Source organism: Pseudopodoces humilis, chromosome 6 (genome assembly GCF_049639895.1).
Source record: "Pseudopodoces humilis isolate 2021_Gansu_Grassland_sample_001 chromosome 6, ASM4963989v1, whole genome shotgun sequence".
NCBI classification, from domain to species: domain Eukaryota; kingdom Metazoa; phylum Chordata; class Aves; order Passeriformes; family Paridae; genus Pseudopodoces; species Pseudopodoces humilis.
In genome coordinates this window covers 50,244,442-50,711,437 of record NC_142205.1, presented here as the reverse complement: position 1 = coordinate 50,711,437, position 466,996 = coordinate 50,244,442, and the positions used below count along the sequence as shown (strand labels likewise).

The 466,996-nt window shown below is 40.1% G+C and overlaps 1 protein-coding gene across 2 annotated transcripts; it reads right to left on the bottom strand.

Moving 5' to 3' along the window:
• Nucleotides 1-5,164: 5,164 nt before the first annotated feature.
• On the bottom strand, nucleotides 5,165-252,847 carry UNC5C (unc-5 netrin receptor C). Of its 2 annotated transcripts, XM_014259438.2 has the most exons (17): nucleotides 252,680-252,847; nucleotides 96,379-96,600; nucleotides 78,195-78,338; nucleotides 64,837-64,940; nucleotides 54,036-54,216; nucleotides 51,845-52,012; nucleotides 50,492-50,656; nucleotides 37,245-37,301; nucleotides 35,603-35,794; nucleotides 34,027-34,371; nucleotides 31,007-31,094; nucleotides 21,326-21,494; nucleotides 19,252-19,485; nucleotides 14,143-14,292; nucleotides 13,754-13,918; nucleotides 10,035-10,213; nucleotides 5,165-9,805 (listed from the first exon to the last, which is right to left on the bottom strand). In XM_014259438.2, exons 1-17 carry the CDS (start codon nucleotides 252,801-252,803, stop codon nucleotides 9,640-9,642), a joined length of 2,853 nt encoding a protein of 950 aa, XP_014114913.1. In that variant the 5' UTR covers nucleotides 252,804-252,847; the 3' UTR covers nucleotides 5,165-9,639. The 2 variants fall into 2 exon arrangements, with proteins under 2 accessions (XP_014114913.1, XP_005517529.1); XM_005517472.3 differs by lacking the exon at nucleotides 37,245-37,301.
• Between the last annotated feature and the right edge of the window lie 214,149 nt (nucleotides 252,848-466,996).

The following is a 466,996-nucleotide window of genomic DNA, read 5'->3' as shown; positions in this document are numbered from 1 at the left end:
GCAAGAGGAGCTGTCAGGGGAGAAAGGCGATGGGAAATGTATTTTCTGTCCTTCCCTGTTCCTCCTTCCTGGGGCTGCAGCAGTTGTAGCAATGCTAATGCTACAGAAGGGGAAATGAGAGGTGAAATATACCCTGGGAAGTGTTTCCTTTGGAAAGGTTCTGTTCTTTGTCAGATTACCAAAGCTGAGCTGCATGGGAGCTACTGGTTTACCCTTTTTTACCCTTCATCTGTTTTTTAAAATTTTCCTGCCTGGCTCTCTTGTTTTACTAGATGGTGTTCAGCTTAATTTTGAAATAAGTCCTTACAAATGCTGCTTTGATTATGCAAAGCCTATTTCAGAACTGAACTAATTGCCATGCAGGATTTAGCCTCAGCACTTCTGTAATGTTTCTCTTTTTTTTCCCCCTCTTTTTGGACAAAACTGATTTATTTGTGGTAGGTAGATGAATAATTGGGGTTTAGCTTAACAGCTCCCTTAAGGTATTTCTAGCTGGAAAAATTACCATTTTATACTTTCAAGCTAACAGAGAAAAATGCATGGTTCAAGAGAACCAGCAAGACCTCCATGATGATAGGTGTTAAAAAGCTTAATCAGAAGAGTTTAGTTCATTAGAGTGCTTTTTCTGCAGTGCAGTTTCCCTACCTGTACCCAAATTTACCAAGCAAAACAAAAAGAAAATCTCTGAGAGTTAATAATACACCAAATCCTGACCACAGGAGGGGCAACAATGGTTTCCCTGTCCTTGAAAAATGTTTGCCAGGCTGAGAGCAGAGTTTGCTCCTCTCCTTTGGCCCACCTTTGAGATTTGTGGGCCAAAATGGGCACAGCCCAGTCTCTCTTCACCTTTTTTGTCTTAGTGAGTGGAGCCATGGGTTTCTAGTCTCATTTCTGCCCATAAAAGCCAGCATATCCTGTGCAGCTGAGATTTCTCAGCTCCAAAGAAGCGGATGGGACCTGCAGGTCCCAGGTCGCACAGAAGAGATGCTTCTTTCCTGCCTGTTCAGGTGTGTTTCACCTCTTCCCTCCTCAAATAGATTTTTTTTCTTTATTTAAATCAGCAGGGCTCTCTCCCCAGGAGTGTTGTGGAAGGTGCTTTGCCAGCTGGCAGCACCAGCGATGCAGTGAACACCGCTGGCATCTGCCATCAGCATGTGAAAGAGAAAGGGCCAGTCATGGTTTCCTGAGCAAATCTTACCTTTTTTTTTGGTCCAGAAGAAAAGAGTCTAAGATCCTGGGTGATAGATCATGTAAAGTGTGTATGTTAAATGTTCAAGTTTATGTGTTTTTATATATATATAAAAATATATATATATTCAGTTGCGAGTCTGGAATAGCTCCAGTATGTGGATTAAGAGTAAACTATTATGGATGAAAAAGCACTAAATAAAACATAATATTTATTTATGAAAATGCATAAATGACAAATCACTGCAACGGTGCTGTATAGGAAAATAGATAAATATATATAAATATATATATATACGAGGAGACACACACTGAGAAAGCAAACAGTCTGCAGTTGTGTAACTAGTGCCTGCCTATTTTCTCCCAAGACCAGATTTTGCCCTCAAATCTCCTATCCACTGTAATCTATTGTAAAGGGCTATTCCTAAGGCCAGAAAACAGCCTAAGGCAAGGGTAGAGGTCTTCTGTTCCAGCACTGTGACATTCGAGTTACTGCCTGCATGGGTGACTTGCTGTAACACTCAGCGTGTCATTATTAAGGTTTCAGCACCTGCAGTGACTACAGGTTAGTCTGTTTGTTTGGCCAGGTGTGGCCTTTTAATGTCACTTCCATATTTTGGTGGTTTCAAAGGGCGCATTGATGAGGGCTTGGAAGTCAGTGGTAAAGATAATTGTGGCTTCGGTGCCCACGGGTCTAGAAATCCACTTTTCAAATGTAAATCGTTCAAGGAAGTGTAGTTTAGTTTCTTACTGGCATAGGTGAGATGGCATAGGTAAGCGGGAGAAGAAAAAAAAAAGAGAGATGCCATCTAGCAACTGCTATCCTTTCTCTAGCACAAAGTTATTTCTATTAAAGAAAAGGCTGTCAATGTAGAGACTAAGAAACTAATTTGTGTTCTATTTTGAGAACCAGTGCCTTATTAAACCTGTAAATACTGTAATTAGAAAACCTGGGGAACAAACTGTGTTATGTTGTATTTGTTCAAATTGTATATGGTTGTTTTAACATTCCCCCCCAATAAAATTGTTTCCATCTCCCCATGACAGAGATTGCTATTTACTTTTAATGTGCTTGAAAAGCACCATCTTTTTGTTTCATTTCCCTGGCTAGATTATTTTGACTGTGCCTTGTTTTATTTATTTTATTTTTATAAGATTTTTTTTCCTCTGAGCAAACAAGTAAACAGCAATATGTTCCATATGTTTCCACTGGCATAAAAAAGCGTCACTCCTTTCACAAGTCAGTGAAGAGAAAAATAGTAATTAAAATAGTGTTATCACTAATAGAGCAGTTGCTCGTGTTTTGTGGCTGATTATGTAAATCTATAGGAAGTCAGCATTAGCATAATTTTTTTTAGACCACCCCCCCCTTCATTCTGCCACGTCTTTATAGATATTTTTTACTATTTTTAATAGCACAAGAGGAACAGGAGTAATCTCTGCAGAGACTGAAGCTAGAATTCCCAGCCCCATGCATCAGGTGAAAATGTTTCAGCCTAAATACCCAGCATCAGCTGAAAATGGCATTGCTTAATGATGAGGCTTGGGGTATGTACCTCTACATCTAGTGAGGTATTTCTGTGAATTTCTACTTAAAGCTGGAGCACTGCTCTCATTCTGCAGTTCTGTGTTGCAGACCCAGCTCAGTGTTTCCTAATGTTTAATTGCCTTGCTGGTTATTTTCAGAGAAGTGTGTAAATAACAGCAGTTTCCCCTTGAGCTGCACAGCCCCTGCAAGCTTTGCCCCGGACAGTCTGTGCTCAGTGGCATTGCAGTTATTCTCCAGGCAGTATTCCTACAGCTCTCTTGGCCTGGCCACATTGAGGTGACAAAGCCTTGTGCTTGCTGCACACTGCCCCTGGCATGCCACTGAGTCCCACAGTTCTTATGTGCAGAAACATTTCTTTGGTGGAGGTTTTTTTTGTTGTTTGTTTTTTTTCTTAAAAAAAAAAGAAAGTAAATAAAAGACTCCACTTCTGAGATTCCAGGAATTAAACAACTGAACACAAGGCAGTGATGTACTTTTTTTTTCCAGTTGCTTATAAATATAATTTATTACCTGTTTAAAAATTCTTTCTTACACTTTGTACATGTCAGGCTGACAGAATAAATGCAGGCATTTACAAACAGAGGGAAGGAGAAAAAAAGGGAGGGGGGTAAGAGGCACACTCAGAACTAGTAAACCACACCTCCACTGTACAGCAATACAAATAATGCAATGGCTAGCACTTCTCCTGTAGTAAGTCGGTCTTTAGAAAAGGAATTGCATAGAAGATACAGCAATAGGGAAACCAAAACCAAAAGAGTTCTCCAGATCTGAATAGCAAAGAAAACAAATCCCACGAACCCCGGCAGAGCTGTGACATGGGAAGAGAAGGGAGCAATGTGATACCCCTGGGTCACACACATGTTTCTTTTCCTACAGGCCCTCCTTTGCTTTGGAAAGGTACTGAAGACACCCTCTTTTATTTTTTTATTTTTTATTTTTTTCCTCTTCAATAGTAACAGAACATGTGTTAGCAAAAAGTCTACCACACAGATGTGTGAAAACAGTAATGCCACGACTTCTCTGTCTCAGCTGTGTCACACACCCTGGGTTATTGGCTCTCGGCTCGGGTGTTTTTGCAAGGTACCTTGAAAAATCTGCAGGGAGAAGAGTGTTTTGCCTCTCCTTCCTAATTTTGTTTACTTTCCAGACTGATTTTGCCTTTTATTTGTATTGTGCTAGCTCCCACATTTACTGGCAAGTGGTAGCCAGAGCCAGCTGGCAGCAGCCAAAGAAGCTCTGGGGCCTGTGAAAGCTTTTCTCATCTCGGAGCTCTTGTCCCATCACTGCTGTGGGAGGACTCTCCCAATTACATCCCACTTCCTCACAGGCATCCCAAAGCTACTCACCTGCCATGACATGGGGTGCTTTGGGAGCAGAGGGCAGGCCCAGGCTGCAGCATACATAACAATTAATCTCTTTGTCAGCAATTGAGGAGCCTGAACCACTAATAAATACATTTAACCAGCACCACAGAAATACCTATTTGGGATAGAGATTTATGGGAACTCTGGATTATTGTTGCTTTTTTTGTACAGACAGTTTATCAGAGGACTTTCAGATAAGGGATTTTCAGATTTCAGGGAGCAGGGATCAAGTTTAAAGGACAAATAAGTAAATAAGCTAAATGCTCCTTTTCAAGCAAGGAGCCTGACCTACCAAACTTGAGGCTTCATTCCTGTGGCTTTAGTTCAAGTCCAATTCCAGTTACTTGCCAGTTTTTACTCTGCTGGCTTTTGACATACTGCTTATTTGACCTTGCAGTGATGATACAACACTGAATTTTGACCCTTACCTTCCCATGCAAAAGTTGGTAAAATAAGAGGATGCCCATACCTAACATGAGAACTGAAAGCCTCCAGCAGGTAGTGTCCTTTGTTTTTTCCTCTTTGTATGTACACACAAACACTTACTTTGCCTTTCTGTCTCATTTCAAAGGATGTCTGAGATATGTGCTTCAGCATTTAAAAATCTGCAGTGCAGCTCGTTTTATGGACTCAAGGTTTCACACACAAGCTAGGAATGGATTGCAGTGGTGACCCCAAAGTGAGTAACTCATTGGAGTCCTTGTGGGAGAAGGGCCAAAGGTTTGATTTCCATTCACAAACCACTTATGTCTTTGCACTACCTGATACTGACCAAGCCAGCCTGCAGTGAGTTACTTCATGGCCAGGTGAGAGCCAGAGTAATACCTGAAAAGACTTCTGAACACTCCCTAGGATAGTTTAGAAAGTGCCCTGGAAAGAAGATTAAAAAAAACAAAGAAACAATCCAACCTCAACAAAACTATTGTGTTTAAAATTAACCTCAGAGCTGTGGTAACTACTAGGTAGAGCATACAAGGGTCTAAGGCCCCACCCACCCCTCACTTCCCCACACCCCCTGCCCCCAAAAGAAGAAAAAAAGAAGAACTGAAAAGAAATTGTAGGTAGCAATACAAGACATTAGGACACTGTCTACAATGACAGGCTTACAGCATGTAAATACATTTATTTTATATGTAAGCAACTGAAATACCAGAAAACCCAAGGAACGGACATGTTTTGCTCTGTGGCTATTGCAGACTCCAACATGTCTCTTCAGTGTCTGCATTTCTGCCAGCGAGACAGAAAAAAGTCTTGGTCTCCCTATAAAGTAAATCTTGACTGGAGACACCTTCACTGCTGCAAAATTTTCAAGATCCACTGAAACAGCACTTGAGTCTTGCACTGTTTAGCGTGACACAGTGGATCAGTTGTGATCATAAATTAAAAAAAAAATAAAATAAAAACCCCAACCAAACCCCAAACTTACCCTATACACTGACAGTCACCTTTACAAGAACACAACACAAGAAAAACTGAAGAAAAAAAATAAGGTGAAAAGGATTGCCTCCAATAAATGTTTCTTACTCAGAAATTAAAGGTTCTCCTTGAAGTCAGTAGATATTTTATATATATTTATATAATATATATACTATTTATAGCTCTAGCGATCAACATGTAATGAAGAGATGGTGTGAAGAGCAGCAAAACTGCTCCAGTACAGAGCCAAAGGTGAACAACTAAAAGGAAAAGCGTTTAAGAAAAATAGTAATAACTGGAGGATAAGATGCCTGCAGCCTGGTTTTTTTTTCGTTTTTTTTTTTTTTCCTCTTAAAGCAGGTGTGCTCACCTGACATGAAATCTTACAACAACTTTTAAGAGTCAGCTCTGCCTGCCAAATGTCTTTGTCAGAGGAAGCCTTTTCCCCATGCGACCTTGCCGTGGCGGCAGCCACATGGTGGAGCCAGGGCTGAGCCCCACGAGATGGCACTGTGTCCATGCAATCCAGGCTGAGGGACTGCTGCTGGGTTTTCTCCCACCAAAAATAATATCCTGAGCCCATCTGGCTGCCCTTGCTTTCCGCCCGCTCCCCTTGGGGCAGCAGGATGGGGATGCTCTTGGGAATACCTCCAGCAGGAGCCCTCTCCACAGTGCAAGCCCTGCCACTGCCACTCCCCCTGAAAAAAAGGAAAAAACTGAGCAAAATTAATGCAGGGAATGCGAGGTGAGGTGGGAGCTGCTGTGAGCAGCAGTGGCAGAGAACGGGTGCAGAGCTGCTGGGATGAGCTGTGGCTGTGTGGAGGAACCTTCCCCTGTCAGGGCTGAGGCAGCCCAAGGGGCCGTGCTGGGAGCCTGCAAAGGCCTGTGGAGCTGGTGCTGGAGAAACCGGGCAGCCCGGGATTGCAGCAGGGGATTGAGGCTGGTTTCTGAGCAGTCGGGGTGGAAAAACAGCAGCTCCACCCCTCAGTGGGTCATGCTGCTGCCCAAGTCATGTTCAGCGATGGAGGGTTATGTTCTTGACCTCCAGCCACCTCTGTGGATGCTCCTCTTAATCAGTGTGCATTTTTCCTTGCAATAAATCCTCTTTACTGTGGCGCCGTGAAAGGAAAATGCCCCAGAACGCTGTGAGAAAGTTGTTCACCTGCAAGTTGTTTCTCTTGCAGAAGGCAACAAAACACAGGTCAGGGGGCTGGCCAAAGGAGCATCGACTCACAGCAGCACAGATAAATATGAGAAACTTTGTGGCCCTGATCCTGGAGAGAAGGGTGCAGGTGCTGCCCACTTAGAAAAAGCTGAGAGCTGGGGAGCACCAGCGAGCCTGGGGATCAGCCAACACAGACTGAGCTGAAAAGGCCAAAGGGTCAAAGGATGGTTCAACTCCTGCACCTGCCTTGGAAGAGGAGTCAAGGAAGAACACATGGGAAAGGTGAAGAAGCACAAACTAAACACAACTGGTTATACCTAAAGACGGCATGGGAAGTAAAAAAGCTGAGACCTACCTTTAAGAGCCATTTTAGCCCTCCAAGGTAAGTAAAAAGTGTGGAGAAAGGGCAGAACAAGAAGTTCCAGTCCAACCCTCCAGAAGTTCAAAGCAAAGATTTCCATTAGCATTGCAGTGAGCTGCACCAGATGCACAAGGTGAAAAAGAAGATGGTTGTTCACAGAGAGGGTCCCCATGGCATCTCCACATTTAGAGAAGGTGGGGCTTATACAAGCAAAATACACACAGATGTTGAAAGTTACAATGCATGTCCTCTGGTCTCCAGTTTTGACTGAAATGCTGGTTTGCAAACTGCCTGGTTACCTCTTACAAGGAAGGGAACTTTTTGTGCTCACTGCCTGGTGGTCAATCAAAACCTAACTCACTGGTCAGGGAGCTGAGAAGTTAAAAGCAAAAAGTGACAAACTGATGGAAATGTCAAATGGAAAAAGAGGTCAGATTAAATTTTCTTTTCATTTTGACCAATGACATTTTCAGTTACCTTCAAAAGTACAATCTGGAAAGCCGTGAGGAAAGCAAAAGCACAAAAGAGAACAAGCTAACTCCAGTCTCAGGAAGCATATGGAATGGTAATGCATGTGTGGGCAGGGGCAGGCAAGTGTGCACAACAGCAGTAACCAGGGCCCGGCTGGAAACCTGGAGTGGACGGGTTGGGGCAGAAAGCCTTTCTGTGCCAGACATAAATGACAGCCCAGTCAGGCAGTACAACTACTGCAATCAATCCTATGTGCTGTCACGTACCAGAGTCAGAATTTTCACTGAACAGAAAAAAATACATTTGCAGTGACAACCATGTTTGGTTTGCTCCTTTTGCAAAGTTCCCACCTCACCTGTTTTGTGAGGGCTGTAGAGGGACAAGTGTTCCCTGGCCAGGCATCAAGGAGTAACCCACCCTGCCCAGGCAGCGGTGGTGGCAGGAGCAGCAAAGGCAGCAAAACGCAGCACATGGGATTTCAACTTCACCGCTCCACTGCCCTGCACTGGCCCATGGAACACAGGCTTCCCTGGCTGCAGCAATGTCTGGGAATACCTGTGGAGATCCGCCAAGTGCATCTCACACAGAAGTGAGCCAGCGGAGGGCTGGCCTGTCAGCAGCCCTGGTGCAGTAAGCATTACTGGAGTGGTGGGTTTCAGTGAGACCTGCAGCTCTGTCGGGAACTAACAGGAGCTGCTGGCTCCTAGAACACTACAAAACGAAGCAAAAACTATGGAGGCCCACCTTGGATGCACAGATCAGGTGGTGGATGTCAGTGCCTCCACATGCTTGCACCTGTGGCCAGGAACCAGCGGTCTGTGTGTATTTGGATACAAATCTGGAGGCCATCTCTGGTTCACAGCCACCTCAGGACAGGACTGCTTCTTGGGGCAACCTGGAGGCACCAGTGTGGTGCAAAATATGCCAGGCTTAGACACTTGGTGGGTGAAGATCAGCAGAGTGTCACCAGTTCATGCTGCCTTGGCACTGGGCGTGGAGCACAGCAATGCTAAGTCGAGGAGAGCAGCCTCTGCGGGCTGGCAGAGGACTTTGGAGGAGCAGTACGATGACAGAGGGAAGGACAGACAGCAGAGAGAGGGACAAGTCTTAAAAGACTTTCAGGGAGGGGACAACAGGTTCCATAAAACCAGAAATTATTCATTCTGCTGCTGACAATATTAGAAATAAAGTAATAATACTAATATAATAGTCATTATAATCCTTGCACTAGATACTAATCAGTAAATAACTATCATAGCAACTTGTCTTTTTTATTTTTTTCTGGGTTTCTCCCCCTCCCCTCCAAACACTCTGAATTGCATATCTGACCTCTCATATAGCAAAGGGGTGGAAAGGGTGTGAATTGAAAATTAACTCAGATCCTTCATTCCCCACTGTCTTAGAGCTATTCTCCACACAGGCTCAGTGGGACTGTCTTGGGGAAGAAAGGGAACATTTTGTGTGTTCCTGCTTATCAGCCAGAGTACCTGCTTTCCAGATGCACACCCTGATATTCTTGGTTTGTTTTTGTTTGTTTTTTTTTTTTTACAAGTAGGTCTAGGAAACAGAACAATGACAGGAGGATCACTGTGAGACAACCAATGTGCAGAATTGTAGCCAAAATCTGAATTCACCGGAAACCAATAAGCTGAAATAGCCACAACCCACTGTCCATAGCCTTGTCTACAATGGCTTTAAACAAAAAATATAAAGAGCCATGGACAGTTTCCTTACCCCTGTCCAGAATTTGATGTAAACAACATCCATAGAAACTGGGATTGTTAAGAAAGTTTATCCATATATCTGGATAGCAATAAAAAGCGTTTCCTAGGAAACTGTAAAAACCTGTACCAAGCAGTGTACAGCCAAGCCGAGAGGAACATTAGGTTGATTTATATTTTCAAGGTACAACTTTGCATGATCTCTTTCTGATCCTGTGATAATGTACAAGGAGAGCACACGTGAAGGTCAGGGCTGGTTTTCTTTTTTGTTTGTTTGCTTGCTTTCTTCTCTGAAATGTCTCTTGTGTAACTCATTGGTCTGGGTTTTCATTTCAATTCTCGTTTGCAATAACAGGGCATTACTGCTCCCTGTGTCTGTCCTTCCTGGTCATGCCAAGGCTGCATTAGTAATTTCCTTCTGCTGCCAAAGAAACAACCGTTTCATGTCTTCCCATTTCTTCAAGAACTGCTGCCAGCATGCTCAGGTTGCCATCAGGGAAATTCTGGGCTTCCCAGAGATCCAGGATCACCCCAGTGGGACTCGATTTCGTAGCAAAATAATTTAAGTACCTGGAATGAGCCAAAAGGAAACTCAGGTTGTTTTGGAGCTGCATGGAAACTACCTGAATTCCTATCATTTCAACCCATCCCTGTTGTTGGTGCTGTCAAGGTGCTCATCCCCAGTGCAGTCAGCCTGACCAGTCTGTACATGTGCTTCCAGTGGGATTTTCAGCAGGTTGTTTTTGCACATACCCCCCTCCCTAGGAGCTTTCCTGCTCGTATGGGCACCCCTGCTCACCTGTCCAGTTTCAGCTTGTGGGCCAGCATGCGCCAGTCGTGGCCTCTGGTCTGGGGAGCATCCAGGCTGCTGCACAGCTTCTGCCTTATCGGGTGGGGGATGCTGAAAGCGCTGGGCCCCACGATGGTGGTGATGGTGCCTGCTGAGTCCATGGGAGGATATTCAATGCCAGTAGGTTCCTGAGATTGGAAAGACAAAAAAGCAAAGCCTGAACAACCCATCAGTTTTGTTACTGAGTGAAGAGATAATTGTAGAACTACATCCTCTGCCGCTGAGAACTGCATCTCAGCTTTTACTTGCAGCCCTCTGCAAGTAAACACTAACATAAACATGTTAGTCCACAGGAAAACAGAAATATTTATAATCAGCTTTGGGGAGACAAAAGTCTTTTTTTCCTCCTCTTTTCTTTTTTTTTTTTTTTTTTTTGCTTAATTAGTTACTTACTGGAAATAACAAAGGATCAGTCACTTAGACACATTTCAGAACAATTTTCTACTACTAGAGCAGAACTGGGCTTTCCCAGACCCCCTTCCCAGCATCTACCTAAGCCCCCAGTGTCCCACCGAGCCAGCACCAGGCTCACACTGACATCCCTCTGGCAGTACCCAATCTCTCTGAAGCCTCTGATGCTGTGCAGACCACAGACAGACAGTCAATACCACCCCAGGCACAAGCTAAGCCCTCATCTTCATGCGGCTTTGCCTCTGGAAATAGATGGAGAGCATGTGCTCAGGGCAGGGGGTGGGGTGGGGGGGGGCAGGCATTGCCCCCTCTCCCCAAGACACGTGCTGTGCTCCAAGGCAGTGTGGCAGCAAGTGTTTCCAGGGAAAAGTCATCTCCAAAGCCAGCTTGTCCCCTGCAGGTGTGGTGTTGATGCTCTTTGATGTGGTCCTCCCAGCTGGAGGGGTCCCTATGACACCACTGCTGACACCACTGGGAATAACAGCAGTTGGTTCTTCTGGGCAAGGATTTTGTCTTCTCTTTGGCCTGGAAGGATTTACTGTGATTTAGTGCCCACAGGCTTGGTAGCTGGTGGGACAATGATAGCTGGTCTGTTTGTATGGTTGGGTTTTGAACAGCAAGGTCTTGCAAGGACCATGATGGAAAAAGCAGCAAACATGGGTGGTTCTGCCCTAATGTTGCTCAGTCTATTTCACAATTTGGTATTGTTTTCAAGTAGAAATGGGGGAGCTGCTTCTCCTCCCATTGCCAGGTCACAACCCCAGGCAATCAGAAACACTCATGCTAAAGATTTGTCATTAAATGTCAATTTGTTTTCTCCTCTGTGAACTGTCTTGTTGCTTTGTGGCAAACTGGCTGTTGGGAAGGAGCTGTAATACCTGAAACAGTCTTAAAGCCAGGCAGCTCCTGGCTGAATCCGCAATCACAAACCCCCAAGGATTTTTCTAGAGATGCTCACAGTCCTATCTACACCAATTAATTCTCTCCCAATGTATAAATATGACATTTTTTGGCTTTGTTGTTGTTTTTGTTTTTGTTAAAGACAAAAATTGGCATTTTAGGCAATCGGTGAAGGTTTACGCGACGCTGTAATGTCCTCAATTAACACGTTGAATGTGGCATCTGTACTTGGGTGCCAAGGCCCTGGATCACAGACTGCCTGTCCCAACCCCAGTGCCCAACAACCTGGAAGCAGGCACTGCCCAGGAGCCAGGAAAATGAGGTGCCTGACACTGGTGCTGCCTGCAGGCTCACCTGCACTGGGAGGTTGGAAGTGGCAGTAAGGTGGTGGCAGTGGCATTGCAGACAGATAACCTGTTCTTTATATTCTGGGCCAAAGGACACAAGTGCTGCCCTGGCTCTCAAGGTGGCCTGCAGCCCCAGAGGCTTCAGGATTGCTGGAGAAGGGGCCCATGAATCTGTAGCATTACACTGTGGCTCTTTCGTGTGAGTATCAACAGCACAAGATAAAAACAGGGCTTCAAAAATGAATCATGGGAGACTTTTATCACAGTTTTCCTCCTGCTTTGCAAATGTGTATGTTTTGGCACTCACTGCCAAATTTTTGAAGTCCCAGTGGTAGGCACTGTATAAAGCCGGTATAAGACAGTTTAATCTGCAGAAATTTTACATCCTTTGCAGGGTACTAAAAAGAAAGCCCATCAAGGGAGGATGCAGGAAACTGTGTTACTAAATTTTTATCACAGGGTGACAGTGGCAGAGAGACAGATCCAGCAATAAAGAAAGATGCCAGCACAGTCCTGCAATGCCTAGCCACTAGCTGGATACCACTAGCTTAACTTCAGAAGAAAATATGAGGAACCAGAGCTCTGGTTTCCTGATGCCTGGTCTGATGTCTTTATCATGCTTCTAGAAGCAGACATAGGTTTGTAAGTTGCAGTTATTCCCCATTCAGGCAAATACCCTTTCATCAAATCTCTGAGTTACAGGATTTTTCCCTAGTTGACCCTATATTCCAGTCCTTAGCAGCCCAAGGTCCTCCCATTCCTCGTTGGAGTTTGGGAATATCACAAGGTGTCAACAACAAGGGGCAATTTTGCAGGAGGCAGCCTTGATCGCAGTGGCATTATTCACTCCCCCTATTCATCCTTGATGGATAGGATCACAGCACAAGACAGGAATATTAGCCTGTTCCCTCTGAATCTATTACCAGGCCCTTTTACACACAACCAGCTGAAGATGATTATAGTGTATAGTTGCATTTCATTAAAGTTACTTTCAGTTCTTTCCCTTCTCTGTGAGGTTAAATTAGTGATTACCTCAATGCAGCACTTATTACAATAATTGTTTATGATGCTTGTTTTACCATCTGTCCTTAATGCTGTGTAGTCCCCAGCTGAATCTGTAACTTTACACCCACTAACCAAGCAGATGTTATGGGTAATGCTCACTGTCAGAGCCCTACAGCACAAGTAACTTTTGTCTCTGCGCTCAAAGCCCTTCCCCAAGCCAACCAGCAGTAATTGCTGCCTGAGAGTCTGCTCCTCATAGCTGCTAAGAGTACCAGGGATAAAACTCACCAGCACATTCACTGAAGTCAATGCCTCTTTACACCTGAATTTGTTGCTCCATCTCAGCCCCAAACTTGACTGCCCCATGGAGCAAAAAATTCTCCAGGTGCTACACAGCATTGGCAAAGATGTCCACAAACTTATTATAGTATTTCTTCTGTAAAATATCATCCATCAAAAGAAAAATTGCCAAAAAAAAGGTCAGGATTTGTAGTAGTAGCAAAACATGGGGAGAAAAGTTTACTGCAACCAGGCCATCTGATATTTCCTATTTCACAGCAGCTATTGTGTGGGATCAGAGGGGAGTGGCTCACAGAACACACAGCACTGACATTTTCCTATTCTCTTTCCTCTCTCCAGGGAACTGCCAGGCGTGATGGGTTTCACGGACTGACAAGGAAACAGGACCATAAGAGCTTCCTGAGATGTTTTAGGGAGTGGTAGGCAAAGAGCTCCTCCACATAGACACAGAAAGGCAGTACCAGTAGGGAGACCAAAGCTGCTCTCCTCCCACCCTTTAAGGGGGGATGCTTCCTTCCAGATGAGAGAAACTAAGGAAAAATGCAACAGGAGAGACAAAGAAATGACTTAATCTATTCTTTATGTCCATACCAGCAGTCAGGAGCAAAATAGGAAGCACTAAAGAGGTAGCAATGGGAAAGGTTTTACCCCCTTACCCTCCCATGTTCCTGCAGTTGGATAGAAAAGCGCACACATGTCATTTACCTCTGAGACAGAGCAGTTGAGCTGGAAAATCTGTCCTTCTCCTTCGACCTGCCGCACACACAGCTTGCACACTAGCTCCTGGGTATTCAGACTGAACCTTTCCAGTGTGAAGGTGCAGTGCAGGTTCCTCTGACATCCACTCCAGATGTGGTAAAAGGGAATTTCCTGCAGGAGGAAAGCAAAAAAGTATAATCAGGGAGGGATGTGGCACCAAGGCATGGTTGCTATGTGACCAGAGACTGCAGGCTCTGTGCTAATGTGGTCCAGGTAAAAAAAATGTCCATGGAACTACAGCCAGACTCCTGGTGTTTTTAAAACACCCCTGTGTGTGACAGTATTTCTTTAAGCCTCACTACTAGCATCCAAGGTGAATGTTTTGTTATGCTCACCTGGTATTTAGCCAGAAGCTTGCTCTTCCAGAGTGAATGGGCAATGTCATGAATGGACAGACGGAGGTTGTGGGTGCTTCCCTTGAAATGCAAAGCTTTAGGCTCTTCCAAAAGCTGCCCACCCATCTGCTGCTCAAGCTGGAGGACCTCCTGTAGCATTGGGATAAAAAGAAGAAAGTGGTCAGGTTTCCTCAAGACAGCACACTGGTCTTCTGAGTCCTCAAGACTGTGTGCTCTAGATGCTGTAACTTGTGTAATACAGATTAAAAAAAATACACAGGCATGACACAGAATTGTGTGTCCCTGTGAACTGGAACTGCATTAGTTGATCTGATTGTAACCCTCTCACCTCCTCCATCCAGCAGCAGCCCAGAAGGAATGAAGGCACCTCAGAACACACAGTGTTCTCTCACATGTCCTATGAGCAAAAGCTCAATTCTGTGCTATTAAATGGAACGTGAAGACTTTGCATGCAGACACTGAGCACAGAAATAGATCAATCTGCATTGCTCATCAAACTGGACATGTAATGGTAGCTTTACTATCTTGTTTTTGGAAACTCTTTATTTGTGTAGGTCCTGCTGATATGGGGCCTGTGCATACCACTGGTCGGTCAGCTCATGGCCCATGGGGGACGAAGTGCCTGTGACAGAGGAGGACAGGAGACAACAGGTACCTACCCTGACACTGTCCAGCAGGATGGCATGGAAACAGAGCAAGACACTGTGATGGGGCATTTTGTTCATGCATATACACAGGTTCAGGGCTACTGAAATCAATATTTCAATCATGTGATTGAAAGCTAGCAAGCCAAGAGTCTGAAGTCTTCATTTTATGAAGCTAAATATAAACTTGTTATTAATAAGACCACAGTGTAATGCTGCCTACAAACACCCTAATTGTGGACCACATGGAAGTAGCAAGTATAAAGGCACTTCCATGAGCCCCATTAGAAATGTAGCCAATCTCAGTCACATTTAATTAAAAGAGTCAGCTAGCCAACTGGTCCCATGTGGCCAAAGACATCACTCACAGTGGAGATGCTCAAGGAATACAGGGACACACTAAATAGGGATTCTGCCCCAGGCCAAATAAAGGAGCCCCCATTTTATCTAAGCTGCTCCTGACCACATTAAGGAGGTAGTTAGCATATAAGAAAAGCATCTGGCAGATCCTGAAGCTAAAGCATTCTTTTATTGGCCATTAGAGAAAAAGAAACAAAAATCAGGAAACCTTTCAGATTAAGGTTATGCCAATGAATCAGTTCCAGCTTCTTTCCAGTGCCACCTAATTATTTCATCAAGATGTCTAAAGAGCAATCGATAGTAATTATCTGATTGCTATAGATCTTCATTATGTTCCAATTACCTCCCTGGAAGGTCCAGAACATGACTTGTGGAACTGTGTGAGCTAATTGCAGATGCCACCTCTCAGGAATGCAGGGCAGGGGTGCTGAGAAACTGATCCTGCCCATGCTGCACCAGCTCTGGGAGCTGCACTGCTGTGGGGGAAAACTGCAGCATGATGCTGCACCATCCCACCCACCAGGTCTATGTGTCTAGTTTCAACATCCCACTTCTGGTAGCCACCCTGGACCACTGGAGCCCTTCCACATGCTCTAACTGGAGGATGCCAAGCGGCTCATGCTTCTCCCATGCCGTTTAACTAATTAATTCAGAATTAATTGGGAGCCATGACTTGCACAGCCTTTCGAACATGCTGGCTGGTTCCTGCCATACAGCCTTTTTTTAGAGCAGTGCTTATCCTGCTGGCTGGCACCTTTGTGTCCACCTGAGCCAAAACCTGAGCTGAATATTGCTTGCCCCATGCTGAGGTAGCTGTGGTCACTTTCTCTCACCACCCTGAAAGGCAGGAGATGTTTCCTAGGAGAGGTAAGGCATCACCTGTGACACCAGAACAGCCACAGCCTGGGCCTCCTCATTAAAGGGGCACGAGCGAACAACGGTGTTCAGTCCAAGCTGTGCCTTTCTTCACTAAAAGGAAAAATATGCATTAAATAACAGAGAGAAGATCACAGGCCTATTGTGCCCATTCTTGGGTGTTTTTTTTGAAGGCAGCTACTGCGCAGCACAAGACAGGTTGGGGAATGTCACCCTGCTACAGCCTGAAGTCCTTCACATGCCCCCAGTGTGGGAGGCAGCTGTTTCCATGTATCGGGCTGCTCAGCCCCTGCCACGCTACCACACACAGGTCACATACCTCAGTCGCAAAGCCATACATCAATATAGAGAGCAAAGCAGATGGATTTCTTCACAGTTATCATATTATTACTTTTCTCATTTTTCTTTCTTTTTTCTTAACCTTGGGCATCCCTTTCAAAGTGAAAAAATTAGCCTTAAAAAAAGAGGCCAGCACTCAAGCTCACAACTCCCCTCATCCTTGCCCAAAAATCATTTTTGTTAGCATCCCATCCAGGTGGCTCAGGACCCTGTGGGGCAGAGGATGCTGCATGTGTGATCAGCACCGAGCCCACACTGCTCCACAGCTGCCAGGAACCTCACTAAGCTGCTCCCACAATAACTGAGCCCTTATTGATGGCAAATCATTGCACTTCCCTACTGTACTGCGGGTGCTGGCAGCTCAGCTGCGAGTGCTTACTCTGCATGATGAGAGGGAAAAGTCTGCTGGATAAACACTGCACTGTGCTTTATGCTGCAACTCCTTGTCTTCCTTTGGTGGCTGTTAAAACACATTCAGCATATGGCACACTCATTCCTAGTTGTAAATAAGAACAGAATGCATTTGGTCGTCTATTAAAAAACACACACAATCCCCTACAAAGGCTCTTCCAAAGCTCAGGCAATGCAATATGGGAATATTGCTCTTCCCTACCCTTGCTGTGCTTTGCCCAGAGCAGCCAGCCTCAAGACACGGAGATGTTGCAGCTGGTGCTTCACCTGCTGCTTACAACTTTCTTTTCCTCTCTGCAATACTTCTAACCTCAGGATCTGCTGGCCCAGCCCTGTCTGCATGCCTTATCCCCACACCCAGTGGAAACTGCCCTGTGAATGCCTTCCCTTTGGCAACACAGCAGTGCCAAGGATGTCCTCCCAGCACGGCAGGGGCTGCTGCAGTACCAGCTGCTGTGAAAGCACGTGCCAAATACCCCAACCTTTTTTTCTACTATCTAAATAGTCATAGATTGAGTCTACACAGCACTGTCACACAGGGATGTTTACTACACGCTGGTTTGTATGCACCAGTTTGTACATGCCTGCTTATACACACTGGTCCATAGCCAGCCCTTCCATCTACACCTATTTTACTCATCTACAGCTGGTCTGCTAGGCTTCTTTTTCCTCAATCTTCTCTTCCCCAAACCTTAAACTTCCAAAGAAGTGCAATCCATGCATTCGTAAGAGTCTGTGGCTAGCAAGTAGATGTGCTTGTCCTTCTGCAAACCACCAGCTAGCTGGGTCTTGAAGCCCATGGGTGCCCCCTCAGTCTTGGGGTAGAAATGCCAAAGAGAAAGAAGATTAAAATGCATGAACTTGATGTAAAAAGCAGTAGCTACTGAGTGGGATGGTGGCCTCCTGACTTTCCTCGCTAAATTGCAGTCTCGCATTGGGGTCTGACTGAAGCAGGATCCCAAGGACTGACCTGTTGCCCTCCCAGATTTTGGCTGCAACTTCTCAGGTGAAGGATGGCTCCCCTGTGCCTTTCCTGATCCCTTCTGCTGTCGCACTGAATTGGATTAACTTTACCACACAACTCTCCCTACAGTCTATTAGAAACAGACCAACAGCTCCTGAGTAATTCCTAATTAGATTCCTCAGCTCTGACTGCATTAGCTGGCTGGCCAAGGCCCCTCCAACTCGGTTATTATTACCTCAGGCCTTGTCAAATCCATGGAAAATTGTATTATGCAGCACAGGCATAAAACCATCAGGACCTTTGAAGCTTGATTGCTGTGAAAGGTCCTTTTCAATTTTTTTTTTTTTTTCAAATAGGAAAAACAAAAGAGAAATCAGACCAGGGAAAATAACTGTTTCTAAAAAGCTGGTAAAACCAATCCAGTGACACAGACCAAGCTCCCAGAGGACAGAAGTCACCATGTGCTTGCTTCAACCCTTATACTTTGTTGTCTTTTTTACACATACAAGAGCACCCCTGCAGCAAAGCCTAGGCAGGCAATATCAGACGGTATCAGGGAGGCCAACCAAGCGTGCTGCTCTCAGGGATGGAAGTCACTGTCCTGAAAAACACAAACATCTCCCAGCCAGTGTATTTGGGTTTAAACCCCAGTGATTCCCACCTAGACCTAGGGAAACAAAAGCATGTACAGCAGCAGGATGACTCTGCTTAGTCAGGCTTTGAAATCTCTTTGCCACAAAGAAGCAAAGTTGCACTACCTACAACTAAAGGAAAACCCCCACCTTTTAATAAACTCAGTTGTGCAGTTGGAGCTGCATATTTCATGAGTGCATCTATTATAGATACCCTATGTATAAATACAGGTATTTATAAAGAGAAACAGCAAGTATGGTTACCTCTCTGCTCATCTGCATGTAGTGAGTGTGCGTTTATGTGAATGCCAGAATTACGTGGGGAGAGAAAGGTTATCCAGTCAGGGATAGCAGCAGCTTTGGTTTATTCCAGTTGTGAATTCCCAACACAAAAAGCTGCATGCCAAGAGGTGTAATAAAGCAGTATGAAAGCAGGCAGTGATTAACAGGCCAGAAGCTTCTTTTATCATTATCAACTACTTACAAAGAAGCATTTATATGTTTCCCCATCCTTGGGGAGCTGGCACTTAGCATTAAAAATACATGAATAACGAATGAAGCCCCGTGTACCTTATGGCCTTTTAATAATGCAAAAACCTTAGGATTCAGGATATGATACAGGTAAACAAAGGAAAAAAGACTGGTGGGTGGAAAATAGTGTGAGATCCCTTTGCAAAGGACAATTTATAGCGTGTGAGGGTTAAACTGTAAAACAGCAGCCTGCTGTCAAGCTCTTCTTCTAATCAGAAAAATAACTCAGGGAGCATGAATACATGGAGCAGAGGGTTCAGTCTCTGCTATGACTGCAGTCCTGTGACAAGTGGGGAGGGAGAGGGAGGGCAAGCAAGAGACCAAGAACCACCTTAAGAGCATCCTGCGTGTCATCGAGGCAGTAGACCCGGATGCTGTACTCCAGGGAAGAGCAGGACAGCGGTCCAAAGATGGCCAGTTTGAGACGTTTGGCTGCTGCCTTGGTGATTGACTGTCCCACCAAGGCATAGGTGCTGAGGGTTTCTGTCAGGATATGGCAGGCCTCTGGGTCCAGCTGGATATAGCACGGGGTGGTGAAGTTTTCCTCTCCGACCACCACCACATCCTAAGAGAGAAAGAAGCCAAGTTACAGCATGTGACCCCTCAGAGCTGCTCTCCTTTCATGCAGCAATGCCCCTTTCAAGCCTGGATGTTGCAAAACATCCTTGCTGTTTGCCCCTTAGATTAACCAAGGTCTGAAAGTCCTGCTTCCAGCTTTTCTCCTGTGTAGGCACAGGGAGCAGATTTCACTGGGGTGATGGTGATGATGTTGGAGGTCAAAAACTCCCAGTGGCCTCACTCCTGCTTTTACAGCCCTGGGCAGAGTTAGGCAAATAATGAAAATATCACCAAGACCTTATTGAAAGAGATATTGCAGAACTAATCATTTGGTGACCATGATTTAGCATCAGTAGTCTCAGGCATGCTGAATAAATAACTGCCCTTCACCTCCTAAGCACGACAATAAGGAGTTATAAAAACTCAAGGAAGGGAAGTAACCTCTGCGATGGCCAAATACCACATCTATATGAAATATCACCTGCTGTTTCCTCAGAATAATCTTCTGTGACGAGACTGCAGGATGAGGAAAAAAAATACCGCCTGAATGCAGATGACCTCCCCACCCTGGGCGTACAGGAAAACAGCTCCCGTGCTAATTTCTCCATTCAACCCTGCATGTAATATCCTGCACGCAACACAAGGTGCTTTCAGTGGCTTTGAGAGGGAGCAGAAGCAAAACAGCAGCAGCAGGGGTGACAGCCGCCTCTTGCAAAGCCACCGTGTGAACAACTTGTCCACTTCGTCCCCGCTGCCTGCAGCTCTGCAGCACAATGCACACACCTGGCAGCTGAGAGGAGTGGGCTCAGCTGGCATTAGGCATTAAGCTTGGCTCCCTTAGTCTCAGGAGAGGCAAACCTGCCACGTTTGCAGCGGTGGCACAATCTTTTTGGAGGGCAAGGTGCTGCTCCATGGCCCTGCCAGCACCTGGCTCTGGCAGGAGGCACAGCCCCAAGTGATGCTGCAGGCGTGTGCATGCATGTGTGCGCACACGTGTGACTGAGATCAGCTTGGAGGGGCTGCTCTGGAACTGACAGGAGGAGGAAGAGCACTGTGTGATGGCCAGGGGCCCCAAGGATGCTGTACACACACCAGGGTGTGTGTGCAGGGCTGGCAGAGCAACTTCTGCCTAGGGCAGGAGGAGGATGGGGGGAAAATGAAGAGTAACACACAGACACAAATAAGGAACACACGTGTGGTGCCACGAGCTGGGCTGTGGGGTGCAGATTAGCTGGCGAGGCAGAGCTGCGTTTGCTGCACGCTCCCTCCCAGCAGGAGGAAGAGCTGCTGCCACAGGCAGGAGGACAAACACAAGAGGCTTTTGAAGACAATGCTGGACATGGCTGCTGTCAGCCCAACTGCCTTCAGAAGCCACCCTGACCTTATTAAACTTACCAGCAGGAGAAAGTGCCCTTGCCAAATTAATTATGGGACCAACTGGTGGCAGCAGGGACCTAGGAGCACAGGGCTGGAGAGGAGGACTCTGTCAGGATGGCCCAGCCTTGCCAAAAGCATCATTTTATGCTCCAGTTATAGCAGGAAGATCCTTTTGCCACACTGCCTTGGGACATTCTCCTGCTATACTACTGACAAGGGACCACCTCAGGCTTCCACCACGGAAAACTGCTAGTTCTAGGAGGTGCCAAAGTGCCCCAACACCGATCTCTGCATGGGCACCTGGCAGCTTAAACATCTCATAGGGAAGGGCACTCCTGCTTGCCTTTAGCAGCCATGTGTCTCACATGGAAACCCCAAAATACCAGCACCCAGGTTCGGAAAGGCAAGGAAAGGATGAGCAGAGAGCCCTGCAAGCAGCCAGCACACAGGCTGGAGCTCTGGAGCCTCACCTCCCAGGGTCCCTGGGCAGCCTGGTGCTTCAGCTGGATCTGCCAGTCCTCTGTGTTTGGCTCTGCGCAGTGGTGCATGGTTAAAATGACGGGCCGGGTTAGCAGGGCTCCTGGTGGGCCACAGCTCACCACTGGTGTCAGCAGGGTTTGGCTGTCTTCTACAGGTGGCCTGGCAAGGAGACAGAAAGATGGATGCATTAAGTGAGTTGAAAAAGAGAAAAAGGTTCATTTGAGTGTGTAAAAATAAAAAAAATCCTTCTTTTAAAATAATAAAGATTGTGCAAGTAAAATAGGTGGGTTTTGTTTTTCTTCATTTTTTTCCAAATCCATATTTATTTCCCTTTTTTGTTTGTTTTTGTGCCAAATATCACTCGTGTCAAAATGCAGGTTTAGGTGTCAGCAAATTATAGGCCATATTTGCTGAGTACACTCCACTCTGAAGGATACTTGCAGATGGTATGCAGAGGCTTCACTTCACCCACTGCCAAAATGTGGCCACTGCTGCATTTGGCAGTTGTTCAGTAACACACAAAAATGAATGGTGGCTCTTGTAGGCACCGCTTGTGAGAATTATTTACTGTCAGGACAGAGAAAACTGACAAAGAGAGGAAGACACTGAACTAATAAGCATGTAAGCATGACTGAAAGAGGTTCACAGCACATCTGAGATGTGCAGTTTGACTTCTGAGTCATCACCAAAGCACTGATACTCCAGTTTACTCAAAAGGCATTCACAGATCTACTAGAATGGCTATTGCAAATGTGCCTGCAGGGAGCAAGTGTCACTACTGGTGAGGGAGAAAGGAGGAGGGGATAAGGGATGATAAGGAATAGTGCAAGGGTAAAACACACTTGCAAAGCCCAAGATTTCCAGTGATTACCCTGAGCTGTTCGGCTAAAAAACTCAGGTATTGTCCAGTGTGCTTGCTGCCAGTCACTTGGAACTGGTTAAGGGAAATCACATGAATATTTAGGACACACAACATACAGTCTAACTTGGGAATGATAGTGTGTGTGCATATGTGTGTGTGCACATGTGTGCAAGTGCAAACCATCCCAGACCAGCGCTGAGGAGCTTAAAACAAGAGGAAGCATGAGTGACTTTAACTATCCCGACATCTGGTGTATGACAAACACAGCTGAATGTGCCTCATCAACTGCCTCCCTAAATAATAGAGGACAAATTCATGATCCAGAAACCAGCAAGTGGGAGATTAAAAGCATTCAATGTGATCTGCACTTAAAATCCTGATCTGCCCACGGGACCACACATGCTCTGCTCTGGCTGAGGGTTCAGCCCCATGCTGCATTTACAGATACAAGTAGTACATCTGCATCAGTTTTAGAGAAATTAATTGAGACAACATTGCTTCCTTTTTCTGCAAGTCTTTGTCTTTACCAAGAGAAAAAAAAAGTAGCGGTAATCACATAATCCTGGAATATCCTGAGTTGGAAAAGACCCACAAGGAACATCGAGTCCAACTCCTGGCCCTGCACAGAATTATCCCCAATAGTCACAGAACATGCCTGAGGAGCACTGTCCAAACACTTCTTGAATTCTGCCAGGCTGGTGCTGTGACTACTATCCTGGGGAGCTTGTTCCAGTGCCCAAACACCCTCTGGGTGAAGAATCTTTTCCTGGTATCCAGCCTAAACCTCCCCTGACACAGCTTCAGGCCATTCCCTCGGGTTCTGTCACTGGGCCCCACAGAGAAGATACCTGCGCCTGCCCTTGCTCTTCCCCTCACTGGGAAGTTGTAACTGCAGTGAGGTCTCCCCTCAGTCTCCTCTTCTCCAGGCTGAACAGATGCAGTGACCTCAGCCAATCCTCACACAGCTTCCCTTCAAGACCCTTCACCATCTTCATTGCCCTCCTTTGGATGCTCTCTAATAGTTTAATGTCTTTCTTATATTGTAGTAGCCAAAACTGCTCACAATATTTATGGTCAGGTCACACCAGTGCAGAGCAGAGCTGGTAATCTTAGATAACACTTTCAAGGAGGCCAAATCAGGACAGAAGCTATTTTGATATCAAATTTATGACACCTATTCTGGCTATTGCAAATATAGGACTCATCTAATTTTGTCCGCCTTAATTTTCCCTGTCTATCCCATTTATCTCGTAGAATGAAAGACAAACTTTTGAGAAATCCTTTTTCAAAATGGAATCAAGGCACTTTTGAAAATTACCCCTGGTTGTCACAAATGTTGTGAGGTTTTTGTAACATTTGAGAAAAAAAAAGGGTCTGGCATTGAAAAATTTAAATCTATGCAAATCAGTAAATCCAGATGATACGCATCTGTGGAAATTAACTGATGAGTTTACTAAATGACTTAACAATTGTTTCTGAAAATCCATGGACTGGAAACAAACAGCTGTGATAGAGATGTCTTTCAAAAAAGATGTAAAGTTTAACAATCTGGACAGCTATCATGTACTGTGCCAGCTATTTTAGCTTAACAAACAATACAAAAAAACCCCCTAAACTCTAGCAGACAGAGTACCTAGACCAGCTCCTCTTGCACACTGCAAGGAATCATTGGATTCAAATTAAGAAGATGAGATATCACTTGCAAGGCCAGATGGAATAAATCGTTGGGCAGTTTTTCACTAAAACATTCCTTCTTTTTCTGACTCATTTACATTGTTATTTTTTTCATAGGAAGAAATAAGAGGCTTAAAAAACACTCGGAGTATGTCAGTGGTTTTTAATGGTCATCAGCCTTGAGAATTGGTGGATATTTCAACCCTCTCCTACGGTCTAATTCAAGAAATTTCAAGCAATATAGTATCTTATGAGAAAGATCGCTAAAAATTATAATATTTGTATGGAAAGCAAATATGACCAGCTATAGATTTAATCATCTGGTTAACCTAACTTCATCTGAAAATACTGACCCATGAAAAAGAAAAGAAAGAAAATACAAGCTATCATGGTTTTTTGGACTGAATTACAAAACAAGCAGTCAAAAAGAATGCAGGAGTGAATATATCATGATTCCCTTAAAAAAAATAAATTAATACAATGTCTTTTAGGTGAAAAATGAGCTAAAATCTACAAGCATTGATGCCTCCAGTCAAAGAAACCCAAAAGGTCATTAAAATAATATGGTACTGATAAATCATACAGTCTGAAGTTGTCTCCAAGTAAAGTTTAGTCACTGCTTTGTGCCAAAATTTTTTTAACTGTCAGATTTTAGGACTCTGATGAAGGACACGATTCTGTGCTGTAACATTTTATAGCTGATTAGAACAAGTACAAAAAAAATATGCAGAACACCAAGTCAGGATGTGATGCAGACTGCAGAGTGAGGAAATGAGATGGGAGGTAGATGCAGGCATACAAAGGACATGTTAAAAATATCAAGGCTTAATATTTCCTCCCCATGTTCATAAACAGCAACTTTTTCACCAGACTTAGAAGATTTATTGCCAAGTAGATGAGATTTGCATGATCCTGACCTGGGTATTTATGACAGAGAACAGTCTGATTACCGAAGAGCACAAAATGGGTCAGTTGTGGGGGTGCTTGACTTTACAGTCCCAAATTCCCAACCAGGCACATATCAGAGACTGGCACCACAAATTACAGAACACCTGCTGGTCCTAGTGACTCTCCAAGCCACTAGGAGTCTGCCTCACACAGATAAACCTTTGAAAACTGAGAGATAATGAGTGGCAGAGAAGTTCTCCAGTGGTGTGAAGTGGGTCACTGTTGAGGTGAAATCCCGGCTCTGTTTATGTCTATGCTAAACCTCTCTCTGACTACTGTGAGTCCAGGATTTCAACTCACAGTGTGGAAAACACAATCATTACATTTACAGGTAACAATTATTAAGGAATCACTGCAAGTAACAGTGAAAGCCAGAAGACAATGGCAAAATTCTAGAGAGGGTAAAAGTATGAGTGGGAAATAAAATCTTATTAATTGTACAGTAGCTCAGGCTGGAGCAAAACATGTTCCAAAGAGTTACTTAGCAACAAAGAAAGCAATAAAAGTGAGCAACATTTCGGGTGAGCTTGCAGCAACACAGCAGATGTAACATGAAACATTGACAAAAAGCAAATCTGATTTCTGGCATTGTATGGGACAAGGCATGTCAGAGCACATCACGGTGATATTCCCTTTCCTCTCCCTCCAGCTCTAACATGACTGCAGGTAGCAGCAGTGTGTTTAGGGACCACCACGAGTTCTCAGAAATAAACACCTGAAACCCGGAGGAAATAGACTAAACAACAAAATGGCAAAGACCAAAGAGAGGTGCCCTATGGCAAGTGACAGGAAAAAGGAACAAAAATCTCCTGACAAATTTTTTCTCGCTTCTCACTGTTTTCAATTTCTATTTTAAAACAAAAAGATTATGCCTTACTATAGCTAATGAGAACAGAAACAGATGCAGCAGACAAGATACATTGTACAATGGATATTAATTGTTCTTCTTCAAAGAATAAACCACCAGTAATGCATAGAATTAGTGAACAACAAATTCCCCTGAAGACAAGTTACTGTGTAGTCACTCATTACAGGCAATTTTACTCCTCCTGAAACAGGTGATGCAGCTCCAGCAAAGCCAGGATCTCAGCCTAGAGGAGCACATGTTGTGACCAGCACTGAGATTTATGTGTTATAGACTGTGGGAGATTCAGCAGAACAAAGACACAGGGGAGCTTATGGAGCAAGGGAGTTAAACCTATGAGCAGACGTGATCAAAACTGTGGGTGACCTTTCAGGCTGTTATCCAAAAAAGAACCCCAAACCCAACCCCCTACAAAAACCCCATCAACAGGGGCTTCACTTTAGGCTTGCAGCAGTCTCAGGACAACTTATTAGAGGAGAATGGGCATTCAGCTGTATAACTCCAAAAACAAAGAGATGTTTTTGTTGTACAAAGATCTGAGACCAAAATTCACCTCAATGCTTAGCATTTCTGTTAAAAGGCACCAACAGTAACTGAAAGGTCTTCAGATATTTTTAGATGTTTTCCCATCCCTCAGAGATTATCAAGAACAGTCAACTTATATTTAAAATCAAACAAACTTTTATTTTTATTCACCGTATCTGTTCCCTTCACAATCAAATTTGTGTTTTTAATGGGATTACTCATTCGAAACCGTCTCCCTGTAATAAGCCAGACCATATTCATTAAGGTAGCTGTCAGACAGCAGATGTGAGCACAACTAGATAAATCTCTGCTCCTCAGTGGAACTACATTGTACTCCCTGCCACTGTGCTCCAGGCAATCACAGCAGCTCAGGAAGCACAGGACAGAGCAGGGGGAGAGGAATGGCTACCGCATAGCAACAGAGGGCAACCCTTCTACACAGCTTAGTCAAAAGTTAGAGGGAAGATATTTTATTTCTCCTTTCATTGCTGGGGCTTTGTTTTTTAGAATGTGTTCTTTCTTAAGTTTCAAACTTAATATTCTCAACAGATCCTGGTTCTTCTGACAGTCTATCTTCAGAAGAAAAGTACTGTGAGAAGTTTGCCCTCCCCTTTTGCTTATGCTCTGGTCTTTTTCATGTTGAATTTTTCAATTTTAATGACTGGCACTTCAAGAAATTGTCTTCTGGAGTTGCATAGTAATTTTGTTTATGCAACTGAGATAAGGAAGGTAGAGAAATGAAATGTGGAAGACTTCAATTTCTTTTATTTCACATCACTAAGCTTAAGGTTTACTGGTGAAAAAGCAACATTGCTCCTTGGATCAGAGCCATTGATCAGATGCTTGACTTTATATTAAACTCTGTGCATACATTATGCCATTGATACAAATCCTGGCAAGGCTCACCTGACCCTTTTCTCTTTTAAGGTGGCTAATTTGAAATTTGCACATTTTTCTATGTATTCCTTCAAGACCTTCAAGAGTGTTGCTTGCTCTGTTTGTCAGGGTTGTCAAATTTTGTGGGCACAGCGACCTCCACTCTGATTTGGAACACCTCCTGTGTGATGGATTATACGGGAGTGTCCTTCACAGAGCTGTATCTGTTTTGTGCAGTGTCTGCCTCTGATTAGGGCATGCAAGAGTAGCTCCACCTAAAGCTGTGCAAGCCCAGCAGGGGTTCACAGAGGAACACGGGAACTGCCACACAAGATAAAGCCAGTGGTCCATCAAGACCCAGACCTCATCTAGCACTGACCACTGCCAGATGTTTCTGAAGGAAACACAGTTCCGCTAATTTAGCTCACAGCGAGATTTGTTTTTTAACCTGAGGCAGTCAAGCAAATCCTGGAGGCTAGAGGTTTATACTCATGCTATTTAATCCTTAGGATGAAATTACAGATTAATTAAATAAATTACTTAATCTGTAAGTCCCAGGCTCTCAAAGATGCTCATGGGAACAGGCTCTTGCCTGTTACATTATGTTATGTAACATAACATATCTTGCCTGTTACTGACTAACATAATGTGCTGATTTTACACATGAAATCACTACTCAAGAAGGGACTCCTTGCAAATCTCAAAGTTGGTGACACTTCCCCTGACTAAGGGAGAGAACATCTGAAAAAGACACTGAGTTTTGAGACAGAAACCCATCTGATAGCCATAAAATATTCTCATAGGGTTGTAATTTTTTCAGTTACACATATATACGTAATATATCCGTATATATGTATACATGTATATATGTGTTTGCATGTGTACATATATGTGTACAAACATACACCCCTATATAATTTTCTCCACTGTAACTTCTTCATAAAGGACGTGGATCCTTTCATGGGGTCAACACACCAGCCAGGGATCAGAGCCTGGTTGTGGCCTGCCATCCATCCTGCCCCAAATGAGAGGAAGAATGAAGGTGAGCATGAAGGACAGGAGCAGGGATAACACTCTCCTGGAGCATCAGTCCAGTGAGAGAGAAACTTCACTGTGCCACGAGTATGCTGACACACTTTGAGGAAACAACAGCCTCCAAGTGGTGGAGCTATCAGAACCCCAATTCACTGCCAAAGGATAATGCTTTTATGGTGACCTTCCTGCTCCCACATGCTTTGACAGGTATGAAATGGAATTAACAGACTGTCTCAGAAAACTCTCTTAGTCAATCTGCAAGACAACACAAAGAGTGAAGTCTCAGGTTGTGAAGTCTCTCAAATTTCTGTACTACAGCTCTCAGAGACTAATCAGGGAAACTTACTATGAAAACAAAGGAAGGAAAAGAAAAGGGGAATTTGCAGGTGCCTGAGAGATAACATTTTCTGTTTCAGTTTGACTATTCAGAAGTAGTTTCACAGTTCTACAAAGTGTGAGCTGTATCTTAAGTGGCTGGAGATATGTGATATTGATATGTGAGTTATGGTGGGGACCCTCTCTGTTGCTGCTCTGGTTCTACCAGGGTAGCCCTGTGGGGACCACATTCTCACCTCAGTGCTAGTTGTAATATCAAGGACGAGACTCTGCCTTCATTTCTGATAATAACATTCATTTTATAATTTCCTCTGTTTCTCCTTCCAAACAACATCAACACATAACGGGACTTTTCAACCCATACACATTTGCACAGTGCTCATGAAAATAAATACAGGGCCTCACAGGGTTTGTTGAACACACTGCAGTTACTGCCTGGCCACAAAAGCAAATGTCTGCAGCTAGTCCTTACAGGGGACTATCACTCTCTGCTAGAGTGCTGCAGGAGTGCAGTAACTGATTTAAAAAATAATTACACCACACAGCAACTTGTGGTACCCATATGACTCCAATTTTATGAAGCAACATCTGGGGCCCATGCAGTCAGAAAAAGAAGCTTTGACCGAGCTGTCACTCTGCTACAGAAGTGAAGTGTCTGGCATGCAGTCCTGCAGCAGGAGAACATTACAGCTGAGTGCCACCCACCCCCTTCTGCTCCTTGGCACCTGGGGAAAGGGGACAGGTGAATATTCAGCTCTGAGTGATCTAGACAACACCCAATGAGCTCCTTCTTAAATGTCCCAGAAGAAGCTGCTTTCCAAGGGCATGAAGAGCCTGGTGTGCTTTCTGGAAAACACAAATCAAATAAGCAGCTGGACTCTGTGCCCCCAGAAAGCGACTGCCACCACAATATGATGAACTCTGCTCCCCAAGGCAGACTGCTCTGCTCTCCTCTCCCAGGGAAAGAAACCCCTTTTAAAATCTTCATTGAAAGGGTGGATTCACACCATTCTGTTTACTTCTGCAGGTGTCCTTTGGCATACTTGCTCAGTTTGGCAGGCAGCACATCTCCAGCCATGCTTTTCCCAACACAGGTTAACCTATCCTTCTATCCTCTGTGCGACTTCCTGAGTTACAGCTATCACAAAGCATGCAGAGGCGGCTTTATGATCCTTGAAGAAAATAAATTAGACAAGTATGTGACATTAGTTGTCCACAGCTGCATGAATAAAGTAACAGGGATTCCCTTCATAACTGGCTGGAAAGAAAATAATTGCACATACAGCACCTTTTAGGAATTAAATATTTTTTTTAAGAATCAAGTATTTTGGAAAGGGAGATTTAGAAACAAGCTGAATAACAGGGGATGCCATCTGATTTTTTTTTTCCCTTTCTTCAGTAAAGAGTCTTTGTTCAATACTGTTTGTAAACCTCTTTCACAGCCAAAAGTAATAGGAATATAATCAATACTAGCTATGAACAGAGACATTTTTTCTGTAGCTGCAATTAGCTATTTTCAAAGAGTGGCTGATGAATAATGTATGCAAAAGGGTGGGTGGAAGGATTACTTAATTTTTCTTTAAGCAGATTATTTTAGCTTGGGTGAAAGACTACCAAGCTAAAGAATAGTGTTCAATATCACACAGTGTATAAACAGCTGTGGCTTAGCACATAATAAAAGCTATTAAGAGGCTGAGCCAAAAAACATATCTAGCTATGAGGAGGAGAAAGAGGCAAAGTACCGTGTAATGACTGCCTCAGCTTCACATTTGCCATTCTGCCTTTGTGCACGAGTCCATTCTGCAGCCTAAGATCTCACCCTTCTCTTCATTAGGGTTTTCTAAATGGCTCCAAAGGGTATCTTGGCCTTTTTGTAAACAGTTCTTTTTAATTTCAAGGCTGCCAGATCACATGCCAATAGACATTAAGATCTAGAATATGAATTGGCCACACATTCAGGTAACAGGAGACAACAGTGGTCATCCCAGCAGCAGCTCTGGGTGCACTCAGTGTGCAGTGTCTGGGACTAAGCAGCAAGGAGGCAGAGGACACCACAAGCTTTGGCTTCATCCTCTGAATGGACTATCCAAGTCCATGAAGGGTAAAATAAAAATTCACCTTCACTCTAACAGCAGAGGAGATTTTCCAAGTCAGATGTTCAGGCACCTGTCCCTCCACTGAGCTGATTTATCACCTTTCTCCTCTTTCTCCTCTTTCTCCTCTTCTCGTTTGCACAGGTCTTTATCAAGAGGTTACTTCACACTTTCTCTGCTGCACAAACTCATGCTGGCATATTTTCCTTGCTCCTCTACAATTCAGCATCCTCCCTGACCCGAGGGCTCGCTGCAGAGTGTAACACTTGGTTAGAAAAGCAAATGTCTGAGCTGGTTTTGTGGCAAAGGTTATCCTTGTCTTTGCTTGTATTTACATCCAAGTCAGCAAATAGTTTCAATGCAGTAGGCTTTGCATAAGCATTATTACCACAGGTCTTCAGTTACTACATTTCCTCCCATCTATTAATGCACAAGGAAATAAAGGCAGATTTTTTACCTCATGTTCTCCTTCCTATGAACTGTCAGATACATTTCATAGACTCTCCCTTGTGGAACAGCTCCCGCTGGGATCAGCAAACTTACTCCTGCAGAACAGAAGAGACACAAAAGATAAGATGGAGAAAAAAGAGGTGAGTGGGTCTGTGAAGAGGAGTGACAGGAGAAGCAGAAGATGAAGCCTGCAATGCCAAGTTTTTCAGCCATCCCCACCAGCAGACTGTAAATGACCTCAGCAAGATGGGAGAAAAAACATTTACTGTAACCCTGGTGTCTTCAGTGTCCAGCTGCCTGTTCTTTTTCCTCTGCACTGAAAAACAGGAGTGGAGAAGAGGATTTTCTTCCCTTTCATTTTACTTAAAGAGCAGACAGATGGTTACGCTGTTGCTTACCTTGTATAATGATGGAAAAACAAACAACTCTGACTAAAATTTCCAACAGCTGTAATGGGACATCTCTCCCTAGGCAATTCTTTCTTAATTAAGAGCAGGAAAGAAAAGCAGTGGAGCACTGTCCCAGGAAGCAAACTAGTTGTTTTCTGAAAGATGGCTTCTGTGTCTGGCATCCTGTCTTTTAATGCACTCAGTTCTTAGACTGCCAGGGAGACTAAACTGGGGTTGGTTTTTGAATGTACCTAGTCCTGGAAAGTGGATCAAAACTGGGGTATCCGGCCACGAAAAAAAGTGTGGGCAAATATGTTCAGTGTCCTTTTCAGTAACGATCTGGTGCACACTTGATTAAAAAACGCTGTTCTTACATTACTTCCATTTAAGAGATGTCTCTATACAACAAACAGGGCTCACAAACTGGCTATTTCACTCTGCTGGACACATCTCAGCCAGCCCTCTTTGTAGGTGCTGTGCAGATTAGCTAGAAATCAGTGGCAAGGATTTGCATACAGTTGTTACCACGTAGCTGAAAACAAACCTAGAGGAAGATTATTTACATATATGTGTGTTTACACTAGAGACAGACACCTTGCATGGCTCTGCCTCTTTTCTTTAGTGTACAGGGTTTGGTTACACTGGAGACGTCCTGTGTGTTGGTGCACAGGGCCTCAGTCCCACACTTAGCTCTGAAGGAGAGGGGTAGCTAGGAAAGCATTTCCCACAAATACCTTCTGGCACTTGCGTCTTTACAAGCTTGTTACAACCTAACCTATGCATGCCTGCAGCTGTAACAGGGCAGGTGTACTGCAAATGAAGGGCTTTGATCGTATCTTGAGGAGGACATACATTCTACAAGCAGCACAGAGGCATACAAGGTAGCAGCAGACAGATTATTTTATTTTACAGAATCATTACTTTAATCATTTTAAAGGGATTACAGCATCAAATGTGTTTTCTTTACAAATTGAAATTAATATATGTGAATTAACAGTGACTAATAGACTTTGCTGATAATGATAAACCACTGTGGCATATGAAAACTGAGTATCAATATCTGTCTTCAGCTGCTACTTAGAAAAATGTGAAATCCAAGATTGCATAGCACAAATTTTCAACATTGCTCATCAGTCAGCACCAGATTTATTGAAGTAGTTCAGCTTTCACTTAAATTTAACAGATATTTTTTTCTTCCCATTAGACAGGAGCTCAGAGAACCAGAGCTATGGGACCAAGCACTTGTGGCTGCTTCACGGGCAGTGTGGGACTGCATCCTCAAAGGACCAAACCACCCAGGTCCTGGGCCACCTAGGCATTTTGCTTCCTCCATAACATCAACAAAAAAGAAAAGATCCAGCAAAGGTGCAGGGGACAAGGGTAGGCACTATCTCCTTGGTGATGGCATTTGCTGTAAAATGGCCAAGTGGTGAGCTGCAGTCTCACATGTACTGTGGTTCTACCTGAATTCAGAGTTCCAGTGAAACTGGGCAGGTGAAATCCTGACCACTGTATACCCTTCAAATTCTTCACATCAAATGCTTTATGTATTTGATTCAATCTCACTTTTGATATAAATGCTGCTCTGCAGTATCATGCTAAACCCACAGGAACATCTACGTGCTGAACTTCCTTAGAAAGAACATCAAGACTTCCTGTAGGAATCAAGCAGCAGCATGGCTCTACTGAAGAATCTGTCTGTAAGGCCTGAGCTTTCCCAAGGCTGCCCAGGAGTTCCTTGGATGCTCTCAAATTGACTTCTGGTGCTAGGGTGGCCCAAAGGGGCCTGGAAACCTGATTTTGAGCTGTATGAGAAAGATTGAGCAGCATATTGCATTACATCAGCAGGCCCTCAATGCTCAGTCCCTCTCTTTCCTAATTGTAAAGAAAGTCAACAATAAATACAGGTAAAAAGCCTCCCAAAAAGAGTGTTCTGTTGTCCTATGCCAACTGCACATAGTCTGCAATGAATTGGAAGTGCAGCAACCAATTTGTTTTTAAATTAATTTGTTCTCTTTTAGTGAAATGACAAAATAGAGGCTTACTGTATAAAAGTCCCTTTTCTAGAACTGCATGAAAGGAAAAGGTGATGCTGAATTGCACTTCACACAGGGGAGCTCTGAAACCTTGCATTTCTCAGAAAGTGGCTAAGAGCCCAGAGAATCATTTAGGTTGGAAGAGACCTCTAGGATCATTGAATCCAACAGTTAACACATCACAGTGTTCACCACTAGATCACATTCCTATGTATTACTTGGGAGAAGAGACCAACCCCCACCCTTCAGGCAGTTGTAGAAAGGGATAAGGTCCCCTCTCAGCCTCCCTTTTTCTAGGCTCCACAACCCCAGCTCCCTCAGCTGCTACTCCTAAGACTGACGCTCTTGTAGTGAGGGGCCCAAGTCTTCCTCAGGCCTGTAGTGTTTAAAAGGTGGCCAGGACTTTGGGTAGAAAATATTCTAAGTACTCTAATGCATGCAAATTAAGTGGGGAGGGGGGAGGGGGGAAACCATCTGTTTGTTTTGATCAAGGAAAAGGCAGGGTCCCATGTATAAATTTTCTTTCCCCATATAAAAACAAGCTAACACGACTTAAACCCACAAAGCCATCATACCTTTAAATCAGCATGGCTAGCACTTACCTGAATTGGGAATTACTAGGTGGCCTCCTAAGGAGTTGAAGGTCCCAAATGCGGTGCATGATGGGTCAGTTTGCCGAGCAAGGCTCTGGTTCTTCATGTTCAGGGACTCATTCTCCAGCAGAGACTGCGTAATCTGTGGGGACAGCTTGGAGGAGAAGTCAGAGAGGTCATCCTGGGGAGTGACCGCACCAGAGGTGTTATAAACCTTGATCTTCAAGTTGGGGAGCGGGTCCAGGATTGGAGAGTTGGTCATTGGGATTTTATCAGAGACATCGTGCAAGGCGTACACAGGACCTCTGTACATGGCTGCAGCAGAAGTGAGGTCTGGTGGCACTGCCAGGAGGTCTGCAGTGGAGATGAGAAGGAAGAACCGTATCATTTCTCTGTTCTGATGACTTTATTCTGAGCAATAATTTGGGTTTGCATTTGCATTTTCTCTTTCATTCCAAACTTTCAGATAAGCAAAGTCCCTGAACCTTCATCTCAATTTCCGTGAATCTCTCCAGCAAACTCCCAGGGCTCGTATTGCCCCAGCTGCTTTGGAATCTGATAGCTGTGCAATATTACAGCACATTTCTGCTCAGAAGAGTTTTCACTGGGAGTATTTTTCCAGTCTTCACTCAGATTTCAAATATGACATGCTTAGCTTCAGGGCAAGATGTTTTCATTGCTCAGTAGATCTAGTTTTAACTAAGAACCCCTTCCTAAATGCTATGCGACAATCATTAACCAATTCATCTAACTGGCCTAATGACAGCCTTCCTGAAATAAAAGACACAACAAGCCTATGAATTCATCATGCCCATGACTCCCTGCAGTGGGGGATTAGTACATGCATCACACTTTTCAAAGTTTTGTTTTAAGTTTCTCCAACAAAGAAAGCACTTCTGCTAATCTTACATGTGACAACTCTCTTGTCATCTTAACTTTTACAGTGTAGATATTCTGGTGTAGATATTAGGAAAAAAGAGGATCTCTTCAGCCTAAATAAGTGTCTTCATAAGGCAGCACTAGCTTTAGAATGTTTTTTCCTGGCCAATGAAGTGAGGAAAAAAATCAAGCTGTTATGCATCAGTGATAAAAATATTAAATTATGTTCTACCACAATCTTCTATATTTTCTAATAAAAGCACGGTACTTCTCACTATACTATTTATACCAGTGGAGACAGAGCATAGGAAAAAAAGCTATTAGTGAAATAAAGGGGAGGGAGATGTGATAGAATTACTGTAGTATCGCTTCTGTGATGCATCCTGCCTCTATTGTTTCTGTCAGAGCTTTGCCTTTGATTTCAACTTGAGCTGGACCTGTATTTCCATAAAAGTGTCTGAGTTTCATCCTCACATTCATGCTCTCTCTTTAGAAGTTAAATTCACCTGCTTTATACTCTTGAGCACAGCTGACAAACGCCACCACGGGTTTTGAGCATTTGACAGTCAGAAACAAATGAACATGATCTTTCTCCTCTTTATCAAGCATCAACAGGCATCCAGAGATATCATTCATGCAGCCACAGAGACCACAACCTGATAGCGTCCTCCTGAATTGGTCAAAATGGAGTGAAATGCCAACTGACCTTGCCTTGCAGCCTTGATGTTGACAGGCTGAAATCCCCCATTTAGGGCAGAGGAGTCAATAATATCTGACTCGAAGTCGCGGTGGTTCTTGCGATAGACAAACAGGGCCACGACCACGGAAATAGCCAGGCACACGATCACGGCAATGACGATCCCCACGTAGAGAGCAACATCGTCCGAGTCAGGAGCAGCTGCAGGGAGAGAGGCCAGGAAACTTCGAGAAATGTCCTCCTTACAGGGACTTTCAACAAAACACCTTATTATTCTCCTTCCCTGCAGATATTTACTGCCTTTTTTATAGGCTAATTTAAAATCCATTTCCAACACCATATAACAGGTCCATGCCCTCTTGATGGAAAACAATCCTTGATTTCTCTCTAACTTGTGTTCTAACTCTTTCCCTATCCACTTGTTCATCTATCTAATACTCAGGCTGTGAACTACTAAGCAAAACATGTTATAGACTTGGTCTTATGAACCAAATTCACCCTATGAAATGAGATAGTATGTCTTAGTGACATAAAGTCATAATATTGGTACTTAGAAGTTCATCTGATACCAAAAACATGTGGGTTTTTAAACTTCAGAAGCCTTATTTTTACTTTAAAGAAGTAAAAGGATCCCAAAATTCAATTTTCTATGGAATACCTGGAATATCAGGACATGTCTTTGGTTGGTTTGGATTTTCTGAAATGTAACCTGTCATTACTCCCTTCCATCCATTTGCCTTCAAAAATATAAACTAGGAAATTAGTAAAGCAGAGAATCAAGCATTGAGTTCTCATCAGTGGCATTAACACATGTGTACTAAGATAAAAGCTGAAGTAAGCCCAAGAAAAAATGTGTTAATTTACCAAAAGGAGCCAAAATTTATTAGAGCTGTCTTGTGAGGAAATGGCTATGATATTTCTACTAGCTGCTTATACCATATCTTCAGCACCAGTTCCAGGCTAATCTCTGGCATCATTATCCATCAGACATTTTTTTCCCACAAGGTCTGAATACGTGTTCAAAAATTGATGTATCTCTCTACAGTGAAGAATCCCATTTTTAGAAATAGCCTAATGAAAAAAGGAAGTGCAAAAACAAATCAGATTCTTTTAGTACCCCATTTTTGTTGGTTTGAAACATGTGAAATCACTTTTATTTTATCTCTTTTAGCCATTTAAGCCAAGCTGCCCTCCAGCTTCAGAGGTGAGAGCTGGCAGATGCAGAAAGGGACTGATCAATCTCCGACAGCTCCAGGCTACCAGACCTTCAATTTACCAATCTTGAAACATCCCATTTTTAACCCAGCAGTTCAGGAAGCAGAACTCTTGAGTTCCGGCTCAAAGACAAGTTACCCTTCCACCACACTCCATCCACTTGCTAAGGGAATTTTAATGAGAAGATGGCTAATTCTCTCCAGTTTCTGCCTCTGAGGGAGCATCTTCTCCTATTTCCCTCCTGCACACGGGCCCTTATAATCCTGTGTCTGCTGCAAAGCACTGTGCCTGCTGTCAAGCAAGCAGAATGTCATTTACCCTGCTGAATAGGTCCCTTTTTTGCCTAGTCACACTGAGCTTGCCTAACAGTAAAGCCTGACCCAAGGAACAGCATCAAATTAGCATCCAGGAACATAAAATCAAACATTAAACTTACAAGAAAATCCATATTCATTCTGGGTTCTCTGTTCAGTTGAAATAGGATAAATGAAACCTTAAAAAGAAAGAAATTAAACAAAAATGGGAACAAAATCAAATGAGGAGAACAAAAAAATGAAGCATGAAAAATAGTTTAATTAAAAAAAAAAAAGGAAAAGGAAAAGAAACTGATGGCACTTTAAAATTCTGATATAGCACAGAATTATGATTTTGCATCCCCTGTCTCCTCCAGAGCCTTACTAAGAATTAATAAGCAGGCAGATTGAATTTCTAAGCCAAAATCGGTCTCGAGTCACTAACTTTGGAGTGCTTAAAGTCTTTCTTTTATTGAGCATAAACTGTAATGGATCTAATTTATTTCAGACATCTAGGGTCATTAGCATATGGAAAGTCTTTTTATCCTTATCCCTGCCATATGCTTTAATTCCCAGGACGTGTTCGGTGAGGCTCTAAACAGTTTTTATATTTAATTATAATAGCTTGCTGTTGATCTAATAGAGCTAAAGGAGACCTGTTGTCACTGGTCAGAGGTTAAATACTGACTCGTGGAGCAGTCTACACACAAAGCCCTCTCTCTGTATTTCCTTGGAATTATTTTATCCTGTCCTTAATACATGCTCAATAGCAATTCCTTAGGGAGTAAAGAATTTGTCAGCAAACAGTAAACTGAGTGGTTTCTCTTTGAAATCATTACAAAATCAATAAGGCCCCTGGGGTCAGAACATTACTTATTTGAAATCTTTGCAAGCACCATATATCGACAAAATCATAACACAATTTACAGCTTTATTTCGGGATGGATAAAGAAGAGATGAAGAGATATCATTTCCTTTGTCTTTTCCTTCTGCAGTCCCCCACAGAACAGCACACTGGAGCTGCTTAGTTCACACATGAATCCTGTGAACTCAATAAGCGTCTCCCACGTGGCACATGAGTGAATTGCTCCAAGTCCCATCCTGCTGGAAAGGCAAATGACAAATCCCATCTGAGCAGGGGAGTTGCTGTCTGGGATGGGATTAGAGTCAGCATAAGAAAGAAGGTACCTCTCCTCCATCACCTTCCCTTAAATTCTCCTGAAGGGAATTTCACCCCTGCAAGGAGCTCACACAGCTCTCCCTGCAGGTGAGACAGAACTGGAAAATGCACTCCTGGTGTGTGCCTAACACACAGGACTGTGTTACAGGCAGACCAGAGTAATAATCCCCAGCTCCCAGAATCACTGAGCTTGGGTGCTCAGCATCTGTTGTGCTCCACACGTATCTTGCTGCTTGGCTGCATTTTTTGTTAATGAAGACACAGTCTGTCCCAATCATGGGCATAGACATACATCCTTCCAAAACTTCCAGACATTAACTACCACATAATTTTCACCTCACCTGAAATACCAGAGCAAAACCAGCTGATTTTTGATGATGTTTTTTCTGGGACATCAAGGCAAAAACTATACTGCCTGTAATCTCTGTTTAAAGCTTTACTTCACAGCAAGAATGCCAGCCATACCAGTGTTTTTAGAAGTATTATGTTCTTACATTAATTTCCCTGGCTCTTTGAGGCAAATTCACCTATGTGTACTCTCAACATGCATACTCAGTCTTTTGTTAATAACTGCCTTCTCTTTCTACTGGTGTATTTGTGGTATTGGCCACGACAAGACCAGTGAGTAACTTCTGAGGGCTTGAGTGAGTGCTCAGCAAGTCTGGGCATGAATTTACAGTACCCTTGTTACTCCCAATTACTCCCCAGACGGGAGCTGAGGCTTATAATTTGGTAAACGTAAATTTCAGCTATAGCCTTATGCCCAATATTTCCTTTGGCAAGATGTCTCTGGAGAGACCAAGAGGCAGGCAGAAGGAACTTAAAGGCCTGGGGATAAAGTGGAATTTAGGCTGGATGCATCTCTGAATGATTTTTTGCCTTGTACTCAAATCCACTGGGAAAGCTGAAGATGTCTCCTTGCACTTCATGTGCCCCAGCAGGTACTCGGGGGAGATGGAATGGAGCAGCCCACATCCCCTGGCTCTGCATCACCCATGGAGCTTGAGCTCATCTGTGCAGAGCTGAAGAGGCTATTCCTCTCTCCTCACATTGCATCTGAGGTGGTCGGTTTTGTGTTCAAGGTTGTGCATCACTCCTGCCACGTCTGGAGGGATCCAGTGACTGTCACTCAACAGGCACAAAAGATGGCACCACCCGGATTAGCTGTGATCTTACTGAAAGCATTCTTCCCTCACAGGAAAATGGAAATCCAGATTCAAGCTTGTTCAGCAGAGTAAATGAGCACAATCCTCAAATATTCTAAAATAAATTTACCTCACTGCAGCCTCTCCACAGACCCTGTTAGTCACAAATACATATTTGTGGCTTACAAGTTTCCACAGATTCTCTTATTGCTAACTACGGAGAGCACCTCTGTGGCCACGCAAGAGTGATGTCAATTTCCTCCGCAGAAATGTTTTGTGCACGCGTTCAAAGATGCAACTATTGAAAGAGGAGGAAGAGGCAAGGATACTACAGGATGCTTCTGCCATTTGGGCAGGACGTTTTACAACAAAATTAGTTTTAAATACGCCTTTGTCACTCCTCCAAAAGGGAGAGGGCATTGCAGGGGCAAGGAGAAGGCCTGCAGCCATGCACTAGTGATGGGCAGGAGGCAGGCTTACTGCCACAATCCAGCACAAGAGGATGGGGTTTTCTGTAGGAAGCTGGCTGTCACACTGCTCCCTCTGACTATGCCTTCAAACAATGAAAAAAGGACATTTTCATCAGATAATGACACAAACCTGCTGGGATTAGTAACTGAAATAATGAAGAATGTCTTCCCTCCTCTCTTCAAAGTAATTTCAGTGAAGAGAGATCTTCTGTGTGGGGTTTTTTTTTCCCCTTCCTCCTTGTATGAACAGCACTGCTTGGTGAATACCTAAGGGACTTCTACCAGGGTGATGAACATTTTTAATGAGCATGAATTTAGAAAGGTGCTGGAGGGTTTGACTCTAGGAAGGCTGCTGACTCATAACAGCTGGTTTCACAGTGAGCTACTTTGAGAAAAGTAATTTAAGATTCTTCCTACAGCTTGTTGGGAAATACATATTTTCAGAAGTGCTTTTGCTATTTTGTTTTGTAACTTACTGTTGAATGACTAAGGTAGCAATAATCATACTTTATGCTTAAATAGTGCCTGCTGTTTGAGGTTCTCAAAGGCTTACCAAAATGGGTATATGTTTCTCTTATTGTACAAGTACCTCACCCTATGTCAAACCTGGAAAATCAGTAGGAGGCTCAGGTTAATTCACAGAAATTGAACCACTGTAATTGCATGGCAAAGACATTCAGTAGAAAGCCTTTAGTTAGGTTAATGGTTCTCCACGTATTCTACTTTATAGTCCAATTTAGGTGCGTAAATATATTTTTTGTCCCTATGGAAATGTTTCTATCAAGTGTCAAAGGTAGGCATTTTTTGGCACAAATCCTTAGTACAAATACAGATTAAAAAGGTGCTTTAAGTAGACATGGCCTATTTTGTTTCTATAAAGTATGAGAAGAGCAATTTAATCACCTTTATAACGATGCAACACACTGGGAAAAGTGAAGAAGGGTAAACATGTCAGACTGTACTTGAAAAATTAACCAATCCATTGCTGACATATAGAAAAGACTACAGCAGGCTTTTTATCAATTTACTTTAACTCAATTTAAGCATCAGTCACACTTGGCACTGATTTGGGAAATTGCGGCCATTTAACTGAATAGATTGTGAAGCTCATTTAATTAGCTTGGTGCAGTTTGTGAAGGCAGATGATCCCCAAACATTGGAAGTCTAGTCTGAGCATTCTGGTCCCACGTGCCTTGCTCTGACCTCCTGGGAACACATTTGTGCCAGAGGCCCTGGGAGACAGAGCGGCTGCTCTGTATCACTGAACGGCCCTCAGTGTATCTGCATGTGACTGTCCTCAGAGAGTCACCAAAACATTGTTCTCAGCTCTTCTTCTTCCACTGGGAAAGAATCTACCCCTCAGCATATTCATGGGCATTTCTACACTCACATGGTACCCAGCCTGGGGACTCAGGATCATGACCATGGGCATCCTGAAATCCTGTGTTTGATTTTACCTAGAAAGCCATGGGAATATGCTGCCTTGGCCTGTGAACTGGCACATTTTCAAGAGAATTTTTATCCCTGTGTTATAAAACTTTAGGTCATGGTTTCATGCAGAGGGAACTTTGTAACTGGCTCCCCTTTTTGGTCCGTAATTGGTTTTGCTAGCTTTCTAGTCATGCTGAATTTGTATTAATGAATATCAATTTTGGAGTGAATTGATCAGATTATGAAAATATTTTACTCTGCTGCTTGCAGAAATTAAAATATCTACATAAGAGAGAAAGAAAAATACCCAGTTTTCAATTTGTGCTTCTCCTGCCTATTTTCCCTCCTTCCAGCAACTATATAGGTAAGACAGGTGAAGTAGCTGGAGATTATCTTTCTGGACACTTATTTACTTATACAGTCTAGGTCACATTTATGAAAATATTTACAATTACCCTGCAAAGAAATAGTTTTATAGCATTAGCTGCTGAGGTCACAGTTAATCATACATAGTTTGAGACTGTATTGATATCAGTGAGAACTGGAGACCTGTGCTTTCATTTAATAAAGTGAAGATTGCATAAAGCACACCATAACTGCTGCTTTCTTCAATGAATCATACTTTAATCTGGCATCACTTGCTTCTAATCTATCAACTCTCTTTACTTGGTCTGTAGCAGCTTCAAAAAGAGCTCAGGTCAAATAATTCCATGGTCCTTCTGAAAGCCTAGCCACATGATGTGCCTCAAGAACATCCTGCTGCCAAGAACTCAACAGGTTGAGCATAACATATTGTAACAGCACTTTCCCCCCTTTTGGCTCCAAAATCAATGCCCTCAAATCACCTTTGAGAAAACAGGACCCCACACATTCAACTGCTGCCTTCCTTTCTCAGGAAACAGATGAAGAGAGAGTGATTCTTGCATGCAGATGCTTAACATTTGAAGGAAGCAGTTCTTGGATGAGTTAAAGTAGGTGTGTGGTATATAAAATGTGACATGAATTTACTGAAACAACTCAGTGAGTGGTTTTTTTTTTTTGCTGTGATATAGATGAATTCCAGTATCTGATAACTCAGCCAGCAAGCTGGTAAATATTTTTCATACCAGACTCAAACAATATGCACCCAATTGCTTCTGTTCTTAATTCCCAGGATGAGGCCTTCTTTCAGCATTAAGTCATATTACCCTCCTCATTGGGCCAGCTCCAGTAGCTCAGAATTTAATTTAAAATCTTTGGGTTTTGCTGGAATTTTTTATACTAAGTCTCAGTCTCAGAAATTATCCTGGAAAGTTTGAATAAAATTGCTTTAAGAACCCTAGTAACTTTTTTTCTTGTTGTTAGTTTCTAGTTCAATGGATATCAATGAGTAAAAACCCTCAACTCCTCCAAAGTATATATTGCTGTTTCCAAATTCCAAGATCTAGAAATTCAGCTTTTCTCCCTTTCTCTGCAAAATGCCATTCTCAATTCCATGTTGGCCCAATTTCAGGCTTTTTTGCACTCATGGGAAGACACATTTATCGATTCTATATTCTGAATTCCATTATACAGAGAGGGTTTTGAGACAAAGAAGAAAAAAATGTTATATGTCCCTGCAGTGTTTGCAGTGTTATTACTGTGGCTGTGACCTTGCATTACCAGTCCTGTTTCCTTCTGCCTTACCTCATTCACCATCATTCCTGCAGCTACCACCAGCTTGCTTGAGTTTCTTCACTATTTTTAAAGGAAATTCTAGATGATCAGTACAGTGTGCAAAGGCTCAAAGCTTTCAGAAAAGACTTTCAAGGGCTTTCAAAATATTAATTCAGATACATTGTAATGCTTTTGGCTTCCATCTAAGTCCATCTAGTTTTCCACCTATGATGGCCAAACAGTCATGTATTTCCAACTTACAAGAAAGAATTTTGGAGATTTAATTTGACATTCAGGAGTTTTAAATTGCTTTGTGCAAGTTCCACCATCCAGAGGCTGCAAGTTTCCAGTATTTTTTTTTTCTACAAGGGACAGGGTTAAGGGTGCAAGCGTAATCTTAGAGTAAACCCCATATTCTGACTGTTTAGTGTCAAGGCTTCATGTTCACTTAACATACTGCTAATGAGTTTGGAAAGTATTAACAATAAAATTTGAACCCTATTTGCTGCTAGTTGTTTCTCTCCCTTGCTATTTCCCAGGAAATGTATCACAAAACCAAGAAAACTTGATATGCTATACTTTACTTGTGGTGATTAAAAATTAAAAACAAACAAACAAACAAAAAACAACAAAAAACCAAACCAACAACAGAGTCCTTGGCACAGCAAAAATCTTTCAGACAGAATGTGCCCAGCTTCTTCCTACATTTTCTATTCTAAAGACCTTCACGTCGGTAGTAATGATGCTGAAGGTCAGATATGATATCAGGCATCCCAGAGATAATGTACAGCAATTTATTTTCCTTCTGAAGGACTAATTATTGGCATATTCAGGGTGGGCTAATAAACAGGGAGCTTGAGGTTTTGTGACTGATTATTTACTTGGGTATTATCTCAGATCTTTCCTGAGTGGGTGAGTTAAACGGGGACACTCTCTTGTTCTCTCCTTGAACAGGAGTTCATGATTTTCTATAATTAAGACTGCAATTATGTTTTCATTTTAAATTAGATCCTGACATTTTGTTAACATTGATGGAAAGGTCTTGCCTAAGTTTAAACATGCATGACATCTATATGGGAATGAGGGAAGATGGAAGAGAAAGATAACTTAAAATTTGATGTGGATTAGAATATCCGAGTTTGACATTACGCGGTCTTCTGCGTTAAGGACTTTGACCTTTTGGTTAAGTCTTATGTCAGTCTTTAGTAGGACCTCAGCATTGGGTTTGTTATGCATGCTTGACAGCAAAAGTAAACACATGCCTAGCATTGCAATTTACTAGATGTGCATTTGCAAATTCCACTCTTACAATGACTGAATGCTAGGTAAACTTCCTGGGGCTCACTTTGTTGCAGTGGGACAAGAGTGCTTAAATGAGAACAAAGGACATCACTGGAGAAAGGAAACATGGCAGACAGCTAGAGGAAGGAAGGGACAATTGGAAGAGGATCTAGGAGAAAAAACTGTTAAGAATGCTGGACAAAAAGGGTCATGGAAAGCATACGTTATCCACATGGAAAAGGTATGAAAATCTTTGACAGGTTTGTATGCTCACACATAAAAAAACTTGTATTCCTCAGTTTATAACCTCAAAAACCCCAGAAACTCCAGAATCAGCTGATCAGATCAATGTTTGTTTCCCAATTTCTAGAAACTTCCTTCCCCAACATGAGTTTTCATCTAAGCATGCTGCAAATAATTTTGTTAGTCCAGATTTAGAAACAGAGAGCACCGAGTTTTACTTCAGATTGTTTCACTTACTCCTTGATGAGGCTTCAGGTGCTCATGTAACTTTGCCCTGCCTGACACCCTGACAGGAGAGCAAAAATCATTAAATATATCCACCTTTGTATACGACAAGGATAATATAAATGTACATTATTGTCTCTGTATGGGGTGGTTTTCTTCTACAATTAAATCCATATATCAGTTAGACTTCTTAAGATTTTAATTCTTCTTTCATCTATCTGAGGAACTTTTTGAGTTTTTTAATGTGTAGAGGAATAGGGAAGAATAAAAGAAAACCAAAGAGAATAAAGAAGAATGAAGAATATAGATGGACAAGGTTGTCTTTTTGTCTCCTCTCTGCATGGCTATAATATTTTTTTAATTAGTGCAGATTTTTGAAAACAGCCTAGAGATCTTACAGCACTTGCTTTCTTTAAAAATAATGTGAAGGTGGCTCCTTCTGAACTGACTGGGGTTAAGACACAGGATTTCAGTGCCCTGGGTTCTGCCTGTGGCTCTGCACTTCTACTTTCTCACAACACTTTTATCTGCTTCGAGCAGTTGGTTTTCTAGGCAAGAGCTCTCAGTTGCACAGGGCCCATCAGACCGTGGATGCTTCTCAGCTGGGGATTTTTCATGTCACTACAATAAAACAGAGATGAGTCATAACTCTGAGATGTGTGCATAAACTCCCTTGGCTGCCACACCATTACATAGTAGCTGGGTAGAAAACAGAATAAAACATCCCTTCACTCATATAAAAAAACAATATTATGGAGAACTTCCTCTAGGAACAGATGAGATGCCTTCTTCAAATGAATGAACTCCCCCTGCTAGGCCAAAACAGACCAGGTGGCCGGATCATTATCCTGGCAGACTGAATGTATTAGAAGTTCTCTCTTGACCCAGATGCTCTTAATAAAAGGTTTTATTTAATTCCTCTGCACACACAGTCTTCTGTTGCAGTCTCCCTTGAGAGAATTCTGCTTACCTTCTGGAGCCTGGAAAACATTCCTCTGCTCTTTGCACACTGATCTGCTCTGGTGGACCTGCGGTCCTCATCAAGCTGCTCTGCCCTATAACTCTTCCCTGAACGTCTGCTTTCAAATCAAGCCAAAAAGGGAAACAAATACTTATTCCACCAGAGTTTCTGACATGTTACATTAACCAAGCAGGACAGGTGCAGAGTATGAATGCTTTGGGAAGAAAGAGATACTAGAATCAGAGTAACCTTGCTTTCTACTCAGGATGTGTGTATAAAAAGAGACTAGACTGAAAAAGGGCAGCATTTTGCCATGTCATGCCCAAGCAGGATAAACTGCAACCTTTTCACTTGCTTAGGCACTATCATTGCAAGAGGGAACCTTATGAACTTCATACTGCTTTTCAGACAAGGATTTCAGAGCACTCAGCGAATACAGATTTGCTGTCACCATGTCACATCAATTCACTCGTGACTAGAAGGCAGCCTTTTCTAAGAAGGAACAGCATTACTAGTCTGGTAACAACATCTTCACCACAGTGTGGTGTCTTTTCCTCCAGCGGTGCATCTGCTATTTGCATTTCCAAGTAGTTTCCAGTGGTGCATCTGCTATTTGCATTTCCAAGCTACATGCAGGAAGAAGACCAGAGTGACCTGAAAGTTAGCCCAGAGTATCATCTGTAGCAACAGGTGAAGAGATTTTGGATACTTTCTTCCATTTTTTTAAAATGGCAGTAGCACATCTCAGTCTTTTCAGGCTCAAGAAACAAAGGGAAAGTCAATACTGGATCTGGTGACCCTTGGCAATGATCCTCAGGTGGAAATTTCCTTTTGTTCCTATTCAATGATAGGTTTTTGTTCCATATTGTGAGACTGTATAAAGCGAGCAATTTTACTTCACAGGACAACAGTACTATTTGTGTAACTACATAACCCATAGTCCTCAATCAACAACACGTGCTTCTGTATTATCTTGCTTGTTGCTGTAAGACAGTCAGCTTTGTGTTTTGAAAAAAAAAATTAAAGCACAACTTATAGACAGCCTTTTATGAAAAGCCACAGTGGTTGACTAAAGCCAAATGGGAGCAGAAAAAGGGGAACTGGCTGTCTCTCTCTGACTGAACTAGTGCCAACTCTGCATGTCCCAGCTATGATTTCAGAAAGGCCTAAAAGACCAGCAGGCACCAGCCTCCACCAATGCCTATGGATTTGCTCTACTTATTCATTCAGGAAAAGGGACAATACACATCTGGACACTGTCACTTCAGATCCTCAACAGAAGGGATATACATGTCATGCTGTGAGCATGACAGCTGCATGTCACAACTCAGGTAATAAGCCTTCAACATTCAGCACAGATAACTCTCCTCACAGGTTGTCCACCTCTTCTTGACTATCAGCAGAATTTTACACATAATGCAAAGCAGAAGCATCTGGTTTGTACCACACAAGCAATCTTGCACTCATTCCAGATTGGGTCCAGCAAAACACTTCCCTGGTACATGGCTTTAAAAATGTTTGTGACCTAGTGAGGGGTACTACTTGTACTGAGGTTTGAGGCAGCAGGAGAGTGCTTTACTTTCTTATTCCCCGCACAGAACACCCACCAAAGTCATTAGGTGATATGAGTGAAGGGCTAATTGCAGTGCTTCAGTTTACAGCAATCCCCTGTGAGATGCAGTGCCTGCCTTTAAAAGTGTTCTTTGCACTGAAGTATTTACCACAGTACTCACACATCAACTGGGAAATAATGCAACTATGGAGGTAATGATGCAACTAGCGTGGGTGGTAACCAGCCAATTCTTCTTACCTACGGCAGATTTTGTTCCAGAAGATCGTATTAATGCTTTTATGGGAATTATGAAATTGTTATAATGGGAACTGCTAGACAATATTGTGTACTTGAAAACTTAAAATAGCAATGACTGCCCTAAATTTTCACTACATCTGCTTTTCCTCTTCAATTCAGCCTGCTGGCTCTCTGTGGGCTCTCTAGTTTAATGACTGTTCACATCCCTTCATGTTAACAGAAAAACACTAACTACTGGATTCGGGAGAGTATGTATGTACCAGCAAGATGATTAGTCTGAATAAATGAAACAGCAGAGTTGCATGAGAAATGCCACAGTTAGTGGTAAGCACAAACTACAGCTTTGGGTGTAAAATACTGTAATTGCAAGGGATGGAGAAAGCTCCACTGTTTTTATCCCCACAGAAATCGATAGTGGTGCAGACTTGTGCTCTCTGCTGGAGCAGGGGCAGTCTGATGAAAGGGCTTATTGATTTATCCAGCTGATGCTACTGAAGTGAATAATAGACTGGAAGAGAAGGGACTTGTAAATTAGACTCATTCAATCCAGCATTTTCCAGGATAAATTTTACACACAGCTATATAGAGATATATATTTACAAGTGAGTTTTTGTCAGAGCAACAGGCTAAGAGTGTCTGCCTGCTAATTCTTTGACCTCAACTACACCCTTGAGGTGTCAACCTTCAAGCTCTCACTAAAGACTGACAGTAAGGAGGCAGCACCAGGGCACCTAGGAACAGGATTTGACTATGGTGCACGTAAGCAGCTGGTCAACAGATCTCCCAGAGGGCTGTGGCCACAGAGAAAAGGTGGCTGAAGCTTCCTCCATGCAACAGGTGCCATGCCAGACTTCAGTGGCATGAAGCCATTGGAAAAGACTGTTGTGAATCTACAGGTGCCTGGGCTAGGAGAATTGTCAGTTCCAGGACAGAACCCTAAAGCTTCAAACAACGCAGAAAAAGACGTGTTGTTTTAGGAGTAAAAGGAGTGCTGTGTGTCTTCCTGGCTCAGAAGGCAGATTTTCTATGAATCTAAATCCACACGGGCAAAAATGTAAGCGTTCAGATTGATTTTGCATAAACTGAGAAAGATAAATAAAGAAAAAGAGAGAGAAGGAGAGAGAGAGAGAGCGAGCAGCAGGCATACTGCCACAGAGTACAGCAAATCAATCTTCTCAGCAGTGATGGATCAGGGAGCAGGACTGGAAGTTTTACAGGTATATGAAACCCTGCGAGTATAAAGACACCATTAAAACACTGCCATTAAATTCCAGCACTGAAGGATTATCACAGCCCCTGCAGCTAAGCAGGTCATTATGTGACTGCATATTTTTCATTACCATTTTTTATATACATATATATGAAGCAGAATAGAATTCACAACAGTTTCACCCTTTCTCCTGCTGAAGACCTCTGCTTTATACTCAGCATCCACTTTCACAAATAAAATGCAATATACCATCAACAGATAAATGAGATCCCTACAGGGCTTTTATTCTGCTGTACTATTATATCTACTTTTCCACAAGATTTCTGCTTAAATGGCTCTCTTTATGCACATACACAAAGATGACATACACCTGTCTAAATATAATCTGATAGTGAAGAGCTCTTCTGTGTGGGGAAATGCATCTTTTCCTCCTAATTTGCCATAATGACTTATTAACACTGCTGGAGCTAGGGGTGCATTAGCCTCCATACAATAAAAGTCACCAAGCTGTTGTATAGTAAGACATTGCTGGATTTTTTTCCCTATCCTTAGAAATGAAAAAGAGAGGCGTTCTCAATGTTACCTTTCCAATTTCACCATAAAAACAAGTGTTTTGAGGGATTACAGCTTTATAGGCTGCTGACATTGACTAATAGCTTTTAACATGATGGAAACACTTGTGTGAGCCACATTGAGGAAGGTATTTCTAAATCTGGGAAACCTCAAAGTAAATGGCCACGCTGTGCCATAGGGTAGGTCAGAGGTCACTACCAACATGGTAACTATCCTATATAGCACTAATTCAAAGAGCAGACCAATTTATTAGCTGGTAGTGTCATTTTCTGTCATCATGAATATTTCAGTCAAAAATAACCTGCCTCAGAGAGCAAGAATTCTTTACTCCTTTTTTATGATAGAACTCTAAGCATTTTATGATCTAGACACAGAGGTACTGGATGGGTACAGCCACAACTTTTTGGACAACAGAGAGCTGAGAACAGAGAAGTACTGCAGAGAGACAGGATGAAGGAATAGGAAAGAGCTGTATGTGAGGATTCTGGGTCGGGTTATTGTACTAATGAAATGTGAAAGAGAGTTTTGATGCACCAGCAGACCAGAAAAGACCTCATTTTTGAGAAGGGACGGAGTGTAGAGCCGAGTAATTGTTCAGTGTATATCAGAATTACACTTAAAACCTGCTTTTCTTTGCTTCTCTCTCTTTTAGTCAGAAAGGCAGGCCACTGTGTGAATAGGCACAGGTGGAATACACTTCAGCTAGAGCTGATCTTCATGAGGCTGCAGCATGCTGGTGACCAGATAGGAAGCTTGCACCAGCACTGCATTGATGCAGTGTGCCTCTTTCTACCACAAGTCATCTGAAATTCGAAAAGGAGGGTAACTATTATAAATAGAAACACACTCACCATTCCTGACAGTAAGAAGCCAGAAGCTGATCTGCTTCACCAAGCTTACTCTTTTGAAAATGCTGGCTTTGCCCTAAATGCTCTATTTTTCCATTTACAGTGCCGTAAGAGCCACTGACAAGCTTCTCTGGACAGATTCTGAGCCAATACAGAGAGAAGGGCTGTTTGGTGGGGAGGGCAGGCAGTAGAAGGCTGTTATGACTCTTTCTAATTCTTCACTGTTTCATATCCCAGGCAAGAGGAGTGGGGTGTCCAGACTGGCTGAGAGCTGGTCCCTAACTCAATTCTCCTACAAGTGGTTTAGGTCATAGATTCTGATCTGCAGTAACTTCAGGCTTTGCCACATGCATCCCAGATCCTGGAGAGAGCACTTACCCTGCATGCAGAGCCCATCTGTGCAATTCTTGGACTGCAGCACCAGCCCCTCGCAGTCCTTTCCCCCGTTCTTGGGAGCCGGGGCCGTGCACTCTCTCCGGCGCCAGTGGGTGCACTCTGTGCCACAGGTGGACCACTTGCTCCAGGATGTCCACTTGCCATCCACTGAGAGAAGGAGAGGACACAACTTGTTAGGGGTACACAAAAGGGAGACCAAGACAGAGCGATGCACATGTCAGCACAAGCCAGTCTGCAATTCCCAGCCATTCCTGGCAAGGCAGAAGGATCATCAGCCTGCTCTTCTACTTCTGACCTGTAAATGCACATTCACCCCCACATCTCCTTTCTCTCTGCCCTGGCCCCATTTCTGGTCATTCCTCCCCTTTATATAAACTTCTGACCAGTTTATCTGTGCTCAAAGTGTACAAGCAACAAGTCAGGAATCTGTGATTAAATTTTGTGTTGGGGGTTTAGACTTGTCCAGAAATTCTTCTTTAATAGAAAGATGTTCAATGTTAAATATTCTCTATTAAAAGAAATCTCTAGAGGCACCAATTTATTTCACATGAACAGAACCAGGAATGTGTTTAGCACCTCTCAAAATCCTGCAAATTATTTTCAAAAGCACTAAAATGAGCAGCTGAAGAACAATACATAAAATTGTTCCAGTGACTGAGCTGGATTACCAAAACTTCACAAGCTGAAGATGGCCTTATTGCCATTGATTTGAGTGGGTCAGTAGTAGGAGAGCACTGGACAGTAGGGCAGATGGCAGAATTTTATCACAGAGAAGTCACCAACTACAATTGCATGTCCTGAAACAATTTTGTATTTTTCAGAAGTTTACATTTAAATAACTTCCAAAAGTACGGATACACATCTCTTTCCAATAAAAATGCCTTTGCATTTGGAGATTCTATATGTCAGGTAAACATCTGCCTCAAATTTAATATCCACATCCCAGATGCTTTACTTGCTGAGACAGCTGGACTGAACAGACATTGCAAATATATTTACATCACAGTTGCTTTCTATATTCGAATCCCAATTCTTTTCCAGAGCTCTCAACCTTTATCTCCTACATTTTGAAACTCTGAATGTTCCCCAGATCCCCTGAATTACTAGAGCTGAGACCACAGTGCAAGCAGTGTGCGAAAGAAGGGCTGGAACCCGTGCTTCTTGATACGATGGGCTCACAGTTTTATCTACTTATGGACTACAATTGAATACTAATTCCCTGAAATGTTGGATTTATTAATAATGAAAAGGAAGCTTTTGCAACTAATAGTTGCAAAGTTCTCCTGGAACGACTGATTACAGACAAAGCATTTTTGTGTGCTGCTCATACTGAACCTGGACACAGAGTGGTGCAAGCTATTTTCTGGACGCTCTGGCCCTCGCAGAAGGCGCCGCCGTTGAGCGGGGCAGGGTTGGTGCAGGTCCTCGTGCGCTTCTGGAAGCCTCTCCCGCAGCGGCTGTTGCACACGGACCACTCTGTCCAGGTGGACCAGCCCCCGTTCACTGCAAAGAGAGAGAACAAGGGCAGGGTCACACAAGCAGCCCAGCCTGGGCAGCCCCAAGGCACTTCTGGCCCTGTGTCATGTGTCCTCCGACAGTGGCCACAAGAGATGGCACAAGGAACGACACCCAGCAGGCACAGACCCACGTCTCCAACACACCACGTGTACACCAGAAGTTATTGTACAAGCTGAAGAAATGCTGATGCTGAATGAAAAACACAACTTGATGACTATTAGGGTTGGCAGGTGACCTGTCTTATCCTGAAAACCAGCCTGACCCAGCCTTAAGTGCCTGGTGGAGTGTGTGTGAGCAAAATCCCTGCAGGTTCAGAGAGCTCTGGCAGCTAGAAGCCTGTGCCCTGAAAGTTGCACCGTTCTCCAGAGGGAGATAACCTGTACTCCCACTCATGCTCAGATGCACCCATCACCTATGCATGCTGAGAGACCCCCCATGCTTTGATTAGCTATGGAGAAGTTTCTTTTCCTTTCTTTCCAGAAGGTGACTTCAGGATGTCAGGACAACTTCACTCACCCCTCTGTGGAAATAGCCAGTGTATACATAAATGTCCCAGCACTTCCCTAAGCTGTTCAGGATGAGCTAACACTAAATGCATTTCTTTCTGTTGGACTTTGGAAAGATATTTATCTCTGGGAAGATATCTACGCTGACTCTCCTTTTCACCCGCCACAGCTTCTGGGATAGATGGAGGGATGAAGAAGCAGTTGTGCTGCTCTACATAATAATGTCATTGTCAGGTATGGGTAATAACATATTAACTGCTAGGATTCCCTAAACACAAATGTTTGTGATATGACACAACCCTTAAGCAGCTCTGGCAGCAAAACCCATAAAAATGCCTGCTCCCTACACACGTCTCTTGAATACACTTTTGAAAAAAATTCTGTATGTGTATGAGGAAGGGTTGTAGTAAGCCTACATCTTTATGTTTCTGCATTAATCTCAGTTACAAAACATGGTGATCTCGCATGGTCCATCCCTCAATATCAAAAGCGCTGCTAATCAACTCAATTCAGTCAGTTTTCTATAAAAACTGAAGTAAAAAGCCCTCATTGTAACTTCAGAGAAGCAAATGCTTACAATTAAATCTAACTGCTACCCTGAATATGAAATGAATATTAGGGATAATCATAGGGATTTTTTTCCTACTTGTCTATCCTATAATTAAGCTGATTGTAAGAAACACCAGTTCAGTCAGCTGGCACATAATCAGAGCAGGTTTTGTTCTGGTGGATACCCCCACCTGGAATGCATTTGGGGAAGTAACTCTGTGGGGGCAAAGGCTTGGACTGGTCAGGCAGAGCTGCAGTGCAACACAGGCTGGAAGATACCCTAGGAGGGAATCCCATCCTTTCCCAGCCAAAGCATGGCCAGCCACAGTCATATCAGGACTGTGGATGCTGACACAGAATAGTGCTATCCCCATGCTTTTTACCACACTGATGTTTAGTTTTAAGCCAGGCTGTGTGCTTATGAACTGCAGCCCCAGAGTGCTTTGCTTCTTTTCTCTTGATGTCAGGGTATGTTTTGGAAGTAGGCACCAAAAATAAGCTTATTTAAAGAGATATAAGAAATAGTGGATTCTGATGAACTCTGACACTCTTACCAGTCACTGGAAGCACAGACTCTCCATAAGTTTCACTCTTATTTCTGAAAAGGGTCACTAAGAAGATGAACATGGCAGTAAGCCATGCCTTGGAGCCCTGGTGGCTCCTTGCTGTCTGCAGCCAGCATGTGTTACAGCAAGGGGAGCAGCCACCTTCCCTCCAATGAGGCAGTTCTGTAGGGGGCTGCTCCTCCTTGAACACCATTGCCATCAGAGTTCTGAGGGATTTGAGCAGTGCCCCCTGCCTGCAGTCTCTGTGTGGCTGCGAGCCATCAGGCAGCACAGGCAGCCCAGTCTGGGCACCGACTGCAGCCAGAGTTGCACAGGGTCACTGTGCATCCCCCTCCTGCTCCGAGTGTGTGTCCATCCACATGCAACAGTGAATGAGGAATCACCTACCATAGACTATCACAGTCGCTGTGGTGCTCTTCCTTTTGGCCACAATGTTTTTTGCAACACAGGTGTAATTGGCAGTGTCAGAAAGCCGGGCTTGCTTGATGATCAGGTTGTGATCAATGGTGATGTAAAAGTTTCGGTCTTCCACGGGATCAATCACCTCTTCATTCTTCAGCCACTCCACCTTGGGGTTTCAAAGGGCCAGAGGGGAGGCAGTGAGTCAGCACCAAGTCACACCAATATGGACAGACACAGTATCTGTGATTATGCTGCTCATCCCAGAAAACACTACGAGCCGAGGAACAGGACGAAGGACTCACCTGATGAATGTCACCAACTGAAACAAAACACCATTGCAGAAAAACAGGAGAACACTCTTCATGCCTACCCTTTCCTTCCCTTTTCGTCCCACCCATCCACACAACAGCCGTCTTGCCTTGCCTTGAAAGCATCAATGCATTTTCAGGAGCTGTACAGGGAAAAGCTGATCTTTGAAGCTTTCAGAGTCAGAAGCAAGCCAAAAGAAAAGGGTGATACCTTAGGAGAATATCTGCAAACAGAAAATTCTCCTACACCATCAGAAACCCTAAATCAGCCCAGATCTCACCCAGTGGTTTGCATATCTTGCCTAATTAGGCAGCTAATAATGCAGTAACCTTGTAGGTACCTGCCCTGGGTCTAACACCACGAGGGTCTATAGCAGAGTGGGTAGCACTAACAAATCACAAACCCCAATATTTTTAAGTACACTTGCACTCACATGCACATTGTCTGGCTTCAATGAGAATGAATCAAAATAGAGTCAGTTACCAAGGAAATAGGAAATCATAAGGACATCAGTGCTTATTTTTCCTCTTTATTTGTGTAGGCTATATTTTACTTTAATAAAGCATGATTTCCTTGGTTGCACAGAAAAATATTTTCATATGAGATTTTTAATCTAGACAATATTCTCTTTATTGCCTTCCTAAGAAAACACCCTGTTATATCCCAGCTGACTGCTGTGAGCCACTCTAATATAATTTGGCTGCAAATCTAGTAGCTCGTGTTCATTTGAACTGAGTGCGCTGAAGGAGAGGACTGGGGCCCTGGATGGATCAAAGCTGGGCCTTCACACCACTGGATCACTTCAGCCTGTGCCCAGGATTTAATTAAAGGAAGAAAAACATAACCACAATCAACCCACTGGACTTGTGAGCTGCTAGCAGCCAAGTCCTTCTCTCCCAAACCCCACTTCACTATAAAGACTATTGAGCATTGACATACCCCAAAAGTCACTTGAGACAGCTGTACAGACTGCCCCAAACCTTAGTGAGAAAAAACAATTATTTCTCCTGGTGTTCAACACAGAGGGCTCAATTCACTCCCAGACAAAGCCAGTCAATGCTGCAAGATGAGTGCTGGCAGATGTGGGCTTGGATTATAAGTGCCCACCACCCACTCCCCGCCTTTAGCCCTGCCTTAAGCAGCTCCGGCTCCCCTACTCCAGTTTGGGTGAGTGCATTTCAGGTATGAGCTGCTTCTAAAGATTTACACCTTCAGTTAAAGACAGTGGTGCAACAAGGGCTCTGGAAATTGATATGTGTGTCTGGGAACAAGGGAGGAGGAAAAAGAAATAAGACTTTAGAGGCTGTATTTCTGTCACTACCACAATCATGTTACACCATGGAAGATACAAGCTCTTAGTCAATAATCTGTTTTTCCTTGAAGAATGACTAAACTTGTGTTCTGCCTTTCTTGAATCCTAATAGGTTTCAGGTATAATCAAGACAGACAGACTCCTGTTCAGTCAATGGCAATATTTAGCTCCTTCCTCACCTACAGGCCAAGTCTGCATGAATTCTAGACTGAAAAACAAGCCAGAAGCTTATCTCCATCAGTGATATGCTGCCATTTAACTGCTGCCTCTCACACAGAAACCATGTATTTCTTTGGTTTTAATGTCACTTTTTATTTCTGGGATGGTTATGCCAGGGCTGTAAAAGATGCTACACGCACTGCCAGAGCTGTGTACACCCCACTTTCAAATCTGCCTGTACTCTTCCTCTGCTTTGCACATTGAGGACACCAGGACATCAGTAAGGACAGGACTACAGTCTACATGGTCAAAGGCTCAGTTTAAAATATTTCTGGTATGCCCATCCAACAACCTACTCTAGCAGCCTTTGGCACCCTCAAGGCTCCATGCCCAAGCACATGGTTCTCTTTTCTACTACTCTGCAACATTTTCTCTCTGCAAAAATGCACATATTCAATCCAGGTCTCAAATGAGTAGACAAAATTAAAGCTGTAAGCATTGAATTCCCTATCATCCCTGTAAAACCACCAAAGATAATATGAAAAGAGAAGTTGCCAATAAAAAAAAAAATTAAAAAAAAATCCCGAAACAAAGCAGCTTTGTATAATTCAGTATATTGCCTCTGGCTCTACACCAAATCTCTTAGGAAAAAGATCCTTTTCACCTAATGTCTCACAGAATTTGCTAACAGTAAAAGTTTGAAGAACAACAGGATGTCTTTTTTTTCTACCAGTACATCAGTACTGTGTGTGCATGTCTAAATGCCATCTCTTTTACAAGGTATCTCTTTAATATATCTAATTTAGTCTTCTGGCATCCAGGTTTTTATAATGTCTGTTAATGTTGCAAACTCTAATGTCAAATCTGAAGGAAGGAACTGATGGATGATTTGACAAGCAGTGGGAGTCTCCTTTCACACATATTTTAGCCATCAGTAGAGCAACACAAAAAAGAGAACACTCCTCTAGTGGTTGTGCTTTCTCCCTCAGTCCTTGTAGAAATGGGGACTAATTAAAGACACTACAATATGCAAGACTGTTGTTGGTACTTATTTTCAATTACTGTTGGACCCAATTTTTATTGTGAAGGTGACTGCACTGCTCAGTGCCTCCAAACCTCAGATTATTTTTCTCTTGAGGTAACCGAAGTAGGTGGGAGTAGGGTTGTTCTGTCACGTAAGTAGGAAGAGATCAGGTGCCAAGTACAGAAGAGAAGCAAGCAGAATGAGACAGTGTGATTTATGAGTGACAAGTATGCAAACTGTTATCGCAGAAGTTAAAAGCAATGATCTCTTTTGATGCCATGTCATTCCCCAAGGTGCAGCCCCCTTGCTGAAATAGGCTGTTAATCCAGTCAATGCAGATACTTATCCTGAATTTAATTCTGCAGCCTGAATAATAGTTACTGGCAGCTAATGCACTGGACACTTCTGTGCCAGAGACCTGTACACCTGCAGGCCAATGGACAGAGGAGCAGCAGGATATAAATGGGCACTTCAAAGTGCACAAGAGCCTGACTTCAAGGTCATACCAAATCATACCCTCATGCCTCCATTTTTCATCCCTCTGGAGATGCTCCAGTGTAGATATTTGCTTTTGCCTAAATATTAAGGATGTATATTTACTGGCTATAATCAGAACAATTCTTGAACACCTAGCTCTATGTATTTGATTAAATCAGACACATCCAGCTGTTGCTGGTGAATGTACTAATGATCATGCATATATGTAGAGAAAGCATGGGATCATTTTTTTCCTTATCATAACAGCAATCATTTAATTGGCAAAAATTGTGCCATAAAGGATGGGGTAAGTGTACCCTCTGGGGAATGACAGCTATGGAAAATTACAATTACAACAACATATGCATGTTTTTTTCTCATATATTAAACCCCTGGAACAAAGCAGACACAAAATCCCTTTCCTTCTTGTTAGTTTTCCACACAAGAAAGTGTTTTTGTTATATGTTTGCAAGCTGACTAGCAAGAGAAGGCCACTCAATTGAGGTGTGAGAGTGGCTCATGAAAACCTGACCAAGAGAATCTGCAGATGCTGAGAGGCTGGAGCACACCTGGAGCTAGCTACCTTTTGGTCAGAGCTCCCCAGCACTCTGGATGCAAGTTGCAGTTCCATGAGGCACAGGGATCCTGCCAGCTGCACTGGAGCTGCACATCCAGGACTGCTAATGGGCTGTCCCTGCGGCCAGCAGGGGAAGGCACGATCCAAGGTGTCTGTAATTTGGAACAACTTGTAGTGTCTCTTCTGTCATCCTGCTCCCTGGTGAGAGACAGATGTGTTGTCTCTAATCATTCACTGATTGGTATCGGGAGATACATTATCATAATTGGCACATTTGTTCTAATTAACAGAAGGAACCTGCCACATGGCCACCCAATATGAAAAGCAAGACCATCAGCAAGAACAGAAAACTGCAATAACCACCTCAGCCCTACCTGGGAGCTGCAGCCAGCCAGCCAGACCTGTGCTGCCACAGGGCGTTTCCAGCAGCAGCACACACAGACACTGAGACTTGCAAAGCCAGGCCAGGCTTCTGTGCAGACTAAATGAACACAGGGAACATAAATCACACAAGCGATTACACACGCAGGAAAAGCTATTACAGAAGCTAATTGCTGATACAAATTTATCCATACCAAATAACCAGCATTCCTAGGCACTTAAATCTCTTGGCGCACTTGCGTATGCGTGACTGTTTTAGAAACTGGTAGAGCAGAAACACATCTGCTCCAAAAGAAACCCAAGGATGGAAAAGGAATATGATCTCATCTAGATGCTGCCCTCTTGATCATAAGAGCTGTTCCCTACATGCCTGGCAATCTCAAGAGCTAAGTTAGCAGGGTCTGAGTTCTGGATCCCAGCTGCTCATTGCCTTCTCTGCACCAACATGCCCTAGAGTGATCTTCAGAGCCAGGAGCACCTGCCAAAACCAGCAATTCTTCTACCCTCCAGACACAGGCAAAGCCCGCCAGTGCACTTTTCCACAAGAAACAGGATGCAAACATCTGGGAGCAGCAAGAAACTCGCCTTGATGAAAGGCAATTTGTAATTTTGGAAGGCAAGAACATTGCACCCGTGCCTTCCCCATGCCTGGCTGACACAGGATTGCTTTCCATCTGGTTCCCCATCCACGCTGGCTTGTGGCTGGTGTTCTCTGCAGCCGTGCCAACTGCTCCCAGTGGCACTGCTCACCTTGCAGCAGTCCCTGCTGAGCTGGCACCACCTCCAACAGCCACAGGGAAATCTCTGCTCCCTGGCATCACTTGGATTGTAACATACAAACATTCCAGTAATAAAGCATTTGTGAAACTAACTACTGATTTGGACACAGTACAAGATGTCTAAGTGAGACTGAGAAAACTCTGGCAGTTTTCAGATGAGCCAGCAAAAATTTTGGGTACCTTGAGACTCAAGTGTCTCTTTGAGGAATGCTATCTGATTTTCAATCTGATTTCATCCCAGAAACTGTCTGCTGTCCTCTATGTACTATTGTATGTCTATTTACTGGAAAGATATTTTATACACATTTAAGACTGCAAATAAAAGGAGAAAGAAATGATCTCCAATGAGACTGAAATTACAGCTATGAGACACTGCAAAACATACTGAGAATGAGACAGCAAATGCAAACCACTATGGTGTTTTGTTCAGTTGTTCTTATTGTGTTTCTGCTGCCAATAAGGAGAATTGTTGTTCCTGCTGTGGAAACAGTTCCTTAACTACACATATACCCAGCTTTCTGCTTGCAGGGTGCATGTACAGATGCTGGATGTCTCCAGCCACATTACAACTTTACTTTATGCACAACTGGGAAGCCTCAGATCAAACTTCTGAGGTGGACTGATAGCAACAGATGGAGAACTTTATTCTGCAGTCTCAAATTCAAGCACGGATCATGGCATTATTAAATGAAAACCACAGTATCGGCTATGTGGCCATCAGAAGCTGCTGGGATTCTTTTCCCACCTAAAAGAGGTTGCTGGAGCCCCATAGCTCACATGTTGACTGGCACTTCTGGCACCATGTGGGTATGTGGACAGGTAGGTTGTGTAAGCTACACCAGAATCCCAGAGCTGTTTTTGCCACAGGAAGCCAGCTGTAGAGAAGAGGATAAGCTAGCAGGGTTCATGTCAGTACTCTTGTATAAAATCTCCCATTGTAATATTTCATGGAGGAAGTAGAAGCCTGACTGCTCTCCAGTCCCACAGATCACCCTTGCCTGAACTGAATTACACAGCAACTGGATTCACTTTGGAGCATGCTCTGCCCTCACTTACACTGGCATCAATGGAACTGGACTAGGAAGGATAGGGTTAGATCCCATGGAAAAGTCAGATGTCAGAAAAAGCAGTTCTGCAAGAAGACCTGTGCTCTTTGGCATGGGTTTCTGCACTGTGGAAATGAACTGGTAGGAAATGTAAAAACAAGGCTATCTAATAATCTAGTACTCAGCATACTTCCCAGGAAAGCACAAATCCAAATGCAAACCTGTCCTTCAAGCAGGAGGTTGTAACCTATGTCTCATGCTTTGCGAGAATGACTCAACCACCCACCAGTAGGCTGGGGGGTAAAATGTGTGTTCAAAAGGACAGAAATGTATGGGACCAGGTGCTGACAATTGCAGGGTGCTTTATCCTGTACTTTTGGAGGACAGGCCTGCATGGCCAGACCTTACCCAATGGCTCTCCAGAGCAAAGGACGAGCAGCCCTCATTCATTTTGGACTGTGCTCCTTCATAACACAAACCTGCTTTCCCCTCCCCATTACTTCCTCTCGCTGACACCCAAAGGCAGTTCTGCTGTATGTCACAAGGCACTGCAAAGAGCAGTGCCACTTTTCAGCAATTAGCAATTGTGGTCACAAAGTCCTCTACTTGTCTGTCTTGGAGCTCACTTTCCTGCTGTGAATATAAAACACTCTCAGTGACACACACCTGCATGGAAATGCACACACATGAACTCCCAGTTAAGGGACAACTGCTGCAAAACATAAGAGGCTCTCAGGAAACAATGCAAACAGCAGTCATATAAATAATCAATTAAATGGAGCTGACTATTTGGAGAAGCCCCTAGCTTCCACCAGCCTTTGACTGGGAGAGAGCAGATGAATAAAGTTTGTGTCACAGTCATCTTGACTCAGCAAAACACCCTCTTCTGCCTCTTGACTCAGTGATCCTTTTCCCCTTGCTCTAGTTCCTAATTAAAGCCATGAATGTGGATAAATATCACATCCAGTTTTAAGCCCAACTGTGTCACCAAACTGTACATTACACCCTGTTCTGCAATTAAATTACTCTGTGAAACACCTCAATTAAAATTAAAGAAGCAATTACCCCCCCATTAAAGGCACCACAAATCATAAATTTCCATGCAAAAGTTCATCTGGCAGCTTATGGCATATTAACCAATCTTACATCTCATTTGTGTTTTGATCTATAACCTACCCAAATGAGCTAATTTGATGTGACTCAGTGTCTCTAACTATATTTTATCATGTGCAATACGATGCCAGTCTCTTTCAAAGAACAAGTTAAATGAGCTAAGGGGTTAATTGCTAACAACTCAGCCATAACTGTTGGAGCATCACAGAATGGGATCCTTCCTGCCTTCTCAGGTTAGGTTTAGAAAATCGCACACAAAGAGCAGAGGGGAATTGAAATGGATGTTTCTGTTCATGCTGGGGAGCTGTAACTGTCTGACTTCCACTGAGCGTGAGGCTGGCGGCTCAGACTGCTCATCTCACCACCTGACCCTACTTCTCCCCATGGGGGAAAAGCAGAAGGCAGAGAAGCATAGAGCTAGGGCAGGGTGCAGTTTGTTTTTATGTCCACTCATTTTTTTATCTTTTTGTCACAGCAGGAATATGTGGGTTTGCTCCCTTCCCCCTCAGCTACGTGCGGAAACCTCAGAGTAACAGCACCTGTGCTGGTCCTCCTGCTGCTGCCATGCACTGCAACAGCCCAAACATTTACCTGCATGGTTTAGAACCTGCAGGTTTGTTCAGCTTGATATTGGCTATAAACCTGGGAGTGGGGAGGGATGCCACGGAGCAGCTGACACCCACAGTGGTCAGGGCTGGTGGACAGGGGTGTGTGACTGCAGAGAAGCTGATCTGGTTTTTCCAGAGACCATGGAAGCCCTCGATTCCTTACGTTGTCCCAAGTGAACAAGGAGATGTACTTCGATTTGGCCTCAGGCCCTGAGGCTGGTGTATTTTAACACATCTGTTTGTATTTGGATTTTGTGTTTTTCTTTTTTTTTTTCATAGTCCCATGACCTGAGCCTGCTTTAATGCTTGTCATGTACTAGTGGATCTGAGGGACTGGCAAGTGTTGCTTTAAAAGCTTTGCCTGCTCATCTCTGTCTTTGTCCTTCTTGACCTCTGGAGAAGCCGTATGTTGCTATCTGGTTCAGCTTTTCAGTAGTCCTAAGATCTGCTCTAGCATTGATCCATAAGAGCTTGACACAGTTAATTGCAATTAAATATGCTGGGAATGATAAGACTGAATTCCCCAGATACTGAAGAGAGGACAGAATTTATCCCTGAGCATGCTTGTTCTCACCACTTTGAAATACCAGGAAAAAAAGATAAACAAACTGACACCCAACAGAGAATGAAGGGGGAGAATGAAATCAAAGAGTAAAAGCAAGCAAAAGGGACTCTGGACTCCAGCACTGCACCACATTACACTGAAGGTGCATTTTGTACAGCCTCACAGTGTAAGCTTTTCTTCATCTGTTTTGATGTTAAATCCAGTGACTCTTTCAGAAGCCAGTAAGTAAAAAAAAAAAAACAAACCTAAACAAAACACAGACTCCAGAGTTTGAAGAACCTAAAGCACATGCTCACCAAAGCATTTGGAAATGCTGCTCACAGCTGCAACATATCCATTATCCTACTCAGAATCAAAGCAGTGTTTCAAAAAGATGGAAAACAGCCTCAGTCTGCTGGCTGCCTTCTCCCAAGCCCTTCTTATAGTTACCTGTACCATCATATCAGAAACTTCCCCAAATAAATAAATTAAGTCTTAAACAAAGAAGTCATTCATCTTTAAATTAAAATAATCATGTAATCCTTCAACCCACCAAGTTATCTTTCATCTTTCCTTTTTTTTTTTTTTTTTCTTAAATTTATCTTACTAGCTTCAGCAAGTGGCTGTAATAAAGTGTCACATTAAGGTATTCATATTCATTAGTGTTCAGGTCTTTGTTCTTTTAATAGTGTTGGAAAGAATCTACAAAGAGGCTGTATTAGGCGGCTGTCCAATCTGGGTGTTTGATCTCCTTCTGACTTCAAAAGTCAGAAGAGGAAAAAAACCCACGTTGAGAATGGCTCTTTTGAATGTCAGATAGGGAGTATAAGATTTCTGAGCCTGCCAAGTGTTAATTGGTGTCTGCCCTGACCGTGGTACAAATAAGATTCAGAGTCAGTCAATGCACCGTCATGAAGAGCTATTGACAGAGTGAGCAGGATACTGGAAGGCAGGAAAAAGCACAACTGTTATGGCAGCAGCTCACAGAGGATTTTTTCAGAGATCACTTTCCACAAATCATGTTAAATTATGCAGTTTGGGTCTCAGCCACGCGACTGGGTGTAACAGACCTTTCTGAGGGAACAATCGGCCTGGCTGCTGAAATTCCAGCGGTGCTTGTAGCACTGCATAAAAACCAACCTACTTGTCAGTGTCAATCTCTGTTTCTAGCAAAGGAAATGAAGCTCCCCAGTACTACCCTGCACTGCCCAAACAACATATCCCAGCGCAGAAACTCCTGCCATGGTACAACAAGAAGTTGATTTGATGCAAAGAAACATCAGAAAGGAAAACAAAAACCTGCTGCTGAGTTCCTGACAAAACCCAACTGATTAATATTACAGTTGTCAGCAAGCTGGCTCGGCAGACCTAAACACTCTTTGCAGTTTCGGAGATCTTAATGGGGAAAGAAAACAGCCTACGGAACAAGAAAATGGGAAAAATCTCCTGTGCTAATTATTCTTTTTGATGTTTGTGGATATGTTTCTGCAATTCTGATTAAATCTAAACTCGGGTTAGATGGGGAGGTAGCACTTTAAGCTTCATCTCCTGAGAAATCAGCCATCAGCGCTGAGTGACAACCACTTTGCTACTTAGCCATGACAGTCTGACTTATCCTAATGCAAATTGGCAACAGTTTCTTCTGTGCGTGGTAGAGGAAAACCGAAGAGAATTCAGATAGGGGAATTACCGTCATTAGCAATCAATTTTTCTCTTAACAGCCGCAGTGGATTTAGGATTTCAGAGCCCCCCCTGTGACTCAGGGAACCCCCTTCTGTGAGCTGTGAGTCTGGAGCTGGAGGCACCGCTGCACTTAGGGAAGCTGCTGCTCACTGATGTTGTCAGGCACAGATTCCGCTGAAGGGCAGGCTGGCTCCTGCAGGGGGAGGACAGGCTACCCACTCTGGGTTTGCTTAAAAGCTGGTAGGAAAAACAGCTAAGGCCCTGAAGATGGCTTCTTAGGCAGATACGTCCTCTATTTTCCCAAACCTCATGCTGCTTTACCTGGGAGCCCGTGTACCACGGTACATCCTCTCAAGCCAAGTTGGCAGGGTGGTGCATATACATGTGAGTGAAGTATAGTCTGGCAAACTAAAAATTAAAACATGTTTGAAAGGTGCCCCTCAGAATAATTTTTTTATTTTTTTTTTCATTAAAAGCAAAAGGAAAGATAGCAGGCTGGTTCCCCCGTATACATGCCCTCTCGATGCCAGATACAGTTGTGGCTTTTCAAAGGGAAGAAAAAACTGAAACCAAACCACCTGCAGCTCTGCCCAGCAAGGCACCACAACCCAAAGCCATTAATCAGGTCCCAATCAATCTTGTCTATGAGCAGCAGTCAGTCAGCTCTCCATTAGCACCCGTTCGTCATGCCCTGCTGTAAGTCACTGCACCATTAGCCACCCACCAGGCCTTACTCAGGATGTGCCAGTGCCACACGCTGCTGCTGTTGCTCACCTCAGCTACTGGGATGCCTTCAGGGGGACGGCACTGGAGCAGGACCTCTTGCTCCAGGGACACTTCTTTCCCTAGGGGCTCCTGCTCAAAAGTTTTCCGGAGATCTGAGAAGGAGGAAGAAAATAAAATCATTAACATTATTATCAGCCGGACATTTAAATTACATTTGATTGCCACGCTGGATAAATGCAAGAGACAAACTCTGCTCCCTGTAAAATAAAGCATTAAAGAAAGTCTGGGTCATGTTTTCACTTCATTCAAATATTAAGCAAAGATTTCACAGTGGATTTATTACTCACATTGTGGTACAGCATGTGAACCCAGTGAGCAACCAAGGCTGCCTGCGGAAGGTCATGTCCAGACACAGAACAAATAGTGAAACAAGTCCCTTCTTCAGATAATTTACATTTGGTAAACTATACCAAGTACTTTTTAGTACTTCACTAAAAAAAAGTTATGGAAAATTAAATCTGTAAAACTGCAGCATATAAACTGAGTTGCCTTAAATGCATAGATGAAAGTGCTCATGCTGTGATTTAATGTACTTTTAGCTCATAAGCATTAACTTTACAGCTTTAGCTAATTTGTCTACACCTTATCATTATCCCTGTAGCAGTAACTTATTATTATTATTAATAATAATAATAATGTAGTGATAATAATGATAATAATAAAAAGTCACTTTTAAGTAGTTGAACCATGTTTGGATCTCTCCACAGCACCATAGAAATGCAGCAGACTGACAGGGCATCAAATGCACCTCCAAAGATCAGACCAGTTCTGGACAGCAGCAAAGTCTGGCTTTTTCGTACCCCTCTGTAACTGATGGTAAAATGGACTTGAGAAGTTCCCTCCTTATCACTATCTCTGTGTTTCTGCCATGGACTGGCACCCTCCCCACTGTGCCAGGGGGGACATGGCTTTGGCAAACTGAGCATTCAGCTCCAGTAGCTACTGGGGGTATTTCTCCCTCCTGCCAGCTCCTTCTGCAAATGGATGTGAAGCCATGCTTAAAGTCACATCAAAGAGCTGGCCTGACTTCAAAAATTTACAACTCAGTTATTTTTGTTTTACTTCTTGTTCTGAAGTCAAACCATTTCTGTACATCAGCTCACGGTGAGGTTGCACAAATACTTGTGTCATATTGGCAACAAGACACAGTCATATGGGAACAGTTTAAAAGTCAGCTATTTCATATTTTGAAGCCATAACCTATGACTGGACTAGAAAACAGATCACTGAATTGAACCAGTTTACAAATAAACCACACAAAGAGCTATTTTTCTTCTAGATTACCTCCAAGACCTGATTAAGAGCTGACCCACAAGGAACTGCTTCAGTGCTACCAAAGGGCAAAACCTGGGGCTGGCAAAAGCAGCGATGGAAAAGGAGATGGGATGGCTGCCACGAAAATCAGCTCCTCTGATAGCCTGAAATTTTGAATAGAAGGAGATCTCTATCTCTCTATCTCATTATTGGGAAAACATGATTGCTCAACTACCTGGAATTAAGTATCAGCTCAATGGTACCATGAAAAAGCTGTGTCATAGTTGGAGATGCTCATTTTAACTTGATATAGTGGCAAACTTCTGACATTCGAGCATTTCCCCAGTGAAACTGAGGTATTTCAGTCCTTCCTCTGCATCACAGAGAAGCATGAGAGAAGCAGCCCCACACTTCACTGCTTTTCCACCAGCAGCATTCTTGCTCCCTCTGGCACACAGGGCAGGGCAGAGAGTCCTGGCCACAGTTTAAGGCACTGAAAGATAAGCTTTGGTACATCCTACTGCAACAACATAAGAAATTGCAGTCTACAGCTCTCTGCTTGGCTGGGATTACCTTCTGTCAAAAGGGAGCACAGGCCAATATCACAGATACCTCACTACAAACCCCACCATTCCAACCTCAGCTGCTGCTGAAGAGAGCTTTACCCTACAACACTGGATAACTCAGGGAAAAGAGGAGGAGCAAAAATCTGGACATAAATGTTTCTTAGGATGACTGCCAAGTTTTGCCAGGCTGTTCCTGTCAGCATCCCTGTGACACTGGAGTTATTCCAAGCCAGGGAGGCTCGTTCATGTCACAGCAGCCACAGCAAGTCTCTGATGTCTGTACGGAGCTCCCAAAGCATTGCCAGCACTAGCAGCTTCATCCCACCCTCTGACAGGCCATCCAGGGGACATTTGGGTTCTACGGCTCCATTTGAGTAAACCTTAAACCTTCCTAGTGCCCGTGAGTGGGAATCATTCCGAGGACGAAATGCTGAGTTTTGGCTTGCTGCAGTTCTGCACATTAAACAAGGAAATGAGCAGCTCTTTCAGGAGCTGGTAGGTTTCTTGGGAAGTTACATTCTTCTTTGGGCCCAGGCTTCTCACCCATCCTGTGGGCTTGATAGGTATCCTGGGCACACACAATTTCAGGATAATGCTGTTTGCTATAAATTAGCAAGCAGCTGGGGTTATACTGCTAGCAGTACCCATAAGATCATATTATTGCTAGTTCCATGGGTACCTTCAGGAGAAAAGGATTACCTCTCCATCAGGTACACCTTAGTGCATTTAGCAGGTACACACACGTGCACAATGCAGACAATTATTGTGCTCTGATATCATGGTTGAGGGAAAATGAGAAGGTTACTGTAATAGTAATAGAAGCATATAAGCACAGTATTAAATAGCATATTAATAATAACTTTCAGGTGTTCAGGCTGAAGACAGTAGAAGGAGATTAGATAATAATCTGAATATTTTTCTTGACATGTTGATTTACTGTTCTGCCTACCATCCTGAAATATTTAACAAAGCTCTCGTTCTGCATTGCCTTAGATGCACAATAATCACCTCTCCCATAAAGCACTTGCCTTTAGAAAAATCCCCAAGTTTTAATGCATACAAAAGTAAATAGCATGAATCTAGAAATGTGCAATAACAGTAAAAAGGTCCCCCTTTAACCTCTTTGTCACCAACAGCTGGAATTGCTGGGCATGAACAGCCCCTTTTCCCTGGGAACGGTTGCAGTGGTGCTGCCGCAGGTGAGATGAACCCTCTGGGAGCCTGGCTCCCCCGGCTGCCCCCACCCACAGGGCCTTGCTGTGGGAGGATGCTCTAATGGCACCGTTGGGTTCAGGCATTTCAATGATCCACAAACTAAAAATACACTAAGTAGGGCCTTTGACATAATAGGCAGTAATGTTCTCAAAGGAGCCATTAGATACTATTGAGTAAATTATACTAATTTGGCAGGGGTGAAAGTACATAATTGTGTATTTACAAGACTGGGAGCTCTTATATCCTGTTGGCTCCCTCCCACGTGTTCACAGCTTTATCCCACCACCTCCCACAGCAGCTATGTCACCTACAAATGGCTCCAGATGGTAACAGTGCAGGGCACTTATGGTTAGTTGACCTAACCAAGCATAAGGCTGGCTGGTTGTGACACACACAAGATGGGTTTTTTAGCTGATGAAGAAGAAGCAGAGGGCCTGGACAAACATCTTCATCATCTTCTGTAACTACCATGAAACAGCCTACTTGGACAGCACTGGGTTTTGAAATGACTGCTTTTTCTCTATGGCCCTTGCTGTGATTTCTGTGGATAACAATGGCATCCTTCTAATTCTTCAGTCTTCAGCTTCCTTTGCCATTTAACAATTATAGTCATCATGGGAACATCACACTGTCAGCTGGGAGTGGGTGAGCTTGCGAATGTACTGAGGGACTTTGGATCTTTCCCAAGCAGAGTATTTTCAATAGCACTTTTCAATTTCTCAGAGTGTCGTTTAAGTTACAATTGCTTGTGAGTGAGAAGGGATTCATTTTCCCAGAGAATGGTAAGAGACTAATAAAATACATCCCAGTTAAAAAAAGAGAAAAAGAAGAAGCTTTAACAATCTTCCAAAAATATGCCTGGAAAAGCAAATCAATAAAACATTTGATCCATTCTGGATCAGGACCTCTCTGTCTGTGAAGAGGCAGTGTGCATTATTAAAGCCTCGGGTGGGCAGCAGACACTGAAAGAGCACCTTCCCTACCCTCACCTTCCATAGGGGGGATGCAAGAGAAAGGCAGCTGCACTCTCCTTCCATTATTAGTTTGGATAATAAAATAATCCTATATTGCCTGTGTTAGCAAGACTCTTCCTCCCTTCATGCAGGTAATATTCTCCGTGGTGGAGAGAGGCAGGGTGGATAGTGGTGCTGAAGGGCCCATCTTGTCTTTCAGCAGCTCTCTGACAGATCTCACCCAGCTGCAGGTAGGGATGTCACTGCCAGGCTCAGGTAACAGCCTGCACCCTCACCAGGTACTTCACCCCACCTCTACCTTCCCTTCAAGGCTGTCTTCATAAAAGAAACCAAAGGCAGCAATTAAAATTCTGTTCTGCCACCTTGAGCCAGACTATTTTCCTCACTAAAGCATAGTCCTAGTAAATTCAGAGGAGGCTCTTGTGGCATATATCGCAGCATGTTTACAGCATACTTATGGTGAGACTTCCCTCCAAGACTCCTGAAATACTCCTGCACAACCCTCTCTGGTAAGGACATATGGCTGCATAAGAGCTGCACTGAAATGAGAGGATTTTCATCAGCATAAAACTGAAATAAAGTAATGGGAAATCAGATTCTCAGTGTACACCATATTAACCTTAACTTTACTTATAAATTGCTATGCTTTTTGGACAAAGGGGCATTAGATCTCATTTCTGATGCACTGCTAAATTATTTCATTATATGTTTAATGCATTCTTATCTTACAAAACACTCAGGAGTTGCATTTTTGCCTGCCAAAGGTAATAGATTATACAGGAAGTCATGTCATTTCCCCACTTCCTCTTCTACCTGTCAGCTTCTAAGGAAGAGCAAAGAACTACCCTATTATTTTTTTTTTAATCAAATATATTTTATCACAGTTGTTCTGGGTTTTACAGTGATGTGTGGGTGGGTAAAACTATAAGGATATCTTTTATCATTGCTGAGAAATGTGATAAGAGGCAGACCAGGCGCTTCACCACGGTGCTAATGCAAGGGTGACTAATGAATGAGCATGAAAAACGGACACTTGTCAGCCAGGAATTAGATGCAAACCAGACGAACAGAACAAGGCAGCATTACTGTCAGGGAAAGATGGATTTCTGCCCTTGGTAGACCTTTAAGACTCTCTTCTCCTTCAAGCAACTTCAACGTCAACTTTCCTATAACAAACAATCTAAAAATATGAGCAAGCTTTAAGAGCACAAAGAGCAAAAACCCCAGATTTCTTTTCTATACAACTGTCATATTAACTATGGCCACTGGGAGAAATATGTTCAATGTGTGCTTTCAGAGAAACAAAGGCTTAATAATGTGAAAAGATCTCCACAAAAAACATGTATTTCCATACAGAAGATAGCTTCCTTTACATAGGTAAGGATACACAGCCATCTACATAAAAACAAATGTATCATAAGCAAAAAATACAATTAAAACACTAAAGTGAGTATGGCTTGGTATAATTTAACTCTTATAAGAGGATTGGTATGTGACATGTAAGATTTCAAACCTACCTCCTTCCCTTGAGAGTGTTCTCAAGAGGCAAGGTTCAGGTCTGTTTAAATTTTACCTGGTCTAATAATAACACCCAAACAGAAAAATAATTGTGGAAAAAGAGTGGTAAAATGCTACTGATGTTCTACAAAGTGAAAGAGAATCCACATGCTTGTGAAAACACATCTCAGTACATTTGTTCCCAGACTTGGATGGCTGATTCTTAGTTCAAGAAACATGACTAATATTGTAAACCTGGTCTCTTCCATCACTTTCCACAATGTGGATAGAGTTGAAACACCTTTTCTCTTCAAAAAAAGCCATAAAAGACTGAATTGCAAATCTAAATGTAAGAAACCCTGCCCTGTCAGGCATACTTTGGCCTTGCTTTTCTGTTCACAGCTGAGTCTATGACCTTTGTGTGGGGATCAATCACACTGGTGGGAAAGCAATGGAAAGGTTAGGTACAAAAACCTCTTTTTTTCCCCATTTTGTTCTTGTGCTGTTGCAGCTCTGTGTTTGATTAATTAGATCAAACCAGATTTCCAGTGAGACAGCCACAGGGGTGTCATCAGTCTGTAACCCAGGGGATCCCTCTGCAATCTCTGTCAATGGCTTTTCTAAGTGTGGTGTCTTGCCCTGCGGAGTCCCCTGCTGTATCAGCTGCACACTGGGCCTTGATCAAAGCCTCCTGCCCTCCTCCAGAGCACCTCTGCTCATGGAGTGGGATTGCAGCTGGACAGGGTTGTGCTCTCGGCTGGCCCACGCTTCAGCAGCTGGAGCTGAAGACTGAGGAAATAGGTCAACACCTCAAAAATCTCCCTTAATGCTCAATACACAACTCTGTGCTACTCTTTCCTTTTCTGCAGGGGCTGTTTCACTTCTGGCCAGTCCTTAAAAGACAAATGCTGCATCACCACGAGGCTGACACAGCCACCTTCTCATTCTGGAGAGGAACATCCTGAATGGTGGAACTTCCACCTTTCCAAAGATGCCTGGCAGCTCGTGGCTTGGGCTGAGCTTTTCTTTAGCCCTCTGGTGGCCCTGGCAGTAAGGCTGACACCCCACCTAGCCAGGAAGCAGCAGGAGCTTCCATGCCGAACAGCCGAGGGACTGCAGGAGCTTCTTGGAAGTGCACACCTTGTTTTGGGGGTGCAGGCTGTTCTATCCACTGACCTGAGCTACAGAATGAGGTGAGGAACACCCTCCGCTTGCCAGGCTACAATCTGCATGAACCCAGGACCTTCTCTCCTCTTTTATTTCCTTTGTATTTTCAGCCTGAGCAAATGGGAGGTGCAGACTGGCCAGCCCTCATCCTGCCAATGGCATCTTCAGCCAGCTGGGGATAACACTATACCCTGAAGACTCTGGAGACTCACTCCTTACAGATCTGCTAAAAAACTATTTTTTCGCTTTGTCTCTTTAGCTCCAAGCTAATTCAGACAGGTGTTGGTAAGACTAAACAGTTTTGTGCAACAAAGCTTCCATGTGGGCTGTGCTATTATAAAGAATGACCCACTCAACACATTTGGTATTGAAACAACTATAAGAAATACAAGTAAACAAACTTTGTCAAGAATTCACTGAACAGATGGGTTCCCAGGTGTACACTGATCACACTGATCTCCTCCCCTTCTATTTCTGCTTGGTAGCTCAATATTTTGTTGTAAGCTTTGTTGTTGTAAACTGTAACCTTCAAGTTGTAACCTGAAAACCAACTTATAAACTTAACTCTATTCATTATTTTATTTGGTGATTGAAGATGGACTCCTAAGTTCTTGTTTTTAAAATAAATCTAAATGTAATATTCAAATGACCTAACCTTGACAGGTGACTTTTTACATGGCAGATGTGCTAAAGGTACTAAAGACATTGGATTGGAAACATCAGGTGTACATTACAATTTATACGTAGAATTAAATTTAAAAGACTCTGAAACACTAAAATTGAAAACTCTATATAAGTGCTGTTTTGTTGTTGCTCTTCTGATACACTAACCTAACTCACACAGCTGTGTGGTCACTGCTAAAATACAAGCAAAAGTTTGTTAGCTTCCTGGCTGGATCTATCAGCACTAAGGCCCTAATCAGCCTGTACTGAAAGATGGCAATTTATTAGGAATGACAGTGTAGGTAGAATATTTTCAAAGCTCCTACAGAGAGATTAAATTAAAATAAATTCAGTAAAGGAGTTTCCTTTTGTTTCTTAAGCAATGCTAACATCAAGTCCACACTAATTCATAGTCTTGGCTTTTTGGTACAATGCAATGTAATTTCTATTTATTACTTTTGCAACTGCATTCTTAAATTTGGGAGTGGTCATACCTGTTAAGTGGGAAGTGGTACAGAAGCATGCTTTTCAGGAGCACCAGCAGAGAGGTAGGCAGGACTGAATATGCTAAATGCACAGTTAACCTCTCTGCTGCTCTTTCTGTAGTCTGCTGTCCTTCAGTAATCTCAGCTCAAGACCACGTGCCTCAGTCACCCTTTATTAACTCCAAGCAGCAGATATTGATTAGTAGCAACTTAAATGGTACACAAGGAAGGAAGGAATTAAGGTCCTATCTCTGCTAACTCTCATACGCATTTGCCAAGGTACACAGACCACATTTTTATGGTATTTTTTTAATACTGGGTATCCTGGATGTACCTTCCCATTAAAATTTTCAATTGTTGACCTTCCTAGCTCCCCCTGCTTATCTCAACATCCACCCAACTTTGTTCCTATTGCAAAGGGCTATAATGCTTTAGTAGCCACAGAATGTGTCCTCACAGCTCTGCTTGGATCAGGTATGTGAAGAGAGGGGTAAAAGGCACTGCAGCCATGTGCCATGGAGCATGGGCCCCAGCACCAAAAGGTGAGATAAACAAGTGTCAGTAAAGAATATGTGGTTGTTTTTTCATATCTGCTTCTTTGCATAAATGCAAACCCCTTGTAAGTAGAGATGAACCAATCTATTTTTCTGTACTGCATTTATCTCATCAGTATACAGGATCTGACATACATATATTAATTGCATGCCTTTGAATAAAATGTCTGGGAGAATAAAGGCTTTCAGATAAGTACATGGGAAACTATAGTACAAAATTATTAAAAATATTAACGAGTACAGTTCTTTACTACATCAGGGCTTTTTAATTTTTTTTATTTTTGTTTTTTTTTAATTCTGATTTTAGGATAATAAATAAAAGAAAAGAAATAACTATTCACATCCATTACACCAAAAAATATCAGGTAATAGAAATTACAGAAAAAGCTTCTATTTTATCAAAGATGCTTAACAAAACAAAAACATGGAAACATATTTAAGGGCTTCAGTTTTTACCGTATTTTCTCAAGGAGAGCATGGGTTAACAGTCAGTGAAGCTACAGCAACACCAAAGTGGTGCAAATGAAAAGTGAGGTTGCTCTATGCACAAGGGCTCAAAGCAATTTGTCTTAGCCACCCCTTTATTATCTGATCTAAAAATTAGGTCAAATCCTGCAGCTATTGTTTAGTCTTTATCAGATGTATGTTCCAGTGGGTTTAACTCTAGTTTTGGTTACACACGTTCAGATCTCATTCATTGTTTTAACAGGAATTTTGCCCTGTTAGGTTTTATTTGCTCAATGACATCAGCTCTGTTACAGAAAATTCACATTGAAACTTTATATTTGGTTGCATTTTTCACAGCCAAAGGTAAAGCTGCCCAAAATCCCTCCTTCCTTTCTCCTTCCACGACAGGAAAATTTTTTAATTGAGCAGGAAAACTGTATCAAAACATATTAGTGACTTCTAAGGCTCCTCATAGGATTTGCCTAGAGTAAAACAGACAAGTGTGAATAAATAGGGAATGTGTTTTAGCACTTTCTTAGGCAAATATCTCAGAAAATTTATTCTATCTTTCCAGCTCCACCAAGATACATACATTAGGTGTCACTACTTTTTTAGGTTGCTGATATATCTGAAACGGCAAAGTGAAAATTAATCTCAAGAAATCTGCTGGTTTAAGAGGATGAAATGCTCAGCTCTGCTCTCATGGGGGGACCAATGCCCCAGGACAATGAATTCCATGACACAGGAAAAACATGCCTTTGCAGACACAGCCTGCACAGAAGGGAGTAATTTCCCAGCATAGGCATGATCCTGAACACTTAGGGAAGCTGGAATGTTGTCTTTAAACTCAGGCTCTTTTCCTGTCTGTACTGCCAGCATGGGCAACCTTTGAAAACCAGCAGCATCTTTAGTCCATATTTATAGATCACTCCTGAATAACTGAAGCTCTTGGTCAAAGCAATGTTGCAATTGATTTTCACAGAGAACTTTCATTGACCAGGTTGTTATGTACTTTCTGACACATGCCTGACCCTGTATTAAACAAACACAAGCTGCTTTTCCAGGATGCACATTTTTCACACTTTCAAATTACTTTTCAGTTAATTCTATTACACGCTCAGTGAACAGTGATGCTGGGTGCTATTTTTCTGTTTGTTTGTTTTAATGGAGTGCAGCTCCAGCCCTTGAGAGGACACAATAATTCCAGAATAAAATGTAAGGGCATAAGGGAGAAAAACCAGAAAGCAGATAAGGACAAAAGGAGATGGAAATGAACAGGGAGAGGGAGAAAGAGGGAGAGAAGAGAGGAGAGGGAGATGAGGAGAGAGAGAGAGAAAAAGGAGAAAAGCTTTTCTGAATGTGCTAGATATGGCTAGTTATGCTACAGTTGTACCTGTCAAGATAAAATCGTCAGGTTCGGGTATTAAGACAAATAATTCCACTTAAGCAGCTTACATGCTCCATTGGCCCCTCACCTTTCCTAAAGGTGTCAAAGCTCACTCTTGTGCCAATTAAGAGGGAAGACTGCACTGGTGACAAATAAGCCGCTATAAGACTGATGTGGAGAGATGGACTCTTCTGTCCCTCTTAAGATTTGGACATCTTTGATTTCCTGGATTAATAAGCACTGCACAGAACCTACATTGTTATCCCAGCCTCATGGCACACTGTGGAGCCACCAGAATACTTAACCAGCTGTGCTGAAAGTTTATTGTGACACTACTATTATATTGCCAGTGCAGAGTCAGTTTTAAGAAGTCAAAGCTGTGAGTACAGATGCGCGTTGGTGCAACTGAGTTTAAAACACTGAGTTTAAAGCTCTGAGTTTAAAACAGTTGTCTCACAGACCAATGACATCAGAAAGTAAGGCATATTCCCCATATCATCTTCCTGAGTTCCCAAAAAGTAGGTTAGAGTTACTTGACAAATTTTTAGAAATCTGTGCATGGACAGTTTTGCAAAGAATGTGCTTTTGCTGCTGGTTTAAAATCCACGGATTGAAGGACTCGTACTTCAGCCCTTAATCCCAAGGAGTCTAAATGACTTGCCTGTGTCATAACTGTCCAAGAACCCCAAATTCAGGGACAAGAGGTTAAAAAAACTTCAGTAAAATACAAAGCCACATTTGAGTTACAGGCCTCAAAAACTCCCTGGTGTTTATTTAATTTGACTTTTCCGGGAGAAAAAAAAAAAAAAGCCACTGAAACTCTGGAAAAATCACTGAACTGATTCTTCCCCTCTTTCCAGAATATAGTAAGAAAAACAAGCAAGCTCTGTATTATGAGCACCTTCAATAGAAATGTGGACACCTGGGAAGAAATGTCAGTTGATATGAAATAACTTGCATTGACACATAATGATTATGTGTTACATAGAAATTAGGTGCACAGGTATGCCAGGACACAAAAGTTACTTAAATATCAAGTAAAATTCACTTAAGTATCTAAAAAATACTTCCAAACTGTGTTAATTTAATGGTCATCTGTCAAGGGCTACCTGGTAGGACATGACTGCAGAGTCATAATCTAAAAAACCTGTTCAAACATTGCTAAGCCTCTCTGAAGTGCTGACTGTTTGGAAGAAAGAAAGAATTGAAATCACTCTCTTTTGTTTCAGTACAAAAAAGGAAAATCCTCAAAGTTTTGAAAAGCTTCCTGCCACGGGAAAGCAATATGCACACATGTAATGGCATTTCTGCTTTTGCAGGAAGACTGTCTTGTACAGTAATTTTAATTCCCCTTAGCCCTGGGGAAATTCTTCTCTGAGGGTAGGCCTATTCTTAAAAATACAGGTCCCTATATTCTATTTTACTTGGACTAAAAGCATTCAAAAATGGGTATTTAAATAGCACCTCTGAGATTTGTATCTGGATGTTTATACAGAAGGTACCTCCTCTTTGAGGATTTAACCAAGTAGTAGTTTCTCAAGAACTGAAGGAGAATCAAGCCCTTAATGGAGAGTTATAATGACAGAGAGTCCTTTCTCCAAAGTGTCTGTGAAAAGGTTTATTTGGCTGGAAGAATTCTCTTATCCCATTATAAATTGTTAGGCACAGTGCAGGAAATATAAGTAAGCTGCAAATCCAGCTTCCAATGACCTTTTCTCACAAAATGTGTTTTTGCTGAGGTGAAAGCAGTGGAAGAAAGGCAATTCTAGATGATGTATTTTGTTCCTATTATATGGAACAGTATTTCATCATGTGAAAGAGAAATGGGAGTCCCCAGTGTGTCTACTCTATTACAAAGAAAAGCACCTCTTTGAAAATTAATGAACATTAAATATTTGTACAGTCAAATGAAGATCTCTTTTCAGGGAACTGGTTGCCCTGTGTTCTTGGGGTCTAAGATGGGAATGGTTCCAAATAAATACTGAGGCTAGTAGCCATGAATAACAATGATGAAATACTACAATGATGAGATGACCACTTTCAAACTCATATTACCAATCTGATCACATGATATGCTAAACATACACTTTTTTCTTTGCTAAAGAACAGCAGCTCTATTGTCTGACTGCAGTGATACATATTTTCAGCTTTACAGAAAAGAGCCTGGGTGTTCTGGTGGACACCAAGTTGACAGTAAATCAGAAATGTAGCAAATGTTAGCAAATAAGGCTAATGAATGCTGTGTTAGAGAAAAAGTATTGACCACAGGTGAGGGAGCTGATCCTGTCCCTCAATTCAGCCCTTGTGAGGTCACATGGGGAGTGCTGAGACCAGTTCTGGGCTCCCCAGTACAAGAGACACATGAACATAGTGGAGCCAGTAGCCCAGCAAAGGGCACAAAGATGACAGCAGCATCTCTGCTACAAGAAAAAGCCAAGAGAGCCGGGACTGCTCATCCCAGAGAGGGGAAGGCTTAGAGGGATCCATGTGTATAAACACCAGATGGGAGAGGGCAACAAAGACATAGCCAGGCTCTTTTCAATGGAGCCCAATGATGGGACTAGAGGCAATGGAAAGATGAAACACAGAAAGTTCACTCTGAACACCAGGCAATACTTTCTCATTGTGAGGGTGACAAAGAAGTGGCATAGGTTGCCTAGACAGGTGGTGGGGTCTCCTTTGTTGGAGATATTCAAAAGGCATTTGGTCATGGGTAATTGGCTCTACGTGGCCCAGCTTGAGCCAAAGGTTGGATCAAAGGTTTGGATAACCTCCAAAGGTGCTTCCCAGACTTGACCATTCTGTGGTTCTGTGAAAAGAACAGCTATCGCCTCTTTCCACGGCTTGCTTTGTTAAGGTTCCTACACATTAGCTTCAGGCACTTTCATTGGGACATAAAACTGCTGTACTCAATAAATACTGTTTTTGATGCCACATGCAGGAGAATGATGTTTAGCTCTTGAGAAGAAACTGAAACCCTCGTGGATATTTCTGAAGGCCTCAGTTTCAGCATGCATCAATAACTGCACAATACAGAGCCTAAGGGGCTGGGAACGAGACATCTCCCTGAAATGGCAGAGATTGCACTTCTCCTCACCTAACCACCACCTCCCCAAGCTGCACACCCGAGCACTCACATGCAATGCGGACGTAGGCTTTCCGGCTCTTGGTGGTGCCTGCGGAGCTCCAGGCAACGCACTGGCACCAGTAATCCTCCGGCCCGAAGAGCTCCTCCACCTGCTGGCGGGAAATCTCGATGCTGACCTCCCGGACAATCAGACCTGTCAGGGTGCAAGGAACACTGGTCAGTGTTGGGCTTGCTGATGGACAGAAAATGAGTGTAGTTGCAGAAATCTGCTTGCAAAGTTGCTGGGAGACCTTACAGCTCTCTACAAATATCTACTCAGCAACACAGACTGTCATAAGGATGGGAAAGGAAAGAAACTCCCACTTTATCTGCATAATGAGAGATGTGGGTGAGTGAAAAACTAATTGCTGAGATTTTGACTTTTATCACATACAGCATGTATTTTAGACAAATTGGAGGAACTGCACCTCAGCTAATTTAAATTGTACCACATCTCTAGGACAAGTTAAGTCAAGGGACATTCCAGACCAGCTTTATTTTGATATATCATAAAACCACATAATCATTCAATTTATATGACTTCCTTAGCCCTTTTGTACTTCTTCTCTTTTTGCTAGACAGACACAGCACAGGGAGAGGTGCTGTTCTGTGACACTGAGCTGCTCAGGAAAATGGATTTTAGGATGGCAGAAAATGTCCTGATACTTTGTAGTGATGAGCACATGTGCTGCACTGTGGCTATTGCAAGCTGCAAGATGGGCCCTACTGCTGTCATATATGCTGCAGATACTGGGATATTTTTTACAGGATTTTGTAACACAGTGAAACACAATTCAGTGCCTGACATTCTCTCTGGCCCTGCCCTTTATAACCCACCTCAGCACAGCCCTCCCCCAAACCCACAGTTGCACCCATGAGGACAGTGACCCACTTGCCATCCTTCCAAGCAGACCGAGATTTGCCCACATTTCCCACACAGTGCTCTCTCTGGGGAAGCTGTTTTGCTGCTTTTAAGTGCAAGGAAATTTTGCGGTGTCTCAGACACCACTATGAGGATCGTGGGCAAAATGTGTAGATCCTCCAATGACAACCACTGTGTTTCACACTGACACAACCCCCTTCTCTGCTTCCAAATGCACTCCCTGGCCAAAAGGCTCTTAATTACTGGGTGGCGTTGGTAGAAAGTGTTTACAGCATTTCTCAGCATATTTGGTCTCTGCTGATGATGCCCAAGTATCGACAAATTTCTAATGTATGTCTGCCTGTAGAGAACACCATTGTCATTTCAAAAACATACTCTTGCAAACAGCCTTGAATACATAAATTCACATACAAATCTTTTGTACAGTGATTTTCTTTTTCTTTCCAGAACTGCCAGGAAACTGAACTGAATTATCCTTGGATCAGAGTATGCACAGTTTGTCCCCATCACCAAACACCAAAGGGCAGGTCCTTCTGCTGAGCACAGACTTGAGCCTGCGGAGGCCAGCTACCCTCAGCCTCCTGCCACACAGCTTACAAGGGGATATTCATAACATGAATGTTCCCAACTGTACAGCATGGCATGTTCCTCAAGCACTGGAAGCCAGGCCAGGCCTTTGATTTGCCTCCAGCCTCACAGAGGCTCCATTCAGGGAGCCAACGATTAATTACTGTTTGCACACAGTTGTGCACTGTCACTGCGGCTGCATGCTGCCTGCATCCCAAACTTGGGAAACAACCTAGCAGCAGAAAGGAATTAAGGCATGTAACACCACAGACTTCCCTGGTGGGAATGCCTTCTAATGAGATGCATTTTCCTGCTAGAGACTATCACAGCCTAGCTCCCTTTTTATTTCATTATCCTTGACATCTTTAGCCATTGAATAATCAGCTTCTTTGGGGGAAACACTTAATAGCTCTTCTCCTTGAAATGAAATACTCAAAATATGGCAACAGCACTCCAAAGAATGGAAATCAAAGCAGTGCATGGGCATTTGATATGCAGTGAATATTGTGTTATAAACTTATTCTGCTTTGATGAGCTAATTTGTTTACAAGAGGGGTCTGAGGGACAGCTTTTGTCCTGGTGAGAAGAGCATGAGGAGGGTGGGAGGGAGCATGTACATTACATGCATAAAAATTGTTATATTTTCCCAGTGCAACTGCTGTTAGCCTAAAGATTACTTCAGCTCATTCCCACAGTTTTTATTGCACTAGCCCAGGGAGCTTTTGAAGGTTACAATATTATGTTTTTATAATAAGGCTGATTATGACAGAGCTTGATGGAGCAATGAACTTTGTCACCCAAGGGCCAAAACAAGCGTACTCATCATGACCATACCGGTTAATAATGATTATGAAATAGCCTTAACATTCAGGACACAAATGCCATTTTCTGATTGTCTGTGAAAGATACAAAACTATATGACAAATAGCTGCTCCCTATGAATGCACCAGCAGAACTTTTAATCTCTGATCTCCTGAGATGCTTTCTAATTCAAAATAACAAGCTACTCCTGGTAATGTGTGTGGGACAGTTGTGAAGTACTGACAGGTTTCAGATTATACAAATTTTTTTAAATTTGTTTTTTGAGTAGTATCAACAGTTGTGCCACGACCAAAGAGATGCACACCTTCTTTCCATAGCAAATAAATTCTACCTCTTTCTGCGTACAAGCAAAAAGCATCATCATGTCTTGATCTCTAAGGTAAACTATTTTTCCTAGAGTTCAAAATGTATCAAACCAGTTGGTGGTGCCACAAGATCTTCTGGGATATAAGGATCCATGGCCAGAACTCAGAGATTTGATTCCACTGCTGCTTCCCAGCACAACCCACTGGCATCTTATTGCACAAACAGCCACACTGATTTAGGAGAAAACCCTCACCAGCTGAAATACACCCACCCTCAGACCTTGGGGCAAGCACAAGGAAACATGTTTCCCTTGTTGTACCAATTTACAATCTTATTCCTTCTGCTAGCACATTCCAACATCACACCAAACAGAAAATCCCTTTCTAGGTCATATTGTAAAAACTGCATTTTGCTGAGATATCTCAGATAGCAACTGCCTTGTTACCAGCTGACACACTGCTGTACATCAGAATTCACAGAGGAGCTGGCACACTCTGCTTTCATTCAGGAGTGTATTGCTTATCCATCTCATGGGGGCACTGAGTGCAGGAAAACCCTTGCATGATGACTTCAAACAGAGATCTTTGTCTTATCTCTGCTGGACCTGCTTCTACACCAAAGAACACTAGCTAGAGGAATGGAAAAGACAAAAAAAAAACAAAACCAACAAAAAACAAGAAAAAAATCAAACAAAAAACCCAAAAAAATAAACAAAAAGGAAAAAGGAAAAAAAAGCTGAAAAACCCATGTCTCAATATTTCGAGACAATGTGATGTGCTGCACATCTTATTCAGGCAATTGTTTATCAAATTGCTTGATTATGGGTGAGTACACAATCTCTGAGAGCAAAATTAGAAGTTGCTTTATAAAATGAGCCCCTGTATTTTGCCCAAATATACTTAGAACAAGACAGACTGAGAAATTAGTAATAGTGTATGCACCATACAACCTACCTCGTACTGGCCAATTCTACTTTGCCACTGTGCTAAGTAATAAAATGTCATCTTCTCACAGAGAGTAAATCTACCTTACTTCCTTCTTTAGAAATATATTGAATTTTTCAGTCTAGTTCTTCACATGGCTAAACTATACAGCAAGTGAAGATGCACAGCATAAGCACGGGGGTTTTTTGAACACTTGTGTAAGCTGCACATATCCAGAATTACATAATCATCACTTAGATGGTGGAGCAACCCACAAGAAGTCAGGATCTTCCTATTTCAAGCAATGCAATAACAAACATAGCTGAAGGGAAATAACAGCAATGTGGGCAGCTAGAATGCTTGACAGGTTCCTTCTCTAAACCCACAAAGTGCTGACCAAAAGGATATCCCTGACCATATGATGACATGCTCAGCATATAAAGCTGAAAGAAGAACAAGGAAGATGTTCAGAGTGGTGGTATTTTTCCTGCCAAGTTACCTGTGATGGAGCCGTGCTTTCCTGGGAACACCTGCCTACCAAGCATTGAATAAATTCTTTGTTTTGCTTTGTTTGTGCAGTTTCTTGTTTCTTTATTAAGCTCAACCTCACTTTTACCTGTTGGATTCTCAGCCCCATCCCACCAGGGTAGGGAGGAAAGGAGTGGCTGGGTGAGGCTCAGTCGCCAGCTGGACCTAAAGCATGACAACCACTTCTTTTGGCCCAGTAGTTTTCTGTCCAGTTCAGGTTGGAGGATAACAGCAAAGAGGGCTCATGACATTTGTCATAACTGGTCTGCAACTACATCCCAGTACAGTGAATTAAGAAATTGTCCATAAATCACAATTTTTGCCTACTTAATAGCACAGCTCATTCATTTCAATAAAATAAATGTGTTTCTGGGATTAATACAACTCAGACTCTGAAAGGGGGTAGGAAGGAACTAGAACTGTATATATTTCTGTATTTGCATGTTATGAGGGATTAATGGCCAGTGAGAGGCAAAAGGTGGAAGAAACCTTGCTCATTCTGCCTACTGCTAATGTGTGCAGCTCAGTAAGCATGGGGAGAGGCACCAGCTCATGGTGTACATCAAAAGTCAAGTTACTACCCCTTATTGAGCAAAAGGAAGTGTAAAAGAGAGAATCATGCCCTATATGCATGGTCTTTTATTGTAGCTGTATCCTAGAAACACAATCAAGCAAAAATGCACTTCATACACATGGTCCCCAAGTGCTTAACTTAGCTGGCTACACAAACTGTGAGGTAGATACCTGGTCTTCAGAGGCACAAATATTATCTTTTTTAATGTATGCAAATGCAATGCAATTGTAGATATTATGGCAGATTATTGTTATTATATATATATAAAAAATATAAAATATAAAATATAAAATATAAAATATAAAATATAAAATATAAAATATAAAATATAAAATATCTAATATCTAATATCTAATATCTAATATCTAATATCTAATATCTAATATGTAATATATAATATATAATATATAATATATAATATATAATATATAATATATAATATATAATATATGTATTATACAGTTATAACTCATGGGTTCCATATTGCATCCTGAAGTAACACAAATTTCCCAGTGATTTTAAAAGAAACAGATTTTCTGATCAGATTAATTTCTTTCTGGGGAAACAAAAATGTCTCAGGGTTCTCTGACCAAATGAGACTGCACAAGACAATAAATGACCACCATAAACATCAGAAAACAGAAAATTATTATCAATTAATCAAATGTAATTATTCAGCCTGGAGTCAGTCTAGGTCACAGAGTTAAGACCTACACCTCACGGGGCATCATTCTGCCAAGAAACTATTGATGTATTTTGGCTGTCATAACTGTTTGGTATTTGATATTAATACCCAAGACTGGTGAAAATACTCCTTGGGACTTTGATAGAGCAATTTTGGTGAAAGTGATACATTGGTATGTGTTTGAACCCTCTGGCAGAACAGTAAACAGGAACTATTTAGTCGCAAGACTGAACTGCATTTACAAACTCTAAAAAAACTGCATAGATACTTAGTTTATTTTCTCTGTAAGTAGTTCAAACAGTTTCTGTGCCTTTGTGCTTTCATTTGCCCAAAAGGTATTTCATTAATTAGTAATCACATACACCAAAGAACACATTTCTCAAGGAGATGGAACTTTATGACCTACTGGTCTGGAAAAAAGACATTACAGTAATACCTGCATATAGATGGCAGGTATATCACAGCCACTGCCAATAAGTATGGAAATATACCCCATTTTCACAGAGGTAACTTAAAACCCTTTACACATTCAGTTTTGGAAAGTCAGCTCTCACACCATCCTCACTAATCTGATATTTTGTGCTGCTGGTTCTCTCCCTGCTTAGACAGGACCAGGTTCCCCCAAGTGGGTGAGACCCCAGATCTCCCTTCCCACTGCTTAGTGGGGACACAGAGGGCAGGGAAAGTGTTTCTGTTTGGTGTAGTAGAGGCTTGGGGGAGCCAGCAGCAAAACAGCTCTGGGGTAGGGGGGCTCCTCTGCACACCTATGAAACACATGCTGCTTCAGAATCAAGTTATATTCCTCATACTCCTCATTTGTCTCAAGATTTCAAACAGAGCCTCACCAAAAAACCCACTTAAAACAGTAGCATAGTTTTGTGCCTCATGAAAGAGGACAAGACCATGAGTCAAAGTGGTATGACTGTAAACAGATTTAATAAAAGAGAAACAGATTGGTTTCTTTTTCTGCAGTCCTTTGTCCTTTTACTTTTAATGGCAGATTATAAGTGACCAAAATCAAGAATTCTGATCTTTTTACTTACAGATAGTCTGAAATGACCTGTCCAATTTATTTAATTGTTCATCACAGGTGCTATAAAAACCCTGTATCTGTTTTCTTTACTTGGTGAAGTGAATTTATTTTTACAAAGGTAAAAAAAAAAGATAAAAATCAGTGCTATGCAGGATTTTAAATTTATTTACCTTCTTGCAGAGATGGATCCCTCACAGTCAGAGAGTTATTCCACTCAAATATATCAAAGTACTTAAGCTATAGAATTTGATGTTTAAAAATGAATAAATAGGTTATGCACAAGAAGAATGACTTCAAATATTAAAGTTCTTGCTGAGAAAAATGCATTCTGTGCACCATAATGGGACTGAGATGATTGCAGAATGGCACACTTTGCCTATAGCTTATTTTCTATATAGAGTACCTGTAATCTTAACAAACGACAGATAGACAGCTAGATATCCAGAGATGGTTTAAAAGAGTAAACAGCTTTTGCACCCAGTAATCCTTCACACTGTGACTACCTACACCTGGTTTTGTCTCAATATACTGCTTTTACGTAAATTGAGGCTGGCTGGCAATATGAAATAACTGTGTGAAGATCACAAACAATTTTCCACAAATATTAGCTTAAATATTCAAATTAAAGGCTTCCAGCTATTTTTGGTCTCTTCATAACTTTCTCTTTAGGAAAAAGATGCATTCAGAACTCAAATTAACACAGGTGAAGGCAACAGCATAATAAAATCAAGATTGCTTTAAAACCCATGTCAATTTTGCACTGGTTTGCATCACCTACCTATGTTATCAATTACCACCTAATGGTACTGAGTTAAGCTAAAATCCCAGATCTTCTAATATTTTTTAACTGACTGACTTACACAAATTTTATAAAGGACTGTCTTCAGAGGGATTTTACTTTGAACTGGAATTAAAGAACATGAATTCTGTTTGGGTTTTGTTTTTTCCCATGAAAACAAGGAGTTTTTGTTCTTTTCGCATAAACAACTGAAGGACCAAGTTGTATAAGATGCAGAGGAGATTTCAAAACAGAGTTCTTGGATGCTGCTGGAAAACAAACTGTGCCCTGGTCCCTGCCAGCATGCTGGGGCTGGGCAGTACAGCCCTGTGGGTTTGTCCCCTTGAAGAAGGTAAAATAGCCCCTCTGCTATCTCCTCCCCAGCCAATCTCAGCAGCTGAGTGCTTTACATCACCCATGAACTACTGCTGTTTAATACCTTAGAACAGCATTGGATTGCTTGTTCTCAGCCTACAAACCATTCAGAGATAAAAGAAAACCACCTCCCCCTTTGTTTTTTAATGAAGGCTATTTTCTGGTTGACAGCAGTTTTTGCAAATATGTACAAATTGCTCCAAAATTCATTGCTCTCTTCCACATACAATAATATGTGCCTACAGCTGCCACATTCTTTTTCCCTTTTTCCTGGAACGAAAGCAATAAGCTCCAGTGTAGCAGAACTCCAAAGAAAACCTCCCTATAAATATATATTTACATTTAACAACGGGCATCATAATTTCTGAACTCACAGAGGCTGAAGTCTAGGAGCAGAAACAAATGTGACTAGAAGCATCTTGATCTAAAAGCCGTCCTGATACCAAGAAACCCCAGGTGGAAATCCCCAAATAATTCCTTGCCTGGCTGGTGCTACTTACAGGGGGTGGAAAGAAGACAGATTGTCCACAGAGAAAAGCAGGAGTATGAGCTCTTAGCAGCTCCTGCTCTTGGGTCATAGCCCAATCTTCCCTTCTTTTGATGTGAGGAACATGCAGCTGAGAAAAGATGTTGGTTTAGTTTTTTTCAGGGGCCAGGAAAAAAACATGCCAATGGTTCATGTGTTACTTAAAGCAGCAATTGAGATTTCACAAAGAAAATCTGTGCACTTTTTATTTCTGGTTCAGAGGATTCACATGCTCTTTTTAATGATCTGGGTCTTCAGCAGTGGGTAATGCTTCCCAGTCCCCAGCTTAGTGCTCATGCAAAATTGAAGCACTTTTGAGGCAGTTTAGAGCCTACAGATGAATCTCAATGTGCAGGCAAAAAGAAGTAATGATTGTTTAGCACTTCACAAGAAGAAGTAGAGGAAATTATGAAAAAACAACAAAAAAAAGAAATCTATTGAACTTCAAACATCTGGGAAACCAACTGAGAACATCTGAATTTTGAACAGCATGTTTACATTCCCTTTTCATAGTGTAGAGGGGGCAGGGATATGAATGTGTTTGTGTGTAAATTTATATATAAAAATATACATCAAGTTGTTTATTTTACTGACTTATCAACTTACATATGTTACAGATATAAAATATGTATCTGCACATGTATGTATGTATGTTCTACATCCACTCTGCATGGTTTTGAGAAGCAGAGACAACGTGAAAATGCCTTATTTCTGTGAACTTGATACAATGACACAGTTCAGTGGCTGGTGCAGCTATTGTGGGAACAAGGACAGTTTCAGTGTGACACAAGGGGTCACTGGGGAGCCTCCTCAGCAGTTGTTTTCCTATTTTTTTCAGTCTGCAGCGTGCAGGAACAGCAGGCTGTGGGAGAAGTTTAAGACCCCCATCATTTTTTGCCATTGTTCTGCATGCTGGGGATGACATTTCACAGCTGACCCAGGTATTTTGAAAAAAAAAAAAAAACAACAAAAAAAAACCCTTAAAAAGAATGGAAGAAAAAGGCTAGCAGCTGCTTTCAAAGCAGCTTTGTCCACTGTGCTGTCAAGTGAAGTGACTTTCTCCAGACAGAGATGAAGCTCTGGGAATTTACTGTCTGCTCCCCCACCCAGCATGTTTTCAGGGTTGTGCCAGGGCAGCAGTCAAAACACCAGCTCCCGAACACCAGGAGGTTTTTCTTAGTCTGTAGTGAACAAAGGAATCATGGCAGGAAGGCGTGCAGAAAGGCAGCCTGGTGGTCACAGAAGTCCTTTGGTGTGCACGTTTCTGGGTACAGCGCAGCTCATGACACTCCTCAGCTAGAGGGGGGCACCGATGGCTCGAGCAAGTTCCTCTGCAGATCCGCGTGACTTAGACATGAAACCAAGGCCTTTTAAATTATGTAAGTAAATGCCATCAAAGTATCCCTGTAAGTCTACAGGCCTCCTTTTACTTTCTCTTCTAGGTACCCACCACTCTGAATTCCAATACTGGCTTCCACTGTAGTTGAAAAACAAAAGCACTAAACTTAACCCCAGAGCAAACCTGATCTATTTCTAGGCATTGCTGCTCCTCAGGGCTGGCAGTCCTTACTCCTTTTTAGAGTAGGGTGCAGCAACCAACTCAGGTGCAGCGTCCATACTTATTACAAAAACATAATTATACAAGTCACTAGGAACCCAAAAACTGCAATCAACCAACCAAGATACTCTTTGAATCAAAACCTGGGAGCAAAAAATAGAAGAGGCTGCAAGGGCCTAAAGATTTGTATTCAGGGAATAGAAGACACAGAAGAGTCTGAAAAAAAGACTCACTTTCTGCTCTTACAATCAAAGTATGAAGGGGATGAGAAATTATGAGGAATTGTGAAAGGAGTTGCAACAAAACCTGAGGAGAAAGAGGTGTACGTAACCTTGCAGGTGAATGGCAGCTCTGCTGGTACCACATCATGCTGCTCATTTATGTACAAATTGGGAATGCATGGGAATGACAAAATGAATACAGGCAGTGAACCTGCAAAGGCAGCACAAAATTAGATCCTGTATGGGTCAGAGCTGTGTGTGACAGGCACCTCTCTTTCCCTTCAACATTAGCGATGATTTGGCACCCTACCTGCATAGCAAAAAAAGCCTTGCTAAATCTGATCTATGTGCAAAGCTTTGCTCCGTACAAATGCTTTTCTTTCCTAAAAAAAAAAAAAATCCATAAAAATATTTTAAAAGGAAAGGATTTCTCTAATGTAATTTTAAGGGTTTTAAGGAATAGGAATTCTTCAGCTAATGATTTCTCTGCCTAACTAGCTAATAGAGGAAAACATAGAAGATAGCACTCAGGTAACTGAGGCACAAGCTTAGATAGACATCAAGGGAGTCTGGAAAACACAATGTTTAGCACAGTCATTAAGACCCCAGTGTCTCTAGAGTGTTATACTACAGCCAGATCATCTGGCTGCACCAGACTATAACTTGTTTGCATAGAAGAAAAAGTAAGGTATAATTTTTACCTTCCATTTCCCTGAGTATTTCCAGGTATTTTTGCGAAGAAATTACAGCTCTACTAATCCTACTCATTCTCATATTTAATTAACTGAAAAAAACCCCACACTTATAGGATGCAAGTGTTCCTGCCAGGGTGCTACTAACTGCAGCACTTTTGTTTGACAGCAAACAAGACCTTGGCTCTCTCTTCTTTTCCACCATGCTCTTATTTTCTGGCATTACTGTATCTAAGAAGCAGCTGTTTTCCATTTAGGTCTGTGGGTGCAGGATGGAGACTGAGCTTTGGGACTCAGTTCCAAATCAAGACCACATTTATGAGCCTTTCAGGCATCAGACCACCCTCGCCACAGGGGCTCCAGATCCCACACAAAGGCCTCAAAAGGAGCTGAGGGAGGTGGATGGAAATAGGAAGTATTGCTGTGCAAAGTTGTGGCTAGTCTGAAGCTGTGGTGGGTGGACTGATGTCAGATGATGTCTTTTGAGGAATTAATGGGATTACGAGTTTGTAACAAAGGGTTTGATGAAGGAAAACTTGGAGGAGAATTTGATGATGAAGAAAAACCTTGGCTGGAAATATTCAGGAGGGTGTCCTCAAATGCTTCAGATGAATGCACTAAGCATCCATATTCTTCTTCTAATTATTTTAAGTAACTTTATTTCCTGTCTCAGATTTGTTTTTCTAGAAGCCCACAGGAAACCTCCAGGACAATTAGGCAAACAGCTGCAGATAGGAAGTTAATGCTGCAATAAGAAATGAATAAATATCCTAAAGCTTTTATCTTTTGGTCCCAAAGCACTTTGCAGAGGTAAACCAGAGACACTGAGCCATTTGCACAGATACATGGTGAATATACAGAAAATCTGGAATGGGCAAATGACCCTTTCCATGGGCCCATCATTACTCAGAGGAGGAGCATGAGAGGGATAAATTTTCAGGAAGAGTAGCTCCTTCTGGGCCCTCTGTTAGCATGACTGAGTACCCTGAAGGATAGAGCAGGGCTGGGAGAACCTGCCCCAGTCAGCTTAGCAACAGGAGGGCAGAGGGTTCATGATGTCCACTGCTGCTGCCTGCAAAGGTGCCTGGGCACACAGCCCCACAGGGAAAAAGCTGCTGGAAAGGAAAGCAGCAGCAGAAGGACAGGCAAGTCCCAATGGCTTTGAACACACAAAAAAAGATTTCTTGGTCTAAGATCTGGTCAAAGGCTTAGAGGGACAAAACCCCCACATAAAACAGTTTGATTAAATAAAAAAATTATTGATATGTTTATGCACATATTGTAAGTGAATCCTACACTCAGTTGAGTTTAACTCAAAAACCCTCAAGTCTTTTGCAGTCCTCTAAAGAAAAATAAAATCTCCATGGGCTTAGGAGGAGTCTTGCTATTGCCTATAAGATTTACTTCCAGAAGGTCCAGTGGTCTTACTTGCTTACAAAAGTTTATTTCCCTTCTTCAGGTGTGTCCTGACCTTAGTAATTTCTCCACTCACTTCAACAAAAAAAAACCCACTATTTTAAATGTGTATCCTAGAAAATGGTGATTCTTTGCCTCTCAGTGTTTCTTCTGAAGCTTCCAAAATGGCAATTTTTTTCTATCCAAATATACTAATTACTCAAGATAAAAGTGCAAACTTTGTCTGCTTGAAAACACTGTCTGCAGCAGCTTTGTTGTTGGGTATTCCCTTGATCTGGGTGAGAGGAAACCACGTTCCCAGCAGCTGATTTTGAAGATGCAACCTGTGAGAAGAGAGAACTTCTCTTGCAGCAGTGATGGGCACAGGGCTCCTCTTCCCCAGGAGAGCTGTCTGTCAGGCCACAGGGAGTGACAGGCAGAAAGAAGGTGGCCCAAGTGACAGCAAAAAATGTCTGCAACTTAAATTTCAAGTAGGAAAATACCCATGGGTTTCTTCATATGTTTTATGGACATAAAGAGCCTGTATTTCCCCAGACAGTTCCAGTTCTTTGGAGAAACAGAGTTGTGTTCTTCTTTCAGCACCACCTGCAGCCTTTCAGACCATATATACATAAGCATGTTTGACTTGCAGCAACCTTCCAGAGAGAGAGCAGTCTTCAAATTACAGAAGAAAAAGGAAGATTGCAGTACCAATTCTATCTCACAACTCAAAACTATTAATTGCATTTGGGGAGCATTTGGGAAGAGATACTCAAGACACATTCTTAAATTTCCATGAGACGAGCTGGATTAGGGCAGAGTATTGAAGGAGCAGAGCTGAAAATTGGCAATACTTTGCTGAGAAATAATAATTTTGCATATAGGTGCTTGATGTCTGTAATGGATTTGATCAAATGATAAACAAAAAATAAAATTACTTCTGACAATGGCAGAATGAAAGCAATCCTTATTTATGATGTGTGGCTACTCTTACTAACATAACCCCAAGGTTTTCTACCCCAGGGAATCAAAATATTGCAGGCTAAGTCTAACTGCAGCATTCTGCACCACTTGCTATATGTTTTGTGAAGTTAATGGGGACACTGGCCACATTTTCTAAAAAAAATAGCTTTTTCCTTATCCTTTGGATTCTTAAATAATAATACAGAGAATTAGGAAGCTGCAGCATGTCAAAATGCAAAAAGAGATTAAGTGAAAAAAATGTGCAGAGAAAGAAAGTAGGTCTAAGGAAAGGAAGATCTAGGGGTAAAAGAAATGAGTAAAACATTATCCCTCCACATCTCTCCCTGAGCTCTGCTTACTTGGGGATTGGGGGAACTGAAATTTTGTATTTGGGCTGCCAAATTAAGTTCTTCAACACTGTTATTCAAGGGTATGCAATACTAAGAAATAACAGTTTTTCTTTTTTATGAAAAATACTAAGACTAATGAATGCAACTTCTCAAAATGAGAGGTTGTATGATGATCTTTGCTGTATAATCAGAACTCCCAGCTTAAACAATGACTTTTGACATTAGGGCAATGCAGCCTTTTAATATGTGGTGTGACAAACACCAAAACAAATGGCTTTCATGAGATGTACACACAAACAAGAAGATGAAGCAACAGAGCAATTTGTGCTGGAAGTGATTTTCCTGCCTCTCTACATGGTACCAGAAGAGCACAGTGACTGTGAAGGTTTCCCCACTGCTGTCATAGTTGCAGGATCCTGTAAGAGCTGTTTTAAAGGCAAAAGGGCAGATGTCAATCCTTGATCTTTCTGTTGAGAGGGTGATTTATGAAAGACTTGGCTAGCTGGGTACCTACTCCCTCGACAGGCTGCCAAACCCATTGCTTAAGGTAACAAAATCCTATTTGCCAGATCAATGCTGACCCTACGTCAAAAGCTCAGTCTCCTTTTGCTGAATCTGCAAGTCATCCAGAAATACTTTACTAATTAGGAAAGGTAATGGTGGGAGATAGGTGTCAGAATCTCAGTGGTGGCTGTGTAAAGAAACTGGAAAAAAGAAGCCAGGTTTCTCTCTAAAAACAAGTGCATGTTTGTCCACTCCACGTGTGGTTTGATAAACTCTCTTAATCAGACAAAAGGAGGGGGTCATCAGCAAACTCCCCAAGATCTCCTCTCCCTGTGCATCCCAGCCAAAGAAGACAGACAGTGTGGGCAAACAATAATGCTGGGTGAATTGCCCAATATGTCTATTTAATTAGCACTTAAAGAATCACAAACATTTTCTCCTTGCTTGAAGGAGAGAGAAGAGGAATATGTCCCTGGCATTGCAGAGGGCAGGGAGGGAGTTTATAGACCATTTTACCTCAATAGTCAAGGGGAAAATATCACAATGCATATGTAAACTGGAAAGACAAAAAAAAGCTCCAGATTTTTTTCTGCTTTTCTCTTGTACATCACTGGGATGTGGGGTTTGATACAGCAGCATTAAATCCCTCTCAACAAATGAAAGGGGTGCAAGACACTGATTTTCTATATAGTCACAATTCTCCCACCAGTGCAGAATGGGTGTGTGTGTCTTGGAAAATAGTTCTCCATAAAAGCACACATACAAAATAAAATCACAGAATCAGAGAATGGGGTGAGTTTGAAGGGAGCTTCAAGGTCATCTTGTCCAAATGCCATGCAATGAGCAGAGACATCTTTAACCAGATCAGGTTGCTCAGAGCCCCATCCAGCCCAGCCATGAAAGTTTCCAGGGATGGGGCATCCATCACCTCTCTGAGCAACCTGGTTCAGTGTTTTACCAACCTCCCTGTAAAAAAAAAATATTTTGCCACAGTCAGTTTCAGAGGTACAGTAATTTGGAAAACATGCACGAATTGCTCTAACAATTATTGATGCTATTGAACTTCCTGCCCTGTAAAAACAGGATTTTCTTGCCCCCAAAAGCATCAGTTCTGCAGGGCTCCTTTTATTTTTGTTGCTGTTATCTTTTATGACAGTCAGCCGTAAAATCAAATGTGTTCTCTCAAAAGAACTCTCATCTTTGTTTTTTAAAACCAGTATTCTTATTCTTTTCTACATTAATGGAAAAATATTCCAGAGACATAAAGCCATAAAAAAGACAATGCCCTGCCTTGTATTTCACATACATAGGAAATGAAAGAGTCAAAGATTTGCACTAGACATTTCCAAAGCACCCATTTGACTTTTTTTATGAAAACCCCTAGCTTTTTGCATAAAGAAGAAAAATTCCAGTGAGTCTGAGGATTTAAAAACAGAATGTAATGATCTTCCGTGTAAAGCCTCAGGTTTCTCAGACTCAATCAGTGTAAAATATTTTGCAAGGCTCTCTCTTCAGGCTAATTTAATTAAATAAAGTGGTACTAGAACACCCTGTCACTATTATGGTTCTCATCCTCTCCAACCAGAAGGCAACAACTCCCACAGAGTCCCTGTGCATGTTCTTTGCAATGCTTTACCCACTGTTTAAAAATACTCCAGAGTGCAAAGTATATATAACTATTACTCTTATTTTGTACCTTCTCTCTTTCACAAAGAAAAAGATACCGAGAAAAATTACAGGAATATTTATTTTTCTCCCTTAAAAGTTAAAATTTCTTAATATATTCAACATTTCAATCTAACAGCTCTCTTCAATGAGAGGTTTGGCTGCACTCAAATTCCACCTTGTGTGCCATTGCTATTGCTGTGCTGCTTTCTCTGGTCTTCTCAATGACAGAAACAAATTTGCCTTATAAGAAGAGTTCATCATCTCTACATAGATTTCATTCCTGGGCACAAGCTCAAAGTCCATGAACACATAATCTTTTGCAAATCAAAACCTATTTCTCTCTTTCATGCATCATTTACAATCCCAAGATGATGTACTACTAGCATCACACCTGTATTTTAGTTCACTTTCTTCCTGATTACTCGTCCTTTAGAAAGGAAAGCACAAGTGACCTTTACTCTTTTCCTCTCATATTTTATTGTCTGTTTGCCTTTGCTTTGCTTGTCTATGCCAAGAATTGAAAGCCTGGTTCAAACACAGCAGCAGAAGCAGATCTCTTCAGCATGGTCCTCTTTTCATAGGCAGGCAGAGCAGACCTTAGGAAGAGTGAAATGCCAGGAAAGAAGAAAGCACACAGTTTTCAGTTGCTGGGATTACAAGACTGACCATTCAGAAACACTGTGTAAGTCAGATCCCTTTGAGCCCCAGGTTACCTATGGGAAGTCTAGACCTAATCTGGTTTGTGGGAAGTTTCTCTTGCCTCTCTAACCACAAGTCAGGAGGCAGAAACAGCAGCAGTGTAGGTTTGGACCTAGAGGGATCCTTACATCACTCTCTGAGCAGCTCAGTCTTTACTTCTGTGCCCTAGGTTACAACTGCACTAGCTAGACAAAAATAGCAAAAGGAACCAAAATAGTCTCAAAAGTAATAGAGTCCAAGGGCTTTGCCAGCCTGGCTGGTGCAAGCTGCCAAGCTGATATCTCCTTCTCTGTGTGCTGGAATGAACCCTCACAGTCACTGTCTCCTGCAATTTTTTTCTGCAGCTTAATCTGCAGCCAATATATTTTCCTGAGCTTCCACTGGTTTAAAGTAAGTACTATTTTACCACAATTAATTAATTTTTTTGCCCATTTCTATACCACTTATGTGCTATGAGCCCTAGATTCCAAACTTGCCTACAGGAAGGTGCACAAACACTGCAGCTGTGACATGCATTAACCAATATTCTGGCAACAACCAGGCTGAATGACAAATTTGGATTTTGATGACAGTTTCATTTTAACAGGCTATTAGCGCAACTAAGTTTGTGGCTCTTGTGCTAATAATCTGACATGCACAGCTTTTGACACCCTCTTCCCCTCACTGAACTCCAGTAGATGATACTATCTTTAATTGATAATGGTTCTCATTTGCATATAATTGATGATGTTTATTATGCAAAATATTTGTCCTCTGAAATATTTAGATGTTTCTCTTTTAAAGGTTTGCTTTTTACACTTGTAGCATGCAATTTCCTTTATAGGTTTACCAAGTGTTCCCACAATGAGATTTTTGAGAAAAAAGAACAAATATTTCACCTGTAGTGAAAAACTTTCATGTTTCTAAATGGTGATGTTCATGAAAACTTAAAAAATTAACCTGGTCATAGGTGTCCTTCTGTTTGCCCATCTTCATTCCCCTGGGCTCCCATGGAAAGAAAAACCCTGAAGATGTATTAAGTAACATGACCTTTTTTTTTTTTTAAAGTATTTCTCCTGCAGTCAACTTGTGGAAAAGCAAATTTTTACAAATGAATACACAGGCCCCCAAGTCTAATACAGACTTTTTTTTCTCTACAGTCTTTCTTGCTACACCAACCTTTTCTTTTTCGAGTGAGAGTACCAAGAAAAGCTTATGCTTTTGATGGCTGTGCAAATAAATGAGCTGAAACAAATAAAACCTGGTTCACTAGAGACTTCCAAGACATCTGGTGGAGTTATTTTTCTAAGTAATTAGACCAAGTGGTGGTGTAATTCCCAAATGGAAAGTACCTTCTCGCTTGGTATCCAGTTATTTCTCAGAGCCATCAAAACAGCAGTAAGTCCTGCTTCTCTCCTTGCATGTGTCTCAGGCTCTATTGATTACCAGTCTTCCCAAACACTGCCTTATTACTCAAGTTATTAACCACAACTCCCCACCCCCTTTTTTTTTTTTCCTTTGTGCTATGAGGATCCTGTTTTACTTCCATGAATGTCAGTGGGATTTCTGGTACTGACTGAGAAAGGACGCTAAGATCCTGTAGCTCTCCTTCTTAGAGGCTCTACGGAGCAGGCAGAGAAGTGCAATGAATAACAGCCAGGTGCTTGCTCTGGATCAATAATGCTCTAAAGTGCGCCCAGGTGTGCTTTCTCCTTCTTTCTTGCTGAAAACTGATTAAATTTCTCCGTTTTTTCTATTCTCCCCAAGAAAACATCATTCTAGTAACAACCCAATTGCTCCTTGACACTTTGGGGAGAATGTGCTTCTCTGTCTGTGACAACAACGCAGTGCAACCACTGTGAATTTGTGACACTGAGGAAGAGAACTGGGAGTAGACCTGTATGAAGAAAGGAATTTCATTTTGTTTGTGCATGGTTCTTTTGGTTTGGTCAGGGTGCTCTACGCTCCTGTTCACGAGCTGACCTGGATGCAGGCACCAGCCCTGTGTTGTGACAGGAACGTTTTGTAATGCCAGATAGAGAATTCACAGCTGTAACAGGAGTAAAGAAAAGCAGCTGCCATATGAAACAGATGCTAGATTACAACAGGGGACTTGATATGAATGGTGTTCATTCTCATCCCTTCACAACACAATACAAACTCACCAGAGGTTTCATCTACTCTCTCGTCCACCACATGGTCTTTCTGATGAACCCACTCGCTGTTGCATTTAAAATAGATCTGCGTGGCTGGGCTTGCTTTGCAGTACAGATTCACAGGCTTGTTCTTCACAATGTAAGCCTCTTCGGGTTCAATGAGGAAGTGGGGCAATGGCTCTGGAGGATCAGATGGAAAAGTTTCTGGAAGCTCATGAAAAAAGTCATCATCTGTAAAGGAAAAATGAAAGAAACAAAATTCAGCTGGCAGACACTTGCAAAAACTTCATGAAAATTAAAAAAGGTGCATACTCTTTGAATAAAATGTTATCTTAGAAGCATTCCTAAACTGAGACTTAGATGCACTGCTGTTTCCAGACTGGAAGAAACTGTTCTTTACATCCTGAGCATTCTTTCCTCTCTGTGATGTGACAGGGATGTGCACATTCACAGTCTGGGATCAGTCCTTTGTTACCACCATTAGCAATACCAGCAATAAAGCTTTGTGTTAGTGCTTGGTAGAGTTGCCTGCAAAACCATAAAGAGAAATAATAGAAACCTTCAGAGGCTTCAAGGTTACATTTTCAAAAGTGACTTATCACACTGTGTAATCAGGTGCGTGCAATAGCTACTGCCAGCTGAGGCTGATCCAAATAGGAAACAGTACCTTTTGTTTCAGATGATCAACTTGAAATCTGCTGAGAGCAAAAGACTAAATGCAAGTACAGCCTGCACCTCTTTGTTTGTACTCTGACTCTCCTGCTAAGACTGCTAATGAAGGTGCCAAGCTATGCTTGATTTCCTCTGTCAGTAGTACATGAATCCGTGCAGTGCTTGCTTTGGAGAGGACATGGGAGCTCGGACATGGGGCAGGGCAGCTGTGAAATGGTGAAGTTTTGGGCAAACATGGACACATGCCAGTCACATAAGGAACCTCAGCACCTCTCTGGTGCTGCTGGTAAAGAATTAAGTCAATGAAAGAAGTCTGGAGAAGGAGGAAGAGAATCCATCGTGCAGGAGGCAAGACTGAAAGCACCAAACGTGCGTATTTCTCTTTCTTCCTCCCTCTTCACTAATCCTCTTTTACAACCCCTCTGCCCCTTTGTGCAGAGGAAGTCTTCCACATCAGAAAGCAGCAGATTCAGTGGAGAATAACCCTCTCCCCATCTCCCTCCCCACCTGCCATCAGAGCACAGGAACATCCAAGAGGCTCTGAGCAGTAAAGGGGTGGGGGGCACTAACTCCTGACAGACCCACCAGTGGTGAGCTGGTGGTTCTGAAGGCCTCATTCAATCTCCCCTTTCTGCCTCTGACACAGTTATCATTATACCCAGTGAGGGATGCTGATGCTGGTCAATAAAACGCCACAGGACATCCAACTGAAAATACTGGCTGGCTATCTCCTCCCTGCCAGTCTTCATGAAGATGAAATTTCAGATGGCTCCCTCCTCGAACCCGAGACTTCTCTGTGCAGGCTCTGTCCAGAATTACAAGGGACATGAGTCCCTCCAGCTAGTGCCTTTCAGAAAAACAAGAAGGAACAGGGACAGATGAAGGAGAGAGGGGAAGAAGGTAATATGGTACATGCAGCTATATAAAGGTAAACTGCATGTCCATCAGTGATGGGAATACCTTACAGAGCAGACCATTTTGTGAACCTCCTAAACTGCTTATGAAAAGAACATACGTTCACCATTTTTCTTCTTTTTTATTTCCCATCCCCCCTTCATATAGATTTAAAAATACTCCTGTCCTTGGTGTCTCATTTTATAAGGAGTATTAGGTCTGACTCACTGCTGCATCACTCCCTGAGAGTTAATAGAAGTGAACTGGTTCAAAGATAGAAAAAAGGGCCAATAAATAAGGCCTGACATTCTTCTAGCAAAGGGAAAATCTGTGACACACTATAACACTTCCATTTCCATCTCCAACTAATCATTTCCAGATACTCAAATTAAATTTAATTTTTTATCACTTTCCCATACTTCCTTTTATTTCAGCAGTTTCCTTTTCACTCTGACCACACCAGCCTCCTTCTGCAATCCTATTTCCTCTCCTCATTAGGTATTTCTTCCTTGCTCCATTTTACTCCCCATTTTTTTTCCAAAAAGAAAGCTGAGTTGCAGTAAATTAATGGGAGTCCTCATTTGGTTTCATGACAATAAAACACGTCTGAACTGAATCAAGAAGCTTTTTGGCATTCCTCATCCCCTTCCATGCACACCTCCCTTCTTCTCCTCTCCCACATGCTGCTCCATAGGCATCCACGACACAGAAACACTAGAGATGAATCATTTCTCCTAAATTGCCAGAGGACGTATCTTTTTCTTCTGGTCATTTAATTGCAAATCAGCCAGCAGACAGATGGAAACTAACAAAGCACACATATGTTTTATAATTAAACAAGTATTGCTTCACTAATTTCTGGTGACTGGAAGAACAAATGTATTTATTTTCACCACTAAATTTCTGCACATTATCAAAGGCAATAATTACAATGCCTGACCAATTAACTGCACCTTATCAAAGATAACTAGAAAGTCTAAAAGGAGGGATCAGCAAGCTGCAAAAAAGAACAAAGGATTTCAAGACTATTTCTTTAATCAGCCAGGAAAATGGCTGTGGGTTTTGGCTTTTGCTCCTGAAGGTAACCGCTTATGAAGTTTAGGTATTATCTGTATGCATTCAGAGTACTGCTCAGTACATTACAATCTAGTCTCACATTTTGATTGTGGTGATACTTGCTTTTTTCCACCAACCTGACATCTTCCACAGTTAGGTACAAGCCTGTTTTCTTACTGCCTTCTTGCTGTGATTCCTCCTTACTCTTCTTGAGCGACAATAAAGCTCAGCTTTATATTTTTTCCACACTCTTTCTCATTTCTATCAAGAGGCATCTGAACCGCTCTTAAATGTTAGGGATATAGATGGAAACTGTTCACAAACTGTCACACAAATAGTGCTCAAAGGCTGCCATGTCCCTGGAAACTGGCATTTAAAACTGTCACTTTCAGAAAAAAATATAAGGCAGTGGCTAAGAAAGATTTTTTTTTTTGATTTTTAAACTTGAGAATGCTCATTCAATCCCTGCCCTCATACTGCTGCTGTTAATAGCAACAATGGTGGTTTTTTATAGAACAGTTTCTCAAGAGGAACATATAGAATATCACCATGACTGGGTTTGGTAGAAAAAACAGCAATTCCACTGCAAAGCTAGTCTACCTCCACTAGCACTGAGGGACCCTTGCTCCTGCTTTTCACTACTGAAAGGTAGTAAGTGGCTTAATCAACCTGTGTGAACCACAGTGGGAAGTCACTTGGTGTTTCCTGCATCCCCCAAGAGACAGGGTCGGGTGCTGCAGGGAGGCAGAGCACTCCTCCCCTGTCACCTGGGCACACCAGGCTGAAGTGGCAGGATCATGGTTTACAGGCAGAGAGGGTGTGAAGCCCCACTCCCCTGTGCCAGATGCTTCTCAGGATGAGAATCTTTTGAGGAGGAAGAGCCTTAGATCCCCTCATTACAGCGATATGCCGTCGTGCTTTTATTGTAACGCTCAAAGCAACGTGTAAGCATAATTATAATGTTAGTGCAATTATATGGCAAAATATTCCTAAAAATCCAACACAGAAAATATCAATATAGGACATTTGACTGTGTTGGGATTTTTTTGCATTTCTCTAAAGAACAAGGCCTGGCAACACCAAAGCAGTCCAATGAATCTGTGTTTTCATGAAGACACAGTTTCTAACAACCAAATAAACACTTCCATCTCCTGACCAGCTCTACTTAGACACAGGTCATTCCTCTCTCCATACAAAAGTCAAACTCTGACTTAAATTTTTCAGGGATGATTTTGTTATGACTGTGTGGACTGTTGAGCCAGTTTCTGTAATTTGGATGGGGGTTGCCTCTCATGGTGTGCTCCATTGCTGTATGAGGGGATCTTGCCTGAGACTTTGATCTGCATCTTCCTGACAGTTACCGCTGGTTATTCAAAATGATCATCTCCCAATGGTGCAACAAAGCAGCAAACTTTATAACTCTCTTATTTAACTCTCCTAAGTAGACTTTTTTTTTTTTTTTCCCTTTTGTCTGGAGGAAAAAAAGCTAATTAAACCATTTGGGAGTGATCTGGAAGTGTAGATACAAACAAACACTAAAAATTCACATACTTGATTTCCAGTCATTATGCCAATGTCATGTGCAGCAAGTTCCCCTCACAACCTTGATCAAACGCAAACACAAGACACACATTGTTCTCCCCTGTTGTAACAAATCCCCTTCTGTGCTCAGTAACTTTGAACTGCAAGTTTACTTCTGCAGTATGTCACATTCATCTTTATTTTCACATAATAAAGTGTACAGCCCATCTGTTGTTATTGACTGATTTATATTAGCAAGACAAAAGACCTGATTAATGGTACTGCTAAACTGGTTCCAGTCATGCAATTCATTCATATTAAGAAAATAAATTTTTAAAAGCCACTTTAATCTATAAACTTCATTTGGAATTTTTATTTTAGTTGCTTGCACAAATACAGATACACTTTTTTATTTGCCTTCTGTAGTATCTGACAACTATGTTTTTTAAAAGCAAAGTCAAATGCAAATTTATAGGAACAGGGGAAATACCACTGAAATCAGCATTGATACAATCTGGCATGGGCTGTCACATATAGGAATTTTAGCTTAATATTAGTTCAGATTTCGTTTAAGGTAATACAAATCTTTGCCTAAGTCAGGAACCTTTTGATGTTAGGAAAGGTCTTTATTCTTTCCATGCATTTGCCTGTAAAACTGTACATATTCTAGCTCTCCATGCATAACATGTGAAAAGAGAGATTTAATGGTATATTTCCCCTTTTATGGATTAGTATCCCTGCTCTAATCTGTGGCAGGAAAATATTGTGCTCCGTACACCAATCTATTAATCTCTAGATCACTAGTTTTATTACTATATATGAAGCTTTAATTCTCATCAGCCCAGCATATAGCTCAGTATACATCTGAACTGCGAGACTTGAACTATTATTGCTTAGATGATAATATATTGGACCATTATCTCTTCATGTGAGACCTGAAGCAAATTCTTCTCAAATGGAATTTACTTCAGAATGATTCAAGAGCAATTTAAAATGAATGGCTGTGAAGTTAATTCTATTTGCATTTGGATGCCCATCACTCGGCAAGATCATTCCCCAAGCGTTGCGAGAAAGGCAGCTGTAGTTCACTGTATGGATGGGGTTTCTGTTCAGGTTTTATTGTTATGATTAAAAGGCTTTCTAGAGCAACAAGTACTGTTTACTGTGAAATTAACAGCAGGTGCTAGCTCAGCCAGACAGCTTATCAGGATGGAGGCAAGGGTTTGGATTTCAGTGCAGGCTCTTTCAGGAAAGGAAGATTGCGCGGCTGGAAGTCCTTTAGTCGCAGGGTTTTCTATCCTCTAGGAAGGGCACGCAGTGCCACCAAATGGGAAGCAAAAAATACTGTATGCTACAGAGCCTTGCCTCCACCTTAGAGGCCCATAACACCATGGAGCTATGAATCCAACATTAGGCCCATAACACCATGGAGCTATGAATCCAACATTAGTCCAAGTTGAATAAAAACTGGGAGAAAGCAGGACTTTTTCTAAGAATCACTTCTGAAGATTTTCCACACCAAAAGGCCCTCTCAACCCTGCCTCAGCCTTGGAGACCACACAGGGACAGAGAATGGGCACAGCAAGCAAAGTGTAGTCTGTGCTCTGAAAGAGAAAGCACACTTTCCTGCTTTGACCTGGGGAGAAGGAGAGTGGCTTTCTCAGCACCTAACACTCTGTCAGCCCTACCTCTGCCTGATTGCAAGGTGAGCATGCAATAAGGCAATCACTCCTTATTCTTCCACACCTCAAAAGGGGAAGGTATCCCTAAATAGCCCAGGAAGACTGCAATTTTGCAACAGTAAAATATTTGGCCATTCTTGGAGGTTGGCATCTTGCTTGCATGTAGCTGAATTCACTAGCAGGCCTTCATGTGCCTAAAGATGAGGCTTGGTTTTGTGGCAGGCCACAAACCAGATCCTTGCTGAACTTTGCTGGACCCTCCTGGGAGCAAGGTCAAGGGAATTTCTGAATCAGATTTACTGAGCACCCACAAAATTAAATGTTCTTTTAGTCAGGGAAGGCAGAGTGCAGGCACAGTCTGGGAAAAGTGACAGAGAAATCGATAGGGCAGGCAATGTTCATCTTTTTTGGGTGACTTCAGTCCAGAAACAGAATAAATAAAGACCACAAAGAGGAATGAACTTTCCCTGCACCTGCAGCAGCTCAGTGAAGATTCTCCTAGCACACCTCAGCTTAACAACACATCCCCAGGAGGTCAAGCCCAAGCTTTGCTTGCCCTTAACAAAGAACACATGCACTGAATGGCTACATATGCGTCAGAAGGCTGCTAGGCAAAAGTCTTCCTCTCAAACACAGGAAGATCAAAGAAAAGCCAAACACATCCTTTCCTGTCCATCTGTACGCCAGGAAAAAAAAAAAAGGAACTTTCACAGCAGCACAGGAGTCAATGCTTGATCCCTGGTCAGCCACAGGCACCAACCTGAAGTCCTTTCAAAAACCCAGACAATGGGCATCTCAGACACCTGAAATACTGGATTATTGGCTCAGCTAGAGAGTCCAGGAAGAAGGTTTCTGTTATTTGGGCACAGTCCTACTATGGGGACCATCCTAAATAAATAATCCATACCTAATATAGTAATCATGCTTGTTATGCATGCCATACTCCCACCAGCCTTTCTCAGAAAGCTGTGAAGAGCTGAAGGGGAGAAGAAAACACCCTGTTTTCTCTTTTAACAGCAGTGCACAGTCCCCCACTGGGGGTCTGTCGAGGGGGGAGCTGCAGCTCAAAAGCAGGGAGGTTTCACAGTCAAAGAATGCAGCCAACCATGTGGCTGCTGGTGCTCCTCCCCGGCAGCCCTGTGTGGCCTGGAGCCCTCTCCTCCTGTGCCCTTCTCTCTGTGCTCCTATTTTATGTGGATGCTGCATGCCCAGATCTAAAGCCAAGGGCAGAGGAAGATGAAAGAATAAGTGGTTATCGCTCAGCCACAGTCAATGTGGATGGACACTGTGAACCATGTTGCCTACAGCAATCAGTGTGCTCTCCATCTCCCCTGCTCTGAGAGTGCCATCTCCTTCTCTCAGCCCAGGGCTTGCAGTACACATCTCTCCTGGCTTACCCTGCTAAACTGCACTGCTCTTAATCAACAGCTGATTCCAGTGGAGTCAAATGATTTGCACCAGAGTAAGGAGAATCACATCTAGACGAGGAAAACCCTATACCGCCTTTGTAAAGAGTTTTGCAAGCTGTATGTTACTGTTGGGGAAAAAGACACCTTCCCTCAGTTTTTTTAATTCTAAATCATAATGAAAGTTTCTCCTTCTCTTAAAACTTTAACATCAACCAGATGAAAGGAAAATTGAAAACAAAACTCTCAGTGCTCTGTAACAGAGGGAATTTTTTTAGACATCCCACTGCTAATTCAAGAGAAAACCTGCAGGTACATATGTAGACGTGACATTTAAGGTTCCGTATCCAGCACCATTGCCCTGAGACAAACTCTGTAAGACTACCAGCTGCTGCCTAAACATGCAAGAGATGGTGGAGGTACTCATTAGCATTGGACTCAGCGTAGGAAAATGCCAGAAGATGGTATGATTTCATCCAAGGCAATTGAAAATACTTTCTATTGCATATGAAGAGCACCAAGCTGTTCTTTGAGACACAAGGCTTATGAGACTTGTTGTCAATATAGGAAACTTAATGCAGTAATCTGCAAGCACTATTTTCTATGAGTCTGCCTAACCATGTAAATAGATAAAAAAGGCTGGAGGAAAAATCATCAGGGGGTGAGGCTGACTTAAGAGCACTGAAAGCATGAAATGTAAAATGAAGAGGCAAAGGTCCTGTTTCTTTGCTGACCTGCCCTGTGACCAGCAGTCACACCCCTCTTTGCAAAGTATTAATTACCCCTGATGGAAATTTGTTGTGCTTTACAGAGCTACTGGATAAGGCTGGCTCAGCTATTGTGCCACAGTTCTCAAAAGCACAGCACTTGAAAATAAAATGCTTGACAAACAGCAGATGACATCAGTGACATTTCGTGGTGATTACCCTGTGGAAGTTTCCACCCTCTTTCCATTCCCGGGGTTGTCAAGCATTGGAACAGGCTGCTCAGGAAAATGGTTGAGTCACCATCCCTGGAGATATTTAAAAGCCATAAAAATATATATATGTCTTGTATATGAAATGTATAGATGTGGCACTTAGTGACATGGCTTAGTGGTGGATTTAGCAGCACTGGGTTAACAGCTGGACTGTCTGATCTTAGAGGTCTTTCTGACCTAAACTATTCCATGATTCTTTCGCATGATTCACTTAAAACTAATAAAATATTCATGCTTGAAAAAGAAAAAAAAGTGGATTACAGACTATATCCAAAACTTTATCACCTTAATCTGTCATGTAACAAACTCACAGAATAACATGTAAGTGATACTTTGTCAACCACTCACACTGTATTGTAACTGTGAGCTATAGGCATTTAATTGGAAAATTAACACAGCTTGTTAATGGTTGTGCTGGTAGAGTTCAAGCCTATTAGTGCTGGTTGTGTCTTCTCTGATACAGATGCAACGTTTGAACAGCAGAGCAGCAGTGTCAGCCCACGAGGTTTTGTGTCCTCTCTCTCAAGCATTTTTCATTTTGAATTCTAGATTGTGATGGGTCTGTGTGATGGCATGGGATCCCCTCCTAACCACCTGAAAAGCAAAGTCTAATTTGAAACATTTCTGCCCCAGCTGCCATTAGTGGTCATAATGGTTGCCACAAGGTCAAAAATTATGAAACCTCTGAGGAGCATCATTTCCTCTTCAGTGTTAGGCTTCACTTCCCTTTGACACATTAGTCCTGAAGCAGCTCCAGGCTCTTGACCCCTTCTTTAACCCTGATAACTAATTAAAGATGGACAAGGCTTAGGCTAAAATACTTTTTGTTAGACCTATTCATTCTCAAGTCCCCTTCAGGCACTCTTTGTCACACAGGACAGAGCCTGCCATATTTACATGAACATGAAAGAAGGTGCCTGTTACAATAACATAAAAAAAATCTCCTTTTACAAGACCTAACAACCTTTGTGGTTAGATGGTGGAATGCATTTTACAGCACATAAAATATATTCTCAACACATAGTGGAAACAAGTTTCCTGGGTATAGTCCAAAGCATACAATTCAGAAAAAATCCAAGGATAATTAACTCTGCACACATTTTTAGAATTAGAAGTTCAGACTCAGGTCCTTTATCTTACTGCTATGTCAACAGTCCGAACATGGAGTCCCAAACATGATAACCAAATGAAAAATTGATCCCACCTTATCTCACGCTCTCAAGGATCTAACATGTACTGCAAACAAAGACAGAGCTTAGACCAGAGTCCTCAGCTGCAGGCAAATGGATTTCAGGGCAGTGGTAAATCACATTACACAGCACAAGTTTGTTTAACAGAGAGAAATCTGGGTGCAATGCATCATTGATGGCTACGGCACAGCAAAAGGAGCGCCATACTGCTACCTTGAGTGAGGATCTGTAACTAAACGTGGTACTTTCCAAATACTTTCTCTGCTTTTTATCTTGTTTCATATTAATAATTAAGCTTGCTTCTTGGATCAGTATGTTAGGGTTAAAATGTCAACCTTTTGTTTCTAGCAAGAACAGTTATTTTTACCCTTACTTTTCCAATTATTAAAACTGCAGCAGAGCTTTGCTTCCAGTTTTGTAACACTTTCAGTGAAAGCTTTTTTGTCTCATCAAAAAGTGATGATCCAACATCTCCTGATTAATAAAACTGAGATCTAGTGGGATGTTAGGGATCCTAATTTCATGAGTTATCTGGAGTGTACGGTTAATCTAGATAGCAGTGCCACTCCATCTCAGAAAAACACGGGACACTTGACTATACCTAAAATAATAGCTCAGTCACATGGCCACCTGGTTGAGGTGTTGAGCTGAGACCCAGGGGATAGATATTCTCCTGTAACCTCGGGGAAATTGAATCTGCCAGGTTCAGGGTCCCATCTGCAAAGCGGATGTAGGAGCTTAACAGGTAGCACTCTTTGTTCATTACCTTCAAACTGAGCAAACAGCTCTGTACTCAGATGCTTCCTTCAATACTTCTCCCAAATTCATGCCAGAATCATTTGCTAAACAGCCAACACTTGCAGAAAGGATCACAAACAAATCTGTGTTTATAAAATGACTAGGAAGCAAAGTCTGTCTATGCTGGAGCTGATGCAAAGTTTGCCACTGGTTTCCCTTTGCATCAGTGGAGCAGCCTGGTCTTGGGTGCTCTGAAGGGCTCTCCCCATGGGCTAGGGGAATCCTGCTGTCCTGAGACTAACATTAATCCTCATGAATATCTACATACTCACTACTTCTTTTCATGGTTCTCAATGAAATTATTATTTGCCTGGTGCTGGTTACCTAATTTCATCCACAGCAAATTTTTCAAGAACCATACATTTTTTTGTATGAGGTTGATTTATCCCGGCAGAAGTCCAAATTGAGTTAGAAATCCATTAGCTGAATTCTAAGCAGGAGCTTCTGGGGAGAAGGGGAAAGAAAATGGGGGGGACTTGGGAATCTGAACACCAGATGTGGAAAAGGGGAAAAATCCTTAAAAGTATTTAAAATAATAAAAATAATAGAAAATATAAATATCTTCTTATTGAATTAAACACCCAGGTATTTATAGAGCCAGATGGAAAGACACAGATTGTTGCCTAGGATCAGAAATATGACTTGGACATTTATTTATTTATTTTGACTAGCAACTGGTTTTGTAAATACGTGAGATTTTTGTAAGCAGATGAAAAACTCTGTTCCACTTGAATATTACAGTTTCCATCATGAAAATACCAACAGATTGTGTGTACTATATATCCTAATAAAGCTAATAATGAGCTGTTCAACCAAATCTTAATACAAAATAATCAAAGGCATTCCTCCCTCTGAGGGAAAATAAAAGCAAAAAAGATTTATTTGCTTTAGAAACATACAGGATGATTTAATCAGCTATTGTTTTCCATTCAGAGCCTGCTTATTTGAGGAGACACATGGACAGTGTAGCTCATTGAGCACATGTTTATTTGCAGGTGAACATATCTCTATCCTTGCCACTCTACCCTTACCATCAGTAGACACAGGAAAGGAAGGATGATGGAAGGTGAATGCTGCAAGTTCATTGGTATTAACACCCACCCTGTCCTTTTCTAAAGCTGGAAACTATGATGGACAAGGCCCACAGAGGGAAACTGCACTACAAGTTCCTCTCATATGAGTTATAGAAGCAGTCTGCATCCACACAGTTCTTTCAGAAATTGGTTACAGACACAAAATCTTCCTCTGCAGTGACTAACTTCATTCACATTCATTTTTAAGTCCTCCTGATTTCTTACTCACAAGCTCTCTAACAATTAAAAAACAATAAAAATCTTAATATTCAAAGTGAAGCCTGAGACAGGAGTCCCTCGACTTTTTTGCCTCCAACCCAACCTTTAGCTCAAGTGTCTGTGAACTATCACCCTTTCCAACATCAGGAGCAGCCAGGACAGCTCAAACAGAAGTTGTTGTGATCAGAGAGCGAATGTGCAGTGCCTGTGGGAAGCTCTGAGATGTGCTGCCAGACTTCTGAATCCCAGCAAGTAGAACTCCAGTACCTGCAAAGTGCATGGTCACCCTTCCCAAACACCATCCTATCCTTTGCCTCCAAATCTTTCAAGCTCACTCCATGGACACTACCAAGAAAAATGAGGGGGGGCGGGGAAAGAAAAGGAAGTCTTCTGAATATTCAGTAATCGAAGTTATGGCTGGAAATGATAGCTAAAGTAGAGAAATACTGAGGAAGTGCTGAGAACAGATCCAGCACTGAAGTTTTATGGAAAGACAAAGCAAATGTTCAGAGACCAGCAGCTAAAGTTTAACCCCTGAATCTATAGATCACACACCGACTTGCTTCCCTCCCTTATCTGTTTAGTTCCTTGTCTGCTACTTCCATTTTAAAGTAAGGTTCCTGCAGGAACCATTATCTTCTGATAACATGATGTCAACAGAAAATGCCACTGGAAGTGGGGCTTTCAGATCCTGCAAAACAAACACCTTGCTACCAAGTTACATGGCATTTCTCAACAGTGCTGTGAAGTGGTTTGGACAAAATCAGAAGCACTCTGCAACTTACACCAGAGGCCAGATCATAACAGTATTGTGTTTCAGCAGCTGAAAGTACACAGCAGAAACAGAGGGAAAGGGTAGCTTTGTGGTGTCTGTGGCTCGATGGCCTCTAGCAGCAGGGATAAGAAACACAGAGACATCCACCTCTGTCTTGCAGATGCCACAGGAGATAACACTGCACAGCATGCAGGACAAGAGCATTTAGCCAAACTGGCCCTTAAATCTGCATTGCCTGGATTGGGACACAGGGGCATTTATACCTGTTTTTGACTTCCTCGTGTCTAACAAAAGCAGTATCATTCAGAAATGGTGCAGATTATTCCAATAAATTGCATTTGTCTGTATCTCAGTCTAGTCCAAAGACTCTAAATCTCTGAGGTCTCAACTCCCTCAGCACAAGTAGGTGTGCTGTGTGTGCTAGGGCCTTGGCCCCAAAAGAAGCAAATGGATTCCTTTGCTTTTGGTTTTTAAAATACAGATCTGCACTCAAAAAGACAGAGGAGAAGTGTTAATGAATTAATCTAAAACATAAAGAAACACTGGAGAGGAATAACAGAAATGCAATTAAGTTGGAGGCTTTGCTGGGCATGTTTTGTGTTGCCATATCATATTTATGTATTCAGCACTCGACAGCAAGTCAGCTCAAAACTAGGGAGCAATGAATCAGTGCTCTAATCTCCCTCCCTATCATCCCCAGCCTTTGTGAAGAAACTGATATCCAGCCCCAGCTGAATCTGTCGAGTTCTAATCATAAACACCATCACTACAGAAACACCGTCCTAAGCTATCTGACTGATCTGAGCACAAGACATACGTATTTCAATTCCACTTTAGTTTTCTCATTTCTTTCTTCATCCCCTTTCTTAGGTTTTCTGTCATGTCTTTTCTCCCTCCATCTTTATCTTCTTTCTTGCCTCTAGGCTCTCTACCTTTTTTGTTTTTTTTTAAATCCAAATCCCTCCTATTCCTTATTTTTTTCCCAAGCCCAGGAAACGTGACTGGTCAGGAATCTCCTTATGTTGTTACAAATGGATAAAGATTAACAGCCAATAAGTGTAGATAAAATGACTGGGGACAGAGGCCTCACAAAAGCCAACATCAAAACTAAATAGCTGTACCTGCTTTTAAACTCTCAGAATAATTGACAGTAGATCTAATTTATTCACACTCAAGGAAAATCTTGTCATCTGTGCAATAGTAATACCATTCTACCATAAAGGAAGAGGTGATCCTGCTTTATTTTGGTGTCTAACCAGAGACAACAGTTTAAAGTGCTTCTCCAGTTAGTTTAAACAGCTTTTTCTCCCCTTCATTTGGCAAAAGTGGCTTGAATAGCACAAGTTCATTTTGGAGTTAGGTAGCCTCATCCAGCAGGTTACTAATTTGTGACCAGGAAACCCCAGTAGTATTAAATCAAACGTATCTAAATATATAGTAGAAGGTCACATCCTGTGATTGCACTAGGCTTGGGGCAGAAGGGATAGAAAACATGTAAAATTAATTGTTAGCCATAGTAAGTAGAGGTTTCCACCAAAAGGGTCATTTGCAATGGTTCCATTTCATTCTTCAAGCCACATTTCCTTTTAAGTGGCAAAATCACAGCACATAAGCAAATTAATATCTAAAATAAAACAGCAGCTGTGCATTTGGGTAGCAATTGTATGGAAGAAACCTCAGAAGCTTGTTAGTAATACTTAAAGCAAGGGGTGTGTTTTGGTTGGCTTCCCACTGTACTCAGTGCTGATGCCAAAACACATTATAGTACAGCTGAAAACATGCATTGTATGAGCAAGACTGTCAGCATTTTGCTCACTCACACACACAGTTACACACACAGCTGAAAACATGCATTGTCTGAGCAAGACTGTCAGCATTTTGCCCCAGGAGCCAGGGCTGTAGCTTTCTGTTAATGAAAAAAAAATCTCTATAAACTGAGTTTCTTCTTTCCCAAGCCTACTTCTGCTGTAACCACTCCTGGGAAACATGTAGTAAACTGTCACACTGCTGACACTAAACAGAGCACAGCACTTCCCACCACTGCAAATTAAACTAAATTTGCCTCCCCCCTTCAAAAAATGCCCAACTGTTACATTAATCTCTGCCAATAAGCTGAACTTACAGTGCTCTGTACAATTTACAGCAGAGCCTGGTTTTTAAGTAGATTGTTCTCTTCCAGGATCCTGCTTCTCACACAGGACAGTTTATGCTCTGTCCAGGTGAGCAGAAACTCAAACAGATTGGAAATCAGCTAGGAAAAGACTCTTTTACACAAAAGCCAGGAAGCAAATGGGCCAAGGTAGTGGGGATGCATTCTAATGCTCCAGAGACAGCGAATTCCCAGCCCATTTTTCCATCACCCCACACACATCATATTTTCAGGTTCTGAGGATCTCCAGCACAGCACACCTCAAACTCAAGACTTGCAGGCTGGGAAAGCAGATTCCCCGTGGCATCCCCAACACCTCTGTACTTGCTACAACCCTCACCACTGCCTGGGCCTGGGGACTGCAGCACCTCCTGGCTTCCTATTGCCCCAGCCTGCCACTCCCAGGAGGAAATCTGCCAGTACCCCAAGATCTTGCTTAATGTATGCAAAGGTGATCTTGGGTGCAGGAGGAGAGGGGACTGGGTAGCAGCAAGAGCAGAGAACAAGTTGCTGTACATGACAGTTCATTTCTGGATAGCTGAGGAGATTAATGCCTTTGCCTGCTGCTCGTGCATTACTGCCCCCAGCCATACAGAGATGAAATGCTGTCATGTACAGCAACTTGCTCTTCGCTGCTCAAGTGGAGAGAGCTCATGCAGTGACTGCTCTCCTGAACCCCAAACCACGGCAGAGAATGTTTAATTAAGGGAAGCATAAATATGAAGCATGCATTGTATTTAAATAATGGACTGTAAAAATGCTTCATCCCTGAACAACTGGAGGAAAAGCGCGAAAACTGATGATGCCATGAACTATCTTAGCACAGATCACAGGAGTCAGCTATGAAATAAGTCTCTTTGTTACATGAATAATATCAAAGAATATTGTTAAAATCTTTCTTTATATTTGTCCCACTTTCCCTGGTTGTATTACTGCTCTTATCATTTGCCATTGGTAATATCTCCTACAAACCTGAAAATAATTGTTCCCTAGGTACTTTTTGTGAAATTTTTATTTGTAGCATGAAGTGAATACTAGCGAAATCGCTGGTTGTTCCAACACCCCAAAATGAACACAGTTGAGGAGTTCTGCAAGTGCACAGTAAACCTGCTCACCTGGCAGAAAAACTATCTTCTTTCTTGTCACTAGTGGGCTCATGCATCTTGAAGACAAATTTATTTATTTTTTTTTTTAACCACATGGAGACCCTGTCAGAGTGAGAACTGATTGGATCAGGAGTCAAGCCCACCTTTCAGAAATCTCAGTCTAGTCTTCAATCTTCTAAATTAGCCCTAGCCATCACTTAGACAAACTTTTCTGGGGATCGGGTTGTCACATTGAGTTGAGATTTTTCTCATAGCCTAGGGAATTTAGAGTCAATTATTCCCTGAAAGCAGTTTGTCTAGCATTACTAGAATGCTTTGAAAGACCAGACGTTATGTCTGAAGCAATCTAACTCCTGGGCTCTCTGCTGAGGCCCTAAATGGAGACCAATCTAGATGCTGAGACTTGTGCAATAGAAAAGAGTTCATTAGAAAGCCAGCGCGACCAAAAATTAAGGTCAAAACTGTCAGGTATCATTCAATTTCACAATAAGAAACATCAGACAAGAAATAAACTAAAAAATAAACAATACTTCTGTTTGTACCTCTTCCAAACAGGTCTTTTCCAGTTGGTTTTCACATATGTTCTTCAAGTCAGAATACACCTCAGACTATAACTCTGAACTTAACAAATGTCTGGCAATTAAGTTCATAAAACTACCTGAACATCTAGATCCCAGTGCATGTACACTGATTTCCTCTACTGATAAACTACTGCAGGACACACAAAATTTTGATTTGCACATCAGAATCATTACAGTACCCAGTTCAGAAGGGCTTCCAGCTGCTGCTGCAATGTGAGAACTACTCACATTACAGCTGACAGCTTGGAGATTTTTTTTTCTTTTTTTAGCAGGGGGGTGGTTTCTAAATATATATGGGCAGTATAGATATATTCACCCATATATAAATAGAGATGCTTTGCTTTAGAAAAAAATAACCAAATGTTTCCTTCAAAAAAATAAAAACTTGCACTAAAACGGGCATTCTTGAGCATGTATTTGTAAGTCCTGCAGCTGCTTCCACTAATGTCACGTGAAAACTATTGCCTTCATCAAGCTTAGCATTGATCCCATTATTTGGTCCAATTTTCTCAAATTACTTACTTCTAGCCTTATTGTCTCATCAGCCATATTCACTCATTTCTCTGCTACAGGGCACCCTTACCTTATTTCTGGGATGACTCAGGTTTCAACTGCTCAGATATGTATAATAATCAGTCTTCTACACTCTATAAACCCTTGTTTAGATACACTAGCAATCTTACTGAGGCAGTGCAGAAGGCAAAGCATTTTAATTCAGGAACACCCATATGGATCTTGTTATGTTGTGGACTGAGTAAATAAAACTCTTGTCATCTGTTGTGGGTTTTGTCATTTCTATGAAGAGAATTTGCAGCATATTCTGTTTTCTCTAGAGGGATAACGCAGGTGCAGCCATATCTTGGGACCTTTGAAAGCATAGGCCAAGAGATTTTATGCTTTTTAGGCCACTCCATTCATACACTCCTTTGCGCAAAAACTCTAAGTAGCACAACAGGATAAATGTAAACTGAAGAAGCCATCAGATAGCTAACAGCTCTTCTGCCAAATCCATCTGGCTGAACTTGATCCTTGTTGGGAATAACACATCATTGTAATTATTTATTGTATAGAATTCCTCCCCACATTCAATTTTCTGACCACGATTCTCCACAGAAGTGACCCAATTGAATTAAAAAAAAAAAAAAAAAGGAGAGAGAGGGAGCATGAAAGCTGGAGAAAATTAGCATGCAATAAGCCATTTCTTCCTGTCAATTTTCTCGTCTCCTTTTATTAACAGATTTGTTTTTGAAGCAATTATACACGTGCAATCCATTTGTGGCATCTCTTTACTTGCCTCCTGACATAACCATTATTAGGGCTGTCACAGCTGATCAGCTGACAGCTAGAGAAAGGCAGTTCTGCACTGTCCTGGTACTGCCAGTCAATACCAGCTGAATAACAACACAGCCATATTATTTTTCTTTCCAGTGGCTATGTTGAGAACAGTTCCTGCAGAATTTTGACGGAAGCAGGGACCAGTGAGGATGGTATTCACGTGCTCCCTGAATCACGTGCCAGCCATAGATGCTGCTATTTCACACACCCTCACAGGCAGGCGCCCACTGGGAGTGGTGCTGAGCTCTCAGCACGCCCCATTAAAGCCTGACCAGTACACAGTGTGCTTCAGAAATGATTCAGGCAAATTCTCACAAATGTATGGTTCTGCTGCTCCCGTCGCTCCAGAGCAAGCTGAGTATGGCCTGATGTTTGCAAAACTAAATGCAGCCCAGATGCCTGGATGGATTTGCCCCCTGGTGAAGAGGAAAAATTGGTGAAGCTGTCTATTAATATGAAGAACCTGTGAGAGGGGGGCCACGAGTGCCAGCACTATTTTTTCAATCATACATCACTATGGAACATTTGATTATCATTGCTGTGAAGCACACTGTGTGCTGACTGTACCAATTTTGTCAGGAAATTTGCAGGCATGCTGTATTACAGCTACAAACAGCTGTGTCCCACGCCACAGTGACAACTCAATTCTCTGTGCAAGACGAGCCTGTCATGTGGGGGCAAGACTTTGCTTTCCCTGTGCTCTCAACATCCCAGGCGAGGACAACATGAGGCATGCTCTTGCCAGGTGTGGAAAGGAGGATTTACATCTCACAAGGGAAATAAGTCCAGCCCAATACAACATCAACCCAGTGGCAAAGTCCTGAGGGGAAGGGAGCTGTGTGACAGATGTGTACACAGGGCTTAAAAAGTCAATCCCAGCTGTTCTACAGACTACTTGAATAAGCACGGGCAAACCATTCGGTGTGTCTGATCACAGCAATAATCTTTATTCTTCCCACCCTTATTTCACCCCTTAATATTTTCAAGTCCTGAAGGGACAAAGATGACTTTTCACTGGATTCATACTGTATCTAGAACAGATCCACCTTAAACTTAAAGCCATGGCTACACATCTACAAGTCTTCCCCAAGCCACATTTAGACACAGATGCAACAAAGTATTTACACTTCTGGCAGGAAGACACCTGACCTTTCACTGATCATGCCTTTGATCAAAGAACCATTTTTCTCTGAGACAATGCAAATAAACTGATTAATATATGGGTTTATTTTAAAATGAACCCTTCAAGAAATTTAGCCTGTGGGTGTCAGACCATTTCTTTCTCATTATTGAATAAAATGGATGCATTATGCTTCCCTTTGAGTTTAATCTGGGTCTACGACACAATTTGAATTTTATTTGCAGGCACTGAGCCACTTTAATCTTTATAGCTTGGATAATAAAAGTGATGAAAAAGTGACAGGTTTCCCTTCAGTACATTTTGTGCCAGTCCACCTGGGATCGTGGATATTTAACTTCCATTGCAATCTGCAGAACTGGATCTGCAAAAGTTTTCATACCAGTGGTACCCAAGATAAATACAAGCTGTGATGTGTCTAGATACTAGCCAGAAATAGCCAGACTCACTGAAATAGCACACAGAAGCTGGGCACATGGGAAGGGAGGAAAATTTTTAGCATTTTTCCAGTGATTCTTTTAAACTTTGAGCTTTTTTTTTTTTCCCCTAGCATTATGATAGTACCACAAAGAATTCAGTGTAGAAGTACCATATTACCAAATGCCCATAATTGCTCTGAAAGGGACAAAACAAATAATTTACTCACTTTTAAGTGGTGATTTTGAGAGTATTTATCACCCATTATTTACAAGGGAACTAAGACTGTAGCTAGTTTTTGAAAAAGACAAATTCACTTTTTTGAAAAAAATGAAGGAAGTGGTCATTTAGAGGAAGGGCACCATAGCACAGCTCTGTCACTGCTCTCTTGATGCCAAGGGAGGATGTCAAAAGTCTGGAAAAAAGAAGAGCAGGCATTTACAGCTCTGAGGTGGGAGGCCCTGGCAGAAGAAGGGGATACCAGAGCGAGAGGGAGTGTAGGTGCACATTGGAACCTGTGTGTTTCCAGGGGAAGTCTAGAGGCATGGGAATGCAACATAATCACACAGCCACAGAAGAGAAAAGTCTAGAACTGCCCATCAAGATCAACTTAATTTAATCCTGGACCAGGCAGGTTAAGCGCTTCACTTGTAATGATAGAGCTGTTAACCCAAGGTGGTGAGTGTTAAGCCTGTTTAGATAGTGAGCACTTCCCTACCTTGACAAGTATGGATGTCTGAACTGTAATCTACATACTCTGCTTTTATAAACCTTGATTACGGATAATTGTACTGGATTTCAGTTCAAATGAGAGACATCTACATTGTGCAATTGTAAAACAGCCTTTTCCTCCTGCAAGTGGTATTTCATGAAAAATAATACAAGTCCTCTTCTAAAATATTGTTACACAATATGGAGCACCCTTACCGACTTCCTCTGGTGCTCTCAAAGGGCTTCTCTCCTACTCCTCCAGCAGAAAAAGGCCAAAACCCATGTCTTGGCTCCTGAAACCACTGCCTTGTACAACAAACTGATGAGTTATTCCAGTGTGTCAGAATAATCAGCCTGCTGGGACTGAGGGATTTGGCCCAACACACTGAGTGTATGCTCACATGAGAGAATTCTGTACTTATGTACCCAAGCACACAATTAATCTTCCCAGTAGAAGGCAACCTTCATGTCCTTTGCCTGTCAAATGTTACGCAGAACTGGTACAACCAGCTGGGATTTCCAGTAAAACAGTCATTTCAATAATAATAAATAATAGTGGGTTTGAAAATCCTGTTGTTGGAGAAATCTGAGCTCAAGAATACACGAACATTAGTTTTTCCTTTGTCCCAGGTGTCTCTGTGCTCTAGACAAAAGAGCAACTGGAGACTGCAAGCAACAGATGTTGACCATGGGGTTGCATGGAAGCATGAAAGCCTGGAAAGCCAAAACACCACTTTTGGTCCTACACCTGCAGCACAAGCACCATTTCAGTTCTGCCATTGCAACATAGCCTGGATAAACAAGAAGAGTCATTCTCTGTCTGGTTATCCATGAAGTCATGGCTGACCAAGACCAGAGCTTTTTCTGTTGGGCAGTGTGAATCTCTACAGCATAGTCTTTGTGTAACAGCAGAGAAAGACTGAATATATAATAAAGTTATACTTTTTGGAAAGGGAACTGCAGAATGAAGCAGGCAGAAGAAAAAATTATCCTACCCATTTCCTTTGCTGGACAAAGTGGTAGTCTATCAAGAATAAAATCAAAACTTCAATAAACTATCTATGCCTGAAATTTCTCAATCAAACAATACCTCTGAAAGTATATAATATGAGCACTAAGCTGCTTTTCTCATCAAAGAAACAAGTACATGAAAGCATGAGTCTTTGAAACTAAGAAAAAGTGACTACCCGCTGTGCCTCCATACAAAAATACTTGAGTTTTTCTCCTGCCACTCAAAAAGTATTTTTGCTTATTATATTAATTTTATTCTAAGAGTTAGATTTTATCAAATGTTATGAGATGAAACACTAGTTTTTCAAAGCAACACATTAAATAGGCATTACCCTCACAGTCCCCCATCGCCTACAGCACTGGACAACATTTAGGAGAGACTTGCTTCTAAGATCTTCCTATTCTCCCCTGTTTCACTCAGTGTCTCTGTCTCTCCTGCTGTTATTTAGATGCAATGAGGTATTGCTTTGGAATAGGGATGAATAAAGGGCCCTTGGCAGAACCTCGTCTGAGCCATATTAAAAATGCTCCTTCATTCCTCAGTCTGCCAATAGTTGAGTTCCTCACCTGTCCCAAATCAATACTACAATATAGATTGTACAAACTTAGCTATCGACTGTGTGAGACTTCTATTTTACTGTGAAAAATTCAGCTGGGCTTAAGAATGACCACATTAAAAAAGAGGAGTTAAAAACAAACAGATGACAAACCAAACCTCTCAGGCTACAAACATTCCCTACATACTTTATTAAATCTGATGAATTCCCGTCTCTTACATTTCAGAGCCTACATGTGACTGAGTCATAAATCAAAAGATAATTTGATATCAAGAATAAACAGGAGTAAGCAGAGGCTAGAGATGTTCACTGATTCTCAGGTCTAGTTATTTTTACATGTGTTTATGAAGCATGTTAGCTATAAGTCAGCCTTTTTCTAGATACTCTTCAGCTGAGATTTTTTTTAGACTAAAAACAGGTGTTTGAGAGAGTAAACGATTTCCCATCAGAGCCTCTGTCATCACTTATACCCGCACAAACAACCCTCCCTGCGTCCTCTCATGGCTGGATCGCAGGGACTCCAGTCAACAGAGACACATCTGCAGGATTTTGATCTGAAACTTGCAGAACACTCTTGATTTCATATAGGAAAACAGCCTCAGTTAATGCTCTAAGTTCCATTATTTCTACGTTATGCTGTTCCAAAACTAAGGAAAGGGACAAGGTTCAGCTATTTCAAGGGACACTTCAGTCATGATCAGAGGAGCAAAACTTTTCAATACCAGCTGAAGATCTTGTCCCAAGAGGAGTATGGGTAAAACACATGCAATCCTGCCACAGTAATGAGGCAAGAAATTACATGTTTTTAGGGCAAGAACAACATTTGTGAAGGAACTATGACAAGAAATCTTTTCCACCTTTGTTCTGTAGCAAAACATCTGTTCCACGTGTTAAGATATAAAATGCATAAAATAAATGCTATAGAAAACATGCTACCTTTGAACACACAGATACAAACATTTGTACTCTTGTTGCCAACTTGCTTAGACACTTTTTTAATTGATCTATTTTCTGCCAACCTCTGCTTGCTATCTATTGAGCAGTAGCATGCTACCTGCTACAGCTATTTCCTAAATCCTGGAGCAGTCCAACCAAATAATCACGTAAAACTTTCGCCACTTCGCGCCTGTTGTTTAGTGCTAATTTCTTTGTGCTTACTAAGAGAAATTGCTATTGACTCCTTTCATTAGGAAACTATTGACCCTTATCCACTGGCATATCCTGGAGAAGAAATTGACTAAATGTGCCCATATTTCATTCTCTGAACATCAAGGTAGGAGAGTCACGCCAAAGGACATGGTTTATTTAATCCAAAATTAAAATTTTATAGGCTACATTACCTAAAGTAAATTGCTCAATACATTCAGTTGAACAGCTGCTTTCTAAGTGTTTGGCTTCCATGTTTTCAAAGCCTAAATTGAGCTAAAAAATAGAACACTGTAGACTTCCAGGAGATGAACTATGCTATACCTACACTTATGAGGCAGACTTTAGATTCAGTAAAACAGTGATTTTCAATGCATTCCTTTAAAGCACCATAAGACTACAGTCTTTTGAGTTTACTTTTGATGTAGTAATAGCATTAACAATATATAGTTTACATACTTATGAACTCTACAGCAAAGAAAAGTACAATGACATAGCTACACTCACATTTGCCATTTGCCAACAGTAATATAGAAAACCACCAGAGTACAGAGATTCAGTGCACCCTAAAGATTTTGGAAGCTGGAGCCAACATCAGTTCATTTATTCTTGCTTCCAAGACAAACAGATCTTCCCATTGCAGAGCCATTTGGCCACAGTGAGGCAATCCAGACAGATTTCTCTGCACACAACATTGTCCTACTTGTGCACAAAGCAACTTGGAACATGTGCTGTGTGGAAAGCACATAAGGAAAAGCCCTGCCCAGGAGCTTTATTTTATGGGACAAAAATGTGACTGGGACACCACTCCAACCCCTGAAGGGCACCAATGGAAAGTAACAATTCTGGACTTTATATGATATTTCAGGCTTAATTTTGGCAAATACAGAGTACCATTTCAGGACACAGCAACATTACCATAGAAACCACCAGGTTCATTTGCATGCCTGCCATCAATAACCTCTGCAAAATCCCTTCAAGCCAAGGGAGTCCTTCAAGCCAATAAGGAAGGGATGCAACATCAAATTCACTAATAAATGCCAATGCCACGTGACATCTGCTAAACCTTCACAACAAACCCAAACGTAACTTCAAGAACTGTGTCAAAGATTTATTTGTCATAATTTTGACCATTTAATTGCTTTCTGCTCACTGATCTACCTCCCTGAACACAAGCCAGGGAAGAAGCCAAGAATGCCCACTCTAAGATGCTGAGCCACTTCCATCAGCTGCTCTGATAAGTTAATTTATCACTCTTTTATACAAATGTAGAAATTGAGAGAGCACTATGTGTGGAGAAGAAAGCCATGTCATAAAATCTGAGATTTATAGGAAAATTTTTCACAACTTTCATGAACTTCTTTGGAATCCATCTCATTAAGAATTCTAATATTACCAAACCTGCCAAGAGTTGCAAATAATCAAGTCAGGTTTTTATTAATTCACTTAGAATTGTGAAGTTCTTTTGTCAGAGTTACAGCAATCTGTAGCACAAACCAGTCCATTTTCAGACTGCACTGATATAGGCATAGAAAAATATGAACAGCAAAGCTATTTAATGTACCAGAAATTATGTGCAACAGAAATTTTGATGTGATCACCAGAGGCTCATATCAGAAAATCAGTGAAATTTACCTTGAGTCTGATTATATACCTTATCCACAAACTATTCTCATTGAGATTTATTTCAGAAATCCAAACTTTTATATATGTGTCTGTGTGGTTTTATTATTCATATAATTATTGTTTATTAGTAATGTTCTGATAGTGTTCAAATACTACAATTAAAACAAAGCCCAAACATGCTGTACAAACACCTATTAAATATCCCTGCACTGGCAAGCTCAGGGTCTAGAAAAACACAAAGGAAGTTGGGAGAATAACATAACAAATCAATGGAAAAGCAATGATTGCTGCCTCTTCTCCTTTCCAAACTGTTGTGCCATTTCCTTTGGCATGAAATCTTTGAAAGTTTAAGTACAACGCCTCTTACAACAAAATAAACCATTGTCTTTCACTATGGCATAATTACTCTTGACTCTTTCTTGTCACTACCACTATTTAATGGCACAAAGCCTTTTGGGATAGTGAAGATGAGCGTTAGTGATCTCTGTACCAATTCACCCGCATTAGGATCTTTGTTAATCACACCTCTCCTCCCAACATTCATTATGTAAAGGCCCATAGCTCTGCCTCCTCACATCAGCAATGGCACAGTGCTGCAGGTTTGGACCTGCCCCCAAATATCCCCAGCTAGAGCCTGCTGTGCCAACACCCTGCTCACACCACAGGTCAAGCGGAGGTGTGAATCCCGAAGCTCCACATAGCTTGGCCATTGCAGAAGTAAGCAAAAAGCAGACTAACTTACTAATTGCTTTCCCGAAACTCAGAGACAAGCCCATGTGAAGTTCAAATTCCCAAATGGCCAGGCAGCAGCCTGAGAAGTGCTGACTGAGCTAGGGGCTGTGGGACTGGATCAGGCTTTCCAAAAGGAGAGAGATGAATACAGGGCACAGCCATTTATTAAGCTGGTTCCATCCATTTATTAATCTGCCTCCTTCTCCTTGCAACCTTTCCTTGAAAAATGGTCATAATACATTTTTGTACTCACTGGACTGTGCTGGCAGGAGAGCAGTGAGGATTAAGCAGTTAATGGTTATGTGTTTCTTTGAGACCCTTCTAGGAAAGCTACTGGAGGCAATCAGAAGAATGATTACTGACGTGTTACTTGCAATACTGATTTGTAAAAACCCATATAGATTTAAACAGCCTAAGCAGAAGAGATCCAGCTCTTGTGTAACTTCTGCTAAGGGATTTGGAAGCTCCTGGACACTGATTGAGAAAACCTTCACGGGGTACCCCATATTCACTGCTTTGTAAGATAAGACACCAAGAAAAAGGATTTATTTTCACTTTTTCAGGCATGTTTTTAAAAAAGACTCACGCTGTAAAGGGAGTAATCTACCTACATTTACGCATTTCCAAGGCTTATCAAAAAGTTACATTTACTTACACCAAAGTTTCTGCATTTTCTGCAAAACACACCAGCACTCTGGACATAATGACACTACAAGGGCAAACAAGACAAAACAGCAGCAGATGTTGTTTCTGTGCCCCTCTGCAAGAATTCCTGCCAGCTCGCTTTTCCTCCTCAAAATCTGCAGAAAAAGTTGGGGCTCTGATATCACCTTGCCTGAAGAGCACTGGGCTTTTTTATGCTGTCTGGTGTTATTATCAGCAATACAATAAGCACAGCTACATCTTCATCTAATGCTATTCACTGCATGTACTGAGTGTCTGCCTGTATTATGCCATTATAAGTGGTGATGGAAGAAAAGAGTAAGCAAGACGAATAACAAACAGGATTTTCTTGGAATGTTTCTCAGCCTTAGACTGATAATGGGCTGCAGTCAAATAAATTCCTGCCATCACTGGCACACAAAGCTGCCTAGCTTTGTCACATTTGTTTTACTAATTGAACAATCAATTATTAGCATAGATTAGTTTCACAGTCATAAACAGCACCACATACAGACACCTGCTTAATATGAGAGTCTCTGGTCCAATTTATACTTCCTCAAGCAACAGCCCCTGGTTTCCATTAATGCTCCTCTTTTTTACTCTTTCAGCTTCTTGGACTTTGACACCAAAAAACCACTCACTTTGACTCCAAACCCAGGGTCTCTCAGGGGGCACAGAGAACCTGCCTGATAGATGAGAATGGCACACCCCTGAGCTTCACCAACAATTTGATTTTACACTCATTAAGTATGCTGCAGCCACCAGCAAATCTTCCTGAACTTCCCTCCTGCAGGGGCAGCCCCTCTGCCTGTCCTGGGGCAGGACAAGCCTGTGCTCCTTGGGAGCAGAGGGCCCACTGGCCTGAGCTCCAGTCGCTCCAGCAGGGCTGAAGGTCAAGCCTGGGGCAATATTTGTGCCAAAGTGCAAAACCTCAGCTCAAAGCTGAGCCCACAGGCTGTGTGCATGTAAGCAGGCATCAGCCCACATGGATAATGGTTATCCAAGCAAGATCCTTCTGTTATCAGGACGTGATTTCTGAGAGACAAGCCCCACTTTTTAGTGTCCTCACTGCGGTTTTGGTCCCACCTGGGGAAGCAGTCAGGCACGGAGGCAGGCATCCCTCCCAACGTGCCCCAGGCACTTTCAGAGGTGCCTCAACAGAGGGAAGTTCATTGGTGGGAACGAAGGAAGGAGAGATGGGTTGGGAATAAGGTAAATCCAGAGCCAAGTTCTCCCACAGAACTGCTGAAGGCCATGAAAAACACAAACCCCGTGCTGGGTTTGATGTGTTTGAGGCAGCTTGGCTTGGCAGTCTACACTGACTGCAGCTCTCCTATGTGAACCCCATTTCCAAACTTCTGAGCAGCTCTCATAAAAACAGGGCTCAGATGCACAAAGTGTACAAAGACACTGAATGTGTAGGAAAAACCTTAGGAAGTGGGGCCCAGTCCAGCAGTTTAATAGATTAAAGCCCAATGAAACAGCATTTTTTCTCACTTAGACGGGGCTTTAAGGGACTGAAATTAGTTAATTGCTGCTTTAAGCATTCAAGCACTCATCCCAAGTGAGCTCTCAAAAAACTGAAATACCTCCTCCAAGTAGTCCACTTCCTTGCCTAGGTGAACATGCCTGGCTTCTCATCAGTGCAATCCAAGTAAGTAACAGATGGTTAAATGAAGGAAAAAAATTGCAAGAAGTTACAAATTTATTTTGCCTCACTTCTACAAATTTTTCTCTCAAAGTAACCTCTAATATGTTTTTGAATTTTTTCCCCCCTGACACTTGTATGTATGATCCACTGAAGCTCAGAATGAGAAAAATAAAATAAAATTAAAATCAACCATTTTTTCTACATCTTCACAAAAATATTGATTGCCAAAAGAGGTAAGATAGAGTGTTATAGAAAAGTACACCACTTTTATCTGGAAGCTAAGAGCAGTTGTCTATAGTGTGGGGAAAATGAATTTTAACTGATTTTATGACAAAATCAGCTAAAACAAATTACTCACTTTCTGTTTCACTTTTCCAAACCCCGATTCCTATAGAGGAACTCAAGCATTCACCATGCTTAAGCAGCTTTTGGTAACATGATTAGCCACATTTCTGCTTTTTTCTAGCCATATATATGTTGGACATGATTAAGTGTTCCAGGGTCTTAAATGATTAAGGAGACAAAAAGACAGACAGTGACAAGCAGGAAAAAAAAAAAAAAGATAAGAAATGGATTACTCTCCAAGAAACTGAAAACTCCTCTAGAGACCCTGGGCCTTCAAGTTCATTTAAACATTAACGAACTTTACATTTCAAATCATATCTAGGAGGACAAGTGATAGGATTACACAGCTAAATCTATAAGCATTGATTTTGTCTAAGTCACAGATGCACACTGTGTAGCATTGGAAAATCTGCTAAGATAAGGTTATGACATACAGCAAATACAGCATGCAGCCTTGGTTTAGATAGAACTTTGTGCCTTTAAAAAAATCACACCCACTCTCCCAAAAAATCCCCCCAAGTGCCACTTTGTCTGAAAAATTAAACGATTCTAGAAGCAGGTGCAGACATTGGTATTTCATTTAGAGGTTGCTAAACAACCTGTGTGAGTCATTGTTGCCAGAAAACACATATTTCAACTGTTTGTAAAAATCACTATGTATCTCCACTCTTTAAAATCACCAAAGACTTGTGCTGCCTATTTCAAGACACTCTTCTTATGTTCCCAGCTCAAGCAATCCTATGAGTCATCAGTGCACCGTTAATTTTAAAGCAGCATGTTTATACCACTTAGGTTTTTGGCTACTATGGAAAATAATAGGTAATTTCTCAAACAATGGAGTAATGAACTCAAAGCAGCTCAAGAGATACCACAACTTCATTTCATTCTCCATAACTATCTCCCAAAAAAAGTCGTGAAGAGCCCTCAGTGATAACATTAAACATGGGAAGTGGACAGTGTTGCATCATTCCTTCTCAATTTCTGCCTTCCCGTCTCTGTGAGCTCTTCCAGCATAACCAAGAATTGCCATAGGCACTTCAATAAGAGAGCACAGCAGGGAAGATGCTTCCCTAAAGATTTAAGGCTGCAAACTTGGAACACATTCTGAATACCTCCAAAGGTGTCTGGCAGACAGCTCTAAACAAGCCCCATTTTGAGCTGAGGTGCAAAGTCAAAGGCAGTGAGATATAACTCCTACCATGTCCACTTAGAACTGCTGGTCCAAAAACTTTTGGCCTGTAAGTGTACTAGAAAGGTGCACAATTAGGTGCTTTGATGCAGTTTAGGGCTTTTTTTTTCATTCTATAAGGAACTACGTGCAATGTTATCATTATGCTACATCACCTTACTCTGTCAGAGAAGAGTTACCATAACAGAATTCTCCCTGGCCTGTTTTATTTGGCTCTCTAGTGCTTGTCACTAACACAAGCAGTACCTGTAAGTATGAACCTCTGCTATGTTATGCAGCCATTGTTTACCCAGCCCTGCTGAGAAAAGGTTGATGCTATTCATTCACCAAATAATCTTCTATCTGGTACAAAGCAAATTTAAGAAAATTGGGATGCAAATCTTAGGATCTTCGGATCAAATGTGTTGGTTGTGAGTCTCCAACAGTACATGTTTTGTGTCACCTTTGTAGGGGGGTGCTAAGTGAGAGGACACTTGGACAGCAGACAGAATGTGGCCTGGTCTTCTTCTGGCAAACCTGCTGCTAAAATGACAACCAGTTTGCCTAGTGCTGTTGTGACAATTCCCCTGACCCTTCCTCCCTCTTCCCCCATGGTGGTTGGGAGCTGGACATCTGTCTCCCAGCTCTTTACTCTCATCCTACCTGTGTGTTCCTTGGCTTCTGACCTTGAAAAAAAGTGGTATTGAGGGGACAGACACTTGACAGTGAAAAACCGTGGAGGAGCAATTTTCACATCCAGTGCCCAGATTTACTGACTTGCAAACAGGCATTCAAACCCAAGAGATCAAACCCACACTGGACTAGGAAAAGCTAGATTTTTATTTAGCCCTTTAGAGCCCACACCTGGTCCATGGTGTCAGGTCTGTAACATAAACCAAATCTTCAGGTCTCACTTGTAGAAAACACAGAAGCAAACCGAGCAAAACGTACACTTATTTATAGCCTCAGAAATGGATCATCTCTGCAAAGGAAGCAGGTGCCTGTTAACATGCAGGCATATTTTCAGGGGTGTGTGGGAAGACAGGACTTAGGGTTTACATTTTTCAACCTAAGTTTAGAGGGAAGGGTTATTTTCAGTGTCTTTACATACTCTGAACTGAAATTTTAAGCACTAAATTCAAGATCTTAGAAAGTGCCATGAGGTCTGACAGACATATGCTGCACATGATGTAATTACATATGATCTTTGATAATATACAGTTATTTGAGTAAAATATGAGCTCCTTGTAATATTGGACTAAGCATGATGATGTCGAAATATCCAATGTCTGAGATGCATGATTTGATTTCAGAAATTACTCAATGAAAATGACATAGATTTACAAATTTTACCTGGAGAGCCCTCTCATAACTTTTTCTGAACTTCTGATACACTGATACACACATCCAAGTGGAAACTGGCAGAAAGTAAGATGGAATATTAAGATATGCACTGATTCTGCACACATACAATAACCCACACTTGTGTTAAGAATTAAATTAAAAACACTTTGCTTACTTAAACCTGGACACCTTCCTAGAAGTTACAGCCCTGGATGCAGTGACCCAAAATGGACATGACTGAATGAAAGCTGCATTAAAGCATAACAAGTCAGCACCCAGGAGGAAAGCTAGATGATCAAAGGAGTTAGAGTATTTCCAAAAGTCTCTGGATCAGCAAACCAGAGTGGTCAGGATGACCAAGCTCACTGTCTCAGAAATGTAATATATAGCAATATGTAACTTCGTAACGAGAGTTTTTAAAAATAAATGTGTGCATACGTACAGGCATAACAGGACAAATTCTTCTGGTTCCAATTTGCCCAGGTATAAACCTATACCAGACCTATCGACTTTTGTAGAAAGGATATTGAATTTTTATCAATGCAAAGTAAAGATTTTTTTTAGACACAATTAATCCAAAAGATTTGTGCTTGGAAAAGAAAACACAGGAAAGTATCTGTCTTAAGAACTTTAGGACTTAGACAAAAATTTAAAATGCTTGCAAAAAGTTGCTGATGAACAGTGGGGACAGATGAATTCATCTCTAGCCTCTGTAAGCTCTTTTACTGCCACTTCTCAAATTGCTTATTATCTCTAATCTTGAAGAAATACCTTTTAAAAAAACCTCAGCAGCTAAAACCCACAAAATTGTAGTGGTAGAGCACTAAACTTAAGGTACAGGGAAAGGCTATGTAATCCATACAAAGATATGTGAAATAATTCATGGAATGTTATTGTATGAAAACTGCATTTTCCCCCTCACCCCCCACCCTGTTTCAGATAATAATGTTTGAGTTTGTCTTTGCTTGTAGGATTCTCCCAGTAGTTTTAGGAGATAAGTGCTTCCGTGCTGAGTACAGATCATGTGCTTTATAAAAAAGAAATAGCTATATTTAAGACCTGGATAATCCCAATCCCCATCCCTTGTAAAATCATAGTTCTACTTAGTATTTTAAATCCCTCAGGAAGTTCAGATTAATGCTTCAACAGCACAGGCATAACACTGTTTACTCTGCTTACAGGTCACTCTTTAAGCTACTCGAATATTCCAACATCTGGACAAGCCAAGCACCAATTAACCAGGTCAGACCATGTACACACACGTGTCTGCCTCATCACTCTTTCTTTTACTAAATCTTGGCAAGATCCCCTTTGCATGGCTGCACAGACCCTGCAGAGTTTTCTCAGTATCTGTCATCCTGCCACCTTGCATTAATGAATATGTTGAAACCACAAATCAGCAAAGTATTTTACCTGTTTCCTTATTTCCTCAGCCTCTCCTCATTTGTTTTTAAAAAAACCTTACAATGCTGAATGCATAAAGAAAAACCAGCCAAGCACAGGTTTACTTGAATAAACATGCCAAGTGATTGTCCTGCTGGCAGCAGCGTTTGACAGATCCTTTCGGCAATGGGATAAGTAGCCAGGCTGCTGTTTGATTGGGAAATGATTCTCCTGTTCAGCCCCTGCTTCAGCAGCGCTTGGCTGGTGCCAAACCAAGGGTGAGCAGCTCCTGCAGGGTGTGCTGTGTGTGACAGGTGAGCTGTCAAATGCTCCCTTGTCCAAATGATGCTGCCACCACACGCTTTCCACAAAGAGGAAACAATTTAACGTGATGCCGCGTGATGTTTTCCAGCCCCAAGTACAGTTAGTTTGGAGGTATCAAAAGCTGATTAACTTACTAGGGCTGTCCAAATGCTGCCTTGAATTGCTTGTCACATATTCTCCAAAATTTCTGTCCACTCTCTTGCCAGCAGGGTATGATAATGGGATACAAACACTGACTGAAATGTGCATGAAAGAACAGAGTGCAGCATCCAACCTGGGCTGCAGACAGTTTGATAATTAGACAATAAAAAGAAACCTAATGTAAAAACCTACTACTTTCTCTGGTTCTTTCTTTGGAGATAAAAGGTACAGATGCAACATCATGACTTAGAAAAGAAGCACCTTTCAATTGCCAGACATACTTATCACAAGCAGCAACAAAAGGAGGGTACAGATTAGCCAAAAATGTGTGCTGTGTCACAGGCAATGGACCCCATGTGTAGGGGCAGTTCAAGGGGAGATGAGCTCAGCAGCAGCCACCTGCAGTCTTGGCCAGTGTTCAGTGACTGCCTTAGAAACAGAAGATCAGAATGCTTTAGGTTGGAAAAGATCCCTAAGATCATCAAATCCAACCACTAGCCCAACACTGCTAAAGCCACCACTAAGCTATGTCCTCAGGTGCCTCATCTACACATCTTCCAAGGATGGTGACTCCACTTTTCCCTGAGCAGCATGTAACAGTGCTTGACCACCCTTTCAGAGGAGAATTTTTTTTCAGATCCAGTTTAAACCTCACCTTGTATAACTCACGGCTGTGTCCTCTTGTGCCACTGGTTTTTATCTGGGAGAAAAGACCAACCCCCACCTGTCTATCCTTCATTTTGGGTACTTGTAGAAGACTGAGAGCCATCAGGAAGTTGGTAGATAGAAGACATATTTGCTTTTATAGAAAAAATATGGTTATTATCAATACAGCTAGGTTTATTACATCCATCTGAAATTATTCCATTAACTTCCATTAACTATTCTGCTAACTTATTAGCTTAATGTATTTACATAAAATGCTATGATAAGCTCTTTGTTACCAACTTGAATTTTGATTACTTATAATCACAATGAATATTAAATTAACACAGGGAAAAAACATCTCTTTCCAATTGTAAACTGTTTTGCCTCTTTTTGCACAGCTACCTTTGCACAGCTTGGGCAGACATCTACAAAAGTTCTCACTGTGTCATGTAGGTGCAAAAAACTCCATCAAAGAAGGCTTAAAAATAAGAACTCTGTGTTTGCCAGTGACATAATGGCTTCATCTCTAGCTGACCTAGCTGCAAACACTACCCTGTCCATGAAGCCCATGGGCTTCCAGTCACAGCCCCTGGCTGGCAGCGCTCTGTGGCTCAGAATGAGTGACAGTGGCACTGGGGCGATAAGAGGGTTGTCTTTTCTAGCATGCCCTCAAACCACCTTTTTTTCTACTGCATTTTGTTCATTTGTGTTTTTATTATTGTAATGGACTAGCTAAAAACGTCAGTCTTTCTAAGATCAGTGGTTAACTTCTATTAAATAAATATGAAACCTGCCAGCAATTGTGAGGTAGTTCAATGGCTGAACAAAACTCACAACAGTGAGTTTTCCCTCCAGTGAAAAACAGTGCCAATACTCAACATCCAGTAAGCAAATGTGAATACTTTCCAAGGAAACCTGCAAACTGTTGGGTGACCTATTTTTAAATAAACATGTCAGCCTTACCCATGGTGTTACCTAAAAGCATGCTCTGAGAAGCAAGCAGGCTTGATAAAAAACAGATTTAAAAGGAGTAAAATAATAAGATAGCAAAAGCCACCAGTGCTGAAACATTTGGTTTGTTTTTTTTTAAAATGTGCAATTGTGTTACATAAGATTATTGTGCACTGATTTTGTAGCTATAAAGTCCACTTCTTGATTAAAAGCTCAATGCACTATTCATTATAGTATTTTAGTGGATTAGTTACATAAACCCAGGTTTCAAACAAACTTCTGCTGTATGATATTCTGGCAATCTCAGCAGACCACAGACTGTATTCAGTGCAGACTGGACGTGTGTAAAGTGGTATTTCTGTTTATCTGCAGCTGCCTTTGTGTCCTTGCCAGAAGCACCAGCTACGCAAGATGGGCTTTGGCAATTCCGGACTTCCAGCCCCATCCTTTCCAGCAAGCAGGTAAATGTTTCCCAGCTCAGGTGTAGTGCACACTTCACCTGCTCAGATGCACTGTTTTCCTCTCCTCCCAGTGTTAAGCTGATCCTTTTGACTGGGGCATGGTGTTGGACAGACACACAGCCAAATGGACAAAAAACTCAATCCATCCTGGGACTGGAGTGAATCCCAAGAAAAAGCTCAGTGATTGGTAAAAAAGGGAGACAAAAAACATTAGCAGGCGATGTAAGGAGCTTTGTGCTGCTGGTATTCTGGTTTAGGACCCTGGTGACAAAAAAGGTCTTCCCTCTCCTCTGCTTGTCCATCTGGCAGCTTCTGCAAGCACTTAAAATTCACGCCCAATTTTTTTAATGTATTAATTCCCTTTAGTTATTAAATTACATCTTATAATGCAACATATGGGGAGCAATCTGCAGATGGGAGGGTGAGGAGAGCACAGTATTTTACTCAGTACATGTACTTAATGGAGTTCAAAAAGAGAGTGATATTTTGCATCTGGGGAAGGAGGACACGAGAACAGGCACTTTAAGGTACATAAATGCAGGAATTGATAAATTTCAAAATAACAGCAACAGAGAAATTTAATGCTGTTCTGCTCAAGTAGCTGAGTTGGATGACACTTTATCACACTGAAATATATATAAATAGAAGTACAAAGCAGAAATGCTTTTGCCCCAGCAGATCTTTTTTTTCACCAGAGCTGGTAGTTCCAACTCACTTGGTGGGCAACACAGTGGCTTTACTTCTTTTTAGTTGTCCATGACCAATCATACTGGGTCACAAAAGAACACTCCAAGAAAGTGTTTCCACTGCAGGTGTTGGATCAGCTACTAGAATAACCCTGCTAGCAAATGCTTGCCCTGCCTGAACAGTGGCATTGCAAAGGCAGGATTTCAAGATGAAGGGAACCACAATATCTGTTTGAGTTGGTGCCAGGAGTCAGCAGAAGAAGAAAAGCAATATGTCACCACTCTTATAATGTGAAAATCAGAGTTTAGATAAGAAACAATTGTGAATGACATCTTTGATGTAAGCTCTGCTCCCATTCCACGCCTTCTGCGCACTTTCCATACTAGAGAGGTTTAGTTACAAAGCTGAGCAAGTCCTGTGCAAAGGCACGGGTTGCTCCACAAAAGCACATTCCACTGGCAGCTGTTGATAACAGAAACTTCATTTCCAGCAGACCAAAGTTTTCCAATATTGCAGGAAAGCAGCTAACAAACTGAAACAGATGTTGCATAGCCTGATAAGGGAGGAAGGTTGCTGTTTTTCCCTTGAGCAAAGACAAACTGACAGCTGAGTTTTAGGGTGTGTGAGAGCAAAAACTATGTGATATTTGACACTGTCAACTCTCACTGGGCCAAGGGAGTGTGAATCCCACCCCAACAAGCTGGGCCATCTCCTGTGTTGCACAACCAGAGCAGTGAGGGTGAGAATCAACATTCCCATTTCTCATCTCCTTGACTTTGGCCATCCCTAGACAGCAGTGAGTGTTCATGGCTGGTCTTCTGAGGCCATCTCAGGTTCTCCACCTTGTGTCACTCCATCATGCCACCAAGACAACAGGCCCTGGCCAACTTTAAACTGCACAGACTTTGCTCAAGTACTCAGCCCTTTTCCCTCAAAGACTCTTTGCTCTGAAGGCCTCTGAATTGAGGCTTACAGTAACTTCTGCCACCCATATTGGCAGAAGTGGAGCTTTTTGTGAGACTCAGCTTACTTGGTATAGCTGCTAAAAGGACAAGTAAGTACAGATCTGAAATATCTAATTTGAAGGACACAAAAACAGCAGATGGATATACTGATAGCTTGAATTCAACAAAATAAAAACAAAATACAGCAGCCACTTAGCACCACCCTTACATGCCACAGGGAGAGCTGTAACCATGAGCACAGCATCAGCTCAGTATCAGGATAATGCTGGAGACCTGGCACAGGGGTAGTAGCATTCCCTGAAATCTACCCCGTTTTAAAAAGCAAAAATTCAGCAACTATGATGTTGTTTATAAATCAGCAATGAAATCCTTAAAACCTCAGACTGATAGTCCTGAATCCCTTTTTCAGTACGAGGGACTAGTTGCAACTGCAAACTGTATCCTTTTCAACCTTCTCTTTCTCCAGACAGCTGAAAACACACTGAAAGTCAAGGACAATTGCTGCACTTATTCAATAGCCAGCCCATTGTTGAGCCCCTCTTCCCAAGTGTGATTTAATCTTTCCTGGCAGAACCATCTTTAGCGATATCCTTTCACACATAAGGACACAAAATATGTCTGTAGCTCTGGACAGCCTCTATGTACCCTTTCCCAACCTCTGCTATCTCTCCCCATCAAACATTATTTTTTCCCTTTAGTTTCCTTCCCCCAGCCAATAATTTATTACTCTTTTAAGGAAGTAAGAACTTAAGTTGTCATTATTACAAAGGTGAGAATTTAAGATCAGATAATACTGGGAAAACAATAATGAGAAATACTAAAAGAAAGAGAAAGCAATTGAAAAAAATACTTGTTGAAGTTATTTAGTTGGCAGAGCATAAACATGAGGTGTTTGTTGCATGAATTATGTTTTGTTCATATTCTCTCTTTTTTTTCTTAACTCCTGTGGCTTGTGACATTCCTTCCTTTTGTGCTCCCATTTTTCACTTGTTCCTTTTCATTCCTGCCTTTTGTACTCCCATTCCACTCACTGGTGTGGAACATATACCAGAGCCTTGGAATAAGAAAGTGATTGAAGGAAACTGGTGTAAATTATATGCTGAGCTTCTTTTTCTTACTTCCTTTTTTTTTCTTTTTTTCTTTTACTTTTTTTCTTAAGTTAGAATGAAAAGCTTGCTACTCTACAGTCCATTTGTTGAATTCAGTCTTTGCTCTTTGTACTGTAGTTCCTCTGGTCAGAACACAAATGCATTCTCAGCACCACTGTTTTGATAACAGTGCTACTGGCTCTTGAACAGAAAATCTGTAAAACATTGGTTTGAAAACTGTCCTAAATCAATCATCTTCTTGTTGCTTTACAAATGAAGCACTTGCTGGAGTTTGCAATATGATTAAACAGATGTTTTCAACTAGGTTGAGCACACACACTTCCTGCCTTGCAGAAAGCCATGCCTTTTCAAGGCAACAATCCTCAACAAGTGCTGAGGAAACTAAAGGATCCCTAAAAATTCCACTAGGTTGTCCTGTCTCATCTGTTTATTAACACCAGAAGGAAGAAACAATCCTATGTCTCTGTCCCTTATATGAGGACAAAGCTATTTCTCCTCATCACTATTATTTGTTGAGACAGAAGTAGGACGAGATAGTTTAAGTAACCCAGTGCTTCACATGAAGGCCGCCACGTGTTGGAAATTATAAATGTCACATCATCAGGTGTCCAAACCTACTGCAATGCACGGTATACTCGCTGTGAAGTCAGCAGTCAGTCACTAATGTCAGAAAAGAAGTACAAGCCTTCAGAAGGTATAAAAATGAAGAAGGTTGGAAGTGATTTGCCACCAAAATGTAGCTGACTAATTTTTCCTTCCCTAGTGCCATGAGGCAGGGTTTCTGCTGAGTTTGCATTGCTGTGTTTAAATGCTAACTGCCCATTTGCTTTTCAAAATGGGACTTTTTTTCACCACAGCTGCTATTCTAGTTGATTTTTTTTTAAATTTCTTTTTTTTTAAAGCCACAATAAACATGAGCTAGTTTCATTAGAGAACTTAGGAAAATTATTGAAAACAGAAGTCCACTCTGGAGAACCACAGAAAGAGCATTAGAAGGAAGAAGTTTGTTCTCACTGGAGGTAAATGCTCTTCTCTAAAAAAAAAAAAAATCTGTCTTCACATCCATTATTATTTTATTTCCCATCCTGCCATGTCCTAGACTCTGTCAGTAAATTATGGATGAGCCTGTGATATCAAAGTAAGTTTAAGGTCTTGAAGGAACAAAGGTGCTAGAGAAACAGACATCAATATTGCTTTAACTGGCACCTGACTTTATGGGAAATTTCATTTCAAAAAAGCATATCTGTAAGTTATGAAGACATTTATGTGTGATCAGTATCATAAATGCTATTTTTCTAAACAGCCATGGAATGAAAAGGCTCCATTTGCCCTCTTCATGGCCAACATATGCTAAGTGAACACCTATTACATTGAAATGTTATAGTAACTCCTCTCTTAACCTTGAAAAGATCCTAGAACTGGTTCATAAGAACAGCAAAAAGAAGAATAATTTAAAAATTTGAAGGTCAATGCTTGAGAAAAACCTGCATTTTGAAACATTTTTCCCTTCTCAAATTCATTAGAGGTCAATTGTTTTTTTCCTAGAAGCTCTGGTGGATGACCTTTTAATATTTTGAGGCTCCTCCATGTATGTTTACTGGCTATTATTTCAGCCAACAACCTTTTCTAACCCCTTACCTTAAGACTTTTTAGCAATAAATAGGTGAAAAGCTTCGATCTGGCACATGCACCTTTCTAAACGTGTTCCACATAAATGTATTTTTCTGTATTGTGTTTATTTCAGTTTCAGGACTCGAAGTAGAACTTTTCTGATGCTTTATTACGGACAGCTGTTCTGTAAATTATAAAGGATTTTATGGACTATAGGAAGTGATTCACAGGCAATATGCTTTCCTTAGATAACTTAGTAAAGGTCTTTCCTCTAGGCCTTGATGCTTGAAGGAAGACTTTTGAATTTAAACAATATTAAAGTTATGATAATAGTGTCCCATTATGAAATCTGTTCCTGGCAAGTTATACTCAGAAGAAGGACTAAAGCTGTATGTCTTTGTTCAAGATAAAGGTTTCTTTGGGGTTTTATTTGCCTTTTAATTTATGTGTCACATAGCTAATCACAGTGATATGATAAAATAAATAACAATATATTATGTTACTCCTCTGTAGAAGCAATATTTATTTCTTTGTTGAGAAATAGTTACTGGCATTTGCTCAATTTTTCTTTTAAGTTAGAAATCAATATTTGAAACTGTGATCAATGCGAGTTGCCTAAGAAGCCTTCACTTAAGAAACTGAAGGCCTTTTTATGTAACATAGAATGAACATTTTCATTGTTTTTTTTTCAAAGTGACTTTCTTAAGAGAGGGGGAAAAAAATTCAAATCTCAAAAAGAAGCATTTCAAAAATTTTTTTCTTTTAACCTCCGTGCATTCTGCCCTTTACCCCTTCCCCACAAAACAAAAGCTGATACTGTCAGCAACAGGGAATGGCACAATACAACAGCATCTCTCAGATTGCCACGAGGATACTTCCTTTGCATCACTTTGCATAGCAAAACCAAACCTGGTGTCTTTTAATTTGAGAAAAATGTGGTGGCTTTTGATTGCTAACAAACCCCCAAAAGTCACTCTTTACCTGCCACTTCAGAGGCAAATAAATGGCTCCAAAGGGCAATCAGACCTGGATCTGCAGGCAGTAAGTCATTAGTCACCCCTGGAGCCTCTTTCCTTGTACAACAAAAGCTCCAGAGTGGTGGAGAATAAACACTGTTCTTGTGAAGTTAAGCTCTCAAATATGCAGAGACCTCAGGATCTCATGATTTGGAACTGCATCTGCAGTGAAACAGACTTGGTGGGAGAATGTCAAGTGGTGTGATGGGAGACATGCTGCACTTTCCTCAGACAGAGAACAAGATGGAACAGTGATCTCATCCAGGATGGCAAGTGCTTTGTGTCTGACCTAAGCACAGAGTGTAAATTAACAGCTATTTTTCACAGTGACTTCGGTGTATCCCATCCTACCTGCATTCTGTGCCTAAAGGCTCAAACATCAATGCTCTGGAGAAGTTTAAAGATGGAGCAAAACCCTCAAGTCTACTTGCACATGACTCACAAGGAAAGACAAAAATACTCTGTTTATGGCTCCTGTAAGAGAGCTCTTATTTTCAATCAATGATCGTATCTTTACACTATTTTTATCTGCTGTGAAAATAAACCTGCTGAGCTGAGAGTGAGGAACTGGGAGTGCACTGTGCACACGCAGTTAAAAGCAACCGTGTGGCGCTGAGAACCCTGAAGAAACAAAAAACAGAATAGGAACCAAAGAATAACCTCACTCTCCTCCATTCGCAACACCTAAAACAACAGGCTGTGAAAATGGTTTCATTAAAAAATAACAAGCACATGCTCACCAGGGGATAGATCAGGGCAAACTGAATAAAAAATTCTTCAATCATTGCTGAAGTAGGTCAACCAGAATTAATTCAAAGGGCAAACATTCAAACTGAGCCTGCCCCCCCCCCCCTCCCCCCAGCATGTCTTTCTGCCTGCCCTTTGACAAGGCCAAGTGGAGACCCAGACTGACTTATTACTTCATTTTGTACCATGCACTCACCACAGTGGGTCTCTTTCTCTCCTCAGTGTAAACTGATAGGCCACAGATTTCCTCCACATTTACACCAGTGTGAAGCAGAGCACAGCAGAGCCTAGTGTTGTGTAGGAACATAAAAATACCAAGAAGGATGGCTCCCCAGCTCAGAAGACCTGTCCTAAGATATCTTCCTTGTGGAAATTTTTGCCAAAGAGATATTCATGCTGGCCAAGAAGCCAGAAAAATGTACAGAAAGTAAACATCCTGGAGATAGGAGCCTGATGAAGAAGTCTATGCAGTAGCCAGCTGCAAAACACAAAAACTTGGGCTGTCCAGCCAGGATCCACATCCTGCCCCGTGCTGCCAGGACAGTGCCCTGTGCTGTGATGTCTTGGGAGAGCACATCAGCTGGATCAGGGCATCCGTCTGACCTTCTGTCAGCATGAACAAGCTCTGATGTATCGTGTGGTATTAATTGATTTAATGGCTTTCAGCTATAAGGCTTTTGCATACAGAAAAGCTGGTCTAGCACTACATGTTCCTCAAAATTTACTTAACTTGCAGCAGTGGATTTTTATGAATCATTATTTGGCTTTAAATCCCCTCTCTGTTCTCTCAGGTGAGCTGTCATTTCACGTACAGTAGGAGCGAATGATTCGGGTCATGATGAAAGAAAAGCTTTTTTTGTCCTTAGTTGATGTTAATAAAATATATTAACCTCCCCTTCTCCACCCCATCATCCTTTTCAAACCTAACCTCATGACTGAGCTTTGAAATACAGGCGAGAAAGGTTAACTCTGGGGGGGTGCAGCCTCTTAACTGTTTTATTCAACATCCCATCTAATGAAACAGCTGTCACACTTTCCCTCTTTTCCCTCCCACTGTCCTAAAAAGCCAATTAACCCTATCCCTAGAAGATAGCATCCTGATGGTATAGCGAAAATGCATCGCTTTTCCTTCACTACCAGTGATGACAACCAGATCAGGGGCTGTGCCTGGATTCCCAGCCTGAGGAGGGCACTGCCCCAGGCAGAAAGGAATTGAGGCAGTTTGGGCAACTACCAGGCTCCCCCCAGGCACGAAAGGGAGCTGCTGCTCCACTATCTCTGCAAATATCAGTCATCCCTTTTAGTCTAGAGGCAAGAGAAGTAACACAAAGCTTTGTTGCGTTTGGCGCTTCCCCCAGAAAGCACTTAAGGGAACTAGGATGCTTGTAATACCTGTTTCAGATCGCCTGCAAGACAAATGCAACCAGCCTCAAGAAAGTTAGAGGCTTTCTTCTTTGGGACAGAGATCCCTCCCCATACACCCTACTTAAATCACAAAAGCTAGATTCTACTTCCACTGGTATCACTAGGGATTTTGTCCTCGGTTTTAGTGAGCACGTTGCCGGCTCCTAAGAGAGAATCAATGTCCTATAAAAGCAGCACAGACATGGCTGGGTTGCTAGTGGCAGGGAGACACCTTGGGGCTGTCATTCCTGCTGTACTCTTTTGTGAAGCCAACATCAACAGGTAAGGGACTCATTCTGCCCTCTCTCCTGCGTTGTGGCTCCGTGCAACCTTCCAGTGCACAACTTCCAAGGGTTGAAAAACATTTGAAAACCCTACTGTATTACTCAAAACACGAGGCTGAAAGAAGTGTACCAGTGTTTGCCTTAGGAACAGACCCCTCACAACCTGCTTTTCCCTCCTGTTCCTGCCAAGAGGGTGAGCCAAAGCCTGGCATGTGTCCCCCAGTGCAAAGCACCGCACTCCTCTGCCCTGTTCTGCCAGGGGTGGCAGGACCACAGTGGCCACAGCATTTCCATCTCACACATCCTGGTGTGTTGCCACTGAAGATGAATAGATCACACGGACACAGGTCGAGGTGTGGTGAAAAGAAGAAGTGGTTTATTTTTCCTCACAGGATTTATAGGTTTCTGACCACGGCCAGGGATTGGATGGTCATGATAACACTTTCTCACTGCACTGGCCATGAGAGACGCCTATCACAAGACGTGTATCAGAAAGAATGTACACATATCTATGTTTACAGCTACTGTCCTGGGAAAGTCTTTAGAAAACCATGTCAGCAAGCTCAGAAGCTGAGTTTTCAGGGTGACACTGGTGAGTTACAGCTGCAGTCATTCCGGTGCTACACGGAGCCTGCAGAGCCCCCAGCGAAATTCAGCACTTAGGAAAAATGGAGTCAAACTTCGCTGATGCGCTCAGGAAGTAATGACTGACATTACAGTGTATGTCGAAATGCCTGATCTTGAGGGAATGGAGGACATATTTAAATGAGTTCATCTGCGAAAGGCAGGGAGTATGGATCCCTTTATTGTGCTATTACAAAGAGATTATTATCAAAAACATTATCCTAAACTCTCATTTATATTTAAGAGCAATTTTACTATTAATTGTCTGTGCTCCCCTTAGTCCATAATTCAGTGTGTCCAAGCCTGTTTCAGTTTCATAAAACTGGCATCTTTATTACAGCCTTGGGCTACAATTTTCCAACGAGAATTGTCTAAATGCAGGGTTTTTTCCGTTTTCTGTGTAAAGTGTGGCTCTCTATTACCTGTGATCAAGCTCCCAGGAGGCAGGAGAGGAATTTGTATTGCAGAGTGCCCGTAAATTGAGGCAAAGTTACCCAGGCCCATTATCAACCTCTCCCACATAGGCTTTCAGACAATCTGGCAAATATGGGAAGGGTCTTCCCACCTCATTCCATGGACAGAAATGCTCTGCTTCCGAAAGCCCAAAAGAACGTTTACCTCCCCTCCAACCCTGAAAATAACAAAGATGAAAATTTGACATTATTTCCCTCCTGGCATCTTGACTTCTTTCCCACGTTATTCTCTTAAAGAGTCTTTGTAGCATCTCCTATCAGAGAGCTCTATCCTTTTGTTCCTGCAGCTTAAGCCCACAAGCGCATTTCGGCATGCCATATAATCCATGTTCTTGTTCAGATCTCTGTTGAGAGTGTGAGACAACACACCACAGTTGTTAACTTAAAATAAGAATTAAACCATTACCCTTTTGTCATCTGCTTTCTCTTGCCAGTTATATATATCTCAAAGACTCTACACTGCACTGGTTTTAAAACACACCAAAATGGAGCATCTGGACTTCTCTTAATGAGAAAATGTTTGGTTTGCACTTTCTCAGTGGAATTACCTTTATAATCGGTTTCAGAAGTCCTTGTTCTGCCAACAGCACATTCCATGAGGAAATGAGGGAGCTGGGGAAGGAGGCTTTCCTTCTGAGGAAAAGTTGGCCTTTGTCTAATTAGAAGAAAAATCACAGTGGAACAAAGTCCTGTTCTGCTGACCTCTCAAATTCTCCAAACACTGTGTATTAAAACACATCCTCTTTTGAAACTTCAGACTGAGATAATTGTATTTAGAGATGAGCTCTGCCATGTTGGGCACAAAGCCTTCCTTCCTGCTCCTCTAGGATGGCTTGATACAAAATTCTTGGCAAACATTAGAAGCTAATACTTTATCCCCACTGCACTGAATTATCAATCCAACTCTTAAAACAGACAGACTTCCTATTCAGCTGAACACTGAGAATTTGGAAGAGATACCCACAAATGTTTTGTGAAAAGTCCAGCCTTTCCTTTTGATTCCCATGGAAAAAAACAGATCTCAGCCTGCTTTTAAGAAACAGTCTCTAGATATTTTCTTTGCAAAGCTGGGCTTGGGAATGTCAGTGACACACAATCCTTGCTGGAACTGAAAGGAGTACGAGTAGGACTTTATTGCTACCCTGAGTAGAGAAGATAAAGGAGACTTTTCCCTTATCGCATACTTTGAAGTGAAATGGATCAATTAGTTTGGGGTTTATAGCAAGCACCTCCTTCAGAAATGTTCTCCAAATCATTAGTTGCAGCCTGTGCATAGGAAGGGAGACTAATTGATTTCCTAGCATTGCTTCAAGTCTCATTGCTGAAGCACTTTCCACACTTCTAACTACCATTCCTCTCATCTTTGGTGAGCCTTCCCTCACTCTTTTCTTTGCTATCTTTTCCCTCTTTTTTTCAGAATAAAATAAGCAAAAGGAAATCCTTTAATGAAGGTGAAAAGGTACAGTAGACAACATTATCTCCTCTCTAACAAAGTGCAATATTTTGGGAATCCACTCATCATCTTTCTCTGTCACATAGACATCTTTAGCCACCCCTATCTTAAGCTTGGCTCTGTAGGGTTAGTTGTTCTCACTACATATTTTGTCTGGGATGGGAAAAGCCTGGATATCTGAACTGAGGTTAGTGATCTGTTCCATAAAAACACCAGGAGACAGTCACAGCTACCATTGCTGTACAGGCAGTGAAAAGTCAGACAGTGCTTTTCTGATGCTACTGTGAGCAGCTCACACCTCAGACACCCACAGGACACCTGATGCTCACCTCCCTTCCAGCCATGGAACTGAATTTATTCTAGGAGACCTCTGGTGTGCTCTTATGTGGAAGAGACAAGTTACCTCCCATCTTCATCTCCTCTACAGGTGGCTCGATGCAGTCAAAATGAGTGCTTATCAAGTTGGTCTTTGCATGAATCCCATTGCACCTGTCTATCCTGAAGTACATTGCACAGGTTTCTAGCTTTCTAAGGAATTTCTAATGTACTGCATAGCTGCACAAACAAGTTCCTGTTGTGCTGGCAGTTACCTCTTTCCTCACACTCTCAATATGTTTGACACTCCCTATAGGTTTGAACCCTGTGGCTGCATCATAATAACAACCTCCTCCTGTGCTGAGGCATAGATACCAGTCTTTTCTTTTTTTCCTATCTGTAATCTAGGTAATCTAATTTATTCTCCTAATCTCTGAACAGATCTAACTTTACTCTCACTCTCTTGTTAACAAATTTCATTAACAGAATGTGTAGAAAGATCAATAACAAGACATTTAAAAAAAATATTAGTTATATCAATATTCTAATGACACATGGTGTTTTTCTGCATTGTTTTAAATATTTTTGTTAAACCTGTCAAAGATGGAAAAACATCAAAATAAATAGTATGTTAATTTATTAGAACAGAATACATTTATTTTCCTACCATGGAAGATTAAATTCGATGGTCACAATATAATTCTTGCTGCTATTCTTGTCTTTTAAAAAATCTTTTCAATTGGCAACTATTCTCATTTGATAGATGAGGTTGTTTTCAGTGACAATCTATACATATTTTTATAGTAAATCTGCTCTGGGTTTTTTGAAACCTCAGATGAATGCCATCTGGTACCAAAGATTTATTGACATTTAATTTCCTGAGTTCTTCCATTTCACACACATGAATACATATACATGGATATATATAGAGAGAGATTTTTTTTTTTTTGGACATATCTGTCAAAGGGTGCACTGCACCTTTACTCTCTGGAATTCCCCTGTTCCAAATTTATCCATTATACTCAGTAGCATAGACCAAGGAAAAGAAAATACTGAAAAGATTATGCAGCATTCTTTTCTTCTCTGATTAGTGCCTAATGTCTTGAGGGACCTGCAGAATTCTGTGGCTCCATGTTCCTGATGCAGTTCAGCTTGTTATTTCCCTTTGCCTACACAGATCTCCCCAATTCTCATTAAATGGGTGCTGATGAGCATACCATAAGCTTACAAATTGATCTTAAGATGGATTTCCATCTTTAACAGAGATTTCAAGGCTGAGGTCAATTATATATGTAATGCAACTTTTCTTCTTTTGCTTTAGATGAAATGCTCAATGCAAGAAGTTAAAAATATTTTTAGATATCCTGCATATGTGTGAACACATAGTAGGAAAACTTGCAGTCTTTTTCAGTACCATGTCTTTCTACTAACACTACACAAGAAAGTCACTTTCATTACAGTATGAATTACTTATGCATATTCTATTACATAGTATGAATTAATTATACTGTCATCACCATACAAAGGGCTTAAATCAGTTGTCTAAATGTAGATATCTCATGTAATTTGAGATGTTCTTTCTTACAACTCATGCCTGCACTGGCTTGGCAACAGTTAATAACTTAGGGAGAAAATACTTTGAGCTTGTTCTACTTAATATTTTGAATACCTTTTTTTAAGCAATAAGATTTACCCACTAAGAGGGAGATGATTAGTATGGAAACTTTCTGGATGTATTCAACAGACCAAAGCAGCATCTTAGTTTTTTGCTGGTTTTGTTTCCTCTGTTACCAATCCATGTGATAAATGGTCCTCATTGAAAGAAACCTCAAAAGAAGCTGGTTTTTTTTTTCTGTCTCTGGAATTTATTCCTCAAAATGTGATTCTCACCACCATCACTGCCATATGTTACAGCAAATCTGCACTAGACAATGAAACAAGACCTCCACTGAGGTAACAGCTCTCGACAGACTCATGAGACCCTTCAAAAAAGCAGGAGGTAAGAAAAATATTTTTAAAAGCAACTCTGAAATTAGTACACTTTCATCTCACACAGATTCACACATCTTTCCGATATAAATATCACACCCCTATCTTTAGGAAAATGACACTGGAGCATGACCTAATTCCAGTAATACTTTAGCACTAATAGGGATTTTTCATGTGTCTATCAAACCCTTACAACTCACCTTGATGTATGCAGGTGTTTTATCTTACTCAAGGCTAGAATTCTCTAGATCTTTAGGTCTTTGTAATTTGATTCATTTCCCATTCGGTGACTCTGGTGATGCCACAAGACACAGACATGTTCACAGGCATTTTGAGGACACGACTCTTGATAAAAGTCATAATTAGTTCCCCAAGCCAAGAAAGGGATTTATGGAAGGAAAGGCTGCAGCAAAGGACCAAAATTAAACCTTCAGAATGACTCTGCTGTGAAAGTCATATTGTAGACAGTTTTTTAATGAGATTGCTGGGTTGAATTAATTTTCAACTCTTATCTGACTTTGATCTCAAATAACAAAAGGTCATCAAGATAAATACTGCTCATGCTTTAAATGACATAATGATGCTATTAGGAAAACCTGAGGGATTAAAAACTAGCCTATTTATTCCCACAAACAGTCCCACTGAGGTTCATGAGACCAACTGGATGCACAAATTAACCAACATTATATGAGAAAAAAAAAACGTTAAAAGTTCACTCTCCATCATAGCTGCTGTTTCTATCATTTTTTTTTATTCCCCTGAACCAGTAACCAGTAAGTAACATTATATTCTACTTCTACTTTCTATTAGGATCAAGATCTTAAATCACAGGTGCTGTAAGATCATCTGTGTAAGGTTAAAGCACTGTTAAACCAGCTCTCAGAAGTTTAAGTCTTAGTGTTTGCTCAAAAAGTCCCTTTTATCCTCTCCTGCCATGGGGCTCTGGTGAGCTGGCAGCTCAGAGTTGCTTCATCTCTACCTGCACAGGAACTTCCATGAGGACCTAGTGTTTGCTGATGGCTTACAGCACTTGCTGTGCCCCCTGGCACAGGGGGTTTTATGAACTCTGGTTTTATGCTAAGGAAGTTTGGGGATGCCATCAAGGTGTCCTCCCAAATCTCAGAACTGATCAGTACTTGGAAAGCTTAGCTGCATCTGATTAAACCTACTCAGAAACCAGCAAAGAAAATTCAAAGCTCACTTTGTTTAGAGTGTAATGTGGCTTCTTTATAAGAGCAGTAACTTTAAATTGTGCACTTCCTCAACAAATTAGCTTTAAACCCCAGCGTTAAGAAGACCCAAGATTCATGCTTAAGAAGCATCTATTTTCAGGCATGTTAAAACAAAGGTCGCTGCTCTGGTAGAGGAGATCTTTGCTGCCACCAAAGCCAGCACACTTCCTGCGAGCAGGAGATCCCCACGGGTAAATACAACCAGAATGCAGCAGTGCTAGCCATGGCTATGGTCCTCAAAAGGAATATTTTGGGAATTCACCTCCTGCACTGTTAACAGCAGTGGGGACTCTGCAGCTGGCTGGCAACCAATGCCCTACCAAGCATGGCAGCATCCCCGATGCCACAGCTCAAGACAGTGCTTAACGCCGCTGTGTCGGCTGTGCAGCTCTGCCAATGCGCCTCATCTGGGCTCCCAGCGGAGATAAACTGGTATCCAGCTGCAGTAATTCTTCTGGAGTAGACAGAGGCTGATTATCTGCAGTGATCGTTGCTGCAAGGTACTGAGATTCCCAGAGAAGCATCTGTATAACGCAACACATTGTCTGCAGCAAAGGTAGAAAGAGAACGGAAAGAATCTTGCTACACATAAACCCTTTAACCACTTTGATTCATTTGTTTCCACCTAGACCCTACATAAATTCTAACAGCAGAAATTTGCACAAGACTGGTGTGCTAACATATCCATTTTTGTCCACAGCAAATGGAAATACTACAAATGCCAACAAAATCTAAAAATTCCTAGAGAGCAAGAGCAACAAGTAAATTACCTGCCTCACTGGGAGAGCAAAGCATCTGTTTTCCAATGGTAACCATTACCAGTACAGCTGTGCTTAGAAGTCTAGATGCTAAACTGAAGTGGGGGGCAAGTTAAATCAGCCTGTCACCAACGTGCAGTGCCATATGATGGTGACACACAGAAAGGGAGTACCAGGTATGTGCTCTTTTTGGGGTGATTTCTGAAGAAAGAAAACAAACAGGAAGGACTTTGCAAATGATAAAATACCAGCTGCCTCCAGCATTATAATCTGAATGAAGACCAGACACTTTTGTGTTTACCTCTCAAATCACCACCATCTCTTCCAAGCAGGCTGTTAAGGTTAACAGAAATATCTATATAGTAGGAAATAGAGAGAAATGAAGATGAATTATATGCCAAAAAGTGAATTTGGAAAATCCATATTAGGAAAGAAACACATAAATTAATAAGGCTTTAGCAGGACACCTGGAGACCCACATCACCCCTGGATGCAGAAAACACAGCTGGTTGTATAAAGACTGGTGAGAGCTACAAACCAGCCTCTTTGGGGATTTTGCTGCTCAGTCTTTGGGATCAGGAACAGAACAGCAGAAGAATTTCAAGTCAAGATGAGGCTTTAGTTATTGATGTATTAATATTTTCCTGTGCCCCTCCTGTTAGTTTCTCGAAGAGAGAACTACCAGCTAGCACAGAGCCATTTAACGTAATGAGCAGCAGCAAGGATGGATTTGCTCTCTCAGCTGCAGGGATGTCCCACACTGAGAGTGCCCCATTGCTGCTCGTGCAGTGCCTGACACGAGGTGGAAAAGCTCTTGATGTTTTTCACTGTGCAGACCTCAGAACTCCAGCTATACCATGATATCAACTATCCTTCCTGGCTGTGCTGCCACAGAAGCCAAAGCCTGAAACTGAACCAAGTAGCAAGTGGAAAAAAAAAAAGAAGGTATTTTATCAAAATAATTTAAATAATTTTATCAAAATAGTGTGATTTCCGGGGCATTGCTCATGTTTAGGTGACTGCACATTGCCAAATGCTTCAGCAGGGAGAGAAGCTTATGGAAAAGGCCCCCTCCCTCATGGAGAAAGTGTAGGGAAGGCAGTGGGTGCAGCTAAGCTCAGGCAGAAGCAATCCCCAGGCAGGGCAGGGGTATTGAGCACAGTGAGCGCTGCGTAGCTGGCAGCTCAGAGGTACGGGAGAGTACCCAAATGGGCTCCTTCTGACCTTCCTCTGCTTGCTCCCTCTCACACTGCCTCTGCCCAGGGGCAAGCTGCCAGCTGCCATCCCCTTCTGGCTCCCCTGGGTCCACTAATGGTCCTCAGCCAGGGGAATAATGTGATTTGTCAGGAAAGGGACAAATGCTGCAATAACAATGACCACTGAAACTCTGGCAGTGTGCAGGGTAATTGTCCCTGCAAGACACCCTCAGCAGGGCTAAGCTGAGGAAAGTCTAGCAGGGAAAGATGTTATTTGCCTGTCCTTTATTGAAAATTTCAAGAAAACCAAATGTTGCTATCCCTAGAGACTTCAGCAAGGAAACTAAGTGACAGGGAAGATAAATGCTTCCTACTGCCAGTGACATACCCCACGCAGAAACATAGAGAATATTTTTATAACTTTGTGCTTTAAATGCCTTTATTAGAGAAGCAAGATTTATGCTTCTGGCTCTGAGGGAGGGCAAGAGAAACTTAAACTGTACAAGTAGTTGTGTACACATGGATGCCTGTATGTGCATATCACATCAGGTAAAGGGAAGGGACGAGGATTAAAGATAATCTGCTTCTGAATAGAAAGGCCCTTCCTCCTGCTCTAAATTTTCTTGACTTTTGTTCTTGTTAGAGCCTCTAAAGTAAAGTTCAATGCAATAACCTATGATCAAAGTCATAGCCTCAAAGAGAAACCAGCATAGGGTTTTTTTATAGTTATATCATAAATAAAATCATTAGAGGACACAAAAGTAGGTAAGATGCTTCAAGTAGTTGTGTGTATGTGTATTGTAAACAAAAGGCTGAAATCACTGTCTGTATTAAAAGAAACACACAAAGGATCATTTTCAACTGGGATAAGCCTCTGATGCCAAATTCAGACTAACATAACGACTTTAACTTCACAGTTACCCTTGGACTGGTAAAGAGAGAGGAATAAAGGTCAATGACATTCACTCTACCTATTAGTTTGGGCAGTTAAGTTTATACTTAATATTAAGTATAATCACTGTCAAGGAAATGACTTAAAATAATGAAAAGGAAAAGCACTATCCAAATCCAGTATTCCATAAAAAACTCTGCTGAAATGTGCAGACCATGCAAAGATGAATGCAGGGAGAGGAATAATTTTATAGAAGGAAGCATTTTTAAATCCCTACTTTACGATGTTTTATGGAATAAGTAAAAACACAATAAGGATGAAGTGAGTTACTTATCTTTCTAAAAGCTTGCATATGCCTCACATCTGCCTTTAAATCCTATGGGGTTTCAAGTCTCTTTATACGTTTAAAGGTGTTTTTTATATCCTTGCAGGCACACAGGCAGAAATAGCTGTGTTTCTCTCCACTCAGCAGCTTGATAAATGAGCATTTGTTAAATGAAAAAAACCCACCTGTAATACAGGCCAGGCTCTCTGTCCTATATTCCAAGAGGCTTCCCACCCACGTTGTAACAAATACACACTGACTGTGTTGTTGTCAGGCCAGACTGGAGAACATGCTGCAATCTTCAAAAACAAGCCCTTGAGGCAGGCTTGCATGTACATCAGTGATCTGCTGGGAGAAAGGGGCAAGGGGAAGTGGGGCTATGTGGGCAGCAAACTCTGCTCCAGATCAGATCTCAACTCCCTCTTGGTTTTCATCTGAATATAAAGGTGCCATTGAAATCTGCAGTCAGTGAAAGCTGTGACACTTTCCCCTTTTCTGTGGCCATTTACTTTTTCCACATTCAAATGCAGATGGTTCTCTCACTTATTGAATGTCAAATGGTCACACTATAGACTTAATCCCAAAGGTGATCTTAGCACAGTCCCTGGATTCAGAAGCTCAATTCAGTGACTAATTTTCATGCTTTTACTCTGCAGGAAATAAACAAGTTTTACACTGTGACTTATATTCAGATGAAACAACAATGCTGGGTTCTTTGGGGATTGAAAAAATAATACAGGCCCATATACCAAAGTCAGCATTTGGAGTTCCCTGAAAATTTGGCTGTATATGGCTGTGGCTCCTCTCTGCATCAGCCCATAGGCAGAAAAGAACTGTAAGCAATTTGCTGATTTCTCTGCACTGTGTGCGTGAAATACACTGATCCACACCTGTATAGAGCCAAATTTGGCACAAGATTACTCAAAACTGCACCAAAGCTTTCTGAAAGCCTTGTAAATTGGAGAAAACTCTTCTTCAAACTAGGGCTGGCTTCTGAGCTGACAATGGAACCAGAAAACAAGGCAGTTTCACATTTAATTATTAAATCAATCTACCCTCTTCACAGTTTCATCCTCCCTCTTCATAGTTGCTGGACAACAAATCTCAGAGCATCCACTTGCTATCTTGTCAATTATACTCTGTTGCCATGAGCAAAATCCAGGCATTGGTGGATTTTTTTCCCTCTCCAGCATCCTTGAAGATCAAACCACTTAGCTCAGGCATACTGAGCAGCCTGTAACAGTTACTACAGGCTTAAGTGAAGACTATGATGAAAATGCAAGGACTTATGCAAAGAAACCAAGGAACATATTCCTAAAACTGGAGGGCAACTTGACATTCCCATCCTGCATTTCTGCAGAAAAGTTTTAGAAAACTTCTGCCATTGCCTACTGCTCAACTAAACCAGCACTTTCGTTCAAGGATCTTGGACAAATCCCCTGTTGCTGTTTTCCAGTAGTAGGAACCAAAAGTGAGTCTGGCTTAAGGAATTGTAGAAACTGGTTTCCTGTAACTATGCATGAAATTAGGGTTTCATTTGATATAGCCGGCATTCCTTCCATTTGCCTCTTAAAAACAGTAAGGACACTGATCCCTTTCACTTCTTTGCTTCAATATACCAAGCTAAAAGCCATTTTATCTTTAAACACAATCAGTTATTACATCCACACAGTATGTAGTCCTCTATTTAGACACAAATCTCTGTTTGATGCAAATATGCTCTCTCTTTAAGGTTTCTTCCAGAACTTACTGAGTTGATATTACTTACACTTTTTTCCCTGCTAAGATTTGGAACTGCTCACAGACAGATCAATCCATAGATAAAGAGGAAAAGAGATTAAATGTGATTTCTTTTACTTAGGAGTAAAGTAGGAATAATGTAATGTACCTCAGACATTTGGGTGACCAAAAGAATTATACAGATTGTATAGCAGCATGAAGATAAAATTAATTGGGTCTCTTTGCACAGTATCTGTTATGAAAGCAGTTAAAATAGTTTTGTATATTTTGGATGAGTTAAAGAAATGTCACTTTCATGATTCTTTTTTCTCTCTCCTTTCAGTCAGCATCCTTTTATTTTCATTTTCATATACCTGCTAAGTGTATCCTGCTGTATTCAGAGTTCAGCATGATGGGTTTCATATTTAGTGGCAAATGAACAATTCGTACCCTGAAGATTCCAATTATTCGGCTCACTCAGAGATTCACCTTTGGAGTATCAATGAGTGGAGTGAAAAGTGAAGCCTGGAAAAAAAGAGAAAGTACTGGGGCTTTTTCCCCAATAAAGCCCCAGTAAAGAGGCTTTTTCCCTACTGGGGAAGGGGTTACTTGAAATCAGCAGCTTGACAACCGCAAAGAAACAAAGAGCAAAAGGTTGCTTGAAGAGATCTGTAATTTTCCACATTTGCATCATTATCAGTACAGATTTATTGCAGTTCTAATTCTGCCAGGTATGCTTGAAGAGAAAAAATAATATCGAAAGGAGGTCGTGCTTCTCCTCCACACTGAACAAATGACTGTGTTCTTTCAGAAGAATGTGAGAAAACTGAAATGTCGCCCTTTTTTGTCCTTGTGATCTTTTGGTGAGAAATATAAATTTAATTCTCTGTCTACTTCCTCCAGCAACTCGATCCAACTTCTAATCTTAAGGGAATTTTGAAATCTTAAGTGCATCTATTAAATCACAGTCAGATGCAAACCTGGCCACAGGGTGTACCCAGATCCTAAGGGATACTTAATTCCCATTCACAGGTCTGGAGACTTTGAAATGTTAATTGTAGGACCGTTTGAGGCTTTGCATTCCTGGGCTTTCTGCCAGTGGTTCATCAGAAGTGAAATATCAGATGTTCAGATTTACTGCATAAAGAGTTAAGGGCAGAGTGCTCTTATTTGGAAAGCTTGGACTCAGAGTTTGATGAACTGATTGAGCTCTCCAAGGTTCAAAGAACTCACAATTTCCTTTCCTGTTTCAAATACACACTCCTCCTGGATTCAGATGCTTTCAGATTCAGGATGGACTTGACTCCAAGGTACAGCCCAGTGCCACCTGTATGTCAGGTGTGTACAAAGCACTCTATTCTCTGCTACACCACACTAGCACTTCCAGATGAGCAGACTGGCAGCTTTGGATTATGGGTGAAGCAAAATCCAGCTGACATGAGATAATAATGACCATGCAATATCCCAGACAAGGAAAGGTTAGGTCCTGCAGAAGTCCATCCCACTGCTGTATTTTCCAGGCCTTGCACAAAATCCCCACCTCTACCTACTTGAGTCTGGAACAGAACCAGAAACAAAATGGTCAAAACACCACAGGACAAGCTATTTTTATAATTACCTCAGTGTAACACAGTGAAACACGGAACAAGGTGAACTCTTATATAGAAGCTACAGTTCAACAAAAATTGGTTCCCCAAAGTAATTTTTTCCTATTCAAATCAATGTCTGGTGAGTTTGGGGATTTTGGTGACATTCTACTGATCCTGCAAATTACCTAAAATTCCTCTACATCTACAAGAACAACATCATAGGAGTAAAATGAGGAGAGGCAGACAAGAAAGAATCAGCTGTTAAAATTCTCATCTGGCCACTCATATGATAAAAAAATCCCAGGTACTCTCTAACCAAGAGAGTTCCCCTTCTAACCCTCCACAGTACAGACATGCCATCAACTTCAGAAAATAGATTATTTATTCCAATTCACAATTTCATGATGCAGGTAGATAGGAGCATTTTGTAGTAGTGATACACACTAAATACATGTTAATTGTTGTCTTTGTCACAGGGGAGCACTGATGGTAGGCAAACAACAACAAATAAGATTGCAATGACAACTGTTGTACAGAGAAAATTCTGCTTCCTTCTGAAAATGTTATTATGTGAATTACTTGGATTGGTCTTATTTCAGTGTAATAACCTGGTGGGAGAGATGGAGGGGGAAATGTAATGAAGAAGGAAGAAATTCGAGAGCAAACAATCAAAGGTCTGAAACGTACATTTGGACTAGGGTATCATGCAATGGGACAGAGTGTACTTACAGCCCACTGAGGCCTGTCTTTTACTACAATAACAGGGACATCATTTACTAAACAAACACCAGCTGCCTATAGATCTGACATCTGACCATTTAGGCAGTTCAAAAAACCTTCATCAAACACAGACATCTCTTACCATTAAAGGTAGAAGCAGAGCTTTCAACTCTAGGAATCAAGAGAAAAAATAATACAGCTTGTTTCTCTCAAAGACATGGGAAATAATTTTTGGACAATCATTTGTTTTCTTCCTGAACATATATCATCAATAAATCAGAGTTGTGTGCAGCAGGGAAGGGAACACATTTCTTTCACCCGGGAAACAGGATGGGTGTTTTTAAAATAAGCACACACATGGGCATGGTCCCTCAGTTTCCTCAACTGACAGTGTAACACTGACTCTCCAGGAAGCTTTCCTTTGGATGAAAAGAAGGATGGAAAAACCATAAAGCCTTTGAAAGAATGTTTTTCATTGGTTGGTTTCCCATTCTTTCTCACACATATTCATTACATATGCAATGCGGATCAGTGAGAAGTTCTGTAGCCCAAGCGAAAGCAAGTAATTGCTCAGAGCAGTTCAATGTCCAGGCTCTCAGGATGGCATTGCTGCATTTCCACTGCTAGAAAGTGTTCCTACCAACCAGATGGGACATCAGCATTTCTTCCAAAGCACTCTTAGCAGAAGCACCGGAACCACATCTTCAATATTTCTGAGTGAAACAGATAATCTCATTAAATCAAAGGAACTAGAGATTACCTCCTTCTCTCCTTCTCTTTTCAGAGCTGTTTTGATGTCAACATCTACCGGGAGAAGAGCTGCCAGAGTTCTGTAATTCTCTCCACCTGTCATTAAAACATGCCATCTATGATAGAAGTTGGTTGCTTTCTAAAGAGACTTCATGCCAAGCGGATGGAAGAGTTGCGAACCACACTGCGTGATCTCGGAGCACATACCCCCTCCCCACCCCCAGAGAAATGGAGTGCCAACATCCCTGGCATACACCCATAACCACCCTCTAAATCTGCACCTGCTTTCCAAAGCTGTTGTTTATTTGGGGAGTCCTAAAGTTTCTGTTTGCAACTTCTTAAGGTTCAACTGGAGAGCAAACTTGAAAGAGAAGAGCGTCACAGTTTAAACAATAACAGGAGGACATTTTCCCACTGATTTATTCTCTTCTGCTTTGCTAAATTTGACTACTTTTATTTGCCAAAAACTTACTCCCTTTCAGATCATAGATCTTCCCATTTAACCCCCAATAAGGTCATTGACCTTTCTTTGCAATTATATTGCAAATTCTTTGCAATTATATTGCATATCCAAACTACCGCACTGCCACAAGCACATCAATGTTTTGGGTGCTTTCATGCTACAACCCAGCCTGCACAAGGAGAGATAAATCCAGGCAGGATGCTAGGAACTGGTGCAAGACCTGCATTCTTTCTTTCCTGAATCCTGGGAATCACTGAAAACAGTCATAGTCCTTCAGTCTGCAGGCAAGTTCCACTCAACATGAATCAGGCTTATAACCTGTACCCAATGAGTTTTTAAAGCTCATCTGTGCAGATCTGACCACTTCTCTAGGCAACTTACCCTGTGCTTAATTGTTTATCTCACTTGAAAGATTTTCAGAAGATCTACCTAAAACTCATTTCCTTTAATCTCAGGCCATTCAGCCTTGTCCTGTGAGAACACAGAAAGTTGTTTGATCCCCTCTTTGTATTAATATTTTTCATCTGTTCAAACACACGTATCTTACTTACTTACTGAAGAATTTTCATTGGCATGAAAATTAATGAAAGTAGTTGAATTTTTAAAATCTGCTAAATATAAGCAGTTCCTAATGATAAAATACCATTGTTCTAAGTATGAAATTATATGCTATTCAAGCAAAATTTTTATGTCCCAAGATAACTGCTTAAGGTTTGAGACCCACGGGAACCATATCACCCCCATCATCTTATCTTTTCATTTCAGACTCACATTGCAAGGGACAGAAATGTACAGGACATGTTGTTTAAGAGCAGTCAGGTGCAAGTATCATAAGCAATACACCAATGTGAGGTAAGCAGAAAAAAGCAGGATGATTTCTGGCTTTAGACGGCCATCTGTAATACAGACACAATTCACATTTTGCGAGAATGGCCATGTGAACCATCAAATAGAAGATTAAAAATCCACAATCTATTGTTTGGAGGTGATGGTGGCAATTGTTTTGGAGGTTACACAGCATAGCTACAATAACTGGCAATACATTTTTTCCACAAACAACTATCATGGGAGATAGTAGCTCCTTTTAATATTACACTCTGAGCTTACATACTGCCTCCCTGTCCGACTGTGTATTCTCCAGTGCAAATAGTATTTCCTGCAGGTTATTCTACACAGCCAGTCAAAAGCGCAACCATAGCCTTGACAGCAGTTCCTGAAATATTAAAATAACTCCTGTGAACCTTACTTTACTCTGTAACCTGAACTTGAGACTCAGCTTAAACTGCAGACAGATGCAACAATTTCCCTTTGTGCATTTTCCTATTCCTTTGCCTAGCTCATTTTGTCAGGTTAAAAACTTGATGAGCTTCAGATGCTGAAGCTGTGTGGCAGTGAAAGGCCATGCACCTTCAAGGAAGCAGCTCTGCTGCACAGGCTCATTTTCAGCCTGCTTGTTCTCCAGCTATTCTTTCACTCAGCTCTCAATTGGGGTGTTCAAAGTAAAAGCAAAGCCAGGACTCTAAGCCATTTTATAAGCTCTCAGGCCAAAAGCTTGATGTATCTCTGTGTCATCTTGTGACTGAGCAGAATTCTCTAATTTCACATGGAGGTCTAATAGACTTGATGTCACATGGTTGTCTGTCTTCTTCAAAATTCTTCTAAAACTGGACTTTCTTTTACTGACTTCTTTCTGGCTGCAATCCCCATCAACAGTCAAATTCCTCCCTTTGTGCCTGGAAATCTTCCCTCACAAAACTGTTTGCCAGAGATGTGGTTGAAAATGACAGTCATTTACTTGATGTCACTTCATCTGGGAGTTCTGTACCCTCACCTGTCAAAACTAAGCCACTTCACTCTGGTCTCTTCGGAAACTTTCTGATGCTGCTCTGAGCCACCAGGCTCTCCTTTCACTCACATCACCTCCAGGGATGGCTGAGATCTGTGGGCACAGGCAGCCCACCAGCCCCTCGGTACCTGTTGTCCCCTAATGGTGCTGGACACAGCTCAGCAGCACTCAGGGATGCTGAGCATATTCCAGTCTGCTGCTACTTGCTTCTGCAGTGCACATAAACACAGAAGAAAAGTCCTTTTATCCTCCTTCAAGCATTTCATTTTCTCCCTGGACCCACACCAGCCTTCACCCCTCAGTTCAATCACCAGCACTTTCTTTTTAAAATAAACTTCACAGACTCATCCTTGCTCTCCCATGACCCCTGTCTCTGCCAGCCTTTCTGCCTTTCTGGCTGTCCAGTCCCATCAAGAAACCCTTGCTCATGCACATTTGCTGGCCAAAAAATGAAGGAGTGAATAAATAAATGATTTAAAGAAATTTGGGCAGTCAGAAAACTGTCCCCTGCCCTCTCATGTTTGCCAGCGTGCACTTAACTTTTCCCTACAGAGAAACGGCCTGGAGCAAAACAGGGCAGTCTTAAGAATAGAGAAGATGCTGAAAGGTCAAGGTGTGAGTTTACCAGTAACACAGAAAGTTAATATTTCCTTTTCATCAGGACTAATTTATGTTACTAAGGATTGATGAAGAATAATTCTCTATTGGCAGGGATAGAAGTGATGTGAATTCTAGAGACTGTGGCAGAGATTTTTTGTCTTAATTTATTTAGAAGTATAAAAAATAATCAGAAAGCCATCACCTGGAGGTTAGTAATATGGACACATTGAAAGGAAAATAACCATGGCTAGGGAATACCAACATGTCTGATCTCCCTAAATTACTCACTTGGAGGCATTTTAGTTTGCTTGTTTATTTTATAAAGTGCAGGTGGATCAAGAATACATGCAGTCAGAAATTAAACCAAAAAGAAAAAGTTATTTTACAAGTTCCTATTCAAAGCCGCTCATATGATCCCCATCCAGAAGGCAGGGCAGACCTCTTTTTTAAAGTTAATATGATGGGAGGGCTGACAAAAATTGGAATACAGCCTAAGCAATTAGTAGACTGTCAGTAACTGGAATTAAGTAATCAACTTCAGCCACTACAAAAATGTACTGTGGAGAACGGTTTTCCACTGCCAAAGACATGAATGGGATAACTGTACAGCTTTTCCATCTCTCGCTGCTATGATTCGATGGCAGAATAATCCACAGGCAATTGAATGCCTGCAATTCAACAATGAAATACCAGGATCAATATTTAATTCACAACTCTCTTACCTTTTCTTTAAATCCACTTTAAGCATATTAATACTCTGAAGATATTAAGAGGCTTTTATTCCTGGGTGAGCGCATCTGAAGCGGAACGCTGCCTGCATGGTCTCAGGCTCTGGTATATTGACTCATGCTTTCTGTTTTATATGTATGCTGTGATAAGCAGTCACTAAAATCGCAGTAAGGAAAAGAACAAGTGAGGACTGGCTCCTGAGACCCATCCTAAACTTCACTATGGACTTCTCTGTCACTTTGACTGAGCCACTCCTGAACTGCCCGCCTGCTGAACAGTCCAGCAGCACTTTCCCACCTTGCAGGCACGCTGTGAGGCTGGGGGAAGGTGAAACTGCAGCTGTTCCTGGCAAAGTGGCGGAGGACGAGAGAAGAGGGGCAAGAGCCAGTCAGGACCTGGTATCCCCAAGCATGTGAGGCTTTTTGGGCAGCATGCATGGCAGAAGGCCAGCCTCAGCCTGAGGGACCACTGCACATCGCGCTGCAGATGCTGTTTTGCTGGGGAACCACATGCTGTTTCTCTCAAAGGCAGGTCCAAAGACTGCCAGTGCCCTTGGGGGAATCTGAGGAAACCTGCATCTTCACCTGTGCCAAGCAGACATACTCTTTGCTCAAACCATCCCCAGGAGCATCCCGGCACCGTGTCCCTGCCTGTGTCAGTCGGTGCTGTGCAAAGACACAGTGGGGTTATCACACAGGATAGTGAGGACAACAGCTTGTCCTACTCACACCTTGGCCGTACATCTGTCTGTAGAGCTGCCTACCTACCTGCTAGGGCAGCACAGAGAAAACTGTTTCTGTATTTGTTGCTCACTTCCTGGTAGGGATGTGCAACACAGCTTTATGGGCTTGGGAAACCACACTCAGTACTGTGCACAGCCAAGTGCTCAGCTCATGGCAGTGCCAAGACAGCCCCTGGGGCAGCCTGCCCAACACAACACGGCCAAGGCCCCTGACTTGTTCCCAGATAACAGCCAGAAAGAAACAAAAATAAGTTCATGACCCTGCTTAGGACAACAGAGCTCGCAGCCAGGCGCCAAGCTGAGGCACCAGGAGCCTGTAATTGAAACATGCCTTGTGAAGAGAGGCACACATGAAATACTAATTTTCTACATTGCCCACACTATCAGGGTAATAAAAAGTTCATCCTCATGGCCTGCTCTGGCCCCTGTTAATGTTTGTATCCCTGTTCCTGAGGTTTGGGGGAGGAACAGAGCATAGCAGACAGGAAAAAGCCTCCTTTGGAAATGACAGCCCTAATGGAGCTTATCTCTACCAAGTGTAATTCAATCCAAAATGCTGAAGGGGAGGGTTGCAGCACACAGTTAAGAAAACATTCTCTAAAATAAAATCACTTCTAACTCCAATTAGACCCTCACCATTTTATTCCTCCCCCTGCTTTCTCCCTTTTTTAACACTGTCTCCCACTCAGCCTCACTTCCAAAGTGAAAGGCCTTGCAGCAGGGCCAGGATTTTGTCCAAAGAAAGCCACCTCATCAGATGTGGATTTCACAATGGAGATGTATCTGAACGTGTTAACTGATGCACGGCTTATGACATTTCAATTAGCCCACACGAAGGCCCCGTGTTCCTATGATAAAGCCCGAGTATCTCTCTGTCCCCCAGGGTCTCAGCAGAGAATGCAGTCTGGCTTCACTTTCTGCATGTTAATACAGCAACTTCCTTAATTACTTTTATAGCAAGGACGAGTGGCAGTTTTCTAAGTTTGCAGTTTTTCCCCAGCGCTGCAGGAAGAGGAAAAACTCCTATCATGAGGAGAAGTGTAGGCAGAAAGATGATGCAGGTGACTAAAGTCCCATGATTAGGCTGGACAATTTTTTAGGACATTCATCTCTCTAAGTTACTGCTGGCAAAAGGAGCTGATCCCTTCAGCTGGGAGGCAGCAAAGTAAAGCCCTATCTGCCCACTGCACATTTCCAAGGACCCAGAAGTACTGCAGGAAACTACAAAGAATTGTGATATTTTTGTTTTTAAGATGCAAAAGCAACTGCTGCTGAGCATCACAGATGAGGCAGATCACGTGTACAGCATGATATCCTACAGATTTTGAGTAACTAGGTATTTCTGGCAGTTGGTCAAAATTTATGTTCCTGCTGCAATAACTTCTCTGGTTGGAATTTGTGTTGGCACAGCCAAGAAAACCAGTAAGAAACACTATGTCTATATCTATATCTAAATATAGAAGCATTATTGATTTCTTGGAGGGCAGGTTCCTTTTGGGATAAACTCACACAGAAAAAGAAACAAGCAGTCTCAGCACATACCTTGAAGTGTTCAGCAAAGCACCCTCTGTGCCCGGCTGCTCTCAGGAGATAAGGCATTTGCATACGTGACAGCCAGGTACTTGTTACTACAAGAGGATTCATAATGGAGTTTCAGGGGATTATAAACTGTAATAACCTCGTAACCAAGAATTTCAGTGTAATCTGTATAAAACAAAGCATCACATAATGTTAGAGGCATGGGCTGGTTTTCATTAAAAGGCAGGGAGCACTGGAAGAAATACAGTTTGCTTGATACCTTCCAGTGAAGGCACTCGGGGAAAATCTCTCATGTATTAGCAGGATTCAAGAGCTAAAGGTACATCACTCTTGCTGAGTGAGAGGTTCATGAAGTCAACAAGCACGTGTGTGGGAGCAGGATGGGAAAGGAAAACGTCAAAAAGAATCTGCAAGAAGCTCAGCTTCCCTGAAGGATGCTCTGGAGTGCTTTTGCTTCAAAGTGCCATCCCACCTTCTTCCTGGCAAGCATCCCAAGGGAGAAGGACAGCCATGGGGGGTGTAGAGTGCACTCCCCTTCTCCTTCTGACTTCTTAACTACCTTTTCATTCAATCTGTACCAGACACAGTGCTGCCAAGAGACCAAAACCAACTGAACCTTCTCCCTTTGGTCACTTAGGAGAGTGAAAGTTGGAAAAAGAGATGGGAAATCAAAAAAGGAATTCCGTTCAAGGTCCTCTGTAGTTTTTATGAGATGGTCCTGACACACCTAAGTCACAGTTTTAGCCTGCAGCATAGAGCACCTAAGGTTAAAAATTACAAATACCAACAGCAGTCCAGTAGCTGTGGGTCTAAGAGGACCCCAAATTGCTGCAAAACCTGTAAGCTCTCTTGGAAAGCCAGCCATGTTCTTTTACCACGGCTCTCTTTTACCCCTCAGATCCCATTCCTTTCCCATGGAAACTACCCTCCCACCCCAAATGAACTGCAGGCAAGAGCTGCCTGCCTCAGGTAGCTCAGGGATGCTTTTGTCACTGTGGTAGCAGCATGAAAAGTCCCTCCATTTACAAGACATTTAGGAAATAGGGGCATAAAAAGTACATAATTGTTATCATTCAGATATGCCCTACATCTGTGAGCTTGTCAACATTTTCTCCAGCAAAGGAAAATCAGAAACTTATTTTTCAGCATGAAAGCAAAGTTTTAGAGGGCAGCTGCTCTAATTATTAGTGAGACATGACAACTTGGCATCTTCCCAGTATCTATGTTTTCACCAAGAAATAAACCCAAAATGACCCCCTTCTAGATAAACCCAAATTTTCTTCAAAGAGAAACATCATTAAATAAGTCTACTTAATTGCTTGCCTACATAAACATACAGACATATAGACATGTAAGGGCACAAAATATTTGGAAACGTAATAGTAACTGACTTGAAGAAAAGAAAAAAAAAACAACAACATTAATAGCTTGAAGAAAGGATGACTCTTGAGCTGAGAACACAGAATAAAGTCACTATTCTGTCATGTTACTCACCCAATGGCTCTTACTGCTCTTAGGTTTTCAGCTGCACAGAGTGGCAGATGCAGAACCACAGCCTGATCTCAAAGCCTCTCATCAGTGTACATGGGAATCTGCAGCTTTGCACTGGGGTTCCTGGAGTTTTGTTACTGAAACAGTATTTGTTATCTGCATTTATCTGTTCATATAGGAAATCTTTGGCATTATTGAGCAACAGAGCCTAGGCCTACCTGCAGCCTGTATGTTAACCTAAATACTCCAAAACAGATTCCTGTAGCCATCCCACAGGATCACATCTAAAGATTTACAAATTCCAGATCTACATCTGTACTCCTAAAGCCACTTTACTAGTTACTTGAAATAACTTCATATTCCTCAGTGGGAAACAAGCTCAGCAAAAGCAGGAACACAGAACATTCTTTCTATTCACATTAAACTGTAGGGGTTTAAAAAAATACATTTACACAAGACTTCATTTAGCAGGATTTCAAAGACTCTCTGAAGGCAAATAAACAGGGGGGCCCAGAGGAGACAGCAGCCACTGGCCTCTGAGCCTCAGCATGGACCCGTAAGCACCAGGAGAGCAGACAGCTTCTCTGCAAGGCTCTTTGTGAGCCCCTGAAGCTCATATACTCCCACCAGAGGTCAAGTGGGAGAGCCCAGCAATTCTTCCCCCTGTGACAAATCTGCTCCAGTATTCCTCTCCCACGAAGCCATCTCTGAGGTAGCCAGAATTCAGGCTGCACACAGATCTTTAGCTCCAAATCAGCTCTCCCTTTCACCAGCCACCCTATCAGTTCCTTGTGACAGCTTCTGAAAAAGCAGCTAAAAGCTCTGATCTCCCTTGCTCTGTTTATTTAAAGCAGCACAGTTGAAGCTGCCATAGCTGTGGGGATAAGCAAGCTTCTTCCAGGTGATGGAGACTGACAGTAACTGCCTGGCTTCTCTGATCCATGGAGTGCTGCACCCTGTCTGCTCCCCCAGCCTTGCTTCCAAGGTGCCCCAGGGACAGCTCTCTCCGGCTGCTATCCCAGCCTAATCTTGCCCTGCATTCCTGCACATGGATGCTCGACTCCGTGAGCTGCTCTTTGCATTTTATTTGAGTCTGCCAAGAGCCTGATGATTTCCAGCACAGGCTGCCAACCTCAGGAAGAGATTAAGTCTTTCCATGTCTTAAGCCTAGCCTATATGCACCTCTCCACTTGTTCTTTGTTGTCAGACTCACAGACATCTTCAAATAAAGGGAAGCAAATAAGACACGCACACAGATGCCTACGTGTGGAAGGGTAAAGAAACATTTTCATGTACCAATGTGGTGCACAAAGCTGGGAGAGAATGGAGGAAGGGAGTGTCCATTCGATTGGGATTGTGAGATATACTTAAAGAATGTAAATAAATCCAGTTATTCCTCCCAAAATTAGCTTCAAATGAAGACAGCTTAGAAATGGCAAAGACCCTCGAGGTTAGTTTTGCAATCTGTACTTGCACTTCCTCTACTATTTTTATTTTTTTCCCCCCTCCCTTGGATTTAATTAGCTGCAACACACCCTAAAAAGACTCTCAGAAATTCCTAACATACTCTGGACTCTTTACAGACATTAGAGGAGCCTACCTTCATCTGCCTTCATTATGAATTGATCTGAGTATGGCTGTGAATGTAAACAGCATTGTAACTGCACCCTGAGTCCACAGCTAGTCAGAAAGATAAAAGAAAATTCTCCCTTTTACAAACTGCTGGGTTATCCCAAAGAAACATGCACATTCCTTCTGCTGCAAAACTCTCAGTTCACGTGATTTTTTTCCCTGCAATATTAAGCACGTGTATATACAGTTATGTTGTCTTAGTATGTAATATATTACATTTGGCCTTTTGCCCACAGGGGAACAGAATGGGCCATTTGTAATTAGAAAAGGCATTCTCTGTTTGACTGTATCTTATCTCCACTCTCTCTTCTGTCTCCTGCTTGGAAAAACAGACATCACAGTGGTTGGTCAAAGCAACATTTTTTTCCACTGGAACATCACCAAGCCCATACTGAAATTGCAGAATCCAACTAAATGTCTCTGATTTACAGATCAATAAGGGAACCCTGTCTTCTGACTAGAGAGGGTCAGCAAAAACAAGCATCAGGAAAGGGAAAATGTTTGCACAGAAAACGAGGATTGTAAATGACCAAATGCTGGGAACCCGCTACAATTACCTGCTATTCTCAACTGAACACCACAACTGTGTTGGTTCCAGAAGTAATGCTTTAAAAGACCAAACAGCCTCTGCCTCTTTGCTCACAATCAATTTGATGTTAGCAGAAGCACTTTATAAAGTTATAAAATTAGCATAGAGCCTTTAACAGGCTCTCAGTAAAACTCTCTTCATTTTGCATAATCCAATCTGCCATTCACTGTGATACCTTGAGGACTATAAAACTGATAAAAGAGAATTTCTTAGCCGAAGTTGTAGTGTAAAAGCTTTAATGGGCTTCATGGAGATGGGCCAACTATGGAACCAAACACCAAACTCTAGCATGCCCAGTTAATACCTGATCTATCTGCAAATCACCGGGAAAATGCAACTCTGCCTCAGAAGAAAAATTAGAGCCAGAATAAATGGATGGAGCAAGTCCTCAGGCTGGATCAGCCTTTGCTGAAGAGAAGGTGCATTTTGATGGAAATAATGGGAACTGTGGTAAAAAGCAACCATGTGCATAGGCTCCATCAGGAAGAAAATTGGTGCTTATCCATCAGCTGGGAGGCTCTGTAGTTTTAAAGCCCTGGAGACAGCAGAGGTCTTCTCCAGGAGGACTTCCCACAAGAATTCCTCTCTCCAGGGAAATCTAGCAGAAAGCAAAAGTAGGAAATACAGTAAAGCCCTTCCTATTTCTGTCCTGACTTTAATTTCATAACACAGCAACAGCAGCTCTGTCATTTTGTCCATTTCAGCCAGGCAAGCGTAGGTAATTTACTGCTTGGTTTAACTTGGTAAATAAGTGCTAAACCACCAGGACAAGAGGTGCTTAATAAATCCACAGAAGGAATTAAAATAATTCAGAATGAGGATGCAAAGGCAGCTAAAAAAGAGTTACGGTTCCTTGTGTGAACACCACTATTTTCAGAGCTCGTCTCACTGGCATCCTACCATGCTGAGTATTCCTCTCTTTGTCCCCACAGCACCACAGCCTTGCCCCTGCCTTGCCCACCCCCTCCTCTATGGGCAGCACTCCTGCCAGGTGCCAGATACCACAGTTTCCAGCCCCATACGGGAGAATGCAGACATGCTGAGAGTGCCCCCCCCACATCCTCACAGCTCTCCCTCAGGGGTGTCCCGTTGTGACAATGAAATTTTGAAAGCCTTTTTACTCATCTGCATCCTGCATGGATGAGAAAAGCCTACAGCATAAAATCCTGGCACTGGGGCTTTTTTGGGGTGCCCATTCCCAGGGCCTGGGGGCTGCCGGCACCAGGCTGTCCCCAGCACCAGCCCACAGACACAGGCATTTTACCAGCAGCTAAACAAATTGGAAAGCTTTCACAAAAGAAAGGGTATGAAGCTCTGAATTGTGTAGGGGAGCAAAGTTTTCAGCAAACTGGAGCCTGTGGCAGGTAGCAGCAACATCAATGCAAAGCAGCAATGCTTCCCATGAGGGAGGCGTGCTCCCTGGCCTCCCCTCAAACCCCACATTGCTCACTGAACCTCCTCCAAGGGCAGAGGGACTTTTTCTGCCACCAGCAGATAACAGAAACCACCATTTAGCTGACTGTAGCCCACGGAGACACTGAGGGGATTTAGATTCAGGAGGTCCCAGTCCTTGGATTCACAGATACCAACCACTTGAGCAGGGCTGTGTCTCTGTATGAGGTTTCTGCTCAAGAGGCTAGTCCTGGCCCCTTCTAGATAACCCCAAATACTGGCTGACAACTAATGTGCCCCAGCATCATAGGATGCAGTGTGCTGGCAAGGAAAATGTAACAAATTGTAAGTGCCAATAATGGCTCATCACCAGACTTTTCCCCCTGAAAAGAAAGGCCATGAAAAAATGTCATTGCTGAAGGTAAGGGGACATTTTGGATGCGCTGTGTCACACAAAAAATTTAAATTTGTAAGCAAGCATGATTGAAATAGGAGTTCCTTGTATCTGAAGCTTAAGTTCAGAATCTTTCTTAAGAAAAAAGAGAGCATAGCAGGGAGAATGAGCATTTTTGCTATTCAGAATTTCAGTTAGGAGGAATGGATTTACATGGATGGATGGCTAGATGGATGGATGGATGGATGGGTGGCTAGATAGATACAGACAGACATGTATTATTTATTATCTTATTATGTTATAATATATACAACTACTTTTAAAACATGATGGTCATTGTTACAGCCACAGGCTTGTTTAGATGTCTCTCAAATATGAAAAAAAAGGTGCCTTTTTCCCCCAAATATGTCTCACAGTTCACATCTGAACCAGAAGTGACATGGGAAAATGTCTTTTTGGGCAAACTTAGCTTCCTTTGAAGTGTCTGTAACTCTGAATCCAAATCCCTAGTCTTAATTGGTTAGACACCTGATTTTGCTTTCTTCTAAGGATTATTTAAAAATTCAGTACAAAGACATCAGATCTGTAGTGCTGTCATTATAAACTTAAGCTAGTGAGGCACCAGAACAAGAAAGCCATCTTGGGAGTTAACACAACTTCGGTTGAATGCTTTGTTATTTGCCATGTATTTTTCTGATTCACATTAATAAATGAGACAGATGCAAGCATCATATTTCTGAGACATATCTTGCTGATAACTGCAACAGGCTTGTTGTGTTTTACTAAGCAAACTGATTAAAACATAAAATTCCTAGGGCTAAAATTTTACATGTGAGATTTTCTCTTTATTTTTCTGTATTGAAACTCATCTTTGTACGTAATTCGGCAATTTTGTAACTCAAAAGATGCATTATCTAAAAAAATGGATCTTTATTAAAGATTTATCGATCTGCACTCTACATCAAAATAAAGAAAACCTTTCAACCATCATTAAATGGTAGATTAGTGAGTCTCCCAGCCCATAATATATTTTTCTGGCAATTTTCTCTTGAGCAGATTTGCAAGTAAGAAAAGAAGTTTACAACAGAGATGAGTTACATACAGCTTTCCAAACCAGAGAGCTTGATCTTGTAAACACAGCTGATACGGACAGTCATGACTTAAGCTGGAAGGATAAAATGGAAACAGAATATTCTCCTGTGCAGGGGCTTGGAAGAACAAACCAAAGGGGAAGAAAGGGGTTGTTCAAGTGCACAGCCAAGGGACCCTAAGTTAGAGACTCCTGTATGTCTTTCCCAGTCCATGGGCATGGGTGATCACATTGCTCTGCTCCTGAGCAGGGAAGGGAGCAGGATGGTTAGTAGAGCTCCCACAAACAGGGTCAGGGGTTAAGTTCTGCAAAGTTAGGCCCCCAGCAAATTGCAGTGATGCAGAACAAGGTATTCTGCATTTCTGCTGCTATGACTGTTGACAGAGCCCTCACCTTGCCTGTGTCCCACTCTCTGCATGACCAACACCCACCCCATGTTTGTCCAGTATCCCAGTTTCTGAAGACTTTGAATTTGAATACTGCAGCAGATGACAGACATCTGGCTCTCCAGAAGCACCTCCAAAAAGGAGAGGAATCTATCTTTCTCTTTGGATTTGGTTGTACTCAGATAATTTACTGCTTCCAGATCTACTAGATGTGAAGGAGCATTTGGGTGGTTTATTATTGTGTAAAATTGACAGCTGATCCAGAGCAAAGGCACAGCATGTCAAGGTGCCCATGAGAGCATCTGGGCACAAAACAAGAACTGTGGTCTCCCAGCCCCCTGGGTGACACATCCCTGATGTCAGAGAGGGCTCTACATACAAAGTGCAAGGGCAGCTCACCCACACACAGAAACAGAGGACAGCATTACAAAACACAGAGCAGCACTAAAAGTGTGTCAGAAACTTTGCAACAAGTATATTCCAAGTGCCACAGCAGAAGTTTCATTTCGAAAAGCATCCCTGAGAACAGGAGGCCATAGCTCCCACCTGCTTCCACCATCAGGCTGTGGATGGCTGCAATTCAGGTGCTCCCAGGTTGCAGGCAGCACGACTGCACACCAGCCATGAGGATGTGGTGCTAACTTAGAGAGTGCCTGGCTGCACACACCCTCTGAGCATTTCAACTTAAATCTGAGCAACAGAAATGATCAAGGAAGAGGTGTGGAAATTTCTGTGGAGCTTTACCAATTAAAATCACCTTATAGATACTCATCCCAAACCAATTCTTCACAGTTTTCCACCTCACCAACTTTAAAGAAGTGTTCTTTCTTGAGATGTTTAGTGGCACAGCTCCATTTTGCTGTCTTAATGACTTTAAAAGGGCCCTACCTCAAGGCAATGTTTGGTCTTAAGGTACAAAATCTGCAAAAAAAAAATTACATACCTGCTGTAACTTATGCAGCCTAGGTGAAATCTTAGCTGGCCATAAGATGCCAAGATCTTATCTTCCAAAGATTTTCTTTAACATCAGTAGACTATTCTGCCAGTAAATCACAGGATGTGCAGGATCAGCCTATAGCTTGAATTACTCCTGTCCCTCCACGTTGAAAGCAGGCAGAGATTTATGTGCTTCCCAAAGCAGTGACAGGGAAACCTGTAACTGGAGCAGCTTTAATGTTTACACTAACAAAACATTGCATGTCCCTGTTAAGGGGTCATATTTTATAATTAAGCTCTCACTGAGGGTATGAGACCCGGGATAGTAACACACTTATTATATTAGTGCCTGAAAGCATATGTGCTGTGCTTCAGCACATGTAAAGGAATAAGTAAAGGAACTTATTTCCCCATTAGTGTCAGAAGTAGCCATCTGAATATAGGCACTTACACTAAAGGTTTTAAACTTCTTTTTCTCTGTGTATATATGTACATGTGTGTGTGTATACATACATCCACACGGAGAACCCTGTCCTTTCTTTTGACCCCTGGATCATAGGATACACAGACAGCATCCAAAGAAGGTCTATGAAGATGGTGAAAGGCCTTGAGGGGAAGCCTTATGAGGAGCTGCTGAGATCACTTAACTTGTTCAGCCTGGAGAAGAGGAGACTGAGGAGACATCATCACAGTCTGCATCTCCCTCATGAGAAGAAGTGGAGGGTCAGACAACGATCTCTTCTCTGGTGACCTGTAATAAGCTCAAGAAATAAAGCTTACAGCATGAAGCTGTGCCAGGAGAGGATTTGGTTTCATATAAGGTTAGAGACCCAGAGGGTGGTTGGGCACTGGCACAGGCTCCCCAGGAAAATCTCAGCAGCAGCCTGACAGAGCTCAAGAAGCATTTGGACAACACCCTCAGCACATGGTGGGATTCTTGGGCTTGTCCTGTGCAGGGCCAAGAGCTGGACTCGATGATCCTTGTGAGTCTTTTCCAACTTGGGATAGTCTACAATTCTATGATTCTTTTTGGCAACAGCAGCATGAATTCAGATCTGACTGCAGCTTTAAATTGATTTCCTCAGCTCTTTAGGTTTCAGTCAGACCATAGCTTAACTTCAAAATAACCAGCAAAATGCTGCATACATCAGAAGAGCACTGCTTTGGGACTTTATCTTGCATAATTTTACTGTGAAATATTCTCAAAGTTTTCAGTATTTCAACTGAGACCTAAGATGCACCTGTCTGAATACAAACCTTCCAAATGAATACCATGCAGATGAGATATGAACAGCATTTTCCCAATACAAGAGTTAATGGTTCCAGTCATAAATCTTGTCTCATGGATTAAGCCCAGAGGATCAAATGCAGAGATTTATTACTTCATTTATTACTCCATCTGAGTTAATCACTTTCAGGAAATAGTTCATTCAGTGAAACTAGAATGCTTTTTTATAATCAGGTCATGGATTTCTCAGACATACTTGTTATTTTTTATGACTGTTTTATAACATTTATAGTGCCAAGTGAGGCTGCACATACAGCAAACCTACCAATGCCCCATAAAGAATATGGGTTCAAGCTGGAGCTACCCCTACCTTCATGATTTGTTAGCCTGCATTCCTTCCTGCCTCCAAAATTTTCTTGTCCCAGATCCAGCACAGTTTCCTTCACCTCCTTTCACTAAAAGCAGTGAGTTTCCTCTGTCCCCACCACCTCCAATCTTTCCTGAAGTGCAGGTATTGGTGGCCCATGGTATAACAATCCCTGTAGGCCTGTGTCAGGAGGTCTGCAGACTGAGCCACAGCAGAAAGCAGATCTGGAGCCTCGGCCCTCCCCAGTTTTTGGCATGCTATATAATAAAAGGAATCAGCATTTTCAGAAAACAGCTGTTGCTCTCTCTGTCCACAGGTCCAGATCCCAGAGATGTCTGAATGCCAAACCCTGCCAAAACCTACATTTCACGGATCTCCCAAACTCAACAGGGAAAAACAAACTTGCACAAGGCTTGTAGCTCTTGGAGAGCATTTCTTTTTCAGTGGATAAAGGCTTGATAGTAATAGGAAGCCTTCCTCCACAGCAAAGGTATAATTAGCTTTTCTGTCCCAGTTCATTTAGCACTGGAGTTGAAGAAGTTGGATATAATCACTGGAATGCTGCTTAGACACACTAATGTAGCAGCAGTGACAATATCTAATGTAATGCTGTAGGACACCGAACCAGAAGCAAACTGCACATCCAGAGGAACTCAGCTAAATTGTTTTCCAGGCTCAAAATAAATAAAAAAGGCCTGACATTTTCCTTATCAGGGACTAAAAATTTAATGTGATTAATTCTTCAATTTAGCAGTAGTTTATTTGTGCATTAGAGATAACAGCAAGGCTGTGGGTAAAATCCAGCTAACTCCTGCTCCTGACTATTAATAATGTGTGCAGATCTTCTTCACTCCCTGAAACCAAAACAAACCAAATTACAAAAAAAACTACTAAAACAAACAAACAAAAAACAAAACAAAAGCAACAACAACAAAACCTAACAAACACAAAGAAACCAATAAAGGAGCTCTGCTAATTGGAAAATGCACTTAATGTATTTGCCCTCTTCTTCCCAGAGAACATCTCTTCAACATTTTTGTTAGCACTGCATGTAAATCAGATTCATCTTGCTATTCAGTGCACCTTTTCCTTCTAGTTTTTCAGAAAATAAGTACCTTGAATATGAAAAGTTCCAGAAATGCAGAACAGAAAATATGTGAGCATAACAAGCATAGCAAACACACTAGATACACTCACATAGATTACATAAAAAGACCCCAGAATGGTTTTTAATTTTTCATACTGGCATCTTGCTTCACTCAGAGCCTAGATAAGGCAGTCACAATGGAGCTCCCCTCACTCTGGGGATTGCACAGAGATGTAGCAAGGGAGAATGCAGGAACCACAGGAATATTATGCCATCCTATTCTTGTATCTGCTGCATGAGTTGTGGCCAAGGGTGAGGATAAATGCTACAACACTCAGCAGTGAAAAGAAGTCATCAGATAAGGCTTGGGAGAATATCCAGGGGATGAGGTTTTCTGTATATTGCCAGCTCAGCTGCAAGATTTTGTACCTGTATCCCAGTATTGCTGGGTAACGTTTTTCTTGCTCTTCTCCCACTTCTCTTATTTGTGAGGTGCTGCTATACATTCACTCACACACATTTTCTTCCCTTGCTTTCTGAGACACCTTTTTGAACAGGCACAAAAGGGACAACAAAGGCCTCCAGATGTGCATCAGACTCAGAGCAAAATAACCTCCAGTCTCCTTTTTATCATCTTGTTTATACATGACTCCTTGTCACGATCTGCAGGTAAATACGGGTAAATAATTATGGTTAAAGCAGATGTTCATGCAAGGTGGAAGGGAGTAAACCCCTGCTACTACACCACAGAGGGCAGAGCAGCAATGCTTCTTTTACTAGCAGAAGTAGAGGGTACAAATTAAGTGCTCTGAGGATAATGTGCTCTTTAGGAAATACAAAAGCTTTGCTTTGTCTTGGATCCAAGAGTGCTTCATCAAATCAAGCTTAACTAAGGCTCTCTCAATCCACATAAAGCCTCAGGGGACCTCAGGAGCTCAAAACTGCAGCATGTCAGAAGAAAACCACACAGAAATTGCAACGGTACCAACCCCAGAACTCCAGCAGCATTCCAGTGCCCTGGCAGGCAGAGCAATGGCACCATGTCTGCTGCAGTTTAGTCTTTAACTGGTTTGATTTTCCTTTTTTTGCCTCCCTCAGAATACCTTAGGGACCAGCATGGAAAAAAAGGGTTGATCATTTTCTGTAGCAAAAAATACGTAACATAGGAACTCATTTCACCCCACACAGATTGCATGACAACAAGTCATAGAATATCTGATGAAGAATCAACAGTGGTAGTTGTCATGACCCACCAGATCTTTGCTTAAGTATGTTACATTTGGCTATTGCCTGAAAAGAAAAGTAGCCTAATCGGCAAGAATGAATCCCTTTTTGCAGGAAAGAAATACATTTTAAAGGTCTCTAAAATGGTAAGAAGAGTGAGCAACAGCAAAATACTGATTTATCATAAAATTCTTCAGAATATCAACAGTATCATACTGTTCTGCTACCTGGTTTAAATTGCCTCATCCTTTTACACTAATTTTCTGTGTGCTCAGAGAAATTTCATAGCGTGGAACAAAAAAAATCAGCGAGAGGGAAGGGAACTGTAAACTCAGGATACCTGCCAGCTTGCCTAACCCTCCAGAGAACTTCATAAAGGTAAGGAAAAAAAAGTTATATTGCATTTCCCAGCTCTAGGGAGAACCATACCTTTCTGGACCACAGCACTGGATGCATAAGAAATGTACTGGTTCTCATAGCAAAGGAAATCTTATTTATAGTCCCATGTGTCACAGTGTCTCTTAGCCTTGCTTGCTCTGGATCAGGACAGGTTCCCCAGACTCTCTTTGGCCCCTTTGACTACTCTGGTCTCCAGCCAGTGTTGAGCAGAGCACTCCCTCCACAAAGGGAGTTAAAAAACCACAACTTCCCATAAAATTTGGACTGAGAAAAACTGAGAGGAAGAAAAGTGGGGCAGGAGCAGAAGGGATTAACTTCTCCTCCAGGTCCCCGAGTACATCAATGTGTCAGAGGCTGATGGGCACGTCTGACAGGTTGCTCCCTTGCAGGAGCTCCGTGGGATTTGAAAACAGTTTGTGGAGGGAAGGTGACAGTTTGGAAAATGAAGCACCAAGTCTGTCAGTCATGAAGACAAAGATAAAAAGTCCAAACAAAAAAAGACAAAGCTGGTGTCTCATTCCCAGTTTGCTGGGAATTTTTTGTGCTTTGGCAGAAAAAGAGCCTGTAGAAAACAGAGCATTGCAGTGAAATTTCCAGAAGTCTTTGGTCCTTTTGCTGCAGATTTCTCCCTTGCTTTGTGAGAGGCATTTAAGGAAAAAAAAAAAGTGTTTACTAAATTAATTGTGCAGGATTCCCATTTATCTTTTCAATATTGTTTGATTTTCATTTCTTTCTTAATTTTTCCTTGGTCACAATGAACACATTGGGAACCAGATCTGAGAAGGAGATAATTTTAAATTCTAATCACAGCAGAAATTATTTGTATGAAATATTTCTACACAATTTCAGGTCACCTATTAAGTTAACCCACACAGACACCCTTTAATAAGGCACGCTCTTCATTATCATCCCTAGAGATACAGAATGCACCATCAAAGCCCTGTGACATCCAATACTGTGGAGTAAGACCTTTTTTTGCAGTAGGACTGTGATTGTACAGAGCCAACATAAAATCAATACAGCTGACTAATGAAGGATCCCTTTGCTTATGTAGCCAGACCCTGAAGCTGCTAAAAGCCATCAGCCTAGGGCTTACATCAGCTGCTCTGGGACCCCTTCTAGAGATGAGCAAAGATGCCAACAGGACAGAAGGAAAAGGATTTCTCCTTGAATCAACAGTGACCACCTCATTTCCTTTTGAACAGAGAGCTGATCCAATGTGGAGCAGTCTCCAGAGCCCTGGCAGGGACAGACCTGCACAGGAACCGGGGGACACAAGATGCCACAGTCCCGGTTTGACCCCCAAGCATGAACCTGGCTGAGATTTAATATTTCCAAAGCAAAAAAAACAAACCAAAACAAAAACTAATTACAAACCTGACACACTGATTGGAAAGGGTTTACTAACTGCAGCACTCTGGCTTAAATCTCAAAGTCCCTGAGTTTCTTAGCAATTTGGAAAGATTAATTTTGCCTGCTACATATTCCGGACTGTCCTAAGAACTGCCGTTAGCAAGTGGGCTTGGTTAATCTTTTGATTAATCTCTTTTCAACAGGGGGAATTGGTTTTGCCACTCAATTACTATACAGCAAGCTAAATTCTGTTATCATCATTTGACTTATAAATCTCCCTGTTCTTTTTTTTTTTTCCCCTTGCTTTTCTAAAAACAAGCTATCAATAAATAATAGAGAAAAAAACTAATTCATACTCAAATTCTTAGAATGCAAAACCCATGCAGATGACAGCATATAGGTCACCAGCTGTAGTGCAGCATAATACAGAATCTGCAGACATTCTGTTAGACAATTTCAGCAATGAGGAATACATGATAGCATAAACAATTTCACACAATGATCACAAAATGAACCTGCCCTTCCATTGCCCTCCTATTCTTCTACTGTTGTTTCAGATTTGCCTCCTTATTACAAGAAAATATGCCTCCTGGTTTTATTAGACAGCGTAAGGGACTGCTCTGTGTGACAGATAGCAGACAGCAAAGCAAGGCGTGAGTGTGACTCAAAGCACAAAACAGGCCTTGTCTTGTAAAGTCCCATGCAACAAGCACTGAGGATGCCACACTCTTGTGTTACTTGCTATATGAGAGTGAATTTTTTATTCACTTTAAATACAGTTTCCTGCTCTTACCCAAAAGTGTCCTGTCCCAGTTCAGATGTAAATTCCAGGACTTTTGCTTAAATACTCGAAGCACAGAAGAGACACGAGAATGATGCATCATACATCCCAGAAATGTGGACACAAGGGAAATTCTGAACAATGACACAGGACAAATCCCTCTGTGACACAAGGATCCTCTTAAAGAATGACACATAGCCAACTGAACTTCTGCTTTTAGTCAAGCCTGAAAAATCAACCCTATGAATGGCATGAAACCCTTCAAGCCAGTACCAGTGGTATTACCTGAGAAAAGCCCTCCTGTAACCAACCAGAGAGTCAGCCCAATTGATCTGTCTTGAAAATAAAGGTATAAATGCAGCTTGTCTAAATTTGAGTTGATGGCCCTAGGGAAGGCAGATATTTCAAACCAGATGCTTAGACCATTAGACCATCTGCTCTAGAAGTGTATGAAAAGCCAACTGCTACAACGGAATTACGTCTCTCTCTCATTTTCTCCTTAAATCAATAGGTCTCTTTGCACAAAGTATTTATATTGAATGTTTTACTTTTTCAGCTCCTTCAGCACTTGTAAGTTCTAAAGATCTTTTCCCTCAATGGACTGTAAGAACAGGATTGATTCCCATCAGGCAATGGCATATCTTCTTTCAAATTATAAAAACAAAATAACATTTATTAAAGATTATTCACAGTTAAAAATACATGACTAGTAGTTTGTGCAAAATCACATCAAAACATTGTCCAAATAATTTGTTATGTAAATTAATTTCACGTGTAACTGTTTTCTTCCCTTTATCAAATGAAAACAGTCTGTATCTTTACCTTGAATTTTGATATATGTTATTTAGAATTTTTTGCAAAGTAACTTAGAAGAATTAGTTATTTAAATCATACAGGATTGGATTTTTCCTTTCTAATTCACTGTCTGAAGTACTTTTATTAAAAATGAACAATAGAAATTAAGGAATAATGTGGCAGGTAGGAAACAACACACCATTAGTGTTAAAATTAATATGCTGTAGGTACTTTGGGAACCCGTGGGTCCCCTGAGGTCACTCCTTAGTAACTGGGCCTTTGATGCTGGGTGTCTCAGTGCACAGAGCCACTTACCACCTTGATCAGTGCTTTTGTTTTACTTCTCGATCTCTCTTCCTCTGTCTTAAATGTTAGGCAATTAACCTAATGTCAAATAGCAAAATTTAAAAAGAATAAATTAAACGACCTTATGATCAATCAGAACCTTCTAACTTGTGGTTGTCCAGGTCAGTCCTTCTGTAGTTTGTGCAGCTCTAATAAAGACTTAACCAAATTAGGGCTTTTCATTTGTTGTTTGAAAGCAACTGGAAAAAGGAGGAAATATAGTTTAGATAGTGAAGCATGAATAGCCCTATTTATATTTCATGTGAGTAATAAGTACACAGAATTGAAATAAGATGTCTCAGCAACCCTGTGTTCTGTGAGAGAAGGCAGAGTTTTATTGAATCAAAGATCTGGAGTTTATTTCCTCCTGTTGCAGCGTCCTGGTTGCCATTAAACCGACTGCTTCTGTTCTCCCTGCCTTGGTGACTGCATGTGGGTGACAAGGAAAGCGTGGTACAGGCAGATGTTCATCAAGAACAACATCTGCCAGCAGAACATCTTGAAATACAAAGAGCTCAGTCTAACCCATTTCCACCTTTCTGAAGCAAGAGAGAGACACGGCCGCACCGTAACAGCCTGCCTGTTCATACAGGCAACAGCTTCCAGACAGGACCAGTATTTAATGGGATGCCAGAGCTGAATGGGCCTGTATGCCAAGCTCCTCACATGTGGGCAACCTAGCAGCATCCCCAAAAAATCAAGCTGCTGAAATGGCTGAATATTGCTCCTCACTATTTCAAGCATTTGTACCTTGAGCTAATTGAATCCATGTGCACTAGATTGCATCCAAGCTTATCTTTTCACAATTGTCCATGAGCATGTTTTATAATTAGATTTTTATTTTACGCCAAACTGAAGAATATTCATCATGGTAATCAAGAAATTACTCTTCACATTTTAAAAACCCCAAAATATTAGGGCTGAAAAACATATGTAAGCTTAGAAAAAAAACTACCTCCTTCCCCTTGGCCTATTTGCAGTAGGCTTGGCATGAAACAGAAAGTGGGAGCAAACATGGTGATTAAGTAAAAAAATCTGAATACCTGCAGTTTTCTTCTTTTTCAGATAAAATGTTGTTGGGATTAGAGGAAATATTTGCTCCTTGTACTTAGTTAGGATTTCTTATGTGTATTAAGTCAATTAAACCTTAATAGGGTGATTCCATTGTTCTTTATTTAAAATTGAGCAATAAAAAGTTGGAATACAAATAGTGTGAAAAGGCTGGACTTTATATTTTATGTACATCCATATAGCATGCAGGGCTGCTGATTTCAATAATACTGATTTTGAATTAAAAAAATAACATCAATAACTTAGACAACAGTCAAATGGGAACTGCTGGAGGAAAGTTGTTTATTATCCTAGAAATTTCCCCAGTCCTCAAAGTGGCACATCTATCTCCTGCATCCCAGTTTCAGCCAGCATGGTGTTCCCTGCATCCCAGCACATCTCTGTGGAAAAAGAGGAACAGGACCAGTGTGGGGGTGGGTAGAACTTTTCCATTGTGTTAAATTAGTTCAGCACACTATAGACATAATTAGCAAGGATGCCTCAGCCTTGTTTACAACCAAGTTCTTTCAAGGCTTTATTTTACCAATTTGTAAAGTGGTGAGTAATACTGAATTTTCCTAAGCATTTCCATTTCCATAATGGCATCATAGTTGAGCAGTTTCCAAATTAGTAACAGTTATGTCACAACTACTCTACTGAGAAAGTGTGTTTGCTTTTCACTAAAAAATGAAGAACCAAGTCACAGATAAATGTCACGGCACATTTGCACCAAGAGAAGTCGTCTGCAGGTCCATGGCTAGCACTTAGGCACCCTAAGTCCAAGGTCAATCTATTATCTATAAAACTCACATAAACTCATACAAAAGCCCATTACAGTAACAACAACAACAAAATGGTGGTTTGCATTAATATTTTAGTGTTTCTGGATGTGAGTAGGACCGCAGAAACGATGCACACAATACAGAGTAAGGCACCCAAGATATGAAGTTGACTGTGACTGCACTTAGGGGCTGCTACAATTCAGACCAACTGGAAGCATTAAAACTGCACCAGTGCCTTACAACACAGGGTCCTCGAGTCTGCTTGCCACCAGACTCACCTGTGAGGGAAGAGATGCAGCACCTTGCTGATTGTCTCATTCAAACATGCAGAGCACACAAGGAAAGCCAGAATCACTTTTGTACATGTGGAAATACCTTTCAGCAGTGCACTCTTACTCCCAGCCTTAGCATTTGCACAGAAGAGGCTAAGGTGAAAAAAAAAGAGTCTCCCAAGGCACTCGAGTAATTTCTGGGTCAATGGGAATCACAGCAGCACCCAGTCCTAAGTGTTTTAACTGATGTAAGAACACGAGAAATTAATAAAGCCAAGCTGCAAGAACCAATTTCATCTAATATTGCTTGTAATCAGTACCAAGAAGATGCAGAAAGTCGGCAGACAGAATTTGGTGAAAGGCCAGGAGGTTAATTTGTCATTTGCATAAGTCATTTAGAAGAAGAAACTATTTAAAATTATGTATCCATGACACATTACACAAGAATAGATGAACAGTAATCTTGAATAATAGTTTGGTGTGTATGTGCAGAGGCGGGGGAAGGAAGCTGCCTTGATAAAAGAGCATAATTTGCAAACATTAGAGCAGGGGGATGAAAGTGCCCAGGTTACAGACTTACAAGATGTGAAGGAAAGCAATTTGAAGATGCTGCTTCATGGCAGTCATTTTGTTTCATCCCTAACTTGAAGAGAGGAAGGAAAAAGTAGCCTTGTACGTACATCCTACAAAGTTTCATTGCAGCAGTGGTCCTGATGGGGCTGTACTACCACCCAGGACAGCTCATTTTTCTCCAGACTATTTTATGCTGTCGTCTTTTAAAACATTGCTGCTGGAGCAGTGTTTCCATCCTGATGAGGTGTAAAAAGAGAGCTGATTTGCCCAGTGGTTGAATGTGATGGGAGGGGAGGGGGAGATGGGAAGGGGAGACACACACTTCATTTTCCCTGAAGAGCAGTGTGAGATTTCCAATCCTCAGCTTTAACACATAAAATATTAAGAACCAATTTTCAGCTGCACCTCTGTCACTTCCATTATCATTCTACACGTCCAGAGGTGATAATGGACTCAGTAAATTGCAGCCTCTTTCCATCCCAGACCACAAGGGCTTTCACCTGGGGACAAGTCTGCACAAGGGGTGGCCCAGATATATGCTAATGGCATCTAGCAGCAAGGCGCTAGGGAAGACAACAGGATGTGCTCAACAAAACAAGGTACCCTATAACAAAGGCAGGAAAACAGATGCCCAGGAACAAAGGAAAATAAAAAAGGAGAGAGCTTGATCCCCAAAGTTATGCATGTATTGCTATCCTCACAGACTTTGTCTGCAAATACACTGGGCAGTCAAACTTCTTGTCGTCCAGACACATCCTAACTGAGCTGCTCACTGCTGTGGTTCAGCCACAATGCCAAACAGTACTGAGAGCAATGATTTTTTAATTACGTTGTGACAGCAATATGGACCGTGGCATGGCTGATGACAGAGCTGCAACTGGTATTCTGCACGTCCACTGAGCTCGCAGGCATGTCTCAGAGCCAGGCAAACAAAAGCACTCACAACAAAATACTGCTGCTGCCAGCTGCAGCCTTTGTATGCTCCCAGTTCTGCTTCAAATCCTGGGACATCACACTTCAGGTGACACACGCTGAATTGCATGGGAAATCACCCAAAAGTTGGTGATTTTTAAATAATGACAGTGTAAGAGATCCTCCACAGATCATAAGCATAAAAGGTATCAGTTTCTTTCCCATGGATGGAATGAACCCAAATCTCAAATCCAGGAAGCAGATGGAAAGTATCCAGTTGGTATTAACAAAATTGGGATCACACCCAAAACACTGCAGGGCCCTCCAGTTTTAGCAAGCAGCCTTCAAGGAATAAACTGAAAGAATTTCAAGCCAGACTGCAAAGATGTTGGTCAATACTGGGAATGTCTGCGTGGTTACCTCCATCAGGGCTGAGCAACCTGATCTGCTTAGGTTGTGGGGACAGCATCCCTCATGTTCAGGTGCCATGAGCATCTCATTTTGTTTCCCTGAACTGTGACATCTGTTAAAACTTCCATCCTGCCACACAGCTGAAGAAGGCAAAGTGCACTTTGCTACTACATGCTGTACTTCAGTAGTTACTATTTAATTATGTTTTTTTCCCAGCAATGCATTGTTCATGTCTAACAGGAAAACAAGGACACCTGGAGCACAGCTAGGACACAAACACTGTTATTTGATTCCCTGCTCCCTCAGGTGCAAAACCAAGCTTTGCAGCTTAGATGACCAACAAGGGGGAAAAAATGTGGACTGCTAAATTCTGAGAGTTCAAGAAGTCACATCTTACATGGACCTGAATGCCACAGCACCACACACAGCTCACTAATGTCACTTAGTGGATATGCATCCCAACCCAGAGCTCTACACAGCCCGCTAACAGCAGCAAAGAATGATTATTTACTTGCTTCCAAACTATCCCGCTCAGGCATTGCATCCTTTTGATTACATTTATCAGCATATCAGCACTTAACAATATTTAAACATTTTTGTGTCTGCTAAGCTGTGCATTGACTTTACCTGCACTTGCACTGCACATGCTAACAGGTATATCATACATACCATGATATTATTTTAGGAAGTCAAACAGCAACACTTGATCCAAAGTTGTAAGCTGGCCACAATTAGCTCTCATAAGAATTACAATTTTGAAAGTTCACGAGGTTGGATTACTCCAGCTGCATTTCAACAAGTACTAATTTTGCATGTGCCAGTCTCCTCACAAAAATTTCATTTCTATGAATCTTTAATGACGCAAAGCAATTTTTTCAAGGTCACTGAGAGACCGAGCAGTTATTCATACATTAAATTTGCGCACAGTTTCTTGGCAGCTTTGCAAGAAAGCGAGCAAGGATGGTGTGTGGTGGCAGTTGGGGGAGGAAAGAATGATGGGGTAAAAGAGCAGAAAGAAAGCTAAAGAAAAAATGAGGCAACACACTTGATGGGGAGCTAACTTTGAAAACAAACTCATGGGGTTTATTCTGGTCCTAAAACGGGAAAGGAGTGCAACATGTGCTTTGGGACCATATGTAAACATTTAAATCCCCTTCTTAGCATTTTATTTTGTTTGAATAAAAAGGAGAGTGGGGAGTCATTAGACATTTCATTTTATTTTGGCTTTTTTAAAAGTCCATTTATGTCACAGATTTTCCACTAACCTAAATGTGACAGTATTGAAATAGCTGATTTACCTCATTAACCAGTTCTGTGAAAAAGCTGGCATGACATTGATGGAAATTAACAATTCAAATGGTTCTGGCAGCCATAAGAGTGCCTGCTTCCAAATATTTCACCTCCTAACATCACCAAAATCTTACAGGAGCTTAGTGCCTGACAGCTATGTAGCACTGCCACCCTCTAAGCAGTTTGGGACAAATAGCTCAGGGTGGTTTTTTGTAATATTCATCAACTATTTAATTTTCCAGACTTCAAGCTGCAATCATTTAACAGAGGAAGCAATTCTCAGGAAGAGGGGCTAGATCCCCAACCTCACTGCTGCAGTGTGTGCTGGGGTGGCCCACACCACCACACACATGTACAGAATGAATGCAGGAGCACTGCGGGTGAAGCTTGGTACTGGGGAGATGATTCAGCCCAGCCTGAGGTCCTGATTCACCTCAGCTAAGTCACCTGTGTCCCCAGGCCTCCGTGGTCAGCCTGGGCAGCGGCAGCTGGCGCTGTGCAAGAATGCATGTTGTTTCCCCAGCTGGCTTGTGTGTTTTCTGGCAGTGGCTGGACAGCCTGCTCTGCATGTTAGATCTGATCAGCCCGACAGCTTTCCCTATCAAGGAGAGGCTGCTGCGGTAAGTGCCGTCCTCACCAGCCCTGTCATCCCTCATTGGGCTGAGCAGGGGAGATGTCCCGCCGGCAGCAGCCACTCCGGCAGCGGGAGAGCTCCAGGAAAACCGCCTGGAGGAATCTTTGGCCTGCGCACACATTTCCGATTCACCTGCATTTAATGCCATTAATATTTCAGCAGCTGCAGTGCCAGGGTCAAACTGAAATTTTGCACTCTCTGCTTCACTCGGAAATGTCAGTCTCCGACGTTCTGATGGATTTTTTTTTTCTTCTTATTTTGAACACTGGTGAATGAAGAATAAAAACAATAAAAGCAAGTAGCAAAAAAGTTTACAAAAAGGTCAGAATTCACATTTCCACAGCCTGTAATTCAGATATAGCTTTGTACAGAACTTGACCTTGTTATCTGTCTAAGACTTAAAGGTAACATGGAACTGGATTCTCTCTTCCCCAGCAAAATCCACAACAGCACAGGGAGTGAGCAGACAAGCTGCTCTGTACCCAGCGCATAAACCCACTGCCTAAGAGACACCTCCCCATCCTCTGCAGTCTTGCTTTAGGCCTGAGACCAGCAAGGTCTCATCTCCGGTGTGGAATTGATCCTGACAAGCACCGGAGAAGGGCGGTTCTGGACATTTCCTGAGGAATAGGGATAGTGTAACATAAGAACGACACAAAGAAACGGAACAGAATCTGCAGACCATCTGTGGGAACATCTGAAAACATGAAAATGCTTCATGGAAGACACTGTAGGAACAGTTGGAACATGGGCCTGATCCTGAAACCTGGATAAAGGTCAACTTTCATTCAGATAACACATCACATGTCACCATTCAAGTCACTGTACCCTGCACCTTACCCTGAAAGCTGCCCCTGACCAGTGCAGAACCAGAGCTCTTGCCTCTTATTCATGCAAGAAACTCCAAGGTGAAAAAACAACTCAGTGTCTGTTTCTGTTCACCTCTGCTGAATGCCAGCAGACACACTGCAGAAAGCTGTCAACAAACACGTGGGTTGTATCCACACATGTTCATTCACACAACTAGAGCATATATTCTAAAGTACATAGAAACTGATAATCATGTACACACACATATATATACACACACACACACTGTAGATTCATGTTCCCTTTCTTTGAGAGAGGTAAATTTTAAACCTTTAGATTTCCCTGGAGATTTTTCCATAGAAGTCGTTCACCTGTTAAGCTTGATCCCTTTTTTTAATGTTAATATTATTTATCTATGTGGGGGAAAAAAACCCAAAAACCAAACAAAAAGCACCACCTTATTTTTTTCTTAAAAACTCTTAAGTTTTTAAGTTAAAGTTAAGAAAAGTTAAAGAAAGTTAAAGAAAGTTAAGAAAAAAAAACTCTAAAAAGAGCCTCTCGGGTTCCTGACACCTTTGACACATTGTGAAGACACAATCAATAGAGAAAACCAAGCCCTGCAACACGATTTTCACAGTGTTGTGGTTTAACCCCAGCTGGCAATAAACCTTCACACAGATGCTCAGTCAGCTCATCCCTGGTGGGAGAGGAGAGAGAACGGGAAGGGTAAAAGTGAGAAAACTCCTGAGCTGAGTTAAATACAAATTAAGAGGTAAAGTGAAAGCCACACATGCAAGCAAAGCAGAACAAGGAAATAATTCACCACTTCCCTTTGGTTACTACCCACTGTGAAGAAAATTAACTCCCCCCTTCCAAACTGGCACAGACATGCCAAAGATTCACTGGCCATATAGCTTCTCTCATTGACTGCGTGGGTTGAATTGCCCCCTTGTCTTCAGCCAGGAAATACTCCACAGAAAAATGCCAGCCCACCTTCACTTATGTGCAAGACTCATGGTTTCAAAGGGATGCACAGCTTGGAAAGCTCTGCTCCAAAGGCTTGGCCTTTTTTAAATACCCATCCTTGTAGCTTGGCCATTGTGAGATGCCTCAAGCCACAGCGCCCAGCAGCAAGAGGATGGAGTCATGGCTGTATCTGGTCTCTGCTTCCCACATTATTCCCAATGGCACAGACTTCTCTGATCATTAGATCTGAGGAACTTCTGGAAGTGTCAGCAAGTCACAAGAAACCTCAGAAAAAGCAGTTCAGACAAGTAAGTGCTTAATGAACTTGGGTGCCTGAAGAGGACTTTGGTTTTCAATAGAAACTCAGTTATTTTGATGGTTTTGTTGTTTTGTTTGCAGTGGGCTCATCCTCAAATAAGCAGTCTGAAGCAAAAAAAAAAAAATCTTGCTGATGCTTTTCATCTGTACATTATTTTTCTGTAGTGACCTACCAGCAACTCAACAGACCTGACAATATCCCTTTCTCTCCTTTGGCACATGGGACCAAATTCACTCCTGCCTGACCATCACTTAGAAATGAGCTTTTCCCTTACGGCCTGAAGAACTTACTGAGCTGTTAAGTGTTTAAATACCTCCCTCCCTTTCTGCCTCCCTCCTGCAGATAAAAAAAACCCAGACTAAAGAGCACCAAAAATGGACCTCTAATTTCTCTGAAGACTGATGAGTCATAGTGGATAGGTCAGATATAAATTTAATAAGATTCCCAGGAGCACCCTTATGTTCCCTCTAGTACAGTATAACAGAAGTAGTATTAAAAATTAAAACGTTGGCTGTTAGTTTTAATGAAAGAAAATTAAATTAATAAATATTAATAATTATATTCCCAAAATAGTTCTGTGAGCAAAAAAATTAAAATGTAAGTGTTCTATGCAAAGAATAAACACTATAAAATTCTAGCCAATTAGGAGAGGTTTGCTTTCCATGGCAAACCATGAGTGAGATAGAACTGAAGACATGTATCTCTCCATCCAGTGTTAGGGCACTGAAACAGACACTCCAGTGTTATTTTCCCATTTTGAAAAGTGGAAAATAACCCTTTTTCTCAGTGTAAAACACACAGACAAAAAAGGCAACATAAGGATCTAATGGTCAATCTCAAAAATGTTTCTCTCCCTCAAGATCCCTCTTTATTTGAAACTTGGCCTAACCTGGGTCTCCAGCATTAAAAAAACTGGTGCAAAAGTCACATGTCATAAATCACAAGTGCACAGCTTTTAAGTCAGCTGATCCTGTGAAATGCCACAGCAAATCTGATCAGTAGAGATTTTAGTTACCAAAGTACAAATGCTACCTTGTAAACCACCACCACCAAATTACTCAGAGGAAGGTAACTCCTTTCTCTCTGTTCCCGTTTGCTGCTCTGTCAGGATGAAGGGAACAGCTACCTGATGGGGGATTCATTCATTTTTATTTTCTCAGCTGATTCCCCATCAATTACTTAATGAATTTTATGATATATACTACATAGCTGAGAAATAAACTGGCTATCAAATTAATGAGGAATACAGTCATGAAGTTAAAAATGCTGCATATAAGAGTTCATATAAACAGCAAAGCATGTGAAGATTATCAACACCAGAAGGATTTTCCAACCACCTAACTTGTTTTTAAAAGCTTAAAATGTGTTGAGGTTTGTTTTCTTTCTTGATGAAGGCAGGATAGGCAGCTTGCCACTTGTCTGTGGTCATTTCCTACTCAATTTTACTGTCATAGCATCCCATCTGTACTTCAAATGCTTACCCAGAATTCCAGTAATCATCCGTGATAATTCATGATCTGTCTGATGCGAAGAGATAGGTTAGATTAAATTCACATCTAATATTCCTTTAAAAATGGAACTGCAATCATTTCGTGTCTTCCTGTGGGCACTTAGTTCTGAAGCGATGATAATCTGTCTACAGAAGAACTTTCCCAAACTAACTTTCTGTAAAGGCAAATTGTAGCTCCACATTTTTTTTTCCTCCAGTCCTAATCTTGCAAGCCGGTAAACGGAGATGTCCTGTCCTGCTTTTGTGGAGCTGCTCAGAGCTCAGCGTGAGGGCAGGGCTCTGTCAGCCTGCAGACATCCATTTGCAAGATCTCGCACTTAAGAAATAACACATTTTCCCTTCCTCATTTGCATAACCATTTGCCACATTTTATTTTGACGCTCAGTCCAGGGTTTCAAAGCTAAGGGACATACAGCTCTGTTTAGGACAAAATTCATGCCAGTGCCATACCATTTACATTTTTAGCTTCCCATTGCGCTGGGAAGGACAGACTGAGCAGCTGCAGAGATGAAGCCTGGATCAGCCCCATGTGCTTGGAAGAGTTTTGCTGCAGCCACCTGGTAGGTAGCACCTAGGAGAGAGTTTCTGCCCTAGAAGGGAGTTTAAGCCATTGAGTGAAAAATGCAAAGATGTCAAAGTACAGCTGCATCAGGACTATAGGTATCTGCCATCTGCATCCAGCTCATTTAGGTACAAAGAAACCCTTCTCCATCACACAGACGGGACCAAAAGATACAAGGGAAACAGGTGCAGGATTGGCTATTTATTCAAGCATTTTCACACGTTTGCTTTTGAGTCATCAGCTTCATTTCAAAACCTTTCTTTCAGAAGTAACCTACAAAGAGAGCCCTCGGGCTTGAGCAGGGCCTTCATGAAGGTGATATCCTTCTAAAACCCAAGTGACACAAGTGCTCATGCACTGGCTTGCCCTTCCCCACACCCCTGCAGACAGCCACAGGGAAAGATGTGCCACCACAAGAACTCTGCTTGTTCATCAAAAAGCTTCTCTTGGCATTATTATTTACTCGCCTGATGTTTCCCGGAGCCACAAATTCAAGTTCAAAATAAAACGTTAATTAATCTATCTTGGTTTTTCTACTTCATGATGTAAAATACTCTAATTTCTCACACATTCTAAAAGAAAACCCGAATTCTGCCTTCTTTTGGTTGTTCAAAAGACAGGCCTTTAATTGTAACTCCTCATGTTTTGGGGTTCTTTAATTAAAATTGATTTCCCAAAGGATCACATTTGCAAGAAGGCATGGAGCAGTGAATGTCAGCAGCAGCCAGTGTGATAATGCTGGCTGTTTGGTTCCCCTGTTTGGTTCCCCTTCATTACATTACAACAAATATATTTTGCTTACACGTTTTTAAAAGCTCCACATGAAGAAACTGGTACCAAATGTTGGTGAGCACTGGAAATAATGGGACTAAATACCTCTTTCTGCAGGCAATTAATCTAAATACATGATAGCATTAGGACATCAAGCATGAAATCCTGACAGAGCCAGGCTAAAGCTAAAGGAAGCTTTGTCTTCGGGGGGCTATGCCCACACCTAAGTGCACTCAGAGGGATGTTTCTGGCCCCAGGTGGGATTCCCACAGATGGGTCTGAGGGAGCTGCAGAAAAAGGGGGCTAAATTCATTTAAAGTTCCCAAGCAGTAAGCAAATGCCTTGTACACATCAGCCAGGTGCACACGCGCAGCTACAGATATTTGGCTTCCTGGAGATAGATTATTGGCATTGCAGGGGTTAATAATTGCCCTTGAACCCCTGGGAAGTGGACTTCAAAAGTTCCAGGGTTCAAGTGCGATGCCATAAACAGGGTGCTTAAATAATAAAAGAGCAGCCTTGTACAAGGCTCCCCCTGGCAGGGGATGAGCCCGCCAGAAGCTCCGCCCGGGCTGATGGGCCAGACCGTGATGCTGGCAGCATAATTTCTACAGGGTGTCAGAAAATGCATTACTACTAAGTGGCACCACTCTGAATGAAATCTGTATGGGTCAACTGCAGGTTAAGCTAACAAAACAATTAAAAATTTAAAGTCTAACAATCACAGAGCCCCCCAAGCACTCAAGAAGGAACAGTGGGTAGTTTCTCATGTGGACAAAGAAATGAGTCCCCACCTTAGTTTTAGTTTTCCAAGTGATAGCGAGATGTTTCCCTAAGTGAGTTTCACCAGCTTTTTGCCTTGAAAACGGGTTCAAGATCTTCCCTTTGTTAATGAGAAGGACATGAACAGATAATGCTTGAAAACATGGCCTACATATAAATGGTCACTGTGAACCTGATTAAAGTCTATCGGAGGCAAGATCCCTGTAGAAGGACTCTCACTTTCTCTGCTACTATTTCTATATAGAAAGCACATGGAGGACGTGGCACAATTTGTAGATGATGGTCAGTGTGTAGCCATGCTCTATGTTTGTGACAAAATGGTGATCTTGCAGGCAGCTTTAGGAAATGGATGGAAATGTCCAAGACTTCAGTTAGGGCAATGGAGGAGCAAACAGTACAGGCAGGCTCATATACTGGCAAAATGTCCTCATTCCTCTTGAACACCCCCCTAAGCCATACTTCAACTTTCTCGTGAGCACAGCCATACTCTTTTCTTCATTACATCACAGAATGAAATAATTGTGAGTCTAGAGGACATTGGTTTCATATCCAGTAGGGCAGGCTCTTCCAGATCAACACAAATAAGGCAATTATAAAATATATTTCATCTCACAGCAAGTTTTGAAGTATTTCTATGCAACCTCAAAATGTGTTTTGTCTTACATAAATCACTAAATACAGGCTCGTTGGCAACAAATTTTGGTGCATTTTGACTTTGAACCTTGCACTTTCCCTCATAAAGATCAAAGGAATGGATCCTGTATGGATCCTAAATGGATAACTTAATGGATAAATGGGGCTAATGGGTTTTACAAATAACTGTAGTGTTCCTAAGATTTCTGTATATTTTTTAAACATTTATATCTGTAATGAAAAGCAATTCTGAGTCAAGATTATGCTAAACCTATATATATGTATGTAGCCTAATGAAAAGGCTTCAACCAGCTCTTAAAAATATACATTTACATAAATGTAGTTAAAATGGGAATAAATTATTCCATGAGATCACTCCTTAACTTCAGGAGTTACTGAATATTTTTATACTATTTTTGTAACAATGGCTTTATTTAAAAAGCAGAGAAAATGAAATCAACATCAGAGCAGAGGAATGGAAATCCAAGTAGCAAAGTACTGTGCTGGTCCACAAGGTTGTTTCCTTTGTGAATACAAACCATGAATGGAGACCCATCAGACCATCAGAAACAGAAACATCTGAATCTGTTCAGAATTTTCAGTCCTTAAAGTAGAAACAGGAGTAGGTCCCTGCCTTAAATCTATTTGTGTGAAATGCAGAAAACTAAGTTGAACTAAGTATTTGTTGAAGTTTGTAACTTTTTCCAAATTGAGTAATATACAAAATAATAAATAGGTTTGAAATATGACCCAGGTTTGCCTTAAAAAAAAAAGGCAAAATTAGTAGCATTGCATTCTCTTAATAAAACCTGTTCCAACACATATTTTCTTCAACTAACAGACTACACCACCAGTGCAGATTCTACTTAACCATTACTTAAACTTCATAGCTATTTTTTCTTTATTTTTCTGTCCTGCCCATCCTGCTTCCATTGGGTGACATGAAGGGAATTGCTTGTTAGTGAGTAGAATTACACATTGTCCAGACAGTGTTTTTGGCTAACAAAAACATATGTGCACACACAAAAAAAAAATAAAAATCCAGTGTACAATGCTTTTCCAAGGCTGACAGCAAATAATATTTTGTTTTTATAAATATGGACAAACTCCAAATTTTGCATTCCCCTGTACACTTGGGTTTTTTTTAAACAAATTAAAATCATTCCAGCATCTATCTATTCATCCATCAACCCATCCATCCATCTACCCATGCCTAACTCCCCCCACTTTCCTTTTCATAAACAGCTCTGCTAATTAACTCCCACATTGCAGCAATCTTTCCATTACAGGAAAAGGAGAGAGAGATTGAATTTATCTATACATGATGAACAAATGCCCTGGAGAAGCTCTTGTAATCTAACGTGTCAATGTAGATGAACTCCTCGGGATTTCTTTTCTTTGTTTTATCATCCAATAACAGCAAAAATAACACACAGAAGAATCTCAGCACTTAGGCTACACAGCTAATCAACGACTGGAAAGACATTCAAGGTTGCACTTCATTTTATCCTTTTTTGAACAATAAAATTCAGGGGTGACTGCTCCTGGGTTTGAGGTCAAATTACTATAACAATTAGGCTCATCAGTGAATTTTTATTATTAAGGAACGATGACAGAAAACTGATCTCTATCTGATTAAAGAAAATAAAGGACTAATTGAGAAGAACAGCGAGTGCATTATTTTTCAAATCCCTGGAAAAGGGCTAAACTTCACAAATGGAGACAGCACTAATCCTTACTACAAGAAAAATGAGTAAGAAGAATGTGCATCTTCCCAAAGAGATGCGGGACAAGCCGTGTCCCAGCACACGCGCAGCACCTCTGCGCGCCTCCACATCCCGATCCGGGACACGCACCTGTCACCACAGCTTTCAGAAGTCATTTATTACCCTGACACCTCTCATTTAGGATCAGCTCTGTGCTCATTGTCACAATGAGTCATTAATGTCACAGTCTTCACTTACACCTTTCTCTGTTTTCTTTCCCAGTTCTGTTTGGGCGCAGGCTCTCGGCGGTTTCACGGCTAAAACTTGCGGAAGCCATGAGCATTTTGTCAGAGGACTGAGTGGGAGACCTGAGCTGTCAAAATAGGAAATAAAACTCCCATTCAAAGGAGCTTTAAAACCATTTCCAACTCTGTGGTGTGTCAAAAGCCGATTAGCACAGTGTGTCACACTCTTCTGTCTTTTGTGAAGCATGGTGCAAAAATGCTATGAAATTTTTTTCCTTTTTACAGAGAAAAAGATATCAATATTTTAGGACTACATAAAAATAAAATTAAAAGGAAATACAACTCAAAGAACCAGAAAACAAATTATTTCAAGCCTCAAAGATTTTTGCAAAACCAAACAGAAAGAAGTCAAACTGGGAGAGATACAGAACAATCACAGTTGCCTTCTCTTCCTTCATTTTTCCATATTTTCAGTAGGCAAGAATCCATTCTGTTTTATAGGTCTGGATCTCCTTGCACTCCTGAACAGGTCATAGCAAACAGCATTTCAGCTCCAAAATCAACACAAATGAAGAGACTGTGGCTTTACTTGCATTCTTCATTAAAAACTGTTTGCAATGCATATTGTTTGTAAAAACAACATGGCATGCAAAAAAAAACAAGAAAAAAAAAAGCAGTTATTTAACCCAAAACAGAATAACAATGATGGTTTCACTTACAGAAAGAAAACAAGAAATTCTTTCTCTTCAGTAGTGAAGGAAATACGTTGTAGGATGAAAGTAATCTACTTGCATGCAAACAGATACACTTTCCTAATCAATATGGAAAAATAATCAGCTCTGCATTTCCCAGACCAATCCCCTCTGTTTTAATGCAATATTTCACTGCTATTTATGTATAATGCAGCTGGCAAAATATTTTATGTGGTTTTAATGCTGATGGGTGAAGCAATCAGAAGCTTTTCACAGGAATTACGAAACTTTGGATTTCTAACAATGTTGAACAGACAGCTAACAAAAAAATGTCCCCACAGGCAACTTTGTGCTTGCATTTTACCATAATCACAACAGGACACACCTCTAGTGTAAAAAGCCACCAAGAGTTAGGAATATGCACTTTGTGAGATGCTTGGTTCGTTTTATCCTGTGCAGCCCCATTTCACAGGACGCCAGATTAATCCAGAGCACCGCCTGTTCTGAGCAGCATGATGCAAATATAAATTCACCTTTCAATCACTTCTGGGGGTTAATGACACTGAGTAATAGCACATTAGCAAAGTGCCACTCCAGACACCAGTCAGGCATGCCAAACAGATAATCTGACAAATGCTTCGGATTCATTTTCCATGAACAGAAACGCTGTTCGGGCTTATTAACTAGCAAATCTGCATACAGTGCAGTGCAGAGCACAGAGGCTCCATTAAAAGTAGCAATCTATCTCATTAATGTAATATATAAGGGTATTTGGCTTCTTCTATTGTTGTAAAATGAAAAAAAAAAGTATGCTTGTGCTCCCTAACGTGGTAGTATATTTGCACTAATTGCTTCATATACCCCAGTCAAGTTTTCGACAGAGAGGAATTCCCAAACTGGTTAAGAGAAAAATTATGTTTTCAGTTACTATCATTTACAAGAGTGCAAATAGTTCAGCTAACCTTCCCAAACTACTCTTTGCACTCATTTCATTTTCCCTTTTTCTATTAAATGCTTCCCTTGTAAAAGGGATGTATCCATATCTGGCCTTCACATCTGTTACTACCTCTCTGCTATTACAGATGTTATTTGAGCATGTGGAGGAGTAGAGTTACAGGGGCTGATTGCTCACTTAGTCCAAAATCAATAGGAGATGAACAGGATTTGTCTTCTTATCTACATCATATTGATAACCAAATGGGAAAAAGGGCAACTAAAAAACAACAGTTCCCCAAAATGTTCATTCACAGTTGTAAATAAAATTACTTGAGTGCTTTCAAAGCCATTAAATATCGATCTTACCAGAAGGTTAGAAAACAAGAACATTGCTAAAACAATACATTAAAAACAAACTTTCCAGCAGGTTTATCCAAACACAATTCTAACAGCAAGCACATGTACTGAAAACACAATTAAAAACCCCATTTCTATGCAGAAAGCAGAAACAGTGCTGCGATATCCATATGTCAGCTCAGTTTGTAATTTTTTTTAACAGCTGGGATTCAGAAAACTATCTATAGACATCTTCTATTTGGCTAAATCTTTGCCTAGCAGCTTAGCTCCACTTCTTTGCATCTTGATGCAGTACCAGTGTTTAATCTGAATGGGGAGAGGAGGAGCTGGGGGTTCACAACAATGATTTTTGTTTTGCCCGAAGTGTCTTAAAGCATAATTTCTAGCCACAGAATTCACTTCTTCACAGTGCTCTGCCTCTAGCACCAGGAGTCACAGTTTATCAGTATTTATAACAAAAGGCAGGTGGAAAATTAGCTTTCTGTCCCTTTGTTGGTCACCCTGAGCTTTCATCTGAGCTTTTGTTTGAAAACACGGCTGCAGGTGATTACTCCAGTGGGCCACCAGCCTAGTCAGCCACGTTTCAATTTTCTTTAATGCTGAATTTGGAGTTTCAAAGCTACAATCTGCCATTGTGAATTTCCCCTTCTGTGCTGTGCCTGCATTTCTGGGCGTCAGAGGACACAGGGATATGTTCTCACTCTTGGCCTCAGGTTAAGGTAGCCCCACCCTACTTTTCCTTTTTAATCTTTTGTATTTTTAGTGAATTAAATGTATTAAATTTTTAGTGTAAATTAAATTTATTTTATTTAATGTATTGGGGTTTTTTAATATTTTGCATTTTTCCTTTTTTAATCATCCCCTTTACATTGCCCTGCAGAGAAGTGACGAGGATGTGCCGTGGCGGTATGACACTGTCAGGCTTTCTCCAAAGTACTTCAGGCAGGATTTCAGGTTTGTATTGCTGGATAATCAAATACTTTGCTTTATTGTTACTCATATCGAACAGCTCACACACTATTTCCTTTGGAAATGCCTCAAGTGCCCATGTTAGTTACAATTCTTAAATAACCTAGTTTTTAATGGCACTGCAGGGTATTTAACAACAAAATACTGCTGCAATTATGGGATGGCAAATAAACATGTTATCGATTAGTTCAGAATTTGGGATGAAAATCACAATCAGGAGATTAAATCACCAGCACATTTGTGAAAACCCTGGGAGATTACAGGCAGTCTGTTAGTTCTGCAGTCTGCCTCTTCTGTGGAATAAGAAGTAAAATACTCCTTTTTCCCCAGACTTTTTGCCTGCCCAGACAAAGCAAGCTCCTTTCTGCTGGAACCACTATGGTGCGTGCACTCCTGTGCAAGTAGTGCCTTAGGCACTACACTGCTATAGAGCAAATCTGCTGCTATGAAATATTAAACTATGGTATGAACAAAGGATTTAAGTTACTACTGGCTTAGGACTTAGCTCAACATACAATGGATTCCTTTAATCTGTAGTTCATGGTATTTCACGTACTGGTGAAAGATAGTCAAACCCTTGATTTTCCTTGAATCGTGCACATTGTTTTACATACATTACAGTCCACAGAGACTCAGCAACAGAGAGAGCAATTAAGAAAGCAAACAAACTGTAGTAATGAACCATATAAGGAAGAAGAGCAGAAATGTCGCTACGAGCCTTCAAACATATGGCTCTCCAAGGCCTTCCTTGTGCCATGCAACTTCCACTGCTCCATCAGGCACAGATGCCTGCTTATTTTTGAGCAGACTTTGCTTAGAAAACATCTCCTGGTCAGCATGATTTCATACCTCATTAGCACTGTCCTGATGCAAGTAATGGAAATAAAAGTCCTGGAAGCCACCAATTGTGTACACTTGCAGAAGTTGCTTGCTTATCAGATGCTTAAGGAAGGCAATGAAAACTGAAAAGGGAATAACCCAGAAAGTGGTAGCTGGGTTAAGGATAAAGATAATTGTCAGAAGGAGGGAGATTAGAGTAGGCACCAGTGGCACTCAGGGCTTAAGAGAGTGTTGTCTCCATTACCTGGGCATGGGGAAAACAGATCACTGTTTGCCTGGATGCACTCATAATTTTTCATGCTTTATTGCAAGCTGCACTGGGGAAGTGATGTGGCTAAAATAAAATCAACTCTTAATGTCTCCTAAAGCTTTGTAACTCAGATGATGTTGGGAAGGTTACAGCACTACCCCAAAACACTAATGTGGGCACAGGCAAGATGGAAGAATCTGGTGAAATGGGTAATAGGGAGCAAAGGGAGGATGGGGATCACAAAGAAGTCCTCCTGTAAGTCAACTTTGCTGTCAAGGAAGGGCCCACTGGACTGAGAGAAGTAATTTGTTGCATTATTTGGTAACATATCCAGGGAAACACTCAGCAATCTCACTTAAGTTGCCTCTATTAGTAATTTTCAAACTTCTATATCAGGTATCTGCAGTCAAAGAAAAATTTTTTTTCAAGAAACCTTCTGTATGTTATCATCTTTTTTCACATGAAATAGAAGCAAATTGGGGTTTTAAAAGTAGAGGAGAGTTTTAGAGACAAAGTTTCCATTAGGGGCACTGGATCTGTGGGTCGCTGGCCCACAAGGCAACACTTGAGTAAAGAAGCCAATGACTTGCTATAAAAATCCACAGTGTTTTAAGATACTCTATCACTCACAAGACAGCCTGCAAACAATTGTCCATGGTGCATAATGTGAAAACATAAAGTGAAAGAATGTGAAGAAAATGAATGAGAAAAATATTCTTTCAGGCTTCCTTTATCCAATCAGCTAAGTACCACTTGAAAACTAGCTAAGCTATCTTTACTGCATTGTAATTAAACTTTGTGTCTGCTGATTACAGCAGAATTTAGGTGAGTTTTTCAAGTTACCAGCAACAGAGATGTTAAACAGAAATAAAAAACAGTGCTGTAGCCAGCATCCTGTTTTGGCCATCTTCACTAGCCATTATCAATAATAAAATACTTGATTTTCAGCTGCTCTGTCTTTCTCCCCTACTGAAACTACTTGAGTTTGAGCAGAAAGGTTCCACTGTCTCCAAACAGTAGCTTAACTTATTTGGCAAAAATTTCTACAGATTAACTGTGACACAAATGGCATCTCAAATCATGGACAGGGTGGAAACTATTTTAAGAAGGAATGGGCTTGGTTATAGTCTTAAACAAGTTTTTGAGGTATACAGACCTCAAAAGGAATATTTTGATCCTGGAGGAGTGATGGAAAACCAAAATGAGGAAGATTAACAAGTAAACCTGCCACAAGCACTACTCCCTGAGAAGGATTCCTGTGCCTTGCACAAGAACATCCCATCTTCAGGTGATCCCACGCTCCCCACAGCCAACTGCTGCCAGCCCACTGCAAGCAACACTCTTCCATTGTCTCTCCTTCAGGATTCCTCATCAGAAAGCAAGAGCCGAGCTCTCCCCCTGATATGCCAGACCAACCCCTATCAAGCAAGTCTGGCTCCATCAAGCGTAAGAAGTCATCAGTCTTACAGCAAACACATAACTCACCCCCACCATTTCCTCTCTTGTTTGGCAGCTGACCTCCCACAGAGGCGTCTGAAAGGGGCATTAATGTTTTTTGTCAGCCCATTTTGCTTAGCAGCTATCAAAATCAAATCAATGCCTCCTTCATTGTCTTGGCTTTTTCCTTTGCAGCCTTTTTTCTGTACCTCACCTCATAATCGCTGTGGGCTTTAGGCCCTGATTTATCACCAGGATCACAAGGCTGTTGCTTCATGGGAGAAATAACCAAAAGTGTAATTCCAGCAAGTTTGCTTTTCAGCGTGTTCTTGCTGAAGGCAACAGCTTTATCTGTGCTACTCTTGAACATAACTCAGACCCCAGTGTTCCTAGAAGAAAAACAGAAGGACTTCAGGAAAAGAAAAAAGTCTTTTGCCCTTCCCTAATTTTTCCCTTCCTTTTTTGTCCCTGTGCCTGCCAGCTCCTGCTGCAACTGGAGCCCAGTGGCCGGCTGCAGAGACTCTGTAGGCTGCTGCAGTGCTGCTAGCTGAAGAGGGACTCAACCCTGTGGGTCCTCATACAGGAGAAGGACAGAGAAATGTGGTGAAGGCAAGCTCTCCTGAGACAATACAGAAGGCTGGTTCCTCCCAGACCCAGGCTGGGAGTGCTCCCATATCCCAGCCACCTGGGTAATGCAGGAAATGCTGAAAGTCTGTCAGAAGCACAGCATAAGGAAGCAAAAAAAAAAAGAAAAAAAAAAGGTTATATAAAAAATTGATTCAAGAAAATCATATTTTATGTTCACCAAAGACAAAGCTTATAAAATAACTAATATTGAATTACTCACTGAGCTCTCATCCTACAGCTCTAATGCAAGTTCTGTCCTGCTGGAGCATACAGAACACAGTCCTTCATTCACAGAGGCACTAAAAATCTTTACTTCCATATAGAGCTTTCTAGATCTTGTTTACAAATAAAATTTTATGCTTTTATAAAAGCAAATTCCAATGAGAAAATGTAACTCTTTAGGGTCATTATTACCCAGGGGTTCATCACCAGGCTTGTTAATTCTCTCAATTAGAATTGAACAAGAACCAGGCCCAGCCACTCTGCCTCAGTCTTGACATTTCTTCAGAGGCTGGTGAGATTTATTTCAGTGCCTGACTCAAGCAAAGTACACTTTCCTTTAGTTCTCTACACATTTTACTATGCAGCAAACTACACATTTTACTATGCAGCAAACTTGCTCCTCTGTTCTTTCTTGTACCTTTTCTCTTTTTTCCACCTCACACACCTGTCTGACTTGTGAGCAGCAAGTATATTTTGTTTACAAGTATCTTCAGGGTGACGCTCGCCTTTTTCTACCTCATGACTTCAAGTGCAATTAAGCCCTGATCTTTACATGTGGCCTCGAAGAAGCAGAGTAATGGAAAGAATAAATCATTATAAATAATGCTGTCAGAAGGAAACTCATATTCTCCTCCCATTTACCCCAAGGCCCCAGCAGGGTGTGTGGGTGAGGGAAGCACTCTGACGCTGGAACCTGTGTGGCAGCACCGTTTTGACATTCTTTCAGCAGAAGGTGGGAAATAACAAAGCCAACAGAGAAACAGGGCCACATCATGCCAGTACAAATGTTTCCTCTTAGACTGGGTCCTTTGGATACCTCTACAATTTAGGAATGAAAAATACAAAGTATTTCTTTCGAGTGATGCAACACTTGCACTGGGACACTGCAGGAAGACTGAGGCATTGAAACATTTTAAGGCTTGAAAGAATCCTGCGTTTCTTTGTAAAGCTTAAGGAACAGCACATTTCCTTCCCCCCACCCCTTTCTTCTTTTTGGTAAACCAGATACTCCAAAGAAAATCAGTCAAATGGTTTAAAACAAACCAACCTTCCCAATGCATACAGTCCTGCATGGGCAAATTTCTGCACAAACAACTATGGAAGAAACGTAGCAGTAGGTAAACAAGATCAATCTACCCCCAGGCTGTTTCTCTGCAATGGAGTTCTGTTTCAAATGAATCCAGTCATCACAAAACAGTTTGGAATATCTGACATTTGTAATTCTGCCCTTCCATCAAAGCAGGCATTTCAACTGTGCAACATTTATATTCCACTTATATTCAGTACTATCCTATTACTGAAGTATTTCTGGTGAAAGTTCTTTTGGAAAGAAGCTAAAATTCCTTAAGTCACTGCCACTAGCCCACATTAGGGAAAGCCAGATATCTTCAGGGAAAATAATTTTCCCAAGACAGAAGATATAAAAAATTATCTTTCAAATCTATATACAGGGAGCACATAAATGAATACATATGAAGACAAGAGAGGCAGGGGGAATGTAAATCAGAAAATATTAATTTCAGTGAATGTAGCAACAATAAGAGGAAGACTTTTATCCTAAAGCACTTCATTGTGTAATACACAGTATTCATCTATTAAAGAGGCTCAGGAGGGTTTAACCAGACCAGACGGCCTCAAACACGAGTATTAGTACATTTCTTAACATCATCAGTTGCTTAATGTTGCATTGCCAGCATCATGTTTATTCTGCATATTAGGGCTTTTCCTCAGAGTGCAGAGTTGCAGCAGATTTCTGAGATCATAGGAGGGCACATGAGCAAATGAGCCAGGCAGATGAGCCAGCCTTCTGGTGGCTCCTGTACCTCTTACACATGTCTGCTTGAAGAACAGCACACTGCCTAGCAAGGAGCAGCAATTAGCACGGGGTTATCAAAGAACTCAAACCTTCTGATCACATCATTTATCAAGCAAGTGGAGCTGAAACTTGCTGTCATGGATATCTGTGAGTGTTTCCTCAGTGATTTCTAGTTTGATTCACTGAATCTTTCCTGTTCCCTCAGTATACATGCTCTGCACAGGAGACAGAAATGATGCTTCAGAGTGAGTAACTGAGGTTGAAAAGAATGAGACATGTAGAGGGACGTCACCAAGACAAACACCACAGGCTAAACCCTTGACAGGAACTGCGCTGGAAAGAGGCTGGCAGAGACCAGCCAAGGACTCTACCAACTTCATGTCATCCTAGATTTCTTAGCTGTTTTTTAAAACTGCTCTAGGATGATTGCAGCTAAAAGAAATTTTAAAGCGATCTGGTTTACACTCAATAAGATACACAGTTAAGTCAAAATTCCCTAAGACACATATTCAGGACACTTTCAGAGGGGCAGGGCCTTTCTCGATTCAAGAGGACAGAAAATTTTCTTGGTTTTACCCTCTTACCAAGATCAAGATCCAGAAGCCAGCTGCCCAGTGCTGCCAGTCCAGCAACTACAGCAACCCTCCAGTTTGCTTCTTCCTCTCCAGTCAGAGGTCTCAGCACAGTGAGACTGCCCAAGACCTGTACGGTATGTGGGATGGGACACATAGTGATCCCAAACTAATTAGTCAGGGAAACATCTTTATTTGTGCAATCACTAAATCCTTTAGAAAAATTTGGATTTCCCATACCCTAGAGAACTGAAGTTTTAATTGTGTCTTAAAGTCCAACTCCTATAAATGTGGTGTTGTGTTGAACAGACTGTGACTTGAGACTTAAATCACATGGTGACTTAGATGATGTATTGAAATGTATTCCCCATGCATTTATCTCAGCTTGGATAACGAAACTAAGCTGTTTAGCTTCATTACCCATGAAATACCCTTAAGAAACAATTGTGCCACATTACAGAGAGCAGAGTTGACTTTCCTTTTCACACTCTTTTTCTGCTCTGGCCTGTCTTCTTCTCTGTGCCTATACTGATCTGGGGGGCTCTGCAGGGAAGGAATCATGCCTTCCCCTCATCTCTGAGTAGATCCCACAGCACATTGAATATTCTAGTATAAACAGCAAATGATAATAATTCATCAGTAACAAGTTTTACTTTTCAACTCCATGCTGCAGCATATGGAAACACTCTTTGCCTGACACGTCCTTTAAAAATTAAAATTAAAAAACCTTTGTAAAATACAGGCAAACAAAACCTCAAGAGCATTTATCTCTCTTAAAACCAAAATGCTGGGAGAGCACAACTTTAGCCTGCACAAAGTGTGGTTTATTTCAGGAGTCACCTGTTACCAACAGCAAGATAAAGGCACTTACACCACTATAATTCTGAGCCTGCAGGAAGAGCACCCTGACTTCTTTGCACTGCTGGTTACAGGGTCCTTATTTCACTGCTGCCTTATGATTAGCCCAAGGAGAAGACTCCCAAAGATTGCAAGATATCTTCAAATGGCCAGAAGTACTGTCAACCTGCTTTCTTTTCTTCTTAGCTCGGCACATAACATCAGTCAAAATAAAGTAATTTAAAACAGATAAAATCCCATAAGGAATTTACTGATATTTTCTTTAGGTGATTCTATGTAGCAGGTTTTACTTTTTTCTGATACAGTGTATTAGCCTTGCTGCTGCAACCAAAGAAAGATGAGGGATCAACTAGAGGACAGAAAAATGTAAGCCAGTAACGAGTGCTTAATATTCTCCACTGTTGTCATGCCTAATTCAGAATGAACAAACTTGAGCATCTTAATCACTGGGGAGCTGAGGGAAGGTAAAGCTTCAGGGTCTACTTAGCACTTTGCGAGATCCGGCCCTTTCTGCTTTTCTCTCAGTGTTCACTTCACACACAGATAATGGAAGGCTTCCACCTTGGATAGAGGAAGATGTGAACGAGTCACAGGGAACCCAAGGGATGAAGTTGCCCCAAGCATCACCTCTGAGCTGCAGATCAGTGCAGCAGGCAGGGAAGAAGTAACATTATCATATAAACACAGTGGCTGTGATTCATCTCAATCCTAAAGTAAGCTTGTCAGCTCCCAAACACTAAACTCCCTTGTCATTACTTTTGTTTAAGACATGTAGAACAGGTTACTTCATTGCACCATTTGTTTAGGAAAGGAATAAATGTGATGGCCATTGTTTAAATTGTAATGGAAGCCAAAGCAGCAATTTTAACCTTCAACAATTACATGAGCTTGTAGGATAGTGTTCACATTTCACATCTACTAGCTGAATGACTTGAGAAAAATTATTTACTAGATATGAAGAGTTAAGGTGAAAGGACATTCTGCTGGCCTGAAAACAACACCTAATAGCTAATCATTTCACAATAAATCATGAACAAGATAGACTGGATGTGTCTTCTTGTCCATAGATTGCATTGAAGATGTAAGCAACTACTGATGTTATGTAGTAAGAACAAAGCCAGATTTAAAAAAAAAGGAAAAAAAAAAAAAGAAAGAAAAAAAAGCCCCAGAGTTTTATATGCTGTCAAATGATAAATGACTGGCAAGAAGGAAAACTTGGCAGGGGGGGTAGAATTGGTAATTTTATACTTTCAGCTCATTTCAGTCCTCTACAAAAAGTACTAAACATTTACAAAAGGTAAGATTCTCAAAATCCTTCTGTATATATACATGTGAAATGTAACTCAAAAGCATGACTTTTTAAGAGAGAAAGAAATATTATCCTTTCTCCAGCCTACAGCAGGAAATTTGATGACTGCTGACACAAATCATCACACATAAAAATGTGACGCCACTATTTCTTTCTGTAGATATAACAAATATAAAGGTTATCTGATACGCAGTCTAATTTGAGCTGGAATTTAGAGATGAGTGAATTATAATAAAATTTCTACAGTAATCAAGTAATGACATATGCAATTACCTCAAGGCAGTAGGTGATGGCATTAACATAAGGGGACGAATTTGGTGACCCCTGAGATATAGACACAGCTCTTGTGTCTGGTGCTAGGGAACTGGGCTTCTCAGGGCCTCTGAAGGAGATCTGGCCCTTTCATGTCGAGATTCCTCTGTAATTGCAAACACTTCACTTACGAGTTCAGAGATGTTGGCACATTTTATTGAGGACACAGGCGATTAATTCTGATTTACTACAAAACAGGCATATCTCTGTTCTTCCTGCCAGGTAACATTCTCTGTCCATACCTTAAGTGCCATGCTTTATGCAGCAGGTTGCTACACACAAATGTAAAAATTTATGGATCAGGATGGATGTGTAGGATGCACTGGATGCAGCCATTCTTTCAAACATCCATACATCTGCTACGGCACACCACACGTAATGGCTTCAGGGAGTAAGAAATACAGACATTTGGGGTCACCTTTCATTCAAGTGAACTGGAAATGAGACAGACATATGTGCAGATATATGCCAGGTTTGTTTTTAGAGGAATGGAGGCCTAAATCACAAGTACTTCATCACCCGTGCTTCCTAGACAATTCAGGAACATTTTGAATTACAGTCTTAGGCTGAGATATGATGCAAAGATTGTCTACAAAGAAGTTAATAGAACAGTCTTGATTTTTATGAGGAGCATATCACATCCCACAAATTTAGTCTAAAACTTCGTAACTGTTCTGAACTAGTTTGTGTCTCCTGGACTCCTGAAACTTTGCAATGGACTAACTTGACCTAGTGCTGCAACTTATCCAAAATGTGTTAATTTATGGGGAAGGTGTCTTGTCATATAATGACATAAAATCATGACAGGACGTGCCTTCATCACACATCAACACAACATGCCATGAAACTACAGTGAGATGAAGTTATTCTGTACAGTACAACAAATACGATTCTCTCTGGTGAAAAACCAAAGAGAAAAACTGTGACTTATGTCAACTGTAGTGACAAAACAGCCTGTAATACGAATCCCTTGGAGTCAGGCCAAAACAAACAACTAGCAGAGACAAGATCACACACTCAGAGATATAAGAGTGGCAAGCGGGTACTGCTCGGAGCTCTTCTCAGAAGCAAACGTTCTTTGCATGCATTTTTTGGTGTTAATTTTTTTGCCATTGATACAGCACTGAGGCCAAGTAAAGTAACTCTGAATATTACACACCATATACTTTAACTACTTAGTGCCCTGCTTTATTATTTCTTCCTTTTAAAACCATGCCAATGTGTCTTTAACGTGAACTGCCAACTTTTGCAAACAAGACAGTTAAGAGAACGGCAACCCTCTGAAAACTCGGCCAAGTCTGGAACAAAAGCAGCTATTTAAGCAGTGAACATTGAAAAGTCTGTTAAATCATCTGATTTGTGTAACCTGAGCCACGCTATGTGAGGTGTTTCCTCTCCACTAGCCAACTCTGACTGCCACAAGGGTGAAGAGAACAGGGTTCCTTAGAAATGTCAACCTCTGTTTATCAAAGAGCTTTGTAAAATTATTAAAATAACATTTCAGCTACAGTGGCTGCCCTTCGAAACTTGCCAAATGCTTCTGATAACTGAATAGGTACCTCAGTAGTCCCAGCATTCCAAGAATTTCCTACCATAAGCAGCAGGAAACACAAGTTAATGCTCAGGCACTGCAGCATCCAATGCCACGCTGGCAATCTTACGTGGAGCACACGCTGCAGTGTCCCAAACCAGCATATTTGGCCTTAAGAAAGCAAGATGTACTTATCAGTTGGGATATTCCCTCAACAACAGAATTCCTGAAGCCTGCTGAAGGCCTGAATTCCTGCCTTATGTACCCTGGAGCTCCCTCTTTCCCTGGCCTCAGTGGGCTCCCACCACGAGCAGCACTGCAGTCTTCCCATTGTGGCTGCTGGGGCAGCACATAGTAGGGGTGAAAGGTCAGGGTGCATCAGCCCTTCCTTTCCCACACAAATCCTTCCCTCCACCAGAACATCATTATGCTCTCTCAAATCCTGCTAATGATTTTGCAGACTTTGGAGAAATATCTCATGCTGTTCCCTACCCCCTTTCTGTTGAAATGGGCTACTTAAATAAAAAAAATGCAAAGCCTTTGGAGAGGCAAACAAAAGCAAAGTACCTACATCTGACATCTTTAGGAACCCAGAATGTTTTCAGAGGAGGAAATTGCAATGATGGGCTGGTCATGAGAATCTTTTTGTGAAAAGATGCATATAGATGGTTTCATCAGAGATGACGACAATTTTGCCACCACTACCAGTAAGCTCAGGGCTTCACACTGATCCTACATGATTGACATATTTGGGATGACAAATATCTACTTTCTATCTATACACTTTTTACCAATTTGCTTACTTGTTCTCCATTAACACAGTGTTATGGTAAAGCAAACATACAGCTTGAGGAACTAACCACATTGAGTAGCTTTGTACTGACTTTGTATATGCTCCCCAAATTTTCTCTTGGAGCTGTTAACATGTTTTGGAGCTGACCTCCTCTGTGACATCTGTACAGCTCCAAGAGCTTCTTGTTCATAATTAAAAGTGACAGTGCTCCTTTTGGTTAAAATTAACAGAGGTGAAACTTAACAGAAACTGCCTACTCAAGGAGTCACACCACTCTCCATTATCAGACTCTAAATTATTAACTTGCTTTAGTTTTATCATGATTAATTATTAAAATTCAGCTCCTTGTCAACATATTCATCATAGAACTGATAGATTAGCAGTGTCTCCTGCTATATTGGCTGTGCTCTAAACAGTGACCTTTCAGCAGTATTTCATGTCTCAAAAGGATTGTTGTAGTGGCACATTTTACTCAGGATAATAAAAGGAGCAGAAGATGAAACAATAACCACTACAGTGGAAATTTAAGGCAAATCCTATTCTCCCTTTTATCTCAAGCATCCAACAGAGTTAAGGAGGAAAAAAATCAAAGTTAGCTGACTTGCATTCTGCAGCAGGAGTAGGAAGGGGTTTCTACTATTTATTTTTTATTATAACTCTTTTTTCTTTTTTTTTCATTATTAATTGCCTGAGTACTCCTCCCTTAAGGCTCAAGATTTAGAGGGATTGCTCAGACAGGGCTTGCTGCTGAATTTCAGCAACGTTTGCCCCTCATCCAGAAGCCATAGTTTAAACTATTCACTTTCAGTGTTGCATTCCTGGCACTGAAAAGACTTTGTTATTTGAAGATATTTTTTTATTATTATTTTAAATACCAACAACTACAATTCTTTGCAGTGTCCTGCATATTTAACACTTATTGGAAAAGTCAGCTGAATACCACAGATTGTAATCAACATCTTTCACAGATGCCAGGATTTATTTTTTTTTTCCCCTTTGAATGTTCAGAGCTTTGCAAGTCATTAGTCCACTAGTACAAAGTTAGAGTACGCCAATCAATGTCATTTAAAGCTGTAGGTCATCTCGGGTTTTCATAAACAATCTTAAGGCTAATGACAGCTACTTACTCTTCTGCTCTCCTTTTCATTTCATCTTCAGCTTTCTTTGAAACATTAGACTTGGCATTTGCAAAGAAATAAACCCTCTGCAGGTGCTGCTTTTTGACCATGATAAAATAGAAATTATGTTCCCAAAAATCACTATGAGACTTAAGGAAAAGGCGGGATATTGTGACCTAGGTTTATTCTTTTATGCTTTCTAATATCCTTCAGTTTGCTAGAATGATATGAAAGAAGCCATGCCAGAAAAAAAACCTGTTACTGTTTGGCTTTAAAGATACTTTATTCAAATGTGAGAAAAAGTCTTGAGCTTGAGTTACATGACCTAGCAACAGTAAATTCACATCTGAGCTCTGGTCAGACCCCCTGCCCAGCTTTAGGCATATCACTTAATCTCTCAAAATGTCTCCATTTCTCCCTCTAAATGAAAACAAACCAGATTGCCTGTAATTTTTCCTTTTTTTTTTTTTTTTTCTTTTTTTTTTCCTCAAGATAGCACATTGGTGCAGGCCATTATAGTAAGCTGGCAGGGAGTTAAATGTCTCTTGTGTGTCTTCCATCAACTTACTGCTTTCTGCCTACCTTCAGGGAAAGGCCCATTTGGGAAATAAAACTGCTGAAATCTGAAGCCCATGATTTCCATGAGCAATGAAAGGGTTGTTTGCAAAATCTGCTGTCATCCTTGCACTGTCAGGGAAAGCATTTCACTTCCCACTCTATCAGAAGTCAGGTAGCTGTGTGGGGATGCCAGCAAAAGGATGGATGGACTCCCTTGTGGAAATGTGGGTGCAGAGCATCATGACAGTGGGAACAGTCAGACACACAAGGCAAAGGAGAGCTAAAAGAAGCTGTGCTGCATGGAAAGAAGGAATGAGGAGGGGAAACTTTGCATCCCCTTCATTTCTGCTCAGCTACCAACGCAATTGTCCATGACCGCTGCCTTTATTGGAAGGTAAAGGTGCTGATACCAGACACGTGGTGAGACCCAGGAATTAAGTTCCCTGCTCAGGAGTAACTCCCACCCAACAAAGCACTGCAGTGACCCCTGGTAACTGCTTCCCCGAGCCAGAAACGTGTACTCAGAAATTGTCCTTGGCAAGATCAGTGGGAGATGCAAGGACTCCCTTCAGCACTGGGTCTGAAGGACCATGCAAGGGCATCGGGCTTTGTTGCAGAGTTATCATTGCTCTCAGCTTTGGCAATGAAAACATCCTCAAAGAATGGAGGAAGAGAAGAGTGAGCACTAATCTGACAGACTGGAGACTCAACTCTGTCATGGTCAAACCAATGGGTGCTGGCTACTCCTGAGCAATTAATTTTTCTGTGAATTACAGCTTTGTAATTTAAAATGTCATCTTTAATAGGTCTGTAGTTTCCAGCCCTATTAAAGGTTTTTCTCCCATCTTTAAAACAGAAGAGTGTCCCTGCTGGTTTTGCTTTTAATTCCAGAAATGTCCTTCAAAAACAGTATAAGGAGGGCAAAACCTGAAGGTTTGTTGTGAAGAGGGAGGTTCACTCCCAGAGCCTTTTCTGCAACATGTGTTACCTGTGTCCAGCCTCTCAGTTTAAAGCATCCAGTGTGTTGCCCACCTCCTCATAGCCTTACTCCCAGATTTCTGCTAGATCACTCCATCTTTACCAGAATGAGTCCAGTAAATGTCATTCTCCCTTCTAACACACACCAGCTCCCCTGCTAATTTTAAAATAAAGCATTTCTTAAATATCATGGATTTCCTTTGTCTAATACCCCTGTCCTCCCACCAAGCCACCAAAGTAAATGTTGTGCATGAAGTTCCTCCAGACAAGTCAGCAGGGTAAGGAAACAAGCAGCTGTGTAGACTGAGCATGCACTAGGCTCAAAATGGGGTTGCAAGCAAGGTGAGTGCCAAGTGGTTTTTAAAATTATTTTGTTTTTCTTCTGTCACTTTGCTCATTCTGGCCATCTCCCCTCCAGTACAAGGAATAATTTTAAATTATCTTGCACCAAAAATCCAGAAATCTCAAAGGTTCCCAAGCCCTCTTCAGCCTGCAATGGACTCACTCAGTCCTCAGTCACAGCTCATGCTTTTCAGAGCTCCTCCACAAACCCTTGGTGTTTGTGAAGGGTTAAGACTGACCCTTTAGGACGACTGCCCTGCAGTGCCAGAGCTAAAGAGCACTGACAGCCAGGAGAGAAGGTAGCTGATGGCAAATTGTTGCCATGGAAAGCCCCCACCCATTGTTCCAATTGCCAAATTGCCTGGCATCCACCATTAACCTAGGTTACAATAGCCTTCACACAGCCTGGGCAGCGGTGCATGATATTTATCAGCAGAAACACCAATTCTCAACCTGCCCCATCCTCCTCCCCAGCTGTCCATATCGCCCTGCACTCTACAGACAGCAGAATCAAGCGCTGACATTGCAAACCCTTTCATTACTTGCAGTGTATTGCTGGTTTGTAAAATATAGATTAAGCATAGAGTCACGCTGTGCCCTACATCAGGATAGTGTTGTTACATGTTTATTAAGGAAGTGATTTAAAAGGGAGATCATGCAGTGAATTACCAATCCTGCACAACCTACTAAAAAGTGGGTGATGGAACAACATAATCATCATACATCAGCTTCCCATTACCTGATTTAGGGTAATTTGTATTCTCTGCCTCTGTGCAAACAGAATGTCACTTACTGCACTGTCAAACTTTATTTTAAGAGTTAAAAGGTGGGTTCATTATTCATAATGCTAACAATCGGGAGTAACTAAAATGTTCCATATGCCAGAAATCAAAACCTGTTAGCATGGAACTGGTTACAGGAGATTTAAACCAAATTAAAGCTCTGACAACATTAGTTTTAGAATGGGAAAGCATAAGAAAGAAGAGTTGCACAAAGACTAATTCAATGCATCTGCTCCTGCAGGCTGTTTTTGTGTTTCAAACACATATTGAAAGATAGGAAAGTTAATTATTTCTGTGGGCTAGGACAGAACGTGTGTGAGAAGATGAGCAAGTGAGATGGCAAACACATGCTGGTGTGTGCACTAGAGAAAGCCAGATGGCCCTGCATTTGTCCTCTTCTCTCAGTTGGGGTAGGACACCTGCCAACACCCATAGGTAGCTGTCACCCAGGGCTCTTGTGGTTCTCCAATTCCAGACCTCCGGTCAGGAAGTGTTTTGAAGACCAGTAAACCACTCAGCCCTGGTCTCCTCTTCATAAATAATTCCTCACAGCCATTGAGGAAGACTGGAGCTGGCTTTCAGCTTCATTATGGTTACTTGAGAGCACTCTCAGGTCTGGCATCTTCACAGACAGCTTATTCCTCTGTGGGAAATCCTAGTGGGCTATGGGGAGTGGTGAAAGAGAGCCGTCAGCAGTGACTACTTGCCTAGCTGGAAGCCACACTCCCGTGCACTTTTCATGCAATCAATCATGAAGGAAAGGTCAACAGACAGCTTTCAAATAACCGATCCATTTAACTACTGACATTGATCTGGGCCAGAGAAGTGGAGTTGGGGGGGGGGGAGGGAGAGTTCAGTGGTCAATCAGTAGAAATCTAAGCCCCTTTCAGTCTAATGGGAAGCCTAAACACAGTCCTAAGCTTTCTGCTTTGAATCTCACAGCAATTTGCTTAAGGCACTATGGAGCCTTTACATGGTTGTCTTACAAAGTAAGCAAAAAAAAAAAAAAAAATTTCCTGCGTAAAATTAATTGGGTAAACCAGAAGAGATCCATAGTTCACTGAAGAATGCTGTGCTGCTCCTGTAGGTGCAATGGGAAGCACAGAGGAATAACAAGGAGAGCCTCTGCATGGTCCCAGGGCCAACAAAACTCCAGCTGTTTTGTTTTGGCTTTGGTTAGAAAGATGTTCTTCCTCCCATCCTAAGCATATCCTCCAGTGCAACCCAAGGCATACTGTCAGCAGCCTTTATGGAGACCAATTAATTACCTTCCAGCTAAAGAACAAATAAGCAGCCATACCTCACAATTGCCAGATTAGAGCTTTCCAGCCCTCAACCCTCTTGTGCAGGGCCAACATCTTGCAATAAATCTCACAGGAACAACTTAGCGCAGTACATAGCTGACAAGTTACTGTCCAGGCTCAGTTCCAGATAACTCTGGTCCATAGTCTGTCAGTAGAATGCTACAGCCACCAAACAATACTCTGTGCAGGGTAGATTTAACTCTCACTGCATAGATGCCACAGAGCACAATGTGAGTGTGTACCCAGGAGAGAAAGAACGCAGATTTGCTGTTCTCACTTAAGGCCATCGTGGCAGAAGGATGGCTAGTCCTGGATCCCAAGCTGTGCTCCCAGAACTCTTCCCACAATACTTCACATGAACCACATCATCTGCACTAAGGATATGTGCATTCCACCAGCACCTACAGCCACTTGAAAGGGCCTTTTAGTGACAATACACTGAAATTCATCTAAACCAGGGCTTCAATAGCTTAATTCTGTCTTTTCCCGGATCAAGCACTTCATCTCGCTGTACTTCAAATCCCCATCAATAAAGTGGAAGGACTATCTCTTGCGGGCATGTAGTAGGATAAATATATGTATTATGATATGCTCAGTGATAAGGATAATGAAGCATAAAAGACAGACAGCCTGACCAAGAGAACTGAAGTCAGTGGAAGGATTCCCTCTGTATTAATTGGGCTTTGGCTGTAGTCTACATTTAAAGGGAACAAGGCACACAAGGATTTGCTTGGTTCCTAAGCTGGAGGTACAGAACAATTCTCTGAATCCCATAAGAGCTATTTCTCAATCAAGTGTGGTAAGAAAAGAATCTCTGCATGAGACACTACTACAGAAAAAATGTGACATGAAATCCTGAGTGTGTTTATGCATGTGTGTCAGGGGAAATGATATTAAATACAAGGGAAAAAATAGAATTAGATATCAAAAACAGGATTAAACCATAAAAATCTGTCCAGCATGGACAATCTAGTTTGTAAGATAATCTTTGCTATAAAAGGCAGAATATTAAAGTAAATAACTCAGAAAAACCCAGGAGAATCTGAGCTTTCAGTAACCAGCCAGATGGAGAATGCAATATAGGCAAGAGTACTGCATGCCACATTTCATATATCTAAGGAAAAAACAAAAAGCAAGCTATTTCTGGGGAACATTATTGCTCCTCATGGTTTCCTCAATTATTTCTTTGTTCTGCTCCTCCCCATGTGCATCACCACTATTAGCAGAGTCAGCCATTTGCACAGAAAAGTACAATTTTGTTGTGGCATTAATCATACATTTCCTGCCCTCTCCACGGCATGGAGAAGGCTCAGCTCTCCGCTCTAACTCCCTGCCACACTGCACTCTGTAAATACATTTCTTGCACTGAGCAAGGAAGCCAACTCAAAGGTACACATCAGTCTGAATAGGCTTCTTGGTTTTCATTCTGTCCAAACAGAGGGGTCTGTAAGCCTGTCCTTTTCCAGGGGAGTCTTTGCAGACAGGCTGGAAATGCTGAGGCATTCTTTAAGGGAAAAGCCAGCAGCCCACAAGCCACACCATTGGGTCCTGCCCCATTCACAGAACTCCTGCTGCCTCCACCCAACTAGCACACCACTGATTTACCAATCCCCTGCATTTCTGAAAACACAAAGCAGTACATGTCCTGAAAAACAAGCTCCATTAACTTTCAAAATAGTCCCCAGCTTTACTGTCTTGGTCTTTTAAAAAAGAACACAAGGGCCTAGATTTTGGGAAGTACTAAGGTGTGCCACAGTATGCTGCCACTCCTCGCAAGTACACAAACAACAAGCTTGTGGGAGGGATTAGAGCTACTAAATTTTTGTGCTACTTAAAAAAAAATATTTATTTTATTTTATTTAAATTCTCTTTGCTTTAATTATCTATAATGAAAATATAACCTTTTGTGGTAAACAGGTTCTGAGGCATAATTAAGCCTACAGGCTGTAGGAATACAGAATAAAACTGTTAAAGAGGATAACGCAAGAGGATTCACAGCTCCACAGTACAAACTGTCTAACACCCAATTAAAAGCAGACATAGGCCAAACTGAGCAGGAAAATGGTACCCCAGGAGAAAAAAAACCCAAAAACAAAAACAGCAGCAAATTTTGGCATATTTATTTAAAGGAACTCTGTTTTCCAAACACCCATGAGGATCTAGACTTGGTATCTACACATCTTTCACGATTGCAGACCAGCTTGCATCCACCTCTCACTGAAAAGCCCCACTAGAACCAGTGGTTTAGCTCTGGGTCTCCTTCCATCTTGTGTTAATTATTTACACATGTAGAGTCAGTGTGAGCTGATCTTGAGCATCACAGTGCAAACGCCTGCAGAAACTCCCACCTGATCTATTACGTGACTGAGACAAGAATCATTCAGCTCCAGCAGGAAATCTAATCATCAGCTTTTATCTAATGATAATATCTGCTACATTATCCCACAGGGACAGAATTCTGTTTTATCCAACAGTTTGGGGTTGCTTCTTGTAGGCTGACATGTCACAGTCAAGGAAGAACATGGACACAGGGAGACTGGAATAGGAATAAAAAGGGAAACAGTAGGATAAACATGTTCAGAAAAAAAACAACCAAATAGGCACATTTTTACTGAAGTAGACCCCTGTTTCTCTTAAAACAGTTTAAAAAAATGTGCGATTGTTTAATGAGAAATGTGAAATCAAGCTTTAGCAATCCCCAGCTCTTCAGCTGGATAAGCAACAACTTGCCCTTATTTTGATTAAGGAGAGCTATTACATGTTTTTCCTGAAGCTATTATTCTGCTACAAGCATGTTGTAATTTGCAAGTTTCTCCAAAAATCTTCCTTTAATGAAATGAATAGGAAATTAATGCTACCAGGCAGAAGGCTAATAGTTTCTAACACTTCTCTCTGAGATATTGGAAAGCAATTTTCATTTACCAGCTATCTGAAGGTGCAAACAACCTGCAGTTTCACTGACAGCACTTTGATCCTCTTGTCTGCAGTTGTCAGGCATTTTTGGTTTGGGGATAGCACACAGTGACTGTAAAGTCTTCTGCCCAGAAACACTGACATACTCTATGAGCCTGGACCCAAAGCGACAAGAATTTCAGAAAACAGCATTCCACTTAATGCAGAAGTGGGTCTAAGATATATTCCTGTTCCAAATATGATCAAGAGAAGTTGGGTTTAAAACTCCCACTGGCTCCTATGCATTGACTGAGATGTTAGATATGATCATGGTAAGACCAAAATACAGGTAAATCACAGAAGAGTGGAAGGGTCTACTAAGCTTAAAACCCAGGACGGCAGGCACGTTGCACAGAAATAGAAAGGTAAGAGAAATAATGTCTTTGCATTGGTCCAAAGCAATGCCATGGGAAAAAGGCCAGGACTAATTTAAAGACTTAGACAAGAACTGATAAACCCATCCTCAATCAGCCTTAGGAGCAATTAACTAACCTGTGCTACTCTCACCCGGTTTTATTATTCAGAAAATGTAAAAGTCCTCAGCTTGCTAAAGGACTTGAGAACCCCTACAAACACTCACGTGACTATGGCCAGGTGCTGGGCTAGTGAGTGGGGTCCCATGGCCATGGGAAAACCCCAGTTTGTACCAAGATCCTAAAACTCCATCTTTGAATGGCAGCTGTAGAGGGGGCAGCGAGAGAGTGAGACAGCCATCAAGAATGGTATCAGGCCCTAAAGCAGAGGTCTACCAGTGATTCAGGGATGCAACATCTGCTGCTGTCAGACCGACACTACCGCACCACATCAGCCACGTTTTCTTTCCATGGGAGCCTGGGATTGGCAGGCACACTCTGGACCCAGTGTTTTCCTCACACTTATGTCATGCTAACAGAGCCACTTCAAGTCTGAAAATACCATGAGTGGTATCAGTGCTTTCCCTTCTATCCAAGGAATGGTGGTGCAGAAGGAAGGGCACCGCCAGCTGGCTGAACCCACATCGATGCCAACAGGCACTGGTGCTCAGGCACGCCCAGCAACACAGACCCTGGAGACTTTGAGATGGAGAAAAAAAGCCATATCCCTCCCATTAGGAAGAGTCAGGCTGGGAAGGACACAGAGGGTAGTGCTTCACTCCTGTTAATTCTTCTCTCAGGAGCCCTACTTGGAAGCACTTTTGAATTACACTCCTGACACTGACTTTGAACAAGCTCTCAAAGTGATGCATGTCCCCTTTACTGACTTTTTATTTGGAAATACATTATTATATGGCCTTCTAGAGAGATGGAGTTGTCAACCACATGAATGACAACCCGTGGCAGAAGACCAGCTCACAAACTCCCTCTTTCTCGCTGTCACTTGCAGAAACCTCAAAACTGAAACAAATGCAAATAATTAATCACCGCTTGCACATCATCTTAGAGCAGATGCAGGAATAAACAGACAATTGATGATCTTCCTTCACTAAGAAACAGGCAAATTCTTTTAAAGGAGATGAGATACTAAATTCTATCGTGTCTGGGCACAGCTCAAAACCAGGTCTGGATTTTCCCATCTTAAAGCTTGCTACAACTTTTCAAATGTGGTATTTTCTGTCAATCTCTAAAGAAGACAATCTTAAAAGATAACAGTTTCCTACACTATGTTATCCATTATTCACTTTTTAATTATATTAATAAACAATCAATCAGAGACCTTAAATATTAGCTTGACTTTTTGGTTAAGGAGCCTGAAATTTTTGAGACCTAAGAGAGGATGGGAAGATCGTGTGAGAAATTTAATCACAAAATAAGGAGAGTTCTGATGCAGGGCAGCAGACAGGCTGCACACATCATTGTTAGGATACCCCCAGACCAGCTATCACACTTAGGGGATTGTTTCCCATCAAGGAAAAGAAAAGGCATGAGGGCAAAGTCCAGGCCCCAGGCCTTGGATCTCTGTGCTTGGAGCCATAATTAGGGGAACTCAGGTCATGCTTCCTTTCTTTCTCGCTATCACTTTGGACCAAAGGATCCTCCTTCTGCTCTTCATTTCTGCACACTTCACAAAGGAGACCCCAGGGGGCAGGGGACGTTTCTTACAAAGCAGCCTTATCTCTGTGATCAGAGCTGTCTCCTGCAAGAGGTTGGGTTTGCAGGGAGAGGAAGGACTGGAAGCTGGACTCCTTGGCAGTGCTCAGATTATAGTTCCCATTTAAAGGAACCTCATACTTTTCCCAAAACAAGGAGGAAAAAAAATCAAGCATCCTGACCAGCCCTTGGAAAGGCAGGGTCCATTCCCCATGTCACAAGGATGCTTAATTTTGGGTGCAGGCTGTCCACAACTCACTTGGGCAGTGTCACTGATGCCAGCAGAGCCAGTCTCTTGGTGCAGGGAGGAGACACTCGTTGACTTCAGAGGGAAGGACAGACCTGCACAAGACCTGCTTGCTGTTATAAAATACAGCTGACACTGACACCAGTGTCACCAGAGTCCAACAATGGTCTGGTGGATGAGAAATGGAACTCCTTGAAACAGTAGCTGCAAGAAAAATTAGGAATCTCATTTCCATGCTCCTTTATTTTTTAAAAGCACCCAGTTAACTTGGAACTGAAATGTAAAAACAGACTTCTCCATTGCCTTATAGATGTGTACAAACCCATCACCCAAGAAAAGGCTACTGTACCCACAATATCCAGTCTCTCTCTCCTTTGAATTTATTTCACCCTCCCCTTAACTTGCATCTGTTTCTGTGTTTTCAGAGCCTCCTCCTTTTTCACAATAAACAAGTTAACCTCTTTGTCTCTCTGCAACTCACATATTGCTTTTAATAGCTTTGTTTGACAACTTATTCCATATGTTTGCTTCCCTCTGAGTAATAGTTCTGCCTAAATTTCCTTTCAGTCTTAATTTCCTAATCATTAGATTGACTGCATAGCTCACTCTTTAAAAAAAAAACCCTGAAACTGAAACCAACAAAGCAATACAACACACACACAAAGCACCAAGAGAATAGATTACTAGTGGTCTACTTATTATCATTATCATTTTCAGCCTCAGTTCCATTAATGCTATTGTTAAAGAACAGCAGAGAAAAAAGGAAATATGTCTGATATGGCCATCTACATGTCTGAGTGGAGGAAAACTGCAGTCCATTCTCAAAAAAAAAAAAAAATCATCCATGTAAATATGACCCTTTTTTTGTCCCTGAGGTCTAGTTCAGAGCTTTCAATAACAGCTCCAGTTCTTTAGAACTATATTTTTACATCTTAATGATGAAGCCAGTAAATAACTGTATACTAGTCTAACATTTTAAAGGCTGTTTTGCTGCAATGAACATTAAATTCTGGCTCATTCTGAACGAAGAACAGCACTGTCAAGATGTGGTCTAGTTAATGCAGTTTAGTCTCTTTTTTTACATCCACCTTTTTCATTATGATATTGCATCTTGCAGAAAATGGCATTTCTTTTGCATTTACCTCTTTTCCATGAAAGCTGTGGTTAAAACAGAACAACTCTATGAAGAATCTGGCCTGCAAGATTAAAATTCCACCAATTCTGTTTGTACTTGATTACAGTGGTAGACCCAAACAACCACAGCTAAAGTGAACCCTTTAACCCCATGATTTACAAGAATGTCCACAAGAACATCTCTGAAAACTAACCATGCTACCTTTCCAAATTAGCCACACGCACATCCCCAGTGCTACATGTGAGCCCAGGATCACAGTCTGCAATCTCTGCAATTCACAGAAGATCCAGGAGAGCCCATAATTGCTCCTGTGCTTATCTCACCTACACTCCTACTCCTAGGAAATGGGAAAGCTCATCAGATGCTGAACTCACAAAGCTCTCTTCAGACAAGGGCTTACAGCTTTAAGGAAAAGAAAATGCTTTTCTATTTTCTCGTTATTTCCCTCCTGTTCCCTGCCAATACATAAGCCTAGAGTGAATGGTAACTGGCCCAGCATTTTTTGGATCAAAAACATGTGTTTATGTATTTGAAAATTCATATAAACATTCATTCAAAAGAAAAATAAAAGCATGTAAGACCTGTACCTTCCTTTCTTCTTGTCAGTGCTGCCTCAATGGCTTGGGTAAAAGGGATTTTCCATTAATTATTCTTTTACCTTTCTTCAGACAAATTACACTTTTCAGCTCTCCAAAAGAATTTCATACCAAGTCTTTCCCAGCAGACCCCTAACAATCAAAGCCCACAGTTGCTGTATTTCTCCTTTTTTTTCCTCCTTTCCACCTTTTTTTTTAAAAACAAGAAAAATAATGTTTTCCTCAGACGGCTGAGTACATTTATTTCCTTTCAGGGTGGTAGAACAGTATACCCAGAAGGAAAATCTTGTGAGTTTACCAATAAAAAAACCTAGCCCTCTCCACACTTCTGGAACAGGCAAGCACACAGGTGTGAAAATGGGAAACATACAGGGCCAAGAAGTACTTCACTACCCACAAAAAGCATGAGTAAGCAACGATGGGTTCTATGCAGCCAAATAGAGCACAGTGGCCTTGGCATCAATACCAGCTTTAGTTCAGCCTTGAAAACTTTGTATGATGTGGCTGGAGGGTAGTCCAGAACTGTTTTTTTTCTCCTTTTCTCCACAATGCCTGGATTACTTTCAGAAAATAGGCTCCCTGGCACTAAATGGTTTGCCATAGCCTCTCACTTACTGCAAAAACAGAAGGAAAAGAACTGCTGCACAAATCTGCCACCACACAACTTGTCGTTCCTCCACTTCTCCCATTCTCAAGCCTGCGCACAACAGTTCCCACTTGTGTCTGGCCACATTTCTATTGCTCCTAGCTGAAATGCATCTTTGCAAAGCTCACTTTGTTAGCAGTGCTCCCAAAACTCCAGAGCACACGTTAAACACTGTCAGTCCCTTTGCCTTTTGAAATATGTCTCTGCACAAGGCATCTTTCAAAACAATAAATCCCGGATACTTAATCAGCGGCAGGGTAAGAAAAAAACAAGCTTCTCCATAGCCAGTGATAAGCACTGGGGTTTATTTCTTCTTTGCTCAAACTTGCAGTAATGAACTTGAGTGTTTTAGAAGTAATATGAGACAAAGGTGTTGCCAACAGTCGGTGATGAAGTTACTGAAATTTGACTCGTAATCTTTGCTGGCCCCAAGCCACCCCCGACCAAGCGGCGCGAGTGATCGGCAGAGGCCGGGGGAGCACTGCAGGACCGTGTGCAGGCAGGGGGGTGGGCAAACAAGAGGCCAATTCAGAGCAACTGGAAGGCATCCCAGAAAAACAAACAATGGAAATGTTTCAACCACCAAGCCAGGACTTCACTAAGCCTCTCAAAGAGGGAGTTGGTACAGGCAGCTCCCAGCAAGGACCGTCAGTGAGCCACAGGGCTGGCACTAGCCTTGCCACCTGGGAGCTTCTGTGGTCATCTCAGCACGCAGACCACGAGCGTGGCGCTGAAACATCAGGCTGTCCTGCAAGCCTCTTCTGCTAGTATTTCATTTTTTGGGTGTACTCCTGGGAAAGTGCTTGCTCATTTCACTCCTTGGGAAGCGAAGCAGCCTCACAGCCTCAAGAATAATTTATTGTCATTAATAATAATACACTGGTATAGAACTTTTCATCCCAAAGGATGGAAAAAGCAATTTAGAATCTCCAAGCAATTTTCAGAGTGGAATAGTTTGTGCTTTAAGGCACATGCAGCAGTGACACTGGAGTGTCCCTGGCTGTGCCTATGCCAGTCATGTGCACAGAGGAAGTGTGCCATGCCACAGACTCAGCTGACACCCTCCTTGGCAGCACGGGAAAAGGAAACAGTGGCAATGGGTGAATTAAATAAAAATGGCAGGGGGTGCAAAACCATCTACACTACTCCATTCAATGGGATGAAGCCACTGGCTTCATTTCCTCTGCCCCTTTCTCTGGGCAGAGGAAACAACCCTCCCTGCACGAATTAGTGCAAAAAGGAAGATGTGATGGACCAAGTAGTGGAGCTTTCAGAAAGGAAAGTAGGGTAAAAGAAGACCAGGGAGAGACCAGTGGTTCTTTCACTCATGCTTCCTTTGCTGCCCAAAGCTAAGATGCACTGCTGGACACCAGTAGTTAAAACATCAGTGTGCCCTTGATGCTTTTGTATCTCTCAGACTGGAAAAGAAAATAGACAGCAACAAGAGCTACTCTTTGGTTATGAATTCCCACTGCAACCTGAGTGCCAGGTCTTTCTTGTACAGCAAACTCGGACTTCAATAAAATAAATTAAACAAAAATTGAGAAACTATAAAGCTGCACAAATATTAACAAGTTTCTGCAGTAAGGGTAAGGTATTTCTCCTGCAGACCTTTTGAATCTTCCTTCCCTTAGCACTTAAGGCATAATCTGGAGAGATAAACTTCTGCTTAATGACCACCCAGAGAGAAGGGCAATGCATTTATCCAGGGAGCGGCAGTTGCAGACAGAATTTTGTTCCATAGGTCACTAATTCAAAGGTAACCTATTTTACTAGGGACCCAGATGTATTTGTGGCTGCTGCTGCTGCTTGGTGGCTTGCAAGTAAAACTATTTTTCAACCTCATGTGAGTTCTTTGCATGTACAAATCTCTAGTTTATACAGATGTTGTAAAACTTCCAGCTGCAGACAGGAGGGCAAGGGTCAGTGTAGTGAAGATCTCCTTTCCCAGCTGGTCCAGCTGATCTGTGCAAATCTGGACTGGAAAGTGGGATCTCCATCCTCCTGGCATGACCCCCATACACCTCTTCTTCCAATCTCCCTTTTAGCCCTCTTTCCTTATTCTTTCATTTACCCAAACCTCTTTAGCTTTCTACTGTTACCGAGGAAGCATGCTTTCAGATCTCCAATCTTAAAAAGATCCAACAAATCAACCAACTCTGCTAGCACTTCCCATTGTGAACTACAGCTCACCCTTCTCCACATCTCACCCTTCAGCTCGTTGGGAACGCAGTTCATATAGAAGCAGAAATTAAACCAGTTGAAACAAGATTAGAGGATGAGGAAAGATGGACAAATCCCCATTGCTACTCAAGGCTGCAAGATTTCATTACTAAGAAGTGGTGCTAAAAATAGGTCTGTGTACAAAGCATTGTCAGTACTGAGACTTCTATTGCTGCTAGACTTGAGAATTTGTTTATGACTTTTCCAAGTGAACAGAAAGCCTTAAAAACACACTTCAGTAATTTTTTTTTTTTTGGTGGGGGGTGAGGAGAAGGAAGAAAATAAGGGGGGAAAAAAGGAGATCATATCAAATGTTTATGGAGCTGTGAATCTGTTTACCTGGAGGGTAGGTAAGAGAAACAAGCATGCCATGCATCAGGTCATATTCTGAAATGGAAAATTCTACTGTTCTTTGCATGCTATCCTGCTCACATCCATGAATTCCCTCATAAGACTACACTAAAATTTTCATTAAACATTTGGGGATTTAAGGATTCATTTGGGTGTGTTAAAATCAATATTAACTTGTACTGTTCATTGGCAAGTCACTCTAATAGCATTACCCAAAATGTTTTCAAGCACACTGAATGAGTGATGATAGTATAAACCAGTTTTGGGGAAACTTTTATTGCAGTAAGTGCAGGGTCGTTATTTTATTCTTAAACAGCCTTTACCAGCATCAAAGGGATGTAATTGATGCAATGATTTCAAATGTTGATGGCTGCTGACATATGATTTTACAAACATGCAGAGAGAAATTGGGAAAGGCCAGGCTATTACAGCTACAAATAAACTTTTAAGCAATTGAGGAATACATTAAAGGAAAACAGAACACTCAAGAGGACCAAGCAGCCAACTCCCATGGCTACTGCTGAATAGGCAGTGATAGTGCAGCATAGCAAGAGCACACTTGCTGCAGGCTGAGGGGGTCCAAAAAGCCAACAGCCTCCCCACCCCCAAATCATTACAGTAAGACCTGTAAAACCAGGATCCTGCCTGCATGGCACGGCCACAAAACTCACAGGGAACTTTCAGATTTTGAGCACCAGCTTCCTGAGGCTTGAGGCACTTCACCCTTGCCTTGCTGAAGCAAGGGGCTGTGGTTCCCTCCCTGCACGTGTCCCTAAAGCTCCTGAACAGTGAGTCTTGCTCTGCTGTGAGGGCTCTGTGTGGCATTTCACATGAGTCCAAGCTGGGGCCACCTGCCATAAAAGAAGGACAGACAGTGACATTTCATCTGCCTTGTGGGCAGGGATGAGCCAGCTGCTTCCTTTAAGGGTGCAAAGCCTTGAGCGCTTGGCAGTATTGCATCCAAAGCACAGTATCAACGTGGTGCCAATAAGGAAATTCTATTTTCACTGCAGTAGGATGTAAATTAATTTTTAAATTTGTGTGTTCCTCCTTATTGTATACCTGTCTATAAATATAAACCTCTGTATGTGTGGATATATATATATTCATATAATATCTCCAAGAACATCTGGAAAAAGCAGAAGAAATGAGTGTCTTTCTCTGATGAGGGACTGACACATCACTCCTGCAACAGTCCCATCAGGAGCCTTGCTAAGAACTCTCTTCTGTTTTCAAGTCTCCCATTCTGGGCTAACCAGTCCACAGGAATGCTGACTGACCTCTACCCAACTCTCCTCAATACTTTTCCTGACACAGTCTTTTATGCCTGTGAAAATAGCTTATAAAAACTTTATTATTTTTGATGAAGTCACACTTTGTATGCTAAGGAAATGTGCTTGGGTTTGTTTTGAGTTTTTTTTTCAAATAACATTTCCAGGGCCTATAGTTCTTAGATTGGTTTATGGTATGTGCTTCCAAGCTATGTATTATACATAAAATTAATGATATATAGTTTCACTTTGTTTTTAAATCTGAGCTTCTCAGAGTTCTTTCTCAAACGAATAAATAAAACTTGTTCTCCGAATTATTAACAAATAATATCTACTGCAGACAGATTTTCAAATTGCTCTAAATTGCACGGCAACGTTGATTTGAATGCGGTTACAGCAATTTACATCACTGCAAGACCTGACTGAAATGAATATTTCAGGCAGTTCAGTAGTACTGGTACAGGCTGTTCCCATTTGTGTATTTAATATCTGAAGTTAAGTGTAAATTTGCAAATAATAAATGTGCTCATGACAATATCTACATGCACACGCTTCTCTCAAAACTTCTAACGAGGCCCAAAGCATAATTACAAACCAGCCTGAATATTCAAGCCAGCGGGTAGAAGCAGAGATCCCCCCACACTTACTCATGAACACAGTTGCTTCCAGAGAAAGCAAAGCCAGAGGGGTAAGGAGAAAGGGCAGATCTGAGGGGAAAACCACACAAACTACTCTTTATTTTGGGAGCACCATATCCTCCCACTGAAGAAGTTTTCTTGTGGTCCAGCACTGGCTGCAGTGGGGGTAGGAGGGGTTGACACTGGAAAAACTGCCTTGGGTTAAATCAAGCATTGCTCTCTGCTGAATGTCAGACAGGATGAGAAAGACAAATTTTCACACTGTCTGTACATATATGCCCTCAAAATATTTCTCTGATATTAGTCGTATGGGAAGATTTCTCAAAGACCTGCTACTTGTAAAAACAAACCTTCCAACATCTCAGACCACAAAATCCCAACTGCACAGAAGGGCAGTAATTCTTGCAACCTTTTCAGTTAAGTAAAATTTCATCTCATTAGCAGAAAATTAAATCAAAGTTTAAACTTAAAATTAAACTTATGTTTAAGTGGACAGCAAGGGATTGCATAGAATCCCTTGCTGCTCTGCCATCCCTGAATTCAGTACATCGTTCAAGCAGTCACATCCACACTCATAGGTGCCCTTAGCCCATGTCCAAAGCACACATGCGAAAAATAACACAATCGAAACTTCAGTCATTACTATCTTTTCCAGGTTTTTAAAACCTCTGACGCACTGAATGCAAGGGACTGACAGAAGCAGCTGTAATCTCCATTTTTAGCTGTGGCGGAGGTAGCTTCGCGGGGATTTAGCGGAAGCATTAAAATGCTTTAGAGGTTTAGAGCGTTTCTCAGCAGCAAAGCCGCGTTAGGAGGGTGCCGACAGCACTGCCGAGTCTCCAAAGGAAGCCCCGCGCTGCCGTGCCGGCCGCCAGAGGGCGAGGGCAGCATTCCCATTCCCGTTCCCTTTCCCATTCCCGTTCCCTTTCCCATTCCCGTTCCCTTTCCCATTCCCGTTCCCTTTCCCATTCCCGTTCCCTTTCCCATTCCCGTTCCCTTTCCCTTTCCCGTTCCCTTTCCCTTTCCCGTTCCCTTTCCCTTTCCCTTTCCCGTTCCCTTTCCCTTTCCCGTTCCCTTTCCCTTTCCCGTTCCCTTTCCCTTTCCCTTTCCCGTTCCCTTTCCCATTCCCTTTCCCTTTCCCTTTCCCGTTCCCTTTCCCTTTCCCGTTCCCGTTCCCTTTCCCTTTCCCGTTCCCTTTCCCTTTCCCTTTCCCTTTCCCATTCCCGTTCCCTTTCCCGTTCCCTTTCCCTTTCCCTTTCCCATTCCCGTTCCCTTTCCCGTTCCCGTTCCCTTTCCCGTTCCCGTTCCCTTTCCCGTTCCCGTTCCCTTTCCCGTTCCCGTTCCCTTTCCCGTTTCCGTTTCCATTCCCGTTCCCTGCCCTTGGCGGCCCGCAGAGCTCCGCACCCCCCGCCGCTCGGCCGGGCTGAGCCCCACACACGAGCCCGCTGTCGGCAGGCTGAGCGCGGCCCGGCCGTGCCGCAGAAGCGGGCGGGTGTGCCCCGGGTGTGCCGCGGAGCCGGCTCGGTGGGCTCGGAGGGCAGCCCGAGCATTCCCGTAACTCAGCTGGCCTCTGCGCCGGCAGAGATGTACGGGATTGACGTGCCAAGCGGAGAAGCGGCTGTGTTGCTGTCGGGGACAATTAAGGTCTCTGCTCCCCTGCCCATTAGCTGAGTGATTCGGAGCTGCTGGAGAGGTTTAGTCATTCCTGTGGGGGATGAAGGACATGGATACTCTGCCTGGGGATATTGATTGAGAAGGACACAAACAGTAGCTAGGATACTTTTTCAGTGACACAGAAGTTAATGATTAAGTGATTCATAGAAGAAAAGCTGCCTTGTCACCTTTGGTAATTGTTTGCCTTGCAGATAGTGCCTCCTGAAGTGAACTTGTCAAATTAGCAAAGGCCCAGAGCACTGTACAGCAGGTAACTCGCTGGCAAACTTTAGAAGTGAGCATATCAATATGTGACTCTCTGCACATGCACACACACCCTGTGTTTCATCCTGATTGAGCACAATTTCTAGGACCTCTTTCTAGTAAAGAGTAGTTCAGAGCTGGATTGCTGTTCAGCTAATCCCATCCTCTGGTGAAAAATCCCAAGAACCCCAACTCTTACTTTCTAACAGACAAGAAAAATTAAAACCCACTCCCCTTCTTTTCCTCTACCTAGTACAAAAGCAAAATAAAGAGACAAAGCATTAGACCAGTCCTTCTAGGGATCCTCAGGAAAAGGAAACTGCCTAACTACTGGGGAACCTCAGTGCTGTGGCAGAGCACAGTTGCTCCCCAGTTTGCTTGCAAGCCCCAAGCACAGCAAAGCAAAGCCAATCTAAATGTGAAGCAAGCTCTCAGAAAGAGTAAGAAATGGGCTCAGCTGCCAGATTACAGGCCTCAAGAGACTCTTAATGGGCTACAGAGACTGTCACCTGCAGGCTACTGTTTGGCTCAAATTCACACTGGCTGAAAGTTTTCACCAGATGATGACTTCCTGGTGGTCTGTCAAGAATAAGGCAGTGCCTTCCTTCTCTCTAATTGTTTTCCTAATTCACACTATTTTTGCTATTGTGTCTGATTTATGCTTTCTACTAACCTACACTGGATTTTTTTTTTAACATTTTTTAACATTTCATGCCTCTCTAGCAAATTTAAAAAACACTGATGTGAAGAGGACAGTTTTTAAAGCAGTCATTTTTAACTTTGCTCAAAAAGCCAATGGCCTGCATTTTCAAAAGCACAGATCTCAATGCTGCTACAGTAGAAAATATGTGAAAACTTTTCTTCTTCCTGTTTAGAAACAGCTGGGGTTTGCCACTGGATATGGAACATGTTATCCATCATGTGGTAAAACTATACAGGCAAAGCAGAGCAGTTTTATAAGAAGTGTGGCTGAGCATCTTGCCCCCAACTTGTCTGGGAAGAGGGGAATATAATTTAATCTAAATGTGTCCACAGGGATTTGTAGCTTTTCCATTACAGTGTTCAACATGAACAATATATTTCATGGCATCCATGTTTTTATAGACTGTTGTGATGGAATCACTCTGTTCCTCTTGAAGCTAATAGAAAATTCACTGTATAGATCAATTCACTATATCCTGAAATATATACATATCTCAGACCCACATATAGCCACTGCACCTCGCTCTGTCTAAATAACAAGCTAGAGTGGGAGTCAAACATTTTTCCCTAAACACTTTCATTATTTGCATTTAACTCATTGGTGTGACTCCTGTTTAATTTCTGTGGCATTATACCTGTGCAAAACTATAGCACCACTGGGGATAAATCAGGACCATGACTTTTAATGTTCCATCCTGCTTTCATGAGGTATTAATTAAGGTACCTCGGGAGCACTGGGCACTCAATCGCTTCTTTTTTCTTAACTGATTAAAGAAAATACTTTAGCTAAAACCACAACTTCTTTGATGTGGGTTACTCATACCTTCCTCCCTCCCCCCGAAAATGTTCAGCATTAAGCATGTAAATCATATTGAACATTACCAACCTAAAGGGAAGTGACAGATGACTGTGACTGCCATTAAATGTTTATTGCATCCCTGCCATGTAATGCAATTAGATGGCAAGGAACATGTAATGTGTATTGCTCTGGTGGGAGAATGGGGAAATTATTGAATTTTCTCTCTTAATCTATTTATATCTTGCAGTGGGGGCATTAGGTAGATTAAGCTAGGGACAGTGGCCCCATTCAGCATGCTAAGTAGTGTTTGTCACTCATTGCATTATATGGCAGTGACAGCCACGAGAGTCCCCCACGTTGAAATAACACTGAATCAGAGGGGAAGTGGCTGGAGAATTCTTCTGCTAACAAAGTACTCTCTTAGTATCCATTCTTAAATGCTTCTCTTTCTCTCAAATAAGGGGCAAAACTCCTGTCCTCCCCCCACTACCCCCCCTCCAGAAAAAAAAAATAAAAGGAAAAAAAATCACTAACTCTGGTTATTTCTTTCTTTCTAGGGACTGGTGCTACAGGAGTTCAACCTGCATGACTGTTGCTTTAGTGGAACACTACTGTGCTCCTTCAACTGTGCTTTATATGCAAGTGGTTCTTCAGCTTCTACTGAGGCTGAAAACTTCAAAGCTTAATGAACTCAGATTCACAGCAGCTTCTGGAGGTAGCAAGGTAAAAAGGATCTTCATGTTAAAGCAGGGGCCTGAAGCCATTAGAAGATACAAGTATAAAACCACAAATAAAAGCAGGATTCAACATACCATTGTAGCTTTTCTATTAATACACACTCCTTGGCATTCAAGAACTATACGTTATCTCTGCAAACTCCAGCTCAGACCCTAAGTTTTCCTCAAGCATTTCCAACACTGGCTTTTCAGCCTGGCATCTGCAGCATGCTCTGTTGGGGCAGAGGGGAGGTTACATGGCTGTGGCTCCTGACATACCACAGCCCCAGGATCACATCCTGCTCTGTGGCAGTCCTGATGCTGAAATCTCAAAGACTCAGTATGGATCTATCAGCAGGTGTTTTTTTCCAAAAGTTAATTAATCCTTCGAACATCTGATCTCAAAACTGTCCTCACATTTTGCTAATTCAGGCCTCCTCGGCAGATTTCTAGTGTTTCCTGACTCGAGCATAGCAATGGTCGCTAATGACAGGCTAAGTGGCCAGCTGTGGCTCCTTAATATCTCATGTAATTGCTGCTCTAACATCCTTTTCCTCCAAGCCTTGCATGTGTGGCTGAAGTAATGGATAGATAGCCCTAGAAACCAAGAGCCTTTGTTCATCCACAGACAGATCATACGTGGTCAGGAGCAATACAAGGCTTCTCTGAGACACCCTGCTGATGCACTTTACACTGTGACAGCACCGTTTAAAGTGTATCTTTCTCAGAGGGTTAACTCAGCACTTGCTCTCCTTGTTTGAGTGCTGGGCTTAGCTCAGAACAGCCTCAGAGCCTACGGTCTCTTCCTGAGCCTGTGTCTCCTCACCTTGCTCCACGTGGGCAGGAGCATGTCTGGGGTTTCTGAAGCCCTGAGCCACTGCTCTTCATGCTGCAATCAGCTCTGCTTTTCTGACCAAGTTTCCCAGAAAGCTGTGAAGGCCATGGCCATCTGCCTGAGCCCTCGGCAGAAGCCACTGGAAAACTTTTCGTCCTTATGTGACCTGTGTCCTCTACAGACCCATCTTACAGGAAATGAAGCTGAACCCCTGTGCAAAGCCATGGCTGCCAACCCACTGTCACAGTACAAAGAGCGTAATTTATTTTGTTAACAGCCTCAGACAGCTTTATCTGCAGTCCTACCACTCTCTAACCCCACCACCCTGGTGCCCTCGTGCCTGGCACAGTGCTGCAGTCACAGCCATGCCTAGCACCCAGCAGCCTTGAAGCAGCTCCAAAGGGCGTGTGGCTTCACATTTGGTGACAGAGAACTTGCAGCCCTGCTAGCACTGACTGCGGCGGCACCTCGCGTGCTGAAAGTCTCAAGTTGCTGCTCTCCCTGACTGCTGATGCTTGGGGTGACACTTGGAGCTGCTGCCACCTCCTTCAGTACCAAAAGCCAAACAGTAAAGTCTAGGCAGAGAAACTTCCACCTATTTTGGGCAGGCTGGTGACACTTACTACTGTATTACTCCTCTTTCAGCTGCCAAATGTGATATTTCAGGGGGATTCAAGTCACTCCACCTTAGGAAGAGATTTAGGCCAAGAACTTGGAAAACAAAAAGGACTATTCTGAACTCACCTGCTTGGCTCAAGAAACTTAAGATCCACACCTAAACTAGGCTTCCTGTCAAAATTTTCATTTATATGTTAAAAACCTAACAGGAGCAAAGACCTTCCATGAAGCCTTCGTGTACCTCTCCAAGATCAAAGGATCGTAGAGGGGGAAAGCTTCTTTCCTGAGAGTGGGCAATTGTCATGTGAGAATAAGTGCCCAGCAAAATCTGAATCATCCTGCTGCTTCCCACGGGCTTTGGAGCAATTTGGTTTTCACGCCTTTTGCTTTGTCAGATGAAATATTTGAATTGCTCTATCTAATGACGGGGTGTATATTCACAATGAAAATCCCAGTTCTTCTCACAGTGTTGTTTTTGACATTGAGCACAGGAATGCTTAAAGTTTCTGACACCTTTTCATTAAAGGGAGAAAAAAATGCACACATCTATCAAATACCTGGATGCAATAATGTAATATGATTATTACTAAAAATAAAATCAATTCATGGTACAAAAATAAATTCTAGCAATTTCAAGTGCTAGATATATTGCTTTTATGTCCTTTTGTGTACAGTACTTCAACTAAGTGAAAGCTGACACTCAAATGCTCTCATATGAGAGCTCAGCTTTTCAAGAAACTAATATAAAAAAAAAAAATCTTCTCAAGCTGTTAAAGGGGACCAAATAGAGCCCTCCTGGAAAAACATGCAATATAAAGTCAGTAGAGCTGCAGTTGTTGATAAGTGGGCAGAAGCCTTTCCATGCAGAAAGGCTAGCTCTCCTCCTATTTCCCAGCACGACAGTAATCTGCCAGCAGATAACTAAACTGTAAGATAGAAAGGCCAAACATATATTTTCTTGAATGAAGACAAAGGAAACTCAGTCTGCCTGCCTCTCAGATTTGGGAGATTAATAATATTACGAAGGGAAGGTTTTATTACCACATGTAAATCAGACTTGGAAAACCAAAGAGTGGAATAATACTCCTGTGGAGCCAGTGAAACACCACTTTGTGAATTGGCAAGTCATTGCATTTTGATATTTTTTGGCACTGCAGAACATCTGCAAACCCGTCATGCTATCTGATAATCTTTTGGTACTTGATAATACAGTACTAAAGGCACAAGTGAACAAAAGGCAGCCAGGGAATTATTTGTGAATTATATGATATTGGTATTCAGTAATTAAGCCTTAGAATTAGTTGGGAGAGGAGAGCATTAGACTTCAAAATTGCTCTACTGAGTACAATATTTGTCTTCTGTGTCAAACACATTTATTCAACTGAGTCATGCAGATCTGCTTCCAAGCTTTGAGACTTAATGCCTAGTGAAGGGCTTGAAAATGACTAATTCCAGCCTTTACCATACACTCACAGCTGAATCCTCAACCCCTTTTCATTCCCAAACTTCAGTAGGCAGGCAGGATTGTAAGAATTCTATCCTTATTCTTTATGTAGAAGTATATCCTTGTTTGTGTAATCTCATGTAAAAAATATCTATTTCCCTGACTCCTTGTTTGACAGCAAGCTTCTGTAGGTAAATGTTTCCTACACAGCTAATCTTGTTTTTACTGAAGCCAGTTTATGAAAATCCCACAAACTTCACACAGAGCTGTCAGACAGTAAATGTTTGTCCCAGACTGCTAAAATGAAGTGGTTCACCACCTTATAAAGAAGGTATCCATTAGAACACAGATTTAACTGAAAATAAGAGAAATTATGGGCAACAAAGAGAGGAATTCATTGTGAAACTAATGCAAGAGACTATAAAACATCTGGAAAATGTTAGTGACTGCCTTGGCTGAAATCACAGAGCATGCTATCTACTCTCTGAGAGCTGATTCTCCTTGACTTAAAGGGGAAAGGAAACCTCAAGCAAGATAACAGATGAGTTGTTACTCAGAGTAAGCCGGCACTCCTCATGCAGGCACTGATAAAATACCAGAGAGAGGCTCTGGCTGTGCTCGCTCTCCAAGAGGGAGACAGCCAGCCTAAGCTCCTCTCTGATGGGTCTGAGCATCACCGCTGACAGTCACTCCAGAAACACGGCGTGTGCTCAACCCCAAGAGCCGAAGCACTCCACAGCCTCCAGCACTCATCACACCCTTGGATACTTTGAGCAGGAAGGAGCCACTCCCTCCTTCTGATTTACCCTCATTCTTCACCCTCCTCCCCCACTTGAAGAAAGAAAAGTTTTATTTGAAGTCACAGATTTTACTTTTTCCCTTTTTTTTTTCTCCCTTAGAGGGATTTTAAATGTTCAGATATTTTTGTCTAAACAAATATTTGCAATTTTAAAAGACTGCACTCAGATAAAATGCCTAATGAGATGATAGAGGCAAAATGAAGTGGCAGAAAGTGTTACAACTAGACTGGGAGACCACACTAAAATGTTTCAGTTGCTTTTGTCTTACTCTCCTCTGATATTCTCCTGGGCACCCAGCAGTACAGATTCAAACAAGCTGAAAATCAGCCCTTCCCATCCTGGTCTGAAAGGCAAACAGTACTCTGCCATTGAAACAGATGTTTTGGTTGCGGGTTCTATTAATAATATGAGCGTGTTGTGGAAAAGTCCTGTACAGGCAGGCTCACTTGTAGCTTCCCTTTGGTGTTCTCTGAAAAGGTAATGAATGTCAAGGTGAAGTCCCGTCCCTGGCAATGCTAATGGAGGTGTTTCCACAGGCTGCTGTGGAGACAGGGTTGGACACCCACAGTCACTTCCTCCACTTCACACCATCCCCCCTGCTTCAGGTACCAGACTCACTTGACAAAACTTCTCAATTTTACCCGCCTCAGGCTACTACCGATGTTCCTTTTAACTTGTTTCCCAAGACAAATCTGACTTTTATGTTCAGTGTAAGTCAAAGGTGATAACAAAGCTGTTGAGATTCATGTTTCCTGAAACCTAATAACTCAAAGGTGCATTTCAAAATAATCACAGCAATCCTGACTGATGCTGAAAAACAGCAGCAAGATAAAGTAAAGACGATACATGAATTATCATGTTATTCTTTACAAATTATTTATGGCTTTATTTCTTTCTTTGTTTTATTTACAATTCAATCTGAGTATTATCCATCTATGTTTGCTGGTTTTGCCAGTATTCACTGAACTATTTTCAGGGAAAATTTTTACGTACACTTTCCTCTCAAAGTCTTAGTGTTGGCAATATACCATTTCACCTGGCAAGGCATACAAAACATTAAGAGATGTTCCTGCTACCTAGAGCTAGGAAACAGTAAATCCTAAGTATGCTGCTGACACCCCTAGATATGCAATACCTCTTAAATACAAATTTTCAAATGATCAATCACACCACAACCCAATGGATTCTAAAGAATCACAAATAATTTCAGTGCTACCTTTTGCAGATGCTGAAAAACAGTGGTGAGGATGACCGAAGGAACCACAGAAATTAAATCTAGTGACACACTGACAAATACGCTAATCCGCATTAACGCCTCCGTTTGCTCTGGGAGATAAAAACCATTACAACTAATGACAGAATCAACCTTATCAACAGCATCCAGAGAAGCAACAAAATATTTGGATAGCTGCTGGGACAGCTTCTGAAAATAGTCTGCAGAATTCAGCCAGGAGCTTTTTAAAACAGGTTTCTGGGGATGGGTGTTTCTAAGATAAGCTGGTCTCCTCACGTAGAGAGCCACTGCCAGAGGTAAACCTGCTGCTGTGACCACCCCTCAAAATGATGTGCAGAAACAAAATATGGCAGTGAAAAGCAAGCAAATTAACTGAAGGTTTGAAAAACTCCAAAAATAATCACATCTAAACCCAAAATACTGGGAAGTGAGGGGCAGGAGGAGGTAGGAAGCAAGGCAGAGATAAAACTCTTGAAAATTATTTCACGTAGTCATAGGAAGAAGAAAAAGTTGGAAGGAAATGCTGAGGTTATGCTGGAGAAAATTTAACATGCTTTAGCATATTCCTGCTTTCATTTGTATTATGCTCAGGAAAGAGTGAGAACAGACAGCTACGAGGGACACTGTCTAAATACAAAGCAGACAGCAAACCCTAGCAGCATGTCTTTTAAAAAAGGAAGGAAACATGCCAGTTCTCAATTACATGCTTTCATTGGTCAAGCCCACATACAAAATAGTTTACACAACACCCCAAAGTCGCCTGCATGTATTTTTGTAGTCAGAGAGCAAGCCAAGAGCAGAATTATTTTTGCTGGGAGACTCAAAATGACTGGAGAGCTTTGCCTCCCAGATCTGGTTTCCATGCCACTCTTTAGTTGCCAGCAAAGCCTTGACTATCAGTACACACACAAATGAAGAATTTCCAGAACTTTTAAAAAGCAGCAGGTTTTTTTTCCTTGCATCAGGAACTGATGCCAAGGCATCAGGGCTGATGCCAAGAAAAGTGGCGAATATTAGATTCATTAAACGACATATGTAAATATAACTAATAAAACGGCTGCAAGAGATTAAAGCGGACAAACGTGCTGGTATATCCTGGCTGTTCTGCTGCATCTTTTTCATACCTCTCCTTGAAACAAAACTGCACTTGTTAGGGACATTTTTAAACATTTTCCATAGTTAAATAACAGGATGACGCGGGTTGGAAGGGACCTTAAAGATCTTCTAGTTCCAAGTCCTGCCATGGGCAGGCGCATGTTTTACTAGACCAGGCTGCTCAAAGCGTCATCCAGCTTGCCTTGAACAGCTCCAGTCATGGGGCATCCAACAACTGCTCTGGGCAACCTGTGCCAGTGGCTCGCCACCCTCACAGTAAGACATTTCTTCCTAATATAAATTAGTGTAAAGTCATTATTTCTTGTCCTAGCCTTTCACATGCCCTTGTGAAAATACCCTCTCCATCTTTCTTATAGGCTTTCTTCTGGTACAGAAAGGCCACAATTAGGTCAGCCTTGAGCCTTATCTTTTCCAGGCTGAAGAAACCAAATTCTCTCAGCCTTTCCTCACAGGAAAGGTGCTCCATCCCTCTGATCGATGCAGTTTCCCTCCTTTGGACTCATTCCAACAGGTCCACATCCCTTCTGTGCTTAAGTTCCAAGATATTATTAATATGTAATTGACTGACTATTGCAACACCTCAAAATATTTCACAGAAAGACAAAGACTGGATATGGAAAGCACAGTGTCTCCGTGTCACTAGTAAAGTGGGCAGTTGTATTAGATACATGATTCCAGTTTCCTGCTCAAGCATTTGCCCTAGCCTGTATAAATTAAGTGAAGCAGATTTATTTGCAGTATAATACATTGCACCATATATTAAATTACTGAAGTAGATTTATTATGTGCTCGAGTTGAAAACAGCCTTTTAAGAAGTATTTTCAATATTCCCAGTATCAAAGCAAGATTTAGAGTGGTAAACTGTATAATAAAATACATTTAAAGGAAGAACAAAACCTTCAATTATTTTCCCTACCCTGCGTAAATGAATGGCATTTCTGAATTTAATTCATACATAGGCAAAGGACCCATATGAAATCTCATTGACCCTGAATTCCACCTAGAATGTCTTAAAAAAGACATAAGTCCTCTATCCATTAAAATTTATCCATTAAAAATTACAGTGTTACACCAAAGAGAATGGAATGTCCTCAGGACAACATAAAATAATGCAACTCCATTTTCCTCTGGTTTTATCAGCAGTTTAAAGTCTTCAATAATCTGACCTTGAATGCAACAGACAAGTAAAAGGCAGTTCTGAACATTTTAACCCTCAGAATGTTTTGCACAGAGACAGAGTAAGACTGTGTCTCCATCATCCAGTCCTAGTCAGGGCACTGGAAGGGCAGTCAGAGGGTGGACAGCCCAAGGTGAGTGCAACTCTATCATTCTTCTCCTTGTATTTTGTTCAGTAATTAGTGCAGCATCTGGAAGAAATAATCTAATATCCACAGGTTATTTAGCTTTCTGATTTGGAAGAAATAGGGAAAGATAAATGAAGGAACTCATCCTGTGCCAGGCAAAACCAATTCCAGGAAAAGTAACCCCAAAAAAAGGCAGGAAAGTTGTTTTATACATTACATCACTAATTTTTGAGTTCAGTGTTCAGCGAATACCAGAGGATGAGCTTCAGTTGGAAACCCCTGTCAGTTGTTTGCACACAAGCAGCAAAAATACACCACATATTAAAACCACAACTGTATCTTGGCCCAAAGCAAGCCCCATTTCTCCAGCCAGCAGTTTCAGAAGTGTCTACCACAGGATATCCCTGCAGTGAAAATTTCAACATAATTCACTTTACTGAGAACCAACCCTCCATGTTTGAACAGCAAAATAAAGTTGTGAACTGTGAACCGTACCAAGAGAAAACAGACTTGTTCTGCAGAGAAGTGATTTTTGGTTTGTGTGACCTTCTGTAGAAGGTGCAGGGCTCAGCTGGCCTCCCCCAGAAGCATCATACAGCTTATAAGAGAAAAGGCCTGCTACAGGTGTGACAGAAATGAGTACCTGAGGCAGTTCCTATGGGATTTGAACATCAGGGTGTCTTGAGGACTGTGCACAACTCACATCGTTGCATGAAGCCTGCAAAATGCTAAGCAGGGTAAAGGAAAAAGGGGGAATGATTCATGCATGGGCAGGGATTCTTTTGAGCAAAATGCCCAGAGCATGAAACACAGCCAGAAAGCCAAGGATACTTTAAAAAAAAAGTCACATTTTGTGGCTAATATTGATCTGAATGAAGATTGAACTCTTGTTCCACACTTCTAAAAAGCAAGGGGTTTTTTTTGTCCATTTGTCCAAAATATGTTGTATTCTTGGCTGAAGTTGTGGGGAGTTCATTTTCCTTCCCAGAGCAGTCAAATGAGTGTGAGTGCTTAGGACATATCTTATCCAGGCTGTAACCCCTGCTGCTGAACTTGGAAGGAATCTGACTTGTCTCTTAAAGCATATTTGATGCCAGAACTGCTCTATGCTAGCGGTGTTTCTGTGCAGGAAATTATCATGTCTGGGATTCTAAAACCCATGTGGACTCAAAGGTACATCACAAGGCAGTAACAAAGATATCCTCAAATTCAATAGCAGGCAGAAGTCCCACTTAGCCTGGAGAAGTCACCGGTTCTACCCTGAGGGCCAGAGAGGCCCTCAGCATTAAAGAAATGATAAAAACAGACAGGCTTGTAACAAAGGTCGTCACTTCTTGACTTCTGTAAAGCAATAAATGCCAAACTGCAGGTAAGGGGTTATGAATGTTAATGCATTTACAGACTGATGGGAACTGCTGGGTGGCAGGAGTCAGTGGAGTCGGGGAAGCTGCAACCCATCCAGAGAGCAGGGCCAAGGCTTTCAGAAACAGTTCATGGTTTTGCCCAGCTCTACCATGGGATCAAAGAACAATGCATGTTAGAGAAGCCACACAAACATCTTTAAGAGGAGCACCCTCAGGTCAGTAGTTATTTTCCCCCTTTGATATATGTTATTCTTTTTCCACACCATGAATCAATCACTCTGCTGGGCAAACCGCAGAAGCCAGAGAGAGGGGCTAGGCAGCAGCACATGGCAAGGGCCTCACCACAGCTCTTCTTTTCCTGACAGACACATCAGCAGCAGCTGGCTCAGATGTTTGGCACAGGTGTGTTTGCCAGCAGGCATGCAGAGCTTGGTGTGTGCAGCTCAGGGCCAAAGGAAGCGGAGTCAGTCACCAGGGCAGCAACCCTGGCCGTGCCCAGGCAGCCAAATGTCTCTTCATCAGACTGCTGCATGTTCCTGCCTTTGACTGGAGCTCTGAGGCACCGACAGCTTTGTTTGCTCTCACTCTTTTTTGTCAGCTGGACTGTGCAGAAACATTTATAGACACCTCAGCACTGTCTCCCCCGCTGCCCAGCCTGGCCACCAAAGCCATTGCACACTCCCAAGCTCACTCCCAGGAAGAAAAGGTAGGCATTTCTGGAGCACATACTATGTTTGCAAAGGATTGTTTAATCCCAGCTCTTTCTCTTCATGTTTGTATCCATTCATTTGTCTTTTTTGTCTCTCTGTCAATCCAGCTATCTGTCTTTTTTTCACTGTTTTCTGTTACAAAAGTGGGAGTGTCTGTTTTCCTGAAAATGTACTGCCTGGAAATGCAGTTGAAGATAGTATATACAACTGTGCTTCCTCCTTATATTATTACTGGAGTGCTGCAATCCAAATACTTCTTGGCATCCTTTATCCCTAAATCTTCTTTTGATCAATAAATAAAGCAATTCTGCAGCTTATATGAAGTGGATAGAAACTAAATATCAGCAGCCATCAAAACATTTCTAACTTTCAAATATATAAATCTATTCATGTACTGACATGTGTGAATGCAAAGAAGTTTAACCAAAATGTTCTGTTAAAAAGAAAATAACCAAGCCCCTATTCTTTGTGCTATTTACACATGAAAACAAAAGGTAACGTTTGCCTGTCCCTCTTGGATTCACTTACATCCTGCAATGCATTTTAGGCATTTCAGGTAACCCTGCAGCTTTTGTACAATATATCTCAATGATATACAATATCTCAGAAGGTTACTCCAGCTCTTTCATGGGGGGTGCTCCCGCACACGGAGACTCAGTCAATGGAATTTGTAGGTATATCTTCCAAAGGAGGAGATGAAGAGACTCTAATGTACTGCAGGTATCCACTGTCCTCCAGTGCAGACACAATTTCATAACCACCAGAGCCTGAACGGTCACTATTCGAAACATAAACCACAAAATAGAACACATACAGTGACTTAAAAAAATACATAAAGGAGAACTGCCTTGTACCTGTTTCCTGTGCCGAGAAAAGCACATCCAGGCCTCAGTTTCATGGCACTCAATAAAAGTGCAAGAGCTGAGTCAAAGACCAGTTCTGTATTTTGGAATATGTCTCTTTATGGATTGATTTTGTAGTGTTCTGAAGCAGACAGGAGCTCCAAACTGGGAAGGAAATTTATTCACACTCTGGGCACAGGCAAAGTCTTGAAGTGCTATCTAATGCCCCTGCAGCAACTGCAGACCACCCACCATCTCCAGCCAATTCTGCCCTCTTCAAATACAGCTGGTGCCTGACACAGACAGGACACTTCTCTTGAGTAACTGCACCAAGACCATGAGGGGCTTCCAGCTGTGCAGATTTGAATGATGCAGTATTGCAGCACAGCTGCTCCGTATGAAACCCACACAGCCTTCCCCTGAGCGCAGCCCCCATGGGGAACAGGGACAGTGGCACAAATGAATCCCCTCACCTTCACAGCTAAAACAGTATTGGAAATGCTCTGGCAAGACTTGTCCATCTGGTGAGCAGAAAAGGAGGCTTTTCTGAAAGGAGTGAGTGACAGAAAAGCTATGTAGGGGCTCCATTAGAGTCACTGAACCTCATGCATGTGGGCAAGCAGGCTGGAATAAACCACATGGCATGGAGCAAATTGGGCAGGACTGGTCCTCAGAGGCACTGGCAGAGCTGCACCAATGGCTCAGCACAACAGGGCTTCTCCAGTTGGGCATTAGGAGCCCCACTCCTAATTTTGTGTGTACCTTGCTGACTGTCAGTGAGGATGAGTGGCAAAGCTGAGCCGGGCCAGCAGCATTTAAGCTGGACACAAATCAGACCGTAGTGCAAAAATCCAGCACCCAATTCCTACATTCTCTATAGCATGGAAACAGACACCACCATCAGCCATTTTCATACCACAAATTACTTCCATGTTTTCTATGAGCCCACCAGAGGGGAATTCCTGTGTTTGCTCACTCCTCAGTCCTGCCTCTCGCTCCTCTGGTTTCCATCTAAAATGGAGATAATTATACTTGCCTCTCTCCGATATGTTTTTCCTACTGCAAATAAAAATGCATGACATTCACTCAAAGGCTTCTGAGCTTTCACTGTGCAAAGGTGCCCTTTCTCAGGCGGCATGAGCTTTGTATTTCATAGCCAAGGTGGGCTTCATTAATTTAAGCAGCATAAAAAGAAAATATGTTTAAGAAAGTAATGGAACAATGCACTGAAAAGTCATCCCAAATTTTATTATGCATAGTTTTTAGGCTAGTGGATAATTTTTTTAATCTAATGTGTCATATTTAATGTTCTACCAAGCCAAATCCGTAGATACCCCCAATTCTTTATATTTCTTCCTCTGCTAGCTTAATACACTGGGTCAAGTGTGACTACTGTTTATTTTAACTTTGCAAAATTGATCCCAGCTTCATATTTTTGAGACAGATTGGTCCATTTTGGTACATTTCCAGAATAAATCCTGCCTGTTCTTTTAAAGTGAGACAGACTTTTGACATACCACTGTTGTGACCGTGGAAGGCATTTCTGGCACACGTAGTGAGTGACTGACTTCCCCTCATGTTTTCATAATGATAAATATGTGGCACCATTAGGCAGGAAAACAAAGTGTTCCCCCAAAAAAATCTCTGCTAAGCACATTTCAGAGAGAATGGGTTAGTATAGATACATCATGCTCTCTTTTCTGTGCTAAGAGGTATTTAATTCTGCAAAATTCACTCACTCCCACATAATTTAAACCGCCAAAATGCAACATTCTACTTTCCCTTTTCTGCACATGTAAAAAGAACAGGCAATCTTGCCAAGGTTAACTATACAATCTTGTTAGGCTTCTATAGATTTCATTAATGCCTCATAAAAGAGAATCAATAAAACTCCTTGCACATCAATATAAAAAATGACCTTTCGATTTACTCTTTAAGATACAAAAAAGGAGAATCTTAATCAATAGACATTGTCAAAACTTCTCTGATAAGAGCTCCTGCAACAGGGAGCTAAGATTAAGAGTTCTCCAGAGAAGTTACGTTTCTGGTCTGAACTCCTTCCTAAGGATCTGGTTTTGATCCTATGGGAAACTTTGTTGGGACTACTCATTTTAGGCTACACACAACCTTGCAAACTGCATATTAGAAGTGTGGGATTACTCATACACTGAAGCACAGATCCTGTGTAAGTGTCATCACAGTTCAAAGGTTAATAGGACTCCTCACAAGGGAAAGGATTTGTACAGAACTGTGCCTTTTATCCCATTCTTGCTTCAAATTTTCCTTTGACATGTTTCTTTGTGCTTAAAAGTCCACAATGCTTAAACTGACTTTTTCAGTTCCTTTTATGTAATTTACAGCTTAGCATGCCCAGCAACCACACCAAAATGACATTTTCCTAAAGCATCCCAGCAGGAGAGTTGGTAACAAATAGCTCTGTCCTGGCACCGGTGTCGGCACACAAAAACAAGGGCCTGATCCATGGTATTTTCACTGACATTTTCCATCTATTTTGCTCCAAATTTCTCACACAGCTTGTGGGATCCCACTCTACATAGCCTTTGGGTTTTACACTGTACTCTTGCATTCAAATATAATAATGACCCACTGATATATTTTTCATATGGATGGACCAATTCATCAAATTGTTCTAAATCCCCCCCCATCCACTTCTGCAAGTTTTCTCAGGTGGATACGGAACAGTCTCACATTAAAAACAAACAAACAATCTAAACCAAACAACAACATCAAGAGATAACCTGGTGGCAAGTGTAAATCTTTTTTGTCTTTTAAAGTATCTCTGTTGCTTAAGGTACCTCCTAGCCACAATATAATAGATAGTTCATATAGATAACGACACTTTTATTTAACAAAACTACCAAATCTTAAGTTCATGTGACTTTTCTTTTGGTTTTCAACCAGTTTTTCCTCCCTGCCTGCCTTAGCTCATCCTGAATAGTCTTCCAGACTGAACTGAAGATTCTGAGGTCATTCCTGAAGCAGGAAAGCCTAAAGCCTCTTATGTCAGGGCCACATTCAGTCCACTCAGTTGTGAACAGCTAGTGGTGTGGGATGATTGTGGGGCCTCTCACAGTCATTAGGCCAGACTAGTCCTCTGTGTGCTGGTCCCAGTGTGTGCTGGTGTCCTAGCAAAACAGAGCAGCAGCCCCTTTATCACTGCCTTCTCCTTCTTGACCCAAGTATCCATGCACAAAATACCTGACCTTTAAACTGGCTGCCTGCATGCGTTTGTGTCTGTCCCGTGGTTTTGAAGTAGCTGGTAAACACATACTGGTCTGCTTTCTGGCTTTCCCCAGCCTCAAATCCCACAGGTTTGTTCCCATCCCAAGTTTTCATGAAAGAGAAAAGAATGTTTAGTCTATTCCTTGTATTTTTGGGGGAAAAGGATGCTTGAACTTCTTTATGCAGTGCAGTATTTCTCTTACCACCCGGGAAAATAATAAAACCTGCATTCAAAACTCTCATTCTTACAAACAAATTTATGTTTTCCACTGTTACTAATATTTGAAATTATTAATCCTAGCAGGTTCATTTTTCCACGTTTTGATTTTCTATTGCCTACTTTGATAGAAGACAATGAGGACAGTCAGGTTTTATTTCTGTTTCTCTAAATACCCTCTAAGTTGATCAAAAGAGATTGGTCATTGCCATAGCAAGGAAGATGGTCTTGACAGTACACAGAAAAATTCAGCTCAGGTTTTGTTCAGAAGTAGGGAGATGTTCTGAGAACAAAAAACTGCAGAGAGTTGGGGCACTGTGAACATACAGCCTCTTTATTTTAATTACTTTGAAGAGGCTTTGCATCAGTGGGATAGTGGGCGATTGCAAAAACATCCAAAGAAGACTTTTTTTTTTCCAAATAAAAAGCTTCAAATAATTTGCAGTCATAAACCAGGATTTTAACCAATAATTGCCCTTCTAGATGTCTATCTTTTCTTTAGGCTCTCCTAAGTGGGACAAGATCTTGTAAAGATACAAACATTTTCCTCCTCATTTTAGTGGTAAATAATCTCTCTTTGTTAACATTGGGACTGCTCTCTGATGTGCTTTGCAGCATCTGCTCCCTTTTCTCCCCAGCTCTTTTAAAAGCGTTCTTAGAGTCATGGAAATTTTTTCTCTCCAAACAGACCAGATAGAAATCTCTCCTCCAGGAAAGAGTCTCACAGAAACCCTGACTGCTAACAGCCCTCAGCTGGAGCAGAAGCAAGGCACTGAACTCAGGGAAGCTGTGCTGGTTTACACAAAATGAGACGTTCGGCTGCAAGCACATTTTGTGAAGGCCAGCTCTTCTACTTAGTTGACCATTCTGAGCATAATCAAAAGTTTCAAAACCTACAGCCTGTAGGCTGAAATTTATTGGGAACAGATGGGGCTAAGCGGCACACACAATTTACCTGTGTACCTAAATAACATTTTATATATTTATAAGCATAAAGAAACCAGCTGGTCTCCATTTCCTCACTAATGAAAACACCCTTGGCCTTCCTGAACTCCAGACCTACACTGCCACAACTACTTGGTCTTCACACACACAAGTCATAGCTGTTGGCCCGAGTCTTGAAAACCTGGTGTTGCACAAATTTTCATTAATAATTTTGGCTCTATCCTGGTTTCAGGAGGGATAGAATTCATTTTCTTCCTAGTAGCAGGTATGGCACTTTATTTAGGATGAGACTAATGGTGGCAGCACACTGATGTTTCAGGTGTTGTTTAACAGTGCTTATAGTGAGTCAAGGACTTTACAGCTTCTCATCCCACCCTGCCAGCAAGGAGCCTGGGGGTGCATAAGAAGTTGGGAGGGGACACAGCCAGGCCAGCTGACCCCAAAAGTTTTATTCCATACCATGCCTGTTATGATCAGCTACAAGTGAGGGGCAAAACCAGATAGGGGCTGCTGCATAGGAACTGTCTGGGCATCACTGAACAGGTGAACAATTGGACTGTGCATCACTTGTTCCATATATTCAGTTATTTTATTGCTGTTATTCATATTACTGTCATTTTCTCTTCATTTTCTGTCCTATTAAACCATTTTTATCTCCATCCATGAATTTTACTTTGTTTTTTTCCCCCCAGTTCTCTTCCCCCATCCCACGGTGTGGGGATGGAGTGAGCCAGTGGCCATGTGGTATTTGCTACCTGCTGTGTTAAACCACAACAGGCTCCTACAGGAAGGCTCAGGCTGTCAATTAAATTATGGCAACAGCTGAAATCCAAAGGTCACATCATCTAATATGAAACAACACAGCATTTGATAAACAGCGCAAGTGAGAAGAACTAACTTTTGAAGTTCGGACTATTGCCAAGTAAAGCGCAGGACTCTTGCAGGTAAGCGCATCTTCCCAAATGATATTTCATAGGCAGGAAGACACTTCCTTAGCAAGATACTTGCATGAAGCCTTAAGCTGGGTTTGTGGGAAGGAAACACGTAGGCTTACATAAGCAATTTCAGTCCAGAAATTCCTTGTGGTTAGTTAATTATATATACTAATAACTTCCCAATGACAGTGTCTGGAGGCAGCCTCCACATACACACAACAAAGCAATTTAATATTGTTTGCACACTACAATGTTCTCAAGCAATGACTCACGCTTCAGTGCAAGGTCTCATACTACAGAAAGTTAAGAATTGGGGCTTCAGCTTTCCAAAATTAAAGTGCTGCATTCAGGAACCCCTGTGACGTTTCTAGAGAGAGTAACTTGCTAAATACTTCGCAGCAACACCTTTGCAAATCATATCCAGGGATCCCTAGGAGCCTGTAGGATGATGCTAGGGACACCTAATACTGATTACAAGTAACACCACGTAGTTCTACACAGATCAAAATATGTTGATGTATCTTAAAATATTGACCTAAAAGCAATGCCAAGGAGCTCCCTTTACACAAACAGGCTCTGTGTATCCCCTCAAGGATGCAGGGAGAAAAAATGAGAACTGCTATGGCATATCCCAATGTTATTTCCTACCTCTAACAATTGTTAGTTGTGGTTTTTATTTTGGGGGGTAGGATCCTAAGCTTGAGAGGTCCATAGCTCAGGGGGGCAGCATTCCTGAGGAGCCTGGCACAGTTTTGGAGAGTAATGATTTTTTCAGAGCGTGCAACAGCCAAAACATTTGAAAATTTATGCAGCAACTTTAGCAGGGGAATCCAGCTGCAGAACAAGGGCAGAAAAATTCCCAAAGTGTATATTTTTCAAATTTGCCTCTCTAAATAGTACTTTAGTTACCTTATTTCTTATGTTATTTTAGAGATTAAAGAAAATTTCCAAGTAACAAAAATTGCAAAATGCTGTCTTTTGCACAACTTCTTGTTAAGGTGTTTTTGTGCAGGGTAAAATGGCTTGAGGGGTAATCATAAGCTTTCTTCTGAACCTTCAAGACACATTTCTGAATTGGATAAACCACGCAGACAGTTTGAGCTCTCAAAGATGGTTTAGTAGCCTCATGCAACCCCAAATATTTTGCAATAGATGGATAACTGGTCACATTTTCTTCCTTCTATTTAAATACAGGTCCAAAGCCTTCCCAGAAAGAGGGGGCCCACTACATAACACAGTATCATAAGTCCCCAGCAGCCCACTACAAGCCTGGCTCCTGGTCACCTTTGGCTTCCCAGCCTTTTGGCCAGCTGAATTAACAGCATAACCAGCTGCCTCTTTGTGCCTTAGGCACATCTTTCAGCCTTGGTATACAATACACAGACATCCAGACAGATAAAAATAGCAAAACTTTGAGAAAGACAAAGAGTATTGGCACTGCAATGCCTTTTCCAATGAACAATATTCATGGTTGTACTGAAGCAATTGTCCCGTGCCAATGTGACTGGCGTCATTTTGTTAGCTCCAGCATAATTTAATTACATAATTTTCCCAGCTCATGAATGTGTATATATTTACTTTTTTATAATAAAACACAGTAATGACTTTTTAAAAATAATTTTCAGGCAAAGTAGTGCAAGAGACTAAGAAGGAACATATGGTAAAAGTCATTTTTGACCTATGTTTTATCCTCAAAACCCAAAAGTGGATTCAGTATTAAAATCAAAGCACTCTAAGTATATTATGAAATATTTACAGCTGTTATTACTGCCTGATTTATGTGTGCCAGAGACCAGATTATTCAGGCTGGTTTCACAAGCAATATGTCAGTAAACAGGATTTTGTTTGGTTATTATATTAAACATGTCCATATAAGCTTTGAATTAATTATAAACTGTATTTTACTGTACTTGATAAAAGCACTAAGCAGCAAGAACTAACGATGGCAGAAAGGTCTCCTCTCATTTTCAATAAAGCTTTCCATGTGAAAATCTGTCAACATGAAAAAGTTGCTGCTTGTAATTAAAACCAGGCTTTAGTTCAGTACTATGTTTACATGTTATGTTCCAGAAGGGGGAAAAACGCAATTAAATTACTCTCCTCAAACCCCGTGGCTCGCAAACACACAATCTGCTTTGGGCACGCTACCGATGTCAGCCCCTACAGCAAGGAAGACACAAACTACCAGGCTTGGCCTCATGACACGTTTGGGAGTTTTGCACAACTGGCACAGTGTGGTGAGAGCTCAAGAGAGCCCTCCAGGTACATTCAGAGGACGTTTGCAGTGGGTTTGTCTGCCCACATCAGGCATTTTAGCCGTGCTCCTGTCGGTATCGCACCAGGCTCCGCTAATGGACAGATTATGACACAGCAGAGGCAGAGGAGGTTACAGCAGTGCTCCACCAGACTTGGGAGGTGTCAGCGAGCGACTAATTACCCCTCTGCTCCAGCTCTCACATTAACTCACTAAGCCACCCCTTGCCTGTCTCCACAACAGCTTCACAGCACAAGGTCTATTTTCGAGGCAGACTTCAAAGCGACTTCTCTCAGTTAGACCCACTGCCAAACCAGGTGCTGAACTGTGCTTCTGTGGGTGCCAAGACCGCAGTACTGGGACCTCAGCCTGCTGGTTGCCTCTGAAGATGAACGCTAAGTTCCTCACCTGTAACACATCTCAATACTAAACACACACTGTTTTTTCAGCACACTTTTTCAACCCTTTTTTTGATACATAGAGATGGGTGAATGCTATTTGCTGTGCCACTGGTTATCTGGAATTTCAGACCATAGGATACAAACACTATCTTGACACATTTAAAGGTTTTCACACTGCTGTAATGAGACATATTTCCTAAATAGCCAGGAAACAACCTTCTTCCATGGCAACCCAGTGCTCTACATGAGAAACCATCTTACAGACTTCAGTACAAACTTTTCTCAAACAAGGTCATATTATATTTAATGATAAAAAACCAAGCAGATAAGCAGCTCTGTGCTTATCCTGCATTACAGAAGCCTGTACACTGGATTTGTTAATCTAGCTTTAATTCAGAAACCTGACACTCCCTGCTTTTCTTGTATCCATTTTTGTTTCTCATTAATGCAACCAGATGGTGACTTCAGTCTGATTACAATTCTGCCTACTTTAATGCGAACTCTTCATCTTACTAGTATCAGATGACATTTGCTTTTCTTAATGTACATAGTTTCAGGAAAAGTACAGTGCTATTGCCGTGTTACATGAAAAATTCCAATATACATTTAGCTGACATAGCATCAGCTGGTGTTTAAACTTGGCTTAGCTAATGGACTTTTAATGTCAGTGGGGTTGTGTGCAGTTACTGGCTATTAGCAGGAATGGGCCCTTTCTGTAAAAATCACTTTTCCTCAAGTGTGTTGTTTGAACATTCCTTCCCCTGATTTAGTGACTGTCACCAAATACAAAACAAATGCAAGGACGTTGGAATCTACTGTTATCTTTAAAACCAACTTAACCTCAGCCTGGCCTTCACACAAATGAAGTATGTTCTGCATTGGTACTAGTGAATACAAAACTTTAAAGACAAAAGACCAAATTTTCCCTGACTTCCTGCAGTGAGTAAATCCCAGGCAATCCAGTGAAAATAATCAAAGTAAATTTGATCACAATACTGTAATCTATTGATTTCCCTAAACAAAAAAAGACAATGAAACCAAGTACTGGCAAAATGATCTGATCAGTAAAACAAAGCACATTAATAGTCCACACAAAGTCACTTTGCCACTTAAATTAATTTTATTTGCAAATATTTCTCAGAAAAGCAAATTTAAAACTTTATTCTTGAGACAACAAAATGATAGAAATGTTTATAAAGTAAGTAATTAAATTAGGCATTTTAATTTTTTTTAAGATTTGGAAGGTTTTATCTAATAGCCATGTTTACTACAATGAATTAACATATAACTTTTTTGGGGGGGGGGGCGGGGTGTGGAGGGAAAATAAAGATTCAAACAGAATTATTTCAGGACAAGCAAAATACAAAAGTCAGCAGCTGAGCAGTTTTGCCTTTTCCAGTGCTCGTGAAAGGCATATGGCACTTCTCATTCTACTGCCTGCACCAGGATAACAACTGCTTTTGTTACCAGCTACCAGGCTGCACTTCTAACTTAAAATTTTGTAGCCCGTGCTTTTAGTGGCAGAGCTCTTGAGTTCAAAAACGATTGCTAAGGCAGGAAATTGCCACACATTTGTGTGTAATAGATATTTACGTGGGTATCTGCCTACAGTTGGTGACATTTGGCTGTCAGTGTTCTTATCTAAAATATAGTAACAAAAAGCCAAGCAATAAAACCATCTACCTGAAAAAACTTTGCAAACTTGTTTTCAACTGAGGCACCGTGTTAATCTCTCTATAGGAAAGAGTCACATTGCTACATAGAAGGGAAACAGAAAGTCTCAAAGTTATTCAAATTATTTTGCTTCAGAATAAAAACCAAAAACAAACAAACAAAAAACAAACAGGAAAAAAACCCAAAACCAAAGCAAAAAAGAAACAACCTTGCAAAAAAACTTGCCACCAAGTAAAATGAGATCAAAGTTTGTTGATCCTAGAGTCTCACTCTACTGTGTTAACGTATTTTTAACACAGAAGCAGATCATCATCTGGCATATGCTGGCTCTGAAATTAATGGAACTACATTTGGTGGTGGTCATAAACTGCCCTTGTACCACATAAGTCTATCCTTGGTATAAACATTAGGCATTTAAAAAAATAACAAAACAAAAGAAAACTGATAGTGAAACTGGCAGGTCCCAGTCCTGAACTTTCTAGCTACAAACTTTCTAGTTACTTGGGAAGTAAGAAATTAGGAATTTCCTATTTGCTCCAGTACAGCTATTTTGAATGACAAAGAGAAGGAAAACCCACACTCCTATTCTTGCCAGCAGAGATCTGCTTCATAAGAAGATTGCTGCATTTTGTTTGAGCAAGAAACCAAAAAAGTTACCCTCACCTTCAAAAACTGGTGAGGAAGCAGAAAGGAAGTCCCTCAAGCTAGGTTTGAAGTGTCTGCATGAAAAGAGTTTTTAATAGGGACAATGATTTGTCAAAAAATAGTCAAGCTTTGGGGCCAAAAACCTTTGAGCAAGGAATACAAGTGTTTAACGGGACAATTCAGCAAGATTTTCTGTGAATAGCACTTGTAGAAGAGCAGAGTCTTCCCCATTGAATTATAGATCCATTCCTTAACCAGACAGAGTTCTAGTTTCCACAATGAACCCTGATTTTCAGAATAAGTGGCCAAGTTTAACGGAGGAAATTTATCTCTTCCTAGTTGAAAGCACCAGAGAGTTTTATCCCGTTAACAGAGGTTCATGCAGAAGAGATTTCTCTATAGTCTCATCTGAGTGATGATGTGAAATTTCAAACTGGACACCTCACTATTTGCCAGTTAGCCCCAGCTATTCACTGTTAGGCACAGCCACTCATCTTTTGTATGTGTAGAGCTGCAGAGCAAGCAGACAGACACACAAAATTGTGGGAAAAGGGAAAGGTGAGAAGGATACATCTGCGCTGACTCCATGAGCAGCTGGCAAAACTTAGAGATTTCATTCTCTAGTGAAAGAGAAAATTCATTCAGAATAAGGCAGCGTGCACATCTGTACTTGGAATTACTCCTGCTAAGTGCCCACACTTCAGTCAGCGTAGGCAAATCCAGTGCCCATTAGAACAGAATTAGTCTCGCTTGCTATTCTGTCCCACTTCTCACTCCTTGATTCCAGTATGACTGAACTGCAATTAACCTCATTCAGTGAGACTGTACTTTATTTTCACTGACTATGTAAACTTTTCAGTATAAACACATATGTTGGGAGTGGATAAGACAAGCGATGTATTTCAACAATAGATACATCATATCATAAAAGTGCAGCAATTCATATTCCAGCCATTATTTTAGCAAACTGATGGCTGGAATATAGCTCTCCAAGAAGCTCTGAATTACTTATAATCCTGTGGTGATCCCTTTCCACTGTCTCATGTGAAATGCACTGAAATCAAGCAAAGAAACACCTGGGGAACATCAGTTCAAACAAGTTTCCAAAACAGTTGCAATAAAGTCAACCTCTTTGACAGATCATTCAAGGCTTACTTGCACATTTCCTTATATCTAGCTGGTGAAATTCAAGATTTCTCAAACAAAAAAAAATGCATCCAGCACTCAGGGGACCACAAAAAACGCAAGCTTTCCTTTTTCTCACAGGATAATCACTAATCCAACGAGATTAACATTTCAACCTCTCACTCAATATAAGACTAAGAAATAAAGCTACTTTACTTCTTGAAAATAACCAAAAAGGGATTGGCAGGAGCTACCTAACAAGAAAATGCTCAGCTGTTGCCAGGCCAGTGAAATCTATCTGAGCTCCTTAGCATAATTGTTGAAAATGTTCCTGCAACAAGAGAAAAAAGATACTGATTTAATTGCCTAGGCAACCTCATAGCTTTTATGACTCATAAGGCAACAGGGTCCTCTGGAGCGCAAGTCATTCATTCAGACGAATGAAGTACAGTTGAATAACATAGTACTGAATTGCAGATTAAACCCAAACCAAACAAAACAGCCCAGGACAGTGATCCTTATTCCATTTACAGCAGTGCTGCAGTCATGTGCTGGAACTGCTCTTCCTCCTTCCAAATTGGAGATAACACTGTGGATTGCATTGGGCAGAGCAAATGCTTCCAAGCTCCCTGCCATCAGAAATTCAGAGTTTCTAGGAAGCATCCCTGTTCCTGAGCAACAGCATATGCTTTTGCCTGTTCCTTTGTTCTGGCCAGCACACGGCCAGTTTTTGCAGTAGCCAGGAGAGTGCATGGCTAGGACCTGGAGATTATACTACACCAGCTCTCTTCATTTTCCAGGGATGAAGTGAAGGGCTCTCTTCCAAGTCTGGGTAGTGTGGCAGAGGGAGCGGTCAGGCATTGCTGTGGTCAGGGAGTTTCCATGTGAATCATTCCCCTCTTTCTCGCACCTTCTGTCGTCACTATTGTTGCTGTACATTTTCTTACCTAACTGCTGTTCCCAGGAAATTGTTCTTAGCTTAACCCATGATCTTTACATTGTGTGCCTCCAATTCACCATCCCACCTCAGGGGAGGGGAGGAGGGAGAGACAGAGAGAGAGCAGCATGTGGTTTGGAGGGTCTGAGTGGGAGAGACCATTCCTAACCCATTGCATCCTTTTATACATATTTCTAGATTAGCAGATATAAAGAAACCATCAGTGAGACCCAAGAAATTCAACATTGAGAAGGTACCTGAGAGCCAACGTGGCATTCCCTCTGTAGCATTTCCTCCTCTTTGGGGATTCCTTCTGCAGCATCCCCTCTTTCTTCAGAGAAGAATGGAGTGGAGTGCCAGTCTTGGCTACTCAGAAAACTTGAGCTCATGTTTTAAGCATTTGCTCTGCAGGCTTAGGCAATTCCCCCTAGACCTCTCCACCAAACAGTGATAAATACAGCAAACTTCCAAATCCAGCAAAATAGAGACTGGGTAACTGAGGCAATGTTACAAACAAGAACTTCCCATTGTCTCCAGCAATGCAAACACGTAGCAAAGCTCCGCTAAAGACACAGCTGCAGATATTCCCCACAGGAGGTATCACCAACTCAGACAAGCACACACAGCTTTTTGGGTGTCTCTCCTGTCCTGCCCGTGTGAGACTCACAACAAAGGTAAGTGAGAATCTGAGGAGGGGCTGAAGCACTGCAGCATCACACACTGACAGGGGAGATGTCCCTCTCTTGATGGACTCTTTGGCTGCTGTGAAAGCTAGAGCAGCACTGCTCGTATTCAGGGAGCATCAAAGGTACTCACCTAAATTCAGCATTGCCTGACACTCCCTGCTGGAAATAAGGGCATGTCTGGCATCACTGAGAATCTGGGTCTCCGTCTCAATCTGCATCTCAGTAAAACCAGTGTGATTTAAAATAAAAACAAACAAAACCAAACCAAAACAACAACAAAAAGCCAAACAAAAAAACCCCAAACAAAACCCCAAACATCAAGATCTAGGAAGCACTGTAAATATATGCCATAACTGGTGCTAACCACGACAGTAAATTAAGTCTAACAGTGAGGTTTTTCCACTAGGCTGGTTGAAATACATGGAAAAACATAAATGGAAATTAAAACCATTGTTGTCAGAAGACTTCACAACTTTTTAACTTCTTCATTTTCACTGAACACCTAAAACATTTTCATAGAGCATAAATACAAATAGTTTGGACAGTATGGTAAATTTTCAGTGCTTTATTGACTTTTTCTCTAAAATAACTGAATCGTTTCTGGTTTTGATTAAGATTCATTTCTTTTTTTCCAACCTCCCCTGAGCAAATAAACAAAAAAGAATCTTTTTTTCCTCTTTTGTTTCCCCCTAGATTTTCCATGTTGATAAAAAGAGTATTTCTAAGTGAGACTGTTTTCGCATGAAGCTCTTTCTCCCCAGCCCAAACTTTTAGATAATGTGCCAGGCTATAAAGGGACTCCCCAAATCCTGGTGTTTGATGACTTGGGAGGAAATCCCATATTTCCTGCTTAACATCCATGTGATTTGGGATGGAGTCATAAAAACAAACAGGAAGTTGTTCTAGTGATGACTACCCAGGGAGGAAACTATGTACAAGCATCTCTGAGGTTACTGAAAGCTGGGAAAACCTCTGGCAGCTCCTGCCCTGCTGCTGCCACTCACTGCACCTTACTTGTGCGTGGTGTTTGTACAAGCAGAGCCAGCTTTGAGGAAAACAACTGGAACACAGCTGCAGTTTGGGGCTTTCCTTTAGCTCCTCCAGCTAGTGTGCACAGAGTTTTACGCTACATCCTCACACCAGAAAGATAAATCTCAGTACAATAACCACAACGGATCTTCTGCAAAATATTTAACCAAACCTATCACAAACCCAACAACAATACTAAATAAATCATCTCTCCACCACAGCAGTGCAGGTGGGGGCTGGAGCACCTACAGATGACCCCATTAAATTAAACACAGGGGAATAAAGTATGCTCAAAATCAAGGGGAATTTTGTTGCTCCTATTTATTCTGTGTAAAGTTCTTTATAACCATTTCCCTTTTTAGCATAATTTCAAATGCTTTCTTGCCAATGATGCAAATTAAGTGTTTCTTTGAATACAGTTTGCCTCCCAGAAGACTTAATAACATTTCCTTCAGACTGCCTCTTGGATAATATTATGATGGAAAGATCCAGGGGTGCCTGCTCCTGAGCCTGGCCTCTACTGAGCACACAAAATAAATCACTTAAACCACCACCATTCCTTCAGTCCTTGGAAGCAGCCGGCACAGAGCTGTGCCTCTGCACAACATTATCCTGACGCTGTGCTGATGGAGGTTGTGGCCAGCTGGAAAACCACAGCTCGTCTCTTACTCCTTTCCTTTGATTCTTGACTTGTACTGGAGAAGCTGTTTTGTAGCTCCTAGCCGAATGCGCAGCAGAGCCGGCTGATGCAAATGACAGACGCTGTAATTACTGCTTCACTGGCACCGGTGCCAAGATCGCTGCCTGCTAGACTTGAATACCTCCACTGGGTGGCTAACAAGATGTGCACTTCACAAACCAGCACAGCCCTCTCCCCACCCTAAAGGGAGGAAAGACAATGTCATTTTTTTTCCTAAAGGGACGTATGTGAAATATATTGCATAGGCAGAGCATCCATGATTACACTTTTATTTCAAAGATAGCTTCCAGTAACATGTCTTCAATGACAAAACAGCAGTCTGAGACTCACATTGAGCCCAATCCTGTTTGGCTAAATCACAGCAAACTGTTCACTCATCCAAGTGATGCAAATTTACCCAGGAACTCCCCTTTGCACCAGCAATTCAAACTTGTTTTTCTGATGAGCTGCAAAAGTAATTTTCTTGCCTTTTTGTAGAAAAAGTATCCAGAACAGATTCCTAGAAAGCCTAATGATGTGAAATCCAGAAAGAACCAGAAATCAAGAAATACAGCCATACACTATAAAACAGGTTACTAAAAACAAGATTGTTTTGCTGGTAACATGACATAAATGTAGCTTTGTTTTTCGAAGTATAACTCTCCTTTGTATTCTAGTTATGCACAAAATTCTAGTCATATACTGTACAGAAATAGTTGTTGTCCTTCTCAGCCTGGGCTTCTCTTACTTTCCATAGGAACTGACTTGCTTTGTATCCCATTCAACTGAACTGGGTAGACTGTGCCTCAAAACACCTCTCTTCTATTTGCATAAAAATCAAGATATTTACCTGGAAATGTCTAATAAATATAACCCACATTTTCTCATTTCCTACTGCACAGACCAGCTATGGAACTGATTTGTCTGGCCTTGGCAGAGAGTTGTATTCCTGTTTTCAGATGTACTGTATTTGGAAAATTAAATTAGGAAAATCTTTTTAATTTGGTTAAGGCTGTTTCCTGTTTCTGAATTTGGAAGTCACACACACAAAGCTAGTCCCAAAATATAGTGAATAACTGGGGTTTAAGACCATTACCATTTAAGAAAAATAAAGTTGTGTGGTGAATGATCCATGTAAAGTGATTAAGTGCAAACATGCACAACAACTGTGGAAATGTTTAGATGCACTCTGGCATTCTTACTGTACAGAGGAATAAATGACGCTGACAGTAATGCTGAAGAGCCATCAGGAGGAGCCTGTATGTGATCTATATATTTTTTTCCATAACTCCTGCAACCATATGCCAGAGCCTGGAGCCAGAGGAAGAAGAGCTCAGATTCTGACTCCCATGTTCCCAGGGAGGACTCTCTTCTATGCACAGATTCATCCACTTAATTTTAATCCTGCTTAAACTGCACCTCTGTCAGCAAAGGATACACAGTGGCTGCTTTGCTTTCAGAAAAGAGTACTGCAGTACTAAAATGCTACTCAGAAACAGTACAGGCTACCACATCCAGCTCAAACTTGCCAGCATTGCTGAAATCTACCACAGTGCATCACTTTAAAACAGATTAATGTTCCAAAGGGCCTTATCCATTCACAACAAAATACTACTTGGCTCTTGCTTTATTAATACAAATACTACACCCACATGATCAAGTACAAGAGGTCCACTGATGCATCGAGATAATTAAGTCCTTTCCCCGCCTTTTTTTCAACAAGATGTGTTTAGGTATTTAATTAGGAAATGCATCCCCAAAAGGTTAGTACATTCACATGTTATATTTCACTTTTTCCGCACTAAGCATTTTCAAACTGCTGCTGTTGCTAATACAGACTATGCTGGGGCAAGACAAATATCTGCACATATGGCTCTTTTACAGTTTTCTTTTTAAATTATCACTTCAATTTAATTAGGTTTGAGGGGTTAAGCATGAAAAATGCACTCCTTCATTGTAAAGAAACAAATGAAACACAACCTCATTAATACGTAGTCCATTTAGCTTTTCAACCATCTTTTACACCATCGTTATTAACCCCAAAAGCTGTCTGAATCATGCTTGTCACTACAGATAGATAGCCTGACCCTCCCTTTTGTCCCACCTGCACAACAAGAAGGTGGGTACCACAAGATAGGTGGATAACAGTTTGGGAGACGGGAAACATCGGGGCTGTAGGGGAGCACAGCAGCTGAAACCCAATCTCTGCTGACTGAAGAGCCAAAGGAAAAGTTCTTCTTAGGGAGATGGCACAGAAATGCCCAGCAGGGGCATAGTTTGGAGCATCTAAATTCTAATTCTGATGTAGCTTATCATAGAGGTATAGTAAATGCAGTGAATGCCAGACCACAGTTGATTCTGGCTTGATTATCGCTCTGGCCCCATTCACACCCCTTTGAGAATTAAGGGCTGTCTCTACCATTGCAGCCATTTCCTGTTCTCTCCTGATAACAGCGGAAAAATACTTAGACAGCTTCAGATAAGAAGATAAGAAATACTCATAAAACAAAAAGCGTATTTAGGTCTGCTGAGAAGCTCACAGGAGGACGCCGAGATGCAGTGATAATGAATCTGCCAGGGAGTGAGGGGGGGTTGGTCCACCAACCCCTCAGTTAATAAATTCATCTTCTACCAGGCACTGGGAAAGGAAGGTATGAAAGCACAAGTCCCAGCAATGCTCATGGCTTTCTCAGCCTGCTTCAAAAGCTAAAGATAGTTGGGGAATTGAGATGAAACATGTATGGTTTTGAAGTGTATATATAGAATAGAGGGAAAACTTTGCCCGGTGCTATATGATGAGGAAACTTCCTGAAGAGGGCATAGTTAAACTGTTGATTCATTGCCTCACTGAAGCACCGTGTACACATATACACACACATGAAGATCCCCACTGCACACAACAATCAGAAAATCCCTCAGCTCTGGGAAAAATGCCAAAACCACGTCTGCACCCAAATTCTCTGCCTCGTCCTAGCAATAAAAATAAAAGTATACACAGGAAAAAAAAAAAGTCCAAAACAAAGAGCTATATCCCAGGCAGATTCCCTGGATTTTTCACTCTGTTGTGGAAGTTTATCACACATCACACATTAGGAAGTGTTGGAGAGTTCTCCATCTCTTTCTGGGTAGGTGAGCACAGCTGTGTTCTGTGGCAGGTCCCACACGTGCGCTGCCCTTTGCAGTGTAGGAACAGGGGCCCTGGCTCCTCTGCCCTCGTGGCGTTTCTGTCACACAGCGTTGTGTCACAGAGGGTAAGTGTGGAAAGGAGAAACCATCTGGGAGTGTGAGGTATGAGCCCTGTGGCACTGAGATGAGCGCTCTGGAACAGCAGAACACAGGGGGTCCTCTCTGCCCTGCCTGGGCCATCTGTCATACAAAACTCCCGTGTCCTGCCAGCAGAGCAGGCAGGCTCCTTTCCACTCCAGGTTCAACTGTCTGAGGGGACCTTTCCCCCTGACATGGTTATTCTGTATCGACACAGACTGATACATACCCCCTGACACATGTAGGTCTACATGCCTATGGTACTATTAAAACCTCTAAATACAAAATATCAAGCGTAGCTTATCTTGAACATGAAACCAGTGAAAGGAAACGGTATGGAAGACACAGATGAAATGTGCCAGGATGCATTTTTGTACTCTCGTTCTCTGCTACCTCCTTTTCATGGCCAGATTTCTGATCTTCCTGTGAGACAAATGAGCAAGGGAACATGACTCTGAGGGGATGGAGTAAGTATCAGCAGGAAATGGATTAGCACTCTTACATGTACAGACATGGTGTTCGGTGCACCCAGCCCACCAGCAGCAAACCTACAGCTCTGTGCCTGGGAGAACACACAGAAAGCCTGCCAGGGACACCGGGAATCAGAAAAACCAGCACTGCTCTCCTGTCAAAAAGACCACAGAGGAGCACACATTGTAATGGCTGGGTGAGAGCACAGGGTCAGATCTGTGTAGTTTTCACAACTGCCTCTCCACGGACATGATGTGGGGAAAATCAAGCATTCTTACACTTGCATTATGCTAGCAACTTCAAATCAAAAGTCTGGTGTGTGTTACTACTTCTGGGTTACATACATGTGGAAAATAAACAGACAAAAAATCTTCTAAAATTCCTTTTCTCTTGTTAATCATACAACTGGGATTTCCCACTGCTTTAACCAACCCGCACATCTTTGGTACATGCAGCTCTGCCCACATGCAGCAGCAACCGCTCTCTTTCTCTCTCCTGTGTTCCACAAAAGCGACACATTTCCGCATTAGGTCTAACTCCTGGAAAGAAGAGAGGCACCGAGAAAGTTTGTCCAGCATCAGGTCGCAGGAGAAAAAGCCTCCTGCTGTAGCTGTCAACCAGGTGGGTGCAACACTGAACCAGGGCTCTTTGTGATGCTTTCAAGCACCCCTAAACACGCACCGAGAAGCAATACATTGCCACTTAGAAAGGGGAATTCATACAAGGGCTACACAGGGGAGGCAGATCGAGATGCACTCCAGAATTCCCGACACGGGAGAGGAAACAAAGTCTCAAAACATAAACACAGAAAGGCGGTGACTCCCGTCGGGTGTATCATGTTTTAGGCAGGAAGAAGGAGGGCGTGGGGGGCCTTGGGGGTTTCAAGACTGACCGTGGATTGCAGAGGTCCAGGGTACGGCTTTGCCGCTGTGGAGGGACAGCCGCCCGCACCTGCCTTTCGCACGCACCTTGCCAGCTCTCCGGGGCGCACCGGAGCGGCTCTCCAGCCCCGGAGGGGTGCCGGCGGGGCTCCTTCAGCCCGAACTTCCCCTCCGCTCTCCGTGTCCTATTTGAGGAAGGAGTGCAGGCAAATGCCTGTCCCGGCCAGACTCAGCACCTACAGACCCGACCCGGCCGGTGCGACCGGACCCCCCGGACCCCGGCGGGGGTCGTGCATGCGGGGAATTGCACTGTTTGCACACACAAACGCAGTAAAAAAGATAATCACGGCATAAGCTCTCATTTCTAACCCGTACACGAAGGATGCTCCAGCCCCTCTCCATCCATCCATGCATCCATTCCATGCATGAATCCATCCATCGCCTTACCTTGCGCCGCGGAGCCGGGGCGGCTGGCCCCCAGGACGGCCAGGGCGGGGAGCACCACCGTCTGCAGCAGGTATCCCAGTCCCAGCCCGCAGCGGGCCGCTGTCCCCTCCAGCCCCTTCCCCATGGCCGGGGCAGCGGGGGAGCCTCACGGAGCTTTCCTGTGCCGCCTCTGCCGGCCCCGTCCCACCGCCGGGAGCGGAGCGGCGCCGAGCCCCCGCCGGGCGCTCAGGCTGCGCGGAGGGCGGCGGGGCGAGGGGCTGCGCTCGGAGCGGGCGGGCAGAGGCGCTGCATGGCCCCGCGGAGGGGCGCGGAGCCGGCGGAGCGCTGCTTTCTTCCCGCGGGCGGCTCGGCGCGGCTGCCTCCACCCCGGGGGTGGGCGGGGGCCGGGGCCGGGGCTGTGGAGAGGGGGCTGCGCCGGCCGCCTGCGATAGAATGCGAGCCGGAGCGAGGAGCAGACCCAGAGGGAAGGGGGCGGGGGAGGCTGGGAGCCACCCGCAGCAGAACCGGCCCCCTTTCGCCTCCTCCGCCCGCGCCCCCTGCGCGCACACCCGCGGGCACAGGCGCACGCAGATGTCGGTGCGCACACGTGCGCGCCCGCTCACACTCCGGCACACGCTCACTCACACTCCAGCACACGCTCACTCACACTCCAGCACACGCTCACTCACACTCCGGCACACGCTCACTCATAGTCCAGCACACGCTCACACTCCGGCACACGCTCACTCACACTCCGGCACACGCTCACTCACACTCCAGCACACGCTCACACTCCAGCACACGCTCACACCCCCGCCCCGGCCCACCTGAGCATCGCAGCAGGCGCAGGAGCCAGGGCTGCGCTGGCCGGACCCAGCTACACCCGTGGCTCTGGCATCCCCAGTCTGTCCCCGTGGGCTTGACACCCCCACGCGCACCTCCAGGACTCTGGGCGATCAGGACCATCTTTAGGGAGCCGTCAGATGCAGGATCGGGGAGCCCCATGCCGGACGGGGGGTACTAGTCTGCTCCCACAAGCAGCAGGGCAGGGGCAGAGATCGCACCAGGAGAGCTGTTGGAGAAACCACCACCCCTGGGGAGCATCTCCCCGTTTGCCCTCCAGGGCCTCTCTCTTAAGGCTGGGGTCACTCCCTTCCAGCCCTTACCCTTCATTAATCTTCCTGCACCCCCAAAAACTGTCCCTGGCCTCTGTCTTTCCCACGTGCCCACCAAGTCTCACTGAGAAGGATAGCAGCGCCCACACCTCAGGTTCACTGCTCAGCCAGGGCTTGGTCGGGCTTTACTGCTACTTTCTATGGCTTTTTCCTTTTTTATTATTTATTTATTTGTTTATTTTACCTTTGGTTAGTTTGCTTGGTTTGGTTTTGGACGATTTTATGTTTGGTTTTGGGTTCTCTTTTCTAAGTTGTCCTTCCCTTTTGCAGAGCCAAGGCGGGCTGTCATGAGCAGACCAGCACCCCGCACACCACGTGTGCCAGTGCCAGGGGCTGCAGCCCCGGAGCCCTCCCCACACCGCGGTACTCCAGACAGCGTTGCCCTCTCCAGCCCAGAAGTTCCCCCAAGCCGGGCTGCGTGCGAGGCATGAAGCAGTCTTTTCCTGGAAGGCGTGGCTGGGATCTTCCCAGGCACTCTGGCTTTGCCTTCCCCTCCCTGTCCCTTCCACACAGGAAAGCTGTTACCAGCCTCGCTGGTGCTGCTGGAGGGTTTCCCTGGGGCCGCTGGAGCTGCCTGCCTCCAGGGAGGCTCTGTCCCACCTGCCCCCTGGCTTTAATGTCCTTCCCAGGGAATTACCCACACTGTTCCCACCTCAGGGTCTGGCGGGGCACCAGCTTTTTCTCCTCGATGGCAGCTGACATAAAGCTGCAGTGTGACAGGAAAGCAAAGTCCTGTTCTGTTGGTGTGGGGTTTTGTTTGTTTTTTTGTTTACAGGCTAGGAACATGGAAAAGTGGCAGGTTTTGTTCTGGTCATGCCTGGAAGGTGCCCCAAGCAGGCTGTGTTTCAAGCCCAACAGGCTGTTTTTTACCCAATAACTTTCAGTGATTCTCTCCAACTGGAGCACTCCACCTCTCCGTCTCCTTGCTGTTCTACATCTTTTAAGGGGGCGAGTCCCATCTGCTTCAAACAATACAGCACAGGCTAGGAAATATTAAGGCTCCACCAAAATCTGTGATCGAAGTTTCTGAGGTTGTGTAAGTGGTGAAAAGGAAACGCTCAGCTTTTAACCACATTCAAAGGAGAATGTGTGAGTCCTGAGCAGGAGCTTTTTTGATTGCAGGTGCTCCCCACAGCAATCCCTCCATGCTCCCTAGCTCAGATAGTCAACAGAACAGGTCCCCATGTATGATATCTATTTGCACATTTTCCCCTACCTATGTGAATTGGGAGCATCTCTCTTTTTTGGGGGTACTTACTGTTTCCCCTGTTCCAGAGAAAACTTTTCAGAGGCAGGAAGAGAGAACCCCGAAAGATGTCACATGTAGAAGATGCATTTGCTGCAGCACCAGCTGAGGAGCACATGTCTTGCCACAAGGGAAGGGAGAGGGAGGGCTTGCTTCTCCATTAATCAGAGTTAATTTATTTTTGATGTTTTGGGGCCTCCCAGGAGTAATACCTATAGTTCCAGGCTTAGTTTCTAGTTACTAGCTCAGTGACCTCATTAAATAGGTCCATCCCAATTTCAAGATGATGTCCCTGCAGCCCTGCCCGGGGATCCCTGGTGGCTGCCAAGCTGTCAGCATCTCTGCCCTGGAGTAGGTGCAAGGGGAAGCATTGCTGGTTTACAGCTGTGAGAAGAGTGGTGGCACAGGGACCACAAGTTTGGGAAGAAAGTAAATATTTTTCCAGTGCCCAAGGTGTGGTGGACAATGGAGGAACAAAGGTACTGCAGCCTGAGATGTTCAGTAACCACGTTTTTACTGGAAGTGGATATACCTTGGCCTGGAGAAGATGGATCAAGCAACAGCAACCAATAATTAGATAGGGATCTTATCTGGAAAACACACTTTAAAATCTTTCCATGCTATATAATGTGTAAGAAAGGGCATCCAAGGATACTCCATGTGTCTTCATCACTGAACTTTCTCAGAAATCCAATATACTCTGACAAACAACACTTGTGTCTGGGCCATCCCTAATGCCACTGCACTGGGTTTTTCCTATTCAAGAGCAAGTCTGTCCAAGGGCAGTTTATTTTTCTCCCCATGAGATAAACAGAATTATTATCCCAGCTAACAAATTTCAAATTGGACATGGAGATAAAGGATTGAGGTAATTCAGAATTTTGGGATTAGAAAGTGCAAATTGCCTGGTTTATTCCAAAAGCACTTGTTTCCCTCATAGAACCTGGCTGGGAAGGTATTTTCCATCTGTCTGAAAAGTTCGCGATTTAAAAGTACCTGTAATGTAAGTCTATCACTTTGTCACCTTTAATGTCTTAAAAATCCCTCCACACCCTTCATAAATGCATCTGAAGCAAGTATAAATCTCCAGTTTTCATGCTTGGACAGAAATATCAACTGCCAAAGAGTCTGCATGGGAAAGTGGTTTTAGCAGTCTAACAGGTGTCACCTTAATTTTTAAGCTAAGTTCAAGAAATCTCAACTCTAAATTAGATATCCCGGTAGATGTTTATAAAATCTAGAGTAACATTTAAAAGTTGTTGTGTAACTTGTGTACTGGTGAATTTGATTTTAGTGTATTTTGTTGCCCAAGCATCTGGAATTGCACTAAAACAATCACAGTACCAATTAGGTTGTAAATGAACTCTCAGGTCATAGAGTCTAAAGCTTTTCTTTTCACCAACTTGTCAACTAGACCATGGCACTAAGTGCTGTGTTCAGTCATTTCTTGGGCACCTCCAAGGATGATGTTGATTCCACCATTGCCCTGGGCAGTCCATTCCAGTGTTTAAAAACCCTCTCCATTAAGGAATTTCTAGTAATGTTCAATCTAGTCAAAATTGGTTCCAAGTGGTACAAACAGTAAAACTGGATCCAGCTGGTTCAGCTGGATCAGACCAGTTGCAACCACTTCAAACCAATTCCAAAAAATTCAAATTAGATTAAACTGATTAAAATAATTTCCAGTCTGGTTCAACTGGATCAAACCAGTTGCAAGCTGGTTCAAACCAGATCGAATGGGTTCCACTGGGTTCAAACCAGTTTTCAATGGTTCAAATGCCTCAATCCTCATTGCAAAGAGTCTCAAAATCTGACTGATGAATTTGGAGCAGAGATACTCAGGTCCCCTGCATTATGTGCAATGTCAGCAATGCTGGTTTGAACAAAGAGAAGAATCCCTTTTGTGATTTGATAATTACCCATTAGAATTTGTTAACCAGTCCTCTCACTGACTGTTGTGTTCCTCGGCAAGTAGTGCCAGCTGTGGCCAGCTGCCCCAAAGACTCATTTTCCACACAAATGTCAGTATGGGATGCAGATTCAGGCTACCCACAGGCGACTGTGATAGTCAAGATGCTCTCAGCTACTGCGACACCCCTAACGCAGCCCGGCGTGGTTGAGAGAGGGCTGCATTTTAATGTTCCTGCACGAGCTGTTTGAAGCTCAGGGGAGCATGTGGCACACACACCTGCTTTTGGCTGTGCCATTCCCCCAGGCTCTGCCATGCTGCTCTTATTTTATGACAGAGCCCTGCACAATGCAATCCAAAAAGCAGGTGTGTGACAAACCTCTCACTTCTCTGACATGCCTGCCCCAAGCTATCAAGTACTGCAGTTTGCTCTCACAGTTTAGATAGGCAATTACCTCCTCTGTGGTTGCTGTGTGTGATACTGGGGATCAGCAAATGAAACTACTCTTCTGATATCTTACATTTCAAGAGCAACACAGCCTCATTTCCAGTAAAAACTTCTGAGTGGTTTTTATCACGCTGGGAATGACTATTTGCGGTGGAATTGTGGTCCAAGGAAAATTTCTTTCATACCTACTGAAATTCAATAAAACAACTGAGTGTGTTTCATCTTCCAGAATCACTACTTTGTCTGCTTATTTATGGAATCTGATTTTCCAAAGTTCATTCTTACTTATGCACTGTAGTGGTGTGCTAAATTTTCTGTCTTGGCATTATACTAGCAAGTCCATGGATCAGCATATATGTTAATTTTAAACAGTGTTTCACCTCATAACAAGCCCTCACTCCAGAACTGTGCTGAATCACCTGGGAGACCATATGATATCTTGTTCCTGATACATTTTCAGGTGCACAGCTCTCATTTGTTTAATAAATCCATGGCAATTAACAACTTTGTTGTACTCACAATTCTTTTGAACAGCCTGGCTTTTCATAGTATCTGAAGAGGACCTTCTTGAACTAATGATACAAAAGGGAGGGCAAAATTCTGTCCCTATACTTATGCTGGATACTGTGCATATCATTCTGTTGTATCCTACCGTGTATAACATCCTGTTGCCATTTCTGCAAAAGGATACAGCTGGAGCTGGGGATTAATGGAGTAAGTAAAAAATTAAAAGGTGTTTCAATCTCACTTTCAGGGGCATAATATTTTTGAATGGCAATGGGACTTTGGCTCTTTGCCCATTTTTGAAATATGTGTCCTCCCGCTACTGCCAAATAATGCCACCAAAGAGCTTTTTCTTTCACTTGAGTTGCCTGCAAACATATCACAGTTTTCTTATTTATTTGTTCTGTCTTCACTTTTTTTTTTTTGTTTTGTTTTTGTTTTTGTTTTTGTGGCGAATATCTTCTCTGAGCAGTTCCTGAGCTGTAGCACATTCACAAACGATTCACCACGACCATTTGAAGCTCGGTATTCGAACTATGTTCCCTATTCCAATTGCCTCCCACCTACAGATATTCCTTACCCCCCACCCAAAAAAAAAAAAAAAAAGAAAAGAAAAGAAAAGAAAAAAAGAGGAATACCAAGGGTGAGACCTGCTGTCAGCCCGCATTTGCTGGGACCCGGCTGTTTCTCCAGGGCCGCTGCGATGGGGACGCGCGGCCGAGCGAGCGCGGTGCCTCCCAGCAGAGGGAGATGTGAGACGCCGGCTCCGGCCCCGGCTCGCAGCTCTCTCCCCGGCTCTGCAACAGATCGATGAGTCATGAATGTTTTAGGGACGTGTCAGAGTCCCATGGCTTCTTATTATCTAAGCATTTTATCTGAGAACAAACCTCTTGTAGGCCCGTCTCTGATAGTGCGGCATTCTACAGCAGGTTTCCTCGGTTTCTCCCTTCGGCTGAGGTGAAGGACACGAATAACTTGAAATATTTCCGTCTGTTGCACAACAGTGTTATATCCTTCTCTCCCTCTCCACTCGGTATTTATTTTTGTAATATTGTAACTACATATCTACCTCTGAGTTGAATATTAATGTGACTGCGGGGTGTCAGTCTCTGCCCCTGGATCATCTGATTCCAAGTGACATGAGTTTCTTTATTTACCAAGTACTGATTTCTGATTGTCCCATTCAGGGTACAATACCTCGAAATTTCTTTACAAGTGTCACGAGAAGCCCTTCCTCTGATGTCTCAATACCGCCTCACTGCCCACCTCTGCCTTTGTGGTTTTCCCTGCCTTAGGTACCAACAGAAAATAATATAATTGCTTTTAGGATCTCTGTTTCAAATTCTCTCTATAGGTGTATATTCTGGGTTGCTCTTGCCGCATGTATTATTTTATGGATTTTCTTCCGTGATGCACTTTGCAGAAAGCAACATTAGAAAGAATTATAATTACAGTATTTATTAAACCACTTCTTAGGGGAGGAAACTGATAGTTTGCAGAAAGAAATATTTAAGAAGAATAATAAAGCACACTGGAAAAATATGCTTAAGAAGATGCAGGTTCTATGAAGAAATCCAATTTCCAAGAAAATTAGCTGTTAACATAGTATTTTGGTGCTCTACAATAATATCAGCTTACATACAAACCTGTGTAGCATTCTTTTATCTTCTAGATTTAAAAATGGCATGATTTTAATTGTTACAGATTTTCTCTATAGTTCAATGTATTGGCAGTTTAATGCATGAACTATTTTGTGAAAACTGATCACAATCAGAAAACTATGGGAGTTTGAATACATGGCAGAATCCCCAGCCTTCCCATTTCTGTCTACTTTGTGAGGAAAACCAGATACAACAAAAACAAAGACCCTCACTTTGTATGTTTGGTTTTTTGTTGGTGTTTTTTTTTTCCTTTTTCATTTTGAATCCTGACAAACTACTCCGTTGTACAATGGGTTTGAAATGCAGCTCTCCCCAGTAGCTCTCCTACTGTACCTTCCCAGAATGCATGACTGCATTTGCTCCTGCCAATGTGTAACCCAATAATCTTTTTTTAACCAACAGAAAGAAGCTTTCATAGGAAACCCCTCAATTTTCTGAGCAGTGTGTGACAGTAAGAGGAAATCTGTTGTAGTTGCCTGAAATGGAAGCCCAGTTGTGTTTTCAGTCTTTTTTCACCTGGCCTCTTAGTGGCAGGGCAATTAGAGCTCATATATACAGGGAAAACTTATCCCAGTCCAATAATCAAAGCAAACATTATATAGATTTTGATTGCTCCAACAAGAATGAAGTCTTTGTTAAGTGAAGTAGCTTTATTGATTCGAATGAGGAGATGTATTTATTCTGTTTTGTGAAGTGCTCCAAGCTGTGTGTGCATTTTGTGTTTATGAATTCAGAGATGAAGGACTGAAAAAGTTATATGTCAAGCTGTAGAAGAGAAACTGTATCATTCCCAGAATATTTATTCTGATGTTCTTTTCCAAAGGCTGTTTTAATACTTGCAGTTATCATTATCGTCTTATAAAAGACCTTAATGTTTCACAAATGGTGTGATTTGTTTAAGTCACATAATTAACAACATTCTTGACTGTTTAGCAATAATTAGTTTGTTTTCATAGAAATACTCTGTTTCATCTCTCTGTACAGAGGTTGAAAAATGATGGAATAGCAAAAATGTTCAGTCTCAGAGCTGAAGATGAAAAGTTTATGAAAATAAAATCACATGCAATGACAACATGTGATCCTGTTTTAAGTGTGACCTTTACCTCCTTAAAGCACATAGAATTCGATGCTAGAAAGTAACTCAGATTTGAATTACTACAGTAGCTTAAATTGGCAGCCTTTAGATTTCTTTGTCTGAAGACATTACTAGGAATTCAGCTGTGCATTTGCTCATGGACAACATAGACAACATCAAGCAAAACAGGAAAAATAAAGAGAAGACTCTCCCAGCTTTTAAAGTCTAACCAGGACAATATGTGTTTTTTGTAATGCAGTGAAAAAAAAGTTCAAGTTTTGTCCCAAATAAAAGCAGCTATTCTGTGTCTGCTCTTATTTCAAATAAAGTTCTGCAGAGATTTATAGAAACCAGCTCAGGCCCTTTGGGAATAAGTCCTCTATGTAAAAAACTTTGTGCTCTTTCACCAATAGGACTCTACTGTAAAGATAATAACAAGAGCCTTATTTTGGTCAGAGAGCATTACAGGTTATCTGCAGCTGCTTTATTACCACTTCAATTCAAGACCTACATTTTTATTCATTGTTTCTCTTATGAGTAACATTTTGAAAAGTAATATCAAATAAATGGACCTGTGGCTGTGGCCCCACACAATGCTTTCTTTTATTAGATGTCTGAGTTGTTCTGTGTTCAAAGATGATTAAAGTGTCTTGAACAGAGTTTCATAGTTACATAGTTCATAGTTCATTTTATTCCATTCACATTTTTTGCATTCACAAATTAGTTGATGGTAATCTATTAATAAAAACTTAATATTCTGCATTATTCTCTATCAAATGTTGCAGAATTTTTCTCTTTTTTTTTTTTTTTTTAGTTAGAACTATTCACAGACTCCCTTCAGAGTATGATAAGATACAGAATACAATACTGGCTTGAAAATGGTCAAGACTTTTCCTTCCTCTCTGGAGGAACATAAACTCTAAGATGACAAGTGGTACTTTACTTTCATAACTAACATATTAGCCATTATATAGTTTTGAGATTATTAAAACCAGTTCTAAAATGTGGAACAAGAATTTACCACTGAAAGACAGCATATGGTAGACTCTGTTTTCTTGGCCCCAACAAATCAGTACCAGCAATCATGTTGTCTGAAAAATTAACGTCCCTAAAAGCTCCTCCCTCTCCAGACCACAGGAGATAAAAAAGGGAAGAACTCAATTTTTACAATGTTAGACCACAACAGACATACCTGGGGACTCATTGATTTCTTTGCAGTTAAATCTTTCCAAGTAACAATACCAGCTCACTAATGATCCCTTTGAAAAGCAACTTCTAATGAAAGTGACCAAGATAGAAGGCATAGGCTGGAAGAGAGGAGGTGCAGGAGGGGGACAAGACAGCACATTACCAGACAGTCTCAGCATTCACAGGGAGTGCCAGTAAATTCATTAATGACTGCAGACCTCTGAAGCTTTCTGCCCGCTCTACATGTTCTCAAATGTGTCCTGGAAGAGGAAAGCCTAAACTGGAACTACGAAAGGGTAGCATTAGGGATGCTTCCGGCTAACATTTTATCTTTTTAATTTTTTAGCAGATAAGGAAGATATGGTTACTTTGGAAGAAAAATGAAGAACTGATCACAGGGATGATTTACAGGGATGAGCATGTGGGAGGACTGCAGGGGATGGAGCACTGTAGAACTAACAGGACATAATACATAAGCAGCAAGATCCTGTTTCTTAGAAGACACAGATAAACAAAATGATCATAACTAGCACAAGATTCACAGTTACAAGTCAAGAAAATATTTTGTGATTCTTGTTTCTCCCCACACTTCTAACATTTCAGAGATTGTCAAAGTCCCAAAATCCCTCCAGGAGCAAAGAACAAAGTTGCTCATGTATCTTTAGCCATTTTTCCTCCTTTATTGTTGTTGGTTTTGTTTTAGTTGGCTTTTGTTTTGTTTTGTTTGGGAGTTTTGTTTACTTGTTTGCTTGTTTTTTGTTTTGGTTTGGGTTTTTTCCTCCCCAAAAGGGATTTTTTTTCACTTAAATTCACTTTTATTCCACACATGCCTTCAATCTCTCTCTGTAATGAAAATAATTCTCACAATGATGCCAGGACACCACTAGTTTGCACAGCAGTACTTCTGTAAGTTAGGCTACCTTTGAATACAGGATGGAAAGTAATTCTGTGAAATTTTCTAGCTAGCCATATCTCTGTGCATGGTGGAACTCTAAAAAAAAAGTTCAGAGCATGTGAAGGAGACACTGTGTAGTCTTACCCCATTCTGGCTTGGATCCAGACCTTTTATTACCCTTTTATGGACATTCTTCTGCCCTAGGAGTGCCATGTGTCTGTAATGTTTACAAGAGAATTAAGATTACCAGTGATAGTGGTCTTAGGATCAAGAGGGAAGTCTACATTCAATACCGTGTTTATACTCCCAGCTGCTTTTCCCAGAATAAGAACACACATCAACAATTCCATAATGTATGAGTAAGATCTGTTTATTCCTTACCACAGCTTCAGCATTAATCATGTGTTCTTCTCCTAACCACCAGTAAAACTCTGCGCTGTGGGAAAGTACTCAACAACGTGTAGTGCCTTGGATCGGGAACAGACTCAGGCCAAGTCCAGATTTAACAACACGGTCATTTAACAACACATGGTCATTATACTGCATTTCAGCTCTCTGTTCTCTGATAAAGAATTCCTTCAGTTTTCCATTCATCTGTGCCCTGCACTCAACCAGTAATTTTGTAGAATAGATTTTTTAAGACATCCAAATGTAACCAAATACAAATTTTTGAGAGGAGGAGATCATTCATGTGGCAGTTTTTGCAAAAAAATATAGAAAAAAATTATAAGCCATGAAGATCCTTAACATTTTACAGTGCTGTAGAAAGCTCCAAGGCCAAAGCTAATGGGGTTTTCTTGGGTATTGGATTGGTGCCACAATTAGTCTCTGCTGGTGAGTGGCATATTTAAGAAACCTGTGTCAGTCTGGGGATTATGATAGAAAGAAAAAGACGTTTTTAGATCACTGCATCTAGTGGATTAGTTTGGAAGCACTGATAAACAGACACAGCTGGCAGCAGAACTAGCAACTGAGTTGTCCTTTATTTGCTGTCTCCTATGGAGTGTTAATATCAGGTGAAATTGATTTGTATTAAGAAACAAACTGAAAGCAACAGGAAGGGGAAATAACAAAGAATAGAACTAATATTTTTCTAGGGTTGCCTAAAATCCATAAAAAGCATGAGAAGTCTTCTCTTAGCATTGTCTGCTACTGCTTTCCTGAGAACTTCAGCAAGTACCACCTTGTGAGCTAACTCCTTTCACAGCTACTGAAGTGTTACAGTACCTTTTATAGCTACTGAAGATTGTGTGTTCATTAGCAGATTGGTCATGCAACTACACAGCCATTGCTGCAAACCACTGTGGGTGGGTGTGTTTCTTCAAACTGAAGGCCACGATACTCGTATGGTTTTCACCTCTCACTGTAACACTTTTCATCTGGACCACCTAACTCCCTGTGGTTTTCAATTCAGCTGGTCTAGAAACAGAGATTCTGTTTTCCTCATGTACAATATTTATGTCCTTCCACGTTTAACCCCAATAGAATCAGTACTAAAGGTGAACATTAAACCAGAGAATGATTCCTTTAATTACATCTGCTACTGACACAAATGTTCTTTATATCCAGAATCTCCTGCTAGTACTCTTATGAACTACTGTGTACCTCTGTCAGGAAAGCAAGTGTTCACAGACTTAAGGAATTTAATATTCATTTTATTGATGGTAATTCTGTTAGTTGTGCACTCTGAGGCTCCTCCTGGAGTTTGGCTAATGGATTCTGCAAACAGAGCATACATTCAGGAGGAATTCTCCAGGGTATTGAAAAATGAGCCATTACCCTTATACAGACATTAGGAAAAAACAAAACAAAGCAAAAAGAGCCCTCCAAAATTTAACACAACAATATTTGTAAAGTGTGGTTCAGCCTGGATGGTATAATCTATATAAACCTTGCTTAAATGTTTGCTATCCAGTCTAGTGACAGACAGGTTTACTCTGAGTACCTAAACCATTTGTAGATGGCAGCTGCCAGAGATTGAGAAACACTGACTTAGAGGATTGCTGGTAGCCTAATCCACCTCATTGCAGAAACCAGTGCCAACTGATGGCAAAGGAAATGACCCAGTTGTGCAAATCCCTGCACACATCAAAATTTGTGGCAATTTGACACACTGTATTAGGAACTGTGAAGTGATGACACAGACTCTCTAGCCTTAGTTGCAAAAGAGAGCAAGTTTTATTCTTCCAGATCTTCTTTTAAAGACAAATCTGAGAAGGTCCAAAAAGGTAAAACTCTCATTGGCCATGAAACCAACACATCACCATCACTGGACTGTTAGGAACAACACCCTTGACCGTTTCTTACAGGTAAACAGCAAGGGGACAAACAACACCCGCAAAGGTTGTTTTCCTTCTCTACGGACTGTTTGGATTCCTCCTTATGATTTCTCAGGCCATACTTTCTCAGGCCAGTGTGAGAAAGTTATGTGACTTAGTTTCACACAGACACAGTGCTACCTGCCTGATTTCTCACATTCAACATCCAGAGCAATTTATTTTCATATTGATTACAGAGTAAGATCTGATGAACCCATATGAAATATCTCTGGGGCAAGTCCAATTTCTATCAGAGAAGAGCTCACACAGAAATGCTTGCTGCAGTTTCAACCAAAACTTTGTGAGTTGCCTTCAGAGAAAACCAAGGGACAGAAGTACCTGTTTGCTGTAAAGAATCAGTAGGCATGACACAAAGAGGATTAACAATGTCAAAAATTTGGGAACTTGAGGATTAACATTTTTGGTCTAAAGACACAAGATTTTGTGCTTCTGGATTCTTCAGGTCATGCTTAGTCTGGATGTGTCTTAGCCAGCCATTTAAATTGAACTCTTTTATCCCCTTAAAACACAGAAAGGTTGGAAGTTGATCTCACTGCCTGAAGGAGGGATGAGTTAGCCCATGTCTCAAGCACATGTTAGGAATGGCAATTAAAATCTAATTCTAATTAGCAGCACTGGATGCTAATCCAAATAAACAACAAGCAAATTTGTTGTGCAGATTTTTAGCTGCAGAAGTAGCCACTTAGTAGATAATGTGCAAGTTAATCACTGTTGCAGTAGCAAGTAGACTAGACTGTAAATGCATCAAAAACACATTTAAGATTTCTTCTGCCAGATGAATTATTGTCAGACCAGGCATTAAGGCTGATGGTGAGGCCAGGGCAGCCTCTTTAGGCCTTAGTGTCTGGTCCGATTTCTGGTTAATTAGGGCTGAGAAACCGAAAAGTTTGCAGCTCTGTTATTCCTTACCTGCTCTGAGGAGTTAAATTAGGAGAAACCTCAGACTGTTTTCTATCTAATAATCATCCAATAAAAATTACAGAGAGGCTGAAAGCCTCCAGCTATCAGCTCAGACTTGTTACTGTGGGTCAGGTAATCTGGAGACCCAAAAGGGAGGATGCAGGAACTGTAAGCATTAAAGGTAAACTTTATCTTTTATCTAGCCATTCTTTTTGCAAACTGTGTCCCAAATAAGGCAATTATAGGGCTCTTCATTAGGTCCTCTTAATTTACTACCATAGTCCTAATAAATGCTTTCATTAATTTGAGCAGCACTAGCTCCTGATCCTGTGTCTACCCCACGAGGCACTTCAGAAATGTGACTAGTGCTATTACTATTCATGTGTGTACATCCTACAATGTGCCTAGGTCCAAGATCCTGAAAGTTCAGCATCTAAATATCTTTTGAGATTACGGCCTACATTAATCAGAATTGAATTTGTGATACATTTTAGCACAATTCTACCAGAAACTACACAAATAAATGTACTGATCCCTAAACTAGATGTTACAAGGGAGTAGAGCCATGTTAGAATTCTAAGAAACAGAAACACATGGAAATATTTGGAGTATGTCACCCAACATTATAATTGCAAGGAAGCTGGGACTGCAGTGCAAAACAGCAACACTTGTGAATTTGGACTGCCATTACTGTCACATTTTGTTAAGTACTACATTTATACACATTTTAGTGGTACTCAAAATAGAATGCCAGACCTTCTCAGCTTTACTTGCTCTATAAAAAGAATCTGAAGTCAAAGTCTAGAACCAAAGGAAAGAAAAAAAAAGAGATGAAGAAAGAAAGGAAAAAAAGAGGAAAAACCTGTGTGACGCCTTTCCTAGAAACAATTCAGTGGAAATAGTAACAATAAACCTATTCTGGAAATAAATGCATGTAATCCACTGCTCCATAAGAAATCTTTTTACTACTGTAAAACATGTGAAGTACTTACCTTTCAATAGTTAAGCATAAAACAAAGCTTTTCTCTTCATCTTCAAAACCAGAAATCTGAAAACTGGACTAAACACAAGTCCAGGGAATTTCATTGATCCAATTCTATACACATTTTTAAATAGCCCTTTAAAACTCTGCTTGATTACTATTTACATGCAAGTCTTATAATAGAGACCTGGGCTTTCATTCAAATATGCATTTCAGGACTTTCTGACAGCAACTTGCTGTATTATGAAGGAAAAAGAAAAGGACACAGTTTATTCCAAAAATGTTTGGATACCTTCTTGCTTGTAATTCCACATAGCAGTAAAACATTTGGCAAGAAAGGGAAGGAATTGTCCTCTCTTTTGCGTGTGTCGAATTGCAGAGCCCTTGTTAATATTCATGGCCTCTCCTCTATCCCACCTTGAACAGCTCTAACTACAACTGAAAGGCTGAGTCTAGAGCTTCAGCAGAGACCTTTGTCTTGGCACTAGCTTAAATTCTGCTTCTCCAAAATGGTAAGAGTAAATTTGCATACACTGAACTTATAACATGAAAAAGATGTGCTTTCTCTTCCAAAACACTACACTCCCTGTTTCTGAGCTTATTACAACTTAATTCAAATCAGCCATGACTGGGCCAAAGCTGTAGAATGAGGTCTGCATACACTGGGGTGATGCGTGCTGAATTGCAGACATGGTAGACTTGAATTGGAATTTGAATTGCATTTCATCTTGTTGGCAAAGTCATTTTTTAAAATCATTCCTGAAAATGCAGCTGTCAAACACGTGAGACCTAGAAATGATACACCATTATTTTATAATTCTTATTAATTCAGACTTTTACGTCTGTGCGGCACCTCTGCAAGTCATGCTGAGTTAGCCTATCAGTTTAATCAGGGTGCAGACAAGCTGCATGCTTGGGAAATACATGGAGAAGTTACCTTTGTTTTCAGAACTTCTGAAAGGAGTTCCAAGATATTGACTGCAGTGTCTTGCTTCATGTCCCTGCCTCAAAGATTAACATTTTGCCAGTAATAATCATCTGAGCTCTTAGTCCTTAATTTAATTTGAAGGCAGTGACATATGTAAAATTAAAATACAAAATTAAATATTTCAAAGGAAAGGACTTTATCTCTCATTCATACAGTTAATGAGAGATGTGTAGTATGAAAGGTGTCCGTACAAAACTTAAAAATGTAAATTAAAATTTTGGTCTCAGACATTGGAGCAACTTCAGAACAGCCCTGACTCTGTAGATACATCCAGTGATGCTAAGATCTTTCTAGACTAACACAGGGAGAATAAAATTGTTTTAAACTCATTGGCATAAGAATTGGACTTGAATTTCTTTAAGCAGAAACAGATTCTTTGCTTTATTGCCTTGCAACTCAGACCTCTTATGACAATTGTGTCATGTGAAGAGCTACAGTGATTTGCACTGTAGTTGTGCTGCTTGTGAAGACAGAGTTTGTAAGGACATATGGACGGGGGGAAATTTGTGATTAGGCCCTATATCCATGCAGAGCAACATTAAGATCAGTAAAGCTGAACTCAGCTTCAGGATTTGTCACATGCATACTTCTTCACGGGCCTAGAATACAGAAAACTGGGGAAAAGCTCTGTATCAATTGCAAAGATATTGTTTAAGATTTTCCTTTTTCTTATGGCGTGGATGTAACAGTGTCTCAAATGATCTAGAAATTATTATTGTAATGATTAACTTACTCAGTTGGGAAATATGCTGAATTTGCCTGGGGGAAGAGGCAGGACAAAACACTATTCTAGTATAATTATTTTATATGGAATGCAACAGGTCATGTAATCACAACTTATTAGGCATCACATAATTATGTTTTTTCTTTTGTATCATCAAGGCAGTGAAATAGCTGAAGTACAAGACTGCCATGAGCTAAATAAAAATACAACCAAGTTCCAAAATATTTACAATTTTATCTGGATGTATCTTGCCCAGGATACATATCCTGCAGGCAGATCTGGATATGACTTCTGCACAGACATTAACCATCCCTTCCCTTTGGTAGAAAGGATTCATTGTATGAGGGTGCAGCAACAAGCTGCCTGCTAATCTTGCTTCCCTGGAGGCCCTGCTGGCTTGCTCAGCACTTAAAGTAAGTTAGATAAGTGCTTATATATCACAGTGACAGGCATTATAAATATCCTGCTCGGCAGTGTGCATATGGAGCTGCATTAAGTCCAGGGCACACGTGAATCTGGAGGCAAAACATTTGATGCAGTTTCACTTGTTAACTACATGTGTAATGACCTTTCCAACTATCCAGCTAAAATTCCAGATGTCCAGAGATGCTGAGCTGACTCCTCTCTGCCAGCAGCTACCTGGGAAGCACCTATGTTGTCAGCAGATCTGCATTGCAGAGGTGGCTGAGCGCCTGCTCTCTACACTCTCAAGTGACATCAACAAAGACCTCAAGTTGGTGGCCTTGGGGACATCCAGGACTTCTTTGCTGCTTGTATTCCCAACAGCATCAGTGGCAACTCAAAGCACTTGGAGTCTCTCAGTTCTGTGCCCAGCCCAGCTGTCAACAGAAGTCTCATGTCACGCATCATTTTGGTACCAGCCTCTGACTTTTTCTTCCGACGTGACCTGAAGTTGAGCCATAGGTGAAAGAATTTTCGTCTCTGAGTAATCGCATTTTCTGCATCAACATGATTAAGCAAGCAATACATTCATAGCTTTGCATATGAGATAAATTAAAGCTTTTTGTTCAATGGCACTGAATGCATTTGAGTTAAAAAGGGTGTATAGAGTGTCCCTTCAGTAACCCTGCCTTGTCATCATGATACACCACCCTGCACTCCTAGGGCTCAAAAAGATTAAGAGAAGCATTTACATCTTGCATTAATGAAGCAACAGATTATGGGGTTGTGCACTCTGTTACTGTTTGCTTACATCTATTTATTTATTTATTTATTTATTTATTTATTTATTTATTTATTTATTTTACAACCTAAGGGAATCAAGGTTCCAGTGGGCTGAGGAGGATGATCTCAGCTGATGTCTGGAAGTAATTTTATAATTGCCTAATAAGTCATAAATGACAAAATCTACTTTTTTTTTCCCCATGGCACTGAGACCACCAGTTGCTGTATTTCCTGCCATGCTCTATGCTGTTCGTACTCAAGAGGTTCCTTTCAAGGGGAAAACTGTTTACATCCATGACTAAAACAAGACATATTGTACAGTGGAGGATATTTGGTTACAGAAGAAAGACTGGAAGAAGGGGAGAGAAAATAAAAACAATAAGTAGTGATTTAAGCCTTCAAACATTCTCTTCTGTTTTTTTGCTTCAGTACTGCTTTGAGGTTTGTTTGGAACAATTTCTCAGCAGAAGTCTTGGGGTTTCTCACAGATGAGAGTTCTTATTTCTCAAAATTGTTTTTATTATCTGGTTGCAGAAAGGAACATAAGTTACTTTGTCGAACAAAAGGTACCTGTAACCCTACCATCATTAGAGACGCTCATAGTGACTCTCAGGAATCTTTGCACGGGGAAACTTTGCTGAAATTGACATTTTAACAGAAAAGCCTGATGGCAAGACAGGGAAACTCGATCTCTCCTATTTAATCCCAAACCTCCTGTGAGTCCAGCAGATAACACTGAAGTTCAGGATTACCTCCAGTTCTCTCTCCTGAGGGTGAACACGTAATTATGATAAATGTTGTTTCCTCATTGTACTGCTACAGCTAAAGGTAAACACAATGAGTCAGATCTCAAAATAAACAATTACTGAACTCCTTTCAGAGCCATTAAAGTATCTCTCCCTAGCCTAACACATGCTGTCTGCTGTCTTCTGCTTGTGTGACAGATGATCTCCAGCCACCATTGGCATTTGCATGGTCACCCCCAAACTTTTACTTAGGAGTGCATACAGCACAAAGACAAGCTGCCATGCAAACAGAGAGGACTCTGCATGCAGTGGTTCAAGCAGCCAGCCCTGTGTTTGGTATAGTGCTTTGCTTTCTTCCCTCTGCTACAGAAAGAGGTTACTTATTACATACCCAAATCAGGTCAGTCTTCAGTGGCTGCACACCACCAACCTCATTTCTGTGGATTCTCTGCTTTTTGGATTGCAGAGGCTTTTTCTATACCCTATAATACAACAAAGGCCAGGTCTCAGGTGGGATTTGTAGGTGATATTCAATAAACTTAGCAGGGAAGTCATATTTTGTGTTGCCCTTTGTCTTTTTACAAGGGCATTAGACACTCTGATGTTGGCCAGTTAGGATTATTACTTTTTGACTGGCAGGCTCCAAATTACGTCTCATCTGATTAACTCCTTTTATAGTTTATTTGCAGGTGTCAGTGAATGCAGTGGGGCTGCCTGTAAGCAGTTCTTCACTGTGACAAACTCAGAGAGATCAAGTGCCTTGCCAAACATTTTTTTTCCAGGATGCCTGCTGCATACAATCTGTCTTTTTGGCATCTACAAGCCTTACGATCTGCATGCCCTCCCATCATCTGCTATTTGGCTATTGTCTTGTTTAAAAAAGGGGTTTTGGAACTTAAATGTCAACAGGTGTGACAGAGTGTATGAAGGCATGCTGTACAGAAACATGACTAATTATAATCTTCTTTTAGTTTAAATTTTTATCCCTTTAACAATTGAAGTTAAAAATAATGCGCATGCAGTGCACTGTGACTTTAGAAAAAGTTCTCTAATTAATAGAGCTTCTAATTAATGAAGTCTTACAATCTGTGTTGGTTATAAGTCATCCCAACTCGTACACATCTTGCTGTTTACCGCAAGTCTGGTATCAAGCTGATCTGTCAGGCATTTCGTACGTGGCGTTTCTGGAGTAGGGGCAAGGGTCTGACCAGCATCTAACCCACATAAGCAGCTTCTGAGCAGATGGGACTGGAGACCTGGCAGCTGAAACACCCAGTCTGTTCATCGACTGTGGGCACAGAGCATAGCCTGTCCAGACAGATTTTGCACCTTTAGTTAGAATGCCTATGGCAAAGGAGTTGTACAAGGAGCTCTGTGAACATTTTAGAGCTCTGAGTCCCAAATATCGTGGATGTTGAAATGCCAAATGGTAGAGAGTATTAGTGCCTCATTAAAGTACTCCTCAGCACATACTTCTGCAGAGCAGCGTTCCACAAAGAGAGAAACAATTTTTTGGCTCTTCTGTTGCCTTAGAGGTAAAGAGCTAGCAGAGGAGGTGGGAGAACATACCTCACCATGACATATGGCAATAAAGAATACACACTATCTTTCCCTCTAGTTTCTCCTTAGAGACACAAAGGTAAAGAAAATTCATGGGTTATGCTTCATCACATACTGTTGCTTAGATTGAGGGGAAAGAAAACCACACAGACCCCAATTCATACATCTAACAAAAAATTAACCAAAGGACGAAGAAATGGGCTGCCCTTCATATAAAGGACATGATCCAGAATATCCACCTTGTATCCCAGTGTGCTGATTTATGCTTATCTTTAAGCATCTATAACTCCTTGCCCTGTGCAGCTTTATTAGGATAAATAAGGGAAACATATCTGAGGGCAGAAGACGGAGAGAAGCAAGGCAAAGAAATACCTACATTTTTAGGATTATTTGCAGGAGATGGATTCTTCTCAATACCTTATCATCAGTCTTGTAGTCACTAGCTACTTTGCTACACTCAGGGTCAGAGCAATAGTATTTGTCTACACTTGTTTGTGCAAGGATGGGTGAGGTAAAGCAAAGTATGAAATGTCAGGGGACCAGTGTTTTAATTCCACCCTTGTTGCTTCACATTCAGATTGTCTGGAGTTCCAGATACTGACTATTTCTTTCTAAATGTGTCATTGCCTCCTGCACTCAACTTAATCCAGGCAGTGCCATTAGGTTAATGCAGAGGCTGAGCACAGAATCTTTCTGCATTATGCCAAAAAAATCATGGAAATAGGTCTGTGTAAAAAAAACTTTGTGATGAATTTGCAAAGCCTCCTGTAAATGCCTAAGGACTTTGCACTCTATAAATATTTAAAACAAATATCTCACAATACATAAACACACTCATTTCCTGCTGATAAACCTAGACGCATCAGCAGGGGTGGAGGGAAGGCAGTTATCTGCATTCAAATGTTGTTTGGCATATCTCTAAATGCAATGAAACTTTTTTGTGTTAATTCTTCCTTTTCATTTATCTGTTTCATCATCATATAGCATTTCAAAAATGCAGGAGATGTAATCCAGCTCCTAATCTCAGCTAATGGGAACTGTGTCTAATTAAAAACTCATCAGGGTAAAAATGTTTTGTTCACAGCAAAAGAAAAAAAAACTACAAAACACACCCCTTAAAAATTTCATCCTACAATATTGCTACTTTTATTTCTTGTGCATGATCTGTTCAATTAGACAGCAATTTACTTCAATTAAACAACATCACATACATGCAAGAAAAGTCTTGTTTACACTAAACAGTTTGGGAAGATGAAAGGTGTTTTCTAACATGGGAGTCAGCTCATCCACTACTGAAAAGTAGCAACTCAGGGGCAATAAAGTAGCTCCTGACAGCTCAGTCTAGTATTACACAGCAGCAGAGAATGAATAATAATAATAATAAAATGGTATCAAGTACTATCTATCAAGGAGAAGCTACACAGGCAGAATGTTTCTGCGTAATGAACAGTGCATCTGGGTCATAAAGGTCTTCAAACAATTAGGCCTCATTTTTCTGTCTCAGCTGTGCCTGTTCTCATCCTGTTTGCCTGCTATGACTCAGACCTAAGTTGGATTCAGGGAACATTCAGTAAGTGCTGCCATCGTGTCTGAGGCACTTGGGCTCCTCTCAATGCTCTGCTGGGTAACTGAACCCCAGCTCTGCTCTTCAGCCCTACTGCCATCTCTGAAAGGACACAAGGACAGCAAATACAGAGATCTACTGCCAGCATTCTCAAGTCTGGCACTGTCCCAGAGCTCCCGGAGCTGCTTCACTGCTCTCTCCCAAAATCTGCCAGGTGGTGGGTGAACGCCCAGAGAGCATGCGGACTGTTGTTTTTGTAATTTTATCGTTTAGATCCACTGCAGAGCTCAAGTAGGTAAGTTGTTTGCTTACCAGTTCTTGTTTGCATTGCTGCATTTCTACCATTCCTGCTTGGAGAGCAGCCTTCCTCTCCCCATGTCCAGAACAATGCCTTGCAAGGAAACACTTAGTGATACACTCGGGAGAGCTCCTGCTGCCTTCACATGAAAATGAGCAGCGATTGCATGTGGAGATAGAGTCACGTTAGATTTCCGCTTTCTAAGTTCAAGTAAACTTCTCTAACTTATTTACTAATGTGGAATTAACTTTACATTCAAAATAGGTCCTGTCCCCAAAAACAGAATAGCAGGAAAACACTTCTTGAGTTTTAAAGGCTTTAACCCTTGCAGAAGCTGCTTTTCCCCGTGTAGCAGCCAAGAATGGCACAATTGGAGGTGGGTCAGGAAAACTGGATGATTACAAAGATAGGTGTACGGACCTATGGCATTTTCTGTCCGCCCTTACCGGCACAAGAAGGTTTTATTTTCTATTTCTGTCCTTTGCCTTGCTTCCTTTGCTCCAGAGCATGATCTTCCTGTTCAAGCAGTGCTACAGATTACCTTATTTTTGTGCCATATTGATCTCTATCTGCAGCTGACAGCATGCAAGAGTTGCCTGGATTTTTTGACGAAAGTTAAAAGATTTTTAATGATGTTTTTTTGCCATGAGACACAGATGAAGCCTGTTCTAAAATGCTGAGCCTTGTTTAAGCATACAGTGACAGGGTCATGCTATTTCTTTGACTCTTTAGGCCAATTTATTCCATTTAAATTAACACTACATCAACAAGTCCTTGGCTTCTCTGCGGTCACCAAGGCTGCCAGTAGTGATGATGACATTTGCAAATGAAACCTTGCCTGCTGTGAGCTGCTGGGTTGGGAGGCAACTGCTAGACATTTGAATCCAATGTTAAGCAGAACTGTGATGATGCTTTGGGAGTGAATTTGTAACAAGTTTCCTCTCTTTGGGAGTGAATTTGTAACAAGTTTCCTCTTTGTCTTCATTTCAGGGGCACTACCTTACTTCAGCAGCCTGAATCACACAATGAAGCTTGTCTTGTTACACTCTATAGAGTACATATATCTCCTTGCATGGCCTATAGGGTCTGACATCTTCATCTATTTATTTTAATCTAGTCCTACTTCTAGATTTTTAGTAGTTCTTCATTCTTAACCCTTTATCCACATTTGATTCTCAGTTCTCTTGTCTGCTCTGATAGAAGTAGTAATGAAAAGAATTTATTTGGTTTCCCTTCTCTCAGGATGAACCTGAGGAACACATCTTCCCACCTCTTTCAGTCACCAAAATGAGATGTATGGCTCTTTCACAAACAGGTGACACACTATGATGACATATGCTCAGCTACAAGAAACTGTGAAGTACACATGGTAAAATAATTTACTCAATATTTTATATAAATCAAAGCAGATTCTGTTCAAACAGAGCAATATCCTGCCAACTGTATGAAGAAACAGGCAGAGACAAGCCTAGAAAGGCACTTTTTTTTCAGATCTTTGCATAATCTTTCTATATTTTTGATTTGATATTAAAAATAGGAGTTAGCAATTGCATACACAGGGCCCATCTCTACTTTGAGCTCAGTGTGGACATTTATACCTAAGCTAAGCAACTGCAGAAGAGCACCTGAAAGAGGCAGAACGCTGTCCCTGCTTCCAGGAAACATACAATGCACACTGCAAAGGAGATGGAGCCTCACCACTCTCTGCTGTGTTCACTGAGGTGTCTGATCCATCAAAGGACTGGAGGAGCATTGCCAGTGCAAGGGACTGAGAGATATGGAAGGAAAAATGACTAAAGTTTTTATAGAGAAGCACTTCCATGTATTTTTTGCTTCAATGGCAGAGGATAGCCTGATGAGAGGGAAAAGGAGTGTAATATGCAGATACTGATGATAGTAGCAAAGGGAAAAAATGGAAATTGTGATGTGGGTAGACACAAACCAGCAAATTGGATTTCTTCTACTCTAAAAAGAGGAGAAATTCCACACATACCTGCTAATTAATGGGGCTCCCTTCACTGGCAATATCAACAGGAAGTGCAAATCCTAACTAGTGTGGTTTCCTTTGTACAAGGTTTTAGTCACTGAACAAGCAGTAGGTAAGTGCACTGTAAAAAAAGCTACCATAAATTCTAAATTTTCATGCCAACATAGCTTCTGCCTCCCCTTCTTTGCTGACAAATTCTCGCCATGCAAGAAGCAGGATAATTAATGGAAGAGATTCAGAGTAGAAGGTACAAAGTGAAGGCAGAGATTCTGCTGCTCCTGTTCTTGAACTTCTCACAGGAATGCTCCTGCTCTTTTCTGAACATCTTGCCAATTAATATTAATTTCCAGTTGTTTGCATCTGTTTCCCCAGGGTAGGTGGCAGAAGTCATGGTCATTTTTAACAGCCTATATCAAGGGAAATTCATGTGCTCCAGTAGGGTGATGGTTACCTGGCATTATGCAAACAGGGAAATTTAGGCTTTATCAAAGACTGTGGGAATTCTAAACTAGGCAGCACTGGAGCTGAGCTCTAGTCAATCTAAAAACCATCCTGATCCTACAGAACATGCCTGGAAACATGACTTGAAGCTCACTTGGTGGAAAGGATGGCTGTAATCAGCTGGATCTCAGAACCAAACCTGCAAGGTGACCACCTAGACTGTCTCTTGAATTGCAAAAGTTGGTAACAATATTTAAGAAATGGTGTATAAAAAAGATAAGAGGGAAATATCCATATTTCAAATAGTTGGGTTTTTTCCTTTCTGATTACTGACAAAGTTGGTTGGAAAAGTCCAGTATTTCTATTTTGAAATAAGCTAAGGGAAAAGGGAAACACATTTCTGGTGCATCTTCCTTTGTCTTTGTGTGACTTCATAACAGAATTAATTGTCACTCTGTGCTTTATCTGTGAAGAGGGAAGGTTTTGATTTGGAAAAACATTGCAAGGAACACACAGAAGCAGAAGCAGGCATGGGTCTTTGGGATTTGGACAGAAAGATCAGTCACTTTTGGATCAGAGGTGCTGGCAAACCATTGAAACAATCTGTTGAGGCAAAGAATAAAAGGACTGCACAGTGGATATCAGGACTATGTACTGTCTCTAACACGTTACCTACTGTTCAAGGTTACAAGCCTAATGTACACAAAATAAGGTCAATCACAGCAGCATCTGATGCATTCAATGTATTTTTGGATGTGTGTGACTTCTCAATTTCACACCTGCGCAGCAGGGCTTGATTCCTATGTTGCAATTGCTTCTGACTCAGTAGGCATTACAAATAATCAGTGCTCCTTGATTTCTCCACCTCTCTTCCCAAAGAATCTGTTACCTACATTTGGTTTCATGCCAGATCAAAAGCAACTAATTCCATTTTTAACCCTGAAGCTGTTTAATCATTTCTCTCTTCTACCCTTTTCCCTCACTGTGAGAGGGTAATGACCCATTTTTGAATGGGTCTGTAACAAAGCCCCTTCACAGCACAATTTACTAGTTTACAACTATTCCAAAGGCTCTACTGGATTCACAGAGAGAAAAAAGCCTTTAAAATAGGCCTTAGAATAGCATGAATAGCAAGAATAGTCAGTCAACTTTGCTGCCATGCTACTTTTCCCAAAATTTTATGCATTTGGGGTCTGAAAAAGGGGGCCTTTGCTATATTTATTTATGCAACACAAAAAACAGCGAAGATATTTCAGTTCTGCCCATACCATGCTCAGACACTGACTTCCCAGCACACCAGCACAGCTGAGTGGAGATTCCTCCCTGCAGAACTATCCCCTCTTCCCCATGAACAAGTGGGGTGTACTTAGTTATCCACCTTCACAATAAATCCACCACAGGCACTAAAACACACACAGGATACAATTATACTGTGGCTTACCCTACTCACCTAACTTAAAGCTCTGTTGGTTACTACAGATGTTAGTTTGGCCCACAATTGACAGCCTGCATGTTGTAGGAGAGCTCTGGAAACAAAGCTCTGTGGGAAGCAATATACTCCAGGAAGGATAAAGCTTTGAATAAAAATGTTCTCATAGTCAGACAAAGAATAGGCAGAGTAAGTAGAGGTGAGATCTAGGACCGAAAATCTGATGATTCCTCTTGGCTTGCAAGACAAACATGGAAACTTGTCTTTTGATGCAAGCAAACATGGAAACACAGCACAGCTTCTCACAGCCTGGTGGACTGCACCTGCTTTGGTTCTCCCTCCAGCAGTACAGGTAGCTAAAGCTGAAGGGTAGAAGTCGCTTACAGATAAGCAGCAGCCACAGCCCCATGATACCACCAGGGTCAGCAGGGCCAACCTCTAACTGGAATGTGCATTGCTGCTTCTTAAAGCACTGGAATGCTTGCCTAGGAAACTCCAGTGCTTCAGCCTGTGTTCCTTAACAAAGTCCTGGAAGAGCTGCTCACTGGGGAAATTGCCAGCTAGCAGGAGCCCTACCTTGTAGAAGAGGGAGTCCATTAGCACACTGCTATAGTGGGCATAATGGGGTGGGAGTTATGTAGGTTTAGACAGTGCACTCATGTATAGCATATATTGTCAAAAAATCCTCCTGTTCTTCACTGATCCAAACTGCTTGCTCTCAGTGTTCCCAAAGCCAGAGACACGGATTAAACAGATCACTGAATTTGTGTGAAACTGTTCATATATACAGGGTGGATAGAGTTATGAATTTTTGTCTTGTGGCTTTCAGAATGGGGACATTTATAGAGATACTCCAAACATATACAAAGTGAACATTGCTGGGGTTAAGTCACAAATTTCACTTTATGAGTGATAAACAGGTGTTTACCAATTATTGTATGTGCCAAAATGAGTCACATTTTCCTATTTCATCTGATTTCTGCATTTGTCTTTCTAAGAAAGATCATAGGTACCTATTTCAAGAACAGAGGACTAGATACCTGGTCAAATACCATAGTCCTATTTCCACTCAGACTCTCATTCGCAATTTTTTTTTCCATCATATCTGTGCTTCAGGTGCTAGCTCTGCTTACAAAGCTTCAGTTCTTTTCAGGCTATCAGTAAAAGGAGCTCAGTGAATTGAAGAATAGCACCAATAGTCAGCAGGAGCCTTGACCGTGTTTGTAGCAGGTGCTAGTTTATACATATCACTCCCTCTTTCAAGGTACTTCATAAATTAATAAAATGAAAACACTTGAAAAATTGTAAGTGTTATATAAAATAATGGTGACAAAACATACAAATATTTCTCATAAAATTCCTTAAAATGGATTCTAAGTGTCTCATTTTATTAATAAGGATTCCAATCTACAGCTGAAAGACATTCCAGGGAAAGAGAAATAAGTTAATCAACCCTTTTCTTTTATGAAGATTAAAACAAACCACGTTGTTTCATCTTGTGTTTAGAGAGAAACAAGGGATAATATTTTTGAAGTGGTTACTAAAGGATATCCACATACCCCTGCCATAGGTTTTGCAACTGGAAGGAGCCCAGGTGGCTCAAACAATGTTTATCAATCCTTTTCCTGAGCTGCTGTTGGTGCATTTGAGAAGATCAATTGTGTTCAGCCAAGGTGATGGTGTTCATTCTACAGTACCTCCTTGACCTGCAGGATATTTCATTTTTCTGCAATGCACTGCAGTGGCTGCATGGGTAAGACATGTCCCTTTGGCTCTCTGCTTGTCTGGAGAGCTTATGTTTCCACAGGCATGTCAAGTCCTCCTCGGATATTAGCACAACTATAAATGTTAGTTTATGCTAATAAGTAAGACATTGAAAAACAAAGGAAAGGTCAGAAACTGTAGTTTTATATTAAGTGTGATTTCCCAAGACAAAATAAACCCGATTCACAGCACATGCTTACATTTTTCCAAGAGATATATTTATAGCTGTGAATATGTACTTTGGCTAACCCTATTGTAAGCACAGAGAAGGGAGGAGAGGAGGGGTTTTTTTCACTTTTAAAGTAAAAGAGGGAGGTTAATTGGTTCTGCTAGTTGAAGGGCTACGTGCCAGGCAGCAGGAGCATGCATTGTAATAGAAGAGCAACAGAGACAAATGAGCCGGTCCACAGGATGAAAAAATCCACCTAATGCCTTGGGAGAAAGAGGGAAAAAAACACTGAGGAACAAATAAAATAAAGTAAAATGAAATAAAATAAAAGCAAGAAATCTTTGTCTACTTCAGGTACAGTGATTTTTAACCAGCATCTCATGCACATCATAAATAACTCTTTGCTTGGAAGAGTAAAGAACATATTGTTTCTGTGTTGTAATTGTTAGAAGAGGCAGTCAAGTCAAGCCTGATGTATTGCTTGCTCGTCGCCATCATATTTACCCTTTCTGGCCCAGAGACTCCAGAGCCCAAAGTAGCTAAAGCCATTCCATCATTAAAGGTTTTTGTCATGATCACAAAGACCAAATCTCGCTTATTTTGTCCCCTCGAATCAGGGATAAACAATTTGTGTGAGCCAAGCAGCAGTGCAGTGAAAGCAAGCAGGAACAGATCTCACAGGACTTGAAAGAAAATCACTAAAGAAAGGGATAGTTACTCCATGGCAATGTTTCACAGGCATTGGCCATGACAAGAATGTACACAAAATATTTACAGAAGGAAGGGGAGATCTTGATAGAAAAAGGAAGCTCTACTTAATTTTCTTGTTTATCCAACTTTCTTTTATGCTTAATTTCAAGGAAGAAAATTAATTTTCTTATTTCTTTGTATTCTGTGTAGTTCACTTCCCTTTGTCCTCTCTTTCTTTCCTCCTTTGACAGAAACTACAATTCTCCTTCAATAGAGACCTGCCTTAGAGAATCTCCTGTACTTACCCATTACTTTTCACTTAAGGTCACACATCAGTTTCCAGCACTGATTGATGATAGTACCTGGTATCATCCCAAGCTGCACAAAAGCCAACGAGAGCGCCTGCAGTAGCCCATCCTCAGGAAAAGTGTCAGACACCACTTACTGCTCTGACAAACTGCTGTTAATACACTAATAGTTTCTCTCAGGTCTTCATTTCTATTCACAGCATTATAAAAGCTCAGGAAGTGGTACTATCTCTGTGGCACAGGTGGAATTTCATGAAAACTTAAAGAATGATAGGAGCCAGCACTGGTGTGTGACAGCAACTTCCTCCAGACCTGGCTGGAGCCAGAATGCACAGAGATTCAAAGGTGTTTCATCCAATAGGAATTAAGACCCTGAAGAGCTTTCAGGATCTGGAAGAAGCATGATTAAGATATGGGTGTCTGGAAGATATTTTGGTCTGACTCTACACAGACTGAAGGTACTTGGGGTTTTAAGCCCACCTTCAAACATGATCTTAATGTAACTGCTTAGGATCACACCTTGATTTTTGTAGGAATATCTACTTGGATAGACAAGAGTTTGCAATTTGGACCAGACATAGCCCTTTTCTTCTAATAGATCCTTTACTTTGTTTGATGTCACAGCTCATGACCTTAATCTTCCCTCTAATTGCTAAAATTGTTAAAATTTTGCTTTCTGCCCTATAAAGTGTGAAACAGTTTAAAAATGTATATTACTTACGTGAATAGAAGATGTGGAAACTCTGCTGTGCAAATTCCACAGTGAACTGCTGAGGCCAGTCGTCTTTTCTTGTATCTCTTTTTAAATGTACTTGGGGAAGTAAGTCCACATTTCTTTTGGTAGGTCAGCTGTAAAATTTTACTTAAAAACTAAAATAAAGTTATGACACTGTTTCCACTGGGATAAAACAGACATGTAACTGAGAGAAACTCAGAGAAGATTAGCAAGGAGTCCTTTTTCTTTCATTTCTTATTAATAGAACACCAAACCATGAAGCACTGAAACTTCCAAAGTGAAATTTCTGTTATATTTCACAGGCTGTGAATGTGTAAGTTTTTCATGTGCTTGGCACATGTTAGAATAAATTTTTATTTTTTTACAGGGTCACAGATTAAAAGGCAAATCCTAGAAATTGTCCATCTGATCAAGCTCAGTGCACTGCTATGTGAGTTTCTAGTTTTTGTAAAAAAAAAGGACATTGTGTAGACTATATGCTCTTTTCCCTCATAGAATATATTGGGCATTAATATACATAGTACTCACACACATATGAAATTAATAAAATCATGACTTAATAGCCATGTGCAAAAAATATCTTCTGTGGAAGCGAAGAGTAACATTGGAATTATTTTGCTTCCAACATATAATTTTTATTTTTCTGGAAGGGGTAGCTGTTGTGCGAAATTTTCTGTTACTTTTTCCAATAAGAGACCATGTTAACATTTGCTGAATGACCTAGTTTCCAAGTTTTCTACTTTCCCCCTCTCACCTCAATAAAGATCATTCTGCTGTGCTTGTAGTTATGTTAACATAATCATTTTTGTTTCTCACTCTTGTTATAAAGCACTGGCAGGATATTTATGGAAAAGCATACAAGGTGCAGATTTCTGGTTAGTTTGCTTTTAAATTTTCAAACGGAAACTGGAATAGTTTTACTTCTTTATATATTGTTGATTTGAGGTCTTTTACAGAAGGACATGAAGAAAGGCATATCGAACAAAATAGTTCAATAAGAACTAGGAAGGACAGTGGAAAAACACCATTTTGATTCTACCAGTTTAAAAAGTATATGTGGAATAAGAAGAGAAATTAAAAACATAGATATTTTTGAAAGAAGATTTACAACATTTTCCTTTAAGAAAAATAAATCTAAAAGTTTCAAGCAAAAGATTCACACTTTTTCTTTTGTCTCACTTCTTTTTATGGAAAAATTCAGCAAATCTTAATGGAATACACATCCCCTTAATTTACATTTTTCACCAAAAGAATTGCTTCAGCTAATAACTGACATGGCTCTGAACAAAAGAAATTGAATACATTCTATTTTGTCCTTACTGTGATTTATTTGCTTCACTAAAAAGAGAAATCTTTCTGAGTCTTACCATTTGCCCAGGTGAATGCAGGATACTTAAAATGGAAACATTCTGATAATAAAAAAAAAAAACAAAACTGGGGGGGAAAAAACCACCAAAAATTGTTGTAATCATCTGAGAATAGTATTGTATGCATGGTTGAAAAAGTGTATATTTTTTATTAATTTAACTACTGGGATGACCAAAAAACTGTAACTTCTCATTCACTTTTATGGGAACATAAAAGTTAATGATAAAACTTCATAGAAATGTAGCTTCATTGACGTGTCTCTTTTCAAAGCAAATGAAATATAAGCAATAAAATGTGATTCCATAACCTCTTTTTGAAAAAAGTTTAAAATTTTATTTTTATTTATATGACTTAGATAAAAAAGGGAAAAGGAAAAAAAAGGTTATTATATTAAGATTTTTTTTCATTAGGGAGATATTTGAAATCTCCACTGAGACATTCTGTTAGCATAAATAGTTAAATTATTTGAGCATATAATTTTTTAAGAATTCTTACAGTTATTAGTACAATTGGTCTTGTAACTAAGTTTTCGAGCCTTTTATTTTAAAAGCTCTATTTAGGAAAAATATTTAACTAAAGCCTGGTTAGTACATATATCAAGTAAAAATTTATTCAAATGTCATTAGAGTGTTAGAACCTGATGCTAGATTTGTACATTTCTCAGAATGGAAATGGAAATGTTTGCTTGTCTACACATATACTCGTGCATATTCCTCAGAAGAGAAAATGGATTTTACTTGTCTTATGGAATACATTCAGCTGGCACTACAGAAATCCTTAAGTGCACAGTGGTGCTGAGGAAATGAGCAGTACCCATAGAGAAAAAATGTCAACTAGAAATATCAGACTTTGCATTTTTTTATTGTTTCCAGGCAAGAGGGAGAAGAAACTGCCCGTCCTCTATGCTAAAATTGGGCTAATCAAAGACATCAATCAACTTCACTCTGTGGAAGAGGTGCTGTGAAAAACCTGTTATAGTACATTGAGTTGTGGATTTTGGTATTCAGCCGTGCACCACTGGCATCAGGGGCTAGAATATCATATAGTGTATGTTAAATGAAGTTCCACTCCATGCAACACTTGCACATCAAAATGAAAGTAAGAGCTCCATTTAGGACAGGATGAGCAGTATAATTTCTGTTCAGCAAATTCCCAGAACTTGCACCTTGTGGGGGAAGAGAGGCAGACTGACAGCAGACTAGGAAATTAGTTCTGATGTGTTTTTGCTTTCACATCAGAAAATATTGAAATAAGCACTCCAGACAAATAGTCACCCTTTTCAAAGCTGCCCAACCTTTCTCCTTCATTGCTGACTCTCAATCTGAGAATGGGAGAGAGACATCATTTTGCAAACAGAGGTCAGACTGGAAAGAACAATGACATGAATGACTAATGAAGTGCTCTGATTCATGAGGAAATTTTGATTTACATTTCAAATCAATAGTGATCTCTACCCAAAACGGGTTTTGAGCTAAGAATGAAGTGAACTCTGCATTTCTGTGGAGGTAGTTTGTGAAGCATAACACACAATGGCTAATCTTTCTTACATATTTTCTCAACACCAAGGTACATGTTACTCCTTGTTAAAAGAACACAGCAATTCCTGAAAGCAATCTGTGTTTTCCTTTTGGTTCCCTATATGTCTAAAAAATTATTTCTATTCCAATTACTGGAATTACTTTACATGGTATTCTCTCTTACATGTAATTGACGTAGATTGTAGTCCTAAATACAGCCTGGTTTCCATAATAGCTTGTAAGGAGAAAAGTGAGGTAATGTTATCACTAACAAAACTTTCTCATCAACATTTTATTACTTAAAATGTCGTTGCTTTTGTCAATGAAAGGTTTGGTTACCATATCTCCTCCATAATTTGACTTCTGTTTCCTGTGCAGGGTATAAAGCTGCCAGTCACAATTATGGTTCATGGGAAAACCAATTTTGTTCTTTTTACTTTCTTTTTTGCTCATAGTCTTTGCCAAAGGATAAGTTCTTAATGGACAGGACCGCTGAAAGGGATGGACTGTAGTAACAGGGAGTCATAAATAGATGCAAGCCCATCACCTCTTCTGTGTACTTAAAGAACAACACACTGAGTGGCAGAAACACTTTTGGGAGTGGTTTGAAGCATTTTCCCTGCTCTGGCCAAAAAATAACCAGAAAGCAGTCCCTCACTCAAACCAGTTTTGATTTCCCAGCAGCAGAACAGGTACCCAAAGTGTATTCCTTCATCAAGTTTTACAAGTGGATGTATTTTGAGGCAAGGTGGCATGAAGCAGTGACAAGAATGTGTCTTACCTTCTATCTTATTTTGGCTGGTCACGCTGACCTGGCAGGTTGTGCCTGAGCTGGGCTCTGCACTTGTTCACAACAAACCTGTTAACACAGCTGCAGCTGCCAGCCCAGATGTGACTCCAGAGTCTCTGTGCAGTTCCACTGTTTGTTTCCCTTTGGGGATATCCAAGGGAAAGAGAAAACTGATGGGAACTGAGGCATCTAATGGCAATGAAGGCAAAGTAGGAAAGATTTTTCCATGCCCGAATGTTTGTTACACATGGAATTATTTGCGCCAGGCAGAATAAAGATGGATTTTCAGGTCCTAACACTGGCAGTAGTTGAAAGAGCAAGCCATTAGGAAATTCCTAGCACATTTTTGTGCTAGCACATTTTGCCTCTGACCTTTGTGAGCAGATACTCTAAACTCTCACAACGTTGCCTTCATAGGTACAAGTTTCAAACCATAATTGCTATTTAAAGCTGGAAGCATGCACACTGCTGATTGTGGGTGAGGTGCCTTTTGCTGGCTGTCTGCACTTCAGAGCTTTTCGTTTGCCCAGTGGGGTGCACTCTCCAGGTATGAGTATCACATTAAATCCTAGTAGAAGATTATATGGATGACAGAAAGTACTAAATTACTGAGGAATGTGCTATGTAGAAGGAGGAAAAATGTGAAGAAAAATGTCACCAAAAATATCACATGAAATTTCTCCAACAATAAGAACTTCCTCAAACCCTGCAGTTATTCTTTCCGAAGACTAAAAGGTGCTTTGACCTTGTCTTCAAAGGTAAACCCCAGAGCAACTCATAGAAAACCACTGTGTTTCCCTCTCTTGATAACTTTTTTTGTCTGGAGAGCAAAAAGACATGAAAGCTTCCACTCTGGCCTAACACACCTTTGGAATGGGTGCAGAATAGGGACGTAAAAAAGTAGTAAAAAGAATTATGTGATTAGATACAGAATCAAAGAGACTAAAGCAAGGAGATAAAGTTTGAAAACTGTTTAAAAAACAAGTGGAAAAGACAAAGGAATAGCCAAGTCACCTTTGTTTGACATCAACTCCACTCAACTGTTTTTTTTTTTTTCAAGAGAAGTAAAGGAAAGGAAGAATAGGAGCTTGTTTGTGTATTTTTTTTTTCCCAAGTGAAACTGCAAGTGGAAATTTGAGATAAAAATAACATAACTATATAAGTGGATTTTAGCTCTGGCAGAAAGGTTAATGATCCAACACTTGGAAGTATGCCAGGACACATTAGTGACCATAACAAGTCATAAATTTGGTTTTATATTAAAGTGAAAGAAGCCCTGTAGTACAGCATCTCTTGTCATCCTGGTGAAACACTGGCTATTTGACCAGTTGGGAAAAATAAAATCTTTTTTTTAAACAACATGCTTTCTGATGAGACCTGAGTTGTACTTGGGGATCACCTGTTTGAATCCCAACAGCAATCCAATTTCAGGTCCAATATAGTGTCATTATTGTAATTTTCTTTTTGGATTTATTCAGCACTCTACAAGGATAGTAAAGGACCTCCTGTTCTGCCTTGAGCTGTGTTAAATTCAGTAGTGAACTCGTTTGTGTAGGGGACAGAGAAAAGGTACTAAGGGCAGTAACCATATTGCAAAATAGACACTGCAGAATTGGTTAGAAACTTTGGAGAGGGGAAAAGCCACCCAGATTTATGAGGAGAGGAGAGGAGAGGAGAGGAGAGGAGAGGAGAGGAGAGGAGAGGAGAGGAGAGGAGAGGAGAGGAGAGGAGAGGAGAGGAGAGGAGAGGAGAGGAGAGGAGAGGAGAGGAGAGGAGAGGAGAGGAGAGGAGAGGAGAGGAGAGGAGAGGAGAGGAGAGGAGAGGAGAGGAGAGGAGAGGAGAGGAGAGGAGAGGAGAGGAGAGGAGAGGAGAGGAGAGGAGGTGAATGTGTCATCCCAGCTGTAAGCGATAGTGATATGGCCGTTCACAAAAAAAAAAAAAAAAAAAAAGGTAGAGAGCTGACAAATGCCAAGGGAACAAACATTACACCTAGAGCAAGTAAGGGAAGAATAAACAATAAGCTGACAGACCAGACAGGATAAATGAATCAGTCAATCACTAAAATTAAAAGAAGAGCAAAACCCAAAGAACTCTGTCAGTTTAACATAGCTTTTAAAGTGTCTAGCTTGACAGAACCTTAGGAGAAAAAGATTATTTCAGTAAGGAATACTGACGACCCTTCCTGCTGTACAAGGAGACCTACAAGGAGGCCTTGGCAGGTTGGAGCTGGGAGGGAGCTCTGAACAGTCCTGGGAATGGCATAAAGAAAGGAGCAGGCTTAGAAGAAAAACTAGCCTGAGAATCCTAAGCCAGACCATTACAATACAGATAGAAAGTCAGATAGATCAGAAGCTGAAGATAAACAGGAACTGATTTAATTAAATAAGCACTCAGCCCATGATAAGAAGGACATTGCTTGGGCAAACAGAGCACAGGCAAAACCTTTTCAAGAACAACTATATTGAAGAGTTATCTCTGTTTATATTCACTGTAAATATATTTTCTTGATGTATGTCACAATCATAGTTCCTAATTTTTCACTTTCACTGGATTTACATTTTTTGTAAGTGCATAGACTTCATCAGTGGGCCTCCCAAATTGCCTCAGGATACATGAGAGCAGCTCATACCAGCCCAGCGTAAAGGAATATATTTCTAATACAACCACTGCAAACACTATTATGTTTCACTCCTACTTGCAAATTCCTTGAGCTCCTTTGTGTCATTTCTGATTTCTGAACCCTTCCAAATTTACTTTCATTCCTTCCATAATTTCATTGGAACCCATCAGTGCTTATAGCAGAGAACAACAACTTATATTTTCTGAGCCATGGGGGACACAATCACCTCATATCCATATAAAAGCCCTGAGCAGTCCACCCCAGCTCCCTGCAAAGCCCTTAGTTGAATTTTGTCCAGAAGAGTTTGGTTTAGGTTATGGGACTGAATCCCAGAGATTCTGGCTATCAGAAAACCAGAGCTTTGGCTTCCTGAACACATTTTTCTCGTCTTGGTAACTACTTGCTTTCTGGTCCCATTTTAAGCTCTCACATAAGTACCCTTTGGGAGCACAAATACCAGGACCTGTCTGTGAGGTGCAAGCAGGGGTCAGGCTGGCACATGGGCCACAGTGAAGGATGGTCTGGGGTTCAGCAGTACTTGAACACAGTGAGTTATCTCCTCTCCAACTTTCATTATTTTCCTCAGCTTCCCAGAGCTGTGGCTGCTCCGTTCCCTGCCTAGTGGCTAAATGCTACAGCTGCCTGTCAGTATCTCTGCACAGGGTTAATGGGGACACTTGCAGCATGAGCCTTTTCCTCAGTTCACATCAAGACTGATGTGTCCTGGAGAACTGGTGCTGTATTCCTTCAAGCTTTAAAATCACCCTGACTTCACTGGGAAATTTGACTGAATGAGCATTGCAACACAAGAGTCTGGGGAATTGAAGAAAATGCTCGGATTCATTTTAGTAGCCCATAGACAGTAAACTGATTATTTCTGTGATTGTATCATGAAGACTTTTATAATTTACAAGCAAGAGCCATTTATTAGGAAAGACCAAATACTTTCTGGGTTTCTCCATGTATCTAGCCTTACAACAATGATAGTTGCTATGCTTTGCCTCTGAAATAAACTGAATATTCAAACAATGTAATTTTAGTCTTAATTTTTTGACTAAGTTCCAGTTAATTAATCTTCTTCCATTCCCCGTCGCTCCTTGGCACTGAGAAAGCCTATGCACAACAGTATTTGTATTTTAAAGATACAGGAAGCTGTGAAAGAACAGCATGAACAAGGAAGGACTACACAACAAAGATTTCACTATTTCTTGAAGAAAGGAGGCTTAGGGGTGACCTTGTCACTCTCTACTACTGCCTGAAAGGAGTAGGGTGCGGCCAGGTGGGGTCCAAGGGAACTGTCAAAGGATGAGAGGACACAGCCTCCAGAAGTGCCATGGGATGTTCAGGTTGGACATTAGGAGGAATTTCCTTACAGAAAAGGTGATTAGACATTGGAATGGACTGCCCAGCAAGGTGGTGGATTCGCCATCCTTGGAGGAGTTTAAGGAAAGACTGTGGCATGGTCTAATTGACATGGTGGTGTTTGGTCATAGGTTGGACTCGATGATCTCAGAGGTTTTTTCAACGCAATTGAGTGTGTGATTCTGTAAAAGGATGGTCACATGCTTGTGTACAAAGACAGGAGTAAATCTGGTAGATACTTGTCAATATAATGTAGCAAATAATCAATCTGTATCTAAATAAAGTACCAGGGAAAAAAAAAATGGTATTAATACAATACACTTGTGCATAATTTTAACTTAAATGTTCTTTGAGGACAAGGAAGAAAGCTGAGCTCATGGCAAAAGGCATGAAAAATGTGAGCCTTTACTGGATGAGATGGCAACTATTGGTCTTCTGAATTACCTGTGCCATCACAGCCACACCTCTCTGTGGCTGGGCCATTGGATATTCACCAGCCTATGGCTGTGCCTTCTTGACAGCCCTACTGAAGTGGGTGCTGGCAAAAAATAAGCATGAGCTGCAGTCTTTCCTCTTAATTGTAAATGTCAGAAGCAGCAGGAAATACCAAAGGCCTATTCTCCTTTTGAAGAAATACCTCACTGAGAAGGCACTGTGAAGAGGTATGAAAAGAGGTAGAAAAAAACTGCAGAGGCACACCTGCTTTCTCACTGCCAGAGCAAGGTGGAAGGACTTTGTATAACTCTGTTTTAAAACAGCTATGCACATAAACTATGAATAAATTTGGAATAATTTAGCAACAAACTAACCAGGAGATTCTCAGAAAGACTTTATTTAAAAAGTCCATGCATATGGCACTTCAAAAACTAAAAATCCATTGTTATCACTTTCTGAAAATCCTGTTTGAATACAGTCCTATATATAAGTGCTCATTGTTTGAAAAAAGCCCAATGCAACCACCACCTGAATGAGAATAGCAGAGTTTTTGGGAGCCCAGTTCTCACTTGCACTACCCCATCTGGCTAGAGCTGGATGGAGGTGTCAAATGTGAAGAATGAAGGAGGAAACATGAAGGGACATTTTCCAGAAGCTGCTAGTGCCAGTGGCACTTAATTTGTAGGCATAAACTACACACAAAAGAACTGAAGTGTGGTTTCTATAAGGTCTGAAAACTCTGAAAAACTGGAACTTCTAAGGGGCAGGGGTAGCTCTTTAGCATCTGAGACATTTGTTTCAGGCTGAGCATGCAGAAACTGAGCCCTCCTAAATCTGTGTGCAACTCTGAAAATGCTGACTTTCACTTTTTAAACGTCTGCTAATTTGCTAAAGTAATTTTTTATTTCCCAGCTCACTGCACCTGCAGAATGTACCCTGCTAGATGACTGCAGAATCTCTAGAGGAAATACCTTTTCCATCTACAGGAACAAATGCTATTGAGCTGGCAGACTGAATGGAAAGAGTTCACTTTAGACCCAGACACACCTGCCTCAGGCATCACGTCCCTGACATTCAGCTTTCACTGCCTGTGGCTTTGCCCCTCCCGGGCTCTTATCAGCCATCCTCCATTCTCATATTCCATGTATCTGCCAACAGATGTAGAAGAATTAAACCACATCTGCTGCATAATGTTTAAAGTTTCTGTGCTGTTTAGCACTCTTTGGCCTACAGTCTCCAAAGACGGATTTAAACTTCTGGTTTGCCTACGGCTTCAAGCAGAGCTACATGTGTGTGTGTCTGTGTGTGTGTGTCTGTGTGAGTCTTCCCCTGAAGTAACTTTCCTTGTTCCCTGTTTACAACAACCAGGCACTTCAGCACAAACTGTTTTTGACAGGGGAATAATGTGTGTGCTGCGCGGGAATATTTAGCACAAAAGATGTTCACTTTACTGGCATTTGCAGAGGAAAACTCTGCCCAGAGTCCTGCCTGGCTGGGGAGCCTCCTCTGATCTGCAGCAATTGCAAATGGACAAACAAATTATTTCCATTCCCCAAGATGCTGTTCAGAATTTGTACAATTTCAAAGCTAGCTGGGAGGAGGAGTTTTACAAAGCCTTGAGGCAAGGTACTCAGAGGTGTTGTGAAATGCCAAAAGGATTTCTCAGTGGGCAAAATAAAGGTTATGTTTTAATAGAGGAGAAAGATCTCAGATAATCCAGAGAGATCTAAAGGTTTCCTTTCATCGTTCACCACTTGATGCTACCAAAACATATGTTTTGTTACCTCTCTGGAGGCATGAATTAACTAACTATATTTGGCTATCAGTGGGCTTCTATTGTTTTTCTTCTCTTCAGCATTCACTGTCGTAGAGATGTCTCAATTCTCACAAAGGAAAGAATGTTTTTACTGATAAAATTCCCCTAGGAACTAGACCAAGTAACATTCAATTTAGCCTAAAATTATACAGGCATATTATCAAATTATTAGCTATTTGGACAATGATGAACCTACATATAATCAGGTTTGTTTGCTTGTTGGGTTTTTCTTTTTCTTTTCCTTTTTTTTGGCTTTCAAGAAGCAAATCCCATTTCCCTTTAGGCTTTTCTGCAGAGCATAAGAAGATCTGTCCTCTGTCTCTACCCACAGCACACTCATCCCTATCCTGGAAGCTGTCACTCTGCTGGCCGTGTGAGACAGCAGCCGTGGAACCAGCCTTGCTGGGCTGTGAACACAGGATGTTTTCTATTTGTATTAGTGGTGCTAAGGAAATGTTAGTGCTTTTGTGATAAGGGAAGTTCTTAGTAATGAAAGGAATCGTGGCAGGCATGAACATTGGTGTGTCATTAATCCATTAAATGGGCAAACTGAAGAGAGAGTTCAGGGTCCGGTGCTTCACTATTTCTTGCTCTGCCAGAGCAGATTTCTATCCTATTTGCAAGAAATTATATCTATTCCAAAAGATAATGCAATTGCTTGATTTTCTGTCTCTCTGTGCTCCAGCTTGAAATTCATAAAGAAAAGATTTCCTGAAGTTATTTAATATAAGTGGTTCTGAGAAAGCCAGAAATCAAATACAATAGATATTTTCTGGTACCAAGATGTTTCTGTGGATGTGGAAAAGGATTAGATGATCTTGTTAGCTCCCTGCCAGATCATCTCCTATGATTATATGCAATCAAGAAAACCCCCTAATTACTCACCCAATAGTTCTCCCAAATGTCCCATGTTTCCCTTATTTTCCCCTACGTACTGCTTCTGATGGCAGAGAGGGGTGATGTGGTTGTTTTTTAAAGTGTGAGCTGAAAGACAGGAGATGGTTTTCATTTAACACAAGCTGTTTTACCAGCTCTTTGTGGTTTCACTTTTGCAAATTGTGGACCTTTGTTTTGTCAGTTCTCTTGCTCTTTAGGCTGATTTCACCTTTACTCTTTCAGAAATTTACATATGGGGTATTAGTTCCAGCTTCAGCACTAAATTCCTCTATAGCCATTTGCGTATCTCTAAGGCTTCCCATCTCTGCTATTATTGTCCCTAAACAGCCACTCTTGTTTCTTTATTCACTTCCTCTCCTGTTCATTGCTGGCCAGCTGTGAAATGCTGTTCCTATGCCACTAAACAGTGGTTTCTAGAGAGAAACATAATGCATAGACTTGTATTTATTTATGGATCCACATACTAATCCATCTTCCATACCATAATTCAGATTTAATATAGTATATCACAGTTTGTCCTGCCTCCCAAAGCAGAACACCAATGCCTCCAATGGTCCTTGTTCCCTTCCCTTTGTCCTACACTGTCTTTCCACCCTGGGGACCCAGTTGTATGCCCAAATTTTCCTTCTCCCCTTCCAGAAATCAGAATCCCAGGCCACAGTCTGGGATCTTGATAAGTAATAAAATGTGAATCTTGATTACGCTCTCCATTAGTCACCAGTTTAATTGTGAAATAATTTCAAAAATCTGTCCTGCTATTTTGGAGCTGGTGTAATTAAGACGAGAAAGCTCCTCTTTCTCCAGAGCTAAGTAAATTGTTATCAGAAGGCATCTGCATGCTGACATGTGTGAAGAGAGGCAGTGGTCCCAGCTCGCCTTGCATTTGGCACTTGCAGGCAGTTCTTGCCTGCCTGCTGCTGCTCACATTCCCTCCCTTCAGATCACAACTCTGTTTTTGTAGGCTCAGTCCCCCAGTTAAATTAGAAAGCTATTACAGTTCTGCAGACAAATCATAAGATCAAATGAAGGTTGGCAAGTGCTACTGTACCCACCCTTCTTTCCATTTTCCAGTATTAACTATGGCACCCTTGCTTTAGATGCTGTGGTAGAAAGTCAGGCAGGGAGCAACTGGACACTTTAGTTCCTGATTTCTTTATTTATCCTAATTACAACAGGACTTTGCAAAACCCTACAAGTATACTCAGGAAAATATATTTATTCAAAAGTCTTGCAAAATTTCCTCAAAGCTAAAAAAAAGTAGATTCAAATCTTACTATCCCTCATCCCTGTAGCCTGTGGTGCTGTTTTTTGGTGTTTTTTTTTAACTTCTTCTGAAAAGGGAAAAATGTTGATAGAAAAAATAAAACTACTAAAATCTTAAGAAATGGAAATGAATTTAAAAGCCATTCTGATGACTGCATAGCTCTGGTCCTATAAAAAAGCGCGCACAGTTCAAATAAACAGAATTTAAATCAAATTTTTTAACTAAAAATGGTTTGCTTTATAGATTCTGCTCAACAGGATTGGATCACATTTACTCTATATCTACAACTGGTCATTCTTTCTCTTCTGACTTCCAAGAGAAAAGCACTTTCCCAAAAAGTAGTGACTGGTTTGTAGGTCACCCGCTTTGCTTCCCCTTTGACTTTTCTGTACAGTTCTTCTCAGTTTTCTCTGTGCTTCCTCCCCCTTGTGCCCTTTCCCCATCCTTAGTTTCTAGAGGACATTACGCTATTGTTCCTGCTCGCTTTTCAGCTATTGAGAGCCGTGTATTTTTAGCAGCCATCTCTCCTCTCATCTACTCGGAGGCAAGTGATCATGGTGGTGGGAGGGCACCACAGACAGACTGGATCGTCGCGCTTGCTAATGGCAGCTCTGCCTTCATGTCCTGAGCCTTGGGAAGGGTGGCAGAAAGGAGATCTTCCTGACACCCACCCAGCAAAGCCTTCTGCCAACACCAAAACCAGCGTTCAATCAAATCAAACTACGGGCTTCATTTAAAAGCAGCGAGATTTTAAAATTGTCACACAACTGCTGTTCATTTTTGTTCTTTTCAGGGTCTTAGCAGATGTCCAGATAACAGATTCAAATCTTTTTTTTTTTTTTTTCTGTAGGTATGAGGAATAGAGACCTTTTGTTTCCTTTTGTGATAAAAAAATGGTTTCTGATCTCACATGAATGTAGAACATGAAGCACTAAGTAAAATATACAATAAAATTTTAAAAAAGAGTATTGTTAAAATTAAATTTTAAAAAGGGGTATTGTTAACACTCAACCTGACTGGAATATCAAGATTTAGAGGCAGTGAACTGGTACTTGTGCTCTACATAGCTGAAATGAGAATAGGATGCTTACAAAGTGAATTAAAAAGGTAGGGAAAAAAAGGGTTTTTTTCTACTTCATGGAATTGTAATGTCAGTATTAGAACTATTAGTTTAATACGTATGGGCCGTTTATCATGAAAAAGAATCATCATTTTGTTCAAGTAGGGAAATGACCATCATTCTGTAGGTGGGACGGCCTGGCTATTCCACAGCACCTGGCTCAGATGTCACATATTCAAGATGTTAGATTACATGAATGGGCAGCTAAAGGGGCCATAATTGTAGTGCAAATTCATTTCTTGCTTAAAAATGGGGCATTGCAATATGAAAGAATAATGGAGAGGACATGCAGAAGATAACATTCAAATTAAGTTGAAATAACTGTAATGAATCAGGCTGTCAAAACCTAAGATTAATACTAAATTAATACTTACTTAAACCAGAGCATTAGGGTTTGAAACATTTCTTACACATATTTTTTTGTATCCTTATGTAGAAAGTGCACTCAATCTAGCATTTTTTCCTGATAAGTATGTGAAAGGTTGATGTATTTCACCACACACAGGTCTTGTTTTATATAATTCAAGGGATTAGTTATGCAAGTATTAGATATGCAATGGATAACTCCATCAGGAGCTATGGTTTAATATAGTTTAGTGTCAGGAATCTGACACACTGACAACTAATAGAAGTAATAGAACTGACAAAATAGAACTATTTAAGTCAATAATAATAACAATAAGGATAATTATGATAATAATGATAATAATGATGATGATGATGATGATGATGATGATGATAATAATAATAATAATAATAATAATAATAATAATAATAATAATAATAATAGCAGCATGACTTAGAGAGAACAAAATTCACCTTTGGTTCTGTTCTTAGTTATACTGCCATGAATCAGAAGTGGATTGGGGGAGCAGATATTTGCTGTTGGACTGTGCAAGTCCTTAGAAGGAAGCTTCAGTGCTTTTGTTACTTACATTTGAATTTTAATGACATCCTTTGGATTGTCATATTTTTCCATATTTCTGTACAGATTTAACCAAGCTCTCTGGCAAAACCACCTAATTACAAAGATTTCTAAAACTTGTATTATCTAATTCACTGACCATCTGTTGGATAAATAACTAATTAATAGTCTTTGTTATTTTTAGAACACTGTATCACTGTATGTACCAAAAAGAGCTGTTTCAGTCTTTTGGGTAAATATGGAATAAATCTGAAAAAAATGTTTAGGTATTTTTAAAGTAAAGTTAAATACACAGTTTTATAGTGCAACAAAGATATAAATTTTTCTTTCTTCTAAAAAATGTTTTTTCCTGGTTTTTTCAATTTGTTGCTCTTCTACACATGTAAGACAGAGCTCAGGCCACAAAATTCTCTGTGACAGTACTGTGGAAAGCATTTGGTGTCCCAAGTCAGAAGCACAGGGTTGATCCCTCTCTGCCTAACTCCCACATGGCAAACACACTCTTTGCAGAAGAAGGGAAAGACCAAAATAACAGAACGGAGCCTGACAAGGAATAAATAACATCAATGCCACTGCCATGTTTACCCGTGGAGAGCCCCTCATGAGCAGTCTGACATATAAAGAGGGTTCAAATCTGACCTTGACACTGGGAGGCTCCTGAATGGGAAGAGAGTGAAAACACTCAATTTTCACTGCGTCCACAAGGGCAATCGACATTTGCAGGCCAGAGTGCCTGGCCAAGCTGCCAAGGTGCCTACCTGCTTAATTCTGGGCTAAAGCATCCCAGCTAGCAGAGGAATTCCCCTCACTTGCACCAGCTTTACTAGCCAGACTTGCCATCCACAAGCTATGCAGATTTCCAGTCTGTTGCTCCTATAGCTGATTTCAACCTTCTGTTGAAATGTACAAAGAGAATATGGATGATAATTTAGGCAAAACAATTTATTGGGGATAGACATGAACTGAATGAGAGAAGAGTTTTTCTCCTTGTTGCTGTCTTAGGCAAGCTGTACCGTAAATCTCTTATTCTAACCTTTTAATAAGGTTAATAATACATGAGATATTGCAGATTTGTGTTTTCAGTTAACCTGTACAGGCCTTCCACCAAACATCAAAACCCTCTAAATGCAAAGATGCTCCCTGCCTGCTAAACAGATACATTTCTGATGAGCAGCGTCTGCTTGTGTGCACAGGGGCATTTTGTACATTACATTTTATACAATATTTGCACAGATCTGGAAGGCACTAAGCCATTTCGTCTTACTGGGTTACAGCTGTTCCTCCATGGTTTCTGAGCTGAATATTCATTAAGTCATTCTTATCAACAAATTAATATGTGTGTTTTTTTAAGAACCCACTCAGAATGCTAATTTTAGGAAGATATTTGAACGAGAAGCAAATTTTTTCTATATGCAATTTATATATCCACTTGAAAATATGGTTTTGTAATGAAATGCTGAGAGATCCTTAATTATTGCAGCTTTAGTGGCACCATTATAATACTAAAAAGAGACCATCTACAGGATAATGTCCTTCAGCAGAGATTTGCTGACTACACACCTGCTTTAGCAAATGAACACAGAATACAGTGTCAAAGCATCCTCTTGACTTAGTGCTGCTTTCCCACCCTCATGATCTCAGTATATCTCACACATGACTGACAAGTATATCTGCAAAATAATAAATTGTGTGAGAAAAAAGAAAATGTCTGCTAGTTAGTGTTTCTGCTGATCTATTAATTCATTTCACTTCTTATGTGATATCACCATTATGTCTAAGCATGTTTTATGACAAGGCTCACTGAAGTGAAAATCAAGCCCATGAATTGTTTAATATGAGCTAATGAAAACCAGATATAAAATGCTTTCACAACTGGTTTGAAGCTTTAATTGTCAAGCTGATGTAAATTCAGAGTAAAGCAATGCAGAAAACGGGATCACTTTGTGATAATTGGTTTTAATTAAATAGTCATATAAAGAGCTCTGTCCTGCAAGATATTGAGTGAAATGAAGAGTTTCCAAGGTAAAAGTTGGAATTGCTAAAGAGTGAAAATAGCAAGTGCATTATCATTTTTCCTTCTGCCTTGTACTTCAGCTATTAAGTGCTGATGACTGTATCTTGCTATAACTTAATTAATCAGTTTTGTTACAGTTTTTTTTTGCATTTATTTTGGTTGATTAACAAATGCTTTTTCACTATACAACCTGTAAACCCAAACAAACTGTGCCTTCCTGATTTAACGTTTGAGCCACTCCCATTGCTATGCTGCAGTAATGCTTGCTGTGCCGAGTCATGAGCTTGGGGTGTTTGTTCATCCCTTGACTTGTCATACTCCTGCTGGGGCGGAATATGCCCACAAATATCAGCATGATTTCTGTGAGGTGCTTTGAGTTCCCACATGGATGGCACTCAAGAAATTAAAAAACCCAAAAAACTAAGGAAAAGTGTGCAACACTATTCCCTCTAGCCACGTTCCAGAAATGCTGAAGATCTGAGAAAAGTATTTTGCATTTTTTGCCTCTCTCTGCATCTATGACTTTGCATCTTACATAACAATCCTGGGAAGGAGTGGTTATGATGCACTCTGTAGAGTTTGTTCTTCAATAGTTGTTTTTTATTCTTATACTGCTGTCATATGCTTCAGTGGGTATTTAATATTCAGATTTGGTAAGGCTTACCACCCACCTTTCTCTCATGTTGAATTGGTGGAACTAGTCAACCTGTGGATGCTGTAAGGGAGGATCAAGCCCTATATTCCTAAGAGCACCATGCTGAATGGCACCTGCTTTTAAGACTATTTAAATCCCACAAAGCCTACGAGAATTGAGAGACATATTTAAGGAGAATTCAGTGTTATGTAATAAAAGCCATTCAGACAGGAAGGAAAAGGTATCTTATCATACTGAAGAGATTATCAAAGCTTCATATTGTGGAATTTAAGTTTTTATTATGTGCAGAGACTTAACTAACCTCCAGGATAATGGTCTAGAACAGAATATGTTCTGTTCCAGTAATTACCTAATTTTGGCAATCTTTCATATTTCAACATACAATTTTAGATAAAGTAATTTTTAGATTTCTAAGCTAAAAGATAGTTATTTTGAGTTAAAGAAACTTTAGAAGTCATATTCATCTAAACCCTCCCTCTGAACCAGTGTGACAAGAGAATTCAAGAAGACAAAGGATCCTTCAGGATACAAAAAAGGGAAAAATTGCACATTGGTAGACCTGGGCAGCCTGTACACATTGATCCAAACTGAAGAGGAAGAAAGACTGCTCTGAGCCATGCTTCACTTCCCTGAGACCATTACACCACTCTGATAAAATTTAAATGAAGTCTTCTCTTGTTGGATCCTGGTCCTTTTCAGCCTACTGTCAAGACAATTGGTGCTCAGCCTAGCTAAACAGCAGGAGTCGGAGGAAGGATCTCCACAGAGGTCCTGCAGAAAGACCTTTGCTAGTACAAACACTCTGTTCCTTCCCACACCATGATATCTCCATTTCTCTTACACTCAATTCCTCATGCTCTTAATTTTTCCCCATCCTTAGCTAAGGTTATAAGGTTCTAGTCTTCACTTCCAGAATGCTGACAGTTCTTTTGCTTCAGGAAGCCAACACATTATGTGCCCCAGAGTTTAAACAATCTGTGGCAAAAAACCACAGTGTTGCTGATCTTCCTTAAGCCAGAGGACAAAACCCTAAAATGAGCCATGTGGGCTGTGGAAACTCCAAGGGTTCTACCTGGTGCTGGTAGAACATGGTACCAGCTGGTGCTCGAACAGCTGCGTGGGGAGAATTTGATGCCACATTATCTCATCGCTGGCCAAAAGATTGCTTAGGCTAATGCTCTCCAGGTTGCATCATGATGTTGAGAAAAGGATCATCACAAATGGTGAGAGGAAAGTTGTTTCATACTCCATTTTTGCAAAATGTTTATACTAGTGTCTTTTAGTTCAATCATCCAGCTTTGAAGGACACTGCTGTTCCTCATGCAGGATGTCCTTTGGCAGTACAGAAGTCCTTACTGCTTTTGGTCTGACAAGAAGCTGTATAGCAGTCCCCTAGTAGCTCTTTGTGGAATGCTGAATTCCATCATGCTGGTTGAAATGTATGCTTTAAAATGAGTGGGGAAAAAATGTTTGATAGGTTCTGTTTAGCATGCACGTTCATCGATGTCAGGGGAACCTGCAATAGAAGAGTCCATGAGGAAGGTAACAATCCATAAAAATCAAATATAACAGTGTGCCTAATACTTAGTGGCAGAATCAATATATGAATGACTTTGTTTTGATGCCTTTGAATGATGCCACAGAAACCTTCCTGCTGCAGGGCTGATGAATGGACTCAGCAGAGGTGATCTGACAAATGTGTGAAAACAAACCCAGAATCTGGCCTCTCTGAACAAGACTGACTTTAATGGTTACATTCATGGAGATAAAGTAACTATAAGGAATTTAGTTTTACCTGGGACACTCCTGTTTCAGTTGACTCTTCATATACTGGAAATATCCTTTAGCCCACAAATATCAACATTTTCTTTTGAAAATGTTCACTTAATCAGCTGAATTTGTTTGGAGATGCAAAAAATTTTATCACAATTAGTAGCCACTTCTGAAATGGCAAAATATTCTGCAGAACATGGACTTTTCCGTTCCTGCCAGGTTCATTGTCACTTTCATCTTGTGCTTGAGTAAAAAAACCCCAAAACTCACACCAGAATACATTTTTTTTTTTTCCAAGAGAAAGTTTATTTTGGGTTTTCCTCATATATCTTCATCATAATGGACATAATTATCAGGCCAACCAAAGCAAATTCTTTGTGTAACACATCCTGAAGCACAACTGCATATCCTCTGTCTCATTATTTCTCAATTTTTAACTAAAATTATTAAACAGAAGAACAAGCTACGGGATACAGATGAGTGGATGAAGGACCCAGTCTTTGGAATTCATTTCCCCATAGGTCTCTGTAATCTATATTATTTTGTGAACTACTCAGCACTTACACCTGAGTGTGACTGGCTTTCTCTTGTTCACCCATCACATATTACATTTGCTCTCAGCTTATCAGTCAGTCTTCTCGGTACAGTGGAGCACTCACGGGGATAAATCCTTGGTCTTGGCAGGTAGCAGCACTTCTGGTGTTAACACCTGGTGGCTCCTGCCTCAGACCTTCTGGGGTAGCCTTCCTGGGAGAGCACAGGCTGTAAAGCTTGTCACCTTTCCCCACCAGATGGCAATGCAAGAGGCCTTCTTCATCCGCTAGGAGGGGAGCAAACAGAACTTTCCTTGCTGCAAGTAATTTCTGTGTGGAAATTCACTCTGTTGCAAGTCATTTCTGAGCCATTTTCATCTCTTGGAAGATGAATGTGCTTGGAAGGGTGTTTTTGCCTACTTCTTTCCTCACCAATCATTTTATTTCCTTTTATTCACTCTTTTGAAATTTTTTCCGACATTACCTATTCATGTTTACAGCTAAAATGTTCTTTTCTATATTAAAGCAGGCTTTTCTTCTCCCCTTTTCATTGAAATCATCCATAGCAAAGTATAATAACAATACTTATCATGTACATGAGGTTCAACATCTTCAAAGCACTGTGAAAAGTATCCCCACTTCTGTGAGGTAGGAAAGCAGAATTAGGGGCGCTTTACTGAGAAGGCAAGTGAAGCAGCTGGGCAAATAATGCCACTCAAAGCAGACCAAATTTTAGCAGCAACCATGACTCAGAAGTTCTTTCCAACCTTAAGTGTTGATCATTAGACAAGACAACTCTGCTGCTGTACTTGTAGCTGTTTCTCTGTTCCTTTTCAAATGCTCAAATCTAGGTTTTGTCTTTGTTTTGTGAGTGCATTTCTTAATTCATCTCAGAATATGACAGGATTTTCCCCCTACTTGTATTTCAAAGCACAATTCTTTTGCTGCTCAACTAAAGCAAGGTTTTTCTTACTGGTACCTCTTATTGTAGTTCAAAGCAGGTTTTTTTTTGACTTCTTGTAGTTCAAAGCAGTGGTCTTTCTCTTGTAGTCGAAAACTAGAGTTCTTTTTAGCTCAACCCTAGATAATTTGCTCATCTCAGTGAATTAGATATGCTATAAGTAAGTATTCCAGACATTAACTCTTTCCTTCAATACCAAGAAAAATCACTGAAGTCAGCTTCAAAATCTTACTGCTTCACATCAGCTCCTTTAGCTGTCTGTTTCCCTCATGATCCCTGGTATTTTCAGTTTCAAATCTGAGACAGATGATGCATTCAGTGCAGATGTAGACATGCACAGTGCTCAGACCACGTTCCCAAATGAAACTTCTGAATTTGATTTGGGTGGGGGGGGAATGCTTGTTTTAAAACACTGACATAATTAGAAATATTTCACACAGCTGTGTGTATTTCTGAAAAGATATTAATGGCTTTTGTCCTGCTTTCCAAAGTGCAGAGGAGTTTGTTGTTGTTGTTTCTTTCCCTTGGTCCTGACACTCCAGAACAACAGGCTAATGGCTGCAGCCCAAGTGTACAATCAGTGCAGTGAGGACACGGCCTAATAAATATTGTACTTTCACAAGCAGGCTTTTTTCTCTCACTCTTCTGTGCTGTCAGCATTTTTCTGTACATAACATATATATTAAAAAAACCTTTGAATCCAGACAAACATTATTTTTAAATATAATTTCATGAAACATCTCTCAATGGATATTTTGGGACAACATAAAATTATCAAGTGCAATTTGGAGGCATTAGCTTGCTTCACTGATCAGTTTGTAACCCTTCCTTATCCTACATTTCAAAAGTCTCTTTGTGGCATGTCACTGGAAAAGATCTGTGCTGACAGAGTTCCATAATACATTATAATGCAGTACTGAAAAGGAAACAGAAATAACTGGGAAATGTATTTTTAAAACTATACAGTTCTTTGGAGAGAGGAATGAAACTAGAAAGACTGCACAATGGGATCTCTTGAAGAGATTTTCAGCTCTGGGCTACCTCCTTGTGTGCTTGTTTCATGTAACAATTGCAGAAACTTCTTATCTCTGCGAGTCAACCTATCAAATGCTATAAATGTGGTGTGGTTCCATCTAGCATGAATCTATGCTATCCTCATACAGACCATGGTCTTTGATTAATAATACATGAAGCAGTATCATTTTAAGCATGGAAGATTAAAAATCTAGAATTCTTTAAAGTGATTTACAGCTCTGGCAATTGAAAACTTTTATTACCTCACTGCATGTGCTGTAGTCTGAAAGAGCAAATGCTCATCTGGTCCCAAATGCCACCACACCATTAGAAACAAGAGGCTTTAGGATTCCCCATGGTGTGACTGGGGCTTTAACTTCTCACACAATTGTCCATTGCATGTCTGCTTCTGTGCTGAAATTCTGGTCTCAACAAAGTTAATTTTTTCACCCAGTACTCCCTCTGCTCCTTTCTGAAGAAATGAAAGTGTATTTCTTGTGAATTGCTAGAAGCTGTGTTAGCTTTCCTCTCTCTCTGGAGGAATGCATAATAGTCATGGGAATGCAGCTGATAATGGCTGTAGAAATAACACTTCAGCTCAAAGTTTCTTTAAGCAGTACTTTGTCTGTCACCTGAGTATTCTCAGGACTGAAAACTGTTATTCTACCTGCACTGAAAAATGTGTGTGTTTTTGAAAGCATTTCTCTCTCACCCACAAATATGCACACACAATACCTGCCTCCACTGAGCTAAAAGCACTTCCACTTAGTGTACTCCAGTAAAAGTCCTCTCCAAAAGTTTCTCCTATTTCTTCTACATTAGTAAAAGGGCTTTTTTATTTTCTAGACAGAGTAACTTAGAAATTTTATATGTGGGAATACAAAGTCCATCTTCTTAGTCTGATGTAACAGAAAGAGGAACGATCAGGCTCCTAGAGATAGAAATACGACAACAGAATTGCTCCATCAAGTAGCACCAATCACTCAATAGTTTAATTCCCCAGCTTTAGTTTATTCACTCAGTGGGAAGCTAAGACATATAAATAGTTTTGCATCAAATTCTCTTTGAGTCAATGTATTCCTGACTCCTAAAAGAGCAGCTGGGTTCATAGCACCTGCCCACAGGGAAGCCACCGCTGCACACACAATGTGTATGGCAGCTTAGCAGCCTACATCAGCTGTCATGATATTCACTCCTCTTGTAAAATATCAGGCTCTTTTACAGGTAGAAGGGGCATGGGTAGGTCTAAGATCACTACTAAGAAATCTAGTTTGTTCCTCTGCACCTTACTTCATAGTTGTATTCTACAAAAAACAAGTCACACAACCAGAATCTGTGTTTTACCCAATATAGGTGTGTCTTACCAAATACAATACACAAAACAAGATAAATACAATGTAAAACAAGACTAGGACCACACTAGGGGTAGAATTAGATCTAGTGAGTCTGAAAGGACTTTTATTTGATTTAAATGAGACTGAAATTTCCCACTGATGTTTATGGTTCTGTCCTTTGACCTATGTATGTTAAAGACTGAGGACATCCACACTGACAGTGTCCAACATTCACAATCCTAAGACATCCACACTGACAGTGTCCCAAATTCATAGACCTAACAGCTCACTGGGAAAGAAGTGGGGTCTTGTTTTCTGGAAGCTCTCTGCAAGGTGTCCTGAGCATCAGTGCTAACTACAGTTCTATAGTGATATCCCCTGGTCACTGTGGAAACCTTTTTCCCAGCTACAGGGCGTCAGTGCCTCAGCAGCTGGGAGACAGTGGGAGGTGCTGGGGAACTGGCGTTAGCTGGATTCCAGGCAGGGTAGGGTGGACATTCTGCTTACCCTACTGCAAGGAAACAGTCCTGCTCTCCTCCCTGACTACTCTGGATAGCTCTCAATGAAATGCTTGCAAAAGGATGTCTGAATTTGCAAGGTATAATTTATCACATTGATTTAGTCTCATTTCCTGTTTATGGGACTGTCCACATGCAAGTCATGATTTCCTCAAATTTATTCATTGCCCAATTTTGTTTAAGCATGTGGACTGAATATGAACTGTTTTCTGTATTTGATCTCCCTGGCTCCAGAACAACTGGCAAATAATTGTGGGAGATCAAATCTATCACATGGCCTCAGTTCTGTTTCTTGACTGCGTGAAAGCAGTGTTGGATGTGAAAGCTGCATAAAGGGGGTTCAGTAGGTGTCTTGCATCTTAGTGCAGATGTGAGAACAGAATGGCTCCAGGTCTCACATCCTGTGTAAATGTCCACAGGCTGGCATGCACAGGATCAGTGTGAATTCCAGTCAATGGCATCACTAGGAAAGATTTCTGCCTTGTGCTCATTTCAGTGACTGACATGCCTAAACAGATCTTTCATCAGCAGAGATCAAGGCTGAGCCATTTAGTCTGACTTGTTCTTCTCCTTGCTGAGACTTTTTTTTTTTCTACAGTAAACTATGGAGCATCTTTTTAAAATACCATTATATAACTTCCTTTCTGTGACTGACTCATCTCTCCATTATGTCACTGTTATATTAGTAAATGCACAGAAGATGTTCCTGATTTAAACAAACAAGCAAGAGGGCAATCAGTCCCAACATACTCAGGCAAACAATCTAGAAACTGAATTATAGATAGGCCTAAAGTAAATGTATGAGTGTGCTCAAGCTGATTTGTTGACTCAGTTCTATAAACACCTCTTGGATTTTAATCCACACTTTACTGTTTTCTGTTTTTATGCATCATTCTATTTTTTTACAATTCATCTTTTGTGTTAGATTTCTTCATGTATTTTGTCATTCAGAGGCTTATGAATACAGCATATTTCAAGATGTGGATGTGATATATATCTGTTTTTCTCAGGAAAAAATAAATAAGAATAAAAAAAATGCATAAAGAATGAAGAATATGTAAACCCTAGCATGTAACAGCAGCATCTGAAATAACAAAAGCAACAACATTTGCTTTTCATATCTGAACCAACCCCTCATTTCCCATTGTACTTTCCTGAGGCATCTGATTTTATCTGTGCCCAATCTTTCCTTTTTGTTCTCTTGCACTTTCTTTGGTGTACGTTTCCACTGTGGGATTGGTCTGATGAGACTTCTTCCCTCTTCCATCCTCAATACAATCAAGTTAGGCTTTCCAGTGAGAGTCTATCAAAGGATTTAAATGGCTCATGTAATTGCTTCCTTTACTTCACAATCTTCCTAACCTTCAAAACATTAAAAAACCCCTAGAGTTTTTGTTTTCAGGGGAAAAAAGGGACACACAGGTTTTTTAAAATGGTGAACAGAATCTCAGCTACTCTGCTCCTAAGATTATCAATCCCAAATACAAACCAGGGGGAAAAAAAAGAACACAGATAGAAAAGAAAGCAGTTTCAGAGTGGCACCTTAAAAAGAAACAGGTGGCTATTCCTAGCCAAAAAACCCTGCAAATAGTATTTTTTACCAGGTACAACTGTGATGGATATAGGAATGAGAAAACCAGTTTGCATTAAGTGTTTACCTATTTTTTCTTTAGTTTGGATGGCTGCACTTTCTTCCACAAATAAATAGTCCCTCAGACCTTCCTTCCTCTTTCTCTCTCTTAATGTCCATCCTAACAAACCAACAAATGTTTGAACTAGCAAACAAATATTAGTAAATTGTTTCTGCTCCCCAGGACATAAAGTCTACATCACTGCACATGAAGTCAGAACAAATCTGGCCTGAATAAAAAATACATAGCAAGCTACTGAATCAGAATATATCCTCTTTCCCATTGTTTAGCACCAGCACAGCAGAACAACAAGGTCTCTTATCTGTTCATGCCTAACTCTATTGGATTGGTGACTTACCCAATTGCTTTTGTATGCACTGGATTTTCATGCACATAGATATTTTCTGGCCTGATCATAATTATTTCATTTAGTTCTACAAACCACTTTTGGTTATACATTGTTTTATCTAAAATATTCTAGATACAGAGGCATATACTGATCGTATATCACTAATTGATTAACCAAATTCCTAGGTACAGCATCACAAATTCCTTCCTCCCTTCCTCCCTTCCTCCCTTCCTTCCTTCGTCCCTCTCTCCCTCCCCCCCTGAAATAAGTGCCTTTGACAAGACCTCAACTAACTTTTCTGGCTCCTGGACCTTTCCTTGGAAGAGTGGAACACGGTGCCTTTGTGGTTCTGTGGTTCATACTTAAACTCTCCTCTTTTTGTTTTTTTCCTTTTTAATCCATGTCACTTTTATCTAGCACCCATCCTACATGTGTGACAAGCAGCTGAAACTAGGCTGTTGTTGGTTTCCAAATATATATCACTGTGTTAACACTTTCAAATAAGCACTGATCTCCCAGTGAAGAAATGAATTCAGCTGATAACATTTTACGAGACCTGTTCCATTAAATTCATTGCAGGATCCATTTTAGACACATATGAATTTAAGGTTAGCTGGTTCTTCCTTCTACCAAGGCAAGTTTGCCTCTTACACTTCCACTCCTTCTCAGGCATCTCAAGAAATAGGTCTTTTAGCACATTTCAAGGGAAACTCTTCCCTTCTTATGGGAAGTAATGTTTAGTTTGAATTCTCTCAATATTAAATTGAAATTCTTTTCCATCTGGTGTCACACTAACAAACCTGCCTACTCTTTCTTGACAGTGTTCAGGATCTGAATTTCAAGGCTTTTTGGAAGTTCTTTAGGACACATGTCTCACTGAGCTAGGTAATGCTGGGTCCCCACCCAACTGTGTAATGGCAATTGTCTCTTTCCTGGCATGTCATAAGGAAAAGGCTAATATAGGAACAGACATGTAAATATCCTTCACATTTATTTTTCCTACAGATTGTGAGAAACTCAGTCATGTCCTTCCAGACTGCATGCAGTCATCTCACAGTCCTTGATGCACTGATACACTTTGCACAACATTGAGGCAAAACAGCAACACCCTTCCTGAAACCAATGGCCCTATCAGGCCTATTTAAAACCTGCAAGAGAAGAGGACATCAGGAATAAAGGAAATACATAAGGTGCCAATGAAGACAGAATTCAGATGAAGATTTGTTAACTTTTTTTTTTCTAGTTTGAATTTAATTTTGTAATTTTCTGCTCACAGTTCTACTCTGTTTTTCTTATTTCCCTCCTCAGTAGTGTTCGAAGCTCCTTCCAAGCCAGGGTATTTTCAGCCAATTTCAGTCCTTTTGACTGTGCTCATATCCAAATCAATTTGAATTATTGCTATTTTTTTCTACTCAAAAAAGGTTATGCATGACCAGTCTGCAGTTTCTAGGACAAAAGTCAAGCCAGCTGCCCACAGGTTTCTCATATTGCTTGCTGTTTGTATTTGAAATCTCAAAGAAAAGGAAAATTATTTTTTGCAGAGTGCATCTGGAAACAATTGATAGAGTTCGTGAGATCAACAGAAATTTGAGGTGTATTTAAGCAGGTTTTAGTACTCTATAACAAACGCCTGACCCAAGGCCTACTGAAGTAAATGGAAGAACGTTCCCACCGATTCCTGTGGTCTCCTTGGATCAGTCCCTTAGCTACTTAAGCCAAAGGACACAGTAAGGCACTTCAGTAATTAGCAATGCCTGACTTCTTCACCAGTGACACAGCCTCTGGGGGCAGCACATGTACTCTCTGTTTTCTGACTTAGAGCAGGAGCATGGAAAACTCATTTGATGTAGGTAACTTAAAGTTATCTTAAAGCCTTACTGCAGGTCTTCTGGGCTTGTGCCTTTGGAGCTTCTGTGTGTACCTAAAGTGATCAAGGATGCAAGATAAGCACAGGCTATAGCTCCTTCTGTGCATGTGAGATTTGTAGTGTTTTGTACCAATAAGCTGAAGAAAATGAAATGTCAAGGGCTAAAAGAGGATCATTCAACAAGGACAATAATCACAATGCTGTATTTATGCCCCAAGTTTCTGCCACAGAAACCCCCACTTGTAGCTCTTTTTTTTTTTTTTTCCTGCCATGTGAATTTCCTGGCCCTGAACCAGGTTGGTGTTCAATCTAAATCAGCCACCACATAGGCGAGCAGCTTCAGTTGCATTGCACAGCATCTAGGATTGCTATCAAGTCTTCTTGTAAAATATCCTGTGCTCTACTCTCTTTCACTGTATCCAGAGTGTATCTGTGTCATTCTGTGGAATATTATGGATTTTTTTTTCCAGCTAATGCTAATAAGAAAGATCTGGCCAACACAATTAGGCCTTATTTTCTATAACTTTAAAAAAAAACCAACATACTATGTATGTAAACATAATATATGCAGTTTAGAAACAAAATTGATGGGTTTGTAATTAAAAAAAAAACACAATGAGAAAATTAAGAGATATAGGCAACTGCTAAAAGGTAGATCTTCAGCTGAGACTTGGAAGAAAATTGAGAGTTTATGACTCAAAGAGCTATACAGAATCTGTTTCAGATGTCAGCAACTGCACAAAGAAAGCACATCAGTAACCACAAGTGGTGAGTTAGAGTACAGAGACAGAAAGAAAATTCAGCTGTAAGATGAGTATAAAAAATAAGGATGATGATGATTGAGAAAGAAAAAGCCCAATAAAATATCACAGGAAAAGTCTTGTGTAGCACTCAAGTAATACTAAACCCAAGTGAGAAATAAAATAGGGAGCTCACAAGAGAGGCCAGGCTGTTGTTTTGAGAAGGTGGTAAAACCCCCAGGAGCCTGAAGTTTAGGAATGCCATGGAAGAGAGAACTGAACTAACCAAGGTAGATCTGAACCAATGACATGGCAGAGGAATCCAGCAGACATAAAATCAAGTACAAGCAGGCTTGGGCAGTACTCCATAATTGCAGTGTCAATAGGGTGCATGCTGTTTTCCCTGGGAAGAGATTGCTTTGGAGCACCTATCTCTTTACAGATATCTTTGTAGCATCACTCTATTATTACAGTACCTCACAAGTTTAAAGACCACTATTTGTCCCTAAATATTGTATTCCAAAGGGATGGCTGCAGGAGCAGGGGCACAGAATCAGATCCTTGCATTGCTTATGTGTTTACTTGTAGTGTGATGGAAGAGCAATGCTTGTGCATTGATTAAAATTGCTGCTTCTCTTCAGATTTGCCATTCAAACAGGTGAGCTGTCTCTCTCAGTCCACAGTGCTGTCTGTGAATGACCAAAATATCCAATATAAAGAGTATTTGCCCATAATTTTTGGTTTAGTATTACCCCTGGGCTGGATCAGAAGGATTGAAAATGCTGGGCTTTTTCTATCAGCAGTAAGGGCACTTAGGAAGTGAGAGCTCCTCTTTCCCTCAAATAGGCAAGAAACCATGGTGGTACATTTGAAATTATCCCTGGCTGTCCCTTTTCAATTAAAGCCGGTCATAGCTGACCTACTCTTTATTAAATGTTAATCCGTAGCTGCTTCTGAGACACCAGCAATTCAGGGTCTGGTCTTGAATCCCAACCAGCTCCACACACACTATCAGGCAATGATGCAGAAAAAATGCTGTTTACCTCCATCCTAAGTCTGCTCCTCTAATTATCGCCCTGTAATGTGAAGGTTCACAATTAAAAGAGAATGGAGTTTTAAAAAGGGCTGCTTAGTGTTTTCAGCCACTGTTTTTACCAATAATATTAAGTATAAGCTGTATCTGGTGATTTCCTGTGAAAACATTTTTTTTTTCTTTTTTTTTCAGGAAGCAGTCCAGTCAGGGAAGAATTAGCATTGAAAAATATGAATATTTTATGTCTAAAGTGTGATAGGCACATATTTATTCACACAGAGTTTCTCACAGCTCAGCATTTATGTTGTTTGCTCTGCATTTGACATCATCTGAATAATATTAAGTTCTCAGGCATATTATACTTGACAAAACTAATTTTTTTCTACTCAATTGTGCCACAAAATTTTCAGGCTTATATACTTTGGTTATTTCAGCATAGCAGATTAAAAAAATTAAATATCATATCAGTCCTTTCTACATTTAATTCCGAGAACATCAGTTTGTCTTTTTAATGCTTTCATATTTATGTGAGGCCTTCTGGTCTACTCACATAATGTGTTAACTAGGTATGCACTGTATTTTCTTCCCACAGTCCAAGTCCAAACTAATCTTTTATACAAGTATTTCCTATCAAAGTAAACTGCATCCTTCATAAAAGTGTAATGAGACATGGTTCAGGGGTGCAGACCAGGACTTTAACTTTTGTTGAGCTGTTAAAGGAACCAGAGTTCCTTCACTTCTTTCTTCTAGTGCCTGGGATATATGCTTGTCCTACACATTCTTCTCCTATTCTTCTATTCTCATTCTCTTCTCAGCATTACCCAAGATTAAATACCTATCTGAAAAGAATTCTTGTCCTTGTGCCATTTGATGTTTTTTCTCCTCAATTTCCCCCTATCCCTGCTCTATTTTCTCACTACATTTTTCACGAGGCAATCCTATTTCAAATGTAAAGTCCTCTCCCAAGTCAAGGACCATCAGGGTTCCCAGGCATCACTGCTGCTGAGAAGAGGGACCAAGTGATGATCCCTTCAGAGCAGCTGCTACTCCCTGCAACCAGCAGCAATCCATTTGAGGTGGTTTGTTTAGCTCTGAGGTTTCCTATAATGGACTGAGTGAAGAAGAGCTGGTGCCTCACCCTAATCTTTTCAGATTCTCTACTGTGTAAGACATGAGTTTCCAAAGACTTTCTTAGGCTTTGATAATGACAGAATATAATACACAACATGAATTGTTGTGGGAGGGAATAATTGTACCTTGGTTAACTGGCAGAGCCACTTAGGGAATAGAACAATTTGACTACCGTCTACTTATCCAGTACACATATTTATCCAAGCAATTTCACAGCAGATGACAGTCACATTCTGACAATCCTCCTTCTTGTATTAAGGTGAAAAAATAGGGCTCTTATCTGGGCCTTGTCAGAAGTGGTTTTGTGTGCATTAATTTGATCAGAGGCTGGAGCAGAGCAGCCAAAGACAAACATCAGTGAGAAGACTTACTGTAATTTCCTCTAGTTTTTTTAAAGTTTTTGTGGATCTCTAAAAAGTCAGAGGGATATTTTAAAATGCCATGAAATCTGACATTTTTGTTTTCACATGTGTTGCTGGCAGAAGTCACTTTCCCTGTTTCAGAGCAACTATGACTCTCAGAGCTTTGACAGACTGACCAAGGAAGACAAGTTTTCTTAAAGCAAAGCCACAGTCTCGCATTTGTGACTATCAGCCCAGATATTATGTAAGAGTCCAAATCCAGCTACACTGCTCTCTCTTTTTTTAACCCCTCTGTCATTCAAAATTCCTTATTTCATGCATCTGTTTGATTTGTCATATAAGTTGATTCAAGAAGACTTACTGTTTTTTGAACAAAGGTGGTGATTTTGTATGTATTCTTGCCAAACACATACTTCCTGAGGTATAAATTTACAGTGTACCTACTTCTGCTAAACTGTGCACTGCTATAACCCTATTGAAACAGCAGCACTGAACAGTTATTTAGTTACTTAAGCACCAGCTGAATGGTTGACATTATCATTTAGGCAGCAGTTACTACTTTCCAATTCAAAATACAAAAAACAGTAGATGAGAATGTAAGATTTCTACAATCATTTTATGTGCTAGATTTACATGAAAGCAGCGGCTAAGCATCACCTGCAAAATAGCTACAATTGCAATTGCAACTACACACACATGATGATAAAGTCAGATGGAATATTAATATAATTCACTACCTATTTGTAAATGCATGCATATATCTTGAAGAAAAAGATCAGGTCTCAGTTGACAGGTTTTTGTTTTTTCCCTGGTGTTTTTGGGGAGGAAGGACATATGAAATTTAAGAATCCAAAATATCTCCTTGCAAGATCCATGCTTGTTAGACTTTCTAAAAATCTTGGATGCAGGACATTTTGGGACATATAATACATATAAGAAAAGAAATTTAAATATATGACTCTTCTCTTCCCTGTTGGTGATGAAGTGGAAAACCCTGACATCCAGTCTGGTGTTTGCAGTATAGATCTATTCAACTTACACAGATGCAGGTGTTGAGAGTAAAGCTCCTCTGCCTTGGCATGAACCTGTGGCAGGGGAGTTTTAAGTCAAGTATTAGAAAAAGTTTCTTCACCCAGAGGGTGGCTGGGCTCTGGAATGGGCTTCCCAGGGAAGTGGTCACAGCATCAAGACTGAAGAATTTAAGAAATGTTTGGACAGTGCTCTCAGGCACAAGGTGTGACTCTTGGGGTGTCCTGTGCTGGGCCAGGAGTTGGACTCAATGATCCTGATAGATCACTTCCAACTCAGCATATTCTGTAATTTTGTGATTCTAAACAAGTTTTACTCCAAGCAGCTCATTAAACTAATGACACTATCCTCAAGAAATGTGGCACACACTGTGACATCATTTTTGCACATCTTCTTACTCACATGACAGGAACCAATTTGTGTCCAACAGATCCACTTAATCATGTATAGGCTTGGGTGCCTGCCTGCCTCATAACACTTGTCCTGCAGGAGCTAAGAGAAGGCAGGGATGGATGGACGGATGGATGGATGGATGGATGGATGGATGGATGGATGGATGGATGGATGGATGGATGGATGCCATATTTCCTGTGCAGTGTAACTTGTACCTTGAGATCAGGATGTCAAATGTAACTACTGTTCATATTTCTCCTAATGAAGGGATCTAATTTTTAATCTCATGACTCCAAGAATGAGATTGAAAATCGCAGTTTCCATAACCAATTTTTGAATCAACTACCATAGGTCTTTATCTGATGTGAACATTGGTTACTGGGATATCCACAAATGGTTTATAAGGAATGCAAGTTGTCTAGAAGTGTATTAGTTATGTGATTCCCTGCTCAGTTTTTCATCCTTCACCAATGCAATATATTTAAAGGTTTTTATATAATAAATAAGCTTTCATGAAAGGAAAAAAAAAGAAGTATAGAAGAGGTATATCGGATATAATTTTCAGGTAAAATCTTATTTTATGTCTCAGCTCACAGAGGCAGAGATTCTAAAATTTTAGAATTTTTAAATTCTAAAAGTGAACTTCTGAGAATAATATTGTTCTACTGTCAATCTTGCCACTGTTAATTTGTACACCTTGTACAGTTCCACAAATGATCATGTTTGTTTGAGGGGTGTTATCATTTTTAGAACTACAAAACACAGCTCATCATGGTGGCATTATCAGATTTGAAATAAGAGCAGAAACACTCTGCAAGATGTTCTAGAGCTAAACAGTACTACAAAATGGAGGATTTCAATCAGAAGTTATCACTAGCAGGAAAATATACTTACACAGAACAAGCAACACATATCCTGGCTATAAAACAATGTCTTTCTAGTATCTGCTTCTGGGCAGATAAAGTATTTAATTTAATTAATGCAAACCATATTCTGATAGATGAACTTCAGACATTTATTTTGCCTTTTTCTTGCAGATCTTTTCAAAACCCAGTAGCAGTTACTGTATTTATATGAGATTTTTTAAAACAAGTTTTCACAGTGTTTCTTTGTAATTTTTTTCCCTGTTGATCAAGACAGCCTGGAAGATTTGGAGACCTACTTCTTGCTTAGACAATGGACAAGCCTTAAGACTGCTCCTATTATTCTCTTCTTGCCTAACATGAAGGAAAGCCATAAGTCATTCTGGTTTCTATAAATCGTTAATTTTATAATGAGGTATTATTGTACCTCCTTTATCAACTACAGGATGCATAAATCTCGTTGTTAGTTCAGTTATGGCAGAATCATGCCTTGTAGTCTTATATCTTACCAGGTATGACCTCAAAACAAACAGTACTCTGTGAAACTACTCCATATAAATCTTTTCTGTAATCCTATGAGTTATTCTGATATGCTTTTGAACCTGATCTTTATACTTCCTTTGCAACCTCTCTCTTTCTGTTACTTCATACAGATCATTTGCTATTAAAAGCACTTTCCAGTTATAATGTTCCTCAACTTATAACATTTTGGATCCAAACAGCTCCCAGAGCATATTAACAACTGGGTTTATTGTACAAATGAACTACTCACAGCTACTTTCACTTGGAGCATAGCCATATGCAAAGGAAAATGCTTCCGCTGCTTAACACTGCACTGCTATCTTAAGCAAACCTTCAAAACTGGTTGCTTACAGTAGGCACAGCTCTGAGGAAGAGGTGAGGGTAAACATCCCAGAAATAGCCCCACTAGGCAATGAGCTCATCGGTGCATTTTCATGTCACTATTTCTGCATAGGGAAGTATTTTATAATGGTGTCTTCTGAGGACACATTAATTCTCCTTTTATCCACCCATGCTCTGCCTTGGTAGCAACCAAATCTCCCCAGAGACAATGAGGAGCATGGCATGGCTGCACAGCTTCTTTGCAATGCAGAACCCTGATTCCTATGAGGTTATCATATTAAGGAAGGCTGGATGCATGGATGGAAGTGAGCATGTCCCTGTGAATACCATCACCCTATATAAAGTCTGTATAAGCTGTTTCAGCAAGATGATGGAGGCGATCACTGGGGAGAGAATTTTTAATTTTCTTTCATCCCAAGTTCATTCCCTTAGCACCAAGTTTGAGGCTTCTGGTTTTGACCCTGAAGTATCTATAGCAATCAGTCCATGTTTGGGACTAAAGGTCTAGGCAGAAACTCCCAGTGCAGAACTGCAGTCAGGTAGGTGTGGCTTTTTGGGAGTACCACAATGATGTGAGTTGCTCTCATGGCATTTCTTCCAATTCAGAGCATATATGAACCAGATACAGAGACTAAAGTCCTCTGGTTTTATTCTTCACTGAACTAACCGCAAGAACCCAAACCCCACCCACAGGGAGATGCAGGTTCAGAAGCAAAATTGCAATCTGCATCTCTAAGATCATAGATTAGATTTTCTCTGGAAGAAAGATTCAATTAGGCTTCTACTTGAGAAAAATACTGTAACGTAAGCTTTATTTTGTGCAGGACTTCTTATTAAACAGGAAGAAAATCACCTCATATTACTTCTAAGGAGACTTCCTGCAAAGTCAGATAGCTTTTAGTGTGCTGAAGTTTAGGAGGTTTTAATTATATATTCCCATTCTACTGGAAAAGTGGGTTCTTTTTGCAGTAAATAGGAACAAGTTAGAGAAGACTTAAGGTTTTCTCAAATACACAATCTTTTACCATTATTATTATAAATTATTATTTTGTGAAGTAAAAATGAAGAAATTGCTACAGCCATAGGTCCACATTTAACTGACATGGTCCCTTGAGACTGCAGTACAGATTCAATACAAAAATCTCAAAGCACTGCCTCAGCAAAACTGTTTTCCTTGCAAAAATCACAAATAAGATCCTTCAAGCAGTGACTGGTCACACTTCTGTACCAGAGGAAGGATGACAGCTTGCGTGCAGATAGAGAAGCTGGAAGCAAGTCTGTTCTTTAAGCAATTTCAGTAAGGGGGAAATCTCATTTTCCTATGAAGATCATTACTGCAGTGGCTGAAAGTGAGCTGCAGTCTGACATGAAGTGTTGATGAACAAAGGACTAAGTTTAAAAGTAGAACATGTTACGCATAATTAAATATGGATCCTTTCTAATCAATAGTGAGTGTATAATTACATTTCTCAAGGTTGTTTTGGCAGGGAGCTGTGAGGAGACAGAGTGAATGGAATCAAGTAGGTAAACTAGAGAATCAAAAATGTGTTCTGCAGCTCTGCTGAGGTTGTTTGCAGTCAGTCTTGTCATACTTGAACGGCTCACACTGAAATTTTTGCCAGTAGTCTCATTAAGGAGACATGAAGCAAGGTTAAGGAGGCCTCCAAGAATAGACAAATCCACTTGAGCAGTAAACCACTCCAGCAGTATTGTCTTTGTCTATTGTATTCCAGGGTATCTCTTCATTTCTGCACTTTGAACAGTAGTAAACAGAATCAGATCAAATTCTTTCAAACAGGGAACATTGCTTTGAACAGGTTTGATAAACCCGTCTCTAAATGTAACAGAAGAAACCTTTGACATTTAAGACTAAAATTCTAATTTCCCTGATGGAGGGTTCTGTTGCAAGCCTACATCTGAGCCACTAGACATGATTAAACAAATTATAATATTTAGAAATATTTTAAAGAAAATTACTTTGCACTGTGATAATTTGAAGATGTCAGGTATGTTTACCACTACCATTCTGCCCGTTAGACAGAAATACCAGGCAATGTAATTGGGCATTTTTGCTAACTTCAAAGCTAAAAAATCAACACCTGGAAAACTCTCCTCCCACAAATTGCATCTATTTAAAAGAGAATTCATGTGAAGCAGCTTTGAAACTTTTTTCATCGTATCTTGCCCAGCCATTTGGATCCTATTAATTTGAAAAGAGTCCTACATCCATGTGCTGCCTCTGAAGGGCAAGGGCTCAAAGGCTCTGTGCAGCACCCTGAGCACACACAGACTTCCCATCCAGGCCTGGATTGATTTTAAGTGGGGTTTTTGTTCACAAAACCTAGATCATCTTTGTATTCATACAGTTACTCATACCAATTGAACTCAACAGGAACCCCAAATGCACACAATGTATGTCACATATATGTAGAGTACCTATACTGAACTTATATAAGAGAATAAGAGAAAAATACCATCAAATGCAAAGAACTTCAGCTGAAGATTTCACTTCTACAGCTCTGCAACAGTATGGCCTGAGCAAACTCTCTCACTTTTTCCCTTATAAACAAAACCATTATTTGTGCGCTTTGTGTAGCATTTTGGGATTTCCTGATGAGAAAGCTCTAATATCTGTAGACACTGAAGGTTACTGCAGAATTCCATTAGATTTTTATCAAAAAGGATTTAAACCACCAGGATGCTAAATAGTAAATATTTTCTCCCACAAAAAGTTTTTATTTACCTAACTCATAACAGTATTTTCAGCACAATTGCTAAAGTAAATGAAAGCCACTTAGAAACCAGATTACTTCAGTTACAATCCTTTCGACTTTTCTCTTTTGAAAATTTCCTATAAATTTTTGCAACTGTTTTAGTATCACATCTTCATATTAGCACTATAATTGTATTTTTCCATCATAATTTTTTCCAAACTCTACTGTTCATAAATTCTGATAAGACCGGATGGGAATAACTGGCCCATAAGCAGAAAACCTACAGGCATAACTGTACCCATAAATGCATTAAATTTGACAAAGCACAGACTTTGCTATAAACTGTTAAGGCTTTCCTTTCCGTGCTTGTTCTCTCCCCATCAGACATGACTTTACTGGGTGAAGTACAAACACTCCAGTCCAAGAACCTGGTGCTGGGTATTCCTCAGCTGGCAGCTGCATATGTACACATGCAAAAAATAATACCATGCAAAGAGAGCTGTGTGTATCTTAGTGTAAACAGCTTCTTGGCCCACATTCTTTTGAGAAGCTGTTTAGGAACAAAAAACCAGAAGCTGTGCTTCTGAGGTAGAGGAAAATACCTCATAAATATGAACAGGACATCTCTTTATTTAATTTCCCTTACAAAACAGATACAGAATTTGATCCAAAAGTGATTAACAAAATTTCCTAAATTAGATTCTGTCACTCCTAATCTAAGCATATATAAGGGATTGCAAATTTGATATTACAGAGATGAAAATTATTTTTGTTTAAACAGACTGCCAGGACTCTGACCACTGGGTTAGATCTGAGTGCCCAAGTCAAATCTCAGCTCATGAACTGTGAGCAAGACTTCTTCCAAGTCCATGATGGACCGGAATGACAAGAGCCAATGGGTTTCACTCATTAGTTTACCAAGAGACCTCAGTGAGAATTTTATTATTCAATTTTTCATCCAAACTGGGATCACTGTTCAAAGCTTACAGCTTGTTTTGCAGTGCAGTTTAATTTCTATATAACTGTGCATTCCCCTTCACCCACCTATCAAGACCAGGTCTGCTTTTTACTGTAAAACCTGGGCATGTTAATAATAATAAAGGCAAACCCTTTTCTCACAGTTCTTACCTTATCTCTAAGGTATGTCTTGTCATGAATTCTCACAGGGGAAGCACACCAGACCCTAGATGCTGAAAAAGGGAAGAGAGGGAAAAATTCTTACCAAGATTGTTCTAAAAAGCACTTGAAAGTTTTAAATGCTGCTTCACAGGCTATTCTCCTCCTGAACTGAGCCTTAAAAAAACCTTTCCTTTATTTTTCAGAGTTTCAAATTAGACAACCAAGTGCGTTGCAATTGCTTCTGAGCTGCTTGTAAGTGCATAGTAATAGCAAGGCCAGTCTTCCAATACTGCTTGGCTGATGAAAGTGAGCATCACTCTCATTTGCCCTCATTCAGGGGAAGTTTTAATGGGAAGCAGAGCTCGAAAGAACTTGGCACTTTGAGAAAAATGGCTTTGTGGGGAAGAGCACTTTTGTTAATAGTAATTGGAGGACATACTGCAACATCTTTTCCAATTTTCTGAAAGTCTGTGGACAATCCAGAGCCCCATTTACCCCCATCTTCTACCAGAATAATTCCACTGACTGTAATGTAATGATTCCTACTTTACACCAGTGTTAGCAAGAACAGGGTTACACTCCTGAGCTGAAGTCTCTAGTTAAGGTGCAAATATCTAAAATCCAGAGAGGGAAAATGTCTAATTCAAAGCCCACATTATGCCTAGAGGTCAAACTTCTGACAATGAGGACAAAAACTAAAAAGACAAAAGTAATGTTAGTTTGACTCTGTGTCTCACTGTAAAATACCAGAAGCATAATGATATAATGTTAACTTCAGCAAAGAATACAGAAAGTGACAAGGTTATTTCTTTTTATCAGCTGAGATATCTTCTGTGACAAAACCACAGTTCTGCAGTGCAGCCTACTTCATCCCCATACAAATGCAGAACAAAGAGAGCAAAAACAGAGCTCTTCTCTCCCATCTTCTTCCACAGCATTACACAGAGGTAGATTTCAGCTAAACTATGGGTTTTCAGGACACATTTTACACAGCAATTTATTAAGTACATTATTAGACAAAATTATTTGCAGGCACATAGTAGAACAGTAAAAGCTCTTCATTCCTAAACTGTATCATTCCTCAAGCAGGGAAAGGTGAAATTTTTGGTAGTTCAGCTGTGCCTACACGTTCCTTGCCATTTGCCCATATTGACTCTGCAGTTCTGATGTGTTTTAAACTTATGAGCTAATAACTAAATATTGAAGAGCATTCTTTAACTTAGATACAAGTCTAAGGTCGAGTGATGGTTACTTAATACCAGTCTTTAATTAGTTTTCAGAGATTTGTAGCCTCAGGAACCTGAATCCTCAAGCCATTATTCAGTTGTTCGTTCCTTCCTGTAACTGAGTTTGGGTGAGGAGCAGTCGTATTATTGCCATAAATTACACTTGCTTCTCCAAAGAGAAAAGGAGAACTGAGGACCAGAGGTGGCCAGCTGGGAACCAGTTAAAGGGAACTCTGCCCCTGCAATGCTCTGTGCTCTTTATTCTTGGCCTTTTGCCATTCCCTCAGTCCTACTTATTCAGCTGTTCTTGTGTCCACACCATTAACGAGACACATGAAAGGAACCATTAAAAAATAATAAAAAAGGAAAAGCTGTCAGATGGAGCAGCTCTTCTGCTGGTGTAAGTGAAAGAACTGAAGCCCTTCATGGAAGGGAAAAGGAAGAACAAACGCAAGAAACCAAGCCAGTCTGGGAGCACTAATGGAATAGCCAAGATATACGGCTAAACAGGCCTGTGATAGCAACAATTTGGCTCTTCTTATTTCACGAATATGTTTCTAAGTAATGATACTTCTTATATAATAGCTTGAGACCTATCCATAGGTAGTTTAGTCTACATAAAAAGGGAAAACATTCTAATGATCAATCTCTGCAAAAAATAGTTGTGAACCATGAAGACCTAGACTTGAGTAATTATATCTGTAGCCAGGGTTTCTGACTAAACATGATTTACACCTCTCCTTTGTATTAGTACAAAGAGTACTGATGGAGAGAGACAAAAAGGATGAATTCACGTATTATTTCTGCTCCAATCACTGCATTTCAAAAATACATTGTAGCACATTTATCAAGAAGTAAAGAATGTGAGTTTGTACGAGTACAGAAGCTGCTTCAGCAGCTGTGAAGGTGTTATCCTTGACAGAGAAATAAACATTTGACTTTCTAGGGCTTCTTTTACCTCATGGCTTCATGATAAGGCTAGGCTTGGAGACATTTTCCTTACATAATGGTTAGGAAAAGTAGTTTCTGGTAAAGCAGCTTTTCACAAGGTATTTATTTTAACTCTTCAAACCCCTCCATCAAATGTTGTGATTTCCTTCATTCATTTGTTTAACTAACTGAACTTATGAAGTCCATCAATAAAAACAACAAAGCTTTTAACTAATTTCATTTTGGACATGTGTTCTCAGGATGGGATATTTTTCCTGTAAAGCTGATCAGCTAGAAGATATGCTTCTATTACTGCCCAAAGCCAAACCCACTATAGAATTAAATATGCAGGCAAAACATTTCTTCCCAGTTTTAAGACTTGGCATTAATTTAGTTTATTTGGTTGGATATCTTCTCCATAATTAGTCTGCTGAATAATATTAAGTCCATTTATATGCAGTATTTTGTTTTCAGAAATGTTAATACAGCCACTGAAAGAATAATGTGGTTTTAGCAGAAAAAGTTACTTCTCTGATCACTGAGAAAAAGACATTGGAAATTACAAATTTCAATATCTCCTCATAAAGTTGTTGGGCAACGTGTCAGGGATTGTGACATGGAGAAGATGAGAAATACACTTGATGTTCATGTCTGTGTTTTTTGTCTATATATCTCTTTCTGATTTGTAACATTCTACCTGCTTCTTGTTTCACATGGGACTAGACAATCCAATCTTGACAGCATGGCAAGGGAATCAGCCTATTTTTTATGTGAACTTCTGGGAATATTAGATATGGAATGTACTTAGTAATTTTTGCTTATTCTTGTTTTATGTTTTAGGAATTTTGGAGTTTTCTCATGATTCATGTTCTTAAAGTGACTGAGGGAAGATAACAGAACTTTTTAACATTAAGATTCTTGTCCTTGGGAGTGTGACACAGTGATAACAAAAGAAATTATTATTAAGAAAACATACACAGTCAAATACAAAGCATACCACAAATTTCTTGCAAGTTGTTAGTTTCTCATACTTCATGTTTTGTACTTGAAGGCAAATTCCAATCAAGTAATCACTACCAATGTCCGTAGGCTCTTAAAGATAAAAACGATAACAGGAGTGGGCCGAATATTTGACCTGATGCCAATAACACCAGCTAATAAACAAATCCAATTGAAATGCATGGGAACCATGGATTTTAATAAGTTTTCTAAAGATTTCTTCACATTCAACCAATTTCAGCTGGGAAGAGCTCAATAATCTGATGACATCAGCAGTACAATGTGCTCTTAATAACAAATGCTATGGCTGAAAATTTTCTATATGGATGTAAGCAGGCCTGTAGGCTGTAGGTGGCCCTATTCATTCTGTTTCATTCCTTTGTTTTGGACCTGATCCATTGCATAGATTTTAAAAATAATGGAGATAATTTCCTAGAGAAACTGAATCACTGCTATGCCTTTTTTTTTTGTTCCTTACATTCTGGTTTTCAGTAACATGCTCATAGATTTTCATAGGCATGATATGATTGCTTTGCCAATCTCACTTTGAATTCCTATAGCTGGTCACACACAGCCTCCTCCACAGCTTTGTCTTCATGTCATTGCACTGCAATCTTGGCTAATGCAAAAAACATCCTACTCATATTTTACAGTAAAAATTATTTTGTGAGAGTCAAACTAATTTGCCAGAAGCCTTACCATTGTTGCAACACTTAGTCTTGAATGTGTTCAGATTTATATCAATCATTTGTGTGCTCTTGTGGTCTCCTTGGTGTGAGGCATTCTAATGTTTTTATAGTATTCTGATACCTAGAACTATGTTAAAATAACAGAGAGCTCAAAGGACATGGGGAATAAAACCAAATGCACGAGGGAGGATGAAAACATGAGAGATCAAATTCTACCAATTTACTACACATCAGTATTCTGTACGGAACCTGAGTTAATCTTTGCGTGTGTGTGTGTTCGTTTTTCTTTAAACTCAAATTACATTTATGCTGTATGTGAGCAATTTCTCAAGAGTGAACAGTGAATAACGTCCTACAGTTCTACCCTAAAACATCAAAGTTCTCTGTACAGCAACCACAGAAAGGATCCACTTCTATTATAACAGGAATAAAGGTAGTTTTCCCTTTCTCTCAGACTCTGAAATCAAAATCACAATCATGACAGCTTTCTGCAGCACCCAGCTTAAACCTAAAGTGGGATTATTTAAAAGATATTTTACTGCTTTCCTGCTGTACAAAAATAACACCTTGTGGTTATTTCAAAAGACATATCACTTTGGGGAGGCATTTCCAACACACTTTCAGCAAGTGACCAGTCCCTCCAGAGGTGACACCCAAAATACCAGAATGGTATTTTTAACAGCAGAAGCTGGTATTTTGACAAATCTATGTATTTTCAATGAGAAGTTTTCTCATTGAAAATACATAGCCTGTGGTCAATGTAGAGTAAAAGTTATGGTGAGTGACTGTGGTGTTAATAGACTGGATGACAGGTGTGCTGCTATTCCCAGTGAGTGATCTATGTCTATCAGCTCACCCTTCTCCCCCAGTAACAGACAGTTGCCTCTTTATCTTCTCTAGTGGTCGACCCAGAGGAGTTTAGGTTTAGCCATTTCTCCCTTCATAAAGGGAAATGTGACCACAAGGTTAGGAAAAGCTCTTGACATTTGCTTGATCAGACCACAAATCCCTTTTGCCAGAAAGTCTGATGCAGCAAATCTTTGAGGATCATTTTGGAAGCTCTGTCTTTGAAGAGAGTTTGCTGTAACACAGAAGCCCCTTGTCACTGTGTATGAAACACAAGGTGAAAGTATTAGGCATCAGTATTATCTTCAGCCAGAGATACAATAGATAACTTTGGAAATTTTGCAGGAGCAATTGGATCAGAATGTTCCTGTGCCTTCTTCTACTACTTCTTGTTCTAGCAATATTGTAGTAAATTTTCAAAAATTATTTAGAAGAACTTTACATACTTGATGAACAACCTGTGAGCCTGAAAGTAGCAGTATGGGCTGTTCTGGTAAAGCACATTACCTTTCTCAAGAAAATTTGCCTTTTTTATCATTAGGCATGTGGCTATGCCTTTGTCTATATAGCTCATTTTCCCTTCCTGCAGAAGTGTATCCACCATTGAAGAGCAGGACTGTCAGGTAAAAGGAGTTCTCTGAAATAGCATCTAGTATAAGTGACACTGCAGGGTAAACGTGCTCCCTCTTAGACAAATTGTGCTCTGCTTTTTGGGCAGTAGTTAACTTCAGCAAAAGTGGAAGGAATCAAAATGAGTGGGAAAAGTGGCAGGACACAAAACTGCAAGATCAAAGCTTCTGTCTAAGGCCCTTTGATTTCACTGTGTTAATTCCCAAGCCTTTGAAATCCTTTTGACAAGTATTCCCTTAAGAAGTTTATAGAAGCTGTTATGTAGGACTTAGTAGAACCTAAAGGATGATTCTGTGAATATAACAATAAATAAAATAAAAGCACAATGGTTACTGTAGTGGTAGATCAATGTAATGAAGTACAGCTTAACTTGCAATAATTAGGTGATCAAGCTAAACACTGTAACATGATAAGGAGAAAATACATGAGTCACAAAGGAAAATTAACAGTAAATATAAACCCCAAACCTCCATTTGGTAGAAATCACATTATATTTATAGGTATGGTGGCATTCTAAGGTACATTTGACAGAGCTTTTTACCTCTGTCTGGATACAGATGACATACTGAGTACTAAAGATTTGTTCATTTAAAATATGTGCAATACATTTATTCATGTCTTACTATTTACTGTGTTGGTTCTCACTGCCAAGATGACCTTCTTTGCATGTACTACTCCTCATATTGTCTCTCCTCACTTTCTGCTATTATTGACCTCCTCTACAGCCTCTCCATCTTGCCACTCCTTTCTTTTATTGTTTCCTTATGCACACCAATGCATGCACACCCCACTCACCACTTCCCTGCTTTTATCCATTGCTCTCATTGACAGACTGCCATTTGTGCCATTTTTTAAAAAAAATCTGGATTTTTTTGCCCCTGTTTTAAGAGGAAAGTATGATCCTGTGGTTAAGACACAAGGTTGGTATTGCAGGGTTCAGATTGTTTGTTGGCCTCCTGCCCACTTAATGTAACATGGTTTTAGTGTAATTGAGAATAAGGAATGCTATGTATGTAGAACTTTTAGCAAATCACTTAAACAAAGTGCTTGGATGCCTGAAAGCTTTCTCTAAGGTATTCACTGCTCTGCAATTCCAATGGGAGTTAGGGGCATGCAACACTATGTAGGACACATTCATCATGTTGAAGGATTTGGCTTAGTTCACCACCTGCAAAAGGGGCTAATTCTTAGCTCACATAAGGCTTATGATGATGAAAACATTCTATTAATGTTCATTATGTGTTCCTTTGCTACAGTAATGAGTGCCAAGAAATAATTCTCTCAGTAAGATGAATGCCAGCTAAAATAATTCTGTTCTAAAGGATTAAATTCAATGCAAGGTCACCAGTCACCTTTCTACAGCACCCTTTGTCTTTAATATGTTCCTAACATGGTGTAACTCTTTGTAGGACAAGTTTCACATTAAAGTCCTCCCTTGTAGGAGGAACACATATCAAAGACCTCAAGTAGAGATGTGCCCATGTTCACAGTTCCCAGCTAGGCACTGTGCTCTTGCTTTTGTCTTTTGGTGGTTAGATTTCACATTACAAGTGTCTGCAAGGCAGCAGCAAGGCTACTTCTGTCGATGTCATGTTGAGTTCCGAACTGCAGATTCCAACTCATACTATGTAAATTATCTCTGGACTAAAAAAAGTACTATTTTTATTACTAAAGTATTCTTTCTCCTAATCCCACAATTGCAGCCATCTTATTTTTGTTCCCCTTTCTCTATTATTTTTTGTGTCTTCTCTTCATTTCCTATTTCTTTTCTATCATTTGGCTCCCAGCAATTATTCTATATAATGACAATTTCATATCTTTCATCTTTTACTTTCACTTACATTTTTAACAGGTAGCTTAGCTGATACAGTCTTTCTCCCTCAGAGCAATTTTTCATGAGTTTATTTTAAACACACTCTGTTTTGTAATTTCCTTACATGTGCAAGGATCATAACTTCTATTTTATAAGCTTTTTTTTCTCCATTTTGAATGCAAGAAATGGAGTTTGTGCACATTTATGTTTTGCTGCATGTGACTGAATACCTTGTAGATATGACATGCTACTTCTACAGATTTAGGATGTACCTCTCGAGTGTATTCAGAAGAGTAAGTGGAAAAACTGTAGAACCCCTTTCTTTTAGTGGACATGGTAACATGAAATATACTGAAATACAATGATATTGTTATTTTCCTTTTCTCAACAAAGGACTGGAGGACTTTGGAACAGCTTAATTTGAACTCATTCTCTGAGAACTAAGTGAATTTCCTTCAATGGACTGGAGCACAGGTTTCTGCTCTGGTCAGGAGGATCTGGAGAGCTCATGTAGTGTAAGGAAGAGCAGGTGACAGAAGTCATGAGGAACAGCATTGTCATGGGCCATAGGAAGAATGATCTTTGTAAATGTAACTCCCCAGACCTGCCCTTCAGAGCATACAAATAATCATAATATCACCTGTAGGGAGCCTAATGCTTGTATCTCACTTATCTGGAAAAGGCTAGGATAAGAACGACAGATAGATCATCATTCCCTTCACATAGGGATGTCAAGGCCTGGAGATTTATCTCAAAGCTCTTCCATTTTGTTACTGGTTTTTATTTTTGAAACCGTCACAGCCAGATTCTTCATACACAGATCCTACTGCTGCCACTGGAGAGCCTGGCTCCCAGTCAAGGAGGGGAGAAGCTACAGGAACACAACTTGAGGCAGACTTCATATCAAAAATGTCTTTGTCCTTCTATTTTATTTTGTCTCCCCAGAATATACAGCCCTTCCAATATTTTCTTGCTCAGTGCAACTTGGTGCTTCATATTCATTTCAGGAACGTCTACTTTCTGAACTATATGAGTGTTGAAATTCAGAGCAGAAGAAACCCAAAGCAGCTCCTGCAATGGTTCTGACCCAGCAGTCACTGCACACCTCAGAGTCAGTGTTCGTGTCACAGCCAGTGTGCATCTCACAGCCAGGTGCAGTCACCTGAGGAGGTGCAGGACTGTGCTGTGCTGCACACACCGCTCGGCTGCAGGAGAAACTCCTTGTGATAAAGGAGCCTCCAGGCAGCTCCTGCTTGGTACCATTGATCACACCACAGGTGGGCCCTTGCCTTTATCTAGAACCGCAGTAATAAGACCTCGTGTGAACCTCCTTCCTATTTGGCAGTAGAAATTATGGACAGAGTTGTTTTCTTATAAAAAAAATTCTATAGTAGCCTGAATGACCAAAACAAGAGAACCTTTTCCATAGGATCTGCGGTGCATGGATTGTGGGTTACTATGATGCAATATCAACTAGGGTGCTCAACATATAAAAGAATAACTAAATTACCTATGCTATTCTCTTTTATAGTCTTAGTTCTAATAACTATAATTTTAAGTGATGGCTTTCAGGGACTGAGCAACTTTCTGGGAACATTATGGACCAGAAACTCCTTTTACAATGCATCTCCTTCTTTTACACATATTGGAGGGTGAACTCACATCTCATAGGTTTCAGGTTCTTCGTTCCCCAGATAATGACTACGATTTAGATTTTTGTATCAGCAGAACAAGACATGGCACCTGCAGCTTGATCTAACACTAAATCCAATGATGTGAGTTTTAACCGACATATTTACAGTGAACAGAACATAAATAGCATTCTGCCCTCTGATATTCTGTCTTGGAGACATTACAGTACAATAGGTTACACCATGTTTGTAACTCATCTGCTCAAAGGCTGAGGATGAGTAAAGTGCTGTTCTCTTGGAACTGCATTTCCCGGAAGGCTTTGAGCAGCAGAAGTTTGCACGGTCTCCAGTGTCCTTGGCTGTGTGCATACCACTCAACACTTTGGCTCAAGTTTTTCTTGCATTATCTTGCCAGGATACAGAGCCTTCATGAAACCTAATCTTTCATTTAATCACTTTATCTTTTCAAATTCATCCCTTTCCTATCCAAATTCTTTATTTTTCATTAAAGCCAGTACACAAAGATCAAGCTGGTAGAATATATTCTGTAGCTGTCAATCAGTGGCCACAAAAAATACAAAATGTGAATAGTTAAATCAGCAGCCTTGCCTGCTGAAGTTATCTGCATGGCAGAGATGTCAGAGTATTGTTTCCAAGCCTGACTTCTACATGCAGGGAGTAGCAGAGCATGTCCTGGCCTCTTTTATCTTCCTCAGGAGAGCAGCCAAGTGGCATAATCAATTCTTCCAGGCTTTTGTCTTTCACCTGGTGTTTACTTTGCTCACTGCCTAAGGCTCTACTGTTCTTTTGCCCCTTAAAATGTATTTACTTTTGGACTAAATGAAAAATAACTGCAAGTTTTGCACAGTGTTTTATATATATGTACATAAATGGAATATATCGATAAAAAAGCAGGATATTTCTCCTTTTTTCTAATTACTACAACAGCAAACTTCCCTTAGTTAGTCAGAAATAGTCAAACAAACACAAAACTACCACTAAAAAGTAGGAATAACCTTTTTTTGTACAAATTAAAGAGGGAACTTCAGTAATCCAGACAGTTTTGATAAGTGTGTGGTATATATTGTTGCAGCTAATGGAAATCAAATGTTAGAGATATGACTCTGCTTGCAACTCCTGGTATTAAAAAAAAAATAAATGTATGGCTGAGAAAAGCTGAAATACATTTAAATAAATGCAAGGTGTTTTAGCTGGCACACAGTGAATTCATAAGGCAAAATTAAAGTTGGAAGTGAGACCAAGCTACATTGTACTTTATTTTGTTTTCTCACTGATTTAAATTCATAAGGCTGAGGTACCATAACAGGATAATAGTGACAGTTATGATAAGAAAGTATTTACTTTCAATCACGTCAGTTTTCTTCTAAAGTCAGTGTCACAAATTCGGGTTAATAGTTGTAGAATATTTCTCTAAAAGCAATACTTCTGCAAAATATCTGCAGTATAATCTTCCAGAAAATAATAAGTATTGCTTCTGAAATAAAAGGTGGAATTGGTAACTGACAAGTGATTAACGGAGCTGATCGGGTAGGGAAGATAAAATAGCAAAGGTACTGAAACAGGTTTCTGGCTGTCATTATTGAGTGCCAGATTATTTTTTTAATTTTTTTTTTTACTCAGGTATGTATGTGCTCTGTGTTTTGTATATACAACTCACTCCACAATGAACTTCAAATGTAGAACAGAATCTGAGTCAGGTTTACCATGTGACTGAGAACACCTGTGTTTTATGCAGTTATAGAAATGCCAGTTACTGAACAGAAATAAATACAATATTTTAAGTTTATTTTTAAGGTAAGAATCTTTAGAAGACATGTTAGGTTGATAATTTCTAAGGCATTGTTTATTTTGTTTTACTTTCACTGTATTAAAAGTCTTAGTTTAGACATCTGCACAGGGACTCCCAAGTGAAAGACAATCCTGCCTTATAAAGGAATAATTTTCCAATACTTTTCCTGGAAAACTTTAAATGAGGAGCGTGGAAAAGTGAATTTGGCCTCATTTGCTCATTGATTGAAGCGAAAATACATTTTCAGGAGTAATTTTTGACAGACTTATTTCTGAGAAAGGGGAATGGGCACAGATTTCAAGAATAAAAATAGAGTATATATTAAGAAAGGCTTAGAACAGCTGGAAGTACCACAACAATGCAGTGGTTTCCCTGAAGTTATGCTTATTTTAGAAATCCCCATATTTGGTCATAACTTTGAATTTCCTCATTTTCATGGGTGTTATGGATTTTTTGTAATGCAGTCTGCAAATGTATATTTTTCTAATATGGAATATTTGGAATATTAACACTGTATACTACTATCACTGTAATGAAAGTTCTTCCATTGTCAGTTATGTCTATTGTCAACTATGGAAAGTTGTTGCAGGGTAATGAAAAGGTGGATATATAAATGATCACTCCAAGAATCTATTATTCATGGAGTTTTTAAAAGAAGTCTTCTTTTAAAACCAGTAATCGCACTGAATTCTTGAGTGGTGCATGTCTAAAGCTGGAAAAAAAATATACATGTGGATTCAACTTCCAAATATGAAGTAAGATCCCCAATTCTTTTCTAATTTTTATATAATGTAACTAAAGAACAAAAGTATTACTTTTCTAGAATGTAAGTGTCCAGGAAAGACCAGGTAACAGCAACCAAACCCACTCAAGAGAAATCAAAAGAAGGAAAGAGAGATAAATAAATATTCCCTTACTCTGTCAATTCCTGAAAGTCTGCAAGAATAATTTAAGCTTCCAGACAGTTATGAGCAGCTGAATGCCAGGAATTCCTGTGTCAGTGTTGTGCTGTCAATGTTACTACTTCTTTTTGATGAAATTTAATATTGTACATGTAAAACGGTGCTATTGGCTACTGTTGACACAAGCCTCTTAGAACATTACACTCAGATATTCACCCAAAAATAAAGCCAATGGGCTGTAAGTTTTCCTACAGCTATTCATCCATAATTGTTCTGACAGGGTGAAATATAATCTATAAAACATTTGAAAAAAATCCTCTTTTATTTTTTTACTCATTTTAAGAGGTGATTAAAAGCTGAAAACCCCTAGAAACTTCACAAGGAATATACAGATTCTGAAAACTCATTTCTGAGGGCTTCCACAATTGCCTTGGCCAGCCATCATGACCAGAATGTAATTTTAGTTTCAATACACTCCATGGAAAGATCATTAGTAGTCTCCACTCCATTGGAACTGCCCAACAAGGGAGTATAGGCTATCCTGGTTTTGTCTTCAGCAAGAAGCTGCCTGGTTATTTCTAAGTGTTTGGTGAAAACTAGGCTATCTGGACCAAACTGAGACTGCTTAGAGACTTCAGCTAACAGGCACTGAAACTTCCTAACTTCTCCCAAGAAAGGAAAATCTGAAAGAAGAGGAAGCACAAAAACAATAATCAAGATTTTCATGGCCTGGCATTGCTCTTGTTTCTACAGACTAAATATTATAGTAGTGAAAGCTAAGATCTTTACCTTAAAAGATGTAATTTTTATTTATTTTTTTTTCAATTCTAGCTTTGAAATTCAAAACCAATTGAAAACACAGATAACGAATACAAATATTTATACCCTCAAGCTTTCCCCCTCTCACTGCAGTCCCGGAGCACAGGGATGTCCAGAGCTGGGAGTTTATGAAAGGCTCTATCACCACCAGAAGGGCATCACTGGCCATTTAGGGGCTGTGCAGTCACCGATCCAGCTCCTGACCAAAACCTCAGCTCAAGGTTGTTTTGGTGTCCTAAAGCAAAAGGAGAGCAGTTCCACCATAGGAAACTAAGGCATCCAGTAGCACTGTGTTATGACTATGATCTGGTGGCACTCTCTGCATCCTATCTGCAATTAACTTGCTCCTCATGCTTTTGAAATTCTCTCTGAGCCAGATGTTTTATCTTAGTCATAAAGTACAGAGGCCCTTTCCTACGAACTGTTACTCACTGCAGCAGCTCACTGAATAGGTTTCAGTATCTCCCTTGTGCACTGAGCAAAGGCACTGTCATACATATTAATGTTTTTAAAGGGTTTTGTAAAAGGAATTAAGAGACTGAACTGCTGTCTCAACAGCAGAGATGAGGGAGCTGGTTTATTTAAAGATGCAATATGCAGAAAAGTATAATATGCAGAGAAGTATAACCTTTCCAGGGAAACCCTGCGGCTACAAAAATCTTATTTTTAATTATAGGACTCAATAGTTTTTCTGATAAAAATAAGACATTCTGAATTTACAAATGAGACAGTAGCTTAGTAAGCTTGCTCATTGTATCACCAAGCTTGAGTCCAATATGACAAGCCCAGTAAAGCATGCCAGCCTTTGCACTCCATGTCCTGGATTTTATCCCTTTGTTGTCACCCTAAAGTTATCCAAAATTCTATTTTAATGAATAAGATCATCCTTGTTTTTCTTCTGATAAAAGTTATCACAATGAAATGGAAGTGGCAACAAATCTAAAAACAAAATAGAAGACACCAGCTGTGCAGTCCTGATTTCAAGGGCTCTGAAAAAATGTGTAAATAATGAACACCAGAGATGATCCAGAGGGAAAGCACAAAATTATGAGTGCAAAAGAATACTCAAAAGAGGTGAAAAGAAGGTGAAATGGCATTTGGGGTGAAAATTTGCAGCATAACATTTATGATAAGCACTTCCATTCAAATAAATACAAAAAATCTCACGTATACACTGAATCCTGCTTTCAGAAAAAGACAAAAATAATTTGGTGATGGAGATGGTTTCACTATTATTTGTAATGTAACAAGAATTGTACAAAAAGTAAATCTGTTAGAAAGATTAAATAGTTTGGTTTAGATACAGTAGAAGTATTTAAAACTATCCAAACATAGTTTACATCAATTTCTCATACAAAACCAAGATGAAACTCACTAGAACATTTACAAATTTTATTCAAAAGGAAAAATCACAATGTGTGCAACATAGTTGCATGGTGGGACAATTTACTACTAGCTGTGAAATAAACAAAAATTTTTAAAGGTTCACAAAAATATTTTTCCTTCTCTACACCATCTGTTAATAATTTATTTCTTAACTGCTCCTAATTTAGGGAAATGGATAGTTGCTAATCCCATGATGTCATGATGCTGACTATCCAATCAACCTATATTTCATAAATATAGGAAATTCAGGGAATTTCTGTAGTTCTTGTGATTTCACCTATTCTGATTACTACATGTAGGCACCTCTTCCCTTTCGAAAAATTTCATGTACTTCCTGTATCAAGTGGACAAAAATGTAGAAAACAGATACGGATATATTTTAATGATTTTCATACAGTCCCTTCAAGGTTTACTTTTGTTGTGACCTAGGATATGTCTATGAATAAGGTCTCCCAAATAAACCATGAAAAAAAATAATCCTGGGCAGAAGGCATAACTTGGAAAAATAACATATTTAGTAGATGTTAAGAAAGAATCATAGAAACAGCAGGTTTAAAATTCCCCATTTTAGCCACAGATTTATATCTATGATATAGATTTACCCATGTAGCTTCTTATAGAATAGTTTAATCTAAAATCCATTTTTGAAACCAGATGAGGTTCTTAATAATTAGTAAGTCTGTAGAAATAGAGAAGTGGTTGTCCCTATGTTGTACAATAATGGAAATGAGAGTAGAGATTTTGTGTGAAATAAAATCAGATAAGATCAGACTGTAAAATAAAAATCAGATCAGATTCTAGCAAACAGAATGAAATCCCATTGAAAATCAAGCCTGAAAGTGTTTTAGTTTCATTTAGTGAGTACATTAGGAATCTGGGGAAAAAAATTATTAATAAATTAATTAATGTGCCAAATTTAGATTTAGATTTGGTAAAACAACCCCTAACATCACTTCTTGCTCTCTACAGTTGTTTCTTCCTGAATGTTAAATTTCTGGGAAATACATTCACAAAAAATATATTTTCCAAAAAAAAAAAAAAGAAAATTGAAAGATAAGATCAAAATGCTTAGACTAAGAAAATGCATTTTTTATGAGTCAAATAAATAGGGAAAATGAAAAAATGTAATATATCACCAAAGACTCCAGTAAGACCAGAAAATAAGAAGCCATGTACTTAATACTGACATTTATAGTGAAATACCTTCTGATAGTTTTGCTAAATGTTGTTAAATTTTCAAAATTATATGGAGAACTTATTAGTATTGGATACACTTCACAAAAATCATGTCATGATTATGAAAAAGTAATAAACACCCCCTCCCTGAATTTAAATTACAAGTAAATAGAGTAAAATAACTGCTTAATTACAAGGAGAAAGTCCTGTGCTTTGAAATTTGCCTAGAAAAGTCTCAAATATTTATATTAGCATATGCTAAATGTATGAATTCAGTGACATGCTTATTTAGCAAATTATTTTAAGTGTCAATATTTTCACGCCAGCAATATTGATATTTCCTAATAATTGTCTTAAAGCACACACTTAAAGCCTACTAAACAGGATGGATGTGTGGAATGCTGTGGTAACCACCAGAGACCTTAAAATTCAATTTATGAGACTTTGTCTCAAGTGCAGATATAAATTCATTGGTCCCTGGAAGAAGCCACAGAGAGAAGAGTTTAATAGGATTTTCTGTAAACAGTTTTTGTGGATTTTCCAGAGGTGCTGTTTTACACTTGTCTAAAGGACAATGATAAAACCTGTCAGGATGGAAGTTTATATTCACACCAAAATCTTTGTTGGGCTTGTTTTTCATCAACCTTGATGCATTAGTTTATTTTCTTCCTGAAATGACTTGTGTTCACAGAACTATTTTTTTTTTGCATGAATGCTTATTTTTAAACAGCCCTTGTTACAGGGCATTAGTATGGAAGTGCAGAGATAAACCTAGCTATTACTTCATTATATATTAATTAGCTGAGCAACTTCATCAGCATAACCACTGTCATCCAGGTCGCGAAACTCCAGACTGAAAAATGAAAACTGATTGATGATTATAATAAAATATGTACAGTAGCAGTAGTGGGAATATTTCTATTTATTCTCCTTGTGGCATAAAATGTTTGTGAAAATCTCCTGAAAACAAAATGATAACATTATATTTTACTCTCATGGAATATTAATAATTTTAATTTTAGAAAACAAAGCAAAAATACATTTTCTGGGAAACACTCTGGCAGTGTATTACTGGCATTTCATATGCACTTGAACAATAAATTATCAATGTTCTCTTAAATTAGGTTAGCTGGGAAATAATACACAAGAATAAAACTATAAAGATCTTTCATTATTGCAGACAATCAGAAGGTGTACAGTTAAAGCTGCTCTGTCAAGTGGGGTATAGGACTGACATCCATTTCCATTTAAATGAGTCTTTCCTTTAAAATATTCCTTACATGCACCAAAATAATTCTAAGATTACTCTTAGGTAGGACAGTAGGGCATTTAAAACTTGAAATTCTGCACTAGAGGGTCAGAGTTGCATTCCAAGCTAAGTGGCCAGAAAAGGCCTAGGCATCCAATGAAATATTCCTTGCACTTCCCTTCTTTCCAGAGTGCCTCTCGTGTGTCCATAGTGAGCAGTACCTTTTCCATTGCAACTGATATGAAAGAAAAATGAAGCAATTTTTTATTCTGCATCAACTCAGGCCCAGAAATTACAAAGAAATATTTCCATAGTATGCATGCTTCCAAATCCCTAGCCATCATAGTGAAGTGGATTTTAAATCAAAGTAAATGTAAATTTTCCACTAAAAAAAATAAATTAAAAGTGAGAAAAAAAGAGTTTTGCTTGAGTATGGGTTATATAAGCACTTTCAAAAACTGCTTTAGAACACTGCAAAGTAATTTGCACTTTTTACCTTCGTTTGGATCAGCTTCAATTTCCTTATGTGGGTTTTTTCCCCATTGAAGACATTGGCACTATTTCTTACTTCAAATAATGTACTGAAATTGGAACAAGAATTACAGTAATTAGAAGTTATGACACTTATATTCTCAGAGTATCAGACAGAATCAATTTCTTCCTACTGGTAAGATTCACCTGTTAAAAATATTAACTTAATAGAACTCTGGGTCCTGATAACTCGTATTTACATTTCCATTTTTCTCTTTCAGTTTGAAATTCGACTACATTAAATGCCTCATTGATTTTTTTTCTTAAATATTTTCCTGATTTATCAGTAATGATGTCCACTGCAGGAATTTCCTGGCAGTTAACAACCATCTAGAGCAGAAAATTCTTCACTTAGGGTTCACTAGTACCTAGATATTTTTAGAAGACTTTCAAAATGTTCTTGTATTTCCAGATTTTTCTGATCCTGGCATGTCTTTCCTTCATGAATTTAATGGCCCGTGGATGGTTGGATAACTTAAGAACTATTGGTGAATATTCCCAGTAGTTGGACTTGATAATCTTTGCGGGTTCCTTCCATCTCAGGTTATTCTATGATACTAATATTATTATTTTTCTGTTGAATTTTAATTAAGTTCAGGGAAAAAAGGGATATTCACACCTCTGTTACTCACATATGTCCCTCTGAATAATCTGTGTAGTTCTAAACCTGAGAGTTCAGAACTCTCCCTTGCGGTGGGCTGGAGCAGAATCCTGGCAGGTTTGATGAACTTCTTTTATGGGAAAGGCGTATCACAGCACTGAGTGGCAGAGGAAGGGGCACTTAAGCAGCTGCTACTGAGGCAATAAAATTAAACTATTGGATTCAAGACAACAGTTAGACCCACACTTTACCTTTATTTGGATTGATGATGAGCCATTTAGAGAGGAAATCCAATCATATTGCAATGAGAGTGTGTGATGCTGTAATTTTATGGTTTGCATGGCCTCATTTAAATTACTAATATTTTACAGGTACAGTAGGAAATTGGAGCTGCATTTTCATTACCATTTCTATGTTCATTAGCAGTAATGAATAGATGTTATGGAATAACATTAAACCAATGTACTTAGCAAAAAGGAAACCAAAGAATACACTGCCAGGTTCCCAAGGGCTGCGTGTGTTTTCGCCTTGAAGCACACCAGTATCTCACTGTTCTCTCAGAAACCAGAACCACCCCACTGTTAGGTAACTGGTGAAGGACACTCATCATGTCTAATCCAGGATGTATTCCATTGAATCACAGAATCATTACAGATGGAAAAGAGCCCTAAGATATTGAGTTCAACCATTAACCCAGCACTGCCAAGTTCATCACTAAGCCCTGTCTCTAAACACCACGTCCACATGATTTTTGAACACTTCCAGGGATGATGATTCCACCACTTTCCTGGGAAGTCTGTTCCAATGCTTAATTACCCTTTCAGTGAAGAAACTTTCCCTAATATCCAGTCTACACCTGTCTTGGTGCAAGCTGAAGCTGTTTCCTGTTGTCCTATTGCTTGTTACCTGGGAGGAGAGACTGAGCCCCACCTTACTCTTACACGTAATTGTAGAGAATAATAAGGTCCTGTTGAGACTCCTTTTCTCAAGGTTAAACAACCCCAGCTCCATCAGCTGCTCCTCATAGGACTTGTGCTCCAGACCCTTCATCACTTTCCTCTTCTTTGGAGACACCAGGCAACATACACAACTTGCCTGATGACTCAGCACAGGCCCAGCCACATGAGTGCACAAGGTTTAGAGCTTTCTGAAATATGCCTTGGTGCACCCTTGTCCAAGTAAGCAGTGACTGCCCTGCATACACCTGCCATATATTGCCCAGACTGTCTGATGGGGACAGCTAGTTGAAAAGAGCTTCTCACCTGCCATGGGCTGATCATGCAGGACTGACCTGCTGGAGAGATCTGCCTGGCCCTCTACCTCCATGGCAAAATGCAATCTTTGTGTCCTGCCTTGAGAAGATGTATTGTCCTTGAGTGTTCCTGATAATTACTATATTATTTGATGTGTTGTAACAAGATCTCACCTCCCACATATGCTGCTCTGAGGTCAGTTAAGAGCTGCAAGCTAAAATTCACAGGCAGGGAAACAAAAAGAGTAAATTAAGGGGTCTGCCTAAAGTTAGATGAGAAGTAATGGACAGGTCTACTGTAATGAGACATTTTAAGCAGCAAGATATGAAGAGCTTAGGGGTGATATGGATCTATGTCCAGGACATAAAAGCTGGAATGGGGTAAGTTACCACTAGCACAGGTGCAACTAATATAACCTGAGCAGCCTGGCCATTTGGACTTCCTTCTTTCAACTCATAGGTTCTTATTTTCCATTTATAGGGCAATGAATGACTTTGATTAGAGAAAAATAAAGCAAGTTGCATAATTACCTTTCTCTCTCATCCCAGTTTTTTCCTTTTCTTGTATTAGACCTTACTGATTTTAGATCCTTTACTGATTAGACCTTACTGTGCTTTCATTCTATCAAAAAGATGCCTCCAATGAAAGAAGATGTAAAAGTCTTCCCGGAGAAACTATTATATAAGTCATTATTGGAACAGTAGTTAGCTAAATAAGGAAGAAAAAACTAGCAACTCAAAATGGCAATTCATCATCAAGTGTCTGCTGCTTTATGTGATAACAGCCTTTCTCAGCTTCCTTTAAGCCATCTGCTTGTTTCAGCTATCTCTCCATGCCACCAGGCTCTCCCACTGCACTCTTCTCAATCTCACACACTTAACAGAAGACATCTCATCAGTACTCACACTGGTAGGACTTTGTGTTTTACCTTCTAGACACTCTTGTCTCTTTCCACAAACATATTTGTTTTACCAGGTAGAAGTATCAGCAGATGCTGCTTACACAGGAGAAAAACACTTAATTCCTTTCTGTTTCAGGAAGCACCTCCAAAAAGCTCCATTGCAATAAGCACCTCTGTTAAAATAAGGATGGACAACAGAGAAAATCAGCAGATTTTGACAGGCACAGACAGATGACAGGTAGTTAGGAATGACAATAATGCAGTGAAATTAGGAAGCAAATCTCACGTGGATTTTTTTTTCTCCTCTTACTGCTACTGAGAAAATTTTTTCTTTTTCTATTTTAAAATACAGAATTAACTGAAAAAGATTTTTTTGTTGCCAGAGTAGTATTTTGCAAATGCATTGCTACAAAACTGCTGGTAGTGGGAGTGAAATGCAAAGGAATTGCATATGTTAATGTATAGGATTATGACGATTGATTATGCAAGCCTGTATTCCAGATGTAGGGAAAATAACGATTACAGCAGTAAATCACAACATTATAAGGCACGAAAATGAAGGCTAAGTACTTGCAACCATTTGCAAGCTGCAAACACTCAGCTATGAAATTGTGGGTCATTATTTCAATAAATCATTAGGAGGAAAAAAATGAAGCAGGAAAGATAGAGTTTAGTACTAAGCTGAAAAGACAAGCCGGTGGAGGTGAGCAGCGTGAGGGTGGATGACACTCAAAGATGGATAGAGTGTAGTTCCCAAGAGCAGGAAGGACCTTGTCCCAGGAAGAATCAACATGTGTCCAGCAGAGAAGAGGCCCTCTGCAAGAGACAACCCGCACAGTGGAGACAGGCAGAGCACTGCTTCTGTTCCCAGAGAAGATTTATTTTATGGGACCTGTAGGGGCCATTAATTCTACTTGCTCATTTTTAAGGAAGAAAACTTTAATAGCATTTGTTTGATATTGGACTGGTGTTGAAAAGACGGATGGGCAAGAAAATAAAGTGCTTGTTCTTTCTGATGATTTATAATTTCCTAACAAATACTGTTCTGATGGAAATTTCTTAACCAGAGAGTAGCCAGGTACTATGAGGCCATTTCCACATTTGTTTTTTTTTAATGACCAACCAAACAGACATGGAGAGACAGATTTGAAATAGCTTGACAGTTTGGGCTGGCAGAGATGTTTTCCTGAAAAATGGATTTTTACCACAATTATCTAGTATTTAATACAGTGCTCATAACACCCTGGATCCAGATGCTACACAAAACATAATCAAAAAATCCTGACGTAGCTCAAGCTTGAAGGCATAAAAATCCTCACAGAACTTAATTTAGGACCATTCACCTTTAATATCCTAAATTACTTAAAATACAACAGGCTGTATTCATGGTCATTTAGACACACCCTAAGTAAACAGAGGTTATTTCCAAATATGCTGGCAATGAAAATCGTAAGAGTTTAAAACTTTCCTGTCAGTCATGGCAAATGTAACTAGTCAAACAGTATAAGACATGAGGGATTCACACCTCTTTTCCAAATATAGTTGAGGTCACTCTAGTGATACTTGTGGGAGCATGCTACTACTTGCAAGTATTGCAGATTTGATCAAAAAGGTTTTGAAATCATTTGGAATCTCTTTCTATATTGGTTTTTTTTCCAGTGATTTTAGTGATTGCTTTCTTCAGAGAGCTTCAGTTCCAGATCCATTCTTTATTTTTTCCTCTCATTCAAATTTTAGAATTTGTATTTTTAATATATATAACAAACAATAGAATGTGTATCCTCCTGTACTGAGCAAGCCACTGACTTCAACAGTTTGCAAGCAGACTTTGTGGTATTAAATTCTTCACTGAAACCTGTAAATAATAAAAATGCACAGAAAGCAGTATATGTTTAAGAAAAAACAAGGCTACCTTTATCAGATAATATATTCACAATCAATATTTCAATTACACCTCCTTAAATCTGTGTCCTGACTGATCTGAATAATTTTCAAACTTTTGGGCATTCTGAAGAATGTAAAATGAGTGCATCTTCTTCCACACTTCACTCCCTTAGTCCCCTTTTCATATACGATGTCTGGTGCTCTGCACAGTCGTGTCAATACTGCAGGCAATGTTTTAAAGGCAACTGTAGGAATTACCTTAAATATCATCCATTAACCACAAAATGAAAGATTATATCACAGTGACAGGAATAGCAATTACAATACTCACTATCTTTTATTAAACTTTAAAGGTAATTAAAGGTAAAGTCTGTCACTGGCCTTATAAAAATGATCATTTGTTTTTCTTTTAATTCTGCCTAAGTTAAGCAAATATTTGATGTTAATTAAAAATGTGGTTTATACTTGCATTTTGTTGGAAAGAAATTTTTGAGAGTGTATATATGGATGACTTTTTAGCCTTGGTATAGAATAGACATTTTATTAAACACTGACAAGCAATAAAGTCTGCTGTTCTGAGAAAGGGAAGGATGCCCTGTTGGCCATCATGCTTTTGAGAAGCACAAGAGACTGCCTTGTATTCAGATGGCATAGACGGTAGAAGTGCAAAAGAGCAACGAATTAATTAGAGCAATCATTTTGAAGAGCAGTTCCAAACCCCATTTTAATTAGCAAATAAAGCAGAATACTAACTCCTTAAGAACTATTTTTGCTTCCTGATTTACTGGATGATGGCGGTTTTACTCTGCTTTGTTACAAAGCACAAAATCTAGTGCCTCATTTTGCATGCAAAGTGCATTAAAATACCTTCTTCCCATTCTATAGGGGCCTTTAAGATAGATTACAATGGTAAAATCTGTACAACCCAGCGCAATTATTTTCTAATTAGCATCCTTAAATGTTGTATTGTGGTCTGAATCAGTTTTAGTATTGCCAAAGAGTTCTAGGAACAGCCATGTCTGTACAACCCAGCCACATGTGACAAAATTAAATTGGCACACTTCACTGTCTAGACCTTGTGCTCCTGGCAGTGATAGCCAGCGCTGTACCTCAGAGAGAAGGCTCAGCTGTCACTCACTGACCCATTAATGCTCAGGTTGCACCCTGCAGTGTCATAGTCCTCATTCACATAAAGATGGTTCTCCCTGGAGATCCCCAGTACCTCCAGGAATGAGGGAAGGACAGCCATGGAAGCAGCACTGTCCAACAGGGCAGCACAACATAGCCCAAGAGCGTCCTGTGCCAGCATCCCAAACTAGAGCTGAAATCCTCTTTGCTGCCCTGGTGAGCCACTTGTAAACGGGACACCATCGCTAACAAGCTGTAGCTGTCTCCTCCAACATCATACACACATACACATGCAAAAGGCCTTTGGTACTGCAGCAACACACTTGCCTCAATTCGTGCTGTGGACCCTTCCAGTGAGGTGTCAAATAAAACAAACACCTGCTGCTGCTGCTTTTCAAATGTAAAGGGGAACTGCTGGGAGAGCAAGGAAAATCACGCAACAAAAAGCCATTGCTTTTCTTCTCTTTATCCGGGGTCCCGTTACTGCCTGTACACAAAATAAATGGAACATACTGCAGTGTGCTGTCTAACATAGAGGTAATATTGCTTCAGGCTTTTGTGAGTTTTACCCTCTGGGGAAAAAAAACCCACAGGTGAATTCACTGCAGAAGAAGCTAGTGTCAACATCACCCTGACTGTGGAGTTCAGGCATATTTCCCCAACATGCCAGGGATTCGCTGCATATATATCATTTAGGCCATGCTGTGTGTACTGGGAAAATAAATTGTATTTTATTTGCAGTATTGTGTGGGTGTGTGTATGTAAACGTATGACTACAGGTCAAAGAATGTGTGTACATGAGTATGCATGCATGCATGTAGGCAGAAAAAATATGAAAAGAAACAAAACAAACCAAACTGAAACTTAATGGAAAAGATAAAGCCCAGTTTGTAGAATTAAAAATATTGGAAAAATTCTTTTCCGTGTGGCCAGTACACAAAACATGACTGTTCTTTTTCAGTACCTAGGTTTTCCTAGTACTTAAATTTGGATCTGTTTCCCAAGCCCAGCTCACCCTTTAGGCACATGCCTCAATTATTTGCATGTTTATGCCTTACCAAGTCCAGAGAAACATTAATTTTAGTATATGGACTTTACAGCATGTCCACATGGGGGCTAATTAGCGCTAAACATCATCCGTGCTCTGAAATGTGACCTGGGGTAAATATGTACCCTTGGGCTGAATGTTTGCATTGCAGTAACTTTAAACTCAAGCTGTTTTCAGAGTGGCTTAAGCCCTCTCTACCATGGTGTCACAGGGGAGTAATGACTCTCGCTTTAAATGGGATTATTTCTGGTGCACACTCCCCAGCAATTGCTCTGCTGGACAGACCAGACAATGAGCACTACTGCTTTCTAATTATATGATCAGAATCATCTGAGTTGTCCTAGTGCCCTAATGAGATTGAAAAGGAGTAGCTGAGATTCAGACAGATGTTACAGATTTAATCATGGAGCAATTCTAATTATAAAATTTCATAATAATCAACTAAAGAATTAAAAAAAGAGACACAAATATATTATGCTAATATATATTTGAGCCACCACTTCAGAGTAAAATTAATTATAATAGAATGCAACTCTCTTTTTCTTTGGGTACTGGCTTTGCAGGGCCACTAACACTGTTAAGCAGGAAGGATCCTATGCAGGCACCGAAGCCGGTTAATGCGATTCTGGTTCCAGAAAGGAAGCAGGTCAGTTGAATATAATGGCACCACATTATAGGCTCTCACTTTTCTTATTAGACACACACTTTGAAGTTGAAAAGGGGATTTATTTATTTCATGCAGCACTATGTGTCTAGAGGTTATTAGTGATTAAAGTACTATTTTAGGATTTTCCGTGACAATTTTCTCTGTGGTATAATTTCACTATAACCAATGAAATTATGGGAGGGAAGAATCTGGCCTTATATACCTTAAAACCAAATGTTTCTGTCAGCATTTCAAGGAGGTTAAATACTTGCAGAGTGTTAAATTTCAAGGTTCAGGCAGTGAACTGCACTGTCAGCTTAATGCGAGTCTGTAATCACACAGCAATGGTAAGGCCCACAGCCACATGATCAGAAAGGAGTGGGTGATCACTTTAGAGAGGCTTAAGGTTATTCCCCCTTCCTGACCCTCACTTTCAGGGGTGAGATGCACCCATGCATTGCTTCTCTCCACACAGTGGTCACTAGAAGGAGACAATGTGAAGAACATGGAAACCAACAGAGGGTTCAGCCTGCAAAGGTGAATTTTTGCCTTCTGGGGAAAAACAGTGGCTCAGCTGTGGCAGAGAGTCTACGTCTTTTTGAAGTACAACCAGACTGTGCTACATATTCCAGCTGGCAGCTGCTGCCCACGGCACAGTGCAGAGGGATCTCAAGGGAGCCTGGTGCACTGCAGCTGTAGGGAGTTGGCAGCACTTGCTGAAAGCACTGCCGTCCTACAGCACAATGGGGTGAGCAGACAGCCGCCCTCGCACGTCCCACACCTTGCTCCATTTTTCCCTAAACTCCCCGGCAGTCTTTTTCAGCTGGGAGTGGGAATAGACTCAGGTCTAGCAGAAAAACTCTTGAGCTGTGACTGTATCACGTTCTTGAGGCAGCAGCAAAGAGATATGCCAGTGACTGAGTGCCAGTTACCATGCTTAAGGACAAGGAGGTATCAAAAACACAGCTTGAGATTATGCCTAATTCGTAGAGGTAATGAATTGCCATCTAACTCCGAATAATTAAAAAACAGAGGAAATTTGTGTCAGGAAAACTCAAAAAAGTAAAACCCACAAAACTACCAGTTTCCCATTTGGTCAGAAGTGTACACCGAAGTGTACAACACCAAATGCTCATGTTATGGTGTTATTTTGTATATGTTTCCTATTTGTCTTCACTTCTCAAATGAAAGAACTTCATGTGGTAAACAACACTGTGAAACACAGCTTATGCCAGGAAAGGCAATGTGCTCAGACATATAGATTTTTTCAAATGTTACTTTAGCTTTTAGTCATATTTCAGTTGTACTGCACTAATATCCTACTCATCTCCCTCTCTTTCTTCATACACACATCTACACACATATTCATACCTGCACTACCCAAGTATTCATGTGCATAAATATGTACACACACAAATATGAGGGTGTGAAAATACAAATAAAATTAGACATCAGAGTACAACAAAGTTGTCATGCTGATGCCCTAATCATAAAAAAAAAAAAAAAAAATAATGCACAGATCAAATAATAAGCAATTTGGTATATTGCTTATTAAAATAAGCAATATGTAAAATAAGCAATATGGGCTAAGTCCCATAGTCTTTTGAACAAAGGGAAATAGACCAAACCAGGAAGGTTTGGTTTTGCTCACAGTGCCTTGGTATCTTGAAACCCACTGGTTACACCACTCAAGAATTACTATAGTATTTTCTGGGCAGTGTATATCCCCCTGCTATGGTTTAGGTTACATTCCTTCTAGAAAATCTCCTACATGAAATATTACTTTGCAAAAAAGAGGGAGCAATTATTTTAACAATGTTTCTGGAGAGTAAAAGCTATTAGATTTCACTTGAATACTTTTAGTTGCACATTAGTGAAATGATACTGTTGCTTTAGGAAGTCTATCGTTTGCTTCCATTAGAGACTTGCAGGCTGCCAGCTCCAACAGAGCCCAGAATAATTTCCACTGAACTTATAATACCAGGACTGGTAGCAAACCAAACGTATCTCCCTTGCTGAATGGAATTCTGCCTCTTTGAGCACTGTAACATTTGGGAGCATATGTGAAGAAAAGTTTTTTATATTTAGTGTGCAATGAAACTGTCTTAGAAGGCATATTTCTGAGATCCTTGTCGGTACATCTGATAAATGTATGCAATATTTATGCTTGTGAGTGACAGTATTTACCACAGTACTGTATTTCCAATTAAATCCTACTCATCTACAGTATCACTGTGTGAAGAAATGAGAGGGAGTGTCATGAGTGATCTAAAAGGTCTGGCAGCAGATTTTCTAGAGAAAGAGTCTTTCCAGGCATTGTTCTACATGTAGGTAGCTTTATTCTTGTGTATCTTGTGTATCTTTGCTCACCTCAATGCTTTGCTTCAGGATTCATATATGAGAAAAGTGCCACCCTTCAAGGAGAGACTATAAGGCTTCCAACCAAAGCAAATGTTGTGGTGAGCTGATGGGAGACAGTCATGGAGGACTGTGCATGGAAGAATGAAAGACCTTCCAGACAATTCTCAGAAATACCCATTTTACTTGTAAGTTACCAATGATGCAGAAAACTGACTTTACCTGTGCCTGCGCTTCACCGATTGATTATTTACTAAACAGCCTCTAACTTCTTTCAAGGAATTAAGTTTTTTGATGAAAGTCAAAATTACATTTCCTAAAGAAAAGTTGAATTATGTTTTTTTAGCATAACCTCAAAAAATTGCACTTGTTGCCAAAATTTTCTCCACAGACACTTTGAGACAACCAGCTACACAAATAGGGAAACTACAACAATGTACCTCCTCAGAACCACACAGAACATGACTATTCTGAAATGTAATTTTCACCTTAATTGAAACATCAGCTAATACTATGGCCCTTACTGAAGAAACACCAACCTGGAAAAAAAAAATATTACAAATACTTCCATAGGAAAATTCCTTATCAAGACTTTTATTCATACATTGCTGTACTGTTACAGTTAGTGTAGTTCTAGATACCTTTTTCCAAAATGCTCTTTGGTTCTAAGCCTTTGAGGTTCGTTAATCCTCTCATATTATGCACAATGTTGTTTTATGAGTAAGAAATATGATCCTCTTTTTGCTTTCCCTCACAAGAGCATCTGTACCTCATAAAAGATATCAAAGACAGTTCACTTACTGTGCACTCTCATTTTTATATAATATTTTTCTGGTGTCTGTGGGTATTGGCAGCCTGCAATGGAAAAAAAAATGAAGCTAAAGGAATCATACTTGTCCTGGTGTCTTGTAAATTCTGTGTGGGCTACAATTTGCAACACACAGACACTTGCTTTCCAAAGCAATGGCATTAAGCAATAATATCTATTAATAGACCATTTGTTGTATTCTTTTTTACCCTCCTGAAAACAGCAAAGATGGGGAGCAAAGCTTATACAGCATTGAAGGCAATGTGTTACTTTTGACATGAAAGATGAGAGAAAGATGACTTCCATGGGACTCTGAGGATATTTTCCTATAGGAGTATTTTTAGCCTTTGATAAAACCTGCCATTTAATGAAATCTGTTTACAGAAAAAAAAATAAATTCAAAATTATGTTTTTGACTCCATGAACAATAACTCATACCTGACAGAAGCTATTAAGCAATGTTCAAAATGAAAGTAAAATAGTGAAAGTGAGAAAATCATAACACAACTCAGCCTAGTCTGAGCAACATTTCTTGAATACATTTATGGACTTCTGCAGATGCTTTGCAGCACACAGGTAAAATTCCATGTCCAAACAAAACCTATGAAATACGTAAGTCCTCATTAGCTCTCAAAATAGAATATACATGATATTTAGGGCTTGCATACAATCTGCACAATGTTGAATTTTATTTTCAGAGAACAGAAAAGGTAAGAAGTGTTTTACTGCCTAAAAGTTCCCTATTTAAACTCTTTTCTGTGCACAATTTGTAATTTCTATTCATGACAGTTACTCAGACATTTCTCTAGAAAATGTAATACAACTACAGAGGAACTCCCTCTGTTGTTAGCAGACAAAGCCTAATGCTATGTTTGTTTCAAAAGAAAGAATACAAAGCAAACCCTTTCTCTGTGGAATAACAATGGATCCTTCACGGTTTGTTGCAAAATTACATTATAGTAACATAGTTAATAAATTATGTCTCTTAGTGAAAACTACCATCCAGTTATGGCTGAAATAGGTAAGCATATAAGCAAACTTTTCCATGAAATAAGGAGACGTGAATTCAACTCTTTGCTTTTTCATTCTCTTTATTCATAAGTTCTTCTTGATAACAAAAGACCAAGAGTAGAAGTGAGTTGTTTCTATTATGTGAGACCAGTTAGACCATGAGTTTGTATTGGTTCCAGAAAGACAAAATCCTGCTCAAAAGTGCTACTTGTGCATGTCTACATTGTGCATGGGATATAATTTTGGCCATGCTTATGAAATCATGTTCGATACAGTGAACCCTGCTCCTTGACATGCAGCAGCATGTAAAAGTTACTCAAATTCTGTAATAGTGTTATATATATGTTGCTTTTTACACTCTTTATAGCTTCTCAAATGTTCTGCACATTACTAAAATCATTATATTTTGTATCTGGTCTGGAAACTTATTGAACAACACAGTGGTTAAGGTCTTAAAAAAAATTGGTTTATATGTTATGATGTTAATAGTTTGTTTTTTTTTCTTCTTCAAGAAATCAGTATTAAAAAAACCCCTATAATAACCTGTAGTTTGACTCCACATTGGACCATGCAGCTCTACATTCACACTGGTGCTAAAGTGTTATTATTACTCTAGAAGATAACATACAGAAGAATATTACTAAAATAATGAAACTTAAAAAATTAATTAATATATTAATAATAAATTATCAAACAGAAGTAGAAAGAAACTCAAACAAAGGAACCTAATGCTCATGGAATTCTTATTGTGAATAAATTAGCTTCTCATATTTCTAAATAAGGCGGAATTTATCTTGTACCACTTTCTTCCAAAAGTAGGGAGCAGGTGGCTATGTCATACTGGGAAAGGAAAACAGCAGTGTGAACACTCCATTTATTAGCATTATTCATAAACTTTCTACATTGCACCTCTCACTATTCAGCACCAGGGTATGAAAAGCGCACTCAGGCTTCAAAAATTAATGACAACTTGCCCTCTACCCACAGCTTTTCTATGGCAAGCAGCAAAAAAGCCACTCCTAAAACTCAGCATGCCATTTTTTAATTCACAGTTATGTTTCCACTTGAAGAGACAAGCCAAAACAAACTATTCCTCTCTGAGAAGCACCATGGGAATAAGTACCCTCCCAACTTCAATAATTATTAGGCAAGAGTGTTCCTCTGTTCCCTCTTCCACTGAGAATACACCCTATTTTTAAGGACAAGCTTGTGTTCTGCTCCTCTCTTTGCATAATTCACAGATGTCAACCTGCAGGTCGGCTGTGTCCAGCAGAACCCCAGCTTTGCTTTTCTCTGTCAGGTTGAGCCCTTTCACAGCTGTAAATGGGCTTGTGTTGCCACAGAAAGTGTCAGGTGAGGTTCAACGGCCAGAAGTACGTTTCTCAGCTGAGAATGTGCCTTTATTTCTGACCATTTCTTTACCATATACAGCAACTGCAGTTAACCATAAATAAAAGGCTGTCAGCAGTTTTTGAGTCATTTAGACCTTCATCATTTCATTCCCCAAAACGAAGAAAAGTGACTCCATTTATAAAACATACTCTTTGTAACTATCAAGGTTTATAGAAGAAGTAAACTTATCCTGATTCCTTATAGTCATATGGCCTTAAAAACTGAAAAATTATTTTCCTGATACCATGTAGCACATTGTTAAAATGTGTTCCTCTGACTGATTGGCATGGTAAATTATTCAACCGAATTCTGCCAGCATTATACTGTATTTAGTTTCTGTCTTTGAAGCACCAAAGCTATGGTGATAACTTGCAAGGAAAAAAATGACAGAATCCTGAATGAAAGCAGAATGTGTAGTGAATAATATACCATCATCCAAAATAAAAGACCATTTGGCAGAAGAAGAAATGAGAGTGGCACAGCTCAGAATACACACTGTGATGAGCCTACACAGAACTTCATTATGTCAGAGGACTGAGATGAGAAAGAGGTGTTCCCTAGACTCAACAGCGGCAACAACCATGTGCCAAGTGTTTTAGATAGCCACAGGGATATTTATGACATAACCACACAGCCTAAACAGATTTCAAGCTAAAACATCGGCTGAAATAACCAGAGATGAGCTTGCTCTTCAACATGGAAATTGTCAGTTTACTTTTCAAGAGGAGAATATTTTCTTTCCAGAGCCCTGCTTTGTACTGATCATATCATCATGCCTAAGGAAACACCTTACAAGGAGTTGGCTGTTATCAACTGGTGAATGAATCTTGTCTGTGTGAAATTTTTCTTTCATAGATGATGATACATAATTGACTTAATTGTTAATTCTCAAAATTGATTATCTGTATCTGAAGCATGAAAAATTTTTTCAAAATAAGAGGTTCATTTGATACATGAGTCCATCAAAACTATTGACAACTGTGTACCATTTACTCACAACATGAACAGAAACTTTAATGTCTGCAGAGTAAGAAAATAGGCAGCTGTATTTACAGGTGCTTCTGGAAATTTCTGCTTTCTTTAATAAACTGTTTCAGTTTCTATGAGAACCCAAAATATTCTACTTCTGGTTCACGCAGGAGGAAAGCTTTAGAAATTTCTAACATAAGGCCTGTCTTAGTTTCCTCTCTCAGTTTTGCAGTGAATTAAAAATAGTGGACTCAAATGACAGAATTAATGAAACAAGTTAGGAGCCTGTTTTCCTAGTGGTGGCTTGGTGCCTGTTTTGAGTGGTTGCATTTGGACCGTATTTAGATTTTACTCAAGAAAGTACTTAAAAGAGAGCAGAACTGTTATACTGCTATATACTGTTCCATAGCTACTTTTCCACGTCAATTAAAACTTATATTTCTTTCTGGGTTTTCTTCCATTTATCCATGAAAGACTCCAAGCCACATAATTTTGTTCATTTTTACATCTTTCTGAGAATCTCTTTGATATTTCTTTATAATCATTGATGTGAATTCCTAGATTGTTATTCTTTCATTAGACTCACCTACCTAATATTCCTGCATTTTCCCACAGTTTTGTGGAGGAACTGGTTCAGTCAGCTTTCCCCTCCCTCCCTCCCTCCCTCCCTCCCTCTTTCTTGACAGAACAAATGGGTTTTCTAGTGTTTACTTTGAGTCCAGCAATATTTCTCCACCTGAATATTTCCAGGAGATCAGCATGTGCATAACTGATATGATAGTTATCAAATGGTGAGACTAATGTAAAAGATCTTTTTAAAAGTTGAGTTAAATCAGGTTTGTTTATATTCTTCAGCTTAACAAAGTTTATATTCTTTATTGCTTTTATGAGAAGCTTTCTACAAGAGCATGTAAAGTCTATGAAAAACTTTTCCCTTGCCTTTGGAATGCCATTGGGGGGCACAGAAATAAAGAGTAACTCTCAGATGAATAGTATCTCTGTTTTTTAATAAAGGATGCAATATCACCAAGGGAAAGAACATTATTTGCACTGTTTTCCTGCTTTATTTTTAATACTTCAAAACTTTAACCTCTTGATTTCTATCCTTCACCAAACACTTTGTTAGAGCAGCCTTCTCATTAAACTGCTCATAAATGTGCAATCATACTGTGAAGGAAATAAGTAGTAGGGCTCAATTTAAACAATAGAAATGTATATTGAAAAAGAAAACTCACTCAAAACCAGAAAAAATGCAGCAGCACTGCACTCAGAATAACAAAACTTTTATTCACTTGGAACAATAAAAATATTTTAGTAAATATCTGTGTTATTCTGTTCCATAAATATGGAACACTCACACTCTTGAGTCTCTGCTGGAGAGGCAGCTATGAAGAACCCTTCTGCTGGAAGTACAATGTGCTACAGACCTCTGACATATCTGTACAGTGCAAGGGAACCAGCTTCAAGAAAGAAAGAATGAACAATTCTAACTACTGATGGGGAGTAGCACAAGAAAAGTTCAAGTTGTTCAGTCAAGGGAATATGGATAGAAAAGTCTGCTACTCTAAAACTCTGCTACCATGAAAATACTCAAGTTTGCTGCTTTTCATAAGGCCAAACTTAAAAAATCAACCAGACTCTTTATTCCAGATGAGTGATGTAAGGTTAAGGGGCAGGGACCTGCTTCTAAGAAATCTCTCATAGTTCTGATACAAGCACCTATAAGGAGAAAATCACAAAGAATTATGTTTCAAATAACTTTTAATGTTAAATCTGGACAAAGTGGTTTTTTTTCCAGGACTTTGCTTCTCTTTACAGTGTCTATATAGAGTATCCAATACACTCTAATGAGTAACTGTTGCTAAATTTCATGTTGAGAAAAATACAGAGCTATTGGAAGAAAATAGATTATTTTGTTACCTACATTTATCAATTTGGTGGATCTTCACACACAGCTGGTTTTACTGTTCATGTTTTGGACTCATAAAAGTTCTGAGCAGTGAATAAAGATTTCAGCATTCAAGTTTTCACTCTATTTTATTATCCACATTAAAATAACATATTAAATTTGGGGATTATATGAATGCAGTCTTAAAAATTCAAAAGCAATTGTCTTAAACTCTTAAAACCAAAATGACAGCACTGTGAAGCTTTAATTAATTTCACAGGCCTACAGTTTCGAAACTCTGCTACACATTTCTAGATTGTGATTATTATTTGATCAAGATTTTCATGACAATATTTCCTCAGCAAAACTTCAGTCTAAATTTTCTGGGCACCTAGTAGTTTTGTTTGCATTCATTTTGTATCAGTGCTGAAAATTAATATAGATTTTCTTTGCAGTTTTGATAGAATTCGACTTTGAGTAACAGCTAAGGCATAAGCTCAGTTGATTGGAACACGGTGCTAATAATACCAAAGTCATGGGTTTGATCCCTGCATGGGCCATTTACTTAACAGTTGGACTTGATGATCCTTGTGGGTCCCTTTCAACTCAAAATATTCCGTGATTTATTAGTCTAAAATCCTCTTAAACAAGTTGTTGTGTCTTGCCTTCGTTTAGCAATGTTGTGTCATGTGCAATGCTCCATTGATTATTAAAAACAATAATTAATATCTTCCTTAAGAATCTGTTTTCTAAGGCTGTCATAAATTTATATAAATATTGAGCATCATTTTGCCTGTAAAAATTAGCTTTAAATTTTATAGAAGAAGAAATCAAGATACTGTGAAATTAAATGACTTGTCCAAAGACACACAAGGAATCAAAATTAAAGGTCAGTTCATAGGGAAAAGAGAGAAATCCTTCTGCCATTAAATTGGTGGAATGAGGCCAGGATCACAGTAAGACCTTCAACTGTTCAGCATTTTCTGGGGTGAGATTTTAGTCTGCATGTTCCTCACACATTTCAAGGGTTTCTGAAGCCTTGAATGCATAAGATCATAAAAGACATAAATAGAAAATCTAGGGTGTTCATTTCAAACACAGTGATGCACATATATTCTTCAATTGTTTTGACTCCTACATGATGAGTCCCCTCTTCTGTTATTGTACACTCCAGGCAGAATGGTCTATTCAGAATATGCAAATATTTATTAAGTGAAGGAGCTTTCATAAAATGTCAGTGTTTTGGCCAAAAATTGATATTTTTTGAAAGATTTTCCCTACTTAATAAATTTGAATAACTTGAACACACTGCTCTGTCTATAATACACTAACATAAGAATTATTTATATTGGCATTAGAGCAGTGTCAAGAAGCTACAACTATCTGTAAAACAAGTCCCTACCTTTAGGAATTTATGTAGTGAATTATTTTTATGCAGTGCTGGTTATTGTTTTCAGAGCTTCCCTCTTTTATTTATATTGATTACTTGACATGTGCAAGTTCATTCTCAGTGAATATAACATCAAAATAACTGTATCAATATAAAACAATGGAACTAAACATCTTGGAACTCAGACTTTAAACACTGAATAATTGTTTAAGAGAACAAGATAGGAGGGAGGATGCTACTAGTTGTATATCTCTTTTGTGGCAGGTGTGATTTATGTTGCATCTTGCTGCCTTTATCCTTGAATTGTTTCGACAGAGGCCACCCCTGGGGTGTGCCGAGGGCCCTCTGTGGGACAGCAGGGCATGTGGGCAATGCTGCACTGACAGCCCCCCAACTGGGGTGTGAAATCAGGACACAGACAAGCTGTTCACCAGAAATGAGGACCTTTCCTGCTCCACAGGGCATTCACAGAAGCAGCCAAGCAGCTGGTTCAGCAGCTGGGTTCAGTTAGTTCGTAACTTCCTACATGCTTTGCAGAATAAGTTTATTAATTCTGTATGCAACATCCTCTAAATTCCTTAGCTATAAAAGGGCAGTTAGTCAGCTTCTTCACCCTACACTGCTTTAAATTTTTTATATTTTAAACTTTCCAGAATTATAAGTATGAACAGTGTCTTGCATAATGTGGTTTCAGCCTCAGCTGGGATCTTGCACAGAAACGACGGTAACTAGAACATTGTACACCACCACATTACACAGAGTAGTGACATGTCTCTTTAATCTCCGAAATAGAGATAGAAATCCTGTTTGGAAGTAATTTCTAAAGGAAATGTGTAAGCCAAATGCGTGCACGTATTGTACACTGAAATGTTAAGCCTGCAAAGTAAAGCTTTCAACAGATAAGAAGTACTGGGACAAGAACTGCTTGTACATTTTGCATTGCAATATTTTCTTTAATAATATATTGACTGATTTTCTAGAGAATCCTTCCAACATTCAGTTGAAAGTACTTGCTTAACAGGCTATGAATTTCCTCTTCACTAGTTAGTGTACACCTTGTACAGCACACTCACTTTCCTCCTCTGCTGAATACAGAACAAGCATCCTTACAGTCTTTTCTATGACACTACTGCTAAATTATCCAAAAGCTTGTCTTTGCTTGTTTCAGTAACTCTGTGAAGCAAACACATGTTAACAATTCCACTTTACAAGAGTGAGAGTCTAAGGCATGGTCTAAGGTTAAAATTTCCTATGTCTTTTAGTGTTACCTCTCCTCTTTGTCCAAACTTCCAGCAGGCAAGGCAAGATTAAGCAGGCTGCCCCCCAGAAAAGCTGCCACTGATACTGAAGTTGAACCTCCCTATTCAATTTTTCTTTTATTCTCTACTTAGGCACAAAACATTATGCACTTATGAAACGTTGCATGATGAGTAGTAATAAATAATTTTAATAAATTCTTGTAATGATAATTATAAATCATAAATTATCTTATGTTTTAATTTCCTTGGGTAAATATATTGAAGCACAACATCTCATTTTCACTGCTGACCTGGGGTGAGAGTACAGCAGCATGACATTTACAACAGATTCTTCAACTGTAATTACCAAAGAGTTAATATATCAACTTAATTAAAATCCCATAGTGATGAACAGCATAAAGTATGAAAAAGAAGTTAACCCAATCCAAAACAAACAAGAGGATCAAGGCAGTCAGTTGAGGCAAAATGAATCAGAGTACTTGTCTCACCAGCTCAGAGGTTTTTTGCTCTTTGGAGACAGTGTCTCAAAAGGATATTCATTATTAGTACAGAGGAATATTTAAAGTACCAAAATAAAGAAAAAAAAAAAAAAAAAAAAGCAGGTTAGATTTTCCACTTGGTGAAAAAAAAAAAAAGCTGTTGTTCCTATCAAGTTCATTTCCTGATTTAAAAAAAAAAAAAAAAAAAAAAAAAAGGCATGTTAAGTATTGCTGAAATTTCATCTACTGGTTCCACTGTAGAACTTGTAGTCCAAATGTTTGTAATTTCTAGACAAACCAGTTGAAACCAGTTGACCCTTGATATTGTCATGCTTCTCAATATCTTGCTAACAGTTCCTCCTGCTGCAGTTTTTTCTGTCTGAGACAATATTCTCATTTAGCAGATTAAGAGTGGCCAAAGTCAATTAACATCAGCAGAAGAGAGTTGATGTCCATCAACAAAAAGTCTTGTGCCATAAAAATTTAACATCTGAGATTTCTCTTAATTCAGTCAAATTTTTATTTCTTCTTCCTATCTTAAGAGCAATCCATCCTTTAAATTTTGCTGAAGTGAAATATTAATTTTTCTTCAATATAATTTTATATAGCACAGAGAGTGAGTGTTTGAGAACCACAGTGGGAAAAACACATTTAAGTGTTCATTTTGAGGCTTGGAGTAGGCAGAAAAGCAGAAGCAATTGCAAACATCACAGCAAAACCAGATTATTGAAGTGGATTTCCTTGTGAAACATGAATTCAACTCTTAAGACAGAAACCTGACAAAATATACTTTCCTCACAGTACTTCCAAACAGCAGCACATTCAAGGCTTAAGTCACAGATCATGAAGAGTATAATTTTGACATATGAAATATCAGTAAGATTTTGTAAATCCTAAATGGATTATTATTTTCTTCTTCCCATTTTGAAAGTTTCTACAATCTCTTATTACGTGACTGGTATGTAGATGATTTATCTCACCTACCACTGAGCTGGTTCACTATATTGTCTCCCTCTATCAGATTAAAGAAATCACTGACTTGAAAATGCTTCCAACAATAGTTCTAAAGACTTACATACAATAAACCACATGTTAAATAAAACCAATGTGAAAAGTTGTAGTGAAACCCAAGACTAGGTTAGGTGCCAAGGAGCAGTACTGGAGCTCTCAGAACAGGATCCAAGACAATTAATATGCTAAGCAAAGAGCCAAATGTACCCTACAGCACAACCTAGAGGACCAGCAATAGTAAATGCTGCTGGGAGCAATCTGTGTCTTAAATATGGCCCCTGGGTTTACAGTGCAGATAGCTGGGCCTCTGTTCACTCAAATGTACGTGGCTCCAAAGCTGAGTGTGGTTTTCTGAGGACAGAGGGCTACACCTTTTTTAAAAATCAATCAGATGTCAGAATTTTTTGAGTTTTCTATTGGAGTTGATTCAAACCAGAAACTCTTACGTGAAGAGAGTTTTAACCACAAGGCCATTTTACTTGGATGATACTAGAAATCAAAACTGAGCCAACAGTCTTTCAGCTCATATATAGCATTCCCCTTTCCAGGCAAGTGCTCCATACTATGGATTCATCCTCAAGTTTATTCTTTCTCCCTGACCTAGAAAATGTTTTTGTACTGCAGCAGAATTTCAACAAGAACAGAAATGTCCCTGTTAGCATTACCTATGGCTGGTGTCTAAACATCCTTCTTTTACCTTGGAAGGAAAAAAAAAAAAATTTTATATATGACCAGAAACATGGTGGAACTGATCTTTAAGACCCCCACTTTATAGATAAATTCTCTAAATGCTTGGTAATTAAACAAACAGGGTTCACACCAAGAGTAGGAGCAGTTATCACTGGATTTGGGAACATTGTTCTAGGTGCAGATAACAAATATTCTGAGATTGTTCCCAGGATTAACCTTCTCAGGGTGTTTGGAAAGAAGCTCTTTCTTCTGCTCAGGACTGAGATAATACCAGCTGGACATCTGCCTTAATAACAACTGGACATCCTCTCAAACCTTTTGCATTTCTAGGAACATATGAACAAAGGTGCAGGAAAGTTGTCCAAGAACTACCATTCTCTTAGAATTTAAGTGCCTCAGGGTGTAAAGATCACTTAAACTGTAATTTTCATGTCACAGCTTTGAACCTTAGCACCTAAACTTCAATGAGATTCTACTCTAGGTAATTTAAATTTGGGGTTAGCTCTCTCTATTTCTAAAATATCCAGTAGTAGTTCTAAGGCTCCTTAAAAATTATTCCCTGGAAAGTGCAATTTTCTGTTTACTTTTTTTCTTTATGTGAATATCACTCAAGTACAGTATATTTCACTTAATTTCTGCAATAAAATATGCAGGGTTTTTTCCTTAAAAAAAAATTGTTTAAATAGTATCCAAGTTTCACTATGCAACACAATTCAACTGCTATTATTTTTATTATTATTGTATGCAAGTATTCTGCTGATTCTTAAAGGACATCATGAAGTCCAGTTCTGTACCACCCCAGGGTTCCAAACGCATATTTACACTTCCTCATATTTTCCTTCCTTCTGGCCAGCTCACTGAGTGGAATCCTTTGTTCAGCTGGGCTGTACTTATCACAGGAATTGGTGAGTGGGAGGAAAAAGCAGCTTTAAAACACTCTGTACTGGAAGAAATGTGGGCCTAGTCTTTAGATGCTGTTAAAATTTATTTTGGTTCCAGCACTCTCCAAGGATCTGCTTCTCAGTGGAAGTGAACTGAAGCAGTGTCCCGATGTCCCCTTCTCTCCAGTCAGCCCCCCAGGAATTGGTAGAGAATCAAGCAGGCTTTTATGCTTGAAAGATCCCTCAGACAGGAGTGCTTGCTAGGAGTTTGATAAGGCAGAAAGAACATATTGGTGTTGTTGCATTAAACTATTTATTAAATTTTAAAAATCTGGATTTATACCTATAAAATCTTATTAATGACAAAAAATACCAGTCATTTTTTGAAAAGCTCTGTGAATCCATATCCCATCTGCACAGCTAAGACAACAGCTGATGCTCCTATAATATACTTTTCTTTCTACATTTCCATTGCTAATTCTTGATAGATTTCTTATGATTATAAATATATATTCTGGTTTTGTCATCTTAGCTTCTCTTCGCTTTCATAAGCACTTTAATAACTGGCAACATTCTGTCTATACACAGTCATCATTTTCCAAGGCATCCTCTTTCTCTATCTCATAGAATAAATCTTTCCCCCAGTTTCAGTTCGTATCTCAAATCTAGAGTCCTGATGGACACTTTTTCTTTTACACTGTCCACATGTTAAGGATGAAATGAGTCCTATCATACCACAAGAAGATTTTAAACAACTTCAAAGAATTTGAGAATCTGTCATGGGAGATCTAAGGAGATGTACCCAGCTCGGAGGCCCCCAACATAAGAACCCCATAGACGTGTTCGAGTGAGTCCAGAGGAAGCCATGAAGTTGCTCAAAGAGTGGGAGCTCCTTTTCTATGAAGTCAGGCTGAGAGAGCTGGGGCTGTTCAGCCTGGAGAAGAGAAGGTTTCACAGAGACCGTACAGCACCTTCCAGTACCTAAAGGGTGCCTACAGGGAAGATGGAGAGGGACTTTTTACAGTCCCTTGTAGTGACATGACAAGGGGGAATGCCTTAAACTGAGAGTAGGTTTAGATTGGATATTTGGAAGAAATTCTTTACGTGTGAGAGTGGTGAGGCTCTGGAATAGGTATCTAGGAGAATCTGTGGAAGCCCCATCCCTGGAAGTGTTCAGGACCAGGTTGGATGGGACCCTGAGCAACCCAGTCTAGTGGAAGGTTCCCTGTCCATGGCAGAGGAATTGGAAATAGATGACTTTTAAGGTGCCTTTAACCCAATCCATTCTATGATTCCATGATATAGTAAGCTGTTAAAGAGGGAATTAAAAATAGAGGGAAAAAAAAGGTCATCTGTGGCTTAAAATAATGGGGTACAAATTTTCAAAGTCTTAAGCACCTGTATTCCCCAGTTAAAAGTAAACTCCTATAACCTGCAGTACAAACTCCAATTCCATGTTGAGACATTCCAGCTACAAGGATTTGCTTGTAAGGAGTGGAGCTCCAGTCCTCAGAATATCCTGAATTTGTGTCCAAGTTATTTTGCACTAAACTTGTATAGACTAAATTGGTATTTTTTCTATTTCCTTTACTAAAAATGTTTACTTTCAAGGTGAAGGACTCAGAATTTGTCCATATCTATTACATTAAATTAACAGTCCCTTTATTGAGAGCTTACTTTTGCAAATGATGTAGCTTGACCAGTACTACTCCCATAATGGGAAATGGAAAGGAGAGAGGCTGTGCGACTTCCAGACATTTGCAAATCTATTGCTTTCAGAAAAAATAGTTGTGGTTATTTGTGATATCAACTTTCAGCAGAACAAAGTATGCTTGGCTAGTTTTATGGCCAGATGGGACTACACAGACCCTGATCTTGAATACTGGCCCAGTATCTTCAAGGAGAGAGGAGATGGCAGATGAAACATTGTACTCCAATTTTTAGTGAAAAGGAGACACTTAGATATCAATGTCAATTGGCATAAGGTACAATTTAGATCCAAGGAAATGTAACCACAAACATTCATCACTTCAGAAACTTCAGAAACAGAGCTGCTCTTCTTACCAGTCAAACATGAGAGCTCAAATACAAGCATTTTCAATAAGCAAGTCTGTAAATTGATTTTTTCCAATAACATAATTTTGAAAGTTCCAACAAAGAAGTAAAATCTACTGTAAGTAAATAACTAGAAATAACAAGGAAAGTAGTTCATAAATGCTGGTCTTTCACTCAAGTTAGAATGTCCCTTTTAGTTTTGATTGTTTTCCTAATAAGATGTAATTTACACTTTATGCCTGGGAAAAAACATAGTTTCCATAAAGAAAGTTTGCTTTAGGTTATTCTATAGCCACATTTTTTTTTTTTTCTAAACATCGTCTTGTCACATTGAGTTGCATCTTGAGAGATAACATAGCTGAAGTGCAAATCTCTGATAAATTTGCCAATTTAAATTGTGGCAGGTGTACTACTGTCATTAGTTATCAGCTTGACTAACTAGTATCAGTAGTAACCAATCTTTGCTTTCATAGTTACTGTTGATGGCTGTACATGATCTGCTGTATTAAAAATTCTTCCAGAAAGACACAGAGAAAATCCAGAGCATAGCTGCAGTCTCTGGAAAATGAAAAAAAACCCCAAGGATCAGATGCCATAAAGAGGCCTCTTGCTATGTTAAAGACCAAATTCTACCATACAATTCTTGTGGTTTATAAAGTGTCCAAACTCAAAAAACATCCACTTATATAAACCAGTTTCCTAGTAGCATATATTATGGTAATAGCTTCAAATGAAGGAAACACAGCCCCATGTAATTTGGTGTCAAAACCTAATGAGAAATAACTTCAGAACAGGCTATTCAGGAGATCTAATTGTTTCCAAAGAATTCATGCAAAGAGGAAGAGATACTCTTATCATTAACAATCCTATTTGAAATGACAAAGCAATAATTCTATAAATCATTGTCTGCACATGAATCTCTCATACTATCCAAAGTGAATTTGAAGAAGGTTTTATTTTTTGGAACACCAACACCAACATAAAACTATTTTACCCCATGCCTTGGTTCAGGTCAAATTCTTAAATCCTCCTGGCATAGCTTTCTGTGTTCCTGCTTCCATTTCAATTTGTGGGTAGTTAAAAATGTCAAATATCAGAAGAGAAGCTTTTGAAATGTTTTTATGACACTTTGGAATAAAAACTTCAAGATATGCAGTTGCTTTTCCATTATTAAATAGAAAAAGCCTGTAGTCATAGGCCTCCATTAAATGCATAGCAGTTATTAATAAGACCTGTTATTTAATTAGAATTCAAGATTTTTTTCTCTTCAGATGTCGCTTATGTGACATTTAAATTACAGAAAGTAATAACGTGTGGACATAAAATGAGAAGAGAGCCACACAGGACTCCTTTGAGTAGAAAATTTTGTCCAAGGTTCCAATCTTGCAAAAAATTACTTAGACTCTTAAGTGCACCCACCAGGAGCAGTATCACTTATGTAGCAGAATGGTTTTCAGCAGGTAACATTTAGGATGGCTCTTAAAAGACTGACCTTAAGGCCAAACCTCTGTAGAAGTGCAGATTTTCTGTAGAAATTTAGCATTGTGAAGGAATATAAGCTTGATGCCTTTGGTAGAAAAATGTGTCATATTCCATACAGCAGCAACTTTTATGTGCTTTCTCATCTGCCCTTTCTGACAAATCATTCAGACATTTTTAATCTCCAGGCCACTTCATTCCTTGACTTCTTGGTTAGTATAAGCAAGCTGGTGGCAAACATACTCTTTGTTTCTGTTACACCTCTTATGAAAGTTTGTAGCTTAAACCAAACCTTATAATTCAAGCCTGTAACATCTGCTATATGAGTGTAAGCATGTTGCTCTTATGGAAATGGACTACCTTTTGTTCCATCAATCTAAACACCATATGAGCATCCTGTCCTTTATGCTTTCTTAATCTTCCATATGGGGGATATGAGACTTACTCATAAATTATCATTTTTCTATTAAAATCTTTAAAACTGTTCTGACAGTAGTAGACACCTGTCTGTCAGGTATATCAAGCTGACCAGTGTATATCAGATGAGATGCTAATCAGCCATCAAGCAGGTATAATGTATATTGTATATTGATGTAATCATTGTAATAATTTATATAATATATATAATATATATAATATATATAATATAATAATGTAATATTGTAATAATATTGTGTATTTATGTAATGTATATTGAGCTGAGCTAATTTTTATACATGTGACCTACAGCTTAAAGATGTGAACATTGCCAACTCACTAAAATTATCCATTTCCTCTCCAGATTCTTCTAAACACAAAAGCATAACTTAGGAGGTTTAGAGGTTTATCTGTTGCATTTCTAGTTACCACTAGAAATTCTGGGATAACTCATCCCATTTCCAAGAAGGTCCTTGAGAGAGTAAAGAAAATGCAAAGTTGCACTGTCATTTCAGTCCATGAAGAGTGTTGCCATAAAACAATGACCAATAAAATTAGGAAAACGCATGGTATGCATGGGTTTTCAACATTATTAAAATATATCTCTTTATATAACAATGTAACGTACACCCTTTAAGTCAGTTAACAACAGATTTCAGAACTGAATTTTGGAAAGATGAAGAATTAACGACTTTTGAGTCACACTTTAGTACTGTTAACTTATTTTGGAGTTGTCAAAACCAGGTAAGCTTGAGAGAGAAAAACCTTATGACAATGCTTCTTATAGCTCCACAAATGTATAGCTGACTTTGGAAAGCTTTCCCTGCATTTGCTGCTGTTTCCTCATGTGCAAAGTTACAACACCACCATCATTTTGAAGGTGAAATTATTAATTATTATTACCTTAATGACCAATATTAAATTACAAGTGTACTTCTGCCTTGGGATAGATCAAGTGCTTTTTAAAGCTCTTCAGTATCTTTATTTTTCAGTGGTCTTTATCAGGCTGTGATGGTTATTAATTAAATCTTGTCCAACTGAATTACTTAGCAACGTGGATTGTGGCACAGGCAAGACAGCATCACTTTCGTGTTCTTTTAAGGCATATTTTGATTTGCTAAAAGCTTGCCCAAGTAATATGTAAATCCTCATATTTGAAATCCTATGTATGTGGTTCATCTCTGCATGAGACTCCATTGACCACATCTGTTCAGTTCTGTAGTTTACTCCGAAGAAAATCCCTGCTCATTAGTGTCCCTCACTCCTCTCTGATCCTTTAGAAATGCTAATGTTTCAGGTAGCAGCTTAGAGTACTGGCAATTATTTTGACTCCTGTAACACAGAAATATAGAACCGAGCACTGAAATGGAGTGTCCATATGGGCAAAAGTCAAGGGAACAGGTGTCAGAACCAAGGACTGCCATTCAAACCACTGTCTTGGGGAAATGCCAACAGAAGCAAACTGAAGAGTCGTTATTTTCAAGACAACAAGCTGTTTAAAAAAAATTGACTCAGATCCATTGAAGAATTGATCCTGCCTCAATTTTTGGACTTCTGCAAAGCCTCCTAGCCTGTAGAAACACGTCCTGTATGGAACAACTAAACCATCTTCCACGACTTCCTCTGCCTTCCAAAGAAGGAAGACGCCTATTTCCCTACAGGCAGGTGGTTAGGGTTTAACTTTATAATGATTCATAAGCAAACAATGATCAAGGTCCTTCAGTCACAAGGTACAGTAGCTTTAAAGTCCTATCTGAAGAAGTTCCTTTACATGTGAATTTTGTTATGAAAAGCTCCATGTGATATGACAGATCGATTAGGGGACAAGGAAAACCGCCTATGACACAGCTTGTGATAGCACTTTGTGAAACAATGTACCAGGAACAGAAATGTCCCTTGATCCTTTTTCCCACCCACTTTCTTTGCAAGGTAACTTTTAATCTTCATGGATATCTGAAATACTCTTTTATTTCAGTTTAGCAACAATGACAGACTCCTCAGACATTTCCATAAGAAACCCAGAAAACTCCTCAGGAGCAAAACAACTTAAAATAATCAGGAGAAAAATGGAAATGATGAAAGAGTTTTTCAGACTTTTGCAGAACCAGCTGCAAAATTCACAAGGTAACTGCCCGATTACTTTACAAGGTACCTTTAAAGGTTTTGAATAAAAATAGTCCCTTGAACATGAAATGAAAATAAACACATTAAATTTAATGATTAAATTAAGGCCAGTAGCTTGTCCGGGAGTCTTGATACAGGGATTAAACACAGGCAATTTTAAATGGTATATGATCTGGTAGGTATGTTGAAAGACCAAAATTTTTTGAATGGTAGCCAGCAACTGACATAAAAACAGTACTAAAAGCTCAACTTTAAGCCCTTGAATTGTTTCCTTAGTGCTTTGACCATACACAGTGTGAGTTAGAAACCATAAGGTTTTGAACTCTCACAAATGTGAATCAAAGAGGCTGTACATAGAATAAAGCTCTAATAGTGAAGGCATCCTGGCCTATGCTGGACACCTTGTCTTCTCCCTTTTGAACCACAAGATAGAAGAAAAAATAAGATAAAGAGCTTCATGACAGTTCTCAAATGGACAGATGAACATCTTTTTCTCAAAATAGATGATATTATATTTCTGATGGATTACATATTTGGAAGAAAGTCGGAAATACATAGGCAGACCTACTAGCATGCAATCTTTTTAATAAGGAATCACTCAGATTATTAACAGGACTAGCAGCCTAATAACTTTTTTTTTTTTTGACTGGTCAAATCTGTTTTATGTCCTTCAAAGTCCCATGTGGCAGCTCTTATTGACTTATGGTGACATTTACCAGAAAAGACAGCCCCTTGCTATTGAACTCAGCCAATACATTGCTCAGGACTAACCAAGTTGCTTCCAAAACCAGAGCCTAAAGTCAATAAAAGCTTTATAGGATTTTCCACTTTCCCCACAGGAGAAAAATAGCTGTGAGTTTGTTGTTTGGAAAGGCATTGATTAGCATACTGCTGGAACAGACTGTTGACCTAACTATCACAGACTCAGCATGAAGAAGTCTCCTAAGTACAAATATCTAGCAGAGTAAGAACTCATTTCTCTCGCCTCATTAACCATTTCCTGAACTTAGAAATTTTATATTTCATTTGTTATATTAGTCAGGAAACTCAATAAATGCAAAAAATAATTCAACATCTAACGAAAGCAAACTATCAGCTCATCTAGAAGTAGAAGAAATCATTCAATTTGCATTCAAAAAAAATAAAGATGTAGTATTTTCTTGTGCTTTTATTTCTCAAGCTATTTATTTAAATAAAATTGAAAAATATCAGGAGATAGTTCAGGTGTCAGGACACCCTGAGAGCATAAAAAGTATATTTTCAGTCACTCAGCTGAATTCTAGACTGAATCCAATTCAAGACAGCAGGACATAAGCAATGTGGGACTGCTCTATTTGTAACACTCCTGTTAACCCAGCTGAGATACAGAATTCAGAATGTTTGCTACAAGCTTCCAAAATGTTTAAAGACACTGTATTTCTCCTCATCTTGGGTAGGGGAAAAAAAGGAAAATAAATACTTATGCTGAATGAAAAAATCTATGTGGGAGACAGATCATTGCAATAGGGTATTGCAGTGGAACAGAGTACTTTTCGGTGCTTTAAGAATGGGAACTGTAGGCTTTTTGTGTAGAATTAAAGGAATACAAGATGTGAGAGAGCAACAATGCCTCCTTCCTTCCTGCCTGCACTTGGTTTGTTTTCCCAGAAAATTGCCCTAGTGTTATTCCCAATTCCAATTTTAGATTAATGAGGAATCCACACTTCTTCAGGGAAGATCTGGTTTTAAAGTAGTTGTTTATGTTCTGTCTGAGTGTGTGCTGTGTAGTTGACATTGGTAACAGAGTAATACTAAAGAACAGGCATTTTTAGCAAAATAATATCCCAAACAGATCTTTACATATGTTTCTCTGTCATTGCTGGAGATACTCTATGTCCCTTGTCCCCAGGAATCACTGAGTGTCTCACGCAGTTTTTTTAGCACGCTTTTCTGATAAAGAGAATGATGTTTTGCTGCTCCCAGAATGCAGAGTAATGCTTCTTCACCACAAGAAAAACATTTCAGTTAACCAGTTCAGAGGGTCCAATGAACAAAAAAAGGCTGGATAAAAAGTTGCTGAATATGTGTTACCATTAATCCACCTGTATGGATGAATGTGAATTGGCTTTATATATACTAGCTCTGTTAGGGTGTGCTCCATTGCAAATGTGTTCAGCAATATAAATCAGCCAGGATTGTGGCACACATGTATGTGTATGTGCAAACACACACATACAGCCCTTTTTTAAACCAGCAGAACAGTGTACAGCATGATTCTCCCAAGATCTGAGCAGATAAAGATTCTGTTTATTATCACACATCCCTGCCTCATGGCAGAAAGCTAAATGCCTCATTACCTGATTATGCCTACAAAATAACTCTGCATCATTCTCATTTTTACAAATGAAGCACTGAGGCAAAACATAAATTGATTGCTCAGAGGCCAAATTATAGCTGACCCAGGATTGAATCCCAGCCCAAATCTTTATGTACCAGATGATGCTTCTATAGTGTGGCTCTGAGGTCTAGTTCATATAAAGGGAGAGCGGCCTTTTTCCTGAGAAAAAGATTCTGTAAGAGCAATCAATCTTTGTAAGGTCATATACTGTCCTTAAACTTTAGTCTTTAAAATGCAAGACAAGGTTGAACGAGAAAGTGGGATTTTAGGGTGATGTAAGGGACAAATTTTACTGAAGGGAGACTTAAGGTAGGAATGCAAGTCAACACAATTATGCTAATGTACAATGGGCATAAATGAGAGGAAAAAGAAGCACCAGAGTAATTTAATCTTGCATGGACTTTAGATGCCCACAATATTTGTGTCTATGAATGAGTAACCCATAATTCATCATAGAGAAAACAAAAAAACACATCTAAAAAAAATTAATTGGCTGGTTTAATATTTGGAATAAGAGAAATTGCATTCTGTACGTTACTTTTCTTTCTCTCCCTTAGGGGGAAGCAGCAAATTTCCTCAGATGTAGAAATATATTCCATTACTGCAGCTCCCCAGCTATTTTTCTGCATCACTGGTCATATTTTAAATGCAACTAAGCATCTGAATAAAGTATGGAGAACTTCTAAAGTGACAAATGAATGAATCCAGGCACTTTTAGTGGTTTCTGTTCTCTAACTCAGTTTGTGCCAATTTATTCAGGATTCTTCACTTCAGACAGTTTTTCATTCATTTCATCATCCTCTCATTGACCCTAAGATCCTTGAATTTGCACATCAACTTATTGTGTGAAACTTTATCAAAGCCATACTCAGATATAAATCGTACTCAGATCTATAGCATGCCCAGTCTCTAATTTCTTTGTCTCCTTGATTAATTCTATCACGTGCTTCTGACAAGATCTAATTCTCTAAACCCATGGCTCTTGGCTACTGCGTAAGAGACTTTTATCTAACGTGCTAGCAAGTTCATCCTTTATGAATAATTCTAAAAATCTTTCCCAAAACAGCAGTTAAATCTGCTGGCCTGTTCTCTGCTTCACAACCTGAGCTAACTGGCAGTGAACAAAATGTCAAAATTACACAATTCTGGCAGTGTCTGATCAAATGAAGATGTCCTCTTAGTGTTTTGTACCTGCTTAGTGTTACATCTATAAGACAAAGTTTAGGATGTGCTTTGTCATCTGATCTGCTGTGGCATCAGTGCAAGATAGAGCAGGGAAAGAGACAGCAAATATATTGACTTCAAAGGCTGTTATGTGAGAGAGGATTTAGGGAGCAGGGATTTCTTTCCTGGGATGATATCACTTTCACAGGGTTCTAGGGAAGTATGGACAAAAACAACACGAAAAGATAAACCAGTCAACCCACTGGCCCAAGTCACATTACCACTGTATTTTGCCAGACAGACTGTTTTTCTCTAACCTGTCTTTGAGGACATACACTGACAGAGCAGCATAAGCTCCAGCCCACTACACAGCTCCATTGCTTTCTTTCTAACAGGAAGCTTGTTAATGGGACACTTCGCTGAAAGATAAAAAATATTCTAAATGGCTTAAAAAGTAATTAAAGTACCTTTAACTTTTAAACCAAAATGACAGCTGAAGAGCATGGTACTGATACATGAGAGCGCAATCTTTGAACCCAGGAATTCCTAAATTTCAGCTAATTAAATTTCTGTGGAATACATCAAGAAGAATATTTCTCTATGCCTTGTTTTTGCACTCTTTCCCTAAACACTCACTGTTTGTTATTGTTAGGAGAAAGATACTGAATTAAATGAACTGTTCATACACTATTGCTAATTTTGTGTTTCTATGATCTTGCTCCTCTGCACTGGACTCTTTCCAGTAAGTCTGCATCTTTCCTGAAAAATTACTATCAATCCCAAAGCTCTCTAGGTTACACTGGCAAAAATTCCACGTTGCAGTCAATCTGCTGTCATCTTGCACAATGTGGGCCTGCACTGTTACCTCCCCTGTCACATTTATATTTCTTCTTCTTGCAAAGAGGCCTTTGAGATCACGGATTCCTTATGATGGCCTAAGAAATACTTCTGTACACTGGTATCCTCTGTGTATCTGCAAAAAAATCCTGTTGTCCACAAAGGTTCTTGGGATGATATCTATTATCTGCAGCTAGCTCATCTTTTTGCAGCAATTTTTGCTCCTTTTATTTGTTGTTATCAACTCTTTGTATTAATATTATTTTATCTGTTCTTTTGTAAGGACTCCAGTGAAACAGCTCATCTCCTTTAGAACTGCTTGCCCTCACCTAGGAGAAAGAGTTCTCTACTGTTTTTCAGGGACTGAATTTTTCCCTCTTTCTTCTTTTATCACCAAGGCTACAAGCCTTGGCAACAGGAAAAACAGAACATCTATTTTTAGAACCAATGAGTGAGAAGTGCAAAGACCTAGAGGTGGACCAATTAGTAACTACTCTGTATCTGTAACATTCAGTTTTGGATGGAATAGAAAAAGGCAAATCTGAAGATCATCTGCATGAGATACTGGAAGCAATGAGAGCAATCTGATAATGCCCAAGGGAAGTATATAATGACAAAACAGTATGGGATCTAAAATTGGATCCTGTAGAACCCCAGCATTAATGACGCTTTCATTAAAGAGGCTTGACTGCAACAAGTGGGCTCCCCTGAAAGAAATACGATTCATGAAATGCTAGATAATGCAGAAGAGATAGTTAATCTCTGCTGTAGAAACCGATGTTCATTTGCAACAAATGATGCAAACAAATACTAAAACAGTGGATTAAAATGGTATTTTTTAGTAAACATGTGACGAGAGCTCTGCTGGATGCTTCTTTTAAGCATCTGGGGTGAATGACAATTGAAGTCAGCGCTGAAATTTCTTGCACATGTCGATTACTAGAGGATGTTCTTCTACCTGAGCTGCAGCCTAATACTGAATAAATGGATGCTAAAATAGACTGAATGAAAACTAATTCTCCGTAAGAAGTACTGATCAATTCAGGATGTATCACAGTTAAATCCAAACATGTAAAATGAAACATGGTTAAACAGACATAATACAGGAAATGATAGACTATCTGCAGGGAACCAAATTAGTACAACACTGATTACAAACAACCACTTCAGATTAAATGCACAGTCTTCTATTACTGTGTCACTGACTAATAGGTTAGTTGAAAGCAGGCCTAGATCTAATTTTTCCATAAGAATTTATTCAAGATGCTGTATTATTCCTATTTTGGGGAACAATTATTTTGAAAACACATTACTATTTATTCATGCTGCCCAGAAAATTACAGCTAAAATTTCAACTAGTTGAAATTGTATGAATGAAATATGAGTAAATACTGAGTGGCGAATAAACACAGCTTTAGTTCCCTTGTTCTGCCACACAGTCTGAATACAGGAAGCAGTAAGAACTTATTAGATGGGCAATGAGGCTTTACCAAAAGAGAGAGTAGCATTTCTGGGATTAGAACTGACAGTCACATCCTTTCTGGAGATTTCTCCTCCTGTAGTTTTGCCTAGACAGTTTAAAGGCTGAGGGTCTCACCTAATGTACTGATATTAACTGACGAGAACTTGCTGCAGATCTGAGCCATCTGATCTGCCTGGAGATTCTTTCTCACTCTTCTCAAATGTTAATATTTAAATCTTTACCATCCCCATTATACTTCTCAGCCTCTCACAGTTAGGCAAGTTTTAATTTCACCAGCAATCAGACTGTTCTCCTCAAAAGGCTCCTGGGAAATTCCATCTGCCACAGGAGCAACAATTCACTCTCATCAACCAGGCTCTTCCAGGAGCAATTTTGGCTCTCTGCATGGGAAGTACTGAGTGTACTAGTGAAAAACAGATAATTGTGACTCTTTCTAGGTGATTACATTCATTAGCTGAAAATACAGAGCGAACATTGATGGCATCTTATTAAAATAAATTGCAAGGAAAGGAGTTTGATGGTTAAAGCCCTAGAATGAAATATCAGCAAACTCATAGCACCACTCTTTGAGTGCTCTTAAAAATTCCAGTATCTTTACACTAAACTTATCCTGCTCATTACATTTTTTTGTGGTCCTTGGGTCAGGGACTTTGTGTATTGAATTGACTGCAGCCATCACTGCTCTGTCATGAAAGACTTCCAAAAGACAAAGAACATGAGTAGAGTTCACTGCAAAATCATGAAGAGAAGGCACTAAAGATACTCTGCTGATGCCTTGGAAGTTCACTGAGGCAGTCATTCAATACTTGGCTAGCAAAGGACTGTCAGAAGGGGAAGGATTCAAATCAAGTGTGTTGAAAAGATGAACTGTGATATAAAATGTTGCTCTTATGCAGTCCTTTGAATGAACATGACTTTTCAGTGTACTGTTCTTTACCATAGTGAAGAAGAAAGAGCTATAGAAATGTGTGTACACACACATCTTTATATATTCATGTGCGTGCATATGTTTGTACAAGTACAGGTTCCAAGGGGAAAAAACCCCACATTTGTGAGGAACAAGGAAGTGACTTGTCTCATGTCCCACACCATCAGTCTGTTATCAACCAAGACCAAGCACTGAACTGCTGGGCAGTGTAACAAAGCAGGCTTCTCATACCCTGAAAACTACTGCTATGAACATCCTTTCTCACACCTAAAGTCCCCATGGCAACTGGCAGTCAGAATTCATGGAACTCACCCACTGTATGGCACCATGTTCTTCCCACCTCTGCTTCCTCCCACAAGTTCATTATAAAGCTGACTCCAGCTGCTGTGGCCAGGTCACAGCTGTTCTCCCCACAACTCCCAATTGTGACAGCAGATCTGAATAATGTTTACAGACAAATACATGGCAGGAAAAAACCATAAACAAACAGGAAAAAAAAAAATCCTACCTAATTGATCACCAATGCTAAACTTCCAGACATAATCCTTCCCAACTTTTTCAGTTTCAAGTGTACCCTTTAATTTGTAGATTACAATGAACACATTTCTGATTAGTCTAAGCTCTGTTTTTTATGGACTGCAGCTGAATCAGTGCCTGCGTTTTGGAGCTAACACTGTTTACTGGTAAAGACTTCAGTAGATTTTGAAGGTTTTAGAAAACATTGCAAATTGTTAACCTGTCTTTGTGACATTCAAAATACCGAATATGTGGCAGTCATACAGCACCAATGTCTGGCCAGACTTGAAACAGACCATGGAAGCAAGAATGTTGTTTATTTTCCTCATCCTTCCATTAGGGCTATTTAATGAACTTAAGAGTTCTGCCACAAAACAGAAGAACATCTTGTTCAGTGTCAGAAGAAAGCTTGTAACGCCAAACCCTACTCTCATGACCTGAACTGTGTCCCTTGCTGAAAACTGAGCAAGCTTCCTCTCCCACTTACTCAGAGTCTGGTGTTGCTCATTTTCAAACGGGTGGTGCTCTTCCCATCTACTCCAGTTCACAGAGCTGGCTCCTGATTTGCCAATTGATTCCACCTTCAAAGGATTACATTGTTTCATCTTGAACTCTGAAAACAAGGCAGTTTTTTAGTGTTTTGGGCCATGTTTATGAGCCTGGGTGGTACAAGAAACATGCAGGGGATCAGTCACATAGGTCTTTTGTGCTTTTATAGGAGAAACAAGCTCACAAACTGAAGGGGCTACAGTTCACAGGGTTAATTGGTTTTCAAGTTTGAGACCAAATCATACCATTCACTAAAAAGAGTTTATTTAAGGTCTATGAATGATCACAAGAACACTATCTTTTGTCTCTTTGCAGCCCCTCCCCTAAATATCTACATTTTCAGGATAAGTTCTCCAAAAATTCTGAAATAAGCAGTGATCTGAAAATTTGCTGAGTCTCTGGGTTAACACCCTGACTTGCCACTATGATGTTAGTGACAGAAGGTAACAAGTACACTGCTTACAGATGTAATTGCCTTGCAAGAATAAACCCAAGGAAGAGGCCTAGTAGGTCATGGGCTTATAGTTTAAAAACTTTATTATCCTTTGAAAGGCAAGGTCACAAAACTGCAGTTTCCCCCAACATTTTTAACTGTCAGTCACAGCTAGTTATATAGTAAGTAAAGCTGAACTGACCACTTTACAGGAAAGTATCTGGCTGGAGGAAACAACATTGTGAGCTAATATGTAGACCATGGAGCTTTGCAAAAAAAAGTTATTCACTTGATCAATAGCCCAGCTCCAGCTGTTTTGATTTATGTTGCTGATTACTTACTAATAGGGAAATATGCAGCTTCCTAAGGACACTACCACCAATGAATTTAATTGTTAATTAGACATGCTCTCAAATAGTAGTTTTTTTAAACTAGCATATCTGAAATGAAATAGAGAAGAGGTTTGCGAAAGAAGTTTACAGATGATTACCTTATAAGAAATCTGAAAGGTGAAAAAGGGTGCAAGGAAAAGGTGATACTGAACTTTGAGATCAGTGTCAGAGTAGCAGGCATCTCCATAATTTAATTTTTTTTTCTCCTTTTTGAAGTTTCTGAGAAGTTTTTATCCATGTAAAAATTCAGGTCTGCTTGGGTTATACAGTGATTATGTGTCTAGAGAATTTCTCTTATGGGTAAAACTCCCTTCCTTTTATCAGTTTTATATGACAAAGGAGAGGGAAAGTAATAACAAACAAAAAACGATTATTACACTTGGAACTCTAAGAAAAGGTGATTAATCATGTGTTACATCTTAGTCCATTTTATCAGCTATTTCTCTGACAGCACAATACAATGGTGTTTCCCTAAAGAAGAATTTCATTGTGACACAGGTGGTTTGCCACTTTATTCCTGGTCACTATATCATGGAGTATTTGAAATTATATAAATGTAGAGAAAGAGCTTCTTCTGGCTGCAAAAACAGTCTTCAATGGCCATTACAAAGGGTGATAATTGAAATGGGATAAATGTGTACACGGGTAGGACAGGTCTTTAGAAATTCAATTTCTGTGTAGCTGGTTTGGGCTTTTCTTTGTTTTATGTGTCATGCAGAGGAAGCCACAACCAACCACACAGTTACTCACACTTCCCTGCCAGCACTTTTGGTAGGCTAATCATAATTTTATAATTAAATACATTCATATAAGCCCTTATTTCATTAAGCTGCTTTTACCAACGATGACTTTACAACATGTGCATTTTTAGAAATTGTTGCCAAGCACACAAACCGGTAGTTCTCTCTTCTTACCCAAACACTCTTAAAGCCTTAGTCCCCAGTTGCAAATACTCTGCATAAAGAATTTTTTTCATGTGAAATAATCCCACAGTATATGACCTTGCAATTTTAAACTTAAATTAGTAGCAGAGAGAAAGACACAGCACCTGTGAATCAAAATGGATTTTCCCAGCAAGTTTCATTTCCTATCATACCCAATTCAAGATTAGATACGTGATTTCACTTCAGAAAAGTACAATATTGATTGTTATCTTACGTCTTTCTCCTTTATTCAACATACAGTATCACCTCAAGGACCCTGATGCTTTTGCAGCTGTGTAACAGGTGAGTAGTTACATATATGCAGAGAATTTTCACTAGTGAATTCTTCATTGTGCATGATGCAGGGTCATGGCTGTTCTTCATTCCTTTAGCAAATTGATTATAGCTCCTTAAAGCCTCTCAAGCAACACAAAGCAGACAGAAGAATTACGAGCTAGTTTAGTGCATTTTACCTTGATAGAAAGAGCTTGTAGCTCAGAGAAACAGGTAGGAAATTATATATATATACACAGCCTTCAGCTTGAGGCTTTCACTGCAAGCTGCATGACTAAATCAGAGGCTTATTAGTATCTTGCTGATGACTTTGCTTTGAAAATGTACTGGGGGAGGAAAAAGGTTGTTTGCTACTGGCTAGGGGGATGTGAAGCTGGAATATTTATCAACCTGCTCTAACAGGTTGACATATGTTATTCAAAGAGCAATCTTAAAAAAAAAAAAATTGATTGGGGTGTGACTGTGTTAACTGATTGAGTTTATCATGTGTTTGTTACACATTTTACATTTGCTAAAATTATAAGCAAGATTTCATACCAAATTTAGGTCTGAATCCAAACCTAAATTTCATGCAGTATCTGAGGCTGGGCATAGGCATTCCAATTTGATATTTGGTAGCTTTTCCATTATCTAACAGATTAGGGAAATTTGGCACCCTGGCACAGAGCTGTCATTTTCCCCAGCCACGAACCAAGCTGCTTGCAGCCACTCCCTCACTTCTCCACCAGTAGAACTGGGGAGAGAATTGGCAGAACAAAAGCTATAAAATCTGTGGGTCAAGCTTCAGACAGTTTAATAGGAAAAGCAAAAACTGCACGTACAAGCAAAACAAAACAAGGAATTAATTTGGTGCTTCCCATGGGCAGGCAGGTGTTCAACTGTCTCCAGGACAGCAGAGCCCCATCACACATCACAGCAACTTGGGAAAACAAACTCCATTGCTGCAAATCTCCCCCTTCTTCCTTCTTCCTGCAACTTTATATACGAGCATGATGTCACATGGTCTGGAATGTTCCTTTGGTCAATTTGGGTCACCTGTCCAGGCTATGTCTCCTCCCAACTTCCCACTCCTGATTTCCTTACCAGCATGGTGATATAAAAAGCAGGAATGGTCTTGACTCTGTATGAGACCTCTCTAGAAACTTCTCTATATTATCAACCTGTGTTAAGCACAAATTGAAAACACAACCCCATACTGAGGGGGGTTACCCCACACTTTCCCCCAAACACTGGGAAATAAATTAACTCTACCCCAGGCAAAACCAGAACACACATGGAACAGGAAAATTCTACAGACTGCATAAAATTGATCTGATCTATCCTGCATATGACATTCCACACAGAGCTGCCTGAGGATACAAGATCGGTATGCCTCAAATATATCGGCATCATCAGAAATCATAAAACCAAAACCATCCAGAAACAAATATGTTTAATATGCTAAATGCTTCCTGCATTGTCACAGACTCACTTCTGGGGGCAAGTTCCCTAGGATATACACGTTCTGCTTTTCAAATAGGAGTACCAATCTGGAAGATAAAATCCAATCAAGTCACCTAACCTGTAAGGTTTAGTGAGAACAAGACCAGACCAGATTAGATTAAGACAGAACACTAAGTTGGAAGGGACCTCAAGAATCATTTGGTCCAACCTTCCTTGGTAAAATCATGGTTTAGACAAGATGGGACAATACCCTGTCCATCAGAATCTTAAAAATATCCAGTGTTGGAGACTTCTCCATTTCCCTGGGAAGATTATTCCAATGGCTGATTGTTCTCATGGTGAGCAACTCGTTTCCCATATTCAATCAGAATCTTCCATGGAATAACTTCTACCCATTACTCTTCCTCTTTTATTATTGTAGCTCACTGCACAAGGTACCCTTGGGAGGCAGTTTTCATCTGTAGCCACCCCTGAATACTGGGACATGGTGATAAGGTCTGCCCTAAACCTTCTTTTCTCAAGGCTGCCCAAACCCAGCTCTCAGCCTTGCTTCACAGGGCAGCTTTCCAGTCCTTTGATCGTTGCTGTGGCCCTTCTCTGTATCCTTTCCAGCCTGCTCCTATGAGCTATGATCCTGAGGCACGAGGCCAGATCATCCTTTTAAGGCTGACACCGAGTGAGACATTTAGGAAGGCTGTATATTAATCAGTTGTAGGATAAGGTTTGTAAATTTTTTGAAAATCAGTTTCATAATTTCCATGCATTTATTAAATCATTTATTCAGTCTACGGTGCCTTGTTTCAGAAAGTCACTAAATTGTTAAGACTTCTGGCACTTTATTTCACTGCCAAAGACTGACAATATTCCCTCCCTTTCCCTGCCCCACCTTTTTTTCCCCCTGAGAACTGCTGTATAACTAGGACTTCCAAAAATAATAATTTGCTCTCTGCCTGTCAAAATTCATGTACTGTTTTCAAGCACTGACAGCAGATACTTACAATTACATCATTTGCCATTTGTTGGGGCCATTTCTTGCCCATGTAAATAAGGATAGTGACACAATAAACAGGAAGAAAAGTCTGGTTTCTAGATGCCTTAATTGAAGATGTCACAGCAGAATCTGTACATTCACTATTTAACAACAGAATTCAAGTGGCAGCATTTGCAGACAGCAGAATATTTAGGTTGCTCAAGCCTAAAAAAAACACTGAGAGAATGTCAAAAGGAGAGATAAAACACAGTGACTGCTGTCATTCTATGACAAAAGCATTGTGTATACTGAATAGATAATTAGTGATTGTAAATCTCCTGTAAGTGAGGGAAGAAAGATTTTGAATTAATTTGAGACATCACTAACAATACCTACTACATTTTCATCAGTAGTGAAGTACAAGGTAAACAGAAAGACTGCAGTAGCAAGTAATTGAAAATACGTCATTAAATCAATTATAGGCATTCATCAAAAATAACATTTTCCCTCCCCATCACTTTTGAGAGGGAAATGCAGGCATACAAGAAATACAAACACAGTTAAGAGAAGTCTGTAGGGGAATGGACAACTTTCAAGAGAAAATGAATGTACAGAACAGAACTAATCAGTCCAATGAACAGACTAAGAAACAACATGACAAAGTATATAAATAATGAATATCATGCCTAATAAGAACCATGATACATCTACTTATCCATGATCATTCTGCAATTACAAAACCCACTTAAACACCTCACAGACTTAAAAAAGTTGGGTAGCAAGATTTTACAGCCTCATACAAATATGATAATCTTCAAGACTAACAAGAATGTTCACATTCTGGGGACAATGAGAACCCTTTAAAGTGGGAAAACAAAGAGCATAATTGTTTGAGTTTTAGTATACTCCTAATTCAAATTTGTTTCTAGAAGATGCGATTTTCTGCTGCATGTTGATCATCCTCAGTGTGTCCCACTGCAATGTTTAATTTCCTAACTTATCTAGATCTGTGAGTTTGATTTTTATGGTAATTCCATTATGCTAAAAATCAATCAAGTTATTAGCTTTCTGAGAATCTTTCTTTTTTTCCTCCCCATGACACAACTACCCTTTTCCTAGAACAATCTGAAGGGTTCTGGCAAAAATATGCACTACTCTGGAAAGCAATAGTGTTTAGATATGGTTGAATGACGAAATTTCTATCTTTCCCCTAAAAGCAGGCACTGCGTTTAAGGTAAAATTAGTAATTTGTGCAGGAACTTTAGTTTGAAGTCCTTCTAAGGGTCCTTTTTCCATTGTTCCTTAGGCAACAGAGATATGAACCTTACTTGGAAGCACAGACTGTGCCAGATGGAGCAGGCTGGTTTAAAAATCAAAGGGACACAAGGGCCTGTTTTCTGTAGGAGATAAAATGTTCTGCCCTGCCAGCACTTATGAGCCCTCCTGTACCTTGGTGCAGCAGGCATCAGTTTGGTTTCAACTGCTCTGACTCCCACTTTGGCTGAGCTGCATTGTTTCCAGGAGTACCATCATCACCTAACGCTGCTTCCCAGTATTATCAGTGAGTGTAAAGTACTGGTCTTAATTTGCTGTATTTAAAATTGTTAGGTCTAGTGACTGAAATATTAAGTGAAAAGCTATCTGTGGGATCCATATCGGTATGGACTCCATATAACACAAACATCAGTTCAGCTTTAGAAAAACTCTCAAATTGGAATTTCATGATACTTTTTCTAGGAAGGAGTAATGGTGAAGGGAGGACAAAGTGACAGAAGCCTTAAGCCATTGAGTTGAGAATCCCCCATCTTAATACCCAAGAACTATTTGGGTGTCGTTCAGAAAACATAAGTACTATGAAGAGTTGCAGAGAACTGAAAGTATTAACTACACATGAAGGTCTCCCTTTCTGATAATAATGTCAGAAATCTCACCAAAATTCTCATAAACATCACAAGATTTTTTCCAGCTTCTTACTGCACTAAACCCACTACTTTTTTTGCTCCCTTGTATAATAACCACCTCATAGCTGGCAGTTAATATGAAACAGCCATACAAATAAAGTGAGTAATACTTAGAGATATGGGATTCGATAAAATTCCTATTTGAACTGGGTTTTATGTATTATTTGCATTCAGAAAAACTTCTTGTAATATCTTCGCCTAGTTAGCACTCATTTTTCAGACAGTAAGATGAAGAGTACTTTATGAACTTGTAGATACACAATATCTGTAGTCAATTATTTTCCAAAACATACAAACTTTTGTCTGCAGTATTACAGTTATATATAAGGGTTTCTTCTGTAACTCTGGATAGTTTTGTTACTATGTTGTACTTGCTGTGCAGGATTTACCACAATATGGATCAGAAATGTATTCACAGACTACAGCTCCCTGAAAGGAGGTTGTAGCAAGCTGGAGGTCAGCCTCTTCTCCCAGGCAACCTGTGACAGAATGAGAGGAAATGGCCTCAAGCTGTGTCAGGGGAGGCTTAGGTTGGACATCAGGAGGAATTTCCAAAAAAAGGGCTGTTAAATATTGGAATGGGCTGCCCAGCAAGGTGGTGTGGCACTCAGTGTGGTCATAGGTTGGACTCAGTCTCAGAGGCCTTTCCAAGATAATTGATTTTGTGTCATTCTGTCCTGCCCATGTTCCCTTCCTGCTCACCTGTTCACTGCCAGAGCATGGCACGCAGAAATGTTATTGATTTAGAGTAAACACTACTGGCAACAACCAAAACATTGGTGCGTTGTCAACACTATTCTCATACTGAATCAAAATTCAGCTCTGTACCAGCTGCTAAGAAGAAAATTAGCTCTATCCCATCTGAAACCCAGACAAGCCAGGACCAGGCTGCACATAGTATAGTTTTTCCTGTCATTTAAATCTGAAACATTTTTCTGAACTAGTTCAAATGGTGTGATCTCTAATTTATCCTTTATACATCTTTCCAAGTAATTATAAAAGTCAACTGTGAGCATGAGAATGTGGTAAATTTTTGAGAATTTTTGAATCCTGTAAGGACAAAAATGTATCTAAATGCATTATCCTGAGCTCTCTTCAGTTTTTCCTTTGATGTAGTTATGTGGGCTAGTGTTACGGAAAAACACACTATACAAATGGAACCACACCACTTGAAGAAATTAAGGACTTTGAAGGACTAGAAAAGCATCACATCTTCCTACCATGACGACAGCAATGATATGTTCTGTTAGAGCTCTTGAACATGATCAAGAGAATCAGATTATAGTGTTGTTACTAATAGCTGCAGCCCTTTATCAATTTGACTAGGTAAAGGAATCTATTGAGGAGGAATATGATAGATTATACAAAGCTGATTTATACTCAGAAACAAAGTGCCATGAGATGAGTGGTGTCTCTCAGGAGTCTGTACTGAGACCAGTACTGTTTAACATTTTCATCAATTACTTACCCAGTGGGATCTCTGGAAACACTCAGGGTCAGTCTGGATGGGTCCCTGATCAATCTAACCTAGTTGGAGATGTCCCTGCTCATTTCAGAGGGCCTTTAAAGGTCCCTTCCAACTCAAATTATTCTATGGTTCTACAACTTTATGAAATACCGTGTCTGAAATTTGCTATAATTAATTGGGATTAATTAAAGTCAAAACAGGGCTCTTCCCACAGTGATGCTTCTGAGTGACCTTTTAGAGTCTCTAAAAACAAAGTCTGTTTGAAAAATAAAGTCAGCAATCTGTTACCACACTAGAGCACAGATAAGTCTCTGGAAGCCTAAGCCATTTAAGAACTACCATCATAAGAAATTTTATGTGGTTAAAATAGTTACTTATATCATACCTGTTGAAATGGCACTAGAAGAGTCCCTGAATGAAAGATACCCAGTATTTCTGGTGTTGACAGATTTTCACAAAATGTCATTCATCATTCTCGGCATAGTTACTCCTATTGAAATAGGAGCCACACATGTTAAAGCAACACATACATAGCATTTAAGGTCTAATCTAAGTAATTCTACATTTGAATTTTTGATTGACAGGCTCTTCTTTCTGCTCCCTTAACTCAGCTATGTCATTATTAGCACACACACTCCTGATCAACATATCAGTAAATTTCTAGGTTGATCTAACCATGATTTACCCACACAAGAGCGTAAATATATTGTTTTTAATGCAGATCCATTAATCCCCTGCATAACAGATCATGCTGCTGAGTTCCAGGCATGTAGATCCTCCCTGCAAAGAAAAGTTCATCTCTGCATCTCTTCAACAGATGCTGCAATACCCATTAATACAAACTTTGCAATGGGAAGGCTCTGCTCCAAGCTGGGCTATTGACAGAGAGGGATTTGAATTGATGTACTTATAAGCAGAATACAGAATGATCTGGAAGCTTGGGCTGTTGTAACAGCTGCTTTCAAATCCTGAATACTCATTTTGGAAGAAGGAGTTTTCAATGGAATTTTTAATATATTTTAAAATAAAATTTCAAACCTAGAAAATCAATACTGGTTATTAAAAGCAAATAATAATGAACAGATTTATGTTCATAAGCATTTCTCACAAGCGGACCATATTCATCTGAAGGCAAAATGCACTTTCAAGAGTTTTGTTGTTCTTAGCATGAGTTGTGAGCCGATATAAACAAAAATAAATAGAATGGTGTTCACACTTTGAGGATGGCTATCAAAATTGAAAGCAATCGGTAAATCAGAAGCCAGAAGATTCAAAATACTGGCATTCAAGGCTGATTCTTTATAGTACAAGATTTCTTTTCCTGGGTACATACAAATCATTCATACACATATAAAATTCATGAAATGTTGAAGCTCACCTTTTGGAAACCTACCTTGACTTCCACTTCAAGTAAGCTTAGTCTCACCATTACAAAGGCCTACTGAGAATTAAACGCAGAGATCTGTACTTCCAAAATAATTAATATTCCAATTTTTTTTTTTAAATCCACACTAAGTAGGGATAAGTTTAAAAGATACAGAGAATGTGAAAACTACTGAAGAAATTAAAGGGCTTCTTTGTATATGACATTTGCAGTACAAGTTCTCTCATGGCTCTACCACTGCCACAGTATCTGCCTAGCACTTTAGTCACTTTCTCAGTGGTGCTGATATTCTTGTACTACACAACACCACTACCTGTGCAGAAAGCCTCAATTATTTTGTGGCAGTTAGTCAGAGACAAGCTCAGCAAAAGCTATCCCATTGTTTAGAGAGGGGAATATGTCATTGCAGAAGGGACTGTGGCCATTGCCTGCCAACTCTGTTGGTAAAACAAGAAGCAGGAATACAGCAAGGATTCAACTTTTGATCATGACTTTCCAAAATAATGTTACACATCATTATACACATCACAGAGGAGCAGACAATTATGCAAGATACTTCATAAAATTCATTTTTTCCTCGGGAATTGTATGCATGTGAGACAGCGTGAGGGACAGAAATGACAATCCCACTGCAGCGAGGGGACAGCAGTGAGTTGTGCTATTTCAATGCTTGCGAGTCCTTGTAGCAAAAAACCCAAAGCAACAGCTATGGGGAGAGATGAAAGCTAGCACAACCAGCAGTGTCAATGCTAATGAGGAAAGACTATCAATGCAAACTCTCTGTTGGCCACATCAGTAGGACAATGAAGCTCAATCTGCTGAATGCTCCAAAAATAAAATGACAAATTAAGCATCATCTAACACTTCTAAGAGTATGACAACAGCTTTTATGCTTCCTGTCAAAAACCATATATTATTGTGGAACACACGTAAATACACATTGTGTATCACAGAGCCATTCTTCACCCATAAAAATGCACCCAGACAAAGTCTGGCAGGCATAAATGAGAAGGTTTAAAAATTACCAGCAAAAATAGCAAGGAAATAAAATACACAGTGGATATAATTTCTGTTGGTTACCTTCACAAACCGATTGATGGACAAATATTAAGGAAAACATCTATACAGATGTCCTACAGATGACAAGTAATTAATTTTTACTATGATTACTTTATCACTTGATCTGTAATGCTTAAGATTTAAAATTTGAATCAATAGGTGTGTTGCTGTACCACCAAAAGCATGATTAGAGAAAAGAATAAATGTCCCTCTTATTGGGAAAAAGTAGAGTGTCTCATGAAAGAGAATGGTTACGAGAAGGCCTGATTATAGGTAGAGAACCAACTGATACTGCTGCAGCTTCATCAAACATCAAATATTTTTATAGGGCAAAAGGGCAGCATCTGTATTATGGGGAAGTGAGTTTTATAACTTGCATCTTCTAATAATACTCTTCCAACTAAAGCAGCAGGTGTAGGAAGACCTCTAATTCTTGCAAGAAGCTGCATAAATTTAACCCACTGCACATTTTGAATCACAGAATGATGTGTTTTGTCTTGGGAGAAGCACAACTAATCAGATCAGTAGTTCCATTTCACAAATGTTTTCTTGATCAGCTTGGCACATGGAACACTCAACAGCACAACCACCATACTTAAAAGAATTATGCTGAATGAAAAGCTGATATACACACCTTGGTGAAGGTATTTAATCTCCAAAACAGGTCAGTAATTTGTCACATCAGCCCTTTTATGAACCATCAACCTCATTATTGTAGCTCACTGCACAAGGTACCCTTGGGAGTCCAGTGCTAATAGTGTGCAGAGAGAGGTAAGACACACAGTCCAACTCCCTCATTATAGATCCACTTTAAGGAAACACTTACATATTAGGGTGAAACAAGCATTACATTTATAAAAACAAAAATCAATACAAGGAACCCAAAAGCTAAATGTGTTTTTTCAAGTAATACCATCAAAATTAACTCTGAGAAGCAGCCCAGGAAACTACTCATGTGACTAGTATCATTGATCTAGCTGTTAGCAAGCCTGTATGAATGGCATCATTATGCACTCACCCTTACTGGTAAAGAGACAGCATGAGAGAAGAACTGCGTATTTGAACAGGAACGTGCTTTAAAACAAAGGATAAAAAGGATCTTCAGTTTTGCTTGTATGTCTGCATTATTCTCCAGGTGACAACAAATGACAACAGTGCCTAAGGCCTCAAGCCTTAAAGTTACTGGCTGTTCTGGGGAGCTCTTACTGCTTTTGTTGAATTTATCAGAGCTGAGGATATTTAGTGCCTTCTTGATATCACTGATACAATTTCCCTTCTATGAAGCTTTGAAAATGTGTGGTACGGTAAAGCAGAGATAAGTTTGCTCATGAAATTTCCTTGACAAAATTAAATATTCTGAATAGGTATCACACCTCTATTTTTTTTTTTTTATGTAGTCACTGGCAAGTGAATAAGAGGACCATCAATCTTTTTCTTATAGATGAAGCTAAGTGAGAGAAAGCTTAAAGTAAAATCAATTTGTTGGCAATGACAAAGTACATTTTTCTCTTCAATAACTCAGAAGCAGATCACCCCAAAACTTCTAGTATTTTATCTCTTGTAAACCCACTTGCTTTTTTTACTCTTAAATTTCATCTTGGCCCTATTGTCGTCTTTATGGCACTACTGTAGTATTCAGTAGGAAAAGGGTAATGCATTAAGAGTATGATATAGCATTTTGAGAATTTAATAGACACAAATTTGCGTCAACTTTACATTTTCAGTTTATCTCTACGTCTGGAAAAAACTTACCCATGAAGAGAAAAAAGAAAAAAAAAATTGTTAAGACATCAGGAGGTCTGAAAGCAAAGCAGATTTGTTGCTTATTTCTACAAATTTTATGGGCCATTATTTTTCTTAAAATTTAAGTGGACTGAGATCAAACTTCCCTCATACACATTTTATTTGTTGTTGTAAAATACCAGTGATCCAAAATAGCCACTGTGGAGAAGTTTATTCTTTATAGCATACCATGGCTAGGTGCACTAATAGTACTTTTCTTCAGAAAATAATGTCGAACAAAAGAAGGTGGATGAGCATAGAAGGCTAGACTAAACAAATATGTTTCAAATACCTTTCAATAACTTAAAAAGAAGATATGGTAAAGCAGTGTTTCTGAAGTTCTGAAAATTTAGTCATCCTGAAGTTTAAATTTCACTGAGTTACATCAAGTTACCTTGAAGGCTGGAAAAGAATTGGAGGAGCTAGCAAACAGTAGTAGGGTTTTACTACCAAAATTTAATTCTGCTTTACAAGCTGGGTCAGCCAAAAATGCAAGACAACAGCATAATTTTTGGTTAGTTGCCAGCCCATTGGGAGATCATAGATTTTGATTTTGTTTGTTTAGATGTATTGACCTAAACTGACTTTGCATTTTTCAGTACATTATTTTTAGTGATGTTTTTCCCTGTTTTCTTTTCTATGTACTGCCTTGGAAGTAAAGCAATTGAAAAGTTATGGGTTTCAAACTACATGGATCAAAACTAGAAAAGGAAAAAAATATTTTTTTCTGTTTTGTTTTTTACTAGTCTGTACCAGGTAAGTCTCCATCTCTTTGGAATGCTTGTTGCTATTGTGGTGTGATGGTTTCAATTTGAAAATATCAGCCAAGCAACCTGTTGTACAAAGGGGTAGTTCTGCTACCCTCCATCCTCCTTTCTTTCAGCACTTCTCTGACTGAAGAGTAACAAGTTCAGGGAATCACACTGGAAACTCACAGAACAGGGGTTCTCCAAACCAGCCCAGTGTGGGGTCAGCCAAACCCTAGAGCCAGCCCAGAGGATTGAGATGGGATCATGCATGTGAAAGTAGCACAAGAAGCCCCCTGTTTGGTCCCAGCTTCTCACTGGACTGACTTACTAGAAGAAGGCACACTCTCAGAAAGCCTACTTCTTTTCAGAGATGCTCTTTTGTAAAGCATAGAATGATCTGGAAATGTGTCCTCTAAATGCCTCCTCTAAAACAGCCTGGTAAACTCAACACATTGATACAAACAGACTTGATGTTTCCTTCTACTGTTACAGGTGTTTTTATTATTTCCCCTACTCCTTTTATTTCTCCATGTCTACACATAATATTTTAGAACATGGTGGTCTAAAATGTGGTGTCAAAATTCACATTTTACTACTTTGATCAGCAGTTTGACTATCAACATATAATCTGACGAACTTTCAATACTACTAAGAGTCAGACCTCCTAAACACACAGAATAATTATCTGCCTTTGAGTTTTGCTTGTGAAAGTGTTTTCTTCCCATAAGGAGCTGGGAAGAGGTGAGGATGTCTTCTACTACCTGCACAGGTCCTGAATATATGTGTTAATTTACTTTCCTTTAGCTGCACCAAAATAATGAAAACAATGTCCTGCTTCGGTTTACTGACTCTTATCCCTGAGGCAGAAGAATACACGTGACGAAAGTGTGACCAAATCATAGAAAGGGTAATGAATTGATAGGATCAAAATGCATTGTGAACTGCTTTTGTATTTGTGTGATAGTTCATGTAAAAAACCCCATCAGAATAAATTGAAAAATGTATTTACTGTCTCCAACACTTCAGATCTTATATGACAAAGATCGAGTTGCCCAAAGGAAAAACTGAAACAACATACAGAAGGGAAATGTGTGATGTCAGCGATAAAGATATTTCAGATATGACTGAATGAAGAAGGTTTTTTTTGAAAGTAGAGTTATTCTCGAGTAGCATGAAGCTTTTTCTCTCCTCTTTGCCCTCTTCTTCAGCACTCAAAGCCCTGGCAGAAGCAATTTTGAAGTTTTCTCTTGAGACAAGAGCAAGACAAATCACAGCACCAACAGCCTTGATTTAATTAAAAGGGAGAGAATTTCTTTTAATGCACCCTCCTACTTGAGGAACAAAGGACACAAAAAGCAGAGTAACGCCGGTGGGGCTCGCAATACTGGCGAGGAACTGTGAAAAACTAAGCTCTCGGTGCTGACGAGAAAGGGACCAACAAACGCAGTGGTACCTGGTTTGCTCGGAGCGCTCCCCTTCCTTGCCGTGGGAGCTCTCCCGGAGGGCAGGCTGTGCCTCACCCAGGGGGAGGCCCTCAGCCGCCCCGGGACGGCCTCGGGAAAGGATTTTTGGGTTACCTGGGCTGAGAGCGAGCCGGTGCTCCCTGAGCTGACCGAGGGTCCTGTGGTCTGGGATGAGACAGGCAGAAATACAGCCTTCACCTGCTTGCTGCCTGTGCTCAAGGCGATGTTTGAGCACGTTCTCCTGTACTCAAGCGACTGTGTCCTGGCAGATCCCAGCCTGTGAGCGTTTCGGAGCTGAGCAGGGCTGGAGGCAGAGGGCTGGCAGAGGCAGAGGGCTGGGAGAGGCAGAGGGCTGGGAGAGGGCTGGGAGAGGCAGAGGGCTGGGAGAGGGCTGGGAGAGGCAGAGGGCTGGGAGAGGCAGAGGGCTGGGAGAGGGCTGGCAGAGGCCGGGACAGGGGCAGAGCAGGGCCATCGCCGCGCTCTGCCTTGCGCTGCGCCCAGGCCGCAGCAGGGCCCGTGGGCCGCAGGGGCTCTCTCTGCTCCCCTCTCCCCCTTCGGCCGGCTCTGCGCGGCACCGGAGGGCTCTGTGCCTCCTCCGGCTGAGTGGGCACAGACAAAACTTCGGGGGAGCTCTCCACGGGCTGTAACTCTGTGTGAGCTGGCCGCGGGGGAAGCAGCGTCAGGCTGAAAACCTCTTGTCTTGTCACCCAAGGCACCCTCGGTGCCCTACCTGGGGCGAGCTGAGGGCAGACAGGTAGCTCATCCTCCCACCTAATGCTACTTGCTATGCCCGAGCTAATGATGCAAGATTATTAGATCTGAAGCCAAGATTATGAAGTGGCACTTCCTCTATTTCCAGAATTTTATTTTTTTGAAGGTCAGGTAATTAGATTATAGTGCATTGCCTTGTATCATAAATTTTAAATCTTGTTCCTTTATGTTTACTCTGTACTTTAGATCACTGTGTCTTTGAACTCTACTGAGCAAGAGTTTATTATTTCTGTATTACTCTTGAATAACTAAGGCATAAGCTATGTAAAGCAAGAATGTTCGAGCCGAATCACATCAAAAGTCCATCTACTTCCCAAATACTGAGTTACACTAAGAGCAAGACTAGCAGAAGGATATTCCATATACTCTTAGCCTTGGTATTTTCAAGAGACTTTATAGACTAGAAGTATCTCTGAGTATTTGGTAACTGACTTTCTTGTCTGCCATCCTTGAATTCATCTGGTCTTTGACTTGAATATTTTCTTAGTGAGTTTCATAGTTCTGTTTTGTAATATTGGTACTGTGAAATAGAAGTGCTTCACTATCTACAGCCAGCTGTGTTTCTAGTACAGATATAGTGCAAATGATGCATTATCAATATCAAACAGCCACTTTAACATTTTAAAATATTTTAATATTTTTATCAAATTTTTGTTCCCACTAGGTGGCATACATTGTAAATGCACACCAGTAACCTTTGGGGGAGAACAACTCATTATAAACTTAGGCAACCATAGATTGTATCTTTTTTTTTTGCCTGTGCTTTCCTAATCCATGCTACCTATTTTAGCTACAATTCAAGACTCCTGACTCTGCTTGTGAACGGATGTAACTAAACAGGTCTTTTTACTATTAGCCAGCACAACTTACAGGGTATGAACACCTTAAATTAGTTGTAAACAAAGATTTAACCAAAATCAATTCCAACTCTCAATCTAAAAAACAATACATGTCCATTTGGGAAATTTTCTGTCTGGTTTTTTTTTTTTTCCACTGTGCCAGTCTTGTTCTTTATTCATGAATGCATCACAGTCCCTAATTGTTTCTATTGTGGTGTTAGGAGAAAATTTGAAGAGCGTATTTATTTTTATTTCCTCATTTAGGATGTGATACCTTTATAAACTGCAGTGCTTGTTTATTTATTAAGTTGGTATTAGATGAAGGAGTCAGTAAAATAAAGAGCATAGCAGACATTAGTTTTCAAAACCTTTGTTGTCCTCACTGTTTCTCTTCAATTACTTTACCTATGTGTAATCTTGCTGGTATATATTCCCTGCCACATCACCTCTCTGCATTTGGAACACCTTGCCACTGTGTTGTTCTAGCGTACTAAAATTCAAACAGCAAAATGCATCGGTAAAGAGTATAAACTAAAAATGAGCACTTTTTTTTTTTTTAATATATAATGAAGTTTGGAATAGAGATGATTGCCCAAATGCCACAGTTCAGGCATAGTGTTTATGAAAAGACAGAAAAGAGATATTGGTAAAAATGAGAGGGATGTAAAAATCTCATGCAAGTGCTGAAGTGGAGAAGGTTACCACCTCCTTAAGGCAAAATACTAACGGTGAAGGAAGTATTTTGCATTGGTTAAGTAGATTATGGCAGTGTATTTTTTTTAGGTGTGGATCCTGGTCTGACACGTCAGCATAAATCAAGAGCAGAGTTACGGAGGATTGTAGGCTCACACTGGCGTAGCACCAAGTAAGTGAAAGAAGAGCTACCTCTGCTGACAGTCAGTTTACCTGAGAGGATCCCTAACTATTCAGGCATGGTGCTTTATGCTCTGTGTTGTGTAGAGGGGAGCAAGGATGCATCCATGTCAGGTGCAGAGAGGGAGGAAGGAAAATGTGCCTGAGTGTACTGAATCATCACTTCTCTTAGGGGCAACTGGGGCAATGCTTGTACTTGTGATCTGATGCAACTCAAGTTTTAAGCTGCTAACTAATTAATTTGATCAAGTAATCCTTAAGGACTTTCTCTCTGCTGTGGAGAATCTTAATGTCATTTGCATTTTACTTTACTAACAGAGGGAGGATTGCAAACCCCTTGCAAGTGTGTGCCAATACAGCAGGAAGAGTAATCAAATTCAATTAGATTGCAAGGGGAAGTAATTGTTTATAAATAATGAGGAAAGACTACCAAACTACTTCTTTCACCTCTTTTCCCTCTCCAATTTCAGATGAAATTGAAAGGAAACTTGGTTGCTTTACATGAATACATGTAATTCAAACAGGATTTATAGACTTCTGAGAGCATTGCCATAAGTTTGAGAGCTTGGAAATTTAAATTAAAATAAATATGCTATCATTAATTTCAACCATTAATAGATGGAGATTAGGGAATTAAAATTCCTTTCACATTCTTTTACAAAAATATATTTTTTACAAGGAATATTTTTAATAGTGGCTCTTTATTGGATTCTTTGTGAGATGAAAGGATCTTATGCTGTGCAAGCACAAAGCACATGATCTTTAAAATTCTAGCTACATTAGGAGTGCATTAATAATTTTTTGACATCACTTGTAAAAGTCTTGGCTGTATGTTTTCTCTCCTTTTTTCCCTCAATGGTTGCTTTTTGCTCTTTGAATATACTATGTAAAATACTCTAGGGAAAACTTTCGTGCTTTATTTGTAAAACTGTTACAAAAGCAACAGTAGCATTGTTTGGACTTCCAGTGAAATCCATGGAACTAGCATGCTCAGTGATTTAGCTTGGCTTCTCCCATGGCTTTCTTCTCCCTGTTTTTATCTTCTGAGCTACTGTTTTGGTGGCATTTACATGGAAATATTAAAACAAGCAAAAGTTGCTGTCATTCTTTCTTTATGCTATGAAGAAAGAGACCCATGCAAATCCCTCAGCCAGAGCCACTGCCCACACTTGACTTATGCTTATCTGTTCCACAAAGAGAATATTGCATTACAGTTTCAATCCCCAGTTTCCAAGTGCAGACGTTGATATTGCCAGAGTTAGCTCAAAGCTATCAATCATTAGAAAGCTTATTGACTGTTCAAAATAGTTCTATCAATATCTCATTTGCTGTCTGATCTAATGCAGAGGCTGTTTAATGCCAATGCAATGGCTCCATCTTTCAGATGATAAGACATAATTTCTTTCAAGCCTACATTTTTATGTCTGGCCCATTGAGTTAGATGGATGTGTTTGGCCTACTTTGCTGGTAAGCTGGGATCTGTGAAGAAAAATTCTTCCTACAATGTATGTTTCAAGTACATGTAATAAGAGCATTTGAAGAAATACTTACATTGATGAAATACTACTCAAAGTTAGGCTTTTGGAACAGATTCATGGAGTCAAGGTTAAATGCTAAACATTGCCTTTATTGTATCGAATCCAAAACAGTATTTAAATAAACCTGATCTAGCTGAACCAATAAGATAAGCCAAGATGGCAAGAAAACCGTGGTCTAGATCCTGCTCTGGCTTCGCACCCTTCTTTGGATCTACTGACTTGTTCCAGAATGCCAGCGTGCATGCAGGCAGCTTTGCCCTTCCTTTATTGCAATCACTGAATGCCAGATTGTGATTTGAGTATTAGGCCTGAGCAAACCCAAACGATGCCTAGCTCTCTCAAGATTTCCCACACTGGATTTTTAGGAGCCAAGCACAGAGCATGTATGCTGATTCTCTGGAGCAGATGAAGCAGATGGACAGAGATGTATTTCCATCCTTTGCAATTCAATGGCCAGCACAGCTGAGCTAATGTTTAGGGGCAGGAGGGGTTAATGATTTGCTGCTGGTATAGGCCAGCAGCTAATTACTTTCTGTCTCCAACAACAGGGAAGCAGGATGGAATAGCCTCTGTCTAATTTGCAGTCATTCCTGTGGAATGCTCCAGTGAAGGAACATGCTGCTCCACGCTCTGTCTTGGTGACATTGCCTAGCCCTCAGTAAAATATGCTAAGAATTGTCAAGTCTTAGAGGGTTAAGAAGACAGCCTCTGTAGGAAGTCTATGGAAAAAACAAACTTTTCAATACATCCTGGCATCTGAATAAGAAGGATTCAGAAGGAAGCAGATTTTCATGGCATTGTACAAACATTTAATACAGTTTTCTAGATATACCCAAACCAAGGGGCTGTGTTCCTTTGCAAAACATTGTAAACCAATTAGCTTCTCTTTAGTACAAGTATGATGCTGAAACCAAAATATTTCTTCTGAGATTCTGGGTTTTCAGCATTTATTTAGGTTGGAAGACCAGACTAGCTAACAGCAGCTGATGTTTAGTCTTAGCAGAATCTGGGATGAGCAGTCATGCAATGAGATGACTCCTTTTAAGATGACTTACTGATATATGATTTAAAGATGGCAAACAACAGGCATTGTGAAAATCTTGGTTTCTTCCTCTCTCCCCAAAGAGCAGATCAGGTTGCTCAATGGGAAGTATTTCCTTCTGAAGTAAATGTAAGGTTGATAACATTTTCAATAATTGGAATGAAAATTTCACAATTACAAATCTCAAAAATTGCCTTTAGGAAATGGCCTCCCAGTTTTATAATTTAAAAGTGTTTCCCATATCTGTTTTTTGTTTCTTTTTCAAGTGTTTTCTCCTTTTAGAATTAAATATGCAAAACTTGGATTTTAAGTAGGTTTTAATAGGGAATGCTTAAAAAAGTTTAAAAATACTAGCACACTTCTACAATTGCAAAAAGCATATTTAAGAAAATATAAATGTGAACCTGTTTGTTTTGAATCAGAATAATGCCTTTTTTGGGGAGAAGAGGGTGTAGAAAGCAAACCCTTTTGATTACTGGTGGACTCAGGCTCTCTAATGAATAAATATTTGCTGCTCCAGGGAAAAATAATCAGGGGTAAACAAGAATGTCATGCTTTATTTACTGTTTATTGGTTTTGGGGTTGTTTTGTGTCATGTGTTCTGTCCTCCTGTGTCCCCAGCCCCACCCACCCACTTGTTAACCTCACTTGCAGCTTGGAATACTATGGCTTTCTGGTGCCACTGAGACTTAGGAATGCTAAAACTTAGTTTAGACCTGGAATAGGCTGTTCTTCAGGTATAGTTGATAAAGCTGAGATTATGGATCTGAGGATTAAATTGGCAAAGTGAATGCAAAATGACCCATATGCAGTCATGGGGTGGAAATCTGCTCTTTTGATCAGAAACTTTGATCAGAAACACACAGGAATGTCAACCAGAAAATGGATATTATTAAGAACCACAGACAACAAAGTGCAGAATCTCCTCAGGAGACCAAAATATACAGACCTGAAAAACTAATAAGTATCTGATGTTGCTTCATAGAGAGAATACTTAGGACTAACTCCTGAGAGTTATTATGATAATAACTGCATTAGAGATGCAGGAGAATTTAGAAGTAGTTATGGTAAACGTGAATAAATAGAAGAAATGAGTGTTTGAGGTGGTAAAAAGTTGAATATTATCACTTATTTATACTAAATAATCATTATGTGAGGTTTTTCTCAGTTTCCTCAGGCTGATAGCACAGAGTAAAGCAGCCTTGGTTAAGCTACTGTTTACTCTAGATAACAAAGAGTAGAATTTAAATTTTTTATTTGTGTGTGTCTAAGTTTCAATAAGCAGGTATGCACCAGAGAGCTGACATGGTAGGGTTGTTTTCTAGAATCTACAAGCAAATTCTAGGGCTGTGGCATTAGGTGCTGGGTAGAGACCATCATAAGACTCTGCTAAAAAAAATAAATTAATATGACTTCTAGCACAATTTAAGATTCAATATTATGCTGCTTCTGTTTGTTGACTACTTAATGGTGCTGAGAACATCAATGTGACACTGTATGTATGCATGACTGCACATTTTATTGTGACTATTTTATGCAGGAAAAAATACAGAGCTGCTCATAGTTCTTGGAAGCTCTCAGTGTATCATTGTAAAATATCTTTTAGTTTGTACATTGTACTGTAGCAAAAAACAATACCATTATTAAGAGTGTGAATTTAAGTATCTAGACTGTAAAAAATGCCACCCTTTGGACTTCCAGAATGTAAATAACAGAGATTAATGACATAACCTTTTACATAATTTCCTGCAATTTCGAATGATATAATTAATGTATTTATAGATATGCAGGCTCATTTCTGTTCATGAACGTAGTTTGCTTCTGTGAATGATTTGCCAGACAAAGTGTTGTTAAGAAGTTTTGATTATGAAGTGTTACAAAGAGCTCTCATAAGCTGAGGCAATTGTCTGTGGGAGATGCTAGGGTGGAACATTACAATATATATGCTACATTTGTTTTCTGTATATTCTGTTTATACCCCTATGTCTATAAGTATTATTAATGACAATGTGAATGTTCTTTCAAAGGCACCATATAACTTTTATATTAGTGTGGAGCACTGCCAATTTGAGTGGTAAATCAGTATTAGGATCTCCTAAAATAAATGATCTTTTGTCTTTGTGTAAGTGCAGTCAGCTATAAAACTGTGGAAGAGATTACAAAGGTGTTATCTTTGCAGTGCTTATAGGGATGAGAAGCTTTTTTGTTAGAACTGTGACAGAGATGTATAGGAGAGACCATTCTCTACTTTTGCACAGTGGATGAAAACTAAGGTGTGTTGTTTTTCTCTCGATGGAAAAATCAGATATAGTCCTAAGCACTGCCTGGGCCATGCGGAGAGATACTATTTTTTAGTGTAGGTCAGCTGTGGACAGGAGGAAGTCACTTGGAAGCAGAGAAAGTAAGCACACTGCAGGTGCTGTCCAGCTCCCCTTCATTGCATCCGACATGAACTATTGCTGCCTTTGAGCTGAGAGATATGCTGTGTTCTCTTTCATTGTACAGGCAGCTCTAGAAAGACACCTAACCCGATTTGATGACTTGATGGCAGTGTATGTAAGCTGTTGGTCCTCTCTGCAGAGAAACGTGTCAAAATAAACACAGGAGCTGACTTTGCAGAGAGAGCCAAGACCTCTGTTTACAGAACATACTGATTCCTCAAGGATCTGCCTGGCAAAGTGAGCTGCTGTAGGCCCTGTAAACTTGCCATGTCAACTGGAGTCACAAGAGGCTGAAAGAATGTAGAGACATTACTGGTCAGCACACAAGTATTGCTAAATCAATAGGTGGTTGATGGGGTTGAACTGAACTTCTACTGGAGATGTGATAGAGTTGTGTCCTACAAATGTATATCATGTTAAATACAGCAAGATGATTCAGTTGGAATAAAATCTAGGTACCAAATATAATGTCAGGTCTAGTGAGAGATTGTTTTTTCATACAGAGAGCGGTAACATCCATTTTTCTTTGGTGTGTATTTGTATGTCTATCCTTGACTTTTGTGGCTTTATTTGGTTGTTTTTTTAATTTTTTTTTCCATACAGATAAATACAGTTTCTTTTTATCTAATTTCTTTCCTTCAGGATTCAGGATACTTTAAGAATTTAGTGTTTTTATAGATGTTTGGTTCTGCCATGTTGTCAAAGGATTTGGTGTAATGTGGTGGTATAGAGTTGCAGCTTTGAAAAATCCTGGCCAGTTTTATTGAACTATCAGTGAATTAATGGAAGGAGGAGGAGGATGAGATCAGTGTCCTTTTCAGTTCTGCAGCTCTTTGGAAAGGTTTAACCCTAAGAGATGAAGTGAGGATGATAAATTGCACTGTCAGTTTTGACCAATCAAGCAATATGAAAGGGCAATAAGAGGATACTGCTTTCTAGCATGTTTGGTTTTGATTTTTGAGGGCTTATGTTCTTTGTGACAAAATTTTGCAAGTGACTGTTAGTTTCATTTCTTCCAGTTATGTTTTCTTTAGAATGTTTTCTGTCCTTCACCAGAAAGTTTCCTTGGAATTTGTACAAGGTAATCTTTATCTCAGGTAGCAACTACTGGGTGAAAAGGACTCTAGCTTTAGCAGTCAACGAGAATTGATACAAGTGCTTCGCATAAACTCTTAATGATATTGTTGTTTATTTTGAACTAACTTTGTATCCTTGTATAGATTTGCCCTGGGATATCAATTAGTGAAACACCCCTTGGGATTTTATTTTCTGCAAACAAACAATTCTCAACGAACAATTGAAGAAAGCAGTTCTGTTTGTCTTTTTTTTAAAAAAATGGCCTTGTGACATCCTGTAGATCGGAGTGGCAGCTGGAAGGATCGCCTTTTCTAATTGTGAACATCAGACAATTCCTTTTAACGCAAAAGAATTTAAGATGTCTTTTATGAATCTTACTATCAATGGTCAAATCCGTATGGCATCTCCTTCCTCCTCTTACATTTTATATTTAGGGTATCTTGAGGACCAAAGTTTGTAAACATGCTTGGAATGAGCATAGCCTTTTTTCCTCAGAGTCCTTAGAAATTCTTTTATTAACTTTAGGAGACAGGCATAATTTGCTAATGAAGATTTTATCCTCCCACATCCAGTATAATGAAATGTGTTTTGTGGGACTTAGAAAGATTGGTCTCTGAGCAGAAGGAGCTTTCTGATGGAGCTGTAAATCACTTATGGATGACTCCTGGAAGGGATTTCTGCCTGAGAGAAAATTTGAGGGTTTTTGATTTCTCTGTCATGAATCCTGACATAATCTACACCTGCTTGTCCATGTTCCCTTGCAATGGAGAGGCAATGATGTGGCCCTGTGTCTAAGAAGTATTGGCTTCTTGATTTTTCAGGCCCTTGCATATCATGAAGTAGGGCTCCACACATTTCATAAGCCCAGATATGGTGGGAATTTTGAGTGGACATGACACAGCTAAAATTATTAGATCCATTAACTCTGGTGGGGATTTCTTACCTGTGCAAACAGGTGCTGTAGAGATGTTTTCTTATAGTTCTATAGTTCAGAAGAAAGTCTGTATCCTTGGGGCAACTCAAAAGTGCAGTTTTCCAGCATTGCATGAGCTTTCGTGTAGCTCCAAATGACTTATTCATAGAGGTCTTAATTTGAAGGGAAAAAAAAAAAAGAGCACTTCAGAATTCTAACAATGCATAAACAGAATATTTTACAGCATTTCCAGTTAATATCTAATGAGACAACACATCCTTCCTGGAATTCCTGCTTCTAACTCCAATTACTGTTAATGAGAATTTTATGCCCTCTGCATTAAAAAGACTATGTTAAGGATATCCTCATGCAGCAACTCATGGCTATGTAGTCACACTTAACACCTCAAAGGGAGATGACAGTATGTGTGTCTGTATGTCTGTAATTAGCATTGTCATCAATTATAAATATAGCAGCTTGCTGTAAATGTGGAATCTGGATTCAGCTAGGGACTTGGAGCATCCCGTATCTCAGGCTGTGTGGACTAGAGTGGTTGGTAGATAAGATTTCTGAGAAGTGTGCTACATTTTAATTACAAATTTTAGCTCTAACAGCAGCTATGTTATTTCAGAGAAATAAAAAAGACATCTGCTACAGAAACCCGTCAGCATAGCCCATCTGACTGTATCCTGTACCCGTAAATGTTATGTATATTTTACAGTCTTGGGTTAATGGAACCTCCTAACTGCTGATATAGGAAACTGTCTTTTATGCTTACAGTGAATTATAGACAAATCCATAGCATGTGTGGTTGTCCAAGTCTGACCAAACAGAAAAATAATTCCTGCCTGATCAGCTGTTAATCTAATTGGGATTTTTGTGTTTCATTTGAGTTTTTGAGGTACATTCAATGTGACATAAAAGAGGATACAATAAGTGTCAGATTCTTTAATTGAGAGAGAAGTAACATGAGAGGTTTTTTTTGGACTTTAAAACCTGCAGCTTCCTTTGAGTTAGGGCTTTCTCCTTTGAGTGATTGGTTGCATCTAGCTGACACTTACGATTACTGCTTTTCCACCTGACTATGTCAACAGACTTATTTAGCAAGAGCAATCTCTAGGCATCACCTTGAGCATTCACTGAAGACATTTTCTCTGTTCTTATATTGGTAATTTTCTACAAGGAAAAAAATCCCCCTCTGATGCTTGATGGTAAAATAGTTTGAGCCAAGTGGAAGTGAAATCCAGTATGGCATGGATGGCAATATGGTCATGTACTCATTCAGTCACTTAGGTTCTTAAAAAAATTAAAGCAATCTTTTTTTGCTTGAAGTGCAAACAACAGATCTTCAGAGTATGTGCTGCACACTGTTTGTTAGCCTCTGACATACTGTACAATTTCTAATGTGAAACAATCTGTGGAGTCTGAAACATTTTACAGGGAGTTGTTATGACTTTTTGACTTTTCATCATTTGCTGACATCCTTAGTCAAATAGTTCCCTTTATACTCTTGAAAAATGCCAGTCATTTTCAGCACAGTGAATTATCTGCATGTTAAGTTATTTACATTAATTTACAACATAATCTATAAAAATAAAGCAATTCAAATTTTGTATGTATGCCAGATTGTTATAAAAGAAATAAATAGCTATTTTTTTTCTCTGCTGCTTCAAATTACATGTTTTTGGCATATGGTGAAAATATAAATACACCGTGTTCAGACAGGATCCGAGTTGATGTTTTTATATCAGCATTCAAATCCAGTTACATGTAAACATTTACTTTTCTGCAAAGATAACAGACAAAGGATGGTTTCACTTGGGGTCTGTCATGACCTCAAGAAGTGCAATCCCTGCTCTGTTATTGATAGCTAAATGTCAATTTACAGCTGGAATATGTATTTGGGAGCTTGTCATGTAAGTCAGAAATGGTTCTCAGACCTCCATCTAGCCCAATAGGTACAGTAATTTTTGTAAAGGTCTCTGAATGCCCAGAAGTTCTCAGTGTGATTCTTTTAGTCCTGCTTTATCATATTGTCATCACATTAAATTAGTAACAAAGCCCAAGTCTTAGGAGGAGTGGCTGAGCTGGAGGTGTTCTGCCTGGAGAAAAAGTGCCTTTGGAGACCTTATTGCTGTCTACAACTGCCTGAATGGAAGCTGCTATGTGATAGGACAAGACAAAATGGCCTTAAGTTGCAACAGGAGATTGGTTTAGATTGGATATTTGTATTTATCAAGGATTGTGAAGGGTGGGAAGATGATGTAGAAGTGGCATGAGTGTATTTCCAGGAAAGGAGGATTCTACTAAGAATCCTGGTAAAACATAACCTTCTGCAAAAGTGTGGTTCATTTGAGAGGGGCTACCAAATCTGTCCTCTTAAGCGTCACAAGCACTGGTGTCAGATTTCAGTGAGTGGTAAACTGCAGGCAAGAAGAATTTAGGGACATACTTGATTGGCTTGATTGACAGTAAGGGCTACAGCACATGAGGAGATTGTGTGTTTTCCAGTAGGGCTGCCTATTGTCAAGGAGTTTGGCCCTGAGGGTAAGAGGTAGTGCAAAATGCCAAATAGGCCTTACAGAAAAATTGTGTACATCTTTCTCTATAAGCCAAATCTTTCCTCTAGCAGTTTCTTAAACCTTACAGTTAATGACAGTTAAAGAAAATTTTGGGATAAGGAGCTCTATTCTCCTTTTTAAATTCTGCAAGCTCACTATCACCATAGTCAATTGGATTGTATAATATTTTTTGGGTTTTTTGGTTTTTTTGTACATTTGAAATGTAGAAATGAGAAAAGGAAGTCTGTCTGGTTTTGCATTCTTTCGGAGTGCTCAGCACCAGCAGCTTCAAGGGTAAGTGAAGGAAGTGTCATAACAGGTGGTTAAGGTGCAGGAAAACTAGTTTTTGAACAGTTTGCTAACTGAGAAAGATTTTTTAATTTTTTTTTTCCAAAGCCCACCAGCAAGAAGTTGCCTTATTCACTGAAGCATCAAGGTTTATATCTCACATGTTGGCTTTTTTAATCTCATCTAAGATAGCTGTAGCTGTTCTCATTATGCATATAAATGTCTAAATCCATTTTGAATCTTGCTAATCTCTTGGTCTTGGTAATAATATCCTCAGGAAGAATACCACTGCTTAGTTATGCGCCATGTAGAAATATTTTCTCCCCTTTTCTTTTTGAATTTTTTTTGCTCAGCATCACTGTCCACTTGTTTTTGTATTATAAATTGTGGTAAATAGTACTAATATGTATTTTATAATAATAATAATACCTTTTTTTTATTGTTATTTTGTATATCTCCACAGGTTCTGTTCATACCTGTCTCATTTCTCAATCACAAGGTCCAAATCTTCCAGATCAATCTCTTCAAGATTATAAGTCTTTCATTTCCAAATACAAGTATCTTCCCGTAACACTTCTAGCTGAGTCATGAACTGGACTGAGAATAAGTTGCAACTCAGTGGTTGCTCTACTTTCTTCCCAATAATTTTCACCAGTGAAATTCAGTCATGTGCTCCACTGGCATTCAAAAGAGAGCAAGATTTTGAGTGCTGATCTGAATGCCTTACAGCCATGGGATAATTCATACAGCTGAGCTTTGGGTTAAAATTCAAGTGGACACCTAATTTGTTCCTTGTTTCTGTAAAAAAATGACTCCCTGAACCATGGTGAGTATTTGGAGAGCTCACGTAATTACTCCTGGTGTTTCAGAAGACAGTAGAGACAAAGCATTTCCCAGAAGAGCCAGACCATATGGTTCCACTGACCTTCTGTGAACATGCTGTGCAATCCCATAGTTCTTTGAGTATTTGAGAGCATAATTGGGATTTTTATTTGTATCTTTTCTTGTCAGCAGTTCTCCTTTCCTAGCGATTATGCTTTTTACGTAATTTGGGCTGCTGCTGACTCCTGCCGAGGGAGTATGAAGGTGTGGAAGTGATGCTGATCACTTGAATATCACTTGAGAAACTGCCAGGTCCCACTCTGGGTGCAGCCTGAGAGAGAGGCCTGACTTCTTTTGCAGAAGTGCAGGATCCTTCTGTGGAGTCAGCAATCTTTTGTTTTGCTGCGTGTGTCACTTTATCCCATAGCTGGATGAATTGAATGTGGGACTTTGAGGTTTGCCTCATGGCATACCTGTAATTAATTGCTGAAACATAGATAGAATTTCATGTGGACAAGAGCAGACAAGCAGTAATCTGCAGGTCTAATCTCTGTAGCTATTTGAAACCCAAGTAACCATGGTAGCTGAAAAATGCTCCCCATTTTGTGTTTATCCCTTCTTTGTATTGTAGCTTTTCTTAACCTCTTTCAGACTGGACCAGCTGGGTTTGTTTGTATGGCCCAAAATAACTAAAGAGCTATCACTTAAGCATTTCTGCCAGTAGGGGCAAAACCCACTCCAGCTGGTAAATGGAGAAATTAGGGATACTCAATGCCTGCCCAAAGCCTCATTGTCTGAGTCAGCAAAGCTGTTGTGCAGCTTAGCCTTCAGTAGTTTCAGGGAGACTGCTGGTGCTGAAAGTTGCCTTTGCCTCAGTACTTAGCTTGACTGGGTAATAGAAAGAATTCATAGTAGATTCTTCTCACTTCTTTTTCCAAGCACATTTGTGGAATTGCCTGCAGTCATCGGTTGACAGCACGAGCCATTGCACGCTGTGGCCTGAAAACAGATCTGTATTTTTACCACCATACTTTTGTGTGCCCCTTAATAATTGTTCCTTGCACACATACACTGCATTTAATAACAGCTGTAAAACAGTTGATTTGTGTATTATTGTGATGAACAGAAAGGTGAGGAGTGGTATTGGTAACACTGGAGAAATCTTGCTTGTTTGTTGTTCTGAGGTTACTAAGTTTCTGGAGAAAAAGTTAAGTACTGTACCATATATTCCATTAAGCATACAGTGATCTTTTACCTCCTTCATGATGTTATATCCAATAATAATGGATTATTCCAAGAATTACATAATATGAAAAATTTTTTAGCTTTTTTACATGTAATCTGCTGGAGTAATTCAGGATGAAAATTCTGTATTAATATGATTTTTTTTTTCCCTGTAGTAGTCCATGAGCAAGCTCATGTCCTAGATTTCAAGACCAACATGTGAATAACACATTACACTGCCAGGCCAGGAAGTCCCCTCAGTTGTCAAAATACTAAAATTGTGCTCCAAGCTCTTCCTGAATTCTCTACAAAAATTGGCAAGTCCAAGCTAAAAGAATCCCATATAATTTGGCCCAATCAAGTTATTTTAATGAAATAAGTCCTTTTGCTGAGCCAATGTTAGAATTACAGATGACTTTATGCAAAATAAAGACTGTCTATGATTTGATAGTTATTTTCTTTAGCAACAGTGTATGAGTGTATGTCTTGGTCATTTATCTTAATTTTTGCTGCTATTCTCTTTCTCCCTGTGAGATTTCAGTTTATCCAGTAGTCCAGATCATTGCTGCATCTACTTCTGTTGTCCTCCCTGTACTTCAGTTTAATTAGCAACAACTTTCCACGTTAACTTCTGATAGAAAAACAAACTGTGGAGAAGGTTTGTGGGATGCTGGCTGCGCTGTTTACAGAAGTTTTCAAGGTTTCTAAGTAACTGATGATATATCAGCCATCAATCCAAATCCATGCCCAGAGAGACACTTTAAAACTTTAGTGCTCAACAGAGCTCAAAATATGCACCTGTCCCCGATTCTACCCTGCAATTACAGACTGAGGGAAAGATAGACTGCACTAGTTATTTACATGCCAAAATACTGTCTGCCAATATCTGTCTCACTATTGATGTTTGTTGGTGCTCTGTGCTCTCATCAGTTTGATAGCACAAACCTCAGTACGTGCAAAAAAATATAAGAACCAAAAGCTGTCATCTGTGGAGGAAAAAAACAGTGTATTTTTAAGAAAAAATAAAAATTATCTTTCTCTGGATGCAAGGGAAATAGATGACACACATGTTCCCTAAAGGGGCATGGTATTCTCAAACAACGATATTCCAGAACTCATGCTTTAACATTTGGGTTTTTTGAAATGTGGATCTTTTTTTATTATTTTGGTTGAAACTCAGATTATATCATCAGTGAATGTTATGAATGAAGCAGCAATAGGTTTGTATTTATTTCTGCCCAGTACTCCACTGATGGAAGATATAAAACCTAGACAGAGGAGCAAGTTAAATGACAGACATGGCTAAATATATTGTAGCTTATAAATTGAGAATATTAAGCTTTCTGGGTCAGATACAGCTTTAATAATAACATATAATATAAAGTAAATGTATGTGTCTTTAATTTTCAAAGCATGTAAAAAAATTCAGGTAATATACACTTCTGTTGATGCAGCCAAATATTTTTTACCTTACAAGTGGAAATGAAGGTGCCCATAGAAATGAGTAGGCTAAAGCCTCTAAGTGAGGATGTTTCAGTTCCGGGGCCTAAGAACTGCTTCACATATTGTACTTAATACTAACTCATGAGTCCAAATTTGTGAAGAAATGGAAAAAAGTCTACATCTATGAACAATCTCTTTGGCACTATTCATGGTGTTGGCTTTAGCACTGTGCTTGTGCTCAAATGTTTTCCTAGATTAAAGCTAGAGAGACATCATTTAGTGTATTTCATATTTCAGCATGGAGTGACAGTCTTTGTGAATACACAAGCTCTTTCATTAGAATCTCAGATTTTCACCACAGGAAGAAGCTTTGAACACCAAAATGGGATGCCTTTTTTTTTTTTTCTCCCTTTCATTGGTATAAACTTTGTAGATAAAGATATAAGAAACAGAAATTCTATTTTTGGAGTGATACACTTCTACTTGTTTCATTGGGGTGTTTTTTAATGGCAATACTCAAGGGCAAAAACTATATGTACTTAATAAGTGAATCTGAGAGATAACATTACTTTCATTTCCAGCACACAAGTGATGCTGAATTTCTAGCAGCAGCATTTTTCTACATCTGCTGCTCTTTCCAGAGATGACTCCCAGATGAACCTCTGCGTACCAGAGTACACCTCCTGCCTGGCGTGCCATAGGTCACACATTTTCTCATGCTGCTCATCCCTTTCCCCATGCTCACAGCAGGGCCTCTGTTTCAGTTAGAAAATACTGTTGTCTGCAATTGTTTGCAAGTAAACTATTCCCTTGATACTCTTTTTGTGATTTCAGTTTTGGTAATGTGGTTGTCTCTGCTAAAGATGTGTGTTAAAGCATAAATATGGATGAAAAAGTTACCCTTGTAGGTCTGGAATATAAAAAACCCAACCCTATAGGAAGGCAGGTTATTAAATTCCCCTGAGAATAAATTAAAGATGTTTCCTGAAAACTCTGGCCTTGATTATCAATGCACAGTGCCTTTTCCATAATTTTTTACAGGTTTAAGAATAACCAATGTCTTGCTCATCATGCTGACCCACCAGACAGGTGTCAATCAAATATTTGCATAAGCATAGATCACTCAGGGTTGCTTGGTGTTTTAAAGGGAAGGCATTTTTAGCTTTTGCCTTTGAAAGAGCAGGTCAAGCACTCTAACCAGCGTTAATGATTTTTCCCAATTCATCACTCAATTGACTCAGTAACTTGACTATTATTAACCCAGACCATTAAATGCTTTTAACCCTTTTCCACAGAAAGAAGAGACCTCTCTAGAATAAGCAACTTCAATGAATGTATTAATTTCATGCAGTTGCCATTTGCCCTACAGCGTTGGTCTGCTCTATTGATATACTTAAAAAGAAAATTCAAAAAGCAAAAACTTTTCTTGTAATTTGTTTTGCTGCACTGAGGAATTTTGTTAAGATAGGAAGCAATCTGTGTTGGAGATGTTAGTAGAAACTGTAATAGCAGAAGCTGGTTTATTCCATACAAGTGTGAAAGGTGCATGCACTTGAGGCAGGTTAAGAAGACATCAAGGGTTGGGGCAATGCAATAAAAATGGCAGTGTAAGAACATCCCTTCTGGAAACTGTACAAACAATATTTGTCTTAATACACAGTACTGACATTTATCCATATATTCTATGACCAGAAGTGAGGCCTGTTTCAGAAATTAGTACAAATAATTATTTAAGTCTTGCTTCTCCAACCGTGTTAAAATTAAATATACAGGGAGTAAAACTCTAGCATTGTAAGGACTGTGAAGTGATTAATTACCAACAAACAGGGCTAACCGGGAGAGTTGCTTCTATCTCCTTGGGAATGGCCACTGCTGTGGAAAAAGCATTGGGCTCTCCACCTGTGAAGGCCTATGAGATACTTGTTCCTCATACTGTGTGTGCATTATGAGGTTTTGCAGGGAATCCATTCATCCTGATTGCTTAAGGTTTTGTTACTGCTGTGGTAAGTTTTTAAGGAAAAAGCAGGGAAAGTTATATTTTTTTCAAAGCAGAGCAAATTTAGTCACTTGCTGTTGTCAAAGAGCAACAAAGAAAGCAGAGTTCAAGCAAAAACTTCGTGCTGTAATTTTACCAACCAGCAAGACCTGCATCTGATGTGGAATGGGTCATACTCCATCAGTCAGGAGATACTTGCTAAATGATAATTGTTCTTGTTCAAAGATACTACTGTCACTAACCACTCAGCTGTACTTCTTTTAACCAGACCTATCCCCACCCAGTCCATTAGATATTTACTGTAATTGTAGCTCAGAATTTGGATCTTCTTGATCAGAATTTCAGCAGGTAGCACCTTTTCCTACCTTTTTCCAGGGAGCGGATGTGACAGGAAAGTAGAAGACTTCTCTTTTTTTTATTGTTCCTTTTTCTTCAGAGTAATCACACTCTGCATGATGATCAGAGAAATTGATTAAATTCTTTGAGGTAACAACAATATGATTATAACTAACTGCTTAAGTGAATGAAAAGCCACATCACAGATATCTGTTTCTTTATGAAAACTTAATAATGGCCTAAAAAAAGATTAGATAATGACACTGAGGTTTTTTATCATGCAAAATGAAATCAGTGCTCTCAGATATGTAGATGTTTAATAATATTAGAAAAATTCCTGTTAAAGGCAATCAATTGTGTGTGGCATTGTCTTTCCATCTTTCACTGTATTTTGTACTCTTGGCATAAAGGAGCTTGATGCTTTTAGTAATTTTTATATAACTAGAAAAATATCTTTTGTGGGGGTGTCTTTTGGTCATAGTTTTTGATGATTTTGCTAGCTTCTTATAAACCTACTTGTAGATTTGGCACATTGATGTGAAGACAGCCTGATTCATGACTAGAATGATGCTTTTTACCTTGCTGGTGAAAATTTTAAACGGTCCTCAAGATCTGTTGATGCTTTATAGATGTATTCTAAATATTTTTTTTCAGGTATATTCAAAATCAGAGCATTCTTGCAATTGATTTATAAATGTGTGTATGTTTCATTATAAAGAAGGTGCATCCAAAAGCCCTGCAGATGACTGTTGACTAAAGAATTTTTCAGGGCTTTGTAAAGCATGGTCTTCCTTCAGTGGAATCAGAGAGATGTATTGGCATAGCTGATAAAACAAAATCCTTACCATGCTGTCAGAGAGTTCATCAGGTACTCCTTTCTGTGATTGACTCTTTTTGAAGGACTCCTTTCTGTGATTGACTCTTTTTGAAGGAATCTCTTCCCATTTCTTTGCTCATGAAGTACCTAAGAAAACTTGTATGCTTGAGCAACATGCACCAAGTAAGGACTGCCAGGCCTATATGTTGCTGAATGGAGTTGAAGTTATTTGTCACTCAGAGGTGCAATGAAAACAAATTCAGTAGAAAAACACTATGAACAGGTTTTGTGGCTTGTGGTTGTTTTGGTTTTGGATAATGCTCTACCTTTCCAAGTCCCAGGTGTAGCATCCTTGCTCAGCATCTGTCTCCACACTCGAATGCTGGTCTCATTCTTCCTTCATAGACTTTCCCTTTTCTCTGTTAGCTTTCACTTTATCTGCCTGAAGTCAGCCAGCTGGGAACTGAAAACAGGGCAGAAAAAAATGTTCGCTGCTTCCCACATTTCTCTCAAAAAGGTAAATCTTGCTTCATCTGGACTCTTCAGAGACTTCTGCAGTAAAGATCTAGCAAATGTATGCTAGACATGTGCAAACTATGGTTTTTAACCCAAAGTCTTACCACTTGATGTAATTTGGCAGAATTTCTCAGAGATGCATAGAAGCACATCCCTGGGAGAATTCAGTACATTGTCAGTTTTGTAATTCCTATTTTAAAATTACAAAGTTATTAAATTTTTTTTTAAAGAATGGTCAATAAAATATTGAATGGAGGAAAGACACTCGTTTTCCATAACATTTTACTTTTTCTGTCTGAAAATTTTAAAATACATTAAATAAAAATTCACTTCAAAAGAGATTTTTGCAAGTATAACTGTAGTTTGCACAATTTGCTAAAAGTATCAGCACTCAAAAATAAATGACAGGTTTCAGTAACAGGGAAATCCATCAGTTTGCTTATAATTTATGAATATGAAGATTATAAGATAACTATCCCTGTCTTTAGAGTTATAATCTCAACTCTCTGATTTACAGGAAAAAAAAAAGATTATGTAGATCTCTGAATCACTTAGCAATTGAGATCTGTATTAATTTCAGCATATCTAAATGTTTTTATTAGAGTTTTTACAAGACATCCTTAGGCTAACATAAAGAGAACCATCAGGTTCTAGGTTACAGTTTTTAAAATAATAATACAATATGAAGTCTTCCATAATTAGGGGTAACAATTTTTGTCCTTATGTGCTTTTTTCGCCTGAGGATCAAAAAGTCTTTTACAAACATTACATAAGCTTACAAGTTATCATTATATCCAAAGACTCATACAATGACTTGGTTTTCAGGAGCTTACAAATTAGCTAGTTCCCTTGAGCTTCATCTGGAGATTTGAATTCATTGTGTATTGAGCTGTGAGAGGAAATCTTCAAAGTGCATTTAACTTTTCTCTTCAAATTCCCACTTCCTTGCCCATTTCCAAAAGTTTTATGCTCTAGTTGTGCACATAAGGTGGAAGAGAAGATGTGTTTTGATGGGCCATTGCTCTCAGACTGTGAAAATGGAGAAGGCCTCTGAATTTAGCAGCTCTTCAGCTCCTCAGAGACTCTTAGGATTCTCTTATTCATGGGCAAAGGTTTATGAGTATGTCTGGCTGTTGACACCAGCTATAGATAAGACCCAGTTATTTTTATGGATTTTATGCTGTAGCCTAAAGAAAGTTATATGCTGCTTCAGATTACTACAGAAAAACTTAGGATCTGCTAATGAAACATCAGATAAAGTGCTACTATCACTCTAATGATATGCAAGGATTGAATTAGACACAAGTTATTATTGTTTTTGGAGGTCTTTTTACCCCTTACCATTTTAAATATCATAGTTAAGCAGCCACAATCAATTGTTTTAAATTGCCAACAGAAAATTATTTTCTTGATCATAAAAAAATAGTTTCATTTTACCTTCCTTGAAGATTTGACTTAATGGTAGCTGATGCAGAGTAAACCTTTTAAAACCAAACAAAAAAAACCCCAACAAACCTCTAATTAAAATGAAATTATAAGTGCTATAAATTATTAAAGTGAAGCATCATTTAATAAAAAAATTCCTCTCTGGACTAGCAACAGATTTCTCAGCTATAAGTAAGTTTACATTATTTGTTAGATGACTTCTAATGTTAGGAAGACATGCTAACAACTTTGTCTGCTGCAATGCAGCTAGATTTTTTTTAGGCTAGAGAAATAATTTGTATTTTAAATGCAAAAGCCAATGAGAGAATAGCAGCCACCAGGATCTGACTGTATCTGTCATCTATAGGGCATTTGTGACCATCTGCATGGAAACCAGTTTTTTTTTTTCAATCTGCTGACCTTGTCCTTGCAGCATTCCCCTCTTACCCCTCATTGTGACTCCACTAAAAAGAGCCTTTATCAAAACAGTAGACCCTGGGATGGAAATGAAGTAGACTGAACTTGAGAGTTTAGGATTTCATGAGAGTACCTGTTAGATACTGGTCCTATTTAAAAGGCAGAGAAATGGTGTCTGAGGTAGCTGCATTTGTTTGTGTACAGGTCCTGAGGGCTGATTAAAACTTCTTTAACATTTCCCTGCCACTTTTTTTTTCTTTATGGCTGGTTTGTGGGCCAGTGTGAATAATCAAGGTTTCTTTTATTCAGCAGGTGTAGCGGGAAGAATGATTGAAAAGATATGGTAAAGTTGCTTCAGATTAATTTAAAACTAAGTATTTTTTTAAGTGGTGAACTGGAACTATTCAATTCAGGCTTAATCCATTCAAAAGTTAGTTCAATTATTAGGGCATTTTAAGGACAAAAGGCAGCTGCTACTGGAAGCTTCTCAGTGCTGTTTGGATAACTCAGGATTTGTAACATTACCCCACTGAAATGTAACTCACTGCCCCACAGATCCTTTCCTTGTCATTGAAGGTTGTCTAACTTCCAAGGAAGTGAAACTTGTCTTTTTATAAACTATGAAAGATAATTAAATTTAGTTTGCTTAAAGGGTGTCTTTTGTTGACCTTCATGTACTTTCTTGTCTCTCTGGGCTACATAATACTTATTTAAGATAAAATAGACCATGTTACCAGGAGAATCGTGCTCCCAAATTCCCTCTAGCCCACTAGTGCTCACACAGACGGTGTGGCATGTCAGTTCAGGCTGGTGTTGTTGTGGATCAAGGGACAGTTTGAATCCAAGTGACCCACATCCTACTCATTTCTGAGGTTCCTAGACTGTTCATTGTTAAAACTGTTCAAACTTAACTGTTAAACCACTGTATTTTACTGTCACCAAAATGTTCAGGTGTGATAGTTGTTTCATAGAAGAAGTATTAAATCCAAATTATTTTCTGAATTTTATCTGAAATGATGCCATTCTATCTTGATTAAGTTTTGTCTGGCAAATATAGACCTCCCTATTCCTTTCATCCCACTCTATTATAGCTCAGCATTTGTGATTTGACTCATCAGCCAGCACAGCATGGCTCTCTTCTGAATCTGATGCAAAAGTGAATAGCTCTGTCTGTCTGTAAAGAGGCTCGTCATTATTTTTATTCTACTAACAAATTATTCTTATCATGAAGTAATGCTGCGTGCAGTATACATATTGCTAGTTATCGCATGATTCCTACATAGGAATAGGAGTCTGGATGGAGGTAGAAACCCACTAATTCTCTTGTGTTAAAAACAAGTAACCACTGGCACTTCCCCAGCTGCTGTGACTTGCACCAAGTGCTGTCCTGGTGCCATGCCAGACCGATCTGATGGGAATATAAAGGTTGGTCTAAGGTCCCTTTGCACATTGCTGCTGCCTTTGTCAGATACATTCTGCACTACTGAGCTGTGATTGAGGTCTTAGATCTATGAATATATAATACTATATTTGCAGATGCTATGGTTAAAAGGACAAAAAGGGAGGGAATATATGTTAATAATACTTTGTTTCTGCTGTATTAGTAGCAGCTTGCTAAAGTGGCCTGCCATCAAACAGTATTTATAGCAATGTATAAAACATTAGTGACATCCTTTTTAAATTCAAAAGCTTTAGCTAATATTACTGTCTGCATTCAAAGCAGAGCTCAGTGCCTAAAAGCTGGTCAATAAACATTTTAGTACTGCTCTATTCCAGTGATCTGAATTCAATAATGTTACCTTTCCAGAAGCTGCAAAATGGAAAGTGAAAGAATGATTTATGAAGCTTAGCTATGCTTGGCCAGATAAGAAAGCTTTAACTGATGCTTGCAGGATTCTCTTTAATGAAGTACAAGTTGCCAGGATAAGTTTAGGTAAATGAAGCCTCTGTCACAATATGTTACAGCAAAAGAAATGACAGAGACAGCAGAGCAGATGGAGGTTATTACAGAACAGTGGTGTCAAGAATTGTAGTCTAGGTAACTGCACAAAGACAGAACAGATGCATTTGGTTTGCTATTAATGATTTCACGATATCAGTGAGTATTTCTAGAATCTGTTTAAATTAAGCCTAGCAAGGTTCTTCCCTTAAACTGTCATTTATCCCTCACTGAGTTCAAATTATTCATCCATCACTCTCTTTTGAGTAGAATTCTTCTCTTTCAGTACCGCCCTCTATTTTTGATGTTGTCATTAATATCAAGGCCCTGATACCCTTCAAAATGTTGTTTGATTGTTTTCTAATGCCTTCCTTGTTGACAATATTAAGCGGCATTTGTTCAAATTAGTAAAGTTCCTGTTGTCTTTTTCTAACATCCCAATTTATCATGTAGCAGGCTTTTATGAATGAAATGAAATAGGTGAGCTTGGGCTTGTCTCATGGGTCACAGGACCTAGAATTAGCAGGTGTTAGAAACTTACATTGAGTTGTGCCCTTTTTAGGAAAGAACTGGGACCAAGTCAATTTAGAATCTGTTTTTGCATTGTGTTTTGTCCACTGCTGTTTTACGTGGAGTAGATAAATTATTTTTAGAGAAAAAGATGGATCATTAAGGAGTTAATCCTAAACATGAGTTTTGAAACTGTGCTTGAAGAATAAATAAGATTGTTGATTTTTTTATCTAGAAAAACCTGCTTTCTGCTTTTGATTTTCTTAGAATTTATGGAAATTCAAACCAAAGCATCAAGAAAATGTAATTTTGTTTTTTACATTCTGTCAAAAAGGCTCTATTGGCTTCCAAAATGAGGTCTGTCATACCTGTAGGATGACAGCCTCTGTGGTGGGCAGGCTGACAGACAAGTACATCGTGTTTCTCTACAAATATGCATGAGATTGAGTCTCACAAGGTTGTGTCACACCAGCCATCTACTCTGCCAGGGTGCTTTGTCCTTGTGTTTGGTGTGACTGTTGAAACCCCTGCCCTGAAGGCACATTCTGTCTTTATGCACTGATGGGTGCATAAAGATTTTTGATTTCATAGACTCCCATAGACATATTTGAATGCTGTGTCTTTTTGGCAGAAGGGAAGCAGCTGAAGGTAAAGAATGTTTTGCAATTTTTACAATGTGGAATACTTCCAGAAGAATGAAGATTAATCAGTGGAGACTCTCTTTACTACAATAAAATACAGAAATACTTTTTTTTCTTCTGCTTCTTTATATTTCTAAAATTTTCTCCTTCCCTTCCCCCACTGGAAGAATTAATGGCTTGGTGATCTTTTTATGATACCCCTATTCCAAGGCTTAGGTTTTACCCCTTCTCTGATGCTGGAAGCTCTTTTCAGCATCTTTCTTGTGTTAGTCTGTGTGGAAAGAACAAAAGAAAGGGAGGAGTAGAGAAGGGAGGTAAGGGAGTAAAGGTAGGAAGAAGTCAGGGAACCTGCAGACAGCAAATTTTTTCCCTAAGGCTAACAAAATAACAGGGAGGCTCTGCATTTGATCTGTTTAACTCATATGTGCTTCTGTCACGTGGTGCTTTTACCCATTTATTAAGAAATGACATTCATACTGAGGTAGCGCCCTACCCCACTGTGAAACCTGTGTATTACCAAAGCTTATTTTCCCTATTTCTATACTTCTATTTTTACATCTTCAGATCTAGTCTGATAACTTGTAGTGCTTTTTAATTAAACATCAGCTGATGCCAAAAAACTCACTTAAGGTAGATAAATTATGTTTTATTTTTCCTTTTGCTTTTTCTTTTATTGACCTTAAAATTAAAAGATTTTTTCTGCTCTTTTTTTTTTCTTTTTTTTTCTTAAAAATTAAGAATAAGATCTTCCAATGTACAAAGAACTAAGACATCTCCATCTTGGTTTTGCTGATGTTATGCTTTTTGTAACAATTTAGCATGTATGTAAACAAAGACAGACTACACTCAGATGCCACAATTGGCTGAGCATCCCATGTGGTGTTTTGATAATAGTTTTAACAGCAGTGCCTTTTTATCCCTGCAAGTCTTCTTTCCTACTGCTGTGTTTGTAAGAGGGGGAGCCTAAAGAGAGAGAGTGTGAGGGAGAATTAGAGCAGTAATTCTGTGAGGCTTAGAATTAGCTTCCTGTATTTTGTTCATACATTATTTGTCTTTAGGACTGTAACTGCTAGGAGAGTATAATCAACTTTGGGATTTATTTTTTATGTTACAAAATCCAAATGTTATCTGGGTTCTGTGGACCCTCATAGGCTCTAAAAGAATGAGGGAAATTAGTTTCTGCATCACTTGGTCTACACAATTGACAATTTAAAAATAGATTTGTCTCTTAGTCTTTCAATAAATTGGGGCAGGACTCTGTACTCGGAAAACAAAAGGAGAACTGTTATTAATAAAATTCCATGAGTGGTTGTGGGTATGTTTTTGGCCTGAGGAGAGGGAAGATAGGTAAGAAATACAACCCATGCACCTTTCTTGCCTCCAAAGCATTTGTCAGGGATTTCAGGAATTACTGTCGCAATTAATTAGTGAACATGTGAGGAAAGATAATGGGTGACTTGGCTGTCAGTTTCCAGTCTCTGTGTTCACTGGGCTGAAATCTGAGCAGACTGGCAGAAAGACCTGGAATTATTTTAACATCTAGAATTCCATAAATGCAAAAACCCTTTCATTTTAATCTTTTTTTTAAGTAATGGAGAAGTGTATTGTCTCCTTTTTAGCTGCCAAATCATTCCTAAGAGAGGTCTTACTTTTTAAAGGATGAGGGATATACTGACCTGATGTGCCTCTGACACCAAGACATGGTGTTGGACCTGGTAGACATAACTAAATAAAGGTTCAGTAGTTCTCTGAATTCTGGGAAGAAGAGCTACCAGCTCTTCTCTGGTTTTGTGTGGCAGGGAAAAACCATGCTCCCAAGGAATTTACTTGCTTCATTTCCAGTGTCTGTCTGTGGAAAGAGTTGTTCTATATTCCTTCGTGCAATCCATCCATCCATCCATCCATCCATCCATCCATCCATCCATCCATCCACATGCTGTTATCCTTTCGGTGCCAGGGAAAATCATGGCACCATAGACTCTGCTATCTTTCAAATTAAAGACTTCCACAGATCTCAGACCCTTTACAGAAGGTTGCATTTGTGGGGAAGATGACAAATCTTAGCAAGTTGTTTGCTAGCCATAAATCGTTACTCAAACACACCTCAGAAATGTTAGCGTTATTCAGGTCTGCCTCAGTGTTTTGACCTTCAAAATTAAGAGCTAAATCACACATAATTTTTCATATGGTTTGGTTTCAGTGGTTCATGTGAGATGCTTGGCTCAATTAAATAGAGAATTAAACCATAATTAGTTTGGAGTTAAGGGAATCAATCTTATATTGTATTGGGCACCAGGAAGCTTCTAAGTGAGCAGTGCTCTTTTTCAGCTACAAGGGAAAATGAAAAAGGGAAAAGGAAGACAAGCATACATTCCCTTTGTTCTTATTTTCAAGAACAGGTAAGATAAGATTTTTTACATAAAGCTTCTAGTAAGTAGTGAGAATTATAATGACATAACTAATGATAGATTTAATTTGGGTGTTCAGGCAACTGTAAGGCAAATACTTCTACTCAGAAACTTATAATTAAAAATAGCAATAATATAGCAAATACCAAAGGGGTAGTTGTGCTGGAAACATGTAAAAAAAAAAAAATACTCCATGTCATAGCACTGACATAAAAGAAGGATTCAAATTAAGAACTTTCTGCATTGCTGAAGTGACATTGGTTTGTCCCGCTACTTTAACAGAAAATTGCACCAGTAATAATCCACTTTGTTTTAACAGTTTTTCTCTATACGTTTCTCTAGCCAATTTATAACAACTCATACAAATCCACCAGGTGATGCTCCAATTGTGTGTTTGATGTGAAGGTCTGACAAGTATATGGGGTTTCCAAATTTCAGAATGAGAAAAGATTTTGCCTGGGAATAAATTTTTGCTATACTTAGATAAACTACGCTATGACACTGCCTGCAAGTCAGCATTGCCCAGTAGACTAAAAGCTCCAGAACTAATTTTTCCTGCAATTTTTTTAAAGTACTGAAAATTATTAGTAAGACTAGCTCATGAAAGTTTTACTCTTAGAAAGCATTTGTGTAATATCTTTAATGATGAAGAACATGGAGAATTCCTCATCCTGATGCCAGAGATTTTGGGATATAAGCAGATAGAAAGAAGCAGCAGTAATACATGAACTACTTTCTTCTTAAAAGCTTAGGTATTGTGCCTGTAATTTGGAAGAATTTAATTTGATTTCTTAAGAGGTTTATGTCTCAACTACTCTGTTTTATTAGGTCCCAGTAGTTCATGGTATTGATCTTTTAAGTAAATACTAAGTGATGCAAATGGAAGCTTTCTAAATCCTAATTCAACTAATTTTTATTTCTTAAAGATAAGTGTTTATCTTAGATTTTCAGTCCATTGGAAGAGCAGTCTGTCATGTGTTATGTCCCTCATCTGGTAGCCACTGAAAGTCGAAATCTGATGAGCTAATCCTCTGCGCAGTGGTGTAGAATCAATGCAGGGGAGCCTGTTTCAGATTCTCTGGATGCATTTATCCACAGAATAAAAATTCCCATCTGCGTGGTAAAGAAAGAAACTATTCAATGGATTTGGTTATATTTTTACTGAAAAGTGGTGACTTTGCTGTTGGTCCTAAGTAGAAAAATTCCAAAGCAGTGGACACAATTTTTATTTTTTTTATTTTACCCCTGCATTCTTTCATTTTAAGAAGGATTTAAGTTCTTATTTTTAGATACATGTTAGAGCAGATTTGGCTTTTGCCATGATTTTAAACAGTTCAGTTCTGGACATAATTACAAAGGAAACATAAGTTTAGTTGAATATTGAGTCTTGCATAAAGCAGGTTCCTTATGTGACATTAATCCTGCCTTCTTAAATGTAGACATTAGATCATTGACTAAGCAGAATCTTTTGTATTAGGTGTGCTAATCTACGAGTGCTGGGTTGCATGACATGGAAAGCCATGACTGGCTTCAAAGGACAGCTTGGCACCTGAGGACTAGCTGGAGATTTGTGGGGAATACAACTGTGATGTTCTCAGACTTGAGTAAGTAGGTGTGAGTGGTGCTGAGCTCTGCAGGTTTTCTCAGCTCAGCCTTGTATGAGGCTTTGTTGCACGACATGTGCAAGTTCTTCTGTTGCAAGAAAATTCTAAATATACAAATAATAACCACTGGATATCTTTAATTTTTTGCCCACTGCGTTGCAGATGGAATGTATTTATTTCTGTATCCCATTTGGAACAGCTCCATTAGCAGCTAAGTAATTTGCTTTTTATGTGTTTACTAGTCAGAATACTGCTGTGCTTTTTAAGCTGTCACTAACTGGAACAGTCTAACAGCATAATCATAGTGGGCTGATGGAATATAAAATGAGCAAAGTTTTGCTAGAATTAAGTGTTCTTAACCATCTCTTGAACATAATAGGGTGATAAATGCATTGTGTGGAAGTGTTACATTATGGAGGATAAACAATATTTCAAGAAAAATTTCTCACTTCTAATTATTTAAGTGATTTGTGATACCTGTATTGACCTCTATCTCAAAAACATGACAGTTATTTTCTGTGGGTTTTCTTTGAAAATCAATACTAACAGTTTTCTGAGGATTTCAAATCAGATGAGAAATTTTTGTATGTTATGACTTGCCTTTTTCTTTCTAGTTGATGTTATTTGTACCAGTCCTTAAAAGGTTAAAAAAATGGGTGCCTTGTGTCACAGAGAGTTTTCCTCTCTCTATTACAAGACATAAACTATTTTAATTTTCTTCTTTTCTGTCCATTGTTTAAGCACAGTGGATCTCTTCACACATGATTAGAAATGAGATTTGAAAGTTTTGTTAAAACCAAATGAGGTGTGGTGAACTTGCCAACCACATTTTATGATTAGATGGGTTGCTTTTCCCACGGATTGAGAAGATTTTGTGTATTCGAAATATTCTCCCTTTTTTCTTTTTTTTTCTTTTTTTCTTTTTTTAATGGAAAATCTTCACACAATGTCCAGGATTATAAAGAACTGAGAGATGTATTAAAATGTTTTAAAAATACACTGTTCCTTACCACACAAGTTTTGACCACTGGCTCTTCTGTAAATCTGGTTCTTTAGTTTGGTGGAAACTGCCTATATGCTATAGAGGAAGAAGGGACTGATGCTCCCAGGATATAAACAAACTTTCCTGCAAGTTCAAGAGGGGAATAATGGTGAACAATTCTGGACACTGTTGTAACATGTTTTATTGTAAAATTTCATGTGCCTTGAAACAGTTGTGATTTGCAGAAGAAAGCCCGAATGGATGCTTGGTAATGTTTGGACTTCTACAGATTTTGACCTTTTCTATGAGAAAAATAGAGATCACAAATGTTAAAAATTCTTAAATTAGTCTGCTGCTACAACAGTTTTAAGCACGTACACACCTTTTTCATGTGATACATTTAAAAATTAAAGGCCTCAGTTATGTTCTCATCTAGAAGATACATTCATTCTCCACAGTCGGATCCAGGTAAGTACCAATATAATCTTTCCCTTTTTGTAATCACACATATCTTGATATTCTTGACTGTATGATCTGACATGGCAGAAATAACCGAATCTTAGAGAAGAATACACAGGTAAAAATATGCAGGGAAGTAAAGGAAGTTTCTTCATCATGAAGGATGATTTTTTCCCAATTGAAGGCAGCAAAATAATAGCAGGCAATGAGACCTCAGCTGAAACTGAAGAGACAGAAAAATTCTGGGGAAACTGTGGAAAAGATAAAAGGATGGCAGATGCATCAGTCATATATTGAAGATTTCTGAAGAGAAGGTGTGATTATTTCAGCCTCCAAAATGGTTCCTTGAGACACTTAGAAAGAAAAAGATGTTCATAAAATCAAATAGATACTGGAACAAAAAAAAAAAATCCCAATTTCTGTAGAAAGAAAAAAAAATAGAGGAAAGGTGAAGCGTTTGAATGCTTTCAAAATGTTGTGAGAGATGGCAGGTCTTTAATATATTTTTTCTCTATTCAAAGATAGTTTTAGGTAATAAACTTACTGTATGCTCTTTGAAGAGTTTAAGGCATTCCTGAAATATGCTTTAAAAAAAGTTACTCTTTCCAGTCTCATAATTCGAGGGGGGAACACCCCACTCTTCCCTACCTTCCATCAAATTTCTTGAAGTTTATTATGGCTTATCTGAGAGTGCAGTAAGGATTTGTTGGTCACCTTTTTTAGTTTCCTCTGAGATGAAAAAAACTACTCTTGCTATTGAAAATCCAGTTTCCTTAGTTTTAATTTTCTTTTTATTGTCATCTTACTCTCTTAAATTATTCAGAATACTTCTGAATAATTTTGCTGCTTTCTTCCTACTTCTGTTCCCCATGAATTTAATCAGTCACATTATATGTCTTTATTTTTTATCCTGGTATTTGATAATTCAAATGCATGCCTTTTTGTTAGCACATTCTTTTTACAATAATTAAGACCTGTATAGATAAAAACATCACTCAGCATTTCAAATAAGTTTGTGTTGTGCTTCTGCCTCTTAGTGTTTTGTTTAACCTTCTCATATTTTTTCAGTCTCATATTTCCAACCTTGAGCTCAGCTTAAGTGTTGTTGGAATTGCAAATTCATTCATATTTCAAACTCCTGTTCAAGACTAGGTCCCTAGAGCTATGAAGTTTTGTTAAATGTCACAGCTCCAGCTTATGTTTTATTGTACTTAATTAGAACTCCAAGTGCTGTGTTTTGTTGATGCTTTTAAGTCTGAATGATAACAAGAAAAAATAATCTTTTGCTCTGCACTTTTGGTGTTAATAAACTGCAGAATATCAGTCTTCTGCACTCCATGTACCAAAGTTTTAAAATTTCTTTATTAATGAACATTAATTAGGTATTAACTGATCCATCACATTATTGTCAGTTTAATGCACGTCTTAATAGATATACTAGGAACTGTTCCATATACTGAATTATTCAAATTCTTTTCAGCCAATGAATGCAGAGATATGTATTTTTTATACTTAGAGTGAATATTACCTCTGAAGAACACTGTGATTAATTTAAAACTGAAATTCAAATTGTAGTTCACTTTCTAGTTCTGAGTTTTCAGAATTCACAAAAACCAAGAATAGAGTTCATCGCCTTCAGCTAAAAAAATAAGCTCTGAAATTCCAGATTTCAATGTTTTTTTGTGTGTGGAAGAATACTGTGCAACTGAAGGACTTTAATATGGTGTCCTACTGGAAATAGCTTTGACAGTTACTAAAGAGCCATTTTCCTTCCGTGTCACTTAAAAATATATTTTGGAGCTCAGCTTCTGTCGTTATACCAGACACAGCAGTACGAGAAGTCAGGTATTAAAGTTAGGTTCTCTCAACTTGTGTGTGTCTTGAAATTTACACACATGTGAGCCCAGGTACAAGTTGGGCTCTTTCTGTGGGGTCTGAGAAGGCTTGTTCTCATTTTCAGTAATTTCTGACACTGTACACATGGAGTTTGGATAGCATTGTAAGGAGAACTCAGTCAACGTGTGGCATCAGGACAGAAAAGCTATAGCACAGATTTAACTCATTGTAGGAAGCATTCCTCTCTAAAAAGGTGTTCTTTGGATTTAATTTGATTATATAAGCTGATCCACTCTTACTACTTTGCAAAATGTTGATAATTTGATAGGAGAAAAACAGAACAATATGTGGATGCATGTATAAATATATGTCTCCAAATACAGTACTTTTTTTATTTACTTTTTTAATACCTTTTATGTATTCCAAAGAGCATCTTTGGAATTATCTGTCAGTGCTGTAATGAGGTGTTTTGGTACATTGAGGGAAGTCTTACTATGGATTCTTTGAATCCTCTTTATTTATTATACCTCAGGATCTGAGTTCTGTTCTATGTTATTTTAAGAACCAAAGCACTATTCCTTTATATTTTTAATAGGAAAATTGGCAAGTTCTAGATTTGAAGTTAGATTGTACAGCATTTCAGGACTTTTCTTCAGCGTATTTTTGTGATTGATCCTCAGGACACCCTGAAGAGTGCTAGATAACGAATACCCAGCACTTAAGGAAAAAGAACTAGAGATTGAAAAGTACATATATAGTAGTAGTTTCAGATTGTGCTTTCTTTGACGTGAACGGTGTTGTTGCAACTTCTCACTGCTCCCCTGCCACTTAATCTAGCAAAGGATAAGCAGGTGGCAATGGACATTGTGTTAACTTTCAGACAATTTAAATTTAATTCATGATCAAATCAGAAAAATGGTATTTTTTCTTTCTCATAAGAATTTTCTAAAAGTAGATCGTTATAGTTCATATGGAATTCAGGTGCTGTTGCATATAGGTAAAGCCTTATAAAATAAGGGCCTCGTTGCCCTTGTAAAATCGTGGCTCAGGCCTGCTCCTTTGGCTAAGTAGAAGGGAACTATGGGAGAGCGACTCAGCTGGAATAGGGGTGGAGAAACGTTCTGTGTGGCCACATTGTGGTGTACTGTGGTTGGCTGACTTGGGTTTGTTGTGCCTTAAAGTGTGTAAACTGATAACTGGCTAACTGCTTAAAAAGGCCTGCTTTTTGCAAGAAAGGGCTCTCCTTCACACTGCCTGGGCACTCTGCGTCACTTTGCTTCATTCAAGGTGCTACTTCGAGGCTGCCATAAATGCATCTTCCATAGTTTTACCTCCTCCTCAGTCCTCCACACTTTGAGAAATCCTGCTGTTGAAATTTAAAATAAGATATTTGCACTCCTCTTATTTCTGATGAAAATATTGGTCATCTGATCTAGCACCCCTTGAAACAGAGCAGTTCTGAAAGGATCCTAGAGAATTTTTGTGACTGCATTCCAGCACCAAATATTTTTGCTTGGTTTGTTTGTTTCTGACAATCAGAAGTTTATCTTTTAATTAGGTAAAATTAAACATGAGATGGAAGATTGCAAGTGTATCTGTCTGAATATCTCAGCTAGTTTCATGTCTTTATTAGGAAGAGAGTGTAAAGCTATTTTTGATAAAAAATACCCTTAAAATTTTTAAATGCATTCTTTGTCACTGAACATCTTAAAGGCCACTGAACATCTTAAAGATTATAATAGTATATCTTATAATAGTAAGATTTTACTATTATCTTAAAATGGTAATAAAAATTATCATTTTGCCTTTTGTGACACTCAGTTACTGACTATGCACGACTTCTGGTATCTACTCTTTTTCATCAGCATAGAACTGAGGGAAGAAATAGCCATCTATTTAGTGTAGTTTAATATCATCAAGTAGAAATTTTGATTTTCCTTTGCTTAGGGATTTTTTTCCCAGTGAAACAACCAAATCTGCTTAGTCCAAGGCAAAAACAGACTATATCATCCCTAATGCTTTGACTTAGCCTGAAAGAAAACAGACTTTGTGTGTTCTTCAAGGGATGGTGTTCCAACAAGTTATGGCAATGCACCATAGGATTATGTTACTTCTACAAACCTATATTGTGCTCTCTGTTGGAAAACATCTTCTGTTGTTTGGTGGTGATGAAACAAAACAAACAAGTCAGGTCTACAGAGGTGGAATTTTTTATAGAGTATAATGAGAGTCTTCAAAATTTGGTTCCTAAAATTAGGTTTAATGAGGTATAGCAAATGAAATTCAGAGCTCAAATGCCTGATTCCATTACGTTTCAATAGATATGTCAAGCTGCACTGAAAATACCAGCAATATTAAAATAAATTATGTTATATTAAAATATATTAAAACATATTATATTATAAAAATATATATATATGAGAGGAGAAATGTTTGCATTTGGTCAAAATATGCACCTAAATATTGAACATCTGGAGAAATCATTCTGTAATGTTAAATTGGTTTAATATATGTAAAGGTCTTTTAAGAGGCCAAAAATATTTAGTAATGTTTACTATATGGCTGAAATTAAACAATAATAAGTTTGAATTGCTGACTAAATTTTCAATTTTTGAAGAGACATAAAAATACTTGGAAAGTTTTAGAAATACGCTTTTTAGTAGCCATTTTCCTATCCAGTTTAATGTTAATTCTGGCTTACTGGAACGGCAGAACAAACAATAATGCTAGAAATTCAGTAATCCATTATATTAATTTGTAGTTTACTAATGATGAAAATAGTATATGGTTGTTCACTACATTAATAATCCATATGCCGCCCCAGCAGTGTATGCAAAAATTGCTGATTTTAGGCTGCTAAGACCTATGGTCATTCTGGTGGTTCTGATGAATATTTACAAATGCCCATGAAATACATCAGCTGTGCCTGGTTGCCGTTATAGAAATAATCTGCTAACCACAGACACTTCCTCAGGTGTGAAAGCAATAAATGGTAAGGCAGAAAGAGTTATTATGGCATTCATCAGTAATGTGTCTAATTTTGAGAGGCTGTGCAGATGGATATGCAGATGTGTGAAGACAGAAGATTATCTTTCCATCACCTGGGTTAATCTCCAGAGTAGGTAGTAATTTCTGACAGGGGTCAAAAATTGCCCCAAGTCTGTCCCTCATATTCCATTGCTGAGCAGAATAAAGATCCTTTGATAAGCTGCATGGACAGCAACAACTATGGTAACCACTATTCAAACTTAGAAATAGTGAGTAAATATCGTATTTTTCTCCAACATTTGTTGCAGTGAACTGGAACTATTTCTGTACATGATATAATGTTCAGGCAGAAAGTGTTTGGCTTAGTTAACAATTCCCATTGAAGCTCTCTGAGTCTGGTTTACTGACTTCTGTTGTGATTTTTTGATGAAGAAAAAGTAGTTAAATATTTGCCACAATGTTTGAAATACTCTGCATTACATATCTCTTTATACAAATCATTTCAGTTGAAACCTCCAAACAGGTCATTTCCATGCTACTTTACATAGTACATATTTATGAAACATGCAGAAATTAATTTTGCTCTCTCTGTAAACACACAGGGAAAACCAGTTCTTATTCCAGCAGTAAAATGAATGATCTACTATTAGTTACCATTATAGTGTAATTGGAGAAAGCAGTGAGTCATATTATAGTTGCTCTAGGCTTGTCATCCATGCACTTTCATGGATTTTCTGAATCTAATCAGCAGTCAAATGTAGTACAGATGACAAAATATATTATGAAATTACCTTACAATAACTAACACTGTGATTTCCATTTGTATGGAACAATGATTGGAAATGGGACACTGTACAGAGAGGAAGTATGTGAGAGAGGGCAAACAAATCCACCTGTCTGATTCATTCATGTTCTTTACCTTCCCTGATAAGATAGCAAAATCTTCAGAACAAGAGCAAGCAGTTTTCTCATAGTTGTTTGTGGAAAGTAGTTTCCTGACACAGCTGGTGAGGGAGCCCACTAGGGAAGGTGTCCTGCTGGGCCTGCTGTTTGTGAACAGGGGAGGATGGGTGAGTAATGTGACAGTGAGAGGCCGTCTTGGGCACAGCAACCATGAAATTATTGAGTTTTTGATTCTCAAAGTAAGGACAAGGAGGGAAGTTAGCAGAACTGCTGCCTTTGGCTTCCAGAGGGCAGACATTGGCCTGTTTAGGAGACTGGTTAAGGGAGTTCCTTGGGAGGCAGTCCTGAGGGACAAAGGAGTCTAGGAAGACAAATGTGTGCTTTAAGAAGAAAAATCCTAAAAGCACGGGAGCAGGGTGTCCACATGAGCCAAAAAATGAGCTGTCTGGGAAGACCATCCTGGCTGAACTGGGAGCTTTGTCTGAACAGGAAGAAAAAGGAGAATTTATGACCTTTAGAAGAAAAGAGAGACAACATCAGAGGACTACAAGAATGTTGTGAAGTCATGAAGGGAGAAAATATAGCTGACTATACCACTTAGGCTTGCACAAGTCTACAAGGTCCGGGTGGGATCCAGTCCCATCCCAAAGGGATTGAGTGCACCCTTGATCAGTTTGCAGGCACAGTGTTGATCTCTGGAGTGCAGGAAGGCTCTACAGAGGGATCTGGACAGGTTGTATTGATGGACTGAGGCCAATGGTATGAGGTTCAACAGGGTCAAGTGCTGCATCCTACCCTCAGGTCACAGCAACCCCAGGCAGTGCCACAGGCAGGGGACAGAGTGGCTGGGGAGCTGCCCACTGGAAAGGGACCTGGGGTGCTGGTGACAGCAGCTGAACATGAGCCAGCAGTGCCCAGGGGGCCAAGGAGGCCAAAGGCATCCTGACCTGAATCCAAAATAGTGTGGCCAGCAGGACTAGGGAAGGGATTGTCCTCTTGTACTCAGCACTGGTGAGGCCACACCTCAAATCCAGAGTACATTTAGAAATCGTTCAGTGAGTATTTCAGGCAGATAGCACTATACAAGGACATTGAAAAGTATGTAAAATTAAGCATATGTGGAAGTGTAATCAGGTCACATATAATGATGAATCTCCCATGATGTCTTTAAGGTAGTATCTCAGATTCACAACTTTGCAAGTACTAGCTCTGCATACTATTCAATATATTTATGGACACAGTTAAAACTAAGATAAAAGTGTTATAAGAATGTACAGAATTAAAGATGCTTTTGTATTTCCCTGGGTTCTTTCAAAGTCAAAGAGAAAGTTCTACAAAAGAGAAGACACACAGTTGATTGCTCTGAAGTTGCCACTAACTGTGTTTCTAGGAGGATGTTGCTCAGCATTGACAGGGAGAAACATATCTCTATATAACGGTGAATCAATTTTTGCCATTAGCTCTTTGCAACAAAGACCCATAACTTTTGGTTTCTCACTCTGAGTTCCAATGGTTTGTAGTCATGTTGCACAGGAATCAGATCCTTGCTGTGGCTAGACCTGTAGCTGCACTGAAGAGTTTTGGGTGATGAGCACACATTAATGAGCATTTCCAAAATGCCCTTTTGGGAAATGTCCCATTCCCTGCTTAAGTCACAGTGGTGGTATTGAATGCAAATACTATTAAGAACTAAGTATGGAAGTAATCAGAATGTTCCATGAAAGCAGAAAGATTATCCAAGGTAAAATGGTTTCTGGTATGTGAAAAATTGGATTTCTAAATGTGCATTTCTAAAATGGCATCACTGTGGCCTATTTGGCTGTGTTTGAAATGCTTACTGTAAATTTAAGGCCTAATGTTTTCTTTTTCTCCGATGTGGAACGCTTTAAAAATATCTTAAACATCCCTCTCGTCCCCTTACCAATGTTAGGAATATCCAGTCATATTTAAATTTTATCAAGACGAACATGAAAAATCATGCTTATTTTGGAAAATCTTGTCCCTGGGTTATAGTTATCTTTGGTTTATATATTGAGTATATATCTGTGACTTATATAAAATCAATCATTTTATATGGAATGGATCCTTATTCTTACTCCACCAAAGCACTGAATGTAGCCTGTTAGAATGGGATGAATGAATACTGACATCACCTACATTCCAGTGTAGGTAGAGGGTTTCTGTCACCATCTGTTGTTGCATGAATCATGTTTTCCTTATGGTTTTATGGGAGAATAAAAATAACAGGAAGGAGAAAAAGCAGAAAAAAATAAGGAAAGAAATAATGGATATTATGGTCTGCTAAGAGGATTCATCTGGTTAAGAAAGCGGTACTGCTTGCCTTGTATACAGCCGGCTAATTTTCACCAGCTTGGTAAAAAGTGAGATTAGAAGTTATCCTGCTACAGAAGCACAAAATAGTTAAGGTTGGAAGGGACCTCTGAAAGTCATCTGGTCCAACCCCCTGCTCAAGCAGGGCTACTTAAAGGCAGTCACACAGGACCATGACCAGATAGCTTTGTAATACCTCCAAGGAGGGAGACCCCCAGCACCTTTCTAGAAAACCTATGCCACTGCTCAGTCACCCTCACAGTGAAAAAGTGTTCCCTGGTGTTCACAGGGAATATTCTGCATTTCATCTTGTGCCCATTGCCTATGGTTCCATCACTGGGCATCCTGTAGTCCTCATGCAGCTCTCCCAGTTGCCGGGATCTTTCAAAGATTACTGAGAGTGATCTTGCAATGATATCAGCCAGCACCTCTGTGTTCAGAGGGATAATTTTACTTGTGTGAAATATACATCTAAGCCTATGTTATTTTATGTTCTGTAAGTTGAGATGTCTAGGAAATGTACAGCTCATTAAAGTTCATTGGTGTTTTGAGCCTGTCTGGGTATATTTCTGAAATTTTTAGGGGTTTTGGCCATGAATAAGAAGGATGCCATGATTTGTCAATATGTACAATTAATTTATAAGGAATTTTAAGAAAACAGTAGAAGAGTATGTGTATATAATTTGTGTACACACATGTGCACACATTTCCTGGTAAACATGAATTTTTAACCATTTTACTTTCAACTGAGGCTACTATCAGCCAGCCTGTGATGTCTTCTTCAAAATCCTGCTTAGATACATGTTTATTTAATTAATTTTTTGCTACTTTAGGTGTGTAGAGACCAGCTCTTAGGCATGTTTGGGTGTTTAAATAACATGTGCTAGCCCATGTGACTTGAGAGAATAAGCTTCTATGAAAGTCACAGAGATGTTATGCTGCCCCTAGGGCAGTTTTGATGATTATTATGGAGTAAGGAATGGGACTAATACACCGAATTTTAGTTCAGCAGCTCACTGAGAATGAATGTCCCTTCGCTTCTGTCAAGTCAGACTATTCCTTTTTCAGTGTAACTATTTTGGTTTTAGTGTGGTGAACTGTTTGTGAACTGTGGCTTCTTGTTAAATAAAATGTATCTTTATTACACTGAATCAAAACCTTAGCAAAGTTGGCCAAATGGCTTTCTACCAACAGGCAGGGGAAGCGCTACATGCAAGTGACACCCACAAACCAGTAGTCTTTACAAACTGGCACAATCACAGTTTACTTTCCTGAGACAGTGCTTCTGCCTTGCCCAGAACAGATATGTAGGTGGGTGAATGAAGCAATGTTCTAGAAGGCATTGCCTGTAGAATAAATCCTCCTCACTACCTGAAGGACAAGCTGTTAACTTATATCCAGGTTATTTTTGGCTTTGAATAAATGATGTCTAGGAGAAATCAACAGTATTAATCTTTAGAGAAAGGGTTTCAGAAGAAAACTAAAGCAAACAACTGGCATTATTATTGCTCATTAACTTTCATTGACTCTTAGGCAATTATCAGGAAATGCATATGGAATGGCTATTGTCAAAATATAGCAGCAATTAAATCCCATTAGGAGACTTCCAAAAGTCATTAACCCAAGCAAGGGGGAGTCAAGTAGCACTGGCTTTCTATTCTGCTATCATGAATTGTTAAAAAAATTGAATGGCCAACATAAAATGAACCCATAGAATCTTTGGGAATCCCAAGCCGTTGCATTTGCTGGGCGGCAATGTTGGTACAAAGGAGTGAACAGACCCTGTGCTTGTGCTGACTGAGCTGCACACTAACATAGTGTGACTTCATAAAGGATGACATTCCTGGGGTCAGACTGGTGTGCAGGTTCTCCAATTCTGTGTTAATGGCCCTTCAATATATTTGCTTTTCTTACCAGGTTTGTTGGTTTCACACAGCCTCCTTCTGCCTTAGCAGTTTCTTCATCTATTCTGTTTCAATTTTTACTGTTCTGCTTTTAAGACTGTGTCTTCCTGGGGACATATCCACTGGTATTTTTGTAAAACTCCCTTTTCAGAGTGCTTTGGGACAAGTTTAAATGTTTGTGAGGTAGTAGGCAGATGGTAGCTGCCAGCAGATCAATACCTGGCTCCAAGACCAGAGTTCTCTAGTAGAATTTTCCATTTTAGATGAGTTATACCTGTTCCTGGGGAACAGGATCTTTGCACAAGAAGGACTCATTGAGAGAGCTTTAAACTAGATTTGAAGGGAGAAAACCAGGCTCACTAGAGAGCATCTAGGGGCTGCATGCCAAAGTTTGGGGGTTGATGTGCTAGCAAGATCCTTCAATCTGCTGTGTAGCTGGAGATAGGGAATGGATATGCATGCAGCAGCAGAGACACCAGGGTCACTGATATGTTAGAAAAGTCAGAAGCACCTGAGAATGGTCACATTGGGATCAGGGCTATTTCCCTCAGAAAAGGTGGTGGAATCAGCCCAGATGAAGTATGTCTGCGCCAATGTGTGCAGCATGGGCAGCAAACAGGATGAGCTGGAAGCCATGGTGCACCAGGAAATCGTATAGTTGTCGTCATGGAAAAGTAATACAAGAGAAAAGATGAAAAAGACATTGAGATGCTGGAGAATGTCCAAAGGAGGGCGATGGAGCTGGTGGGGGACCTGGAGCACAAGTCCTGTAAGGAGTGGCTGAGGGAGCTGGGGCTGTTCAGCCTAGAGAAAAGGAGGCTCAGGGGAGAACTTATCATTCTCTACAACCACCTGAAAGGAGGTCAGTCTCTTCTTCCAAGGAACAAGCAACAGAACAAGAAGAAATGGCCTCAACTTGTGTCAGAAAAGGTTTAGATTGGATATTAAAGAAATTTCTTCACTTGAAGAGTTGCCAAGCATTGAAACAGGCTTCTCAGGGAAGTGGTTGAGTCATCATCCTTTGAATATTTAAAAGACATGTAGCTATGGAACCTGAGGACACAGTTCAGCGGTGAACTTAGGAGGGCTGGATCAAGTTGAACTTGATGATCTTAAAGGACTTTTCAAACCTAAAAATCCTCTGGTTCTGAGCTGTGTAAGATATACTGCAGATCAAACATCCATCTCTTTAATCTAGGAAGCTGGAATTGGTGGTCTATGAGGATAGAAAGCAAGATGTGTGTCATTGTACAGTCTTACTCCCTTTCTTTCTCAGCTCCACAGCAGTCTTTGAGCCTTTTATCCCCTTTAAGGGAGAGACAAAGGGGGATAGAAGAATGGGAAAGTCTTCCAGAATTTAGAAATTTCCTAACTAGGGAAGATTTTCTAAAAAATCTTTTGCCTTTTTGTTTTTCCAGTCTCTTTACCTTATGGGTCTAGGTAGGTGGCATCAGCTGGAGCTGCTTCATTAATCTTTATACTAGTCTAGATGAAAAGAATTGCTACAATAACATGCTTAAGACATTTTGATGTTAAGTCATATGTCAGATCATGAGACATGGTTCCAAATGTTAGTGAAATGACCTTTCCACTGACAAATGGCACACCTTTCAACTTTTAATGGTTTTGTGGGGAGCTTATGTCCAAGCCAGTCATTTTCACATGTTTGGAAATAGGGAGAAAGTGCACTTTTTTAATCTGGTTTATCTCTCACATCATATGAGTTAGTTAAAGAACACTGAGATTATTACTAAACAGATTTGTAACTCGCATTTTGTACTCAGATTATGGACTAATTGTAACATATATATTTCTTTTTAATGATGATACTTTTAATACTTAGATAAAATTAATCGTCATATATTAAGTATGGACAACTTGCTTTGAAGAGAAATAAAGAGGTTAAAATGCCAACCTTGAATGTAACCTATTCATGCCAGGCTTCTCAAAGTCAGCCAGATTTATCATCGACATGAATAGTCTTTGGATCAAGCCTAAAAGTAGTTGAGGTGTATATTGTGCTTGTTCATAATTTTTTTCATAATGAATCATATCTTCTTTTAAGATTTTTTTTGTTTGGTGGGCAATACACATACAGATCATACTAAGCTGTTTTCGCATGCAATATTTTTTGCTTTAGCATTACAATAGGACTTGAGTTAAAAGAAATTTTTTACTTTATGTCCATAATGACAACTCATAAGACATATTTATCTTTTGGTGTATTATACAATTCATTGTATTATATGTTTATTGCTCCATATGTGATAACATGAAACATGAACATTTTATAAAATAATTTTTTTTAAGAAATCAGTAGAGAATTAAAATTAATGTGGCTGAAGTGCTCTATGTATTAAGCTTCCCCTTGTGCCTAGCCCAGTTTTCTTGCCTGTTAAAGATAATATTTTTCCAAATTTCAGTGATGAAAAGAAGAAAGGTCTGCAGTAGACACAGTTCAGATACAGGGATCATTTTGGCATACTTATTAACACACTTTGTTTTGCAGATAATGAGAACATTACAAGCTGCTTGGGTCTTTTGTCTAAAGTTCCCACCAGAGGCTGTTGTAAATCACCATGGCTTGCAGCGACTGATTCCTGTGGAGCCTAAGCGGGGTTTAACAGTCATTGTCAGCTGTTTCTTTTGCCTGTTGGTGCCTGTTTTGCTATCAGTGGGCACCATGCCAAAGTTCTGAGAAATCCACTGGCATTAGGTGCCCTCCCCTTCACTCCTGTATTTGTGGTTGCCCTTTTGGTCATCTTCTCTGTGGCTGCTATTTTGTTCACCTCCTCATCAATGAGAGCTATCATTTTGAAGCACATCACATGATGGCATAGATAAGCTTGCATAGCCCCATCCTGGCTAGAAGTGAAATGGAACTAATGTCTGGCATACAGAACAGGAATGCACAACTGTAGTGGATGAAGTGCATCAGATCTTGCTGTCCCTCGAAATTTTCAACAAGCCAATAGTAAGCAGTAACAGAAATTTTAAAATTAATATTACAATGTATGTTACAAATCAGAATAGCAAATCTTTCATTTTTGATAGCTGCTAGTCATATAATAAACTTATTTAAGACTCTTCAGTTCTCAAGGTTTTCAGCTTTTTTCTAAAAGCCAATGCACAGCAAGAGGCAACAGAGATTATATATGAGTATCAGACAATCACAGTGGCTATCCTTCAAATCAAGAGAAAAGAGTGGAAAATTACTTGAGCAGGCTTAACAAGTGGAAAGTGGTCCTGTCTCAGAAAAAGACCTGGGGTATTTTCATATGGTTTGTTTATCTGTTGGTTCGTTTTCCTTAATCTGACTCAGAGAGTCTTGTAGGGAATGAGGAAAAAACTGAGGGTGGGGCTGGTGAATAGGAGAAGGTTTTCATGTATGGCATTCATGTCACAGAATGTAGATGGATCACAATTTTTAGAATCTTGGAGTGTCTTTTTTCTAAGCAAATCATGAAAGGGCTGCAGGCCACCAATGAGGGCAAGTTCCAGCTTTGAAGTGGAAACTGTCCTATGTTTAGTACAAACTGCTGAGAAACACTCTTCCTAGAAAAATAGCTGGGAACTCAGAAATATATTAGATTTGTGTTTAGAATCCTGAGACTGGATATGAGGGACCTCTGTGATTCCAAGACTCATCCGTACCACTTCTGCCTGGATCATCCAGGAAAGCACCAGTTGAAGATTCTCATCTGGAACAGATCTCAGATCTCTTGAAGGTCTCAATATGTGTTAATTTGATGAAATACAGAAGCAGGTCGTTGAGACAGCCTGGTGCTTACCAAGTGCTGTGATCAGAGTGTTTCACAGTCCTGCTAAGTTTCCTTCTGTTTCTGGCACACTGAATCTCAAGCTCTTTTTTGTAGAGTGGAGCAACTTCAACATAAACAATGTAAATGGATGGGAAAAAAATAAAAAGCAGAGTAGCATCAACATTGCTGCTGATAGATTTTTCCCAAAGCTTTTTATGTTGTTTTCTTTCCTTTGTTCTTTAAGGAGATGCAGGAGTATAAGCATATAGGCACAGGAGAATGTCTCCTTGCACACAGCATGAGTATTTAATCATTCTTAGAGATTCTTAAGCATTATAAGGACAGGAAATAGAACACAATCCTCAGTCCCTAGTGTTTGTTATTGGCCAGTAATTGTCTGCTCAGCATGTGTAGGCCAGATATATGAAATCCAGCTGTCTTGCAGGGAATGGAGGTTTCCTCACATGGACTAGCCTGAGAGCAGAAGATGTAGTAGCCAGCAGACAGCACCTGCCTGCTTTTGAATTCAGACTCATACCTATCTGTATTTGTTTGGGTTTTTTTTTCCCTGTTTCCAGTATCAGAAGGAATTCTTTGAATTCTGATATCATTAGTCAGTGGACAAATCAACTTAATGAAATCCACCTTTATTTCCAGAGAAATTTCAGAAGCAGTTTTTATGCTCAGTATGGGTAACCAAGTGCACTCTTCTCTGAAAATGTGCACCATTGAACTCCTTAGTTACAGAAAGATAAAGCAGTGCTTTTGAACTTTGTTTCTGTCACTTTGATCTCAACGTGAGGTCTATCTCAGTCTTATATCTGTGTTTTGCTTCTGTGCTCATTTCCTCTCTGCTTACAAAGTGTGATTTGTTTCATTCTATGTAATAATTGTCTCCACTGACAATTATATAATTTAGAAATGTCCTTGGGGTTTTTTGTTGTTAGTTTGTTTCTTTTTTTTTTTTCTTTTTTAATTGGAAAGGGATATCTGTGTAAGAATCTATATTTACTTTACAGATTTTGTCCTGTGTTTTTTGTCCTGTACAGATCAGGATTCGGGAAAAGCGGAGATTGTTACTTATACAAAGCCATGTGGTTGGCAGTTGTTAACTTGAAAATCCAAACAATACTGCCTCTTGCTTTAACAAACCCGTTCCACAGCAGAGATGTGTCTCTTACTAGAATTGTAATAGGTATGAAAGGTACCACCTAATGCTCTAATCACCACCCTGTAAAAACAAGCAGGACACAATCTGTAGGAACATGAAAGCATGTCAGTTTTGAGTACAAATGCAGCATTCAAACTACAATGTGAGGAAAAGATGCTTGTGTTAAAAGAATCTGCTACAGACTTTGCACAAAACAAATCTAATTGCTGGTTTCCAGTGCTGTTAAAGGTTTCGAAAAAGTTGGTCCCCAGCTCTATCAGTCTAATAGCTCTATCCAAACTTTGCCAAGCTTTAAAAACAACAGTTTGTATCTAAGGCTGAAAGGCAGTTCTTCAAACACACAATGTGATTTACTATGTTCATTGCATAACTAATATTGAAAATTAATAACAGTGCTTTTAATATACAGATGTTTAACACTGAATTAATGATATTAATGAGCTCAAGATGGCTAGACATTTATTTTCTTTTAAGACTTCAAAAGTAAACTTATGTTTAGGATACTGTCTTTGACAAAGACAGTGAACATTTCTGTTAGGTTTCACGTGCAGGTTGCCATTGTGATTTATCCTCTTGAAATTACATCTGAAAGGTCATTCAAGAGGCAAAGCAAAAGCTGTGCAAACAGGTGTAGCAAAACAAAGAATTCATTCACCCATCAGCAGGCAGGTGATCAGCCATCTCCTGGAAAGCAGGGCTCCATCATGTTAATGGTAAATTGGGAAGGCAAATGTCATCATCCCTCTTCCGTCTTCTTCACCCAGCTCTTATATGCTGGACATGATGCCATGTGGTATGGAACAGTCCTCTGGTCAGTTGGGGGCAGCTGTTCTAACTCTGTCCCCTCCCAGTTTCTTGCACCTGTCCAGTGCCAGACCAAGAATTGAACTTTGGTGATTCTTGTGTGCTCCTTCCAGCTCAGAATATTTCATGCCATTCCATACCATTCCATTCTCCTTGTGCACCCCCAGCACACCTGCAGGTGGGCCGGTACAAGTAGAAAAAGGCCGTGGTGTTGTGCAAACACTGTTCAGCAATGCTGAAAGCACACCTGTGTTATCCATCCAAGGCATAGCTCCATGGCTCCTGTGAATATGATTAACTCTATCCCATCCAAATTGAGCCCACCTGAGTGGGAAGAAAGCTGGTGGGACTACACTGGTCTCACAACAGTGCTCATAGTAGGTAATGTTTCATGAACCTTTTAAATATTAATATCTACTTTGTAGTAAGTTGCTGTAGTGGGATTTGTGTTGCTTAATTTTTATCATTATAATCCTGTTTATGCTGACAAATTTAATTTTTGAAGGCTGGTAGTGAGTAGGAATGGAGGACAGTCCACTTACTTACATTCCCTTAAAAATACAGTAAACAATGTATATATAATATACAGTATATATATCTATATATAGTATATAGTATATATATATAAAGTATAAATTCTTTACAGGGAGAGGGAGGAAGAAAGAATAGGAGAACAGGAGGGCAGCCTTGTAGTAGAAGTTTGAAATTACTGAATGTACACTAAAGCAGTGGGAAAAGGAGAAAATAAATGCAAACAATATAAAGGTTTTGAAGATGAATTTTCATAAGGCTTCATTCAATATACTTTCAAATTTACTTTGATTGACCAATATTACTGATCCTAAAAATGGTTTTCTTCTTAAAATATTTCGTGATAATATTGCATGCTTTTCCATTAGATTTTTTAATATAAAAATACTCACATGAGGGACTCAACCCTCTTAGTACACATGAGTTTTAGAGCACATTTTTTCTTTGAAGTGGTTAATTTTGTGACCTGTGGTGATCAGGTGGTGCTCTGCATTAAAGATTTTCTAAAGACAGTTTGTAATGAGGGACATAATTTTGTATAAACCTAGGAAAAATATTTGGGGAGAAGTAAGAAAGGAGGAGGGAAAAGGATCCACCTTAGAAAATATGTTGCCAGAAGTTTTTGAATGTATTGGAGCTGATCTGTTTTTGGGGTCTGCAACTTCTCTTCCCACCCCATCTTCTTTTCTAACCCTACCAGCCCATCTAAGAAAAGAGTCTCTTTTCATGCAATCTCTCGTGTTTACTCAGAGTTTATTTTGGCCCTCACACAATTAAGTTCACCTCAGAAAAGCAGTATATTTTTTTTATTGAGGTTTGCTAGGAAGGAAGTGCAGAAGTTATTGTCTTCTGCTTGTCATAAGTATTTCTGAGTTGAAAACTTTCTTAATGGTGCATTCTTCCACAGAGATCCCTCTTCTTTTTTCCTTTCCTTTCCTTTTTTCATTTCTAGCTCAGGTAGTTTGTTGTTAGTTTTCCTTTTTTTATTTTTTTTATCTTATGCCCCTTAATGTTTCACAGTAACCTCACAGAATTTACAGACAAATATGCTTCACCAAACTCTTGTTAGAATGTGCTGCTTCTAAATACTTTTACCTGTTCTCAGCCTTTTTTTAATGTGTCAGAAAGCCACAGGGAAATGCCTTCAATTTTAGTGTTTTCTTACCTTGATCTCTGCAGACGATACTGATGGGGGAGCTGTTCTCAGTTGGTGACTTCTGAAAGCATCATAGTAAATTAAGAACTGATTGTATTTTATTTTAATTTCTTTGGCTCTAACACTAAACAGCTTTGAATATCTTATTAGAATGAAGTATCATTTAATGCTATCAAAGCCAGAGATTTATGCAACTTTCTAGCAGCAAAGAAGATACAACACACCTCCAGGGTGTGCTTCCAGTGAGCAGTGAGTGGCAACAGAAGTAATCATCAATCTTCAAATGCATATGCATTACTGAAGATATTTCAAATTTTATTTCTTTGGAATCTGTAACACCTGTAGATTTCAAAAGATTGGAGAGACAGGATGAGGTTCACTGTGTGTTCACAGTGTGAAGTTATGACCCACAGTCCGTGAGAAGAAGGTGTTCCTAACCGTCCTCTAGGAGGCTAATCAAATACTTTCTGTAATGATTATTATTACTATTATTGTACATATTTACATTATCAGAACCCCACACAGAATTAAAAAGGACATCTGCAGCGAAATATAAGGTTTTTGGAGTCAGTACCTGATTGCTTTTAATTGAGAGGACCTTAATGTATGACCATAGTGAAAATCATACACAAGCAGGCAGACAGAGTGAGTCAGTGTTACAGTGCAGTGTGCTCCCCGTTATTTCCATATAAACAAGTTTTTCAGGATTGGCAACAGGTTTTCATTTTGTTTTCTGTTTTATAGTGTAAGGCTTATCTGGCCTCCATCCCCCTCTGTGAAGAGCAGACAAAAATCTCCCCGAGCTCTGACTTAGCAGCAGGTCTCCCCAGGCTGTAGTGAGGCCTGCACAGTGCTAGATAAGAAAAGAGTATACTTCAAACAGCTTGGCGTTAATCAGCCAGCAAGGCTTCAAGCTCAATGTTAGAGCAAAGGAATGCAGTTCAGAGGCTCGCTTACATTAAATGAAATTAAACCAGACAGACTCACTTAATTCTTACTTTTAAAAAGCTCTTGAAGTGATGTTTTAAACTAGTTACTTTGTGGTGCCACTGAGTGAGGCAGTTAATCTGCCTCATCAGAGAGGGAAAGCAGCAGAGCCCTTGGGATTCTTTCAGAGAATTGCTGGTCTGGCCTTTGAAACAATTTCCTTATATTTTATTCATACCTTTTCAGCATAACATATTGTATCATTTATTATCTTTAACCAGAAGATTCAGCTTCTCCTTTCATATCACTGTTAGGGCAATCCTTGTAAGGAATGTAGATGGCAGCTTCGTTGCTCTAGGAGGCAACACATGGCCTTTTGCTTTGCACCCAGGAACTACTCTTGTGTGATTCAAGGTCAGGGTTAGCTTGTGACTTTAAGGGCAGTGAATGAGCTAACAGTGAAACTTTACATTGTAATGAACTCTTCATTGTGCTGAGAAGGGACATTGGAGAGTTTGAGGAAATCATTGTAGAAAGCTGAGGAAAAAGTCGCCCCTTACCTATTTTCCTCATTTTACAAGCCTCTAAAATTAGGAGATAGTCAATATGATCTGTAGTATCTTCATGATATTATATAATTTTTGAAAACAACATAAGTAGCAAGTGAAAAATAGAGTCTAAAGTCTAAATAGAATGTACCTAGGAAATCCTGCATTTATAGAAAGTATTCCAAAGTGGTTCTCTGTTAAGGATCTCTTTCCTAATTAAGTGATTAGCCAATCACAGCAATCAATTTATGCTAATGATAGGGCTAATAGTGAATTCCCAGTTGAGGTTTAAATCCATGGCTGTAAACTCAGAAGCATCTGTTCTAATAATTAAAACATTTGCTGTGTATATATCTGATACTAGCTCCATCACCTAAACTAGTGATAACTTAACTGTAGCTCTTTCACCTTAGGCAGAAAGTAAAGCATCTAAGAAAAAATCTTGTACTGACAAACTCTTCATAGCTATGTATTTTTTGTCATTGTGCTCTTTGAACTATTGCTGAAACAAAAGCAGCTCTGCAGTGCTTAGAACTGTTTCCTTTCCTCCATCAAAAACAAAGGTCACCTACCAAAATGATGAAGGCTCATACTGAGCACTGAAGCCTTTCCAGAGCTCATGCATACTTGCCACTGATGTATGTAGTTGCATTGACAAAAAAATAACCTTAAATACAAATATTCAAGGGATTTGTGGAGGTGGAAGAAATGTCAGTAGGATGTTGGAGGAGTTTTGTGTGAGAGGAAAGAGAGCTTTCAATAAGCAATTGACATCAGATTTTTATGATCCCAGCCTTACCAAAGAAACACTTTTGAAATCAAAATAAATTAACATTTATAACTCTATGAAATGAAAGCAACACTTTTTATCTGTTTGAAGGCCAAATCTAGATCTTGTCCTCCCATCTGTCTCTTTCCTCTAGTTATTATAATATATTTAGCATTCTTTAAAAAATGAGGCTATTTAAAATAGGATTATATATAGAAGATTATATGTGAGACAATTGCCTATATATAATGTCCCATCTGTCTTGGAGATTTATGTAATTCACTTATGATGTGTTTACAGGCATTTGTTATAGCAAGTGGGATTGGTTAGTTCATTCTACATTCAAGCATCTGTTTCTTATTTTTCACCACAGATGCTTTTTTGGAGAGTTTTGGGTCACTGCCCCACTCTGATATATTGTTTTCAAAATAGAGCTATTGAAATAAGGCATTGTTGCTAGAAGAAAAATGCAGTTTGGAACACAGCATTAACAGAAAGTAATTTTTCCTCAGAATGTGATTTAATTTATACTAACACCTTTTTTTTTTTTTTTTTAATATAAGTAGTGAACTGCTGCATGAAGGAGGGAAACCAAGCATAAAAAAAAATAATAATAAAAATCTTTACTCCTGAAAGAAGAAAATCCTGTACTTTCCAAGAATGTCCTCCTGTGATGTCACTTGAAGGAGAGGAGTTATATTATTATGGGCCTACTGTGTTTGGTTTGGCTACATATCATTAAAAGAGACCTGAGAATCAGAACTGAGTATATTAAGATGACTACCTTCTGTGTTTCCACTGAGAATGGCTCATTATCATCTCGGCTTTAACTAACCAATGTTCATCTTTTATTATCTTTATTTCAAAAATTAAATGAAAATAAAATAAAAGTTTATCAGGAGGACTGAGGGATGGAAAGGCTCATGGAGAATCACAAAGTGGAAGAAGAGGGAAGGAGTTCCAGTAGACTCTGAAAAATGTGACAGAATAAAATGTAAGGGAAAGTGATATAAAGAGAATAGAAAGTTTTTGAGTTTGGGAGACAGGAAGGGTGCTCCAATACCTCTGTTTTTTAAGTGAAAATTGTCATGTGGTTAGTAAGTGGAACTGACTGCAAAATCTGGTAGGGTCAGAGACAGAGGGATGAACAGGCTTAGATAAAAGCTAGCACATGAAGCATTTTGTCCTGTTCAGTCATTACCCCAGGTTTAGTGTCCCAAACTGAGAGACCTAAGGCAATTCCAAGTCAGACCTGTGTAGCACTCCAGCAAGGTGGGAAAAAGGAGTCTGGTGGGGATGATATTTAGAAGAGGAAAGAAAGGTGTGATAGAGTGTAATACTTCAGACAACAATATGAGGCAGGAAAGGGTGCTAATTTGCTTCCAGGACATATGATCATATGATTTGCTTGCATATCCAGAAGAAGAGAGATACAAGGATTTTTTTTCCTTCCTCCACCCCCTTCTCAATTTCCACACCCTCCCCCTCCACCCTTATTTCCCATTCAGTCATCTGTTCTGCAGTGTGCTGTTCTCTTCAGTCAGGAATGACCAACCAGCTATTGCCAATTCCAGTCTTCTGGGACATGCTGTTGCATTGGGCAGCTGTCTTCCCAAAAACAGTGGCATCACCTTCCTAAAAACCTCTTACTTTGCTATTTTCAAGGCTGCAGGCTTGAGTTTATCCCAGAAAGTAATCATGCAGTTGTCACTCAGCGTGCTATCACCATATGCTAACTTGATGGAAATCTGTCTCCAAAGTAAATGGGATTGTCCACTCTCCCAGTCCATGATTGTGTGGGTGCATATGTGCAGCCATGCAGGTGCTGTCTGTGTGTGTACAAGGCAAGCAGAGTTTGCATGAAATGATTCAGGCATCAAACAACAGGGAGAGTTTGTTGGTCACATATGCTGCATGAAACCTGGCAGTATTTAACATTTTCCATTTTTACCTTCAGAGGATCCAAAGCCCCATAGGTCATAAAAACCCCCAGACAAACAAAAAACACCACAAATAAAATAAGCATGATTGTGTGTGCTATTGGGGTCAGCCCAATAATTTCAGATATCATATTTATCATGTGTAAGTAGAAATACTGGTTTATTCACATCTAATCATTCTCATTTTCAGCAGCTGGGAAGAGCTACATCTGGAGGCAGAAACATAATAAAGATTCCCCTGATACTGATAGTCTGTGAGAGTAGAAACTAATTTAGACCATTTAAATGGCAGTCTTTTTCAAAGTTGTTAGCTACTAAATCAGCTTAATAGGCACGCATCAAAACTCCACTGGGAATCATCCTTCTCTCATTCTTTTTTTTTCTTTTTTTTTTTTTTCAGACACAGACACAAATCTTTCTTAAAAAAATAAATATGTAAACACAAGTGAATAACAACATATCCCAGCAGTCATATTTTGAAATTCCCTTGCGTCACACTGAGGACACTTAATTCATTGGCACTATTCACATCAGTGAGGTAAGGACAGTAATGGAAGAAAAGTGTAAAAACAACATTTAGGCTTCTGTTTGGAAACTGAAGGGCAAATCTCCCAAGGCTCTGTATGGAAATGGAAAGCTTTGTCAGGTTTTTTTTTCCTTCTGTTGGATGCAGAATCACTCCTTCTACAATCTTTTCTTCCAAAACAATAACAAGCATTCTTTCTTCTGTGATTTATGGAATAAGACAATAATCTAAAATTATGCTCTTTTTCACCTTTTATGAGGTGAATAGGTCAGGACAGACGTTTTGTTTTGCGTTTGCGTGTAGACATCTACCATCCTGCCATGGGAAAGTGCTCCTGAATAAATTCCCAAAACAAGTACATGGTACATTTTCTACCAGGAGGAGACACCACTTTTGGCACATTTCCTTATGAGCTTAGAGTGACATTATTGGAATTGTTTGAAGGATTCCCTTCGCACTTTTTAAAATGTGCACACTCCATCACAAGGTAACAAAATTATCAAGCTCAGCTTTCTTGTACATTAGACAAGTTGTAGCTAAAAGGTAGGGATGGTTTTTTTGGTGATGGTTGGAATGGGATTGTAAATAGTGACACTAAAATCCTATCCCTGGGTGTAATTCAACATGTAATAAATGACCATGTCTGAGGAAAGTAGAGCTCTGTCTCTCAAGACTGTCACTCATGAGGGAAGGGCTCTCATTCCTCATGTTACCTTCTGTCTCCAAGTAGCAATAATCAAAAAGTTGTTGCTGTTGAACTACATTGTGCATTATCAGTTCAGTGGTTAATTAATTTAGCATTTCCTGTTAAAAAACAGAAATAAGGGTCATAAAAGTTCTAAAGTTAAAAAAATCCTATACATCTTCAAATTCTCAACTGTCAATGAATTTTTTAATTAGATCGCTGGCAAAATAAGAAAGGTGTTTCTATAACTAAAAGGTCTATGCAAGACAACTAGCAGTTCTACCAAAAACATTTTACAAGTTGATAGATTTGTTTTGTTTAGGTTTGGATTTTTTCAATGTTGTCAGAGTAGGAACGGAAATGAAATTTACCCCTTTTTTATTACAAAGTTCCCCATATGAAAATTGCCTTGTATGCATACAGATTCTAGAGCTGTACTGTTTTGGAAAGATATTGAAGCCAGATTGCCTGATTTTGCAAAATGCTCATGTATGTCTGGACTATCACACAGTGCACAAGCTGCTATGAAGCTGTTGTGTGTGGCTGGCATGTTTCTGCAGAGGTTGGTGATTATGATGTGAAAATCACATCACACAGGACATAAATCAGAGGTCTATTTACATGCAAGCAACAGAGATACACCCTGTCCTAAATTATTATCTTTGTAAGAAGTGCTGATGATATTCCAAAGTCGGTCTAATACTGATTAATACTAATACCTAATACTGATTTTTGTGCAACTGGTATGGTGAAGGCAGAAAAACTGCCAAGTGAGGAAAATATAATGAGGCCTCACTGATGCTTACTGCACCCTGCTAAATGTTCAGCTTCTGCAACAGTAGAAACATCCATGAGAGGAAAGGTAGAAGCAACCACAGAGGTGATCTGAATACTGGAAAGGAAACCTGTGGCTCAGAATTTGCTGTCTGCATTTGGAAATCTTGACTTCCTTCTGGCAGTGAAGTGGAATTTGATCCTTCACATAGCACCAATATGTATACACTTACAGAACTGGAAAAATGCATAGAAATCCTGAATGACAGCAATTTTGAAGGAAAATTTACAGTGAAAGCAGTCATTTAATTGAACAGAAGTTGAGCAGGTAGGAGCTTTTCATTTAATGTGAGATTAGTTTCTAAACATCTACTTTGAAAAGGCATATAGCTGTTGCCTGTCAACTAAATTGGACTAGTGTTTTGATGCCACACATTTTTATGCACCACTGGAGCAGAAATGAAAGCTGTCAATAATAAGCTTGGCCATACAGGTGTCTGCCCACTTACATTCTAATATTTTTAAAAACCTATTCCATACTTCACTGCTGGGAGGTGAAAAAAGTGACAGAAAACATATGAGCCTTCCAGAGCCTGTGCACTACAACTCACATTTGCTCTTATCAGGGAAGAAATTCTATTTTGTTTTATATTCTAAGAACAGGGGAAAAAAGAGTTCAAATACTAAACACATTCAGTGTTCCTGTCAGTGCCAGACTTCTGCACTGGGGGACTTTTGTGTGACAAGAAATCAAAAGCTATTGTTCCCTGGTAGTCCTGCTTGTTGTTCATTCTGCTTCAATAAAAGAGAAAAGAAAGTAAAAAGTGGCAACTTCTGCAAGTGTGCAAATGATGCCTTCCATTGACAGTAGGCTTTTGGCTGGCATTCAATGTAGGCACCAAAGCTAGGGCCAGCCAGCACTCAGCATGTTTGTTTATGTACATTATATACACTGGAAACATATGGTCCTTGTAGTTTGTTGCTTTCTGAAGGGACTGGCTTGTACTCTTCCAGAATTAGCTGAAAGCATATGAAGAAGATCACGGAGGAGCACAGACTGCGACAGACAATCACAAATCTGTGATTGACACAGATGTTCCACAGGGCGTATGAAATGCACCTTCACTCCGTAAAGCACCAGAATTTAAATCTACTGAACTTTCGTCTTAAAGAAATACCTATTTGAAAATGTAATTACCATGGGTTTGGGTAGTTGTATTGTTACTTGCATGAAGCAGTCTTGAACTACCTAATGCATTTCCTTTTCACTTGATTAATGTTGTCATGTGTGGTCCTTGGAGGGCAAATGAAATTCTCTCAATTTCCCACTGGAAGTCTTTCTTTCAGTACTATTTCTAGCCCTTAAATGATACTAGATGTCAGACCTAAAAGTTATACAATTGTGCATAAAGGTAGATGGAAAGAGAGGGTCACAGCTTTATCTTGGGAAATACATGAGATGTGATTATTGATAAAATTTCACATATTGTAGTACTTTTAACACAATAATGGAAATAAGAACTTCAGCCTCTTGCCTTCAGTTTAAAAAGAAAGAAAAATTCTTTTATTTAGAGGATGTAGGAGCACAAAATAATTTCCAGTGTGAGTGACAGTTATTTCAAGAGCTATTTTGAATTTCTTCATTGTCCCCACCAAAGGGGTTATTTGAACAGGGGATTTAAAGGGGCTTGGTGTGCTGAGGATATGTCCATAAATATGTGTTTGGACACAGCTGGCCTACCACACATCTGTCCAGACACTTGAGGTTTAAAAGATTGAGCTGAATGAGGCCTTTTCAATGAGCATAATATTTAAATGTTTCTGGCTTTTTTTACTCTTAGGATTCAAACCACTTTGGCAAATTATCATGTTAAATTCTGTGACTCTGAACCTGGCAACCAGATTTATCACCTGCAAATGGCTGTGAGTCCAGCACACGCTCACATTCATGCTATGCATTCACTGCGGAGCTTGTTCTAGTTAAGATCCTATTAGCTGAATTACTTTGTAGCAAATTATAAACATCACCATGATTAGAGGGACCAAACATGTCCCTGTTAATTTCTGCAGAACAGTAGCTCTGAGCTTCAAAGCTACCATTGCAATTAGGAGGAAATTGGGTTGCGCTGCTGTATTGACAAGCAGCACTATGAATAGCACAGGTGTGAATACCTGCTCTCCTGGGGAAAGCCGAGCAGAGCAGAAGGGGACTCTCCATGGATCACACATGGGCTAACTGAAGGGACTGGTAATTTAAGCTACTTCCGAAGTAAATGAAATCAGACAAATGGTGAGGTGGATTTCACAACTCCTTAGGATGCTTCTATTTCATAATTTGCTGCATGTGTGTAAACACCTCGGCTCCACTGGACATGACAGTGGTTGTGAGAGTGGCATCCAAGGGCTAAATTTGGCCTGACATGTAATAAGTGACGTAGCTACACCTGGGATGAAAGTGTTAGGAATACAAAATGCATCTCTCTTATAATTCCATCTTGCTTTTTCTGCTTCCCTACTGTCAGGGTACCTGCTGGAGTGGGAATCTCCTTGACACAGAGCAGATAAATAATGTTGTTCTCATAAATGAACTATTTAGAGTGTCTTGTTACACTGTAGTTTGGTTTGGTTAGCTTTTTTTAAATTTGGGCTATTCTGAACATCATTTTCCCATTTTGTAAATTTTTTGCAGTGACTTTCAGGTAAGTTTGCTAAAGGTGTATGTGATAATTGTTAGCTAAATCTGGTTAATGTCTTTGAAGCAAAATATGAGAAAAAATTGAGTTTGTGCTACCCTAGCAAGAGGACATGGCTGGGATATCAGTATTTGCTGTTGTCCAGAAAGTCAGATGTCTCTGCCAGACCTTTAGTAGCTCTTTCCTTTATTTTTATTATTTTTTCCCCTGAAAATGCCTTTAAATGAGTAAGCTGATTAGAAAAATTGTTAGCAACTTCACCCAGTCTTCCACCCAAGCCCAGTTAAAGGATAAGGTAACCTGGTGTATGAGAAAAGGCTGAGAGAACTGGGTTTGTGCAGCCTTGAGAAAAGAAGGTTTAGGGGAGGTCTTAACACCATTCAAGTATTTAAAGAGTGCCCACAAATAAAACAGAGGCTACCTTTTTACAATGAGTCATGTGAAAAGGCAAGGAGTAATGGGTACAGGTTTCTCTCAGGGACATTCCAGTTGGATAAGAAGAAAATTTTTCACTATGAGATCAATCATTAGAATAATTTTCCCTAGGAAGGGATGGTTTCCTTGATGTTGGTAAATTCTAAGATTCAGCTAGACAGGGTGCTGGGCTATCTTTTCTAGAAGATGCCTTTGTTGAGAAAGGTTGGACCAAATGATCCATGAGTAGCCTTCCAAACTGACATTCTGTGAGTGTATGATTCTGGTGTCAGTCATGCCCTATCCCTATACAACTCACCACCTTGTTTCTTAATTTGCTGTAATCTCCAATTTTAAATATATTTATTTTCCAGATCTTGAACTAGGGAACTGCTTATTGCAGGTCTACAATTAGGGAACTCTGTATTTTCTGTGTAAGAATGCAGGGGAAAAACGTGGAAGGGATATTTCTTAATTTTATCAGTCTACATGACTATATTTATATACTTTTTATTAAATCATAATTTTGAGAACAGTAGTTTTTGTAAGTGAAACAGAATATAAAAAAACAGTAATAGTAATTATTATCTGACAGTTTTAACCATTAGTATAATGTCAGCAAGGTTCAAAAAACCAAACCCTCCAGCCCTGATACAAGCAATGATACAAGATGTGTAGCAAATGATCATAACGTGTTTCTATTTTGTGCTAGATCAGTTACTGTACAGAACTGGTGTTTTAACTCACAATTTGTACTTCTGCTGGTAAGTGAATACCTTAGACTGAGCATTTTGCATGTGACAGCTGCCTTCAAGGACAAACACAAAGGCTTGTTGAAGGTCTCAGCAACTGATGTAATGCTGCAAAAAACATCAGGAAATTGTGAAGAAATAAATAACCGGAGCCCCATCATTATGATAGTTAATGGCTTTAGGGATGGCACTAAAGCAGACAATATGGTCAGAATGAAGTCTCCATCTGTGTTGCTGCTGTCAAGGGAAATAGTTTTACATCATTTCTTATCTCTCTTTTGGTCCCTGTGACAAGCAGTCCATGAGGTGTTCAGACCCTGCACTGAACTAACTAATGAAAGATGATAGGATGGGAATTGATAAGTGAATTTACCTTGACTGTAAACTCTGCAACGTCGGATGGTAACTCCCACTCTTATCCTTTTTCTAATCTTTCTTTTAGTATGGTGGCCCTGAAAACCTTCACACACAATTCTGAAATGTCATTTTCACAGTGATTCAGAAGTGATCAGAACGGCAACCAAAATGACATAGAGAGCATGGCTAAATTAATGGGCTGTCAAAAAAGTATTCTCACTTGGAAGGATTTCAGGCTTCTCTCAGATCTGATGTTAACCCAGAAAAAATCTTGACAAAACTGAATTCTATTAATTTTCAATAGAAAAGTTGGAGCTTCTTTATTAAAAGTTTTGCAATATATTTTTAGCTCTTAACTAGATTGTTTGTGTTTATTCCCTATTCTGGGGACAGACAAACCCTAGCACAGTTCTGGTGCCTGATCCCACAGAGAGGTCAAGAGGGTTACTCGTGTGAGTGAAGTAATATACAAGCTTAGATGTGGGCACAGTGGGAGACACAGTTTAATGATCAGGTTCACTACGAGTAAGAACTTTAAATGCTCATTTGAAATAGTCCAAGCTGTCTGGAAAAAAAAAAAAAACAAACCCCAAACCAGCTAATTAAACAAACATTCCCTTGACAAGCAGCCCTTGTCTCAGCCTCAACAAGGCTGTGTTGCAAGGTTGCTGATATATCTGAAAATTACTGCATAAAAGGTATTTTGGAGGTAAAGTCTTATAATAGTTTTAGGCACCAATTAAAGAACAGAGAAGTAAAATCTCACTAAGGACAAAAACCAACTTTTTAAAATTACATTTATATTTTTAAAATTAGGTTTCTATTTTTAAAATCTTTCAGGCTGTCTAACTTGGTGTATTTTGTTTCAGTCTCACTTTTCTGGTTTTGGAGTGTGATTCAGGATTATTCCTTTTTACAAGAACACCCTCATGATTCTACAAAGGTATTAGACCACAATCCTGCTTTTGAACTGACGTGATGGTGTCAAGTGATGGCTTAATCCTTCCTCTTCTGAAATCTGTGTTTTGAATTCCTCCATTACTAACTTGCATCACTTTATTTTCTTAATTTTCATGGTGTCTACTGTTGTGTCCTATATGCTCTGCAATATTCAAGCTCAGAGCCAGTGTCATTGAATTATAGCAAAGAGCTCATGTCTTTCTAAATCCTTAAGCCTGGTTTGTTGTGTAAACTCCGAGTGGGTGCATAACAGTTTTGAAAAGAGTCTATAATATCCAAGTCATGAGTCATATCTTACTCTGTACTAACTCCAGTCACCAGAAGGACAGCCAGACTTGAGTGCACACAGATTGTGGATGGAGTGAGTTCCTGTCTAGAGTGACTCTGAAGAGAGCAGAGAAAACTATCTGAGACTTTACAGATTTCATAACACAAAGTGACAAGACTCCTATCAAATATGATCAAAAAAATATCAGTTCCTACAGGTTCATAAATAGAGACTTAAACTTGTTCACCTTGATCTAGGTCACCTAACTGAACATAATTTAAATAGGTGGCTTGTTTGCCTTTCTTCAATAAAGAAAGTTGTGTATGAGGAGGGCCAAATGTTGAAGAAATGTCTAAGATTCTCTTGTTTCATGTTGGTGTGAAGGAGAGAAATTGAGAACAGAACAAAGAGAGCTGTGAACCTGATCACTTAAATAACCTCATTAATCATTTATGCTGTGAATCAGGGCATATTACCTAAGGTTTTTCAGGTAAAGGACTAGAGCTAGATCTTTGTCATACTTTTTAATCTTTTCAATAGTGAAAGTGAAAATTAGAAGTAAATGTTGTCTTGAAATGATTTGCTGAAAAAGTTTTTTTTTGGGGGGGGAATAGTTCAAACAGTACTTTGGAAAATGTTTGGCTAGAAAGTTTCAGATGCATAGAAATTTTTCCCATTCTTGAGGATGGGGAAGCAAGGGGTGTATATATTCTAATTTCTGGACCAGAGTTTGTGAGAAGTTACTATCTCTCAGTAAATGAAAATCGATGGGGAAGCAAGGGGTGCATATATTCTAATTTCTGGACCAGAGTTTGTGAAAAGTTACTATCTCTCAGTAAATGAAAATCAGCTGCTCCCTTGGCTCCACAAATAGAGTAAGGGAGTAGGAGTTTATAGTCTCCCAAACCTTGTATTTTTGGGAGAATGAGTCAGTCCCCTTACAAATGTCAAAACAATTAGTTATGAGTGTTTTACAGTGAATTTTCTGCATAATAAAGGCCACATATTTGATATAAGCATGGAAGAATTAGTTTGCAAACTTTAACATATGGTTTGACTGACCAAACAGTACAGAGAAATGATTTATGAGTAGAGGTATGGGTTAGTTCTGTCTCTGAAATCAAGGAGGCTGTAAGTAGTTCTCAGCTGAGCCTGTTCCATGTTCTATTCAAAGAAAGTAATGCTTTTGTCATAGCTGACAAATTTAAAGTAATATCTTTCTGCTGCTTCTAGTTCACCTCTGGCAATATGATTAGATGTGTGCTTCCTCTCATTTTGAAATGTATCTCTTCCACAATGGCAGTTCTGCAAGGTGGCAAATAATGAATCATGCAAACATGGAAGTTTACAGTCAAAATGGATAATGATCACAAAGCTGTCAACTTCTACTAGAAAAAAAAAATATTATTTCTTTGTGATTCTGAGCTGCTGAAATAAGCAGTTGTGCACCTGCTTTGTTGTTTTCCTGTCTTTGTGCTTACTCATTCCATAATGATTTTTGATGTGAGCCACGGGAAGTTTCATTGTGACTTGGATCCACACCCCCAGGCTGAGTGCTTGAGCTCCACATGGGTGTGATGCAGAGCTTCTGGGAAGGTAGAACAAGACCCATCTGTGTGTTCCAAGCTCCAGCCATACCACCCACAGGTACTCACATTGTGTGCTGAGACTGCTGCAGAAGATGCGTAAACCACGTGCAGCTGCTCTCTGAGCTTTCCTTGTCTGAGACTGCAGGCACAGGATTAGTAAAGAGCAATGACAACAGCTCTACAGTCTCCTTCATCATACACACTGCTTCCAGTGCTCGTAAGAGGGACAAAATTATTCTGAGGCTTCCACAAACATTTTTGAACAGAGGGAGCAGGGTTTAAAAATCACTTGCTTTCCACATGTCCAGAAATATCAGCCAAGACTTCCATGACCTGAATTGCCTAAGTTATTATATGCTTTGGCTTAATAGTTCTTTTGAAGACTTTGGATGTTCTCTTGTTTTGTCTTGACATTTATTTTGCTTGGAATACTACACCTAGTCTGTAATTTTATATAGCTAGTTTTGGAAATCATATTTTATGCCATGTTCCACCCTTCTCCCTTTTCTTCTGATTTTTAAACCTTAAAACAATATCTCTTTATCAACATTCACTTAAAACCTGCTTTAATATTTACAGTAGTAGTTTTCTAAGATGTGTCTGAGAAAGGCATGTCTTATGTATCATTAACTTTCGTAGAATCAAGTTTTAAATGATATGTGATACTTATTTTAGTCAAAACAAAAACTGTCCCATTCTTAACCTTTTGAGGAGTAAAAATTCAGTGATCTTCCTGTTGTAAAACAGCACCACAAAGTTATCTGGATGTTTTTTAATTTTAAATGCACACTTATAAATAGTCAATGTGTAACCTAGATAAAGATTCCTGTAGTGCATATTTCAGTCAATTGAACGGGGTAACCTGCTCCTACTGTGAGGAATTTCCACTAAACCGTATCGTTACAGCTATTTAAAAAATACCAGGCCAGACAAAAACAAACAAACTCAAAGTGTCCATACATTAATCATAGAACAATCACATAATCAATTAGGTTGGAAAGGACCTCTGAGATCATTGAGTCCATCCCCTGACCGATCACAACCATGCCATCTAGACTGACCATGGCGCTGAGCACCACATCCAGTCTTTCCTTAAACACCTCCAAGGGACGGTGACTCCACCACCTTCCTGGGCAGCCCATTCCAATGTCTAACAACACCTTTCTGTGAAGAAATTCTTCCTGATGCCAGTCTAAACCTCCCCTGATGCTGCTTGAGACCATTTCCTCTTGTCTTGTCAGCAGTTGCCTGGGAGAAGAGGCTGGCTCTCACCTGGCTACAGCCTCCTCTCAGGAATCTGTGGAGAGTGGTAAAGTCACCTCTCCTTTTCTCCAGGCTAAACACTCCCAGCTCCCTCAGCAGCTCCTCAGAGGACATATGCTCCACACCCTTCCCCAGCTTTGCTGCCCTTCTCTGGACGCATTCCAGCACCTCAGTGTCCTTTTTAATTGAGAGAATATTAAGCATAGTCTATATGCATTTTTTTAAGTTGCTGTGTGTTGGTTGGAATATTTTGTGTGGTCTTGAATAATAAAAACAACAGTATTTTTAGATACACAAAAAAGGGAAAAAATGTTTCATAGTGATTTTGGAAATGATTAACATAGAGGATAAAGGTGATATTGAAAGCTTCACCTGGGAGAAACAAAATAAAACAGAAACCAGAGGAGTATATATTAGAAGACAAAACAATTGATTTTCCATAAAGTTGGGTTTTGCTTGAGATGAAAAAACACCTTTAAAAGAGACCAGAAAAAGAAGGCATATGAATGCTCTTAATGGATTGTATTTTTCTGACAGAAAAGTGAATAGTTCTGGTTTAGGTTTGTCAGAGTAAATACAGAGATATCATTTTATTTCCTGCTACTTAATGTTACTCTAGTGCTTTCTTGAAGAGGTATTTTCTTTTGCTGGATATGCAATTAGAAACACAGTGGCCACATATTTGCCTGTTGTAAGAAAAAAAATAACTGGTGAGGTATTATTTTCTATATTCATTTAGGTATCTGAAAGAGATTAAATATGTCCTCTCATTTCTAAAGCCTTTGGGCACTGAAATATGGCATAATTAATTTTTTGACTTAATACAGGAATAAAACAGCTTTAATAGAATGGTTAGCAGGTATTACAGCTCACATGGGTTTATATGTTCTGAGTGGACTCTGATTTTTTTTTCAGTGATGTGCTTAAATTTGTTCTGGTTCCCCACATCTATTATTTAAGTTTGATATACAAAAATAAAATGCCCTACCAAAAAATGCCTCACATATATCTTGGCTTTCTCATTCTTGTAATTTATTCATTTGGTAAGCCACCTTCTCTCAAGGTCATGAATTTAAAAACAACCCACCAAATAAAAGCCCCCAACAACAACAAAAATACCCACAACAAAACCAGAAAGAACCAAACAATAGCTGGCTCAGGTTTGTTTTTGCTGAGTTACACAGTAAGTTTTTTGTAGGCTTTATTTGTTTTAAATTTCGTGCCTAACAATTTCTTAGCCAAACAACCTTGACAGTGTCCCCTTAACGTATTCATAGCAACACAGAGACATCACAGTGAATTTATTTACATCTCCAAGTATTTCAGAGGCCTACATTTTCTTCACAAAAATCTGTGCTGAGCTTCAGAATAAGCTTTACTGTCCATTTGGATTGATTGATTGATGGGCCTGTGAGCCCAGTTACTCTTCTGACAAGCTGCGCTCACAGGAGCTTAGTCTGGGTAAATAAACAGGGCAGTGAAGTGAGAAGTATGTGACTTTGTAGTATGCTTTGTGCAAGCAGACTATTGTTTCACCTCAAGATTATCTACAATATATCAGATACGCAGTTGTTGGAGATGGACATCACTTAACCTTGCACATTGGAATAGAAAGAGCAGTTGCTGATTGCTTTGAAATGAGCTTGTGTTAACCAAGCTATTAAATGATAGTTAATACAAGATTGAGAAATAATTTGAATTCATGAGCTCATCAGGCATTATTTAGATGTAATTTTTTTCATTAGCATTTATATTTGCCAAGCATCTCTTTTTGCTTTTCATGTGTACTACAGACAGGTTCCATTTCTTTTTGTGTCAGCAATCATTGTTGTCATGGTTAATACTAATCTTGGACTCATAATGACTCTTTCCATCTTCAGGTCTGCTATGAGCAGTCTGGAATCTTTGACTAGGTTGATCTGTGAGCTCCTTTTAGGCAATGCCATAAAAATGTAAAAGTCCTGCTGTGTTTAATTAAAACAGAAGCATCAGTATCTCTTATGTACAACTAATGGTATTTCCTTTTAAATTGGGAGGAAGAGACAGCAAAGCTGGTCCAGATCTTCAGCTGATAATTTACATTTATTAAGGGTCTGGCATAGTGAGTCTGACTATGAAATTATGATTGCATTTATATTTTAGTTAATGCACACAGTTTGAATTAGGTACTTCAGCCATTGCACTGTGTTTCAGTAATGAACATAATCATTGATAACTACAAATTACAGCTCCAAATAAAAGGTAGAAACATTCATATCCTTCTTCAGGCTTTATTAAATTTTTCTGACATTTAGAAAACACAGTTTGCTTTCCTACTGTTATGCATTAGAGTTTTAGGAGAATTCAAATGGGATATATTTGCACTGTGCATAATCATGGTTTGGGGAGCAGTATATTTGGGGAATCAATTTAGAAGTAATTCTTCTGAATGGCATCCACCAAATGAGGGTATGCTTGCACCTGTGTATGTCAAAGATCCAGCTCTGCTTTTTCTTCTTGTCATTACCAGAATTACTTTCCTGCTCTTTTCCTAAGGTGTGCAGCACACATAATTTTCCTTGGCATTTGCCTTTTCTGCTCAGGGCTCATTCCATTTTGACGAGATGTCCTCATAACACCATGAAGCACTTTGGGAGATAAGATGCTGTAGAGATACAAACTAGTAGGGGAATCTCTAAGCACTTGGCCCATTATCTAGGGCATGCAAAGGGACTAATTCTGTCTAAGGCAAGCAATGGAAGACCCCTGTGGCATGGTAGATGCAGTTTAAAGTTGATTATTGCTCATAAAGGAGAATAACTGAAGTTAAAACTTCATTTGCTGAAGTTATGCAATTTCTTGGGGCCAAAATGCTTTCAGAGGGGTGCTGAAAGCACACCTAGAAAAAGTCCAGGTGTTACTTTAGATTGTTTCAAGACTCCCACCCGGTTACAAGATCAAGAAATTGCAAGATCAGTTTATATTCTCTGTTCTTTCTGAACAGTTCTGTATCAATAAAGAGATTGTTGTGCAGAGACTTACGAGTTAAACCATTTATATACACGAAAGAGAACTTGATTCTTGTGAAGTCATCTGGTTTATTGCTTCTGCCTCAGAATAAGGTCAGTAGTGTGTCCAACGCTGACAGACGCTTCTACTATATTTCATTTGAAATGCATGATAATGGAGGCTCTATATCTTTCTCACATCAGCTCTTCTATCGGTCCACTGTCCTTGTCTATAGCGAGCTTTCCTGGAAATATCCTTATATCTTCTTTTCTGAAGTTCAAGCCTATTTTGCACTATGTTCTGTCCCTAATAAGTATTTAGAGCGATCCATTCCCTTTTCTTTTTTTTACACTACCCCTTCGCAGTCTAGTAATATTCTTCCTTTCATGCTTTGCTTTTCTGGACTAAAAGCCAGCTCTTTCAATTCTTCCTTGTGGGTTCATATTCTCTTTTCAGCACTTTGTTTGCCACCCTCTGTACATGTGCTTCCCCCTTCTAGAGTGTGCCCAAAGCAAGGCATAGTTGTTTAAATTTTGCTCTGCTCTGCTTGTGCTATATATTTCAAGTTTCTTGCAGCTGCCAATGATGGTGTTTGTCTCATACTATGGTCTAAGAGTGTTGATTTAGGTTCTCCTTGTACCCCACTTTGTTCCTGTCTCATGGCTTGTAACCCTCAGCTGATAATTTTTGCCTAATGGTATCATTAAATGGTCCTATTTGAACTGAATTCTGATTTTTCTCAAACAATTTGTGTAGCTTCTCAGCAATGCAAATCCTGCCCTCCAGCATGTGTGTTGTTACTTAATGTGGCATTATGTGCAAACTCAGTATTCCACTATTGTGTTATTTAAAGAGAAATTGAGGGGGAGAAAAAAGCCCTTTGAATTTGGCAGCGATAGGCTGAACAGGTGAGGCTGACTGTTGAACACCAGCAGCAGCTCAGACTGCCAGTCTATTTTAACAACTGAGTAAATCAGCTGCTGCTGAGCTTGGGGAGAAGGGAAGCAGCCAAGTGTGCAAGCCCAGTCTGCTGTTGCAGCTTTGGTCTGATGGTATAGAAAATAAAATATACAAGAAAAGGCAAGGAGATATTTATGACTTTTCATTAGAATAAAAGTGATTACCAATTTAATCCTATTAAGGTGGTAATAATGAAAATAGATAATATTTTGCAACCATTTGCACATGAAATTAATTAGCCCCCTGAAAAGTATGCAGGGGAAGAGGATTTGTAGAGAGATTCTGAACTGTAAAGATATGTCATAAATTACAACTGAAGTAAATTTTACTTACTGAAAAGAAATTATTGGGGTACTCATTTTTTAAGGCAATGGTCTTAGTTATTACTGCAGTTCACTTGTTAATTAAAATACCTTTGGGAAAATTTTATAATATCACAGTTTAAAATGTGTAATTTTTCCTAGTTTCTTAGGTATTTCTCTGCATTTTTATTAGTAAAAGAATCTGCTGGTATTTTCTTTGTTCATTTTAGGGCCCATAAATACTGGAACTTGTCCAACAACAAAAATCTCTTCCAGAAGACCACTGAAGAAGTGGTGGATAATATACAAATCAACAAACATTATTGTTAGTTTACTATGGAATAAATAGTAATTTTGAAAAGCTGCTCCTACTCATTAGAATTAAAAAAATTTTGCTTGTCTCACGAACCATGCAGGAGGTTTCCTAAGGGGTTTTACCATCTGCCCTCAGTGAGTGGCATCACCCAGTTGTTTTGGCCAACCTGATCCATTTTCCTCCTGCTCTTTCCCAGAACTCTTTCTCCTTTCCATCCTCTCCCCACAGCAGTGCTGGCTGCCTGACACACTAGCATATCCATGTGGCCCAGGCTATGCTGATCTTTTTCCCTTGTAAGAATAGGGGGCACTGGTTCAGACCAATGGTCTGTTCAACCTGGAAAGTGATCTCCAGCAGTATCCATAAGCAGCCATGATAGAGAGGTATAGGGCATTCATGTACACTCTTCTGATTCTTTCCAAATTTCTAGCTGGGTTCAGCTGAGAAATTTCCTGGCCTTTTCATTGCTCAATTAGTAGTCTGCTCTGGATCTTTCTTCTTTTTACTTCTGCTATGTTCCCCTGACCCCTATGAATTGCACCTGTGCCATCCTGTCATAGAGATCTACTGCCTGATGAAGTGGAGGAACCACCTCCTTCTGTTTGTTTTGAGTCTGTTCCTCCTGCCTTATTGGACAGCCTGTATTTTATCCAAAATTTTATAGATTTATATATCCCCAAACCATCATCTCCTTTCCTGACAGGATGTTCATCATTCATGCCTTGTATGGAAGCTGTTCATTACATTTGACAGTAGCTGTAAAATTTGAGTAATGAATATCACCTGGATCAGTCTTGTCCACATGGGCATAAATCTGTTCAAAGAACTTTCATGAGGTTTTTAAGGTGGGATTTCTGTTTAGGGAATCCATATCAGGTCTTCCCAAATTTACGGAATTTATTCAAATGCCGTCAGACCTGTAACAGAAACCAGACACTCAAACAAAGCTACAAGTAGCTGAATTTCTATACTATAAGCAGCCTCTACTTAGTGGCCTTAGACACTTGCCAGGCTTAGAGTACAGTAGCTCATGATGTTCCTCCTCCACCCTTCCCCAAACCCTTTTTTAAGACTGGAGATACATTTGACATCTTTCAGCCTTGGTATAATAAAAGAGTTGGCCCTGTAAAGTCTCTGAGGAAGATTCTCTAGTATAGGTTTGCTCAGGAGGTTCGAGAAGAAGGGGCAGATGCTTCATTGGAAGACAGTCATTAACCTATAAATTATTTACCTCTTCTTAGAGTCCCACACAAAGTATTTATGTGACATTTCCCTTGAGTACATGAAGATCACTGAAGTAACCCCAAACAATTGGGTTTTCTGGCAGAACATTTGGCCTTTCACTGGGAATAGTCAGTCACAGAAAGCCATTATCACATTGTTTAGGCCTGGAATGTAAAACCATGCAGATTTTTGGGTCTTTCCTGAGATGGTTGGCTTACTGATGAAGTTTACCTCTATACTGTCATAAACATGTTGATCTATGCTGACAGCAGCACTGTGTACTGTTTCTTCACTGAATATTTTTTTTTGTCATGGCATTACAATATTCCAGTGATTGTTTCCCTGTCACCAGGTTTTTGATATGCTTAGTAAATCAGTGTCTTTATTTTGAGATAGACATTTCCAGTTTATTTTTAGCCTTCTAGCTTTTGTGTAGACGTGTTTACCTCTGTGTTGATTCTTTGCCTGGTTCTCCTTAAGTGTCACTCCATTTGTACTTTACTTCCTCTTTAGTTTCAACTTGCAACCTCAAGATGAAGATTTTTAGCATATTCTTTCTTCCAAGCATCTTCCCAAATCATATGCATACATACAGCAGACTTTCCTTCTTGCTCACTTTTCACTGAGAACCTTCCAGGTTTCAAATGAAAGCAGTTTAATTTCTTTACAATTTAGTATCTGAATCTTCCCCTTGCAGTCTTTTCCTCCCCTCATTTTTGTCTCCACTGTGCAGATAGCAGGTAAGAGGTAAAAAGAAGCCTGACTACTGTAGAAACCAGATCACATAAATAAAAGGAAATGCAATATTAACTGCAAAATTTATTTAAATTGAGCATAATGAAGGTGAAAAATGAGCAGAAGTAATACCACGGGTGTCATAATTTCTTCTAATTCCAGAAAATTTATCTTAATCAGATAAAAGCCTTAAAAAAAAAAAGGTATGGTAAAAGAAAATAGCAAACCACAAATTTTCTTCTTGTGAAACTGTAGATATCTCAGCATCTCATAAGGCACGTACACCCTAATTCAACAAGGTTCTTAAGCTCCTTCTTAATTTAGAAGGCTTAGATAACTTCTAGAGTATTCTGCTATACACTTAAGTTTAATGCATATTTAAGTGAAGCAGGATCCTCCTGGAATAAGCTGGGTAGAGAAATGAACTTGAAAAATTATGAAACAATATGGGCAAGAAGCTTCTAGAGGTATCCCTCGTGACTGAAACCATGAAGGGTACAACCTGTCAAATAAAAATTACTAGAGGAAACTATTAAGGCAAAAAAAAAAAGGTATTTTAGCTTGTGAATTGCCCAGAAAAAGAGTAGACATACAGAAGGATTGGAAGCCAATATAGTGGTAAATAACTCACAAATCTAATTTTAAAAAATTAATAACCAAGGACTTTATAACATATATGCAGTGTGAAATATATATTGAGTGTGTTAGTAATTATACTTTCTCACAAGGTGCATAAAAATTTTATTGTATAATATATTAATGCTTTCTGACTTTAGAAACTTGTTTCTTCTTATATATTTTGTTCTCTGAGGTCCAGCAGATGTTGCCATTATTTTGACTATTGTCTTATCCATCTTAGTGCAGAATTAAGATCACAAAGGGCTTCAATGAATCTAGTGAAATCAATAATTTTGACTATGATTAAGTTAATTTAATTTAATTTAATGAGGATTAAAGTAGAGGTTACCCCTAATAAAGATCAGAGATAATTAAAATAATCACAACAGGAGAAGTTATCTTGCACAGATAAATAAATAGATAAATAGAATCAATATCATGCCCTTTATTTTAGTAGCAATTCTTACACAGCAGAAAACTCACATTAAGGGGCACTAACTTTGCATACTTAGTAAGCTTTCTTTAATCTAAGGTAGATGGGACTATAACTTCATGGCTCTCTTTCCTCACAAGAGAAGGTTTTCTAGTAAAACTGCTGTAAAAATATATAGTAAACAAGTTTGAGCTTTGCATAAGTCATGTAGATGCTTGTACAGGAGAAGAGCAAAATACACATACTCTAAAAGTATTAGAGCCTCTCTAGGCAAGAAGATTCTTGAAGCTGCCCTTGGCCTTTAGGGGGCTCTTGTCACTTAATCTTCTTTCCACCAAAAAAGCTTTCCCTTAAAAATACTGAGAATTGTGTAAACTGTTTCTTCACATCATTGGAAGCTGCAGCTTTGTCTTGAGAGATAAGACATGACTCCCCACAAACATCCATCTCTCCCTGAAGAGCAAATCCTTATAGACAGAAAAGAAACACTGCCCTTCAACATAAGGGATTACAGGCAAAATCCACACCAAAAAATCCTCTGTCATCTTTCTGAGTGGGAACTGCTAGAATGCCTTGTGCAGTTTGGGTTTGTGCTTGTTTTGGCTCACAAGTGTACTAGTGGTCTTTGAAATGTCACTTCATCTGTTAGATTAGCAGGCTTGGGAATAGATTTCACTGCAGGGTCAGGTGACTTCAACCTACCACAATATTTCATATGCCACTAGATCCTAATGAGGTTAAATTATAGGCACATAGCTCAGAGTTTTCTTGTCTGCTTTAATTTTTTTAATATGATAGTATATATAGATTCAAATCCAATACTGTGCAGCACAGTCTCCAGCTCCTTCACTGCTCTGATTGTAATCCTATTTCTGCTCCCTTTGCATCAGTTGTACCCCCTTCTTCTTTTGGCATGGCTGCACAGGGCAGCTCCATTCAGCTGCAAAGGGCAAAGGGTGAGGCACGGGACAAGATCTGTTCAGTACCATTTGAATCTAGTCACTCACTATGGATCATAGACTTTCTAGTGAACATAACAGAACCTTCTGCTGAGATTGGAGCAGCAGGACTCTGGAGTTCATATTAAAGCTCTGAAGGTGTGTGCTGCTGCAGCTTTAAGAATTTCTGCTACCTGACTCACCCAGATCCTCTGTTCTGTGGACTAGCCTAAGGTCTGGCTCCTTTCTCCCCTGTCTACAGTGTCCTTGTCTCACCTGTCTTCCTCTTTTGGTAAAACAAGCCTGGCTATGCATCTCTGTCCCACCATTCCTCTTCTCTGTACTCCTCATGGTTATATATTTACCGGCTACTTCCTCTCTTAATACCAGGAGTTTCAAGAAAACCAAAATCATTTAAAAGGGGGACAGACTTGGGCAGGGATTTGATGTAACAGTTCCAGCTTAACTAACCAGGGTTAGAGGCGCATCTAAGGGCGAGAAACAGATATATCTGTTTCAGTTGTAGTGAGAAGTAGACCAAGATGTACAGCTCTGTTACTGTGGGAAATACAGAAGCAGGGAGAGATAGCTGAGAGAAGTATTTTCAGTTTATAGAAGGAAAACTGGAAAAAATAGGAATATTGTAAAGAATACTATGTGAGTGAGAAGATGGGCTGATGGGAAATATGACTGATGGGATAAATGATCGATACCATATAGGAGAAGAAAGAAGCAGGCTTTCAAATGAATGAGTCTGCATGTACTGAACCTGGTTAGAGCACTCTGTTTCCTCAGAAAGAAATTACTGGAAAAATTGCGTGGGAGTACTTGACTCCTGGGTGAGGAAATTTGGAAACTGAAGCACCTTTTAGAGGACCTGGAAGAGATGCTGAAAACTAACAAAAGGTTATTCTGGCTGTTCAGAAATTGATCAGCTTCTGGTAGATGTAAACTGGCTGTCCTCTGGATTGAGAGGAGGGTGACCAAGCTAGTATCAGCTCTGCAGAAGAAGATGGGAGTAAAAGTGGAATTAAAACAGCACTGTAAAAGTCTGTTACAGTGATAATACTTGACAGGATACCCTTGCATTAGCAGGGAATAGTATCTGATGATCCAAAAGATCCCTCCTGGTTACAGCTTCCTAAGTTCACTTCTAGAGCCTTAATAATACTTTAAGAAAATGGAACATACCAGCAAAGAGTACTGAGTAAGCTTTTAATACAGTATAGACTTAAAAAAAAGGAGTTGGTTGTGTTTTAACAGATGGAAGTGAAACCATTTTATCTTGTTGCTATGTAATCCTGACTTTGTGGATAGAGAGAAGGTTTTCATTGTTTTCATGAAGCACAATGCTTCTGAAGAACTGAATTCCTACTTGGGCTTTTAGAACATTTGCATAAACGGGTAAGGTTTGAAGTGTAAAATACTTCTGTCCTGTTCTTTCCTGAGAAATTCTTTTTGAAATTACAGAAAAAGGAACATGCAATCTCTGTAGACTGAGAAGAATACATATTAATGGAAATAAAGTGTAACCTAATATTCCAGGTTGAAAAGCAGCCTTTGACATAATGCTCATGAAGCAAACTGATTTATAACCTCAACAGAAATGCTCTAAGAAAATATCACACAATAGTCTTAATAAAAGTAGTTAATAAAAAGGCATTAATTTTACTGAAAAACATGTTCTTTTTCCTGTCCTACTCAGTCACTTAAAACAAAGAAGCAATATATTTTTGTAAACAAAGGTTGCTCTTCTTATATCATTTACAACATATTATCATGTGCATTAAAGATTTTCTTAGGATTCCATGTACATTGCTGGATTTTACCTCAGATATTTCCTCAAATGTACATCAGAAATATCTTCCTAAAAGTCACTGGTATTATGCTGGTGTGAAGCAAACAATGAGATTGGTTTAGAATGGAACCTGGACCTTGCTGCCCTAACTTTTCAAACTCTCCTACTTCTACTATACAAACAGTGTAGCTGGTGGACTAACCTTTACATGTGGAAAGTACACAAGGTTAGATTATTGCTCCTTTTGAAAATCACACCTAGATTCCCAGTGGCTTCAAAAAACATTTCACAACCATAAGAGTATGGAAGTTGTGAGACCAGTTGCCCCTGGCTACAGTTACCATGTACCTAGAAACCTTCCTCTTAAAAATTAAGCAGGGCTTCTGAAGAAATTCTGCATTTTTGGAGCTGGATTCCCCATGTAATGTTTGGTCTGGCCACTTTTTCACGGTGCCTGTGGTGCTGGTAGCAAGGACATGTGTACTTTATATTTGGCATATACTTGTACATGGGCAGTGTGTTGTACTCCTCAACACAGGTATGGTGCTTTTCGGTCCATGCCTATAGACAGAGTCATTATACCAACATTCCAAAAGCAATGGATACATTTCTGTAATTGCTAGAATTAATAAGAAAGTAAAATTCATTTACAAGAGGAATGTGGAACAGGATACTATGACAAGGACTATTCTGTGTATATTATTAATTCCCATTCCTGTTATTTTCTAATGCTGACTTTCTGCATTTTTATCCCTTTCAATTAAATGCCTGGAGAAGCAGGAGGGTTTAAATGTTCCTGAATTACACTGAAGATGCTTCCCGTAATTACATAGGGTCTGGTTTGCCAGTGCAGAGTGTTTTGACAGTACATTTCTGCCCAGCTGCTTCCTTCTCTGTATCTGCCATGACAGAGATTGTATATTCTTTTGCTCAGTATTTGCACCATGCCCTTTGCAGTTTTAATCCAGAACTGGGAATGATTTCCTATGTCACTGTATATCACACTGGTAAATGAATAACACCTTTCTCCAAAGAATATTAGAGAACAAACTTTTTTAGTATTGTCTTTTTATAAGAAGAGTTACAAGATTGAAAAAAGGAGATAAGAAACCTTCCCTCACTTTATTTCAATATAAATGAATTTCAAAATAAATTAATTCATAGCCCTATATTATTATGTATCTGAAGTGTATCTGAAGATATTATCTTAACAAGATTACATGAGTGGGTAATTATTGGGATGCTCCATTTATCCCTGTGCTGTTGTGAGATTCCTAAGGAAAATAATATTTTTCATGTTTGAAATTCTTTTCATTTCAGTATGGTGGCCTTTGTCAAAGTACATATACATAGAATTGAAAGAAGAAAAAAAAAATAAAAAAACCTGTTTTTTAATTACTCTAACTGGAACACAGTCTTCTACCTTATACCTTGTGTTTGTGATGTTTCTACACTAGCAGGAATCTTCAGGATAACTAATGTCCTAAACCATCCCAACAATCTGAGAAGACATAAAGTACGACCTCAGATATTACTTCATGTTTAGGTCCTCTGTCAAACTGCAGTTACTTGTGCTGAGATAATGATATAATTCTAAGTCTGGCATAGCTGAATAAAGGCAGATTAACACTGAGGGAAATCTTCATTCCACAAAACCAAGTTAGATCTTTCTCCATCATTCCTCTATGCTGTCTTCATATAACAGATGGAAAAAATATAAAACCAATGTTGTTTTCAGCCTGCTGGCTACTGACAGCTTATTAATTTAGAGTATTCCCTGCCTTCTGTGGTTTACACCTTGGATTGGTGGTCACAAGTGAATTCAGATGAGTAATGGTACAGGTAAGTCAGGTAATGTGCAGGCAGCTTGCTCTAAACCAGTCCAGTCCAACGTGTTTTATATTCTTGCTTTCTGTTGATGGCTTCTCTATTAGACTTTAATGTATTTCAGATTCATATTAATTTTTTCATCACTGAATAACAAAATCCCATAAAGAAACTGCTGTGATATTCCATTGATTTCACCCTATCCCTTATTGCTTTCTTTCAAACGAATGACCTTGTACATTTCAGCAGAGGGCTTGCGAAGAGTAGAGACCTTTTCAAAGGCAAAGAAATATTTTTAAGACATAGAAATTAATTGAATTGCCTGCAAGCGTAAGCAATATGACTGCTCTATGCTGCCACAAGTTTTGTGAAAACCAAAGGGGTAAAAAACCAGCATTGTTTAAACCAGTTTCTGAGAGGACAACTTTTACATACTTAGAGTTGTGTTAAGAAAAATTGCATTCGGATTGAACAGAATGAGCATCTTTATCTGATGTGGACAGATAGAAGAAAGATGATTGAAAAAGACTGAAGAATTTCTCCCACAGAAAATGGCTTCTTGATCTGTGAAAACAACAGGCTCCTAGTGAAGGGCAGTCAAGGCTTATAAACACATCACCATGGTACACCAAGTCTGAAATCCCAGCTGACATTTCAAATGGTATTTAGAGTTATGACAAATCTAATTTATTTGAGTGTCTCTCCAAAGCTGCCATAAAAGAAGTGCTGATTTGGTGACTTGCTAGTCACAGCGCCTTCAGACAGCTGCTTTTTCTAGTTATGGAAATTGCTATCAGATCTATATGTTCTTTTCTGTACCATAGGTTAATTTTTATTTTTCTTTAAAGGTGCTGTTGGTTTGTCTGGACTCTTAGTTTTCCAGTCAAATTTTCACCAGAATGAACATTTCCTTAGAAAAATACACTGTCAAAATCATTTTAGGTAACCAAAGAAAATGCCTTGCAAAATGCTGATTTGGTTGATTCAGAAGAAACTTACTTCATTCCTGCAATGAAAAATTGACCCTGTAGTTTTATAATTCAAGTAAAATGTAATTGAAATGTGTAAATACTTATTGTTTCTTGAACATAATTTATGAAATTTCTTTTCAAAAGTAAAACAAAATCATTAATTACAACAATCATGCTTTCAGTTAATGAGGCCTTTCTCAAGCAGTTGCATCTGAGGCAGTATTTTTATACAAAATCCAATTGCAGTCGTGATCTTAGGGTTTGATCCAAAGTTTGAGTCACTAGGGACTATACTTGAGCAAAGATGTCAATGAGAATATTTTTCCACAGATACTTTCATTGATTTCAGTTAAATGAAACACACATGTGTTTCCTGTTTCACCATGCAGTTCCTTACACTGAAAAGATATTTTAAAGCGGGGAAATCCGGTGTACTGATTAAATCCTGTGCAAGACCTCTCTATTACACCTAGCACTTAATACAAGGCATTCTCTGAATAAGATGTGAGAAGGACAGTGCTATTGAAGCCAAGATTTTTGCCTTTTCCATTGATGTTTTGTGTTGTCTCAGCAATGCAGTGTGTGTGTTGTTTCACTACTGTACATTAAGTAGACCCCTGACAACAGAGCCACAGAAAGGGAGCAGAGATAGTTTGGCTGTGTCTATCTACCCATCCTAATCTATTCTGATCCCCTTCATCCCTGCTGAAGCAAGAATACAAAGGCTAATATGGTTGTGCTTAGAATATTCTAGCTGTATTTTCCCAATGCTACTGACTGTTCTCTTCCATCAAACCTGCAAACAACAAAACCCCTATAGACTGTCAATTGAGAGAAAGAAATGTGTTAAAAAATAAAGTCTGGAGACTTCCTCCTTTTGCCATTATATATGTTAATTTTATCAATAATTCTGCATGTTGGTTGAATGAATAAGCTATCATTGTGTGTCTTAAAAATGCAGAAACCAGAGACTAGTGATGGCTACAAATTGGTATGTTTAGCATGTCCTTCACAGCACTTGACCTGACCTAGGTCTGATCCTCATTTATAAGGCATAACAAAAATCTACTTAACAGATGCTCAGAGGACGCATTTTCATAGATCCTGAGTCTCACTGGTGTTAATTTGCTTACGTTGCTGAAAGCCGGGGGGAGTATGTCTGAAATGAACCATGTGGAACCAAAAAGAAAAAAAAAAAATAAAATGAAAAAATGTGTTCATTTTGAGTTAATGAATCAGTGAGCTGATAGGTCTGCTAACTATAATACTCAATGGAAAATGACCACCTTTGCATTCACCGAGTAGCTCACCTGTGCAGTACATCAGTTAATGAGATAGCAAAGTAATTTTAAAAGTCAAGAAAGTAAGGGAAAATTTAAAAAGTCTTATTTCTTATTTCCACTTACATTCAAAGTGTGCAGCTTTCCCACTGTTCTGGCCAGCAAGGCTTGTGGGCATGAAGTACTGGGTTTGGTACGGGAAATGCGTGGTTTAAGTCTTGGAATAAGGTATGTGCACTTTTGCAATGTAAAAGATATGTCATCATCACCCAGCACCTCTATAATGAACTCACAAAACCTTTAGAATCAGTGGTTGATCTTGGCCTTGCTGGGTTTGCTCTAAAACTAAGAAAACCATGATTGAACATATTTTTCAGTTTTGCAGCCCGTCTTGCTAAATATAGCATGGGAAACCTGAAACAAGAGGATCCCTTCAGACATTCTTCAGCACAATTGTGACCTCCCATAGACTGATTGTGTGGTTTTTCCTTTACCACCTCCTGATGCTGCTGGTTCTTCTGTGAGCATTAAGATTTTTTGCTGCAATAGCTCAAAGATGGAATAGCTACAGCAAGGCCAGACCATCCACTAGTGTAAAGTGTTATTGCTTCAGTGAGGCCCACAGGGCTGTGCCGCACTGTATCTGCTGAAAATCTGATCCATAAAGTGTCTTGGGAGTTGCTTTTTCACTGTTCTATAAATTACCAGAACACTGTTGTAAGAGGAAAAGTGTTTAGTAAGACAGCACAACATTTTGCTTTGGATGAAGTGTTAAGAAAACAAAAATAAAAAAAGGCACAAACAAACACATGTGGCAATATATAATAGGTGTCAGATTCTAAGGATAAAACATCTTTTTTTAAGCATTCACAGCAGACACATTGCGGGGGAAAGAAAGATTGATATAAAGAACAGCAGATGGACAGCATGTACTACGTGGGACTCCAGTAGCTATCAAGTGAAATCAATCTGACTTTTGTTAAATGCATGGCTGTTCACTACTGAATAGAAGGGAGAGAAGTGCAAAGATTATGGCCACCATATGTCTTAATCCAGAACAGAAACATTTCCCTATGTCCAGCTTCCAGAACCAGCTGACCCGTGAACTCGCTGACTTGGTAGCTGCTTCCACCAGACAGCAGCATGGAGGCAGTCCAATAGACAGCTGTCCCACAAGCCTGAAAGCCTCAGTTTTATGGGTCTGTGAGATGAAGTTGCCTTGCAGATTCAAATGTTAATTTACAGACTAAGAATTCTGGATTTTTTGGAATTTTTTAGGAAGAACCTGGAACACCCGAGGATCCAGTCTGATGCACATCACCTTTGAAACCTGTCAGCACTTAGGGAGGCAGGAAATCTATTTAATTTGCTAGCAGTACATCCACTTCTTCTGAGGCAAAGCTGGAGCTATTAATTCCTTTGAAGTGAGGTGCTCAGTTTTGTATTAGCAACTGCAGAAATTGCAGAGAGCATGTGATGTTCTCTCCCATCCTGTTTATTTCCCTACTCATGTGGCATTGTCAGGGATGCTCAATCTTATCACAGTAAGAGTTACATATAGAAGTTACATATAATGTCAGGACCAAAACTGAGCATGCATCAGGACAAAGGACAGCATCAATCCCCCTGGTATGTGAGAAACGTTGAATGCGTGTAGACATTAGGAGAAGGGGAAAGGATTCTCAAGATTCCTTTTCAGCATATGTCAAGATCATAATAATTCCTACTCTCTTTTCTTAGCTTAAACCCAGCTGAAAGCCATTGTTTTTCCAATGCTACATTGCTACATGCAGCCATTCAGGTTCTCGTGCTAGTGCACCTGCCCCATTGGTAGCAAGAACATGATTTGATCATTTACACCTATGCAGAACATACACGTGCATCAATGTAATATTGTTACCTTTGCATGGTAGCTCCATCTTCTCTTTTATTCCATCAATACTTGGCTAATATTATTTTTTTCTTACTGTGTATAGTTTTTCTATTGAATTTATTTGGTGCTGTGATACACAATGGACCCTTTCAAGAGTTTCTCTTTTATTCTGTGATTTCTAAACATTGCCCTTCCAGCATCCCTTTCACCAGTGACTTAGTGCAGGACCAATTCCTTCAGGGCCAAGGAGGAGCACTCAAATATTTTTCTCCTGTTTAACCTTTTACTGAATGCCAATGTGTCCTGATCTCTGCAAAGACACAGAATTATGGTTTAATGGACTGCTGGAACATGAGAGTATTCTTTTTCACACACATACAGAGAAATGTGAGCAATCACTTCACTCAAAGCAATGAACCTATTCCTGATTTATATTGCTATAAAGAACATATTGATTCTCTTTTATCAGAATGACAGCTACAATGAAGGAAGGAAGCTTTAGAATCAGCATGAAGGGAACCAAGAAACAGCAGCTTTTAAGAGATTCTTCCCTTTATGGTCGATAGTGTATAAACAGTGGTCTAGTGGTACACATGGAAGCTGACTAAACAGAAGGGAGGATTTAAGGCAATACTGCCATATGTGAAGTGCTTGGATTGTTTCAGCATTTAACACCAGGGGGAAAAAAGTATTCCTGAAATGTTGTAGAGACAGACAAGACAAACTTGGCTCTACTGCTAGTCATTCAACTGTTCCTCATAATCCTGACTCTGTTTTCAGAAAGGCTTATAATAAATTGACATTGTTGCTTTGGCACTCTTAAAACAAACTGAAAAAGAAGAAAGAAATCATACCAGAGGAAATTGTCTAAGAAAATTGGCTGTCATGGACCAAGGAGGATTTGTTATTCCGGGGCTTAGATCCCAGTCATGCATCTGACTCCTTTTAGTTGCTCTAGTGACACCAGACAAGTAGAAAACTGTCCCAAATGGCCAGTTTAGAACAGTCCCTGGAAGCACAGCTGCCTCAATGTAATCTTGATCCAAGCACAACGGGTAGATGGGTGGTAAAGCTTTTAATTTTTCTTTCTTTAGAAAAGCTGCGCTCAAGTCAGAGGTTGCTAGAAATGCAGTCTTGCATTCTTGAAATGAGATGTGAGCATCACTAAATATGGTTTAACAGACTCGATGAGAGCTCTGATTTACAGCTTACACTTGCACCTGTAACACTTATTGTTTATTTGTTTCTGACAAATTAATCCTTGAGCACTGACTATTCCAAAACAAGCTCTACTTGTGTTCTGACTAAGTCTACATCAAGGGGGATTTAGGATCAGAATAAATTTCATGTATACTCAGGAAGGATATAAGAATTAAGCATTGTAATGACCACAGTTCTGCTGATGGGTGAAAAAGGTAATCCAGCTTACCTTTCTCTGATGTACTGGCATTAAGGAACCTCTATAGCTAGGTCTGTCTCTAAAAATGAGAAGATTAAACAGTGCCTAGTTTACCTGCAGCATCTATGGTGGTTTTAAATATGTGACTTGTCAACCAAAAGCCAACTTTTCTTTCATCCTGAGCAAGCTGTAATAGGAAAGGGACTGACCCTAACTGTCTATGTTAGCAGTGTCCTACTTTGGAGTGCCAGGCAAATGTGGACTCTCAGGACTAGCTGTACCATTAAACATGCTGGGAACAAGTACAGGTCATGTGCTATTTCCACTTCAATATTATATGTTGCAGCACAACAAAAGAATGAGGGAGATAGAGCATTTCTTTCACTATGTGGAGAACTTCTGTAGTATGTACACACAGTCTGTGTTTTGTTTCACAGCAAGATCTAAGACACAGTTTCAACCTTTAAACTTCTGCCAGGTCATTCCAGTTTCTCTTTTTTTTTTTTTTTTCCCTGCAGCTCCATAGTGTAACACAGTGAAGTCTGGTCTCCTACCACTCTCTGCAATAGGCAGTTCAGAAATTACAACAAGTCTCAGAAATGTCAAACGTAATAAAAAATAAAATGTGCACCATTCTTTTATTCATCAGTGACTGCAAAGGTTCTCATTCCATTTTCTCTGTTATTCTTGTAGCAGCAATGACCTACAGTCCTTTAAAATAACATCTTTTGCAGAAAGAGCAGGACTTGCCACATCCCAATACCTAAAGCAAACACAGCTTTCTGCTTTTACAGATTTCTACTGTAAATTTCAGGTTTGCTTTGCAGGTAAACAGAATGCCTAAAAGCTTAAATATCTTATTTGCATCTTCTACCACTTAGAAGTATTTATTTGTTTGCTCAAGATGATTGCTTGCTTTGTGGATCTCTATGAAATATTAAAGAGTTTTTCATAGCAATGTATTCTTATTCTTCTACATTGAAACCCATGTCCCTTAAAAATTGATAGTAACAAAAACAATAACACCATTGACTCATTTGGGCTCTCATTTATTCTATATTTGAAAGATACTTAATCTAATCCAGTTTCATAGAATGAAATACATATCTGTATTTTAAATAATACCTTTGAGAGGCAAAATAATTGTTTGTTTCTCCATCAAAGGCCGTCCTGAAGTACAGAGGACCTAACCAATATTTTCTTTTGAAGGCTACCATTCAGAGAACTGTAATTTTGCCCCACAAGCTCTTACAGACTTTTTGTGTAATGTCAAAGATCCATGAGTATGACTTGGGCTATCATTATTCAGTTTTGGGTGCTATAGGACAAAAGTAGAATGCAATTCCATGTATCTTCTTGTGTATTCTGCTTTAGGTGTGGAAGAGGGATTGTAGGTTAAATCTTTCTGGATGTTTAAGGAGGCACCTTTTCCTTACCTATTATTAAAATATATTGAATTTATTGCAAAAATCTCAGCTTTCAAAGCAGCAGGGAGAGATAGAAGGTACAAGGCATGTAGGATTTTAAAATGTATTATTTTATGCAAGAAAGCAACCAGCTTGTGATTTTTCAGTTTCTGTTTTGGATCAAGAAGCCGGTTCTGTGTGTTGCTGGAAGATGAGATTCATTGTTATGTCTTGCAGATACCATTTGTTTCTAGCCTAGCTGTCTTATGAAATAATGGGATTCAAACTTGTCACTATTCCAGTGCTGATTATTGCCCAATTTTGGTCCCAGGCCAGGGTGATTTTATAGGAAAAGTCCTCACTTATTATGAGGAGAGGAAACATTTTGGCAATTTTTATTTTTAAAACTGTAGACATTGGCAGCACTCTAAAGTTTGGAATATTGTGGTTATTACAGTCATATTAGGATTGATGAATTACTGAGCAGAACGAAAGTGAGATGTCTGAAGCTGTGTGGTGACTGCAGCTTATTGAACAAATCTCTGTGTGCATGTTTCTGAGTAGCACACTAATGACAACTGACATGGAAGGCATTTAACAGTATCCTTCTATGGATAGGGACTTCATTAGGAAGACGATCATTCCCTAAAGCACTGGTACGTGTGCAGGTCTTTAGCAAATATTTTTGGATCCCTTGTACTGGAAGGGAGAAAAATTGTTCCAGGCAGCCTGCTTCTTCTGGTGGGGTTTTAGAATAGCCTTGTGTTTTCCTGCACAGCCATTCTGAGGCTTGGCTTTGGAAGTCAGGTATTGTCTGTGCAGATCAGAAGCACAGCTCCTGGTTCTGTGCACTGCTTGCCACTTGGAAGTGCACATTTATGAGAGGACAGAGAGGTATTTTTGAAGCATATATAGTTTAGTATTATTTTTTTTCAGTGTTGAAAAACCATCGATGGCTACGTGTCAACAGAGAATGAAAGATGTGACTTGAGAAGATAAAAGGTATGGAAAAATTGAATCTGTAAATATCGGAATAGAGGTCTCATTCAGTGGCAGGTGTCACTTAGCTAAAAATAAACTACATATAGTAAGTTATTACTTATTTCCTTCTCTTTATATCCCCTATTAAAAG

Coding starts and splice junctions, on each gene's coding strand:
- UNC5C (XM_014259438.2), bottom strand. CDS start 252,803: ATGGGGAAGGGGCTGGAGGGGACAGCGGCCCGCTGCGGGCTGGGACTG. Junction 64,941..78,194: donor AGCCTACGTCCGCATTGCAT/GTGAGTGCTCGG, acceptor CCTCCTTCTCAG/ATCTCCGGAAAACTTTTGAG. Junction 34,372..35,602: donor CATCAAGGCTGCAAGGCAAG/GTCAGTTGGCAT, acceptor TCTCCACTGCAG/ACCTCCTGGCAGTGCCACCA.